At 38.1% G+C, this 522,392-nt stretch overlaps 8 protein-coding genes and 5 long non-coding RNA genes across 43 annotated transcripts in view; 6 read left to right on the top strand and 7 right to left on the bottom strand.

Moving 5' to 3' along the window:
- R3HDM1 (R3H domain containing 1) overlaps positions 1 to 21,998 on the bottom strand; it is a 61,220-nt gene extending 39,222 nt beyond the window's left edge. For 8 of the 16 annotated variants that reach the window (XM_087884405.1, XM_034424203.3, XM_034424210.3 and 5 more), the window contains exons 1-6: positions 21,860 to 21,998; positions 19,863 to 20,073; positions 8,511 to 8,552; positions 7,934 to 8,023; positions 2,329 to 2,440; positions 1,303 to 1,381 (exon numbers count right to left, since the gene is read on the bottom strand). In XM_087884405.1, the coding sequence (XP_087740531.1) occupies positions 1,303 to 1,381; positions 2,329 to 2,440; positions 7,934 to 8,023; positions 8,511 to 8,552; positions 19,863 to 20,033 (494 nt within the window). In that variant the 5' untranslated portion in view covers positions 20,034 to 20,073; positions 21,860 to 21,998. Of the gene's footprint in view, positions 1 to 1,302; positions 1,382 to 2,328; positions 2,441 to 7,933; positions 8,024 to 8,510; positions 8,553 to 19,862; positions 20,074 to 21,859 lie in introns of those variants that run through there. The other 8 variants (XM_087884450.1, XM_087884471.1, XM_087884485.1 and 5 more) reach the window with 4 other exon arrangements.
- A 32,288-nt stretch (positions 21,999 to 54,286) lies between these two features.
- ZRANB3 (zinc finger RANBP2-type containing 3) lies at positions 54,287 to 116,836 on the top strand. Of its 3 annotated transcripts, none has more exons than XM_087884387.1 (21): positions 54,287 to 54,533; positions 58,608 to 60,203; positions 68,984 to 69,002; positions 78,414 to 78,592; positions 79,865 to 80,096; positions 80,635 to 80,720; positions 82,016 to 82,187; positions 83,197 to 83,325; positions 84,837 to 84,956; positions 93,539 to 93,658; positions 95,762 to 95,941; positions 98,364 to 98,516; positions 100,064 to 100,520; positions 101,861 to 102,010; positions 103,756 to 103,847; positions 105,387 to 105,488; positions 108,428 to 108,573; positions 111,801 to 111,947; positions 114,531 to 114,930; positions 116,161 to 116,292; positions 116,380 to 116,836. In XM_087884387.1, the coding sequence occupies exons 3-21, from the start codon at positions 68,988 to 68,990 to the stop codon at positions 116,476 to 116,478; spliced, it is 3,111 nt and encodes a 1,036-aa protein (XP_087740513.1). In that variant the 5' UTR covers positions 54,287 to 54,533; positions 58,608 to 60,203; positions 68,984 to 68,987; the 3' UTR covers positions 116,479 to 116,836. The 3 variants fall into 3 exon arrangements, with proteins under 3 accessions (XP_087740513.1, XP_034280046.2, XP_034280037.2); XM_034424155.3 differs by having other exon boundaries at positions 54,409 to 54,533; positions 58,608 to 58,769; positions 95,762 to 95,872; XM_034424146.3 differs by having other exon boundaries at positions 54,409 to 54,533; positions 58,608 to 58,769.
- A 252-nt stretch (positions 116,837 to 117,088) lies between these two features.
- Positions 117,089 to 150,072, bottom strand: RAB3GAP1 (RAB3 GTPase activating protein catalytic subunit 1). Of its 2 annotated transcripts, none has more exons than XR_009621499.2 (24): positions 149,875 to 149,941; positions 149,650 to 149,705; positions 146,645 to 146,720; positions 145,752 to 145,884; positions 144,832 to 144,910; positions 144,417 to 144,536; positions 143,838 to 144,003; positions 142,725 to 142,824; positions 140,968 to 141,049; positions 140,134 to 140,202; positions 138,655 to 138,728; positions 135,795 to 135,887; positions 134,118 to 134,284; positions 133,618 to 133,716; positions 133,208 to 133,380; positions 131,813 to 131,867; positions 131,159 to 131,506; positions 127,025 to 127,162; positions 125,126 to 125,353; positions 122,668 to 122,751; positions 122,457 to 122,560; positions 122,093 to 122,208; positions 121,735 to 121,837; positions 117,089 to 117,747 (listed from the first exon to the last, which is right to left on the bottom strand). XR_009621499.2 is itself a non-coding variant. In XM_034424168.2 (24 exons), the coding sequence occupies exons 1-24, from the start codon at positions 149,917 to 149,919 to the stop codon at positions 117,505 to 117,507; spliced, it is 2,964 nt and encodes a 987-aa protein (XP_034280059.2). In that variant the 5' UTR covers positions 149,920 to 150,072; the 3' UTR covers positions 117,089 to 117,504. The 2 variants fall into 2 exon arrangements, 1 of the variants encoding a protein (XP_034280059.2); XM_034424168.2 differs by having other exon boundaries at positions 122,655 to 122,751; positions 149,875 to 150,072.
- Positions 150,073 to 152,526: 2,454 nt separating this feature from the next.
- Positions 152,527 to 163,401, top strand: MAP3K19 (mitogen-activated protein kinase kinase kinase 19). 4 transcript variants are annotated; one of them, XM_034424110.3, is made up of 7 exons: positions 152,527 to 152,634; positions 153,575 to 153,614; positions 153,758 to 153,798; positions 154,646 to 156,194; positions 156,842 to 156,982; positions 160,496 to 161,193; positions 163,190 to 163,401. In XM_034424110.3, the coding sequence occupies exons 4-7, from the start codon at positions 154,719 to 154,721 to the stop codon at positions 163,254 to 163,256; spliced, it is 2,382 nt and encodes a 793-aa protein (XP_034280001.2). In that variant the 5' UTR covers positions 152,527 to 152,634; positions 153,575 to 153,614; positions 153,758 to 153,798; positions 154,646 to 154,718; the 3' UTR covers positions 163,257 to 163,401. The 4 variants fall into 4 exon arrangements, with proteins under 4 accessions (XP_034280001.2, XP_087740465.1, XP_034279992.2 ...); XM_087884339.1 differs by having other exon boundaries at positions 152,529 to 152,634; positions 153,758 to 153,894; positions 154,909 to 156,194; XM_034424101.3 differs by having other exon boundaries at positions 152,531 to 152,634; positions 153,758 to 153,894.
- A 2,226-nt stretch (positions 163,402 to 165,627) lies between these two features.
- LOC117669559 (uncharacterized) lies at positions 165,628 to 171,954 on the top strand. Its single transcript, XR_015731760.1, has 3 exons — positions 165,628 to 165,716; positions 167,276 to 167,346; positions 171,865 to 171,954. It is a non-coding gene; the product is annotated as an uncharacterized LOC117669559 (long non-coding RNA).
- On the bottom strand, positions 168,510 to 195,422 carry CCNT2 (cyclin T2). 3 transcript variants are annotated; one of them, XM_034424082.3, is made up of 10 exons: positions 195,085 to 195,422; positions 191,605 to 191,686; positions 185,701 to 185,829; positions 182,403 to 182,463; positions 182,047 to 182,109; positions 177,555 to 177,600; positions 175,729 to 175,892; positions 173,029 to 173,099; positions 170,881 to 171,979; positions 168,510 to 170,782 (listed from the first exon to the last, which is right to left on the bottom strand). In XM_034424082.3, exons 1-10 carry the CDS (start codon positions 195,357 to 195,359, stop codon positions 170,718 to 170,720), a joined length of 2,055 nt encoding a protein of 684 aa, XP_034279973.3. In that variant the 5' UTR covers positions 195,360 to 195,422; the 3' UTR covers positions 168,510 to 170,717. The 3 variants fall into 3 exon arrangements, 2 of the variants coding, with proteins under 2 accessions (XP_034279973.3, XP_034279965.3); XM_034424074.3 differs by having other exon boundaries at positions 168,510 to 171,979; XR_004592468.2 differs by lacking the exon at positions 168,510 to 170,782 and having other exon boundaries at positions 171,268 to 171,979; positions 177,239 to 177,600; positions 195,085 to 195,365.
- A 3,080-nt stretch (positions 195,423 to 198,502) lies between these two features.
- On the top strand, positions 198,503 to 210,465 carry LOC117669532 (uncharacterized). Its single transcript, XR_009621496.2, has 4 exons — positions 198,503 to 198,585; positions 204,344 to 204,405; positions 207,599 to 207,788; positions 210,205 to 210,465. It is a non-coding gene; the product is annotated as an uncharacterized LOC117669532 (long non-coding RNA).
- Positions 198,815 to 233,560, bottom strand: ACMSD (aminocarboxymuconate semialdehyde decarboxylase). Of its 3 annotated transcripts, none has more exons than XM_034424019.3 (10): positions 233,488 to 233,560; positions 229,794 to 229,838; positions 213,542 to 213,653; positions 211,162 to 211,211; positions 207,122 to 207,358; positions 206,878 to 206,971; positions 204,738 to 204,833; positions 204,104 to 204,276; positions 201,536 to 201,634; positions 198,815 to 199,032 (listed from the first exon to the last, which is right to left on the bottom strand). In XM_034424019.3, the coding sequence occupies exons 1-10, from the start codon at positions 233,542 to 233,544 to the stop codon at positions 198,970 to 198,972; spliced, it is 1,026 nt and encodes a 341-aa protein (XP_034279910.1). In that variant the 5' UTR covers positions 233,545 to 233,560; the 3' UTR covers positions 198,815 to 198,969. The 3 variants fall into 3 exon arrangements, with proteins under 3 accessions (XP_034279910.1, XP_034279919.1, XP_034279928.1); XM_034424028.3 differs by having other exon boundaries at positions 213,557 to 213,653; XM_034424037.3 differs by lacking the exon at positions 233,488 to 233,560 and adding an exon at positions 231,921 to 232,000.
- Positions 233,561 to 236,761: 3,201 nt separating this feature from the next.
- Positions 236,762 to 242,854, top strand: LOC148116569 (uncharacterized). Its single transcript, XR_015731109.1, has 3 exons — positions 236,762 to 236,899; positions 241,272 to 241,652; positions 242,692 to 242,854. It is a non-coding gene; the product is annotated as an uncharacterized LOC148116569 (long non-coding RNA).
- Positions 242,855 to 255,276: 12,422 nt separating this feature from the next.
- LOC117669501 (uncharacterized) lies at positions 255,277 to 259,481 on the bottom strand. The gene is made up of 2 exons (XR_004592461.2): positions 259,397 to 259,481; positions 255,277 to 255,720 (listed from the first exon to the last, which is right to left on the bottom strand). It is a non-coding gene; the product is annotated as an uncharacterized LOC117669501 (long non-coding RNA).
- TMEM163 (transmembrane protein 163) lies at positions 259,475 to 360,774 on the top strand. Its single transcript, XM_034424003.3, has 8 exons — positions 259,475 to 259,770; positions 263,143 to 263,262; positions 302,786 to 302,829; positions 304,446 to 304,537; positions 327,155 to 327,251; positions 343,574 to 343,685; positions 354,309 to 354,450; positions 359,054 to 360,774. The coding sequence occupies exons 1-8, from the start codon at positions 259,602 to 259,604 to the stop codon at positions 359,112 to 359,114; spliced, it is 837 nt and encodes a 278-aa protein (XP_034279894.1). The 5' UTR covers positions 259,475 to 259,601; the 3' UTR covers positions 359,115 to 360,774.
- On the bottom strand, positions 332,800 to 333,274 carry LOC148116568 (uncharacterized). The gene is made up of 2 exons (XR_015733655.1): positions 333,149 to 333,274; positions 332,800 to 332,939 (listed from the first exon to the last, which is right to left on the bottom strand). It is a non-coding gene; the product is annotated as an uncharacterized LOC148116568 (long non-coding RNA).
- A 5,616-nt stretch (positions 360,775 to 366,390) lies between the features above and the next one.
- Positions 366,391 to 501,199, bottom strand: MGAT5 (alpha-1,6-mannosylglycoprotein 6-beta-N-acetylglucosaminyltransferase). Of its 6 annotated transcripts, none has more exons than XM_034423974.3 (17): positions 501,016 to 501,199; positions 437,394 to 437,775; positions 424,368 to 424,535; positions 414,405 to 414,481; positions 413,617 to 413,706; positions 403,486 to 403,557; positions 402,561 to 402,728; positions 397,160 to 397,329; positions 392,262 to 392,396; positions 389,960 to 390,093; positions 388,424 to 388,557; positions 383,203 to 383,352; positions 377,819 to 377,965; positions 376,498 to 376,614; positions 374,314 to 374,388; positions 371,365 to 371,522; positions 366,391 to 369,659 (listed from the first exon to the last, which is right to left on the bottom strand). In XM_034423974.3, the coding sequence occupies exons 2-17, from the start codon at positions 437,632 to 437,634 to the stop codon at positions 369,461 to 369,463; spliced, it is 2,235 nt and encodes a 744-aa protein (XP_034279865.2). In that variant the 5' UTR covers positions 437,635 to 437,775; positions 501,016 to 501,199; the 3' UTR covers positions 366,391 to 369,460. The 6 variants fall into 6 exon arrangements, with proteins under 6 accessions (XP_034279865.2, XP_034279879.2, XP_034279874.2 ...); XM_034423988.3 differs by lacking the exon at positions 501,016 to 501,199 and adding an exon at positions 500,383 to 500,561; XM_034423983.3 differs by lacking the exon at positions 501,016 to 501,199 and adding an exon at positions 499,946 to 500,348.
- Between the last annotated feature and the right edge of the window lie 21,193 nt (positions 501,200 to 522,392).

Below are 522,392 nucleotides of genomic sequence, written 5' to 3'. Positions count from 1 at the left end.
GGTTGGAAGGGGAGGGGTGAGTAGAGGCTGGTGAGGCGCCCCTCCACAAGTGACATCGAGTTGGCCACGCCCACCCAGTCACATGACTACCTAGTCACGTCTACCCAGCCAGTCATTAAGCAGATCATATTAGTGGTCCGCAGGATTTCAAATTATGAATTTAGTGGTCCCCGAGGTCCGAAAGGTTGGTGTCCCCTATACTAGAGAACATCTCCCACCACTGGTCTTCTTGGTGAAGATAAAGGACAGATTAGGTGTAAGAATCCAAGATACTTGGGAAGTTGTGGGTAGTGTCTCTTCCTGAACTCAAGCTTACTTTGAGAAGAACAGTAATGCAGTAATTTGAGACTTACTCCCTGATAAATTGCATGCTTTTAAATGGACAGGATTCCAGAGAATTGCTTAAATTCAGATATGTACAATGGTTTGTCCCCATGTACTGTGGCTTATTTTGTGTGGTTGCTATCTTATCTGAATACAGCATAGTGGTTTCTTCCTAGACAAGCAAGAAACTGAATCTGCAGCTTTAGTTTGTTCTGAATTCCACCTCTAGCTTTCTATTTTTTGCAAGAAGTATACTGCCGTCTTTGGATGAGTCATCAACCTACCATGTTACCATATCAACAAACCACAGGCAGGCAATGATTTGTAGCTGCACTGCTTCAAAGGAAAAAAAATAATATGCCTCCAAGCAAGGTTGCAGCCAACCACAATGCTGCCTTTGAATGCAGTCATGGCAACTGATTTTACCTAAGAGGTTAGAAAAAAACAAACTAATATCATACACTTCTGTTTAAAGCTATTTGCCACAATCAACAACACGGTATTGACCATAATTTCTGGTGCAAGCTGAAGTTGATGTAAAATTGAATCAAAAGCTCCCAGACTCTTTCCAGACAACCACACAAGAAGCAAAAAATCAGTACCTATTCTTGTGACTTTGTTCTTGTTGTGCTAAACCGTAATTCACTGTGATTTCTAAATATGGCTACTGTAGGTCATGCTGACATAAAGTTAGACCTCAATTAAATAGATTTTTGAAAACGTTCCTGCATTTGACAGTGTTGTTCCTATACAGGAACAGCCAAGAGCTTTGTGAATGCATCAAAAGATAGAATAAAAATAATATTAGGAGCTCCATTACAGTTTGAAAAAGAATGTGCAGAACAATATGACTTCAAATGTTTTCAATAAACTATCCAATAATAGAGCAAAATTCACAAACAGACCAAAGGAAAATGAATGAGAAATTATGTAATATATACATTCATTTCAACATGAACATCATAGCCACTTGTTTACCTGGGATTGTTTTTCAATGTGTTAACTAAAAACTCGTGTAGATCTATACCAGTTGAATCTGTGTATTCTTGACTAGAATCTAAAATAAAAATACATCCACGGTTACAGAGAACACATTTATTCTTTCAATAAAACCAAGCCATTAATATTTTAAGACTCCTGTTTATGGAATAGCAGCTAGGATGACACAGTCTGAAAGTTTAATGGTACACTGGCATGGATAGTTGATTGCTTCTCTATTAACAGAAAATGTGATGGGGGAGTGAGGGGAGAGAGAAACTCTCTCTTACTTTGCCTCCCTATCCCACAGATCTCTCAATAACCCTTCAGATGGTAAAGAACTGTAAAACAAGTGGGCAGGCCAGGAGAATGGGTCTATTTTTTTTTCATTATGCCAGGCCCATTGTAGGATTTATTCTGCAATATTCATGTGCTTTGCATTTCAGAGTAGGGGAAAAGAGGTCTGTTGGTTTTCAACAATATTCCCAAAGTTGCAAAGATGGAGTATGAGCTGTATGTTGTCCTGAGCTGCTCACTCCACTCTGGAAGGAAGTTTGAAGTGAAACATATGAATGCTAATCTACTTACGGAAAGAAAAGAATCACTTAAGCCAATGTGTAAAATTCATTAATGTTGACATTTCTATCTCCCAAAAGATCACATTTCAAAGATGTCTCATGTCTCACATTAGAAATCTCATATACATGATATGCCAGTGTTTTGGATTTCCTACGTCTTTCTTTTTAAATTGCAGCACACTCCAATTACTTTTGAGCATGCAATTCCCAGAGAAAACTGGGTCTAAGAGAGCCTAACTGCTCAGCAAAACCAACTCTTTATTTGCCAGGAGGATAAGGGGATTATATACTTTCAGCGCTAATTAGGCATCTCTGGGAGATTCTTCCGAGAATAAACTTACCAATGTATAAAGAAGAGGCATTATGGTAAATACTAGCAACCTGCAGGGTTTTTTAAAACCTACAGCCCAAATCATGTAATTTAAGAAGAGAATAATGTATAGCAAACCTCTTGATAACATTTTCCTGGGTAATTTATCAGGCTTCTCCTTTTCAGCTTCATCTTTCGAGGGTTTCTCTTCCTTTTCAAATAACTGTGTTAGCTGGATCTGATTTTTTTCCTGTTGAAAAGTAAAATTAACAATTTTTTTCCCCTAAGAAAGGTATCCTGTAAAAAAAAACCAGTATCTGTTTAAATAAGTCTACAGGCATAACGACAACGAAAACGCTAACATTTGGGTACAAACCAAAAGGCCAATCTGAAATAACTGATTTTGAGCCTCTTAAAATGCAACTCCCTTAAGTTCGTATGCCTGGGAAAAGGGCAAATGATTCAAGAAACAATATTGCTACTATTTCCTATAAGATTACCCCCAAGCTAAATTTTCAAAGAAAGACAGCTTCCATGCAATATTAAACAACAGCTTAATGGGAGGCAGGTGAACCTTAAGAACCACAATTGATGTTTTGAATGTAAAGGCTCCCACACTTCTTTGCATTTAGCTGGAAGGAGATTTAGGTAAGATTAGTTTTATTTTATTTTATTTAAAATGATAGTTATCATGCGTGAACAAGAAATAAGCCATGATTATAAGCCAACTGACAGCCAGTTTGGTATAGTGGTTAAGGCATCAGGCTAGAAACCAGGAGCCACAAAGCCAGCTGGGTGACCTTGGGCCAGTCACTCTCTCTCTCTGCCCTTGGAAGAAGGCAATGGCAATTACTTCTGAAAAACCTTGCCAAGAAAACTGCAGGGACTAAACCCGGTATTGACCTTCAAAACCAACTCAAAGGCACACACACACAAAAGGGCCAGTTAATTTGAACTAGGCATATCTAATAACCAGAACTTGTTTTTAATCTTCGTTCATAAACAATAAACCAGCTTTCATGAAAAGTAAATCTAAATTCCACAGAAGCCTTTATCTTTGGCAAAGAAGATGTCTAGGAACCAGATGGTTTCCTTGGGTTTGGTCCAACTCCAGAGTGTATTCCAATTCCAATACTAAACAAGGCTTAGTAGTAAGATGCAAATCACTTTGAAATATCTATGCTATGTTGTTTAGGTTGCAGTATCTCACAAAACAAAATCAATGTTAATAATTTAACTCTAACACAAGAAGTACAGTTCCATCGAGTTAGATTTGTATGCTCTGAAGAGATACCCTGCCTAGCTTGTCTTCAAATCTTATAAAATGTAACTCAATGGGAATATGTGATTTATAGGACTGAAGTCTCCACACGTAAGAAAAGTAATTTAAGTTTCCAAGGCAGTGATTTTTTTTCTTTGCTAACAATTATTTTTATATTTTTTTTTGCTAGTTAACTTCTTACAATTATCTGAGATTTTGATATTGTTAGCAATCTTGTACAAGATATAATTTTTGCAAAATCAGTCTCCTTTAATGCAAACGTGCATAACATTTCAGTTAAGCTAAAGAAGTGGAGGAGTTGCATGAATGGCAAAGATCCACACTTTCTAGAACTAAAAATGATTCTGCCATTGAGAAAATAAATACAATAACTAAGGTAACCTCCCTTTTCATGACCCTGTAATCTCTTAATTCGGAGTAGTCAGTACATGCTATAAAAACAAGGACTCGCTTGCTTCTTTGTTTTTACGAAAAAAGGAAATAGAAGTAGTTTAAGCAAAATGCTGTATCAGATTGAAAAAGTACTTCATTGTATGATTAAACATATTTTTATCTTGCAATAATTGGTTACATCCTTTACTTATAATATTTTTAATGGTTTTATTTATCCTAGAGCTTTTCCAGGTAGATCTTTGCCACCAAAGAGCCAACTTTGATTTTTGTTCCAGTTGATATCAGGTTTAAGAAAAAGTTATTACAACCTCAATTGTAACAAATGAAACCTGTTAATGTATATGTTAACAGAACAATAAAGTATCTTCAGTTTCCAGTGTCATTCGATTAAGATTCAGTGCTACCACCAGAGATAATGCATTCAAGTTGAAAACCCAATGAAGTTTTTTGAATCTTACACACAAACATGAAATTGAGTTACACCAAAACCAACACTGAAGAGCATTTTAAGACTGATCATAACAAAATTACAAATGTTATGATGCATTTGGGAAAGCAATAATTAGTACGTTTTAGAACTTATTTAGCTCCCAGTCAGGTTTATGGAAGTAATTCAGTCCATAAGCCAGGAATTCTCCATGTAAGCATCACACATTTATTGTGGAACTATTTCTACAAAATATTGATATCTAAAAATATCTACAAAAATATTAATCAGTTAATAAAGAATGAGGTACAATCACTCATTATTTATTAAATTATTGCTTTGATACCTAGCAAAGGCAGGTAAACCTTAAGAAGCATACTTGATGTTTTGAATGTACAGGCCCCCACATTTTTTCCTCCTCCTTGCATTTAGATGGGAGGAGATTTAGGTAGTTTTGCTTTGTTCAAATGATGGTTATCACGTGTGAACAAGAAATAACAAGAGATAAACCATGATTATAAACCAACCAAGAGTCAGTTGGGTGACTGAAGACAATACTATGCTTAAAGATTATATGGTGAACAGTTTTGCTTTCTCACAACTTTCTACTTAGTAGCCTTTTTTGTTCCTTTAAATTTACAGTCAAATACCCAGCAAGTCAGAAGACTTTATACATTAGTCTCTTCAATTATTATACTTCCTGAAATTTAGCAATCTATTAAGAGACTGCCATAAATCCATCACACTAAGTGATTTTCCAAAATTTTGTAAAAAGATAATGGACAAATATCTCAATTTTGACCAAGCTCCCCCCCTAAATTTCTTCCATGTGATGTCAAAGCATTTCATTTTGTCCACATTTCCATATCCAAATTGCCATAGTTGCCTTTTCAATGATGCACTTCCTAAGATTTTGTCCTGTAGTATCACTTTAAAATTTGGAAACTAAAATCCAGAATGAGAAGAAATTGCACAGCCAGTGTAAAGTTTCTTCTTAGTGTTTAAAAAACTGCAAAATAATGCATTGGATTATGGATTGAGGCTGATGTGTTTGTTTTCCACTCACATACTGGCTGTTCCAATATAAATACAGGAGAAAAGATTTATCAGAGAACAATTTTCAATATATTACTTCCTAATTTTTTAGGAAACACTTAAATTTACACAAAAATTAAGATTAATTGGGAATTTCATGATCTAAAACTTATAGTCTATTGTATCAGTTGTCAAAATATTTTTACAAGAAGGCATCATGGCTGCATACAAACAGCAAAAGGATTCTCTGTCCTTGGTTTTTCTAGAAGAGCAGAAATGGGAACTTAAAGTGATCGTCCAAATTTTTCATAGTCTGGATTGCTCTAGAAAAAATAAATGCTAAATTTTGCTGATCAGAACCTGAGTTTAATAAATATTTTAAGGTAGAATATCTTATTTGTAAGGAAATGGATGAATGCATATCCTCGCTATCGAATAAGTGATTTTAGGACTTCTAATTGGCAAAAGGATAGACACCAGAATGGTATCAAGAGTCTAAGGAGGAAGCTTATTTCATTTAACATGTGGTCAATCATAGTTATGCTAAAAAGACTAATGTCCACAGAGCAAATCTATATACTGTCTATCAGTCCAAAGCGGAGAGAACTATATTGCAGGAGCTACTCTGGTTACTAATCTGCTTCCAGATACAATTGAAGATGCTGGTTATCACCTTTAAACACCTACATGGCTTGGGACCAGGCTATTTGAAAGACAGCCTCTCCCCTATCAGATCAACTTGTCCCAGCAGAACAGGAAGGCAAGGTACATTACAGGTCCCATCTATTAGGGAAGCACACTTGGAGAGGCCACATCATTTTTAAGAGGAAATGTAATAAGATCTTTGCCACTAGAAGGAACTAGATAAATTTGCCTAAATGACCCTGGCAGCTTCTAATAGCTAAAATGATCCAATAAAAAAAAAAAAAGTTAAAAACCAATATAAAGACATATGAAAACATGAGAAACCGTTTAGAAATCAAATCATCTATAAGACTGTTTATCAGTTGCATCAAATATGGAAACTTCCCATGATGAAAACTAACTTCCAGAATTTTTGGCCAGGTGGGCCTTTGCTGACAATTCTGGAACTTGAAATCCACCTCAATTTCAGGAGACCTAGTTGTGGAAGGCTGATATAAATGAATAGAATAAGAAAAGGTAGTTCCATATAAGTACTATTGCTTTACTGAAGTAAAAAAAAAAGACCCTTAAGGATGTCATTCAAAAAATATATGAGTATACATTTTCTGCATAATTACCCTGAAGCATACTGATTAAAATAAATAAAGTAAAACTGCATTCCAATATAGCTACTGGTATATTTCATTTTATTGTTAAGGAAAATAAAAGCCCTATCTGTTGATCATTCAGGGCACTGGATTGGATGGTACGTCACTCAGAATTTAATCTTAAAATTATTTCTAGTAGGTATATGAAAAATGAATCCTGGAAACCAAAATTATTATTCTGCCAAATAAAATGTGGTTTCAAAAACCCTATTATTCAGATGGATTCTGAGAACATCTTACTCTGTCAAAATTAATATTTCTTAAATAATCAGATGAATCTCAACAAGCTTAACAAAGTTGACTCTAATATTTTCTATTATACTTCATTTAAAATAATTTTCTAACATCTGTAATTATTTATTTGACCCAGCACTTAAATACCAAAACTGTTCTTTTAAATGAATCCTACATATTCTTCATAAACATATTAAAATAAACAAATACACATTGTAAAAGCATACATCCAGTTTTCCATATTACTCTGCCAACTATCGGTATTCTAATTTAATACTGAATAGAAAAAATAAATTAATTCTGATAGTGAAGCTATCAGAATAAAAAGAATATACACAAGACTTAACACTTTCAAGTTTTGGAAGCCTGTGTTAAAATAATCAGTTTATAGCCAGTGGCTTAATACAACTTGGTACAAGAAAAAGATGAACATATGCAAATTGTATTTAATAAAACTACTACAAAGGTCTATGATACAAATGTATTTGCTCAATACATCCACAATCTTAACACATTTATATGTAGGACTCTTCTATAGATATCATGCAAACTATAGTTTGCTTTTTGTGAAATATTGTATAGGTTCATAATGTTATGCCGTAGATACTAGTGCCAAGGGAAGTTTCACTACAACATAAGTGAGATTCAATCTGATTGATACCATTGCTTTAATTCTAAAGCTGTTGGACTGTATAATGCAATTTTTTTTAAAGCTGTAGTGCTACATTTTGATACCAATTCCACAAAATAAATATTCCAAAGTATATTATCTTTTAAACCGCACAACTGAATGTAAAAGACAATCAGGAAGCCAAATGAGAAGATATTTTTTTCATTATCTTGGGGTAGTCACATGGGACAGCACATGAATGCAGATGTGTACTCAGCTAAATATTTTACAATGGTTAAGTCAAATATTTAAAGTTCAATCATCAGTTTGTTGACACTCATACAGATTCAGTAGCATGCTCCAAATAATACATCTTCTTGCATTCTCCACCCCCACCTTTCAAATCATTCCCAAACATTTTTACAGAACAAAACTGAAAGTAAGAAATCTCAGAACTATTTTATTTTTACCTGGATGTCCTGCGAAATTTCAGCTGTGGGAGGTGGAGGAGATTCTTCACACACAGCCAGGCTCCGAACTAGCTTTAATTTTGTACTTGACTAAAGAAAAGTATTTATAATTAAAAACTACAGTTCACAGATATTTTTTTTAGTTATCTTGCGGTCAGCTACAAAACAAAACTGCTTACTTAAGGATGTCAATGACTTTCAACACACAGTAATGTATTATTTGGGGGCAAAAGCACCCCCCAAAACGCAAAAAAATAAAGTAAAAATAAAACTCTGATGTCCATTTAAGTTTTGAAGTCATCACAATATCAGCAAAAAGCAAACTACAGTTAATGAAAAAAAGAGGGTTGAAGCAAAAAGCAGCACTATTTTCTCTGTCTAGCAACATCAAGCCACCAAAAATATAAAGGCCAAGCAAAAGCAAACAGTTAGGCAAATCATAAATCCAAAAAACAGAAAAATACACTTTGGTTGCCAATGAAAGAAAGAACAAAACTAATTTTCAATAAACAGCCAGGCTTCCATCAAGCATGAAGACTACCTTAGCATGCCAGCACAGCACACATGTCTACTGTACCTTTGACCTTTTTCCTGTCTGTCCAAAAGATTGCACTGGCCGCTGAATGGTGAGCACAATAGAAGAGAATTTGCATTAAACGTCATATACTGGCTGTGTAAGGGATTTGGTGTGCACAGTAGAACGAAAGCAATTTCATGGTGACCGTTAGTTACAGGATGATCCATCCCATGAGGAAATGCAAGAACATCCAAGACCTCGCTACTGGGATTGGACTTGCCGTGTGTGTGTGTGTGTGTGTGTGTGTGTGTGTGTGTGTGTGTCCCACATTGCCAAATCCTTGGCAACAGTTTTGCCTGGACACTGAAAAATTAGCAGACTTCAGAAACCATTATGGTTTGTGAGACGGAACACACTCCAGCCACAGAGAAAAGGCTTCTTTATCTATTCAGGTAAGGAGGCTGATGAAATAATATGAAATTGAAATTTTAAAACATTTGCTCATCTGTGCCAACCACCACTGGTAATGTCTAGTTTCTAAATGACAAGGCTGATACTTGTCTTTTTTACCTTTTACAACTTTCTGGAAAATAGACACTATTCTTATCTCCTTTCAATATATTAGTCAATGATACCTTCATCTTTAGGGAGTGTTGTTATGCTTAAAGGTGTTGAACTAATCTATCTTTGGATAGGTTAAATTAACTGCTAAGGCTACACCATTAGGTACAATTAGAGATTTAGAAGTGTTCTACCACAATATGAAAAATGTCCTTAAGTGTCACATCAAAACTACCGTTTTGTGAACCATAAAATTCCCGTCCGCCATTCAATTATAACTTTTCCTCTGCTCCTAGGGGAAGAGACTGATGCACTGTCTGTAATATTTGTAAGCACTTTATAATAGTTGCCCTTCTTACTCAGAGTGCTTGCAAGGAAAATCATATGGGAACTTTTATATATATAGATATATAGATAGATATATATAGCCATGTTCCACCTACGTAAACCAAGATATTATGCAGCCCTAGGTGCATAGGTGGAACCTAGGTGCGTAGGTGGAACCTGGCTAGAGAGAAATACACATAAAACCTACGAAAAAGAAAGAAAAACATATATATATATATGCTCTTGAATTCCACAGAAACAATATGAAATAGCACTGTTCCTAGCAGATGCTTAATAAAAATGTGGAAACCCACTCAGTTATTCAAGAAAGTGTTAGATCCAGAATGAGAAATAGCTTCAGCCACATTTCCATAGTACAAAAATTAGGCATGAGTTTCTCCATCTACGTATTCTGATGGATAATCCATAAATATCTATTAATTCTCCTTCCGCGCTTATTGATCCACTCGCACATAAGAGTTAGTGGTAATACTAAAGCAGGCTGGTTAATAAGAAATGCTAACCAAAACTCCAAGTTACCAGAAAGCTTGCTGAGTAATCCTCGGTATTAACCTCCATTTTAGTTCGCACAAAGATCACTGAAAGAAGAACTAAGAAGTACAGAACATTTTTTCCTGAGTGGGCATGCAATTTTACAATATACAATAAAGAGAAAAAAAAATACCAAATGCTTACCTAAGCATAACATACATGGTTATAGCTTTAAAAAAAACCCTCTCTCACACACAAGCATGCAGGCAATGAGATCAAGGATATCTGAAGACATTAGAATAATTAAAACCACTACAAAATTGTTTGTGACTCTTATTATGCTAGATAAAAAAAACGGCTTCATACTTGGGTGGACTATACTTATATTGTGTCACATCATTCACATCTGCATTATATAGGATGAACACTGATGGTTTAATACTGGAGTCAGCAACAAATGCCCATAAATATTGGATATGCTTCTTGGCATCTCTCAAAGACCCTGTCTCTAATAATTAAATTTTATTCTGTTGTAAAGATTGAACTGAAAACAGATGCATGGCTTATAGTTGCTGTACCATCCTTCTCTTCCTCTCATTTCAGACAGACATATTCTCCAAAAAACTAAGGAAGTAGAAGCATGGTAGAAGGAAGCCTGTTTTAATCCAATCACACCAGCTATGGGAAACAAGCAAGCAGGCTGTTGTGGCCCGTCAGCAGCCTGTGCCGTTGCTTGAGATGTGGACAACAAGCCTTCAGGTGCCTTCAAATTGACAGCACACAAGGGCTCAACGGAGTTCTAAATATTCCTTCACCATACCCCGGACTCATACCTGGAGAATTTCTTTGTACTACAGGTAGTCCTCAACTTACAACCACAACTGAGCCCAAAGTGTATGTTGCTAACTGAGAAATTTGTTAAGTGAGTTTTGCCCCATTTTATGACTTTTCTCATCACATTTGTTAAGCGAATCACTACAATTCTTAAATTAATAACACAGTTGTTAAATGAATCTGATTTCCCCACTGACTATGCTTGTTAGAAGTTCGCAAAAGGGGAATCACATGATCCCGGGATACTGCAACTGTCACAAATGTGACAGTTGTCAAGCATCTGAATAAATCATGTGACCATGGGGGATGCTGCAACGGTCATAAGTGTGAAAACTGGTCATAAGTCACTTTTTTCCAATGCTGTTACAATGCTGTTGTAACTTTGAATGGTCATTAAATGAACTGTTGTAAGTTAAGGACTACCTCTACTGTGCAGTAGCTTAAGCCTGTCAGTCACTGTTTTACTTGTCTTGATCCAATACATTTTTGCTTTTTGCCATAGGGCAAGTAAAAGAATGAAATAAGTTACAAAATAGTGACATTTCTCACAATGATCTTTCTTCTGATTTTACGCTCTTTCTCCCTTTTAATTTTCTCATGTTAATCTCTCACAACTATAGAAGAAAACAAAAAGCAACCCCAACTCTATTTCTCACACTTTTAACAGTTGATTTGATCTAATGCATTGTTAGTAGGCTTAGTCTGAAAACAGAAGCTGACTTTTTCAGTATGCTTATGCTATGAAACACCTACGTCAAAAAACTCAGCTGAAAACAAAACTTTTTTTTTTTTTTTACAGAAGACATGAAAATTATAATAGGAAATCAAGCCAAATATGTTCTCGATCTATGATTATTGGAGCAAACAAAAGCCCCAGTCTCTCTCTAGGCAGGAGAAGGTGAATGATTGAATTCAGACTGCACTAACCATGTTGTGCACATCTGGTTTCCAAGCCTGGTCTACTGCTGCTTTAATGAGCAGCTTTTCCCAACATTGTTTTTTTTTTTTTAATGTAGCTTATTCCCTGGGTCCCCACAATTTAAAGAATGTAAACATAGTTTACAAACAACTATTTTAAATCATAGTCATAGTGTGGCTTACGTTGAATGCATAAATCAGGCCAGTGATCTGCTACAATAATTGTGTTCCTACTGACTGAATCTCTCCCATTACAAGCAGATGAATTTAACAGTCTCATAGTACTGGTTCCATTTTCAATACTCTTTTCAGCATTCAAACGAGCAAAGGGAAATCATTTACGTAGCCTGGAGAGACTACAAAAAATCATTTACTCTCTGGGGTAGATCATATCAATTAGTTATTAGATAAAAAGCTGAAAATACAAAAATGGTTATTTGATATCCTTCGCTTTAGAGAGGGACTGCAGAAGATAATACGATGCTACTTCCAAATCAATGCGAGTTTAAAAAAAAACATGTAAAAGCATCAGTATCAATCTAGTAAATTCTGAAAAAAAGAGAAAGATTCATTAGCTCAGGGAACCAAACTCTCTTCAGGAATTCATGCAGGCATCGATATCACACAAAAACATCACCTTGGATACAAAAGGAAAAATTCTGCTGCAACACCAGACATCATTGATGAGTATTAGAAATTTTTTAAAAACTTCATTAACGCATTTAGAAAGAAGCTCTGTGCCCAGAAGTAGCAGACAGTGTTATGAGTTCAATAGACTTTTAGGATTATTTATAATTTATTATTTTTTGAATGAAAGAAAAGTTAAGACTGCAGGCTGAAACACTTCTGCTGGAGCCCATTCGACTCACAGAAATGAGGTTTCCATAGTTTTCCAGAACTAATCTCACAGCTTCTTATTAAGAAAAAGCCAATGTCAGGTTTCACCCTTGCTTTTATAAGGCAGTGGTTTCCATCTTAGCTGCTTTCAGATATGCAGATTTCAGTGCCCAGAGTTCTCAGAAGTGTCCATTTGGATTTCAGAAGTCCTCACCAGGAATGGATGTCAACAAAACACCATCAAAGTAGCCATTAAATCATGGGGTTGCCTCACCAGAATGATATAGTCAATCAATTGAACACAACAATGCATATCTAGCTTACAATTACTGCAAGAATCAGAATCAAGGTTTCAGAATCAATCCTAAATCTTGCTTTTGCTCTATGTACTTGTTTCCTGGGGAAAGACAGTTTTTACTCATCAAGACAGCAAATAATGCAGCTCCAAAGATAATGGCTCAAAGCAATAACCACTGTCAAAAAATAAATGGAATCAATGAAAATGCATCTTGCCTGACGCCGCAGTGCCCATCAGTTATCACAAACTTAAGTGGTCCCTTTTGCCTATAGTTGTGTTAAAAAAACATTCAGTGTTGACATCATTAAGGAGAAAAATAACTCTATTCCTAAGAATCTTACACATAATGTACCTGCCTCTATGCCCAAAGTAACTAACAAAGGGAATACATTACAGTAACTGTATAATTTATATAAGGAACAGATAGCCTTTTGAAGGAGGAATTAAAATTTTCACTTTGTAAATTATTTTCGCTATCAAATAGGGAATTTTCTATCAACAGAAAACTTAAAAGCAAGAACAATTGCTTCTTTCAGAGCATTTCATATCTCAAGTGAAAGTTACCTCTGAAATACAGTTTTCCCTAACAAGAATGCTCTATTGTCACATTAGCTAAAAATAGGATAGGGCAAAATAAATATCCAAGTGCCACAGTAATAGAGGTGAAAGGACCAAATAAGATAACCACTTTTCACATTGCTTTCTTGCACTTGTGTCAGAGGCACTGAGGTACTTTCAGGTTGAAAGGATTAGCCGGTGACATCACTGTTGCCCTGGGGACACCCAGTTGTGGGGCTTTTTTCATGTCCCCAGCAGGAGCTGGAGCGAAGGATGGGAGCTTAACCCTGTCCCATAGCAGCACTCAGGTCTTGAACTTGGGCTTGCTAACCTCCATCTCAGAATCCTAACAACGTGAGCTACCATGCTCCCACTTTTCACATTAAAAATACCTCGGGCAAGGCATATTTATTTCTTTATGGCAGTGGTTTCAGCATAATCATTACAAGGCAAATTTATAATTTAATGGTATTTATTGATAACAGATGCTCCAGTGCCACAAGGCCTTTCTGATTCCAACACTGAAGCTTCTCAAATATAGGCAGTCTTCTCTGAACATTTATGTTGTTTGTTTGTTTGTTTGTTTGTTTGTTTGTTTAGGAATGCTTGGGGAAATTGTGTTATAGCCCACCCTAAATGATTCATAAATAATTAAGCTGTATTCAACTGTCTTATATGCCAAATTATATAGTACAATATAGGTACCTCTATTATTACCTCAAGTAAAAAAAAGAAATATTGAAAATCATGAAATAATGTAGAATTCAAACTCATAACTTTAGAAGCGTATCAACAGGGATCAAAGAAGACTGCCAATGTTGACTTTATATCATTAAATAAGAAGATACCGGGTGTACATTTTTACTATTTTCTTGTGTGTTTAATGTCAGAGAGAAATACAGCATAATTCTATTTATTCAGAAGTCATCTCACAGCTTTAGATGGGATTTTCTTTTTAATAACTATTTCAGGCATGGCACGCATAGTAAGAAACTTTTTAAAAAATGACCTGATTATGTACCAATGTGAATCTAAAGCACCAGTAAAACAGTTTAAGCCAACAAATTTAACTTCTGGAAAAAACAGCTGAATTGATTTATGAAAGGTATTATGGACTATTGATAGATGAAGGCATCAAAAATGATGTTGCCTTGGTGACCAAACATCTCTATTTTGTTCTCATGCTGAGCTGCAGAGATAATCAAAACCTCTGAAGCAGAAGCTTTGAACTTTTATTAAATTTTATAGGAAGAGAATGGGACAAAATTTGAATATAGCTGCACTAAAGAAACACTGGAAGCAATTTTAAACTGAGTAATAAATCAGAAACAAGACTATACCACAGCGGTCCCCAACCTTTGCAGCTTGGCGGCCCAGCTGGGGGGGAGGGGGGAATTGGGCTGCACGAGCAACGGGTCAACATGCATTTGCAGCTTGACTTGCACAAGTAGCAGGCTAGCATGCATGCACAAGCATACATAGCTCAACTGCAGTTGAGATGTGCATGCACACTGGGCCACTGTTCATGGGAGTCTAGCTGTGCGTGCACATGTGCTCCTGCCCGTTGCTCATGTGGCCCGGTTGCAAATAGGCCACGGTCTAGTAGTGGGCGGCAGCCTCGGGGTTGGGGACTCCTGCTATACCAGATACATGAGTCTTGCTTTGCACCTGAGTTATTATCAAGGAAGGTTGACACTGCGTTATAGCTGATCTCTAAGATCAGTAGTCCAATATAGCCAAACACCTGGACTCCCAACACAATACTCCGAAAAACTTTCTTTGACTACAATTAACATTGTCCAAACATTTAGACAAATAATAGAGTGACCTAGTGAATATTTTGTAATATTATATTTTAGGGCATAAATTACCCACGGCACTTGTAACTTAAGATATATTTGCAAAAAAACACATTTTTAAATATTTCAGTGAACAATTTATAGAGACACAGAAAACAATGCTATATATATATTTACCTATTGAACAATATCCTTGCTTATCAATGGTAATTGGGACAAGAATTTCCATTGCTAAACAATGCAGTCTATAAAGCGGGTGGGTGTTGTGGCATGAATGCAGATGTATGGGGGGGACATGCTACAGCATGAGTGCAAGCTAGTGAGCAGATGCCCACCTGGAGCTGCACTTGTCCTGTTGTCTAAGGGGTCCTTGGGAGAAAAAGCGGTGAGAGTGAGAGCAATTTACCAGGGCAACTTGTGACCTCCTGCCAGCTTCCCCATTGACTTGCTTGTGGGGAAGGTTGCAAATGGTGATCATGTAATAGTAGTAAACCATAACTACTTTAACTGCAAGGCTGTTGTTCAAATTGCGATTGTGTGACCTCAGGTCCATTTGTAAATTTGCCTTTTGCGATTGTGTGACCTCAGGTCCATTTGTAAATTTGCCTTTGAATAGTCGTTCAATGAGTCGTCATAACTGTACCTCAGTTAGACAGATGTGAGTCCCTCCTTGTGAAGTGGGGTCATAGGGTACAGATGGGCTTGCTGGTCGCGTACCTGGCTCCCTGCCACGTGGTGACAGCCCTGCCTGAGCTGCTCAACATAACAGCCAGGGTGGCAGTTGATACCCCCAGGCTTACGGTCATGAGGGATTTCAACCTGCCATCCATCGGTGAAACGTCTGAGGCAGCTCGGGAGTTCATGGCTTCCATGAAGGCTATTGACCTGACCCAGTTAGTTCATGGCCCCACTCACACGGGAGGGCACACGCTGGACTTGATTTTTGTCTCTGGTCAGTGGCTGAATGGCCTGGATATAGGGGATGTAGTGATTGAGCCCTTGTCATGGTCAGATCATTCTCTCCGTCGATCTTCAGACCACTACAACCCGCTGCAGGGAGGCGGAACCGACCAGATGGTTCCACCCCAGGTGCCTGATGGACCCTGATAGGTTCCGGACGGAGCTTGGGCCATTTCCTGAGGTTCTGGCTCACAACCCGACTGAAGACCTGGTGGCCACCTGGGATAGGGCGGCTGTTGGAGCTTTGGACCATGTTGTGCCTTTGCGGCCTCTGACCCGGCGCTGATCTCTTGGCTCCCTGATTTTCTGAGGAGCTGAGGGAGATGAAGCGCCAGAAAAGATGCCTGGAGAGCGGTTGGAGGGCTAGCCTTTCCGAATCTGACCGAACACTGGTGAGGTCTCATATTAAGACCTACCTAGTGGCGATAAAAGTGGTAAAATTTAATTATTTTTCCGCTCTTATCGCGTCTGCAGATAACCGCCCAGCCACCCTGTTTAGAGTGACCCGCTCCCTGCGCCATCCGGGAGCGCGGGAAGAACCCTTGCAGGGTAGAGCAAGTATCTGCACGATAAAGTCGCTCAAATTCGGGAAGGACTGGACTCCGACTGGGGAGATTTGGGGGGGGGAGATGAGGGCGAATGGTCTTGAGAGTGTTATCTGGGAGGAGTTTGACCATGTGGCTCCCGAGGACGTGGACAGGATTCTGGGTAGGCTTAGTGCGGCCACATGTTTATTGGACCCGTGTCCCTCCTGGTTGGTGCTGACTTCCCGGGAGGTTACATGTGGCTGGCTCCAGAGGATTATCAACGCTTCTTTGAGTGAGGGTTATTTTCCCACCGCCTTGAAAGAGGCAGTGGTGAGCCCCCTCCTCAAGAAGCCCTCCCTGGACCTGGCCGTTTTAGCAAATTATCATCCAGTCTCCAACCTTCGCTTTGTGGTGAAGGTTGTTGAGAGTTTGGTGGCGCGACAACTTCCCCAGTACCTGGATGATGCGATCTATCTAGATCCACCCCAGTCGGGTTTCAGGCCTGGGTACAGCACGGAAACAGCATTGGTTGCATTGGTTGATGATCTCTGGAGGGCTCGGGACAGGGGTTGTTCCTCTGTCCTGGTCCTTTTAGATCTCTCAGCGGCTTTTGATACCATCGACCATGTTATCATGCTGCGCCGGTTAGAGGGGTTGGGGGGCACCGTGCTGCGGCGGTTCTCCTTCTTTCTCTCTGACCGGTCACAGTTTGTGTTGGCAGGGGGACAGAGGTCGACCTTGAGTGGGGTGCCACAATGTGTGGGGTGCCACAAGGGTCGGTCCTCTCGCCCCTCCTGTTCAACATTTATGTGAAGCCGCTGGGTGAGATCATCTGTGATTTCGGGACGCTGATGACACTCAGCTGTACATTTCCACCCCAAACCACCCCAATGATGCCCTTGCCATGATGTCCCGGTGCCTGGAAGCCGTGCGGACCTGGATGGGGAGAAACAGGCTCAGGCTCAACCCTGCCAAGACCGAGTGGCTGTGGCTTCCGGCGTCCCGATATAGTCAGCTGGTGCCATCGCTGACTATTGGGGGTGAGTCGTTGGCCCCCACGGACAGGGCTCGCAACTTGGGTGTCCTCCTGGACGCACGGCTGTCCTTGGAAGAACATGTGGCGGCCATGGCCAGGGAGGCGTTTTATCAGGTTTGCCTGATCCGCCAGTTGCAGCCGTTTCTGGATCGGGACTCCTTACGCACGGTCACTCACGCCCACGTCACCTCCCGTCTGGACTACTGCAATGCTCTCTACATGGGGCTCCCCTTGAAGAGCACCCGGTGGCTCCAACTGGTCCAGAATGTAGCCGCGCGGGTGATTGTGGGAGCGACATGGCGCTCCCATGTAACACCTCTCCTGCGCGAGCCGCACTGGCTTCCAGTGGTCTTCCGGGTGCGATTCAAGGTGCTGGTTACCACCTTTAGAGGCTCCATGGCTTAGGACCCAGGTATCTTCGAGACCGCCTTCTGCCACCAAGAGCCTCCTGCCGGCCAGTACGCTCCCACAGAGAGGGGCTCCTCGGGGTGCCGTCAGTCAAACAGTGTCGGCTGGCGGCCCCCAGGGTGAGAACCTTCTCTGTGGGGGCACCTGCCCTATGGAACGAATTGCCCCCGGAGATAAGGAGGATTCCAGATCTACGCACCTTCCGCTGCGTCCTCAAGACCTTTCTATTCCAACAAGCCGGGCTGGCCTAACTCTTTTAACTGAGTAATTTAATTCTTAATTTGAATTTAAATTGTGGGTGTTTTAATTGTCGTGGGCCAATACTATTTAATTTGTTTTAAACTATTTTTAAATTTTGTATTCTATGTATTTTATCTTCAGCTGTTCACCGCCCTGAGGCCTTCAGGAGAAGGGCGGTATATAAATTTGAACAATAAATAAATAAATAAATAAAATAACCCAAGGACTATCTGTATTTTGTCTCGCTCTGTCTTATCTACATCGATACTATGCTTTCAGAAATAAGCAATTTGCTCTGCTTCTTGCATTTCTAATTCACTATCATGACTGGAAAATGATTTCTTATTAACAGAGGACAGTTTTTGGTTTAGCTGCTATTGAGCAATAGAACTGCAGAATTTGAGTTTTGCTATTAACATTTTGAGAATCTCACTCTTCAGAGAAAGGCAGGTGGCAATTCTTCATCATAAAATAAAAAGTTATTTCCAAAGATAAATATTATGGTTATTGAAATGGCAGATAATGTAAAAGGCTCTTCAGGAATTAAATAAAAGAAAAATATACTCATTCATAGAGTCTTGTGTCACTAACAATATATTGGGAAGAAGCACGGGGGAGGAGAGAAAAGGAAGTTGATAAAAGTATTGACAAGATGGATTCCAGAATACGTACTAGTTGTTGCTGCCCCAGACTTTTGGGCAATGACAACTCTTAAAAAAAAAAGAAAAGAAAAGAGGGGAGTGTAGTATTCACCAACCTTCTTGTTTGTACAGGACTGTTTGGAAAGAAGGTGAAGTCTTTTCTTAATTGCGTGGGAGTATGGAAAAGAAAAAATCATAAGGAGAGGCTCCTAATCAACCTTACCTTCTACATGGCCGATATTTTTCTAAAACCAATGCAGAATTCCAGAAAACGTAAGGAAGTTAAGGAAAAAAATAGATGTTTGACTAAGCAAACATGCCAAAGCTGCATAATAAAATACTATTATATAGAAAAGCAGAAAGTAAAAAAGGCCGCAATCAAAACTAGCCATTCATGGTTTTGGGAACAATTCTCTTTAGATTACTCACTCACTTAAAATTCTTTTAAAGAAATGCTTAATGAAATTAAACTGCTTTGGTTAGGAATTGCAACTATGAAGTAGAAAGCTTAAATTTAAATGAAATTAACCAACCTGGTTTTTTGGTTTTAAAAAGCATGTATTTCATATTTGAAATGAATGTTGATCAATTCAGCATGTTTTGGACTTCTGATATTATATTAATATGATGACTCAACAATACAAAATATATATTGCTACCAATACACCCTTCTTTCCCTTCTGAAAAATGTACACCCATATTTTCAGACCTACTTAAAAAAATTAAAAAGCACAATAACAAGAAAAGGGTAGATTAAAGCAAAGGTGCAAACAAAAGGGAATCACAGTTCGTGCATTTTAACACCAACAAAACTGACTCAAGTATAATTAAGAGACATCATGTTTTATTCTATGTTATTTATTTGTAACTATTTTTATCCTGCCTTTGTTCACAATGGCCTACATTGTTTTCCCTCCTTCCATTCAATATACACCACACCAGGATGAAAAAATAGGATGGGAGACATTTATCTTACCTGTACATCATTTTTATTATCGGTACATTTTTCAACTTTTTCTGCTTGAATTTGCTCTTGACTTTCCGATCTTACGAAGTGTTCCACTGCAGTATTGTCTTTTATTTCGGCTTCTGAACATTTCATTGTATCACCTTCCTCCTTTACTCTAATCGTATCAGTCATCCTCATTAGAAAGGGTTATTTTAAAAATCTAAAGGAAATATGGAGCCTGGAAAAAGAGAAGGAAAAGGAAGAGGAAAAGGAAGAACAGGGGTACCATCATTAGTACCTGCATTAGCTCATTTCAATAATACATGAAAAGATCAATTTCAAAAGGCTGTTTAAAAAGATTTAGGTATGAACTAAGAATTGTTCACTTTATTAGCAATCACAAACAAAATATTTGCAAGAATTAAAAGTGACATTCAAACCCAGGCAATATTAAACTTAACTGACATTTCAACTTGACATTTTGAATTAGACTTAGAAAGTATCATTTGATTAAATACCACCTATATATTATGTAAATTAAAATAGAGAATTACGTCCAGACTTGTACGTCTGCATATGGAAAGCTAGTATTTCTTCTATTCAAACTCCTTTTTACATGTAATCCTTGACTTGCAACTGGTTGTTTAATGACTGTTTGAAATTACGATGGTCTCGGAATACAACCCATAAAGCACTTCCTGTCTTTGTAAAACATAGTGCTACCCTTGTGTGGTCACATGATCACCTCTGGGTGATTGGCAACCTGTTCATGTTTACAACCTGCTGTTGTACACCCCACGATCATGTGATCACCATTTGCCATCTTTTCTGTCTGCATCCCCAGAAAGTCAATAGGGAAGCCAGCACGAAAGCAGCGGAGCTGAGATTCCCTCCCAGCAGAAAGCTCTTTGCTGGGAGGGAATCTCAGCTCTGCCTGGAGCTGTGATTTTGCCCCCACTTGCCAGGCAGCTCCTTGAGAGTGAAAGGGCTGCCTACCAGGAAGGAATCTCAGTCACTGAATAAAGGCTCTCAGCAAGACTATTCACTAGAAAGAACTCTGTCCCCTCAAAGGACTAAATTTGGGTCACACTGCCCCTATATAAGGGGAGCAGCATGCTTCACAAATCCATTGGCAACAACTCTCTGTTCACCTTACCATCATGTTTCTCAACTCCTTCAAACCTTTTGCTGTTAAGAGTTCTGTTTGAAAATATTTTAGAAAAGATAAATAAAAGACTTACCTGTGCATCTGATTTCCTGGGATGGGATAGGAGACTGGGATTGTGTTTGTTGAGCGAAGCAGTCACATGGTGTCTCACTTAATGACCACTTTGCTCAATGACTGAGATTCCAGTCATGATTGTGGTCATAAGCGGAGAATTACTTGTATTCAAGTCTTGTCAGAAGGCTTTAAAAGCTTTCCAAATCCTCATTTGAAGGAATACTTGTAGTTGAACAAACCAACAAGTATTATTGGTTCCATCCAATGCAGCAACCCTACACATACGTTAACTCAATAATTCAGTAAGTAGAGTGTGATTTATGGATCTCTTGCCCTTAACTATGGATTTGCCAATTAAAGTAGATCAGCGATAATTGTTCTTGTTAAAAATAATTTTGAGGGGAAAATAGTGACGATACAAATGTCTAAAGTACCAAAGCAAAGAGGAATCATCACTGTTTCCACGGCAAAAATTATAAACTTTGGGATGTGGCTGTCCTGCTAAATTGTAATCTTTGGACCAAATAGCATCTCTGTTTTAATTATACTTTGACAAATGGTACTACACATTTCACAAAGATAAATCATTATTTATTTCTAAAACATCAAACTATTTGTTGGTTATACATTTACATTTTTAAGCCCTGCAGTCTGCAGTTTTAAACATAATTACTAGAAAATAAAGAGTTCACAAATGCACTGAAACCTTTGGAAAGAGGGTTTCAGATCTGCATTGTAAACAGCCTCCCTCCTTCTATATTAGAAAGGCCACATAAGCAATTTAAAGCTCCATACTACTTGCCTGGTGTATCCTGTAGATCTGTGATTGTGGTCCCCCACGAAAATAAAATAAAATAATCCAAGGATCTTTTTCACAGTCGTCAACCAAGATGTCAGTTGTAATGATCCATCTGGAATCTGAAAGGTGTCCCATGTCCTTATTACTATTGGAGACCCCTGGGCTGTATTATACTGTTTGGCATCAGCAATACCATTCCTTTTAGACACCTAAAAAAATGTTTAAAAATTAACAAAAAAAAAATTTTTTTTTTAAAAATAAACATTTTAACTGTATTTAATTTTTTCCATACCTATTCAAAAATTTCCACTTAAAATTGTATGATTTTCACAACTTTTCTACAGCAGTCCTTAATATATAACTTGCAGTTAAATTTAAATATCATTATTACATTAGTACAGCAATGCATTACAGAATATTGGGCTGGAAGGAGTTAGTGAATTAAATTTCAAATATTGTTCTTATTGTTGAGATTCAGACTCTGTGATATAACCCAATGATAATGGCATTCTTCAAAACTTTTAAGTAAAGACATGCATTATATGTTTCAATTTAAATAAGATACTTTCAGAAAGGGCTTACAAATGCTACTTCTTTCATTCTTCACTTTCACATATTAAGTGTAAACCAAAAGGCTGAGTTAATAAGACATCAGGGTTTGAAAATGATTTGAGACCTTTTCTTTAAAAATCAAGGTAAAAAAGCAGCTCTAACCTAAATGCAAATCAGAGAGAATTCCACAGTAGCATTTTCTTTTCCTTTTCCTTTTCTTTCCTTTCCTTTTCTGTTGTGGATTTTTTCCCCCTGTATAATTTTAAAAGTTCAGGATTTTGGCCAATTTCCAGAATGTGGTCTTATGGAAGTCTTGTAATATTTTTTTCAGGGTGATGATTAACGTTTAGATTCAAATTCAATAGATCAGTTCCATTTGATCCATGCAGGTAGTCAAGTGAAATCTAATATTTTCTTATGATCCATGAAAAGACCACTTACTCTCTCTTCCCTTTCAACATACCTATCGGAAATCATAAACCTAATTTATTTTGTGGGGATTAATAAGAAAGATAAGAATAATCTCATGATATACCATCTATGTTAGGAAAAACATGTACATATTCCTTTAACAGAAAAGAATTCAACTATGCATGATAATTTTTTATAATTAATTAATTGGGCATAAACAGATAACTTAAAGTCTGATAAATTCAACTGCTGAGCAGATAATAAAAAGAAAATGATTACAAGTAACAAATACAATTTGCTGATTAAAGAAGATGTACGAGATGATCAGGAGAGACTGAGGGAGGGGTCAAGCATGTCATCAGTTTGGAGTCCCTTTTGTGCACACAAGAGATCTAAGTCCATCCCTCCTTGAATTCCGTGGACTCTTCTACTGTCAATTTGCTTTGACCGTTAGCAGTTCAGATTCTTGTAAAGAGAGTTAACATACAATAAACCTGTATATTAATTTAAACCGCCTTGACTCCTGACTTCCCGCACATGATAGTAAGTTTTAAGTTTATGGATTCTATGAATACTCCTAAACAGATTTAAAACATACTGAATAAAAAACATGACAAAAATAAAGAAAATATCTACTTGACAACATGAGGACGTCAATTATTTATAGATGAAATTGTCTACAGGAAAACAACTCTTTAATGTCTCAAAACTGTGCAATTTTATTTCTTCTCTCTTTTAAAATATCACATCGATTTCTTCCAATCTGATGTAAATGCAACTGAAATCCAGAAGCCATCATTTATCTTGAGAAAAGCAATGAGATCTCTAACTGCTCAAAAGCTAATTTCCTATATTCAAACCTACCAAATTACATTACTTTATATATAGTCCATCTCTTTCTCATACACACACACAAATATATACACAACAGACACACGCACACACATATATACGTGTGTGTGTGTGTGTGTGTGTGTGTGTATAGATAGATATATGGCAACTTATTTTTTTTCAACATAGGAAATCTCTATAGAGTATAATTTCTGTATCAAACTACCTCTCACAAAAAGGTGTTATGTGCTACCGGTGCTATCACAGAGCAGAACTGTCCATTGGTTTGTCCATCTTATTAAGAATTCAAGTGAATTGGATTAAAAATTCAACTGATTCTATTAGATCACATTTCATGGGTAATCATGAAGACTACTTCTAACAGTGAATTGATGCTGGGGAACTTATCTAATTTGGATCAAATATTACGCTTAGGCTGGCTAAAACTAGGATGTTTTCTATTGTGCTATCAGTGCGTAGTTTTGTTCTAAATAACAGGCCCATATCATATTTTTCCTTAAAAATATAATTACATTTTTTAAACTGCAGGTATTCCTTGGGTTACAACCATTTGTTCAGCATCTATTCAAAGTAAAATGGGGACAGACGGACGATGACGGATGGGTCCTTGAAGTTCCATACATAACAGCATCCTTGAAATCATGGGATTGTGAGTCAGGGGCTCGGCTTTCAATTGTGATGTCACAGTGAACCACAGTCAAATGATAACAATTTCTGATGCTGCCAACTTCCCACAAGCAAAGTCAATGGGGAAACCAGCAGGAGGTCAGAAGTCGTGATTGCATGAGGTCCTCACTTAACAATGGGAACAGGACTGTGGGAATTGTTGCTAAGCATCAGGGTCATGTGACTTAATGCTTTATGACTGGATCACTTGCTTATCAATGTAGTTTCTAATCCCAACTGCTATCGTAACCCAAAGACTGCCTTCATTGCTTGTTTAGATTTCTGTCAATGCATTCATGCACAGGAAAAAAAGCAGTGCTTTGTATATATAAATCAAGGCAGTTGGATTGCAGTTTCTTTGTACATTTGGATTTCAAACTTACCCAGCAATTAAAAGTATTGTATCCTATAAAAATATTATGGCATGTAGATGATAGTTTCCATTGGTCAATAACATGCTAGTTTTCAGTTGCAGTACTATAGCACAATGCAAAGAATACTCAATATAAGGAAAGGAAAACAGTTTCAGCTGCCGAACAACAAATAAAAGATTAGAAGTGTTCCTTACAGCAGAGGGCAGTAAAACTCTTCAACATCTCAAATCGTTCAAGTTGAGACTTGCTAATCAGAAGGTTCAAACAGTAAAAAAACCTCAAATAATTATAAACCCCCAAATTATAAATCATTACATAAACCATCAAAATATTTATTCAGTTGCTATTTCTTCCTATCAGGTTAGGGTTGCTTATTATATTATATATAACTGTATACAAAGACAGAATTAAAATTGCAAGAATAAAATGCATTTCTTTTAACAGAGAACAATTTATTTTTAAATAAATGTGAAAGATGGAAGGCTTTGGCCATATATAAGTGAACAAACTTCATTTTTTAAAATGTTACAGTACTATAAACAATGACATATCACAATGAAGGAAAAGGAAGTAGCTGAAATTCTATAAAATTAGAACTATTGTCCGCATCCTCTTATAAGGAAGGTATGCTCATGTGAAAAGCTATAAAAGCTTAGCCAATATTTTGTTGGCATAACATTTTGTGACATTTATAATAGAATCAACAAAAGATGACATTCTTCTGCTTTTCTCTCTTTTCAGTTATCTCTCTAATATAAAAGAAGCATTCATTTTTCAATGGTTAAAGAATTCTGCAATATTATTTTTCACAGATTTTTCCTTCGCTAATCTATTTCATAACAGAAACAAAATGCTTTCTGTTACATAACTAGTTCCAGAAATTTCCTTTTAATTTTTAGCATTATGGCTAAGAAAGTCATAATGACCATTTTTTTAGTTTAGCAGATAGCATCTTCAGTATAGCAGGCAACTCGGTATTCAAACACCTGTCTTTGTGTCCGATTTTACAATTTAAGTCATAGGTTTATATGCTTTTTTTTTTAAGCTATTACTTTAGCAAAAATAGGCCAAGGCCTATTACATTTTAGCTGCTACACATACATTTTAGCACATACATTTTAGCTGCTTCAAAATTCAAGAATAATGAACAGAAGGTCTCGGGAAGCCTTGGGCTGCTACTCAATGCCTAATTATTACTTTTCCCAAAGGATGCAAGTAAGCTGCTGAGGGATTCCAAAATTTGCCTCTAATCAGGGAGGCAACATTTGAGGCACCACAACATACCTGGATTTTGAAGGCCATGCTGTGAATGCTGTCAGAAAATGGTTGCAATGTGACAACTTGCCAATTCACAAAATGGTTTACACAGGTAGTCCTCGACTTACCACAATTGAGCACATTTCTGTTGCTAAGCGAGACAGTAGTTAATTTGCCCCATTTTATGACCTTTCTTGTCACAGTTGTTAAGTGAATCACTGTAGTGTTAAATTACAGGTAGTCTTCGAATTATGACAATTGAGCCCCAAATTTGTTGTTAAGTGAGACATTTGTTAAGTGGATTTTGCCCCAATTTACAACCTTTCTTGCCACAGTTGTTAAGTGAATCACTGCAGTTGTTAAGTTAATAACACAGTTGTTAAGCGAATCTGGTTTCCGCATTGACTCTTGCTTGTCAGAAGGTCACAAAAGATGATCACATGATCCTGGGACACAGCAACCATCATAAATATGAGTCAACTGCCAGGCATCTGAATTTTGATCATCTGACTGCGGTGATATTGCAAAGGTCATAAGTGTGAAAAAGGGTCTTAAGTCATTTTTTCTAGTGCTGTTGTAACATTGAACGTTCATTACATGAGCTGTTGTAAATCAAGGACTACCTGTATTTCTGGCATGGCCAATCGTCAGACATCCACTTGTAAGAAAGAAAAGCAATGATGTTGTAGCCTGCCTTTCCCTATGGTTGCCCAGCATGCTTTCCCCCATCCCAACTCACCTTTACACACAGAAGACACTTTCATGGAATAAAAGGAATGGGATTCACGGGTTTTAAATGTATAAAAAGAAAAGCACCACTGAGAAATATGAGCACCTGCCACATTAAAAACCAATCCTGGCAAACAGCTCTGCATACTCAACAAAACCAGCATCTTAATTTTGAATGCAGATTTTAGCCTATGGAAGGAACGTCCCTCGCAATGAGAGTCTGAGCCCGTGAGGAGCTATTCAGATGGCTATTTCTCGCTTGTCTGACATTTAGGCTGCTCATAACTATTGGACAGAAGACAAAACCTCTCCTGAGCACCTTAAAATCTGATTTTGATGGAGAAAGCAGTCTTTCCAATAATTAATGACCCATTCCTTAGGTGCATTTAAAAAAAAGAAGAAGAAGAAACCAGATCCCACATAATGCTTAGGACGGCGAATAACTGTTGCTTTAAGTGCAGTACTATTTTCAATTTGATAATTGGAGTTTGAGAAATTGTATTTCACAGCACCATAAGGAACTGTGTGTGAGTCATAATGCAAAGAAACATACTGCACTATTGTTATCCCTGTTCTAAAATGCAGCAGAAGCTGAATACATTACACTGGGAACATTAGACCGTCTAGACGCATTAGCCAAAAAGCACACCAGCTTCTTTCAATATGCCCCTCGGATTAAGTAAAATGGTGCACAGGGCACAGAGAGTGCAAGAAAGTATTTGGAAGGTTTTCTTCTTTTCTGGATCCTAATATTATCCTCTCTCTGGAAGTGGAGAAAGTTAGGCTTGATGGAATGTTTAGAAACATAGAAATTCTATTTCTATATTTTTACTTCACTTCACTCTACTCTATAGGTAGTCCTCGATTTATGACCACAATTGAGCCCCAAATTTCTGTTAAGTGAGACATTTTTTAAGTGAGTTTTGATCCATTTTATGATCTTTCTTGCCATAGTTGTTAAGTTGGTAACCCAGCTGTTAAGGGCATCTAGCTACCCCATTGACTTTGCTTGTCAGGAGATCGCAAAAGGTGATCACATAACCTTGAGATACAGCAGTAAATGTGAACCAGTTGCCAAGCATCTGAATTTTGATCATGTGATCATGGAGATGCTGCAAAAGTCATAACTGAAAAAGATCATAAATCACTTTTTACAGTGGCATTGTAACTTTCAACAGTCACTAAATGAACTGTTGTAAGTTGAGGACTAATTCTATTTTCTTTTATATTACATATTACATATTACATACTCCATTTTCTATTCTATTCTATTCTATTCTATTCTATTCTATTCTATTCTATTCTATTCTATTCTAGAGTAGTGCTCAATTGGGGCTTTGGGTCCTTTAGCTTTGATCAGCTCAATTGGCATTTGTTATATTCTCCACTGCTTCATTTCTATTTCTAATCTGGAAAAACATGACAGCAAAAGAAAATGTGACAGTATGTTATCAAATGTAGCATCAGCTTGTTTAGGAGAATGTTGGCTGGATTTAATTTTTTTAAATTTAGATATAATAGATATCTAAATTATATCTAATATAAATAAAGATATAATCATGATGGATGGCAAAAAGAAAAAAGAATGATAGCTTAGCCATTGTTGTCAGAATCAAGACGCAATGACTAATTCAAAAAACAATGGCTAAAGCAAACTGCAATTTAGCACGATGAATAAACAGATAAATGAGGACTGGAATAAATTATGTCACTTTTCTTCAAAAGTAAAAAGACTGAGACACACCCTATAATATGTGATGTCCAATTCAGTTCTCATTTCCTTGCATAGGCAGTTTTAACTACATAGGTGTACAGTTCAAAACCTAGTCAATACAATTTTACAGTTTACAGTATCATCGTTTCTGTTTTATTTTATTGTTTCATGAGAATATCATGTGCAGCATTAGGTATAATGCAGTGGTGGGTTGCCCCCGGTTCGCACCGGTTCTTTAGAACCAGTAGTAAAATCAGCAGGAGGCTCCGCCCACCAACTCTGACATCATCAAAACGCTTCTGCGCATGCGCAGAAGAGCGCGCAGCCCCGCTGCGAGCCGGTAGTAAAGGTATGTAGAACCCACCCCTGGTATAATGCCTCGGTAAGATACTTGGGATACTGCATCCAGTTTGGTCGCCACAATATAAAAAAGATGTTGAGACTCTAAAAAGAGTGCAGAGAACAGAAAAGAGCAACGAAGATGATTAGGGGACCGGAGCCTAAAACATAAGAACAGTGATTGCAGGAAATAATTAATCAGTGGAACGACTTGCCTCTAGAAGCTGTACCCCAACACTGGAGGTTTTTAAGAAGAGATTAGACAACCATTTGTCTGAAATGGTATAGGTTTTCCTGTTTGAGCAGGGGGTTGGACTAGAAGACCTCCAAGATCCCTTCCAACTCTGTTATTCTATAATTCTGAGAGGTAAATAGGAGAAGATAAGAGTATTAGGTATGTTCACCACCTTGAGTTATTTATAAAAATAACAGGCAGGTTTAAAAAAACCTTTAAAAAAAAAAACCCTGCAATCCTATTTAGGCAAGTTTTAGCACCCAGTTTAACTAATTTATAAAGCAATGTCTTGTCCTTTAGTAAAAACAATGCTCTAATGTTCCTTACAATTTGATTGGTAGGATGTTAATGCCATTAAAGCCCACCTATTCCCTAATTAGCTGAAAAGCTTAGGTAAGAGTTTGTTTGCCATTCTCTCATATGCCTTACCACACTCCAAAGCTGTAACCATGGAAACTAGAACAGGAAAATGCTAAAATCGAATTATTCATTGCACTATAAATAACATTTTCTAGAAAAAGCAGAAAGGAACATTTGTACTTTAGCACTTTTTCCCTCCTTTCATATACTCAACTTGCAATTATTCTCTGTAACAAACCTTCAAGCTATAGAGTTTACTGTTAGTTTGGAAGAGAAACAGAGCTAAGCAAACAAGTTATTAGTATTTATTATTAACAAACATAACTATAGTAGCTGATATATTTTTTAAAACCCCCCACACCATTTATAGGCTATTTAAGTCGACCTATGTGCTTCTTAATTGCATAGAATATTGATGCTGAGCAGGAAAACATGAAGGAAGCTGGAAAGCAGGCAAGGGAGAATTAGACTGTGAAATATTTAACAGCTGATTCTGGGATTTAAAATTGGGAGGATGCAAGCCAAAAAATTAAGCAATAAAATTCTTCTACCCATGCTCTACATCAAGATGCTTCACGAGATGGTTTTCCCTTTTAACCACTCTTGAATTGTCTCACTCCTAGTCTATATTGATCAAAAACCTTCTAGCATGAAGGAAAGAGCAAAGAATGCTTTCCTAGGCTGGGAAATCAAAACTCCTCCAATTGGTATTGAAGTGTTGTTCCCAGTAAGTCCAGATGGCTATACTGGAACTAGAGCTGAGCAACATCTGATTTCCCACTCAGTTCTAAGCTTCCATTAGAGCCCAGGAATGCAAGGAAGAGGGGAAGTATGTTTCCCGTCAGCCCTCCATCCATGTAAAGACTAAATACATCTATAAGGTTCTGGTTTGCAGCTGATTGAAATGTTGAAACAAAAATGTGACTTCATAGACCAGGAAGGTACTGTGTCTGTTTTGAGGAAAATGGAGCAAGGGCTACTTTTGCCAAGTGATGCCCTCTTTAAAAGCACAGATCCAGCAGAACATACAGCAGATCCGTAACACACTTTAAAATGGTTAGCTGAAAGCCACTCAAAATATTAAAATTACAAAGGGAACAAAAAAAGCTAAATGTCATTTAACCACAGTCCTCCAAGTAAAGAGATTTCCTGGAACAACAATAGCTACACCAAATATCTTAAGATTCTAACTAGGACATACACTTTACAATACGGAGAAGAAAAGAAGAGGTAATCACAAAGAGGTAATCATGCATAGCTTCTCCATCTTATTTTATTCTAAGCCATGTTGATCTTGCTATTTTACAGCATTGTACCTGCAGTTTTAATATGTTCTAAGCAAAATACCATGCGTTTCTGAACTGGCTACTGTAAATATTTTTTTCAGAATGTAACATAAACAGCATTTACTGTAACATTTAAAGATCAGTTATATTGTACTTCTAAATATCATAGGTCACGACTGATACTTGGATAGGAGACACCAGAAAGACAGGAGACGCAGGACTGGGGAACAGACTGAGAAGTACTGCAGAAAAAAATAATAATCCTGGAATAACACAATGGCCGTTCACTACCCTGTGGTTCCAAAAATAAAAGTTCATGAAGAAATCCATGAAGTCATTTGGAACTGAGCTTGACTACAAACATGTATTGGTATCCATCTGTCATAAGCTTCTAGAAATATGAACATTCTCTGAACTGAGGTCAGTCAATCCATTATTGAAGATTGGGACTAAGGAGTCTTTTGCCCTTTAATGGATGAAGTGTGTTAATTTTAATATCAAAGTCAAAATATCACAAAGTCCGTTTAATGTCCCTGATTTTTTTTTCCTCTATCACCACCGTAATTGCCACTTCCATATTCCCAAATGTTTCCCAAATGCTTAAGTTTACTGATGAGCAAGGATAGGAACCTTGTCAGGTCACACTCTATTTATATTTATCACAGCACTTCACATTTCTAGCAGCCTCTTTTTAATCTTGCTTTTCTAAAAGAGGATTATGAACTTTTGTTCATGTACTGACAGTACTCCAGTTAGTAATTAAATTATATTCCTATATTTAATATCCATTTGTAGTGGTACATCCCTTTGCAATTCCCGCTGTCCTATTTGTAAAGCAACATGCTTATTCAGCTTTATAAACTGTCTAATGGCGCTCAACAAGAGAGGGGACTAAAGGAACTTAATTCTTGCAAAGCAATTTCATCGAACACCTTCTGATCCTACTGATTTAAATGAGAAAATCGAAAACTGCTTAAAAGTGTAATTGGTACCTAGTATGTAGTGTTTCTCTATGGCTTGATGCCTCTGCAAAAAGAAATAGAGGGTAACAATTTGTCCTTCACTAGGATGCCAATCTCTAGGAAACTTTAAAAGGTAGGAGATATTCCAATTATGATGGGTCCTTGGTGCTCTCCGAGCTTGGTTGTTTTATTGCAGATGCTTCATTACCCAAACTAGGCAACACCATCAGTGCTAGTCAATTATATTATATTTCAATTATTTGAGAAAAATGGTTCAAGAGGAAGAGAGCTCAATTTATCAGGGGATAATTGCTGGATTCTGTCCTTTCCTACCTAAATTTGCCTTCTCAAATTAGAACAAATAGATTTGCCTTGAATTATTTATCAGATTGGACTAGAATCCCAAGCAAAATTAAAAAAAATATATCTTGATTTCATGTTGCTCTTACTAACTATATGAGTAACAACCAACAATAAAGGATAAAACTGAGGGTCTCCAAATCCCGGTGTAATTCAGACACCAGAGCAATATTGATTGATCAAATTTCTCCTCTCCCTCCCCTGCAGCCTTCATAAATCTACTTGGTGGGGGATGGAGGATCTACAGGAGTAGATATTAGCAGCAGGTGCAGGGACAAGAGGGGAGATGAGAGGAAGGGAAATTCCTGTTCTACAAGCAGACGCCCATTTGCATATATCAAAACACCAAATAAATTATCATTTTCTATAATATCATGGTAGCTAACTTCATCAACCAACAGAACCAGTAAAGCAATTCGTTTAAGAAAGATGACAGTAATCACTAATGCTAATGTTCAGATATAAAGGGAAGAGAAAAAGCATGTAGCTTTAGCAGCTGACTTTCTTATCAATGCTGCTTTTTATTTGTATATCACTATGACAATATATTATAATACTGTACATGAATTCATACTTTTTGAATAAAAGTATTAATATTGTATATGATGTACATGATCTATTCTTGATATTTATTGGGATCTCCTCCTGTACTGTCTTCCATTATCAATTTTGATACAAAATATGTCCCTTCCACAAACTAGTGTGCATTTAAATCAAGTATTATCAAAATCCAAAATCAAACTATAAAATGTAAAGGCAGAGAAAACATAGGCTATCAAACAGGGAACAATGTAATTCATTTTTCTAGCACATAACACAATGCTGCCCGCATTACTTTAACTGCTACATCAACATTTAATTATTTATGACCAACAAAACATCATTTTCAATGAGAAAAATTGATACTTTTTATGAACTTCCACAAACCAATACTATTTAAAGAGGTTTTCTCTGTTTAGTTCTGGGTTACCAAGCTCTCAGAATTGATCCCCATCTCAAAAAGAGGTTAAAAAATACAAGATAAATTTTTCAACACATTTTAAAGCCTGGTTTTAATTAAAAATCCTATTAACTGCTCTGGATCATTAGCTAATAAATCTATAGCAGCGGTTAAAAACGAAAAAGGAGATATTTATATCTTAAACCATTTAAGCATATTACAATACTAATGAGTTTGGACTATGTAAAACACAAGATGAAGTGTGCTCACTGGTTGCACTGAAATAGATAGGAACATTTGGAACAAGACATCAAGTTCTATTTCTCTGAAGTTTAAAAATAATACGTTAATAAATTACAAAAATGTGATTTATTTTATTAGCACCAACTGTATTAGATAGCACTGGACCTATTACAAATGGACCACTGCATAATTTTATCTGGTAAAATATCTCAAGCATTAACAAATAAAACATATTTCTTTCCCCCATGCATCTTATTTATATTACTGTGTTTTCTAGGATAGTATTTTTATTAGGTAAAAACTGAAAACCAAAAAATATTTTTTTGCAAAAATCACAATTTATTTCCCATCTCCCCCCTCAAACCCCACCCCATGGGCTGCTTTTTCAGCACTATCACAAAATGTATTATTTGTCTATTCTTTTCATGCTTTTTTTCTGGAAACAGTTCCTATTGTTCTCAGTAATTATTATTTCTGAACAGACATATAAAGCAATCAACTGTTAATTGCTTTATAGCTACAAAGCACATTAAGATGAAATTTACTTAAATGCATTTTTTTTCAAACAACATATAAGATTTTGGGAAAATGCTTTTTTTGTAAAACTAAGACATTTTTGTCCCAGTTTTCTATTTTCAAAAAGAACCTTTAAAAGCCTCTGCTTCTATTGAGGAACAGCATATTCCTGACAATCTACCCACTTATATAATTATATATTACAAATATATAAAACCTATATATTTCCTAGCAATGTAACTATCCTTACATCTCAGTGCAACTAAATATCTATTTGCAGAAATAAATAAAGCATGCAGATAAATATACAGATTTTTTTCTAACAAGGTTTAAAGAAGAAATTTGCTAAAACACAAAGAATTCTATAAATAGAGCCAAGTTTGCTCCATTTTTTCTTTAAACCAGATTATTTCAGAAATCGCATACCTTCATCATACTGGCATATAGTGTGGTAAAGTTGCTGAGGATACAGTTTCCATCATTTGCCTTCTCTTGAAACTGTGCAGAGCCCCTTAGGGAAAGAGCTCAGCTGCTGCTAAAACCTTACACTGTTCGAGGTTTAGATGTTTAGATATTCGGCAGGTAGCTGCTGAAGGATTTGGCTAAGGCACTGGCTGAAGCTTCAGCCATGATCGAAAATCACAACTGTTATGTTGTGATGTCAGCAACGCCTTCACCCGTCTCTGTAGAGGAACAAGGGGAACTGTCTTGGAAGCTATCTTGAGCTCTTTCTTAACAATTCAGCAGCAAGCACTGAAGGGCTGGCAATAGGCAGAAGATGCTGGAAAAATGGTTGTTAAGGTTTCTTTTTTTTTTCTTTTTTTTTTTAAGCGAGGGGAGCGACACTTTGTGAAGACAAGTGAAAATAAAATTGATTATCTTGAAATATTCCCACAGATGGTATCCAAAAGGATTGACGTTGCTATAAAAGCACTTTTTTTTACATCTAATTAAAATGCCACCAACTTTTTTTTCCTTATCTGAATCCATCCTCCTTGTATAAAATCCTTCCTCCATGTTATAATAGTGTAAAAAGAACGACTTATAAAACTCTTCTGAGGCTAGAGACTGGCTTAATGATGCCAGAGATCGGTGCCTTGTTTTGCATTTTGACTATTTCAAACATGAAAAAGGGAAGGAATTTCTTCTGCTAGGACTTGTCGGCTTTTCCCTAAGACTTTGTTACTATAATAGGACATAGGCTTCTGAAACTTGATGACTAGAAATTTAGAATGTTCCAATACTATAACATTCTTCTTCTCTCTTCTTCCCGCTCTACCCCTTCCCTCCTCTCCTCACATTTCTTTCTCCCTGCCTTAAAAACTTGTGGATTTTTAGCACTTACTGTTCATCGGAACCCACTAACAAAGACAGCAATCTTTTGCGGCATGCTGTCAACTGAACTTTATAAATTTGTCAAAGGAAAAGCCTTGAAAAATATTGCAGCCGGTCTTAAAGACTCAAATAATTCGGCATAAGTAATCAGCTAATGGCTGCTGCAGGGAAATGGCTGGGGAAAGATTTTATATGATGGTTGCGGTAGTCATGCATACTGTGTGGTGGTTGCAGTAGTCATGCATACTATTTACTGTCTGTCAGAAGTTAAAAATGTACTAGATGCATGTTTTGGGAAAAAAACAAGAGCATTTTCTTAAAATACATAATCTCAGATTTACTCAAAACATCGATAGTTTTAATGCACTAAAATGACTTTTGGTCCAACGTGTACAAGCCTTTACAGGAACTATCAATGAACATGTAAAAGCAAAATTTTTATAAGAATATGCAAAAAATGCATATGGTTAAGACACCCCATTCTCAGGTAAGTAGGATCTCTTTCAAGACATCTTCTTTAAGAAGAGACTGGACAGTCACTTATTTATTTATTATTTATTTATTATTTAAACTTGTATGCCTCCCTATCTCCGAAAGGACTCAGGGCGACTCACAACAATAAAATCAAGCAAAAACAATATTTAAAATACTCAATAAAATTATAAAAGACCATTAAAATCCCCTTTAAAACCCCTTCAGTCCAAACCAGCCAGGCGAAATAACCATGTTTTAAGGTCACGGCGGAAAGAGCGAAGGTTAGGGGCCACCCAGAGCTCCAGAGGGAGCTGATTCCATGAGATAGGTGCGCCCACAGAGAAGGCCTGCTCCCTAGGGGTTCGCCAGCCGACATTTTCTGGCCGATGGCACCCCAAGGAGGCCCTTCATGTAGGAACGCACCGGGTGATGGGGAGCTGTCGCTGGCCGCAGATGGTCCGCCAAATACCCCGGGCCTAAGCCATGTAGGGCTTTATAGGTAATTACTAGCACCTTGAATCTCACCCGGAGGGCAACCGGTAGCCAATGCAGGTCCCGCAGGAGAGGTGTAACCTGAGTGTCAGGACACTCCCATTACTACCCACGCGGTTGCATTCTGCACCAGCTGAAGCCTCCGAGTGGTCTTCACGGGCAGCCCATGTAGAGAGCATTGCAGTAGTCGATCCAAGTCGAACTTGTCTGAAATGGTATAGGATCTACTGCTCAAGCAGGGGGGTTGGACTAGAAGACCTCCAAGGTCCTTCCAAATCTGTTATTCCATGTTATTCTAGTCTCTCCTTAGGCATCCAAGCCTGCTGGGTGACTTGGGCCAGTCATACTCTCTCAGTCCAATCCACCTCACTGGGTGGCTGTTGTGGGGAAAATTGGAGGAGGAAGGAGTATTAGTATATTTGTCATCCTGAGAAAAAAGTGGGATAAAAATAAAAAAAATACAGTTCTACCTTTTGACTGATGAAAAACACAATATAGTAAAAATAAAAATATGTGTGTATACATATACACACACACATACACACACATTTTTTTTTACTATATTGTGTCTTTTGTCCGTCAAAAAGTTGAACTGTAAATATATATTTTTTAGATTTTTATCCCACTTTTATCCACTATACACACACACTTGCTAATGAGCACACATCTGACCTGCAAATAAAAGATTCTCCACCTTTTAACTTGCCCCATGTAGAAGTTCTGAAGGCAGACAGAAATAAAATACTTAAGAGATGGAAGGCAAGGAGATAACTAAAGAGGCCTTAAATGAGAAATATGTAAGTGGAATATATTTCTTTGTTCTTGCTTATTGGTTTTTTACAGCTTTTCCCATTCATCAGTGAAATGGACATTATTAATGGACTAGATTCCAACAATACCTCTACGGAATAATCTATAGCAGTGTTTCCCAGCCTTAGCAAATCCAGGGGGAGTGGACTTAAAATTCCCAGAATTCTCAGCAATGGTCAATACATAAAAAGTTGTTGGGAATGTTACTGAATCTGCCCAACCACATCATCAAAGGCAGGATGTCTAGATATCCTGTTAAAGGGATCTTCTGGGATAAAAATATTTGGAGGTTGATACATCAACTCAATGTAGCAAAGTTGTGAGCTCTCACTAGATCTAAGGTTCCCTGCTTGACTTTGTTCTTGGCTCATTCTCTCTTTTTTTGGTCGATGGCAAAACACAAATAAAAATGAAACACTACCAATTTATTAGTTATTATAATCCAAGATTTAAAAATGACCAAACAAAATATTCCCCAGGGAACATATACATGAAAGTTCCAATTAAATTTAGAATCAGTTAATGTGAAATCCATATTAAAGGTATTAATGGTCATGATTTGTAACATACAGCTACTTTCAGTGAATTTTTAAAAACTATCTTACTTATCCAGCATAAAAGGCATATTCATCTTTTAAACAAAATAATAAAACAAGTTCCAGTAATTCTATTAGACTCTTTTTAAAAAAAGCAGAATAGTGGTGATTTATTCATATAATGTTAAGCCATAAATGTTCAGTCAAATTTTTTGGTTCATTTATTGTTTATATTTTATGGGGTTCATACATGGGGCTGCCCTTGAAAAGTATCTAGGAGCTTCAATTGGTTCAAAATTGCCCTTATGGTTTTGTGCAGGCCTTTTGTGCACATGTGTCATCTGTCCTGCAGGAGCTGCATTGATTGCTGATTTGCTTCTGGATCCATTTCAAGGTAGTGGTTGTCCCCCACAAAGCCCTATATGGCTTGGAACCAGTTATTAGAAGGTTTGCATTTTCCTTCCACATCTACCTGATCCACCAGATTGGGATGGCAGGGAATGCTATGGATTCACTCTGCTAAGGAGATGCATCAAGTGGGATCCAGAAGAAGGGCCTTCACCATGTTAGTTCTCTCCCTATCATCATCCCCTTGATTGGCCCCCACTTTGACACTCTTTCCCAAGACCCTGAAGACCTGGTTTTGCTCTAATTTTAGAGTGGTTTGGAGCCCATCAAGTGGCTTATTTGATCATTGTTGCTGGAGGTGGGATGGGGTGGGTTATTTTATTATTTTTTTATTAGTCATATTTCTATGCCGCCCACTCTCCAAGGACTCTGGGTGGTTTACGCCAAAGACAGTATACTAAATAGCGTATTGCCCCCTAACAATCTGGGTCATTTTACCTATCTCGGAAGGATGGAAGGCTGAGTCAACCTTGAGCCGGTGAGATTTGATCCGCTGATCTGCTGAACTAGCAGTCAGCTGAAGTAGCTGCAGTACTGCACCCTAACCACTGCACCACTTCGGCTCCCTAACCACTGCACCACTTTGGCTCATTATTGATTTTTTGTATTTTGTATCAATCGTTATTGATTTTTTGTATTTTTTTATATTGGGTTTTTATCTTTGTAAGTTGCCAGGAGTCACTGAGAGTGAGTTGGGCATCCATATTACATTTTCTTAAATATTTTTTTTTTTTAAAAAAAGATCTTTCCTGGTTAACATACAACACTAACTTTTAATGGGTGGGTTCACTAAGCCAAAAGGAAAAGAACCAGCCACATTCTAGCTTTGCTATTTCTAAACTAGGCCAGTCTAGTCTAGGCCAGTAAATGTTAAACACTGAAATTAATCTTATGCAATGTCTCCAAAATAAAACATTTCCAGCCAATTGTTTGTTTTCCTTTTAGCACTGTAAAAAAAAAATTAAGAGGATTCAAATTTCTAAAACAAAATCCACATGCCAGGTTCAAATTTCCCTTAAAATGAGATTTTAACTTCTCTCCCACATTGTTATATGCTTGTAGTTTAGCTACAGCTCAGACAAATCACAGAATTAAAATTAGATATTAACCAATTAAATGCTTGCAAGTCTATGGGTTATAATAATCTTAAAACTTATTAACAAACCAAAATCTGATTTCAGTGGTTCAACCAGCTTATGATACATTTGATGAACTTGTAGGATCTTCACGCACAAAATGGCTCTTGAAAAAAACATATATAAAGAGTCGAGTCCTGAACTTTTTCCAGAATAGTCTTTTTAATATGACATAAGAATAAGAGATAAAGTTAGCTAATTAAGATGTTATTTTTAGAGTATAATGCAATGTGCATATTAATAACCGATTCTTCCGACTAAGTTTTCTTCTAATGCTTTTTTGCCCACTTGCCCTTCAGGTGCAGAGGGTTTTTACTCCAGTTTTATGAACCCAGATCAGTTCACAGAATGGAGAGACAGAGTGGGAATGAATTCCTTTCAGTTCAGTAACCCAGCAATCTGGTAGCTTTTTTCACCTAATTAAGTTTTCTTATTAGTAATTTGTGAACGTCAATTGTAAGACATAGGTGATATACCTGCATGTATTGCAGTCAAAATTTTAAGAGCAGATCTGATCATTCTTTTGAAGAGAAACTTTCTGCATTTGAAAATATCAGCTACCCACACCATATTTGGAAAGAAAAATGTTGCTTTTTTTAGATGATCACCTGGGCAACCAAAGAATTGCCGTCACCTCTCTCAAAGATATCCAAACAAGTTCCTCACCAAAGAATAAGGTTGGGATTAAAGAAGCATATGCTACTAGGTGGAGTTTACCCAAACCCTTGTGATCATATGATCATCACCACCAAATATTTCTGTTGGATTCTAGCAGGAAAGTGGCCAGACCCTGAGCACTGTCCACACTGGGCATTTTTTTTTTCTTTTTGCTGGAAACCAGAAGAAAATGTCAGTGTTCAACAAAAAACCCCCATAAATTGTAGTCACATGACTGTGGGACACTGCAAAAAGCAGTAAATGTTGGACTGTTGCCAAGTGCCCAAGATGCAATCACATGACTGGGGATGGGTGGGCACTGGAGTTTTGAATCCAGGTTGTAAGTAGCCCTGGAAAGGTCCCTCGTAACTTTGGTCGCTAAGTGACTAGTCGCAAGTCGAGGTCTATCTGTATTGTTTATTATGCTCAAAATGGCAAACTGATGTGTCAACATTTTTTGTAAAGGAATGATAAACTCAGAAATGATGCCTAGTTCCTGGGTAGTATTCAAGTGCATGTGATCTAGCTGTAAAATATCAAATTTGGAAAAATAAAACTAAGGGAAATGTATAAACTTCTATAAAATACACACAAATCATGCTCATAGGTATCTATCTATCATCTATCTATCTATCTATCTATCTATCTATCTATCTATCTATCTATCTACCGTGTTTTCCCGAAAATAAGACCCTGCCTTATATTTTTTTGAACCCCGAAATAAGTGTTTGGCTTTATTTTCAGGGATGTCTTATTATTTTGGGGCACGTGGAGCAAGATGGGGCTCCTCTTGCCATCTTACCTGATTTCCAGCTCTGTCTCCCTAACCCTAACAAGAGGAAATGGTGGGGACCGGCTGCGCATGCGGTTAAATACTTTTGGGGAGGGCTTATTTTCTGGGTGGGTGGCTTATTTTAGCACATGCACTCAAAAGCCCAACTGGTCTTATTATCAGGGGATGTCTTATTTTAGGGGAAACAGGGTATCTACACAAATACTTGTTCAGACTGAACATATGCTTGAACATTAATACATTATATTGTCAAAGTCAAGCTTCAGACATTTCAGAGAATCTGATAAGAGACTGAAAACAGAATGCACTTTTGTGGTCTGAGAGAGCATTTGAATGCATTTGGCTTTTGGTGCAAAACATTAGTTTAATTAGACCCAAGATTAATCTTCTTGTTTCCTGTGTCCATAAAGAAATTTTTTGGATAATATGCAGGTGTTGGCACAAGTCAGCCGGTCTTTTTGTCAGTAGATGCCCAAATCGTTAGGGTAGTTTCTTTAAAAATGCACAAATACTATAGCATGAAAATGTTTTTCAGAGTCCCAATCACTTTCGCAAAATTCCTATACCAACAGGCAATCTAACATAACAGTTTCAAATAGGATGTGCATGAAACATTTGAAACTGAAACCAAAAAAATATCCAAAAATATGCATATTATGACAAAACTCTTTTTACTTCTCAAAGTACCATTTATATAATTAATTCATTTCTTACCACATTATTTCCATATGCAAGGTGGTATCCTGAGGGTAAATCTTTGAACACAATATAGCTAAAAAAACCAGTTTCTGTTGGCCTGCCAGAACTTAATATTAAATCTTGAGGCAATCTAGTCTACCAATACAGAAAATCGGCTTGAAGAGCATCAAAGACTTTCTAGTTTAAGTTGTGGGAACAGTCTCCTTGGGGGATTCTTTCTATTTTAACATAATTACTGAGTTTTTTCAGCTAGGTTTCTTGTGATTAATTTTTTCTTTTCTTGTATTTTTCTATATTTTACTTGGGTATGTCTTGGGTATGTTTTAACATTTTGAAACTATCACATTATTCTATTTGTTTTATATCTTATTTATTATTTGATTTTTAAAACCTCGTTTTTCTAAGTAACTCAAGGCAGCTACCATGCAAAATACCCATTTCTCCCCTTATTTTCAATACAACAATCCTGTGAACTGAATTGGGCTGACAGAGGGAGGGATTGGCCCAAAGTCACCCTATTGGCTTTCATGCCTAACATGGGACTAGAACTCATTCTATTCTAGTTCTAGCCTGGGACCTTAATCATGACTACATCAAACTGGCTGTTTATTACTGTAACGTTTATTACTTGTAAACTTCACTATTATTAAACTGTATCATTATTAAACCAATATAGAAATAAACGATACATACTTCAGAAATTTGAATATATAGTGTTATCGGTGGAATAAATAAATGTCTGATCTAAAATACTTGATTGCATCGAATGAGATTTAAGATCTGCAGCCAGTCGTTTTGACCTCCCTGAAGGGGCATCCTGCTCTACTGGCACTTTGAAGAGTTTTAAGTCTCATAGAGCACCAGATATGAATCCAGAAAGAACTGAGGTCTATTCTGTCCCATGACCACCAATGACTTGTCAGGTGTCTTTGCTTAAAAAAGGTTCTGCATCCAGAGTGTCAAATCATGGCATGTGGCAGCTGCCAGATCCCAATGCCCCTATTCTTCCTTTTCTTCTACAGAGCATGCCCAAACATGCAGACTGACAACTGGATGGGCTTCTTCTCCCAAACTGTTGCTTTCCAATACAGTACTGACTTACATCAGTTCATTTAGTGACCGTTTGAAGTTGCAACGGCAGTGAAAAAAGTGCCTTATGACTTCTTTCACACTGATGTCCGTTGCAGCATCTCCATGGTCATGTGATCAAAAATTGGATGCTTGGCAACTGACTCATATTTATGATGCTAGCAGTGTTCCAGGGTCATGTGATCCCCTTTTGCGATCTTCCAACAAGCCAAGTCAACAGGGAAGCCACATTCACTTCAGAACTGTGTTACTAGCTTAATAACTGCAGTGATTCACTTAACAACTGTGGCAAGAAAGGTTGTAAAAGGGGGCAAAACTCAACAGCTGTCTCACTTAGCAGCAGAAATATTGGGCTCAACTGTGATTGTAAGTCGAGGACTATCTGTACTGGCCTACTATCTTTCCCATCATTTATTTTCCCTCATGCCATGGCACTTTTGTGCAATACATAAACTTCATACCTGTTTGCAATGGCCTTTACTGGTCAATAAATACTGAATTGTTGTCCCTGGGCCCTACCTTCAGCATACAGATTGAACATTTGTTCATTCGGAACAATCCAGTTCATAGCAACCCGGTAACTTTATAGAAAAGGACATTGGCAATAAAAATGGCGCAACGGTAGCAGAAATATTCATTTGCAGAGTGCCACTATAGAGGGAATTCAAGATGAATATTAAGTATTTTAAATCACAGAAACATGGATCCCAAGCCATGTGCCTTTTAAACATTAAACAATGTTTTAAAGTGAGCACACACACACACAGTCTAGCAAATGTTAGAGATGACATAACTTATATATTACACCTTATGAGATGATTTGATAAGGAGAGGACCTTACTCATGAAGAATTCAATTAACCCCCCTTAATTCAAATAATTGCTTGCATTCATTTCTACTCTTGCTTCAAGTGAGTATCTCCACCCCATACAGCAGGGACAGGCAAACTGTCATTGAATTACAATACTTGCAGCCACAGGTGGTACAAGAAATAGTGAGATATGTTACAACATAGTTTGTAATTTAATTAGCATTGCAAAAACCATCATTTGTACAAACAAAATAGGAGTACAAGCTTTGGTCAAAATGTATTTTTCAATCCTGTAACATAGGATCATGAAGTTCTGACTGATTATGATTGGCTTTGCATCAAAATTCATTGCATCAAAAGATGGTTTTCTAGTTTGTGCCTCTTGATATTATATAAACCCAGTTACTATATTTAGTTTAGGCTGCAGTACGTTTCATGTGAAACAAGGCAACTGGGTTAGTTCTGGGAACTATGGCTGTACAAATACAGTTTCTGTCTGAACAGTCTCATACAGAGAAACATGGCTTAGAAAACTGACCCAAGATCTACCTTGCAGGAATGCATCAGCAAAACTTCATCACTGTCTTTATTTCACAGATACAAACTGTGTTTTGCTTGGCCCATACCTAAAGCAAACTCAATGCGAAAAATAATTTGCTAATGTAATTAGGAGTAAAAACATAATTGTTAGTCCAGATACAGTATAACATCAAATATATTTCCCTGTGGTTAATGGGGAAACATACTTCCTTACATTTGATTTCCAAAAATAAACAGTAAGATTTATAGGCATGATAACTATTGCTTCAAACTCCACGTAGAATTCTAAAGTTGTAGTATAATGTCATTAAACAGAATCCCACAAAGACCAAGAAAGAGCCACAGTAGTCACGTTCACATACCAAGCCAAACCTGAACAAGCCACATTAAGACATAGTACAAGTAGTCCTCGACTTACATCCACTGGGTTATAGATCATTCAAAGTTACAACAGCACTGAAAAAAGTGACTGATGACCAATTTTTTTACACTTACAATTATTGCAGCATCCCATGGTCACATGTTCAAAATTCAAACATTTGCTTGGATGCTTGGCGATTGGCTCATATTTATGACAATTGCAGTGTCCCGGAGTCATGTGATCACCTTTTGAGACCTTCTAATGAGCAAAGTCAATGGGAAGCCAGATTTACTTAACAGCCATGTTGTTAACCAGTTATTCATTTAACAACTGTGGCAAGAAAGGTGGTAAAATGGGGCAAATTCATTTAACAATGGTCTCGCCTAGCAACAGAAATTTTGGGCTCAATTGTGGTCATCAGTCAAAGGCTATCTATATGAAGATAAACCCAGCCAGTCTATTAGCAATTGGAATATCTTAACTTTTACATAGGTTCTCTCACTGCTTGAGATGAACATTAGTCAAGAAGCTCAAAAAACAAGATGGATCCAGTTTAGATTATTATTCCAGTATTATAAAACTACGAATGAAGATTGGTTGCAATGACCCATTTAATTTTCATGATTTCCATCTAACATTTAATTTGACTTAAGACAAATAGAAGAAGCTCCAAAGAAGATTGGCAATGGGGAGAAAGAAAATAAGAAGAGGGGGAAAGCATAGAAAGATCTGACTGTCATCTGCACAATACTATAAGATAGAAATGATTGCTTGACTGAGTTCATGTAAGGTTATGAACAAGGGTCTAAATGCAAAAGCAGTTTGAATCTAGGTGAATACTGCTGAAGGGAAAAGTGCTAAGTTTATCCTATCTCACTAATGAGTCAGTGGAGGGAGGAAGCTCATTTTGGAGAAACTGGTGCAACTAAGCATTTCATTTGGTCTTAAGTTATTTTAAACCTTCTCTTTGCACGTAAAAGAGATAAACCTAGAAGCCCCCTGCTAGACATTTTCCTAAGTCTTAAGTCAAAAGTTACCAATATGGGTGCTCTGTGGCAGCTGGTTCTTTTCTATCCACCTAATTGAATGAAATAACTGAACCGAACACCATTTCTAACAGTGCCCAGACAAGATTTCTCTACGGCATAAATACACCTTTACTCTAAACATAGAATAAAAAAAAAAAATCCCTAAGGGCAAGTGACACACATCTTCAGCATAGCCACATATACAAAGCAAATTCCATTTGGCAAAATTCCATGTCATTTCTCTCTGCTTTGGGTCCTATGATGGGTCCAGCTGCTGTACTTTCAGTTTCTCAAACATGGCTGGGGAGGACATAAAGAAGAAATCTCCTCTCATCCATGCATTGCTTCCTCCCTTTCTGTTTAAATAGCTTGGTGCTCTCCAACAGAAGGCGCACAGCAAGTCAGACGGCTCATTTGAACTTTAGCATTTTACCATTTTGATCTGGGTAGATAAATGTCATAGATTCTCCTTTTAAGATTCCACCTCTGCATGAAAAAAATGAACTACACACAACAGTACGCACTCCTCCGTGATCATTACTTCTTAAGATACCCGAAGCAGAGTGAATACATTATACAAATGTGCTTGCCAGGTAATGATGTACAACCAGAATCATGGACAAGAAAAACTAAAAAAAAAAAAAAAAAATACTGACTAGCACCACTGTATTCACCATAATGAAATCAAATATTCTTCCTTTTTAAAAAATCTACTTCTCATATCCTTCCTCAGAACTATAAAATTATAGTATTTGCTAGAACATTTTCACACACAAAATTAAACTGTCCTTCTGTAATAGTCATTACATTTAGCTCCATTTTAAGTTGCATGTCACCAGAAGAGGCTGCTTAGTCGACAGTGGTGTAGCTTATCTCTTCTATCTGGCCTTCAACTTACATAGTGCCAAATACAATCATGAACAGAAGGAATATAATTTCAATAAAGGCAAAAAAAAAAAAAAAAAGCTGGCTATCTGCTTTTCAGTTAAGCTCCAAAAGATAGAGGTTGTTTTTAAAAACGAGTATTTGATCACAGAATACATAAAACCCAAGCATTACATTTTAGTTGTGAAATACATAAATCTAATTCAAATTCTTTCTGAATAGATTCACTGAGGCAGTTCCAAAATAGTGCTTCAAAGGATTATCTTCCTACAGAGAAAGATTTTTTTTTAAAGACTAATTTGACTGTATAATTATCACTCCTATACTGGAAAACTGCCTGAGTTGGTAAAATGCTAAAAGGTATCTAATTTAGTAAAATACAATCCATTTTTCAATGTTACAAAGTCAGTTCAGACAAGTGTCAAGATGGGTACAAGAGAACTTAAGATAAGAACATAATGTAAATATAGAATTATTGCACCAAACAAGAAACTTGGAACATATATAGGGCAGGCTATAATAAATAGTTTAAAAGGTGTATTTTTATTTTCAAAATATCCTGTAGCTATAATATCTAGGAAAATAATATAAGACTGTATGAATATTGGTCAGACATCCTATTCTTGGGCTTTTGAGCAAGGGTTCGAAGGACAGACAGCATCACCAAATGTTTTCCTATTTGTAAATCCCAATGTTAAAATATATCAATATTTAAATCTCCATACAAAACACCATACAGGCTTTCAACAAGATTGAGGGAGATCACTGAAGCAAGGTCTGTTAAGATGCTTTGTGGAGAGCTGAACAGACAATATGATTCCAGGTATTGAAGCAGGATGAATATGTAGCTTGACCAGAGGCTAAAATTGGCCAACACTATGACTAACTTCACAGAACCTTGCTGAAAAATCAGACACATGTACTGCTAAGACTTATGGGTATGCTTTGATTTGTATAACAAAATGATTTTATTAAATGGTCTACTGAGATTTAAAGCATTTTTCAAATGATCTCTGAACTACATATGGATGTTTAACTACTGCTTTATAGCAATTGCAGGATCGTATAAACAGTTATTTTTTTCTGGAAAATTTTGAGTTGGAAATCTGAAATAAAATGGCACTAGATTCTAGAATGCTTCAAGTTAATTTTTAAGCAAAATGATCAGTTTGTGAAATTTATGTACTGTATTCCAAATTATATTGCACATAAGTCAGCTGAACAAAACTAAGTGATAAGGACATGAATTCAAGAAAGCACATTTAGTATGATTTAAATATTATCTTCAATCAAAAGCATTATTTAGAAGTTATTTTATCAGAATATTTTAAGACATGACAGTTCATTGTATTTTTTAAAAACAAAATAACCAAGGTAGTTCACAAACAGAAATTCAATCAGTTTTTGGTCTCAATTTCAAAAGTGTTCACTTGGTTGGAAATATATCTATGATTGCACCATAAATTTTACAAAAATGAAACATCAATTTTAGAAATAAGAGTAGCTGTTACTCTTATTGATAGAATTTCTTTTTACCTGCATCACAGCATTGGCCAATTCAGCATTTCCTACTTACAGGCCTTAAGTTAACTTCTTGAGAAAAAGGCAACTTTCCTTCCCCATAATACGACAAGGATTTATCAGTTGGAAATGCTGAACATATCTTAGAAACAAACATAGAGGACAATATCTCCACCCAGTCTTGACAAGACTCAAGTTTAGTTTGGTTTTTTATTTAGAAAGGGAGTTAAAAAGTTAAGTGGATGGAAGGGAAATAAGACAAATAGATTTGGGTTAAATCGATGTGCCACAGTAGACTGGCACAATCTTTCACGTATTTGCATTGTTCTTTAGAGACAACAGCATATCACAAGTTCTTGGGAGTGAACAAGTCGCTAAGTACCCACAGATAAAGGAAGCATTTATATAATGATATACATTAAACAAACAAGCCTACAGCTCTGTGTGAAATACACATTTTGCATTATTTCAACTTCTAGGGGCAGTATGGGAAGAGCATATCTTGGATAAGGGAAAGTCACACTGTCTGGGCACTAATAAACCAACCCTTAACACCTGTTTAAAGCAGACAGAATCTCCTTGTCCCCATAATCCATCATAACTTCTTATACAGACAGCTAAAAAAAGACAAGCAGACTCACAAATAAGCTGCCCCTTATTACATATTTTAGGTCCCATACTATTTCTAAACACAGTAGAAGGCTAAATATTCCACACACACACACAAATCCCTGATACTCCATTTGAATGTTCTGGCCATTTCCACTAGGACTTCACTTCATCTGAACAGAGAAAACAAACAAAAAATCTGTGCAATCAACTCATCAACATACCATGATCACTGCCATGGTCATGAAGACTGGGATTGAAAGAGTGTGTGTGTGTGTGTGTGTGTATGTGAGAGAGAGAGAGAGAGAGAGAGAGGGAGAGAGAGAGGGAGAGAAATTTAATTTAGAGAGAGAGAGAAATTTAATTTACTTATTTCATAAAAATATAACTCTTCTGGGTAAGCGAGGCTGACAGATCACCACAGATTTTTGCAGGTATTATTTGGAACCCTTGCCATACTTTTATATTTTGGAGAGTTTTTGGGTTCGACCAGTTTCCATCAAGATTTATAGCTTCTTGGGTTATGTATTTATACACATAAATAAAAATGTTGGAAGAGTAAAAGGTAAAGGGGGAGGGAAGGGAGATGTCCTTTTTTTTTTCTTTTTTTCTTTTTTGCAGGCCCCGAGGTGACAATCCCAGCCTTCCGGATATGAGAAGTGCTTGCCATGAGTACAAGCAGCGACTTGTCACTTGTGTGTGTGTGTGTGTGTGCGCGCGCGCCTATCCGAAATACGCAGACTGACTGTCTGTCTGTCTGTGTGTGCGCGTGTGTGTGCAGACATACATGTGCGTCTGGGATAGATAGGCAACCCATACATGGCAAGCCGGGAGCGAATCAACTCCGGCATCCCTTTGCCCCCAAGGGGACAACGCTTTTCCCCCCCATCACCGCAAGGCCCGTGTGTGTGTGTGTGTAGGGGGGGGGGTTATAACTGCACCAACTGCATCCACGAGGCAGGCGCACTCTCCCGTCCAAATGCAGGCCCTGGGGGGGGGGGGAGAGGCTGGCTGGCTGGCTGGCTGGCTGGTTTGGGGTAGCGCCGCCGCTGCTGCAAAGCCCCAGAGCAGCCGCGCTCCCTTCGCTTGCAACGGGACAATCGCCCGCGGCGAACAGCCGGGGACTTCCAAACCTTGTGCAACCCGCGAGGGGGGAAAAAAAAAAAACACGCGGGGGGTGGTGGCGGGGTGGGAGGGGGGGATAGAGACACAACCGGGCGATTGGTAAAAGGACTGGGAACGCGGGGGTAACTTACCGCAGTGCCGCGAGGATGACGAACGGGCAGTCCGTGGGGGGGAGGGAGGGAGGAAAGAGAGGGGGAGGGGAGGAGCAGAAGACGTCGGCAAGGCCGGCTTGCGAAGGGAGCTTCACACACGCGGGGGAATTAACCCCATCACCAGCCCCCTACAGCGGCTCCGGCTCCTGCCGCGGGTGCCACCGAGGACCGCCCTCTACGGGTCCTGCCGACCAATCGCAAGCGTCCCTCCCCGTGACTGGCACCCGGCGCGGCCACTCGGCAACCCGCGGCCCTCTTATCATCGACTCCTCTCTCCCTTGGAGCTATCCGCTGAATGGTCTAAAATGCGGCCCACGAATGAAAACGCCCGTCAGGAGCCGAAAAGCCAATCACGAGCCGCAGCTTGCCTAAGCGACGGCTCTTAAAGGGCCAATTGGAATTTAAAAGACCCGGCATACACTATTCCCCCGCCCCACCTAATGACGTCATTGCGACCGGCACGATCGGTTTCGAAGCGCTAACCTAAGTGGGTGCTCGGATTTGTTCTGAGTTGGGATGGGATCCTCTTTGGCTGTAGATATGAGGGTTGCTTGGAGGGATATGCGCCGTGATATAATGTAACAAGCGAGAGAAATGGGTCAGAGTCGTCCTAAAATTCCCTGCGTGGGGGAGGGAGGGAATTGGAGCAAAGCATGATGGGATTTGTAGTATCGCGTTCAAGCTTGCCATAGACCACCGCAAAGGGGTCATTTGAGTCCGTTGAGTCCTGAAATTCTTCCAGATGCTCAATACGTTGTAGGCTGGCTTTTTCGCAAGATGCTTTAACCAAGTCAAATAAGCCCTTGCAATACTCCATGAATAACTAACGATTTAGGGCTAGGGTTTGCCATATGCCGTGTTTAATATTTAAACTGTAAAAGCAGGGACCAAAACCCAAAAGGAGTTTCACAGCACTGAAACTCTGCTGAAGCTTGATTTTTTTTTTTTAATGTGACCTGTCCTCTAAATAGCTTCAGGTGAATTACAACTATGGTTTTTATAGCTACAGTTGTGCCACATGTAAATCTAAAGCAGGAAAAAAATGTTTTGAATCTGCCTTGGGATCCTCATTGTACTTGGAAGGGATACCTTAAAGAAACCACTTTTCCTGACCTTACATGGCAGCTGCATGGAAATACAGGATTAGTATAAGAAACTAGAAAAAGATGCAGTTTGCTAAAGGTGCTGCTGACAGATTCAGTGAATGTACCCATGGTGACAGATGTTGGAGCTGAAGCACTTTCTCCTGCTAAGATCTGAATACTTGCATATTTCTAGTCACTACCCCTGCCCAAGGAGATATTTATATATGTTAACCTGGTTAGTTTTGTTGCTTAGTGTTACATATGACAATTATCTGGCTCAATTAATGTTCACAGTACAGTATTGTTTGAATATAGATTAATTCCATAATTATAGGTGTGCATTTAATTATATTGTTTGCATGGTTAGGAGGTTGCTCCTCCAGTCACTGCAATGAATCCTTATGGAAGAGTTTCTGTGGTTTCCTCCAAACATGAGCAACAGGAGTTGCTTGTGTTGTGTAATGCAAGTAACGTTTTTGTTTTAAAAAATTACAGTTCGAACAACATAATCCATGTTTGCTTTTCAGTGTATTACATATTCTAAACGCTTCTAAGCAGCGTTTCATACTACTGATACTATCTAGAACTCAAAGACTTTGATAAACATCTTAATGATTCTTATATAACTTCTTAGCATTTTAATGTTTCCTAGAATTACTACCAGTAGTCTATAAAAGCTTAAAGCCTGAAGAATTTAATTTTAATTTTTAAAAGATGTTAATATATTTTGCACTTTAAAGCTAGGTTTATTCATTATGAAGCATCTTGTTCTACCCTAGCTCAGCGATGGCTAACCTTTTTGCCATCGCGTGCCAAAAGGGGATGTAGGGGGTCATGCGTGCCCACACACATAATTCAATGCACCCCGCTCCCCGGTGCATGTGTGCATGACCCCCCCGCTCCCCCCGCTTTTGACACGTGATGGCACGGTGGGCCCTATAGGCCCATTTTTCGCCCTCCCCAGGCTCCAGAGGCTTTCTAGGAGCCTGGCGAGGGCAAAAATGGTCTTCCCCATCCCCCCGGAGGCTGGAAACGGACTGTTTGCCGACTTTCGGTGGGACCGGAAGGCCCGTTTTTCGCTCTCCCCAGGCTCCAGAGACTTCTGTAAGTCAGCAAATGGGCCATTTCCGGCCTCTGGAGGGCCTCTAGTGGGGTGGGGAAGGCCATTTTCGCCCTCCCCAAGCTCCTATAAATCCTCTGGAGCCTGGAAGAGCGAAAAACAGGCCTTCCCTACACACACCCGGAGGCCCTCCGAAGGTCCGAAACAGCCAGTTTCCCGACTTCTAGTGAGCCCGGAAGGCCTGAAAAATCAGCTGGCCGGCGTGTGCATGTGCTCTGCGGCTGAACTAGGGCAACGCTCGTGTGCCCACCGATATGGCTCTGCATGTCACCTGTGGCATGCGTGCCATGAGTTCGCCATCATGGCCCTAGCTAGATTTTTTTTCTAAATGTCTCCACTGTATAACTATAAAGAATCTAGGGATATCTTAAAGGCTTCTAGAATGAAATCAGGCCATGACAGATTTAAAGTTAATCACCGATTATGGCCATCCAAACCAAACCATAATCTCACCCACTTCATTTGCAATTTTCCAGATTTCTGACCATAACATGCCTTTATTAATAACAATCAGCTGACATAACTTATCCTAGTTGTTGCTATTCTGTTAAGCCTAACCCACAATTAGGCTTATCACAATTTAACAGGATCTAGGTTAGGATGGGAACCATTGTACTGCCCAAAGTTACTTACTGGATACAGTCCAAATACAGAGTTGGGAATAGGCAACACAATACTATCCTGGGGAAGAGATTCAGCCCATGATCCTATTATGTAGAGTGCTTCATGGCTCGATTCTCTCTCCTATTTAACCTCTACATGAAGCCACTGTGTAAAGTGATCCAATGGTTTTGGATGAGGTACCATCAATATGCAGTTGATATCTAGTTATATACCCATTGAGTGATGCCATGAATGTCCTATGCACTGTCTGTGGCTTGTAGGGGCCTGGATGGGGAGCAATGGGGTCTGACTCAATCCAAGCAAGATGGATTGGCTATGAGCATTTCATCTGCCTAGGAACAAGTTTCCTTTGAGACTGAATTGGGTAATACTGTCCCAGACAGATGCAGTGCACAATCTGAGCAACATTTTAGACTTGGTTCCTGCTTGAAGAACAGGTAGCAGCTGTGGCTAAAAGAGCCTTTCGGTTGTGCATCATTTGTGCCCATTCTTGAACCAGGGGGCCTTTGTCCACAGTCACTCATGCTCTCTTAGATTATTGCAACACACTCAACATGGGTCTGCCCTTGAATAGCAATTGGAAACTTCAATTGCTTCAAAACATAGCTGCATGGAGAGTTAACAATGCCTGTTATGTGGCACGTGTAACACCACTACTACAGGAACTGCACATGTTGCCTGCACATTTGCTGCAATTCAAGGTGCTGGTTGTCGTCTTTAAAAGCCTTCATGGTTTGAGATTACCTAAGGGCTCATCTTCTCCCAATAGTTTCTACTCATCCAATTCAATCTAATAAATTGGGATGCTGTGGGTCTTGTCAGCCAAGGAATGTTGACTGGCAGGTACTAGGAGACATGCCTTCTTGGCAGTAGTTCCTACACTCTAGAGCAGTGATGGTTAACCTTTTTGGCACCAAGTGCCGAAACTGAAGTGCACGCATGCTGGAGCAGTGGAACCCGGAAGAGAGCAGCTGGCCAGTGTGCATGCATGTGATGGAACGCAGAAGAGCAGCTGGCGACGGTGTGTGTACCCACAAGGAGGGCTCTGCGTGCACCTCTGGCATGCATGCCATAGGTTCGCCATCACGGCTCTAGAGCATTCTTCCGTTGGCACTCAGGATGGCCCAAATCCTGTTAGCCTTTCATAAGGCTTTAAAAACTTGGCTATGTACTTGGTTACACTATTGATGTTTATGTAATTATAATTTTTGATTGCCTATATGTATATAATTTTTGTTTTTCTGGGTTTAATTATTTTGTGCCCGGCACAGAGTAAATTGGATTGAGATGGACAGCTATAGAAATTAATTTTTAATTTAAAAAAAAAACAAACCTCTGGGTCTGGATTATGAAGTAAATCATTCCAGATTAGGCTAGGTTTATCATATAAATCTACCCACTAGGGTAGAAATTTTCAATCGGGAGGGATAGCAGAGCTAATTTATTAGTTTGAAGCAAACAACATAATATGCACTATCAGCTAATGAGCAGCGGGTCATTAGACTATATTACATTTGGAGTCTAGAATTACTTAATTGTTCCATTGTTCAATTAGTAACAGAACAATTGCCTCACCAATCAACATACACTAAAATGATAGCCAAATATTTGCTACAGCATTAGATCATACTCTTGTGCAAGCCATAACCGCCAGCTAATTTCTTTGTATAAGGTGTGCATAGTTGCATGCAGTGTTTCTCAACCTTGGCAACCTTAAAACGGTTGGACCTCAATTCCCAGAAGTCCCCAGCCAGCTTTGCTTCCTGGTAATTAAATAAGTAATTTCTGTCCTAGTGGGGAAGTTCATATGACAAACCCCAGCTTTGCTGGCTGGGGAATTCTGGGAGATAAAGTCCAATCATCTCAAGGTTGCCAAGGTTGAGAAACGCTGCTATGAATTATTTCCCAGGACAGTTAATTGCTTTTAACATGCAATTCTATACATACCTACTCCATACATACCTCAGTTGAAGCACCTGTGCATACTCCTGCTATTTCATTCTCATAATCACTATCTGACCTGGTCGTCTCCCATATGTTCATAAACCCATCAAACCAATTAGCTGCTCCATCCTGTAACTTTGCCGTCTAGTACCTTGCACTCATTTACCAGCTCAAAAATTAGACATTCTTCGCATCGCTCTGTTCCAGGGATACAAAATACTTACAAAGAGGGCCGTTTCCCTTCATTAAATCCACCCGCCCCCAAACCCCCCAGCCTTTTATTAGCGCGGCATCGAAGGCTTAAGGGAGTTGTGGTTTTTTCCCCCCAACATGCACGCATTTTTCCAAAATATCAGGATTGCTTTTCTTATGAGAAAAGCCGGAAATCTCTTGGGATTTCAATCCGCGATGAAGATCGCCTTCATCGCTGGGGCCCGAGGGAGAGCATTAAGCAAACCAAGAAGCGAAGCCCGCCCCCCCCCCCCACCGCTTTGATTTATAGTTTTGCGGGAAGCGTTTGTTAAGCAGTTGGGTTTGTCCTGCCATGGGTGAGATCACTTCCGTCGGGTTTAAGCGCGAAAAAAAAAGGTCATTCTGGTTAGCAGCCGAAAAAAAGAAGCTGTTGCTGCTTGGGCGAATGAGGTTTGGTGAGGAATTCTTTACCTGGTTTTGTGCACAGTCAGTGGAATAGCAAATTAGCCTCTGTCCCTGGACTGCAATGATGCCTCTACATGAACTTAGCAATGTGCTCTCTCTTTGATGCATGGCACTAGCTCCTGGAATTGTTGCTTTGGAAAACAAGATTAAAGATTGCTTGGATTTTTTTTAGCCGTTGTCCTATATCTAGGACAGACACTCATTGAATTTAGGCTAAAATGGAGTTAGGTAGTTTGTGGTTCAGGATGTGGTGTAAATTCAGCCATTGGCTTAACTTTGTTTTAAGCTTTATTTGGGCACAACTAGTCCTCGGTGTGTTTAAAATAGATTTACTACACTGTATGAACTTGGTGGGAGTTAGATGTCTCGGATGGCCCCCTTACTATAAAAAAAAAAACAACCTCTAAAATATGATGTGTGTTTAGTCAATTAAACAAATAATCTTACATACCGTACCTCTATGATATTGCTGCAGGTTTAGCCTGTACTGGTGTTCCTATTGAATATTGAGTTACTAGGTCAGTGGGAAAGGTATGACTGAAATATAGTTTAATAGTAAAAAAAATAATTCCCAAACCGCCTAAAATTAATCTGACTTTCTTGACACTGTGTTCTGAGCAGAGATTGAGACAGAGCTGAATTACTGCCCACTTTTACAGGTAGTCCTTGATTTACGGCCACAATTGAGCCCAATATTTCTGTTGCTAAGCAAAACAGTTGATGAGTGATTTTTGCCCCATTTTATGACCCTTCTTGCCACAGTTGTTAAGTGAATCACTGCAGTTTTTAACTTGGGTTGTTGGAAGTTGGCTGAGAAAGTTGCAAAATGGTGATCATGTGACTGGGATACTGCAGCTGTCCTAAATGTGCAAAAGTTGCCAAGCAACCAAATCTCATGTAATCATGAGAATGCTGCAGTGGTCATGAGTGTGAGGACTGATCATAAGTTACTTTTTTCAGTGCCTTCATAATTGAATGGTTGTGACGTGAGGACTATCTGTACTGACTAAAATGTTCAGGTAGAGAAACCAGGAGTATCTACTCCTTCTTTAGCCATGAAAACTGGCTGAGTGAGTTTGGTGTGCATACTCTATCAGCACAATCCACCTCACAGAGTTATTTGGGGGAACCAGAATGGATTTGATTTAAATCAAGTTGATTTAAATCACAAGTTAAATCATGATTTAAATCACTAGTAAAAAGGCTTGATTTAAATCAACTCGATTTAAATCATAATTTTTAAAGAGCAACTGTCATCTCTGCTACTCCTTTGACCCACTGTTGACTCACCGATAGTCCCAGTGTTGCAGAATATACAGCCTCATGCTACATAACTAAGCTCCATTTCATGCTGAATAAACTAAATTATTTATGTATCTTAAATAGAAAACTATCTTACAATAGATTTTTACCCCAAAAGTTACCCCAAATTAAAATAAATTCGATAAAAATCAAAAAAATCCGATTTAAATTAAAAAAAATCTGATTTTTTTAAAAAAAATCATTGATTTTTATCCATCCTGGGGGGAACAGAACATATTTGGGAAAATATCAGTATAATACAATAGGACTTGCCTAGATGTTTCAACACTGCACCCCAGAAAATAACTACCATGTGTATTGTTTTAATTATATGTGGCACAGGTGTCAAACTCGCCGCATCACGTTGCCATCACGTGACGTTTTGTGACATTTTCCCTCTTTGCAGACCTGGAGTGGGTGTGGCCTGCGCGTGACGCATCCAGCCTGCGGACCAGCCAGTTTGATACGCCTGGTGCATGGTCTCTCTTGTGGAAACATCTTAATATTTTAAATAAAGCCAATTTGTCATTGAAATGAAAGGAAACTACTTCAATGATCCATTCTAATAAATTGGTATTCTACAGCAGGGCAACTTTAAAATGCATTGACTTCAACTCCCAGAATTTGCAAGACAGCTATGCTGGCTGGGGAATTGTGGTTGCCAACTTTGGGAACCCCTGTTCTACAGACATAAACACTAGCATATTAGTACTGGCGATATCAAGATATATTGAAGAAGCAAAGTTGATTGACTAAAAACAGGCACTAGCACGCTTTTAAATTACCAAGAATGAAAGGAAAATTTAAAACCAATTTCAAGATTGAAATCTTTGTTAAATTTAATAAAAGCTTCTTCCTATTTTTTGTACGTTTTTAGAACCTTGTATTTGTCTATCAATTTATTTTCTATCTTTTGGTGGAATTTTTGACCTTACATTATTTTACTATTATAATAAGAGTGGCGGATGGCATTGTTTTCTATTCTCTATGGTCTCCAACATTTTGGATTCTCTCCTCTTGCTTTTTTTTTTAGTATAGACTCTTTTTATTCAGCTTGTTGAATGAGAGAGGTTGAAAATCAGCAGAAGAAAATTTCGGTACAGCAATAATGAGAACATATTTGATTTATAACTCTCTAGAACATTTAGAGCAAATGTTGGACTCTATTCCGCAGAACACAGCTGGCAATACAATGGCGTCCCTGGAAATTTCAAGTGGCCATTGAAAGTTAAGTTATGAACATCAGAAAAAATTAAATCAAGAGTAATTAGACAAGTATAATTTCCAGATATTTGGAGAAAAACAAAACAAAATAGAAATTTGAGAAAATAAATATATGGAACATTTTTTTTCTTATCAGACCTACCGGTAAATGTAAACTATTGTATTGGTTAATATAAAATGTATCTTTAGTTTATGATACATTGGCATATTTGTTGGATTTACAAGACTTTATTCATATTTAAAAAACCTTCAACAGATGACTTTCACATAAGAATATTTTGGCTTTATTTCAAAGAGCCTTGTTTAATGGGACTTACTCCTAAGTATACTGGGAATATGGTATTCTTGAGGATTCAGTCTTGAGGACTAGCAGATTCCAATTTGAGTTACAGGAAGAAGTAATCGGAATAACCACTTGTGCTACTACATCACGGATAGCAAGACCATGGCAACCCGATTCTATGAATTGAGGGAATTCTTAGGGCTAACACCATTATCAAGAAAAAAAAAATCAAATGCAGGTAGTCCTCAAGTTACAACTATTCATTTAGCAACAGTTTAAAGTTACAACAGCCTTGGAAAACGGGACTTACAATCCATCCTTGAAGTTATGACTGCTCTTTCAGACCCACGGTTGGGTGATTGCAATTTGGGCACTTGGTGACTGGCTCGCACTTCCTATTGCAGTGTCTTGCTATTATGATTTGCAACCTTTTCAGATGGATTCCAACAAGCTAAGATAATTGGGGAAGCCAGATTCACTTAGCAACTACATTAGTCACTTAACCATGTGATTCTCTTAATGACCATGGTAAAAATGATCAAAAAGTATATTTCATCCCCCTGTGTTATTTTTCTTTACAGATTATAAACTTCTTGGATTTTGAGAACCTGCTCTTTTGCTTATATCAGTCATATCATGTTTGTTAATGGATTGTAATTAATTGCTAGTATCATCTTTTCATCTTTTACAATTACAAGCTACATTACTTTTTATGATGTTCAACGTGAGCTTTTCTATTATTGTCTTCTCATCAACAGTGAATTTACTGTTGAATAAATACACTGTCCCTACTGGCACTCTGGTTACAATATCATTTGAAAGATATTTTATTTTATGTCTATATATGCATGCACGTGCAAACAGACACACACTTCTGGGTAACTAATTTAAGAAGAACAGAGTTGGAAGGTACCTTGGAGGTCTTCTAGTCCAATCCCCTGTTCATTTCAGACCAATGGTTTGTCCAATCTCTTCTTAAAAACCTCCAGTGCTGGAGCACCCAGAACTTCTGAAGGCAAGTCATTTCATGGATTGTTCTAATTGTCAGGAAATTTCTCCTTCGTTCTAGATTGTTTCTCTCCGTGATTAGTTTCCATCCATTGCTTCTTGTCCTGTAATTTTATTCCCAGATTCCTTGCTTGATTGTTGTGATTTGTGTATAATACTATTGCCTATGTGGTCTTCAACATCGCTGAAAAGTAATGAAAAATAATGCTGAATTTTTAATAAAACCCTTTCTTTTTACTTTTACTAGAATAAAGATGGCAGCTATTATCCAGGAGAGTCCTAGAGTTGGAATGTCATGTTCAAATTCTGATGCTGATGAAGAATTTTCTTATCTACCTGAGAAGCTAAAGGAAAAACTGCTTCCTTTTCAGAAGAAAGGAATTACATTTGCACTAGAAAGAAGTGGCAGGTGAAATTATCTTAAAAGATGTGTGGTGTTGAAGTTGTTTCTAAAATACAGCCTCTGGCCTATTATGTTGAATGGAATTTTTGTACAAAATGTTCACTAAAGTTTTGGATTTGAAATATTGAACACTATTAATGTCAAATTGTTGAAGCTGAATCTAAACTTAATTCTACTTTTTGAGTTTGCATTCCAAATCACTGGTCTGTAAATACTGGTCCTTGATCAAACTTGGCATGTATTTTATTTTTTATTTCATACTTTATACTGTTTTTTTAAAACTTTTTAAATTTTTTTTACAAATAACCAAGTTGGCGATTGTATCCAACAAACCTATTTTCCTCATAGCAACAACTCTAGGAGGTGGGTTGGGCTGATAGAGAATGACTGGCCCAAGGTCACCCAGCGGCTTTCATGGATAAGATGGGACTTGATCTCATGATCCCCCACTTTGTAGCCAGGACCCTTAACCACTAGATCAAACTGACTCTCTATATATTTGTCTTTATTTTATTGTAGATACTTAGAATACAATCGAGATTTTAAAAAAACTAAGAAAAAGAAAAGATGTTTGCAGATGGTATAAAACTGAATAAAAATGCAAAGTAATGTTAGATTAGTGTTGCTTTTTAAAGTAACTTCTGTCAGTTTAAAAAGTTCAATCTGCAATAATTAACAACAAATGCCAGTATAGTATGAATCATTGATCAAAGTGAAGAATTAACAAAGATTTCTGGGTAACAAAAATTAAATCCTTATTTCGTAAATTAAACAAAGTGTTAAGTATTAAACCAGTAAAAGAAACCCAATTTGGAGATGTAGCATATGGCTGTAGGTAGAACTATAACCTATGAATGGTTTCTAAGATTAATTAAATTATGTTTCACAATTGTTTTTTAAATACAAAGTTATTTTTATATTGATGCATACTCCAGTGTCTTAAGGTGATATTCTTCTATAGAAGTGCTTAGAAGTGATTTTCAGTAAAAAGCATAGTGTCCTGGCAGTTGTTAGCTGTTAGCACATTTATATGGAAATATAAGAATTAACAGAATAATAGCTGATCGGAAAGAAAATTAAATCTTTAAAATTTGTTCAATTCTGCCATAAATAATCTTTCAGAATTGTTGAGCATAATAATATTTCCACCAGGGAAAAAAATAATCTAAACTGATTATTGTATTTCCAGTAATTTTTAGAAAACTGATTGTCTATTGTAGCAGCCAGTATTAGAGTAATATTCCAATGGTAAAATATCTTGTAAGTCTGCTATTCAAACTAAATTTAATATTTGATATTTCCATTAATACAATGAGCCACGGTGGCGCAGTGGTTAGAGTGCAGTACTGCAGGCTACTTCTGTTGACTGCTGGTTGCCTGCAATTTGGCAGTTTGAATCTCATCAGGCTGAAGGTTGACTCAACCTTCCATCCTTCCAAGGTGGGTAAAACGAGGACCCAAATTGTTAGGGGCAATATGCTGACTCTGTAAACTGCTTAGAGAGAGTTGTAACAAAGTACTGTAAAGTGGTATATAAGTCTGAGTGCTATTGCTATTAATATTCCCATTGTTGCATATCATTCATCCTGTTTAAATATTATACCAGTTGTTCATACTCTTTAATTTGTTCAGTTTCTGAATTATATTCCACTGATAATTTGTCAGTAAAATTTATCCCCCAAAAGTTAGGAATTTGGTTTACAGGTTTTTCAAATTCAACTTTATCAAAAAGTATCTGACCATTCAACCCACAACAGCACAACTGACATAAGCTATGAAAAAGATAATATTTCCATACATCAAAAACATTTCAGAAACAACCAATAGACTCTTATCACCACATGGCATCACAATAGTACACAAACCAACGAGAAAACTACAAAATATCTTACGTTAAAAAAAAGAGACCCATTAGCCATCGAAAAAAAAACCAGGCATCAGGTACAACATCTAGAACAAACAGGCAGAAGTCTAGCAGAGCACATCCATGCACACTAATTAGTAGTCAGAAGACATGTAAATTCCATAATTTGACAATACATGGACAGACTTAGTCGTAGTTTCAACTGGGCAACTGTGATTATCCTAGACCAAGCTAAATGCAAAAACTAGGGAATTCCTAGAAGCTTGGTACTCATACAGATTAGCCATCAACAAGCACATAAACAACATTTACACATCATTTAAAAGAGACAATAAAAAAGCTAAAAAGGAAACACAGGCCAGAACACCACCTTCTCTGCAATCATCACTCTGCCAATGAAAACGGGGCTCGGGGGCTGTGCATGGCCCCCCGGTGCCCCATTTTCGGCCATGAGGGCCTCCTGCAGCCCTCTGTGAGAGAAAATGGGGCTGGGGGAGCTCCAGTTTTGCTGGCAGAGGGTTGCAGGAGGCCATCACGGCTGAAAATGTCCCGTATCACGTCCACCATGGCCACACCCACCGCCTGGCCCTCCGAGGTCAAACACAACCCTGATGCAGCCCTCAATAAAATTGAATTTGACACCCCTGCTCTAGACCATTGATTCATTTCTTTATAAATCAACAATGACCCTCCTCCCTCCAAATTCACCATTTAATTCAGCAAACTGACAGCTTAGCTAGCTGATAAAGCAAAATAACAATGTGGTGCCCGTGGTGCAATATGATCTTGGTTGTGATACATTTCGTTACCCAGCTAGTTAACAATCTCAGTGCTAGAAGGGAATGGGGTTTATATACTATATAAACATCTGTTTATAAACATCTATAACTATTTATATACTGCATATATACTAAACAGAGCTTACCATATCCTTTGTAATTGCTTTGATAGGCTATTGCTTGATTGTCTGAGTTCCCTGATTAGGGTATTGTTTACTCCTCGTTTGTCTGGTGTTAATCCTAGAGTTGATTCCTACTTATTTGGGTGATGATTGCAGAGAGGTTTTGCTGGCAGAGGACTGCAGGAGGCCGTCTTGGCCAAAAACGGGGCACGGAGGGGGGCATGCACAGCCCCCCTGAGCCCCGTTTTCACTGGCACAGGCACTGCGGGCCGGATCTTTGCTGTTTCCAGGCCGGCCCCATGGGCCAGATCTAAGCACCCCATGTGCCGGATCCGACCCGCGGGCCTTGAGTTTAATACCTCTGGTCTAGAGCCAGAATATGTTAAGGAATACTGTCTCTCTTATGCAACCGGTTAAGGTTTTTTTAATTAATCTTCAGAGACTCACCAAGTGCCTTCAATGAAGTGAGGCAAGGAAATATAAGGAATACTTTTTTGGGTTTTTTTTACTGCAAGGCCTAGTTTATGTAACACTTTCTTCAGGAAATCATACCTTTTGCTCATCCCAAAATATATTTTGATATAAGGCAAAGGTTTTCTTCTTCCTAGCATTTCTATAATTTTGTTCATTTGATTGTAACTGGATGCTGTAATTGGAACAAGGAATTTTATGAGACTGATATCTTTGCTATGAATTTTTAATTATGTTTTCTTGTTTTTTATTTTCTGAACTTTTTAATGCCCTTTGAGATGTTTAATATTTTAAGAAACTTTGTCAGTCCTCCAGAAGATTTTGGTTATTAGATGGATTGCAAGTATTACCAATAGTAAAAATAGAAAAGTACCCCGTATTGCTGTCAGACTGATAGTTCTCATTAGCACCAAATTCATTTTGAACATTCTATATTTGTGTCATTTGAGGCTCTATTTTTGGCAAGGTACTGTTGCAACGCAAGTCATTTTGTTTCAGAATTAGGACTGCATCGTGTGATTGGTGACATATAAATGAAATGGTTGCTTTAACATTTTAAAATGTACCAGGTTCACATTCTTTAAATAACTCCAGTATGAGAAAGATGTTAATGCTAAAGTGCTGCCTTGTATGTGGGATGCAAATTATATGCTGGAGTGTTATATAAAACTGATTCACATGAGTGGGCGAAAATCCTAGGAAAATCTGGAGCTCCAAATTGAAGGGAAACAGAACTCTTCCTCTGTTACAGAATGTTCTGTAGTTAGAATGTGTAAGCACTGTTAATTAACAGGTGAAGGGGATCTATTGATATTAAATCAAATTTGCTTTTGCTTTATTTTTCTTTCCATTGTGTTTACATTTAATGTCTCTCTTAAGCTGTCCTCAGTTGTTGGGACCTCATATCAGAAAGCATGGGAAGCTGGGATATAAATGCTTTCAATTAATTATGCTGAACAAAAGAAAATTCCATTTTTAAAAACGACATCTTATAATTCATGGGCATTTTTGGTCCATCGTTTTATGTATGCTTCTCTAAAGGCTAGATCACCCATTTCTTAGGATAAGAGCATGTCCCCTCTTAATTTGTGAAAACTGTATTGTGAATCACAGTTGATGGCAGTTCAGCTTTCATGAAACACAAGTCCTGAATAATCCTTTTCACATGCATGTGGTTTGTGCAACATAATTTCTTATTTTGCAAAACAGCAGCTGTGTGTTTTCTTGTCCTACATTGCAAGTTGGCTTTCATAAGCTTGGGGACTATGTATTTGCTTTAATTATCCTTTCCAAATAAACTATTAAAAGTGAATGTGAGTAGTCCAGAAGCTAGAATAATGGGCTGGAATTTGAGAAATGTATTTTCACATCTGTGTCTCCTTAATTGAGCAGAGTTCCAGCAAATGAGTATCTCCGTTTATTTTTAATGATTTGGTAGAAATAAATATGATAGATTACCAAAGATGGCTCTTTTTTTCAGTTTACAGAGAAACTAGGCTTTGTATATTCAACAAAAAACATGAGAATCCTTTGGTCGTTTAGTGTCTTTAGACATGTTATGTCCTTAATGTAAAACTTAATGTTTTAGACTGAAGGCTAAAACCAGGGTGGATAAAAATCAATGATTTTTTTAAAAAAAATAATAAAAAAAATTGGATTTTTTTGATTTAAATCAGATTTTTTTTTATTTAAATAGGATTTTTTTATTTAAATCAGATTTTTATTGATTTTTATTGAATTTATTTTAATAAAAAACTTTTGGGGTAAAAATCTATCGTAAGATAGTTTTCTATTTAAGATACATAAATAATTTAGTTTATTCAGCATGAAATGGAGCTTAGTTATCTAGCATGAGGCTAGATAACTGTATATTCTGCAACACTGGGACTATCGGTGAGTCAACAGTGGGTCAAAGGCGTAGCAGAGATGACAGTTGCTCTTTAAAAATTATGATTTAAATCGAGTTGATTTAAATCAAGTCTTTTTACTAGTGATTTAAATCATGATTTAAATCGACTCGATTTAAATCAAATCCACCCTGGCTAAAACATATGAAGAATAGTTGCAGGAATTGTCTAGTTTAACAAAAAGAAAGACTAGGAGTGACATGATAGCGGTGTTCCAATATTTCAGGGGCTGCCACAAAGAAGAGGGGGTCAACCTATTCTCCAAAACACCTGAAGGCAGGACAAGAAGCAATGGATGGAAACTAATAAGGGGGAGAACCAACCTAGAACTTAGAAGAAAGTTCCTGATAGAACAATTAATCAGTGGAACAACTTGCTTCCAGAAATTGTGGGTGCTCCAACACTGGAGATTTTTAAAAAGAGAATGGACAACCATTTATCTGAAATAATATAGGGTTTCCTGCTTGAACAGGAGGTTGGACTGGAAGACCTTTAAGGTACCTTCCAACTGTTATTCTGTTGTGCTCTTCTGTTAAATAGCTTCCCATATCCCTCCAAAAATAAATCTGCAATTACATTACTTATGTTCCCTGCCCTACTTTTAGGAAATCCTATTGCAAGGGTTAGATTGACTGATAAATAGTCCAAGATCATGCCATGATAAATGGTCCAACATCATGCCATGGATTTTATGAATGAATGAATGGAACCTTGGAACCATTGGAATACAAGGGAACCTTCAAATTTGTCATGTGAACAGGGAAAACAGGAAGCTGCTTTAACCATTTGAAAGAGGTGGTTTGTGTGCACTTCTTTCCATTCTGAAGAACCTTTTTGAAATATTTGCGTAGCCCTAACAACTGCTTTCCATGCTATTAATTGGATTTCTAAAAAAACAAGAATCATTGTACATTTAAGCTAGATTGAGGTTGATGTATTTTTAAGTTTGTTGGTAGAATCAACTTGAAGTAAAATTGGTATCATTTTTAGATTTTTAAAAATTTATTTATATTTTAGTAGCTGGGCAGTATAAATCATAAAACAAAACAAAAAAAACAGTACAAAATAATCTGTTAATACAATATGGCTGTATTAACACACTTTTAACCCACTCAGTGGGGGAGGGGAAGAGCAGGCCCAAGCACTCAACCAAATCTTCACAACCTTGCAAAAGGTCAACAGGCTTGGGGATAATCCTGATATCTAAAGAAAGAATATTCCAGAAGGCAGGAACTACAGCAGAGAAGATGCATCTCCTGGTTCTTGCTAGCTGACATTCCTTCACTGATGGGACCCGCAATATGCCTAACCACAAAGTGGACAGATAGAAACAACTACAGGGAGACGGTTCCTCAGTTAACCCAGCACCTAAACCAGTGATGGCTAACCTTTTTGCCATCGTGTGCCAGGGGGAGGGGGGTCGCACGCACGCATTCCCACCTCCATAATTCTATGTGCCCTGCCCCCTGTACATGTGTGCATGACCCTCCCCCACACTTCCCCCTGCTCCTGGCACGGAATGGCCCGGTAGGCCCGTTTTTATCTCTCCCCAGGCTCCAGAGCCTTTCTAGAAGCTTGGGGAGGTGAAAACGGCCTCCCCCCGGAGGCCCCCCGGAGGCCAGAAATGGCCCGTTTGCCAACTTCCAGTCCCACCTGTTTCCCTACTTCCTGTGGGCCCAGAAGGCCCAAAAATCAACTGGCCGGTGCATGCATGTGGGCTCCTGTGCCCACCGATATCGCTATGTGTGCCACCTATGGCACGCGTGCCATAGGTTCGCCATCACGGACCTAAGCCATAGAGGGCGTTAAAGATGACGACTGGCATATTGAATTGCACTCAGAAACACACTGGCAACTAATGCAGCTCACAAAGCAGTGGTGTTAGATGTGAAGAATACCTGACACCCTTTACTACACAGGCAGCCGAATTTGCACCATTTGAACCCCTGAATGTTCTTCAAGGGAAGCCCCATGTAGAGGGTATTGCGGTACAGATAAATGCTCACAAAGACATGCATGACTGAACAAAACCTACCGATCTGGGAATGGGTGTAACTGGCACACCCAAGGTGTGTAAAGGGTCCTCCTGTCCATGGCTGCCACTTCCTTGTTTCAGGAGCCATAAGTCCAAGAAAACTCTCTGACTGTGGCAATAACACCCTATCCAAGATTTATTGTGGAAAAACCGTATCATCAGGAGGCTCAAATACCCAAAGCCATTCTGTTTTTAAATTGTTTGGTTGCAAGCAAACTATTCATCTTTTGTTTTCAGTCTTTTCATCCAGGAGGGTAGACATATTAACATTCTAATATATTCTAGTATGCTGAATATTAATTAATGTTCTCTTTTGGCACATTTGTTTGTTCTAACTGAGTTTATAGCTTGAAATGAAATGCTTCAAGTCTGAAATTAGAGTTCTTGATATAGTTGTCACATAGTTGGGACAGATGGTATGCAAATTATCTATTCTCAATTGGGTAACTATCAGTTAAAAGGAAATGACTAATTGAACTTCAAAGACAAGATGTCCTGCTCATAGCAGTCAAAACATATGACAGAATTTATTTTTGAATCTCCATAAAAAAAGAAAAATCCGAAGATCTGTTTTTTGTTTTGTTTTTGTTTTTTGCTTTAGTACCATGTAACCTTTCTGATGGTGTAGGTAGTTTGCTTTTATTTCATTAATAAAGGAGACACTGACCAAAATCTTTAATAAAGCTTCAGATGATAGATTATATTGTTAACAAAGATAAGGAATTTAAAATAAGGAGGCACAGCCTCTATAAAAACATGTTATATAATTTTAAAAATCAGCTATCTGCTATTAATATACAACAGTAATGTAAACCTTGCTCTAGTAAATAGCTAGGTTCTTTTCTTACACTTTAATATTTCCTTCCTGCTATATATCTTATATCTTCTTTACCATCTGAAGGTTCTTCAATGTCTACCCCTGGTATTTGAACCAACCACAGACCTAGAAATTATAAAAATTCCTTATAAAAATTCTATTTCACTTACATGTGTCTTTGTCCCTGTTCCAGACATATGCTAGGATGCCTGCCCAAGTAATATACATCTGTATTAAAGCCTGCAAGTTTGCCCATTTTCCCTTTGGCCCAGGGGTGAAATCCAGCAGGTTCTGACAGGTTCTAGAGAACCGGTAGCAGAAATTTTGAACAGTTCAGAGAACCGGTAGCGGAAATTTTGAGTAGTTCGGAGAACTGGCAAATACCACCTCTGGCTGGCCCCAGAGTGGGGTGGGAATGGAGATTTTGTAGTATCCTTCCCCCAGGAGTGGGGTGGGAATGGGGATTTTGCAGTATCCTTCCCCTGGAGTGGGGTGGGAATGGAGATTTTACAGTATCCTTCCCCTGCCACGCCCACCAAGCCACACCACACCCACCAAGTCACGCCCACAGAGCTGGTAGTAAAAAAATTTGGATTTCACCATTGCTTTGGCCCCTGACTTTCGTTATCCTTGACTAGTTGCAAATAGGAGCTCCCAGTTTTCTTCTTTAACTTGCCTCCCATCCCTCCCTTCGCTTTCATTCTCAGCCGTACCACTTGCCTTTTCCATTCCACCAAGTTCCATTTCATCATCGTGTTTTTATTTGAGGACTCTGCCATTTTAAAATTGCATTCCTTCAACAACAACAAAAGGGTTTTCCTTCTGATTAAATACAATATTTCAATTATTTAAAAAACCCTGTTGATTGTTGCTTAGCGTAGATCTGGTTTGATCTTCGTATGTGAAAAGCTGTTCCACCAAAACATTCTGTAATTTCACAATTATTTAATTACATAAATTAAATTTATCTGATAAGGCGACTGAAAATGAGTTACTTACTGAGTCACATGCTCCTTAGATGTTTCTTTTATACAGGAAAAAACATATTCTGCCAATAACTGCTAGGTACCCTGGCTGTTCCGACATTATCTATCTTCAGTGGCTGCTTAAGGATGAACAGTCCATAACTACAGCGCAAATGGCCAGATTCTGCGCAGCAGCACTGGGGATTCATCGCAAACACGTGTCTTCTCCACCATAGTGATGTTATATAACAATTCTGGCAAACACTTTGCACTGCTTAGTCCTTTCCCTTTTAGCGTTGAACCTACAATGGGCACACGATTTAGGGATTGCAACTATCTCATAGTCAGACCATGTATAATTGACAGACTGGATTTTATTATAGATTTTAGTTAGTTATTATTTTATACTAGAATGTTTAATTGTATATATACTGAGTGCTTTTATTTGTTCTGGTCTCTGGTCTAAGACTGTAATAATAAATTGATTGAATTACTTAGTTAAAATAGATTTAATCCAACATTTCTCATGGTAACATGCATAATCCCTTCAGCGTTATCATCTCAAGAACTCGGAGTGAATAGATTCAAGCTTACACAGAATACTCATTAAAATGCAGATTTAAAGCTTGGCCATCACAGCTCCATATATCAAAAATATGCTAGATGATACAGAAATCTGAATTAAGTTTTGAAAGGTGATCAAGCAGGAGATGTCAATGGAAATCAGTATGTCATGAGGAAATACCAGGGGTGAAATTCAGCATGTTCTGACAGGTTCTGGAGAACCGGTAGTGGAAATTTTGAGTAGTTTGGAGAACCGGCAGATAACATCTCTGGCTGGCCCCAGAGTGGGGTGGGAATGGGGATTTTGCAGTATCCTTTCCCTGGAGTGGGGTGGGAATGGGGATTTTGCAGTATCCTTCCCCTGCCACACCCACCAAGCCATGCCCACCAAGCCACACCACGCCCACCAAGCCATGTTCACAGAACCGGTAGTAAAAAAAATTTGGATTTCACTATTGGGAAATACTCTTCATTTTCAAATAAAAGTTGTCTTGTAGCTTAGTTAAAGAATGACTTTGGATTTGAAGAGGCACAAATCTAAAGCCAATTTAGAGAAAAAGATTGCTTATATCAGGCTTTAAGTCTTGGGGAAATTGTTTATTAAGCCATGTTAGAAATTGCTTCCTGATAATTAATTTGCAATTGAAATAATGCTTTGTTTTGGTTTTATCCTAATTTGTTTTATTTTTCTCTTAGGTGTATGATTGCAGATGAGGTAAGTGACTCCTCTCTCCCTCCCTCCCTCCCTCCCTCTCTCTTTCTGTCTTAAACACTTGTTTCATAATTGTTTCAAACACATGATAGTTCAGCATAGTTTTCTTAACATTTATAATATATATATGTGTGTCAGGAATTTTTGTGGCTCTGGTATCAGATTTCCTTGTTGGATCGGGGCTTTACTCTCATTCTCTAATTTTCAGCAGGAATGCTAGGAAGCAAAGAGAAGCAGATTTCTCTTTTTTTCCTGAAATTATTTTGAATAGGGCTGCTGGATAGGGAGCCTCATCCCTTTCCTTCTGATGATCCTTTCCAAGCTAAATGGAGTCCCATTAATATGTGAACTGTTTACTGTAATAGCCAAGAAAAAATAGACGGTATTTTATGGGCTGTTTTTTTAAATTAAAAAAAAAGAAAGTCTAGAAATTGCCTATATGTGATCTAGATTGATAAATGTGTTTTTTCTTCCAAAGAAAGATGCACATACTTTTAAAAGTTGCAATAATAAAAATACATCTTTAATATCAGTGTTGAAATTGTAGGACAATGTAACTGGAAGAATACGAGTTTTCTTGAAAGGTAAATCTTGTTAAATGCAGAATAATTAGATTTTTTTTCTTTTCTTTTTGCTGATGGTCATTTTTATTATATTAGGAAAGTGTAGTAGAATGTTTTGAATGAAGTGGTATATAGTCATTAAACCATTCTCATTGTAAATTTTGGTGCCCCGCAACCTATTTTTTATCCTCCAGTATTATTATTATTATTATTATTATTATTATTATTATTATTATTATTTGTTCACAACAATGTGAAGTCACAACTGCCAGTTCTTTAGCTGGTGTTAGCCTTCATAGGTGTTGGCATTATTCCCAACTACTTGAGATGTTTTACTATATCAGGTTAGTATATGTGCAGATCTAAGCAGTATGGCTTTTTGCAGTTGACTGATGAAAATTTTGTCAATGTGCATATTTTCTAAGTACCATCCAAGATTTTTTGGTATGGTATCCATTCATATTAGTATTATATACACCAAAATGTGAAATCGTAGTTCCACAAGATGACAGCATATAATGAAGGAGAAGTGGTCCATTCTAGTGGAAAATACTGGACATCCTTCCGGGGCGGATAAAACGAGGACCCAGATTGTTGGGGTCAATATGCTGACTCTGTAAACCGCTTAGAGAGGGCTGTAAAGCACCGTGAAACGGTATACAAGTCTAAGTGCTATTGTTAACCAAATCCCTCCAGTTGTTAGGCAAGGATTCACCGCAATTCAAACCATTCCTACCTTGGTTCCTGCCAACCCTGTGCCTCAATAAGGGTCTACCTCCATTTCACAAACACACTGACTTTTGCACATCAACACTCCTTGGCACCAAAGCTGGGGTTGAACTAGAGACCCGGGCCTTCAACAGTCTCAGCTAGCCGCCACCATATAAGGTCTCTACTTCAATACCGCCATTAAGGAGTGCCTCCTCAAGCACACAGCCTTGTCCACCCTGTGCTCTGCAGGCCCTGCTGTCCCAATTGACTTTTGCCATCTTCCTCCTGCTGCTTGCAAGGCGTGCCCTACCTGGCTCCATGTGAGGCAACTGTTAGCCTCACCAGGCCTTCTTCCTGAGGCGGCTCATTCCTTCTCCAAATAGCGTGCACTGTTCTCACAAGTCTTCAGAAAGCTTCTGAGGCCTTCCGAAGCATCACGAGATCAGCTCATACTATTTGGAGAACAGGGCAAGTGGCCTTGGCAAAAAGGCCTGGCATGGCCAGCATAGGGCCAGGTGTGGAGAGCGCCTCATCAGCACTGGAAGGAAGATGGGGAAGGGCATTGGTAGCTGGCGCTTGGCACTGTTGCAGTGGAGTGGCTGTCCGTGGTGTGGGGCTTAAGTGCCACTCTTCAGCAGCAGCGCTTGGCTGAAATAAAGGCTGGGGGGGAGGGTGCGGCAGTTGGCTGAAGGCCTCAGTACTTCAGCTCTAACATTGCTGCCCCCACTGTGGAGAATCATTGTTATTGTTGTTTAATCACTAAGTCATGTCCAATACTTTGTGACCTCATGACCATAGCACGCCAGGCCCCCTTCCATCCCCCACTGTCTCCCAGAGTTTGCCCAAATTCATGCTCATTGCATTCATGACACTATCTAACCATCTCATCCTCTGTTATCCACTTCTCCTTTTGCCTTCAATGTTTCCAAACATCAGGGCCCTTTCCCATGAGTCCTCTCTTCTCATTAGGTGGCCAAAGTATTTGCGCTTCAGCTATAGTATCTCTCCTTCCAAAGAACAGTCAGGGTTGATTTACTTCAGGATTGTCTTTTCCAGCACCACAAAAGTCATTTGCAGGGTGGCAAAATCGGCAGAGATGGGGGAGAAAGGCAAGTGGGGAAGCCCCTGCAATTGTAAGTGTAGGCAGGCTGCCAAGTGCCCAAATTTTTGATCATGTAGCTGCTGGGGCATCATAATGGATGTAACTTCGGAGATCAGTATAAGTACTATTTGTTCACCGTAACTTTGAACAGTCACTGGATGAGTGGTTATTAAGTGAGGACTACCTGTATAGTAATGAGAGCAAAGATTCGTCCCTTTATCAGACAGAGATGCTGTGGAAGGACAGACTGCATGAGGAGATTATAAACTGCCTTCCTTTCCTCCTCCTTGGCCCTCCCTCATTGTCAGGATGATTCAGTTGCCTCAAACAACAGGTAGAGAAGATGGTTGCCTGGGAAGTCTGCAGCCACAGGTCTTGTGAAGAATAGGCTGAATCAAGAAACCTCAACACCCAGGAATAAAAGTAACAAGTAAAAACTAAGGGTAGATGGGGAGAAATCTTTTTTCCCCCCCTTTCCCCAGACCTAAAGTGTAGGGAAAGTTATTCTAGATGTGTCCCTCAGCTTGAGGCAAGCTGTGGAAGAGGAGAAGAGCCAGGAAGCCCAGCCAGGAACACACAGCAGGAGAAGCAAAGACAAAAGTCAAGACTTTGACAGAACAGAAATAGAAAACAGACGCCAGAATCAGATAGACAGATTGAACTATGTGGAAAAGATTATAGTGATATAGAGAGTAACCATAGAGATATATACAGAGTTGTTCTATGATTGAACCACATTTTTTAATTAACACATGGAAGAAAGACTGCTTAAATAAGATTGCTCTCCCTATTTACTTTTGTGAGCAGCGTCTCTTAAATTTGTGAGCTGAAAAATAACTTCTTGCCTTAATCCCAATTAATCCAGTTAACCCCAGTTAAATAATTATTTCCTGGTTTTACTTTAATTTGGCACCCCATATCTGCCAGATCATGGTTGTCCAAACTTTTGGCTTGCCTTGGTCACATTGAGTGAAGAGGAATTATCTTGGACCGCATATAAAATATACATAAATAACAAACTTCCTTTATTTTTAATTTTTTTTTATTATCTTGTGGAGCTGCATTACTAGCTGTCCAGGGCCACAGGTTGGACATGTCTTAACGATGAAACTAGTCCTTACCAACATGTAATTTTCCTGTATTAATACCTATACGAAACAAACCTGGGAGCAGGGTGGGAAGGAGAGAGGTTGAAGGGCTATAAAAACTTGCCCAATGAAAGCAATCCCTTTATGAAAACGCCATGACATTTTCTCCTCACGGGTGTTTTGGCTCACCATGACCTATCAAGGGGGGAATCTCTCCAACACTGTAAGAACTGTATTTGAATTTTCTTAATCTATCAATGCCTTAATCAATTTTGATTGATTATAGTGAACTATGCAGTTTTACTGGAAGATACAGTTCAGTATCACCTGCAAATGCTAAAGCCAGAAATAAGTTCTTAAGATAAAAGATATATAGAGGGCAGCAATAAACATACAGAGATGGTTCTCTTTTAATGATGATTTGTCAACGACTGTTGAAAGTTGCGATTGCACTGAAATAAGCATCACCAATGCTCTTACGACTGTCATCCCCATGGTTACATTTCCCTTATGACTATCATCCCCATGGTTACATTGTGATTTGGTTGCTTGGCAACTACTGAACATTTACGATAGTCACAGTGATCTGCACAATGATTGCCATTGTGACCTTTGCAACCTGCTTCTAACAAGCAAAGTCAATTGGAATGCTGGCAGCAGGTGGCAAATCACAATTCTGTGATGTCTCGCTTAATGACCACGGGTGAGTCTCTTAACATGCGCAACTAAGACTGCTGTTGCAGGGAGGTCATGTAATGTTTTGCTTAGCAATGGAATTGTGGATCCCAATTAGAGTCGCTAAGTGAGGACTACCTGTGTATTAGAGATATAGAATAGGAAGGTATGAAAATAGGGTAAAACTGGATTTTAAAGAATATAGTCTAGATAATATCTTTTAGAAAATAATTAAAATAAAATATAATTTTAGTTATAAGATACTGGTTTCTGATATAGTTGAAGGCACTTATTCTTTCCTCTTTTTTGTAAATTCTCCTTGTTTTGTAAAATAAAAGTCTTCCCCAGCCATTAAAGGGAGATAACAAGAAAACCAAGTTTCCTGTGCTCTGTGTCTTTATTGAATCTGGGCCAATCTGGTTATTTTTAGTTCGAAAAACAACCTGCGACAGATGCCTTAAACTCAAGATAAAATTCTGAAATCCTTTCCTTACTTTACTACTAATAATAGTGGTGCCTGGCCAAGAGTATTTTGGAATGTAGTTACTATAACAAATTTAATAAACAAACTTATTTATTTATTTATTAAATTTATATCCCGCCCTTCTCCCCGAAGGGACTCAGGGTGGTGAGCAGCCGAGAATTAAAATAACATGATATAAAAGTTAAGATAACTAAAAATAAATTAAATTAAACGGCCTCCCAGTTTAAAACCCCTAGCTATACAATTAAAAAACTAACCCATAAAACCTATTCAGGCCAGGCCAGCTTGCTGAAATAAAAACGTCTTTAGGGCCTTACGGAAAGTGCGGAGATCCGGAATCAGCCGTATTCCGGGAGGTAGCTCGTTCCAGAGGGCGGGTGCTCCCACAGAGAAGGCTCTCCCCCTGGGGGCCGCCAGCCGACATTGCTTGACTGACGGCACCCTGAGGAGGCCCTCTCTGTGAGAGCGTATTGGCCGGTGGGAGGTTATCGGTAGCAGAAGGCGGTCTCGTAAATACCCTGGCCCTAAGCCATGGAGCGCTTTAAAGGTGAGAACCAACACCTTGAAGCACACCCGGAAGACCACCGGGAGCCAGTGCAGCTCACGCAGGAGAGGTGTTATATGGGAGCGCCATGTCGCTCCCGTAATCACCCGCGCGGCCGCATTCTGGACCAGTTGGAGCCTCCAGGTGCTTCTCAAGGGGAGCCCCATGTAGAGAGCGTTGCCATAGTCCAGGCGAGAAGTGACGAGAGCATGAGTGACCGTGCATAAGGAATCCCGACTCAGAAAGGGGCGCAACTGGCATATCAGGCGAACCTGATAAAAAGCCCCCCTGGCCACAGCTGTCATGTGCTCTTCTAAAGACAGCCATGTGTCCAGGAGGACGCCCAAGTTGCGAGCCCCCTCTGTGGGGGTCAGTGACTCGCCCCCAATAGCCAGCGATGGCACCAGCTGGCTATATCGGGATGCCGGCATCCACAGCCACTCGGTCTTGGAAGGGTTGAGTCGAAGCCTGTTCCTCCCCATCCAGACCCGCACGGCCTCCAGACACTGGGACATCACTTCAAGGGCATCGTTGGGGTAGTTTGGGGTGGAGATGTACAGCTGAGTGTCATCAGCGTACCGATGGCATCGCACCCCAAATCCACGGATGATCTCATCCAGCGGCTTCACATAAATGTTGAACAGAAGTGGTGAGAGGACCGACCCTTGTGGCACCCCACAAACAAGGCGCCTCGAGGTCAACCTCTGCCCCCCTGCCAACACAGACTGCAACCGGTCGGAGAGATAGGAGGAGAACCACCGCAACACGGTGCCTCCCACCCCCAATCCCTCCAGCCGGTGCAGCATGATACCATGGTCGATGGTATCAAAAGCCGCTGAGAGATCTAATAGGACCAGAACAGAGGAGCAACCCCTGTCCCGAGCCCTCCACAGATCATCAACCAACGCGACCAGTGCCGTTTCCGTGCTGTACCCAGGCCTGAAGCCGGACTGGCACGGGTCTAGATAGACGGTTTCATCCAGGTACTGCGGGAGCTGTTGCGCAACCACACTCTCAACAACCTTCGCAATAAAGCGAAGGTTGGAGACAGGACGGTAGTTAGCCATAACAGCCAGGTCCAGAGAAGGCTTCTTAAGGAGGGGCCTCACCACCGCCTCTTTCAAGGCAGGCGGCAGGAAGCCCTCCCCCAAAGAAGCATTTATAATCCTCTGGAGCCAGCTTCGCGTAACCTCCCGGGTAGCCAGTACCAGGCAGGAGGGACACGGGTCCAGTAAACATATGGTTGCGTTTAACCTCCCCAGAATCCTGTCCACGTCCTCAGGAGTCACAGGATCGAACTCATCCCAGATAACATTCTCAAGACCCGCCTCAGCCACCCCGCCAGAATCTACCCAGTCAGAGTCCAGGCCTTCCCGAATCTGAGTGATTTTATCGTGCAGATACTGTGCAAAATCCTCAGCCTGCCCTTGCAAGGGGTCCTCCCGCCTCCCTGCTGTAGGAGGGAGCGGGTCACTCTAAACAAGGCGGCTGGGCGGTTATCTGCCGATGCAATAAGAGCGGAAAAGTAATCACACTTGGCTGCTTTTATTGCCACTAAATAGGTCTTAATATGAGACCTAATTAGTGTTCAATCGGATTCGGAACGACTGGCCCTCCAACCACTCTGTAGGCGTCTTTTCCGGCGCTTCATCTCCCTCAGCTCCTTGGTGAACCAAGGAGCTGGGCAGGTGCGGCACCGGGTCAGAGGCCGCAAAGGCACGACACGATCCAAAGCCCCGGCGGCCGTCCTGTCCCAGGCGGCCACCAGATCTTCAGTCGTGTCGTGAGCCAAAGCCTCAGGAAATGGCCCAAGCTCCCTCTGGAATCTCTCCGGATCCATCAGGCGCCTGGGGCGGAACCACCTAATCAGTTCCACCTCCCTGCGATGGGGTGCAGTGGTCAGAAAGTCCAGCCTCAGGAGAGAATGGTCAGCCCATGACAGGGGCTCAATAGCTATATCCCCTATATCCTGGCCATTCAACCACTGACCAGAGACAAAAACCAAGTCCAGAGTGTGTCCTCCTGTGTGAGTAGGGCCATGAATTAGTTGTGTCAGGTCCAAGGCCGTCATGGAAGCCATGAACTCCTGGGCCACCTCAGACGCCTCACCAGCCGACGGCAGGTTGAAGTCCCCCATGACCACCAGTCTGGGGGTATCAATCGCCACTCCGGCAATAACGTTGAGAAGCTCAGGCAGGGCCGCTGTCACGTGGCAGGGAGCCAGGTACGTGATCAGCAGGCCCACCTGCATCCGATGGCCCCACTTCTCCAGGAGAGACTCACATCCGGCTATCTGTGGTACAGAGGTCTCCCTCGGATCAAGACCTTCCTTAATGACAACCGCCACCCCCACCCCCACGCCTGCCCTGGACCCTTGGCTGATGAAATGCTCGGAAACCTGGTGGGCACATTTCTACGAGGGGGACCCCCCTCTTGGCCCAACCAGGTCCCTGTAATACCCACCAGGTCCGCTCCCCCCTCCTGAATTAACTCGCAGATGAGGGGGGCCTTATTAACCACGGACCTGGCGTTGCACAGCATCAGCCTAAGGCCTGAGCTCTGAAGCTCTGGACAACCCGGGGAACGAAAGGAGCCTTGGGGGCCAAGGCATGCCACTGCTTGAAGACAGCGGGTGCGTGCCCCCCTAACACGATATGGCCCCCTGCTCCCGCCGTATCTGCCCCTCCCAACCATGGTCCTGATGGAATTGCCCTCTTCCATACTTGCACTAAGCCCCTCCACACCCGGCTCACAAAAGTAATCCCATAATTTGGGTACAGGCAGTTCTTGAGACTCCTAGGGTGGTCCATGTTATACTGTTATTCTGCAAACTGTATTAACCGCCGGTTTGGTTCTGGATGCAGTTCAAGATGTTGGTTATTAGCTTTAATGCCCATCATGGCATGGGTCCAGTTATCTGAAGAACTGTCTCGCTCCAGTGGAATTGGCCCATCCCACCCTTGCCGGCAGACAAGGCATGCTGCAGACCCTGTCAGTCAAGGAAGTTCGGCTGATGGAGTCCAGGAGAAGAACCTTTTCTGTTGTGGCTCCTGTCCTTTGGAACATCATACCCCCAGTGTGAGATCTGCACCCACCCTTATGACTTTCCATAAGGGCCTGAAGACCTGGCTCTGCCAGTTGGCCTGGGACCCCAAAGAAAGTGCACCACTCCGAAGCTGGTTGTTGGGTTAGGAAAGACTATACCCCTCCCTGTATACTTTGTGTTTCCCCCTTCCTATCTTTTAACAGTATTTATTACTGTTGTTATATTTTGCTTTATTATTTTAGTTATAATGTTTGTAAGCCACCCAGTGTCTTCTCTGGACAAGATGGGCAGCACATAAATTAAATACAGGTAAATAAATAATTTGGAGAAGAATAGGCATGCTGCTGTCTTAACAATTTTGATGCCTCCAGTTGAATGCACACTTATTTTGTTGATTTTAGTAACTACACGCATATTGTGTCAGGAATGGTCCATTTCACTGGAGAAATATTCATGAATATATTCATTATCACTCAATTACCACATTTACAATTACACTGATTTAGTTTTAGAGAAATAGTGTGAATGAAGATGACAAAAGAACTCTATTTATAACTGAATATATATATGTAATCTCTTAATTGCACACTAACATCTATCTTCTTTCTTTCTTTCTTTCTTTCTTTCTTTCTTTCTTTCTTTCTTTCTTTCTTTCTTTCTTTCTTTTTTGCTGCCTGTCTCGTATCCAATGACTTATATCCAGTTAAACAGTCATAGAAATGCAGGAGAGTCTTCTGAGTGATTGGCAACTGGTTGAACAACAATAAACAAAGGGTAGAAATAAATGGATAATTTTCACAATGAAGGGAGATAAGAAGTGCAGCCCTTCAAGAATCTGATTTAGGTTCATTGTTATTTTACTAGTTTGTAAACAATTTAAAATTAGGCATATCAAGTGAAGATGTCAAATTTGCAGATGACACAAAATTCATTTCAGATGGTGAAAACATAATTGTACAGTGTAAAGCTCCAAAGGAGTGTCCCAAGCTTAATGACTAGAGTGCTAAGGGACAAATTTAATTTTTGTTATTCATGCATACAAGTAGAAAATGTGATTACTTCACCGTTATTATATACTGATAGATTGGTCAGCTACTGTTGCACATGTAACAACCCTAGTATATCTGTATCTAGTTATATCTTTAGATGAAGACCTATCACAAATACTGTATTTTTCTCCTTTCAATTGATTGCATTTTAGATGGGTTTGGGGAAGACTATTCAAGCAATAGCTGTATCATACCACTATAAAAATGAATGGCCTCTGTTAATAGTGGTGCCCTCATCCCTGAGATATCCTTGGGTTGATGAAATGGAAAAATGGATTCCAGATCTCTGTCCAGAGGATATCATCGTCGTACAAAATAAAACTGACATTTGGTGAGTGATATATTAGCAATGGCATTATTTTTGAAATGGGTACCAGATGGTTTAATCTCCTTTCTTGTTAGACAGGACAGGGTACGTACAATCTCAGCTCTTACAGCAGAAAATGGAAAAACTGACATTTGTTTTGAAGAATTGGAATTAATAAACTGCTTTCCAATGCTGGAGCGCTAATACAAAAACGACATAATAAGTTGGAAGACAGAATAAGAGCTGTGTTATTTTTCCCCCTTGTTTTTTGAGGCTCTGATTAGGGTTATATCACACAGTTTGCTAATCTGAATATTTTGTCTTGAGTTTTTAAAAGAAATGGGCCAAACAGATAGACTATAGCTTGAACTGTTGATCTAAAAAAAGCAAGTGGAAAGCATTCCTTGTCAGTAGTGATAGTTATTAGGTGAGAGGAGGAAGACGGGAAGCTCTTGTTTGTGTGATTGGCATTAATTATATCTTGCAATTAAAAAAAAAACCCTTTTCAATACTTGCTTTTATTCCTTACTATGTTGATTTTCAAAGACTTAAAAGGACTGGGCAGCACTTTCTGTTTAAGAATGCTTGCTGTTCTAGGTAATGGGTTGAGGGCTCCGGTTTTTACAAACACACAATGAGTTTCTTTGCTTCCCAAATCAGGGTGCTGTGTTTTAAATATTTGAACTCTAGCCATCCCTTTGGGACCACCAGCACATGAGGAGAAGCTGATGCAGCACTGTCCTAGATACTGTTGCCCTCTGAACTTAATATTAAGGATTAATATATTAATATCAACTCACAGCTACGGTCACCCACATGTAATCTGGAGACTTTGCAGTCTCACTGGCTAAAATAAATCTTATTTTATTATTCAAAAATGGCTCTTCATGATGATCACCTTGGTAACTATTTATTCTGTTCATCATAGGTTGAATGGATATAATTTACTAAATTTCGTTTTAAAGAAATTAGTGGGATATTTGAAACAAAATGCTTTTGAACAAATCTCAGTTCATCTTATGCCTTAGTAGCAACCACTCCTGACCTTAAAAAGATATTAATAATATCGGTCATTTAAGAGTCTTTGAAAGAAGCACTTGTCACTTAAGATTTTTAATAGCAACTTCTTTATATACTTGTAAATTTTCTGAAGCCCTTTGAGTTGATAGTCTAAATATGTTTAAATATAAATGAAATTATTCATGAGGCATACATTCAAGCAATAGGTAGTCATGGATGATTAATGTGAATATAGTTTAGTTACTATTTTTTTTTTTTGTTCTTTTCATTTTCTAGGCAAATACCTAAAAGCAAAGTGACTGTCCTGGGTTACGGCCTCTTAACTTCAGATGCTCATGTTTTAATAGATACTTTATGCAAACAGAAATTCAAAGTAGTAATAATTGATGAGTCCCATTACATGAAATCCAGGAATGCAGTTCGTAGCAAGATTTTGCTGCCTATTGTACAGAATGCTATTCGAGCTGTTCTCCTCACTGGAACTCCTGCTCTAGGAAGACCTGAAGAGGTTCTGAAAATCGCTTTAAGTTTCAAAACCTATGAAATGTGCATGCCATGGTGAAACAATTATGGGAGGGTGACAATGGGCTTTGGACCTACATGCTTGTCCATCCCTTGCATGTTCAAATTCCCTTTCTCACTCTGATTGGTGGTAAACATAGGGTTGTTATTTCAGATGTCTGATTTGTAATAATGGTCTGTTACAATCATAATTACTGCATATGTTTTGGCACCCAAGAGTTGATGCGTACTGGAAAGCGATGGTAAAAAAAATTAGAGGAGGGAAGAGTGGAGAAGTCTGATTTAATTTGAATTGTTAAAATGATTTTTGGACTAAAGATGCAGCTTCAATAACGCACAGTAGTACCTGTATCAGTGACATTACTGATGCTGTTTGGGAAGTACCATTGATTTTACCTCAATAATAAATGAAGTTATGCTGATTAAACTCTTAGTAAGGAGATGGGCTGGACTTAAAGTGGGCTTCAGTTAGGATTTCTGACTTAATGGGCATTTTAAAAATATTTATTATTGTATTTCAACAGCTTTTCATGCAACTTGAAGCACTTTGTCCACAGAAATTTGGCACATGGACTGAGTATGCAAAAAAATACTGCAATGCACATGTCAGGTAATGACTTCTTCATCCTTTTATACATAGATGTATTCATAGTGTACAGTTCCAATTTGGTATAATGATTAAGGCATAAGACTAGAAATCAGGAGACTTGAGTTCTATTCCCACCTTAGACATAAAGCCAATGGAGTGAACTTGGCCCGTCACTTTCTCTTACTTAACCCTAAGAAGGAAGCAATGGCTAACCATTTCTGAAAAACTTTGCCAGGGAAACTTCAGAGACTCGTCCAAGCAATCTCTGAGAATCAGATACGATTGAACGGAAGGGGAAAAAATCATGATGTAATATTGTAAACTGAATTTAGTTCCAGTATGCAATTATTGGAAGAACAATATTTATTGTACTGTTCATAACAATAAGCATTACTTGTCAGGAAATAACTGAGCTGTTGCAAACCTTAGCTAAAAAAGTTTATTACTTCAAGGTAATAGTAGAAAAAAATTAGTTAATTTGTTGCATAACTTCATAGTACAAAATGCCCATGTGTAAGTCTAAACTTTGCAAAACAAAATTTCTCCCTTTTCTCTCATAACTCATACAGGGCTCATATGGATGAAACCTCTGGATGTGTGGTTTTGGGGTTTTATTGTGGTAGTGGTGGCTTGGAAACATTCTGTCCATGATTATTTCCAAACAGTCCTATATCAATGCATTGGTTCATCACATATTCCACTGCAGTGGTCCCCAACCTTTGCAGTTTGACGGCCTGGCTAAGGGGAAGGAGAGAGGAACTAGGCTGCATCAGCATTGGGCCGGCACGCACGCAGCCCAATTTGCATGAGCGTCAGGTGTCGTGCATGTGCATGCAACTCAACTTGCCCAAGCTGAGCTGTGTGTGTGTGCGCGCAACCTACTCATATGAGTTGCGCTGCACATGTGTGCCGGCCCAACACTCACACAGCCCTGTTGCAAATAGGCCGTGGCTTGATAGTGGGCTGCGGCCCAGAGGCAGGGGATCCCTGTTCTACTGCTTTAATTTGAGTCATAGAACTGTGGGACAGCATCAGACTCAAGACTTTCTGAGCTGTCTTAGCTTTTTTACCATTAGAAACAAAATATATAGGCAAAACAAATATACTATTTGAACCTACTATATTAAACTATAACTTTGCTATTTAGCTTAAATGTGAATCATAAAATAACGATATTTAAGATTTGGATGAATGCCATAGGTATATTATATTTTCCTCCTTTGGAAAGAAGCTCGTATGAACATATATGTCTAATTTAATAATAAATGTTATGACGTTTTAAATGAGCTGTTCTATTTTTATTGTTCTTGTTCCAGATATTTTGGTAAAAGACAACAGTGGGACTGCAGAGGAGCTTCAAATTTAGATGAACTGCATGAATTACTAAGCAACGTAATGATTAGGCGAATGAAAAGTGAAGTTTTAACACAGTTGCCACCTAAAATTAGGCAACGGATACCTTTTGATCTTCCTAAAAATACTGCTAAAGTAAGCTGATATTAGCATGCTGAGAAATATGTCAATCATGATCTATTTTCATAGGTATAATGACTTTGTGAAGTATACAGAAGAATGGCCATGTTCCAAAAGTTATCACTGAGGGGTTGCACAGCTTCAGTAGTTCTATTCAGTTTTGCTATTATAGGGAACCTAACTGGTTCATTGTAAAATAAGAGGTCATACAGGGTAAATAGAACATTATTCTGACTTAGTAGAAAAGCTAAACTGGCAGTGGGATATTATTTTGTGGTGGAAACTGATAGATAAAGTGCTGGTGATAAATAGAATGTGAACTCAAGGAGCGAGGCTCTGTTTTAAATAGTGTAGTAAATATATATTTTCCCGATAATCTGGCAGCTGAAAATGCAGTTATGTAATTGCAGGAATTCTTTGCAGGTGCTGGATGAGTGCCCTTATGCATTCCAAAGCATCTTTTCCTCTTTTTTTCCTTAAATCCAAAGGCCCACACAGCCCTAGCAACTATAGCCGGTAGCCAAAATTTGAATAAGTATAATTTATATTGCATGTTCAGAAGAACATGCAGCATATATGTACATCACAGAAAAAACAGTACAATAAGGTGCATACTCATACATTTCTAAAATATTGTGATATTCACGAATACACATATTATCCAAGTAACACATACAAAGAAGTATTTTAGCAAGATAATATAAATGCAGTACTGAGAAACAATTTACATAGCCATTTTGATTTAAATAGTGTTCTAGTTTTGAAATTTTCAAAATAATGGTTTTATTTATGATTAAAATAGAATGAATTATACTTCCTATTTTATTACTTTTCTCTCAGTCTTTCAGTAAATTTCCATACGTGGTAGGAATTTATCAATGACCGCGCAGTGCATTGACATTGCTAAGCGAAAAAGGTTAGAGTCTATTGTTCTTTATTGAGAAAACATGGTATGATTCAGAGACAATGTAATTGTTTTGCCTTTTCACATTTTTGCCTCTAAGTGTTGTTTCCTTCTATGCAGGAATTAAATACTAGCTTTGAAGAGTGGGAGAAGTTAATGAGGGCTTCAAATTTAGACTCTACTAAAGATGACTTTGTCCAAGTGATGAGTCTAATTACACGTATGTTTAAGCAGACTGCCATTGCCAAGGTAATCCTGAAATGCTTTGTGAGTGTTGTTAAAATGTAGTACCTATTCCTATTCTGCTTTTTCTAACAACGTAACACTCAGCTGGATAAAGATTATTCATTTTATTTATTTACTTATTTAAATTTACAAGGCTACCCAGCTCTATAACAACTCTTGAGTGGTGCATAATAAAAAATACCAGCAAAATACTGATAGTAGAAATGATAAACCCCAAACCTCTGGGGGGAACAAACCCAACAATCTTGTCTCCCCAAATACAGAAGACACACCATTTACTCAACCCAAGGCTTGGAAGAAAAGCTAAGTTTTCAAGGCCTTTCTAAATACAGTCAGGATGGCACCATATGAATTTCGGCGGGGAATGGTATTCCAAAGGGTATTACAATGAAAAAGGCACCTCTTACTTCATTTCTTGGGAATTGGAAATAATATAAAGTGGTATTCTAATTTTAAGCATCCACATTTTTATAACAAAAAGATTTTGAAAACGAGAAAGAAATATTTTTCCATCTGTAAGATGCCTAGATCCAGCAAAAGTTTCTATGAATAGACCATCGTGGGAGAATTTTGTTAACCATTCTTCATTCCCTACAGCCCCTGAACTAAATTCTACTTTTAATTTGTCCATAAACTGCCTCATCTTAGTATATATTGTCAAAATGATACTTAAACAGTAATAAGTACTTTATTTTACTTAAACTTTTCTATGATAACAAATATATGTTCTGACATTTAACTAGTAGTACTTGATCCTTAACAACAGCACTTGAATATTAATTTCAGGAACTCTGAAAGGTAATCTTTTTATCAAACTGGACTTCTCTAGTCAGTTTTTTTGTACTGCATGACATAACCCTTCAAAAGACCAACTTGAGCATCAGCTTCTGTGGATATAATTTGGGATATAGTATATTTCATGGCTGTACACCGCCCTGAGTCCTTCGGGAGTAGGGCGGTATAGAAATTAAAGAAAAAAAATAAATAAAAAAATAAAAAAAAATAAAATATTGGATTGCTGAATAGACAAGGGGCTGGCAGACATTTTATTAGTCTTTCTTGAATTGAGGAATTCCTAGTCACAGTTAAGTAGAAATACTTCCATTCAAAAAGTATTTTAATCCAAAACTTAAGAGATTGTAAGTGTGTTTTATGTTGGGGTGTGTGTGTTTGTGTGTATTGTTTGTCATTCTTGCCTGTTTGCTTTGAACATAAGTAGCACAAAACTCTTTATAGGAATTGATGAGCCAATTTGATGAAGTACGTGGATGAACCAGTATATAATATAATAGATGCCATGGTTTGCTTTTTCTTAACCTGAGTCTACATTTGATTACATATATAGAGATATAGATATAGATATATAGATATAGATATAGATATATATAGAAGTTAATTGTTTATTTATGCAGTTTTGTTTTATAACTTAAGATACCTGGTCTTTTGTTGTTGTCCCTTTGCATTTCCTTTTCTCAATAATTACAATAAGATTAAAACATGCCAATATATTTTAGGCAGGTGCAGTAAAGGATTATATTAAATTGCTGCTGGAGAATGAAGAACTGAAGTTTCTGGTCTTTGCTCATCATTTAAGTATGCTGCAGGCATGTACCGAGGCTGTGATTGAAAGCAAGGTAAATATGCTTTATGGAATTAGATTGCTATCGGAGGCTCTTATTAAGATGTAGACGTGAATATCACAGTTACAAAAAAAGAGGGGGGAAGCTTGTGTCTGTACCATTTTGACTACTGGCATATTTTCCATTGTGGCGTATTTTAAAAACCTCTATAAAACAAACAATTATTAAGTGAAAATTAACAGTTAAAAGCAGATAGCACTGCATACATTAGCTTTACTCAACATGGCACTTTCCACCTATGTTGGGGCTGCAATTTCAAAATACCCAGTTAGCCATATAACAGTCCCAAAATGTTTAGGGAGGGGTGCCAGAAAGAGGAAGATACTACTCAAATTGTTATTCACTTATAGTAAATAAGTGACTCGTTAGAACTTGTTGGAAGGCCAACAAGCAGTGCACTAAAGACTTAATACTAGAACAATGTAGGAGGTTATAGCACTCAGATTAATAAAGTTTAGTCCTTGTAAAGACTACAGAGAAATTCTGTTGCTATCCACGCCCACAATCTGGTCTTAGCCCACTGCAGCTTTCACCTTTCCTCTAAAAATGTTGCTCAACTTTGGTTCCTATCATACTATCAAGTATCATATACTAATATGGATGCTTTGATGTATATGATTGCCATCAAGATAGTGTTGATTCTTAATGACCAATGAAGTATCTGTCCTTATCCTGACCCTTTGGTCTTCCAAGAGTTGAACTCATCACTATTGTAATAAAGTCCATTCACCTTGTTGCTGGTTGTTAGGATTCTCTTCTTGTTGCTCTTCTTTCCTTCCATGTGTCCCAATATTCTGGATTTTTCAAGAGAGCTGGGTTTTCACATAATATGTTCATGTAGCATAATTTCAGCCTAGTCATTTGTGTTACGAAAGAAAACTCTAGTCTGGTTTGTCAGATGATCCTTTTGCTTGTTTTCTTGGCATCCTTGGTATTCTCAGGAGTCTTTCCCAACATCAGAATTCAAAATTGTCAATTCTCTTCTTATCCTGCTTCTTCAAAGTCCCAACGTCTTCTAGCTTAGACTATCACAGGGAAAACTATTGCCTGTACCATCTGTATATCTTTTCCAGGTTCTTCACTGCAACTCTGTCAAGTGCTAGTCTCCAGTATATTGTTTGATCGCTGTTTCTGTTAATGGTGCTTATTGGTCCCAAAAGACAGAAGCTATAGACCATTTCAATAATGTCTGATAATTCTTAGGCTAACAAGTAAACCTAAGCCTGTAATTGTTGTCATTCGTTTGACCTTTATATTTCATTTCAGCCCCACGTTTTCACTATGCTCTTTTAATTACTGGAGTTTTTGAATTTTTTACTATCAGAATAGCGATCAGCATATATGGTTAATAGTCTTTCTTTCTCCAATTTTAAGACTTTGCTCATCTGCTTCCAATCCTGCATTCCTCTATACATATTCATCATTAAGACTGAATAAATAAGGAGGCTTGTCTTATTCTCTTGTTGATTTAAAGGCAATCTGCTTTGTCATGTTCTGCCACATTTTTCTAAGGACATTCCACAGCATGATGTGGCCTGCATAATCAAGTGTATTTCTTTCATCAATGAAGCACATATTGACTTCCTTTTAGTATTCTTTTATTTATTTATTTTCATTATCCAGTTGTGTATCAACCATAATGTCTCTTTCTAAATTCAGCTTGAATATGTGGTGTCTCAATGGTCAGGTTGGACTCCCATTTGCATTGAATGATACTAAGCATTATTTTGTTAGCATATGAAATTAAGGATATTTATGAAAGCTTGTGCACCCTGCTAAATCTTCTTCTTTGGGATTGGTGTATACCTTGGCCTCTAAAAACTGTTTCTGGTTGTCTCCTTAAAATGGTGGCTATATTCTCCAGATGAGAGCCTAGAAACTGGGTGACTTATTCTTCTGCATTAGCTTACTTGGAACTTCAACAAAAGAACAAAATTAACTTACTTGGAACTTCAACAAAAGATCTATTCCACAGTGAGCAACTGGATATATCTTTGCCATTCTAAATGAATTCTTCCATCTCATTATACCAATTATGGAGTTTTATTTGTATGTGTTTCTCGGTTGATGTCCATGTCCACAGACATTGGTTTGGTTGTTTGAAGATTGTGTTAGCATTGCAGAAACTAATGTCATTCTCCTGATTCATTTTCTGTTTCCTAGACTGTACAATCCAACTGTATTTTCCTCATTATTTTCAACTTTGATATTCCAACCCCCAACTACAAGCAGCATGGAACATCTGTATGCAATAGCAATACTTATTATATTTTTCTTGATCAAATTAATGCAAATTAGCATGGCATGCCTCAGCTCCAAGTGCAACCCCTTAATTAACTTTGGCTAATATGCAAATTTAGGCAGAGTTGGCCATGTTAATGCTCCCATGAGGGGCCATTTGAGAATTCCAGGGGTCTAGACTAGGTCATAAAATCAATTTTTTTGGAAGAAGGCAATATGAATCGGTGCTAAGAAAACAGAGAGGTATACATAAAAGCCACCAGGACTCAAATGTAATTCACAACAAACTTTAGTTTATGGTAGTCGTGACTTTCTATTTCTTTTTTTTTTTTAAGTGTATACATAGGGATCATAGGGTTGTAATCAGAACATATTACTCAAGTCACACTAATAAGCCATTTCACATCTTTTAAAGGCAGCAAGGTAGTAAGGTGCTTGCTCAGCAGTCCTATTTTAACAGAGTTTTACTTATGACCAGCACAAAATATTTGCTGAGCTGTGCACTATGAGAAGTGTGTACTAGAGGTTAAGGAAGAAAATGTTCAGTTTCAACCAAAAGAGGATCTTTGAGCAAATGATAGGCTGTTGTGGGGTTTTATTGGAAATTTAGTAATGATACTTTTTATATAGATAAGAGGGAAGATGTACTGGATAATGTATTATAATGCAGGGACATAATAAATAGCAATTAAGTGGAGAGGTCAAGGCCTAAGGAACTAATTATAAACCATAAGCAGTATAGTGTACAGCTTTATAGAGAGGTTAATTCCTGACCTCTTGTTTCCTTGGCATCCAAGATGCTAAGATAAATTTGAATAAGCTTTGGTGGTTATTTTCTACTGAATAGAAGTGGGTTCTATTCTACTGGGTTTTCAGGTGATCCGTAATTTTAATTGCAAAAGAAAATACAGGAATTTTCTTCAGTCTCTCTGTGTCCGTGTTTTTAGGTATTTTATTGAACAAAACAGAAATTTATTTTTAAATAGTAGAAGTCAGAAGGAGCACATAGACCCAAATTCATTGCAATTTCACCTGCAGAATAAATTATTGTGGAAGGCAAATTTAAGATTTTTATTTCCCCAAATTTCTTAACTATCAGCTCCACAAGCAGGAGCTCATTGTCAGCAAGGTCCTCTTCTTTGGGTTTGTACAGGATAGCTTTAACTGTTCTTGCATATAATATTTATAATGCTAATGTCAAAAGTGCTGGTGAGGTTAATTTTTTAAGCTAGTTGTTCTTGACGGGGAGCAAGAAAGAGGATTTTCAAGCAATTTGGCTACATTTACTTGTTTTGTTTATGATTTGTAAATGTTACATAATTATGTTTGTAGATACTACCCTGTTAATTTGAATTGTTGTCCTGCAATATTTGAAATGTATTGAAATTGATATTGCAACTTCAGATAACATATCATGATTCTAAACTCTCCAAATATTTTTATTGTATCAATTTACTGTAACTAGTTGACTATACGTTAATATTTTAATGTTAGGGTTCAGTAGAAGTGTTCCTTGCCCTACTGCCTGGCTCTTCCAATATTTAAACAGCTGCATGTTGTGCCATTTCAGGGTTCTGGATCATTTTTAAAGACAACCCCATGATATCACTGGAGTGTAGGAAACTTACAAAATCCATTATTACTATTATTTACTTTGTGGCATTGGTACATGAAAGCCAGGAATCTACAATATTATTGCGGAGTAGAAAGTGACTGCCTAAGATTGCTGGTTTCTTCAGTTCATGTTCACTTGCTATCTCACCGTGCACCACCACAAGAGGCCAACTAGCTCCACATACAAAGCAGCTAATGGCTTTCTGTTAGAGGGTCAGCAACATCTGGGCCATTTTCTCTGCTGGTTTTTGCCTCGCATTTGGGTCATTCCGCTGCCCGCTGGTTTTTTGCTTCCACCATTAATCCCACCAGCATGGTACCTACTTGCATTTGTGTGCTTTCGAACTGCTAGGTTGGCAGAAGATGAGGTGAGTGATGGAAGCACTCCGTCATGTGGTGCTACGGATCAAACTGCTGGAATGCGGAGAATTGGCTTTTTCTTGCCGACAAATCCAATGTCTTTAAGCTGCTGAACCACTGTTCCTCATGATTGAACAGCTTGCCTTCAGAAGTTGTGGGTGCTTCATCACTGGAGACTTTTAAGAAAAAACTGGACAGCCATTTGTCTGAGATGGTATAGGGCCACAGGTGGCATGCAGAGCCATATTAGTGGGCACGCCAGCTTAGCTCTGGGGCGCATGCGCACGCTGGCCAGCTGATTTTCGGGCCTTCTGGGCCCACCAGAAGTAGGGAAACAGGCTGTTTCCTGCCTCTGGAGGGCCTGGGAGCGGTGGGGAAGGCCCATTTTTCATCGTTACCTGGCTCCAGATCCTCTCTATGCATCTAGGAAGGGCGAAAACAGCATTTCCCACTCCCTTGGAGGCCCTAGGGAGGCTGAAAGGGCCCATTTCCCGACTCCTGGTGGGACAGAAGTGACGTTTTTTCCTGTCCCCAGCCTCCAGAGACTCCTAGAGAGGCTTCTAGAGACTCCTAGAGAGGTTCTGGAGGCTGGGGACAGCAAAAAATGTTACTTCCTGTCCCACTGAGAGTTGGGAAATGGGCCCTTTCAGCCTCCATAGGGCCTCCAAGGGAGTGGGAAAGGCTGTTTTCACCCTTCCCAGATGCATAGAGAGGATCTGGGGACTTCCGGTTTGCTCTTCGTAGCCACCAGACGGTCCCTCGGGACCGCCAGCCCCTTCGCCTGTAAAGAGCCGCCTGTACAGCGCAAAGGCGGCTCGAAAAACCCCATTTCCAGGGGGATAGAGCAGGTGAGTGTAGGTAGAGCTCTCTGTAGCCCCCAGGGTTTTTTTTTTTACTCTTGGGGGCGGGCGGAGGAAGCTCCCTATAGCACTCGCCGCCCGCTCCGGGCGTTGGGAGACTTCTGCCTTTTTGCAGAACAAGGCTACGAAGACAAGCTTTTTAAGATATTTAACAGATTAACTAAAGATGATGAGATTTGGATCTGGACCTGTGACCCTAAATTGCAAGTATTAATACTTATTTCGCAAAGGATATTCAACAAAGTAAAAAAGACCTTTTAAAATGGCGATTGCCGAAACTGGAACAGGGAAGCTGAAAAGAGAAAGTCCTTCCGTTTCTTATTAAGCCACAAAGTAGCAGAATAAATGCTCCTGGCTACATTTGAAGGGATATGAGCTGGATCTGTGACCCTGAATCGCAAGTATCTCACTTATTTTATAACAATTATTGAAGAAGGAAAAGGAAAAGGAAAAAAGAATCTTTAAAAAGGGCGATTGCCGAGGCTTGAGAAGGGGCTGAAAGGGAGAGTCCTTCCGTTTCCTATTGAGATACAAAGTAGCTGAATAAATACTTTTGGCTACACTTGAAAATAAAGCTCTACTTTTGTGTTTTTTCTCTTCCTGGAGATCTGATATTGATCTTGGTTGGAAAGAAGTTTTTTTTCTCTGCTGCCTCTCTTTTCTTTTTTTTTTAAAAATAGTTTGTCTGTGTTGAAATATGGCATTAAAGCCGGACAAACAAGCAATGGGGGGGGATTCCCCCATTAACAAATTACGTGACCAAGTTTTAAAGCTCCAGTCTCAGAAAACTGATTTTAATATAATTGAATTTCTTTTGGAGGAGATTGTAAGAAGGGATGAGATTGTGAATCAGAACTTTGAAAAATTTAAGCAGGAAATTAAAGAATTAGTGCAATTAAAGTTTGATATTCTGGATCGAAAGATTATAAAAATGGCTAATGGCTTTGCAGAATTTATGATTAAGTTGGATGAAAATACTAACTTATTAGAGTCTAAAGTGGAAGAAATTGAGGGCAATTTGGACAATAAAATACAAAAAATTGAAAATGATTTGACAAACATTCAAGACAATAGCTCAGAAGAAAAACCTAAAATGGAGGTTGAACAAAAGTCTTGTAATGCAGAAAATTTACAACAACGGATTGAAAGAGAGGTTCTAATGGTGCATTACAATTGTACAGAATATGTGATCAGACTGAGAGGTTTGCAGGAAAATAACAGAGATGATTTAAGGAAAATATCTTCTGAAATTCTGGCTGGGATTTTAAAGGTTCAACCTGAGGAAGTGTTTTGTAGGATTGACAGAGTTTACAGAATAAACTCCTGGATTGCAAAGCAAAGGCAATTGCCTAGAGATGTGGTGATTTATTTTACAGATAAAGAAATTAGGAATAATATTGTGCAAAATTCCTTCAATTCTACTTTGCAATTGTATGGAAGAAAGATATGGATCTACAAAGAGCTCCCCCCCAAGATGTTAACGGAAAGGAAGAAATTTGGTTTTCTGGTGACTAAGTTAAAATACAGAAATATTTCATTTAGGTGGGATGCCCCAGTTGGCATAATATTGAGATATCAAGGAGAAAGATACCAATTAGATACTGTTGAAAAAGCGGAAGAATTTTATCAAAAAATTTTGAAAATGAACTTAACATCTATAGGCACAATACAGGATAAGCAGAAGGAGTTGGAAATAAAGGGAAAACATCGAATTACAGAGGTTGCGGTAGACAAATTGCCTTTGGATTCTCTCAATACCCCAGCTGGATTATCTACAAATATGAGAGAAGCGGCATCTGATTTCAACGTGATGATTCACCAAGTCAAAGACAAGTATGGAAATCAATTAGCTGACATACAATTGGCAAAAAAGAAATATGAGATACAAAAACAAAACCAACAAGATCAACTTATAAAGCAGAATGAAAACTGATCAGTTGATATACAACTTGTAGAAAGGAAAACAGGATGGAAATTAAACCCACAAAAAGAAAAGAAAAAAAGAAATAGGTCTCACAAAAACAGAAATTTCTAAATTAAGCAACGGTGAAGCCAGTGATTTTAAAAAAAATGAATGAATATGTGAAAAGATAGTGGAGGCGAAGTATTGGTTAATATCATCCTGAGGACAGTGACAGACCTCTGCAATGCCGTAATTTTGGGATGTGAAAAGAGCCTTAAACTGTTGGATTTGAATTATCTATTTTGGATTTCTTTCTTGTATTGATAAATATATTATAACTATTCTGAGCTACAAGGCAAGAGAGCTACGTTGGGGCATGCAGAAGATCTGGTTGTTACCCATTAGGATGATGGGAATTAATAATCCTGATGAAAGCCACAATTACAACTATATGGAATATAATCATAATGTCACTCAGGTGGTTGTTTTTACTTTTATATATATATGAGGATATTCATTACTGATGGGGGCAGATGATGACTGAAGACTTTGAACAAACTGTTGCACCAGGATGCTACGTTACCCAATTATGGATGAGGGACTCAACAATCCAGTGGAAAGACATCAAAGAAGATATTATATGGATTATAAATTTAAAGTTATTGTCTTTTTTTTTTAAATAACGGAATATATACATATATATATATCTGGAACCAGGTAAGAAAGAAAAACGGGGCTACCAGACCATCATGTGCCAGGAGCGGGGGGGGTTGCGTGCGCATGCGCGTGGGCATGTGCGCGTGCGACCCTCCCCTGCCCCCCCTCTCCTGGCACGCAATGGCAAAAAGGTTAGCCATCACTGGTATAGGGTCTCCTGCTTAAGTAGTGGGTCGGACTAGAAGACCTCCACGGTCCCTTCCAACACTGATGTTCTTTTATTCTATCTGTTGTCTTTAGATAGGAGCAGAGCAAAAAGGAAATGGCATGAACTGCAGATTCCTCAACCAATATTGTTGCTTCAATTTCCATAATACTGTCTTCCTCCTATGCCTAACATTTCCTCTGCTTCTCCTAAACTTATGTAAAGCCGATCTGGGAGTTCCACTTCTATTTCTACATCACTGTTTTTAGATTTTCTCCTAAATTAAGTTCCCTTTTAGTGTCATCCTTTTAGTTCTGGTTCTTCTTTATGTTCTTGCTGTAGTAGATGAAGCAACCTGACAGGGATTATTTCAGTCTGGGCCCCTCTAGCCATGAGGCAGAAGCACTCTGACCAACAGACATTCATACTTATTCTTACTGTGGAAGACTAGAGCAACCTGTTGACCTAAATATTGTTACCCTTTTAAGATAAGGACCTATATTCCTGGAAATTTTAAGGCATCGTATCTTTGAAGCAAAAATGGCATGTCCAAAGCTACTGTTCTTTTGGGGTGGAACCAATTGCATACTATACCTTAATTGTGATCGGTCTGACCATATTCAGTGTGGAAATCAATAATCTCGTTAACATCTTTGTTTCCCCGTTGTCATTTTTTTTTCTTGTCAAAACCCAATTTATCTTCAGGTGACTGTTTGTGTTACTTTATATGGCACAGGTTCGTTATATTCGGATTGATGGCAGTGTACCCTCAGCAGAACGAATAAATCTTGTAAATCAATTCCAAAAAGACCCAGATACCAGAGTGGCCGTTTTAAGCATTCAGGCTGCTGGCCAGGTAATGACTTAAATAAATCTCTCTCCCTCTCTCTCTCTCTCTCTCTCTCTCTCTCTCTCTCTCTCTCTCTCTCTCTCCCACTCCCTCTCCCACTCCCCCCTCTCTCTCCTTTCCTCTCTCCCTCCCTCCCTCCCTCCCTCTCTCTCTCTTTTTCTCTCTCCCTCCCTCTCCCTCCCTCTCTCTCTCTCTCTCTCCCTCCCTCCCTCCCTCTTTCTCTCTCTCTCTCTGCCTGCACACACGTGTAAAACCTTCTGTTTGTTCAAATATAAAGGCTTGGAGATAAAAACTGTTTCTGCGAACTGATAGAACATCACAAGATCTACACCATATCTGTAAGCCCCTGTCTAAGTAAAACTGCTCGAATAGATTGTGAATTAATTCTTCTTCATTGACCATTGTGCAAAGTATCTGTTAGTCATTATTATGCATATCAATATACTTCTTAAGAAGCAAATACAATAAAGCCCCATCCTTTTGTTTTAGGATGGTAGGCTTATATTTCCTAATCTATTTGCATAGATTTAAACTTACTAAGTATATTACTTAAATGCACCTTAAAATTGTTCCCTGATATAGAACACTGGTAAAATCATTTTCAAATCCAGTACTATGGGAAGATACTTTAAAAGCTTGTAGGCTGAATAAGTTACATATCTAGATTTCTACACATGGCATGTTCACAGCAAGAAAGAAGATGATGTTTGCCAGGTCCACAATGGAGTTGAGTGTGGAGTATAAAGAGGAGAACTCAAAATCTCCTTTTTATTCCTTCTTCTGTTAATCTAAACCTTAGCTGGTCAAAATGGTCCTGAATAAGTAGGAACAATTCCAATTGCAGAAGGAAAGTTCAGGATCCAGAAATTCTAATTCAATTTCTTTTTAAGCAAATTCTAGCAACGTTGTATCATTTTAGCAAATGACAGGTGTCAAAATTAACACATTGCAAAATTTTTGCAAAAATTCTTTAACTTTTTTTTAGCATTATATATAGTAAGGCTAAACTAACAACTTCTGAAATTTAGTCACTAATAACCAGATAACTGCTGTTGCCTCCATTTGGGGAGGCTAAAATAAATCCAAACAATTGTGGAACCAATCAGCACTTCCCCCAAAAAAGAACTACACTTTCATGTAGGAATGTTATCATACCAAAAATTCGAACATATTGACAAATTATAGTGTGGACCCCAGCTACTAGAATATGTTTGCATTGTCACCTACTTTTGTTCATATGTATTTGTACAGATTTAACAATTTATTTTTCTTCTATTAGAGAATAACTTTTTCCGGAACTTAAATTATTTTAAAGAATTTAGCTGAAGTGCTCTGCATCTTTTCCTTACTTTGCCCTTGTTCTATTCCAGTTAATAGGTTTTTGTCAATCTTATAATGTATCTTTGAATATTAGTAGCACAGGCTGGTAGTTAAGTTGTTGCTTTGAGCTCCGAGCTTGGCAATTTGGTTGCAAACGTTTCGTTCCCATTTGAGGAGACATCTTCAGTGTGCTGTCAATTGGATAGGTTCTTGATCCAAGCTTGTTCATTGTTGTGGGGGTTGTTAGCCATTAGAGTCGATAGCTTGTTTTGCAAGGTGCTGTGCTTCTTTTGTACACACTGAAGATGTCTCCTTGAATGGGGACGAAAGGTTTGCAACCAAATTGCCAAGCTCAGAGCTCAAACCAACAGCATAATGTAGAGCTGATCCAGAAACTAATGATGTTTGCAAAATACATAGGAGCACATCATTGATGAATTAGTATATTTGCCTATATAATGCAATTTCTTTTGAGATATTTAGAAAGGAGCTACGGAGATAAGCGCTATGTTACTGAGGGGAAAAAATTAGCAATGCTATTTCAGTTAATGGAGAGACAGAATGAGATGTCAGATGAGAATTCCACCTGTAAATGCCTTTTGCTCCAACTTGTCAGGAATTTATAAATAGAAGACAAAACTTTGTGATAGATAAAAGAGGAATGGTGTTCTCTCGTTTCAACACTAAATGTTCCCCGAAATTTCTATAAGAGACTGTAAGTTTACAAAAGGCATTGATTGCTTCCTGTTTGATAAATGATATAAGTATTTATTTCTTCATTATGTTTAGGGTTTAACCTTCACCGCTGCCACTCATGTTGTTTTTGCTGAACTATATTGGGACCCTGGACATATAAAACAAGCAGAAGACAGAGCTCATCGGATAGGACAGAGTAATTCTGTGAATATCCATTATCTTATTGCAAATGGAACGTTAGACTCTGTAATGTGGGCAATGTTGAATCGTAAGGTATGATTAAATATTGGAAGTCCCAGCTGCTGCTCCAGATTTTGTACTGTATTGACTTACAACAGTCCATTTAGTGATCGTTCAAAGTTACAGTGGCGTTTTAAAAAGTGACTTATGACCATTTTTCACACTTATGACCGTTGCAGCATCCCCATGGTCACGTGATTTACATTCGGATGCTGGACAAGTGACTCACATTTATGACGATGGTAATATCCCGGAGTCATGCGATCCCCTTTTGCGTCTTTCTGACCAGCAAAGTCAGTGGGGAAATCAGATTCACTTAACAACGCTATTACTAGTTTAAGAACTGCAGTGGTTCACTTAACCAATGTGGCAAGAAAAGTCGTAAAATGGGGCAAAACCAGGGGTGAAATCCAGCAGATTCTGACAGGTTCTGGAGAACCGGTAGCGGAAATTTTGAGCAGTTCGGAGAACTGATAGCAGACATTTTGAGTAGTTCGGAGAACTGGCAAATACCACCTGTGGCTGGCCCCAGAGTGGAGAGGGAATGGGAATTTTTCAGTATCCTTCCCCTGGAGTGGGGTGGGAATGGAGATTTTGCAGTATCCTTCCCCTGCCATGTCCACCAAGCCATGCCACGCCCACCAAGCCACGCCCACAGAACCGGTAGTAAAAAAATTGGATTTCACCACTGGGCAAAACTCACTTAAGAAATTTCTCATTTAACAACATAAATTTTAGACTCAATAGTGGTCGTAAATTGAGGACTACCTGTACATTCTGTGCCGGTCCTTTTTCACCCCATCTTTTTTTCTATCAAGTTTTGCTTGGCTTCAATTCTTAAGAATAATATTATATATCTGAAGAAACAACCAAGACATAATGAGAAGTAAAAGTTTCTTTGCTACAGAATTTCCTTAGAAACCTCTGGACCCATACTTTAGAAAGCAGAAGTGCCTCAGTTCTGAAAGCATGAGGCTCGTAAAGCAGAGGAAATATTTATGTAGGTAATTAGAGCTTGGAAGATGCAGTCAAACAATAATAAGAAGCAGCCTTTTACCCTTGGAAATGTTCCATGTTTTGTCTTCATTTATCTTAATCTGACATTAAAGGCCTGAAATCAAGACCCTTGGAATGAAAAAAGAATTTGTTGAGCTATAGAATTCAAGAACTGTCAGATTATTTGGGATGCTCTATCTGTCATCTCTGCAGATTCTGTACTAAAACAAAATTTTTATTAGTGCAACTCAGAGGTCACAAAATAATATGCAACTTTTCATGTTCTCCATAATTTATTGCAGAGCATGGTAAATAATGCAGGGGGAAGTTATTAGAGCCATGGTCACATACTTAAGATTTAATATGAGAGAAGTTTCATACATTAACATTAGGCTAGGGTAAGTTTGTAATTGCTTGTAAGCCTCTTTCCGAGGCTGCTGGGAAGTAGAAATAAGGAATAATTGTTCCTTTATTTTTAAAAAAGATAATATTGAATTATATGCTCTTAGAGGCAGACTTTCCAGGTTCTTTGAAAGGTGATTAAAATAGAAACTAGACAGTTGTTATTCTGAAAATTGTAAATAATTTTGGATGATATATTTTGAGAAATGGCAGTCTTTCTTGGCGTTTGGCACTCGTTATATTAGCTCTCTAGGCTCAAAAAGAGACGTGGTGGCTCAGTGGCCAAGACGCTTAGCTTGTCGATCGAAAGGTCAGCAGTTCAGTAGTTCGAATCCCTAGTGCTGTGTAACGGGGTGAGCTCCCGTTACTTGTCCCAGCTTCTGCCAACCTAGCAGTTCGAAAGCACGTAAAAAATGCAAGTAGAAAAGTATGGCCACCTTTGCTGGGAAGGTAACAGCGTTCTGTGCGCCTTTGGTGTTTAGTCATGTCAGCCACATGTCTTTGGACAGCACTGGCTCTTCAGCTTTGAAACAGAGATGAGCATCGCCCCCTAGAGTCGGGAATGACTAGCACATATGTGTGAGGGGAACCTTAGGCCCAAAAACGGCCTGGCAATGTCAAATGGTTACAGTCGAACTTTCTCATCTCTTTTAGGGAAAATTGGGCATTTGAAGTGGATGTTAATTATGTCCCTGTGACCTAAAAAGTCCATTTTGGTTTCAACAGGGAGGAAAGTGTAAGAATTGCATAGCTGAAAATCAGCTATTTTGCTGCTAATTTTGATGGTGGTGTCTCAGAGTAGTTTGGATGTTGAGCAACATCTGAAGTAGTAGGTGATAATGGAATATAATGGAATATTATGGAATATTTTCTTTTGAAATCTTGCTTTAGAAATCTACAGAGACACAATTGTTAAAAACCAGACTTTTAATTTCGATTTCTAAGTGTCATATTCTGTTTTGCTCGTCATCTTAAATGCTTATTATAAATTGGGTATGCAGCAAATAGACAAATAATAATGTGGGTATTTTTAAAAATTGTTTCATTTACTATTTAGGCCAAAGTTACAGGTACCACATTAAATGGCAAGAAAGAAAAGCTACAGGCACCTGAAGGTGACAAAGATAAATGGAATTTTTTGAATTTTGCTGAAGCTTGGACTCCAAATGAAGACCTAAATGAAATCAAGGATGACGTCTTATTCACCCATGTAAGAATGTACATATGTAAATCCTATTCAGTATCCAAGAGTAATACTATGTTTTTGATATACAAATACTTCTCATTTTGGTTTAGCTCTATTATAATAACTGACTTTCACACAGCTTTCTATTAATATTAGCTGTTGTAATGATGTTTTAGATTCTTTAATGAAGTGAAATGTCCATAGGAATAAATGCTTTATATTTAAAGTACTGTTTTATTTTTCTCTTAAACCCTTAGGTATGGTTTCTGTAGGATTTGCTGACCTAGACATTCAGGAGAGGCAGCTGACATTCCACATGTCATGATGTTGCACAAATGATGCTAATTAGATACAATATGTTATTTGTGTAATGGCATTGTGACAAGTGTGACATTATCAGTGCTTCTAGCAGATGCTTATGTCTACTGATTATAATTCTGTTTGGTCTTTGATAACTGTGTTGGGAGTTTTAGTGCTTTCTGCAGAAACTTAATGGCAGATTATATCAGATTAATTTGTCTTAATACTTTGGTTCAGGGTTTACTCAAATAGCCTTTTGCATATTATCTAGGGCATTAGCTTCATTACAAGCTGCATTAATAATTCTTCATATAAATGTCAAATTGTGAAATCTAAAAATGATCACCATTGGCAGAACAGATCTCTCTCTTCACAGCATCATTTTCCTAATAACAAAAGGCAGGTTCAGAATTAATTACACGGCTCCTTTTTTAAAAAAGTAGCCAGTAATGTCATTTGAGTTTCAAAATTGGATCCAAATCCATAGAAATAAACATGATCCCTATTGTTCTAATTACAGCAAAGATTAAAATAAGTTAAATGTATGTTATTTGACCAAAACATTAGTATTAATAGTTCATTTTGTGAAATTTATTTAAATGTCAAAATATTAGCATTGATAGTTCATTTTGTGATATTTGTTTAAATATCAAAATATTAGTATTGATAGTTCATTTTGTGAAAGTTATTTAAAAGTCTGAAGTAAGTAGTACTAATGCAAAACCTTACTATTTCATTTGGCATCTAACATACCAATTTTGTTTAAAAACTCTATCTGCAATACTCCAACTTTTAAAAAAATAATTTGAATAATGTTGACAGAATGTTAATACTAATGAATTTCTATATTCTAAAATATAGATTATTACTTTTTTCCTTAATATGTCAAATTGCCTGTTAAAATTCAAACTACAGACTTATGATCACAATTGAGTCTGGAATTTTGGTTGTAAATCAGTGTGGTCATAAGTCAAGTCACCACATGACCTAATTCAATTTTATGACCATTTTTACAACAATCATTAAGTGAATCACTTGGTTGTAAATCTAAATCTAATTTACTCAATGGGATTTTTTTTTGCTGGAAAATTACAAAAATCACAAAACATGATTGTGACTACAGTACATTGAACTGATAGTAAATGCGAGTCAGTTGCTAAACACCTGAAATGTGATTATGTGAGCACAGAGGTTATGTGGCATTATTATTAGGTAATGAAGGGGCATCTTTGTGTTAAGCAAAGTAATGATTGTTGGGTCTTCCATCCTAGTTTGAAAAGGAGAAGCAACATGATATCCGTGACTTCTTTTCGCCAAAACCAGATATGGAGAAAAAGCGAAAAATTGATTCCTGTTATAATGCATCTCCATGTTTGAGTTCAAATTCTTCCCAAGCCTCAGAGGAAAAAGATCTGGAAAGTGGCAGAAACATAGATCCCCAGGGGCCAGAGGATCTAGTTGAGCTTTGCAGAGAGGCAAAGAGACCAAGACCTATAGATCCATCTACACCCAAGCTTCTTCCTAATAGGGGAAAGAGAAAATGTTTGTTTAAAAAAAGAAACAATTCATTTTCAGAAGAAGCTTCCCAGGAGGATGAGTGTATCCTTTTACCTGAGTCAACAAAAGCATTTGCCTCTGAAGTAACCTGGCCTTGCAGTCTTTGCACTTACAGTAATAGTTCATTGCTACCTTATTGTGAAATGTGTGAATCTCCTCGCAGAAAGAATAGTGAGTAAAAATATTTGCTCCTGTTAGAATATTTTTTCATTGTTTTAACACATCTTGTTAGTCTGTTTGTATTATAGCATATATACAAAAATATCCTAATGTTTAATGCTAAAAGCAGATATTAGCAGTTGGGCCTAAAAGTGTAATATTGCATAAATTAAAGGTTTACAGAAAGAAATGTAATTGTCCATGGTATGAATTTAATTTGTATGATATCTTATTGTTAGACATGTTAAAAGAAGCAACTTCGTTAGTCTCCAGAGGGTCTCTAGGGGGGAGAGGAAGGCCCGTTTTTCACTCTCCCCAGGCTCCAGAGCCTTTCTAGGAGCCTGGGGAGGGTGAAAATGGCCTTCCCCACCCCCGGAGGCCCTCTAGAGGCCGGAAACGGCCCGTTTCCCGACTTATGGTCCACCGGAAGTCCGGTGGCCCACTGTGCCATCGCATGCCAAAAGTGGGGGAAGCGTGGGGGGGTCACGTACGCATGCACGAGGGGTGGGGCATATAGAATTATGGGTGTGGGCATGTGTGCATGCAACCCCCCTGCGCTTCCCCCGCTTTTGGCACTCGATGGCAAAAAGGTTAGCCATCACTGGCATATGCTGTTGTTATTTATTCAAGTGTTAAATCTGTGGTAGTGCCAAAGCATAGCATTGCGAGATGCTACAGACGTAATAATAGATGTAAAGAAAGTAATTAGAAACTGTTGCAGTCTTTACAAATATATTGATGTAATTAATAAATGGGTACAATGGAAGGCAATTTAAATGAAGTAGTTTATAGGGGTTTTTTTTCACCTTTTTTATTTTTGTCACATTTTTCTTATAGTTTTGCTTTTTTATTTTTCTTTTAATAGTTATAAATAGTGAAGATATCAATATTAGTACATTTAAAATGTTATTGGACTCTAATTGTATTTTAACATGGCATAATAAATAATTGTAGACAATTAATGAAATAAAATATGTCAAACTTTATTATAATAGAAAACTCTTTATTTAGTATTGTTATTCTTTTTCCACTCTGTCTTTATCAGCCTTTTTATTTTATGTAGCTTTTTATTCTGTTCTTTTAATTATTTTAATAAACTATTTAAAAAATTGCTAGATGTTTGGTGACTATGCTGTTATTTTTGTACCCATAGTCACTGTGTATGAACATAAGAGAAGTAATTTTGCAGGCACATATCCTGTTCTTCTTTAATTTGAGAATCATCTTATGGTTAACTACAATTAACTGCTACTCTTCTCTTGAGAACTAAGTAATAGACTTTATAACAGAAATGCACCTTTTCCAACAACATGTTATATAATTGTTCTTTCTTCTTGCTTTTTAACACTCAGTTATACAAAAGAAAAGTCAAATTGGTTTTCTCTCTGCTGAAAGTGAAGATGGAAATGCAATCAAAAATAACGTACAACTTAATGGTATTGAGATGACAAAGGAAGAAACAAATAAAAAATTGGACTGCTGCAAGCAAGAACTCAAAGAAGGTAATAAATATTGCCTTCCTTCTGGCAATATTTAATTATTACATGTTCATGAACATGTAAATCTAGAAATCTGAGAATTATCAACTTTTCCCACAGTGATCAGTGTGTGTAACATTTGCAAAATAGTCTAAGAGTTTGGAGCCAATTTGGAGTGGAAGTGCAGAATGTAGGGGAATGAGAGGAAGGGGGAAACTTGGTATAGTAGTGGAAGTCAAGTTGTTCAACATCGGAACACAAAACTACAGAGAATAATGTAAACACTTGTTTCCTTTCCTCTGTTATTGAATACAGTGCTTAGAAAGACTTACAAGATGCCCTCAGTACATTTTGGAGACGATGGCAGGGCTATAGTTTGCATTCTGGGAACTTAGACGATGCAAGAAAATGTCCTACGGGAAAAATCTTATTTGTCTACCAAAATTAACTTGATTAACATAGTTGTCTCTTTCTCTATAACAAGATTACACTTTTAAAAATATCACAGAATATTCATCTGCTAAAATAGAAGTGAGAACCAGTTTAACTTAGTCGTTAAGTAACTGCATTAGAAACTGGGAGACTCTTGAGTTCTAGTTCTGCCTTAAGCAGGGAGTAGGTGACTGGCCAGTTGCTTATCCCTCAATGCTAGGAAGAAGGCAGCAGCAAACAATTTCTGAAAATGTTACCAAGAAAACGGCAAGAACTTGTCCATGGAGTTCAAGTCATAAAAAAAAAAAGAACTAATTTATACATAGCTTTAATGCATACAGTTGGCTTTGGACATAGCCAGATAAGGATGATGTGCTTTGACATGCTAGTGATACATAATATTAAAAATACTATATAACATCTTAATATATTTCCAGTAATAATCTTTTACCGCCTCAGGACATTGCCATAGAGAAAAGAAATGGGAGCTGTGTTTTTGGTATATCTAGGGTAGGAGTGTCAAACTCACGGCATCATGTTGTCACGTGACATATCGTGACTTTTCCCCCCTTCGCTAAACCAGGGGTGGGCATAGCCAGCACGTGACTCATCCAGCCGCAAATTTGACACCCCTGATCTAGGACTTAAAGGATCCTTGCAAATAAGAATTAGAAGCTAGGTCTGGATCTAGGTTTAGATCAATTCAATTCAATATTTACTACAATAGACTATTATTGTTCTCTATTTCTACTGGGAATTATAAATTTGAGATAGAATTAGTTACTATTATCCTTATTTCTTGAGTAAATTAAAAGATCCAACATTGGCCACCTAATATAAAGGTACTTCCTCAAATGTTTTTCTCATATGATTTTGGTGAAAGTTAGGCCTCATTTAAGTTGTTTTAGATACAGTAGTCCTTGCCTTACAACCAGTGGTGGGATTCAAGTAATTTAACAACCAGTTCTCTGCCCTAATGATTTCTTCCAAAAACCAGTTTGCCAAACTGCTCAGAAAGTTAACAACCAGTTCTCCCGAAGGGGTGCGAACTGGCTGAATCCCACTACTGCTTACAACTATCATTGAGGCTGGAACTTTGGTTGTAAGCATTGCAGTTATAGGTTGAATCACCAGGTAACATAAATCTATCAAGTACTAAATAACCCCTGTGCCACAACAGACTGGGTAGGATCTAAGGATGTAGTTGCTTCCTAGGAAATTTCCTAGTAAATCAGGTAGAACGTGCTTGTGCGATGGCATGTTCATTATCATAATTGTTATAACGAGATGAAAGTAAAATTATTTTGTAATAAAACTCAAATCATTTTTATTTACAGAGTATTCAAACGATTCAGAATCCATCCTAACATATCATAGTCTAATGTTCTGTGCAAGTAGGAATACTGACCGAATTTATGTCTACACAAAGGTGGGAAATTAATTTTGGATTCAAAGAAGCACATGTAGAATTCTGATTGGTACAATAGTTTCTATTTCTTTTTGCTCCTGACTTTTCTATGCCCTCTAAAAAAGCATTCTTGAAGGACTATAAAACTATAGATTGTTGAATGGAACTGCATCAAGGAGGCTGAGTTTTAAGGGACATGTTAAAAGGGGTTGAGGAGAGAAGTTGCATAAGCATACTTATTTTTTGCTGTTGGGAACACCTTTTTCTAGTTTCTATCAATTCTGTGGCTTCTCACTGAGTCATTCTCTTTTAAGATTGACCACTGGATATTGCAGTATCAACTATATTACTATCCCAATTCAGCTAGTGTACAATTCCTGGAGCATTCCATGATATGGCAATGCAATCCATTATGAGTATTGACTTTCCACCCATTCTTGCCTTTCCCCTTTAGATAATGTAATTTTCAACCTAACAGAGTTAGTTGTTGGAATAGTCCCATAAGCAGCACCTTCCTATGATGTTGCTATCATGTCCTCAGGACATCTCTGTCTTGGGATATTTTGGTCTCTTCAAAGCAGATTTTAAGCTCCATCCCTAAATGACCAATTGCTCTAGGATTGCTGTTTTCTCCACAGATACTATCTTCAAATTTTCCCATGTCTGCATTCTGTTGTCAGTGTAGTAGATCTACCTTATTCATTATTCAATATTCAGGCTGAATTTGCAAAAGGCAACAGTTAATGTCTCTTGAGATATTGATACAATTGGCTTCTCCATTTATTTTGTTGCCAGATTCTCAATTTAGAAACCAACTACCTAATTATTCTTCGTATTATTCCATTTCTATAACAAGCAAGTTTCTTAAATGGTGCGATTTCTTAAAGCTGGAAGTCCAACCATCTCAGCTAGTGGAAGACCCAGTTTACAAGACTTGTAAATCTTGTTCTTTGAAAGCTAATCTACAAATTTGAGCTGTGTCTAAAAAGATAGTTTTGTTATGAGTTGGCAAACAATAGTCCTGCAGATCAGTACCCATTCTACAAGAAGATTTCTAGTTTCCTTTCTGGCCTCCTTTTGTGTCAGGAAGCTACATGGCTTCAGTCACCTTAGTAGACAATCTTTTGAAAACTTTATTCAACCAGCATATGATTATCCCACCCTTCTCCAAGTAATAAACTAGATCATCCATGTGTGAATTACATATTCCAACCGAAGAACCAGTTACTTATCTATGACATCTATCATACATATCCTTGTGCCCTACTTCTGATCAAACGATATTAATCTCAATTTTACTATGTCAGTCTCTGGGAAGATGAGAGGGTTTAATGTGAGCTGTGCTGAGTACAAAAAGTGGCACGCACAACAAGAAGTCCCTATTCTATAAGTTTCCACATTGCCTCTTACATAGAGAAGTAATGTGTACTCAGAGATGTAATCCATGTGACAGATGGCCACTTCACTTAGATGTAAATAAATAGTTCTTCCTTGAAACCATTAGCAGACTGAATAACTTCCTGATCTAAGATACTAAGTGTCTGTTATTTGATTATCCAGGATGGAGAGCCTCTCAATTGCAACTTCATTCCACTTGATATAAAAGTAGGCAACTGGGAAGATTTACCAGCATGTTTTCAGCAAAAACAGAACCGTACACTAGTAAGTTTAATTCCATGATTCTTGATAAAGCTACAAATAAACAAAGTATGTATTTTGACTATATTGACCTAAATTGATTTCTAAGTGTTGTTTTTGTTTAGTGATACCTATTCCTTTTTTGGGGAGAAAAACACTCCATACATTCTCTGTACAAGGACTAAATTGCTTAATTTCATATGTACTCATAATACTTACTCATGCTTTTCCCTTTCGTGGTAAGTAACATTCTGCAAGGGCCAGAAGAAGAGGGAGAAATAATAGGGAATGGAATAGGGAATGGGAATGGGAATGGAATACTTTATTTGGCCATCTGATTAGACACAAGGAATTTGTCTCGGCTGCAGAAGCTCTCAGTGTACATGCAAAGCAACAAAGTAGTAATAATCATAATCATATTGATACCAATAAGAGGAGTAAGCAAAGGCATATAAAAGCATAAGTTAAGAAAAGGAATGAAAATAAAATTGAATTTTGTTTATACTACCACCATTAACTGTTTTCACCACATTCCTATGCCAATTTGTTTCAGTGGGTTTAAATTTTTCACCTCTCTTTTTTTTTTTTTGGATCTCACCCATTTAGCCACAACTTCTCAGCTTTCTTCACCTCTTCACATTCACCCTTCCTTCCTGTATCTGTTTAATAATTCAAGCCTATTTCATTCTCTCTGTAGGTACAAACCACTTTGATGTATTTCTTTAGTACTGATCACTCACTTTTGGATTAGTTCCACATTTATTATCATCTGTCTCTCCTTGATTCTTGTAACCTGTTTGCATTATATTCAACTTCAGTGCTTTTCCTGAAATACTGACATTTTCATTTAAGAGAACAGACAGAAGCACACTCTTATACATAGCTTCTTTCTTTTTTGCTTCTTTTACTTCTTTTGACAAACATTCCCATGATAGACTATGTATTACCCATTATCTTTCTACCAGCGTAGGTATAGCTTGAAAATTCAATTTCCCTATTTTTCTGATATGCTGTAAAAGTACACAAATTCATTTACTTTACTACTTTAGCTTTTAGCAATTTACATATAACTTGCAATTTTTCATTTGACGTCCCCTGTCAAACAAATTACCTTGCTCTTTGATAAACTAATGGTCAGATCTATACACCTCAGTGCTACACGCTGTCTTTTCCAAAATTATTCACGTTCTTAGCCAATATGACAACATTCTTTACATGCATAACTGCCTGCACATTTGTGTCCCTGGCCACTATCTTTCCTTATAATTTATCCATCAATCAATCAATCAATCAACCAAAAGAACACCAAACATCCTATGTCAGTGATGGCAAATCTTTTTGGCACTGAGTGCCCAAACACACGTATGAACGCCAGAACCCCGAAGACCAACTGCGCATGCGCACCAGCCACCTGGTCTTTGGGTTTCCAGTGCGCCAGCTGATCTTCGCATGCACCGGAGCGCCGGAAACCAGAAGACCAGGTGGCTGGTGCGCACATGCTGGTCTTAGGGTTTCTGGTGCTCTGGCGCACACAAAGACCAGCTGGCGACAGCGTGTGTGCCACAGGGAGGGCTCTGCGTGCCACAGGTTCACCATCACGGTCCTATATCTTAGTTCATGCTTGATCAGCAGTGAAATCCGGCTGGATCTATCTGGCTCGTGCGAACTGGTAGAGGCGGCAGCAGGAGGCTCCGCCCACCCACTGGAACGTCATTACGTCCCCTTTTTTACCCTCTGTGCATGGGTAAAAAGCTCTGCGCATGCGCAGAAGAGGCACAAGCGTAGTGTGCATGCTTGCACGCTTACACTCCCGAACCGGTAGCGAAGGTAAGTGCATTTCACTGCTGTGCTTGGTGTTGAACCATTTGCTGAGCTTCCTCCTCATTGTCACATATGCTTTACTACACAATTGCATTGATTTAATTGATGTAATTAACTGCTTGGCTTTTTGAATCTGACAGAACATACAAAACCTTACAAATATTTGTTTCTGAAAAGCCAAATGAGGCTGTAGTGGATTTCCCCCTCCTCTCCCCCCCATCATATTGCAAGAACATCTGAAAATACAGAAGTGTTGATTGCTGCAGTCATCAGCTGCTCCTGTATTACAAAGCAAAATATAAAATGATAGGTGCCAATTAATATTTTATGACCAAGCGTATGTATGTACAAGAACGATAAAATCTTTTCTACTTTCGGAGATGTCAAAGACACACTAGGAATACACAGGAGTCTTTCTGCTAAATGCAAACACTTAACATTTGTACAGTGCATACGAGGCTCACAGCCTTATAATGGAAGATCATTTCTTGTCGAAGAGACTGAGGCTGAGAAAATGGTTTGCTTAATGTCACCTAGTGTAATAAATGTTTGAGAAAGACAGAATTTGAGCAGAGAAATTCTTGCTTGTCACCCAGTATCGACCCACTGGGCTATATATCTATATCCGTGATTGAATGGATGGTATACATTTGCTAACCTCTAGAACGATCCAGGCAGGATAATCTATGGCTGCCCAATTGTTGACAAGCATAGCTCTTAGCATGCTGATTGAAATGGATGGGAAAAGAAATTTATCAAGAGAATTTAAGTTCCATGGCCAATTCCTCTTTGAAGCTACACTAATGCTCACCCGCTTGTCTTTCTACTGTGATTTGTGATGCAATAGTGGAGGTGAGGGCCTGGCTCAGTAGGCATTTTCTGATCTACAGAGATTGGATGTTACTGAGTTCTCCCCTGCTTCTGGGGTTCCATATCCCATCGATAACTGAGGCTGCTGCTATATTAAGAAAAACTTCATTTATCTTTGAAATAGTTGAATGTTTGTACAGGTAAATGACATAAAGAGCACATCATTGGTTGAAATTATTTTAAAACCTACTGTTATCTATTGGGTGTATGTTTCAAAATAAAATCTTCACAGTTTTAATGAATAATTATTAGGAATAACAATTCTTTTCTAGATACTGAGGTTTGTGAGAGAATGGAATAGCCTAACAGCCATGAGACAGAGAATTATCAGAAAAAGTGGCCAGATTTTCTCTAATCCTGTTCTTGCTGCTGAAGAAATATTGTCTAAACAACAAGCCAAACTCACCAGTACCAAACGGTGTGTGCTGCTAGCCTCTTCTCTACTCTGGTCTAAGTATTACATTTCAAGCAATTACATTGTACTTTCGTCATAATGATGCTAAATGAAGAGACAATCTTTCTTCTTTTTTAAACGCCTTTGTATCCAAAATGCTTCTTGAATTGTTGGCGGGGGGGTGGGGAATCAACAGTAAGTGCTTTTCCCAACAATAGTGGAGGGTTTCCTTCACAAGGTTTGCATTTCCCAATTGCTCCACTTGACATTTTTGATAGTCTTATCACCAGTTCTGGTCTTGCTGCAAAAAAGTCAAATTGGACAGTGAAATGCTACTAGGAGAATGGGTGGATGGATGGATTATGTTTGCCATTTGGGGGTGAGATATCATCAATATGCAGATGATACATAGCTTTAGAACTTTTGCCCAGGCCCTTGAGTGATACTACACCCTATCCTAATATCTGGAGGACCAGATGGGGCAGAATGGGCTCTGACCAGGGCCGGATTTTCCTATAGGCTAACTAGGCTTCAGCCTAGGGCCTCAAGATCAAGAGGGAGCCTCAAGATCAAGAGGGGCCTACATTCAAATTGTTAGCAAAATTAAAATTACACTTTCACTATAGGTGAAAGGGCCTCATAAGTGGAATAGCCTAGGGCCTCTTTTCATCTAAATCCGGCCCTGGCTCTGACTCCACCCTACCAAGACAGAATGACTATGGATATTTGAACCCTATGAAGACAAGATTCTTCTATCTCTAGTTTTGGAGGTCCTCCTACCCCAAAACACCAGATGCTCAATCTGGGGTTCTCCTAAACTCACAGCTTCTGCTCGAAGAGCAGGTTGCAACCATGGTTAGGAGGGCCTTTGCACACCTTTGGGTGGTGCGCAGGGGTGAAATGCTCCCGGTTCGGACCAGATCGCCTGATCCGGTAGCGATGGTGGCGGGTGGTAGAGAACTGGTAGCAAAAATCCTGCAAACCACCACCCCCACCATGCCCAGCTGAGCCACACGATCATCAGAGGCTTTTTTTTTTTATTTTTAAAAGCATTTTTTCTACAACCTCTTACTTTTAAAATGCTTTTAAAAGTAAAAAAAAAAAAAAGCCTCTGATGATCGTGTGGCTCAGCTGGGATAGTCAGAGACTTTTCAAAGCATTTTTTTCTACAACCTCTTGGCTGAAGAGGTGGTAAAAAAAATGCTTTGAAAAGTCTCTGATGATCCCAACTGAGTTGCCTGATCGGCAGAGGCTTTTCAAAGCATTAGAAAAAATGCTTTGAAATTTAAAAAAAAAAAAAAGTTGCCCACGCCCACCCAGTCACATTACCCCACCACCACCAAGCCACACCCACAGAACCAGTAGTAACAAATTTTACATTTCACCCCTGGTGGTGCGCCAGTTGCACCTCTACTGAACCGGGAGACTGCTCAAAAGTAACTCATGCCCTTGTGACCTCTCGTTTAGACTATTATTTTAACATGCTTTATGTGGAGCTGCCTGTGAAGAGCATTTGGAAATTTTAATTGATGCCCAATGTGGCTGTGCGGGTGGTAAATGGTGCCAGATATGCAGCACACATAGCACCACTTTTGCGTGAGATGGATTGGTTATTGGTGTGTTTCAAGGTGCAATTCATGGTTCTGGTTGTCAGCTTTAAAGTCCTACATGACTTGCAACCAGGTTACCTGAGGGATTGCCTTTTTTCCAAGAGTCTCTACTCATCCAACCCAATCTAGCAGAATGGGCACGCTGCAGATTTCATCAGCAAACGAGTGTTGGCTAGCAGGGACAAGACAATGAGCTTTTTCTGCTGTGGCTCCAACTTTATGGAGATTAGAATCACCCAACCCTGTTAGCCTTGTGTAAAGCCTTAAAAACTGGGCTCCCAAACCTGGGAGTTGATTGGGTCCTGTTTCCTGGCTGTATTGCTAACCCGCCAAGTATCTTGCCTGACATGTATATTTATTTTGGATGTTTTTATAGTTTTAAAATGTTTTTAACGTTTTAATTGTAATACATTTTTTGAACTGTAAGCCGATTCATTGACTTGAGATGGGCAGCTATAGAAATTGAATAAATAAAAAACCTTACCTAAATAGAAAAAAAGAGCTTTTTAAAATCTGGTCCTGGCCCTAAAATAGGACTTAAAAATCTCATTCTTGCTATTGTACATATAGATCCCACAGATTCCACATGGGCTGCTGTTAATAATTGAGTAGCAGATCATCACTCAATATATTTGCACAGTACAGATGTAACAGTACATATTATGATGAAGAGCTTGTGTGAAGCAAATGTTCTACAAATATATCATTTCTTTTTCCAGATTTGAGTGCTAAAACATAATTGTGAATAGAACATAAATAGAACAAGCTAAAATAAAGTTTGCAGAAATTAAAAATGCTGAATACATAATCACTCTTAAAACACAACAATAAGAAATTCCTCATAATGTATTTTTCAGTTTTGGGGTTCAGTTCTAAACCTTCAAAATATTAGCAAAGGTTTCTAATTCTCCCTCTAACAAGAATAAAATTTTAAAAATGCCCCTCCCCCCCAAAACTAGGCTGCTAAAACAAAGTTTGTAAGTTAACAACTATTTCTGAACGTTGAGGATTTGTGGAATCCATAGTTCATGGACCAAAAACAACTTTTCTGGTTACCAAGAAAAACCTTGTTCTGATTTTTTTTTTTTTTTAATTTGATTTATATGCCACCCTTCTCCGGAGACTCAGGGTGGCTTACAATGCGTTAAGCAATAGCCTTCATACTTTTGTATTTTTATACAAAGTCAGCTTATTGCCCCCACAAACTGGGTCCTCATTTAACCTACCTTAGAAAGGATGGAAGGCTGAGTCAACCTTGAGCCTGGTAAGATTTGAACCTGCAGTAATTGCAGGCAGCTGTGTTAATAACAGGGTGCTTTAGACCACTGTACCACCAAGGCTCTTTTCAGAGTACAGAAATTCAGTATCTGTTCGTTTGTTTGACTACTGTTTTATACATAGCTCCTTCCCAATAGACTATTTTGCAAATCTTGTGAGAAAAAGTTGGATCCAGAAACTAAAATGTGTTTCCTTGTAAAACATTCTTACCTAACATTAACATTTTAGAAATAATGATCAGTAATCAATGCTGTAGTTTGCCCTTGGCAGAGAGGGATCACCTTTGGGGGCCATCTGTTTGAAAATTCTTCAACTCAGTTTTTAGCTTTTCCTCAAAGCTAAGAACAATGTTTAATATTTTAGGTACATGACAAAAGAAGACATTGCCAGAGCTTCACTAACAAAAGCTGACAGCAGTGGCGGTAGCGTTCGTATAATCACAAAAACATCCAGAGAAGTTATAAGAGCCCATGGATCCTCTGTTGGAAAAGAAGATAATCATTTTATAAAGTAAGTTTAGTTGTGCTTGGGAGAAGAAAATAGAAGTACAGTATGACATTGTAATAAAGCGCTTTTACTTTTCTGTTCAATTGTGTCCAGTTCTCAGAGATTGCCTTGACAGGTCCCTGCAGTTTTCTTGGCTAGGTTTTTCAGAAGTGGTTTGCCATTGCCTCCTTCCTAAAGCTGACAGAAAGTGACTGGCCCAAGATCTAGTGGTGGGTTGCTCCTGGTTCGCACCAGTTCGCAAGAACCGGTAGTAAAAATTTGTAGTAGATCGGAGAACAGGTAATAACATTGGCTGGCCATGCCCCCAAACCGGTCCCCCGCCCAGTCGCCACTCGCTTATCCCGCCCACCTCATCAGAGGCTTTTTTTTTTTTTTACTTTTAAAAGCATTTTTTCTACAACCTCTTCGGCCAAAAAAAAAAAGCTTTTAAAAGTAAAAAAAAAAAACAAAAAAAAACCCTCTGATGATCGTGTGACTCAGCTGGGATCGTCAGAGGCTTCTGAAAGCATTTTTTCTGCAACCTCTTCGGCCAAAGAGGTTATAGAAAAAAATAATGCCTTTAAAAGCCTTTGGCGATCCCAGCTGAGTTACCTGATCGTCAGAGGCTTTTAAAAGCATTTTTGTCTGCAACCTCTTAAGGTTGTAGAAAAAATGCTTTTAAAAGTTTTTTTAAAAAAAGGTGGCCACGCCCACTCAGTCACATTACCCCCCCCACACCAAGCCACGCCCACAAAATAAGCCAAGCCCACAGAAAATTTTTTGCCAAGATCATCTACCTGGTTTTGTGCCTCAAGCAGAACTAGAATTCACAGTCTCCCAGTTTTAGCCTGATGCCTTAATCTATGCACCAAATTGGTTCTGTAATAAAGCAGTTAGACTTGGATAATTGAATATTTTCAGAGAATTCATGCCCAGCAATTTGTGGTGCCTCTTGGAGCCCTCATCTGATAAAGTGAAGTACTAGCACACTGCATTTTTTAACGGCAATGCTATCAGTTAGAAAATGCCTTCCTAAGAGAAACTTTCCTAATGTCTGTTATATTTTCAGCACATGATGAAAATGTTTCTGATATCGCTAGTATTTAAACTTTAATAGACGTTTTTGATTTTGGTATTCACCTGCAGTTGACAACAACATTGGATATGTTACCTCTTTTGGTAAAAAAAAAAAAAAAAAAAAACCCTAGCCAAATGACTTGGGCAATTTCTCTTAAAAAAAGTAGAATAACAGTTGCTTTGTTCTTTGGTAACAAAATCATCAGCTATCATAACCTTTCTCTTTCTGACTTCTTTGTACAGGAAAACATTTTTTTATTTTTATGTTTTTATTTTATTGTCTTTTCTATTCAGTAGATCCTTTGTTGATTTTCTGCAGGAGCCTTAAAATCACTTCTTAGTTTGACCCAAACCAAAATCGAAACATCTTTTTGTAAATCGAATTTAACTTAGATTCAAAAGAATCTGACAGATAACCAGTATTGTGTTAGAAAATATGTGTAAAATAAGGCTTTAGTTAGAATTATTTGACTGAATCATTCCTTGCTATACTGTGATAAGCTTTGTACAGCATAAATATGCAACATTTTAAAGGATGAGCGCTATGCTTGATTTTTAAGGGGCACGTTAGGAACTCCATAAATATAAGCAAAGACAAAGAATGAATATATTCTAATCCAAAATAAAATATGCTTAGATTTAATTAAATAGAGGTACGTGTATTTAATAATTTCTGTTCTCTCATTTCACAATAAAAAATAACATTTTGGCAGGAAGTCCGAGGATTTTTCCAAATGCAGCCCACATAATATGTGGATCAATGTCTATTTCTAGATTTTATAACTTGCAAGGGACCATAGACTATTCAGTAATGGTGATGATGTTATCCGTTCAATCGAATCTGACTCTTGGCAATTCTGTGGGCCAGGTCTCTCCACATCTTCTGATCTTGCACTATTTCTTTGAGTTGTTCTATACCCTGCCAGCTTTGATGGTGTCCAGCCACCGTGTTCTTTGGCAGCCTGGTTTCTTTTTGCCGTTAACTCTTCCAAACGTAATTGCTTTCTCCAGTGAATGGTACATTATTGAAAGAGGTTGGCACAAATATTTCAATCCAGTTAGGAGGTTGTAATTTAACCAATGCTTTCAGTCTTTTTTTGAGGTGGGAGTAGGGGTGGGGGAGGCAGATAGTGATAGGATCAGAATCAGCAGTGAAATCCACTTACCTTTGCTACCGGTTCGGGAATGGGAGGTGCGCGCTTCTTCTGCACATGCACAGAGGGTCAAAACCGGTTCGCGCAAGCCGGATAGATCAAGCCAGATTTCACCGCTGATCAGAATGGGAGATGTCTGGGAGGTAAAGCATCCATTTTCTTACTTAAATCCACTAGCCCTTCTTTGTCCAGTTATCATTCAACCATTTTGTTACCAAATTCTAGATGCATAATCTGGGGCTGCTCAAATGAGATGACAGAGTACATTGGTCTGCAGATTGCCTACTCCTGTCCTAGTGAAACAATGGGATACAAATGTAGAAACATAATCTAGGCGTTTATTCATTTATTTACTGTATTATCATTTCTGTTTTAGGTTGCCTTCAGAAGATGGGAGTTGCCCAGATGCCAGTTTAGTCTCTGACCAGATTGTTGCTGTTGAGGAATTTTCATCAAGCAAAGGCTATTTGCAGGCGGTCGATAATGAAGGGAACCCACTTTGCCTAAGCTGCCAAAAGCCTACAATCCAAGTTGAGCCAACATTGACATATACTGCCTGGGACACGCGATTTTGTTCTCTTAAATGCCAGGAAGATTTCTTCTTCTACACTAACAATAGTTACCTGAGAACTAAAGTTTTTGAAATAGAACATGGGATTTGCCAGTTATGTGGGTTGAATGCCCAAGAACTCTACCTTTGTGTCAGAGATGCCCCGAAGAGTCAGCGCAAGGATCTTTTGGAAAAGTCTTGGATGTCCAAGCTTCCTTTAAAACAGGTGAAATATATGGCTGGAATACAGGAAATTGTTCTGTGATAAATGAATGGATGGATGGATGGTTTTAGAAATATAGGGGAACTTTTAAAAAAATATTTCGGAAGAAGTAATTTGATTCCTTTCTGATACTCATTAAAGAAGCCTTTTTTCAGGTTTTCCAAAAACCCTTAAAGGAAGTTGCAGTTGCTTGTAGACATCCATACGCCGATGTTAATGCCAGTTCCTAAAACAGGCACAATTTTTCCTCTAGGAAGCCATAACTTTCTTCTTTACTTAACTTCTTTTAATAAAAAGGTATTGGACTTGCATGTGTGAAGGTACTTTTTCTGAATTATTTTCAAAGGCTGAACAATTGCATTAAAGCTATTTTCATGCAAAACTGCTATTCATGCAATGAAATAATTAGACTACATAGTTATTGTTATGCCGTAAATGTTATGAACATTCGTTATCAGGCCCAAGCATTCAAAGAATGAAAATTGTGCTATTCAAACAGCTTGTTACTCAGCAAGACTGGCTGCTCTCTGAATACAGCAGATGTAAGCATGGTAACTATAGTCTTAATCATATTCCTTTGCAAAATAAATTAAATTTATTTTAGCTTTTCAGAGACAATATAGCAGATCAAAAACACTAGGAAATATATGTGTTGACGTTTTTTTGTCTTGTGTCTCAAAAGTATTACATAATAGTAGAATATCAGTTTATTATTTTATAGGTTTTAAATTACCAGTTTTAACATTATAGCCACAAATTTTTGATAGCAGAGTTTAGCAGCTATCCCATATGAATCTGAGTTTGAGACTAAGTGTTATCAGCTGTGCTAAATTTCATTTCCAACTCATTAGGAATACATTTGGATCCCCAATGTACTTCATTTCCTGTTTTTAGAATGAAGGATGGCTATCTGACTAACCTTTTGAAGACAGGCTAACAATTATATAATTACGCATATTTGCTTTCTTTTATCGTCAGTTTAAAAATTAAGAACAAAGCTGATTTCCCTGTGTTTGGTCTTCACAGATGTGACTTAGTGATATTTGAATTGACATATAGCTTGTGTTTTCCTCAAATTAGCACTGCTATTCTCCTGGAACAATTATTATTTCTGAGGCACATAGCAAATTGATTTGACTAAAAGCAACAAAAAGCATATTGGAAGGAAGATATATAAGTATATGACTCATTTCCAGGCCATATATGACTGCCAGTGATCCTATTTTATTTCAGTTAAATGAAATTATCCTGAACCCAACTGAGGGCCATTTCTGGCAAGTGGATCATATCAAGCCAGTTTTCAGTGGGGGTGGACAGTGTACTCTTGAAAACTTCCAAACACTATGTACAGTTTGTCACAAGGAGGTAAGTACAAGATGCAGCAACAAAATTTTATGAACTTTCAACATTAAGAAATGGATTTCATAATTTTTTTCTTTTGTATATTTTCAGAGAACAGCAAAACAAGCAAAAGAAAGAAGCCAAGTTAAAAAACAATGTGTTGCTTCAAAATATTCATCAGACATCACAAAGTTTTTTGTAAAATTATGAAAAGGTTTGATGAAATGGATGTTTGTAATAGTTCTTAGTACAGCTCATTAAGAAAACACCATGTGAGAAATGTTTAAAAAGCTGTAAGTATACGTGTTTTTTCCTTCTAAATTTCAAATTTAGAAAACTGAAGATTTCTTTTACAAATTGTTAGCAAGGTTCATGCAATTATTTAAATCCTTGGTACTGCAGCATTATTAGTGCATTTGTCTTTACACCTGATCCACAACTGTGGAAATGATTTGAAGGGTAGGTTATATCTGCAGAACAATCCTTGCTGTTAAACAAAAGTATCTTTTATAAAATTAATGATGTACATTGGTTCATTTCAAAATAAACTCTGGCATTTTTACATTAACTTTTTCCTAATTTATATAGATTGAAAAATACGGAAACCATTTTCGACGTATTAACGTAAAGAGCAAAAGTGGCAAAATATGGGTGTGTGTGCATCCATCAAGATTAACATTCAAGCTGATAGTTGTCCACCAGGATTTGGTATCATCTGATGCAAGTAGAGGGGTATGATTGCTATATTAACTACCAATAATTTTCCTGACAATGGTATCATAAAGCAAAATTATTTAAATAAGTACATTGCCAGCCAGGCCACAATGAAGTGAATTTTATTACATATAATATCTATGTTTGTATAGCTGTAAATAATTTAAATCCACTGATTTATTAGGTTTCTAATCTACTCACTTTAAATGAGCATAAAACTTAACAAGGCTGCAGAGCAGGATTGCGTAATTTAATTTACACTTAATACACAGTTCTGTGATATTTTCATTATCGTAAAGCATTTTTTAAAAAGAGGAATGGATAGCTAAGTAAAGATGAGTCAATACATCAATAGACAAGGGGCTCTCATGGAAAAGATAAAAATCCCATAAACGTTATGCATATGAAGACTGTTTCACGTAGGCATTACTCTTAAATATTATCTTCATTTCCAGGAGACTGGATAAACATCTTTTTGATGTACTTGCTTGGGTGAAAACGTTGCTAGAGTGCATGTTAAAATCAGAAGAACGTTGTGTCGGATGAGAAGGCACCCGCAAGTCGGAAATCGTCTTTTGTAAGAACGCTGTACATCCGCTGAGGCAAAGGTTTAGAGTAAGGAGCAGGTCGTGGAACAGTTGTACGTAAAATAACCTCACGTCCTGCAGGGGGTGGAAAATCTGAACTCATTCCAGAATTCAAACGTTTTTCATCCATAGAGCCCGATCTTTTTAGTTCTTCCTCATAGGGCATCATTGGAGCAACCTAAAAGAAAGAGAAGCTTTTTAGCACTGAACCATTTTACTGGATTCATATTTGTTTTTGAGATACACTAGCATAAAAACATAACAGTCAATAACTATTAAGTGTGACAAAGCACAACATTCACTGGGATATAAGCTTAAGGAAAAAGCATTTGTTCTATTGAATTTCTGCTTAAGAAATTGACTAATGCTGATATAAGCACATAAAATATATGTTCTGCACCCACAAGATCATCTCACTGAAATGCCAAAAGGAGGCTTTAAATGACTTCATGCTGATCTGTCCAACAAAGAAAGCAATTTATGTTATGAAACAACAGGCATTTGAACACTGATTCAATCAAATGATAAAGCTGGACTAAAATAATTTTGCTCTGACTTTCTCAATGGTGGGATCTGTAACCAGAGAAACCAACTCTAACTATATCTGGTATCGGGATATCATCCATTAATCAGACATTTTAATCCATCTATTCTATGCTGATCCTATCATACCTAAATGAAATTTTAAATTGATTAGAGATACTGTGCTTGAACAAGAGTTTCTACTCAACCATCAAACTATGAGTCCTGCTTGGTTCAAATTAACTACTTCACAGAACTGTAGTGTACTACTCTGAAAACAAGCGGTTTTTTTCTTCCAATATTCAAGAGGTAAGAATTGAAAAAAGAAAAAACTCCATAGAGAAAATAGCTGCAAAGCAAATGGAAAATAGATGATTACTTTTATTCAAGCCAAGTGGAGAACTTATCGTTTTATACAATGTGTATTTTAATGCTATTGCAATTTGATGCTTGAAATGCAGACATGTAAGATACAGCTATCTTAAACAAGAAAATAAGCTGAAAGTTATACACACACAAAAAAATCCCTCAAGATTCTAGAAACCTATTTGATGCATCCATTTCAACCATTGCCTTGGTACTCTGATGATGTCTAAGCTCATAACTTAATTTTTAAAAATGTCAATGCTTTAATTATGCAAATAAGCAGTAGTTGAGCCATATGCTATGCTGCTACAGCCTTCATACCCATGCAGCACCTACATGAAGTTAGGCAGATGACTAGAAACAGGGAAAAATCTAGTTACCTCCTCAGATGATTCAGTCAGCTGGGTAAGAAAGAGAATCAATGGTGAAAGGCAAGTCAGAGATGACTCACATAAGGTTAAAGAGAGGTTTTAGAAAAGAGGGGCAGCAGCCTTACAATTGGATTTGTTGCTATGCACAGAAACTAATAAACACTTGGAACACAAAACAGATCTAAAACAAACTGATAACAGGACTAGTTCAATGTAAATAATCAATTGCATCAATATAGTCAAGTCCATCTGACTTTGCCATGAAGCAGTTATATAACCTATTGTCTATCCCAGTTCAGTAATTGATGGAGCCAGGACTTTCTGATCGCTATAGCTACACATTTACTTCTAGGATTTCTAAAGGGAATTCCTATAAACATGAATTTTACTTCTATGAATCAAATCACATGACAAGTAGGCAGCCTATGTTTTTGCATTAATCCAATGTGCATAATATTAAGTTTTATCAAAGAACATTACAGGTGGTCTTCAACTTACAATGGCAATTGCCATCTATGCAATGCAACTATAAAGTGAAATGGCAATGGCAATCTTCGGTTGTTAACTGTTGTTAACCAAATCCCACAGTTTTTAGGCAAAGGCAATTTCCTTCTGGCTTCCCACAACTGAAGTTAAGTGGGGAAGCCAGCAGGAAATTGCAGGTCAGAGACTGGCAGTCAGGTAAGTGGCTGAGTGGGGGAGGAAGCAAAGGAGTGCTTGGGGCGGGTGCAAGCCGTGTGATAAGGATAAAGAGTGCAAGAAGCGTGGGAAGGATGCATGGGGATGTACAAGATGCAGCATGGGTTAGGAAGGGTCTGCAAGGGTGTGACGCGGGTTGGGAGGGTATGCAAGAGGCATTGCAAGTGTTTCAGGGGATTGTGCAGGAGGTACAGAAGATATAGGCTATGTGGAGGAGCAGCACAGGCCAGGTGAATGAGGGTGAGGGATGGAGAGGTTGCATGCCAGGTGCGCGAGGAGTGAGGAAGAGGTGCAAGGCAGTAATTTCAAAGTGTTACTGACTGAATAATCACAGTTCATAGTTCTCAACCTATGACTATTGAGTAAGTTAACTCTGAATTATGATGGTGCTGAATGAATTGTGTGGTTTATGAATTGGTCTTTGAAGTTCTAGCAGCCCCATGTGCACAGCCCATGATCTGCACCCACAAACATCTGATACATACTGCATCCTAACTACCACTGTATTGCTTAACCCCAATAACCCTATTGCAGAGGGTTTTTTTAAACAACCCTGTAATCCCTTGCATTGGGGTGGAGTCGGGGTAACTGAATGGAGCTGAGTGTTTATTGCCCTTCCTGCAGAGTGCAGAGTTCGCAGCAGATACATACTCATTGTGCCCAGAGAGAAATATCTGCTGTTACCTAGTATTGAACTCATAGCCTCCTGATTGTGACGCGAGAGCTCCACCTCTAGGCCACTGCACCACTCAAACCCTATTGCAGAAATGCCTGGGTAAATTATGAGAAGCTACCTATTTGGAGCTTATTTTTAAAAGGCTGTTTTTAATATTAGCAATATATTAATATTGAAACAAGATGTCATGGTAAAATGGGTTACAACAGTTCTCTGATACATCAATTTTTGTTCTAGCAAGTAAACCCAGCATAACAACCCATGCTGTTAAATCCTCAGAAATGATTAAAATCCATTTCGGATAACTGTAGATTAACAGAGAACAAACTATTAGCATTGAATGCAATATCTGGATAACATCATAAAAAGATGCATTTGGAAGGATCCAAAAGATTCTGGACAAAGAGAAGCAAAGAATCCAGAAAGATACTATATTTATTTATTATATCTAAACCAAAATAAGCCACTTATATGCAACTGTTAGTCTAGGAATGAGGAGAACCAAGTTGATATCCCTGCCTTTTCATGAATCTTATGGCTAGGTTAGTCACACTTTCAGATCCATCCAATTCAAGAGGTTGGGGAGAAGAAAGACAACCTTCTCAATTAGGCAGTAGAGAAAACAAGAAACAGGGAGAATTATACAAGTTGCCCTGAATTCCTTGAATTGCAAGTAAGAGAGAAAATATAATGCCATCGCAGTAGAGTTGAAACCAGTACTGATTAGGGGAGGGCAGAGGAGGGGAAATACAGCATAAGGTGACTTCCTGCACCAAACAGCAGTATTTTTTGCTTTAAATTTCTGGCCGTGCAGAATGGCTCTTTGCATCCAAGCCTCAGCTTGACTATTTTAAATCATTCTGTTAAGGCTCATTTCTTCCCTCTTGTAAGTGACCACTCACGCTTTCTTAAGTCTTCACTTAGCCTCATACTTTTTCCATTTTTCAGGAACTACCGTAGGTAGCTCTTTAATTCTGTCCCCTTATTCCTGGTGCCATTACCTAATCTATCAAGTTGTTCCAGTCCTGATCCTAAACTAATGCCACGCAGTGAGATGAATACAGGTACATTTTATAGGCTATCATTGTATAGTATGATGAAATATTAGGCTTGAAAATCATTCTCTATTACCAAAGGCAAACTTGATCTTGTTCTGGCATTCCCTAAAACAGTATCACCAATATCACATCTTTTGAATCAATATGCATTAATGCCATATCACATTAAAATATAGCAATCTGTTGGAATTTTTGTAAACGTTTCATACAAACTACTTCCTGAAAAGAACAGGTTCTACCATTTGCTTATTTAATTGGAAATTTAACACAGAAATTATATTTCAACCTGGGTCTATTTGATGTAATGTTAATTCATTTTTAAATATCCATGTGATTTGGTTACTTTAGTCAGAACAGACACACTCATAAGTGTATATGCAAATGCGGATTTTCAAAATCTGGCATTCGAGTATTATAACAAAAAGAACAATTGTTTTATAAGTATATTAGAGAAACTAAGCAGTCCATCTTACCCTTTGTGCATTCACAAAAAGTTTGTGAATTATAATACCAGCAGGCCCTCTTCCGGCACCAAGGACTGATACTTCTGGTTGTTCCAGAAAGGAATTTACAAATCTGACAGCACAGAAAAAGTGGGAGAAATATATCAGCAAAAGAAAAATCATTTTACGCAGACTGTTTTAAAAACAATAACACTGGAATAGTGAACACTGAAAGTTCTCAACCAAGATTCACCTTCAATAGAAAATTTTCAATTGACATTCTGAAGAAATGATTCAGGTTGTTTTATATATTGAAAATCAATCTTGTAATTAATTTAATTCCCTTTAAGGAATTAAACCATGCAAGTTTATCAAACAAGTCACTTACTTTTCTAGATCTTTGCGTTCTTCTTCTTTAGAACATTTTTCTATTCCAAATTTTGCTTTTAGAGACCTTGCCCGAGCAATAGTGGCTTCCACATTCATAATTTGACTAATGATTTCCTGGGAAAAGAAAAAAAACCTCATTTTCTTTTCTTGTTATAAATCACATATTTCAAAGCTTTACTCAAGCTTTTATCAGAGCTGGGTTCAATAGAATTTTCCAGAATCGCTCATTCTCTCCTCTCACATAGTTAAGACAACTATATGTAACCTTTTTTTTCCTGTGATTACCATAAAATATTTATTTAAAAGTTAACATTTTTAAATTTTTCTTTCTTGGACATTATTAGAAAAACGAAATTCCTTACTTCTAATTTTTTGTCTTCTGGATTTGGGAACCGGAGAACTTTACTGGAATGGCTGATTATCTGCTTAATTATCTTCTTTACTAACCCAATATCTTCCAGAGATTCTGTTGGGAGGAAAAAAGCCCATTAAGTACATTGTAGTAAAAGCACCCTATTTTTACTTGAAGCATACAGCCTTGCTTGTTAGAAGTTATTTACCTTCTTCTTTTACCTTGAGTACGGCTGCGTGGATGACACAAGAAAGAAGATGCCTTGCAAGATCAGCTGGTTTCTGAACGGCTAAATAGTGTAGGACCTGAAGATACAGTAAATCAATTAGATTGCCATAACCTTGCTGCAAAATTGACAACCATCTCTCAAGGCTTCAAAACTGAAGGTTGCCTCATGTCCTTTCTTAAGCATTCAATCAAAAGACTCTTTCTCAAGTCTCTAAAGGGGAGGGGCCCACCATCTGAAGGTGCTTCTAAATTTGTCAACTTTATTTTTTTTAATTGAAAGACAGCATAGCATGCTAAGAAGATGAAAAGGTGATGAAAGAGTGGGACAAAAGCCAAGAAAGAAAAATTCACTGTACTTATCATTTAAAAGGAAAACAGGCTCAAGATCAAAAGTAACTGAAAGTTATTCTCTTACTTCATGTTCTTGTGAATAATTTATTTACATGTTTCCACATTCAAAGTGGTTGCCAATTTAGACGATTATATTTCCAAATGTAACATGCATTATTCAGTCTTACTTTAAAACTGACCTGCATAGTTGGTTACCGTTATGACCAACACTACAGAAATTCCATACAAATACATTACAACAAAAATAAACTATCGTATTTTCCGGAGAATTAGACGCACCTTAATTTTGGGGGAGGAAAACAAGAAAAAAAGAATTCTGTCTCTGCCTACCAGCATCAGGATCAACGGCATCCTCACTTCCATTTGGATTTTGATAACGCGTAGCACAGATCTTTTTATCAGTTTAAAACAAATCCTATCTATTTAACGAGTGGATAGAATGGGGTGGGGGATGATTTTCATGGGGGCAGTTATCCCAGGAGGTTAAGGAGAAGTCTGCTGCTGTAGGGAGTGGAGATCTCCAGTCCTCGCACAAGTTGTGAAGCCAGCTGTCAGAACTGTTGGAGCTGCTTCCAGGCAGACCCTGGGAGTGGCTAAAGGGGAAGAAAACTCTGGGCACGTTGAGAACACACACACTCCTGTTGCTGGAAGAAGGGGAAAAGGGCTGCTTCTGCAGTCTCCCCCACCCCCCGTCCTTGTGCCTACACTCCTCTCTCCTCATCCACCTTCTCCTCCCAAACGGTCTTCATGCCCAGAGGGGCTCCATCCACAGTCAAAGTTGGTTCCCCCCCCCTACTGCTCTCTTAAACTGAACTGCACTGAGCAGCTGGGGGGGGGGCGCGGCGTGAAGGAGAAATGTCTCAGCTCCCCACAGCCACTTGGCATTTTGACCACCCGGAACGGATCAACGCCACCTCCGCAGTGGCCAGCTGCTGCTTTCTCCCAGGATCATTTATCAACAAGTCAGAAAAGCAGTGCAGTTCAGTTTAAGAGAGCAAGGGGGGGAACCAACTTCGACCTTCTTTCAGCAACAGGAAAATGTGCTTTCTCAACGTGCCGAGTTTTCTTCTTCCCCTTTAGCCACCAAGTAGGAGGAGGGCGCGCAGCTCTGCAAATTGCATTGGAGAATTGAGGAAAACGCCGGAAAATGCGATGCATGGAGGCAAGTGGGTGCTTCTGCGTGAGAGGTGAAAGGCAAGATGCTCGCCGCCTAGCCTGCCCCTTCTCCAAACAACCCAGGCTGAGGGTGGTCAGCTTCTGCTCCTGGCCCGGGAGACGGATCTGGCCAGGAGGGAAGAGAAAATGAGACTGCAGAAAAGGAGGAGGAGGGTGGGCGGCTTTGCGAATTGCTTCGGGGAATTGGGGAGGAAAAAGAGCATTGCCTCCATGCATCGCGTTTTCCGGCGTTTTCCTCCCCAATTCCCCGAAGCAATTCACAAAGCCGTCCATCCTCCTCCTCCTCTTCTGCAGTCTCACTTTCTCTTCCCTCCTGGCCAGATCCGTCTCCAGGGCCAGGAGCAGAAGCTGACCACCCTCAGCCTGGGTTGTCTGGAGAAGGGAGAGGTTGGGTGGCGAGCACCTTGCCTTACACCTCTCAACAGAAGAACCCACTTCGCAAGAGCATAGCCTCCATGTATCACATTTTCTGGCGTTTTCCTCCCTGATTCCCCGATGCGATTCGTACAGCCACGCGCCCTCATGAAAAAGTGGTGGCAGCAGTTTTCAGCAGGTTCCAAGCAGCACCCTAACCGTTTCCGCCACCCATCTCCCAGAGTGCAACATTGCTCATTTTTGGCAATGTGAGGATCCCCACCGCCTGAAACTGCCGGAAAATGAGACGCACAGAGGCCGACAACCTCCCAAGGGTGGGGGCCAGCGGGTGGGTGGGGCTACATTCGGAGAATAAGACGCACCCAGATTTTCACCCCCTTTCTGGGGGTAAAAAGGTGCATGTTACTGAAAAATACGGTAAGCTAATAAATGAAAGTGCCTCTAATAGACTTTCCACAGTCTATACTAGGATGGGAACTATGGAAGCTTTCAGATCTTGCAGAATTAAAATGGAAATGTCTCAGGAATTCCCCTAAGCCTCTTTTTTACCTTCTCTGCCTCACGGGTGTCATCAAAAAGGCGCCTCTGCCTCCTTGCTGGAACGGGCTTCGCTGTTTCCCATGCTTCAACCCACATGTTACTTGGAATCTTCATTCGGGCGCTCAGCTCACCCTTGATGACTACACCCCCCTTTTCATCCACAGTTTCCTCTTCAATGTAATCCCGGGGCGAATACCATCTCACAAAATCTTCCAGACAACAACCAGGGTTGGCAGCCTAAGAGGAACAGGAGGAAAAAAAGGAGGGGGGGAGAGAACATGCTTATTTGTATATAGGCCATGGTTGTCCAAACTTGAGTGAAGAGGAATTGTCCTGGACCGCATATAAAATGCATAACAGTGTTAATATACATAAAGAACTTCCTTTATTTTTTTATCATCTTGTGGGGCCGTATAAGTAGATGTCCAGGGCCACACCTGATACGGATTTTCCAGACAATTCTTTTTTTGAAAAATAAGGAAGCATAAAGGATGGTCAAAGACATTATATATAGTGACTCTCTCATCCTTTAAAACCTGAACGCGAAACATTCAAAATGACCGCCTATCTTCCTAACATTGTAATTTTCAACTTGTCTAAGATGACCCTAGATGTGACTATTGCTTATAAATTTGCAAATGGCTGTATAACACATATGAATCAGATCTGGGTTTGATTTTTTTACAACAACTCCAAATTTTCAATGCAAAGCTTATTCCCCTCACTAGTTAAGTTTGTAATGTATTTAGAATTAAGGTTATTTCAGACATTGGAGTTCTTTAAAAGTTCAACTACCTTCTGTACCATCAGATGTTGATGAACTGCAATTCCCTGATTCCTTCACCATTGATTGGGGAGGCTGGGACTGAGGAAACATTCCAATCCATTCCAAACTGGAAGGACACAACGGATGCCATGAATATAAAAACTAATGTGTTTATCACAATTTTGTTCTTTAAAATAAATAAAGAGGGTTCAGTTGCCCCAAATAGAGTCTACATGGTTGTAAAATGGGACTCTAGGATAGGATCCAGCTTCTACTTCTGTATATTTTTGAAAGAAAAGGAGGGATTATTGACTGCAATATATTTTATGACCTAGTTTCTCTTCAAGTGTTTTTAATTTTCTATACTGTGCCAAAGAATGTGAAGTACAAATAAGTGTTAAAATATAATAGACAGCTGCTGTAAGAGTTAACATTAATACTTAGCTTCTGCTTCAAGTTCCAATTAAACTATACTTAATTCACAGAAAAGACAACCAATCCATAAACATATTTTTTGATCCGAATAAGCATAATTTGAATGAGCAAGTTTATCAAAAAAAGAGAGAATGTTGTCTAATATTAACACAGACAACTGGCAATGAATATTTTCCTGAACAAAAAAGCCAAGTAACAAACATGCTAGAGAACCTACCACATTTCTCATTTACAGCATGTCTAGTACAGATGGCAGTGGAACAAAGACTAATGAGCAAAATGGAAAAAAAATGATAGAAAAGAAGAAATATCTTGCTAAATATGTTGTATGAGTTGCTTATGCTACTGTACAGGTAGTCCTCAACTTACAACCATTTGTTTAATCACTGTTCGAAGTTACAATGGCACTAAAAAAATGCGAGTTAAACCCGTTTTCACACTTATGACCACTGTAGCATTTTGTGGTCATGTGATCAAAATTTGGATACTTGGCAAATGCTTCATATTTATGACAGTTGCAGTGACCCAGGGTCATATGTGACCTGACAAAGTCAATGGGGAAGCCAGACTTAACAACTGTGCTAAAATGGGGCAAAACTCACTTAACAATAGTCTCACTTAGCAGCAGAAATTTGGGGCTCAATTGTAGTGGTAAACTGAGGACTATCTGTATTCATTTCATGATGACCCTGGCAATCTGTGCCTACTTTGAAAGACTCCATATCTGAGAGCAAGCAAGCACTTTGCATGCGAGCTCGAAGGTGAGCTCCTTCTGCTGACGTTCCCAATTTAGCCAATACTTCGGACTGTTCTTCTAACAGATCTTCTGTCATAGGAGCTGGTTCCTAAAGAAGTAGAGAGAGAGGAATTCCTGTTAAGACTTTTTATCTCTCATTAGGGAACAAAAACAATGAACAAAAGAACTGAATGCGGCTTCCACATGCTTAGAACCTGTTATTCAACCTCTGTATTCCAAAGATAGATATGTCAGTCCAAAACCTAATACTTTCTGAATGGAAATACAATTCAGTCATTTAACAAACTGCTGAAGTTTTTGCATAATAGGAAATAGGAGAAGACAAAGGAAGGTGACAGATCAGCTTGGATTAAGACAGCTTCCTGACTGTAAGAAAAGCCAATGGCATGTAGCAGTAAACTAAGAGGGGAAAAAGTATTAACTAGTTATCCTATGGCTAACTTCTAAAGAAATAAAAATAAAACTAGTTTCCATTGTTATACATTTCCCAAATGTGGTATTTTTAGATTTATATATGTCTGTATGTATATATGTGTGTGTGTGTAATATATTAGAATATATAAGAATATATAGTATATATTCACACACACACACACACACACACACACACACACACACACACACTATATATGTGTGTGTGCGTGTCTCAATCCCCAATGTCAGGTGGTTAATTCCTGTTGCAACCAATAGATCAACACTTGGTTGATCTGAAAATAAGCCTGCACATGTGGAAAAATGTTAAAAAGAAAAAAACAGCCTCTATTCTATTCTATTCTATTCTATTCTATTCTATTCTATTCTATTCTATTCTATTCTATTCTATTCTATTCTATTCTATTGCATTCCATATATATATATACTCATATTCCTTCATCAAGCTTTTATTATATAAAAATATGTATATTATTCCTATTTCTTGTATCTGCCTCTATTTTAGCTCCTAATAATGCAAATCTTGCGTTATAAAACATTTTTTCTATCCATCATCTCTTGCCCATTTTAATATTTCAATCCTTATTCGTTTTTTGACTTGCCTCCCAAATTCCTCCCTTGGGTCTTCTTCTCTATCTACATCTTTCCTGTTTAACTTAAGTATTCTTCCATCTCGACTATCTTTTGCTGCCAAGCCTCCAGCAGATCTGCCGAACTCTCCATTTTCTTTTCAAAAATATCTTTGTTTATCCAAAATCATTTTTTGTTCTTCTAGCATGTACTTTTCCTGAATTGCTTCATTAATTTTTTATTACTTTCTCCTTATCTTCTTGTTTTGTTTGTTGATTTGTCCATTCTATCTTTTCCCCTAGTCTCTCTATTATCTCCTCTATTTACTGGGCTTTTTGATCATTATTCATTATCCCTTGTGAAGCACTTTCTAGCTTCCCATTTATATTATTCATTAAATCCATTATCTCCCTGTGAGTCCTTGTCATAGAATCATAAATGCTTTGGAACATCGCCACCAATTCTTTTTGCAACCCACTTATTTCCTCCTGCTGAAACATCTTGCTTTCTTTTTTTGATAAGTCCAAATATCGCTCAGTAATCTGTCAATGGTCTATCACTGCCCCAAAGCCTCAATTATCTTTGCCCTCAGACAGTCGATCTGGAAACCATTTACTCAGTCCTGTTGTTGCTCCTCTGGGAATACAGTAATATAGTTTTTTATATCTCACAGTCAATTTAACTTTTTTTTTAAGTAATCCAGGAAAATTTCCAAATGTCTTCTTAAGTCCCCTCTAGAGCGCTGCACACCAGAACAACTAGACCTTAGAACAGTTTTTTCCCGAATGCCATCACTCTGCTAAACAAATAATTCCCTCAACACTGTCAAACTATTTACTAAGTGTGCACTATTAATCTTCTCATCATTCCTATCACCTATCTCCTTCCACTAATGATTCTATGACTGTAACTTTGTTGCCTGTATCCTTACGATTTATATTGACTGTTTCCTAATATGACTTGATTGCTTACTTGTACCCTATGACTATCATTAAGTGTTGTACCTTGTGCTTGACGAACATATCTTTTCTTTTATGTACACTGAGAGCATATGCACCAAAACAAATTCCTTGTTTGTCCAATCACACTTAGCCAATATTCTATTCTATTCTATTCTATTCTATTCTATTCTATTCTATTCTATTCTACTCTACTCTACTCTACTCTACTCTATTCTTTCCTATTCCTATTCCTATTCCTACTCCTACTCCTATTCTTAATTCAATCCTAACTCCTGATATTTGAAAGTCACTTTATTTAGATGTCTTCCATATTTTTACCATTTGAGCTCTAGTAGTTGTGGAGTAGTTAAGTATAAAACAATAGATAGCACAGCAGTCCTCCAAATGTTGTTTCCACTTTCTCTTCTGTCTTATCAGTATTTTCCCAAGGTTAAAGGAATATAATATATTCCATTCACCAGTAGACGGCGCTTTCCGCTTAACTTTAACATTGCATAAATTCTAACAAGTTTCGTTGGTTTATTCAAACAAATAATCAAAATTCTAACAAGTAGTTACAGCATTTTAAAATGCCTTATTGCCAATAAAAGTTACTGATACAACCTTTCTATGTTTTTAAAGGTTTTGTGCTCGCTTCTTAATATCCTTTTCTTTTTGGTCTGTAATTTTTCTCTCTGTAACTGTTCGCTGCTTAATCAAACCCTTCAAAGAGTCCCTTTCTAGTTTATTTTCTTTAGGGTTGGTTTTAGATAATAAAAGTCACCTCACCCAGTTCTAGTCACTGTTCACACACTGCTGCAGCACATTCTTTAGTTTCTTCAGCTGCTCCAGCTTCCCGGCAGCCATAATGGCTGCCTCTCTTCCTTGTCAGAAGAGATGGAATTAGCCCTGGATCAAGCAGGAGAGCTGCCACACTCGGTGACCTGCAGGGCACCCCTCCATTCTTTGTCACCCCTACAGGGTGACTTTAGCCCCCTATGGGTCCCTCCAACCAAGGGATTTGGTGCAAGTTCACAGAGCCTGCTTTTTGCATCCAATAGCACTGCGATATCAACCGGAAGTCGATTCTCTGCCATTTCTATCTATCCCTAAGAGACTAGTTTTACAACATTGCAGATACTTATGGCTCCAATTACTCAGTGAACTGAGGGACTGATAATATTCACAACTTATGAATGTTTCATACAAAGGTAGTGGACAATTAAAATGATATACAGGAATGCTTTACTGAAACAGTTATGTAAAGCTAGATGAGAAGCCCAGACATATGCTCAACTTTCAACCAAAGTTACAATGGTGCTGAAAAAAAGGGACATGACCAGTTTTCACACCGTGGGCAGCATCCCCTGGTCACATGTTCAAAATTTGGGCACTTGGCAACTGGCATGAGGTTGTGACAACTGCACTGTCCCAGGCTCATGTGATCACCTTCCCAACTGGCTTCAGACAAGCAAAGTCAATGAAGGAAGCCAGATTTGCTTAATGACCTAATTATTCACTTAACAATTGCAGCGATTCACTTAACTACTGTGGCAAGAAAAGTCATAAAATGAGGCGCAACTCACTTAACAACTGTCGTGCTTAGCAACAGAAATTTTGGGCTCAATTGTGGTTGTAAGCCCAGGTATATCTTTGCTGTTGACATTGTGGTGGTGCAGTGGTTAGAATGTAGTTCAGGTTGATTCCCACGGGCTCAAAGTTGACTCAGCTTTCCATCCTTCCTAGGTGGGTAAAACCCAGGTTGTTGAAGGCAATATGCTGACTCTGTAAACTACTTAGAGAGGGCTGTGAAGCACTGTGAAGTGGTATATAAGTCAGTGCTATTACTATTGCTTTTTTTCCCTTTCCTTTAAAAATTTTGTTTAAAGGAGAAAGCATTGTAATATGATTACTGCACATTTAACTGTACAGATCATCTCCCTTATTGTGTTTGAATGGTAATCATATTAAATATATTTTTTAAAAACCAAGACAAAATTACATCTGTGAGAAAATCAGATCAATTATTAAATACTGTTCATGTCTAACAAACCTAGGAGCCCCTTTTCCCTTCCTCTGATATGGAACTGAACTAGGAGATATGAGAGAAGGAGAAATATTTGTAAATGTTACTCACTCACCTGGGTTACTGGCACATAGAGAGGTTGTCCAGGGTGAAGCAATTTCATATTGCCATACGGATGCAGACGGCCCTCTGGCTTCAGCACTAGTGTCTCTTTACTACTTTCTTTTAAAATCCCTTTCTTTCCGCCTTCTTGTCCATTTCCTTTAAGCTCCTCTGTGTCACTCAGGCATTCAAAAAACTCTTCTTCACTGTCACTCCAAGATTCCCAAGATCTCCCCACTTCTTTTTCTTTATCACTCTCTTTTGGATAGTCTCGATCCACTGTGTCTTTTTGCTTTTCCAAATTAATCACTTTTTTCCCCTCATCTCTTGCTTTCTTTCTTTCAATGCAACAATTTAACATCTGGAAAGCAATCAAACTCCCATCAAGCCCATTGAAAATGCTATTGTTAATGTTAGCAATAGGTACTTTCAACAATGGCAATGTTTTGTTAAAATACATAAGAGAAGCCAGAAGGTAGCCTGAATTCAAATTTACTATTGCAAAAGACAGCATACTTCTTCATATAAAATCCTTATAAATTTATAGGCTGGCCCCAATCTGTACAACTCTGAATGGCTTACTGAATACAATTAAATAGAAATTGATCACAATTTTTCAAATAAAGATTAATACATAAAAGAAAGAATGTGCATTTGTAAGATTTACCTGGAGTTTCTGATGTAATAAACAACATCTCAGATCAGGTGCACTGCTGGTTAACCTAAAAAGTAATTACACTGATATTACTACAGAATAGAAAAAGAACTGAACCGCAAAACATATAGATGCTGCCATTTTCAAAAATGCATATATAGGTAGTCCTCAACTTATGACCAACTGAGTACGACCAACTGAGCCCCAAATTTTCACTGCTAAGCAAGACAATTGTTAAGTGAATTTTACCCCATTTTATGATCTTTCTTGCCACAGTTGTTAAGTGAATCATTGCAATTGTTATGTTAGTTACATGGTTGTTAAGTGAATCTGGCTTCACCATCGATTTTTGCTTGTGAGGTTGCAAAAGGTGATCACATGATCTCAGGAACTGCAACCATCATAAAAATGAGCCAGTTGCCAAGTGTCTGAATTTCCATGGAGACACTGCAATTGTCATGTAAAAAATGGTCATGTCACTTTGTTGAGGGCCATTGTAACTTTGTCACTAAATGAATACTGTGTTTTCCCGAGAATAAGATCCTGTCTTATATTTTTTGCCACCAAAAAAGGCACAAGATCTTATTTCCAGGTGGGGGTCGTCCACTGACTCACCTCACTTGCACGTGTTGTCCCGGACTCCTTTTCACTGTCAGAGGCCTTCAGGAACTTCTTCTGAGGCTGGCAATGCTTTCCTGAAGGTCACTGCAGCCGATAACAGAGCTCCAGATCGATCCAGAGCTCTGTTATCAGCTGCAGAGGCCTTTAGGAAAGCCTTGCAGGCCTTGCCGGCTGCAGAAGAAATGGGCTAGCAAGTCAGGTGTTGGGGTGTGCAAGGCCAGGCTGCAACTGTCTGAAGGTAAGAAGTAGGGCAGCTCCATCCCCCCATCCCCACCCTAGCTTAATTTTTACCCAGGCACCCTGCAGTGGGCAGGGTCTTAATTAGGGCTTAGTTTGGGGGGTAGGACTTCTATTGGGCGCACATGTAAAAATCAAGCTAGGACTTAATTTCAGGGGAGGTCGTATTTTCAGGGAAACACAGTAGTTGTAAGTCAAGGACTAACTATATAACCTGTCATCAACTTAAATCAAGACCTTTAAATTAAGCCCAGCAATCTTTTGAACATATCTTGCAAATAACAAGAAGACTCGGATACTTCATAATTTGTCAACCAAATCTCCCTCACAAAGCTGTTTATTTTAGGTGGCTTAGAATCTCCTCCTGAGCAATCTACATAGATGATACAAATGTATCAAGCTTTTTCTCCTTTTTATGTTAAATAAAAGAAACTGACTGCAAATAACCTTTTGAGGTGGCAGTAACATTTCACTTTCTCTTCAAACTAACTCTGAGGAGTTTTACTGATTTCCTATTAGTAATAACTAAATAATAGGCCTAAAACTCACCCTGGGATGAAGAAGTTGTTCTCCCATCTATAGCGCATTTCCAAGACAAATTCCTGCCAGAGGTGTGCAACCCCTTTGACTCCACCATGATAAAAGTTGATCATACAAAGACAAAGAGCCAGTTTGTATGTCAGACTGTCTGAAGGAGCAGATTTGAATTGGATGTAAAGATTCTACATATAAGGACAAATGAAAAGAATCTGTGAAACAATATTAAACTTGTGCACAGAATTGCAAATTGTATTCTAAATTGGAGAATTTAGTTTTAATATGCACAATTGTTTTCTTTAAAACAAAGCATTATGTGCTTTTGAAAAGGCATCCTAATCAAACCCATGAAATTTGCTTTTCATTTGAATACAAATAATTAAAATCTGGTACATGTTTTTCACATATGCATTTGAACTTACAGAGTCTTCACTATCTGGGGGTGGAATACTTCCTGTTGAAGTATTAGTTCTAGCTTCAGATCCATCTGCTGATTTGTCAACAGCATCAGGGAATAAATACTAAAAGGAAAAACATAGCTTCAGTTTTCAATTTTTTCACATGCATTATATGTTACCATTACATTGCCCTGAAACATGGCTACTAAACACCTAAATCATCATTTCTTCTGCTATGAAGCTATCAACAACACATTTTATCAGCCAATGTGATTAATAAAGCATCAATCTGATCTCAAAAGCTGAATGCCTGACAGCAACCTCACTGTTGTTTTTTTAACTGAGCCTTCTAAATGCTTTTTCGTGACAATGCCAGACATTTAGCAGCAATCCATTTTCAATGTGTGACTGCTAGATCATCTCTATTTTTCCAGAGAAAGGTCAGATTTGTTATTCAAGTGAAAGTCACCAAAAAACCACTCTTGGCTCAGACAATTTATAACCCATCATAAAATGTAACTTACCATGAGAACGGTATTCAAGACTTCATTATTTAAAGGGGATTCATCTATGCCTCTGTGCTTACGAATTTTTTTCTTTGCAGTGTGAACCATGTTTGTCACTGACAATTTATGGATTGGGACTGGTGCTGGTTCTGTGAGCTTGGACAAAGCATGGCTTATATCAGCATCTACAAAATATCAAAATTTGGCCAAAAAAAAAAAATAAGTGATCCAAATTTTTGGGAGAAACAAGCTCAGACTCAACCCCTCCAAGACCGAGTGGCTGTGGCTTCCAGCGTCCCGGTATAGTCAGCTGGTACCATCACTGACAATAGGGGATGAGATCTTGCTCCCCACAGAGAGGGCCCGCAACTTGGGTGTCCTCCTGGATTCACGGTTATCTTTAGAAGATCATTTGACGGCCGTGGCCAGGGGTGCCTTTTATCAGGTTCGTCTGATCCGCCAGTTGCGTCCCTTTCTGGATCGGGACGCCTTGTGTACGGTCACTCATGCCCTAGTTACCTCCCGTATGGACTACTGTAATGCTCTCTACATGGGGCTCCCCTTGAAAAGCACCCGGAGGCTCCAACTGGTCCAGAACGTAGCCGCATGGGTGATTATGGGCGCAGCTCGTTACACCCATGTAACACCTCTCCTACGCGAGCTGCACTGGCTCCCGGTGGTCTTCCGGGTGTGATTCAAGGTGTTAGTTATCACCTTTAAAGCGCTCCATGGCTTAGGACCTGGGTACCTACGAGACCGTCTTTTGCCACCAAGAGCCTCCCACCGACCAGTTCGTTCTCACAGGGAGGGACTACTCAGGGTACCGTCAGTCAAATTATGTCGACTGGCGACTCCCAGGGGGAGGGCCTTCTCTGTGGGGGCTCCAACCCTTTGGAATGAACTGCCCCCGGAGATACGGAATATCCCTGATCTCCGTGCTTTCCGCCGTGCCCTCAAGACCCTGATGTTCCAACAGGCGGGGCTAAACATACAAACATGCGAATGATTTTTTAAATGTTATCTAATTCTGGGTTTTATTTAATTGACCAAACTAAGTAACAATTTTAATTAGCAATTTCATGATGTTTGTGTGTCTATATTTTTCTTGACTGTACACCGCCTTGAGTCCTACGGGAGAAAGGCGGTATAGAAATATAATAAATAAATAAATAAATAAATAAATAAATAAATAAATAAATAAATAAATAAATAAATTATTGTAATCTGATTTCCCTAGTATCTTTCCATTTAACAATGGTAACTGAGACCAGAATTTCCATCGCTAAGTGATGTGGTTGTAAACCACAACATTAAACAAATCACTACAGGCCTTTAAAGGAGAATGTCACATGGTTGCCATTAGTGATTTCCTGCTGGCTTCTCTATTGACTCTGCTTATACTGGCAATGGCTAAAAATTGCAATCACATGACCACTGAATATTGCAAGTTTGTAACTCCAAGCCAGGCATCAGGAAATTAACCGATATTAATATAAGGACCAGTTTTAAGTACTGCTCATTCAGTGTCATCATAAGTTCAAAAGTCATGAAATGAGTGGTTGCTAAGTCAGGAACAGTTCTTTAAAAAAAAAAAAACATAAACTGTTACTCATTGTTTTATTAAATACTACTTAGATGTTTTCACAAATCCAAGTGTCCCAACCTTTGATTGTTTCAGAAAAATATGAATTTTACCTTTTCCTTCTTCTTCAAACGCTGATCTTCCAAGAATCTCATCAGTTGATTCTTTCCGACGACATAATTTGAAAAATTCAGTAACAAAATCACCTATAAGAGAAATTAATCATGCAGATACTTTACTGTTTTCCACCAAGATTTACTCCATATAAATAATATTGGGATTTATTAGAAAAAGTATTCTATTCTATCAAACCTATAATTAGCAATTTACATTAAATACTAAAATTAAACAATTGGTTAATGGGAGGGCTTTAAATTTCATATTGTAAGAGTAACTAGGATTTAAGATGCTCGCATAAATACAGGTATTCCTCAACTTACGACCACAATTGAGCCAAAAAATTTGTTTCTAAGTGAAACATTTGTTAAGTGAATTTTGCTCCATTTTACGACTTTTCTTGCCACAGTTGTTAAGCGAATCACTGTAGTTCTTAAATTAGTAACATGGTTGTTAAGTGAATCTGGTTTTCCCATTGTCTTTGCTTGTCAGAAGGTCACAAAAAGCTACCCATGATCCCAGGACACTACAATGGTCATAAAATGTGATTCAGTTGCCAAGGATCTGAATTTTGATCACATGACCATGGGGATGCTGTGTGTAATAATGTGAAAAATGGTAATAAGTTACTTTTTTCAGTGCCATTGTAACTTTGAACGTCACTAAATGAACTGTTGCAAGTCAAGGACGGCCTGTATAAAAACATTGTGAGAAAACCATGTAAGAGCCTTGGGTGGCACAGCAGACTAAGTGCTGTTAACTAGCACCAGCTGCCTGCAATTACTGCAAGTTCAAATCTCAAGGTTGACTCAGCCTTCCATCCTTTCGAGGTAGGTAAAATGAGGACCCGGATTGTGGGGGAAATAAGCTGACTTTATATAAAAAAGAACACCACTTGGGGGGTGGGGGGCGAAAGCCCTACTAAGCAGGTATATACAAAAGTATTAAGGCTATTGCTTAACACATTGTAAGCCGCCCTGAGTCTCCGGAGAAGGGCGGCATATAAATCGAACCAATAAATAAATAAATAAAGCCATTAAGAAAATAAAGAGAATAAGGATTTCAAAATTAACTATGAATAGCTAACCATATAAATCAAGTTGTCTTCTCTGTCAACGCAAATCCCACATTTTAATTGGAAAATATGTAATTGGCCAATAATCAACTGAGTGTGTTATTTTAAGACCTGAAACAAAGTGTGTTCAAGCTCACTTAGATTTAAAATTAAGATACAAATTGCCTTTTTTGAAAATTAGGGAGCTTTCTAGATCAGGCATATGCCGTTAAGAATTAATATAAGGTACTACATGGAAGATACATTGGAAGGTAGGAATTGGAAGATACAAGGTGTTTATAATTTGGAAGAATGGTATAAGGAGGTATGGGATATTGCCAAAAATGATAAATTGACTTGCAATATTAAAGTAAGGAGGAGTATAATGAAGGTAAACGATTTCAATGGAATCTGGAAACAGTTCCTAATATATGTGTTTTCTGGAGGAAGAGGGAAACCACCACCAGAAGAAACTTTAAGATTCTGGAAGCAGGAATGATCCCGAGGGGTGGGGGAGCACTTGTTGTTTGTTTGTATTCTGTATATTGTTATATATTATATATTATGATTCAGGTATGTTATGTATGTTAATTTATTTTTTTATATATGTTAATAATTAAAAATATGGGAAAAAAAAGAATTAATATAATTTATTACTATCACAGAAGTTGAAACCCACATATGAATATTTACCATATTTTTCGGAGTATAAGACATACTTTTTTCCCTCCTAAAAGAGGCTGAAAATTTGGTTGTGTCTTATACCCCGAATGTAGCTTTTTCGAAGCTTTTTTTTCAACCCTAACAGCTAGCGAGTAAAGCACTTTGCCTGCTCCCTACGACTCTCAGCTGTGAAGTTTTTTTTCAGCCCTAACGATGTGTTAGCGAGTGAAGCTATCTCCATGGTTTGCCTGCTTTTCTCATTGCTTCTCTCTCCAAAGATCAGTTGTGCTTTAGAAGCTGTTTTTTATCCCAAGCAGGGGATAAAACCAGCAAACTAATGTGCTGAAGCTGACCAGACTAAGGACGTTAGCCAGATGAATACCTGGTAGGCAGATTTTTTTCCCCCCATTTCCCTCCCCAAAAACTAAGCTGCATCTTATACTCTGGTGCATCTTATACTCCGAAAATATGGTAAGTATAGCAAATGAAGCCATAAAATTATTAGTTTTTTTAAAAATCCAAATTTTACATTCAAAACATTCCAGTGCTGTTTTCTGAAATAGAAACATATTTTAACTATTAAGACATAGAAAAAAATAGAAGATTGTTCTTACTGCATTCTTTACCACAAAATCTACATGGACTTTTCACACACTGTATAGTCACACAGTGCTATATCAACTTCATATCATGCTGTAATAGAGATAGTCCTCAACTTGGGACAATTGAGTCTGCTATTTGAGTTGCTAAGTGAGACAGATAAGTGAGTTTTGCCCCAACTTACAACCTTTCTTGCCATAGTTAAGTGAATCACTGCAGCTATCAATTTAGTAACCCAGTTGTTAAATGAATCTTGCTTCCCCATTGACTTTGCTTGTCAGAAAGTTGAAAAAGGTGATCACATGACCCCAGGACACTGCCATTGTCATACATATGAGCCAGTTGCAAGTGTCCGAATTTTTATCACGTGGCCATGGGGATGCTGCAACTGTTTTAAGTGTGAAAAATGGTCATAAATCAGTTTTTTCATTGCCATTGTAACTTCGAGCATTCATTAAATGAACTGTTGTAAGTCAAGGACTACCAGTAATTTGAAAGAAAAAAAGGCAAAGGATAGAATAAAGCTCGAGAATGCTTACTCAGTAGGCACTGTGGATTCTCAGCTTTTCTGACTCTCACAGACCACTGAGGTGCTTGAGCAGGATCCAGGTCTCTTTAAAAACAAAACAAAATAATACGTTAACTTTGTTTCACCCGAACATTGAAAAGCAGTGTTTGAACAAAAACACCAAGTTTTGACAATGATCTTTAGCATACTCTGACAAAATAAAATAAACCCCAATAAAATAAAATAAACCCCAATAAAATAAAATAAAATAAAATAAAATAAAATAAAATAAAATAAAATAAAATAAAATAAAATAAAATAAAATAAAATAAAAGATAGGGAACCATTTTTTAGGTAGGCTCTCTACCATTTTTGACTAATGTGGTTGTTTTTATAATCTAAAATAGTCTAGACAATTTTGAATTAGAACATTTTCTGAAAATTTCCCTGTTAATTATTCAAATTAGCGTATTAGTCTCAATGTGTGTCGTGGATTTCTGAGGCCCTCAGGATGGTAAATAAAAGGATCCAAATCTCCATTCCCAGGAGCTCCTTGGTCTTTGCTCCTGTTTCAATTTCTCCTAGGATAGCAACTTGGTAGTTCCTGCTGCCACTATTTTACTTTCCAGGGGATGCCTCACCTGGAAATCATTCCCTAATTCCAGGGTATGGGAAGGCTCACAAGGCTTTTCTTGTGATTCTAGCTCAATTTCTTAGAACAAAGTCTTGAAAAGCAGCCACCACTTAATTCTGAAACTGCCAAACTTTTCCTAAAAGAAAAAACAATTCCTAAGTATTGGGAAGATCTTAGTGTTGGTATATAAGTCATTCCAGAATAGACTGCTTAAAGTACAGCAAGTTCTCTTTCAACCAAGGTTTTTATGCTGATGTTGGATCACCACGGATCAGTGTTTCCTGCTTTCCTGATTCTTTCAAACAAAAAACAATATTCACATAAAAAAACTATTACTGCATAGTGTACTTTATTCAGAGTGAATGGATTCAACTGCATCTCTTATTAAACGGATGTACATTCACATTAGCAAAGTCAATCTTAATATTATTACAAACATTACTACAATGTTCATTCTATAGCAGTGATGGCTAACCTTTTTCGGACCGAGTGCCCAAAGCGCACCCAAACCCCCAAAATGCAATGTGCGTGCAGCACCGACGCATATGTGCCCCACCCCCACATGCGTGCATGCCCCTGCGCGTGCGCAACAGAGACCTGAAAACTAGCTGGCCGGTGGGAGGCAACCACGCATCCACAGTGGAGCTGAACTGGGGCAACAGCTCATGTGCCATCAGAGAGGGCACTGCGTGCCACCTCTGGCACGTATGCCATAGGTTCCCCATCACAGTTCTATAGGAAGCCTTGTTGTATAGAATTGAAAACTTAAATACAATTTTAATGATATTTATTCTATGGGAAATGGAGAAGTGACTAAAATAGAGTTCTGGAATTCTGAACTATAAAATCTAATCAAACAGAAAAGTATGTACTTACGAATAAACATCATTGTCCACAATTATGCCCTCTGTTAAATGGGGCCATGTAGCTGCTAAATGGAGTTCACTGGAAGTAGAAGCATGACTTTTATAAGAAGTTTTGAAATTATAACAAAACAAGTATTAGCATGGATCCAAACTTAAGACTTGCAGAAACAGGAAGTTACTCATGAGGGTATCTCAAGATCAAAACTATTCAATGATGAAAGATCACTTGAAATTGATGGTGTGATTTTGCATCACTTTGGGAAAGAAATATATATAAACCTAAACTACACTTAGCATCACTTGGAAGAAAATAAAGGAAAGAAACCCCTCTCAAACTTGGGGAGGGGGGAACAAAAATCCCTGATTTATGTGTGGCATAGCTGCACCCACCTATCAAGCCTCCTAATTATTAAGTATGGTCTTTAGCACCAAAAGACTGTCCATTACTAGAATGAGTGACTGCAAAAAAGGCATATTCCCATTGATTGTAGGAAAGATACACAAATGGCTGCTTATAATTCAGACAGTTTTTAACTGTCTATGGAAATTCAAACTTACTATTTTATACATACCAATGTTTATTTCTTAAAATATGCAGCAGAGACCCAATATTTTCCTATAACTCACTGAATAATTTTAAAGAGAATTTATGCATGCCTATTCATTGCCATAATACTGTGTCCTCTAACAGTGAGGTTACAGAAGAAATAGATCTGGTAACTTTAATACATGGATAGCAGGACTTATCAAACACCTTATTTATATGTTACACAATGTAGTTGCATAAGCAATAGTTCTGTTAAAAAGACGTCTGAAATAATAATAATAAAAAAAAACTCCTTACCTAATAGGATCTTCACAGGCACCAAATGGTAACTTTCCAAATTCTACGCCTCCAACTTCACCTCCAACTAAAGCATCTATATCTATTGGCAAAACATATAGTTATGTTTATACAGTTCATATAGTTATACATACATATATTATAAACATTTTGTCATATTATTCCATATTAAATATATATTCTAATTCCTACCATCTGAAGAAAGGATGATATTGCCACAACAAACCAGTAAGATCATTTTAGGCACAAAATTTTAATCTTCTGCTTAATGTTGATCTCACCTTTTATGAGGGACAGTGGGGTGAAGAGATAAAAAAAGTTTCGTACAATTTCTACACAACCTCTTCTTGAAAAAAGTTCAGATTCTTCAGTTTGCAATCATTAGCATTATGGAGATGGTAGTAGAAAATATGTGCAGATAGTCGTTGACTTATGACAATTGAGCCGAAAATTTGTTGCAAAGTGAAACAGTTATTAAATGAATTTTGCCCCATTTTATGACCTTTCTTGCCACAGTTAAGTGAATCATTGCAGTTAAGTTAGTAACATGGTTGTTAAATGAATCTGGCTTCCTCATTAACTTTGCTTGTCAGAAGGTCATAGAGATCATGTGACCCCATAACACTGCAAATATCATAAATACATGCCAGTTGCCAAGTGGCCAAATTCTGATCATGTGACCATGGGGATGCTGCAATGGTCATGTGAAAAATGATAAGTCACTTTTTTCAGTGCTGTTGTAAACTTCAAACAGTCCCTAAATGAACTGTTATAAGTTGAGGACAACCTGTATCAGTATAACACCGTGATGGCGAACCTATGGCATACGTGCCACAGCTGGCACACAGAGCCCTCTCTGCAGGCACGCAAGCCGTCGTCCACTTCAGTTCTACTGCGCATGTGCATGTGCGTCTCCCGCCAGCCAGCTGATTTTCAGGATGCGCAGGGGGCAGGAAATACGTGTGCATGCGTGGGGGGCGTGCGCACTTGCATGGGGCGCACATTGCATTATGGGTGACAGCATGCACGTGTGCTGTTGTGCGTGTGCACTTTTGGCACACAGAGAGAAAAAGGTTAGCCATCACTGGTATAACAGATTCTTGAGCAACTAAATCTACTACAAAGAATGAATAGGAATCCCAATACATGTGGTAACCTGTTAATGTTAATGCATGAATACTTCATTTTACAGGTAATACTCAACTTATGAGCATAATTGGAATATTTTTTATATTATTTTGCGGTGGTCGTTAGGTAAATAAATTTTGCCCAATATGAGTTTTCTGCCAGAAATCAGAAGTAAATGTCACAAAGCTAAAAATATAATTTAAGAAATTAAGAAAAATTAAAAAACTGCAAAAAAAGACAAAATTATAGAAGAAAATATTTGTAGCTCAAGGGGGAATTGTGGAATCCTTGGTACTCTCTGAGTTTCTTGCAGACGTTTCATTATCAAACTAAGTAATATCTACCTAGTTTACCAACTAGGTCTGCAAGAAAACAGACAAGGACCCACAAATAAAATTATTCTTTTGCTATTGTGATTTACAGTGAGGAACAAAAGTCTTTTTTCCCCTTACCCTAGCCTCAAAGCAGCTGTCACGTATTTAATATACGTTGAACTTTTAATTTATTTGTCCTATAAACAAAACAGGAAAGAAAAAAAGAATTCTTGTTGCATGTTTCTTAGGTTCTCATCTAATTTTGTACTAAATTCCACAACATGAAATTGTAATAGAAATAAATTGGTTTCCTACCTGGAGGTTGTTGAGGCCAGAAATACTGCTGCCAATCTTGAAGTATATATGTAAGCCTAATACTTATATTAATTGCAGGGAGTGGAGTTAACGGGCAGCCCTGGAAAACATATCAATAAGAATAATCACAAAAACTGTGAGGTCCAAAACATTAGACATTCCTAATCTTATGTTTTAACCCAGATAATATAACAGAAAATATTTCTGAAGAATAGAGTTTCAAAATTGTATATGAATACTTTTCGCAAACAGCTGAATTCTAGCAATGTCTATCTGAACCACTTTAAAGTTCAAACTAAGACTGATTCACAAAAAATGTATCTCTTGTGAACATTCTATTTGAAATGACATAATTTGTGAGATGAAAGACTTTCCCCAGGCATTGGATATGTGACAGAGAACAACACAAGTCATTTGTAATCATTCTGTATTGAAGTGAAAAGGCAGAACTTTAAATTTTGAAACCTTTCCCTACTTACAGTATACTGTTCATATTTAATCAGATCAAAAACAGTAGGAATAAAAACTAAGGAAAACTAAAGTCTGAATAAATTATAAATGGTACATGATATAGCACAATCTTCAAAAATGTTTAATCTGCATGGCATTTCTGAGTAACCTCACCTAAAGTGGCCCATTCAAAATACAGGTAGTCCTTGCTTAATGACCATTCATTTAAGAACTGTTCACAAAACTGTAGAGTCCTGGAAAAGTAACGTACAATCAACCCTTGCATTTACAACCATCGCAGCATCCTTGAGGTCACATGATAGTGATCCAGGTGGTTAGCAACCAGCTCACGCTTACAATAGTTCCAGAATCTTGCAATCACATAAGTCATTTCTGACCTTCCTATCTGGCTTCTGACAAGCAAAGTCAACAGGGAAGCTCGCAGAAGGTCAACTGATGTCTCTCTTAACAGCCAAGGCAAAAAAAGGTACAGTCAGATGGTGCCTCACTTAATGAACACAATACTTAACTTATTTTCTGGTCTCTACTGTGGTTGTAAGTTGAGAACTAACTAGCATAAGAGTTACTGCACTTGCTACTTTTGGGAAGATCATTTGGGGCATCTTCATGCACCTACCACATGCATACACAAACTATACTCACAATCTTAGATTTGAAGATATCCAACAATCCAGATAAGTGACTATACTGACTGGGTACTTTGCGAAGATGAACCATTTCAAAGTCAGTTCTGACTCCAGGACCTTGACACTCTCCAACATACATTTTCCGGTGTCTGTGATGAATTTGCACAAATACTGGCACCTGGCTGAAAAATATTGAAAATGTTTTCAAATAAAGATGATTGTACTCTTGGAGGACTAGACTGATTAAAATCACTAATGTAGCGTTTGAAGGAAAAAACCACACTGAAAACTCAGCAAAGAAGCAACTTTATATAATTTTTTTTTCTGCTTGTTGTTAGCATCTTGTCTTGTTTCTGCAAGCTAGTAAAACAAGGTTCTTCTTGTGCACCTACTTTGCTACAACAAATAATGCAGGATTATAAAAGTTAACTTCACCACTGTATATAAACAGAGGTCTAGTCCCGTTCCCTTCCAGCACTGAAGATGTTGTTTAGCTGGATAATGAAAGACCTGCACAAAAACAACCAAGCGGCAAGGACCCACAGTTCAACCCTGAGCTACAAATATTCTCTTCTATTGATAAAAATTTACTTACCAGCCTGTGTTTCCCAATGCAATAGAAACTGAACTCAGAAGAAGATTACATTTGGATTCGCTAAGAACTGCCTCATTGTTTGCTGCTGGTGCAATAACTACAAGTTCACGCAAGCCATACCTAGAACAAATGAAATATTCCACTAAATTTAGATTTCAAAGATTAAGAGGATTAAGATGCATCTATCTCTCACAATTATTTAAATATTAAAACAACGGTCTCTCTGCTAAGCCCCACTAAAGATTAAACATGATCTAACATCAGGCAAAACCACTATGTTAACAATATTCTTTTTGGTATCTTGCATTTTGTGGCATAAATAATTAGTCTATGAAATGTATTATTTAATCATCATTAAAAATTCTTACAATTAATTTCTTAAATTAAAATGTAAGATTTTAAATAACAGACATACCATCTTACTAAACAGTGAGCTCTAGGAGGGAAATCATTGTTCATGCATAGAAGATCTTGCATAGCAACAGGAAGAGCATCTGTTAAACCATTAAAGATGAAACAATTAAGTCTTTAAAGTTTCAAGTAGAACAAAGAATTTGATTAAACAGCCAACATGGGTAATTTGATTTTTAGTCCATATAAACAATTTTAATTAAATTTAATAAGACATCAATCAGTTTAATTATTGTAAAATTGTAAATTCTAGTTGTCCTCGTAAATACACTTTTACAACTACTAAATAAAAAATAAGCATATCAGCCCTTGGTTTTGATTTTGGGTCCTTTGAGTCAGTCAGTCCCTGGACAAGTCCTTGTATTTTTAAGGTAAGATTTTAGAAGTGGTTTGCCATTGCTACTTCCTAGGGCTGAGAGTAACTGGCCCAAGATCATCCAGCTGACTTTGTGCCAGGTCAAACTGGTACCAAACTACACCAAATCAGTTATCAACCTATATATTTCCCTTTTTTTTTTTTTTTAAATTTGATTTATATGCCGCCCTTCTCCAGAGACTCAGGGCGGCTTACAATGCGTTAAGCAATAGCCTTCATTCTTTTGTATGTTTTATACAAAGTCAGCTTATTGCCCCCACAAACTGGGTCCTCTTCAATTATCTAATAAAAATGGAAGTTGATGCCTTCTTTTTAAAAATGTTACCATATATCTGTATGCTCCTTTAATGAGCAAGCTATCAAATATGTAATTTATTAGAGTATAACATTGTCTACAAGTACTAACTTCACAGTGTATCACAATAAAAAGTGATGTTCTGGGCTAGCCAGAGTCACTTGACACTGAGATAGGCAGCATATAAATTTAATAAATAAAAAAATAATGCTATGAGCTAAAGATTTTTTTGAGCACTTAAAAATGTACCCACCTTCTATTAGTTCATCTTTTGCATTTTTATCAGTTGATTTTTGGACTAGATAATGATGCGTCACAGAGAATCGAAAATCAGCAAAAGTAATTTCATCAGATTTCTCTTCCCATGTTTCAGTGGTATATACACCCTATATATCAGACATAATTATGTGATCAGAAAAGTTATCTGAAATACTTTTAATCACATTTCATAGGAAATGCCATAGTAAAAATCCATTGCTACTCTGAAAAGCATTTTTATGTTTATTATGAAAAATTTAACAAAATAGAAATAGAATTTCATTCCTTTGAACCTCCATTGGCTCTTTCTTCCTAACCTATTGATTAGTATTTTTGTATCATTTTTAAATCAAAGCAGATATAAATCAATTATTTAAAAAATAAAATATTTTCTTAAAATGTTTCATAAAAACAATCATAGCTCAAAGACAGAAAAACAAAAAAGATTAGTATAATTTAAAAGCTGATGATTCTAATTTTCCTTGTGTAACTCCTCAAAACATTCAGAGCAATCAACTGAACTGGAACTGACTCAGCTCCTAATGACTTCACAAGTACACATTTGCTTGCCTGACACTTAGGAATAGCATTCCATTTTTGATGTTTAATGAATCTGAAAAATACCTAATGAAATAATTGCTTTATATGTTATGTATCTTGTAAAGATGACATCTTTATCATTCAGTAATAAAAATATATTCAGATTATGTGAAACAACAGTGCCTTGTTACTAGAAATAATCACAGAATATTCCTAACTAGTGAACTAGCAACTATTTTGCTAATTTAAATTAAGGCCACACTATATTTTCACATGTTGACTCACTGTGATTTACTTTTTCTTATGTTTACATTGGCCTCTAAATAATTCCAAAGCAAACATCCTTACCTTTTCTAAAGGTTTGCCTGAAGAAATGTTAATAAGTTTCCAGTCATTCAAAACTTCTTCAACTCTGGAAATAAACCTAATGAGAAAATGTTTGAAAATCATTAGTATTAAAATCCATGTTTCTAAAAATAAACATAATCCAACAACATACCTTTTTTTGCTTAATTTAAAGGAAAATTCATATTTAATTCATTTTTTCCAAATTTTAAAACAACAGCTATCAAACGATGGATCACAAAAAGATCAAGGCAATGTGCTATATACAACCATATATCAGAGCTGGGGTCTTATGAACTAATTTATGGTAAAATAATTCCAAAGAACAGGAATCAACACAAAGTCTTGTTTAAATCTACAACTGATCATATTCAGGAAAAAAAAGGCTAAGTGAGCACATATAATTTATAGAAGAAATGTATTTAAGAATCAAACATTATTAGGGAAATATCACCCAAAGCATTAAAAGTAAATGTCATTATCCTGAATTGGCATTCCAGGCACAGGCATAACTCAACACAAGTTAATAAACAAGGAAGTCAAAAGCAGTGCTGACCCATAGTCTTCAACTTACGACCAAAATTCAGCCCCAAATTTCCATTGTTAAGTTAGGCAATTGTTAAGTGAGTTTTGCCCCATTTTATAATCTTTTTGCTACAGTTGTTAAGCAAATCACTGCCATTAAGTGAATTATATAATAAATAAATTATGCCATCATTAAGTGGATCTGACTTTCCCCATTGATTTTGTTTGTCATAAGCTGACTGGAAAGGTTTCAAATGGTGATCACATGTGGAACACTGCAACCATCATCAGGTAACCAGAGTTGCTGCATGGTCATAAGTGTGAAAACAATCATAAATCATTGTTTTCAGTACCATAGTAACTTCAAATAATCATTAAATGAAGGGCTTTAAATTGAGGACTATCTGCATTTTGAAATGGTGAATCAGATCCTAATAATGATATGAATTAATCAAAAACAGATTTTTTTAAATTCAGTTTAGCCAAACTGACGGGTCGATTGTTTTGCAAGTTGCGTAGCTACTGTCTCCTCTGATTCATTTGGAACAATAAGACTCAATTTCATCTACTTGATCACTGTCTAATAACATTTGCTAAAGATCACAGCTTGATCTGATGGAGAGAATTAATACAGCTTGAAGTCATAACACGCTATTCCTCATCTTTGCTTTGAACAAAAACAAATATACTGAAAAAACACACAGCAATAGCGCATACAAAATACTATTGCACTGAAATGCCAACTTGATTAATTTTCCTATAAATATTGTAGAAAATATGTTCTATTGAATGCAATGGAATTTACTTCTAAGAAAGCATACTCAGAATTAACAGATAACTATTTCTAATAAATATGGATAGTAGCTGAAATATAAAAATTACTTAACTCATTAGTCATACCTAGATATATTTCTGCTTAATATAGCATAATTTCAGAGCATCCTTACATAAATGTTGAAATAGGTTCTTAAATAGAAACTATTAATAACACTTTTGTAATTAATAAAGATAATTCATATTTGCACCCTGTAATTTCAGACAGTTGATATATTCTGTATATTCTGAGTCACATCCCTTCAACAAGGAACCTGATAGAACCCAGAAAGGGAATAATACTCTGTCACAACGCTGACCTAATGAAACAGCAGCCTTCCACCTTCAGAGAATCAAACAACCCTAATGCTAGTTTCCTCACTGCTCAACAGCAACCTTTTTTTATTCAGGGCACCCTTTGAGACTCATTTCTCTTTGTGACTCCTCTTAGCATCACTGTTAGCTGGGGAAAAAATGCACTTTTCTATTCAAACCATTTTTAAATTCTGTTCAACTGTGTCCTATTCTAGCAGTTTTCTTGTCAAGTCTTTTTTTTAAAAGAAATAGTTTGCCCTTGCCTCCTTTCTAGAATTGAGAGAAAGTGACTAGCCCAGTCACTTTCTGCCTAAGGCAGGACTAGAACTCACAGTCTCCCAATTTCTAGCCAAATGTTTTATCCATTAAATCAAGCTAGCCCTCTTATTAATTTAAACTGTGTTGAATAAAAACAAAGTATTTATTTTATTTATTTATTAAATTTATATGCCGCCTCTCTCCGGAGGAGCTAACAAAAATGATTAATTCTATGCAGACAATGAATCAGTATTGAGAATGTGAATTATGACACAAATATCATATGCCTGGCAATTAAGTTTCGATCGCTCTCTCAAAAACTTACTGCGGCTACCCTAGAAATGTAGTAAGGACCCTGGAAGTTGATATAGCCTGTGATGAAGACCACTGCTCTATACTTTTATTTTTCATTCTATGTAAGTTTGGCAACCTAATTGAAATATAAATAAAGAAGTAAATAACTACCCGGAGCAACTTTATATTACAGGCACTGTATCAGCATTTATTCTACATGCTTTTCAAATATTTTGTTATATTTGTCTTCAGTATCTTTTGTGAACTCAATCATTCACCCAGCACAAATAATATCCTTACTATACCTGAGTTGCCAAGTAATAGCAAGCAACATAAGACTGGAAACTTTTTCACCTGTCCAATGTTAAGTAAATAACGGTATAATCAATCTACGGAAGATATTTATATAGGTATCTCTTAAATACCAGAGACGCTATCAAAAAGGGGCCTTCCATGGAACAACCTGGGTTCACTCAGCTGGTAAGTAAGTATGCACTCCCCAATACTTACAATGTCCTACCTATATTTTCCTCACAAATGCTGTCCTTACGAGTCCTCCCCCCCAATGTGACCAACCACTGTCGGCAATGTAACACTCCCAACAAACTCTTTCTCGTAAGTTACCCGTTTACATTTGCATCCGGCGAAGCAATCCCAGATACAAAAATAAAATAAAATACAAAAACAGAAGCCAGACGAAAGACCCGGGGCAACAAGGGGGATCCCTAAACATTAACTGCATCGATGCCAGCGCAGGTTAAGAAGGGGGGGAAAGAGACAACGCGGAAAGGTGAGGCACCTACCTCTCCCATTCGGAGGCGGTGGTGAAATCCGTGATCTCGAACACTTCGGACTCCGGCTGTGGAAAAAAAAAAAGGAAAGAAAAGAAGGCAAGTGAGCAAGTGAGGCACCGAGCGGAGAAAGAAGAGGGTTAAAGAGCACCGGGGCCGCAGCGCCACTTTCCCGCTTAGCCCGAAAGGGGAATGAGGGAAGGGGGTGGGGGAGGGGGTTTCAACCGACGAACGAACCTCACTGTCGGCCGCCATCTTGAGAAGCAGCATCCCGAAGGGCATGATGGGAGGGAGACAAGGCGGCGCGCGGCGCGGCACGTGGCACAGTGGCGCGGGGATGGGGGCAAGAATCGGGGGGGGGGGATCTCTCCCTGAGGCCCGGGGAGTCTGAGGAGATTTCCCCCCCCCTCCTTTTGTTGCTGGGTCGCCGTATTGCGTGTGTGTGCGGTGGGGGTGTTTCTGTTTAGACTTGGGATGAAGAGGCTTGTGGAATTAGTCCCTGGCGGTCCGTCTTGTGTTGTCAGGAAAAACTGTAGGAATGTGGTCAGGGAGTCAAGCTCCATTGGTCCTGATGTTAGTTTATTGTCGCAAACGTGATGAGCAAGTCGATTGGGGGAAACTGAGAGGGCAAGAGAAAAAAAGAAAGCGCTCCAGCTGTTATCCTGTGGGAAATAAAGATGGGGTACATCGTTTCCTCTGCACCTCAAAGAATACGTGGCTGGCTTTAAATCATCCTAGGAACTTCTATATGGTGAAAGAGGGGTAGACCCTGATGCTGAGGCAAAAGAGACTAGGCCATGTGGAATGATGAGACCAAAGCAACATTCCTAGGTTAGTCAGAGACAGTGTATTGCGCAATAGGTTCAGAGCCAGTTTTATACCTGAAGCTTTGAACAAAGAGAGAACTCTGTTACAATGGTTTTATACACTTCTAAGACAAAGGATTCTGTTAACTCAGCAGTTTATATGGTCATATACATTTGTTATATTTAATTGACATTTCCTAATTACTAAGTTTTATATTACCCTTGCCAAACAATCATAATTCTTCTGTAAATTACTGGAGCATAGATTCAAATTATCTTCTGTTGATAAACGACTTATAGCTCATGTGGATACCCTTGACCTAACCAACCTTTAAGCTGTATGTCATTAGAATGTTCCTTTCTTCTGACAATTTAGAGGCCTCCTAAAAGTATCAAAAGGATTTTGGCTGAGTTTGTAACTTTTCCAATCGGATGCATTTTCTGCCTTTAGAATAGAGTGAATAGAAAGTTATCCAGTGGTCATCTATCAGAGCCCGCTTCATTTACATTAAGGGGTCAGCAACCTGCGGCTCTGGAGCAGCATGTGGCTCTTTCACCTGTCTGCTGCGGCACCCTGTCACTCAAAAATATGTGTCACAACCGCCAGTGTGCGACACTCACCAGCATGTGATTTATCGAGTTTTTCAACCCTCCAGTAGGCCAACCATGAATAAATCCAAGAAAAGTTTCAGAAGAAAACAAAGTTTAATTCAATTACATATGCTAGTTTTGTGGCCGCTCAAGAAATAGGCAGGCAGGGAAGGGTTTTGTGGCTCCCGGTGTTTTTTTTTCTGTGGGAAACGGTCCAAATGGCTCTTTGAGTGTTTTAAGGTTGCCGACCCCTGGTCTAGGCCTTGGGGCGTTTGTTTTTCTCTGTGCCAACTCAGTACTGTACTTAGAAGAAGTGGGTCTCTTCTTGTAAGTACAGTACACAAATTCAATACGTAGAAGATAGGTTTCCTTTTAAGGTTCGTTTCAATTATTTCTGAGCAACAGATAGGTAAATAAAAGCCATGCTTTGTCTGTGTCTGTCTGTCTGTCCCTCCTACACACACACACAAACAAACAAAACACAGAAACCAGCTACATCTATCTGCTTATTATCAATCCAGCCCACATTTGAGTTGCCCAATCCAGATATTGAATGGCAGGGTCATTCACTTTTATTTATTTTATTTTATTTATTTTAGGAAATTTATATTGCCGCCTGTTCACACATGGTGACTCAAGACGGTTTACAGGAAACATTTCAGAGAGGATTCTGACTCATGGGATGCAATTAAAACAAAAGTTAACAGAGAATAGAATTAAAGTGGTTAAATAATATTCATCAAAAATAAAGATCATAGGACTGAGTTTATGTACTATGGTTGTGAAAACTAAGATCTTAGCAATGTCAGAGTAAGTACTGGTATTACTTAAACCTAGACCTTGGAGATTTTATTTTATTTATTTTGTCAACCGTGTACAAGATAACAGGTATAAGTATAAACATGGACATGAACACAGGAAATGAGGACAGTAGGACAGGGACATGAACACAAATAAATGGGGACAGTAGGACAGGGACGGTAGGCACGCTGGTGCACTTATGCACACCCTCTTTACTGATCTCTTAGAAATGGGGTGGATTATAGAGTAAACAGAGCCAAGGTTCTGAATGGTAAAACCTAGAGAAACAAAAAAGGGAGAAGAAGACTACATGTTCAACTCATTTCTGTTGAAGTGGTAAGATGTTGTCATATTTTTTTCAAATTTCAAAAGATGAAGCCAGAAGCCTGCCAATATTCAATCAGCAAACATGTCTAACAGATAATTTAAGATTTGTTTTTGCAAAGAAAGAGTATTTATTTTTATCAACTTTCCAGAAAGCATTCATCTTCTCATGGTTACCTAAAGAATAAGTGAGATAATGCATTTTATGTGTGATGTATATTCTTAGAATTTTGCTGCAAACCTCAAGCTTGTTAATCTAAGATCTAGATTTCTCATTTGCTTGCCCAGCCCAGCTAAGCCTCTTTGTTCAGTCATTCACTGTACAAAATACCCAAAAGAGAGTTACCTTGGTGACAGCTTGTAAACTAAACAGTCAGAATCTAACTCTCAATATCAGAAGGATTTGTGCTGAGAGGATCTTCAGAGCTTAGCAGCTCTACAATCATGTTTCTTCCTTTCTAGAATCAAATTGAAGGTAAAATAGAATTTCAATAGAACATCTTAATTTTTCTTCCCAGTAAATAAATGCAACAGATTGTATACCATAGGACATGTCAACAAAAAAGCTGCTTTAATATAAAATTTACTATTACTGCAACTACATTGATCTACAGTATTTGAACTACGGTACATAGTTTTAATTCATCCATTGTATTTGTGATACAACAGGTCTATGGATTCTGCTAAAATGATGTTTATTAGTTTTGTTATTAATACCTAAAACTATATTTGTTGGTGATGTTATAAACTTATAAGTAAGTGCAATTTGGAATATTTTGATCTCCCTTGCTAGATGAAAATTTGCATTGGACTGCTTCTTAACTGGTAGGATGAGTTATAATTAAGAAATATACTTTCTACTATTTCCACCTATTACTCGAATATGGATGTTGTAAATAGCAAAAAGGAGACAAACAGCATCTTGAGATGAGTGAGCTTGCCACTGGAATCTTTTTTATAAAATCTCAGCTGACATACACAATATAAAAGGAATGCCCCATTGTTTGGAAGCCCATTTTATTCATTCTTTTGTATCTCCATTTTTTATTTATTTTTACCCAGCTTTTATTATTTTTATAAATAACTTAAGGGGGACAAACATCCCTGATACTATTTCCTCCACCTATTTTCCCCACAGCAACAATCCTGTGAGGTGTGTTGGACTGAGAATGAATGAATGGCCCAAAATCACCCAACTGGCTCACAATTCCCAGAATTCCACTGTCCATGCTTTTTGGGAATTCTACAAATGGTAGTCTTGGCCTCTATAGAATAATTTTGTGTCCTAATAATTCTTCGCATTCCATTTTGCGTTCGCTTAGCTTTTAAGTGGTTTAAACTAAAACAGTTAATGTATTACATATACCAGTTTTGTATCTTTTTATTTCACTAAGCCTGGATTCTATACATTTTAGGCACAGAATGGGACCTGGCTGATAAATGGATGCTTTTATTGTGAGTTGTTCTTCCCATTGTAACTTTTAAAAAGTAAAGTAAATGCTGTTTTTATTATATTTAAATATTATATTTAATTCATGTAGGAGATTTCTTGAGTAAAATATTAATAACAGTTTTCTATTATTTTCTGCAACTTACAGAAACTTTTTGACAACCTATCAAAGCAATACAACTTCCTCCAGTAAGAAAGAACACTAAAAATACAATGATGCTAATGATCTTTCACATATTCTGAACTCTCATTCACCATTCAAGAAATTTGACCTCCAGGCAGATGGTCAGTGGCAGGGGTACCTTAACAGTCTGTTTATCACACCCTGAGTAATACATCTGGAAGCTTCTCTGTGTATTACTCAGAATAATATTGCATAGTCTATGGCTACTCCACAGCCCAAGAAATTGAATTCCAGTCGAAATGCAACAGGCACAGTGGTTAGAGTGCAGTCTGTGGGCTACCTCAGCTGATTGCTAGCTGCAGTTTGGCAATTCAAATCTCACCAGCTCAAGGTTGACTCAGCCTTCCATCCTTCCGAGGTGGGTAAAATGAGGGCCCACATTGTTGAGGGCAATAGGCTGACTGTAAACAGCTTAGAGAGGGCTGTAAAAGCACTATGAAGTGGTATTAAGTCTAAGTGCTATTGCTATTGCTCTATCTACCAATTGTACAACCCACAAAATACTAGTGATCTCTGAGAATATAGCTAATATAAACAGTAGTTGTGATTTTGATTGTTCTGATAGTTGTCAGAGCCCAAGTGAAATATTTCCTGAAACGAAAGAATCAGAATGTTAATCCTTCAAGACAAATATATTTTTAAGTCTAAGTGTGCAGGAAAAAGATTTACCAAGAGTATCCCTAAATTAGATTAAGCAAAGCAGAATCATCAGAGGTGAAAACATCACAACAAAAGTGTAAAAAAGGCTGGATTTGGAAGTGCTGTTGTAAGCAAAGCTAACAAAAATCATGCTTTAATGACTTAATATCTTAGTTGGTCTTGAATCATCTGATACTACTGTTTGCCCAACAGATGGTTTGAATAGAAAATGTAATTGAATCTGAAGCTGCTGAAAGCAAGATTATGCTTGTCCCAAAGAAAGAGCATGCTGTCTAACATAAACCAAAGCTTCAATATTTTTGCTCACAGGAAGACTGGCAGATATAAAGGAAATAGCAACAGATGTCTTTTAAAAACTAAACTGTGTACCAAAATGGCTCAGAATTTAATGATCTGGGGCAAGAGTTCCATTCAGCATCAAAATAAGATAAAAAATCCTATTTCTCATTCTTTAGGATTGTCTCATGAAGAGACTAAGATATCTTCAAAACTTCAGAAAAATAATCTCCAACAGGAGAAAAAATGCTTCCAGCATAATGGTCAGAGTTCTACAAAGCAAGTGCTTCCCTGTATTTCCCCAAATTCTGTTAGTTTGAGAAAAACAATCTCTCCATTGCCTGTTGGACAAGAACAATCCCCAGTAGACCATTTGAATCTGAAATACAGTGACATGTTCAAGGAAATACATTCTAACGACAAAGGTCCTGGCATTTATGAAATGTTTGGGACTCCAGTATACTCCCGTAAGCCTGATGGGTGTGGTGAGAATAAGAGTAACAGGAATGTGCGTTCTGCTCCAACTGGATGGCATAATGATATGAAATATAAATCCAACTGTTTCAATGGGGAGAAGAGTAGCAGAATAAAAAGTCCCCAGAAGAAAACATACTCTAAATCTCACAAGAACGTTAATATTAAACCAAAATTGAAGGAGAAGGAAGTTGCTTCAAAAAAGGCGTCCAAGTTAACAGGTTGCGGTGTAGAACAAGGCAAAGATGTGACTGCCTCTTCTGCTGATCTGCAGATTCAGCCAAAAGAGAACACTGAATCAATTTGTGAAGATACCGATCAGCAAGCTCAGATTTCCATTGAGTTTCCTGAACTTGCTAAGCAAAAGAAAGTATGTCCTAATTCAGGCTTGTCACCAATTGAAGAAGCCTCTTTGGAATATACATCAGATGATTACGATGATGGCGATGAAGATGATGCTTTTCCTAAGAAAGCATTTGCCACCAATGCTCAGGAGTTACTTTGGCCGGAAGTTAAAGTTCATGCAGAATATGCTCCTTTCTTAAGCTGTGTGAAAAATACAAATGAACCAAATAATGCAAACAACAGTAGGACTTTAAGGGATGGACAAAACAAAACAGCTGATTGCCTTGTGGAGCAGGAAACAAGCCAGATTTTACACTATGAGTATAATCAAAAGCTGTCCGCATCCTTTTTTACAGACCAAATAAGCTCACCACCTCTAGAAAATACCCAGCTTGAAAATATCAGTGTAGCAAATATGACAACTGCATGGACTTACTATCTTGCAAACTCAGCCTTTCAGTCATATACAAATATCTTTGAGTACAAAGATTATAAGGAAGTAACAGAAGACATATTCGGTTGCTCAGTCACTGAACTGCTTTCTCTGAGTGGGACAGATGGCAACAATTCTAGCTCAATGACCAGAAACATAAATGTGGAGGCACAAAGTGGAGACTGGAGAACAGCAAAAGTTAAAAATAATAAGGTAAGTGAACACCATAGCATTCTACATTTATAATATTATAGATAGTCTAATATTTGCTGTACTTCAGTTTCCACATTTTTCTTATTTGTTCTTTCTTTGAGCAAAATGGGCTCTTCATTCTCTTAGATCCCTATTTAAAAATGTTAAAGCATAAGAATTTGTTTGTTGGATCAAACTAATATTATTTTTCTAATCCAGCAGATAACCTGATCTGTTCACACACTAAGCAGAACAAGGAGATCATGATCCTTTGCTGTCTTCAGCGTCTGATGTTCGTTTTCTTTATTTAGACTATATTTTAGTTACTTTTATTTTATTATTTAAAATATATATATAGCCACTTTGGGTGGCTCCCAATCAAATTAAATTAGGAAATTTACTTAATAAATTTTTGACAATGCTAATCCATTATATCCTAGAGATATAAAACCATGTGTCTCTGAATAATAATTTTAAATTGAATAGTAGCAACTTCAGTCTTAGTCTCAGGGCTGTGATATGACAAGCAGAAATTCTTTCCAATTTCAGATATTGTGGTGTAGAATTTACATCATGTAAACATAACTCTCAAAACAACTGACAAACCATCTGTATTTATTTTCTATTGTTCCTCTAGCAGTATTCTGTTTTTCTGCCATCATTTGCAGAATGTTTGTTCAGATTACATGGGATATGAGGAAGGAAATCCACTTTTACCTGAAACTGCATTTTCAGAAAACAGCTTAATTAATCAAGAGTCTATTTTGTGGACTAAAGGTGAAATCCTTGGAAAAGGAGCATATGGCACAGTAAGTTATATTGAGTCTGACTGCATTTTGTGTACTGTATTCTAAGTATTTTAATATTTCCTTTTGGACAGAATCTCTCAAAATGGTGCACAAACTTAAAAGACACAGAGATATAAACTTGGAATCAAATTAAGCTTCTGAATATTGTTAAAATTAGAGATCTCTCTCAACAGATTTCTCTATATAAGGCAACTAGTTATTAATTAGTTGGTTTTGTCCATCTTCTGTTTGGAATCTACAGTAGCCTTTGACTAAATATCCTAGATATACAAATGTTTAAATGCATAGCTTATTAAGGAAGAAGATCTCCACAACTGATTTCAATGGGAGTTGGAATGAGCAAAGTGTTTGTTTGTTTGCTTGTTTGTTTAATTTAATTTAATTTAATTTATATAGCTGCTCATTTCAAACCTGTGATTATGGGGAGATAAGGTAGGAGGCCATTCCTTGGCAAGACAGGAACAATGTCACACACTGGTTTCACATTCCAGCTCTTGGGTCTCAATTCCTGAACCCAATCAGAAGACAATTAAAACACTTACAGAAAGAAATGAAATACAAACAGCAGCCAACAGACAACTATAATCTGACAGTATCAGTGTAACCAGGAAATGGGACCCTTTACACACTCAGAATCCCAGTCCCAGGCACATCTCCAGGGCTTCACGGCCCTCCAAAAGGCCAGTAAAGTCAAGCATCCTAATCTCAGGTGAGAGGGTGTTCCAAAGGACAGATAGTACAGCAAAAAAGGCATGTCTCCTGGTCCTGCCAGCTTGATGGGACTTGGTCTATGCCCATCCTGGACAGGTAGAAATAACTGGAAGTTTTTCCAGGTTGTTATTTACTGCCAAGTCCAAGGTAATAAAATCTTATCTCTGTGCAACCTAATTATGGAGTAACACATGATATTGGCAGGTGTTAGTGTAGCTTGGTTGGGAGAAGAGAAGTGTTTCAACAGTGTATGTGTGACCATATGTGATAGCTCGATTTGATGCCCTATTTCAAAGGTGAGAAGTTGCAAGATGCTATAACTAAAGTAGTCATGATACTGCTAATGTATCAGCTATCTAGTGGCAGCTTTTCTTGAGTATCTAGTCTCATCATGGGGCTAGCATTGGACTCTTCCAAGTTATTGGTCCTGGGAGAGAAGTTTCAGACACAATGGAAACTGTGGCTTCTTTCAGAGGAGGAACTGCACCTACGACTGCATAGATCCAACTCAGTGGTGAAATCCAAATTTTTTTACTACCGGTTCTGTGGGCATGGCTTGGTGGGCATGGTGTGGCTTGGTAGGCATGGCAGGAGAAGGATACTGCAAAATCTCCATTTCCACCCCACTCCAGGGAAAGGATATTGCAAAATCCTCACTCCTGGGGGAAGGATATTGCAAAATCTCCATTCCCACCCCACTCTGGGGCCAGCCAGAAGTGGTATTTGCCAGTTCTCCAAACTAATCAAAATTTCCACTACCGGTTCTCCAGAACCTGTCAGAACCTGCTGGATTTCACCCCTGATCCAACTACATGTCACTTCCCAGGAAGCATTGATCAGCCAGGTGAGACATGGATCCAAAACATAGGAGGCAGCATGGCACACCGGCTGCATTCCTCAGTATTAAGAAGCTCAAATACTTTTCAGTTAACCAAGCAAGATCTTACCACAATCACCCTATTAAATCTGTATGAGAGACCACCTCTGTATGATTTCAAGTGACTTTATCTGACAGATGCCTTGAAAACTCCTCACAGGGGCCCTGTGTGGTTTCCCAATAAGGACCGAGTCACCCTAAATGGGCCACCTTTCTATCCACAGATGCAACAGGAACATATCCATTGTATATTCACCCTAGAGATAGAAAGCCAATGTGTCTGAATAATAATATGCACATTTTGCCACTTTTACTGCAAGATGGTCCTTAACAAATGACTTGACCCAGGCTCAGTCAGATGCATACTACACTTCCTTCAAGACTTGGGAAATAGGAGGAAGTATGTTAAAGTGGTTATTTTTCTTTCTGAGTGAGCAGTTATGGTTGGTGATTATGGGAGAAGAGGGACCAGGCCTGTAGCATCTGCTATACATGATGGGGCCTTCTCCCACACGTTTTTTATCTCTTCCCCCATGTTTTTTCATGTCCAACATGAAATCCCTGGGAAAGGGATAAGTAATCAGTATGTTGATGATATCTATAGATCTTTACTCTGGTCCATTGTGAAGATGCTATGAATGTCTTTGGTGTTTGGGACTGTCAAATCAGCTCAAACTGAATCCCAACAAATCCCAGAGTTATTGTTTGTCAGAATGAGTCATCTGGCTCATTGCCTAGTTCAGGGTCAGCAAACCGCAGGTCCAGAGCTGCATGTGGCTCTTTTATCCCTCTGCTGTGGCTCCCTCCTTTCAACCCTCTGCTGCCGAGAGAAGCAGCCGCTGCTGCTATTGCTGCCTTCATAGCCTGCCCGCTGCTCTCACAGCACCTTGTGCAGCACAATGAAATTTAGTACACTTCACAATCAGGGAGACAGGGTCCCCTCCTCCTCCTGGAATCCATAATGACTCGAAGCCACAATGCAACCCTGCCCCACTTACCCCTGGCATCAGCCGCATGGGTCGGGCCAGTGTCTCGGGGCAGAGAGCAGGTTGTGCATGTCCCTGAGCAACCGAGGGGCGCCCAGCACCAACAAGGGCTGGAAGAAGCGCCCGCAAGACCTAGGAAGAGATGAGGTGCCTGAGAATCAGAATCACAGAGACACACAGAGAGAGAGAGAGAGGGAGAGGGAGAGGGAGAGGGAGAGGGAGGGAGGGAGGGGTGAACAACACACCGGAGGCTGGGTTTGGCAAGAGGTGGCTGGGAGGGGAGGGGTGGGATGAGGTGGGGCTGGGCATGCAAATCATTTCACAACCGGTTGTCTGTCCTAATGACCCGCTGGGTAGGCGTGGCGGGGGGGGTAATGTGACTGGGTGGGACTGAGTGATGTGAGTTGGCCACGCCCTCCCAGTCATACCAATTGTTCAATTATTAGCTCCCAGTGTTTTCTTTTCTGTGGGAAACGGGTCCAAATGGCTCTTTGAGTATTTAAGATTGCAGACCCCTGGGCTAGTCCAATGTTAGTTTGGATTGGGTCACACTGTTTATTATTTAAGAGATTGGATCAATATTATTGCTGTAATGGTTTTTTCGATTTGGGTGTCATATAAGTTGTAACTTTCCTTGAGGCTTTGATTTGGCAAGATAGAAATGAAATAAATAATAGAATTGTACAATTATAGTGTCATAAAATGACTGAATTGGAAGATGCCATTGAGTCTAACTTCCTACTCAGGAGTAAAAACTACAAACTACTATTTTGACCAATTTCTATCTAGCATTTCCCTACGTGATTCCTTGAACTGCTGCTTGATATTTAGGGAGAGGGGCATTTGGACTTCTAGTGCTGAAGTGATTAAACTGAATTAAAATCAAAAATGTATATCGTTTATTTGTTCTACTTCAAAATGATCTGGTTTGATATTTAGGTATACTGTGGACTTACAAGCCAAGGACAATTAATAGCTGTGAAACAAGTAGCACTGAATGCATGTGACCAAGCTGGGAATAAAAAGGAATACCAGAAACTGCAAGAAGAAGTTGAGATTTTGAAAAATCTAACAAACGTCAACATTGTAGGGTACTTGGGAACAAGTTTAGAAGATAACATAGTAAGCATCTTCATGGAGTTTGTTCCTGGTGGTTCCATTTCCAATATTATTCATCGCTTTGGGCCACTGTCAGAAATGATATTTTGTAAATATACAAAGCAGATTGTACAAGGAGTTGCATATTTACATGAAAACTGTGTGGTCCACAGAGATATTAAAGGAAACAATGTTATGCTTATGCCTAATGGCATAATCAAACTTATAGACTTTGGATGTGCAAAGCGCTTAGCGTGCGGGAGTCTGACTAATCCACACAGTGAACCATTGAAATCTGTACATGGCACTCCATATTGGATGGCACCAGAAGTGATAAGCGAATCTGGCTATGGAAGGAAATCAGATATCTGGAGCATTGGCTGCACTGTTTTTGAGATGGCCACTGGAAAGCCACCATTGGCTGCCATGGATAAACTAGCAGCCATGTTTTATATAGCTGTTCACAAAGGACTTATGCCTTCACTACCCAAACATTGCTCAGATGAAGCAGTTGATTTTGTACATCTATGCTTAACAAGGTAAGTGATTGTATACCTAAAATTAGACATTTTCTTCGCATTAAAACAATTAACAATCAGGTTTATTCAGTTTGAGCTCCTTAAAAAGATAAGAGTAGTTTAGACATCACAGTTCAATCACAATTAAACTCACGGTATATACATAACATGTTCATCTTTTCTGACCTTTCCAGTTAGAATTGAGGATAAGCTCCTTCTATACATGAGTGCAGGCTCATATATCCTTCGCTTGCTTGTCATTTGTCTTCTGCAAAAGCCTCTGGGGTACTTCAAGCACCTGTCAAGTAGTTAGTTCAACTCTTTTTATAGGCAGCAATATGCCACTACTTTAATATACGGGGATCCTTGGCTCTTCAGACATTATTGATCTGCAATTTCCCATGTTCCATCCTATTGGACGTGCTACCTAGAATTGTTGCAGGGTATAATGACAGTTGAAAGGCCATAGGTCCCCCACCCAATTCTATGTAAAGAATTATCTCCCCTCCGCCTCTGTACATGTATACTTAATACTCCTGCCTCCCATTTCCCCCCAACAAATCTCTGTGTGTGAGAGAGGCCCCAAGGCCCCAACCCAGTAAGCTTTCATGCTCAAAGTACATCTACAACTTGTTGTCTTCTGGTTTCTAGTCCAGCACCTTCATCACTGTATCAAATTGATTTTCCAAAACCTAGTTTTCCTCCAGCATTGCAAATGGATTTCCTTTGGAAACTCAGAAAATTTCCCTTCTCCTTTCTCCCTGTAATCCTATTTGGGTCCATAGGTTGATCCAGAAAACTCCTAAAATTTCTAGACATGTGAGAGCTTCAGGGACCAAAGGAATATCTCCTTGCCATAAATTACCTTTTAGCAGAAAACTACCATGTTGTGAGCCATGTTGGCACAATGGTTAGAATGCAGTATTGCAGGCTGACTCCGCCCACAGCTTGGAGTTTGATCCTGACCGGCTCAAGTTTGACTCAGCCTTCCATCCTTCCGAGGTCAGTCAAATGAGGACCCAGATTGCTGGGGGCAATATGCTGACTCTGTAAACCACTTAGCACTGTAAAGCATCATTAAGTGGTATATAAGTCTAAGTGCTATTGCTATATTCCATTTAAGACTAGACAAACTTGTCTACCTGCCTATCTTATGAGAACAACTGTTTTGAAACAAGTTATGGTTAGACAGGTAACTAATACTATTAAGAAGGTCCATTCCTATGGAACCTTTGAAGATGGCCTTAAGATTTGTGTAGGATTACGCAGGGAGAGGTGAGTCTTCCAATACTGGAATGACAAGTTGCAAAGGATTTAAAACATTTTTCTTACAACCATATTAATTTCCAAACTCTCTTCAATGGTAACCTCAGCTACCGTATAGACCATTTTAATGAAATGTCAATATCATAGAGATTCTTCTGATACATAGCCATCTGAAAAGAAAATAAGGGAACAGCTGTAATATGAAAACTTTAGTTATCATTTAAATAACCACCAGGAACCAGAGTAGCTGGGCAATAGAAAACATACTAGAAAACATTCAGTCATAACTGAATAAATTATTTGTTTTGACAGCTAGCCATATGGCATTAAATTTAAAGATTTTTAGCTACATAGGCATCTTTGTTATCACTTTGTTGAGAAAATTTAATTTTCCTTAAAATTAGTTTTACTTTACAAATTTGTATATATATAAAAAGGATGAGAAACAAAGAGCATGAACTTCAGTTCAAATGCTGGATAATAATTATCTTAAAACTTTAAGATCAATAGAACTTTATTTAAACATAGAACTTGGGGCAATGCAAATACTTTGGCATTTTTTTCAGAGCATAGCACTATCTTTTTGGCTAGATTTGAATAGATAAAGCATTTATTAATGCACCATGCTCTAAGAATCAGATGTACATCTTTTAAAGAAGTTATTAAACAGATAGAAAATAATGAGTAACATGGTTTGTACCAAAGGTTTTATTGCCTTACTGTTAATTTGTTTTTTTAACACCTCATGCAGGGACCAACATGAGCGGCCTACTGCCTTAGAATTGTTGCAGCACCCTTTCATAATAAGAAACTCATGAAACCTGGCAATGCTTCTATCAAGCAGATATAAATTCTTTTGTGTGGGAAAATGTCTTCTAAATTGAGAAACTGTTGGTATAAAACTTGTAAAAGTTGCTGAAATAGTAAATCTTTACCTTTTCTAAATGAACATCTGAAGCAGGATTTAGCAAGTGAGTGTGTTTGTGTGTGTATGCATGTACATAAGTTCAAAACATCCCTATCAGGCTTTTTTTTATTGAAACAATTCATATTCTTGCCTTTCCCCTCCAGTGGAGCCACTTAGAGATAGATAAATTTTTGAAGCAATTTATACCCCTAAGCTAAAAGGGAAAGGACTATGTTTCTAGAGTCCTGGACAAAAACAAAAATATTCTCAAACCAGGGATGAAATCTACTTACCTTCCTTACCAGTTCGGAAGTGCACGTGCCGTGCACATGCACAGAAGGTAAAGAATACATTACTTCCTGGTTAAAACCAGGAAGTAATGACACCCAGGTGGGTGGGCGGAGCTTTGCTCTGTCATCACTACTGGATCACTGAACCACCCAGCATGGTTGCTACCGGATCAACCGATTCGGTTTGATTCACCCTTGTCTCAAACCCTTTAGATTCTGGCATAAAATGAAGAGTCCAGTGTAAATGATCAGCACACAAAGTATTCCTGATAATCTCAAATTTCGGTTAAGCAACAGTACTTTCCAAAACCTATTATATTACATGTAAATGTGAGAATGCTAAACCACAATCCAGTGCCAATGTCCTCAGACATAAATCCTTTTATATTAACCATTGGATCACTATTGTAGTGTCTATTTGTATATGTTAAGCAATATTACAGATAGATGCAACTTGTTATTCATGTCTATATTTATCCAGATAGGTAGTTCCAACTAAGTTCAAAAACTATTTGAAATTTTTTTTAAAACAACATTCAAATATAGACAGACTTTTTGTGCATTGTGAAGTTCATTTAACTATTCTATTTCAGGGTATTCTGAGACATGAGCTAGTCTAAGCTGCCTTTTTAAGGAGCTCTACCCACCTGCTCATTTGCGGTTTCTTGATTCATTCTCCCTCCCTCCTTCTCCCCCTTTCTCTCACCTGCAGATAACATGATCTGCATTTTTCATGGTATTTTGGCTGGTAATTTGAGGGTATGTTTGGCTGCAATGTACATTTGTCACTTTGAATGTACATTAAGTGTTACATTAAGTAACTTTGTCACTTTGAATGTACATTAATCGGCATACATTAAAATGAAATTTTGTTGCATACAGCTCTCAAATGGTCTCCATCTCCAATATACACAACATAAACATGACAAATGACAATTAAATAAACACAAAATTATGCATATACACACATATATTATATGAAATGGAGAAACAACAGTCTAGTTAAGTTGTATACATGTACATGGCGAGAAAAACAAAGTTTGCAAATTTACCAGATGGATGGCATAGGGAACAAAGCTGTTACAGAATCTGGTAGTCCTGCTAGAAATACTTTGAAACCTCTTCCCAGAGGGGAGCAACAGAAACAGACCATGAAGTGGGTGTTTGGGGTTTCTAGCAATGCTTTGAGCTCTAGGCACATAGCGCTTATAAGCAGTATCCTGAATAACAGGAAGCGAGCTTCCTATAATCTTCTCAGCTATCCTTACCACTCTCTGAATCAGTGTTGGGTTTCTACCGGTTTGCCTCAGTTCAGGTGAACCAGTAGCGGGGGCGGCTGGAGTCTCTGCCCATCCACCCGGACATCATCACGGATGCTCTGCGCTTAAGGTTCTGTGCATGCGCAGAAGTGCCGTGCATGAACAAAGCGAGTGCGCACACGCACACTCAGTTCTGAACCGGTAGCGAAGGTAAGTGAAAACCACTACTGCTCTGAATGGACTTTGAGGCACTGCAGCCACGAAACCAGTGATGCAGTTTGTTAAAATGCTCTCAATTGTGCCTCTGTAAAAAGCCAGGACAGGAGAAATGCAGACGCTGGTTTGCACACTTCATTAAGGATGATGTGCGGAGAGACCAGATTGTTAAATTATCTGTACCCCCAGATACTTAATACTGCTGACCACATCTATAGCTGCATCCTTGAGACTGAGTGGAATACGATCATGCCAGCTCTTTCTAAAATCTACGATGATCTCCTTTGTTTTATTAACATTTGGAACCAGGTTACTTTTATTATACCACTCCACCAGAGCCTTTGCATCTTCCCTATAAGCACCTTCATTTAGTCCTGGATAAGACCCACCACTGCTGTCATCCGCATACTTCACAATATGATTTGTAGATGATTTGGCACAGCAGTCATGGGTCATCAAGGTGAACAGTAGTGGACTCAAGACACAGCCTTGTGGGGAATCTGTACTCAAGGAGATGGGAGTTGGAGGCTTTTCTCCCAACTCGCACAAACTCGGGCCTATCAATAAGGAAATCTAGTATCCAATGGACATATGCAAGTATACACGGTATATATTCACTGATAAGCTGAAACTGGTTATTTTTCAGTGCATTTGGGATCCTAAAATACTTGATTTATTTGCAAGTATATACAGTATAAATTTAAATGGTATTTACTGGAATTTAGATTAAGAATTGTTTTTAATATGCTATAAAATGCCCGTTCTTCCACCTGCTTGCAAATGGAAGAAGTTTCCTCACTACCTTTAGCTCCTTTTTAATGTATCTTTTGGTTTCCGTTGTAAACTTTTTCGCATCTGAGTCATCCTATCCTGCAGTTGTCCTGTCCTCCTCCATTTCACTCAGATTTACATCATTATCATCATGAACATGTATTTATGTTCATAGCAGTCCTCTACCTTGTTTCTTGCTGCTCTATAAAACATTTCTTCACTGTTTTTAGCAAACATAGCTTTACAATGAAATCTTTATGAATTGCAGTAATCTGGGAAAGAAGAACCTAGTAAAAATTCTCATCTGCGGATTTGGTATCCTTCCTATATTGCTTCCTATGTGGAAAGACAGTAATTGAAAAGCATGCAGATTTACACAGAATAAGAAATCGAACTTCCCTTAATGTCACATTAGCTTTTTTGTACTAAATATACCCTCATCTAGAAGTAAATTACTAGTTGGCTGCCTTCTATCTTTCATACTTGAAACTGGCAGTGAATTCTGATAATTTTTAAAAAGATATGTATTTGGAGTCTTGCAGTTTTGTACGTTAAACATTTAAAATGCTTCCCAAATCCACATATGCCAGTTGCTCAGATTCCTTTTAATGGGTAGTTAAGAAATTTGAAAGCTTCTTTTATTGCATTCTTCTGGAATTGACCAGATCATAGCAGCTAATTGGAAAGGAAATAAGTTTTTTCTGAAGTAAATATTTTAAGCTAGTATTGTTAATTCCCTCACATAGCGATGGATGTGCTAGTCCCAGTTCTACTTGTAACTTGAAGTCTGCCTATAAATTATTCAAGCTTAAATATAAGCCACCTCAAAAAGCCATATTTAAATGTAAGAATCAAAGTCATGCACGTATGAGTTAATCAAAGCTCAGTACAGTAGCCTTGTCAAAATGAATGAAACAGTGATAGATAGAAATGTGGTATTTTCAGGGTTGGGCTTTATAGGGCTATCACTTCTGATGACTGACAAGGTCTGCTGAGGTTCATTGCAATTATAGTGAAAATCAGCGTATCTATACTCCTGTGACTGAGCTTCGTAATGATTATGCTTTTTTCCTCCACAGAATGAAATCTTATTTTCCTTTGGCAAAAAACATCGTTTTCAGATTTCAAATTTCTTACACCCGTTTAATGGTTACAATTTGTTACAATACAAAATGTCTAATTTTCTCCCCATTTCTTTCAGATTCCCTGAACTTTAGTTATTTAAATCAGATGCTGCTATATGCTACTAAGCATTGTTCCATCCCTGGACGTATTACCCTAGACTATTTCCTTGTAACTTCACTCCTCTTCCATAATAGTTTCATCTCCAATTCCTCTTTGCTGTTTGTTGTTTCTACAGCACAAATACAAAAAACCCTCCCTCTTTATTTCAGACTTTGTCTACCTATTCTCTGAATGGAATATAGATTCCTTAAAGGCATATTTGGAATGAGAAGAAAATACCGTAAGTTTCTAAATTAAAAGTAATTTTAAGTTAAAAGCTAGAGCTAAGTTAGCAGCTTCAGTGTTAAGTTGGTTTTCAGAGATACATTTTATACATTTTTAAATTTTAAATAGTGCATGAGCTCCTAGGGAGCCTGACATGCTTTAAACAGGATATACACACTGACTACACAGATAAATTATTTCAAATTAAGTTTAGAATCTAAAAATATGAATAGAATTCCTCCATTGAAAAGAGCAGCAAGAGATCGAACACTTCTTCCTTGTGATTTTTCTCCAAATTTCATGGTCAAGAGTAGACACTGAATTTCATTATTACCAAAGCAAATGTCCAGGAGTTAAGCCATCAGGTTATGCAACATGTTTTAGCACTTAACAATATTTATCTTTCTTGGGAGCATTCGTTCTTCCCCAGAGTAAATTTCTTAACTATAGGAGTTAATAATATTATAAACAATAATTGATTATAAAATTCAGTAACTTTAGATATTAATTGTAAAGTGAAAAAGCAACTAGATCAAAGAATTAAGCCATTACAATTCCATACACCTCTATAAACTGCACTGAAAGTTACATGGAATAGACATCTACTGTGAGTTTGTGTGCCTAAAAAGGGGAAGATTTATATAAACCCCTCAAGCAAACATTCCAGTGTGCCACCTAAAAGTACATTCCAAGTGAAGTAAAATAATCCTTCCTCTTCCTCCCCAGTAGGACCCATTTTCTACGAACAGTTCTTGTATTCAAGCAAGTACTTATATATGAACATATTAAGTAAAATTCTACAGATCTGTTAAGAGTTTGATCAACGTCATAGAATTTGGATTCTTTATTTGCAGCTCTTCAATTAGGTTTATATCTTAAAGAGAATCCAATTTGAAAGAAAATGAAAATGTAAAAAAAAATCCAGTCCGTATATAGTAAATTTAAAGACCAGAGGAGAAAGAGCAAACTTGAATCCCAATCCTATGTGTTACTTGTGGAGAAATACAAAGGATTGGGCTCCAAGTATCTAAATTGAAGTTCAACTATTATTTCAACAAATATAAAATTCAGGGGTTGTTTTTATTTAGATCTATAGCCATGTGTCCATTATATCTTCAAATTGTAATGGATAAAATGCATTCCAAGGCAAAGCTACAAGCTGGGAAGCAAATACTATGAGACTTTGTAAATAAATTTTATTTAAAACAAACATTTACTGGTTTGTCTTCTTCCTACTGGGAATCACAGTTTAAAACATTTAATCTTTCTTACACTGTATGTCAAAAGCTCTTGAGGATTTCATAGCATAAATGAGGTAGTGAAGAAAGTCTAAAAAGGCTTAAAATGCAACAATGCAGGATCAAATTTCACAATACAGGGTTTAAGAAATATTCTCAATATAAAAATTACAAGGGTGAAGAAGTAACAAGTATGGATGAAAGAGACTGAAGAGCTAAGGAGATTAAAATTTGAAGATACATTATTCATAGTGCCCATGTTAAAGTATTAAAAAGACACCCATAATTCAAATAAATGTATTCAAGTATGCAGTACAAAGTTTTGCATTACCGGCAACTAAATATTACATAGTAATTGATGCAACAGTAGTTACATTATTTTGTAACCACTAATTGGATACATGCTCAACAATTATCTAAAGCACTTTTAATGTCGCTAAAGGGCTTAAAACTTCAGACTTTTTTCTGAAATGTCTGTAACCAATTAGAGCATAAACTGTGCAACAACTGATTTTACCAAGTAGTGGATCCCTCTCAGATATGAGGATAACTTAACAAAATCTTTTAGATTTTACACCCAGTAAGTAACAGTTGCTACTGTACTGAATTTACGCTGAGGTAATTTCCATGCACTTAAGAGTCACAGCTGGTAAAAATGGGACATCAGCTTGGAACAAGAACTCATCAACATTTACAACAGTAATTTGATTTTAAAAAAGGCAGGTGAATGAAAACAGTAATATGACACAGCCATAAAAATGTATACTAGTGGTTTAATTGGAGAGTGATTATTCAGATCTGAAAAAACAACCTCCATTTTCATTACTACAATCACAAGTACAATTCATGTAGCACACGTGACAATTATTTTATTGTCTGAGATAAGGGAGAAGTTGGTATACCAATAATTGTACTTATTTATTGCAAAGATAGTATTCCACCTGTAAAGAAAATGGCATTTTATTCACATAGCACACCTTTTAAATTCAAAATGTGGCATTCTGTATGAAATGCTAATGGAAAACAGTGATCCCTGTCCACTAATAACTTAAGTTTAAAAAAAAAACTTACTAATGTCACTATAGAAATTTTATGTATTTCAGCTCTTAAATCACGTTAATCTATATAACCATTATTAACAGCTCTGTGTGTCTATTACTGCATCAAGCCAAACATTTAAATGCACTTTCACATCAAAAGATTATTATATAAACTTTTTTATTTTCATTCCCCCTTCTGAAAGTTACTGACATTTCAGCACTCGATTGGTTTATGACAAAATTGAGGCCCATGCCATTTTCACATTGCGTGGCTGGGGTCATCCTGCCATGGTTGTTCATCCACTTCCCACCAGCACATGATTCCCCAGGCAGTGGATGGCGTTCAGGAAGTGGCTCCCAAATAAGGCCCAACGTTTAACATGAAGTGCCACTGAGGTTTCTTCCTTATCGATGCTGACACAAGGGAAAAAGTTAGGTACACTGGTTATACTTACAAGCAGCTCCAATCCTGAGTTATTTATGGTATATCTAAACATACAAAAATGTATGTACAATCTCTCCACTTTTTGTTGTAAACATTGTCAGTATACTTTACATATCCCTTCTTTGAAACATGCAAATCATACATACAGTATAAATACACAAAAAAAATTACACTCATTCATTCACTAAGCAACAAAAACCGTGGCTGGCATAGTCAATTATAAATAATGCATGAGGCATTCCATACAGCTAAAAGCAGCCATTTAATCTACTGTTCTTAACTGTGGTTGTGGAAATACTGTGATTTTGCACCTTCTGTATCATTAGAGTATTTATAACACTATCATATGTGGAGACAGGCTCATTTACTAATCTCTTCAGAGTGAAAGATAAAGCAGCACTTATATATATACATATATATATATGTATAAATTACATATATATATCTATCTATATCTATATAAAGTGGACAACAGCTGCTGGATTTGCTCTTCTTAGACGATGATGAATTTTTGTCTAATATTCTTAAATTAAAAAAAAAGGGAAAAGGAATCTAAACAACTGATTACATATTCATTCCTTGGGCACTTAACAGTGAATCCAGCATGTCGAATGTGTCTTTGTAGTCCATATGCTGGCTGTTTGTACTGTACTCGTGACTGGCATCAGGACCGTTCTCCACTGGGTTCTTGTCCAGTTTCACGAGGGTGCTGAGATGTCCGTAGCCCACCTGGTATGTGACATGGGGAGGAGGGGGTAAGGGAAGGTTAAAAACAGAGTTGAGAGAGGATACATACTGCTTAACAGAGGAAGAACTAGATGAACTACCTGAACTTTTGGAACTTTTGCTCATTTTGGAATGATGGTTGTGAGAAGCATCATTGCTGAAGAGCTTCTTTCTTGAAGAGCCGGAACTAGAGACACTGCCATCGGAGCTCAAACCAACAGGACTCCTCAGAACAGCTGGGGTTAATCCGTCACTACCATGTTTACTGCTGCCACTATGCTTGTGACTGCCACCGTGGTGACGGTTCATGGAATGTTCCTTGTGCTTTTCCTTGCTAACATGGGGACTCGAGTGCTTGCTTTTCCCACTTCCTTCATCGGAAGAACTATGCCTCTCTGAGGAAGACACTTTGATTTTCATTTTCAGATCTTCTTTAGTGGCATTTTTTTCAGTGGGAGGAATGGGTATCCGCAGTTTGAGCGAGCCACTTTTGTCTTTTTTGTCTGGCATATATTTTTCAGGTTTCTCTGCACCCCCAATAGGAATTTTCATTTTAATAGGGGAAGTTACAGAACTGCTGTTTGCTGTTTGGGGTTGGGTGTGTTTTTTATAGGGAGGCTCGGATCCCATGTAGTGTTCTCTTATATCCAGTTCTAGGGTTTCCAGCTTACGTTTCTCTCTGTATTTATCCAGTGACATTTTCTGAGGCATTATCGCAGGTGCAGAGGCAATCTGCCCATGTTTGTTTCCTGCTTTGTGGGCCATAGAGTATTCAGAGAGTTTGTCGGCTCGATGATGCAATCCAGAATGTAACTGCAACGAAGAGCTTGGTGGATAGTTGATGTTGAACTGAGCACCTGGCAACGAAGTCTCCTGTTTCTGAGAATACAATTGCTCTGTCCTCGTTTGTTCTTGGTGCTGAGGCCATTCTTGGTGTGTTGACAAATTATATGAGGTACTTGGCATTCCTGCAGCTAATATTGCCAGATTATCTTGACTATCTTGAACAGACATATTTCCTGAGTTCAAAGGAACTGGGGCAGGAAATGTGGACGTTGATGGTTTTTGGAAACTTGCATTTGCAGATACACCAGCAACAGCATCCACCAAAATGGAATTCTGAACCAAAGATGAGCCGAGAAGAGAGTTTTCAGATGCCTGGCCATCTCCTTTAGGTTTCTTAGCAGCCTGCTGATTAGCCTGTGCAAGAACATATGAGTAAGTCAGTATCTATTCTCAACTGTACAATCTCCAAGGACGTTTCAAGTTCTATGGGGGTTACACAGATCCCAAAGAGAGTAGAATGCGTAAGCATAATGATTACCTATGCTATGAACAGAGAGGCTAGGATCCACATTTGGAAAACATTATTTGTACTCTCTCCCATTCCATTCCATTCCTCCTCACACTATCTTTCATACTGCTTCCCAGGCCCTATCCTAAGTCCTGCATTTTGGAAAACACTGAGCATGCGCAGAAAGAGGGGGCGGAACCATACTGCAGAGGGAGATAAATATTTGACAGGCACTCAGTGTGACAAATCGAAGGAGTGAAGGTTCCCAGAACTGAGGAATGTCGGAGCAACGATGCATGAAAATAAAGAATTTCCAAGTATCATTTGCCAGCCCTCTTACTTTGGTGTGAGCACAAATCTGCTTATACAGTAAACTCTCCTTCCTGGTGAGCTAGATTACATGGACATTTTCATATAATCTTGTTTAATAGCAATATGGAGTCCTTCGCCATTATCATCATTTAGGATGTTTTCTTCAAATTACCAGTCTAGCCTACACTTCCTGAAAGCACATCAGTCGGAGGGGGTCCAGTTATATTCCATATTCCACCAATGAAGAGCAACAAATCATTTAATTTCATTGCCATTTTTGCTTCATACTTATTTAACACAGATTTATCCAGAAAATCAAGTAGTTTTAAGAACATCAAGGTTCACTTTAAAATTTAAGGGGGAATACCATGTATCTATAAATAGAAGCAGATTCCAATTATCGAACGGAACTCTGGGGGAAGAAGACAGACCCTCAAAATCTGCTCAGCAGGTCTCTTAACAAACAAGCAGATAATTTAAAAGGTATATGGCGATTATAGAAAAAAGGAAAGTGAAGGAAAATATATAACATTGGATTCTATTTAGGATTTGTCCAGAATACTTCAAGAAAGCTAAAGCAGAACATCAAGGCCCATATATTAACATATTAGCAACAACAGTCTTTACCAAGAGAGATTCTTACCCTCCAATTTCGAATTCTCTTTAGTCTACTAGGAGTTTTCTCCAGTATCTGAAGAAATTCATGTGTTAGCTCTGTGAAAGAAAATAGATGCAAAATTAATGTAAGTGAATTTTCAAGAAAAAAATAGGACAATTTTATTATTGATGAAAAGTGTTTCTATCTATACAAAGCAAGCATACACAAATTAATGTTTAAGACTTGCTGTTAACTGTTATCTCCTCCCATAAAAGTTTACATATGACAATGCAAAGAATGAAAGGAAGGCAATTTTTTCTAATACATACTATATGAAAAGTGGACAACATGTGACGCATATTAGCCCTCCCTTCTGCATCCCAAGGTTTCAAAATTAGATATCACTGGTGCAATGTTAGCCTGTTTTTCTTGTGGGGCTTTCCCTCAAGCAAAATTTGGGTAATTTTTGAGAGGCTTCTAAAATGTTGGCTATTCTCCTTCCATTAATATCACAGCATCACCTTTTCCCGCGGCCCCCCCCTCCCCAAAATATTGGGAGGTGGAGCTGCAAGTCCTCATGGCTCAAACATTGATCACACCATGTTAAGGCCTAATATCACTTGTTTTATCATAGTTTGATGTTTGAACCCAATTACTGGTATGTCCTAATGCAATATGGGAAGCAGGAAATTATGTCTTTTTATACAATCACTACTAAAATGTACTCTCAGTAATAAGCATTGCATTTACTGTTTGCTTTGTATTAACAAGATTCTTCATTTTTACACAACATATTTTTTCAAATACTAGAAACTATAGAAAAAAATTACTTAGATTTCTGTAGCCTTCAGAAAATTAAAATTCTGAAGTACTATATAACAAAACAGAACATATATGCAACATTAGTACACAATACTAACACAACAGTGTCTAGGAACGTTGTTTAAGAAAATTAACTTATTTTTATGCTAAAGGTGTAATAAATTACAACCAACTTTGGTATGTGTGTTATGATCTTGACAACTTGAAATACCATATTGGTTAAGAATTACTGATACGGTGAATCAGATTCTTCAAAAGCAGGGTTTTTTTGTTTTTGTTTTTTATTTATATGCCGCCGTTCTCCGAAGACTCAGGGCGGCTTACAATGCATTAAGCAATAGCCTTCATACTTCTGTATATTTATACAAAATATACTTTGTATAAAAAGCAGTTAATGGTTAAAATGTCAATATTCTGTTAAATTATATCCTAAACCTCTGAAATCTATCAATGTATGAAGAATGTTGACTAGTGCTAGGACTATGGAAAAAACTGAATTATATATTCATGGAAAAATGTCTACATCCCCCGAGTCTAAATGCTGTCTTAAAGAAATTTGTTAGCTTCTGAATTCATTTTGTATTCATGGAGAGACAAGACTGGATAATATAATTCCTTATCATCTAGGTTCAATTCATTGTTTAAAAGTTGAATTACAATCTGCAGTTGATAATTCCAGAGGAAAAAGTTCCAAATATATCAATGTAGAATAAATAAGAAGGCAAAACTTGTCTATTAGGACAGATACTCATTTAATTAGACAGAAAGAGAAAAGGATAGCTTATAGAAAGAATGAAATTATGACGTATCCTTAGCGAGAGAGGGGTTTTTTGTTACATTTATATGGCCACCCATCTCACAAAAAGTGACTCTGGGTAGCATACAACAACTTTTTTTTTATTTCTGATTTTCTTTCTTACTTATACATTATTCTTCCTCATTTTCTTTGTTTCTTTTCTAATATTTGTACTGTTTTTATATTGTTACAATTTCTTAGGTAGGTAGGTAGGTAGGTAGGTAGGAAATAAATTTCACACACTCATTTTCTTACGTTTGAAAACAGACCCTTACCAACCCCCAGCTCCCAAAAAAACTTTTCCTCCCCAAATGGCCTATTTGACAGTTAACTAGCACTGATAGAACTACCACTTGCTAAACTTAGATGAATGGTTCTGAGAATTTATATTTTAATGGATTGCCTAAAATTAATTTAATATTTTTTATTAGGATGTCCTCTTGTGCTGCAGGTGGCAACTAACTGAAAGGGTCAGCAAAAGATGAAACACACAGCGAGCCAGACTGACTCTCCTCACATTATTTTCAATCAGAATATCAAAACACTTTTAGTCAGATGGCCACGACTTACTTCCTCTCTTGCTAAATCTGCATCTACTAAACATTGAACTTTAAAAATGACCATTAGATGATTATGGTTATCATAAAGTTCAAATTTTCTGCACCTCTTCGCTTGGCTAATAGGCTTGTTCTGAATCTGGTATTTCATATAATTTAAACCCAGAACAGATAGGGTTTTTTTACATTTAGTTTTGTAACTGTATCTATACCATCATCCCACTGATGCAATCACATCATCTGGCAGAATATTTTCTCTCCCTTCCCAAATGTTCTGCAGAAAGTTTGTGGTCTGAAATCTGAAATCTGAAGACAGTATAGATGGTTATGGAAAACTTCACTGCACAAGAACAAGCCAACAGCTCAATTGGACAAGAAGCCCAAACATTCTTAATTAAACTCTAGTAAGATGGCTCACATTACATTCTGAAAGATCATACCTTAGTCTTCAGGAAACTAAACACAATGTATAAATTAGCCAATATCACCTTAATATACTTAATATTAACACAGCGTATCACAAAGCAGTTAATTATTTAAAAAGGATGTAGGAACATTGGTATTACTTACCATCAAGTAATTCTAAAGTTACAGAAGCATCTACATATTCCCACCAATGTTTTCCATCCGTTGATACGGGGATTTCCCAGTTAGACCACTTGCAAGCCAAATGTATACATACACATGCTATCACAGTTGGCTTGTACTGAAGACAAAATGTAGTAAGGTGCAGACTGTGGTCGGGAATGTTTCATAATAGAAGAATAAGTGTCAATCATGGAAAAGACAAAAAACAAGGGGAAAGAATTTGTCAACATATATTCAAGGCAATTGTTATGGATAGTAATTTTTTTTTGAAGTTTCAAATTTTGGATTTTATATTAATGCTTCTCGAGCTAAACACATGGAAATATTCTGTTTACATTTAAAACATACATCTTAATATTGAAAAGAGCCAAAATATTAATGCATATAACATTTTTTTCAAAAATCAGCTCATCTAGATTTTACTGCATCGTTGTTGATGTTTTATTTTGAAAGTCACTGAGATAATAACTAAGCTATCAAGGAAGGAAAAACCGAATTTTTATCTTCAAATACAGCCTGGAAATATAGAATGTATTAATTGCTATTGTTTAAGAAACAATGAATTTATGCCAATTTTATATTCTAAAATAGCCTTGAAAAAGGTTAAAATAGCAACTATATATCAACCCGTTAATTTCTTTTGTCCAAATTATGTGTATACCTCTGTTCATACATTTTTACATATAATAATGTTAATCTTATTCTTTAAATAATATCTATCATTTCAAACACTCCAAAAATAGCTCTGGAGAAGTCACCAAGGTTTTCCACCTTTCAGCCACACAACTACTGTAACTTCTTAAGATAATCAGGTGACATTTAATACTGGAGCCACACTTTCATTCACCCCAACTACTTTAATGAAATTTGCGGATTCTTTTTTCCTTTTTATTAAGTTTAATATCTTAATTGAATTCAAAGTTCCCAGGATATCTCATTTTCCTGCAAGTTGTTTTTTCTTATAATTTTCCAGATGAAATCATTAATCCCATTTTAATTTCTGCTACATACATGTTAATCCACTTCTAGTTCTGTTTTGTTTTCTTCTTTCATTGTCTTAAGGCAGAAACACTAAGTTAGAAACTAAACTATGGTATTTCCCAATTCTTAAAAATCTTTTACTCACAAAATTACCAAATGAATTACTATGTGTTTTATGCTGTGCTTGCTCTGCCTTTCTCTTCTAATATGTTTACCAAGATTACGTTGCTTTTCGCTGCTATATTTTATTTTGATTTAAGTCTAAAGAATCACTGGACAGTATTTGACCAGTTAAGTAGTAAATAGGACTTAAAAAAAAAAGACAATAACTCCATTACAGAACCAGATAGCTTCTGCAATGGGAAATATTTAAGCTGGTTCTAGTGTATCTAAGAACGTATTTTAACTAATGCCTTAATTTCATTTTTTTAAAAAAAACAAACTGATATTTTTATTAAGAAAAAAATTGCCATTAACTACAAGTGTAAACTAGAAACATCTTTGTACTTACCAAAAAGCTCGGATTTCTAGGTTAAGTTTATCTCTCTGTAATCTTTAGCTGCTATTCAGGCTACCAATTTTAGACTTATGCACTCACAATCGAGAAAATGCCACCAGAAAGCACCACTACACTTCACATCGTGCATTTAACCCCTTTGTGCCATTAGGCCCTTGTACAATACACCGCACTGCAAACAGGAAGGTACCACCACAGTAGACAGCCCAGTCGCCTGTTGCAACAAGGGTTAGACACAGGTAGGGGGCCCTGCAGTAAAGGAAGCTATAGTGTGCTACAACAGTGCAACAAAGAGGTTCAGGATAACAACCTGTTGGTAGCCATGAAATAGGATGTCTGTGCCAAATCCTTGCTTGCTGTAAGAAAGAAAAATAATTAGCCATCAGTAACAAGGATTTAATTATTAAAATGCCATGTATGTGATGCTCAAAAGCTTCCCACTTGCAAAAATAATTACTCAATACTGCACAATATTGTCACTCTCTCCATTAAGAAAACTAATTGCTTCTTTAAAACTGAGGTCAAAAGAATACATTCTCTTATCTCACATTATGGCTAAGACAAATTACATGTTTCTGGTAAATCCACAAATATTTGCATAATTTCAGGCTGACATGTCAATTATATAATTGCTTATATTATTCAATCCACAGAACAAGTGCTGCCAATAAGGAAGTAAATGCAAACAGTACATTCAACAGAAGATTCCCTTTTGCTTTCAAAGGAATTCTCTGCCAGTGATGGGGAAAATGCCCTTGTGCATTCAGTGGATATTGGAATACAACGTAAAATTAAAGTCAGGATTATACATGCTAATCTCTCAATGCCTTACTTCTTTTTACAGCAAAGTCTCCCAAAAAGGCTACATTTAGGGATGTTCCAGTTCAAATTCAAACTGAAGTGTATTCTAATGTTATTAACTTCAAATGTGTTAACTCTGAATTATATTTAATGTAAAAAGAATTTTTTTAAAAGGACCAATAACGATGTTGCTGTTAACAGACTTGATTTCTATTTAGGCAATGAAAATGCACTTCGTCCTTTTTAAAGATCCTTCTCTATTGCCTGAGTTTTGAGTGACCAGGGCAGGCCTCAAACAGGTGGAGGGAAGGACTGATGGAATAACTAGTTATGCAAACATAATTGTTTGTTTCTCATGAATTCTGTATATACTAAAAATTAAGTGCATATTTTATATATACCTTTTACAGATAGTCCTCGACTTACACAAACACAATTGAGCACAATATTTATGTTGCTAAGACAGCTGTTAAGTGAATTCTTTATGACATTTCTTGCCAGAGTTGTCAAGTGAGTCACTGTAGTTGTTAAGTTAGTAACAGGGTTATTAATTGGCTTCCCCACTGACTTTGCTTGTCAGAAGATCGCAAAGTGACCCTAAGACACAACAACTGTCATAAATATGAACCAGCTGTCAAGTGCCTTGATCATGTGATTTTGGAGATTCTACAATGGTCGTAAGTGTGAAAAATGATGTCACTTTTTCCCAGTTGCAACTTCAAACAGTCACTAAATGAACTGCCGTAAGTCAAGGACTACCTGCATATTCTTTTTCTTGAAAACATTTAATGGGTAATTGGTAACATTTCAGAGAAAATTAAATAAACATGAAAAGTGACATTAACTCAAGAAATTAAATGCTTGTTGAATTAAAAACACCTTCATGTCTAAGTATTAAGCAATCATAAGGGACAAAAAAAATCCTTAGACAAGGTGGGAATGTTCTACAAATCTAGAAATCTTAAGCTATGGATAGATCAGAAATAATAGTAATAATAATTGATGTGTCACTGAGAAAATTCAAGAGATTTATATTTCCGATTAAAAAGCCTAGAAGAGAGCCTCTGCATCAGATATTAAAACTTGAAAGATAATTTAGTATAGCTCTTCAATAATCTGGATTTAAACCATTTATGTCCATGTAAGAAAATAGCCAATATTTTATACCTAGGTTTGGAAATTTTACAATATGAAAATCACACGAATTTAAGACCATGGTGCTTTAAAGAGCCATGGTGGTGCAGTGGTTAGAACGCAGTATTACAGGCTAACTCTGCAGGAGTTGGATCCTTACTGGCTCAAGAAATTCTGGCTAACACAGGCCCAGAAGAGGAGACTTTTCTACAGCAACATAGTACCCCTCAAAGTGAGGTCTGCCCCTACCCATCCTTTTGGCCTTCTGTAAGAAAGAACCTTAAGATCTGGCTCTGCCAGTTGGCCTGGAATCTAAATGGGAAGTGTTTTCCTGGAGGTGGTTATAAGATTAAATCCAAGTTCTCACCTCCCTACTCCATTGTAAGGCTCTCCTATTTTAGCTACTTTTCTTAATCTTTTATATTTTATCAGATTGTAAGCCACTCAAAAGTTTTGTGATTGTAAGATGGGTGGCAAATAAATAAAATAAAATACATGTATTTATAATTAAAAGAAATGTTAATGGTTGCTAATGTCCCCTGAAATTAGTTACATTTGATTATGAATTTTCAATTTTCTCTTAAACAGGACATTCAACAAAAAGTATGTAAAAAGTACATTTCAAAGTGCTACAAATTATACTCACAATTTGCTTATGAAAACTATAAACTGCCTCAAAAATGACCAAATTCTACCGGTGGGCGGTAAAATAGCCTATATGGATCTTTTTGGAAGAATTTCAAGGTCAAAAGACTAAAAAGACTGAATAATTAAAGCAGACTGTTTCAGATTTAAAACTGAGCTTTCACTCAACATATGCAGCATTTCACAGTATCCATCCTACTCTTTATTCCGGTTATTCTCCTCCATTAATTCCAAAACTGTCACAAGGAATCAGAATACCACGAGAATGGCTAGAATACCATCAACTGCATTTGAAGCCCAAGCTTGGGTGTAGAGAAGAGCAAAAGGGCAGTGAACACCTGTAGATAACCCTATGATTATCTAGCAATATGTCCCATTAAATTCAGTGAGAGCTGTTACTGGGTTATTAAAATGAAATCACCATGGTTTAAAGGTTTTCCATGGCATACTGTATTATTAAAAAAGTGTATTAGCCATGTTCAGAATCTGAATTCTACCAATGCTCAGCTCATATTAGTGCAGTGAAAGATTTTGTATTCATATTTACTTGAAACCTCCCATAGAAAGTTATGCTTTTTGTGGCACGTAAACACAATAAAAGTCTTGGCTAGGCAGCATTAGAAGATTTAGAATATCATGTTACTGAAGGGGGATCAGTGTGAACATAAAGTCAGTGACTATTGATAAGTATAAAGAATACATTAGATTTTTTTTTCTTTTTTGGAACTATCCTTTTTTTTTAAAGTTTAAAGATTGTTTTGTGGATGTATAAAATAAAAAAATAGCGAAGGGAAAAAAAGCACCATCCTTTCCCCTTCAATAAAAACAACTGAACAGTTTTTTTTAAACTTATGTTTACTTTTGAAATAAGACCAGGTTTAATGCTTTTATAAATCCCCATATACAAAAGCAGGGAGTTATTGTTTCTCTCTCAAAATTCTCCTAAAGTGATCAGTACATGAGCTGCTTTTTAAAGAGTTTTCTTGCAACTGACTATACCATTTATTTCAAATTAAGGGAAGATTTGGCATTTAGTTGAACTAATTCAGACATGTTTCCAAAATCAATATTAGAAACATCAGTGAATTCTTATTGTATTTTTAAATAAGAAAGATCAAAATAAGATAGGTGCTTATTTCAACCTCTAAGAAAATATTCGCAAAACATCTACTATAAAATAATAACAACTATAAATCAGTGCTGCCACAATCCAGCATTAATTTACACAAAGCTGTAGTCTTCTAATGCAGATATCACTTGAACATATGAGTGTGATAGACATTAATGAAAGATGACATATCACACCATTACTTTTTTCCTTAACAATGATTAACATTCAAATGAATGAACATGATAGTTCTAGAAATGGATATTTTTAAACATACAAATATTTAGAGCAATTAATACATTTGTGGATGGATTAACCATGGATTAACTGGCTGATTTTATACAGCATACCAAGTTGCAAATCACAGTTTTTCAACTAAAGTGACTGCTTTATGTTTAATCCTTTGATACTAAGATTCTGACCTGGGGTGGGGAATAACCTATATGCATATTAGATCAGTATTTCTCATCCTTGACAATCTTAAGATGTGTGGACTTCAGCCGCCAGAATTCCACAGCCAGCAGGTTGTCAAGGTTGAGAAATACTGAATCAGGCATTATTAAAACTAATTGAACTGATTAGAAAAAAAACCCTAAACAATGAAAATAAAATTCACTGCAAAACAAATATATACAGTTGCAAACAATTCCAGTAATAAACTTTCTATGTAGCAACAAGCAAGGTGAAAAAAAGTGGGTTTGGAAGCATATTTTCTTATCTTGTGGTATTATATGAATGTTACGAAGGACTAAAGACTAAAAATATAGTCCCCAGTAGCTGATTGCCAGAATTATTAGATATACCAAGACATCCATATGCAGGACATGAGCACAATATGTAAATTTACTTTGGTATTCAAATGTTATTTTGGATTAAATATGCTTATTTCAGAACTAGCTGTCAATTTTGAGTTTAGTAACTTTAAAATTGAAAAAAAACCACCTATAATTTATAATTCTTTAATTTTAAGCACATTTACTGAACCAAGAAAACCAAAACTTATTTGAATATGTTTTATTCACAAGAATAATATTCCACAAATAATTTAGTAAGCTACACCATCATTATCTCCCTTGTGAGATGGAAAAAAAGAATCAGTTAAATAGTTACTGACCTCTCACTAACTGCGTACATTTCACAACATCTGTATGTGGATGCTCAATGGTAATCTCAAAACCTGAAAAATTAAATGTGTTATTTCACAAACTATATTATATGTTCTCATAACCGTACCTTTAAATTTTATTCAATAACCTCATTAAGTGACAAAATATACATTGATTGTATTGGATACTTTCTGAACTAATAAAAAAAATGTACAATGTACTAGTATAATTCTGAAAGGAGAGACATAAATATATATTTAAAAGATAGCTTGTGTTACCAAGGCTCCTCTTAAACATATTAAACAAATAGGCACTCTATTATTGGAAGTACAATGTAAGAATCATATGCATTTACTATGCTTACCTAAAGTTTGAAGCATTATTGTTTCAAGTATAACCAATTCCTGGGCCTGCTGAAGATATGCCTAAAAATTGGGAAACAAATTCTGAAATATTAATATAATTTTAACATGTTAATAGTAACAAGAATGATTGCAAAAAGACTGATGGGCTTATTTTAGGTACATTGTTTGATCAGATCACAAAAACTGAAGCAGCTAAAAATCACAAGGACAGAAAATAGAACAGTTTTAATTGAAAAATTTGTTTTTTCCAAATACGTACAGGTAGTCCTCAACTTACCAACACAATTGGGACTGGAATTTCTGTTGCTAAACAGTGCAGTTGTAAAGTGCTTAGTGATGGGAATCCAGTGCTAGCTGTTGTAATTCCAAACACATGGACGTTAAATAAACACATGGACGTTAAATGGGAAGTGGAGAAGTCCCAAGTAAAGAGTGCAGGACTGTTGCATGGGAATGGGGAGGGCATGGAGGTGTGTGTGTGTGTCCAAGCTCAGGTCTCATGAATTGGAGGAGTGCTGTAGTGCTGCACAAGGTCAGGGAAAGAATATGCCGTAGCTCAGTGATTTTTTTGGAACACTGTGGATCTGGTCTCCAAGAAACCCCAGAGCTGTAGCAATCACCCCTGGAAGCCTTAGCTGCATAGTGCAAAGTCCCTAAGGTGCACTGTAGCAGTGCAGTGCAAAGCAGCCACCATCCAGGAGGCCCCAGTATGGTAGTGTCCTAGAAAGCCCCAGCAGAGCTGCACTGGTAGGTGAGATCCCTGTCACCTACCATTATTTCAAATATTACTTTCCAATTTTATTTTAGCCCGATGGGATGAAGAAGAGTTTAGGGTTCACAATATTCCTCCGATCCTCCAATACTTTCTGCTGCTTCCATCATTATATGACAACCATGACAACTCATTCTTCAGGTATTATTTTCCAAAATAGCAAGGAATGGAGGAATGGGAAAATGTACAATATTCCAACCATTATTATTACTATTACTTTCTGTGTTGCTTTGCAAGTACACTGAGTGCTTCTGTACCGGAGATAAATTCTTTGTGTGTCTAATCACATTCAGCTAAATAAAGTATTCATTTCTGGGGAAGCAATACCAAAATGCTTCATGAGAGCAGAGATCCCAAAATTCCTCTCTGGATGAAGAGGAATACCTGGGATTGCCCATAGTTTTCCATACAGATGCTCCCAATGATGAGACTGTAAAACAGTGGTCTTCATTGGGTTTCAGAGTTATGGGAGTTGGAAGAATCAGTTTGCCCAAGCCACAGTTCAAAGCCTTCAAATGGACACTAGTTCAACCATGTCCTTTCTTAATCACTTTCACTGGGAACGGTTTGTAAACTGAGTTTTAGATGTTAAAAATTTCAGAAAGACAGGTTTTACTACACTGGGTGATTTCCTTCAAACCTCAGTGGAAGAAGTTTCATGTAAGTTTAAAACTTAAAAAAAACTTTTTTATTTGGAAAACAAACAGCAAAAGAGTGATTAAAATGTTAGTTTTGGAAAGCTTTTACATGGACAAGGGGGAAATTCACTTGAAATAGGATTTTGAAATAATTTTGAGAATACTTTCTGTGGTTTTTAAAAATCTTATTAAAAATATATGAAGAATTTAAATTTAAGTATAACGAACATTTCTCTGGGAAAATGTTATGGATTAGAGAAAAATATAGGAGGCCTTGAAGGCTAATTACTAGAGGCAACCAAAAAAACCCAGAAAGATTACAATTAAAGGACAAAACCCACTAATACATAATTTTAAAAAAGTATTTCACCTCTGGAAGATTTGAAGGATATTTTGCAACAATGTACCAGAAATTTCTCTTAGGATTGTTTGATACTATAAAATAGTATCAAAACAAAAGATACAAAAGAATGCATGAGCTTTTGAATGAGAGTCATCTTTTGGAGAGAATCAGGTTGCTTTGCATATGGATTTAAAGGATACAAAATAATGATGCTGACAAAGATGCTATACAGGTCTTACAAATGAAACCGGCTGATGTTTTAATAGCAGAAAGGTACACACAAATAATAAACAAGGAAAATGATTTGGGTATGTGGATTTCAAATAAGATAACTTAGATAACTTTCTTAGTTTGGATTTGCAAGATATGTGTTACACTTTTAAGGAATTTCTGAGAAAAGATAAATAAATCAGCTTTTGGGATATTACTTAATAAATATCAAGCAGATACTTTTTGTTATATTTTTAGAGAAAGTGATAAATTCTGGTATTAAAATTGAAAGGAAACGAAGAGGATAAAAATTTAATTTGTAGGAATGAAGGGATTAAAGATTAAAATTTTCAATATTATTCCTAGTAGCTCCTGATACATTTTTTCTTAATTAACTTTGAGTAATGAGGCTTTAAAGATTAGTTTATAGACATAACACACGTGAAAAGGATTTCTTTTTGCTGTATTTTATGAGAAAAATAAGACACTATAAAATAAGGGAAAGGAGTACAAAATTTATTTATTTATTTAAAGTTAAAATATATTGTTATTTCTTATATTGTTATTTCTAGTAATTCTTAATGGGCATTTGCTGATTAAGATTGAATGATAAGGCTTAATTATTTGCTAATAGATAAAAGATGAGATATGGGATAAAGATATTTTTGGCTGAAATGTTAAGAAAAGATATTAAGTTACTGAAATTGCTTCTATTTGTCATGATAAATAGGGAAGTCATCTCTTTCTTTTACTTTTTATATATTTTACTCCATTTCCCCCTTCCTTCTTCTTTCTTTGCACTTTTTACATTCTCAGTTTGTATTAGTTTTTTTCTTTGTATTTTTAAATTTCAATAAAAATTACTATTCTGAAAAACACACAATGCTCTAAAGACTTTTCATTTCTTTACAACTAATACACTTTAGTATTAATGGAGATTGACAGTAAATTAGAAGCACAGAACAAGGAAAAAACTTTTTTTTACAATTTTATAAGTTGTCACAGAAAATGTAAATGATAATTTACTATTTCATTTTGACAAGATTCCCCTTAGTAGGAAGATTTTCCCCAATGAAAATTATATTAAGTCGTTTCCTGATGATTACTGTGATAGCCTATTGCTAATAGTTTTTAAGAATGGTAGAATGTTAAGCAGAAGTGCATTACATTTGCATTTAAATTTCTCAAAAAGGAGAAACAATAAACAAATATATTTTTGTTAATTAACAATGAAAGTGAAAGCATGAAAACCTTTCATTTGAAAAAGAAAAAATAGGCAAATCCCTCTTCTGATTCATAGACTGAAATCAGATTAAAGCTCTATATAAACATACATCACTCTTTGTGTCCAGCTGGGGCTCTAGAGGATGAAGGCAAGCATGTGCTACTTTGATAACATGTTCAAGTTTCCGTGGTTGTTCTTCTACTTTCGCAGCCAAAAATAATGCAGTAGGAGAGATAATCTGTGGGTAGAAAATGCACTGTTTAAAACATTATTACAGCATATGCTTTGTAAGATTAGTTACTACTGATCACTAGGAGAATCTTTAAGTATAATAATACTGACTTGTAAACATTGAAAATTATTGTATGTCTCATTTTTATCAGGTCCACCTGATACGCCAGTTGCGTCCCTTTCTGGATCGGGACTCCCTACGCAGAGTCACTCAGGCACTCGTACTTCCCGCCTGGACTACTGCAATGCTCTCTACATGTACTTTCTTCCAAATATTTTCAACAGAAGTGAAGAATCAAAAGGCACATTTATTTTGGCTTGTGCCCAATGCAATGCTGATCATAACCAATGCTGGTTTTATTTAGATTTTCAATGTGCGAAGCAACAATATTATTTTAATCTTCATCTTGTAGCCAGTAAATTCAATTGCCGTCTGGGACAAAAATTCTAGTGCCTAAATTTGGAATTTTAAATATTCCTTCTCATGTCAAACTCTCTCCAACTAATACCACTCTTAATAGAAGACAATTAGCTTTATCTCATGGATAGACCTTGGAGTTCTTGGTGCTGAGCTTCCTTCCTGGTACCTCAACTAGGTAACATAAACTGTGTAACCAATGAAATATTTGCATTGAAACTATGTAGGGCGATGAAATATTTGCAAACAAGCTCAGAGCATGGAGATCACTCTTTCATTGGCTTCCTCTTACAAGTGAACTACGCTGTAGTGCAAATCAATAGCTAGAGGTGGTATAATATTATACCAGCTATTATATACCACCTCTAACCTACAGCTAGACGTGATATAATATTAATCCATTGATTCTACTGGATTCCTTAATACTTTTCAGTTCTTTGGGCATATCTCTAAAAATCAGGGGACAGCCTCGAGATATTGTTGTATGTTTTCATGGCTAGCACCAATGAAGCAGTGATGAGCTTTCGGGCTGGGTGACTGTGGTATAGTTTTCTTTTGTTCTGATGTTTTGCTAGCAGTTGTGCCAAGTTGCTAAGAGGTATATGACAAAGCAGTTCCCAGATGCCAGCCTGAGTTGCTGGAATAACATCAGAATGAAAGAAGACTAGATCTCGACTATCCAACCAAAACGCAGCACTGCTTCAAGCCTTAAAAGATGTTTTCCCATCCCTAGCTCACCATAAATTCCTCAAATTAGAATCATATGTGAATCATCCAGAAAAGTTCTATAGGGCTCTTTTCAACCTTGACCTTAACATAACATAAATTCATCTTCTAATTTGAGGCATTGTGTTAATTTGAAATAGCACAGGCAAACAGCATTTAGCTTTATTACATCTACCACTGGCTACCAGTAAAGTTTTCAAAATGCTACACAGGATCATTTAGGAACACTTCCCATGAAAACAAACAGGCTGAAGTTCTATCTACAGAATTCTCTTCTGGTAGACTTTTTTCTTCAGGCTGATTGAATTCACAAACTGTTTAAAAAGCTGTCATGACCTGGTCTACCCCTAACAGTAAATTGTAGGTCTTGGTTTACAAACCACAAAGATTGGGTTCACATATTTTGGTAAAGCAAAATAAAAAAAAACCTTATTACAATTTAATTCAGTAATTGTCAACCAGGCATCATGGACCATAACTGGTCTAGGTGGGATGCAGATTAATTTCAACTTTGTGTGTTTAAAACTTACCATGAATGAAACATAAGAAGTGCTTTGTTTTTTAAACAAAGCTGTTTCTAATATGGTTGGATCCAAGTACTTTGACATTGGTAAATTTGCTTAATTCAATGTATGAATTTAGATAAAGTGAACTGCTGCTATAATAGTGGGGGCAAAAAAGTATTTAGTCAGCCACCAATTGTGCAAGTTCTCCCACTTAAAAAGATGAGAGGCCTGTAATTGTCATCATAGGTAGACCTAAACTATGAGAGACAAAATGAGAAAACAAATCCAGACAATCACATTGTCTGATTTGGAAAGAATTTATTTGCAAATTATGGTGGAAAATAAGTATTTGGTCACCTATAAACAAGCAAGATTTCTGGCTCTCACAGACCTGTAACTACTTCTTTAAGAGGCTCCTCTGTCCTCCACTCATTACCTGTATTAATGGCATCTGTTTGAACTTGTTATCAGTATAAAAGATACCAGTCCACAACCTCAAACAGTCACACTCCAAACTCCACTATGGTGAAGATCAAAGAGCTGTTGAAGGACACCAGAAACAAAATTGTAAACCTGCACCAGGCTGGGAAGACTGAATCTGCAATAGGCAAGCAGCTTGGTGTGAAGAAATCAACTGTGGGAGCAATAATTAGAAAATGGAAGACATACAAGACCACTGATAATCTCCCTTGATCTGGGGCTCCACGCAAGATCTCACCCCGTGGGGTCAAAATGATCACAAAAATGGTGAGCAAAAATCCCAGAACCACACGGGGGGACCTAGTGAATGACCTGCAGAGAGTTGGGACCAACGTAACAAAGGCTACCATCAGTAACACACTACGCCACCAGAGACTCAGATCCTGCAGTGCCAGACGTGTCCCCCTGCTTAAGCCAGTACATGTCCGGGCCCGTCTGAAGTTTGCTAGAGAGCATTTGGATGATCCAGAAGAGGATTGGGAGAATGTCATATGGTCAGATGAAACCAAAGTAGAACTGTTTGGTAAAAGACAACTCAGCGTGTTTGGAGGGAAGAGAATGCTGAGTTGCATCCAAAGAACACCATATCTACTGTGAAGCATGGGGGTGGCAACATCATGCTTTGGGGCTGTTTCCCTGCAAAGGGACCAGGACGACTGATCCGTGTACAGGAAAGAATGAATGGGGCCATGTATCGTGAGATTTTGAGTGCAAACCTCCTTCCATCAGCAAGGGCATTGAAGATGAAACGTGGCTGGGTCTTTCAGCATGACAATGATCCCAAACACACCGCCCGGGCAACGAAAGAGTGGCTTCGTAAGAAGCATTTCAAGGTCCTGGAGTGGCCTAGCCAGTCTCCAGATCTCAACTCCATAGAAAACCTTTGGAGGGAGTTGAAAGTTCGTGTTGCCCAGCGACAGCCCCAAAACATCACTGCTCTAGAGGAGATCTGCATGGAGGAATGGGCCAACATACCAGCAACAGTGTGTGCCAAACTTGTGAAGACTTATAGAAAACGTTTGACCTCTGTCATTGCCAACAAAGGATATATAACAAAGTATTGAGATGAACTTTTGATATTGACCAAATACTTATTTTCCACCATAATTTGCAAATAAATTCTTTCCAAATCAGACAATGTGATTGTCTGGATTTATTTTCTCATTTTGTCTCTCATAGTTGAGGTCTACCTATGATGACAATTACAGGCCTCTCTCATCTTTTTAAGTGGGAGAACTTGCACAATTGGTGGCTGACTAAATACTTTTTTGCCCCACTGTATATTATGACCCATCAAGAATGTTTTATAACTGCAGCTGAATATAAATGTGATAAATATTATGGTATATTTCCTCAACTGTCATAATCCATTTTATAAGGAGTTTCCTCCTGAAGATGGACAAGCAATTCCACCTGGTATAGAATCTACAGACTGATTAGGTATATGTGATTATTATTCACAAACTCTTATTATCATTGGATTTATATTCTTCATTACTTTATAAGTGATTCAAGGTGATAAACATGCCTAATGCTCTTTCCTCCTCCTATTTTCCCATATCAAAAACCCTGTGAAGTGGATTGGCTAAGAGAGAGGGACTCACCCAGTTGGCTTTCATGCCAAGGCAGAATTAAAACTCATAGTCTCCCAGTTTCTAGCCTGGTGCCTTAACCATTTAGATCAAGCTGGTTCTCAATTTTGGTTAATTTTTATTTAAAGAGCTTTAAAGTAATATGCAACTTATACATTCACAAGTACATATAGTATATATTTCCAATGAATTTCACTTAAAGAAACGTTGGCTCCAATTCTACCATAGATACAAGGCAGATTTATTGCTGATAGCATCTAATTTGTAACATTTTCCAAAAAATAATTCTGTATCAAAAGATACTTTAATTCCATAAAAACATGCTACTTCTCCTCACAGTAAAAATAGCACTAGCACTTAAGATTTATATACTGCTTCACAGCCCTCTCTAAGTGGTTTACAGATATTGCCCCCCAAAAATCTGAGTCCTCGTTTTACTGACTTCATAAGAATGGCTGAGTCAACCTTGAGCTATCATGATCGAACTTCTGGCTGTGGGCAGTTAGCCTGAAATAATGCATTCTAACCACTGTGTTACCACGGCTCCTCCTATAGTTATGCTTACCTTTACTGAAATTCTAAATAGTTGATTATACATATACAGTCCCTATAGGTTTGCCTCTGTTCACTGCTATCAAGATTTAAGTATTTCAAAAAGATTTTTTCCCCCAAAATTTTCTCATGAAAACGTATGTGTTTTAATTTTTAATCACTCATAAAGGGCTCATACACAATGCATTGTGATTTGTTTGCGGCTAAATCAAATGTATCATCCCAGCTATTTTAATTCCACAGCCTGTCTGTGGAACTACAGATATAGAAATTGTGAAGAATTTCTCATTATACACGAGAGCTACTTTGGATCCCAAAATATAACAAAGTTTGTGTGTCAGTTTCAGCAACCACAATAACTCATTTATTCAAGTCATGTATTTTTTATTGTAATGTACTTCCTTTACTATTAACATATAAGCAGAAAATATTTGACCAATGAGCATTTGCAAAATAACTGCTGTAAACGAGGAGGGTATGGCTAGCCTCAAAACTCCAATTTATTAGATGGCAATTCTTCCCACCTATGTAACCCTCTTAATAACTCTTATCATTCCAGCTTTCTAGCTCAGAACAGTACTTGAAACTAAAATGGTATCTAGAGGTAGAATTCTGTATCATGAGAACTTCCTTTTAAAAAAACACAAGGGAACATCCCAAACATCAAGTTGCTTGCAATTACATTTTACCAGATTACATTAAAGTCCATTGTGGTTTTTTTTTTTTGTCTAAAGAATATCTAGGACTATTTTGTTGTTGTTAGATTAGGCTTTTAGAAAATACCTTCAGGGTGAAGTGCATCTACTTCAAAAAAGCATGCTACACTGAGATTATCATTACTAAAGAATCTGCAGTTTAGTCTGAACTACAGCCTTTATATTTTCATTGCTAACCTGATGACTTCTGGAAATGCTAATATGGTTTACTTTTAGTGGACTTAATAAGCAGCATGCCATGAGAAATAAGTTCATGAAGCTGAATAATGATTCCCAAAATCACATCCCTTTTTAATTTTGTGCAAAAGTAAATTTGAACTAGGCTTTAGCTTCTTTCTAAAACATATGGATGTTATTTCTATAGCAGTGACACAAGTTGAATATAGATGTTAAATCTTTTATTTCATTGGTTTGGGATATGGATTTCTGATTAACCTCTCTGTTCCCAGTGCTTGTTGACACCAAACTGGTTTCTATAGTCTGTAGTTCTTGGTTTACAAAAGATGTGATTTAGCGATACACACACACACACACACACACACACACACACACATAAGCTATTAACCCATACCGATATATCTTGTTTGCCCATTATGTATATTAGCAAAACCTTTTAAAAAACTCTTCTGGGAAACTGTCCAGAACACATTCTTTCTTATCACAAAGAAGGTACTATAAATAGCTTATATTACAAAACTAACACATCCCCCAAGTTTCTAAAGCCATGAATCACAGGATAATAATATTTCAAAAGCCACTTCCAGTTACATGTTATGTCAAGTTCATACTTACATTTCTATTGAATTTTGTGAATGAATGGTGCATATAAAACCTGTGCATATAAACAATTGCGGTGTTTATTGTAAGTTGAGATCTTAAACTGTGTCAAGGAAATACTACAAACGCATCCTCTATTTTAACTGTTTTATGTTATGTACACTGACAGAAACCCTTGTTGAGATGAGTGGCTATAGAAATAAAAACAAATATATCTTGCATTCAGCTGCTCTGTAAAAAAAGTTATGATTTTTTTTCAAGTTATCGATTCAAATATAATTTTCTTGGGACTGAAGAAGTTTGTTAAAATAGATTTCTCTAACACAGGAGTGCTATCTGCAAGTCTTCTAATCAACTAGGACAGGGATCCCCAACCTCCAGGCTGTGGCCCACTAGTGCCCCCCCCAGTTCAGAATTGGGCTGCAAGGGCAGCGGGCAAGTGCACCCGCTGCTTGTGAAAATGGAGCTGAAAGCATGCATCTATCACTCTCACAGGATCATCCCCTCCCCCCATCAGTCCATATCATCCCCTCCCCCCACTAGGCCACGAAGACGAAAAAGGTGGAGACAGCTGAACTAGAACAAAGTCTGGACAAAAGAAAAAAGAAAGACAGCAATCTTCCTCATTGTTGCCCCTAGGCAGTGCCCTATGCCCCAGAAAATCCATTTGGGAGTGAACTCCCAAAATGGTGTATACAATATTATATAGACATTACACATTCCTCTTCTATAATAAGAACATTCTGAGAGGAACTCTATGCTGCCCACATTGGCAAAATAAAATCTGGATCCAATTCAATGATTATATCCAATTACACAAGTTTCTGTCTTCTATGCCCCAACTGAAAAATCCATTCAGAGAATAAAAAGGTGTCCATGAAATTTTTGAAATAAGTGATGGAAAGTTACAATGGTGATACAATTGTGGGAAATCAGGCTGTAACAGGAAAGCATCCTTAGGATTGGATTAGGACCTCCCTTCAAGCACTTTCAGTTCTGAGTCACCTATGCCTGGGGGTGAAAGGGACTGGAAAAGTTGCTGCCACCTTGCAGTATATAATATAAACCTGATTTATCCTTCCACACTAGTCCTCTGGTGAACCAGGAGAGGACTTAAGGGTAAATCCTCACACCTTTGGTCTGGCTAAACTACCGAAAGGGAAAACAAATGAAATTTCAGGGAATCAATTGCTCAGCTAAGCTGAGATGGGCCCTAGAAGGCAGGCAGACAACTCCAGGATTTAACTATAAAAATCCACTTTATTATAGGTGCCAAAAGAAGATAAGGTTCCACAGACAGTGTTAAATATTTAAAGCCTTAATCCTAATGCAATTCCAACTGCAGCCAAACAACTCATTGTCTAAGGTAAGCTCATTGAAGTTCAGCCAACTCTCTCAAAAGGCACCTTTTTCTACTGAAAACCTGTTAGAACTCCCTTTTCCTTTATTGGTTTTTAGAGATCAGGCAATTCCCTCTGGGCAGATAAGGCTTGTTTGTGATTTAAAGGGCCAGCTGCTCTCCACTAAAAGGCAGATGCAGTTTGTGCTAATGTTACATAGTAAACACTAATATTTTTTAGAAAATTATTTTTTTCCATAGTGTCATTTTCAAAAACATTATTCTATAACCTGAGTTTTAGAACCACATCTTGACTTAGCATGAATGCTGAATTTTTAGAACTCAGGTTATTCCACTTCAAAAGCTAACAACTTCAGTGTCTGTTACAAAATGTTGGCTTTTAAAATTCAGCATTCATGTTAAGTCAAGATATGGTTCAGAAAAAATCTTCTGTCAACATCTTGTGTACTAAAAACTAAAATAACTAAAGAAACTATCACCACAGTTATAAAAACTAGAAAATGTGTTAACTTTAAACATTAAATATTCACAAAGTTTATTTAAATAAACCCATTCTCCTTTTCAGTTGTTACTACTTTCACAGATTTCACAACCAATATGTGAAATGTCAAATAACAAGTTTATTTCTAAAAATGTTGCAATGGATCTGCACTGTGTAGCTTTGCATTACATGAACCATAAGAACTCCAATTGGTATGAAATCTCTCAAGTTGAGGCAACTTTGATGATTTCATGGATATATCTATGCAATTTTCCTGGCAACAGTATGAAAGTGGTTAGTAGCTGCCTTCTGCTGGGAATTTATTACTTGCCAATAATCTAGAATAGTACTCTGGATTTTCTGGCAGTGTTTCATCCAAGTAATAACCAGATCCAAATATGCTTAACTTTTTGAGATAAGCTTACCAGAGTCAACTAGATTGACTCTGCAGCTATAGAATAAAAAATTACTAGCAGAATTAATTTTATGATAAACAACAGCTATCAGCTAATACTTGTTTTAGCAAAATATTGATCTAAATTAGATTAGCTAAAAAGCTGTTAAAGTACTCTGATATCTTCATTACATTTCATTAAATATGTTCTGGCGTTTATACAAAACTAATTCAATCTTCATTCAGAACTACAGAAATTACGATAGGAGTCATTCCTTACTTCAAGTTCCTGAAAAACTGTTGAGAATACCAGAGAGGCTATATTTTCAATTTTATTACTCTAAAATAGCAAAAGTTCTATTTAATAACCTTATTTTTAATGACCTTTGTTTTATTCTCCTTTAAAACATTTATATGCCGTTTCCCATTTAAAACAATTCCTGGCTGAAATTTCCTTTCCCATCGTTCACATCAAATGTCTCAAAACGGGCATTTGGGGGAGGAAGAAAAAAGTGGGGAAAAACTGCCGCCTGTTCCTTATTCTGACACCAAACTTTTTATCCACCACATGAAGCAAAAGCATCAAATCTCTTTTAAGCTTGACCGACTGAGATAGAGGGCATTTGGGGGGAGGGGGGGGAGGAGGAAATTTCGTTTAATCAACAAAAGTTATTTATACAGCCCCTATTAAATCGCAATTAAAAAGAAAACAAAACACCGGTCTGGAGAAAGAAAAAAGAAAAAACCAATTATTGACGGTACAAATCTGAGATTACCCATACCCTGTTTAGCAGCCATGATACAACCACGATCCTTTTGCAATCAATCAAGCCGAAAAAGGCACCTGGCTAAAACTCCAACCGCTCCTCTCCCCCTCGAAACCCGTGCAAGCGAAGGGAGTGGGGTGGGCTAAACAAGCCAACTCGCGCGTTGTCTGCGTGGAAAAACTTAAAACCCACCCCGGAGCGCAACGGAGGCAGACAGGCGCCGAAACTCGGCTTCGCTTTTTCCTCCTCGACTCCCAGGGGAGCCTGTGGCGCCTTCCCGACTCTCCCCTGAAGACGGGAGCGCAGGCCGAGGGGTGGAGCCACAGCAGGCGAGGCCTCCCAGCCTCGCCATCGGGCCGGCCTTCCGAAGGAGCCCCCGGGACCAGACCTCACACCTCCCCCCCCTCACGAAAGGCTCTTCCCTTCCCCCGCTGACTCACTCCCCCGCCCAGGCCTCCTCTTTCCCCCGTTCCCGGCCCGCCGCTAAGGATACACGTTGAGGCGCTGGCCCATATCCTGGATGAGATTGGCCGCCTGCTGCCGGTAGGAGAGCTCTTTGTCGGCCTCGACGCCGCAGTGGCGCGACGGCGTGTTCTCCAACCGTTCCCGGCTGAAAAACCAGCGCGAGCTTCCTAGGCCGCCTCCGCCAGGTCCGCGCGACCCCGAACTCGCGCAAGGTCCGGAACTCAACGCCGCCGCCATGACACTTCCTCCTCCTCCTCCCGAAGCAGCGCCCGCCGCCGGCGCGCCCGGCTCCTCCTCTTCCATCGCGGCACCTCTCGCGAGAATTCAGTCAAAGCGCGCCCAAACCGGGTCTCTCTCTCCCTCTCTTTCCAATACTCCGGCTTTAATAAACCATAGAGTTGCAAGTTGAGGAGGGGGCGGAAGGAAAGGCTGGCGGAAGGCTTACTGTAGTGCGGTTTTAAATAGTGCCCCTATCGAGTCGGAGGACGTTCCCTCTGACGCTTTTTTTTTTCTCTCTCCCTATAGAGGCTGCGCTGAAGATTTTTCTTTACTGTTTATCAGTATAATAGAAGTTCAGAGAAGGGAACTTGGTTGCCTCGTGCGTGCAGAAGAAGCCTCCTTGATTTCTTCGGAATTTTTGTTTTCTCTCCATAGATTTTTATTCCAGGTCAAAAATAATATTAACAAAAGGTATCATTAGTGAATGGTTGCGACTCCACTCAGCCATAATAGTAAATAGGTGACTTCATCTTAGTTTTGGTCTATGTGCAACGGTGCATTTTAGCAGCATTAAAATCTTTCAGCGTCTTGATTGGAGGCAGTGCAATTTAGTACAGGAGTCCTCAACTTACGACCACAATTGAGCCCAAAATTTATGTTGTTCAGTGAGAAATTTGTTAAATGAGTTTTGCCCTATTTTATTTATTTATTTATTTATTGGTTCGATTTATATGCCGCCATTCTCCGGAGACTCAGGGCGGCTTACAATGCGTTTAAGCAATAGCCTTCATACTTTTGAATATACCTGCTTAGTAGGGCTTTCGGCCCCCCCAAGCGGTGTTCTTTTTTATACAATGTCAGCTTATTGCCCCCACAATCCGGGTCCTCATTTTACCTACCTCGAAAGGATGGAAGGCTGAGTCAACCTTGAGCCTGGTGAGATTTGAACTTGCAGTAATTGCAGGCAGCTGGTGCTACTTTAACAGCACTAGTCAACTGCGCCACCAAGGCTTTTTATGTCTTTTCTTGTCACATTTGTTAAGTGAATCACAGCGGCTGTTAAATTAGTAACACGGTTGTTAAGTGAATCTGGCTTCCTCATTGACTTTATTTTTTGGAAGGTCACAAAAGGCGATCACATAACTCCAGGACATGACAACCGTCATAAATGTGAGTCGGTTGTCAAGCATCCCAATGTAAATCACATGACCATGGGGATGCTACAGCAGTTGTAAGTGGAAAACGGTCGTCACTTTTTTCCAGTGATGTTGTAACTCGGGTCACTAAATGAACTGTTGTAAATCGAGGACTACATGTATTAACATGAGAGGATCACCCACTATTTCTATTTAAATTTAATCTATCCCTATCTCATTTGTTTCTTGCTAGATGGGTGTTTCTGGTGAAAAAAACATGCTGTGTAACTTGCAACAGATTATCCTTCAAAATAATGGTAAAATGTCATTTTCATTCACCACCCAGTTATAGGTTTGTTATATTCTGTGCGTATTTTTCATTTCAACTGCTTTGTAAAACTCTTAATTTAAAAAAAAAACCCATGATGCCGAATGAAATGTCATGGATTAGGGAAAACGTTCTAAGGTTGATTCTCAGAAGGATGCCTGTTACTGGACTTTGAGATTTCTCCATTGTTTTCAATAGACATGGAAAGCCAAAGCACACATACCCCTGTAAGTCAGCCAGGTACAGGTAGTCCTCGACGTCCGACCTCAATTGAGCCCCAAATTTCTGTTGCTAAACAAGACAGTTGTTTAGTGACTTTTCCTCCATTTGATGATCTCATTTGCTACAGTTGTTAAGTGAATCACTAGAGTTAAGTTAGGAACCCAGTTGTTAAGGGAATCCGGCTTCCCCATTGACTTTGATTCTCAGAGAAGGTTGCAGAAGGCGATCACATGATCCCGGGACACTGCAACTGTCATAAATAAGAACTAGTTGCCAAGTATCCAAGTTTTGATCACATGACCATAGGGACGGTGCAACGGTTGTAAGAATGGAAAACTATCATAAGCCACTTTTTTCAGTGCTGTTGGAACTTTGCATGGTCATTAAATGAACTATTGTAAATCAAAGGCTACCTGTATTCCTCTATGTACAACTATTCTTTTAAGACCATTCAAACTTACGACGTCACTGAAAAAAGTGACTTATGCCAATTTTTCACACTTACAACCATTGCAGCATCCCCATGGTCATGTGATCAAATTTTGGATACTTGGAAACCAGTTCATATTTAGGATGATTGCAGTGTCCCAGGGTCATGTAATCACCTTTTGTGACCTTTGACAAGCCAAGTCAATGGGAAAGCCAGATTCACTTAACCGCCATGTTACTAACTTAGCAACTGCAGTGATTCACTTAACAGCTGCGGCAAGAAAGGTCATAAAATGGAATAAAGCTCTCTTAATCACTGTCTTGCTTAGCAAAGGAAACTTTGGGGTCAATTGTGATTATAAGTAGAAGACTTATCTACTTAAATATCTTGCCTGATTTGGGGAGGTGAATACAGAGAGTGAAATGAAAGGGGAAATGATATTTGGTCAGAGAAGCAAGCTTATGAAATAAACTTTCAGGCCTTCAGTAACTTACTGAGCACTTATTCCACATGTCATCCTGAGTGAAGTGTGCAAACCAGCGTCGTCATTTTCTGCTTCGGATGAGGAGAGCACATCTTTCACCTTCTGTTGATCGAGAGCATTTTAACAAACTGCAGTCCCTCAGAGAGAAAGTCCATTCAGAGAGTGGTAAAGGACAGCCGAGTAGATTATAGGAAGCTTGCTTCCTGTTATTCAAGATACTGCTTATAAGCGCTATGTGCTTAGAGCTGAAAGTGTTGTTAGAGACCCCACACAAACTTTATGGTCTATTTCTGTTGCTCCCCTCTAGGAGGAGGTTTCGAAGTATTTCTAGCAGGATTACCAGATTCTGCTTTGTTTCCTATGCACTGTGTCTGGTAAACTCGCAAGATTCATTTTTCTCGCCATGTACATGTATACATCCGAACAAGATTGTGTTGTTTCGCTGTGTCGTATAATATATGTGGGCATATATTTATTTATTTATTTATTATTTTGTCATGTTTATGTAGTGTGTATTGGAGGTGGTGACCCTTTGAGAGCTGTATGCAATGAAATTTCATTTTAATGTATGCTGATTAGTGTACATTCAAAGTGACAATAAAGTTGTTCTAAATCTATGTCTACTACAGGTCCTGTTTGCCCAATATGAGGCCACCCCAGTACAGTAAAGATTTCTCAGTTGTTGTGGTGGGAAAAATAGGAGGAGGAAGGTATGTTGGATATGTTCACTGACTTGAGTTACTTTTAAAATTGAAAAGGCTGGATATAAATAAATAAATTCTCCAACTCTGTGTAACAGTGCAAACTTTGTGTAAGAGAGGCAACCTTCTAAATTTAAGTGATAATCGTTCATTGATGTCATGCTGAAATGGTCCATTCCATATATAACAAGAAAAATTCTTACAACTATATAACTTCTCAAAAAGTTCTTAGCTCATGCAGCTTTTATAAGGTTTTATTATAACCTGGATTCAGGTTTTCAGCACATGTATATTATTTGAAATTGGCATGATACTGCATAAATATGAAGATGAGGTTTATGGTTGTCCTTCAGAACCTAAAGATGTAGATATATAATTACAGCAGTTCTGTTATTACTCAAAGTGTTTTCTGTCAATATTCAAAAATGAAAGAGCATTGCCAGACTTGAGTTTCTCCTGTAACAAAAAGAATGAAGATTTTGAGAAAGCATTAACATATATGTGCAAAAGATGCCTCAAAAGACTTCTCAGTCAAATACTCAATGAATTGCTGTTTAAATTCATAAATTAATTATGTATTATAATGAACCACATTAAGTAGACGCTTCTCAGAATCTCTCGGAACATGCTAATGATGTGGGGAGAACAGATAGACAACAGATAGGTATGCCTGAAAAACCTGTCAAATGTAATGTATCTTATTCTCAGATTAATATGATTTTTAATCACTTTATGCTGCTCCAGATGCAGAGCAAATTACCAATATATCTCCATCAGATATCAGTGTTATTGCAATAGAAATGTTCAGTCCTTCCTATTCTATCAAATAATGCTGAGGGGTAACTTGGATTGGAAGATAAGGGCATATATTAAAAAATGCATGGACTCTAACAGATAAGGTTAAAAACTCTATTGAATCATAGTTGATTCCTGGTGACTATTTAAGCATCTTCTCATGAGAAAATGCCCCCTGTTTCAAACACAGAATCATAATTGTTTAATTTTTGCCACTTTCTAATTTCTAATTAGTTTTTAAAGCTTCCTGACATAATTTGACATACTATTGTCAAATGATAGTGAGATGCAGTGGTGGGTTGCCCCCGGTTTGCACCAGTTCTATAGAACTGGTAGTAAAACCGGTGGGATGCTCTGCCCACCAACCCCGACGTCATCAAAATGACGCATGCGCTTCTGCGCGTGTGCAGAAGAGTGCACACACGCAGCCCCATTGCGAACTGGTAGTAAAGGTAAGTAGAACCCACCCCTGGTGAGATGGGTTGCATATAAATTCAATTAATAAATAAAACCCTATAGCTTATAGCTCTTTTGTTTCCTGATAGTTTTCTACTCACCACACATTAAAATAATTTAATACATTAATTTCCTACAGTTTTTAAAATGACAGTGGGTGATAATATATATAAAAAAGGTGATTCTTTGCCAGGCTTTGAATGGATGTCTAGTTTATGGTAGGGCAAAACAAGTTTACTGTAAATGGCCCAAAGAGGCAACATTTCTTCTATTCTGGAGGTAGGTATTTTACTTTAAAATCTCACTGCCATAATACTGAAATGACAACCTTAGAATTTTTATATGAAGCTTCTGTTCTTTCCTATTAGTTTTTTGAAATTTGCGTCAGAATATTCCAGGCATTGGGGAAGGGTGCTGGTATTATAGTCTGTTTCTCAGTTACTCAGAGGATCAGTTCAGAGGTGGGTTTCAGCAGGTTCTGACTAGTTCTGGAGAACCGGTAGAGGAAATTTTGAGTAATTCAGAGAACTGGTAGTAAAAAGTACTGGCTGGACCCCATCTATTCTCTGCCTCCCAAGTCCCAGCTGATTGGGAGGAAATGGGGATTTTGCAATAACCTTCCCCTGGATTGGGGAGGGAATGGAGATTTTACAGTATCCTTCCCCTGCCATGCCCACCAAGCCACATCCACCAAGCCATGCCATGCCATGCCCACCAAGCTACGCCCACAGAACCGGTAGTAAAAAAAATTTGAAACCCACCACTGGACCAGTTTATTATGGAAAAAATAACTTTTTATAAATTCTTCCATTCTTGCCTTCAGATTTCCTATGAATATAAATGACCACATATTAGCTTTACTCCTAATGTCTCAAAATATTTCAAAATATGACCAACTGTGGAAACCAGTTTGATCCATTAGTTAAGTGCTGAAGTAAGAATGGTGAAACCTGAATTCTAGGCCTAACTTAGACATGGAAGCCAGCTGAGTAACTTTGGGCAAGTTCAGGGGTGTCAAACACATGGCGTCATATTGTTGTCACGTGATGTATCGTGACTTTCCCCCCCTTTGCTAAACCAGGGGTGGGCGTGGCCAGCATGTGATGCATCTGGCCCGAGGGCCGCAAGTTTGACACTTCTTGGCTAGTTGTTCCCTTTCAACCTTGGGAGAAAGCAATGGGAAACTTATCTCCAAACGAAGCTAAGAAAAATAATGAAATCTGTGCAGTCACTAGGAATCAAGTCTGACTTGAAAGCAAATTTTAAAATAGTTGTCCCCACTGTAAATTTCTGCGAATTGTCTTATAAACTTTAATTTACATTACTTTTATCCTACTTTTTTTTTTTTTAATTTGATTTATATGCCGCCCTTCTCCGGAGACTCAGGGCGTCTTACAATGCACTATGCAATAGCCTTCATCCTTTTGTATATTTATACAAAGTCAGCTTATTGCCCCCACAAACTGGGTCCTCAATTTACCTACCTTAGAAAGGATGGAAGGCTGAGTCAACCTTGAGCCTTGGCGAGATTCGAACCTGCAGTAATTTTGTCCTTAAAAAGAAGTCTGTCTGACTAGAAGCTTATATATTTACTGTAAATAATAAGCTATGTCATATAAGCTTCAAATCAAGGCCAATGAACTACAAAACTACACTACTGACAGGCACATTAAACATTAAAGCAAAGACTCAAAATCAGATAACATACTTTTAATTGCTCATCAAAGTCCTCCATAGATTCAATCAGTTTTCCAGGCTCAAGTTCCCCAAGTGGAAATGGATAATCTGTTCCCAACATCACTTTCTCCTGAAAATAGAAACAAGATTGATTGACCTCTTGGCATTTTAATGGATGTTTGTTTTTTCATTTTAAGGAATCATTGTGAAAACTATGGAATTGGATGGATCGACAGACATGCACATTTAAATCTTTGTAAGCTTTTCTGCAAACTTAGATTAAATTATCTTGGAAGAGATAAATATCTCTTTCCTTATTAAAGGATTCTCATTGGGACGAGATGGGATGGGATGGGATAGGATGGAAGAGAAGAGAAGAGACGAGAATATTCTTTATTGGCCATGTGATTGGACACACAAGGATTTTGTCTCCGGTGCATAAGCTCTCAGTGTATATACAACAATAAAATGATACAATTAGATATCAATAGGAGTAAGTAACAGGAAAGATGAGAAGGATATTTCCGGGGTGAAATGTAAAATTTGTTACTACCGGTTCTGTGAGCGTGGCTTAGTGTGGGGGGGTAATGTGACTGGGTGGCCATGGCCAACAGGCAACTCAGCTGGGATTGTCAGAGAGGCTTTTTAAAAAATACCTCTCTGATGATCCCAGCTGAGTTGCCTGATCGGCAGAGAGGTATTTCTTAAAAAATACCTCTCTGCCGATCAGGCAACTCAACTGGGATCATCAGTGACTTTTCAAAGCATTTTTTTTACCACCTTTTCGGCCAAGAGGTTGCAGGAAAAAATCCTTTGAAAAGCCTCTGATGATCCCAGCTGAGCCGCACGATCATCAGAGGCTTTTTTTTTTTACTTTTAAAAGCATTTTTTCGTTGGAAGAGGTTGTAGAAAAAATGCTTTTAAAAGTTTTTTTTTTAAAAAAGCCTCTGATGATCGTGCGGCTCAGCTGGGCATGGGGGGGGGGCGCAGGGATTTTTGCTACTGGTTCTCCGAACCACCCGCCGCCATCGCTACCGGATCGGGCGATCCAGTCCAAACTGGGAGCATTCACCCCTGGATATTTCTGATATAATTATATTATTTTCTATAACAGTAGCACTTAGACTTATATACCACTTCACAGTGCTTTATAGCCCTCTCTAATCAGTTTACAGAGTCAGCGTATTGCCTCCATCAATCTAGGTCCTCATTTTAGCAACCACGGAAAGACGGAAGGCTAAGTCAACCTTCAGCCTGGTGAGATTCAAATTGCCAAATTGCAGTCAACAGGCAGTCAACAGAAGTAGCCTGCAGTACTGCATTCTAACCACTGCATCACTGCCGCTCTGTATAGATAAAAGTATATAGTTTATGTATTTCAGTACGCAAAAATTTCTCACTTTTATTTACTAAAATAAAGATGATAATGAAGATAATAATTTGGAATAAAATATAGAATCTGATTTTGAAAGACAGCATATAGCTGATGAACAATATTAATAAAGTATTTGAACCAAAGGCTTCTGTGGGAGAAGAAACAAAGTCCAACATGGTGGTCATAATCACATGACTATTGCCCACCATGTTTTTTTACATGCACCACACAAGCAACACATGTAAAAAGAGAGTAATATTTCAATCACTGATTTTAACCCAAAGGTACCCTGACTGAAATTGCATTAAATTAATTCTGATATTGAAAAAAAAAATAGTTTGCTTTTGGAGCATTTTAGTCAATATCTGTAACATAGGAAAGAAAAAAGGAGAATTTTGTAAACCTTTATCGATTGAAGACAATCAATTTAACCTTTCATCATATATTTTTATCTAGCCACTTATTAACAGTTGCAAATAGCTTTGGTAGATATCTACAATAGAAATATTGTTCATCTATAAAAGTATGTCTTGCACCAAAGGGAAGATATTAGTGAAGCTGAGTTATATTACGATCAGTAATGAATTGATGGTTTCCTTCATAATTCCTGTGTTTCTTCTCATCCTATTCCACCATACAGGTTTTTTTGAGCATAAAGTATGCCTTTTTAACATAGACTATATTGAACAACTGGGAGAAGGATACTTCCTGGACATATAGATTAAAATACAAAAAAAAAATGTGGGTTTTACATTTTGGAAGCGAAGCCCAATTTATTGAACCTGGAAGTAAAAAAACAAATGTTTTTCTACTTGCAATTGGTGATGCAGACTAAAGAAAGCACATTTCCCTTTTTGCTATTACATGTTATTTCCAGTAGGTGTCACCACAGGGTTCTAAAAGAAATGCTCCAACCTAAACCCTTTAGGCCAAAATAGAGATGCCTAATTCAGTCTAGTCTGCTTTTGTGTGTGTGTGTGTGTGTGTGTGTGTATGGTAGAGGGATGATATCGTAAATCAATATTAAAGCTCTGTACCTCTGCCAGGATGTCAGTCTATCAGAGATGCCACTACTGCTATATTTTAAAGAAAACATTCATGCTATTGCTAATTGAACGAATGGAATGATGTCTCATTTGGCCTTCAATCTCAAAGGCTTCTTTTGTGGAATAGTTTTTATGGTCTAGGAATGAACAGTATCTTGTAGTAGAGATTCTCACTCACCTTTCCTATTACGTTTATCAGCAACCTCAGTGCTTGCTCATCATGAACCAGTGAATCTGTGTAGAATGAACCAAGGTATTGCCTTGGATCAATTTTGTTATGGATTGCGCACAAGTCAGGTCTCATTGTGAATCCATGGGAGATACGTCCCACTGTGTAAGGAAAGGAACCACCTAAAAATATTTTAAAAATGTAACTTATATGTTTTATGCATTAGTTTATATTCTATCTTTCCTGCAGGAGTACAGGGTGGCATATTACTCTTTCTTCCATGATTGTCCCTTCAACAACAACAGCAGGTGGTAAGTTGGGTTTAGAGCAATGGTGAAATCCTACCGGTTCTGTCCGGCTCATGCGAACTGGTAGAGGCGGTGCGCAAGGCTCCGCCCACCCGCCTGGATGTTGTTAAAACCAGGAAGTAACCCATTTTTGACCTTTTGTGCATGCGCAGAGGGTCAAAAATTGAACTTGACTGTGGCACGTGTGCGAACTTCCAAACCGGTAGGAAAGGTAAGTAGATTTCACCCCTAGTTTAGAGATAGGACTGACCATCAACTGAGTTATCATGGCTGAGGGATTCTGCAGTTCTACAGCAACGGTATAATCACAATACTAGCTTGGCTCTGATACTTACCTCCATGGGCAAAGCAAACTCTCAGATTGGGGAAGCGCTCAAAAGTTCCTCCCATAATCATGGAGCAAATGGCAATGGTTGTTTCAGTGGGCATGCCTAATAATAAGAAATAATATTCAGGTTGAATGATTGCTACTAATATGATGGTAACAGACAAAAAAGCTCCACAGAGAATCATTAAAACTGCCCAGAATATCATCGGGCTCCAGCTACCAGCACTGGACAACATCTTCGAATCTCGCTGTTTGAGGAAGTTGCATAACATTCTCAGAGACTCTTCCCATCCTGCTTACAATCTTTTTGGACTGTTGCCTTCTGGCAGAAGATACAGAACAATTAAAACTCGGACCACACATTTTCTGAATAGTTTCTATCCCAGACCTATAATTGCACTCAACAATTAACTAACGGGCCACCATCAGTGAGCTGTTGGACAGCATTACTTGGTCTGTTGTGTGGATGTTTGGGTGGTTTAGGGGTGAAGAATTGTGGTGGGTGGGAGTGTGTTTGGGGATTGTTATGTGTATTGGACCTGGTCTTTGGGTGTTAAGTGAATTTTGTTGTATGGGTATACTGTGTATACACGTACAAAGACAATTGTTGTTGTTTTTGTATTGTACCATAAAGTTCTTACAGCTTTCTTGGACAGATCTTCAACCAAGGAATAGGAAGAAGAGTAGGAGCAGACAGAAAATTCTGTGCAATCTCAATTCTGGGGACTCAGGGCCTGCCTGGCATTACAGCAAAGAGAAGCTGTAGAACGGCTGACATGGCACCAATGGATTTCAGCCCAGAGAGTCCACAACCCAATCCATGAGAATCTTTGTGTCATTACTTGGAGTCCTAAAGGACAGAGAGTGGTACTAGCTTCCTTGGAAAAGCACAGTGGGATACAATATTTCAAAGTGTGATACGAGAGGTACTCAGTCCCATGTAGCTTTAAGTAAAATATTACCAAAAGTATATTGACACTAAGGAAGAGGGCATGTTGCTTCTTTGATCGACGGTTATTTACTATAACCAATACTGGATTATCATTAATATGTTGGCTAGCCATACTATTCGAGAAAATGATGTAGGTGCTACAAAAGGATCTTTTATGTTTGCCCTAGCACTGATATTGTTACCTGGTTGGGTAATGAAACATCTGCAAGAAAACAACTAAGCTCAGAGAGCACCAAGGACCCTTCAGATGGATGCATTGCTGTTACTGCCTTCCCTATGACACAACACCTTCTCTACCTGAGCTGCTGGATTCTGACACTGAGTTCATGATTGAGATTCCATGCCATAGAGTCCAGAATGATTCCAGAGCTCATGGTCTCCATGACAACCATGGAACTTCCGTATGTAGGCAAGGTGGTAGACAATATGTTCAGGCATCAACTTCAGAGGAGTCTGAAGGAAGTGGATTGTTTGGACTCATTTACGTTGGGTTTCTGGCTAGGGTTTTGTATGAGGATGGCATTGGTCATGTTTGCTGATGACCTGTAAACTTTTGGGGATCCTTTATAATAAATATAAATACAGGTAGTCATTGAGTTACAACCTTTAATTTAGTGGCCATTTGAAGTTACACTGGCACAGAAAAAAGTGACTTATGACAGTTTTTCACACTTACCATTGCAGCACCTCCATGGTCATGTGATCAAAATTCAGATGCTTGGCAACTGGCTCATATTTATGATAGTTGCAGTGTCTCAAGATCATGTGATCACCTTTTGTGACTTTACAACAAGCAAAGTCAATGAGAAATCCAAATTCACTTTACAACTGTATTACTAACTCAAGAACTGCATCGATTCACTTAACAACTGTGGCAAGAAAAATGTAAAATGGGGCAAAACTCACTTAACTGTCTCGCTCAATTGCGATCGTAAAGTCGAGGACTACCTGTAACTAGTTCCTCTTCATAAATGTAATTCCTGTGCCTACTTTAATGAGACTGTCAGAAAACTTCCTTGTATATTTCCAATCCTCCCATCTCCATAAGTTAAAGATAAAATAAATTAAAAATAAAGATAAAATATATATTTTTTTTAAAAGTCTCTTGATTGGACCAGATTTTTGAAAAATCAAACCAATAAATCAAACCAATGATTGTCACAGAGAATGCCAATTCTGCACAGTAATTACTGACCTACAAGCCAGGGAAGCCAGTATTTAGACATCCTTCCATCAGTCTGCATGTCCCAAGGATGCACAAAGAGGCAGCAGTTTAATTGTTCAGCAGCCTTAAATCGCCAAGAGAGAAATTAAAAGATTATTAAATAGAGGACAACAGGGATAATATCTCAGGCCATTAAGTTGAAATTTTTAGATACGAAAAAAAAATCAACTCATTACAGGACTTGTGGTAGGAGAGACAGAACATGTTTACTTACGGCATAAATGGGAGCAAGTTCTGGAGCACTCAGTTCCCAGTTGTTGATATGGGATCCTATCTGCACCCCTGGAAATCCAAGTTCCTTCACACAGCGATGCATTTCCTTCACGGCCAGATCTGGAGCTTGCATGGGGAGAGTACCAAATCCAACGAATCTTTTTGGGTGCCTCTTTACTGTAGCAGCTAAGTCATTGTTTAACAACCGACACAAATCTAGAGTATCCTCTGGTTTAGCCTGGAAACAAACAAGAGGATTGAGTAATTAAAACATCATTTTCAGATTGAGAGGACTGGTTGAATCTTAAGTAGAAACATTTGGAAAACGGTACTTAATTAAAACCAAAGGCCTATGTATTTTAACTCGATGAAACAATTAATCCATGTACAGGTAGCCCTCAATTTACAACCATTTTTTTTAGCGAAATTACAATGACACTGAAAACCTGACGTATGACTGTTTTTCATACCACTCTAGCAGCATCTTCATGGTCATGTGATCAAAATTTGGACGTTTAGCACCTGACTTGTATGTCCCGGGGTCGTGTGATCATCTTTTATGACCTTCTGACAAGCAAAGTTGATAGGGAAGCCAGATTCACTTTACAACTGTGGTACAAACTTAATGACAGCGGTGATTTACTTAACAAGAAAGGTCATAAAATGAGGTAAAAGTCACTTAACTATTTTTGTTACTGGTATCTGTCTCTTTGCTAAGTTAAATGTTGTTGCGATACTTTATAGGTGACACAATCTTCATCAAGCTGGTATGGGAAAATTACTAGAGACTAGTAATTCGGGAGTACGATAGTTTGAAGTAAGGAATTAATTCATTAAAAAAACTTCTGAATATGACAACTATTAACTCTGCTCTTTTATTACATGCTTACTTCAGCCTGTGGCTGCCAAGCAGATTCATTCAAAATGTTAAGAAAGTAGCCTATCCTATCCTGGGAAAAAGGGACAGTTTGCTTAACATGTGAAGTAGCTACTAAACGTCCTATCATGTCTGCAGCATGCTTAGATTCTCCCAGCAGATAAATCTGGACAAAAACCAAAGCAAGGAAAAACATTCAAAAGTCTAACAAATCATCATCACCAACTCCATGACCTGTGCAGTTAATGACTATCCATCATGGAATGTGATGCAGATAATGATTGTAATTTGCATCGACATAATGTCAAGCTCAATTTCATTCAGGGCTGCATCAGGGTTGTGTTTGACCTTGGGGGGGGGGCTGGGGGGGCATGGCTGGGCCGGGGTGGGCATGGCCCTCTGCCAATGAAAATGGAGCTGGGGGGGCAGGCACGGCCCCTCCGGGGGCCCCTTTTTGGCTGGGAAGGTCTCCTGCAGCCCTCTGTGTGCAGTCCCCTAAGCTCCATTTTCACTGACAGAGGCACTGCGGGCTGGTCCTTCAGGGCGGCCCCGTGGGCCAAATCTAAGCACCCTGCGGGATGGATCTGTCCCACAGGCCTTGAGTTTGACACGCCTGCTGTAAAGGATCCCTATTTGAACAGTCACCTCCGCATGCTAACATTTTTTTCTGCTGGAATTTTTAACTTATTGCTGTGCTTTAGGAACAGAAGTAGATGCTTTAGAAGTCAAGAGGAATTGCTTGCTGCAACTGATGTTGTTAACTGAACGCTGTTGGCATGGTAACCTCCATCAGCAGCAATGTTTCTTAGTGAATAGCTTCCTGAGAAATTGGCAGAGGGGATGCTCTGAGATTAAAAAAAAAACAAACCTGGAATGTGCTCATTAGTTAAGACAACAATTATTGTATCTCTTTTGTTTTCTATGCTTTCTCCCATGACATTTCCCTCTTACAGACACATACATCCCCCCATCACCAAACATGTAGCATATTTGGATCCAAACCAAAATATCATTTCTTTCCATACTGCTTAGCCAACCTCTGAGTGACTGAAGGGTTAGAGATGTCTCCAGCAGGTGGGAGAGGGGGACAAAGATAAAAAAAAATCCTTGATCCTGAAGGATCTCTGTTAAAATCATGATTGGTTCTCATTAATTAATTCAAATGTGGCAGATAAATCTGGGATAATATGCCTGAACACTTCCGTCTTTGGTACTTTTAAAATAAGACTGTTGATAACTACTCTTTTGAATGGGTAAAACATGGAAAACAAAATATGGAAGCACTGTTTACTCAATTGTCTTGGCAAACACATTTCTAACACAAAATCCTGTTGGAGAAACAATATCTGTTTAAGCTATTGCACAGTGGAAGAGCAGAATTTACCTAAGGGATTACAGTCCTAGTTATAATTCTGCAATAGTTTTAGTTCTCCTGGCGCTAATACTTGAACACAGTGCTGCCTCTTAAGGACTGAAGCTACAGTAATTAAAGAGTAAATAAGTGTAGAATTGGCGCCATGACACTTAAATGTATGGGAGGCTGTAATTTTCAACAAAATTATGTTGAGATAGTACACATCAATTTTAACTGTCAGCTGGATTTAAATGTGGGGAGATTTTAATTCATTTCATTTGTTCATCATGTTAGAAATGGAGGAGGAAGGTTATCCCTTTTCAATTTCTATGAAATCAAATTTGCATGCTTGAACAAATTTCTTCACAGTGTTGAAATTTTAGCCACAACTGGGGAAGGGGAATTTCCCTAAAACTTTAACCAATGACACCCTCCTGTGAAAATTTTACTGATAGCTCCTCTTTGTGAATTCATACTCATATAGTTTTCTTTGGAACAATAAAGAATATACTTGTCATTTATTTCTCTGGAAACAAGTATCAGGCAATATCAAAATTGTATTGTTGGATGAGGTATTTGGAATACGTAATATTGGTGACCCAATTCCAAGATTTCTTGAATCAAACCAATTATCTAGACCCATTCCAGTTTCACTTCAAGACTGGCTTGAATAAGAACTGGCTCCGTATAAACAATACTTGTTCAGAAATACACTATGCCTCATGCTACTGAGGCACTATTCAACAACTCTTAGTACTATTGACCTTGGTATACTTCTGAATAGTTGTGTGTGCAAAGTATTCTCATTCAGAACAGTTTGAATCACTTATGATTCCAAACCTTTTATTTGCAGAAACAAATGGAGCAAATGATAATCTGGAAAAGAAGAGAATGTTTTAGTGTTGCCTAGAACATTCTATCCCTGGAATGAAGAATTTTGCACATCCCTAATGCTGATCCATCTTTGGGATGGCCTGAGCAGCTAAATCCAGTTCACCCTGGCAAAAAAAAGTTCAAAATGAATCATAATTTAAGAATATTGTGTTCTTCTGTCAGTTAGAACATAGTAAACCTATGGCATTAATGTATTAAAAATCAGCATCATCTTGTACAGAATTTATTTTTCCATTGGTTTCTTTTTATATTCCATTCATTTGCAGTTGCGAAATCTTTGGACTGAAAAAAGTACTTCACGTATCTTATCCAGCATAGGTTACTTGCATTCTAAAATGCAAGGAATTTTTGTTATAACTTTGCCTTTTTTAAAAAAAAATATTATTTTTGTCTACCACAGTACTCTAAAACTAATTTATATCCAAAGGGAGAAGGGCTAAGATCCCTAGTCTTATATACTTTGACACTATGAGCAATTATTTATTTTTCACTTTTACCTTGTAATTACCAGGGTAAGGTACTCCTTTCTCCCTCATGTGTCAGGGTTAGAAGGAAGGTGCCGGGGAAGCACCCCTAAAAGACAAGAGTAACAAGCCACTACTCCATGGGTCAAGAAGTAGGGCAGAACGTGAGGCCTTTTGAGAGAATAAGATGAAAACCTCCATCCTTCCATACAGTGGGCTCTGCCAAGCTGCTACATGTCTTCCAAGAACACGGAGTGGATTTCTATCCATTTACTGAAGATGTTGAGCACTGTATTTCTTTTCAAGTATCAGAAGAGACATGGGAGGGGGAGTGTCAAATTGAGTGGGCTGCAATTGCAGAGGAAATACTTAATTACAAAAGCCACTGTCTCTCTTTCTGTACCTTTTGACTGCTGCAGCACAAATGAAGATAATGGTTTCTATTGACTTACCCAATAGCTAAACATGACAGGAACCGTCGAAAGTACCTGAACGGAGACTCCTATGGAACAGAAAAGGCATACATGATTTTAAATATTGTACTGATTTATCCTTTAGCAATGAGAGAGCCTAAAAACTGCTGAATCAGATCACATGTCTTTTCATTACAGTTTTATGGGGGGGTGAAATCCAGCAAGTTCTGGAGAACCGGTAGCGGAAATTTCGAGTAGTTTGGAGAACCGGCAAATACCACCTCTGGCTGGCCCCAGAGTGAGGTGGGAATGGAGATTTTGCAATAACTTCCCAAGCCACGCCCACCAAGCACACCCACCAAGCCACACCACGCCCACCAAGCCACGTCCACAGAACCGGTAGTAAAAAATTTTGGATTTCACCACTGGTTTTATCCATGTATGGTGAAACAGGAATTGCTTCCAAAGTCATCTTATTGGTGGTAGACATTAAGTTATTATTAGTTTCCGACAACTGATTGCCATCAATTGTATAACTTACAAAAATCTCTTTGATCAAGGTGGCGTAGAAAATAATGGACCCTGTTCACTATTTATCCATTTGACGGGGTGGGGGGTGGAAATCTGTAGAGCCTCCACAACCGTCTCTGGGGTAGTAAGGAATTTGATAGTGTTAGGTGAAACTCGCAGTACACTATTGAATGTTAGTTTTGGAGGAGATTGACAGATCTCTGAAGAACCAAATGCCATTCTTCACAGATTAATTTCAGGTAGCATTTATTTAAGAGTCTCAGAATCCTCAGAAAAGTCTCTGAATAGATATTATACTTCTTATTAAAGACAAAATAATAGCTCCAAAATAAAAACCATGAATCATTTAATCACTCCAATCACTACCCTACAAAATTAGGGAAAAAGCTTAAACAGAAAATATTACAGTGCAGACAGAAAAGTCACAGTAAAATTAATCAAATGTTGATCAACCCAAATTTACCCAAAGGAGTGCAATTGCGATACCATTAGAAAGTCTAAATTAAACTCTGGTTTAATAAATGAACCGGTATAAAATGCAAGAAGGGCTATATACTTCAAATGTAATTTTTAAAGTACTATCAATATGAATGTTTGAGGAAAAGAAGATAACATTTAAGGGGAAAAGGAACATTCAGATACCTTAGCCGGGTCAATGCAATTAGTTTACTAAATAAATCAATTCATCAATGCAAAAACATTCCCAATTGTTAAAATTTATAAAACCTTCAAATAATATATCCCCCAACCTTTTATACACAAATAGAAAAAGCAATGTATTATTTAAAATATTTTGTTGCTAGCTCTAATCTTTCTTGATGCCATGCTTTCTTGATATCCTGTCACTTGTTGGGGCATCTTGTGATCCAAATCAGCCAACAAAAGGTATAGACTTCACTTCTAGAATCCCAGATGTGCCAATGCAGCAAAGAATATAAATGAATTGAGTTCTGGGGATTTTATCCAATTGTTATTCAGAACATTATGAATTTGATCTTCAATCTTATTCCTCTATCGATGCAGAGATGCTCCTAAATCAGGATCTTGATAGTGCCCATTTAAATATGCTGAAGCAATTGATTGGAGATGTTGCTCAGGAAAGGTTTCAAAAATGGGTTGGACCAACAGGATCATTCTACACTAGTCTTGTTGGCAGTGGACCTGCCTTGGAAGGCCATCTTCTGGGAGATGAAGGTTCTTTTTTGGATGGCCACTGTGAGAACAGACAGCTAGACTAGATGAGTCAGAGGTCTGATCCAGTAGTGGGTTACTCCCGGTTCTGTCCAGTTCTATATAACCGGTAGTAAAACTGGCTCTGCCCACCTGCCACAATGTCATCATGGGTGATCTGCGCATGCGCAGAAGCTTCTGTGCATGCGCAGAAGCACACACACATGCTGCGAATCGGTAGTAAAGTGGAACCCACCCCTGGTCTGATCCAGGAGAACATGTTCTTATAGTTTAGAACCCCTTCCCCTCCCTCCAACTATTTTCTTGTTCTTTCTGAGGACAAAAATGCAGCCAGTCTTCCACCTATGTATATTTAGGAGCTAGCTACCCATATCTTGGTCAGGATTCATCCTCAGTTTATTGTCCCCCTCCCCCATCTATCCTATCGCTGGAAAATGGTTCAGAACATGCACAGGTCTTAATGGAGAAATAGAGCTGAGTGTTATCAATGCACAGATAACATGTGTAAGAGGATTCCGGATTATCAGCCCCGGCAGACATGATACTAAAAAAAAGATTCTTCTCACGATGTTGCAGATCATTTTGTTGATAAGGGTTGATAAGGTTTAATTGATTTGACATAAAGACATTTTAAAGGTTAATTATAAATGTTTCATTAAAACTGCTAATATCACACTGATACTTAAATTTTACACACTCGAGCTGAAGGTACCTGATTCGTCCATCTGTTTAATCCGAACTTCTGGATCCCAACAGTTCTCTTGGATAACTCTGAAAACTTTTCCATCTTTCATCATTTTGGCTTCCCCCTGCAATATACATTTATATATTGTACTATATGATATGTTAGCACATTTTTTTCATTTATGTCAGAAGTATACATTTCATAAATTGTCTTAAAGCACATAAAGGCTTTTCCTGACCTTCTCTTAAAAGTATGGGAGTTCTTGCAATATAGTTTTCTCCTGTAACACTAAGCTAATACCTGCCAGTTATTGTATCCCATATAAAAACTCTACCATAAAGCTACAGTAATATTGTCCTAATCTGTATGGTCTTCTCCCATGTGACCACAGATTTTTGAAATTATATAATAGCATGAGCCAATTTCATGTAATGGTTAAGGTGGTGACCCTAGAGTTGAATACAATTGGACAGAGAAACTATGTATGTATGTATGTATGTATGTATGTATGTATGTATGTATGTGTAGAATAAAATAATATTAATACCAGGAAATAGTAGAATGGAAGACAAAGAATTGGAGAAGATCTTGAATGGCACTTAGAAAATCTGTGCATTCATAGAATTTCCATCAGTCAATTATTAAAGGTTGCACAAATATACTAAAAAAGGTAAAGGTTCCCCTCGCACGTATGTGCTAGTCATTCCCGACTCTAGGGGGCTTTGAATCTCCGTTTCAAAGCTGAAGAGCCAGCGCTGTCCAAAGATTTCTCCGTGGTCATGTGGCCGGCATGACTCAACACCAAAGGCGCATGGAGCACTGTTACCTTCCCACCAAAGGTGGTCCCTATTTTTCTACTTGCATTTTTTATGTGCTTTCGAACTGCTAGGTTGGCAGAAGCTGGGACAAGTAACGGGAGCTCACCCCATTATGCAGCACTAGGGATTTGAACCACTGAACTGCCGACCTTTCGATCGACAAGCTCAGCATTTTAGCTACTGAGCCACCACATCCCTACAAATATACTACATCAATATATTATGACAATCTAGGAAAGAACTTGAGGAATATGAAGGTCAACATCAGCTAAAGAACTGGCAGCTGTGATTTCACATTTTTGTGTATATAATAATATTTGTTGATAAGAAAGACAAAAAGGTGTGGATAGTGAATGTTGCAGCACCTGAAGACAGCAGAACAAAAGAAAAAGAACTGGAGAAAAATCACCAAATACAAAGATCTGCAAAAAGTAGAATGACATGGCAAAATTAAACAAAAATAGCATTAGTAGTATTCCCAAAACATCTGGAGCACCATTTGAATATCATCGGCATTGACAAAATCTCCACCAGTCAATTACAAAATTGCTTAGAGTAGATTAACAAAGTTGGAAGGGACCTTGTAGGTCATCTAGTCCAACGCCCTGCTCAAGCAGGAGACCCTACACCATTTCTGACAAATGGCAGTCCAATCTCTTCTTGAAAGTCTCCAGTGATGTAGCTTCCACAACTTCCAAAGGCAAGCTGTTCCATTGGTTGATTGTTCTCGCTGTCAGAAAATTTAACTTTATTTCTAGGTTGAATGTCTCCTTGATCAGCTTCCATCCATTATTCCTTGTCTGGCCTTCAGGTGCCTTGGAAAATAGCTTGACACTTTCCTCTCTGTGGCAGCTTCTCAAATATTGGAACACTGCTATCATGTCTCCCCTGGTCCCTTAGAGCAGCTTACATTCTGCTATACCTTTAACACCATCAAACAACAATATCTGCCTACACCAGATCCTTGGAAATAGAATAATTGTGGTTAAAAAAAAAAAGCAAAGGTAGTACTAGTAGTAATAGGTGCCTTAGGTGCAATCCCACTACAGCTGGAGCACCACTTGAACACCATTGGCATTGACAAATTCACCATCAATCGATTGCAGAAGGCAGCTTTACTCAGAACAGCTTTCATCTTGCAACAATATCTGTAACACCATCAAACATCCACATTGCCTATCCTACGTCCTTGGGAAAGTCCTTGGGAAAGTGGACAAAAATGCCAAATCCAGTCTGAACATCTGGTTGACTGTGTGACAAAGCATAGTAATAATAATAAATCTGGCTGTGTGATCTTGTAGAAAAAAACCTGATTTGGGAGAAGTAGCCAAGATGGGAAGATTATGCAATTTCATGGTAGCCCTCACACCAGAATATCAATGATTCAGTTGATTAATACCCATTTCTAAAAATGTTATTACTGATAAGGAAAAATTGCTTGCTTTACTTTTTATTGCTTTGAATTAAATTAAAAAATGAAGCATGCTGAATAATAAAGCAAATTTTAAAATATTAGAAACAGAATCACTTATGATTAAAAAAATCTGAGGGAACTAAAGATGTTTTTAGCTAGGGATAAAGAGAGAACAAAGTTGGTCCTTGGTAAAATGAACTCAATGGATAGGGAACTTGTAGCAACGACCATGGTATCCAGCTGGACCACTTGCAGGTATTGGAGTTTGGAGACACCTTTTTTACAATGGTTTTGCCCCTCTCTCTGTAGGTAGTTCCTATTGATGATGGTGGGATAGGGAAGAGACCCAGATGCACACCAGTTCCAAGCCACACAGGAGGTACTGCCAACCTGCCCAGAGGCTTTGGAGGCTTTGACAGCCTCAATTGGGTGAAACAGGCTGAAGCAAGAAGGACTTATTAGGTGGTGAGGGGATGATTTCACGCACATGCATGCCGCTTGCACAAATGGAGTTTTGCACACTCGCCCGCTGCTTGGGTGGCTCGGTTCCCAATGGGTTGCGAACCGGGGGTTGAGGACTTTTGCATCAGTGGTGGGTTTCAAAAATTTTTACTACCGGTTCTGTGGGTGTGGCTTGGTGGGTGTGGCATTGCTTGGTGGGCGTGGCAGGGGAAGGATACTGTAAAATCTTCATTCCCACCCCACTCTAGGGGAAGGTTACTGCAAAATCCCCATTTCCTCCCGGTCAGCTGGGACTTGGGAGGCAGAGAATAGATGGGGGCAGGGCCAGTCAGAATTTTTACTACCGGTTCTCCAAACTACTCAAAATTTCCACTACCGGTTCTCCAGAACTGGTCAGAACCTGCTGAAACCCACCTCTGCTTTGCATTATAGGGTAAATAAATCAGTCACAATGACTCTATGTTTTGCACTGTTCCAACTGCATCTAGAATATTGCATTGCATTTTAGGAAAGAAAACCAACAAACTGGAGCATGTCTTCACGATGGCAGTCAAGATAAAGGTCAGAAAGAAAAATCTATGAGGAATGGCTGGAGAAGCTGAGTGTGTTTATCCTGGGAAGAAAAGAATACAGGGAATCATGATAGTTTCTTAAGTATTGAAGGTTACAACATAGAAGATGAGGTAGGTAGGGTTGTTTCAGAATTGTTCTAGAAAAGAAGAAACAATGGATTTAAATCTCAAGGAAGTAGATTTCAGATGAACATCAGGAAAAATAAAACAGTAAGAGATTTTTTAATAATGAAACATACTGCTTTGGAAAGCATTATATTCTCCTTTGCTTGAGGTTTTTATCTGACTAGGTGGCCATCTGTTGAGAATGTTTCAACAGAGGATTCCTGCACTGAGCAAAGCATTAGACGTCACTAGATGATTTTCAGGGTCTCTTCCAAATTTGGAAGAATATGATTTTATGACTTTCTATCTATTACAAAAGGATGCCTAAAATTAAGAAAGCCCATGAGATGTTCACTTAAAACTGCAAAAAAAGAATCATGCCTAATATACAGTGTTAGTATAAAGTGTATACAGTATTTAAAATGAATAATAGGAAGTCATTTAATTTGGCAGGGAAGGGAGTGACATTTCTTTTATAAATCCAATTCCAGTCTTATTCTGTGCCTATAGTTAGCGTTTGGATCTTAGAGGCACAACCTGAAATAGTAGCTTTTATGGAAGCCTGAATTTATTTCTTAGGTTAAAAATAACCACTTGCAGAGGAAATTCTTCAGCTATATCATTTTCTGAATCAGGATAGGAAAGTTGGACTAAAAGGTCTGAATGCACATATGTACACTTATATTTTGATACGTAGGATTCTTAAGTATTCTTAATCCTAAAACTAGTTTTAACAGTGCATGTATTATAGGTTTATATATTTTTCAAAACTATTACCTTTTAGAACCTCAAAGTCCTCCTCCTTCCCATTCCCTAACTCCAAATTCTGTCATGTTTTAAGAAAATAGTTCCAAATATCACAGGCAATAATTATGCAGCCATTATCTAATTTCTCTTGCAAAACACTGTTGGAGAATTGATTTTCCAAAGTGCAAGTAGAGCAAATTTTAACCATATATTCCTACAGGCTATGAATAATGGATGTGAGCTTTCTGTTGACTGTTACATAACAATAGATGAGAAAGTATTTAGGGGGAAAGGATATTCAAACTGACTTGGTTGTTTAAAAATAGATCTTTGGGATTCATTTTTGTTCAGCTCAATGAGAATATTTTTGATATGTGCAATAACCTATGTGGTTATTTTTCAAGCAAGCTGTTAAGGTGGAACCATGATAGTGATGAAGGCAATGCTAAAAGAATTGTAATTATTCCAAGGATTCTCTTAAGTCTTCATACATAAATGCCAGCTATAAATAATAGTCTTTCTAATGCTTAAAAGAGCTATAGCGTGAGCTTTTTTGATGAACATATGGTAGCAGAACAAGAATACGCCCAAACAAACTGCTTGGATCAATATAGCACAGACAGGGCTCTATAGTTTTCAAAATGATTTTATATGTCTGTTAATTTTTGATTGGGCGCTGCCCAGCGTCGGTTGAAAGATGGGTGGCTAGATAAAGGATAAAAAAAAATTACATTTCTGAATCCCAGAAATGATAGAACCGTTCTGCTTTCTATTTAAAACTAGATTTCTGGCAGAATTGTCTGTCACTAAAACAGCGTGAGCTCGGGTCTGCACCAAGCTGTTCAGTGCTGTGTGAGTTCTGAATATTTAGACTGCCAGAAAAAAAAAATCTATACAGTATCTTTCTTGGCCTGCCTTACCTTGCTTCATGGAATTTTTAGTTTTGAAGTAGAGCCTCTGTAAGACTGAGACCACAGCTCAGGACAGAAGAATACACCTCCATTAAATAAGTGCTCTCTTGCTCACTGTAAGGCATTTATTAAGTACAGGGAGAGCTTGACTTATGACCACAATTGAGCTCCAAAATTTGTTGCTAAGTGAGACAGTTGTTAAGTGACAATTGCCCCATTTTATGCCCCATTTTATGACAGTTGTTGAGTGAGTTTTGCCCCATTTTCTTGCCACAGTTGTTAAGTAAATCATTGCAGTTGTTAAGTTAGTAACAACGATGTTAAGCGAATCTGGCTTCCCCATTGACTTTGCTTGTCAGAATGTCGCAAAAGGTCATCACATGACCCTGGGACACTGCAACCATCATATATACATGCCAGTTCAGTGGTGGGATTCAAAAATTTTTACTACTGGTATTGTGGGCGTGGCATGGCTTGGTGGGCGCCATTCCCTCCTCACTCCAGGGGAAGGTTACTGCAAAATCCCCATTTCCTCCCGATCAGCTGGGACGTGGGAGGCAGAAAATAGATGGGGGCGGAGCCAGTCAGAGGTGGTATTTACCAGTTCTCCAAACTACTCAAAGTTTCCGCTACCGGTTCTCCAGAACTGGTCAGAACCTGCTGAAACCCACCTCTGTGCCAGTTGCCAAGTGTCCAAATTTTGATCATGTGATTACCACAGTCATAAGTGTGAAAAACAGACATAAGTCACTTTTTTTCAGTGCCATTGTAACTTTGAACGGTCACTAAACAAATGGTTGTCAGTCAAAGACTACCGATAGTATTATTTTTATTGTGATTGTAATGATATATGGCTATTATTTTATATTATTATATTTTTGCATTTATTAGATTTATTAGATTTCTTAAGGCTGTCCTATTCCAAAAATATTCTTTTAATTGCTGTTTAGTTCTTATTTATTAATAATTATTACTAAACTGCATTCTGGATGGGAATGCATTATAAATAAAATCTGTGCTTGGTTTGTTTGTTTGTAGTTAACTTTGGACCTAACCCTCCATCATCAGTTTGCCAAATTGCCAAGCACCTTGGTCACGTGATATGTTTCTAATCTGGCCTCAGTGCTGAAGATGGGATCATACAATTGCCCTTTACTTACAATATTATGATTTGCTTGCTTGTTTATTTTATAACAACCCATTAGAATCCAAAGGTTCCTTAAGGACCTTCAGCATAGCAGGTAGCTCTGGTTTTCAGAGAAAAATGGAGCAACATTAGAATTCCTCTGTGCACAAATGTGGATGCAATGAGAGTTGCTATTTAATAAGTTCAAGGCATTCTTTATCCAACGTATTCTTCTAGTGTTGTTTTGCTGTAGAAATACATTGATTTCCTTGTTTAATTATTTAGATTCCATTTAGTATAACAAAAATTGCTGATGAAGGAATTAAAGTCCACCAATAATAAACCATCCAACCATAAGCCAAAGATCAGATTCCAATTTTCTTAGGTCCCCTCCTAGGATTTTTTTTAAAAAAAAGTTTCCACAGCTCTCCTGAAACAAAATAGTATGGAAGCTACTCCGATCTGGGATGGTAGCAGTGGTGGGTTGCCCCCGGTTCGCACCGGTTCTATAGAACCAGTAGTAAAACCGGCAGGAGGCTCCACCCACCGACCCCAACATCATCAAAATGCGCTTGCACAGAACAGCATGCGTGCATGCGAGCTTTGCTCGCTCGCACGCAGCCGTGTTGCGAACTGGTAGTAAAGGTAAGTAGAACCCACCCTTGGATGGTAGGCTATTCCAAATTAAGTGGGGCAGCAACAAAGACTTGACATCTGTAGATGACAGCCCCTAAGGGAAGTCAGAATGAGTTTATCCTGCTGAGTTTTATTGGAAGGACAGAAGCTGCTGGAAGTAGACAATCCCATAGATAGCTGAACCTGGAGATATATATGGCTTTAAAATAACAACCAGCATCTTTAATTGCACCCAGAAGCTGAAGCAGTAACTAAAGCAGGTCTAGTTACATGAAAACATTTGGAACTACCATGACTGCTTTCATATCATTTGAACCTTCCAGATGGTCTTCAAGGGCAATGCCATTTAGAGCAAATTGCAATTCGGTGGGCATGAATGTTGGTGAGCAGGGTTTTCAGATCCAGGAACAGTCGTAACTCACACAAGAGAAGCAATTGGGCAAAAATCCTCTTGGTCACAGGACCACCTATTCTTCAAACAGGGACTGTTAATCCAAAGAAATGCTCCCAGTTGCACTAATCCCTCCTGATATAAATACTAAGGCTTTGTTTTTGCTACTTTTCAAGACTGATATAACATATATCATCCTTAGAGGGCTGATATATCTTTGATTTTCTTTCACTTCTAGAAAAACATAACTCTAGGATATGTTCTAAACCAGAGGTGAAATCCAGCAGGTTCTGGAGAACCAGTAGTGGAAATTTTGAGCAGTTCGGAGAACCGGTAGCAGAAATTTTGAGTAGTTCAGAGAACCGGCAGATATCACCTCTGGCTAGCCCCAGAGTGGGGTGGGAATGGAGATTTTGCAATATTTTCCCCCCAGGAGTGGGGAGGGAATGGAAATTTTGCAGTATCCTTCCCCTGCCACACCCACCAAGCCACACCACGCCCAGCAAGCCATGCCCACAGAACCGGTAGTAAAAAAAAATGGATTTCACCACTTTTCTAAATTGTATTCTACTGAGAAGACAGAAAATACAGCATTTCTTCAGCTCATTAAAAAAATGTCTTTAAGGCGATCCCCCCACAAGTCATTTATAGCAGCTTTTTGAGTCGCAACCACCAGTGCAGTAATACAAAACTTATTCCTCATTAGTGGCACAAAGATTGTTGGTTAACTCCTATGAATGACTAGGAGAAAAATGACCTTATAGTAAACTAGATTCAAGCAATAGTTGTTAGGAAGACCTGCCTTAAAATAGTTAAAATAACGATTCAGAGAACAAAAACCACGAGAACAAGCTTCTTAGAGTTTGAAATGTAATATTTGTTCAAATGCATACATTGGTTGCTGTTTCTCCTCTAGAGAATAAATGCAAGGGAAAATTGAGAAGAACATCAACAGCTGCCATATTCCCTCCATGGATTATTTATTCAATTGCTTGCTGATTCCTTAAAAGCCAGGCTGGGAAATCTGTGGAATTGGAAGAGAACTGGTATCTAGTGCATATTTATAAAGGAAAATTCGGCTTTCTGACATACAAATGTGTGTTTATGTGAACAGAAAGGAGAGTACTCACAAATATATTTACGATTACTTCCATGGAAAGATAAAGTACAGTATAATTTTTAGGTCACAGATGTAATTTTATAATGATGCTGTGCTCCTAAATTATATGCATATTCATTTTTCCAGGTTTGGACAGGTTTTTTTTAAAAATCCCTGTTTTCATTTAATTTATGGAATAACAAGTGACTAATATTCATAACACCAGTCATGCATTTGTAATTTTTGTTCAATGTGTTCTACTGATTATATTTCTCTTGGGCAATCTCAGTGAAGAATATTTTTTCAGCTCCATTTCTCAGTCAACTTTAGGTAACAATTAAACAATTTATATCAGCGAAAAAAGAGAATCTATAAAATATACTCAAATGATACAGTCAAATACAACCATCAGAAGCAAGATCAGACATTTTAGACCATATAAAATTATTTTTTATATTACATTATTTTACGTTACAGGTAGTCCACAGCTTATGACTATAACTGAGCCCAAAATTTCTGTTGCTAAGCGAAACAGTTGTTCAGTGAGTTTTGCCCCATTTTACGGCCTTTCTTGCCACAGTTGTTGGCAGTGATTAGGTGAATCAGTTGTTGGCAGTGATTAGGTGAATCACTGCAGTTGTTAAGTTAGTAACATGGTCATGAGATGAGATCTCCTCATTGACTTTGCTTGTTAGAAAGTTGCAAAAGGTGATTATATGACCCTGGGAAGCTGCAGCTGTTATAAATATGAACTAGCTGCTAAGTGTCTGAATTTGGATCACATGAGTGTGAGGATGCTGCAATGGTTGTAAGTGTGAAAATGGTCATAAGTCACTTTTTTCTGAGCCATTGTAACTGTCAGATGTAAATGCCTTATTCTCCAATGTGTAAATAATGTATATATGGAACATCAGAGGTTAACTTATTCTTTGGACTTTAATGTATTCATAACTTACCACTCCCATTCCTAGCTCCACCCCTTGTATATATAAGGAGCCACCCTCACCATTCTCGTTGCTTCTACCTCGAATATTCAGTGAATATAGAATGCCTATCATAATTAAAAAGAAATATATTTAAAGCTTTAACTTCTATTATCTTTATTGAGTCTGATCCTGAAAATATTGCAACAAGCTGGTAGCAGAGGATGGTTAATTGACTCAATAAGTAATTAAAAAATGTCCAAGAAAGATAGGCCCAACACCAGGGCCTACAGCAAAGAAATAGAAACTGATCAAGAGATGATCAACGAATCCACCAATGCGATTTCGAGAGAATCCGAAGAATACACCACTGAAGAAGAAGAACTAATGAGTGAAAATAATGACCAGAAAGAAATCGAAATAGAAAATAACGAACTCAGGTCAGAGATATTAAAGATACTAAAAAGCCAAAAGAATGATGAAAGTCTCATCGCGGACCTCCAGGAGATGCTGAAGAACAGCGGAGCAGCGAGAGAGAAAAACGTCATTAAAGAAAAACCCAAAGATCAAAAAATCGTAAGTGAGATGACTACTGAGAAAATAGTTGTTAAAAAGAAAAGATGTGATCCCGCGCGAAATTTTGAATGGCAGCCATCTTGGTTTCAACGAACTTCAAAAGAGAATGGAGCAGAGCCAATCAAAACGCTCAGTTCAAAATTTCTGGCGCGAAAAACACTATCAGACGAAGAAAGTGAGAAAGAAGTCTCAAACTCTTCAGATGATCCAAAATCAGAAAGTGAAGACGATTTAACAAAATCTCAAGTAAAATCAGCAATGAAAACGCTTTTTGCTGCTTTTGGGCCAAGACTGAAAATTACCAAGACATCTACGAAGAAGCAAGAAATCAAACCGGCGACTCAAGACCTGCACGCTCCCATCCTGACTTCGAAAGCGACGACGCCCGAGCCCAGAGAGCCATGCCGATTTCGCCCTACACCACAGACAAAATCGAATACCAACGCACACAAAAAGAAGAAAAGAACCGTCACCACCACCAGAACCCCAAAAACCGAGCCAGAGACCGACTCATCTGAGGAGGAGCGGATCGAGAGAGCTGAAAGGGAGAGAACCTTCCACGACGCCACCAAAGAAGAAATGAACAACGCGCATGTGCGAAACTACGTAGACGACCCAGAAGGACTTGAACTGGCCAGAGAACCGCGCAGACTCATTGCAAGCATCCCAATGCCGTTCTGTAATTTCCTGCACTTGAGAGATCACGGACTGCCCCAGGTTGTAAGTAATGGACAGAATAATGTAGGTAACTTACCCAGTGACTTCCCAAAACTTAGAATTGATGGCATTAATTTACAAGAGTGGTATCAACAGCTTCAGGTTATTTTCATGAAAGAAAATTTACTATTCTTTATAACTAGCCCTCCAAGAAGACCTTGGACTTTAAAAATAGATTGTTTACATCATAGGGCATTTTTCATAATAATATCTAGCGTGTCTCCTGCAATGTATCATAGCATCAAACCAAACCTAACTGTATCAGAAATAATTCAATGCATGTTTAATCTATTTCACAGCGATAGCGTAGCTACAACCACAAGAATGTCTAAGGATTTCTTTTCCTCTAGAGTAAAACCAGGGGTTTCTATAAGTGAGCATTTGATAAATCTAAACAAAATAAGAGCTGAGCTACAATTGAGGGGGGAAGTGATTTCAGATCAAACAATGAAAAGTGTTATTATCAATTCACTTGATCCATCATGGGATAGCTTTATGTCACACTTAGATACCATTAATTTGGGATATTTATCCATAGAAAGTCTATCTAACAAATTGATAGCAGAAGACAATTCAAGAAAAAATCGATCCAGTAACCAAACAGACCACAAACCTTTTAGGAAAGTAGTCTTTCAAGATAAACATAATGAGGCCTTTAGATGCTACAATTGTGGATCCAGGGAACATAGTAGAAGAGACTGCCCCAAAGTCTCAAGAGAGAGACATAGACCAGAATATAGGAGCAAATATAATTACAGACAATCTTCCACAGATAGACACAAATATAGAAGCCCACCAAATTACAAAGAAGGTAGAGGGGGTAGAGAAAATTCAAAAGAGAGGAAATCTGGGTCACTGAATGGGCTAAATAAACAAGACAGCACCAGAACACAGCAGGATGAGAATAACAATTGGCTTATTGACTCTGGTGCAACAAATCACACCACCAACAACAAAAGTATATTATCTTCATTTATAGAAGATAAGTTTGTGATAAAGGTAGCTAATCAAGAAAAGGTTCAAGTACTAGGCAAAGGAAATGTGACCTTGCCTGGTCTAGGGAAAATAGAGGGGGTATTATTAATCCCAGAAATACCTCACAACATACTAAGTGCCATAAAATTAAGCAGAGAATCTGATATCAATATAGTTTTCTCAAAGGGGAAAGCAACTATAGAAAAGAACAAAACAAATGTAGGTACTGTAATGATAAAAGGAGGTCTACCCTATCTGATAACTAAAGAAAGATGTTTACATAACATTGATTCAAATATGGAAGATTGTATTGAAGCAGATGATGAAAATGTCAGTAACAGTGACAATGATGAGTGTAGAATAACTCATGATCACAAAAACACATACAAGGAAAAGAAACCAAAAATAGGTAAACCAATTCATGATGAGTGTGCTCACATCTTACACAGGAAGTTAGGACACGCAAGCTTTCCTGTAGTACAAAAAATGACTGAACACGCAGAAGGTGTCAAAATAAAAAATTGTGAAAATTATTTGGAATGCTCAGTATGTAAGTCCACCAAACTAAAAACCAGTCCCAGACCAAAAAAATCTAACAGATCAACTAACAATATTTTTGATTTGGTACATATGGACTTAGTTGGTCCATTAAGTCCCTCAATTACCTATAGAAAACGTTACTTCCTAACAATAGTGGATGACTACAGCCGATATGGTTTTGTTTACACATTAAAGCACAAGGATGAAACATTTCAGAAATTTAAGGAATTCTACAAACGTATAGAAACACAACATAATATCAGAATAAAGCAAATTATGACAGATAGGGGATGTGAGTTCATGTCTAAAGAATTCTCCCAATGGTTAAAGGATAGAGGAATGTTACATTTCACGTCCAATCCTTTTTCTGCATTTCAAAATGGAGTTGCAGAGAGGAAAAATTCCACACTACAAACCATGATTAGGTGCACATTAGAGGATGCTGGTTTAGGCAAACAATTTTGGTCAGAGGCATTACATTATTCGAATTACACTCAAAATAGAACCTGGTCCAGTATTGTGAATAAGACACCATATGAGGTGATGTACAATAGAAAACCCAAATTATCACACATGCACATATTTGGAGTCACTGCAGACGTACACATACCTAAGCAATTGAGGAGAAAGGGAGAAAACGTATCCAGGAGATTAAGATTCATGGGATACGAAACTGGAACCAAAGGGTACAGATTTATTGATAGTAATAACAAATTTATAGTATCCAGAACAGCTGTGTTCCATGAACAGGCCAATTGGTCAAAATTGCACCTTAATGAAATATTTCCTAATAAATGTAAAGATACGATATCTTGTGAGGAAGGAACAACAGAAAATCAAAATATTAACAAAAGTAAGAACAAAACCAAAACTTGGACTAATAGTCAGCATAAAATAAAGACAGACACATTAACAAAAAAGGAAGCTAGATATTTGCATGATAACCATAGCAAGCCTGAAAGAACTATCAGAAACAATAGAAACCAAATACCAAATAAATACAAAGATTACATAATGCATATGAATGGAGAACAAATAACACCTAATACATATGAAGAAGTATTGAAACTTACACATGAAGAAAGAGAAAAATGGGAACTAGCTATGGAAAAAGAGATGGAAAGTTTACAAGGATTAAATGTATTCACACCTGCGATCGCACCTAAGGATAAAACAATTATAGGTACCAGGTGGATTTATAAAATTAAGAACTTAGAAGGAGGCAATACCTTATACAAGGCTAGACTAGTTGCACAAGGCTATGCACAAAAATATCCAGAAGACTATACTGATACATATTCACCCACAGTGAGAACAGAGAGTGTCAAAACAGCCCTTGTAGTAGCATCTGCACTCAATCTGGACGTATTCCAATATGACATACAGACCGCATACTTACATGCAAAATTAGATAAGGAAATATATGTAAGAGCACCACACAGTCAATACACTAATAAGAACGAAATTTGGTTATTAAATAAGAGTCTGTACGGATTAAAGCAATCCGGCAAAAGATGGTACGATTGCTTGGTAAAAGTACTTAAGACCATGGATTTCAACGCCACCACTGCTGATAACTGTTTCTTTGTAAAAAAGAGTAATGATCATATTGAATTTGTATTAATTTACGTGGACGATATTTTATACATTGGAAAGCATAAAGAGAGCAGGGAAATCTTTGTAAATAAGTTAAATGAACACTTCTCACTGAAATCTCTGGGTAAAGTGAATAAATACCTTGGTGTGCAAATTAACAAAACTAAAAGGGGATTCAAACTTACACAGAAAGATAAAATCATCGAACTCCTAAACAAATGTAACTTAAATAATGCTAAAACCTGTGACACCCCTATGCAAACTGATTTTCTTAGAAACACTGATGAATCTTCCCCTGAGTTTAAAGACAACACATTTTACAGATCAGTTATAGGTTCACTCCTTTATATATCTAATTGGACTAGGCCAGATATTGCATTACCTCTCAATCTATTGTCAAGATATGTTAGTAAACCAACCTTGTATCATTGGGAAGCTGTCAAAAGAATTCTAAGATATCTGAAGGGTACATTAGATTTTTGTTTAATGTTGGAACCCAATAATGACAGAGAACCAAAAATTACTTGTTATGCTGATGCAGATTGGGCTGGTGATACAACATGCAGAAAGAGTACTTCTGGTTATGTTTTTCTATTGAATGATTGTCCAGTTTACTGGTATACTGGTAAACAAGAACTAGTGGCCACTTCTACTACAGAAGCGGAATATGTTTGTTTGTCCAAAGCTGCAAATAACCTTGTATGGTTCAATGATCTGATCACTGATGTTTGGAAGAAACCCACCTTACCATTTATTATGCATGAAGACAATAAAGCGGCCATTGAAATATCCAGATCCGATGCAATTGGACAAAGGTCCAGGCATATTGATATAAAGTTTAAGCATGTGAGACAACTGTCTCAAGACGGATTCATTAAAGCAATACATTGCGATACTTCTGAACAATTAGCTGACATATTAACAAAACCCTTACCTTCTAAACAACACAAATATTTAACTTCTAAATTATATGTATTATATTGTCCTGAATCAGAATGTAATTGGTGTTGTGTAACGAACCGGCATTTAGAGGGGGATTTGTCAGATGTAAATGCCTTATTCTCCAATGTGTAAATAATGTATATATGGAACATCAGAGGTTAACTTATTCTTTGGACTTTAATGTATTCATAACTTACCACTCCCATTCCTAGCTCCACCCCTTGTATATATAAGGAGCCACCCTCACCATTCTCGTTGCTTCTACCTCGAATATTCAGTGAATATAGAATGCCTATCATAATTAAAAAGAAATATATTTAAAGCTTTAACTTCTATTATCTTTATTGAGTCTGATCCTGAAAATATTGCAACAGTAACTTCAAACAGTCACTAAAAGATTGATTGTAAGTTGAGGACTACCTGTGTATTGTTTATTTTGTATCACACTGTTCATTATGCAAGGCTAGAATGAAAATGCGAGAAATAGGAAAGGTGACCAAATCTATTAAAGTGATTCTTCTTACTCTGGGATCTAATCAGAATAGAACTGGAAGGGACCTCAGAGGTCTTATAGTCCAACCCCTGCTCAAGCAGGAGGCCCTGCTTTCAGACAAGTGACTGTCCAGTCTTTTCTTAAAAACCTCCAGTGATGAAGCACCTACAACTTCTGAAGGCAACTTCTGTTCCACTGGTTAATTGTCTTCACTGTTAGGAAGTTTGTCCTTAGTTCCAGGTTGCTTGATTAGTTTCCATCCATTGTTTCTTGTCCTGCCTATAAGTACTTTGGTAAATAAGTTAACCCACTCTCTTTGTGGCAACCTCTCAAATACTGGAATACTGCTATCATTGTCCCCCCTAGTCCTTCTTTTCTGTAGACTAGCCAAATCCAAAACCTGCAACCATTCTTCATATGTTTTAGTCTCCAGGCCTTTAATCATATTAGCGGCTCTTCTTTGCACTTTTTTTTTTCAAAGTCTCAACATTTTTTTTTATGTAACATGGTGACCAAAACTGGATGCAGTATTCCAGGTGTGACCTTACTAGGGCTTTATAAAGTGGTATTAATACTTTATGTGATTTTGATTCTCTGCTTCTGTTTGTTAGACTAGAAGACCTCCAATGTCCCTTCCAACTCTGTTATTCTAATTAATTGGATTGTGTTAGGGTTTTTTTTGGCTGCTACTGCATACTGCTTGCTCATATTTAAGTAATCGTCCACTAGGACTCCAAGGTCCCTCTCACAGTTACTATTTTTGAGCCAGGTTTCACCTAAATCCTCACTGCTGCAACCTAATAAATATATTTTTCAAAAACCTTAAGCAGCCAAAGGAACTTCTATAATACCATAGTGTGACTCAAACACAGCTAATTGTCATCAGATTCAGAGTATCAGAAAATAAGTACTTGTTCACACTAAATTCATTATAGTAGTGACATTCACTGCCAGACTTATTGGTGTTTATTATCTTAATATATCTATCAGTATGGCTCCAAGCTATTATTTCCACTAAGTGTCTCTAGAGGCAGGAACTGATATTGTCTTTAATACCATTTTTATAGGTTTCTTGGAAACCCCAGAAGTGCTGCATTGGAAATCAGATGCTGAATTAGATAGTCCTTTGGCCTGATTCAGCATGACTGGAAAAGTATTCTTTTCCAAAATTCAAATATATATCTTAATAATTATTACTTATCAATCACAAACTTAACCTACCTTATGGTCTTTCTCCAACTGAACCCATCCTCCATAGCCATATCTCTGTGAAAAGGAAGGCAGAGTTAACAAATACACATAAAGTACGTCATACATTATGGTTCACCAACTAGGTCATGTTAATTTAAAACCAAGCAAATCTTTTCTTTTACATTCAGACTGTATAATATGCAGGTAGTCCTCGACTTATGACCACTATTGAGCCCAATTGTCTGTTGCTAAGTAAGATATTTATTAACTGAGTTTTGCCCCATTTTACCACCATTTTTTGCCACAGTTGTTAAGTGAATCACTGAAGTTGTTAAGTTAGTTAGTAAGTGAATTTGACTTCCACATTGACTTTGCTTGTCAGAAGGTTGCAAGAGATGATCACATGATCCTGAGACAATGCATCAGTCATAAATATGAGTCAATTGTCAAGCAGCTGAATTTTGATCACATGACCACAGGGAGGCTGCAGTAGTTGCAAGAATGAAAAATGGTCACTTTTTTCAGTGCCATTGTAACTTTGAACAGTCACTAAACAAACAAAACTGTTGTAAGTCAAGGACTATATGTACTGTAGCAGTGTCATATTCTCCAGGTATATTTAACTTTAACTGGAATGATCCTTGGGTATGAGAAAGTTGCTATAACTTTTTCATTGCTTAAAGTCAAGCTATAAGTAACTATCAGTTACACATACATACTTAAATACAAATCTATTTATTCTAACTATATTGAAATGGAGTATAATTATTCGTATCTCCTTTTTAAAAACAATTATTTTTAATAGCCAATATTATATTACACTAACACTGTAATGTATTGCACTGTGAATACATCAGGAGAAATATGATATTATACAAAGTGAAGACAGAGAAAGAAAAAAAAACACTGTGGTATTTGCTGTGGTATTTTGCTGTTTAAATATATATATTAAATGTGATAAAAAAGAATTATAAACCTGACAGCAAAAGAAATAAAATGATATTCTTCTATGCACCCCAGGTTTGATAGAACCAAAGCCCTTCATTTAATGAGCAATCTTATATTCAAAGAATATAGTTGAATATTCATATCATATCAAGGTATTTAACTTTTTCTTTCCAAGATGATATTTCCCTATGTAATGGATGGAAACCAAAAGGAAACTAATAAAAAACCAATGATCTAATAATGTCCAACCCTATGCGTTGTTTTGATTTTGGAATTGGGTTCTTTCCTTTTCTCATCAATGGATGGAATGAATCTCATTTTTAAAATACAGAGTATTTCTGTCTAACGTGGCCTTGGAGAAAACTATCAAAATTCTGGTTTCCTGCTACAAAATGGGTGAGATCGTTTTGTTATCATTTAATTGAAAGAGAGAAATACTTCCTCTGATAAATCTTTTACTATTTGACTTCCTAAACCTCACATAATGAGGTTTCCGATAGGGCAAATTTTTGCATATCCTGAACCTACAGTCTTCATTATGTAACCAGAAGTAAAATAAAGATACAGTGAAATCATAATGTCAGCTGAGCAGCATTTGTTAATAATTAGTGTAGTCATGTATTGATCCTCTGTTCGGCCTTGATGATTCAATAGCAGGGATGAAGGTCACCTTTGTCTATTAATATTTAAAGAGCGGCGAAAAGCTTCCAGTACACAAGTAAAATATCTCTTCATTCTCCCAAGGAGGATTGTAACTCTTCTTACGGCAGAAAATACCATGACAGGAAGGCCAGTTTTTCCTTTATTTCACTTTCGTTTCGTTTGAACTATTGCATAATCACAAAAGGGAAAAGTACTCAGCATTTTTTCTTTCTACATCTAAAAAGGTTCACAAAGAGGCATTTTAAGAAATCAGTAACAACATTCTGGCATAAATCCTGCGATGTGGTTTTCAACTGACGTCAATCTATATTTGAGTTACATTTTAAAAGATGCAGAATCGAGGTGTTAGCAACAGCGACACGTTCATTAATCAATTTACATGAATATAAGAGAAGATCATTGAGTTATTAAACACCCTTGCGAAATTTGATACAACCAGTATTGCTTCATGTTCAAATATTTTTGGATGTGAACTTGAGTTTGCTGAAGAATCTAGAGAGCCATATTTATAACAGAATAACAGGCAAATATTTTTGACAAACTTACAGCAAAACGACAGCTTTTTCTCATTTGCCTCCCCCTGGTCTTGTTCTGGCCATTCTATTCCATGACTAAACACTCTTGATAGTTATTTTCTCAGCAATCACCAAACAGGTACATTTTTAACTGAGCTGTTAAATATATATAACATATAAAGATTATATATATATATATATATATATATATATATATATATATATATTCTTTAAAATCTTAAATGGATGTTCTTAAATTTTAAATATAAATATTTATTTATAAATATAATATTTAAAAAATATAAATATTAAAATATTAAATATAATAATGATTAAATTTTTAGATTAAATTTGTAGACTCTTGCTTCTTTTGGACCCTTTTTATTTTCATCCATAGGTACATTTTAAAATAGCTTCTCTTGAAGAGACAGGTAGTCTCTTCAGACAAAAAAGTGGTCCATCTTTTACAATATCAAATGTTTTATGCAGTTGCATTGAACTATGTAAGACAAATAATCTATTAGCCAACATTTTAATTGCCACATATTTTGCAAACCGCGTATATAATTTTCTATGGCAGAAAAAAATTCAAGGTAATTCTAGTACTGAAATGGGGAAAAAAAGAGGATTGCAATACGGCATGTCAAACCCACAATTAAATTATTTTTATTTGAGGTTCTTTGGCTAATGCAATTAATCTAATAGTGTTGCTAATATTGTTCATAAGCAATTTAAAGCTTTGTAGAAGGCATGATTTACATAACAAATAGTCAAAATGAAAGACGATTGATATAAGTAAATAGAGTTAATTTGCAAAAAAGTGGTTTGTCATTTTTGCAATTACACAGATGCTGCCATTCATGAATGCATCACAATCTATTCTAAAAAGATCACACAGTGCTCAAAGCTTTATTTATATTGTTAGTATCAATGTATCATTCGGAAAAACGAAATCCATCTAAATTTACTGAATTTAGCTGCAGTGCCAAATATGCTATATGCTCTAGCAAATAAATCGGCTTACAATTGCACTGCACAGCAATCCATTGCTTTTCACTGATTCTGAATACAGTTAAAAAAAGATGTTTATATACTGAGAGCAATTTAGAGAGAATTCTAAGGATTCCATTAGTTAAACTTCTCTTTGTACAATACTCAAACTCAGCATTCATCCCAGGTCATTTTCTTTTGGCCACAGTACAACTAAACCTACACATTATTAACCGTCATAATTTGAATATAGTGGAATGTAACTGTTAAAAGTAAATAAATACTCTGACCCCTCTCTTTTTTTTTCCTAGCAAACAGCCGGTACAGAGATACATGCACCCAAACTTTCTGCTTTACTAAGCAGTTCAATAAATTCAAATGTACACACCACTGTTCAAAATATCGAGACACAGAGAGTTATAGTACCAGAAGCATTTTGAAATGAGTATCTCCCTAGTTTCTCATTTCAAGGAAGTTCAATCTTAAAGGGAAAAAAAATAAGCAAATAATTTAAAACTGGGAACTACCCAAGATAAAGTTCTAGTGAAACCATCAAGAACAAAGGGTTTTTTTTTTTGTACCAGATATCCAAAGACTACCACTGTTACCTGTTTCAGATCAGGCCATTCCTTAGGCAGAATGTGACAATGAATGTCAATTTTCATTTCTGCAGGTTCACCTGAGGATTAGATGGCAATAAAGATGTTTTCCTCACTTTTTAAACTTCACTCAGGCCTATGTGGTAATTTGTTGATTAACTTAAGTGGCAGTTCAGGTCCTCCAACCATCCTATTGGGGTGGCTACCTAAATGAACCAATCAGGCAGCATTTCAGGAGAGCTGAACTGTGCAATACTAAGCTGCCGAAGAGTTTGAAAAACTAGGTAGTTTTATGTACAGAACTGAGCCACACACACATAAATTTCCTTAGATTAATCTGCCTGAGAGGTTCAACTGCAGGACAAAATAGTATACATTTAATTTACAAGCTGGACAGCCTTTAGACAAAATTGTACACCAGTGGTATAAATTCCATAGAGTTGATAGTGAGGTTTTAGCTCCTGATCCCTTAGGTTTTCCTAATTTATCTAAAACCCCTTCTTGTTTCTTTTTTTTAAATCTCAGGTGGTTTACAATAACAAACACAATGCAAAATTGTGTTATTGTAAACCACTTGAGATTTTTTAAAAGGAGAAGTGATTTTACATAAATTAGGAAAACCTGAGACTTTGTCCATGTTTGGATTAAAAACAATGTGTAAAATAGATTTAAAACTAGTTCTACTCTAGACACAAGACCAAACAGAATACTTTTCACAAAATAAAACATGATATGTAATTGCCCAAAGCCTATTAAAGTTCTGTATTCTCTAAAAAAAATGTCCATTTCCAGAATGACATGCATTCTAAATTTTTACAAAAATTAATTTGTATGACTCCAATCTTGAATAAAATCATTTATTTGGGTTAGAGCTAAAAAATATACCACTTTTAACATGTGGGGATGAAATCAAAGCCTCCACCATTCAATATCCCCCCCCCAATCTCTTATCATCCGACCTTCCTTTCAGCCAAATTCGGAGCAAAAGATTAGAGATTGTATTGAAACAGATTTAACACCAAGACTGAAATTAGCAAAAGGCACCAGCTTACTCAAATACAGGAAATCTCTTCATGATAACTTCATGACTGCCCCTTTCTACTCAAGATTTCCTCACTTTCTATGAGAGAAGCAACAAGACTCAGGTTGCTGCAAAAATGTCAGTTCTAGAGGCAACAATTCTAATCCTGCTTTCATCCCATTCGAAGGATGGAAGGAAAGTGCAAGTAGCACTCCACTTATGACCACAACTGAGCCCAAAATTTCTGCTGTTAAGTAAGACAGTTGTTAAGGAATTTTGCCTCACTTTACCACCTTTCTTGTCATAGCTGTTAAGTGAATCACTGCAGTTGTGAAGTTAGTAACATTATGTGAATCTGGCTTCCCCATTGTTTTTGCTTTTCAGAAGGTTGCAAAAAGTGGGATGCTGCAAACTGTCATAAGTACATGCCAGTTGCCAAGTGTCTGAATTTTGATCACATGACAGTGGAGATGCTGCAATGGTCGTAAGTGTGAGAAATGGTCATAAGTCACTTTTTTCAGCGCCGTTGTAACTTTGAATGGTCACTAAACAAATGGTTAATTGAGATCTACCTCTATATAAACACAGCTATGTGGATGTGCCCGTAGAAAAATACTAACATAAAATATTTCTTTGTGCATAGATATGTCTGGAGAAAATGGGTTAAATCCTTTCTCTTCCCAAGTTATGGTCCCAATCTAGACTGCTAGCTCTGACTTCTATTTAGCAAATACAAATATAAGTACAGGTTCATCTTGGGCATAGCCTGATGCCTTTGTTAACTTCAATAATGCCAAATGAAAAATAATGAAGTAATTAAGAGATAGAAAAAAAAATTACTGGCAAATTGCTGCACTGGCATAATAGCTCCAGCTTGTAACTGAGAAAGATTAAGCACAAAAGGGAGTCACAAAAGAATGATGGAAGCGAGGTAAATGTTGTTGCTATGGAGAAAAAGCCAAGGATAGTAGCATTGTACAACCTCAGCCTCTTGACTTCACATCAGGAGAAAAAAAAGGTGCTGCCTGATGACATATTTCAACAAATTATAATCAAATCTAGATTGAAAGAATACAAAAATATTGACAAAACAGTGCTGCTGCTGCTGAGAAGATATTGATTTCTTTATCCAATGGATGTTGTGAAATAAGTGATATCAATCACTGATCCCATCATTTTAGAATAGGCCTTCCAGGAACAGCCACTAATTTTAATCCCAAAGGTGCTTCACACATACCCCTCCAAAAGGCAACTGGACTTTCTTGTTGTTTTTTTTCTTTGAAAACATTTCACTTCTCATCCAAGAAGCTTCTTCAGTTCTAACTGAACGTTCTGCTTGATACTTAATTCCCAGCTGTAGAAAAGCTCTCTCTTAAGAGCCACAATACCAATATTTATGGACATTTATGCATGGATCCCAAATGAATTGACTCAAATACCTCATCTAGTTCATTAGAAGTTGGAAATATTGTAAGAAGACTGAGAAGTGTAGATGCTGAACTTTTTAAATTCATTTTAAAGATTTAAACTAGACAAAACTCACAATCTGAGGATGAGTGCGATTCTGGCTGTATTCCCATGCCACATTCATTAATTCCTAAAAGTATCGCAAATTATTCAGCCTGGTGTTCTGGATTCACACAACAACCAAGCCATAAATCAACCCCATAGGCTGGTTTTGCACATCACTCTTGAGAAAAATGTAGTAGACTGATTTTTGAGTCAATGGCTCATGCAATCACAACCTTTCAATCAGAGCGTTGGATAAATATTTGGATATATAACATTGATTACCTGCTGTCAAGGAAAGGCAGCACAGAATGGAACATTTATAATTACTGGTAGGATTAGTATAGAAAGAAAGAGTTATTGCTTCTGACAGGAAAAGCCCATTCTTTCCTATCAGCATTGGGAACTACAAATATTGCACTAAGCCATGGTTTGTTAACAGTAGGTTATTAGGTAAAGAATAATAACAGCCGGTATATGATTCACTTATTTGTAGATTAGTGTGACTTGTTAACTTAGTCTACATGTGGAATTATCTTCTGATTGTACTTTTATTTTTTATCCAGAGGATAAATAAACTCTGCTGATTGAACATTTTCTAGGAGTTAACTAGAGGTTTCCAAAAGCTCTATGAAGACAGAGCAGAATGTAATAGTGTAGACCAAAACCTTGAAAGAATCCAGTTGAAAACTCTTATCTATGCTAGTCTGTTAGAAACTGGATCTAGCCCAATAACTCAAAGACATAGCCCAATTCTTTTCAGTAGTTTTATTGTTGATCAGTTGGTACTGGAGGTCACTGACCTTGTACCTTTCTCTTTCAGGTATACATCTGGAATGTGCTGTGGACCATGCGGTTGGACCTTTTGTACCCAGGAGGAGGGGTTAAGAGGTAAGGAGTGGTTATAAGGATTATGGGATATGTGGTTAGTTAACCCTTGAGGGTCCGGGGGATCAGGGAGACATGGCAGTTAGGCATTTTATCATGACAAAACCCCCTCTAAATGCCTAACTGGGTACCTGAGGCGGTGTTAGCATACATACAGAGAATACACTGGTACAGGCATGAATTATAAGCAAACACGCATTTTTGACATGAGGTAAGCATGTTGTTTATGTGGTAGGGGTTTAGTGAGAATATCTGCTGTTTGCTCCTCTGTGTCACAGTGCACTGCCCTAATGAAGCCTATCTCTGAAAACTGCCTGACGTGTTTGTATTTAATGTCAATGTGCCTAGAACGCTGACCTATGGCATCGGCCCTAGAGATTTCTATCGCTGCCTTGTTGTCTTCGTGGATAACTATTGGATATGAGGGTTCAGCCCAGATGTCGCAGAGCAGGTCATCGAACCATACTAAATTGTTTGCGGCCTTTGATAGGCAAACAAATTCTGCTTCCGTGGTTGATGTGGCCACCAGTTTTTGCTTTCCAGTGTACCAGTGGATGGGGCAATTGTTGAGTAGTAGCACGTAGCCTGAGGTGCTTTTTCTGCACTCTATGTCCCCAGCCCAGTCAGCGTCAGCATAGCAGGTTAGCTTTGGTTCCTTGGATGTTTCTGGTTCTAGGCAGAGTAGGGCATCCGCACTAAATTTTAAGTATCTAAGTAGTCTTTTGATGCGTTCCAGTGTGTTACCGTAGGTTTGCTTACATGTCTGGACAGCAGGTTGACGGCCAAGGCGATGTCGGGCCTGGTCCAGTTGGATATGTACAGCAGTGACCCTATCGTTGATCTATATAGTTTGTTGTCTGTGAAAGGTTCAGATTCCTCATACATGGTTTTCAGGAACTCGGGTTGCATGGGGGTCTCGCTGGGTTTTGCTTCGGACATGTTGCATTTGGACAGCAGCTCGATGATCTTTTCTCTCTGGGAGAGTCGGAAGCCCTTGTTGGTTTTTATCACTTGGACCCCTAGGTATCTGTCAATCTTTCCAAGTGACTTTAAGGAGAAGTGGCTACCCAGGTCAGTGGCGAACTTGTCACACCTGTTCTTGTGCTTGCTGATGTACAAGATGTCGTCCACGTAAACGAGCACACCTTCGAATGAGTCGTTTTCTCTCCTCGTAAAGAAGCATTTGTCAGCTGAGGTGGCCTCGAAGCCCATGGATCTGAGGGCCTTGGCTAAGCAGTCATACCACCTTTTGCCCGACTGCTTGAGCCCGTACAGGCTTTTATTCAGCAGCCAGGTTTGGTTCTTGTCTTTGTTGTACCCAGGCGGGGCTTTGACGTATATTTCTTTATCCAGCTCAGCGTGCAAGTATGCTGTTTGTACGTCGAATTGGAAGACCTCCAAGCCCAGGATGGTGGCCACCACCAGGGCGCTCTTGACGCTCTCTGCCCTGACGGTTGGCGAGTAGGTGTCCGTATAGTCTTCGGGGTATCTTTGGGCGAAACCCTGCGCGACTAGTCTTGCCTTGTATAGGACCTTGTTGTCCTCTAATGTTTTAACCCTGAACACCCATTTGGTTCCTATTGGTTTTTTGTCCTCTGGAACTTGGGCAGGTGAGTATACCTGAAGGTCCTTTAGGCTTTCCATCTCCTTCTCCATGGCAAGCATCCATTTTTCTTTCTCCTCCCGGGGGAGCCCGAGGATGTCTTCATATGAGCTGGGCGTGAAATGGGTGTTGTGGATGGTCATAACGTAGTCCTCTAGCTTCTTTGGTAGCTTGTTTCTGGTTTCTCTGATTGGCCTGCTGGGGGTTGGCTCGGTCTCCTGCATGATGTCTGCCTCTTTGTCCGTCAGGTCATCTATCTTCAGTGAAGGGTGCCCTTCTTTCCAACCTTTGACGCTTGTCTTGCGATGGTTGGCCTTGTGCCCTGTGACCTCTCTGACCTCCCTTTCCTCTTGGCCATGCTCGAACGTGACCCTATTGGCTGGGATGTCGTTGGAGTGTACCCTCGACCAGTTTGCGTTTTCGTGGAAACTGGCTGATCTGGAAACCACAAAACGGTTATTGTTGTCGACAAATCTGTAGCCCTTTGTGCCCGGTTCGTAACCCACGAACCTTAACCTTTTTGATAATTTTTCCCCTTTTCTTCTTAGCTGTCTGGGAATGTGGACATCAGCTGGGGCGCCGAATATGTGTAAATGTGCAATGTTGGGCTTTCTGTTGTATAGCATCTCGTATGGTGTCTTATTGATAGAGCTTGACCACAGTCTATTCAGGGTGTAATTAGCGTAGTGTATTGCCTCTGACCAGAAATGCTGCCCCATCCCAGCATCCTCCAGGGCGCATCTCATCATGGTTTGCAACACTCCGTTCTTTCTCTCTGAGACTCCATTTTGAAAGGGAGAGAAAGGTGAAGAGGTGTAATGCGCTATGCCCTGCTCCCTCAGCCACCTTGTGAATTCTTTGGCCATGAATTCTGACCCCCTATCAGTCATTATCTGCCTTATTCTCATGTTATGTTGCATATCTACTCTTCTGTGGAATTCCTTAAACCTTTGGAACACTTCGTTTTTGTGTCTGAGGGAGTAGACATACCCGTATCTGGTGTAGTCATCTACAATCGTGAGGAAGAATCGCTTCCTATGTCCTACAGAGGGTTTCATTGGCCCTACCAAGTCCATATGCACCAATTGGAAGGGGTACTCCGTGGTTCGTTTGGATCCCCTGGGGATGGCCTTAACCTTGATCTTGGAACGCTTACAAACTGAACACTCTAAGTAGTTTTCGCAGTTCTTTACTTTGAGACCTTCGGTACATTCCGTCATTTTCTTTACAATGGGGAAGCTTATGTGTCCCAGTCTCCTGTGTAGGAGGTGGGCGCAGTTATCATGCAATGGTTTGCCGATAGATACAGACTTGTTTGTCTTCTCATGGCTACATCCTGCCTCCTGCTGCACCCCCTCTGTTTCTGGATACTTATCTACCTCGTGGTTTGTGCTGGCATCAATGCCTTCTTCCTCCCTTGCGTTGGGTGTGAAGTAGGGAAGCCCCTCGTGTATGGTTACCTTTCCTATCTCTTTCCCTTGCTTGATCAAGTGTGCCTTTCCATCTTTAAATTTTATTTCTATATTTGTGTCTCGTGTCAGCTTTGTGATGGCTAGCACGTTGTGGGGGATTTCTGGTACGTACAGTACTCCTTTTAGGTCCCCTACCTGTGTGATGTGTACGTTTCCCTTTCCCACTACTTTGACCTTGCTTTGGTTTGCTACCTTTACTTCTGAGTCTATTTCTGTGAGTGAGTCTAGCAGCTCTGGGTTACAAGTAGTGTGACTTGTGGCCCCTGAATCCAGGAGCCATGTGTTTCTCTCTGCCTTATGTTTGTCATTTGGGTCATCGTGCCTGATCCCATACATGGAGCCAGAGTTACTGTCCCTGGACTGGTCCCTGCGCTCATGGTGTTTCCTGGGGTTGGGTGACCACCCTCGCCCTCTTTCCTTTGGGTGCCTGCGTTCGGGTGACCTTCCCCCTCTACTGTCGTGCTGTCCCCTATCCCTATGGTTCCTGGGGCAATCCTTCTTTAAGTGGTTCCTTGATCCACAAGAATAACATTCTGAGGTATCCCTGGCCCTATCCTGGAAATCCACCCTTTTTGTGGGTCTAGGGTCCCCTTTGGCTAGTTGGCGTTCCCTCCTCAGAGTGTCCTCTGCAACGAGCTGACTGGTCAGTGCGCTTAGTGTGAGGTATTGCAAGTTGAGGCTATTTAGTTGGGTCATGAAGATGTCCCAGCTGCTATCAAGAGAGTTTATGATTATGCTTATCATGCTCTCTTCAGTGATGATTTCCCCCCTCTGCATGAGTTCTGCCCTTGCAGCATTCATCTTTAAGATGTGCTCACTCATGGGGACCCCTGCCTTATGCTTGGTGGAGTGGAACTCCCTAGATAGTCTAGTGGTGGTGGCTCTGCTTTGGCTATAAAACAGGTTACATAGTTTTTGCATAATATCATAAACAGTTAGATTGTCCTCAATAGATGGATACATAGCAGATGGAATGGAGGTTAACATGATACAAAATGCCCTGTGATGAATGCAGTCAATTTCCAATGACCAGGGCTTTTGGGGAGGTTTGTTAGCTAGGAACAGTGCATTCTCTCTCATGAGAGCAACCCTTAATTGTTGGCTCCATTCTATAATATTACCCCCATCTAACTGCAGTTTTGGCAAATTGGCATAATTTGCCCCAGAAATGTTAGTAAGGTTACTTACGGGGGGAGCTGTCCATGGTCCAAGTTGTGATTAAACTCACAATAAGGCTTTGGGATGTCTGTGGCCATTCTGTACTTGCTTGGATCTATGCAATTTGCTTCTCTTATTACAGGCAGGTACTGGGCATGCGCGAAGCTCATTCCGCGCTGGAGTCCATCGGGTGAGGTTCCTGTTGCTGGAGCTCCCAGGCCTAGGCCTAGGCCTGTCGGTGGGAGGCTGGACCCGCCCCCGGTGGGTCCGAAGATCCCCCCTGAGGCTGGACACCACTGCTGGACGGCCGGATCCCCGGCGAAGAAGGGGAGAAGGTGAGGGGGCGACGCGGTCGCAAGTCGAGGACTTTCGCGGGTCGGCGGCGCGGCAGCAGCGGAGGTCATAGGTTGAGGATTCCCTGCACCCAGCGGCTCGGCGGCGATGGCGGCGACGGCGGCTGATCCTCCCTCGTGGTCGCTGGTCCCTGGTCGTGTGGACTGGCCTGATGGGTGTCGTGGCGTTGGTGAGTAGCCGGTTCTTCTTCTCTGCCTCGGGCCTCGCGTTGCCGGTGTAGCGGGTGGTGAGTTCGAATTCTGCGGTTGATTTTTCCTGCAGGTGGGCGGTCTTTTGTGCCGGTTGTTGGTGCGTGCGGGGTTTTTTGTATGCTGTGACTCGGTTGCCTGGTCTCTGTTGGTTGTTCTGGCCTTCTTGTGCCCTCCAGGATTTCTCTTTGATTTTTTGAGTGCTGCAGGAGGCTCGAAAGCGGAGCCTAGGGCAGCGGTGATGGTCTCGATTGCCTTTTGCAATTCGAGATCGGTAGGCGTTTTTCTTTTTGTTATTGCGATCTCTTCGTGGTCGCTTTCAGAGCTGGGTTCTTCGTAGTCGCTTTCTGAGCTCCCCTCGTCTGTTTCGGGGTTCGGGCATTTTCGCGCCAAGGGATTCAAATCCTGGCTTCCCATTGGCTGGTGCTCGTCCCAAGATGGCCGCCGGGAAGTGGGCACGGAAATGGATTCTGCCGGCTCAGGATCATCGGGTTGGGGTGGCTTACCCTTTTTTGCTGGCTTTTCTTTCTCGGTTGTTTTTGGGGCCTCGATCGCTGCTTCTTGTTGTTCGAAGAGGCTTTGAAGGTCCGCGATGAGGTTTTCTTTGTCGCTGTTTCCCTCCATCAGTTTCAGGATGGAGAGTTTGAATTTGTTCATTTTTTGTGCTGTTTCTTCTTCCGGGGCGGTGATCTCCTTGGATGGCCCCTCTTCATCTGATTGTGAGTCCAGGCTGGAGTCCTGCTCGCTTCCAGCTTCTGTCTCCTCCATGGCTGTGGCTTTGGTGGGAAGCTTCTCAGCCATCTTCTTGGTAAGAGCTCTGGTCTGTGCTCTGTTTGCTTCTTCTGGGTAGGTGTTGGGTTCAGTCATTGTCTGGAGTTATGGGCAACCGACCTCTGCTACCAATTTGTTAGAAACTGGATCTAGCCCAATAACTCAAAGACATAGCCCAATTCTTTTCAGTAGTTTTATTGTTGATCAGTTGGTACTGGAGGTCACTGACCTTGTACCTTTCTCTTTCAGGTATACATCTGGAATGTGCTGTGGACCATGCGGTTGGACCTTTTGTACCCAGGAGGAGGGGTTAAGAGGTAAGGAGTGGTTATAAGGATTATGGGATATGTGGTTAGTTAACCCTTGAGGGTCCGGGGGATCAGGGAGACATGGCAGTTAGGCATTTTATCATGACATAGTCAGAAGTGGCTCAGTAGCTAAGATGCTGAGCTTGTCGATTGAAAGATTGGCAGTTCAACGGTTCGAATCCCTAGTGCCACGTAACGGGGTGAGTTCCCGTTACTTGTCTGCTAACCTAGCAGTTCGAAAGCACGCAAAAAATGCAAGTAGAAAAATAGGGACCACCTTTGGTGGAAAGGTAACAGTATTCTGTGAGCTTTTGGCATTTAGTCATGCCGGCTACAGGACCACGGAGACGTCTTCGGACAGTGCTGGCTCTTCGGCTTTGAAATGGAGAGGAGCACCGCCCCCTAGAGTCGGGAACGACTAGCACATATGAGTGAGGGAAACCTTTATGTTTACCTTTATGCTAGTCAGACCCATACCTTATCAACGAGGAATGTAATTCCCGCTAAATGTAGAGAGTAGCTTGATACAATACCTTGATACAATAAACAATTCTAACAATGGTAAGAGGTTTTTTTTTTAATTATTCTAATATTTAACAAGGGTTTGAGATTGTCCGGGTTTCTGGATGGAGAGTAGAATTTTAATGTTTTGGCAAGAATTGAATTAGATTATTCTTTGTTCTATTAGTACTAACATTTCTTTTCGTTATGATTCAGCCTTCAAGCAAATTCTAGTGAGGAACCCTCTGTTTTCATTATTATTGCTTCTGAAGTTTGCAGTGATGATAAAATGACCATTCACAAAAATATATATTTAAGGTTAATGGACAATGCCATCTAGTGGTGTGACCCATAACTAAATTTCTGCCCTGATATTTAGATTGACAAATGGTACTTCCAAATGACATTTCCTCCAGTAATGCAATAGCAATACAAGAAATAATTAAAATAAGTATTAAAAAAAAAAGTAATAGAGATGACTAGTTACAGATTATTGCTCGTATATGAACAGTTTGCACTACTGCATCTTTTTGTAAGTTCAGTGTCCTCTACCGGTAGCTTAAAGTTGCCTGTTGTTCAGATCTGTAAAAGTGCCTACAATTCCCAAACTGTGTGCTGCAACACCCTGGTAAACTCTGAGGGTTGCCGTGGGATATTTTGCTACTTAATAAATGAAATTGTGATGCTCTGGGGTGCCACAATACACAGTTGGGAACCATCAGGATGCCATCAATTTAAAATACTTGGGAATTTCTGTGCTAGGGAAAAATAATCGTCTAAAAAACAAAATCAGACAGGAAGACCATGATTAGTTAATAATATATAATTAATATTTTGAATATTAACATATTTTCTCTCTCTCACACACACACATATACACACCCTTTCAGAATATGTTATACAGAGCAAGAAAAGGCAAAGGAAATAATAAGCCAAAGAAAGGAATGAGATAAGAAAAGGAAATATAGTTATATTTGCTTCTGGTCAACACTGTTCATTATTTCTCTCCATGCCTTTTTATTCTTGCAAACTATCTTTGTTTCCACTCCCCCTGTACACATTTTTATATGTTGTTTAAATATCCACCTACTTAAGGGTCTCATCAAGTCTATTCAACTATGATTTTCTTGGTCTTTCCCTTCATTTTGATCCAGTCACTCCTGTTTCATATATTTGTTTTTACTATTTAATCCTCATCCATACTTTCTAAATCACCTCATTGTGCTTCTATTCAGTCCACCTTCCTGAAGCACCTATTCACTTTCCCCCCTATTTCTTGTATATTCACCACAGACAAATACCATCTTGGTTCCTCTGTGGATTTTCTATTTACTTTTACTACCCTTGTCTTTACATTTATGTAACACATCTATATGTATTTCAGTGATGGGTTTCAAATTTTTTTACTACCGGTACTGTGGGCATGGTTTGGTGGTCGTGGCAGGAGAAGGATACTGTAAAATTTTAATTCCCACCCCACTCCAGGGGAAGGTTACTGCAAAATCCCCCTTTCCTCCCGATCAGCTGGGACGCGGGAGGTAGAGAATAGATGGGGGCGGAGCCAGTCAGCATTTTTACTACCGGTTCTCCGAACTACTCAAAATTTCTGCTACCAGTTCTCCAGAACTGGTCAGAACCTGCTGAAACCCACCTCTGATGTATTTACTTTTACTACTCTTGTCTTTATATAAGAGAACAAACTAACAGGCTTTCAATTGTCAGGTATAGAGGCAGTAAACTCATGTACATTAAATAATCATGAAGGTTTGCACAGCCACTCCTTAAGCCAACCATGCTGATATTTTATCCTGAAAGGAAATGTACTGTATATGTGTATGTGTAAATATATTAATATTCAAAATATTAATTACATACAATTAACTAATCACAGTCTTTCTGTTTGTTTTTTATTTTTAGTTAATTATTTTTGCCTAGCACAGAAATTCCCAAATGTTTTCAATTGAAGGCATCCTAATGGTTCCCTACTTCAACATCTACACCAGCAGTCTTAGCATTTTATATATTCCCAGTATGACTTTCTTTTCATCATGTTTTTTTTCTTGGAATGAATGTTGATGACAATTTTCTCAATTTCATAAATCTTTTACATAACATAACATTATCTTCCCCAAAGAAATCTCTAAAATATTTCTTCTGTATTCCCGAACTATATTTTAGCCCAAATCATTCAACCGCTCTTATTTCCATTCACTCTGCTGAAAGCTGAGTTTTTGGGTCTCTTTATCCACTTCTAAAACCACTTTTGTTTCCATTAAGATCATTTTGCATTTTCTCTCCCACTTTTAATTTTAACTGCCCCTTGCTGTCTTTGACTACTACAGTCTTTTATCTTTTTTCTATGCACATTATATTGTATTTCTATGCCATCCTTATTTTTATTACTGATCATGTGCCATCATGTTGGTGTCAGCTCTTAATGATCACATAGATAGATATTCCCCATGATAATCTGTTCTTAACCTGGTCCTTCTGGTCTTCTAATAGTGCTCTCACTGCCACTGAGTCCATCCGTCTTGCTGCTGGTCATCTTCATCTTCTCTTTCCATCCACCTTCCCCAGCATTAGAGTCTTCTCCAGTAAATTGTGTAATGGATGCAGAGTAGGAGCATTTGAACCTGGTCATTTTTGCCTTGAGTGAGAACTGGTAGTTGATTTTTTGATGATCCATTTGTTTGTTTTCTTGGATGTCCAGAGTATTTTCAGGGCTCTTTTCCAACATTAAGTTCAAAAGCATCAATGTTTTCTCTATCCCACTTTTTCAAAGTCCAATTTAAACTTCCAAAGAGTACAGTATAACAGGGAACATCATTGCTTGCACAATTCTAATCTTCACTTTTATTACTACAATTCTCTTAATGATAGCAGTATCATTTATTACTGTAATTGTCTTCTCCTTTACTTTGATATTCCACCAAGCATTCCATTTGGGTGACTCCACACATTTCCATGGTAGTTTGTAAAGTGCCATGGTTTCCACATCCTCTTTCCTTCTACATCATCTTTCCAAAACAACGTGTGCCTTAACACTTTTTCATATGGCGTGCTTTCCCTTCTTGTTTTATTTTCCCTTTTGTTTGATTTACTTCTTTTGTTCTCTTTTATGTCTATCTTCCCCCAATATATTCTTGACATTATAAAAAGAAAAGGTCTGTCACACATACAGAATATTTCATCACCCTTTCATCCTTCACCGATTGTTGCATTTTCATAATGAACGATCAGATAATTCCCACTTTTAGATTTATTCATTCATTTATTCCCGTATATTAGGACGAATATAGACCTATTCTCAGATACTCCTCAGTCATCATGCCGATTTATTTCTGGGTCTCCAAAGGGCCCAATTTCTTCTTCTTCTTCTTCTTCTTCTTCTTCTTCTTCTTCTTCTTCTTCTTCTTCTTCTTCTTCTTCTTCTTCTTCTTCTTCTTCTTCTTTTGATACTTTCTCATCTTGTTCCCATTTCTCTCCTTCATGTGAGCTAACGTAATAATGTTTTTCATTGGATTTCATTCATTCAGAATGCTGCATAATTTCCTCAAAAATGCCATGTGTAGTTCTTTCATTTATAACATTCAATGAAATTTCTGTTGTGAATGTCTCATCACACAGGTAGTCCTTGCTTAATGAACTCCTTGTTTAGTGATCATTCACATTTATAACAGTCATGAGAAAGTAACTTGGCAACTAATCTTCGCATTTGTGATCTTTGCAGGTCTGAAAGCAAAGGTGAGGTTCAGATTGTAAACTTGCAGTTGCAATTTCATTTTATGATTGTGTTGCTTGTTGACCAAGTTGCCAGTCCCAATTGTGGTTGCTAAACGAGGACTACCTATGTTGCATATGATAATCTTTTCCTTTTCCTTCCTTGTAAGATTCATGAGGGTAGAATATTAAGCTTAAGTTAATTTATTTCATGTTTATTCTTGCTTTATGGCTGAAAACTATAAAAAACAGTTCATTCCAATCAGGAGTAAGTTTCACTTACCTTTGCTACCAGTTTGCTCATGTGCACGTGCTTTGCTTGCATGCGTGCCACATCTGCACATGCGCAGAAGCTTCTGCGCATACGCAGAGCATTTTTGATGACATCCGGGCAGGTGGGCGGAGCGTCCCGCTGCTGCTGCTACTGATTCTCTCGAACCGGGGCGAACCGGTAGTAACCCACCACTGATTCCAATGAACAGGATAGGAGTGGAGATATAGTTCCAAGTAAATATTACATAGTGTTAATCTACAATCTGATGCTCCCTTACAATAATTTGATGATCCCTATATTTTACTGGATTTTCTCCTCCAAGTATATAAAAAGGCTTCCAATGACAGAGAAATCCTATAAAGGAATCTCCTTGCCAGCTTCCTGAACTGATATTTCTGAAATGGGAAATAGCAGCTTGCCAAGAAGTACGAAAAATATTAGGTGGGAGGGGGGATTAGACCAAGAAAAGGAGGTGCCAGATTTTGATTCCAACAGCCTTCTAACCCTTCTTCGAATTCTGTCATGTTCCTATCTAGGGGTAGTCTGAATATTTTTTATCACTATGATAGGAACATGAGCAATGAAAAATGGTTTGGGTTTTTTTTGTGGAGTGATGCAAGCATATCTCTGTCTTGATTTCCACCTGCTAAGTGGGAATAACTCTGAGAGCCGGTGGTCTCTGAGCCGTAAAGTCTGAGTGCTTTGAAATGGGAGACAGAATTGCTATATAAATGATAGAATTTGATACTTTTAAAAATACACTGCCTTCGTTAAATGTAATAATTTAGCGCAAGTAGTGCATTATTCAGATGCTGCAGATTTCTCCCTGGATTAATTTCACATTCATTTAAAATATATCTGGGGCATCAGTAATAAAAACAGAAAAAAATTGAAATCCAAGACATAAATGTATTTGCTTAATTTAAAATAAATAATATCTATAGCGTATTTACCAATAAGTGCCTAATTCCTGATTTTAGCTCACCCTTGGGATATTGTCCTGTGTCAGCTTGTTTAATTTTTTTTTTAAAAAAGCTTGTTAATTTAAAAAATGCTCTCACAGGTACATATCATATGATGTTTTCACATTAAATTAAATGCAAATTAGGTCTCAGCTAATCTCTTGCAAATTAGGTTTTGCGGGTGAGTGTTGCCTGCCCAAATCACACAATCCGTGTTTGTGGCACTTCTGCTGTTATTCTTTTCAGCTCTGAAGAAGTGTGATGCCAAGAGGAAGAGAGGAAAGAACAGGCAGCTTGACAAAACAAGAAATACAGAATCGAGAGTAATGAGTTAGAAAGGAAGCTGCATATTCAAAGACTGATGATATACTAATTTTGTTTTAAAAGCCAATGACATTAAATCAAGGAGATCCTAGCGCACCATTAAAAATGTATCTAAAGAGAAAAAAAATCAGACAACATCGGCTTCCTATCTTGTGCTAATTCATGGTGCAGTTAAATTTTACCACAATATGCTGCATAAACTTGTTACTATGGTTTGTAAATTGTATCTTTTGATATAAACTAAACTGATTCACTAAATCAGTGAATCCAGCCACTGATGAAATACTGTATTCAATTTTACAAAGTAAAGTTTCCTTCAAGTTGAACTCAACTGCTAGTGACTTTATGGATACATCTTGCCAACAAGATGGGAAATGCCATACCATTGTTTTCTTCAATATGCTACATTTAGAGCTAGACGTACAAATATGCTGTGCCAATCCAAGCCAATCATGTTTGAGTCATATATAACCCGAGAGAGAGAGAGAGAGAGAGAGAGAGAGAGAGAGAGAGAGAGAGAGAAGATAATCTTTATTGTCATTTTCTACTGTGAGCACATTGGCAAATTCTGTTGGCTGCTCTCAAAAGAAAGGATATATCTCCCCTTTCACATACATCACACATATAAACACATTGGAACAAAACTGTGACTGAATCTGGATGTTCTGCTTCGAATACCCACGAAGCCTCCTCCCAGAAGGTAACAAGGAAAACAGGTCATTAAGAGGATGTGTAGCATCCCAGGCAATCCTACGGACCCTGTTCAAGCAATGCTTATATGCTATGTCCTGGATAGAAGGAAATTAACTACCTATAATCTTTTCTGCCATCCTCACCATTCTTTGCACCGCCTTCCAATCTGAAGCAGTAATGCTGCCAAACCAGACAGTAATGCAACATGACATGATGCTTTCAATCCTCCCTGTATAGAAAATGATAAGGACAGGTGAAGATGTGCTTTTCTCATGTGACGCAGATAATGCAGGCGCTGCTGTGCCCACTTCACAAGTGTCTCACTGTTGAGCGACCAAGACAGCCTACTCATTAGCTGCACACCCAGAAACTTGATGCTGCTAACCATCTCCACAGGTGAAGCATTAATACTATTCAGCAGGTTCTGACAGGTTCTGGAGAACCGGTAGCAGAAATTTTGAGTAGTTTGGAGAACTGGCAAACATGACTTCTGGTTGGTCCCAAAGTGGGGTGGGAATGGAGATTTTGCAATATCTTCTCCCAGGAGTGGGGAGGGAATGGGGATTTTGCAGTATCCTTCCCCTGGAATGAGGCGGGAATGGAGATTTTGCAGTATCCTTCCCCTCGCCATGCCTACCAAGCCATGCCCACCAAGCCACGCCCACAGAACTGATAGTAAAAAAAATTTGAATTCCACCACTAATTAATACACAGAGGCGTGTGGCTGTGCCTGCCTTTTCTGAAATCGACAGTGATCTCTTTAGTTTTTCCTGTTTAAAACAAGCCTGCTTTATTACATCAGTTCAACCTCCTTGCGATAAGCACCCTCGTTGTCATCCTGAATAAGGCCCACTACTGTTGTATCATCATGTACAATGTGTTTGGTAATGAAATATCTGCAAGAAAGCCACTGACTCAAAGAGCACCATCATTATTAAGAAGCTGATATTTTAACTTATTGATAGATAGAACATTTCATTCTGAAATAAGAAAGCTATTACAAGTAGTAATAGACTTATGACTATAACTGAGCCCTGCAATTATGGTTGTAAATCATGACGGTCTTAAAGCAATCAAATGACCAGACCTGATTTTACAATCTTTTTTGCAATGGTTGTTAATAAAATGCTAAAGTCATAAAGCAAACACTACGTCATCAAGTGAATCCACTGTTCAATATGGCCTGGTTTTGGTTAGAAACCAGAAATAAATAATGATTTATTTCGCTGTGCCCTCAAGACCCTGCTGTTCCGCCAGGCCGGGCTATCAATGTAAATTATTTTAAATTGGGTGTTTTAAATTTTTGGGTTTTAATAGGCTGTACACCGCCCTGAATCCTTCGGGGAAAGGGCAGTATAGAAATAAAATAATAATAATAATAATAATAATAATAATAATAATAATAATTTATTATATTATATATTATTATTATTATTATTATTATTATTATTATTATTATTATTTCAGGCAAAAGTCATCAATTGCAGTCATGTGACTGCAGGTGCCACAAAGAGCAGGCTGGTTGCTGAATGCTCAAAATGCAATCACCTGACCTTGGGGAGGGTCAACAAAGGTTGACTCAGCCTTCCATCGTTCTGCGGTCAGTAAAATGAGGACCCAGATTGTTGGGGGCAATATGTTGACTCTGTAAACTGCTTAGATGGGGCTGTAAAAGCGCTGTGAAGCGGTATATAAGTCTAAGTGCTGTTGCTATTGGAACTTCAAAACTAGGTTGTAAGTAGCTTTTAGAGGGTCCCTCAAAACTTTGAATGATTGCTAAGTGACTGGTCATATTTCAAGGACTAACAGTATTTGATTAGTATAAACATCATGTAGCACATGTCAGAAATAGCATACTTTTTATATATATTTTTTTAAATGTCCCTGTTCCCTTAGGATTTTTAGCTTCTATCCCCTATGAAAGAGTGTCGTTCTGAAGCAGAAACATGTGTCCAATTTATAAGAAGAAAAAATTAAACCTTGGGATTTTTGAAAGAATGAAAGGAACCATAAGACTTTTTGCACCTAAACATTCTGAAATTTGAATCAGGCTCATAATATATCCGGATCAATATTATCAAATGCACCTATCCCATTCACATCCAAATTTAGCAAGCGTTTGCACATGGGGGCTTTGAATTGTGGGCTCCAGAAGGTAGCAGCAGAGCAATCACCAATTACAGGACATGAATTCCAATGTTTGCATCCATAACTCTCACATTTCTTTTCCTTTTATGTGGTTAAAGTATAAGGCCATTTCTACAGGTAGAATGCCCTCTCCTAAAGCCCACTTGTTCATCCACCAGTATATGCGGCCCCCAACCTTTTGGGAACCAGGGACCGGTTCCATGGAGAAAGGTTTTTCCACAGACTGGAGAGGTCATGGTTTTGTGTATTTTCTACAGTCACGGATGGGGCTTCGCTTGTTTGCATGGACCGGTTTCTGGCATGCCATGGACTGATGCTGGTCCATGGACCAGGGGTTGGGGGTTGGGGACCCCTGCTTTAAGTAAGATCCCGTCAACTAATTTGTGGTATAAGTGTTTGGCATAGAGCTTGCCTTGCTATACATAAAAGGCTAACTGGCTTATAATTAGCAGGCAGGTGCCCTTTTAATAAGTAGGCACTATGAGGACTAGGCCCCGATCCTCTGTGATTTATGCAGTGTGACCAATATAAATAAACAAAATAAAACAGAACAGAATAACTTTATTGTCACTTTGAATGTACACTAATCAGCATCACCTCCAATATATACTACATAATCATGACAGAATAAATAAATGAATACAAAATTATGCATATACCCACCTGTATTATATGACACAGAGAAACAACACAGTCTAATTCGGATGTATACATGTACATGGCAAGAAATAGCAGGGAAGGAAGAAGTGGGGTCAACCATTTTGAATTATTATGTAACATTTCAGCATTAATAAAAATAATTGCTTAGAGCTTTACCAAGCTGTAGTTGATTTATAAGATTCCTTATTTCAGCAGCTGAGATTGGGACCCAATTGGGCAGCAGGTTAATATTGAGATTTAAGTCAAATTTAGGGGATTCTTCTTGTGAATATATGAAATAAACAAAATGTTAAAAAGTTATGACATTTATGTAGTTACTTACCAAGTACATCTAAATTATATTAAAGTAACCAAAACATCTTTACAAGGCATGTCACAACTTTTGAGCACCCCTAATGTTTGAAATTGAAAGTTGAAAAATTGACACACCTTAATATATAGTTATATTCTAAAATGATCTTCCTAACAGAAGTCATTCATCAGTTTAATTATCCAAAAGGGGAAAAAAAAGTGGATCCTGATATATTTGTGATTTGATAAGTTTGTGCTATTGGATGATCAAACATTTGGTAGAGAAATTACTTGATTCTGTGCAAAAAACAGAAGAAATGATTGATTTAACTTAAGGAAACTGCTTGAATGTAATCACTGTATAAGTATGCAATTGTTTTATACACTATATTAAGTAATGGCTTGCATTGAGTTTATTGAATATATAGTTCTAATTATTGGCTGAATTCATACATTACATTAGCCAAAATTAATCAAAACACATAATGTTTTAACTTCTGTTAAACTAAGTCTAAATACAGATTAAAACTATAATTCAGCATCTAAATGTGTACTGCTTTCTCAAAAACTAATATGAAAGACTGACTTTGTATTTTTATTCTCTTATTCTTGTTCTCATTTTTGTTTGACAAATTCCACTAAACAAACAAACAAACAAACAAACAAATAATCTGGTTTAGTTAATAGACCATTGTTAAATAAGCCATGGCTGGGTGATAGATGAAGTAAACCAACAAGTATGCTTGCCCAGTCCTTTTGGATGATAGAAGGCAATACAGGTAGTCCTTGATTTATGACCACAATTGAGCGCAAAATTTTCATTGCTAAGTGAGTTGTTAGGGGAGTTTTGCCCCATTTCACAACCATTCTTGCCACAGTTAAGTGAAGCATTGCACTTGCTAAATTAGTAACACCATTGTTAAGTGAATCTGGCTTACCCATTGAGTTTGCTTGTCAGAAAGTGGCAAAAAATGATCACATGACCCCAAGACCATCATAAATATGAGCCAATTGCCAAGTGTCTGAATTCTGATCATATGACCATGGGGATGCCGCAACAGTTGTAAGTGTGAAAAATAGTCATCGGTCACTTTTTTCTAGTGCGGTTTTAGCTTAAATGGTCACTAAATGAATGGCTGCCTATAATTTGTTTTAAAGAAAGCTTGGAGAAATGGAAATATCTTGAATATTTGATTTCCTGCTCTAATGGTCTGTGAGAATACTCTTAAGAGACAGGAGGAGGATAGGACAGACTAGCCAAAGTTCCCATAATATACAATTAGCTCGAAATTAGTTTCTGCGTATGCTTCTTTACATTCCTAACAGCAAACTTGCTTAGCTACTTTCATGTCAAAATATACCAAAGATCTTTGTTCTTTAGAAACTGGATAAAGCCAGTAGACGAATAAAATGTTTTCAAGCATCTGTAATGTAACACTTGGTCTTTAGTCTGTACCATATTAATTTGAATAACAACTGATGATAACATGTCACACATTGTATTTTTAGAACACTTCTGGGGAAACAGTGGCTTTTAGTTGTTGTTTTTACTCCCATCAGATGTTTTTAAGCACACATTACAGTGAGTTCTTTGCCATAACTTGGTGCGAAATTGTATTACTGATTTTTTTTTTTAATGATAAAAATGTGGTGAACACTGGCAGTGTCTTAAGAGGCTCAATTCAATTCAGAAAAGTAGAATTCGGAGTCTTCGGTATCCTTTTGCTATTAGTTAATCAACTGGTAAGACATAACCAAATTTTATGGTATCTATTTTTCCTATTGCGTATGTGAACCAACCAACTAGAACTATTATAGTATTTCAATATATTGGCTATTTTGTTGAAATTTAAATGTAACAATATTCCTTTAACTGATACAATTATTTTTGAAAAATAGTCATGTTCTTTGCTGGATTGTGTTTGGTAAATACAAAATTATTCTATTGTATTTTTGTATGGAGGAATATAACTTCCTCCATTGAATGATTATAAACTTGTTTTAAAGCTATAGCCAAGATTCATAACAACTCATTTACAATGATCTTGTCAATCCCATGCAAAATACGGAAGAGGTGTAGCATTTTAATCTCAGTCCTGATGACTTGGAACTCCAACAGGCAACTGGATGAGTTTGTACAATATTGTAAGTTAAAGTGGGCTTGATTGAGTTGTGACTTGGCGAATCACAATTCTGACCACTGTCATTAATTTATGGTTCGATACATAATGCAAATCCAGTCAATTCTGTAGACCATGCTTCATTAAGCATTGACTGGCATATGGTAGAAATACCACCGTAAGAAGTTCAAGTCACAATATATGAGGTAGAGAACAGAGGACTATTAAGTGCATGGGTGAGGAACTATGCCCCTTTTATGATTTGTGGACATCAACTCCCAGAATTCCTAAGTCAGCCATGCTGGGAATTGAAGTCCACAAGTCATAAAGGGGCCATAGATTCCCCACCTCTGATGTAGTATAATTACCATGCTGCACTTGTGGACTGCATCCCACCGGCATTTGCTTTTCAAGTATAAATTTGCACCTCCTTTATTCCTTTCCCTTGAGCATCACCATATGAAATGATTAGATGTTGCTAAGAACTGCCTAATGTCAGAGGGACTGACACCAAGAAATTCCCTTAATTTCAGTCTAATTACTTGCATTTATTCTCTAGGTGCAAATTAACTCTATAGCAAAATATAATCTTCAGAACAAGATACCCTTCTTTTTCCTGTCTGCCTAAAATAAAGTTTCTATCCCCCAAAAGTGATATGGGTCACAGAAGGTAGGGGAGAAGGATTGAATGATCTGCTATTTCGGCTGCATTTCACCAGTGTATTGAAACTATTATTTGCACTCATGATAAACAAGATGTTGACAGACTCAGACAGTTTATGCACTGTGCTAAGCTGGAATTTATTTAAGGATGGTTTATAGAATAAGTGTTTGTGTTTCAAATTTTTATTGATGTATGTTGTGAGATGAAATAGAAATAGAAATAGAAACAAAAAACACAGAAAAGACAAGAGAGGTGCAAACAAGGGGGAAAAAAAGTAGTGACTTCCAGGTTTTTTCCCCCAGGTGAGTAGGAAAAAAAAAAAAGCTACAGCCTCAATCTTTTGCTTTGCATTTCTTATCAATTCAAACCATTTGTATAGCGACAAAGTCAATCTAGTCATCAAAACCAAAAATCAAAGTTTCATATTTTTCAGTTTTCTGCTCAAAGTCCAGAAGAAGTTTCCAAGCAAAAACAAAACAAGATAAGTTCTTCTTTTTAATTAAAGCAGTCAATTTTGCCATCTTGCCAACTCTTACCGCCTTTACCATCTATTCTTCTATTGTGGCAATTAGTGTATCTTTCAATCATTGTACGTAGAGGTTTCTCACAGCTGTAAAGATACATAGTAACATAAAATAAACTGAAATTCATACAATTAAACAATTAAAATTACAAATCAGTAAGTCACATTGCACAACTTTTAGGACCCAAGTTTGCAAATTATGCTAACTCATGGACTCCTTAAGTAGTTAAGCACCATAATTTACATACATACTTCACAAACAAGTAAAAATATGTTTAAAAATGAATAGCTGGCTTCACCCAACATGCTAAAGCACAAATAAACAGCCACATTATGATTTAATGTGATGTGTGAACCACTTTATACATTTATTAGTATAACTGTATTTACATATTTCCCAATTCCAGAGGCTGTATTCACACCCTTGAGTAAATCAAAAACTTTGAGATACATAGAATTACTTCATGATTTCTATTGTTCTCTTAGGTTTTGACCTCTTTATTTGGTTTAGAGCTAATAGCAAAATTTGGAAGCAGAGCACCCTTTATTTCAAATCTCAGTTTTGACTACCATCATGTTGTTTATTGCAAAACAATAAATATTTGAAAAAAAATAGCATTACTATGTAAATACATATGAGATGGGGAATTGTCATGAATGAAACTGTCAGCTGAGTACCCCAAATAGTACATACTGTGTAGGAATAATTCACATAGGCATAGTAGAGTATGGAGTCCTCACTGCTACTATCTGATTTAGAAGATTACAGTGCAAACACTCCTAAATTACTTCTACAAAAGCCCAATTTGCTCTCATTAATGGAAATGCTGACTTTAGCAAGCAACTACATCCTTGTTCTAAAAGCACAAAATGTGTTTGAGCTAGAAAGTTTATTTTTAAGCTCCTTATTTTTTTTAATTATTAATAATGACTAATAATTGTTCAGAAACACAAATTTTCAGATGACAGATTTTCAATCTTGCTAAGAGATGAAGGTGTCAATCCTGTTCTTCTTTACCTAGAAGTAAATTTCAGCAAACCAAAGAGTCAGCTTCCCATAATGATGTAGTAACTACAAAGGAGTCAAAAAGGACTTGAATCTAATGTGCTGCTTGAATCCATCCCATATAAATAGGTCATAGTTCAAAATGTCATAGGAAACCAGGGAACTGGGGATGAAAAAACCATGCATAAGCAGGTCAGGTAAAAATAGGCATAGGATGAGAAAATAACACTGCTTATGAGAAAAATGGCTATGCATAACATGGTTAATTTAAATAAACTCATTTAACCTAAGATACTTTGAACTACAAGCCAACTATATAGTTGGCTTGTGGTTCAAACTATCTTAGGTTAAATGAACAATGTGCTAGCTAAAACCCAACTGACTATTTTGTGGTTCATTGTGTCATGTGAATATAGCCTGCTTATTGTGTCTACTACGTACATAACAAAATATTTCATGTTAGCTTATTGTTCAGAGTCTTATAAATCCAAGCAATTGGATTATATCAACAAACCATGATTCAACCAACTATAGGTAAGCCTGTTGTGCAAACACAGTCCATGTAAGTTTATGAAAACCATCTCCTTCCATTTTCCCCACTTGGGGCTTTACTACTATTCTAAGATTTTCAGAACTTTCTCCCAAAGGATCATGGCTATCTTTGCAAGTAGAAAAGAAGAACTATTTCATTAGATATACACCTCTTCCTGGGAGTATAGCTCTCAGCTGCCCTTGGGTGTGGCTTAGATTGTAAAGCCAGGAAGAATCCTGAAAGCAGGAAGGACAAACCACATCAATATTTATTGCCAAGGAAAAGACATTAACGTACCCACATAGCCCTCTGGAATGAGGTTTTCCCCAAGATTCAGATGGTCCCCACTTTGCTGTTGTCTATGAGATTCCCAGTCATCCAGGTCATGGTTGTCCCAAAAGTGCTTTTTCAAGAGGCAACTGGACTTTCTGGTTTTTCTTTGAAGATGTTTCACTTCTCATCCAGCTCTGAAGAAGCTTCTTGGATGAGAAGTGAAACATCTTCAAAGAAAAACCAGAAAGTCCAGTTGCCTCTTTAAAAAGCACCTTTGGGACACTTTGCTGTTGTTTACAAGAGCCATGAAGTCCTGGCCCTTCACCCAGGCCTTTAGCACAGGAGAATGAGACCCTTTGCTTCATTCCATCTGGCCTCTTGTGCTTATTGTCTTTTATTGATTTTATTGTAATTTCTTCATTGCTTGTTGTGAGCTAACCAGAATGGTTGGGAGTTGGATGACATACAGGTTTAATAATAATAGTAATGATGATGAAGTTTCAAACTTGAATCAAGGGAGGCATTACCTCCCATACTTATTCTCGGACAAAATGAAAGTCCAATGATTTCAGTAAAGCTCATTCCCAAATAAATGAGGGTAGGATGGTACGGTCAGAATAGTAGGTGGGGGGGAGAGGAGGAATCTAGCTAATTCATATTGTTAATTACAAATCAGTAAACTATGGCTTAATGACGAGTTATCAAAATGGGTTATAGTATTTCAAATAAACACAATGAAGCAGCATGGTTCTAAATGAATGATTTGGAGAACATCACTCTTATTTTTCCAATTACCACTGCTTTGGTTGAAGCATGCACATGTCTTCCTACAAGGGTATAGGAATTGTCCTGGTCTTATTACTCTTATGTCTAATCTGCTTTTGACTATGCTAACCAAAATAAAGAAGCCACCAGTTCCAGGCTCACCCTTCCCTCTTTCTGTTAAATCTCTAGCTGTGAAAAGATGGTGGTGACTCTTTGAGAGCTGTATGTAACGAAATTTAATTTCAATTTAATGTATGCCATTTAGTGTACAAAGTGACAATAAAGTTATTCTAAGTTTAAGATGGATTCTGCACTTTAGGTTGTGTGAGTAATACATTTTAGGAGCTACCAGGGAGTAACAGTACATGTGTTAAACTAAAGGATTTGGAGACCTTAACGTTTGCAGAGTTGCACTGGAAGTTTATTCCTTATTCCAACATAATCACCTGGAGCTTTGGAAGAAAAATCCCTTTGGGCTGCCCTTAACTGGGAGGATGCCCAGAGTTAGTGGGAATGGGGCAGCATATAAATTTAATATATTGATGATACAGCAGAGTTGGGAAACTCCGGCAACTGCTAGTATTACCTTGGTGCCAATGAGGGGGTCCTTGGTGCCCTCTGAGCTTGGTGGTTCTTCTGTAGACATTTCATTACCCAAAAGTTTGGGTAATGAAAGCAACCAAGCTCAGAGACCACCAAGGACCCCCCTCATATCAACCCTGAGCTACAAAATCTTCTCCTTCTGCCATGGTCCTCCCAACCCTTCATGGGATCCTTAGGGTCTCTTCTGCAGTATTTCAACCCAGGTACACGATAACCTTCACTTGCTCGTTAAGGGGGAGAACTCTTGAACTCACGCATTTTCAAAGGGGGAGGGGCTGCGGCACGTGGCCGGTCCCAGCAGTTCCCTTTAACGTCCAGCTTTTAAGGGGCTTGGGGCGCATGGGCCAGCAGCAGCTTCAGGTGGGGTGGCGTGAGGGAGAGCGCAGCGGCGTGCGCCAGGCAGGAGCTCTGCACCGAGCGAGCCCCTTCAGGAGTTAGGACATTCTCTCTCCCTCTCCCCCCCCCACCCCGCCTCCCAAATCTCCCGCGCCCCTCCGTCGAGGGAAGAGTTGGCGCGCGCCGCTGCCGCCTCGCGAAGTGGGAGGAGGATCTCAGCGGCCAGGCGGATTGCTGGCGGGTCCCACCTGCGGTTGGTTGGCGAGGCAGAGCGGCGGCCCGGGGGGAAAAACGAGGCGAGGGGCCAGTTCGCGGCTTCTCCGTCCGTCCGTCCGCGCGGTTTCAAGTCTTTCTTCTCTCTCCCCCCCCACCTCTTTTTCTCCTCCTCCTCCTCCTCCTGAAGCCGCCGCCTTCTTTCGCTGCTCCGCTTCCCATCTTCCTTCTCAGCCAGCCATGGAGGCATTTCCAGTCGGGGACGAGCTGGGCAGCACCCCAGAACCCACCATTTTGCAACCTGCCGGGACTGCTCCCGCGCCGGCTTATCCTGCCCTCGAGTCGCAACAAGGCGAGCACCTGCGCGTCGGGGAAGACGTCCAATTCAGCGAAGAGGTGGAAGACCGAGGTGAGCCCTTCGGTCCGGGGACGCTGCCCGCCGCCGTCACCGCCGACTAGTCCCAGGTCCAATCCTGCAGCGCCGGTTGCCCCACCCACCCTCCTACCCACTCACTCACTCACTCACTCACCTACCTACCCAGCCTTTCTCCGCTGGCTTTTGCTCCTGGCGTTCGAGCCCTGCTTAAGTTGCCGCTTTTTCCAAAGCCCTCGCGCGCGGCACATTCGCCAGCCCTGCTGGCGACTTCTGGGGGAGCCCCGCTGGATGGATTGATTGACGCTTCTCCACAGAAGAGTGCCCCTTCCCCCTCCCTCCCAGTTGAGTTTCTGTAGTCGGCACCTTGCCCTGCCTGCGCTTCGTTTCAAAGCCGCTTCAGCGAAGCCCACCACCTCTCTTCAACTCCTTCCCGCCGACGGCTGGCGTGCGCTCCTTTGCGCAGAGCTACATTTTGCTAGGTCACCCCCGAGCGTTGCCTTCCTCCTGCGGCTCGTCCTCGGTTAACGATCGCCTGGCCCGGGACCTCTACTTGCTGGGACTCGCTCGGGTCCTCGTCCGTCCTTTACTTCCAAAGCCCCATGGCCTTCCCCCCCACCACCACCCAAAGCCTCCCTCCCTCTGGCCCAAACTCTCCTTTCCTCTTCCCACCAGCCTCCCTTTGCCCACTCCTGTCCTGGCCGTCGTTCCTGAGGCGCTGGCGTTAACACAAGTTTATGCGACAAGAAATCGCTTTTCGAGACCCTAAGACTCGGGGCCGTATTCACCTTTGACACCATCTTGAGGGACCTCCGTTGACTTCTCCTTCCTAAATAGGAGGGGAAAAAATGTTTTCCCATCTAGGCACCTGGCAAATGAATGGTGGAGTTGGTTCCTGCATCTGCTCCTGATTCTCTCCCCCTCCCCTTATTTGAAAACATGCAGTAAAAGCATCTACCAGGATAGAAAAATAAAAACATCCCATGCCCACCCACTTTTTTTTTTAAAAAAATGGGTGTGCTTGAAGGCTAACATTCAAAATGCAAATCCAAAAGCATTCACTGACTTGCAAGCAGGCGGCTTCATTCATTGCAAAGAAAGGATGCTGTGTATCCATCTCCACCCTTCCTTATAGGGAAGGGACACTCGGTCTATTGTCTCCTGCCAGTGGTGGCACCTGCCCTGCATGTGCCATTCATTGGCTTTGCATATTTTTTCCAGTCCCCCCCCCCTCTGGTCTCCCACAATGGCAAGGAAGTTCCCTTTGAATTTAGGCATTCCTTTGAACTTACTCCTTGCTCTTTCCTTTCAGTTATTGTTTCTAATTCTTTTCAGTGGCTTCTTTTAGATCTGTTTCCCAGATAATGTTCTGGCAGTAGTTCCATTGTCTAAAATTGGGTGGGGGTGAATGAGATGAGGGATGTCAGTTTTTAAATTAAAAGTCCTTAAAATCTGGAGGTAGCTTGCTTGTTACTTTGCAACTCAGAGGAATGTGTCAACTATATGTAAGGTACAATTTCAAGAGTTTGGGGCCAGGAATAGCATGGTCTTTATTTAAACAAGGATACTCCTCCCACTGTTACCTTTTGCAGAATATGCTCCTGCAGAGATTTTCCTCAGATATGAGAGAGAGGAACTAAAATGATAAAAAAGAAAAATAATTGTGTGTTGGGGACATAGATATGTGTTGGAGACAAAGAATCCCTTAAGCTTATTTTTATATTTGTCTTATTTCTTCTCATCTAATCTGGTTGATTATTCCTAGGGAAATGTTAGAAATATTTTTTATCCTTAAATGTTTGTTAATTGCACTATCTATAGTTTTCGGCTGCTTTTCATTGGGCCCCAATACATGGAGGTTTTAGATGTAGCCCATTTAGAAAGTTTAAAGTCAGCATCTCAGAATATTATTTATAAATTTTTTCTCTATCCTGTTTGTTAGAAATCAGAGAAATTTATGCCACTAACAGAGCAAGAAATAATCAGAACATATAAAATGTGATATTTTATACATCATACATTTCATTAAGTTGTGAATAGATTATAAATTATAGATTTATAATTTAGATTTAAATTATAAAATTTATTTTTAAATAAAGATGGATGTAAAACCCATCACATAACAATTTATAGTAGAATTTTATGATACAAAAGCATTTAGAATTATTTAAAAAGAAAATAGTTTTATCCAGGAATTATGGTTTTTAAGTAATATGTATTTTATCAATTTTTGTATTACCTTTTGGAATTTAATTTATTTTTGAATTTTGTGCACTTGACTCAGAAGTATGATGCAGATTAGAAAATATTTTTCTGTATAGTTGGTAGGAATATTATGTTTGCATATAATTGCAAATGTGTCTGTCATATATCTGTATATTCCATAGGTCTTTAAAGAATTAACAGTTGTAACTAAACTACTAAATCACTTTCAACTGGAAGAACTGAGTATCTATTTTATGTGGCTTAATTTAACAGATTTAGTTATTTTAGTTTCAATTAGAATGCATTGATTTTACTTAGGTAGCAATGGTAAGCATATTAAATTAGAAAATATAGATTGATATGGGAAGAAAGGTTGTATGTCTTCTACCTATTACAGACATTAGGATTTTATTTATTTTTATTTTATTGTCTTGTGAATAGCTTTGCTTAAGGCCTTGGCTACAGAGCCCTATAGTACTTTTTATCCTAGAATTCACTAATTCAGAGGGCTTTGTTTAATCCTCTGATAGACCTGATTTGATAAGACTATTTGTGCTTCCGTGTAAGATAATGGTACCAAAGTAGGAATTTGGTTTTTATCCAAAATCAAAATGATATTTAAAGGAAAGGGGGAGCCAAGAACAATTTTTCAAATGTTGTTAAATAGACAGGTTAAAATTGCTGATATAATAAACTTAGAATTGAAAAAATAAAAAAATAAAATGGAAATAAATTCTATTATCACCTATATCTACTGTAGATATGTCAGCTCTCTCCCTCCCTCCCTCCCTCCCCCCCCCTCTCTCTCTCTCTCACACACACACACACACACCAACCACAAAAGCAGGTTTGTGCTATTGACTGACCATCCCAAGGAAGCGTTCCTTTGTGCTTTGATATCTAATTAAGAATTGCAGTGTAAATACAGAGCCATAAGGATAGTGTGAAAGCTTCATATATACACAACCTCCTGTACAATTACAATATGCTCCAGGCGGTAATTAGGCTCCTTCAGCCTTATAGAAATCTAGGTTCAGAACTGAATCAACACATCTTATTTGTAATAAAATGATTGATTGGCCTCTACTGTAAGATACAAATAAACATAGGGCGTATTTGGTAGATTCCATACAAATCCAGTTATAATTTGTGGCAAGGAACAGACTAAAGTAACAGACATATATGTTTGTTTCTTCTCATCAGGTTTGCTAGAAAGCAGTACAAGATTAAAACCTCATGAAGCTCAAAACTATAGAAAGAAAGCAGTGTGGGTTTCGTGGGCCTCCATTGTTGTTACGCTGGCTCTGGCGGTAGCTGCTTTCAGTAAGTATTGAACCACTTTCTCATCTTTAGATTGTGTCTTCAGCAACTGCATGCTATACAACACACAATATGATACTGCTGAAATTACATAGAAACAGCTGCCTGTTCCAGTTTTCCTGAAAAAGTCATCATTGCTGAAGGTTAGAAGAAAGACTAGATGTTGAAAATTTTTTGAACTTGTATGGATGGGGGGGGGCATTCTTTAGTGGAAAAAATATTATATGATTTATCTTTTTTTAAACAAAAGGAGTTCCTTGAATATCTTAAGTATTCTACAGAGATGCAAAAAGAATGCATGCAATAACCTATGTAAAGACAGAATAATTATTGCAACATAACGGCTAGTTAATATTTGAACTGCAGCCTACCATTTTGATGGGATTACATCTTCCTTGAGGTAACTTTAATGATGCCCATGTGGATATGATTTTCTGCTTTAGGCTATTTAAGTTAATATTCCATTGAATATATTATTTTTTTGTCAATTAGCCTATGCGGACTCCAAAACTGAACATAGCTTTTTAAAAAAATCAGATGAAGGAAGGAAGGTCATTTCATTTAAAAAGAAAGTAAGTTGCTCAGCACAAAACGTTGCACACTTGCTAGTAGGGAAGCTAACCCATGAATAATGCAAAATGATCTTGAATTCGACAAAATGAGCTTGTGGTGTGAGATGCAAAATTTGATAATGGTTACAAAAGTCAATCGCATTTTTTATTTGAGTTGCCAGAATATTTATTTATTTATTCACTATAAAAACAGAATGAAAAAGACAAAGGATTTATGTGAGATAGTGAAAATACGATCTTAATGCGAGAAAGGCAGACTGGATGCCTCTGCAGCATATGTTCCAGTGCTAATCTGCAGCAGTGGGCTATTGCTGAAAGTTGGTGTCAGCTCCCAAGGGGGGTTATTAGTCTTTGGCCAAATGGGCTCTGCAGAATTTAGCATATATTACTTGGAGTAATTTGTATGGAAAACACACGCCTGTGTATCTATTTTTGAAAGGAAGGAAGAAAGGAAATATAAATGCAGAACTCATCTGTAAATCAAAATACAGCCTCTGTAGATTTGTTCTTTGTCACTGATAAAATTTGCTACCTAGAAATTGGGTCAGTTATCAAACCAGAGGATAGCAGTCTATGGCATTTTAGGTAAAAGGATTAGTGAAAAATAAATATTCCCAGAGATCTTTCCCCTTTTCTTTTCATCTGGCAAGCGGTAGTATCAGTAACACTGCAGTGTGTGCTAATAATCCTGTTGTAGCATTTGCTTGAAGTATGTACAGATGAAATCACTGGAGTGTAATTCTTAACATTGACTAAATGTGCTAATTTGCATTAAAAGTTTGGGACAGAACTTTTTAAGCATCACTTGATATTACTATATTGAAATATATGAGTAATGGGCTTACATTGAAAGTGGGAGAGCAGACTATGTTTGAAACTGAAGTGCCACATCTAAGGAACAGAGAAGATAAAGCCAAGATTTTTAGAATTCCGGTTATTTGTTTTTATTATTTATTAATTTATTGAATTTATATTGCCGCCTATTCATACATGGCGACTGAAGGCTGCTTACAGAATATAAAATCTCATTTAAAACAATAAAACTAATAAAAAAGAATAAATTAATATAATATAATATAATCTACCAGGCCCGCTGGTCGAACCAGGTCTTCAGTGCCTTCAGGAAGAGTGTTAGAGCGGGGGCCATTCTCATTTCTGGGGGAATGATGTTCCAGAGAGAGGGAGCCACCATGGAAAAGGCCCTTCTTCTGGGTTGTACCAGGTGTATCTTTCTAGAGGATGGGACCCGCAACATTCCCTGCCTCCCCACTCTGATGGATCAGGTAGATATTGCTTATATCTTTAGCCAAATTCTTCAAAGTTGTAGTTTATATTCCCAAACTTGATAATTGGTCCATTGCAACTTTTTAAGTGTCATTTAGAGACATCTCATTTTTTAATTGAAGCTGAAAATATCTCTTAGCCAGCAACATGAACAGAATTAGTGCAATGCAATGCAGCCCTAAGCATTTTATTGAGAAGTAGCCACCACTGTATTCAATGGAAGTTAAGTTCCAAATAACTGATATTGAAGGCCTCTGTGTGGGTGGATGTACAGGTTTTAAAGTGATAGGTAAGATAGAATAGTTTCAAAATTTTATTAGGAAATCAAAAGTGCAAAGCAAGAAAATATTTCAATATTTGTGGGAGAAAAAGCAAACTTCTTGTTCAAAGTTAATAATACAGGAAAAGGCTAATGACCTTCAGAATTAATTTCCTATGTTTTTATAATGTTATGTAGGAAAGACCTTGGGAGTCAGGCAAAAGATGCTATTTAGGGAATGCTCAGATAAGAGAGGGCATGGCAGATACTGCAGCTGCATGACATATGCAGGGAAAGAAACTCGGAAAGCTTCCTTCCTAAATGTCCATGGAGATTCTCAATCATCCACATCATGGTTGTCCCAAAGGTTCAAGAGGCAACTGGACTTTCTGATTTTTCTTTGGAGACATTTTGCTTTCTCATCCAAGAAGCTTCTTCAGCCTTTTGGGACATCCTTCCTCTATTATCAGACTGTAAAAAGAGACTGATGGGGATTTGAACTTTCAGACTTGCAAGATTCTGTTAATGTACCTTTACAATAAAATAGAATTAACTCATCTTGATTCCCGTCTAACTGGGAAGGCTGATAGTTTCAGCACTATTTAAAATCAAACCCACAGGTATATAGATTTAGAAGTATATATTAAGGTATTTAAATTTAGTAGCTGGGGCAGTGATTTACTGCCCCAGCTGCTCTGTGATTTACCTGATGATGCTTCTGTTTGCCTGATATATATTAAAAAAATGGCTGCACAATTCTCCGACAATACATCATTTTGAGCACTGGGAAACCTATAGAAGAAACTAAAGGATGTAGGAGTTCCATAAAAGATGCAGGAAGTTTCAAATGTAATTATGCTGCTCAGAGGAGTAGCAGTGAACATTCCTAAGAATTTTTTCTATATATTTTTATTGAAGTTTAAGATACAAAGATAAAAAACTAATACAAACTAAGAAAAAAAAGAAAAAAGTGTAGAGATAAAAAGGAGAAAGGAAGAAAAATATATTTAAAAAGCAAAAAGGAAGGAGTTCTTCTTCATCAAGACAAATACAATTTCAGTAACTTTTTATTTTCTCTAACTGTTCAACCAAATTTTCTTCATCCCATATTTTATCTTTTATCTATTAGGAAGTAATAAAGCCCCATCATTCAATCTTAATCAGTAATGGTTCATTAAGAGTTTTTAGAACTTAAACAAGTAAATCAGTTTCATATCCATTTTACAACAATTTGCCATTTTCTTTTGAAATGCAACAAAAAATCTTCCCATTTCTTATCTTATATCTATAAGCAAATCTTTAAAATCTTATTTACTTTTAAAAAACCCATTAAGACTACCAGAAACAATTAAAAAATTTATGGTTAATCTCTTCAAATAATTAACTTTTTGTCTTATTCTCCTCTCAGAAACCCCTCACAAGCTTCTCAATTCCTCTAAAAATACAGCAACAAAAAAATGTTTTCCAATATTTTATCTATAAAAAAATCTTTAAGGCCTCTTTCAGCTCTAGACAAGAAAAACCCACTAAATGCTACTACAAAAAATATACATTTTAACCTTGATCAAATAAGCCAACTTTATAATACTTCTTACTTTTAAAAGTCTTGATTTTCATTTCTTCTAAGTAGTGTCCCAAAAGATTATTTCTTTTCATTCTCTTTTTATCTTTTCTCGGGAACTCCTTCATTTTTGGCAATATCATTTCTGCATCCTGTCAACTTTGAATCATATCCAGAACAGCCTGATTCACAGTTGGATTGTCTTCTATCTCCTCTTTTAATCTCATTTTTATAGTAACAGACAATCTTAACATAATGTTCTGAGTACATTATTGCTAAATATTCTTCCAGAATTAAAATACTTTCCTCCATTCCGAATTAGTGGATCTTCTCCTTTAATTCTAATCTTTAATTCTTTATGGCCACCTTTAGTGACCAGCCTTTAAGGTTTCCTCTTGTCATGTTTTTCTCTAATTCACAGCAGGGAAAAAAATATTTTCCCAGGGAAAGATTTCTTACACTTAAATTAAAAATATCCATATATTTTAATGGACTTTTTTTTTAAAAATCACAGGACGTATTCTTATAATTATTTCAGAATCTTATTCCAGTCAATCTGACCCCTTAGTCCATTTAAAACTTTCTAAAATCAACGTTCTAATCACCCTTTTGCTGCTTATTTCCAAATAAAATATTTTTCTTTAAATTCTTCAACTTAAATGAAACTTTTTTCACTGAGGATTGAAGGAAAAATTACCCAGTGTAATAAACTGTGTCCTTCTGAAGGTTCTTAGTATCCAAAAAGCAATTTACAAGCCATTTCTAGCAAAAATGATTAAAAGGACGAAATAGGTGTCTTTTTAAAAGCTTTGAACCATGGTTTGGGCAAAGCTGATTTTCGTCACTCCCAGAGTTAAAACTTGCTGGAGACCACTGTTTTACCGGTACAGTCTTGTCATGGGGAGCATCAGTATAGAGCATTCTGGACAATCACAGGTCGTTCTCTTAATCTGGGGAGGAGTTCAGGGAAACTGATTCATTCACCGGATCCTTTTTCCACCATGATCATCGGTTCTGCTCTTGTGGAGCCGTCTTCAGTTTGCCATTGCTTCTATAGTAGATAAGATTTTTTTTTCTGATCTAAATTGTGTCCAAAGGAATTTCTCCAACAAAGACTATAGATATCCATATGCACCACTGAAACGGTTCTTTACAAGTTGTGAAGGCGTAAATTATTCATGAAGGTTAGGATTAGGATTCCTTATAGTACCTTTCAATGAAACCTATTTTCATTGAGTATTTTCATTTTGTATTTCTCTTCTACTGTCAGCAGTTTCCATGTTTAGGCAATTCGAATGCTGGTTGACAGCTTGCTGATAGTCACCTGTGTGATGTGATTGGTTTTTGCTGGCCTGAGAATCCTTTTAGACACCTGCTATTTATGGCACATGTTTTCTAGCACACAATTCTTTAGCTGCTGCTGTTTAGTCAAACTGCTTCTCATTCAACCTGTTCACAAAGTAATGAAAAGGCAAGCTGGATCCTGTAGTCCATGATTGTAACTATTTTTTGCGCTCCATTGACACATAATGCTAAATTATAATGTGATTTGTTGGGCTCTGTCTCAATATGTTGTACAAACCAGCTACTATGACTTGTTTAATGAACCATAGTTAAATTATCATGAAGTGTACAACCATTTTTCTATATATAAACCAGAGAATGATGAGGCATATGAATTAATCTATAGTTGCAAAAGAACATTTTTCATGTTATGGCTTAGATTGAAAAATAGAGTATTCTCAGTAGTAAATAGAACTATTTGTTCCTATATAGACATGTCAAGCTTAAACTCTAAATTTAACATGAGTTCATCAGACATACTTAACAAACCATGGCTAATAAGGGATAATTTGTCATTGGTGTTACTCACCAATTGGTTTTTCTAGTTAATAGGAGTGTTTTTATCTTAGGGAGTAATTTTAATAAGATTAAAAGTTATTTTTATTTAGTAAAAATCTCAAGATCTGGTTTTAGTTAATACATTGATTTTGACCAGAAAGAAAAATTGTAGCTTCTCTGTCAAGATCATTTCAGCTACCAAAATGAGTCTTAGATTACTGTTTCATACAGTGACTTTTTTCTTATGGTGTGAGAATTGGTAATGAAGAACGTATCGATGGAAGAAGAAATTTATGCTTTCTTTGATGTTGGTTATAAAAAGAAAACTGAGAGCATTATTTCTTTGCTGCATTTCCTTTGGCATAGAAACATGACGTCAGGTAATATAATTTGTTGTTGTTTTTAATGTTTTGATTGGTTGAGTTTTACAGTTTCTGAAATGATTTTACGTGTCTTTTAATTTTTGATTGGGAACTGCCTAAGAGTTGGTTGAAAGAAGGGAACCTGTCATTAATGCTTTAAATAAATAAAATAATTTGTTTGCTTCTGGTTTATTTTGTTTCTGTGGATTCAGCCACTGTAGTTTGTAAGGTATGGTTTATGGTTTAGTGTTAAGAGAAAGTATGCTCTTAGAGTTTACAGAGGGTGATTATTGGTGAGATTATGTGTATGAATAGAATGCAAATAAAGAGTTAAATGGGCATTTCGTTATAAGGAAAACATACAAAACTAAGAATATAGAAGCATAGGTGTTAGAAGAAAAGACGATGGCTTGAAAGAGAAAAAAGATAAGAGGATCTATGGAAATTCTTAGTCATCCAGGTCATAGTTGTCCCAAAGATACTTTTTCAAGAGGCAACTCACCTTTTTTATTTTCTTTGAAGATGTTTCGCTTCTCATCCAAGAAGCTTCTTCAGCTCTGAATGGCGAATCCTTCCATTCTCTACCATCCAGTCAGAGCTGAAGAAGCTTCTTGGATGAGAAGCAAAACATCTTCAAAGAAAAATCAGAAAGTCCAGTTGCCTCTTGAAAAAGCACCTTTGGGACAAGATAAGAGAGTATTAATAAAGATAAAAGAAGAGAAGCAATGTAGACTCTCCTCTTCAATTGAATAATTAGAAAGCATTGTGGTTAATGTATCTCTAGAAACAGAAACCTGCATTCTATACCAGGGTTTTTCAAACTGTGTTCCATGCAGTGGGATTATGTGAGAGATCTGGAGGTCTACCTTTTATGGGGATTCTATAGAATCTAGTCTACAGAAAGAAAAAAGGCTAGTTTATGTCTTATTAAGCTACGTTGTCTGAACGCTGCCAATATTTGTGATGAAAAAAGATTGCAGTGTATGCTTTGATTTTGCTGGTGGTATGCATCCAAGTTTTTAATCTTGCAACAAATAGCACTATGTCTATTTTAAAATATGATTATGACTTCAGTTTGAAAACAAAACTGTATCAAGAGTACATAAATATTGAGTTAAGAGTGCCATGAAACACAATTCCAATAAATGAATTATATCTATACTACATAAATATTGAATTAGAGTCTAATGGAACAGAACTCATATAACTGGAAGTCCCCGCTGGAGGACAGAAGTAGATTATTTATTAAATTTAGAGGCTGCCCAACTTTATCACAGTTAAAATAATACAATATAGACAATATTAAAAGCAAGTATGTGGGGGAGGGGAACCCAACTCTGCTTCCCTTGCTCCAATTATCTCCAGGTGCACCTCTGGTTATTGTTTACAAAAATTCTCCACAGGGTAAGAGAACTTTTTGAAGGCCAAAGAGCCCATCAACATTCCTCTGCAGACCAGGGAAATTCAACTGAAATCTCATGATTGTCAACACACACATATACTGTAGTACAGGGGTTTCAAACTTGCAGCGTCATATTGTCATAACGGGATGTATCGTGACTTTTCCCCCCTTCGCTAAAATAGGGGTGGGCATGACACTTCCGGGCTGCGGGCTGTGAGTTTGACACCCCTGCCCCCACCTATGCTCCTAACCCTGTCTTCCATTTGATAGTCTTTTCAAATAGTTTTTGACTATTTGAAGACTGCTATCAGATTCCCCATCTTCTTATGTAGGATAAACATATCCAGATAATGATGTAGAAGCCACAGGCATCTTCTGTGACATCATGATCATTGCCTATTCATATGACTTGAAAATTAATGCCAGCAAAACAAAGGTTTTGAATCACAGTAATGAAAGTATGAATGACCTTGTGTGACGAGGGGAAGAGATGCTGCCTAGGAAACAGTCAGACAGAGGCAGGAGCCCCCACTAGCTTAATAGAGAAAGAAACTTAGGAAAAAATCCTAATTGCCCAGGCAGTTAAAAGTGGCAGAGAGAAGTTTGTACTTTCAGACATATAAGAATATGTTAATTTTGCTTTATAATAAAATAGAATGCAGCACAGCTTCATTCTTCATTCATACTTCAGCTGACTGCTAGCTGCAGTTTGGCAGTTCAAATCTCACCAGCTCAAGGTTGACTCGCCTTCCATCCTTCTGAGGTGGTTAAAATGAGGACCCAGATTGTTGGAGGCAATATGCTGACTCTGTAAACCACTTAGAAGTGGGCTGTAAAAGCACCATGCAGCGATATTTAACTGCTATTGATATTGCTATTTACCTGGAAGGATTAATATAAGGCGAATATTGTGATTAAATTTGTGGATGTATTTGCTAAGGTCCAGGTTCACTAAATCTATGTCATTCCCTTAATTTACTAAAATATGAATTCTATCAGATTACATTAGTTTTATATACAGTAATTTGTGACACATCCATGCTGGTTCCTATTAATTGTGGCATACCTATCCAAGCTCCATAAAGTTGCTGTTTTATAAAATATTTGATGATTTTGTCCAGTAAACTGGATTGGACAATAAATACACATCACACTGACTGATCTGTAGCTTTGCAGATCTTCTTTCCCTTTTTGAAGATCACTATTGCATTATATTTGCAGTACTCTATTGTTCAAGGACTTTACCAATCCTCCCAGGAATTCTCAGAAATTAGCAAAAAAGATTTGTGTAATCATCCTTACCAGTTCCTTTAGTATTCTGGGATATAACGCATCTGACGTTGGAGAACTTTATTTGTTTACATTAGCTAAATTCTCTTTTATCCTCTGCTCATTTATTCTAAGGTACAAACCTTTTCTTCCAGTGGCATAACCATGAGCAACTAAGGATTCATTCTTTGCTGAAAAAAGACAATTTGAAATAGAAGTTAGGTAGTTCTGCCTTGAAACCATTACTATTCATTACTTTATCCTCACAAAGGACCTTTCTCATCTTTAACTTTTATTTCTAATATATCCAGAGAAACCTTTTAATCTCTTGCACAGGCCTTAGCTGATTCTGAGCTTTAGCATTTTTGACAGAATCTCTGATGTTTCTATACAGTTATCATCTTCTTCTCTTTTCAGTATTTTACAGATGTCCATCTACTCTGCTCTCTTTAAATTTCTATTTTTCCTTTTTTGGGAGGGCGGTTTGCACTTTTCTTCTTAAGGATTTAACCAGATCTGACTTGCCTTTTCTTGCAATTCATCAACATCTGCTCTTCTGATATCAAGTATTTATATTTTAATTGCTTTTCCTCTGGATCTCACAAATTCAAATATAATCAATTCCCCGCCCCCACCCCACCCCCCGGTGCTGGTCATCTTCACTGCTTTAATAAATGTTTCTATGTTGGTAAGGATTAGGTCCAGCATAGTTTATTCCTTTATTATTTCTTCCACCTGAAAAATGAAGTTGTCAGCAAGAGGAGAGAATAATTTGTTGGTCATATGTTGTTGACAGATTCCCAATAGATGTCAGGATAATTGAAACTTCATTTATCCTTATTATATGCTTTTTTAAAAAGACTGATTATCTGATGCAGGTAAACTACATCTGTATGTTCTGACTGCTCAGGTCGTCTATAGTACAGTATCTTCCATAGTATCCCTTTTGTTTCTCTCTCTTTCTACTACTTCACACACATCTCTAGTGCTATTTGATAGAAAATAAGATAATAGCAATGTGTATTTTAGTTTTTATTAAAAAGTATTTATTATTTGAAAATGTAATGCTTTGAAATTGGAAAATAAGTCTTATGATTCTGTGTATCATACTCTTCATGATTAGATTTGCTAGCATGACACTCTGCTTAGAATGTCAAAGTTACCATAAGGTTGTAATTTCATGTTTAAATTCAAGGCTCAAAAACTGCTAAAATGTGTCTATTTGCATGGAGCTCTTGATTATTTGAAAAACTTTGTGGCAGTAGATATAATATCATTTGTTAGAAATAAAATTAGTTTTGTGCTCAAGTATTTTTGCATATTCAGAGAACATACTTTAATATGCTTTTATTATTGGAAAATAAATCATTTATTGTAAATTAAAGTGCACTTTATAGAAAGTTATTTTGCTTAATCTTAGAACTTAGTCTGTAGGTATAATTGTAATCAAAATTCAAGTATGAATAGGTTAGATACCCTCACTGTTACACTATGTTATATCTGTATACATCAATTTGACAGAAATGCTGCAGACCATCACACATTGCATTTTTTAAAAAAACCCATAGTTTAACATTTAAAGATGAAGCTATATATTTCAGAAGAGAATGATGCTTTCATTAGTTTTGTTCAGAACAAAGCTAATCAGAACTTGAAGCTCATTGAAGGAGTTGCTATAGTATTAATTCAAATTAACTACCATGTTTCCTTGAAAATAAGATGGAGTCTTATATTAATTTTTGCTCCAAAAGATGCATTAGGGCTTATTTTCTGGGTAGGTCTTATTTTGAAGGAAATATGGTACTATATGCACCCATCTGGCTGACAATCTTAACTGGGGCTTATTTTGGGGGTAGGGTTTATATTACGAGCATCCTGAAAAATCATGCTGGGACTTATTTTCTGGTTGGGTCTTATTTTCAGGGAAACAGGGTATTTGCAAATCTGTTGCTGAAATAATAGAAATTAATGACCTTGTTTCTTCTAGCTATGATATTGCTTTTAGTTAGAATAATACAGTTTCTGAGTTCAAATGTCAACTTTGAATCGTCATGTTTTAAGAATGGGTTTTTTAATTGTTATGGGCCATATTGTTTAATATATATTTTAAATTGCTTTTAAATTTTATATTTGTGTGTTCTTATTCTGGCTGTACACTGCCCTGAGTCCTTCGGGAGAAGGGCGGTATAAAAATTCAAACAAACAAACAAATAAACAAACAAACAAATAAATAAATAAATAAATTAATTAACTGTTATGTTGAATAAATAATTGGCTGGGTTACATGTACTAAATGTACTAAATGTACTAAAACTAAAACCAAACCATACTAATATAATAATGGCTTAGATGCATGCTTCCTAAAATTAGATGCAGTGAATGCCTTATATGACTTCTGTCTAGGCTCAGTTTCCTATCTGACATTTTATAACATAAAAATCAAAATGGTGACTGATACATCCTCAGAAGAAAGTGGTAACCAGATATTTGATATTAGATGTATCATCTTTTCATGTATTGTTCCATATGTATAAATCACATTTGTTGGTTTATAATATTCAAAGCCATGGTTTGCTTGACTAAAGTTGTTGCATAAATAAAAATTGAATGGGTTCATAATCATCTAGGTCAGTGGTCCCCAACCTTTTTGGCACTAGGGTCTGGTTTTGTGGAAGACAGTTTTTCCATGGACTGGAGAGAAGGGATGGTTTCAGGTTCGGTCACTTGCCCTCTTCACACCTCCAGCTGTGCAGCCTGGTTCCTAATAGGCCCTGACCAGTCCGTGGCCTGGGGATTAAGGATCCCTGATCTAGGGCATAACTCTTAATTGTAAATCATGCCTGGGCTTGTAAAATATATCAGAAGACAAAATTACCTTCAAGATGTGCATTCAGCCATTGACTGGGAAGTGTAGCAACATATTACCTTGAACCATTGTGCAACAGCATGAACTAAGTTTTTAAAATTCATTTCAAACTCTTATCAATTGAAAAAGAGTGGTTAAGAGGTGCTGTAGATAAGAGATTCTTTGTAGTATGTGGAACATTAATATTTTGAGTAAATCCATATTACTTAATCCTTACTTCATGATACAATAGACCTACTGTTCTGTGATTTGCTTTGCTTTGGCAGTAAACATTTATCAGGCCATCATTTCCAGCTGTGTGGAACTAATAATACCCAAAGGAGCCTTTTCCATGGCTTTGACATGTGAGATATAAGGTCTGCAAAAACCTACTCATCACTTTAATGAATAAGGCATAGTATTCAGATATAATGAAGTGTAACTAAGTAGAATAAAATTTTAGTTAAAGATTTTAGAAAATCTAAACGGCATGTTTTTATAATCTCTGTTATGCAATGTACAGAAAAAATACTTACTGTTCTTAGGTAGATAAAATAGATCAGGCAAATAGATTATCCATTGTTTTATTCTCTAATATAAAAAGTGGAATAATATTCTTCTTTCTATTATTTCTTATTATTTCAATATTTCAATGTGTTTTGATTGCAATCTCCCAAACTTTAAAGTCTGTTTGTTTGTTGATTTATTAGCATTTCTGACAATTGCCGACAATTATCTTGGTGTTAGGGATCTGATTCTGAAGAAAGCAACATTTATGCTGAATCTTTTTTTTTAGGTATTGCAGTTTGTATTTTAATATGTATTTCCTCTTTTCAGTCAACCTAAAGAAAGAAAAGTTATGCAGGTATATAGAGAACATGCTATAATTTTGAACCTGAATATAAAACATTCTATCCTGAAATGCTGGTGTCTATTTTCTGTTATAGAATAAAGATAATACTCATGAAAGGATATTGGACATCAGAAACATACTGTTACTTTTTTTTTTTTACTGCTTTGGTATTCATTGCCTCATTTTTGCAAAATGGTGTCAGGGTTGATTTAGAATTGCCAGCATTGAGTTATAATGATCTTAATTTATTGTTAGTTATTGTACTAGGGTTATGGAAATGAATTAACACTGTTTTTAGTATACTGTATTTTAACTCATATTATTGTATGATATTCTATTCACAACATTAGGGACATTACTAATTACATGATTGAGTGTAACTCAATAAATGAGAACACAATATCTGTTACAATTAGAGATTATCCGATAAATACTTACTGGCTATTTTAGCTGCAGTGCAGGAAAACAGCAATAAATCAACACACAGTGAATCTGACTGCGGTCTCAGGTTAAAAAAAGATTGGTGCATACATACCTATATCAAAGACGGAAGATGCAAATGAGTATATAAATTATTAAACTATTGCTCTAACTATACAAACAACATTTTCCTTGAGTTGGTATAAATATAAGAAATACATGCTAAAAGAAATAAGCAGCTATCAGAAAACCAAGAAGACATGATCAGAATAATATCAAAAGGATAATTCAGTAAGCCAGAAAATTTGACTCTGTATATTTTATGAGGAAATAAAAGGTTTGATAACTGTGGTGATGCTCTACAGAGCAAGGGGTGGTTAGAATTAAAAATAAGAGGAAGTATCATTTGGGTGAAGATGAATAGTGATTTGGAGGTAGATGAAGAGGACTAAGCAAACAGCCTCTAGCAGAGTAAAAATACAAGTGATTAAATGATTGAGGATGAAACCAAAGGAATGTTGAAAGAATATTTTAGAGATTTGTTTGAGAACTACTCTTATTGGGAAGCCTGGAATTGAAATGAATGTAGAGTTAATATCAAAGAAAAAGATATATATGCCATGAGAATGTTAAAATTGGTGAGGCTGCCATGAAAACGATGCGACTGAAGAACTATTAAAATATGGATCTGCTTCATAGAGAGTGTCTGACTCTCTTCATGTGTCTATGAAGACTGTATTTATGCCTCATGACTGGATTTACAGTTTCCTTGTCAAAGGAAAAGAGCAAGAATGAATGAAAAAAATATGATTAGATTGTTAAGTGTTCCTAGTTCAGATCCTACTATAAGAAATGACAGCGAACAAAATCTGGGAAATGAAATAATTTCATGATAGAGACCAGCTTTCCTGTCTTTTTTAAGAAGTGAAAATGTTTCTTTATAAAAGCATGGTTCTGTCCACTTTGCTATATGGAAGTAAATGTTGAGAATGAGTGTACTGGGATTGGTCTATCTGGAAAACAATACAGTGCTACCTTGGCACTCATTATTAATTGGTTCCAGGAGGTGCTATGAGTACCAAAAATGATGAACACCAAACAGATTTTCCCCATAAGGAATGATATAGTGTGTCACAAGGCAGCTGAGTCTGACAAGTTCTAGCTTGTGTGTTGAATGCCAAACAATGAGTACCGGGATAAAATTTTCACATCAAGTGCATTGGGTACCAAATTTGTTGAGTTTCAAAGCAGTTGAGTATTAAGGTAACACTGTATATGGTAAAATAAGAGACAAGGTAGCAATAGCCCTTAGACTTATATACTGCTTTACAGTGCTTTACAGCCCTCTCTAAGCAGTTTACAAAGTCAGCATATTGCCCCCAACAATTTGGGACCTCATTTTACCCACCTCGGAAGGATGGAAGTTTGAGTCAACTTTGAGGCTGGTGAGATTTGAACTGCCAAATTGCAGTCAGCCAGCAGTCAGCAGAAGTAGCCTTCAGTACTGCACTCTACCACTGCACCACCGCGGGTAAAGAATGTATGCATGTCAAATGAATGTGGACTGAATACAACAGTAAGTGACCAGTGTGAAAGAAGCACATTATGATGGCTTGGGTATATGGATCAATTGTCCGTCACAAAACAGATCTATGAAGGAAGACTGAATGGATGGAGAGAAAGGAGAAGGTTAAGAAAGTTGTAGTTGCATGAAGTTGCTGAAAAAAGAGAGAGGAGAAAGTGTATGAAAAAGAAAATGGAAGTGGTGGAAGCAAGATTGTCTTGTAAAGATAGAATAGCATGAAGGGTTGTAGTAAATTTAGTTGTTATCTCATACCTTTAATTTCTTTGCCTGCTATTTCTTTTTTTCATTAATGCAGATTACACCAAAAGGGAAGATTGTGATGGGTTAATATGTAGGTATGGGTATGTACTAAATTATTTGGTAATTATTTTGGAGATTCTTTGTTATAATTTATTTATTAAAACATTTGAACAAATAGAATAACTAGCTATGTTAAAAAAGGAAATTTAAGAAAGACATACAGGTGGTTCTTGGTTAATGACAACTTGTTCAGTGACGGTTTAAACTTGTAATGTCATAAATGGTACTTATGTCCAGTCCTTGGAGTCCTGGCCAACAGAGCATCTTGTCATCACATAGTTGCCATTTAGAGCAGCGGTCACCAACTGGTGGTCCGTGGACCACTAGTGGTCCGCGAGAAAATTTTGGTGGTCTGCAGAAAAATTATTTACATTTTTATATTGCACTAAATCAGGACTCTTCAAACAATGGCCCCTGGGCCGGATACGTGCAATGAATGGTTGTGTTGCTGCAGAGAGTCTCCCTCTTTGGGGTTATTTTGTGTGGGTCAGAGGGGGGCAGAAATTCTGACTTGGGGTCTGCTTCAACCTCCTGGTGCGTGGCTTTGGGCAAAGGCTGGAGGGAAGTGCCACTGGTGGCAAAGAGTCGGAGGGCCTCGTTCCAATGGAACTGCATCATGGCCTGGAACTGGCTGACCATCTCAGCCCACTTCAGTTTCAGTTTCAGTTTCAGTTTATTTACATTTATATACCGCCCTACTCCCGAAGGACTCAGGGCAGTGAACAGCCATAAATAAAACAAATATAATATAAAATTTAAAAACAAGTTAAAAGACATATTAAATAGATTTGGCCCACTAATTAAAACACCCCTATTTTTAAGAACAGATCCGAATTAAAATTAAACAAAAAGGGTTAGGCCAGCCCCGCTTGATGAAATAAAAAGGCCTTAAGGGCACAGTAGAAAGTGCGCAGATCCGGGATCCTCCGTATCTCTGGAGGGGAGCTCGTTCCAAAGGGCAGGTGCCCCCACAGAGAAGGCTCTCCCCCTGGGGACCGCCAGTCAACACTGTTTGGCCAACAGCACCCTGAGAAGCCCCTCTCTGTGGGAGCGTACTGGTCGGTGAGAGGCTACCGGTGGCAGAAGGCGGTCTCGTAGATAACCAGGTCCTGAGCCATGGAGCGCTCTAAAGGTGGTAACCAGTACCTTGAAGCGCACCCAGAAGACCACCTGGAGCCAGTGCAGCTCGCACAGGAGAGGTGTTATGTGGGAGAGCCATGTCGCTCCCATAACCACTGCGCGGCCGCATTCTGGAGCAGTTGGAACCTCTGGGTACTCCTCAAGGGGAGCCCCATGTACAGATCATTACAGTAGTCCAGGCGGGAAGTGACGAGGGCGTGAGTGACCGTGCATAAGGAGTCCCGATCCAGAAAGGGACGCAACTGGCGAATCAGGTGAACCTGATAGAAAGTCCCCCTGGCCACAGCCGTCAGATGTTCTTCTAAGGACAGCCGTGTATCCAGGAGGACGCCCAAGTTGCGAGCCCTCTCCGTGGGGGCCAACGACTCGCCCCCAATAGCCAGCGATGGCGCCAGCTGGCTATATTGGGACGCTGGAAACCACAGCCACTCGGTCTTGGATGGGTTGAGCCTGAGTCTGTTTCTCCCCATCCAGATCCGCATGGCCTCCAGGCACTGGGACATCATTTCAAGGGCATCATTGGGGTGGCCCGGGGTGGAGATGTACATCTGAGTATCATCAGCGTACTGATGGTACTTCACCCTGAAACCACGGATGATCTCACCCAGCGGCTTCATATAAATGTTGAACAGAAGGGGCAAGAGGACCAATCCCTGTGGCACCCCACCCACAAGGCGCCTCGGGGTCGACTTCTGTCCCCCTGCCAACACAGACTGACCGGTCAGAGAGAAAGGAGAACCACCGCAGAATGGTGCCCCCCACCCCCAGCTCTTCCAACCGGTGCAGCATGATACCATGGTTGATGGTATTGAAAGTCACTGAGAGGTCTAATAGGACCACGACAGAGGAACAACCCCTATTCCGAGCCCTCCAGAGAACATCAACCAATGCGACCAATGCTGTTTCCGTGCTGTACCCAGGCCTGAAACCCGACTGGAATGGATCTAGATAAACCGTTTCATCCAGGTACTGGGGAAGCTGTCGCGCCACCACACTCTCAACAACCTTTGCCATAAAGCGAAGGTTGGAGACTGGACGATAATTTGCTAACACTGCTGGGTCCAGGGAAGGCTTCTTGAGGAGAGGCCTCACCACCGCCTCTTTCAAGGCGGCGGGAAAGTCACCCTCACTCAACAAAGCATTAATAATCCCCTGGAGCCAGCATCGTGTAACCTCCTGGGAAGCCAGTACCAACCAGGAGGGACACGGGTCCAATAAACATGTGGCCGTGCTCAGTCTGCCCAGAATCCTGTCCATGTCTTCGGGAGTCACAGGGTCAAACTCTTCCCAGATAATAGTCTCAAGACCTGCCTCCATCACCCCACCCGCATCTACCCAGTCAGAGTCCAAATCTTCCCGAATTTGAGTGATTTTGTCATACAGATACTGTACAAAGTCCTTGGCCCAACCCTCCAAGGGGTCCTCCTGCGCTCCCAGATGGAGAAGGGAGCGGGTCACCCTAAACAGGGCTGCCGGGCGATTATCTGATGACGCAATAAGAGCGGAAAAATAATTAAATTTTGCCACTTTTATCGCCACTAGGTAGGTCTTAATATGAGACCTTACCAGTGTTCGGTCGGATTCGGAAAGGCTGGCCCTCCAACCGCTCTCCAGGCGTCTTTTCCGGCGCTTCATCTCCCTCAGCTCCTCAGTGAACCAAGTAGCCAAGCGAGATCAGTGCCGAGTCAGAGGCCGCAAAGGCACGACCCGGTCCAAAGCTCCAGCGGCCGCCCTATCCCAGGCGGCCACCAGGTCTTCGGTCGAGCCGTGAGCCAGAGCCTCAGGAAATGGCCCAAGCTCCGTCTGGAACCGATCTGGATCCATCAGGCGCCTGGGGCGGAACCACCTCATCGATTCCACCTCCCTGCGGCGGGGTGTAGCGGTTCGAAGGTCAAAGCGAAGGAGAGAATGATCCAACCATGACAAGGGTACAGTCACTATATCCCCTATATCAAGATCATTCAGCCACTGACCAGAGACAAAAACCAAGTCTAGAATGTTTCCCCCCGTGTGAGTAGGGTCATGCACTGAGCCTCCAGGCACCGGTACCTGGTCTTACACCTGGTCTTCTCTCTGCTTGGAAAGCTATGATCCTATAGTCCTCAGTGAGGTACTTCTGTTGAGCCTCCTCCTAGGTCAGACCCAATTTGAACTGAGCCAGCAGTTTTGCCAACTCTTTCTCATGGTGGCTGCTTAGCTCCAACAACTGCTTCCTGTTGAGACACTAAGGAGCCTGGGCGGGCAGGTGAGGAGGGGCTGGGAGGGGAGGGGTGAGTAGAGGCTGCTGAGGCGCCTTCAACATGAGTGACATCGAGTTGACCACACCCACCTAGTCACATGATCACCTAGCCATGCCCACCCAGCCGGTCATTAGGAAGATCATATTAGTGGTCCGCGGGATTTAAAATTATGAATTTAGTGGTCCCTGAGGTCTGAAAGGTTGGTTGCCCCTTATTTAGAGGATCCAGTACCAGTATCCAGTAACTTTTGGGAACACCTTTCAACATGGGATCACATATCAGTTGTGATGGACAGTCATAAGAATCCATGAAAAGTTGTGGCTGATTTAAGAAATACTTATCAAGTGCCAAATTTCATCTTACGTTTCAGATTTTATTCAGAACTAAGAAGGAAGACAAATATTGTATCATCCTTGTACTGTACTGGTTTAATTCATACTAGACAACTCGTGACCTGTTGGGTCATCATTTCAGAGATATTTTGTTACCAGATTTCTCAATACTTTCAATGATGGCAGAGGTTCTAATGTAATGGAAAAGTTCTTAAAAATTCAGGAAAATATTCAGAGATGTATCTGCCTTGGAAGTAGTCCATGTTGAATTGTATAGCACAGTCAAATATCAACAGTTGACCACAGGAAAATTTTTATGACATTTTGTATTGTGATAAAATGCTTTGTGATAATTTTTATGTCATAAAATAAAAATTTATAAAATTTGAAGAGATACCTTGGTTGAAAAAGTGTTGCTCCATGATGCACCATTTCGCCCAGTTATAGGTTAGAGACACAAGAGTAATATATAGAAGATAGATAGAAATATGCTTTAAGAATATTAGATTGGAAGAGATGGTAGTTGTAATCAAACTAAAACTTCTGAAACAGTTCAAATAAACAGATAACATTACTTTAGTAAATGAAAGACAATAAAAGTTACAAAACTCTTATGTGCTATTAAATTGGTAAGGACTCTTAGCTGTCATATAGGTAGATTTTTCCAGGAAGATTTGCCCCCAATTTGGTCCTTCGGGTGTTCCAACAGTGTACCTAGTGCAATTGAATCCATCCATCTTCTTTCTGGTCATCCTCTTTTTCCTTCCACCTTTCCAGACTTCTCCAAAGAGCTAGGTCTTTGCACAATGTATTGAAGTAGAATAATTTGAGTCTAATTATTATGCTTCAACTAGGTTAATTTGTTCAGTGATCCTTTTGTTCTTTTATTTTGTTTGGCTATCCATGGTATTCTCAATCTTATCCAACACCCAAATTTCAAAAATGTAAATACTCTTTTTATCCTGCTTCTTTGAAGTCCAGCTTTTGCTTTCATAGAGTTTCACAGGGAAAAGCATTTCCTGAACAATTTTCATCTTCCTAAGTTTAACCATATCCCAGCATCTGAATATATTTTTCTAAAGTCCCCCCATTGCTATCCGAGCAAATGTTAATTTGTGGTATATTTCTTGATGGCTTCATTACTTTTGATAGTCAATCCCAAAAGGCAAAAATTATCTACTACTTCAATATATTCATTGTCAGTTCTAAGACTGGTTGCTGTATCTATTGTCATTAATTTGACCTTTTTATTTAATTCTAGTCCTATTTTTTTCCATAATGTGCCTTGATTTTCATTATTTGAGCTTGCAAAATATTTGTATATTCAGTTATCAGAATAGCATCATTAGCTTGGGAGAGGTTATTGATTTTTCTTCCTCCAGTTTTAAAACTATGCAAATCCTCTTCCCATCAATATATATTCTGCACGTACGTTGAATAAATAAGAGAGTGTACAACTTTGTCTTATTCCTTTGTTGTTCTGGAACTGGTCTGTTTCACTATTTTTCCTGACTTACATATAGGTTTTGTGGGAGGCCAATAAAAGATTGAGATTTCCATTTTTCTAAACACATCCAAGACTGATATATTGACATAATTCAAGGCTTTTCTATAATCAATGAAAAACAGACTTCTATTTGTCACTCTTTGACTTTTTCAAATGTCTAACATGCATCAGCAATAAAGTCTAACTTGAACATCTGGCATCCAACTAACCTGAGTTGAATAACATTATTTTGCTAGCATATGTATGCTAGATCAGTGGTTACCATTTTGGTGGTCTGCGGAGAAATTTTCATATTTTTGCATTTTTGCAGGTGGTGCAATATGGAAAAAGGAGCACAGCCCTCGTCGTCCGGAATGAATGGTGCTGTTGTGGCGGTGGGGGAGGGGCACAAGTGGGAAGAAATGGCGTTTGTCATGGCTGGAAACTGCGGGAGCGAAGCACTACTTTCATTTGCACGGCAACAGCATTCCCTTGTCTCCTGCTGCTTGGGACATGGAGCGGTAAATGGTGACTGGTCCGGGGAGCAGCTGGATTTTAATCTCCATTGCGGATGCTAGATCGGCCCCCTGCAAGCTCTCGTCTCTCGAGCGCTCCCTGAAGTGGCGCAGGAAACTTTGGTCGGGCTCCTCGAGAGACAAGAGCTTGCAGGGGGCTGATCTGGCATCCGCAATGGAGAGCAAAATCCGGTTGTTCCCCAAACCAGATGCTGTTTACCGCTCCGAGTCCCAAGCGCAGGAAATGAGGGCTGCCTTGTGCCACAAATATAGCGAGGTGGAATCTTGATGCCGCACTTACAGCAGAGAGAAGAAGCTGGATTTTGCACCAGATCGGCCCCCTGCAAGCTCTCGTCTCTCGAGGAGCCTGACCAAAGTTTCCAGCGCTACTTCAGGGAGCGCTCCTCGAGAGATGAGAGCTTGCAGGGGGCCAATCTGGCGTCTGCAATGGAGAGCAAAATCTGGCTGCTCCCTGGACCAGACGCCATTTACCGCTCCGAGTCCCAAGCGGCAGGAGACGAGGGCTGCCTTGCGCCATCGGCTGGTGCAAATATACCAAGGTGAATGCTCATGCCGCGCAAGTTCAAGTAGTACTTCGCTCCCACACTTCTTCCGGTCCTTGAATGAGAATGAGAGAGAGAGATGGGGGGGGGGAGAGAAAGAGAGAGGGGGAATTAGAGAAAAAGAATGAGAGAGAAAGAGGGGGAGAGAGAGAATGAGTGAGAGAGAGAGTGGGAGAGGGGGGAGAGAAAGAGAGAATGAGAGAGAAAGTGGGAGAGAGAGAGAGAGAGAGAGAGACTGAAGGACCCCATCGCGTCACTGGGAGTCCAGGTGCTTCAGCAAGCGGCATGCTGGATTCGTATTAGTGGTCCGCGAAATTTAAAATTATGAACTTGGTGGTCCTTGAGGTCCAAAAGGTTGGGGACCCCTGTGCTAGATCACATGTTATCTTAAATCTTTTTTTGGTATTGGTATGTAGTTAACTTCTTCCAGTCTCTGGATTACTGTGTTATTCTCCAGGTTTTCTGCGACTACTTGATTAGAATAGTTTCTTCTGTTGCTTGCCAAATTTCTGTAAATATTCCATTCCATTTCTTTAGCCTTCCTATTTAAAGCTCATAGTATTGAGCTATCTTCTAGTACCAATAGTTCTTGTAAGTAGAGGTAAGGTATCCTGGATGTGGACTTCTGTTCTATAGAATTTTGCTACATTTTTCCATTTTTGTTTAATCATCTTTGAATTGGTTACTATCCATTGGTGTTCTTTAGCACACCAATTTGAGGTTGGAACCTCAGAACCTGATGAATTCAGAGATGGTTGGAAGACATATCTTTCTCCATTGTGTCTTACTAATACTATTGCACTATTGCTTCTGGTCTCTTCTAACTGCTCTCTGAAATTCTTTCTTAAGTTCCTTCCTGAGATCTTTGTGTTTGTCTTTCTTGACTTAGCATCTCTTCCCTTGGCAATTTCTACCTTTTGGTCTGGTATTTAGTTTGCTTTCTTTTGTCTCTTGATCTTGGCAGTCTCTTTTCATAGTCATCCTTAACAACATCTTTGATTTTATTCCACAGTCCCTCTGGTTCTTGTTCAGTGAGGTTCAAGACTTCAAAGTGATTCCTGATGTTCTTGAAAATAATGGGTATATACACGTAAGGTCATATTTTCATTTTTCTTTTCTGCTTTTCTGCTTTTCATTTCTGCTTTAGTTTAACTTGGGATTTGCACACGAGCAGTTTCACAGTCTGCCCCTGGTCACATATTGCTGTTTTAGCTGAACAAAATCTTGTTGGGGAAGTAAAAATGGAAAACGAGAAATTCAGGTGAATATTAACTAGCATGACTAGGGGAAAAAAAGAAAGAAAAACGACATTTTTGAAATAAGAATTTGGAGGTAGAGATGATTACTAACAGCACAATAACTACCAGAATTAGGGTATTGGAAACCAAATAATGACTCCACCCTTGATGATGTGATCAAAAAGCAGAAACTTACTTAGAACATGTCATGCGACAAAATTTAGATAAGGTTGAAGGAAGTAGAAAATAAAAAGATTGTTGTTATGCCATGGAGTATATCTAATTATCTATTTAACCTAATCAGCTCTTGATTATTTGTGCTTTAGTAATTTCAAAAAATACTGTCTTTTTTTAAAAAAGTCGCTTTTGAGGATGATCTGTAAATTGAACCATAATTCAGCTTTGTAAACTAAGTAAACACATGATGTAAAGTGCTAGCACAAATGGCAACGCTTCTGCCAAAATAAAAATAAATGAAGTCTTGACCACTTGTTTTCATATCTTTGGTAGATGGCATTCTAAGAGTTTGAGGCAATGGTTAGGGTATCAGGCTATAAACTAGGAGAATGTGAGTCCTGCTTTTGGCACAAAGCTAGCTTGGTGACTAGGCCAGTCACTGTCTTTCAGCCCTAGGAAGAAGGCAATGGCAAACCAATTTTGAGAAAACTTGCCAAGAAAATTGCAGGAACTTGTCAAGGCAGTCTTCAAGAATCAAGTAGGATTAAATGGAAGAAAAAATTAGATGACTTTGATGTTGAGAAGATCCTCTATTTAGTGATGATGTCTCTTTATAGAAGCTTTCTCCAGGGAGACTTTTTTATTTAGCATCACAAAAACATCTTTTTGTTTCTCACAAATTTTGAACCTACTTTGTTATAATTGATTTCATACTGCTTTGAAATCTATCTTGCATTTATTTTAATGCTTCATTGGTGATTGTCGTATTTTGCTGTATAAAATTAAATTGTCTTTGAAACATGATTGAAGGATATGCAAAAATATTAATCCCAATCTTTATTATGTAACAATATGAACTTGATTATAAAGCTTGCCTTAGAAATTTCTGGGATAATTAAATAAGTTTAGCTGTTATGAAGAAGGAGGCATAGATATCAATTTTCATAATGAATCACTGATTTATTTTCAGAGTATTTTATTTCAAAAGTAATGCTGATAATTACTTTCTAGTAATTATTAAAGATCTGCCACTTTAGTTATTCAGGTTAACTTAAGTGCTCAGAACATTAAAGCAAAGTAGTTAGAATATTTTGATTTAATAAAAATTCAGTATTTTTTCCTTTATCTTTCCTTACGTGGTAAATTGTTGTATCAGTTGTGTATCAGTACAGATACAGCCATTTGATTTATTGTCATTTTCTAGACTGTCTCATGCATGAATAAATAGAATAATTCATCATGCAGCAGGTATATAATGTTCTTTTCCTTTGCTGGTAATTAATTTAACTATCCCCAGAGTGGGGACGTTCTCAGAAATATGTAATTTGGATTATTTTATTGTCAGCTGGCCTTGTTGAGAGATGTCACAGTCATTCTACATCTGCAAAATTTTGCTAGAGATATAATCATATGCCTTGATTTGGGAATAGATGTTAAGTTCTAGTTCTATATCAGTTTCCTGAAACCAGATACCCTAATAAGCCTATTCATAATTGGTCACTATGTTGATAAAATCTAGAATATTTCATATAACTTTTAAAATATATGCTTTTGGAAGTAAGCATGTCACTATTGGTGGTTTAAATAAGTTACTTACTAGTTTTTAGGAAACAATACCTTCAATCTTGCATGCTTAGGTCTTATGCCAGTGACTTACAGAAAAAGCATATTGCAAAAAAAAAAAAAAGGAATCTGTTAACTCTTGTGTTATGTGATAGATAAAACATTAAATGAATTGGCTTGGCAGTCAGTTGACTTTCTTAGTGGATTATTGCACTAAACTCAGATCAGCTTTCTGTTTCTAATGTCTGCATCATAGTGATCTGAACAATGCTGGGTGGAAGATCTGGATGTTTTTTCATGGCATTTTAAAATTCTAGCATGGTTAGGGTCAGGAAGAAAAAAAATTGCATCTTGACCCAGGGAATGCTATTTCCCTACACTGTTTTTTGCAGTCATCATCCTGGTTCCTCCTGCATCGGGTCTGCTCAAGTGAAGCAAGATGGATAACAATGAGAATGACAAGGTTTCTAAACAGTATTATGGCAGGCCATCTGAGGAGTTCCATATCTGGATGGATTTGCCACAAACCTACAGAGTCATCTTTCTTCATTAAAACTAGTGGTTCTCCTAAGTATTTTAAGAAGAGCTTTAGGTCTCTTTGATTTTTGCAATGCTTTTATTTTGGCTTTATTGCTGTATTGTTTTATTTCCTCTGCTAGTTGTCTGGCTATAGTCTGCTTTGTTTCTGTTTAATGTCATTTAGAGAATCTAAAACAAAGTAATGAACATACTAAATTTTATATTTCTAAAATTGGGAAATCAGCTTCCTTTTTTGGTATTGCAGCTTGGGCACCCCTGATTTATTTTTATTTTTTAATACACACACACACAAAACAAGGACTAGTTAAATTAAGATTAAATTAAGGTTCATGACATCATCTAAATTCCATTTCAAGACTCCTAAACCTCAATTAATTTTCTAATGGATTAACATGATTTCTAAAAATCCGTCATTACAGATAGTCCTCGATTTACAACAGTTCATTTAGTGACCATTCAAAGTTACAACAGCACTGAAAAAGTGACTTATGACCATTTTTCGTAGTTACAACCTTGTAGCCTCCCCTTGATCATGTGATCAAAATTCAGTTGCTTGGCAACTGGTTCATATTTATGATGGTTCCAGTATCCTGAAGTCATATGATCCCCTTTTGCAACCTTCGGACAAGCAAAGTCAACGGGGAAGCCAGATTCACTTAACAACCAGGTTACTAACTTATCAACTGCAGTGGTTCACTTAACAACTGTGGCAAGAAAGGTCGTAAAATGGGGCAAAGTTCATTTAACAAATGCCTCACTTAACAGCAGAAATTTTGGGCTCAATTGTAGTTGTAATCTGTATTCATAAGCTATAATTTATGGCTTATAAATACTATCAGTATTTATAAGCTATAATTTATGGTTTAGTATTATGTGTGAACTAGGCTACTTTGACTTGTTTAACATGTGATTAAAAGAAGATTATTTTAGATTAGTTCAGTTTTAGGAATCATGCTGCAATCTATTGATTACTTTGGATGAATTCATACAACACTTACTTTGAAACAATCTGTAATGTTTAAACCTAGTGACTGAAATCAGGCTTAGACAACTCTTGCACATGACAACATGCAAGTGAAGACCAAATTGAAAAAGACTGGGACTAGGAAGTAGCAAATGCAGCTGATGTATCACTGTTGTAAAAAACCTGTCCCATCATACTGTCATAGAGTACCTGAATCAATTTCATGAATTTCTTCAGATATCCATGTCTCAGATCCGGAGACACTTCCTCTTGACAGTATCAAATGTTTTTGTTAGGTCAGTGAAAACAGGATAAAAAAGCTTATTCTATTCCATGCATATCTCTTGGACTTGGCTCATGACAAATACCATTTCTTCAGGACTCTGTTCTGGCCAAAAACCACACTAGGTACATCGGTAAGGTTCCTTTCTGAGACAGTCTGTTTACGAGAATGCAAGCACAGATCTTGCCTGCAATGGATAGCAGTTAGTTACCACTGTAGTTTGATTTGCTTTCTTTGTTTTATAGAGAGTCAGAATGAATGCTTCATAGCAGTCGTCGTGCATCTCCTCTGTGGATCAAATGTCTTCTAAGATGTTTTGAAATGCCTGCAAGGTGTTTGGGTTTAGTGCTTTGTGGATCTCAGCGGAAATGCCCTTTTGCCCAGTTGCTTTATTTGAGCACATCTGCAAGATTGTTTTCCTGATCTCAACAGGAGAGGGAGGCAGTCTAGGGCCGTGATGGCAAACCTATGGCACGCGTGCCATAGGTGGCACACGGAGCCATGTTGGTGGGCACACGAGCTCAGCTTTTGGGCCTTCTGGGCCCATTGGAAGTCAGCAAACAGGCCATTTCTGGCCCCGGGGGGGGCTGGGGAAGGCTGTTTTTGCCCTCCCCAGGCTCCTAGAAAGGCTCTGGAGCCTAGAGCGGGCGAAAAATGGGCCTACTGGGCCCACCCATGCCATCGTGTGCCAAAAGCGGGGGAAGTGTGGAAGGGTTGCACACACATGCACAGGGGTGAGGCGCATAGAATTGTGGGTGTGGGCAAGCGTGTGTGCGACCTCCCCCCTCTCACTTCTCCCGCTTTTGGCACGCGACGGCAAAAAGGTTAGCCATTGCTGGTCTAGGGTATCTAGGTTTCTAAGTTGGAAGTGTTCAGCCCACTAGTTTTTTCCTGGTCTTTGATTAGGTTCAACCCATAAAGGGGAACATCCTGATTTAGAAGGACTATAAACTGACTTAATGGCCCTGAAGAACTCTGGTAGCATGCGTTTCTGCATAGTTCACCTGCTCAGCCTTCCTTTGCCACCGCTTGTCCTGCATTTCCCACAATTCTGTCTCAAGTATGGACTGCAGTGGTGCAGTGGTTAGAATACAATATTTCAGGCTAACTCTGCATTCCCACTGCCAGGAGTTCGATCCTGACCGGCTCAAGATTGACTCAGCCTTCCATCCTTCTGAGGTCAATAAATTGAGGATTGCTGAGGCAATTGTTGACTCTGTAAACTGCTAAGAGAGGGCTGTAAAGCATTATGAAGCAGTATATAGGTCTAAGTGCTATTGCTATTAAACTTGATTTTCATTGAGATAGATAATGGGGGGTTCTGCCAGTCTGCAAAGGCCTTGTTCTTGTCCAAGTACTGTTGTTGCAGTCTGTATGATGGCAACTTTAAAGTGCATCCACTTTTCAGAATAGGTTCCTGCAAGCAGTAACTTGCTGGAGGGTTTTTCATTAGATACATGTTGGAAATGTTGGAAATGTTGGACTTGGTTTAGAGCTTGTAGTCTTCCAATGTTGAATGACTTTCTGGCAGTCCTTGCTTGCTTACAGTGTAAAGGGGCTTAGATGCTTTCTGGTGTGTGGCTGCTGCAGCTACTTGTAATTGCCACAGGTGAAAGCTGAACACCAGGTGGGGATCAAAGGTGAATGAGCAGTCCTAAGAAGGACATGGCAGGCCCTTCCACCAAAGATGCTACTCCTCCCTGAGCACCTTATATACCTCATCTTTTACCTATGGAGTAATGAAAGAGTTGCCAAGTTTAATAGTGGCTCTTTCATAGTTAAAACTAGTTGTTCATAGTCTCACACTCTGAGTAAGAGTTAAGTTAAAAGCAACAATTGAACTCTTTTTAGTACCATATTGCATACATATTGTATATAGATTTTCATGATTAATACTTGACTGCTAAAGCTGAAAGAGGCTTCAGATGATATTGCTGTCACAGCAAGATTTTATGCAGAACGCATCACATATTTGAGGTTGTCTGGGTAGCATAATGCAGTCTCATGGGGAGACTTAAACTAGTTTAAATTACAATTAGGCAGCAATTAGGCAAAAATTTCTTGTAGGAAAGCAAGGCTTACTAGAATTTGAAGCTGATTTATTACAGACATAAAATGCTATTGATATCAGATAATCTGATTATTCTTTCAGGCTGCAATGCATTACAATGCAATGTAAGCCGCCCAGAGTCACTTTTTAGAGGAAATGGGTGCATAAAAAATTAATAAATAAAATAAATAATAAATGGCAGTTAGATATCTATTTTTAATCTTCATTTAGAAATCTGAAATATGGAATAAATGGCCTAGAAACACTAAGTGACAAATTTATAATAGGCATAGCCAAACCATACCCACCAATCAGCAGACAACACAATGGCCAACAGACTGAAAAAAGTCAGCCTGCAAATTAATACCAGAGAAAGGAGATTTAATATATTATTATTATTCCTGAGAATACCATAGATAGTCAGGAAAATAAAACAAATGGATTGTGAAAGAAATCAATCCAGAGCCCTCGCTCAAGGGACAAATGTCCAGGCTCAAACTCATATTTTGGACACATTGTGCAAAGGTATAAACTCCCTTGTGACATCCATAATGCTAAAAAAGATGAAAGAAAAAGGATGACCAGCAATAAGGTGGATGCACTTGATTACAATATCAGTGAATGCACCATTGAAAAGACTCTTGAATCAAAGTGTTTATGGAACATATTTAATTAATATTAATTTACAGTCGCCATTGGTTTTTTTTAAAGCTAATGTAGCTTTTGCATCAAAATGATGCAAAATCAGCTTTCATAATTTTTTTAAACATACTTTTATGTTGAATATGCTCAAGTATACTTTTAAAATAATTCTATTTGATATAGTATTAAATTGATACTAAAGCTGCTGGGCTTTCAAGCAGAATTCGAGCTTTTCTGAAATCTGACTGTAATTTTTAACACGGCTCCTATGAAATAATTAGCAAAAATATGGACATTGCATAACTACATTCTAATAGTACTTTTTTAAAAAAATAAAACAATCATGTTGGTTTTCTACTACTGTATTTAAGCTACCAGTATAGCCTTTGCGGGTAACATTAATTTAGTATAGAAAAATGGTATAGCCTTTAAAATAGGTGTTTTAAACATGTTTAATGCAGCAACATTTGCACAGCTCTATAAAATTTCCAGACAGAGAACTTAAATTATTCATGTATCAATCATGCCCCGGTCAGATAATGGCCCTTTGAGAAATCAGCGTTGTAAGTCTTCAATCAGTTGATAGCGTGACAGTTTAGCAATTAGTGCCTGTGTAAAGTCAATAGAAAAAAAAACAGCAATAAAATTGCCTCAGATGTGACAGAAAGTGTGGCATTGTGCATGTATTTTGTTGGGTGCTTGTATAAATACTTAAAATGCATACAGAAACATGCCCATCTCTTTGGGTTTTTACTGTTTTGCTCATGTTTTTTGTCATTATCAAGCCAAACTAGATACAAAATCTGTCTATTTAATGCTGGATCCTAGCCAACAGCATAGAGATGGATGAGGTTTAAAAGCAAAAGGTATATCTGAATCTCTATTTTCTCTCCAAATGCTTCCTTGCATTTGGAGAGTCCCTCTTTGAGGGAGATGGGCAGTTTAGAAATATGAAAAACAAACAATAAAAATAATTGAAAGCCACTGGAGAAGGAACCCATAGCAAGTTTGAGAAGAAAGACTCTGTTATTGGTTATTTGCTGGTGTCAGACCTGCCCCAATCTAGATCCTTAGGAAAGAAAGGCTCTTGATTCCATGGTTAAAGCAAAGGGTTCTTTTACTAAAGGAGTGGGTTGCGGTAATGTCAAGCCAGTTCTGAAATCTCCCACCCTCACTAGATTAAAAAAAGGTGTACATTTGCCCACAGCCCACCCCTCCTCCCCCTGTGACCAGTCTGTGACCACTCCCCCCATGACCAGTCCGAGCTCACCAAGATGTTTTGAGAACTCTGAGACGTTTGGTGGTAATCCGCATATTTCTCAGGGTGCCTGGTCGTGGGATGCTGGTACAAACAGGATCGGGATGCTCTGGTCCTTGTCACCTGTCATTCCCCCTCCTGATTTCCCATCACGTACACACAAAGCTTTATTGCCCTGTCACCCTTCACTCCTTCTTCCCATTTCCAGCTTTTGATAGCCTTATTTTCGGGGAGGTCTTATTATTTTGGGGCACGTGGAGCAAGACGGGGCTCCTCTTGCCATCTTACCTGATTTCCAGCTCTGTCTTCCTAACCCTAACCAAAGGAAATATTTTCAAGGAGGGCTTATTTTCGGGGCGGGCCTTATTTTTGGGGAGGGCTTATTTTAGTGTGTGCGCTCAAAAGCCTGATTGGGCTTATTACTTGGGGAAGTCTTATTTTCAGGGAAACGGTATTCTTATAAACAACTCAAGATAGGGAACTCTTTCCTCCTCCCATTTTCCCCACAACAATAACCCTGTGAGATGGGTTGGGCTGAGAGAGAGAGTGACTGGCAGCATGAGAGAATGCAGTTAAGGTTGCTAGTTTCTGGGTAAGATCTCTTTAACCTGTAGATAATTTAATCTGATATTTTATATTTTAAATTTTATATAGTATGTCTTATTTTCGATGTGATGCTTCTGACATGAATTAACAAAACAAACAGGCCCAAAATCATTCAGCTGGCTTTCATGCCTGAGGTGGGACTAGAATTCACTGTCTCCTGGTTTCTAGCCTGGTACATTACTGTTTGTTAAAAGCAGTGTAGTACTTTAGAAATCAATGGTATAGAAGGGGACAAGAAGTTCAATTGAATAATATCAATAAAATCAATTTAAAAATTCAGCAACACAATCTAGGGCACTTTCAGATTTCTGCTACTGCCACTCCCCTATTTCTTGAAACAGTTGGAAAGATCTTTCCCTCTTCTCTCATCTGCGACTTTATTTTATGCTCAGTACACATGAATGAAAAAAAAAATCTGAATTATTATGAAGAAGAGCTGTATAACTGTCAAACTCTTTGAAAGGCCAGTTAAGTTATCTAAAATAGAGGATTTGAGTGAGAGAAAAGTTTTTGCAAGTGTGAAAATAGATTGCATTCAAGAGTTTCAAAGGAAAATAAATAAAAACAGATTTACCATTGCTTTAAATGTATCAGAGCTGTACCATAAAGCAGTGTTTCTTAAATTTTTTGCTGTCAGTCCTTCCTACTGTTAAAAATTATAATTAACATTTTTTAAAAAAGCTGTTTGTATGGGTTATATTTATCAGTGTATAACATTAAAAATTAAAATTGATGCATTCATGAAATATTTATTGAATCACATAAAATAACAACATCCCATTGGATATTAATGTAAAATATTAATAAAACAATGTGAAGAGTGTCCTTGTTTTAAATTTTTGCAAATGTGTTAAATATCTGGCAAAATAATTTTGATTTTGATGACCTATGAGAGGATGTTAGGGGATTGGTAGGGATCCTAGGACCACACTTTTAAGAAACACTGCTATAGAGAGCCAGTTTGGCCTAGTGGTTAAGACACTGAGCTTAGAAAACAGGAGATTGTGAGTTGTAGACTAATCCATCCTTAGGCATGAAAGCCAGCTGGGTGACTTTGAGCCAGTCACTCTCTCTTAGCCCAACCTACTTTACTGGGTTGTTGTTATAAGGGAAAAAGTAAGAAGGCATGTTGGATATATTTGCTGCCTTGAGTTATTTGTAAAATAAACCATAAAAGGCAGGATACAAACAAATAAAATATTATTTTAATTTGGACTTTTAAAAAATAAATTCATTGATGATTACTACAGGTTAGTGCCAGGTTGCCCAGACAAAACATTCTATATTGCTTCATAGCTGCTTCATATTTCCTAGGTGTAATTTAAAAAATACAAAGAGATATTCCGTAAAAGCCTCCTTAGGTTTGATTAGTGCATGCCAGAGGGTATGTCACAGCTTGCTAAAGCTTGGGGTAAATAGTATTGGAGGAAACAAGTCCTGAGTCCTGTAGAGAGTTTGCCAAAACTTTGCAAAGCAAAGCATAGTCACTTCACTCTTATTACTTATTTATACTTTATTTAAAAAAAAAACCACCTTTAAAATTCAGTAGTTCTTACCCCCACATAATTGTATTTAAGTTGTACTTATACTATGGTAGACTTATTTAGCTTTTTTAATTCCATCTAAGCTGTGGGGTGAGAACTGGGGAAAAGTTAAATAATTCATTTACATCAAGTAGCTTCTTGGCATGTTTGTATTCCCTGGGCAAGTATGTGTCATGTATGAAAGGGTGAATGCAGTTGTTCAAGCATATCTTTTAAGTGAAGAAGATACCTTGATCTTATCCACAAAATTTCTAGTCTGGGTGGTTATACTGACACGTGATTCTGGGTTATATAGTTCAGGATATATAGAAAAGGCCCACAATAGAAAAAACTGCCCCAAAGGTTAAATAATAGCTAGTAAACTAAGATTGTTTGTGCAATGGTCTACGTGGGTTTCTCTAGGGAGGGTGGAAGGAATTTTGAAGCTTGGTTGGCAAAGCTGGGAGGTATAAGTGGAACATTGAATTAATATTTATGATGACTGTCACTTTGAATCATGACAAGACCTTGTGCTACTTGAAATCTGTACAATCTATACAATGAATATATTTTGTTCAGGGACAGTCCTTAATTCATTTGGAACACAACACTGTTAGGACTACAGTTTTTGGAGCATCACTGGCTTTGTAATGAATTGTATATGTAGTATATTTATTTACTAGATTTGTGTGTTTTCCTCTTTATTTAAAAAAAATAGAAACAATTTGAGAATAAAAAAAAATGGTTGTGACAGTAAGATAATAGTTATGCAAAAATGTAAAATGTACTATTTGACCACCACCCTGTGTCTTTGGGACATCTATAGAACACATTCGTGAACCATATTCTTTTTTCCAGATCTGGACAATATTGTGAATCTTTTTGAATCAATTGATTGATAAAAGCAAATATTCCTTCACTAAATCACTGCCTTGTTCCAATCTTTCTGATTTGTTTTGTACATAAAATAATAAGTTCCAACATTGGACTTGGCTAAGGTTAGATAGATATTTCTGAGGTGGTAAGGCCTAATTTGTGAAATCCCTTTACCCTTTAAGAGATACACTGTGCTGTTTTTAAAGTTATTGGTTGTATTCCATTATTGATTTAAATGGATGAGCAATCGAATTGGCCTTTAGGCTCTCTTTGGCAGTTTCTAAAGACTTCTGAGATTTAGCAACAAAATGTTTTTGTTGTTTGGTGCTGTATAAAAAGTATTTACTTCTTTTTATATATGGTACTTAGAATGGAAACATCAAGGATGTATGCAACCCTCCTGGAAAACCAGAAAAAAGGTCTAGAGATGTTTAATCCAGCAACTCTGAGGGGTTGGTATTTTGAAAAAGTATAATTCCTGGGCTAAAAATGGTTGCCCGCCTCTATCTTAGGATGCCTAGTGCTCAAATGCATTCCCATATTAGATAATCAACCTGATAGTGGCATTATAAGTAAGAAAAAAAGCTACCCTACAAAGCTGCCTTAAATTCATTATTGGAACTAGAGTTAGCATGTCTATAAAAATGAAATATAGCTCCAGAATATTACCACCTACTCTATTCTTTACCTTGAGATAAACAGCTTGCCAATTTCCTCTGTTTCTTCTTAGTTTGTAAAATGCAAATGTGTATTTCCCAAAGGTGGGGAATAAGGCGGTGTAAGCCTGCTAAATGGATTTTTAATAGATAAGATTGTTCAATTAAGCATGTCTTAGTTAGTAGTGTGAGTGTTCAGGGCATATATGTCTGCTGCCTGGAACAGAAGATGGCCCTATAAACATGAATCATTGGAGTTCGGACTGGTTGTCAAGAACCTGTAGTAAAACTGGCGGGAGGTTTCGTCCACTGACCCTGACGTCATCATAGGGCTTCTGCGCATGCGCAGAAGAGCACTGCAGGCTCTCTGCAAACCTGTAGTAAAGGTAAGTAGAACCCACCCCTGTGTCTGAAGCACTGAGGTCTCAAGGGCATTACAGAAATAGATTGACCCAAACTGGACAATTTTGTGACCCTTAATATTGATGTCTTGGGCTTCACTCTATTTAGTTTTCCAGTTCTTCCTTCTTGGAGGTCTAGTTGTTATCCATTTAGGCGCTACAAAATTTTTTTAATAATGTGGGAGAGCTGCATTTTCTTAGACTCAAATATTTTGCAGTTGAAGAAATGCAAGATATTTCTCAGCCTTATACTTCTGCTGTAAATTGAAGTAGTTTTATGCAAAACAAAGACTTTGATTTACATATATGAAATTACTAATAATGAGCTTCATCCCGCCTTTTTCCTACTACTTTCAGAATTCTATAAATTCTGAGTCCTTTCTGATCTTTAGTTCTAAATACTTCTCTGCTTTTCTCAAGGAGCAGCTCACTCTGGAACCCAAATGCTGATCTGCCCCCTATGTTATCAGCTAGGTTATCTTCATTTCCTGCTGTTACTATGTATTACTTTGGGGCATTCACTGTATGGCCCACTTTTTTTTAACATTTTTTTTTTTTTTGCATGAAACAAGCACAAGTATGACATCTACAGATTTTCCATAGCTGATTTGGTGGTGTAAGGGGAGAAGAAGAAAAGGAAAGGAAATTACAGTCATGGAACTATTCCCGCCTGTAATTTATAAGTGAATTCATAATTAATGTAATTCATAAGTAAAATCTTGATTTTATGCACCCCCTTCAGTGGACTGAATGCATTGGACAACATCTGGATTCAGATTGCTTTGTCAAATAGAATTTAGTCCAGACAATGTTCATACATTTTATGTAAATTATATAAATTTTACATAATCTATGAAAATTTCATGTGGATTTCTGTGTTAGATATCATGTGAAGCAAGATGCGTTGTTTGAATTAATTACTATAATATCTGGCTGCCTGGTTCTAAGATTACAGATTATATGCAAAGCATTAAAGTAGGGCTTTTACATGTGCATGGAAAACTTTAATAATCAGACCAAGAATACAGTACATGAAATTGCTTTTCAAGATGCTATTTTTATCAGGTGCATTTGAACCTGGGGGGCATGACTGAAGAGATGCTCTTATGAAATCTCTGGAGAATTTCAGTAGGACATTAATTTATCAGTGCTTCTGTTACATTGTAATAAACTATGCTGGAGTGGGTGGATATAATGAATTTAGATGATAGACAGATCTATTAGTATAATTGTTCATATGTTATATCAGATTTTTAAATTTAGAATTATTTGCTTCTGCTTTATGTCTCCAACTATACTTTTTTATTGTTCTTTATATACACACATAATTGACAGATTTTCAGAAGTACAATATATTTAAAGGGTGATTTATTTTTTTAAATAAAACTTAAATTCCTTAGAGGGATCAGTATCATTGAGTTTGGAAATATATATTAGTACATGTTAGAATATTCTTTGCATAATAACAGCTGGTCTCTGCTATGAATTTCACAGCATTCTACTTTAAAAGTCATTGCTTACCTCTTTTTAATCAGTATTTGTTTGCTAAGTGTTTAAACTTCAGTAACTTTGAAACTAATTTAAAAGCAATGTATATATTTAATCACAATGTGAAAGATGAAGGTACAACAAAAGAAATGCATTTTTAAAAAGCAGCCTCATAATATTTTCTTGCTTTTAAATAAGAAAGGAGAGACTTTGAGATAGATGACAGAATTTAAAACACTTAGAAGATCAGATTTTAGGAAATGTGTGTGTATAATTCAAATATGACACAGGGATGGAACAAGTTTTAAAAAGTATGATAAAGTGGATGCAAAACTTCAAATAAATGATTATAGTACAACAATGGAGAGAGCTATGGAAAAAACAATAAAACCTACAAATTATTATTCCTTTAATTTTAAGGGATTATTTAATTAATGTAAAGTGTTTTTTTAGCTAATATATATGTTGATAATTACCAAATCATATAACAATAAATGTTAGAAATGCCATAAAAAGAAGGAACATTTTATTGGTTTTTTTTTGTAAAAAAAATCCCTCTTTTGAAATGTGTCTTGTTATTGTCATTTACTCTCTGCATACAATTCCATGTAGATTAAGTAGAAGGAACTGGTTACACTTTTTCAAACTAATATAGTTTATTAGAAGGCCTATGTGCAGTGATGAAAAAATGCATGCCTTTTAATAAAATGTGTTAGTCTGAAAGAATCCTACCAGGCTCTTCCTCATTCAGAGATTGTAATTTACCTTCAGGTTAATAGTTCCTTGCCCATAATATAATAATACTTAAACCAAGCACAAAGGGATATCTCATTAATCTATATTTTCTTACAGAATTAAATAGTTAGAATAACTGCATGGCTGGAGCCAAAGCAACCAATCCACTTACTTTCTGTTTCTTGTTAACATCTTGTGGAAGAATGCATGTGTTCTTTTTCAGTAAACAATGTGGAGAAAGCTAGAGAAGATGTAGGAGTTCTGTTTTCAGTACCAGTACCTGGTACTTGTGTATAACTAAAATCTGTGAAGTCTAAACAGGTGATTTAAGGGTACAGACACAGAACAGAAGGAGGAAATACATATTTTCTCCCTCTTAAGCACAAATAGTACATAGACTGTGCTAAAAAAAGATCCTCTTTCATCACATTTTGAAATACATACACGTTCATTTTTAGAATCAATTATCAAAAATAAAAGATAATTAGGTTTGGGCTCCTAGCAATGAAACAGGAACCAGCTGCCTATCCAACCATTTATCAGAAATATTTGGAATACATAATGATAAAGTAAAATAAATCTATCATTTAACAAATATTTTTATCAGTTTTTAAGCTATATGTCCTTTCTGCTCTCTACAATATAGATAGAATTAGAACTTTTCTTTAGAGGCTATTCCAGAGGTGGTATTCAGCAGGTTCTGACCATTTCTGGAGAACCAGTAGCGGAAATTTTGAGTAGTTTGGAGAACCGGTAAATACCACCACTGACTGACCCCGCCCCCATCTATTCTCTGCTTCCCGAATCCCAGCTGATCAGGATGAAATGGAGATTTTGCAGTATCCTTCCCCTGGAGTGGGGTGGGAATGGAGATTTTACAGTATCCTTCCGCTGCCACGCCAACCAAGCCACGCCTGGTAGTAATTAATTTTGAATACCACCACTGGACTATTCCTATAAATGATTGTGCTTGTGTGAATGTGTGTGTGTATGCATGCACATGCGCCTATTTGTTATTTCTAATCTCCAGTGTGGAAGGGCATTTTGAAAAAAAACATTTTCCCTTTTTATTTTGTATCATTCTTATAAGATAAATGGCGCCCACTGAGTCCCTTGTTTCTATACAGGTCTGACAAACAGTTGGGTTTGTTGAGGTCCTGTCCTAGTGCTTACAGGAGTGCTTTCCAATTTTTTTTCCTTCAGACAGCCAGTTTGGTCTGCTAGTTAAGGCTTCAGGCTAGAAACCAGGAGACTGGGAGTTCTAGTCCAATCTTAGGCATGAAAGCCAGCTGGGTGAGTACTCAGCCCAACTCATCACATAGGGTTGTTGTTGTGGGGATAATAGGAAGAGGAAGGAGTATTATATATGTTTGCCACCTTGAGTTAAAGTAATTAAGGTAGGATAAAAAAAAGAATCTAATAAATAAAATATACCCCAAACCATTTATCAGAAAGTCCTTTTTACCCAATATAGGTAAAAACCTTTTAAGCCAATTTAAATGTTCCAGTTGTGGTTTATATGTCACTACCAAAAGATAAAGTACTTTTACCCAATTTTGGGTAATTTACCAAGATTTGGGAAACAAACATTACAAGAGTTCTTTGTTTACTACTTTCTAGACCAGGACTTTTTTATAGCAATTAGAATGTAGAAATATATAAATGAAGGTTAAATCATCCAGACCAAAAGTTATCTTAAAATGTTAAATCATGGCAAATGGACCAAAGTTTATTAAAACTGAGACGTTTTATTACACATCCAAGTAACTTCTTCAGTCGAAATTGGAATTTGGATAGGCAGAAAGTGTCAGAGAGTTATTGGAAAGAGCCAGCTCTTACCATACAGACTGCAGAGGGGATCTATATGGAACCCTGAAACCCTCTTCCAACAAATGAAGAAGAACTCTCCACAATGTGTTCCTTGTCCTGAAGCTATAACTGTATGTTGGGGCTCTTGCTTCTAATCTACAGTGAAATAAGTCAAGCAGGGGTCAGAGGCTTTTCTCTAGCAATCTTAGTTCTTTTACTCTGCTCTTGCCATCCTGTCAGTCCTACAACACAAACCAAAATGGAAGGAAGGTTGACAGCAGCTAGAGGGAGGGGTGTGGATCTACAACAGCCAAAAGTGGCCTAAAGGAGCTAGGCCGGTGTTGGCAAACCTTTTCGGCACCGAGTGCTGAAACAGGAGCACGTGTGTGGGAGCACCGGAAACGGGAAGAGTAGCTTCCCAGTCCGCATGCATGCACCGGGAAGCTGAGCTTCTTGTTTCAGCTTGCACATACATGCTGGTCACCTGGTCTTCTGGTTTCTGGCGTGCATTCATGTGTGAAGACCAGCTGGCGGAAACCAGAAGCTCAGTTTTCCGGTGTGTGTATGCACACCAGGGAGCTGCTCTTTTGGTTTCTGGCATTCCTGCATGTGCGAGGAACCCCTAAGAGCAACAGGCAATGGCTGGCATGCCCGGAAAGATGACTGCATGCCACTTCCAGCACGCGTGCCATAGGTTCGCCATCACGGATCTAGGCAGTTCTTATCCCCTGCTGTGGTAGTCACTGAAACAACCCACAACATACTTATCGAAGGCTTATGTCTTCTATCAAAGGTGGAAAGTGCTATTTCTACATTAGATCAGGAAACAAAAAAAAAGTCAGCTGGCCTTTGATCTGAAGAGCTTCCTTACTTTCTAGAGCTAAATGGGCCTTTAATCCTGGGAATCCTGATTGCAAATCCATACAAAAATCAATACATTTTAATTTACAAGTTTAAATTTTTGTTCTGTTGCTAAGTAGATTGATTGGGTGTTAACAATTACATTACATGACTAAATATGCCCATTTTCAATAGTATATGAGAACTATACATTTTTGTTTCCTTATTTCTCTTTTATTTTTACATAAAAAAGAGAAGGTTTAGTAATGCATATTTTAAATGGTAAAAAATTATAATTTGATGATGGTTTATATGTTCAAGGCCCTTTATGCTGTAACTGTGGGGCAGCAAAGCTGGCTGTGGAATTCTGGGAGTTGAACTCCATCCGTCTTAAGGTGCCCAAGGTTAAGAAATCCTCTCTTAAGATGTTGAATGCACCTGAAATTTGTATTTTAACATTTCTACAGCTTGAACAATAACAACACAAAAATGAACAATTGGTATTGGCTAATGTTGATCTGAACAACTGGTGCAAAAAAAAAACTATGAAAATTCTATTTCTTAAAAATTGTTCTGATAGCAGTATTCTTTATTTCAGTAACAATAACTCTACAGAAAATTCTTGTGAGCAGAAATCAAAACACAGCATTTCAGGGAATTGAAAGGATTCAAAGAATTGCAAATAATAGGAGGAAGCATCTTTTGTCCTTTCATATAAAAAAACAGAACTTCATAACTGCATAGATAGAATCCTCTATGTTTTAATAGATTGTATCACATTAAAATTTAAAATTAATTCTAAAATTTATTGTTTATAAATATTTATGACAAAATAGTGAATTTATATATTCAGCATGTGATGCACATTTTCTTTCCAAATATTCTTTCTTATTCTTCAGCCTTTCTCTAGTTTCTGAATAAAAATTCTGATATATTTGTTTTGAGGTTATTGTACTACAGTAGTGTCATTTATTCAGAGTGAGTGACTGACTAATCAAGCATGCAATTTCAATCAATGTAGATTTTAAAATTTCTTTTTCCTTTTAGCTGTCTCTGTAATGAGGTACAGTGCTTCATCATTTGGATTTGCAGTAAGTATTCTCATAACTGAAATGTACATTTGCTTTTTCTGATCGAATCCACCCATTAGTTTCATCCACAGTTGCCACAAATACTATCAATTTCACACAAAGAAATTTTAAGAAAGAGAGGAACCATAAGTAAAGTTAAACAATCAGACCAGAAGACTAATTGGAATTTAGGTAGGATTTCTGATTTGAATTTCACAGAAGAAATAGAAATGGGTCTAAAGCATGCTCCCAGGATTGTCCACTGTTTCCTGTATTAGCTAGCATAACTCAAGCACGTTTCAACAGAGGCTTAGTCCAATTTGTGGAGGCTTGTTTTATCAATAATGTTAAGCAAGAGCTAACTTCAGGTTAAGTCTCAGTATCAGGAGATTAATCAGCTTCATGCTGATTTGCAAGTACTGGGAGCTCTGTTAGAAGCAAAATATGGAATAGGTAGACATTTTATGGTAGTTCACTATTTGCATAGCATTAAAAAATTCTAATACAAATTTCAGATAAACAATTCTCCTCCTCCAACCCCAGATTAGATACATTCCACCTCCATGTTATCATAATGCCATAAAGATCTGGCGTTGTACAGTGTTCAGGTCTAGGGCTGGACTGGGAGTTTAAGGCCATCCTCATCCACAGAAATTCAGTGGGTGATTTTTATACTGTCACAGCCCAATCTATTAAATTGTGTTATTTTGAGAAAATAAGGAGGGAGGGAGTGCTATGTCTGCCTCTGTAGCTGGAGGAAAGTTGGGAGATCTATCCAATAAATACACCAATCAGTTAATAAAGAAATCTTCTTTTGGTAGTTCTGTTCATGTTCATATATTCATTAAGAACTCTTTAAAAATGTTTGTTCCTCAGATCATCATATGTATTTAGTAAGGATTGTAGTTTGAACTAGTGACTGTTGTCATTCAGGAATGACAACCGAAAACAAATAATTCTGGCGGTGTTGTTCATGTGAATCCATCAGAGATAAGAGCCTGGTGGCGCAGCAGACTAATAGCCTGTTATTATCATTCAGCTGCCTGCTAGTTTGAATCTCTCCAGGCTCAAGGTTGACTCAGCCTTCCATCCTTTCTAAGGTAGGTAAATTGAGGACCCAGTTTGTGGGGGCAATAAGCTGACTGTGTATAAATATACAAAAGTATGAAGGCTATTGCTTAACGCATTGTAAGCCGCCCTGAGTCTCCGGAGAAGGGTAGCATATAAATCAAATTTAAAAAAAAAATATGAAGTTGGTGCTGTAATTTGCTAATTTAGAAAATTCAGTAACAATCTGCACTCTAGTTTTTATTATTTGACAGTAATGTTCATTGCTTTGCCATAAGTTTGACCTTTCTACCCTTATAGAAGAGTCTTGTTTTTAAATATGTATGTGTTTTGCAGCAGAAAAGAGGTTACACTGTACGATGGATGGGGTTTAAAATTTTAAAGTGACATAATTGTATTGTCTTTCGTTTCTTTTAAAATAAAAAAAGTCAATTTTTAATGTTCCTTGCTTTTTATTCCAATGATGAACGCTGCATCTATATATAGACTTGCAACACCCTTAGCAATCTTTTCATTGCAACATCTTTTGCCTTAGTTGCCCCAATTAAATTTTTTATTATCTTTTCCAGTTTGATGCTACTTTGGATGTGTTGTCTTCAGTGATAGTTCTGTGGCGTTACAGCAATGCAGCAGCAGTTCATTCGGCACACAGAGAATATATGTGAGTACTTAAAGCTATTTTTATCTCTGCTGAAGCTTTCATTAATACTTTATTTCCACTGGGCCAATTATTTTTTTCTGCCCTCATGATTTCTGGAAACCTCCTGGTGACACCATACTAAAAATCTTTTCACAGCACCACAGGAAAGCACCATATGTAATATAGTTCCTTTGAACAGCGGTTGCTGAAAACCTTGGATGCATCCTTCAGTGGGGGATGCATACATTGGTACCTGCAGCTTGAAATTCACATTGAGCAGACTGGCCCTGCTGCATTAAGTTGCACAGTGGGTGATCTCAAAGCAGGCAATCTATCAAAGCATAATTTGTGTAAAGGTGCAGCAGTAACTCATTATTTTGATTTTATCTTATTCCACTGACAGAATATGATCTATCATATTAGATTCGAAGTATAACGTTAATCATCTGCTAAGGTGGTGCTTTTTTCCCCTGTGGACCGTTTTCCTTTAATAAAACTTTCAGCAAACTGCTATTTGACTTTTAGTATTTCACCACAAAAATGGGTGAAGGTAGGTACTTGTTTTAGGTGTATAATTACCAGGTATGTAGCTATATGGAAAATCCATGATTTCTATTCATTCATCCTGCTGAGGTTGCAATTGGTTAAGGTGTCACCCCATGCTGATCAGATTATTTGTTTGGGGCAGAAAAGATACAGGTTTTATCCTCTTATACACTTTTTTATTCATTACGAAGGAGAGTTTCCTACAAGAGGCAGTGATTGGAAGGAGAAGTAAACCAAGTGCAAGTGTAAATGTTGGGGATGTAGGGGATGTAGAAAACATGCTTGCTTCTGAATATGATTTTGGGCATGTATGCAGAAAAAATAAACACTTCCATGTTTTATGTAATGAAACAGTACCGTAGGAAGTTGCTTATAGAGGGAAAGTACCAGTAAGAAAAGATCAGAGGTTAAAATAATTGTTACAACTCTGATGTACACCTGCCTAGCAAATCTTAGGAACTGGCATGAGCAAATGAGTTCTATGGAGTATCTTCTGAAGAACCTTGTAACCTCATTGAAAATGGGAGAAAGAACTGAGTACTGTATGTAATATGCCATGGCTTTATTTATCATAATTTCACCTAGTCTAGGTTCTAGGATATCAGGGCACGAGTGCTGATCTTGAACTTCCTAGTCTATGGTTGAGTAAGTTTGATCAGAAAAGTGGCATTAGAAGTCAAACATGCATAAACAATTATACAGTCAGGGACAAACTAAATTTATACTTACAGTATATCTTTACCTCTTGCATTGCTCATTATTTTGTAAATAACAGAAACAAGGGCCCTGTGGATAGGAAAAAAGGATGGAGCCGTAATTCATTTTGCCACTGCAACATTTAGGGCAGAAAAAATACAAAGTAAATAATCTTGTGTGAAATTACTTGGAATCATTAGATAGATATAATCATATTGCACTCCGCTATTTCATATTCAATAGCTAAGTAAATATACTGTAAATTAGAATAAACATGAATCACTAGGCTAAGCATGAATAATTCTGAATCATAGTGCTTTGATATTTTCTTGTATGTTTCTCAATTTCCTTATAGAATAGGTAGGTGAAAGATACTTCTATTTTAAATTTGCTGGGTAAAGCAATTAAAAGATAAATGATATTAAATGTTAACATAGGCATTGGTAGTAAGCCTTGTGATATTTTTATATATAAATTATTGAGTATGATTTGTGTATATATTTTATATATACATAATACTTATATACATTTATATCATTTATATTTCAGAAACAGATATAATGAAGTGCTCTATAGTATCAGCTCTTGTCACTTGCATCGAGAGTCCTATAAATAACTTTGCAAACATATTGAGTGATTCTCTTTGCTCTGCCGGCCCTCAGCATTACGATCTGGCTGTAAAAAATTATGTCTTCCTTCTATTTCTTGTTGACCCTTGCATCATTCTGAACTCTTTATTCTCTCAGCTAAACTCCCTTCTTCAGAAACAGAAATGCTACTTCTTTCCTTAATCATTTTGATGCATAAGAGACCGCGTTTAGATGATCTTTGCCTCGCTGAATCCCCAGCCAGATTCTGTGTCTGACGTACAGGTTCCCCTCGACTTATGACCACAATTGAGCCCAGAATTGTTGCTGAGGGAGACATTTGTTAAATGAATTTTGCTGCATTTTACAATTTTTCTTGCCACAGTTGTTAAGTGAATCACTGCAGTTGTTAAGTTAGTAATAGGATTGCCAAGTGAATCTGTCTTCCGCCTTGATTTTGCTTTTCAGAAGGTCACAAAAGGTGATCACATGACCCCGGGACATAAATATATGCCAGTTGCCAACTGTCTGAATTTTGTTCACATAAACAATGGTGCTGCAATGGTCATAAGTGTGAGAAACAATCATATGTCCCATTTTTCAATGTGGTTGTAAGTTTGAAAGGTCACTAAATGAATGGTTGTAAGTCGGGACTACCTGTATTCCTAATCATTCTGGTCCTTGAGTATTTAATGAAGTTCCTGAGATACAGCATGTAACACACACACACACACACACACACACACACACACACACCCCGGACAACATCTAGATATCTACTTCCAGGTTTCTCAGCAAAGGCCATGCTGCCTGAGGAATATTATAGTTTAAGTACACATATATGGAGAACGTCAGAGTCAAGGAAGATGAATGCAAGTACATTTCTCTTGCTGATTAGATATTTCTTTCAGTGGTGAAAGAACCTATGATGAGAGCAATGTTAACTAGTTGTATTATTGATTATCATACAATTAAAGCTAGTTGAATAGGATTGGGTGCCCAATTACCCTAATAATGAATTTAGCCTCTGTTTAGTCTTCTCTTCATTTCAGGCAGACACTGAGTCCAGAAGATGTTGCAGGCACCACAAAGATAAGAGGCATTTGATCTTGCATATATTGGCTCTATTTTATAGATTGCAAAGTCTAGCCTATGTAGACTGAGACATCAATTGTCCTCAAACTTCCCAATCTAGAACTGATAATTCTGCTCAGCAGTTATTTTTCTTTTTCTTCTCTTATTAATTTATACTCTATCAACTTATTTTCTAAATGCTCTATGTAACCACCCTTTTCCTTGTATTCTGTCAATACTGTTTCTTTTCTCTCCACATTTTCTTTCCTTAAGTTAGAATAAGTAGAATAAGCATGCTAGTCTATATGTTAAGCATGTGCATGTTCTAGTTTCCAGATGCGTTTTCGTAAATGTGTATGACTACTTCCCTCCTGCTATGTATATGTAAAGGAAATTGTCAATCTTTCTGAACTTTAACACCTATTAAATCTCCTACTTGAATACTGTGTGGATCTTTGTTAAGCTTATTATCCATTCTGAGACCTATCACCTTAATTATAGCTAATTTATCCCCTAATTAGCCCATCAGAAATAGCTATTCCCCAAATTAAAAAAAAAAGCAATCAATAAGATATTGTTATGCATTTCAAACCTTGTCAAAATATCCTATCCATCAGATCTTAATCTACATACCTGAAATTATGTGCATAGGTGGAGAATTTCTGACAAGAGTACGCAATTATGCCTAAAACACTATGGTCACTATGTTCCCTAATGAATTTAGAAATGTAGAGGCATACTCTATGCAAAAGGATGAAGCTTTTTGAAATTCTGTTGATGTCATTTGGAATGTAAAATGCACTATTTTTAGTTCATTTAATAAAAATTAAATAACTGGTTTCCTTTTCTTTTTAAAAACTTCTTATATTAAATGAATAAAACAAGATTTGAATTTCTGACAGCTCTGTCAGACTGTAAGGTAACCACAAGCTAACAAGCCCACCCACTAGTTATATGACTGATATTGATAATCTTGTTCTCCATTGAGAGTGGAGACAGCAGCCAGCGTGGGTAGTGCCCATCCAATCAGCTTGAAGGACTGAGCCTGTCAATTTTTCTTAGTCCCGCCCTGTTGCCGGGCATGCCCAGTTTTTGGCTCAGTCCTTCAGCGCTGGCTGGTGTGTGGGACTTCTCTCTAGCTAAAATTCTCTCTTTATCTCTTCGTGTTAAAAATCTCCGTTTTTCCTGACCTGGACTGTTTGACTGTGCTCTGGCAATTCGATTTGAACCTTATCTGTTTTTCTCCGGCTGACTTGGACCGTCCTGACCTCGAGTTTGCGAGTCGTGAGTAAGAAAGTGGGCCCTTGTTAACTTCGTTTTTCCCCTGGCTCTGCCAGGGGCGTGGGGATTCCTGCCCTAGATTCCCCTTAAGGGAGAGCCTATTTAGACATCGGATCTTCGAGGGACAATTCCTGGCTGTTGCGCCCTCCTCTCTCTCCCTAGTAAAATCCTTCTTTCGCCCAGCGTAGTTTCGGCGGGCATTCTATCAGCGGCGCCCGCCATTTTGGGCTGCAAAGTTCCCGCCGTTGGGGGGGGAGCACCAGATTAGCGGCCTGCAATTCTCCATTTCTGCTGGAACGAGCCTTTTACGGCCGCTCACCACAGAGGTTTAATTTGAATGTGAAGAGTGGCGGGCTGAAGTTTTTCTGCTGAGGAGCCTCGCGCCCCCGCCCCTGTAATCCTGTAGCCGGCAACTGCGGCTCCTTTTAGACTGCCTCGTGGCCGCTCTGCACAGCCTTATCAGATTGCTGGCTGCGTCCTTGCAGCTGAGGAGCTTCGCGCCCCCCCCCTGCCTAGTTTCGCTGCAGTGGCCTGAATCCGGTGGTTCTCAAGTTACGCCCAGTGGAGCTTCACGCCCCCCCCTTTACTCTGTTGCAGATAATTGGGTTTAAGCACTAGCCACCATCAATTTAGTGGAGCTTCACGCCCCCACAAGTGCTGTTACTTTCAACGGTCACAGGACTGTGGCCTTAATTTGTTTTTGCTGGATTGACGGATTGCCTCTCCTCCAGCAACGCCTTGCAAGACCCCCCCCCCCACCTCACTTTCCAGTTAGTGGAGTTTTTTACGCTCCCAACTTATTCTGTCTGGCCTTGATTGTATTATTTCAGTGACTATTCTCTAGGATTATCTCCTGTGGAGTTCCTCTCGCTCCCTTCATATATTCAGAGTTGAATTATTGAGGCACAGTCTGGTGTGTGTGGGTTACGCTTCCAACCTTGTTTTCTGCCATGCCTAAGGCCCTTTCAAAGTCTAAGCACGGCCGGAAGGCCAGTGCAGGTGAAGTTGGCCAATCAGACTCCACGTCTGTTACCCAGCAATCTACCTTGGAAGATTCCAGGTCTCGTTCCAGGTCTTCCCAACTCTCACGTTCCCATCACAAATCTTCCACACGTGGCTTGTCCTCTTCTTCTTCTAAAGTGGAACAACGTAGAGACAAAGTTTTGACCAGATTATGTGACAAGGCCTGCGCTCAGTTGCCTCCTCCCACTCTGCAACCACCTGTCCCTTCTAATCCATCCACAGCCCCTATACCTCGTTCTCCTACTCCTGACCAGCTCTCTCTCCAAGATTGTCCAGTGACTATTTCCGAGGAAGATTTGTGGGGCCCTGAGTCAGTTTCTCAACAGCCAGTCCCTGATCCGGCAACAGTACCGGGGGCTCCTTCTTCTGATCCTGTACCTGTCTCTTCCTTGAATTCAGTTGTTCCTCCTGATCAGCTGCAACAAATGATTGAGGCGGCGGTTCAACGGTCCTTGGCCACCCGTTCTGCCTCCTTCGGTCAACATGGATCGGCCAGAGACACCTCTCCTTTTTCAGCGGACCACGGTGAAGAAGGATGTTCACATTCTGTTCGATCCGCCTCCCCTACGTCATCTCACTACAGTCATCCTTCAGTCTTGATCGATGAGGGAGATCCTGATTCTGACCTATCAGAAGATGAGAACCTTCCTCCTGATCAGCCTGCTTTCACAGGCCTCTTTCCTCAGGCCTTATTCAAATCGTTGCTGTTCAAGGCTGTCAACACGGCTCGTTTATCCTCTCCAAACGCTGATCCAGTACCCCCTTCTTCCTCCTCTGCATCGTTGGACCCGATGTTCGCGGAACCAGCTAGACCTATAACTTCCGTTCCTACTCCTCCTCTCTTTCTGGATGTAGTGAAACGACAGTGGGAGTCCCCAGCTTCTGCTCCCCTCCCTTCGTCTAACGACAAAAGGAACTTTCAAGTATCCTCGGACCTCGAAGCTCTTCTTCAAATCCCTTCGGTAGATGCTCCAGTGGCAGCGCTTCTTCCTAACTCCAATGTTCCGGGCGAGCCGGACGAAGGACTCCGCCCTGATGAACGCAGATCGGATCAGGTTCTTCAAAAGGCTTTTCAAAGTTCTTCCTGGGCGATTAAAGCTACCACCACAGCATCCTTCTTCAATCGGACAACTTTGCTGTGGTTGCGTCAATTACAAGACAAGCTAGCTCCAGGAGATGCTCGTATCAGGCAAGACCTGAATAAAATTGTGGCTGCCGTGCAATTTTCAGCCGATTCTACTCTGAATGCTGCCAGGTTCTCCGCTAAATCTTTGGCTTCGGCGGTCACGGCTCGTCGTCTGCTGTACCTCCGTCACTGGCAGGCGGATGCCAGACACAAGTGGCGTTTGGCTTCGGTGCCCTTCAAGGGCACGAAACTCTTCGGAGATGCTTTAGAGCCTTTCCTCACAGAAACCAGGGACAAAAAGAAGGTTTTAGCTGCTGCTTTCCGGAGAGGAGCTCCCCGTTTCTCGCCTTATCCTTCTCGCTCCTTCTCTCGAGGTGCGGATGGGGGGTCCTCTTCCTCTTCTCCTTTTCCCACATTTAGGAGAGATGGGTCTTTCAGCAGACAGCGGGGTTCTTCCGATAGATCATTTAGAGGGCGCTCTTTTAATTTCAAGCGGCCCTTTCGAGGGGGAGGAGGTCGTTTCGCCCGTCGCCGTCGCTGATTGCCCTTTGAATCCTCCCATTGGTGGTAGATTGGGTCTCTTTGCCACTGTCTGGGAAGAATCCACTTCGGATAAGTGGGTCCACGCCACCTTAAGATCTGGGTTGGCCATTGAGTTTATTGCCCCCCCCCTCGTGCCTTTGTTTGCTGCCCGATTTCTCGTAATCCCGCCAGGAGATCCCTCATGGATTCTTCGATTCAGCATCTCCTATCTATCAGGGCAATTCAACCTGTACCTCCGGGTCAGGAAGGATCGGGATTCTATTCAAGGGTGTTTCTGGTCCCCAAATCCTCGGGGGGGTGGCGCCCTATCCTGGACCTCAAACGTTTAAACAGATACGTTGTGTATCGAAGATTCAAAATGCAATCATTGAAGTCTATTCTAGACGGTGTGCGGAGGGGCGATCTCCTCTCTTCCATTGACCTAACAGAGGCTTACCTTCATATTCCTATCCTCCCATCCCATAGACAGTTTTTGAGATTTTGTTATAACGGAACTCACTACCAATATAGGGCCCTTCCATTTGGCCTATCTTCTGCCCCTCGCACTTTTACGAAGGTGCTGGCTGCATTGGCGGCTCGACTCCGTCTCTGTTCCGTCCGCCTAATGTGTTATTTAGATGATATCCTTCTGCTGTCCCCTTCTGTACAACAGGCTGCCCTGGATATTCGCCTGACGGTTGAGACACTAGCGGCTCACGGCTTCTCTGTTAACTTGGAGAAGAGCCACCTTTCCCCCTCCACTAGATTAGTACACTTGGGTGCCCTGATTGACTCCCTTCAGGGCAAGGTTTTTCTTTCTCCCGATAGGCAAGCTAGTCTGAGGCAGTTAATTTACCAGGTTGAAGGGAGTCGGGTGGTTTCCCCCTATGTCTTATCTCAACTCTTAGGTAAGATGATATCTGCGATAGCTATTGTGCCATGGGCCCAACTCCATGCCAGGGAACTCCAATGGTTTCTCTTACCTTTGCAGAAGGCTGGCAGAGGCACTTCATTGAAGCCGATCCCACTTCCTCCGGCGGTACGAAGATCCCTCCGGTGGTGGCGCTCCCCTGCTCTTTCGGCGGGGTGTTCCTTCCTCGAAACCTCGAGGGTAGTGGTGACGACAGATGCCAGTCTCCTGGGTTGGGGGGCCCATTGTCAGGGTCAACTGGCTCAAGGGACTTGGACAACCTCGGAAGCTCGTCATCCCATCAATTGGCTGGAATTGAAGGCGGTTTTTCTCGCTCTAAGGGCATTCCGTCACCTGGTCTCCGGAGCCCACGTCCTCGTCCTCACCGACAACGTCGCAGCAAAGGCTCATTTGAACAAACTGGGGGGCACCAGATCGAAGTCTCTTCTGACTCTGACAGTCATGTTGGGTGTATGGTCAGAGCGCCACCTGTGTTCCCTTCGGGCGGAACACATATCCGGGGTACAGAATGTTCAAGCGGACTGGTTGAGTCGCCAGCGGATAGACAATGCGGAATGGCATCTCCTTCCACTTCTCTTCCAGGAGCTGTCTCGTCGCTTCGGCCGCCCAGTAATCGACCTGTTCGCAACTCACGAGAACGCTCAACTTCCGCTGTTCCTTTCTCGGTATCCACATCCTCGAGCGGCCGGTGTCGACGCTCTTCGAACTCCATGGCCGTCGGGCCTTCTGTACGCATTTCCTCCGACGACCCTCCTTCCCAGGGTCATCCGCAAGATTCTATCCGAGCGAGCGGAAGTGATCCTTGTTGCTCCTCATTGGCCTCGGAGACCCTGGTTTGCGGACCTCGTGTCCCTATCGGTGACCCCATCGTGGCGCATTCCTCTCTCAGACAATATGCTTTCGCAGGGCGCTCTGAAGCACCCAGACCCGGCCTGGCTCAATCTAACCGCTTGGAGATTGAGCGGTGCACTTTGAGGGAGGTTCAAGTCCCGGCAGATGTTGTACATACCTTATTATCCTCCCGTCGACCTTCTACAGAACGCATTTACTCTGCCACCTGGAGGAGTTTCTGTAACTGGTGTGATCAAGTCGGTGTTATACCTCTACAACCGTCTATTATACATATTCTGATGTTTTTGCAGAAAGGCCTTTCCCAAGGCCTCTCCCCTAACACTCTCCGCCGACACATTGCAGCCTTATCTTCGGTACTCACCTGCGGCTCCTTGTCGTCTCTCGCTCATCATCCATTGATCCGTCGGTTCCTTCGGGGAGCAAAGAACTTGTGCCCCCCTGTTCTGCATCGCTACCCTACCTGGGACCTTCCTCTGGTCTTACAATCTCTTACGAGTCCTCCATACGAGCCTCTTCAGACTACCAGCCTCAGACTTCTCACCTGCAAGGTTGCTTTCCTGGTGGCCATTACTTCGGCTCGCCGCATTTCTGAGCTCGCCGCCTTGTCTACTCGTCCGGATCTTTGCGTTTTCCACACAGACCGGGTGGTGCTCCGTTTGGACCCGACCTTCGTGCCAAAGATCAACTCCGTGTTCCACCGTGCCCAGGAGCTTATCCTGCCTAATTTCTGTCCCCGGCCGACTCACCCTCGGGAACGTCGTTGGCACTCTCTCGATGTCCGACGGGCACTGCGGGTTTACCTGAAGAGGACGGCTCCCTTCCGTCGTTCGGAGTCTCTCTTTGTATCCTTCTTACCTACTTCTCAAGGCAGTAAGGTCTCGTCTTCAACCATCGGTCGTTGGATTCGCCAGACTATCGCCACGGCCTATGATGTTAGATCCCTTCCACGACCTTCAGGATTGACAGCTCACTCCACCCGCAGCGCAGCTACGACGGCAGCTTGGGCGACGCAGGCTTCGTTGCTGGAAATTTGTAGGGCTGCCACGTGGTCTTCTCCTAGCCCCTTCATCAGACACTACAAACTCGACCAGTTTGCGTCAGCTGAAGCCTCGTTTGGTCGCCGGGTTCTGCAGGGAGTTGTTGCCGGAGAGAACAATGCGGTCCAGCGTGATCCCCCCCTATCATCGGGACAGTGAACTTGGGTATGTCCCACGCTGGCTGCTGTCTCCACTCTCAATGGAGAAGGATCGTTGGTCTTACCTGATACGTTCCTTCTCGTTGAGTGGAGACAGCAGCCAGACCCTTCCCTCTTTTTTTGCACGCTGGACTTAAAAAACTTTTCTGCATTTCTGTCTTGTTTCCTTTGTCCCACACACCGAGTCTGTCTTCCAGTCTTCGCCAAAACTGGGCATGCCCGGCAACAGGGCGGGACTAAGAAAAATTGACAGGCTCAGTCCTTCAAGCTGATTGGATGGGCACTACCCACGCTGGCTGCTGTCTCCACTCAACGAGAAGGAACGTATCAGGTAAGACCAACGATCCTTCTATTCAGTGTAGTGTCATCACAGTTCAGTGAATATTCTAATTAACTTTGCAGAGAGCTGCTAAAATTGGTTCCAATTCCTTGCAAAACACATATTGCAAAAATACAGCGGATAACATGAGGAAGGCAACATGATCTCTATGTATTGTCACGTTCAAGTGAAAACATTTGCAGATTGTATTTGCATGCATCACTGGTTTTTTTTAATCCTTAATTCTGTTGCCACACCTTTATTGCTCTTAGAACAGATTGAGTCAAGAGTAGTAATTACCAAGGGCTTTATTATATTCCCAGTTAGACATATTGTTGTCACTACATTTCATTTGCTGAAAAATTAGGAGGTGATTAGGTAGTGTTGTTTTTCAAATGTTATACAATACAAGGTTTACAACAAAGCATTGCTGTATATACACTTATATAAATTGCAGAGTGGTTAATGTTATTGACCAAATGTTGGTGATAGTAAAGCCTGTGTTTGTTGTTACAGAAATGGTTAGTATATGCCAAGAATGCAAGAGTAAAGAGTTGAAGCTATAATTTTATTACCTTTATTTTACTGTGTTGAAAAGAGTTGGAAGTTAATGCTTTCCCCCTTTTTCACCTTTATTCCACAATTCTCTCCTTCCTTCCTTTCCCTCCCCCACTTCCCTATCACATTTACTTTCAGTTACATTTTATATTTTGATTTATATATTAATAATATACATATATTGAATATATATTGAACAATAGTAAAGCCTAAGTTAATTGTTCATTACTGTAGAATTTTCAGCTCTATTCTTCCATCTACTACAGATAGTCCTCATCTTACAGCCACAATTGAGCTCCAAATTTCTGTGGTTAAGTGAGACATTTGTTAAGTGAGTGTTGCTCCATTTTATGACCTTTCTTGCCAGAGTTGTTAAGTGAATCACTGCAGTTGATAAGTTAGTAATACAGTTGTTAAGTGAATCTGGCTCCCTCATTGATTTTGCTTGTGAGAAGGTTGCAAAAGGTAATCACATGACCTTGGGACACTGCAACAGTCATAAGTATGAACCAAGTGTCTGAATTTTAATCACATGATCATGGGGATGCTACAAAGATCGTAAGTGTGAAAAATGGTCATAAGTCACTATTTTCAGTGCCTTTAAATGGTCACTAAATGAACTGTTTTAAGTCGAGAACTACCGTACCTGTATATACACTGACGCACTGATTTCATTTTGATAATATAATTTTGAAGTGTGATGGTCAGAACATCAATTGCAGCTGTATTACAGTTTTATTACTATACTGACAATTTTTCTTAACATTTGTTTTTACACACCTGTCACAGTGGGGTTATATTTGAATTGGGTTATTTAACATGAGACCAAGATCCCTTTCTTGATCAACTCTGATATCATTGAACTCGTTAGAGGGTGAAACATATTGTTTTGCTTTTACTGCTATGTTAGATTTGTTCTCTCAGGCAAAAACTATAAATCAAGGAGGCAATAATACCGAGGATCCTGATTCCATCAAGTTTATGCTACCTAAATTTGGCAATCAACTAATAACTAAAATGTGATTTTCCACAGATTTTTGGTAGACAGTCAAGACAAATAGATTCATTAAAGTTGCAAGAGTTATTAATATTTTTAAAAAATTTCCAACCCAATATAGGAAAAACATTAATATTTCTAAATTGATAGAGATGTTTCTGATTCAAGTTTTAAGAAAATGGAAAGGATATATTTCTGTAGTGATCATAATAATGTGGATGGACAGGAGCTAATTGCTTAAAGAGAAATATTTAATAAGGAATTGCCTTGTGTGTCCATTGGAAACAGAACTTAACCCTATTTTTTTTTTAGAAATGTAATTGAGAATGGCCTTGGATAATCTCAATAGGGAATCAAGTTCACTTTGTTTAAAATGGCTAAGTAATACTCCAGTTCAAGTGAAGCCTCCATTTGTTGTTGTCAACAGTTAAGAAGCTGTGAGAAATACACTCCCTATAAATTGTATAGGTTGATACCATTGAGGAAATAATTTCTGAATACAGATTGTCTGCAGTGGGAAGACTATTTATATATGAGGACTTTCTTGTGTGGTGAATCATCACCAATTCATAAGTGTTGCACGTATTGCCTGAGCAGAGTCAGTATTGTTTAAAAAAAATACTGCTTCTATTCAATTTATAAATTGATTTTTTTTACATAAAAGTAAAACTGAGAAACATGTTATGACAGCAAACTATGTTTTATGGTTTGTTACTAAAATACGAACAGTTCTTTTTTTATAATGAGGATGCTATACTTTATATATGATTAATTGATGTACAATTTAAAATATAGGTGTTTATATCTAGCATTTATTTTCTTATTTTACTATCCGGAACTAAAAATAAATAGGTGGATTAAGCATTTCATGGTTAAAGGAACATATGTTCTCCATTGTGGATGGAGACAGCAGCCAGGGTGGATGGATGTGCTCGTCTGTTCAGGTTGATAGACTGAGCCCGTCATAGTTGTTAAGTCCCGCCCTTGTTACTGGGTAGACCCAGCTTTTGGCTCAGTCTGTCAGCCTAGACAGGCATGTGGGACTGTTCCTCTGGCCTTTTCTGACTATTTCTTTGACTATTCCTGTCATCTGGTTTCTGATCCTGGTTGTGATTGCTGGTTTTTTACTTGGACTGTGACCATTTCAGATAGGTGACTGTCCAGCCTTTGCTTAAAAACCTCCAGTGATGAAATGCCCATGACTTCTGAAGGCAAGCTGATCTACTGGTTAATTGTTTTCACTGTTAGGAAGTTTCTCCTTAATTCCAGGATGCTTCTCTCCTTGATTAGTTTCAGGATCAGTTTACATTACCTGTCTTACAGAGGTGGTATTCAGCTGGTTTGGACTGGTTCACCCGAACTGGTAGCCAAAATCACAGGTGGGCCTGCCCACCCACCCTGGCTCTATGCCATCTTATTTAGGCATGTTTTTGAGGCCGGGCGCATGCGTGGAAGGCAGGCGCGCACATGAACCGGGTGTGTGTGTGCAAGAAATGAGCGTGCACGTGACGAACTGGTAGTAACATAATCTGAAACCCACTACTGCTACTGAAACCCACTACTTAGTAGTAAAAACCCACTACTGCTGTATTCTTCAGATACATTTGAATTACAACTCTCACAACTCCCTGAGATTAACTTCCACTGCTGGGATTTCTAATTCAGCAACATTAATTTCTCAGGTGGATAATTTTAAAAGCTCTACCATTATGCTTTCTCTCTACTTAGTGCTAGTTGGCTTTTTAAAGAAGCTTCCAAATAACACTTGTTTTTATTTAAAAATGTGTACAGGCTTAAGTTTTATGTAGAAAGGCTTGAGTTTCTAAAACACCTCTAGGTGATGGATGAAAGATTTCGCAGCGATTTAATGCAGTATATATTAAACACTAGTGAAACTGTAGTACGGAGATGTTGAAAGGCTGTGTTAAAATTGCTGTTTAGGTACGGATGACCTTGGGGAGGCAATTGTTCAAAAATAAGACTACAGATATTTCAGGATAAAAGTAATTCATAGCCAATTGAATAAATTTTTGTAGAATAATTGTCAATATCATGCAAGGCCTGTTTCCCATCACCTCAAGTCAAATGGGAATTCACATATTGGCAATGCTGATATTGCAGTCGCCTTTTCTGGCTTTCCAGTAACATAGTGTCAGCAAATTTCTTATTATTATTCTAAGCTAGAATTTTGATTTTATCTGTCACACTAGGTTACTTAAGTGCCAACTGTGGTCAATGAAGTAATGATGCTGAATTGGTAAAAAAAGGAAATACAAAGCAATGTGAAAGTGTTAAATATACTATTGTGAGGACCAATTTCCAATCATCCTGGATTTGTGAAATATTTAGCTTCAGGGCATCCTCTCTTAAATGGAGGCTAAATATAAACTATTAAGTTTTGTAATTCTTGCTACAGTTATGGGATATAAGCTTGGAGGAAGAGATGTGGGAAGAGCAGTGAACTTCTATGAATATATGTGGAGGTGATAATACAATCAACTATAAGGAATTCTGGTAACTGATGGAGACAGCACTGAAAGAGAAGTTTTTGGCTTTACAACGACATAAGCAACGTGATCGTGAAATGTGAAAAGCTAAAACTAAGGAATATCTTTAAAGCAGAAACTAAGTGCCCCAAACTGGATGTCTTAGGAATATGAGTCAAGCTGGCTTCCGGTGTAGCTGTCAGGGCGGAAAGACCAGTACAGTGTTGGCTCCTCTGTGCCGAGTGCTTTTCTCGAGCCTCCGTGGCTTTATTTTGTTGTTCTCAGCCCCAGAGAGGTTGGGGAAGTGGAGGGGCTTTCTTTGGAGGCGAGGAGGGGGGTACGACTGCTTGCTGCAATGAAGCCTGAGCTCCAAGGATCCAGAGGACAAGAAGAGGGCCGCGGAACAGCGGCCCCAAAGCCGATGACACTGTGTTTTTGACCGGCACAGGGAGACGAGACGGAACGAAACAGAAAAAGAAGAAGTGTGGGATTGACTCTGGCACTGACGGGACTGTGCAGTGAATAAACAGAGTCGCAGCAGCCAAGATTGTAAGTGAAGGAAGCCTTTATTTATTTGTTCTTCAGCTTTCTCACTGCTGCAGAATCTTGGTGAAACGGAAGAACGATGCCCTGTTTAATTGGATTAAGTGCTGGAGAGGAACTTGTGTAGTGATGGCAACAATTCAGAGGAACTTTACAAAGTAACGACTCTCTGAAACAGTAACTTTGAAATTGAAAGTGACGAGTAGGGGGTGATTCTCTTCCTGATCCCCCCTCCTCCCCAGGATTATTGACAGTGAACCCTTTCCCGCTTAGTCTTTTTACTGTGATAAGTTGGAATAGTGTTTGAATTTAATATTCTTCTGGATCTTTACTATTTTTTTTACTATAAAATATATGGTGCAATAAGTTAATTAATTGTAACTGAAGATAATTTATATTTCTCAATTTTTATTAATTACAAACAATTGATGACTAATGGATTGACTATTTAACTATCCATCTTGATTTGTTATTTAGTATAATTTTGTTTATTATATAGTTTGTATACATTATAAGATTAAGACTAAAGTAAGAAAAAAGTATTTGGTATAAAGTAGTGTTTGCTAAATAATATATTGTAATTAATTGTTGATAGATAGGATAATTTTGAACTGATTTTTGATCTTAGATTTGTAGGATAGTGTTAAACAACTGAGGTCGAACAGTAATAAGAGATTTAAATAAGAAGGAAAGTTGAATTGACTGAGCAACCCTAAGCAGACTATTTAAGTGTATGATAATTTGGAAAAATCTCCTTTGCTTGGCTAACATGTCTACTACAGTGACATCAACAAAAGTGATGAAGAAATGTAGCTTCAATAGCAGCATTTTCTCCTATTACAACTCCCCCAGGGCTAAGAAAGTCATTTGAAAGCTTATCAACAGTAGAGAAACCTGTCACGATGCAAGGAATTCAGGCGATGTTTCAGAACATTCAGGAAATAATGGAGAAAAATCAAGAATCGACATCTAGAAATTTTGATGACTTGAAGACTGAAATGAGTGAATTAAGAGGAGAGATTAAACAAATTAAAGAAACACTGGGAGAGATGAGATCAACCTTAACTAAACACGAAGATTGGTTGACAGAGGTTGAAAAAACTACTGAACGAGTGGAGGCCCAGATGGAGAGGTGTGAACGGAGAAGTGTACAAGCGGTTGGGAAACTCGAAGATGAAGTGGTATTTTTGGAGATGGAAAAATCTGCCTTTTTCTTACGCCTCCAGAATGTGGTGGACGATAAAGAGGAACGGCTTGATGTGATTGTGGGGGAAGTGATAGTGGAAGTAGTTGGAAAAAGAAAAGAAGAAGTCTATTGTGATATAGATGAAGCTTACTGCGTCTATACTAATTACGCGAGATGCCACAATCTGCCCAAGGAAATCCATGTGAGGCTTGCTAAAAAGGCGCTTAGAGACAAAACTCTCCATAAGGCTAGGGACCAGAATGTTACCTATAAAGGTCGTCAGATCACAATCTTAAAACAGATACCTAGGAGGGTGCGGGAGCAGAGACAGAACTACCAATTTATAACCTCACAGTTGAGGAAACATAATGTGCCTTATAGATGGTTGCTTCCTGAAGGGCTTCTGGTGACGTGGCAGGACCGGAAAGTTAAAATTGAGAATATACAAGATGCACAGGACTTTTGTGAAAACTTTTTTGGACTTAGCAAACATGAAAGAGATAAAGAAACAGTAAAGGAGGACCAGAGAGATCAGAAGGATGATTGGAGAACTGAGGGAGGAGCACAAGTATATCATGGGAAAAGAAAACAAGATGGGAGGAGGGGGGAAGGAGGAGTAGAAGAGTACAGAATAGAGACTCGCCTGACAGCAAAATCTAAAGGGATCAATAGATAAAAATGGACCAAGGAGTGAGACTATTGACGGTGAATGTCAATGGCCTCAATGCTCCAACAAAGAGAAGATGTATTTTATCGAAAATTTTTAAAGCTAAAGTGGATATAGCATGTTTGCAAGAAACTCATATTAAGTTATCTCAATCGAACTTATTGAAATGTCCAAAAGCAGGGAAATTATTTGTAGTGGCCACAGAGGAGAGAAAGAGAGGAGTAGCAATTTACATAAAGGAACATCTCTTGCCGAAACAACTTTTTTCAGATGAGGAAGGAAGAATGTTAATACTGGAAGTGGAATTATTACAGAGTAAGGTATTATTAATAGGAATCTACGCTCCTAATACCAAACAGGGATCTTTCTTTTGAAGAGTACGACGGGAAATTCGAGATTTGGAATATGAGCAAGTATGTCTCTTAGGCGACTTTAATGCAGTAATCAATAAGACACGGGATTATAAAACCGGGAAAAATCTAAAAGGGAAAAATAGAGGACAAGGTAAGAGGATTTTACCAGCCATTTGTAATGAAATGACGGATGAATTGGGACTGAAAGATATTTGGTGTGAGCATAATTCGACGGTTGAACAATTTACTTATTATTCCCCCGCCATAAATCGTGGTCCAGGCTGGACATGATTTGGTTGTCGCAAGAGCTTAGCACTCAAGTGATGGAGGTTAACATCATGCCGAATGATTGGGCGGACCACAATCCAGTATTAACTGTCTTAAAGAAGGAAAGGAAGAATAGGAAGAGATGGATGATAAGATCGGAGATTTTGAAAGAATCTGAATTTATGCAAAAGTTCAAGACAGAAGTGACCTTCTTTTTTCAAGAAAATAGGACACCAGGAATGCCTCTTCAAATAGTGTGGGATGCTGACAAAGCCTTTATAAGGGGTCTTATCATTAAACACATGGCCATTAAACGGAAAAAAGAAGAACAAGATAGGGGTGAGATAATAAGTAAATTAACAAAGGCTGAGGAACAACTGTAACATAACCCATTGACCACTGAAGTAAAAGAACAGATAATATTGTTGAAACACCAACTTAATCTTTTGGACCTGGAAGTGATGAAGGATAAGATAAAGGTGGCAAGGCAGAAACACTTTGAGTCAGCCAATAAATTAGGAAGATGGCTCACATTTGGACTAAAAAAGGAGAAACAGTGTAGACGAATTGAACAATTAGAAGGTAAGGATGGGAATTTAATAAGAGATAAGGGAGAGAAAGAAAGAATTGCGGTGGACTTCTATAAGGAATTATATAGGAAGAAGGAGATTTTGGCAGGAGAGACGAAAAAGTATATAGATAATTCGGATTTACCTAGGATATCTAATTTGACGAAACAAATTTTGGAAGAGGAAATTACTTTAACAGAGATTGAAAAAGCAGTAAAGAAGCAGGAGAATTCAAAAACACCGGGCACAGATGGACTCCCGGCTGAGTTATACAAAGTATTGTTTGAAGTAATGGGGGAACACATGAAGGATTTATTTAATGAGGTGCTTGGGAAAGCAGAAATTCCCCATTCATGGAGGGAGGCCAATATTAGCTTAATACCTAAAGAAGATCCCCCTCCGACAGATATAAAAAACTATAGACCAATATCCCTCCTGAACTCAGATTATAAAATATTTACAGCAATTTTAGCAAATAGATTAAAAGGGTTTCTAAATGAATTTATACATATTGATCAAAACGGGTTTTTACCGTCACGACAATTACGAGATAATCTGAGAGTTATGCTAAATGTACTTGAATACTATGAAAACCATCCAGGCAAACAGGTTGCTTTAGTTTTTATAGACGCCCAGAAAGCATTTGACAGGGTCAACTGGGAGTTTATACTATTACAATTAGAACACATGGGCTTTGGACAAAGATTTTTAAATGCAATTAAAGCCATGTACTCCAAACAAACTGCCAGATTATTGATAAATGGTGATTTGACGGAAGAATTCCCTATTGGTAAAGGTACAAGACAGGGTTGCCCTCTCTCCCCCTTACTCTTTATATTATCGTTAGAGACCTTACTGCGTAAAATAAGAAATGAGGAAGGAATAAAAGGCCTTAAAATTAGAGATCAGACATACAAAACCCACGCCTTTGCAGACTATATGGCCTTTATTTTGGGAGGAATATGAGTCAAGCTCATAGAAATGGCCACTTTAAACCAGATTATTACAAGATCTACCATACAGAGCATGAGTCCATACAAAGGAATAAGGAATAGAATGTTGATGATCCTCAAAAAGTGTGTACTCAGCTAGAAACCAATGAACAATGGGATCGTATTTGTTAGAATGAATTCATGCTATCCAGTGACATGAGTGTTACAAAAACTCATGGGCCAGCCTCAGATGCTTTAGTGGAAGCAATTGAGAAATTTTATGGCAAATTGCAAGAAAGGCTAAATGCAGCATAAAGAAAGAAGGTAGTGGGTATTTGGAATGCAGAAACTGGAAAAATAGAGGAATTATGAATTATTGGAATATTTCAATTATGTAAAGCAATCATATTAAGTTTTTAAAAGAGTATTCTTTATTTATTGCATCACCTGTTTCAAGCAGCATAAATCAGGACATAGCCATAATCAGATAAACAACATCAGAATAAAAATGTTATATAATGAAAGATGGAGACTGTAGTTCAGTCAGGTTATTTTATATTCCAGTACTGATTACAGAATCACTCACGTATTATTGGTGGCAAATATATGGATTACAAATTTTAAAAGTTAAAAAGTTAAAGAGGCCATATATACTAGCTGTGTATGACCAGAAGATAAGTATATTACAGTAAAACACAGAAATTAGGACATATTGCTGTATATGCTTGATTTTTCAGGCAAGGAAAGTGGGATAAAACGAAATAATTAGGCAGACAGAGGTTTTAGAAAAAGAGATTTACTCTTTGCATCAGTGACTACAGCAAAGTCTGTGAGTTATATTAAGGAAAATGGTATTCCAGAACAATTGATTATTCTTCTGAAAAATCTTTACAATGAATAACAAGAAACCCTGAGAAAACTTAAATTGGAAGCTGTGGTCCAAGCAACATTATTTTGCTCAAGTGCACAATTCATACTCACTACAATTAAGATATTTACAGCTAAAGCATGAACTATGGCTATACAAGATCTGAACCTTGGCTGGGTACATTTCCAAGAGAGGAACCCAGGTGTTGGTTATGAAGATGCCAGACTGACATGGTAAGATCCATGGTAAGATCATGAATGGGGGCAGATTTATTGCAAACTGACCTGGCATTCCAAAGCAGTAACAGGACTCCGGGGCCATCTGATTATCTGGTACTGAAGGTGAATACTGAAGTCTAGATTGAAGAACCATTCTCCAGCAGTGACCCTGACATCCTTGAGTGCAGTTTGTCCACAATTTTGCCCTGTATTTTGAAGCATGATCCTGCTTCACCGACAGCTGTTGCCATCCTAATTCTGGAGAAGGGCTGAAAGGAAGGAGCAGAGATTTTGCAATCTGCCCTGGAAAATTCTCCTTCCACATTCTGTAGGTTGGTGCCTTTGAAACCATGGTCCATATCTTTCTTTATTGCAACTTTTACAGGGTTGTTCATCTTGAATTGGATTCTGGGCATTCTAATAATATTTATTTACATTGTTTATTCTCTAAATGTAAGAAAATTCTGATATACCATATGTAAACTCTACCCCCAGATGGCTGATAACAACTAATGATGTAGTTTAGGTACTTATTTTATTATATATGTTCCATGACCATACTGCTGCAATAAATTTACCCATGCCATTAGGGCCATTTAATTGGTAAAAACTATGCCCATGAATGTGCATATTATCAATCAAGTTTAGCCTTTTAAAGTATTCCTTTTTATATTACTTTATTTTATACCACACTGTTATAGTTTTGATATTTAGAATATTCATGTTATAGTTTATTGGTAAATTTTAATGATATTGTGATTTTACATTTCGCATTAGCTGTTTTTATTTATAGTTATTATCCTATGGTTTTATACAAATTATCCTTCTAGTTTTTGAATTTATACAGCCACTATATTATAAGAATGGCAGGGTGAAGTGTTGAAACCCTTATAATTTGAAATATGCAGACAATTTCACATTGTTATATGAAAATTAAAAAAAAAACAACATTGAGAAAAACCCATTATGCTCGTGAAAATTCTGGATTAACCTTGAGTGAAAGTGGTAAAGAGCTTTTCTTTTAAAAATAAAAAGGACATGATGATTGAGAAATAAAGAAGTTTAATTCTAGGAATAAAAATAATCACAAACTTTGACAAGAACTTAAAGATTAGGAAAATCTTTTGAGAACAAAGATCAAAATAATTAAAGCTATGTTTTTTTCCAGTAGTGATGTATAACTGTGAAATTGAACATGGTGAAAGAATTTTTTTAAAAAAAATTATGTGTTTGGAGACAGTAAAAATATAAAATTCATGAAGAACCAGTCAGTTTTAACCAAACAAAAACTTATTGGTCCCTTGAATCAATGAACGTGTGTACTTTGGACATACGATGTAAATGGTGAAGTAGAAACACATGGTACAGTAAGCTGGAAAAAGTCAAAGAATGCAAATATAACATTTAAGGCAAGTAGATGGATGGGACAATTTTTTTTTCTGAAATAGCCTTTGAAATAGCTATGGGCTCTTTTGTAACATTTATTCTTGTAAACAAAATAAGTAGATGAGCATTTGTCCATACTGTGACTAGGAAGTTGAATCTGAATTGAAGGAACCTAATTCTATTTTTTTCCCAGTCCATAGATTTTATTTGAAGTTAAAATAGATTTCCATTCTTATTCCCCCATTACCTTTGCTTCCCACACCACTTGCCAAATATGTTTGCTCTACTGACGGTGAAGCATCAGCAATGGGAGGTGTACTGTCCTTCATGTATAATATGTCCAGTCAGTTGCTCTGCAACTTGGTAATAACTTGCATCCTAACATGCTGCAAAATAGCCCAAAAGGCCATAAAATGGGAAGGGTGTGAAGCATTAACAGAGACTAGCGATGACTGAGGAGAGAGATGGACAGCTGTCTTTTCCTTTCTTATTTGACACCAAGCTCATCCAGTAAGTGGAAAGAAAGGTAGATAGCATGTACGTGAATAAGTGTGGCTGGCTGAGAAGAAGAGAGAAACAGTGGATTTTACTAAGGTTGCAAATAAGAAAAACTGATTACATTATACAACATTTTTTTTTGACATTTCTGAATAGACTGTATGAAAAATAAATAAGTCTGCAGTTCTAAAGAAAAGCTTTTCTGCAGTCTCTTTTATGCGTCTGGTCTCTATTTGCTGCGTATGCTTCCAAACCAGCAGATTGGCTGATGTGCATAGGTTAAAAAATAGTAGCACATTGCTGTGCTAATTATAACAGCCTCAACTGTCTTAGCAATAGGTGACAAATTTGTGAATGTTACATGGAAAATGTTGCTTCCTTATTTCATATAATATGTAAAAGAAACAGATGGTTGCTATAAGATGAATGAATGTACAGTATTGTTTATTAGAATAATTGCCAGAATATTAAAACATTTTTCTGGCCAAAAGCTGTATTTATTGAGGATCTATTTGAACTAGTTAATAAAAATCTGTTAGTTATGAACTTTGGCTTTCATCTTGAGAGGTTTTAATCAGTTTAACCATTACGATGCAGCTTCACATGTTATCTGACAACAAGGTTGCCTTGCATAGGTACAAAACTCGGCCTAAGGCAAATGCCACACACCAGGTTTATTAAACATTTATGCAATTTACATTTTCAGACTACTTCCTAAGTCCTGAATCAATGACAAGAGCAATGTGTGTATCTCACTACATGACCAATTGCTTGATATTTTGGAATTCCTGACAATGATTTTGTTTCTGTGTCCTGCTCTTGAATGTTGTTGTGTGGAGTGTTAATTCTTTAAAAATGTTTACTGTGTAAACATTCTGCTTATTATTTAGTCCCATGTTTTCATTAAACATTAAACCTCAGGGCATAAAAATTCCTAAAAATCTTTCTTTCTTTACAGAGCTTGTGTCATCTTGGGCGTGATATTTCTTCTGTCTTCTTTATGTATAGTGATCAAAGCCATCCATGACCTTGCAACTAGGTTGCTTCCAGAAGTGGTAAGATCTTTTTTTAAAAATAGTAATAATAATAATCCTAAATTTCAATGTTTCAGTAAGAAAGGTGGTTATGCAGCTGCATGTGCTCTTTTGTAATTTTGCATAGTTCTATGGCAAGTTTATCTTTTATAGCATCAAACAACGTGATGTCAATTTTATCTTTTGTATTAACATACCAATCCATTCACTTCTAGAAATAAAAAATTCCAGAAATGTGCTGTGGCCAAAAGTTGGATTAGGAGTAGTTAGCATTGGGGTAATGTTAAAAAACTGGAATTTGCTCAGATTTCCTGAGTTGTAATCTGCAGTGTATGTTACAGTTGAGGAAATTTTGTAACGGTACAGTACAAGGTTATTCAGAATAGTTGCAACGATAGGAAATAAGTGGTGCTCTTGTGCCTAAGATTCTAGAGTGCCTAAGCTATTTCCTCTATTGTAGCTAAATGTTGTTAAGGAAGTACTGTTTTCTTGAGGTTCTACAGACTTAGAGCTGTTTAAAGTGAAATTATATTCTCCAAAATCCTCTTTTATGTAGAATCAAGACTGCACTTATTATTATTGTTCATCGCATATTCAGCCAGATGTTTAGGCTAGATTTGGCATTTTTATCGATCTGTTGAGTCCTTCCCAAGGACATGAGATAGCCAGATGTTGCTGTTTGATGGTAGTAAAGCAGTGGTGGGTTGCTCCCGGTTCGCACCGGTTTGTGCAAACCATTGGCGAAAATTTGGCCAAGGTTGCAGAACTGGTAACGGTGGCCAGCTGGCCACGCCCCCGAACCGGTTCCCCCCGGACGCCATGCTTCTTGCCGCCATGTTCTTCACGCACGTGCATCCCATTGCCTTGCAAGTCCAATGGGATGCACATGCGCCAGGAACATGGTGGCAACAGCAGCAGCTTTTTCTGCCGATATGTTTTGGCGGCCTGCAGAGAAAGCGGCTGCCAAAGAAGCCTTTTCGGAGGCTTTTTTGCCTGCTGCTTTCCAGCAGTTGCGGCTGGCTGGGGGCTGCCGAAAACTACAGTCAGTTTGCCTTCCGGACTGTGGACCAGCCGTGGAAGGTAAGCACCCTAAACAATGAGGCGGTGGTGGGGGAGGAAGGCAGGCAAGCGGGCCTGGCCACGGGGATTTCCTGGACGCCCCTCTGCTGCTCCCACGCCACTGATGTCTGCAGTGGCAAAAGCCACGCAGGAAAAGTCCCTGGGGGTTCCGGGACTCCCTGCCGCCACCGCCGCTGTAGCCCCCCCCCAGCTGACGATCTCAGCTTGGATCGTGAGAGGCATTTAAAAGAAAAAAACTTTAAAAGAAAAAAAAATTTTTTTCTTATAAATGGCTCTCATGATCCAAGCTGAGTTGCCTGATCGGCAGAGGTTTTTTTTTAAAAAACCCTCTGCCAATCAAGCAACTCAGCTTGGATCGTGAGAGCCATTTAAAAGAAAAAAACTTTTTTTCTTTTAAATGCCTCTCATGATCCAAGTTCTGACGAGGGCAAAAGCCGCGCAGGAAAAGTCCCTGGGAGTTCCGGGACTCCCTGTCGCCGTCGCCTTGCCGCCCCCCCCCCCCACCAAGCTGATGATCTCAGCTTGGATCGTCAGAGCCATTTAAAAGAAAAAAACTTTAAAAGAAAAAAAGTTTTTTTCTTATAAATGGCTCTCACGATCCCAGCTCAGTTGACTGATTGGCAGAGGGCTTTTTAAAAACCCTCTGCCAATCAGGCAACTCAGCTTGGATTGTCAGAGCCTTTTGAAAGCATTTTTTTATAACCTCTTCACAGAAGAGGTTGTAGAAAAAATGGTTTTAAAAGTAAAAAAAAAAAATTGGCCGCGCCCACCCAGTCACATTACCCCACCACCACCAGCAAGCCATGCCCATAGAACCAAGCCATGCCCACAGAAGCTAAAAAAAAATTTAGATTTCACCATTGAGGGTGGGAGAGAGAGAGTGAAAGAAAGAAAGAGAGGGAGAGAAAAAGAGACAAAGAAAATGAGAGAGAGAAAAAAAAAAGAAAGAAGGGAGAGACAAGAAAGAAAAAGATAGATACAAAGAAAGAAAGAGAAAGAAGGAAAGGAAGGGAGGGAAAAAGAATGAAAGAAAAAGAGACACAGAAAAAAAAGAAAGGAAGGAAGGAAGGGAGAGACAGAAAGAAAGAGAGAAAGAAAGAAGGAAGGAAGAAGGGAGAGGGAAAAAAGAATGAAAGAAAAAGAGACAGAAAAAACAAAGAAAGAGAAAGAAAGGAAGGGAGAGACAAAGAAAGAGAGAAAGAAAGAAAGAAAGAAGGAAAGAAGAAGGGAGAGGGAAAAAAGAATGAAAGAAAAAGACAGAAAAAACAAAGAGAAAGGACGGAAGGAAGGGAGAGACAAAGAAAGAGAGAGAGAAAGAGAAAGAAGGAAAGAGGAAGGGAGAGAAGGAAAAAAAGAATGAAAGAAAAAGAGACAGAAAAAACAAAGAAAGAGAAAAGAGAAAGAAAGGAAGGAAGAGGAAGGGAGGGAGAGATGAGAGGAAGGAAGGAAGGAAGGAAGGAACACAAACCCTGGCACTAGACGTGGCTTCAGAAGACGCTTTGAAACAGGACAACAATCTAGGGCTGGAAGGGACCTTAGAGGCTATCTAGTCCAACCCCCTGCTCCAGCAGGAAACCTTACTGGATTATTTTGGCGCCTCTAACAGAGAGGAAAATTGTCAGAAAGGAGAAGTTTACTAGGACGAGGCTGCCATGCAGAGAAAGGCAGAGATAGTCCTTGATTTATGACCAGAATTGAGCCCAAAATTTTGGTTGCTAAGCAAGAGTGTTGTTAAGTGACTTTCACCACATTTTACTCAATCCATGATCTCTCCTGGCTCTAGCAGGCTAGGGAAGCAAATCTGAAGGCGTGTGTAATGTTCTAAATGTACAGAAGTTATAGTTAAATGTGTGGCAGAAAGTAGACTCTGGGTGTGTTTTTCCAAAAGTAGTGAGGGAGGTTGAATATGTATAGTTTTAGAAGAGGTGTGTGTGTGTGTGTATGTGTACACACACATACAGTATATATAGTAAATAATGTATCTTTTTGTGTGCCTATACACTATACTATGTAATATGTATGTACACATATGGCATATGTACATAGGATTAAATAGTATATTTTGGATGTTTAGTAGTAGTAAATAAATAGACAGGGAAATTGTATCTCGTTGAGGCCTTTGAGGCGAGGAGAGGCCAGGCACCCTAACCATAACCCTTGACATAAGTGACGTCAAGCTGGCCATGCCTACCCAGTCACATGACCACCCAGCTATGCCCACCCAGTCACATGACCACCCAGCCTCGCCCAGTCACGTGACCACCAAGCCACGCTGAGTCACGTGACCACCAAGCCACTCCCACACAGTCACATGGCCACCAAGCCACGCCCACCAAATAAGCCACGCCCACAAAACCGGTAGTAAAAAATTTAAAACCCACCCCTGGGTTGGTTGGATTTGCACTCAGCTGCCCAGTACCCCTTTTTCTCACCCTTGAAACAGGCAGTGGAAAATCATTGAGGGCTCTGGGTGCATGCCTACGCTTTTGGGATTTCTCTCCTTTTCAGGAAGGATTTCTGCCACCCCTTCCCTGGGTGATGTTTGTTTCAAGCTAGATCGATTTCTAACTCTTCCCCCAGCATGCACCAGCCATGAAGGGTACGGGGGCCCTCCTGGAGATGCAGGTGTTATACTATATGTAGACCTTGTTGCTTAGCCTGTCTTTGAAGAGCCAATGAGGATGTTTTGTGGCCAGTCAGTGAGCCTGCAAGCCAGGTCACAGAACTCTTGACTACTCAATCACACTCTTCCGTCCTTGGCTGATGGCCTTGCGGTCAGCCAGTGGGTCTTTGAATCATTTGTGGAGTGCCACCATGAACCCATTGAAGTTCCTCAGCTCTCAGTTGTCATTATGGAGGGTGACCATCCACCTTGCTGCAACTCCTTCTAGGGCCATGGTGGCGCATCTCATCTTGCTGCCTTCTGTAGCTATTTTGGGACCATATCCCTGCATGTAGGTCCAAACCTGGGCTAAAAAGAACCCCAGCTGCTGGGGATCGCCATCAAACGTCATGCCCAGTGGAGGGGTCTTGCGGTTCCTCCTCCTTACTGATGTCAGCCCCACAGGGGGACCGTGCTGATTTGCCCCCCTAGGTTTGGGGTAATGGAGGTCGCCGCTGCTGCTGACCCAGCTCTGGTGTTGCCCACTGCAGTGGATGCTGTCACCCTGCCAGTTGCTGTGTCTGGAAGAGGCTTGTTATTGGGTTTGCACTTTGGGCAAGGGTTTTGCATGCCTTGAGGTTCTCAAAAGCTCCCCACATAAACTTTATGACTTACTCCATCACACAGTCAGCCTGGCCATGCTCTCCACTCATCTCCTCTTCCTCCTCCAGCTCCATTTGCTGTTCCTATTTGTGGCTGCCACAGCTCAATTTGCTGTTCTCATCAGTGGCTGCCACAGCTTCCACAAGTAAAGGTCATCCCCATAGTTCTCTTTTCCCAATCCTACTTCCTCCTGACACCTGGGTCTTGGTAGATTACTGCAGTTTTGCAGTACTGCAGAGCAGTGGTGGGTTCCCCCTGGTTCCGCCCGGTTCCGCCAAGCCAGTAGCGGTGATGATATGACATCACCAAACCGGTTCTGCCCCCCACCCCCCGCATTATTCTTACCTTTTATTTGGCCCCACCCCCAATCTATTGCTACCTCCTGAGTCCCAGCTGATGGCTAGAGGGAAAAAACCAGTTTAAACTCTTGCTGCGGGGCTTCAAAGGGCCGCCCTACAGCTGATCAGTATTAAAAGAAAACAAATGAGTAGACCAGTGCCTGCAAAAATAAATGGGTAGATCAGTGCCTGCAAAAATACATGAGTAGATCAGTGCCTGCAAAAATAAATGGGTAGACCAGTGCCTGCAAAAATACATGGGTAGACCAGTGCCTGCAAAAATACATGAGTAGATCAGTGCCTGCAAAAATAAATGGGTAGACCAGTGCTTTGTATTCCCTTCCTGCTCTTCTAAATTTCTTCTCATCTTGGATACATTTGCAGCATTGTCTGTGACCAAACTGTGTACTAGACATTTGAATTTTTGTTCACATGTTGTTATAGCTTTTACTGCCACTTCTTGTAAGTATTCTGCTGTGTGTGCATTTCCTGACGTATCAATTGTTTGTGCAAGGAAGACTTTCCCTTCTTCTGTTGTTATACAAGCACATACAATAGGATCATTGTGGACATTACTCCACCCATCAATACTTAGGTTAATAATTCTACCCTCCAGAGCTGTTGCACATTGCTCCATTTCTCTGTCATATACTTTATCCAGCAGTTTCCCTGCAAAATCTGCTCTGCTGGGTGGACTGTATCCTGGTCTCAGTGACTGAACTATATTAATGAAATGTGGGTTCTCAGTCAGACGGAAAGAAGAGTTCGTTGCATAAACAAACTGGGCAATTTTTTCATCAATTAACTCTTTTTCTAACCTGCTAGTTTTTATCACAAACTTATCTATGGTGGTTCCAGGAGGGAAGGGTTTTTTCTTTCTTTTAGGTGATAGTGATATGTGGCTGTGGGTGTCTGATGATGATGATGCTAATGAAGCACTATCCTGGATGGATAACTCTGAAACTGTAGAACAGGAGGAGGATGGTGATCTTGAAGGTGGATAGTTTCCAGAATCCATGAATTCCCCTAAACAAAAAAAGTCAATGCTGTTATTTTATTGTTTATACAATTTCTGCTTATTGTACACAGCACTGCCCCAAAAGGAATATTTTCTTTTCTTCATAACTGTACCAAATGACAGTAACATGCAGTAATAATAAGAAATATAATTTTGTTCAAACATGACAGTTCAAGGCAGTCTTTAGAAATATGATTCAATAAAAATGTTTACCAACCTGAAGATCCTGCCTGTTCAAATGTGTTTCTTTGGTCATCTTCATCACAGCACTTCTCATGATGTTGCCTCATTCGGGCCACCAGGCCTTGCATTTCTTTGATGCAGTGTTTGCAGTTTGCACGCATGCCTGCCTTACCGATAGGTAAAGGAAAGTCATTAAAATATTGCCAAACTGGGTCTCTTTTACGGTCTGCTGCCATTATAGTTTTTTTCCTCCAAGGAAAGAATGTGATAAACCTCAGGTCATACACACAAAAAGATCCAAAGACTTGTCTGTCTGTGGCTGTGCAGTATTGTGCTCAGAAAGTTTCACTTTCATTTTGTACTCCTTGTCTGCTTGCCCCTTCCTCCTCACACTTAGTTTCACTTTCTTCTTGTGCAGATCTATTCCACTCCAAACAATCAGAAAAATATTGTTTCTGTTCTATTCACTGAACTTCTTGAAACTTAGCACTGAAGGGGTTGATTCTGTATTCATAAGTTTGTAGAACAATAGGATTAAGGTCTTTTTCTCAACTCTGTTCATGTTATAACATTTTTGCTGTGAAGGGAGAGGCATGTGATCTCTGCTAAGTCAAATTCAGTTTTGAGAACTGCAAAAGCAAACCAAGCATCTGTGATAATATCTTGTAGGCAGAGAAACTGCCCAATAATCTTACAAAAACCTCTGGAATTAATGGATTAATCCATTGTGAATGGATTAATGGAATTTATTTACCAAAAAAATTAAACATATACAGCCTTATTCTACATAATTAAAAAAACTAATCTTTATTTCATGATGGAATAACCTTTGGATGGTAAATATTTTCCTCAAAAAGCATTTTATTAAAAAAAAAATCCGATTTAAATAAAAAAAATCCGATTTAAATAAAAAAAATCCGATTTAAATTAAAAAAAATCTGATTTTTTTGATTTTTTTAAAAAAATCATTGATTTTTATCCACCCTGCTAAGAATTATGTCTAGAAGAAAATCAACTAAATCCCCTGTAATAATGACATAAGGGAGCTTAGCTTGATAGATTTCTTAACTATCTTTCTTTGTACAATCATTTTACAAAGCTTGGTATGAAATTTTAACAACACGACTCCCATTTTCAGTCATGTGGCTTTGGCACAAACTTTCTTATACAAAATTTTCTCTTCATTAACTTTATTAAAGTTTTTTAAAAAAACAAACAAAAACAGATATTTACATCTTCTTTTCAACGTCTTCGCATCAGTAATCCATATTTATACATTTTCTCTTTCTTATCTTAATATATCTTTTATACATATATTTCTAGTATATCGTATATATACCATTATAATATATTCTATTAATCTAAATATTTTATTTACATTTAACATAATCAGGTACCTAAGATATTGAAACACTATTACCATGTTACCTCATGTCACTGGCTAGTATTTATGATGGTTGCAGTCTCCCAGGGTGATGTGATCACTTTTTGCAACCCGCTGACAAAGTCTGAATGGAGAAGCCAGATTCATTTAACAACCATGATGCTAACTGAACAACTGTAGTGATTCACTTAACAACTGCAGCAAGAAAGTTGTAAAATGGGGCAAAATTCACTTAATAACTGTCTTACTTAGCAATGGAAATTTTGGGCTCAATTGTGATCGTAAGTCAAGAACTACCTGTATTAACAGGTAAATAGGTTGAGAAAGGAATGGGAGAGAAGAACACTCCTAAATCTTAGACTTTTATTCTAGTGAAACTTCTCTAAAGCTTCTTCAGCTATAGAAGTAGATCTGCTTTAAATCTCTGTTAACTGTAAGAACATGAAAAAGAAGACTTTGAGATATACAGTAGAGAATTCCAGCCATTTCTTTCAAAATGCATTTTGTCAGCTTCCAATTTTCAAGTTATTCATTGTCAAGTTATTCATTGTATGTCTAATGTAGTCCAGTATTCTAAGAATATTGAATCACAGTTTGAAACCCTCAGATTAAAAAGCTTGATTTGACATGATAACTTGCGTGTTTTCAAAGCTTCTAAGCAGTAGACCGTATCTCTGCAATTAAAGCCCATTAGAAGAGGCTTGCAAAACAAACTTACTTCTCAAATATGAATTTTTTTAAAGAGTTCAGGTTTGTCTGTCACATGTATTCTACTTTCCTATGTAAAGCAAGCTTGATCAGATTTGACAAGGACACATGAAGACGCTAGGATTTGATTCAAGTTTGTGATCAGAGATTCAATGGCAAGCCAATTTGATTTGAACCATTTTTATATTCAAGATTCTATTTAAAAAGATTGGTCTGTTTGGGCTATAATGGGAAAATTAAAACATGCCTGAAACTGTCTCCCTTTTGGGGAAAGTTTAGACAACTTTAAAATTTCAGTGGGATACCTTTAGGAGTTTTACCACAAAGTCTGGTAAAACTCCTTACCAGGAGGAAGTCTGCCCCTTTAGCAGGGATGAGAAAAGGATAACAAAACAGTCTCTAGGTTGTTTGGGTAGTAGTTGTAAGACAGCAGAATTATACAACAATGCCACAAAAATAGGCAAGTCATACAAAAGTACTTTGGGTAAGAAAATAGCCTTGCGATTCCATACCTCCAAAAGCAGTAAAAATTTTGGACAATGCCTGTATATGTTAGCCTGGCATCCATTCACTTCAATTTTCCCCAGTCGTGCAGGATTAAACAATTAGATTTGACTAAATCAGTAATTGTTTGCAATACAGGCAGCATCTGCATATGGCATGCAATTTTAATATGCTTGGATCCTGCTTTCATTCCCGTAGGGAACAAAACAAATCCTATATGTATTTCATCTACTACAACAAAGGAGGACACATTTATTCAGTAAAAGACATTTTGATATGATTATTTATGCATGACATTTACAGGACTTATTTGGCCGTCTATCTCACATGTTGACTTCATAAAAAAATATAGCTAAAAAGAAAAGTACCCTCCTCTTGAAGGCATTCAAGAGGACCCCTCTAACAAATGTCCCTCTATGTTGAGACAGAAATTTAGCAAATGTGAGAGCTTGAGGAAAGGATTGGTGGAGTGCTAAGAATACAAGAATGAAGATCAGTGGGCAGGAGTTGACAGTTGTGACATTTTGTGCAAGTGGAGTGCTTACCTGACTGTCTGAAATTCATATATTCGTTATTATATTCATCCAAGGATTTATGGAAAAGCATTTGGGAATAAAATATGATTAAAATGGTCCATCTTGTTTTTTTAAAAATACAATTTTGATCGTTCTCTTTAGTACCAAGTAAAAAGTTCAGAAAGTCATCTAATGAATATACTTGTTTATTTAAGTTTCTGTGTCATTCGAATAAATCAGACTCTGAGAAGTATACAATTTTTATATTTTATAGTAATTGTTACAATAATTAATATTAAAATAATGTAAATATACATTATTTACATGTATAAAGATCTATAAAACAATTCAGTCTAAAGTCATATTCCCATTTTTAAGTAAATATACAAGTGCTATTTCCCTCAAACAATCATAGCTGTTTTATATTGAAGGGCCCTTCAGAAGGATCAACTCTTCAATGCTCCATGAAATTTAAGCGGGAAGGAGCCATCGTTATCTCTAGTGGCAGACTGTTCTAGAGTCATCACAAAGATAGTTTGCCATCATATTTCTGAGGTCAACATGCCTCTCAGAGGTGGGACTTGCAGCCCACTTTTTTTCAAAGACCTCACTGAAGTGGCAGATTCCACTATCAGTATGCAGTCTCAAAAGATACTCAGATCATAAGCCATATAGGATTTTATTTATTTTATTTTTATTTTTTAAATTTATTTTTATATGCCGCCATTCTCTGGAGACTCAGGGCGGCTTACAGTGCGTTAAGCAATAGCCTTCATACTTTTGTATATTTTATACAAAGTCAGCTTATTGCCCCCACAAACGGGGTCCTCATTTTACCCACCTTAGAAAGGATGGAAGGCTGAGTCGACCTTGAGCCTGGTGAGAATTGAACTCGCAGTAATTGCAGGCAGCTGGATGTTAAATGCTGCCTTAGTAGGAGGCATTAGCCTCCTATGCCACTCAGGCTCCTTATTTTAAAGATAACAATCGGCAACTTGATTGTCCCCCACAAGCCAACCAGCAATCAATTTAGTTCCTACACTAGATGTAACATTTAGGCAAATCTGGGCTGCTCATTTTGAACCAGTTATAAGTTCTTAATGATCTTTTAGGGCAGTGTCATGTAGAGTAAGTTGCAATAGTCCAAATGTGAAATGACAAGAGGATTTCAAGTGTGAGGTGACCAGCCCCTATTCCAAGAACTAGTGTGCAAAATGGACTTGTGCAAAGGCCCTCCTGGCCATAGCCTCTACTTACTTTTCCTGTGACTCCAAGAGAATCCCAAAATATGACTGAGCATTGATGATAAAGCATAATCTTATCAAAAGCAAAAGAAGGGCTGCTTCCATAGTTAGTCATTTCTAAACCTATGGCTACTGTATCTTGTTAGGATTTAGTCAAGCAGAGATAATTGAAAAAATGTGACTGACCCAAGTTGGCTTTGGGTCTAAGGCGTGAATAAAATTCCTGTCTCCTGGTTTCTAACCTGATGCATTAACCACTACATCAAACTGGCTCTCAAATGGCATGGATTTGGATCATCATGATATTGATAGACTTGGTATGGATTTTCATTGTAGATCCCACTTGTAGAAGACTTTAGAGATTTTTATAATTAAAGTTTCAGTATTCACCATCTTACAACATTTAAGTATCCCAGTGCAAAGACTGAGAATTAAACATTAAAGACTGAATGTAGGCTGAAAGTTACTACTTCACAATTTGGTCATATGCAAACACGTATTTCTTCTCCCCTCGTGAAAACAGCACTTGCCATTTATTGTGCAGGAGCATTAGAGAGTTCAGAAATAGTAGGTTCTCTGCCACTTAAATGTGATTTTATGATCCGCTGTTTATAAATCAGTCTTTTAAATGAAGCTGCAATTCTTGATCTAGGCACAATGGCGACTTATATGAAACAATTATTAGGATTTTTTTTTTCATCCAGCAAAGGGATACCACAAGTGCTATTCTTGTTTGATCCTTATTGTATAGTTTCCATGGCAACCCTCCAGCAAATACATCTCAGTACACCTAGGAAAGTATTGAGATATATTTACTAAGAAGACACAATGTATGGTAAGATTAATACATTTCATAATAACATCTCAATAAGTGCGTAATGTAGAATAAAAATGATCTCTCTTCCCACCGTCATTGGAATTGAAAGTATTAAAAAAATACGTTAGTGCCCTTTTGTCTTTCTGTCTGATCAGGGAATTTTTGTCTTTACTTTTGTTGAAAGGTGATTGATTTTCCCTAAAATTTAAAGTATCGTGGCAGAAAGCTTGTAATGATGATGAAGTAGCCAAAAATAGCATTATTGTATATAAACGGAAAATATCCACAGGCTAAACACACAAACACAGAGAGAAATAACATAGAAGGCAACTCCCTAGAGATACGCTTGTAAGAATTAAGCATGGTTGCAAAAAACGGTCTATTGGAAGAAAAGTAATTATTGATGCTAGCAAGGCTTCCTACTGATATTTAATATTTTCCGATCACAAATAGAATATTATTTTATACTATTGCCTTTGTTCTTGCAATCACATTTTGCCTTTCTCTCTATCTCTATTTCTATCCACTTAAATATAAATATTCATACATTTTGTTTTCCATTTTTTTCAATAGAAGATGCGTTTTAAGAATAATAATAATTTAATAAAAATATTTAAAATAATTTTATTCTGCTTCTGTACCTAAAAAGCCTTAATGAAAAACAATACATTTATGGCACAACAGATAAATGAACATTGCTATTATATAATTTAATTCTGTTATCAATTAAACCAGCTTTAATTTTTGCCTTGGCTCCACTTATATCTTTCTATTTATCCCAGCTGCATATTTAGCCGACTTGTGCTGAAAGCCAAAATTGTACATCCATACCATATGGAGTCTTCCTTGCAACCAGAATCTGTGAGAGTTTATGAAAAAATAGAATGTAAAATCTGCTTACAAAACCATTTTTTTTCCTTTTTGGGTCACTTGGTTTAGCAAGTCTAGCAAACCATGGAATATCCACGAGTGCTTTTCTAGCCATTGTTAAAAACAAATGCAGCCTTTTTCGAGGTTTACAATGAAAAGAAAACGTAAGTTAAATATAACAGAAATATTTACATTTTTGAAAACAAAAACAAATCTTTCATCATATTTTTAAATATTTTTAATTGGTTTGTCATTTTAAATTGGGGCCAAATTAATATATATTCTTTTAATTGTTTTTAATGTTTGTATTGTATGTTTTTATCTGGCTGTACACCGCCCTGAGTCCCTCGGGAGAAGGTGCGGTATATAAATTCGAAATAAAATAAAAATAAAATAAAATAAATAAACCACTTCTATCTGGTAGAAATCAACTGGAAAGCCAGCTTGCTCTAAATGGTTAAGGCACCAGGCTAGAAAACAGGACATGGCGAGTTTTAGTCCCACCTTAGGCAAGAAACTTTGTGCTGGGTGACTTTGGGCCAGTCACTCAATTTCAGCCCAATCTTCCTTCTTGTTGTTGTTATGGGGAAAATAGAAGGCGGAAGAAGGATTAGGTATATTCTTTGCCTTGAGTTATTTATAAAAATATAACATTGACATATAACTGTAATGGAGCCTGCTCATTACAGTTGAATGTAGCAACAGTCATTATGTGAAGCAGCTCAGCTAACTTCCCATCCCAGTAAGAAGAGGAGTTACTCCTTGGAGGCCTAGTACAGGTCCACGTCCACCTACCCTGGCCCTCCCAAGGCCTCCCCCACCCCCCCGAGTTGCCCCATGCTCTATTTCCCACGCCTTGGGTCCCAAGAGGCCTTTTCTCACTCCCAGGGAGTCCTTCCAGGCCTTGGGCCTGATTCCCACCCACCCACCCTAGCCAAACACCTTCCTCCTCTTTGACCTTTTGAAGTGGTCCAAGGCTTTCCAGAGGGCTGGAATGGATTGCTTCATTGCATAGGTAATAAAGCAATCCATTTTGCTGCTTTAACGTGATTTGCACAGTGCTGCAAAATATTTCTGCGGCATTCAGAAGCTTCTGCAGTGCTATGCAGACCTTGTTAAGGCAGCAAAATGAAGCAGTTTGTCTGGCCTGCCCTTCTTCCCCAATACAAGGTCCGGAGAGCTTCAGAAGGTAAGTGCGGTGGGTTCTGGATGGGTGGGATGGGGGGAGGATGCTGCAGCAATTCTGTGATCAGTCATAAAGGTGAATGACCACAGGTGCTGTAGCCATTATAATTTTGAAACAGGGTCATATATCTTTTTCGGCATCTATTGTAACTTTGAATGTTCGTTAAGCGAACTGTTGAATCTCAAGGACTATCTGTAATAAAGGTGGGGTAGAAATAAACATATCAGTCAATACATATTAGGTTAACCTAACTTCCAAGGCAATCCTTTGTAAAGGTTTAAACTTAAATCTTCAGGTGCTCCAGGAACTTTGTGTTTTTTAGCCCCAGAATTCGTAAGTCTTCTCTCCCTCGTGGTTATTAAATGGTTGTTAAGCAAATTTGGCTTCCATAATTGACTTTGCTAGTCAGAAGCTAACTGGGAGGGTTGCCAATAGTGATCACATGACCACAAGATGCTGCAACAATCACAATCCAAGCACTTTGCCCCTTGTTTGTAGGGGGTGGTACGATGGTTGTAATTTCAGTTTTTGCAAGACCGTTGTAACTTCAAACTGTCATTAAACAAACAATCATAAGTTAAGGACTATCTTTATATTGATTTGATGCTGAATGATATTCAAAGTCGATGCATTGATGCAAATAAACAGTAGGGCTAATAAAGGCATATTTACATGTAAGTATTTAAAGAAATATACATCATAGACACGCGCATATATAAAATTTATATATTATTTAAATATAAAATGTTAATAACTTCATTTTAAATAAAAATGATTTTTCTCATTATGGTAGTGTTTAAATGTTAATCCTCTGGTTGTAATTCAGCACTGCTGTTCTAATTAAAATAGTCTAGTGAAGCAATGAACAATACGAGTCGATGGATTTGTTGCCCTGTTTAATGATTTTCAGAAGCAATATCAAGAAGATATGTGGCACCAGAGAGGAAAGGTCCTGAGGGATATGGCAGCAGATGGCTAGGATTATTTTATTCATTTACCACTGTATTAAAGTATGTCTCATCATTTTTGGAAGGTGAATTAATTTCAAAAATTCACTCCTCGGGCTCTTGTACTGTTTCCAAGAGATTGTGGAGAGATCCACAATCACTATATTCTCATTCCTGCATTGGACCCTTTGACTGTTATCAAATCTTTGGATGAGAGGTGCCTTTAAACTCTCCAGAACTTCATGACCTTAATTGTACTCAGTCACAGTCTGCTCATTTTCCAAAGTGGAATAGAAAGAGGACCGGTTTAATTTTGGTGTGTGTGTGAAATACCTGTGAGATATTTGCAGAGAGAGTTAGGAAAAGCAAGCAGGTGTTGCAGTCAGCAGCTCTGATGCAGAAGTGTTAATAATAGTTCATTGAACACATTCTGGTGTGTGTGTGTGTGCACATTTGTTTGACAGCCTTTGTGCCAGAAACCTGAATTCTCTTTTTTATGTTCTCTTTTCTTCCTTTTCTTTGTTCAATCCTTGGTTTGCACTTCACAAAGCTGCAAATTGGTAATAATATTTTGATCACCAAACATGAAAGGGTTGTGTAGCAGTATTTTTTTAAACGCAATTGATGGAAAAATCAGAGTACCTTTGCATTAGATGGAATTAGTAGGATAACATAAATTTAGACAGCTGTCGGGTGTGTGATTTGGCACAAAATGCTTCTCTCCCCCATTTTCCATAGCCTTCTGTTCCAAAGTGGCTAAAGCCCTGACATCTTGTTGTCTGGCTGGTAGAAAGGAAGTGATAGGGAACCAATTCTTTCTTCCCAGTTTTTGAGGCTTGGATCTGCTGCTCTCTACAGTGTCCAAGATCTCAGATCTGTTTTGCTGCAACTGCTGGCTCTGAATATGAATTATTTCTGTGTGTGAGAGTGTAGGGACGGGTATAGGCAAAGATCAATTTTCTTGCTTCCTCCAGAGGCACAGAGATGTGTTCTATTGAAATATTCATCTGAACGACCATCTCTCTCCTCCCCCTTCTCCCTTGCCTGAGGTCAAGTCTTTATCAAGCTAGCTTGGTTGTGTGTGTTGCACCACCTAGGAAGGTAGTAAAAAACAAGGCGTCTCACTTTCCAGGGAGATTGGGTGTTTCCTTTCAAACAGCTGCTAAAAATTATAGCATTCTCCTACTTTACGCTAGTTTATCTTAAAAGTTATTTTTGTTTTATATTATTAATCTTTATTCTTTTTTTAGAAGTTTACAAAAAATAAATAAAATACAAAAGTAACTCATGGGGGGAAAAATCACACAGTACTAAATAATAATTAAGAAAGAATGCTAGCCCCTGATTTAAAACTAAAACAAATGAAACAGAAAAAAAGACTGTTCAAAGAATAACAAAACGTAATTAGTTTCTATACTAAAAATCTAAGATAATGTCTTAAATGCCACTGCTTTACAAAAAATACTTGCAGTACTATATTATCATGAAAAACAAAAATTTAGAAAGAAGTCACCTAATAATACTTCTGTATCATTGTAACATATCATAAAATCTATGCTAAAGAAGGACATATTACTTCATAATTTGATTAGTTGGAAATACTGCCTTTTTCAGAAGGATAAATTGCCCATTTTCAAACATCAATCTTTAGAGCAACACAATTTTTCCAATTTTGCAGTGTAATTCTTTTTGCCACCTATCATGACCACTACAACCATTATCAATGCCTCTTTGGAGAGGACATAATTCTTGCCCTAATGCTGGGCTGTTATTACTTTCAAAACCCTGTGTGATGCAGTACCAGGATTTATTGAGCAATACCAGAATTATCTGGTGTTGCTTATCTGGTCCCAACTATCAAGAGAAGGCCTGATCCAGTGATTCCCACTTTATGGAATAAGTACCTCCTGGAGATACAGATTCATTCATTCAGTTTGTAAAGCAGCCTATTTAACAAGTGAGTCTGGGTATCAACAGCTCTGACTCTGCTGGGGTTTTGTAAAGAAACCAAAGCAGGTTTTTTTCCCTAGCATACATTTGGGCTTTAAATTAGACGAAGTATTCTAAGGACACCTAGTGCTTGGGCATTTGCTGTTAATTGTTTGTAATTGTTTTCCATTTTTATTTTATCTTTGTATCCTACCGAGGTCTGCCCAGAATGGGGCAGCTTATATATGTTATAAAACCAATCAGTCAATCTTAGCAAACTTTGATTCAGAACTATTCCATCTTGAAATGAATTATGTGGCAAAATGGCATAGAATGTTTCCCTTTTCTTTTTCAGGATGACTTTCTATACAGTGTTTCAATTTTAAGTGGAATCCTTTGTACTACTTTAGCAGTGATCAAATTTATGTTGGGGAAGGTGCTTACAAGCAGAGCATTGTTAACAGATGGTAAGTAGCAAACAGGTATCTCTTTCTTGATATTATTAAATCAAAGGCTAGTGAAGGTTCTGTGTGATTGGATGAAATTATAGAGAGGAGACTTGATTAATGAATGTATAACAGATTTTGTTAACTTTTTTGAGTTCACTGAGCCCTTTGTTCTCTAACCTGTTCGAAAAATTAATGAATTTAGAAACAAACATACACAGAAATAATCCAGGGATTCCCTGATCCTATTGCTTGTTGCTCTGAAATTATGATCATGATTAAAGCCACTAAGTTTGTCTAAATAAGTAAATACAGGGAAAAATAAACTTTGAAGCGAAATAGCCAGATAAAATGTTTCAATGAGTCATTCAGTCAAATGAAAACAATGTACCAAAATTTATTGTAGGAATCGAAAATACTTTTCACACCCAACATTTGGCCAGAATGTAGACATTTAAAAAAAACAAAAACAAACCCTAAGCATCTACATTTTATTAGATTCAATAATAATTGTCCACCTGCATTTTGCCTGGAATTGCTGTTTGTCTTTTGCTTATTGCTGTTTTTCAGACTTCAGGAATACTGTGTAGATTGTATCACTCTTAAATCATGTTAATGTGTGCAGTGATTGGATTGTCAGAAATCTGTGTTTTACTATTTCAATTGATGGCCTATAACTTTTATAAATAAATAAATAAAATTAGTAACAGTAGAAATAGAACAATTCTTCAAAAATAATACTGCATCTATGATTTTATAAGGATCATGGAATTTTCTCCATGTTGCCAACATCATTTATTGTGTTTCTCAGCAACAGTGACTAATAGCTCTCACTGGGAATTTTAATTCTGGAGACATTATCTTTTTTCCTCTGCAAATTTTTGAAAGAAGCATCAACTGATGTATCTCTTGTGAAAAATAAAAAGATGTGTTTTCTTTGCATGACAAATTAAGGTAGAATCCTATTTTTAAGGATCTCATCTGAGAGAAACAACCTTTGAACTCAGTGAGACTTACATCTGAGGTTAACAGGTTTAATTTTACTTTACTGTGTCTCTCAGGCATGTACAAAGCAAGTCCATATTGTAAGCATTTAAAAAATTTTTTTTTACAATGTGTGGTCTTTCACCAGGTAGTAGCATAGCTGAATGCATAAAGAGAATTCCCAAATGATATGGGCAAGAGTAATCATATTTATGAAGGGTCCATTAAGTTTCCTACTCCAAATGAAAATGAAAACATTCTTCAGGAGCCAAGGCATTGGAAAGTTAATCTGTGAAACAAGTTGTTATCCAATAACAAATTTTAACACACAAGCAAGTTGTTTAGAAATAAATTTCAAAATAATTTAATTCAGTTGGCACAGCCATTATCTCACAGGGCTGTTGTATCAATTACATTTTTAGGTTACCAATCCTGATGTATAGAGATTCAGATATTTACTGATATTTGGGCAGATAGCAGGGTGAAGCTTGAAGTTCCTCAGACATACCCAAGTTGAGCATCAATATTTAATCACTACTGTTAGATCACAGAACTGAAAAATACATCTTTGGCACTATGGGCATCTTCACTCAATTATCTAACAGATATGCAAATCAGAATGCTTCCTACCAGATGACCATGTTCTGTACTATCCTGAATCCAGAAAACTCTGGCCCCGCTTATTTGACATCAGCCCTGAGACTCTTGGAAATTAGAATCTTATTGATTCTAAGAATCTTATTGGAAGATTAGAATTGTATTGATTCAATTATAAGATTATAAAATTAGAATCTTATTGATTCAAATTTTACAGGATCTCACTTTACTTGGGTATGAGAAAATCTGTGACATATTGACCAGCTCTGTGCTCCTTATTCCTTTCACTATTTATTTAATTAATAAATGTATATATTGCTTGAAGGAAAAACTCTTGCAGCTTTATATGATAATCGCCCAACTGGACATTTTGCAGTATTTGTAATCCATCTCCTTCTCCATAACCTAAGGTGACCTTATGTTAGGACGCTTTAGTTGGAACTTACTTTATGTCAACTTACAAAAAATGTCTCCTATTTGCAAGGCCAGGCAAGAATGGCCAATAGTTCATAGATTGAAACGGCAGGAATAGCAATAGCAATAGCACTTAGATTTATATACTGTTTCATAGTGCTTTACAGACTTCTCTAAGCGGTTTACAGAGTCAGCATATTGCCCCCAACAATCTGAGTCCTCATTTTACTGACCTCGGAAGGATGAAAGACTGAGTCAACCTTGAGTCTGGTGAGATTCGATCTGCCAAACTGCTGACAGCTGGTGATGAGCAGAAGTAGCCTGCAGTACTACACTCTAACCACTGCGCCTCCACGGTTCAGGAAGAAAGTTCTATGATTAGAAAGTTGAGACTGTTGTCTATAGAAGGCTTGATTCTGGTGTTCCACAGTAAATCTGGTCTAACCCTGTCAAATCTGTGAAGCTTTTGCTGCTAATGAATTTAGGGCAGGTTTCCGGAGACATGAATTCAAGTCTTTTCTGACGCCTTTAGGGAAGTAATATCTATTCAATTGATACTTTTTCTATTTTTCTGGCTCCCTGATGTTTCCAGCATATTATACAAGAAGAACATGTCTTCTTACTTAATTATATGTATAAATCTTATCCCTGCTCTACCACTCATCTGGCGCAAAGTATAATGAAATATAAATTAAGGCTGATCAGAAAACAAAATAACACTTGAGAATTAGCATTAGAATTTAGAGAGTGATATTAAAAATCCAACTCTGTCTTTATTGCATGTTAAAAACTGACCAGTGAAGGAGCCAGTCTTACCTTGAGACTATTCTAGAGCAGGGATGTGAAACTGGTGGCTCCGGGCCAGAGGCGTCTTGCACAGGCCACGCCCACCCCAGATCCACGAAGGGATAAAATGTCATGAAATGTCACATGACGGCAACGTGACACACTGAGTTTGACACCTGTGTTCTAGAGTCATGATTTTGCTATTAAAAATGCTCTGTCTGAATATTTTCCAAACTGGACTTTCTATTTGGTAGACAATGCCAGAGGCTCTGATGCTTTTAAATAAATTATGGACAGGTTGACTAATGGGTCTTGGCTTTTCAAATATCTCAACGCCAAGCTATTTAGGCTTATAATTGGCATTCTGATTTGTTGTGGCCTGTTGGCCACCGGCCCCTCCAGCAGCCAAATCAGAGGAGGAGGAGGAGATATGGGAATCAGAATCAGCATTAGGACAACCTGAGAGCTCTGAGGGGGGAGAGGGAATGGAGCTGGCAGAGAGAGAGAGGCAGAGGTGGAGCCTGGGCCATCCCTCAGCCCTCAGATGGAGAGTTAACAGCCCCCAGGTCTGGAGGTGACTGATGAAGAAGAGGAGAATCATCTGGGTCCAGTGCCTGACACGCGGCAGAAGGCAGAGGAGTACAGTGGAAAGCTGTGGGCTAATCCTGGGGAAGGAAGAGCCACTGCTGCTAGTGAAGGCCCACCCTAGCTCTGGGGATAAAAGGCAGGGGGCGGAGATGAATAGATGTGGCAAACAACTATTCATCTTCTGGCCCGACTTGTTAGCCTGCGAAAGAAACTTTTTGCTGGGGCTGCCGGTATTCCTTAAAAAAGAAATCTTTTGAGTTCATGTCAGAGAATTTGTCGTGTTTGGGGAGCTGGGTCACAACAGATTTCATGTACAAAGGGCTCACTGGGGTAATTTCCAAGGGAGTTCCTCTTTGGGACATGGTGGTACAGAAATGTGAAATAAATACAAATAATCAAATAAACAGGTAGAAAGAGTGATTCAGCCCAAAAAGTTTTTGCAATAAATATGGATTTATTACTATTAATCCTGCAGGAGCTTTCATCAATTTGATTATCCCTCAATTAACAAAATTTAAGTGTGAGAGATGGTGTTGGAGACAGAGTTGAAATTTAGAGAGTCTGTGATACGGTAGGTTCAGTCTGAAAAGTCTGTTTCTGAAATGGATGCCATGTTGGACATGGGCAGCCGCAAACATTCATTTATCTGATTTTAAACCGATAGGCATTACTACAAAATATATAATATAATATTATTTATTTATTTATTTATTTATTAGATTTTTATACCGCCCCCTCTCCCGAAGGACTCGGGGCGGTGCACAGCCAAAGTTAAAAACATACAATATAAACAATTAAAATACGTTTAAAACAGAATTAAATCTAAAATGGCTCCCCAATTTAAAAATGCCTTACCCATACCCCTATAAAAAGACGAATTTAAAATTTAAAAATTTAAAATTTCCACATTTAAAAAGGGGGAAGATTTAGGCCAGGCCAGCTTGATAAAATAGAAGAGTCTTAAGTGCGCGGTGGAAGGTGCGCAGATCCGGGATCCTACGTATCTCCGGGGGGAGCTCGTTCCAAATCGTAGGTGCCCCCACAGAGAAGGCTCTCCCCCTAGGGGCCGACAGCCGACATTGTTTGGCCGACGGCACCCGGAGGAGCCCCTCTCTATGGGAGCGTACTGGCCGGTGGGAGGCTATTTGTGGTAGCAGACGGTCCTGTAAATAACCAGGTCCTGAGCCATGGAGCGCTTTAAAGGTGATAACCAGAACCTTGAAGCGCACTCGGAAGACCACCGGGAGCCAGTGCAGCTCGCGCAGGAGAGGTGTCACATGGGAACTCCATGTCGCTCCCATCACCACCCGCGCGGCCGCACTCTGCGCCAGTTGGAGCCTCCGAGTACACCTCAAGGGGAGCCCCATGTAGAGAGCATTGCAGTAATCCAGACGAGAAGTAACGAGGGCATGAGTGACTGTGTGTAGGGAGTCCCGATCTAGATAGGGACGCAACTGGCGGATCAGGCGAACCTGATGAAAAATCCTCCCGGACACGGCCGTCACATGCTCTTCTAACGACAGCCGTGAATCCAGGAGGACGCCCAAGTTGCGAGCCCTATCCGTGGGGGCCAATGATTCGCCCCCAATAGTCAGCGATGGCATTAGCTGACTATATCGGGACGTCGGAAACCACAGCCACTCGGTCTTGGATGGGTTGAGCCTGAGCCTGTTCCTCCCCATCCAGATCCGTACGGCCTCCAGGCACTGGGACATCACTTCAAGGGCATTGTTGGGGTGATCCGGGGTGGAGATGTACAGCTGGGTGTCGTCAGCGTACTGATGGTACTCCACCCCAAAACCACGGATGATCTCGCCCAGCGGCTTTACATAAATGTTGAACAAAAGGGGCGAGAGGACCGATCCCTGCGGCACCCCACATATGAGGGGCCTCGGGGTCGACCTCTGCCCTCCTGTCAACACAGACTGCGACCGGTCGGAGAGAAAGGAGGAGAACCACCTTAGTACGGTGCCTCCCACCCCCAACTCTTCCAACCGGTGCAGCATGATACCATGGTCGATGGTATCAAAAGCCGCTGAGAGATCTAACAGGACCAGGACAGAGGAGCAGCCCCTGTCCCGAGCCCTCCAGAGATCATCAACCAACGCGACCAATGCCGTTTCCGTGCTGTATCCAGGCCTGAAACCCGACTGGAACGGATCCAGATACGACGCTTCATCCAGGTACTGGGGAAGCTGTCCCGCAACCACACTCTCAACAACCTTCGCCACAAAACGAAGGTTGGAGACTGGACGATAATTAGCCAATATTGCCGGGTCCAGGGAAGGCTTCTTGAGGAGGGGCCTCACCACCGCCTCCTTAAGGGCGGCGGGGAAGACACCCTCACCCAATGAAGCATTTATAATCCCCTGGAGCCAGCCTCGCGTCACCTCCCGGGAAGCCAGCACTAACCAGGAGGGACACGGGTCCAACAAACATGTGGTCGCGTTCAATCTACCCAGAATCCTGTCCACGTCATTTGGGGTCACAGGATCAAACTCATCCCAGATAACAGTCTCAAGACCTGCCTCCGTCACTCTCGCTGGATCTACCCAGTCAGAGTCCAGACCTTCCCGAATCTGAGTGATTTTGTCATACAGATACTGAACAAAGTCCTCGGCTCTTCCTTCCAAGGGGTCCTCCCGCGCTTCCTGGTGGAGCAGGGAGCGGGTCACCCTAAACAGGGCGGCCGGGCGATTATCTGATGACGCAATAAGAGCAGCAAAATGCGTACATTTTGCTGCTTTTATCGCCATTAGGTAAGTCCTAATATGGGATCTAACCAGTGTCCGGTCCGATTCAGAAAGACTAGCTCTCCAACTACTCTCTAGGCGTCTTTTCCGGCGCTTCATCTCCCTCAGCTCCTCGGTAAACCAAGGAGCAAGGCGAGATCCGCGCCGGGTCAGAGGCCGCAAAGGCACGACTCGATCCAGGGCCCCAGCGGCCGCCCTATCCCAGGCGGCCACTAGGTCTCCAGTCGAGGCGTGAGCCAGAACCTCAGGAATTGGCCCAAGCTCCGTCTGGAACCTATCAGGTTCCATCAGGCGCCTAGGGCGGTACCATCTTATCGGTTCCGCCTCCCTGCAGCGGGGTGCCGCGGTACGAAGGTCAAGGCGAAGGAGAGAGTGATCCGACCATGACAAGGGCTCGATGACTACATCCCCTATCTCAAGATCACTCAACCACTGTCCAGAGACAAAAAGCAAGTCCAGTGTGTTTCCCCCAGTGTGCGTAGGGCCATGAATTAGTTGGGTCAGATCCATGGCCGTCATGGAAGCCATGAACTCCTGAGCCACCTCAGACGTCTCGCCCACGGACGGCAGGTTGAAATCCCCCATGACCATAAGTCTGGGGGTATCAACCGCCACCGCAGCAATAACGTTGAGTAGCTCAGGCAGGGTTGCTGCCACGCGGCAGGGAGCCAGGTACGTGATCAGCAAGCCCATCTGAACCCCATGGCCCCACTTCACAAGGAGGGACTCACAACCAGCTGTCTGAGGTACAGTGGTCTCCCTGGGCCTAAGGCCTTCTCTAATAATAACCGCTACTCCCCCGCCCCTCCCTTGTGACCTCGGCTGATGGAATGCGCGGAAGCCTGGTGGGCACATTTCTACCAGAGGGACCCCTCCCTCCGGGCCCAACCAGGTCTCCGTAATACCCGCCAGGTCCGCTCCCCCCTCCTGAACAAGATCACAGATGAGGGGGGCTTTATTTACTACGGACCTGGCGTTGCACAACATCAGACGAAGGCCCGGGCCGTGAGGATCTGTGCAACCTGGCAAACGGGTGGAGCCTTGGGGGCCGGAGCACCCTACCGCTTGGAGACAGCGGGTGCGTGCTCCCTTAACATGATATGGCCCCCTGCTCCCGCCATATCTACCCCTCCCACTCACAGTACTGATTAGAAAATTCTTTTCTGATGTGAATTTTTATTTAATTTGGCTGTTGGCAAAAACTACAGATCTGGTTAATAAGAGTCGCCTTAAAACATATAGAAGAATAGAAGTGGGACAAATATTCTGTTGTTTTTAAGCACAGTTCTACATGGAAAAATCTAATTTAGTAAATAGAAATAAACCCTCTTGACATTCATGTTAGACCCTTTACTAATACTGTAGCATCTCCCTATTTTCTGAGCTCAGAGCAAACAGACTTCTGTTTTTTTGCAAATAGCTGAGAATGTTCTCTTTCTTCTTTTAATTATATGCTTGTGATAATTGCACTGCTGCTATTTTTTCCCATTAACAAAATTAAGGAGTGAACTGTGTAATTAGTCTGCTGTCTATGTGTTTAACCTATTTTAGTTAAATATAGCTAAGGCCAGATTTCTCTAATTTTGCATCATTAGTTTGAATAGAATAGAATCTCTGGAAAATGAAGATCTCACTTACAAGACATTAAAAATAGGGTAATCTCTGTGTACAAAATTCTTAATTTAAATTTAAAGTCTCTTTCAAGTCAAGCTCAGCTGGTGATTACATACTGGTAGACATGTTGAAAAAATGGCTTTCACTTTGATTGCTGTGAAGTTGTGTTGTTTGTAAATAGATGGCACATGTATAATTTCAAGATGATGTTGGGGTGGTCTCAGAATGATTGTCATAGCATATAAAGTCGCCATGTATATGCCACTCAGTCTATCTGAGATATGCTACTAGTTCCAATAAGATTTTAATTCTGTCTTTATAGAATTGTCATTTTCAGTTGCTTCTGGAGAAATGCATTTAAAATGTCTGTGAAGTCCACAAAGACCATTAAACATGTCAATTAAGCTTGTCAGTAAGCCTAATTAACATATGGGGGGGATATTGATGAGATAGACAACCTATTTGGACATGCTGCAGAAGAGCACTTCTGAATATGTTAACACTGAAGGTGGGGCCAATAGAGGGAATGTTGCTAATTTTAGAGGATTTTTATTGTAATCACTTGTCTTAAACCAAACGGCAGGAGTGAGGGGCGTGTGTGTAAGTGTAAGAGAGAGAGAGACACACACAAAGAGAGATAGAGACAGAGACAGAGAGACTGTCATAGTGGGGAGAGGTGATACCTGGGAGTGCCAAAGGAATTAATCATGCATATAACAGAGTCACTTAGGCAGTGAGGTGGGTGGTGTTTAAATTTAATAAAAAATAAATATCAGATTGTGGCTAATCTGGATTTATGGATGTGGGGAAGAGATGTGATCAGGCTGACATCTTATGGCCAGAAGTTGAAGAACAGAGCTGAAATATGACAATTATTTTCAGTTTTATTTTTTGAGAATTGTTATTAGTCACTGCCTAGCATTCACAACTCCAATGGGGGATTCATGGAGTATGGAATTCCTCATGAACTCTGTTGGAGCTCTTGGGAGCAATTATCACCATTGGAGAATCCCTCTGGTCTCTTGACAATCCAAAAGCACAAATTAAAACCTCCCCCCCTTCTCCTTCTCTCTTTCTCTCTCCTTTCTCCTCCCCCCAATCGTTGTATAGTCAATGTGCCCATTTGTTCCCTTTTGCGCCATACAGGGCCCTCTGTCCTACTGGTTAAACCTTGTATGTGTTGTTTGAGCCTGAATTGCTGTGAGTGAGAACTGACTAATTTAACAGTTCTAGGCTGCAGAGGGATAGAATCAAGATCACATGAAGTGTTAATAATGCCTCGGTAAGGCCAACTTGGAATACTGCATCCAGTTTTGGTCGCCATGATGCAAAAAAGATGTTGAGTTGCTGCAGAGAAGAGCAGCAAAGATGATTAGGGGACTAGAGGTTAAAACATATAAAGAATGGTTGCTGGAATTGGGTAGGTCTAGTTTGATGAAATGAAGGACTAGGGGTGACTTGATAGCAGTATTCCAATATCTCAGGGGCTGCCATAAAGCAGAGGGAGTCAAGCTATTCTTCAAAGCTCCTGAGGACAGGACAAAAACCAATGGGTGGAAACTAATCAAGGAGAGAAGCAACCTAGAACTAAACAGAAATTTCCTAACAGTTAGAACCATTAGTGGAATTACTTGCCTTCAGAAGTTGTGAACGTTCCAACACTGGAAGTTTTTAAGAAGAGATTGGCTAACCATTTGTCTGAAATATGGTATAGGGTTTCCTGCCTAAGCAGGGGGTTGGACTAGAAGACCTCTAAGGTCCTTTCCAACCTGTTCTGTTCTGTTCTATTCTATTCTATTCTATTCTATTCTATTCTATTCTATTCTATTCTATTCTATTCTATTCTATTCTATTCTATTCTATTCTATTCTATTCTATTCTATTTTATTTGATTGTGGGATGGGGTGAATTGGGAGCATCTTGTAGAAATGGGATGGAAGTTTATTGGAAGATTTTAAATTGTTTTCATCAGATTTTAGTAATAATTTATGTCTGGAACTCTGCACTTTGATATGGCCCAAGTGCTAATCAATAAAGTAAACTAGAACATTGGAAGGTGGAAGAAAGAAAATTGATTAAAGAAAATCACAAAAGAACAACCTTTGGGTTGTCAGTAGCCTTTCTGTCAGTAATGAGTTCAAGCATTTATTTTATAAACACTGGTGAAATTTCAAATCCTGCTAGCCTTTCCTTCTTGCGGCACCATGTTTCTGCTGTTGGGGCTGTGTGTTTTCTAACCCACATCTACAGCCAGCATGAATGTGCTGTTTGTTTGTTTTACAAAACTGAATAGACTTTCCTTGGCAGCAAGCTTCATTTTCCTCCTCTGCCATATTTGCATAGCTGTCATGTTGTCCCTGCAGGATTGGATCTACTGCAGAGTTAGTGAAGTTACGGCTCCAGCTTCTAGAAAACAGATGGTCGGTATGAATTCAAATGCAGTCCACAGAATTTGACACTGCCCTGCCTTAAAGACCCAGAACTCAACTCTAGTGCAGCAGCACTGATGAAATAAATTGTTTTGTCTAATGTTGGGGTGCAACTGGCTATTTAAAAAACAAGACTTCCAATTCCATAGCCTTGCATGGATGGCCGTATTAAGGCAGCAGTTGCAAAGGATGAGGACAGTTAAAGGGTTAATAGGAAACTCAGTGTGTGAATTGAGACAACAAAGATTTATGATATGTTGGATTAGGTTTTTTGAGCTGTAAAAAACCCTCTCTGAAGTGAGCTTTAGTTAGTCACGGGCTACATTTTAAAGCTTTGGGGAGTTGTAATTCTGCTAGCGGGCACTGGGGTCCTGAGGTCAGGCATAACAGTATACAAATCTTGCATCCATTGACATTGGCTATTTCTTGACTTCCCTGTTCTTGCTAGAAGGGCCTAATCTTAATTTATTTCATTGTAGGTTTCAACTCTCTGGTAGGAGGAATTATGGGCTTTTCCATCCTCCTGAGTGCAGAGGTTTTTAAGCACAATGCTTCTGTTTGGTACCTGGATGGAAGTATAGGAGTTCTGATTGGACTTACAATATTTGCTTATGGTGCCAAGTGAGTGAAACCTTTTTTTTTTTAAGAAATCATTTTACATTTGCGTTTTAATGTTGCTCCATGATTGTGGCAAGAAGGAGTCTTTCCCATGTGCCATTTATTCAATTCTGCATGTATGTGTGTATGTATGTATGTATGTATGTATGTATGTATGTATGTATATTTGTCTTCTTAAGTTTTTGCGGGTGTGCATATGCAAAAAATTAAAATCTCAGGTGTTTTCCCGCGTCATTGTAAATAAGTTGGTTAAAATATTTAAAATCCTGGTTAAAATCCCATCTTAAAATCTTCTAAAAATCCTTACAGAGCACTCTGCAAGGTCCTTTAAAACCTCAGCTAAAATCCTACCAGTGACTTTAAAAGCCTAGCCAAGCAGCTAGGATGAGGAAGCAGGAAGAAAAACTGCTGTCCTCCAATCGGGACACAGAGTTGCAGGCTAGCCAGCATACGTCAGCAACAGTAAATATAGATAAGCAACAGCTCCGACCTCGCAACAGGGAACCCATAGCTTCTAAATGAAACAGAACCTGAAGATGACAGGGTTGTGAGCCTGTCGAAATGTTGCTATAAGATAAGGTGACCAGATTTTAACATTGGTAAAGAGGGACATTGCGGGCGTGGCTTATTTTGTGGGCGTGGCTAGCTGGTCATGTGACTGGGTGGGCGTGGCTAGCTGGTCATGTGACCGGGTGGCCATGGCTATGTGTATAGGGTAAGGTGAACAGATTTTAACATTGGTAAGAAGGACACCATTGTGGGCGTGACTTATTGTGTGGGCGTGGCTTGGAGGCCATGTGACTGGGTGGGCGTGGCTAGCTGGTCATGTGACCGGGTGGCCATGGCTATGTGTATAGGGACTACTCAGAGGGCTGAAAAGTCATTTCTGACAGGTCCTCACACTTTTGACTGGTCCTCACACTTATGACCATCCTCACATTTATGCCCGTGCAGTATTCTTAACAACCATGTCACTCATTTCACAACTGCTTCTCTTCACCATGGTGACAAGATAGGGCAAAAACGTAAAATGTGAGGACAGTCGTAAGTTCGAGGACTGGTCAAAAGTGTGAGGACCAGTCAAAAATAACTTTTTCAGCCCTCTGAGTAGTCCATATGCACAAAAGGACTAACCAGAGGGCTGAAAAAATCATTTCTGACAGGTCCTCGCACTTTTGACTGGTCCTCACACTTATGACCATCCTCACATTTATGCCCGTGCAGCATTCTTAACAACCATGTCACTCATTTCACAACTGCTTCTCTTCACCATGATGACAAGATAGGGCAAAAATGTAAAATGTGAGGACAGTCGTAAGTTTGAGGACTGGACAAAAGTGCGAGGATCAATCAAAAATAACTTTTTCAGCCCTCTGAGTAGTCCATATGCACAAAAGGACTAACCAGAGGGCTGAAAAAAGTCATTTCTGACAGGTCCTCGCACTTTTGACTGGTCCTCACACTTATGACCATCCTCACATTTATGCCCATGCAGCATCCTTAACAACCATGTCACTCATTTCACAACTGCTTCTCTTCACCATGGTGATAAGATAGGGCAAAAAACATAAAATGTGAAGACAGTCGTAAGTTCGATGACTGGTCAAAAGTGCGAGGACCAGTCAAAAATAACTTTTTCAGCCCTCTGAGTAGTCCATATGCATAAAAGGATACAGCAATAGAGAGGGATGAAGGAAGGGAAGGGAAATTAGAGTAGGAGTGAGGGTAAGAGGGGGAGGAAGAGAGGAGAAGGAGAAAGGAAGAGGAAGTAGGGAGGAGAAGAAGAGTGGGGGAAGAGAAAGTAAGAAGGAAAGAAAAGAGAGAGGTGGTAGGTTTGAGGAGAAAGATTGCTGTACAATAAAAAAGATGAAAGGGAAGAAAGCCAACCCCAAACAAATATAAAGATATTAAGATAAAGAATGAATGGTTAAACTTTAAAGAATAAAAGAGAACAAATATGAATAAATAGCAGTAATTAGAAACACACATACAAACATACAATTTATTTTCTTTGAACAGAGTATTTGGCCGGTTCACAAATTTAAACAGTGTTTAGTCACTTCAATTAAATTTACAATTTCTATATTTCCTTTTTGCCATATTTATTCCTCATCTATTTTTTTTAAAAAACCAATATTACCCTTCATCCTCATCTCTAATCTTAATCAAATTCAATTTTTCCCTTCTATTCTATATTATACCCCTTTCCATTGTCATCTATTTTTATATCCATCCTCACATTGTTTAATTATGTAATTATGTAATACAGTTGTTTAATACAAATTCAACATTTTAATATAAATCAATTAGTTATAAAACTATCTTTTTTGTATATTAATCAATATGAACATGAATATTCCAATTATTTCCATGCAATCCAATTTCTTACAAATCAATTAATTATATTTACCAATAATAATAAACCAAATAATTTCCCCCATATATTCCTCTGAACCACAACTTAAACATTTCTGCTTTCAACACAATATACAATTAATAGTATCTCAATTCAATTATTACAATTCCCTAGTTAAATACAGCTTTTTTTTCTTTTGTGTTTTAAAATCTTGAACTCTTCTCCTAAATTTCCCATTGTTTGCAGTTTTTCACCTACCTTTTTTGGGGAGGAAAAATAAAAATAAAAATAAATCTCTCTCTGCCTCATTTTGTCACGTTCCACCAAAGATCCTGGTTTCGGTTTCGTTTCTGCAGCTTAGCTAGGGGAAAAAAAAACTGCTTCAGGAACTCTTTACACTGATTGCCTGTAGGGCGGCCCTTTGAAGCCCCGGGCAAGAGTTTAAACAGTTTTTTTTTCTTCTAGCCATCAGCTGGGGCTCAAGAGGCAGCGGGACTGAGGAGGCAGAATGAAAAATCGGGACTTTTTTGAAACGCCACGGGACGCGGGACAAATTGCTAAAAAGCGGGACTGTCCCGCCAAAAGCGGGACGTCTGGTCACCTTACTATAAGAAAAACTTTTAAAGTCACTGGTAGGATTTTAGCTGAGGTTTTAAAGGACCTTGCAGAGTGCTCTGTAAGGAATTTTAGAAGATTTTAAGCTGGGATTTTAACCAGGATTTTAAATATTTTAACCAACTTATTTATAATGATGCGGGAAAACACCCGAGATTTTAATTTTTTGCAAAAAGCTATATTGATTGAAATGTAATGTCCTGTTACCAATAGAAAAGAATATTTGTAGCTCAGGGATGAACTGTGGGAGCCTCTCTGAAGCTTGGTGGTTTTCTTTGCAGACAATTCATTACCCAGCAAGGTAACATCATCAGAAACGATGTTGCCTAACTGGATAAATGGCAGAAATTGTGGGATAGGAATTATAAATTAACAATGTCAATAGCATATAAAGAAAATTTATATAAAATACTTTATAGATGGCATTTTTCATCAACAAGGTTGGCAAAGATGTTTAAGGACATGTCCGCGAAGTGTTGGAAATGCTGGTTCGTACTATCATATGTGGTGGACATGCCCAAAGGCAAAAAAATATTGCACGAAAATACACACATGGTTTGAAAAAATGATAAAGCAACATATAGATCTAAAACCAGAAATATTTTTGTTGGGCATTTTATTGGAAAAGTATGATAAAAGGACTACATATTTGATTTTACGTGTGCTAACTTGCAGCTAGAATTGTATTTGCACAACAGTGGAAAAGTGAAGAGATCCCTACAGAGGAAAATGCAATTTAAAAAATATTAGAATATGCAGAAATGGATAGATTAAGACTTACAATTAAGGGAAAGGAAGAACCTGAATACTTTTTGACATGGGACTTATTTTATCAATGGTTAGCTAATAAAAACAGAAGTTAGAAACATGGAAATATAAGAAAAGGACTAATGTTATAAGGGAGATTTGTTAAAATTGATAAGTAAATATTATTATTATTTACTTTATTCATTAAACACGAAACACAGTCAACTGAACATTCAAAAATGCATCACAAATACCATTGACTGGTGCTAATGGTTGATACGGGTTGCTGCCAGCATCCTAGGTATCAATCAAGTACCTTCTTAAGATGTACGATGTTCCAAGTAGCGCAGTTTTTTGCAGTTCCACTGGTGTTATTGCAGGAAGCTGCAATTTGTTGATGTATCTTATAAAATTCTAATTCTTCTTCTTCTTCTTCTTCTCCTCCTCCTCCTCCTCCTCCTCCTCCTCCTCCTCCTCCTCCTCCTCCTCCTCCTCCTCCTCCTCCTCCTCCTTCAATTAATGAACCATGCAATGAACATTTTGGTTGTAAACACTTTGATTATTATTTCCTAAAATTTTTTGTACCCAGACAACGCACTGTTTAATTGAAAATGGAATTTTTATATGTTATAAAATAATAATTAAAAAAGAGAGATGATATTACCAAGTTGGATAATGGATATTAATGTAACAAAATTGATGATGTTGCCTAGTTGGGTAATGAAATGTCTGTATGAAAAGAAACCAAGCTCAGAGAGCACTAAAGACCTCTCATTAATTTCCTGTTTTGGGGATAGACAACTACTAATTAGGAGAATGCAGAAATTTATGGCTGATCTTTGCAATGTATAACTGTTGCCCTTGATCTGGGCTTGCTTTTATTTTCAGGCTGCTTATGGATATGGTTCCCCGTATACGGCAAACACGTCATTATGAAATGTTTGAATGAAGGCAACTCAGCTATTGGACTGAATACATTTTGCAGGATTTGAAAACATCCTACATCCTGGCAAGTGGGGCCAGTCCTACTTGCAAGATTGAATTTTGCTGTTGTTCATGTTATTTTTGCATCATCATTCAAGGGGAAACCAATCTGTACAAATAGGCAAATACATGCACTGCTTGGATCTCTCCAATCACATTTGGCATATGCTCCCCCAAATCCAGCAAGCTGCAATAGAAATGAATAAGACTTCTAATCCTTTTTGCTACATGTTGTAAGTGATCAGGCCTCTCAAGTCACTTGACAGCTGCCCATTTAAAGGGGCCAAATTAAGAAGAGTCCCAGTCTGACTGTGACTGTTTAGAGACAAACAGATACCATGGAGCTTGAGTTTCTCCAGGAAAAGGGACTAATCTTTTAGTTCTGTTATTCCTAAAATTCACAATGGATGAAGGGTAGCACCTCATTAGTGTCTTGTCAAGTCAAGGGTGTTTACACATGGTTACCAACAGATCAGATTTGCTATTTTTATTGATTCAGTATTAAAAATATGAAGTATTTTCTTCCTACGAGATGCCACAGTTTCAATAAAAGGTGCAATTCACCCCCTCAGCTGCTCAATATCCCAAATTTTAGGACATGGTTTAATTTCATAGTTTTATTGAAGTATTTAAAATATGTCTCTCTCCTTCTCCCCATTCCCTCTTTCTCTCTGTTTCTCTCTCTCTCTCTCTCTATTTATATATATATATATATATATATCAAGCAACACATATTAAGCTGCACAGTCAAAATAAGCACAAAGTGTTCATGTACAGTTAAAAGCCAAAAAAGGATTGAGGTTTAATGTGTTGATTTATATTATGCACTTATGTAGCAGTATGTCTGGCAAAAACACGGGTGTCCTGTGGAAATCATGGTTCCATTCTGACAGTAATGTTGACTCTAACTATGAAGAGTTAGGCTTTTCTATAGATATTCACGTGCTCATGTTATTTAACATCTGGGTTACAAAATCCATTTCCCATCTTGTATAATATATAAAATGTTTCTTGTTTTATAAAGGACCTATAAGTAACCTTTAAAAAAGCGGTGTAAATAGTACATTAAATTGAAAGTCTTCCTGTACAGAAGCACCTCCCATAGACAGGTTATTTCTGTCATTTTTTGTAGGTGGAATGTTTTAGCACAAATTTAACATATGGTTAAGTAAATTATGTTCTGAAGTTTACTGCTTAATCCACACGTGTTATTAGCTCCAGTAGTTTGAAAATGGTGCATTTGTAAAGAGGACAAAGTAATTTTATATCTGGCAAAAAGTGAAAAGTTTATTGGAAGTATGTATATTGGTGTGGAATAATGATTTGCAGAGGGGCATCAAATTTGCAAATGACACCCTCTACTGTCATTTACTGGTTTCTTGCTTCTATATGCCATGTTTAGCTGAATGTATTTTTGTGGAAATGCAAATAGAAACTGATAGAAGGAATATTTATTTCATTTCATTTCATTGAATCAGATGCAATCTCAATTATCTGTTTGAAGGTGTTTCCATAGGAATATTAATCTCTCCAGTACACTTCATCACCTCGGACAAAAAGTGTCCAGCCTTGTGGTAATGTTTTTTATTCCATGCAGTCTTCTGAAATAAATGCATTGAACATGATCCAAAACCAGTATGTATCTTGGCGTGCTCAAAGAAATAACTTTCTGCAGAGGGGCAGTTAAGCTAGCAGCTCATTAATTTATCGAGTTTTCCAGAGGGATTGATGGCTGGATTAAACCCTCTGGCAACTTAAAAGCTAACAAATGTATTACTACATGAAAGGTGTTTCTGTGTATTTTGACAAAACAAGTCATGGTCCACCAAAGCTTATGGAGTATAGTAGGCTATATATAGTATAGGCTATAGCATCACTAGTCCTTTGCCTTAGTATGGATGACTACATGGCCATTTAAAACTTTCACAAATCTTCCATGAACTGAGATTCAATAACATTGTTCATGACGATGTAAGGGACAAAAAGGTGAAGGTTTCTCCTGTCCAGTCATGTCCAAGATTAGGGGGCAGTGCTCATCTCCATTTCTTAGCTGCGAGAGCCAACATTTCCACTGTCATGTGACCAGCATGACTGTATACTGAGGCATATAAAACACATGTTACCTTCCAAAGTGGTACCTGTTTATCTAATCACATGCTTTCAAACTGCTAGGTTTGCAGGAGCTGGGGCAGGAACAGGAGCTCACTTCATCACACAGTAGAATTCAGGTCTCAAACCTGAGCTGTCAGTTTTCCAGCTGACAAGCTCAGCGTCTTTAACAGCTGCGCTTTTGCATCCCCTGTAGGGACAACAGGTGTCCAAATTCCAGTATTATGAGAGCCACAAAATTTCAAACTTTAAACTTTTAAAACGGCTTTGACATCCACAATTGCAGTATTCATATGGATAAGTTGGAAACAATTGGACTGAATAGGCGAGCAGCATATATTCCTATTTGCATATAAATACAAAAATGTATCATCTCGGTTTTCTCAAGTGTGCAATAAGCATTCATCAATTATCACAGTGAGTAGGAAAGGTGAGTCACAACAGAATTAGAACTGTTACAATTGATACACTCCCATGATGCCATTTTAAGAAAATCAAAGTTACTCAATGTATCGTTAAATTTAAATGTAGACTTATATGATATTAGCATCATGGGGGGCCCAGTGGTATTGTTTAATGCAACTTTTAAGTAGTGAGTAGAAAAGAGAAAACAAGTTAATTACACAATTTATTGAAAAATAAGACTTTTCCTAGTGATAATGAAAGCCTGTGTGTTCACTTTAAAAAAAAATCTTGTGATCAAATTTATTTTCCAGACAACAATTTTCTGGAACAAAATTGATCAGGACATAATTTGCAAATAATTCCAAATACTTAGTTGTTTTTTTAAAGTGCTTTTGGAGTGGCTTCAGTTGAACTTAAAATACGTACTAAAAATTTAGTACGTAAATTTCAGCTTTTACTGAACAGAATGGTGAAAGTAATCTACCTTATCTACCTTATTTCCATTGCTGGCTTCACAATGAATGTATGTATTTAATGCCTGCAGAGACTGTTTTTGTATGCTTTCTCCCACTGCAGCTAGATTTATTGAGGTATTATGCAGACAAGTGATTAGCAAGAATAAGCAGATGTGGAAATTTGCACCTGTTTAAGTTAGACATGGGAAAAACCCAGGAGCGTATATTTTTGAAAATGGAATTCTTAAATTCACATGAAGAGCTTTACATTCACTAGTTTTTGTCTTTGAAACATAATCTTCACTTCTTCTGTGAAGTATTAGAGCTGCTCTCAGTTTTAATATTTATGTTTGAGGAAGTGCAAATAATACTGGATAGATGGCACTAGCAACTCATGCAATCTAATCAAGTACATAACATATAATTCCCAAATCATTCTTTCCTTCCATTCCCCCCCCCCACCAAGTTGCTATGATAGATGCTAATTCTAGAATTTTTAGAATTCTGATTCCTTCTTTGAACATTTTTACATGGAAGAATCAAACAAAAATAAACTTGATCCTCTTCAATTTATACAGATTTATTGATTTACAGTACATTGCTTGGTTCTTCCAAATTGCTTCATCTAGTTATCACTTCATTGCACTTTCTTTTTCTTTGTTTTCTTTTATTGATTTTCATTGTAATTTATTTGATAGAGCCACCCAGAGTCTGCTAGCATACAAGTTAAAAAAATTATTACCTGAAAAAAGGATAAAGCCACTTTAAAGCAAGATGTGTGTTCGTCTCGTCATTGTAGACTTTGCAAGCAGATTCACAATATCATATGAACAATTATTTCCTGTGCAGGAGGCTGGGAATTGAATTTTGATAGAGTAATGGAGATGAGCTCAGGTACATTTAAGATGGAATGAATGAACTGTATTATAATGTCATCCCATTAACAAATTTCTTAAGTGAAAAAGCATTATGACATCAGATTCTCCCTTCCCCTGCAGTCTACGACTTCAGTTCTCCAGATGAGTGAGAGCCTTTTTTAAACAGAATGGGCTGTGTGGCAAACAAGCTATGGAAAAGTTTTGTAGCACATGAATTTTATTATGAATTATTAGAAGTGTTTTACATGTCAGTGTTGAACAAACTACAAAACCAAGAACAAAAGACACTATGACAAAAGTCAATTTTGAAAAGGATTCAAGGAGACATTTACCTCAGGGTGCAAGCAATCGGTGTCTTCAGTGAAAATACTGGGCAATTTGGTTTTCCTATCAAAGTTGGTTTCTTTACTATCTGGATACACAAAATAAATAACTTGATATCCTCAGTTTATATAGGTTTGTATTTAATTTCTATAGCATATTCTATTCTACATATCTGGATTAGCATATTTATACTCAGTTCACTTAATATATTGTTTCGCTAATGGAACTGCAATTTGTTATTTGATCACTCTTGCTTTTCTAATGTTTTTGGGTTAAATACGAAGAACAAATCAATAGTAGCAATCATTATCAAATCAAGGTTTATAGTACTGATATTTAGAAGTCCTAAATTATTGAGAAAGAGTGCAGTACAGATAGTCCTCAACTTACAACAGTTCATTTAGTGACTGTTCAAAGTTACAAAGGTACTGAAAAAAGTGACTTATGACCATTCACACTTAGTGACCGTTGCAGCATCCCATGGTCACGTGATTTACATTTGGATGTTTGACAATTGATTCATATTTATGATGGTTGCAGTGTCCTGGGGTCATGTGTCCCATCTTTTATTTATTTATTTATTTATTTATTTATTTTGTTTGTTTGTTTGTTTGTTTGTTTGTTTAAATTTCTATACCGCCCTTCTCCAATATAGGACTCAGGGCGGTGAACAGCCAAAGTAAAAACAAGACATACAAAATCTAAAAACTGTTTAAAATAATTAAAGTATTTTGGCCGTAATTAAAACAATTCCAATTTAAAATCAGTTTAAAATTTAACTCAAGCCAGCCCAGCTAGTTGGAATAAATGGGTTTTCAGGGCCTGACGAAAAATCCGGAGGTCTGTTATTGTACGTATCTCTGGGGGGAGGTTGTTCCAGAGGGAGGACGCCGCCACAGAGAAGGCTCTCCCCCTGGGGGTCGCCAGCCGACATTGTCTGTGTAAGCGTACTGGCCGGTGGGAGGCTATTGGTGGTAGAAGGCGGTCTCGTAAATACCCCGGCCCTGAGCCATGGAGCACTTTAAAGGTGGTCACCAACACCTTGAAGCGCACCCGGAAGACCACTGGGAGCCAGTGCAGCTCGCGCAGGAGAGGTGTCACATGGGAGCGCCTCGTCGCCCCCATAATCCCCCGCGTGGCTGCGTTCTGGACCAGCTGGAGCCTCCGGGTGCACCCCAGGGGGAGCCCGATGTTGCAACCTTCTGACAAGCCAATGGGGAGGACAGACTTGCTTAACAACGATGTTATTAATTTAACAACTGCAGTGATTCACTTAAAAAATGTGACAAGAAAAGTCCTAAAATGGGTCAAAACTCACTTAACGAATTTTTCATTTAGCAACATAAATTCTGGACTCAATTGTGGTCATAAGTCAAGGACTACTAGTACATCAGCACTATATCATGAAACTTGTCATGGACTTTAACCTTGGCCTCCAACTGAGCAATGACAAAATAGTTTGTAACTATTAGCAACATAAATTACCTTTGGAACCAAGCAAAACTTTTAAGTAATATTTTACAGTCTGCATTAGAAAATCTGTGCACTGTAATAAGAAACGTGATTGCAATGTAAATTTTCAGTTCAAAATCCAGGCAGGGTTAGTAAACATGCCTGCCCAGAACCAATAATTCCAACTATACCAGGTTGAACACACCAACCAGACAGCATTCCTTCCTACCTACCTACGTGCAGATAGATGATTTTTGCTTAAATGTCAGTTGCATGCATTCCAGAAATTTCTGAAGTCGACATTTGGATGCAAACATGGTATATTACAAAGAAATGATTCAGTTTCAGGTCTTCTAAAACTCACCCAGAGTATTGATCGTTAAATACACAAAGAAAAAGATATCTATTTTATAGCATGTGACACATTGATAATGTGACACATTTTCAATAGTGTATTTAGTGCAGTCCTGGAGTCCTTTCCTGTTTCTCAGTTACAACAACATTGAGTGAATTTAAGAACTGGTAACACTATATGGCACTTAGGAACTATACTGTCAAATCACCCATGTGCATTCGGGAAATAATTTGGCGTTGTCAAGGACTGGATTGCACTGCTTTAAATGACCCTCTAAGAAACGCTGACCAGGGATTGTGACTTATATTTTCCATGTTAACATCACTGAAACAAAACAAATGAAGCTGGAAGGCCAAATGTTGCTCAGATTTTGGGTGGTCATTTCTTTTTCCTTTTATAAAGCACACTACGGTTTTGCCTTGTGAGTATTCCAATACTGGAGGTTTTAAAGAAGAGATTGGACAATCATTTGTCTGAAATGAGTTTCCTGCCTGAGCCAGGGGTTTGGACTAGAAGACCTCCAAGGTCCCTTCCAACTCTGTTATTCTGTTGTTTGGGTTATTAGGTTATCTAGCACAAAACGATTACAAAAGCACAGAACAATGAAATCAAAGTATATGCACCATCAGTATCTAATAAGACCCATGGTCTCTCCTAAATCCTCAGTGTTCTAAAATAACTTATCAATTGAGAATACAAACCATGATTATGAGGGTGCACATATAGGTCTTCATTTAAATGCAGTTCATGATTCCCTACCATTTAATATTTGGAATTGACTGACACTGGTCTTTTATTTTCCACTTAGAATTTTTAACATAATTCCCACCCAAAGCCTACAGAAAATCAGCTGGGATATCTTGTTTGTTTTCTAACATGTGGTACAAATAGTGCATTGAGAAATTCATTATGCCGAGATTCCTTCAAGCACGCCCATCAATAAGTAATGTTGTATTTTTGGTGCTGGGTGTACAATATTCTCTTTTCTTCTTCCAGAAAACCCTCTTTGAAACCCAGATGATTAATTTTTATTATATCTATTATACCTCAAGTCTAGTTCTAATATTCATATTTCAATTAGCCATTATATGAACATTCAATTTATAAAAAATAAAGGCACCAATATTAACAGAATAGGTTAGATACCACCATGGAAAAACCAAGCGCAACCCACAACTATTAAGTGTATTGATGAATTACATAAGAGACAATATAAAATATATTTGAGATAGAGCTATAGACAGATGTACAAATCAACTTGAGTATATGAAATAAATGAGGTTTTTATTGGCATTTTTAAAACAGTGTATTCTTTTCAAAGGCAAACTCAATGTTATTTTTAAAATAAATTATGCAAATGCTTTATCTCAGATTTTGGTAATTTCATAGATTTTAAAAATCAGTTCAAACAAATTTGTAAAATAATGTTCTTGACATGAAGATTTATAGCTTTAGGATTAATCTTTTCATATAATTTTATTTTTTGATCCATATCCAATTTATCCATGTTTATTTCTAATAATCAATCTAGCCCTAAATTTGCACAATAAAATTGTTGTAGTTCTGCTTGTCTTCCACCCAATGTTCCTTCTGTTGGTTCTATATTTTCTATTTTAAGAAAAAAGAAGGAATTGACAGGTTCATCTATAAATCTGTGTAATTTTTAATGACATATTGGACAAACCCTTTAATATTCAGCTTATAGAACAGTGCTCAATGGAACTAGACTTGTTAATATCTGCATTTTAATAGACATTTTCCATGGAAAAAGTATCAGGTCAATCTAGCCTGTATTGACAAAAATGTATTTGGTTGAAACTTTCTGCTTTTATTCCACAAAATCGGGATAGTAAATAAATATGTAATTCCAACAGAAAGGCCTGATATACAATTTTCCTTCAAGGATCAACACCATTTTACTGTCATAAAAAACTTCAATAAACTATGAAATAATGGAACGAACCTATTGAAGATCTGACCCTACTCTCAATGACATCATACAAGTACTGCAAAAATATAAGAACTATAATAATTTTCCAAAAACTCATTTTTTAACTTGCAACCATTTTTTTTCTCTCTCTCAGCAAATGTATATATCTATGTTGAACTGTTAGCAAATCTACCTCTGAATGAAGGTCTATAATTGATTTGACCAACCAACAACTCATTCTAGGTTTTAGGGTTTGTTTGGATGTTAATATATTATTACTCTCTGAAGCAATTTATGAATACAAACACACACACAGGCGCACGTTCACAATTCAGCATGAGAATATAAAATCCACAATAACGTTGAAGGAAAGTTTCTAAGCAGATCTGATTTCTGATCATTTCCATTCTTTCCTGCAAAATTTGCTTGGATTTTTAAATTCGTGCTTTATTGTTAGCTTTTCTGGAAAAGAAATACTGGACTTAAAGCAGTCCACCATTACGCAGGATAAATTAATTTGAACACATTAACGAAGTTGTATTTACAGCACAAATATCAAATTATTTTGCTGCTACAGCAATTAGAAGTGCTAAGTCTGTGGGTTCAGGTGAACTCATGATATACATACATATAATTCTTGATCTTAAAAATTATCTAGGTTTGATAACTTAAAAAAAACACACATGCTTAGATCCCAAGAGTTACATTCTGCAGAACCAAGAAAGTAATGTTTACAATCTGACATTCAATTCACTGAATTCTAATTTTGAGGTTTAATCCTTAGTAACTTTTAATTCTACACATAACATGTTTCAATTTAGGTAATATATTTCTTGTTACAAAGTGAGTGTTTCTGAATATATAATGTAAACATTTTTTAAATGTCATTTTTCTTATACAAATTTTATTCAGATCTGGCAATATGTCCCTTAACATAAATAACCAGCTTCCCTAAATACTATGCTCACACAGATTTCAACTTATTTTAACCAGATTTTTTTTTTGAAAAATCGACTTTAAAACGTCAACTTGGCAATTTCTTCAAAAATGTTTCTTTTGTGGTCTTCTGCAAGTGAAGAGATATGCAATGACCTTCAGATATGAAATAATGCATCAAGTAATGAGTTGATAAGATTACAGAAGATTAAAAGCAGGCATATTGTTCTATCAGTAGAAATAGCAATTAATGTTTACAAAGGAGGGAAATAAGTTTTGATTTTGCAGATGGTCCATAAGCCTGCTCCCTTCCCGCCCCCACCCGCATCCAAACCTAGCTGAAAAAAATGGATAACACATTCGTTTTCAATTCAATGCTATTTTCTTACCCACTAACAGTGCATTTAAAGATGTGTCAGTTGTGCTAAAAAAAAAAACATTAAAAAAGATACTGTGCAGTTTTTTTTTAAAAGTAACGAACAATATTCAATAAATTCAATATTCTGGATTAATTGCAATTTAAAAAATAAATGGCCTATTTCTACATATCCACTTTTTAACAAGGGCTGCAGAAAACAAACCATTATTTGCAGACCATAATTGCTCTTTAAATTGTTACAAGATACAAGGGCAGACCACTCTTCCACCATGTACCTATTTTCATTATTTTAAACACAGTTTTGCTATCTTACAGCAAATTCAAGAAATAAAATATTGCTCCAGTGAAACTATTTTAGCTCCAATGATTACACAGTATTCCTAACACCCTAAGCAAAACCTTTGGACAAGTCAGAAAGGGAATAGAGTTGAAAACGAGTGTTTTTTAAAAAACAAAACAAAACAAATTGGGTGTTTATGTGGCTATTCAAACTCTGATTAATGCCACGATCATAACCCATCATCAAGCCTAAAGGATCCGTCAGTCTGTCAGCTAACCAGTCCTATTTTGGAGGGTTCCCTTAAATGGCAGTCTCAAAACAGCGATGCTGGAGAAAGTCCACTGAATTAGGCTGGGATAGGCCAGAAAGTGACCAAGAGTGTGGCATTGTTATTCAGCAGCTACCTGGCGTTGTCGACGGGAACAGCACCACCATTTTGCCAACCTACGGCAAGTCTTAAGTTATTTCTGCACCATCCAATGCTTTCCGGTTGATATTTTGTTCAGTGATATCTGACAAACTGCCCATCATGAGGAGTCACTGGGGAAGAAGCCCCAACGTTATCTCAAGCTCTTGTCGGGACTTGATTTGTCATGTCTTTGAATAAAGAGATTTCTGTGGCTGGAAATAGCTCACTTTGGAAAACAAAAACATAAAAAGTTGAGGTTTATTTTCCTAAACATTTAAATCACTCATCTACCCTTTCTCAGGACAGATTTCTGCTCTTCTATGACTGTTTTGTCCCCAGTAGCAAAGTGCACAGTGTGGCTGTCTCCAAGCCACTTTGAAAAGTCACATTAACTTCCTGCTATAGGCAGTCTTTACATAGTGCAACTTGTCCTTTAAGATAGTCTCTACAAGGGCAGATCCTTTTATGGTTTAGATGAGATCCTGCACAGCTGAACAACAAAAGATCACCCTGGAAAACACAGTGCTTTCTCTTTTCATCAAAAGATGGAACCAGAATATCATTTGCAGACTCAGCGGTATGACACTGAATGTTGTATCTGGAAAATGAAGGGAAAAAAACCCATGAGATATCTAATTCTATATTTTACACATTGTATTGTAGTACAAACAATTCAGATAATATTCATGTTTTATTATTGGTGCAAAACCTATTTTCATTCTTGCTCATGTTTGTTTATATCCATCTATCTATCATTATCATTCTCTCATCCATCCATCCATCCCTCTCTCTCTCTACCTAATCTATCTTCTAGCTCTATAATTTATTCATTCATCTATCTCTATCTAGCTATTTGTCTATCCAGCTATATCTTCTGTCTCTCTTTCTCTCATATATCTTGTATCCCGCCTTTATAATTTTTTAAATAAATAACTTAAGACAGCAAACATACTTAATACTCCTTCTTCCTCCCATTTTCCCCACAACCACCAACCTGTGATTTAATTAATTAATTAAATGGCAAAAATATTTTCATATCATGTTAATTGTTCTTCTAGGATTTTAAGCAGCCAGAAGAGAACTGCACCACATATGCAGGGGTGGACAATAAAGACTTCCTATACATCTCATTGGCACCAACCAGCATGGGCAATATACTGCTAAGAGTTGCCACTGAACAACTGCTGGAGGACCCCACAGCCTTCACACTTGTACAATCTGACATGACTGGTAGAAAGAGGCCATTTTGCCTTTTCCCCAATTGCAGTTACACTGAATGCAGTTCTACTTCCAACATCAACAACTCTGAGTAGTGAAAGGTAATCTTAATGGACATAGAAACATTCCTTATGAATTTCTATATAAATGTATTAATAAATTACAGTGGACAATTGATAATTCTAAAACTGGAAGTGAATAATGTCTTGCTGCATTATTCTCTATTTAGGATAATTTATTAATCAAATTTATATAGCTGCCCAACTCTTAAAAAGGAACTCTGGGAAACCACCAAATAAAACAACAAATGTAAAAACAATGGATATTAAAACCCACAAGAATAAATATTGTAAAAATGAACAAACAAGTCTTAGGCAAAGAGGACAAAAATGGCAACCTCAACAATGCAGTCATCTAAGCACACTTACAACTATTGCAGCATCCTCATAGTCACATGATTAAAATTCAGGCGCTTGGCAACTGGCATGTATTTGTGACAGTTCCACTGTCCTAGGGTCATGTGATCACCATCTGTAACCTTCCTGGCCAGCTTCCAAAAAGCAAAGTCAATGGGAAAAGCCAGCTTTGCTCAATGATTGCAACAACTACTGCAATAATTCACTAACTGACTGTGGCAAAAATGTTGTAAAATGAGGCACAATTCACTTAACAATTGCCTCACTTAGCAATAGAAATTTTGGGTTCAACTGTGGCTGTAAATCAAGGACTATCTGTACACTGTTTATAACTTATAACTATGTTCCCACGGAACTGACACTGGGGGACTCCAGACTGTTCCAACCGTGGTGTACAATACAATAATAGGTTATAATAGGCTATAATAGGGACATACTCATGCCTACAAGTGAAGGCAGGGTGGCTCCTGCATGATCCATGATACTAACAGTATCTGAATCTGAACCTGTGTCACCAGTGCAAGGACTTCAGGGGAATCTTCTGGCCCCTCCTTTTATGATATGCATATTGCATAACCACTTTTGTAATATTTCCACAGAGCAGTAGTTCCTCAATATACATTTCAGTTTAAGAAACCGTCTCAGCATTTCCTTGCATTCAACACTTACTTCAAGAGGTCTTTGTCCTTATTCAAGTGCTGGAAAAATGATGGCTCACATATGAGCTGGTTTTCTTGACAAACCTGTTTACACGATTTTCCAGTTTCAGCAATTTTGACTTGAAGAGCACTTAACGGAGGCCACATCACTTGGCCGTGACAAAAATCCTGAAACAACACACAAGTATTGCCATGATTTCCTGAGGGAGAGTTATTATGCTCCTATAAAAAGCTGAAAAGACTTCAGTGCTTAGCAGCACGGAATCCCATAGCCCAGTATGTGTATTTTAAAAATGATAGTCATTCATATATAGAGGATTACTACCAAATGTATCCCTTTAAAAATGATAATCATCGATACACACACACACACACACACATTTTGGGGATACATTTGGTGGCATTATGATGACCCAGGGCACGGCACAGAGATAACACAAACAGCTGGCAGTTCAAACCGCCCCTTTATTGCTCCAAATCTCCCCCAACGCCCCCATGTTTCTGGCAAGTCCCAGAGTAGAGTGATAACAAATCCGTACACAAACCTCAAGCAGCATCTGGCTGCAATTAGTCCAGCACAGCGCTGTCTGCACCAAGGCACAGCAATAAATCCAAATGTATTTGGCAAATCAAGGAGCAAAAGATCCAGGTAATTAGTCCAGGACAAGTTCAAATGTCTGCACGCAACACTTCAGGAACTCAAGTGTTTGTTCCTGACAAATGCCCCTCCCCACAGTGTCCCCTTAAGTCTCCCCAGGTGTGCCAGGTGAAGATGGGCGGGGCACTCTCCTCCCGAGTAGCCTGCTCCGTCTGCGCTGATCATGCCTTCTCTGCACTCTCCGAGCCCTTGGATCAGGAGGGGGTGGTCCTTGCTCCTCGCCTGAGATCTGTCTCTCATATTCATCCTGCTTCTGTTCCTCCCTGCCTGCAGGCCTTACTAATTCTGAAAAGCCTTGCCTGGACTGACTCTGCCCTCCTCCAGTTTCCTCCAAGGCCAATGGAGCTGCCCTCTCAATCGTTGTCAGTTCTTGTTCCAGCTCATCTTTCCCTGCAGATTCAGACTCTGAATCTTATAGAATAACAGTGTAGTTCAATATAGTGTATCACAAAAAACTGTAATTTTTAAAAGGAAGTTGAAATCTCTGTCCGTCAATAATTTTTACCTCTATCCTTTTGATATAGCACATAATTGGACAGACTGTGAAGAAAACTGGCAAAGTTCAAAGCCCATCTTATAAAGGTCTAACAACCAGTTCTCTAGGCTGGGAGATTTGAAGGATAAAACAAAGACAATTTCATTCCACTGAAATATTTTATCCTCTTAGGCAAACATTATTTAACTAACAGTCCACAATGAATGCTTAATTAGACTTGCCTAACCCTATATACTCATTTATCAGTCACTGCAAATAATTCAATATTGCTGCCCTGAATCATGCAACAATGACAATATAGCAGATATCTGCAACACTGTACACAACCTTCAGTATTACTCTACGGTAATTGCCTAAATATATCCCTGTAGAAAAGAAGCAGGCTCGCTTATCCCAGTTTCCAAGGACTACTTGGGAATATGAAAGCCTGTTAAATGCCCTCCTCCTGAAATATTTTTTTCAATTGCCAGAAAACTTTGTCCCATTCCTTCTTCCTTCTAGGATCGAACCCGTCTTGCATAATAGGCAGACTACATCTCATCAGCACTTATTTTTCAATTGGGATACTGCTCTGCTGGTTACAACTCCTATCGACTTTAAAAAAAAAATTGATGGGGGCAAGGCAATTGGAGCCGTGGTGGCGCAGTGGTTAGAATGCAGTACTGCAGCCAAATTCTGTCCACAGCCAGGAGTTCAATCCCTTCGATCCTGACCGGCTCAAGGTTGGCTCAGCCTTCCATCTTTCTGAGGTTGGTAAAATGAGGGCCTAGATTGTTGGGGGCAATAGGCTGACTCTGTAAACCGCTTAGAGAGGGCCGTAAAACACCATGAAGCAGTATAGAAGTCTAAGTGCTTTTGCCAAGTGCTATTTCTGTAGCATCAGTCTTTCATTTCTCTATGCTTCCCCTCCCAAGATACTAAATTGTTTGCTGCAAGCTGGTTTCTTGTTGCTAAAAAAGGTACTACTGAATTCTGCAGAATGACTGCTTACAAAAACAAATGCTTTCCACATACGGAAAATGGAGATGGAGCTGAATCACTAGCAGATCTACCTTCTATTTCTGGGCTGAATGATAATAGCATGTGCAGAAATTGTGTGCAGTACAACTACTAAGAACTGGTGTGATACATGGAACTGTACTGAGCAAAGTATTGCTTTAGAGTGCCCACTTCGTTTTGACTGTTGGTATTAGCTAAGAAATCATATTATTTGATTCTAAAGAAAAAGAAAAGAAATCTAATATATATAATGTCCCTACTTAACGTCTTGGGGCAGAGAAATTGTTATATTTTATCTACGGTACAGTACAAATATTTAACTATAAATGAGCACACTGTAACATCTGAAGCTAAGGAATATTACTGAAATGCAAGACAGTCAAAGTTGGATATAAAGTAGGATATAATGTATGTAATTGGTTTCAATATTTGCAATTATTCAGCAATATTTAATAGGGGAAATTGAATCAGAGAATTCAATATGTCAAAAATCTATATGCATTTTCTTAATGGGAAAGTGGCTTTGAAAGCGTATTATTCTATTGGCGAGTATGACCCCAGACAGAGATCTGATTAGAATAAATTTCCATGAATCCCTTTTCTTAAATCTTCAGGTATGTTCAAAATAAAGGAAGAGAAAGGATCAGTATATCAACTGCTCATAGAAGACATTTAAAAGCTAATGGGTATTTGGTTCTGAATAATAACTCAATTAAAAAGAAATTACGAAGTATGATTTCTTTTTAAAAGTGAAATTGTTGCATGCTTACGAACAAAGGAAATGACTATTGATATAGAAACCATACCTGTTTCTCAATGAACACATTCATTCTCTGAAGCATTCCTTCACACGTGAATTCAAAAGGCAAGTAAGGTTCAATCTGTTAAATAAGTAATATAAATACAATTCAATTGTGCAATACAGAACACTGTTCAAAGCACATCAGTCTGCTAAGTAGTTGAACATATGCTCGATTAAATTCATTAACAAGTTTTGAGTGGTCACCAAGAGTTGATGGCATGGCCAACAGGAGGAATTCCTCCTTACAACCTTAGGTATACTGGGATCTTTTGGGAAGAGGGGAAAGATAACAAAAGGCATTCCCACCGTGAAAGCTAACATTCACTTAAGTAATATTGGATTACACCAGTAAATCCCAGATTTCTTGGGATTACACTTTCTAGTCCTGTCAGTCAGGTGGCTGGGAATTATGTCAGCTGTAATTCCAATACACGTAAAGAGCACATGGTTTGAAAAGTCTTTCATTCTCATGTATAATTCACTTTTTTTCCCACTGGAAATATTCTGGTTCCCAACAAAGCAGGTTACCCAGCAAATACAGGTAGTCCTCAATTTACGAGCACAATTGAGTCCAAAATGTCCACTGCTAAGGCAGTTGTTAAGTGAGTTGTGTCTCATTTTACAACTTTTTTTTGCCACAACTGTTAAGCAAACTGCAGTTCTTAAGGGAATCGTGCAGTTATTAAGCCAGCTGGGAATGTTACAAATAGTGATCATATGACTCCGGGAAAGTCAACTGTCATAAATACATGGCAGTTGCCAAGTGCCCTAATTTTGATCATATGATCATGGAGAAACTGCAATGGTTGTAAGTGTGAAAATTGGTTTTAAGTCACTTTTTTTCAGTCCTGTTGTAACTTCAGACGGTCACTACATGAATAAGTGGAGGACTGTCTATATTACAGCAACAATATCTGCAATCCAGTATTTTTATTAAAATCTCTTTTACGATTTTATGTTTTTTCTAATACTCTTATTCTAAGTATCTAATCTTCAGTATTGTAGCAACTTATTTCAGTGCATAATGCGGTACTGTTTCCCTTAAATAAACACCCATGAAGTTAGAGATATCTGTGCAGAGATACAGTATATCAAGTTACATAAAAATGTGATGTTTTAGTGTATCAGATGAGCATTCCCTCCCCCCTAAAATGATCAATGTGAGTATTAAAAAAAGCCATCCCACATATTCCTTCAATGCAACTTTTCCTCTAGATAATGGAAAAATACTTGACATTTGTTTTGATCCTACAGATTTTAATATATAGGTAGTCCTCGCTTAACAAACTTAATTGGTACTGGTAACTCCACCGCGACTGGGCTTTCTGAATAGAAAGAGACAAGTCAGTTTCATATCTTTGGCTTTGTTTGCCTCCTTTGGAATATTTGGGATCCCCCCAACCTTTGGAATGCTTATTGTCTTGTATACATTGAAAGCATAATGTGGGCATGATTGCATTGCTTTCAATGTATGCAAGAACAAAAAACTTACTCTCTTAAAATCTCTGCAATGTCCCCATTTTGCGGGGGGATGTAAGGGCCAGGCAAAGGAGAGATGGCTTCCAGAAATCCCTTACTTTCCCCCCCTTCCCCTTTGCAGAGCAGAGAGTATAAAGAGGAAGAGTTTTCAGGAGAGTATTGTAAGCTGTTTGTGTAGCATGCCGACAGCTCTCAGCCTTGGGCTGTGTAGAAGATCAGATTACTCTCTTGCAATCCCTTTTTCTCCAATGTCTCTGTTCTGAAAGGGGTGAAGTAAAAAAACACCACAGTATAATGCATACTGAATATAATGGCAGTCACATGAGGAATGCTGCAAAAGTCATATGTGGTGGTAAATAGTCTATAAAGGTTTTTTTTTTTTTTTGGCTGTTTTAATTTCAAATGGTCACTGAATTAATGGCCAGTAAGCAAGGATTACTTATAATTCATATTATTTTAAAATTATTATATTCAAATTCTATGCTACTTGCTACTAATATACTTAAGGTATTTTTATTAATAAGAAATGTTTAATGCTACTTCATCTTCCAACCTTTCTCTGGGTTTACAATATTAAAGCAAAATTTTTCTAGAACGTTTATCTTTGCTTGGTAAAGCTTTTTTCTTCATAATAAACCCTTACAAGACAGCCTAGCATGTTTTATTTCATTGTAAAACACTGATTAAGAGGATAATTATCTTTATTAACCTTTTGACTCAAAATTGCTTTCACGGCCTGTTCTACTTCAGAAAGATCATTGATATTTACTGTCCAAACATGAGGTTTCCCAATGTAGACTTCAGCATAGGGATGTTGAGATGTCAACTGAAAGAAAAGGGAGAGAAATGCCATATTTTTAGAGTTTATGTTCATTTAGTAATTTTCAAAGTTGTATAGAAGGCTTTAATTGTTTTTTTAAATCTTGACTATCAAAAAAAAAATTTACTTGTCATACTTTTAGGAAACCCTGGAAAGTGATGAGAAGCAAAGAATTTTAACTACTATTCCCCCCTCCCCCACCAAGAGTGTCTTTGATTCAGTCTTAACTCTTGGTTGACTGCCTGGACAAATCCCTGCAGTTGGCCTGGAAGTTCAGGGAATCTTTTTTGAGCAGAATGTGGCCCAGCCAAACTGATATTCAGAACATCTTGAGGGTTCCAGTTTTGAGCTGAAATTAGTCGCAGAAAACTCCTAAGGGATGGAGGATATGTCCTGGCCTTCCATTGCAGGACCACTCAGGTGTCACCATGCTTGAATTCAAGAGTGGTATGCATGCAGTGGGCTTCCCTATCCCTCCAACACATTCTTTGCATTTTTCTTGTATTTACCTTCCCTTAGCTGTCACCGTTTAAAAAACACCACTGCCAAAGGTTTACTCTTTTGGGTTTTTCTTCTTCACCCTGATAACCTCTATCTACAATATGGCTCTTTTTTAGATCTGTCCCAGAAAAAAACACGTGTTCAGTCCAGACATGGTCTGCCTAAACACACTGTGCCATCCCTAACTTTGTCACCAAGAAGCCAAAAGACTGGGGGCTAACCTTAGCTTTGAAGGAAGTCTGTTCAGTAATTTATGGTGAAACAGGCCAGCTTTATCTGATAAGTAGGTCTGTCTGTGAACAGCAGCCTATTAAGGCTGCTTCTACAGACCTTAATAGCTGGACAAGTTAATAATGGAGTTGAGGCAGAGCATTAAGCCTTAAGTGGTTCTTTAAAGCATGAGTGATCAAAACTAGCTTTCAAAAAATTGTTGAACAGCAATTCCATCATGTCTACTGAAGAAGATTCAATGGGATGGAAACCAATTATGGAAATTGTTGCTGGATCAGCCTGATTAAAAACCAGAGCATTTGCGAAGTAAATTATACTTCTCTATCTCAGATTTGTTCTCTGATTTGAACTCTGACAATAGCATGGCCTGCTAAGAACAATACACTATTGTATTTCAGTACAGGGTTATGTTAGAAGATGTGTTTCAAAACACCTTGTTCATGTATCTAATCAACAGTAATTACAAATAAAAACATACCTCTCTAAGAGTTGGCTTGCCTTTGAAGAAATCTGTGTTTTTGCTGCTTTTTGGCGGATTAAACTTCGGGTTCAAAAATGCACATCCATTTGCAATAGCCTCCAAAGGTGCAGGACCCTCATATGGGAAGCCAAGGCCCACGAAAAGCTGTAAAATAGAAACTTCCAAGTTAGGTCTTTCTACATTTGTATCTTGAGAAAACTTGCTTGAACCCAAGTCTGTATTTTTGAACAGTATTGAGAACCTGAAAACTAATTAAGAGTAATTTCTTTCCCCAAATCTTTCATCACCTTTTGCAAGTTCTGTTCCAAAATCTTTTGCAATTTCTTGCCTTTGCTGTCAAAAAGAGGCTTTTAAGGTAGCTAGGATTTAGATTAAGCTTGGCTGGGTTTGAGAGTGCTGTCAAGCAGAAAATAACCTGATGGCAAGAGGGGGAGATCCTATATCTTTTCAGAAAAACAACCTTCCAAGAATGGACAGTGCTGTCTTTTGTGATATAGTGGGAAGAGAAAGAAAAATTCTGCTTTGTTTGGTTGGATTAAATTTCTCAATAATCATTTCAGAAAATAATCTGAGCAGGAAAAGTAACAAACCTGTACTACTAGAGCAGTGATGGCTAACCTTTTTGCTGCCGCATGCCAAAAGCGGGGGGAGCATAGGGGGGTCGTGCACGTGCGTGCCCACACCCATAGTTTAATGCCCCCCTATGCATACGCGCGTGACTCCCCAACGCTCCCCTTGCTTTTGCCACGATAGCAAAAAGGTTACTGGTGGGCCCGGTAGGCCTGTTTTTCGCCTCTCCAGGCTCCAGAGGCTTTCTTGGAGCCTGGGGAAAGCAAAAATGGCCTCCCCCACCCCCCCAAGGCCCTCCAGAGGCCAGAAACGGCCTGTTTCCTGACTTCCGGTGGGCCCAGAAGGCCCGAAAATGAGCTGGCCAGCACACACATGCACACTGAGCTGAGCTAGGGCAACGCTCACGTGCCCACAGATATGGCTCCGCGTGCCATAGGTTCACCATCACAGTACTAGAGTATTCAAACCTCTTCACAAAAATGTTCAGCCAAGAAGCTTCAGTTGCTCAATCCAAAAATAGCCCTAAAATGTGTTTATAAATAACATTAAAATAGGACTGTTATTGAAGAGCTGAGACTGATAGAATCATGCCTTCATGAACAGCTCTAAACCGTATCTAGCCCAGATTAGAAATTAGTGTGATGTGTATTTTAGTACAAGTTTTCTTAGTTTGTATTTGGCAAATAATTTACCACAGTGATCTTTAAGAATTGTATTTTTGTGAATTTAGTAACAACTTCGCAAAAAAAGGTACAAAGTGGAAATAGATGGAAAATATTCACAAGTTGTATGTGAATACATATATGAAATTAATTAAGATTATAATAGGGTAATTTGATCTAAAATGTATTTGGAAAAGTGCCCCAAATGCACAGAATACAGATTTTACAATTTAATTTAATTGCTTAAGCCATTTTTTTGTCAACAGTTGTCCCCAGTGCTGTGGATTGTTAAATGTTCATATCATTCAAGGAGTCAAAAAAGTTCCAACTACAAACAGTAGGTGGCAGCAAAGTTTACAGGAATGTGAATTTATCCACAGCGGTACAACTTCATGGAAAGTTGTATTAAAAAGCTATTCTTAGAAATTCACGTATTGCAAGAGAATTGAACGGAAAACACAAAGGATTTATAAACAGGAAATACAACAATTATTACTGGAATTCTAATACATTTTAAAACTTTTCTGAAGACTAATATACTACCAAAGTTTGTAATGAGAAAACAGGATGAAACCACAGAGCTGCTGTCTGATTGTAAGACGTCATAATGCTTACGATAGATATATTTTATTAAGACGCCAAGAATGACATTTAGACTTTGTAAGAATATGTGCCAAATAAAATGCAGAGTGGTAGGCAGATCAGAATTGTTTGTTATTCCCTCTGTATTTTACTCCCTCATACACACATTGGTTTAAGCAACACTGTGATGCACAAAATGATCAATTTCTGAATTTTTTACTGAAATGTGTGATTGAAATAAAAAATTATGCAACCTGAGATTTTTTTATATTAACTGCAATGGAAATATGGCTGAAAGGCATGGAAATATCACCAATAATTCAGTGATTTGGTTCTAATTAGGTACAGAAATTAATACCATTGGTTAAATAAACATTCTTTGTTTGTTACTTCAGTAAGCGGTATTGTTTTCTCTTCTGTACTGTCAATATGTTGAGGAAAATCTCCTTTTCACTGAACCCGGGAGCTTTGCCTTTTGACAGAGCTTCTGTCACCATTTAACAATAAATACAAACCCAATTGCTTTTCAGTCACTTTAAAATTACAAACGATAAAGCCTATTTTAGAAGTTACTACATTATTCACTATGTCAACCCGATCAAGCCAGAGGTATCACACTTCAACTTCATTTTAAATGAAAAGGTTTCGTTTATACAGTATCCTTTAAAGTTAGTCATGCTACAGGCGTGGCCTTTTAAAATAAAACCCATGCCAATTTACGTAATACAAAATCTTCGAAATATTATTAGTAATGTCCATACTGTGAAGGGATGAACATAGTACTTCATCCAGATCATGTTTTAGGTTAAGTTACAAATTAGCCAGGGTCCAAATTAGTCCAAAGACCGAAATTCCTTCTTTGGGGATTTTCAGAAACTCCATCCGCTTTGCCACTGCCAAGCTTTAAAGTGTACGATTTCAAAGAAAATTAATGCGAACAGAAAAATCTGTGATTCATGGTTTCCCATTGTGTCTGGCCATACTGGAAGTCACGCAAAATTGTTCTAAAAACAAGGAGATCTATGCTCCCCCCCCGCTTTTCTCCCATCATTTTGGAAAACTGATAGGATGTTCGGAGGAAGACCATGGTTATTTTGCACAACATTTCAGGAACCTCAGGAAATGAGCAGGCAGAGGTAGTCATAGAAGGCTATTAATCAGTGGAACAACTTGCCTCCAGAAGTTGTGAATGCTCCAACATTGGAAATTTTTAAGATGTTGGATAACCATTTGTCTGAAGTGGTGTAGGATTTCCTGCCTGGGCAGGGATTTGGACTAGAAGACCTCCAAAGTCCCTTCCAACTGTTATTCTAATTCTAAGACTTGATCCTCAATGGCTTGAAAAGCAAAACTGCAGTAGCTGAATAAACTGGACTCGGAGTAAACAACGTGGTTTTTCTCATTTGGAGGCTACTTTGGAGGCTTCTCCTCCATCTCTGAATATCATCTTATTTTCCTAAGGGAAATTCTAAATGTTTACTGCTAGTGTTTGCTTCGTCTTTGAATACTCGGGTCTCTTACGCTCTGCTAATCAGAGAGGCAGAATGTTAATATTTTTCTTTTTTTACTCTTAATGCATCTAATTTTTAAAATGACCCAGGCTTTACTAGGGAAGCATAGGGACGGGTGGGGATATAATCTCTTGGAGGAGTTTTGGAGGCATCTGGATGACAAAATCACTCTGATCCAATCCCAGCTGAATATCCGCTGCGCAAATCCCAAGGAGGTGATGGTCTTGTGGATTATCTGCAGTACGTTTACTCTGAGAATTCTGAAGAAGTGAACAGGGTTCTCTGTAGCTTTGGCTCTGCTACTTTGGATGGACCCCGCTCTTCCTGATAGGTGAAAGAAAACTTCCGAAGATGGGGGTGGGGTGGGGGCTGGGTGAGGGTGGTGATAAATGCATATCTGAATGAAGGGGTGCTACTGTCCTCCCCAAAGAAGGCAGTGGTGTGTTTCCTTTTCAAGAAGTGATTGCTTCTGGGTAACTTCTGACTGGTCTTCCTTTTTAGGTTGATGAGAAAGTAATGGGGTAGCGAATAAAGAGATTTTTGTTGTTGTTAGTTGCAAAGTTGTGTCCGACCCATCGCGACCCCATGGACAACGTTCCTCCAGGTCTTCCTGTCCTCTATCATCCTCTGGAGTCCATTTAAGCTCATGCCGGCTGCTTCAGTGACTCCATCCAGCCACCTCATTCGCTGTTGTCCGCTTCTTCTTTTGCCCTCAATCTTTCCCAGAATAAAAAGATTACCTGGACTTATTTTTCTCAGGCTTCTGGCCCAGGTATGGTATGGATGTAGCACCAATTGCAGTTGTGGATGATCTCTAGTTAGACCAAGATAGGGAGTATATGGTCCTTCTATATTACTTGTCCTTTCATCAGGCTTGAATACTGACAAATACGGGCAGTCCTCGACGTACAATCACAATTAAACCCAAAATATCTGTTGCAAAGTTGCTATATTTTGTCCCATTTTATGATCTCTCTTTCTTGTCACAGTTGTTAAGCGAATCACTGCAGCTGTTAAGTTAGTAACACGGTTGTTAAGTGAATCTGGATTCCCCATTGACTTTGCTTTGCTTGCAAGAGGGGACTGTATGACCCGAGGACACCGCAACCGTCCTAAATATGAGTCAGTTGCCAAGTGTTTTGAGTTTTGATCACAGGACCATGGGGATGCAGCAATGGTCATAAGTGTGAAAAACAACCATAAGTCACTTTTTTCAGTGCTGTTGTAACTTTGAACAGTCACCAATAAGTCGAGGAATACCTATATGGTATCCTTCTGCCAGGGTGAAATGCTCCCGGTTCGGACTGGATCGCCCGATCCAGTAGTGATGACGGCGGGTGGTTCGGAGAACCGGTAGCAAAAATCCCTGCACCCCCCTACCATGCCCAGCTGAGCCGCACGGTCATCAGAGGCTTTTTTTTTAACTTTTAAAAGTATTTTTTCTACAACCTCTTCCGACGAAAAAATGCTTTTAAAAGTAAAAAAACCCCAAACCCTCTGATTTTTAAATTAAAAAAAAAAAAAAAAGAAAAGTCTCTGACGATCCCAGCTGAGTTGCCTGATTGGCAGAGGCTTTTCAAAACATTAGAAAAAATGCTTTGAAAAGTTAAAAAAAAAAGTTGGCCACGCCCACCCAGTCACATTACCCACCACCATCAAGCCACACCCACAGAACCGGTAGTAACAAATTTTACATTTCACCCCTGCCTTCTGCCCCTGAAAGTTGAGAGTGAGGGATACTGTTCTGCAGGAGTTTTCCTCCTTTTAAATGGGGTGGTTCCAGTCATTGGTGGTAGAGAAAGACTGTGGGTCTGTAGGATCCTCAATTGTGGGGTGTGACAAGGTGCAGTGTTCTTCTTCCTTCTATTCAACATCTGCAAGAAATAGGTGACATGTCCTCGGTGCTCTCTGAGCTTGCTTGTTTTCCTTGGACCTTTTTGGAACCGAACATACGATGGAGCAAAGGAGCACCGAATTCCAAACAGTGAAGATTAAAATATTTTAAAGTAAGTTAGATCATACCCATTTCAGCTTTTGAAAAAGCCAACTAACTTACTTTTGTTCCTCTCAGCAAGAATTGTAAATCTCGGCCACTGAGAATCCCATGGTTTTTAACGTAGCTGGGCATATGGACAGCACTGGTGCCGTGGACAGTCCCATGAACTTCTGTATAGGTATGAATGACATCCAAATAAGACTTTTTATCCTAGAAAGAAAAGAAAAGAAAAGAAAAGAAAAGAAAAGAAAAGAAAAGAAAAGAAAAGAAAAGAAAAGAAAAGAAAGAAGTAGAAAAAAAGTTAGGTAGAAGAATTAACATCTGGGTGCAATTGTTTGTTAAGACAGCAGTGATTTATAGATAGTCCTTGACTTACAACCATTCATTTAGTGACAGCTCAAAGTTACAATGGCCCTGAAAAAAGTGACTTATGACAATTTTTCACACTTATGACCATTGCAGCATCCTCACTGACACATGATCAAAATTCGGGCACTTGGCAACTGGCATGTATTTATGAAAGCTTTAGTGTCCCGGGATCATGCGATCACCTTTTGCGACATTCTTACAAGCAAAATCAATGGGGGCAGTCAGGTTCACTTAACAACTGTCTTACAAACTTAACAACTGCAGTGATTCGCTTAACAACTGTGGCAAGAAAGGTCACAAAACTTGCTTAGTAACTGTCTTGTTTAGCACTGGAAATTTTGGGTGGTCATAAATCAAGGACTACCTGTAGTCAGAAGGAACCAGAGAAGAACTGCTTTAAATAAATAAATAAATGTACGGTGTTAATTTCATGTCATTGCCTAATACAATTCCCAAAAGGGGATACTCCTGTTCAGCACATTTATAACCAAGCTTTATTTAACCACTTAGCCAAGCAGTATGGAGAAAATTGAGACATTTCAGATGGCTCTTGAAATCTTGGTCTTTCGTGTATTCTATCTAGAAGGCAACTTCTTCTAACATAAAGTAAAATAGAACAAATTATCTTGCCCATGCAGACCAGCTGGGAAAAAATAATCACTGAACAAATAGAAGCATCACTGCTAAAATTTAGGATTTCAAGGATTACAAAGTCAACTCATCATGTACCATGTATATTCTCAAGAGTGATCTGCTTGATTGTTCTTTCAAAGAATGTTAATGATAGAGTGGCCAACAGAAAAAACATACCATTTCAGTTTCATCATAAAATCCCTGAAAGTTATCATTCATTTTTAAAATATTAAAATACACTTAGTCTTAGATCTGTATTTTGAGATGATAAAAGCTTTTGCTAAAACTTAAGATCCTTAAAGGAATAATGACAATGGTTTTTTTTCATTCAGAGCAAATGAATGAATTTTGTTTGAATTAAGAAATCCCTATTCTTTTATTATTGTAAAATTGCACCATTGACACCGCCTGAATCTTTTGGAGTACAACGGCAAGAGCTCATAATTTATGTTTAAATGCCTCAAAAATAAAACAGACATAAGAATAAAATGATCCTTTACAATAAATGATATTGACTTGATAGTAACAGTAATATAATTTTCAATCTTATCAGATAGAATTATGATCTATTATTTATAAAAAGAATGTGTTCAGATTATACACTGGCAAGTATCAAAAGCGGCTCATCACTAGAACAACAATATATTTTTTTGTCAGCACTTTTCAGATTTGTTTTTGGAAGATCCTCTTTAAAAAACAATATACTTTAAAAACCATGACTATTACTTGATAGTCAAATCCTTGATTATTTATACAAGTACACTTTAATCTCCTTTTGGGATTTTTTTTACAAAAGGAAGTTCTTAGGCATACTTTGAGCTGAGTTGCAAAATTCTGATTAATAGATGCTAGATAAATACTTTGTAGATTCAACATACCATAGTATCCAGGTTTAATGTGAGGATACTTCAGGAGACAACAATTCCAAAGTTACAGAGTACATTTCTGTACACTGCTCTGAAATTGTGAACTCTGAAAATATACAGGAGGAAACTGCAAACAGGTAATTTTATTTCTAAACCATAACTCAATTTTAGGGATCATTATGTATGGATGCAGAAGAAGCTGAACATCATAATTATGGCATTCTCAGCATGTCCTCACAATATATCCAAAAATACCTACTGACCTAATGAAGTAATAGAACACAGACAAAGGAATAATTACTTGGACTGATTATAACATAATGTTCTTGATTTGATAATTCACTCTCAGTCCAAACTTGATCATGCATCTGTAGTCTGCCTCATTTTCTATTCCATTCCCATAAATTAAAATTTTTCCATTCTGATGTGATTTGCAGAGAAATATGATTAAGCTATCAAATTTGTAAATAGGGTTAAGTTAAAAAATAGAGGTGGAACTATATCAGTTGTTCATAAATTGATATATCACAAACCACACTGCTTAAACCAGATTGCTTATTTCTGAATGATGCCATATTTGAAGTCCATCAATGTTAAATGAGCAACACTATGACTTAAGTGACCCCCCAAAAAACTGAGTGTGCTTACGTTTGTTCAGTGAAGAATCGAATAATTAGCTAAAGATTAAGGGAACATTAAGGAACTGGGGTCTTTTTTCATTATTGAAAGTTAAAAAAAACCCCAGGAACACAAGAAACTCTTTAGACACATGTTGGTTAGAAACAGAGAATGAGCTAGTATACAGGTAGTCCTTGATTTATGACCACAATTGAGCCCCAAATTTCTGTTTTTAAGTGAGACATTTATTGAGTTTTGCCCTATTTTACGACCTTTCTTGCCACAGTTGCTAAGTGAATCACTATAGTTGATAAGTTACTAACCTGGTTGTTAAGTGAATCTGGCTACCCCATTGACTTTGCTTGTCAGGAGGTCGTAAAAAGTGATCACATGATCCTGGGACACTGCAATGGTCATAAGTATGAACCAGTTGCCAAACATCTGAATTTTGATCACATGATCGTGGGGATGCTGCAAAGGTTGTAACTTTGAAAAACAGTCATAAGTCACTTTTTTCAGTGCCGTTTTAACTTTGAATGGTCACTAAATGAACAGTTGTAAGTCAAGGACTACCTGAATTCACAAAACAAAGTAAAATACCCATACTGCTTAGGTGCATGAGATTTTAAAAAATGGTCCTCCAATACTAAACACACAGAACAGCAGTGACTAGATCTGCTTTGTCAATCTTCTTGAGAACTATAATAAACTTCCATTTACAAAAAAACATTTTTGCTTGTCATCATGTATGTAATTGTTATTATTTCATGCTTTTTATTTCCACTATACTTAAAAATGCCTCTTTTTAAAACTTCTTTGGTTGACCAAAGGCTGAAAGACATTTTTAATTCTCTCTCTGAAGGCAATTTTAACAGAAAAATATAATCCAGAGAATTTGGAGAGATGATAATTGGAAATTCAGTACCAGGAAGTTGTAAAATCAGAATGGATTGACAAAGGGATGGATGAAACTTTTCCTTGTATATTTTTAGCTTTTAAGTATCAGGGGTGAAATCCAGCAGGTTCTGGAGAACCAGTAGCGGAAATTTTGAGTAGTTTGGAGAACCGGCAAATACCACCTCTGGCTGGTTCCAGAGTGGGGTGGGAATGGAGATTTTGCAATATCCTTCCCCCAGGAGTGGGGAGGGAATGGGGATTTTGCAGTATCCTTCCACTGGAGTGGGGTGGGAATGGAGATTTTGCAGTATCCTTCCCCTGCCACACCCACCAAGCCACACCACGCCCACCAAGCCACACCCACAGAACCGGTAGGAAAAAAAATTGGATTTCACCACTGGTAAATATGCTATGTTATTTATATGATTTACCTGGAAGCCAATTCTAAAAAAAAACCCCAACAAACCGATCAAATCATTCTGTGTTTTCCCCAGAGGAAAGATAAGTTAGAAATTTTTGGAGGAGAAAAGGGGACAAGAATTTTAAATCATAATCCATTCTAAAAGTAAGGATACCATTCCAAAGTTCTCTTCACCTCTTGCCTAGAGAGAATTTAACACTCTGTCAGCATTATGACTTGAACTGGAATTGGCCAATCCTGTAATTGTATGTCCTCAATTGCTCTATAATTAGTCTTACAGAGAATAATTCTTACAGAGTAAGACATACATGTCTAATGGTTGGTTGAAGATTAAATAAACATTAGAAATGACAGAATATGGATTAAAATATTTTTCCGAACGTTTAATGCAGCAAGATAAGTAGAAAGAGAAATTAATTATAGCTCTTAATAACATACTTTTCAAAACCTCATAAGGGCATAAACTCAAGCCTAAATCCATTTCTGGCATTACTTTTCAAATCTGCTTATTTCTTTCTAGAGCAATACTAGTTTCTCAAAAAATATTTTCCAAGAAACACGTGTGCATACCATTTTTCCACAAGTATCAACTGGATGAAATCTTGTCCAAATATCCTTATGATATGTTATAATATAATATGATGTATATATCTCCCTCTTATCCTTCATCTCTTTACAGAAGAATGTTTTTTACATCAGATACCTAATGTGAAACTTTCCATACTTGCAGAATTGGAAGGAAATTATAGAAACTGAAATAAAGTGCATCTGGAAAATTAGTTAGGAAAGACTATTTTGAATACTTTTAATAAAACCATAATTTTATATGCTTTCCTCTTTGTTACAGAAATATGGTAGATTGATTCGGGGAAGGAAAAACTAATAATTTTAAAACCTCTAGCAATAAAATAAATAGTACTTACTATAATATGTCAACATTAAAGATGATTTTGTACTTTATTAATTCTAGCAACTACAAAAGCAAAATCAACAGATATACCCTACAGAATACTGAGCTGATTAAACTATCTAATATATTTTCCCAAAATGTAATAGGGAAAAATTAGATGACATTTGGGAAGAAACTGCTAAACTGACGGGGCACTGATAGATGGACATGTATACATTAGAGCCAATGGTCAATCTTCAGAAACAAAGAAGGAAACAAATATATAAAAGGAGATATAAGTATTTTTAATGCGTAATGTGACATAGTATCTAAATCTTTTAGATATAAGCAACTGTAAATGTACAGTTTTCCCCTTTTATCTATGCATATACTATATATATTTACTTATGCATATATTAATAGTGTGCTGTAGTTTTAAATTCTGTGATCTGGTTTTGGATCATAAGTAAATAAATATTTAAAAGATTCTAGATATGAGAGCCAGTTTGATAAAAGGTATAATTAAATTAAAAGTCTTCAACTTTGTTATGCTCAACTGAAACAAATTTGCTTAACCTGGTAACTCACCTTCCAGAAGTTATCAACTTTCCCATAAACAAGTGATTGATCCTGCCTTTTAATGACATTGAAGTGTTTGATATCGCTGGAATTCAGATACTCTTCCACAACAAATCCAAGGAAACTGTTATCTGGAGTATGAGCTGCAAATTAAACAACAAAAGTGTATTAGTGCATCATTCACTGTAACGCTTACAAAAAAAAAAGGACAACTTACAGCCTGTAAATGCCTGGAAGATGCATTGACTCAAGCCCAAATAAGAGTTACTTTCAACTCCTGAGCTACATCTTCAACAGGAAGTATTTGTAACCTTATTGATCATTCTCTGATTCATCTCTTATACACGAAAATGACTTTTTCTTTCCTGTATTACATTTATTTTAAAGTCATAAGAAACTAATCTAACATTATCTAAAGCAACTTCTTTTGGAAAAGAATACCAGAACAAAATATCAAGCTCCTTAATCTAGACGTTGCACAAAAAACTTTTTTCAAATCCCTTAAAAAATTGCTGTATTTACTGGGGCCATGATTAATTCCTCTAGTCTCCAACTACTGTGGAACTTCAGGAGCAGGAAGAACATCTGAATCAAGCAACAACGCATGAGTTGGATACTCTGTTAAGAAACACACTGAGCCAAATCAAACTTGCTGTTTAGCAAAGTTCAGCAAATATTTTAGAAACAAACTTTTAGACTGAGTTAATTATTATGGGAAATCCCGTTTATTTTAAAAACACATTTCCCCACTTTTACAATACCTGGGATTATCCTATTACATAAGGATACCTTTCACTTTTCACAGTGAAAGGTTGAATTTATATTTGCCACCTGGGGTTCGTATGAGTTACCATCTCCACATTAAAGTACACCATGAGAGGTTGGGAAGGGTGTAAACCCTAAGATGCTCTCTAGATGAACTCACAACGATTAGCAATATGGCATAAGCGTGATAAAGGGTCTTATTGGATGGAAGCATCATGAAGTTAAATCTATTTCCCACCCCTCAAAAGGGACATTTCATAGACCTGCTGGTATCTTTATCATATTATTCAAGAATCTAAGACATCTTTCCCATGTGCATATTTGAAATAATAAAAAAAAGTAGTCTTCCTTATACAAAAGTCCATTAAGTGCATTATTTTCCCAAGATTAACAACGTAACAGCTATTTTAAACAAGCTGGGGCAAAATTCCAACTAGAGGCAAAGGAGCCCAGTGGTTAAAGTGCAGTGTTGCAGGTTAACTCTGCCCACTGCCAGAAGTTCGATCCTGACGGGGCTCGAGGTTGACTCAGCCTTTCATCCTTCCAAAGCCGGTAAAATGGGGACCTAGATTGTTGGGGGCAATATGCAAATAATGCTGCCATTGTAAACCAGTCAGAAATGTAAAGCACTATGGGGCATAAGTCTAAGTGGTATTGCTATTGCTATTGTTAATAATTTAATTATTGGTTTAATTTTGAAGACAGCATGAAAAATCCTCCTAAGACAAGCATGAATTCTGACACTGACCTTGAACTATTTTATTGACAAGACTAACTTACGAAACATTGTATAAAACTGCTGTGGATTAAGGTTCCACTTCCCCCATGGTGTTTTGTGGCCTTTAGACTGGGCGTAGTGAGCATGATTAAACTCTGGTTCGGTTCCAAAGGAATCTAGCACCCGTAACATACACCTGGAAGGGAAAACAAAGCACAATCCCAACAGAATATATTATAAACTGTATGTTATAAAAACGAAACATAATGTAATTTGTGTTGGCACAATGCGGAAAAGAACTGTGCGGAACAGCAAGGTGCGTGGACAAAATTGCAGGCACCTGTGTTTCCTTAACCCCTTTCTCCATTTGTTCCTTTTCCCCAGTGTCAGCCTGGCAGAGTTGCCAATAAAGGTGCAACCTTGACACAGGTGTGGGAAGATAGATGTGTTTTGGAGCTCTGCAGTCACCAGCAGAATACAGTAGCCGGAATATATTTTCTCTTCAGAAGGAATGGATGGTCCAAAAGAGAGGAAAGCAAGTGCAGATAGCCCTTGACTTATGACCATAATTGAACCCAAAATATTTACTGCTAAGTAAGACAATTGTTAGGTGAATTTTGCTCCCTTTTATGACTTTTACTGCCACAGTTGTTAAATGAATCACTGCAGTTCTTAAATTAGTAACATGGTTGTTAATGGCATCCCCATTGGCTTTGCTTGTGAGGTTACAGAAGGTGATCACATGATCCTGGGACACTGCCACCGTCATAAATACATGCCAGGTAGCCAAGCATCTGAATTTTGTGACCATTGGGGATGCTGCAACAGTTGTAGGTGTGGAAAATGGTCATAAATCTCTGGTTACTTATAAACTTTTTTTTAATCTGTAAAATAAATTTAATGACAACAGTCAAAGGCAAAAGATGATATAGAAAGTGTTTTATAGTCACTCCTAGATCTGGGTAAGTAAAAAAAGCTCCACCTTTTCTAGTTTTAAACATTGTTTAAACATTTTGTTGTTTCTCTCATTTAATGGTTATTTGGAATACAAACAGACCATAGAAGGTATAATAAATGAATGCATGGACTTTATATGAAGTACAACATTTACATTCCAAACAATTTAGCTGTTTTAATATAGAATTCTCCAGCCCAATGGCCTTCAGTGAGATATAACTCCAATTTCCGAACTTTTCAGCTAATGAAAACAGCAAATATACTGGCTGGGAAGTTTAGAATTTGTGGACTCAACATTCCGAATGAGTGCTTAGTTATAGAAGACTGTTTTCATCCAATGTGAGAATAAGATAAATGAGAAATCAGATAAACTGACACATGTACCTAACTTTTTTTTTTGCTTTAATTTATATGCCGCCCTTCTCTGGAGACTCAGGGCAGCTTACAATGCATTAAGCAATAGCCTTCATACTTTTGTATATTTATACAAAGTCAGCTTATTGCCCCCACAATCTGGGTCCTCATTTCACCTACCTTTGAAAGGATGGAAGGCTGAGTCAACCTTGAGCCTGGTGAGATTTGAACTTGCAGTAATTGCAAGCAGCAGTTTTGTGGTACTTTATACTTTAAAAACCTCTGTCCACTGTTTTTCATAAAAATATTTTAAGCAGTAGACATAGGTTCCACCTGAGTATCTGTAAAGGAAGCAGTTTACAATTTCACAGAATAAAGCCATCTGTGCAGCTGAATGTTCAAATCACAGGGATGCCTTATGTATGCAAACAGCTGCTCATCCATAAAGATTCCTTCGTCTAAGCTCAGCAAATATACATCAAGCGCTAAGCCAGGTATGTAATAGAGGCTTTCTTTGTCTGTTCTGTCTCAAAATGCTCTGTGTGAAAGCTGCTTGTGAATATAGACAGAAATGAAAATGTCAGGATCAACAGTTAAATATGGAAGAAATAAAAAGTTACACTTAGTACAGGTATTGTAGGTAGTCCTCGACTTACAAGCACAACTGAGTTCAAAATTTCTGTTGTTAAGTGAGGCAGTTGTGAGCTTTGCCTCATTTTATGACCTTTCTTGCCACAGCTTTTACGTGAATGACTGCATTCTTAGTAACACAATTGTTAAGTGAGTCTGGCTTCCCCATTGACTGCTTTTCAGAATGTTGCAAAAGATGATCACATGACCCCGGGACACTGCAACCGTCATAAATACATGCCAGTTGCCAAGCTCCTGAATTTTGATCACGTGACCATAGGGATCCTTCAATGGTTGTTAAGTGTGAAAAACGCTGATAAGTCACTTTTTTTCAGTGCTGTTGTGACTTTGATCACTAAATGAATGGTTGTAAATTCAGGACTAACTGTAAAGAGAATTGTTTTGTAAAGGATGAATACTTACTGATAATGAACCCAGGATGGCCCAAGAGTTTTCTTAAACTGAGTGAGTCCCACAATGTCGATATAAATAAGCTCCACCACTTTATCCCCCTGTGTAGGACACCCAGATCTGTTACCAACTACCTTCTTCATAATCCTAGCCCAAAAAAAAGAAGAGGAGGAGTAAAACACATTTTAAGGAAAATTCTTTTTACAGACAGAATAATTCACAAAATGGTGAAGTAAAGGCAAGGTTATTGAAAAGGAACACTACAACTGAAGTTAAGTTGTTTCAGGCATTTTCCCGAAGAAGTAGTCAAACCCAGAAAATTAGCTGTTCTAAAACTGTAACAATTACTATTAAAAATAAGACTTTCATTCAAAAAGATACAAGAAAGTAATAACATTTGATAGCCTGATTAATACATAAGCAAAACATTCTCTGGTACAACTCATAAATATATCCTGGCTTTATTACTTTTGTAAATAACTCAAGGTGGCAAATACACACAATATACAGTACTGCTATTGTTTACATTATCTATCTATCATCTATCTATCTATCTATCTATCTATCTATCTATCTATCTATCCATCCATCCATCCATCCATCCATCCATCCATCCATCCATCCATCCGCTTTATTACTTTTGTAAATAAGTCATGGCGGCAAGTACACATAATATACAGTACTCCTATTTCCCCCACAACCTTGTGAGATGAGTGGAGTTGAGAGAAAGTGACTAGTCCAAAATCATTCAGCCTGCTTCCATGCCTCAGACAGGACTAAAACTCATAATCTCCTGGCTTCTAGCCTGCCGCCTTAACCACTAGACCAAATTTCTTGTTATACAAGAATGAATGTCAACAGGTGCTTACTTCCTTTCATTACTCTTCATTACTCTTTATATATAATCAAAGGAAGGACAGATTTTAGTGACAGCTACAGTCTTGCTTGTTTTATAGGAAAGCAACATATAATGACTTTCGGATTTGTTCTAATAGAGTGTGAATAGCTCAACAGTTCTGTAGCCTTATCAATAATAATCACTGATTGGAGACTTCCGGGTTGCTGTTTGCCGCTGCCAGACGTTCCCTTGGGATCGTCAGCTTCCATCGCCTGTTAGAGCCGCCTTCACAACGGATGGCGGCTTGAAAAAACTCCGTTTCCATGAGGAAACGGAGATAGAGCTGGCAGGGGTGGGTAGAACTCTCTGCGGAGTCCCAAAAGTTTTTTTTTTACTTTTGGGTCGGAGCGGATGAGATGCCCCGTATCCCCAGCCGCCGCTCCGGGCTTTGGGAGACCTCTGCTGATGCAGAGCCAGGCGTCAAAAGCAAGCCTGCAAATTTAACAGACTACTCAAAGAAAATGTGAGCTGGACCTGTAATATTGAACTGCAAATATTTTACTGATTTTTTTTTTAAAAAAAAATTACTTAAGAGAGAGGAGGAAAAGAAAGAGGAAAAAAAAAAGAAGCCTTTTAAAATGGCGTTGGCTGGAGGAGAGGCTGAAAGGGAAGTCTTTCCGTTTTCTATTACTACAATGTAGCGGAATAAATACCACTGGCTACATTTGTAGACAAAACTTTGCTCCTGTGTCTTTTTCTTTTTTTTTCCCTTGGAGACCTGATATTGTTGTTGATTGGAAAGAAGTTTCTTTCTTGCTTTTTTTTTTAACAAAGCCTGCCTGGGCGGAAACATGGCACTGAGACTCATAAAGTCAGATAAACAAGAAGGGGGGGGGATCCCCCCACCAACAACTTAAAGGAACAAGTCTTAATTCTTCAGTCTCAGAAACCTGACTTTAATATAATAGAATTTTTTATAGAGGAGATTGAAAGAAGGGAGGAGATTGTGAATCAGCAATTTGAAAAATTTAAGCAGGAAATTAAAGAATTGGTGAAATCTAAGTTTGATTTTTTGGAGAAAAAACTCTCAAAAGTGGTTAATGGTTTTACAGGATTTATGAAACAGTTGGACGCAAATACTAATGTACTAGAGTCTAAAATGGAAGAAATTCAAGATAAATTGGACAATAGAATTCAAAAAAATTGAAAATGATTTGACAAACACTCAGGATAATAGCTTAGAAGAAAAACCTAAAATGGATGCTGATCAAAAGTATGGTAATGCAGAAAATCTGCAACAGAAGATTGAAAAAGAGATTTTAATGGTACAATATAATTTTACAGAATATGCGATAAGATTAAGAGGTTTGCAGGAAAATAATAGAGATGATTTAAGGAAAATATCTTCTGAATTTCTAGCTGGGATTCTAAAGGTTCAACCTGACGAAGTGTTTTGTAGGATCGACAGAGTTTATCGAATCAACTCCTGGATTGCTAAGCAAAGGCAATGGCCTAGAGATGTGGTGATTTATTTTACAGATAAGGAGATTAGGAATAATATCGTTCAAAACTCCTTCAATTCTAATTTGCAATTGTATGGAAGAAAGATTTGGATTTACAAGGAACTTCCACCTAAGATATTGATGGAAAGGAAGAAATTTGGTTTTCTGGTGAATGAGTTAAAAAAGAGAAATATCTCCTACAGGTGGGACGCCCCAGTGGGTATTATATTTAGATACCAAGGAGAAAGATATCAGCTAAATACTGTTGAAAGAGCGGAAGAATTTTATCAAAATAGGTTGAAAATGAACTTAACATCTCCAGGTATAATACAGGATAAGCAGAAGGAGCCGGAAATAAAGGTAAAATATCGAATTACAGAGACTGTACCAGATGAATTGCCTTTGGATTTATTGGATACCCCAGCTGGACTATCTACAAATTTGAGAGAAGAGGCATCTAATCCTAATGTGATGACTTATCAAGGCAAGGATAAACATGGAAACCAATTAGGGGATATACAAGGGATAAAAAAGAAATATGAGATACAAAAGCAAAATCAACAAGACCAATCTACAAAGCAGAATAAAAACCGACCAGATGATACACACTTTATAGAAAGGGAACCAGGATGGAAACCAAACCCACAAAAAGAAAAGAAAAAAAGAAATAGGTGGCATAAAAACAGAAATTTCTAATCAGGCAACAGTGAAGCCAGTGATTTTAAAATATGAACGATTATGTGTAAACACAGAAGAGGCGACGTATTGGTTAATATCATCCTGAGGTTTGTGGCAGATCTCTGCATGGCCGTAATCTGGGGACGTGAAACGAGCCTTAAACTGATGGATTTGAATTATCCATTTTGGAATTTCTTTTTGTGTTGATAAACATATTATATTATCTTGACTCACAAGGCAAGAGAATTATGCTGGGGCATGCAGAAGATCGGGTTGTTACCCACTACGATGATGGGAATTAATAATCCTGATGAAACCCACAATTATTACTATATGGAATATAATTATAATGTCACTCGGGTGGTTGTTTTTACTTTTATACATATAAGAAGATATTTACTACTGATGGGGGCAGATATGACTGAAGATCCTGAATAAACTGTTGCACCAGTAAGCTATGTTACCCGATTATGGATGTTGGTTCTACCAATCCAGTGGAAAGACCTCAAAGAAGATGCTATATGGATTATAAATTTAAAGTCATTGTCTTTTCTTTTCTTTTTATTTAGATATAATGGAAAATATAGACATATATTTTTAAGAAGTGTGGGCAGTGAATCAAAGATGTTAAGAAATGTTGTGTACGGCAATTTTGCATGATAGTGGGTGAATAAGCTATTTAGTAGATTGATTAGTCTAAGAAAAGCGATTTTTAAGTGTTATATTTAGGGGAGTGGAGGAAATGGATAGAGTGGAATAAATGTTAAACTAGATTTTATGGGGAAGGCCGCTTTGGAATGTTATAGTAATATATATAGAAGATTAAATGTTAAAGTAGGACTTATCGTATAGTTTTAAAGTGGAGAAGTTATTTTATAATGTCATAGTATAATGTCTTTTTTTTTTCCTTTCTTTTCTCTTTTTTGATATGTATGGATAAAGGGGGATGTTATAATATTAATAATATTTTTAGTAAGTAAAGGTCAATATCTAGAGGAGGGAGTAAGTAATCTGTTATGAATTAGGGTTTTTTTTTTGTTATGAAGAAGTCACAGGGGGGGATGGGTAGGGAGGGGGGGGTTAGGGAGGGGGAGGGAGAGGGGGGAAAAAAAGGGGGAAAATTTGTATTTGAAAACTTTTTCAATAAAAAAATAATAATAATCACTGATTTGTTGCTATTCAGTCATTAAGTTGTGTTTGATTCTTCCTAACCCTGTGGACCACAGCGTGCCAGACTCCCATCTTCTACTGTCTCCCAGAGTTTGCCCCAGTTCATATTCGTTGTGTAAATGACACTATCTAACTGTGGCTTTCCCTTCTTCTTTTACCTACAACAATAGTCATTGATGTGACATAACAAAGTTCTTCTATTAAATAGCCTCTGCTGTGAAACTGGGCAATGCAACAAAATCTGCAGTTCTCAAGGCCTTTCCAGTGCAATATTCTAAATCAGTAAATTTAGAAATTATGGCTCTTATGCAATAAGGCTGTCAAAATAGATCAAAATCATAGTAAAAGAAGTATTTTCACACAAATTACAGTCAATTTATCCATAACAAGTTTCTTATTAAGAAATAAAGTTTCATTTAAGAAAGAAAGATAACAAATTAAGCCCATTTAGTTTTTCTGCAGATGTCTAACACACCTGTAACGATAGGGAATAAAGCTGCATAGTCTAGTATTCATTTACTCAAAACTCAGGAGGAAGCAACTACAAAGTATACTATCTGTTTCACGATGCATATATTTAGCTTATGAAAATAATTTTTATCACTGTTTAGGGAATTTATCACTTTCATTTCCCTCTTCCCAAAATTATAGACTGTACAATGAATACTTTGAGAAGAATGGTTTTGCTGCTTCACTTTTAAAGTGGATTATAACCTCCTTACTCTTTGAGTTCTGCCAGAGAAGCTGAAATCCTTATGTCATGGCCCAGTAAATAGAGAGATGTAATTAAATCACTCCACTGGACTAGTTCACCAAGTGGGCCACCACTGAAGGCATTTTCTGCAATCTTGAATCCAGATTCTTTTGTGAGGAGTCCCAGATGAACAAGGACCTGCAAAAGGAAGAGACAATGAGGAACAATTTCGGCACTAACTGTTGAAAATTTCTAGCCACGGCCAGACTCCGAGCCATCTGGGTCACCAAACAGTCCCCATTGGCTGACCTGTTACCATGTCTATTCCAATTCATGAACACTTATACACTAAATACAGTGGGGCAAAAAAGTATTTAGCCAGCCACCAGTTGTGCAAGTTCTCCCACTTAAAAAGATGAGAGAGGCCTGTAATTGTCATCATAGGTAGACCTCAACTATGAGAGACAAAATGATCAGACATTGTCTGATTTGGAAAGAATTTATTTGCAAATTATGGTGGAAATAAGTATTTGGTCACCTACAAACAAGCAAGATTTCTGGCTCTCACAGTCCTGTAACTTCTTCTTTAAGAGGCTCCTCTGTCCTCCACTCATTGCCTGTATTAATGGCACCTGTTTGAACTTGTTATCAGTATAACAGACACCTGTCCACAACCTCAAACAGTCACACTCTAAATTCCACTATGGTGAAGACCAAAGAGCTGTCGAAGGACACCAGAAACAAAATTGTAGACCTGCACCAGGCTGGGAAGGCTGAATCTGCAATAGGCAAGCAGCTTGGTGTGAAGAAATCAACTGTGGGAGCAATAATTAGAAAATGGAAGACATACAAGACCACTGATAATCTCCCTCGATCTGGGGTTCCACGCAAGATCTCACCCCGTGCGGTCAAAATGATCACAAGAACGGTGAGCAAAAATCCCAGAACCACACGGGGGGACCTAGTGAATGACCTGCAGAGAGCTGGGACCAACGTAACAAAGGCTACCATCAGTAACACACTACGCCGCCAGGGACTCAGATCCTGCAGTGCCAGACGTGTCCCCCTGCTTAAGCCAGTACATGTCCGGGCCCGTCTGAAGTTTGCTAGAGAGCATCTGGATGATCCAGAAGAGGATTGGGAGAATGTCATATGGTCAGATGAAACCAAAGTAGAACTGTTTGGTAAAAGACAACTCAGCGTGTTTGGAGGAGAGAGAATGCTGAGTTGCATCCAAAGAACACCATACTTACTGTGAAGCATGGCAACATCATGCTTTGGGGCTGTTTCTCTGCAAAGGGACCAGGACGACTGATCCGTGTACAGGAAAGAATGAATGGGGGCCATGTATCGTGAGAATTTGAGTGCAAACCTCCTTCCATCAGCAAGGGCATTGAAGATGAAACGTGGCTGGGTCTTTCAGCATGACAATGATCCCAAACACACCTCCCGGGCAACGAAAGAGTGGCTTCGTAAGAAGCATTTCAAGGTCCTGGAGTGGCCTAGCCAGTCTCCAGAGCTCAACCCCATTGAAAACCTTTGGAGGGAGTTGAAAGTCCGTGTTGCCCAGCAACAGCCCCAAAACATCACTGCTCTAGAGGAGATCTGCATGGAGGAATGGGCCAACATACCAGCAACAGTGTGTGCCAACCTTGTGAAGACTTACAGAAAACATTTGACCTGTCATTGCCAACAAAGGATATATAACGAAGTACTGAGATGAACTTTTGATATTGACCAAATACTTATTTTCCACCATAATTTACAAATAAATTCTTTCCAAATCAGACAATGTGATTGTCTGGATTTGTTTTCTCATTTTGTCTCTCATAGTTGAGGTCTACCTATGATGACAATTACAGGCCTTTCTCATCTTTTTAGTGGGAGAACTTGCACAATTGGTGGCTGACTATATACTTTTTTGCCCCACTGTAACTTTGTCACTGACCAAAGGTCCAGGATATATATATATATATATTTCTTCATGTCTACTACAGGTAGTCCTCAACCATTCATCAAGTGACTGTTCAAAGTTACAATGGTACTGAAAAAACTGACAATTTTTCACACAATTATTGCAGTGCGCTCAAGATCAGATGATCAAAACTCAGAAGACTGGCAGTTAGCATATATTTATGACAGTTGCAGTGTCCCAGAATCAAGTGAATACCCTTCGCAGCCTTCTGACAAGCAAAATGAATGGGGAAGCCAGATTCACTTAACAACTGTGTTACTACCTTAACAATTGTAGTGATTCACTTAGTAACCATGACAAAAAAAGATTGTAAAATGGGACAAATTCCAGAACAATTGTCTTGCTTAGTAACAGAAATTTTGGGGTCAATTGTTGTTGTTAGTACCTGTACACAAGGACTACCATTAATATTTTATATGTTAGTTTTCCTTATTACTTTTCATCTTAAACATCACCTTATGACATCACACAGATTGTCACAGGATCTAATTTTCTAACAGTTTTCCCAAATGTTGCTCTACAACTATGTTGGTTGAAAACATTGAAAACTATAGCTCCATATTTATGAATGAATATATACATTTATTCATTCATTATTACATGCACTTCACTCAGTTAAATATAAGTGTCTTACAAGTAAAACAAAACAAATAACCCCCCCCTCCATTCAATCAATCATATTTGATCCTTGGAGATTACCTGCACAAATCCCTTCAATTTTCTTGGCAAGGTTTTTTTTAAGAGGTGGTTTGCTATTGCCTCTTTTCTTGATCTGAAAGAATGTAACTGGCCCAAATTACTACGTAGCATCGTGCCCAAGGCAGGAATAGAACTCACAGTCTTCTAGTTTCTAGCCTGATGCCTTAACTACTACACTAAACTGGAACTCTTAAATAATATCACTATAAACATGTAAATAATATCATAATATAAATTAAACAATAGTCCAATCATCTGCATATTTCAGCATTCATAAAACCACAAAAATAGTATCCATATTTTAGTTTTTCACACCCATTCAATCCTTGTATCCCCATTTAAATAACAATTTTTGGCAGTGTTAATAATCAAGATGCTTCTTATTTAGTCTTCATATTTCTAAGGATATAGAGTTCCCCAGGAGGAAAACTTTAGCCACAAATATATTTTCTCCAAATCAGTTCTTTCTGCAGTTTATTCTCTACCGACCCAAATTGGGCAGGCAGATTTTAATTGAAGCTAGTAATCTCATGGAAACTTAGATCCTATGGCCTGTAAAACTTAAGTAAGCTATTACCAGCACCTTTAATTGCATCCAAAAATAAATTGGTAACCGATTCAGTTGCTGCAGTACAGGCTTTACAAGTGAGCATTTCAACATTGTCAATACACAAACTGCTACATTCTGTACCAGCTACAGTCTGTGGGTGGTTTTCAAAGTTAGTTCCACGTTGAGAAAATTGTAATAATCAACACACGTGGACACAGACAAAACCACCAGGAAAATTCAGAGCTATAATTAACAAGCAAACCCATAACTCACTGGGTCTTCATCTCAGGGATATTTCCTCACCTAAACAATGGAGCAGAATGTGGGCAAAAAAAGCAGTGAGAATGGGAGCAACTTCCAATTTCCTGCCAGCTTCCCCATTGAGTTTGCCTGTGGAAAGCTGGCAGGGAACATTAGAAACCGTCCTTCCTTCCTTCCTTCCTCCCTCCCTCCCTTTCCTTTGGCATGGATCATAAAAGGTATGTGGTATCAGTCAGGAAAGGTGTGTGAGAGGAGCCACATTGGTTGGGGTGGACATGTGGGGATGCTGCAGAGGTCAGGTGCACAAGAGCTGCCATGTGAGTTGGGGAGATCTGCAGGGGGCAGCATGGTTTGGGTGCATTAGACTGCAAGACAGATGTCACATGGGAGAGTGCATAGGGTGCAGCTGTGTATGCTGCATGTTATGTATGGTGCCTGAGAAGGGCAAAATAACTCAGGGAAGGCTTCTTTGGGATGACATGAGTTGAGTGCCCAAGTCTGGAAGCCAGCATGGTGGTGCTAAAATGCCATGTGGCTTAGGGAGGGTGTGCAGAAAGCAACATGGATTAGGAAGGGTGTGCGTGGGGGAGGGGGTAGCAGGGAGCATAAGAGGTGCAGCTTGGGTCAGGAAAGTTGCATGGGAGGTGGCTGGGGTCAAAGAGGGCACAGAGTGGGCTGAGAAGGGTATGTTGTGGTTCCTTCCTTCCTCACAGTTCCTTCCTCCTCCCGTTAAACAGCTGCTGGGAAAGAGAACAAAAGATTGTATGGATATCCATCTTAAAGGTATCAGGAAATGCTGAATATGAGGGTCACGTGAACATAATGTGATGGCGCCATGAAGTTGCAACAGCTACTCAGAAATGAAGCAGCAACTACTTTCTCAAATTTCAGTCCTTTGGGTGTAATGCAGAGGTGAAATATAAAATTTGTTACTACCGGTTCTGTGGGCGTGGCTTGGGGGGGTAATGTGACTGGGTGGGCATAGCCAACTTTTTAAAGCCTCGTCAGAGAGGCTTTAAATGCCTCTCTGACAATCTCAGCTGAGTTGCCTGATTGTCAGAGAGGCTTTTTAAAAAATGCCTCTCTGACGATCAGGCAACTCAGCTGGGATCGTCAGAGACTTTTCAAAGCATTTTTTTTACCACCTCTTCGGCCAAGAGGTTGCAGAAAAAATGCTTTGAAAAGCCTCTGGTGATCCAGCTGAGCCGTGCGATCATCAGTGGCTTTTTTTTAAACTAACTTTTAAAAGCATATTTTCATCGGAAGAGGTTGTAGAAGAAATGCTTATAAAAGTAAAAAAAAAAAAAAAAAGCCCCTGATGATCGTGCAGCTCAGCTGGGCATGGAAAGGTGGGGGGGGGGGGCCTGCAGGGATTTTTGCTACCGGTTCTGTGAACCACCCTCCGCCATTGCTACCAGATCGGGCGATCCGGTCCGAACCGGGAGCATTTCACCCCTGGTGTAATGGGTCCCGGTTTTTTGTAAGTTAGTCCATCTGCGGTATGTGCATGGACAAAGTTATGCCCTATGATGCAGCATTTTGCCAAATTCGAGGCTACAAATTATCAAACAGATATGAGAATTTTAGCAGTATCTTCTAGATCAGGGGTTCCCAACTGGAGGTATGAGACGATATTCTAGGGGTGTGAAAACTTGGGTTTAGAAGTTTCAAAATTACAGTGTATCTGCATAATTATATGCATATAATTATTTACTTTTGTAAGGGGTGCGAGAATATATCATAAGAGTTCTAAGGGTACGGGGTGTAGAAAAGTTTGGGAACCCCTGTCTAGATAGACCATGGGGCCATAGCACTGAGTTATTGCCAAGAAAACTACGTAGACCTGTCCATCTCAAGGGGGGGTTTCCCTTTTATTTATATGAAGCTGCAATGTGCTTTGCAAGTTTAAACAATGTAAAAATATATTTTATGTAGAGAACTCACTTTTTTTCGTTTTCTCTTTTCCAAGTTTTGCTTTTCAGCAAGTGATTTTATTGCTTCTATCCAAGTGTCAGCCATCCTTTTTATTCGCAGCACCATCCACCGGAATTCTTCGTGTCTTGACATCATTTTATACAGCAGATCAAAATTGGTTCTGATTTCAGCCTTCAACTAAATAATACATTTTAAAAATCAGTGGTAATGCAAAATCAAAATTTCCCTGTGTATGTCTGGGTAGGTGAAAGGTGGTAGTTTCATTTTCATTAAATTTAAGGAACATACAGATGTTTCAAAATTCAAAAGCAGAAAGTAGAAATTAATACTAAAACTAATAGAAATTAAAGTTAAAAATAATTTGCAATATTCATGGGTGTCAGAAAATCTTACCTGGATCCTTAAATGAAATGTGAAATCTCTCAATGTTTCACATGAGAATACCAAGATATAGAAGATCTTTCTGAAATCTAGCAATGGCACTTGGAGAGACAAAAGTTGCTGATCCTTGAAAAATTCTGATTTATCATATTTGGCTCCCTTACATATCAAAATTCTAGTGAAGATATGCTACATCCAAACACGGCTCTCTTGACTACCACCAAATAAAGATTGTGAACTTAAATCACAAATACATTTTGCAAATTCAATAAATCCAGTCATTACAAATTGAGCCATGCACATAAATATTTGCTGGATGGTTAAATTTTTAACTTTTTTTCTCAAAACGTATTTCCAGCATACTGGCATTTTCCATAGTAGTAAGGGGGGGGAAGGAGGGGTGACAAGGAAGAACATTATCAGAATATCAGATGATACAGTTGGACTAATTCTCTATACTATACTTTATTTTTCTTAGTGGAAACATTCAGAAATCTATTTTATAAAAACTAAAATAATTCCCAAGCCAATTTTAAATGGGAGTAAGGCTTACCGTTGCCTTCTGATCCATTTCTTCATTGGGATTTTTTGCTCTCCAGGGTAAACGGGGACACCAATTTTCAACCTGCAAAAGTGTTAGGTTCAGCTTCAGAATCTGACCAACTATGTACTTTGTTGATGCAACTCCATCCTCATTTAATAGCACACGTAACAGAATAGCTAAAGTTGTCAAAAATGTTTTTAGCAAGATAGCAAAAACAGCAATGAAGTTCAAAGATACAAGAAATAGCTTTACTTCTAAAGGTTTCCTTGTGTCCTTCAATAAATTGGTTACCTTTTATTAGGAGGTCATATCAGTAACATAAAAACAATAGTGAAAATACTCCTATCAGAATATTCACTTAGCCTGGAAGACATTACAGACCACAGATTAGCTGCTCTTTAAATATTGAGGGGGAAAAATATTCTAAATTCCCATCTGGAATACCCAACAACCCCAAATTGGGGAAGTTGCCACTACAGCTTTTAGAAATGAAGATATGATACTCGTCACATGATGCATCACAGATAGTTAAATTTTTGCCTGGCAGGCTAAACTGGAGCCAATTAAGCATACAAGAACCCAGGAAATTCTGAATTGAATTGAAGAAAGCAAGGAAGTCATCATGAAATAATTCCAGTAACTTGCATGCATCCAATACAAAATTCTCCTCCTTTCTCTCTGGCCGGTCGCAGTCTGTGTTGATGGGGGGGGGCAGAGATCGACCCCGAGGCCCCTTATATGCGTGCCCCTTATGTGCCACAGGGATCGGTTCTCTCGCCCCTTTTGTTCAACATTTATGTAAAGCCGCTGGGCGAGATCATCCGTGGTTTCGGGGTGAAGTACCATCTGTACGCTGACGACACTCAGCTGTACATCTCTACCCCGGACCACCCCAACGATGCCCTTGAAGTGATGTCCCAGTGCCTGGAGGCCGTACAGATCTGGATGGGGAGAAACGGGCTCAGGCTCAACCCATCCAAGACCAAATGGCTGTGGTTTCCGACGTCCCGATATAGTCAGCTGGCGCCATCGCTGGCTATTGGGGGCGAATCATTGGCCCCCACGGAAAGGGTTCGTAACTTGGGCGTCCTCCTGGATTCACGGCTGTCTTTAGAAGAGCACTTGACGGCCGTGACCGGGAGGATTTTTCATCAGGTCCGCCTGATTCGCCAGTTACGTCCCTTTCTAGATCGGGACTCGTTACACACAGTCACTCATGCCCTCGTCACCTCTCATCTGGACTATTGTAACGCTCTCTACATGGGGCTCCCCTTGAGGTGCACCCGGAGGCTCCAGCTGGCGCAGAGTGCGGCCGCGCGGGTGGTTATGGGAGCAACGTGGAGCTCCCATGTAACACCTCTCCTGCGCGAGCTGCACTGGCTCCCGGTGGTCTTCCGGGTGCGCTTCAAGGTTCTGGTTACCACCTTTAAAGCGCTTCATGGCTTAGGACCTGGTTACTTACGGGACCGCCTACTACCATCAATAGTCTCCCACCGACCAGTACGCTCCCACAGAGAAGGGCTCCTCCAGGTGCCGTCGGCCAAACAATGTCGGCTGTCGGCCCCTAGGGGGAGAGCCTTCTCTGTGGGGGCATCGACGATCTGGAATGAGCTCCCCCCAGAGATACGGAGGATTTAGGACCTGCGCACCTTCCGCTGCGAGCTGAAGACGCTGCTATTTCATCAAGCTGGCCTCGCCTAAATCTTCTCCCTTTTAAGTGTAAATTTTAAATTTTTTATTGTATTTTAAAATATGGGTATTTTAAATTATGGGATTAATTCAGCCAAATTTATTTAATTCATTTTATTCGATTTTAAATTTTGTATATCTATGTGTTTTATTTCATGGCTGTGCACCGCCCTGAGTCCTTCGGGAGTAGGGCGGTATAGAAATTCAATAAAATAAAATAAATAAAATAAATAAAAAGTGACAGCAATGTTCCATTTTCCCATTCTTTATGCTGCCTGAATTTTGCATAAGGCTGACTGCTCCCCTATTTTGGGAGGGGGGGGAGGCAGGCCTGGTTTCAATCTTTTGTTACAGTAACAGCTAGATGTGATATTGGGTTAACTTCTTTCAGCATATGAGAACTCGCCCTCATGTAGTTTCTATTGCTTTGGGGATGAGTATTGAAATTCAAAAACTGACTGCTGGCTTTCTGTTATCAAATAATGTCTAAAATGCTATCCACAAGATGAAACTATACACCAAGGCCTAAAGACTTCCAAATATACATCCAAATATAAATTGTTTACTATGCAGTAAGAAATCATTAGAAGAGAATCTAATTCCTGATAGATAGGACAACCAATAAACTACTGGGAAATAAATGTCATATTTAAACAATGTTCTTATTCACTATCAGCGTTCACTTTCTCAATATACACATGCTGGAGGAAGAGACATATAGAGTTTTTGGGCTACGTGGAAAAAGACCATTCAAAACATGATTCAGAACTTGAAAGGATCAGTGATAAGATATTATATATTGTACTTCCTTCCATTCAACTATTTCAATATTTGGGTTTGCTTTCAGTAATACTTGACTTCAAAAGAAAAAGAGAAGAAGTTACATATAAGAAGAATTGTGTGTGAGAGAGAATAATGAATATTCATTCTCCCTGTGGACCTTTTAAGTCTTTAAAAGGCCTTGTGCAAAAATTATTTTAGCTTATTTCAATATCAATTGCCATGCAGACCAATATTAACACCATGCTTTTCTTTATTGGACTGTAGTTTTATTCCTAGAAAAAAAAATTAAAGAAATTTCCTTTGGTCCTTTCATCCCGATATTTAAAAAAATCCAGAAAATAATACATTCAAACTTAAAAGCCAGAAAAGTAGGTGAATGTATATGCTGAAAATGGGTAAACCAATTTTGCTATCTGGAAATAAAATACAGGGATGGCAGTGCTGAAATGGAAGGTATGTAACCATCCATGGATAGTGAGTAAAGTAAAAGAAAGTTAAAAAAAAAAGTACCGTAATTCCAGATTAAAGTAAAAAAAAAAGCCACTCCAGATTAAATGAAGAATTATTTCACATTCACATACTTTCTACTTCTGGGGTGCTTTTTTAAAAGGTTTTCTTATCAAGCATACCCTTAGATTGAGCAGTCTGCACTGGAAATGTTTCCGCAAAGATTGAATAAAGGAAAATGTTCTTACATGTAAAAAAAATGATAGCCAAAATATTTTGGAGATTTAGTCCACAAGCAACAGAAAATTGAGAAACATCTGTGAGGGGGAAGAGATACTGACCTGGTAACTTGGAACAAAGCCAGTATTAAAAATTCTCATATAACAATATTTTGTTAATAGTACCCAATCCTGCATATTTTATTAGAATTAATTAATCATCAGTATTGGTTAGATAGGGGTATTTCCACAATTTAAAAAATAGAGCAAAAGATCTCTATAAAGTATATTCTGAAATGGGCAATTATTCATCAATTGTAACAGTGTGTTTGCTTTTGAATTGTTCCAATTTAAATAATTATTCCTGAAGAAAGAATCTTCAGTTATTAAAATATTATAATGACACCCTGCTTATTTGTACAGATGTAACTCATTGAGCCATACAGAACTTTATTCTGATGTACTGTATATAAACTGCATGTACAACTGTCATACCAGATCCTTATCCAGCTCTTCTATGTCTTAGAGCAGGGGTGTGAAACTGGTGGCATGCGGGACGTATGCGTCACGTGCAGGCCACACCCACCCTAGCTCAGCGAAGGGAAAAAAGTCACGATACATCACATGACAGCAACGTGACGCGCAGGTTTGACACCCGTGTCTTAGTAAAACTAAGTAGGAACAGCACCAGCAAAGAGTTATAGTCAAGTTAATGTTACAATTAAATGTTTTTAATATGTTAAATGAAAAACTACAGTGCCCTTAATATATCTAATTTCTTACTATTAAAATTTCTAGTTACATTTGTTTCTAATTCTCCCAAACTACTTTAAACTTAGCCACAAGAGTTAGCATTCAGCTTTCAGCCATATCATAAACAGTTAATTCTCCACCACTGTACATTTTAACAGTCATATAAAATGTCAATTCCAAGTGACTTTCATCAGTCAGACTAATTCATATATCCACATTGTTGTAACAGATACAAGAATTTCCTTTCATGCTTGCGATCACTAATACTTAAGTTTTTATCTATAGATGCTTAGGATAAACCGCAACGTGAATGGTAGGATTAAGTATGTATGCCGAATAACTTGTGGTTAATAGCATGATGGTACTTCTTTGCTTCCCATAGCAGAAGTTCAAACCTTTTGCAGGTGACCCAGTACCTTTGAACAATATGGAAATGTACCAGCCCTTTGTAATTTAAGAGATGGCTTTTAGCCAGAACATCAGTCATCCAATATTCTAGCTAGTACTGTAGGTTTCAGAAAGAAAGAAAAAATAATAGGCAGCCTTTCAAAATTGTTAGTTCTCATTCATAACCACACTAGCAGTAAAGCACAAAGCTCTGCTAAAAATAGAAAAGAAAAACTGAATTCTACAAGAAAGGGGGTAATAAAAAATTATGCTCCAATGGGATTAAATGCCCCACATACATACATACATATATCTAAGCCTTACTGAAAATAACATGATTTTTACAAAGCTGAAGTATGAAATGGCAAAGTTAGGCCTATACTTCCTAACGGATGGATGGGGATATATACTAAAACATTTATTCATCTATTAAAATAATGTAGTGCAAATAAATGTGTACTTTGTTCCTGCAAAAACTGTATCTTGGAAGGGTATTTGCATATTTGTAAAATTCCAAATAAGCCAAGCAGATCAACATCATAATGCCAGAAGATAGCTACTGAACGGATTAAGTAATGCTTGATATAGGCTTTGTAGTGGACCTGTAAAATTAATGTAGGTATTATTAGTCACTTAGAACCATATCTGTACATGGCAATGTGAAAAATATGATGGGTCATTTTATCATTCTTGGCGCATCTATAAAAAACCTTGAAAATTCTGGGTTCAAATACATATAGTAATACAAAGAATTTTAAAGATTAATACTAATCTCAAACCAGAACTTTTATTGCTGGAATTAATGGACAGACAACTGTAACAACTTATGGAAAATTGTAACTGCAGCAAGATTATTATATGCACAAAGATAGAAAGACACTGAAATATTCACAATAAAGAACATAAGGGACTCAACTCCTTTATATCGTTTTTCCTTTCCCATTCTTTTTGTCTTTTTTTATTTCTTATTTACTTATAACTTTTCTTTCCTTTTTCCTTACGTTTGTATTTATTCTGTTAAAAATTTCTTTTAATAAAAATTAATTTGGAAAAGAACCGCATCCATACATAGTATTGAACTAGATTTCTAGCATTTCTATGAACTTAATCTATCTGATAGGATAGCTACCATCCAATAAAAAATACAAAGGAACAAATGCAACATAATTGATGACAATTTAATTGGCCCTTTCTTTCCAATTTCTAGTTAGTTTTAGTCTATCAGAGCTTATGGCAAAGTAGGCTATATGTCAAACAAGTAATGGTTTGTAACACTAGCTAATTTTTTGTTATTATCTGTTACTATTATAACTGTTATTGTGCCAATAACCAAAGTTCTCAATGTGGACTATCAACCAGTTCCGCCCACCCGCCATGATGTCATCATGGGTGATCTGTATATGCGCGCGCTCCTGTTGCGAACCGGTAGTAAAGGCAAGTAGAACCCACCCCTGCTATCAACCTATTAAATTTTTAAAAACCCCAAACAATAAAACACCACCAATAAAACTTAAAAATTACAAAAATACCTAGATAAGAATGCCTGGCCTGGCCTCAAAATCTCATTAATATGGGCACTATTTATGACATCCTACATCAAATACAGATAGTCCTCAACTTACAACCACAATTTAGCCAAAATGTTTGTTGCAAGTCATTTATTAAGTGAACTTTGCTCCATTTTATGACCTTTCTTGCCAGAGTTGTTAAATAAATCACTGCAGTTGTTAAATTAATAATGCAGTTGTTAAGTGAATCTGGGTTTCCTATTGACTCTGCTTGTCAGAAGATCACAAAAGGTGATCACTTAACCACAGGACACTACAATGGTCATAAATGCGAGTCAGTTCCCAAGTGTCTGACTTTTGATCATGTGACCATGGGATGCTGCAACAGTTGTAAGTGTGAAAATGAACATATGTGGCTTTTTTTAGTGACGCTGTAACTTTGAATGGTCACTAAATGAACTGTTGTAAAGTCTAGGAATACCTGTACCCAACAAGTGTAGCCTGAGAATTATGAAGGTCCCTCCTTTGTAATCACACATCTAATTTTATGTAATGCAAATGTCCAGAAGGAGAGCTTCAAGGACGGCCATTGTTTCAAGGCAAATATAGACAGAGATATTCCTGGAGATTAACTTTATTTAAGCTCCTTACTCAAAGCAAAGTAAACAGTCTGTTGGATTGGAATTATGATATAAACCTATTTTATAATGTGTTGCAGTTAATCAAAAGTAATATTTTAATTTTTCTATGCCAAAATTAGAAGGGTCTGGATTCACTGATCTAAAAAAAAAAAATCTTTTAACCACAATTATCACATTTTTTTTGAAGGTATTTTGGTGAACAAGGTTTATTGTATCCTCTATAATATGCTTATGTAGGCTGTCTATAAAAATATATTGATAACAACATTTACAATTACATGCCAGGAATACGTGTTGATGTGAGAGAGATATTAACAAGCTAACTTATCTTTTGAAGGCTGACACAAAACATACAAAAATAAAGTAACTAAAGAGCTACATACATAGATGTTGCACACATTATTCTGTATCATTTACAACCAAGGCTGATAATTTATAAAAAGTATGAAACAAACACATGTTTATTTAGCATAACACAATATCAAATTATTCATTTCTAACATAAGTTTGCATTAAAAAATCAAGAAACAAAGGCACCTGATCACATCAGAGATATTTAATAAATAATGGAAAACACAAGAGAGTTTTACAAAGACATTAATTTTTTGTCTTTTCAATTATACTAAGACTTTTGTAGACAGCAAATCACAGACTCCTTGTTAAACTTGTGTATACTACCTATATAATGAAGAATCGTGTGTGGACAAAAAAAAAACAATAGTTGAAATGGATTATTGAGCAACTAATGGTTCAAAACTAGGAAAGAACCATTCTAAATCCTAACTATTTAATTTACATACATAAATGTCATGAGAAATGCTGGTTTAGAAGAAATGAAAGTTAGAATTAAACATGTGTAAAGAAATGTAAAAAGTTGGAACAATATGGTTAGGATAACTTTTTTTTTTTTTAAATGGAAATTCTGCAGACTAATATGTTCCAGATATTGTACTCCATTATTTAGGGAAAGCTGTAAAATTTCTGAAAGTTTAGCAGCAAGAGAAAAAACACCTTTTTACATTAGAATTTAGAAGGAAAATGGAGAAACTTTTTTTTAAATACAATTTTTCCTCCTTCATTTAATTGTGGGGAGAAAATAAAACTGAAAAATCCTCTTCCAGACTTTATTGCTTTTCCTGGCTTCATATCACTACATAGTGGAGTGTGACGAAAGGCAGGGAAAAATTACCTCTCCCCACTACCAAAATCCCAACAAGTGCAGGGCAGAAACAGAAGGCACAAGCCATTCAGCATACTACCAATGATTTATTATTCATCATGGATACTTTAGTCAATTCACACCGAACTACATGGGATCTCTGAACCATTGCAGCATCCAGACAGTGACTGCAGCTGCTCAAAATGTTTACATACAAAACTATATATTGCAATAAACAACATCTAAACTACACTGCTTATAATAGACAATGATCAGGGTAGGACTTTTTATTGATAAAACATTTATCAGGTCCCATAAACCAAGAACAACACATGGAGTTACTTCTGAGTAGCTTCTTTATTGCTGTTCACGTACGATTTTGTTGGATTAAAACAACTACCTGCATAACTATAGATACTGTATACCAGTGATGGCTAACCTTTTTGCTGTCACGTGCCAAAAGCGTGGGGAGCATGGGGGGATAACGCGCACACGTGTGCCCACACCAATGCACCCCGCCCCCCCGTGCATGTATGTGCAACCCCCCCCGTGCTCCCTCAGCTTTTGGCACGTGATGGCACGGTGGGCCCGGTAGGCCCATTTTTTGCCCTCCCAAGGCTCTAGAGCTTTCTTGGAGTCTGGGGAGGGTAAAAATGGTCTTCCGCATCCCACCCGGAGGCCAGAAATGCTGTGTTTCTCAACTTCCGGTGGGACTGGAAGGCCTGAAAATCAGCTGGCTGGCGCGCACATGCGCGCTGGAGCTGAGCTAAGGAAATGCTCAGGTGCCCAAAGATATGTCTCTGCGTGCCACCTGTGGCACACGTGCCATAGGTTCGCTATCACGGCTGTATACGCTGTGAACTGCTAGGAAGAATCCATTTTTATCCTCTTCCGGTTCCAAGCTCCACTGCCTCTTTGCTCTCTGGGAAGGAGCTACCGAGCTACCGAGGCCATTTACCAGTTTCAAAGAAACCTAAGATCTGCTTGAAATACTTTTTGCTCCTTCTCCTTTTCTTTTTCTGTTTATAAGTAGAGCTTGGGTGCTGTGTACAGCTAACAGCAAATTGTTATGTATGAATTGGAACAAATTGAAGCATTAACTCTGTCCTGTTATAACATGCAGGGATACCAACTGGGAACAAATGAGCATACACCACTGTTCAAAACAGAGGTGGCCAGTCAACCCAGTGCCTGCAAAACAGATACGAACTTGCAATAACTAGTACATGGCTTTCAGACCTTCCTCTGAAGTTCCATAACAATGGAAATTATCTGAAACAAATTAAAATACTTTAATAGGACAATGTATTCACTGCAGTGACTGAAGAAAAAAAAATTCACAGACAGGAGCCATAAATAATTACAGTAACAATTATTAACTCTGACTCATTTATTACCAATTATTTATTGTTGCTTTGTGCATACATACTAAGTCAATAACTAACAAATCAATAATAACTGTGTTTATTTTTATTCAATATAATATACTTGAATTAAATTGGCCATTGGTTAAAATGTAGTAGGAATAAAGGGACTGTATTGACTCTGGCACCGTAGTTGAGCATATTTCAGAAGATAACTAGCAACAACAAAAGCAGCCATTGACCAGGGAAAGTTTGCTTATATAGTCCTCAATTTAGGGCAGTAATGGACCCTGCATCAGTAAAGAAACTGAAGTAATTCCTCGTGTTGTTTTTGGTTTGGCAGCTGGATGCTGAGCGCCTAAAATGCAGTCATATGATTGTTCCCCTGTCTGCTGGTTGGAACTAGGTTCTAAGTATCCCCGGAGAGGTCTGTTGTAACTGAATGGTCAGTAAGTGACTGGTCATAAATCAAGAATTGCCTGCAATTACTGCAGGTTCGAATCTCGCCAAGGCTCAAGGTTGACTCAGCCTCCCATCCTTTCTAAGGTAGGTAAATTGAGGACCCAGTTTGTGGGGGCAATAAGCTGACTTTGTATAAATATACAAAAGAATGAAGGCTATTGCTTAGCGCATTGTAAGCCGCCCTGAGTCTCCGGAGAAGGGCGGCATATAAGTCAAATAAAAAAAAAAAAAGAACTACTTGCATTCTATTTGGCATTTTCAACTGGTTAAGACAACTCTAGGCAACGGATAGTGGCTGCTTTATGGTGCTCTAAAAGGGGTCACATGTAAAAAACCCAAGGCCAGCCATCATTAAAGCAAAACATTTCCTCAGAGAACGGCAGAGCTCTGTCTGGCAGAAAACACTGTTTATAGGAATGCAAATATTGACAACCTATAATTAGTTGAAAAGAAGAAAAGAATATACCATTTTCCTCAGGGAAAAAAATTTACATGGCAAAATGAAAACTACTATTTTCATGCTATTAGATTGATAAAGCTTAGAGTCATTTTTCATAGGAATATCTATAGTAATCTCTTGCAGCATAAGCAATACAAACTCTTTTTTACTCTAAAGACTGGCAAATGTTTATAGCCCAGGTTTTTACATACTACAACCTGTTTATCAGATGCATTCAGATAAAACTTCACTAAACCTTAATGTATTAGTTGAAATGAAAATTTACTGACCTCACTGAGGTAAATAAAGAATGAGCATGTGGACCCATCAACACCGTAACTTGCATAACAAGGATCAGATCTCCACATATCTTTCATCCACTAGAAAGAAAAGCAATAATAATAATAATGCATATGCCTTCAGTCAACAGGTTTGGGTTCTTATGAACCTAGACTGCAATATTAAGTACACAATTAATTATCAGGAAGCTGCTGTAATAGCATTTTAAATCAACAAGGTCAAGGCAAACTTCAGTTATCAGGAAGAGATAATTGCTATCATTTATAGGAAAATGCTGGTCAAAGAAACTTTCCCATAAATATAAAGTTCAGCACTGTGAATATGATCATTTACCCACATAGGTGGCAGGAAGTTTACATTGTTTATATGGAGTAAATAAGACTGAAAACTTCTAATATTTTTATTTATTTATATATTTATATCAAGATTCTTAGATGCCCATCTCCTCAAAGAAGGGCTCTTTTTATCCTTGTCCTTCAAAAATAATTGCAATCCGCAACATTTTAATACTCAACTTCTTCATAAAGAAGTTTATACATTATTTTTGGCATCTGGATCAATACCTTATCAATTACTTGACCCTTATGAATCATTAAACACTTTGCTTCAGTTATCATACTCACATATGTCACATGCTAAGAGAAAATTGTGGGTTTCCCCCCACCCCTGGTCTTTTGATCAATTAACAAATTGTCAGTTGAAATGGGAGCATTAAAACATTTTCTGTTGGAGAATGAATACATCCGGACAAATAAATGGTGCAATAGATGAAGCTTACTTTTATTTTGCCCTCACAGTGAGGAAAACCATCCATAGGAGGCAATTCACACTGTTCCTGGGCTCCATTAATGAGATCTGAAGAAGAAAAATTAACACAATGTAATACGTAATATTAAACACCTGAGAACAGATTAGTATTTTTTCCACCTCAGATGACTGTGAGGATGAATCATCGCCGAGGTACTAATGGAGTTCTAAAAATGCAGCGCTGTCTTCTTCCTCATCTCTCTGCTGGGAAATTGGAAAAGGGCCATAAAACCAGGAAATAATAAATGGAATGTGCATCAAATGTGCTCAGACATGAGAGGTTATTAAGAATTAATGGAAATAATTGTTCATCATTTATAATTAAGCACAACTAACTTTTTAACCGGAAATGCAATTAACCTATTCGTTAAACTAAAGTACAGCTATCATTCAACTGGCTGATGGAAGTCAAAGGTTTGAATGACAATTTTAGTAAGAAAAGTAGATAAAGGCTCAAAACCCGTTAAAATTAAAATGGGGTTTCCAACAAATACATGCATTTAAAACACTTTATTACATGTGTAAAAACAGACAGAAATGGATATTAATGAGAACTGTAGGATCCAAAACCTTCTCTCATTTTGTTATTCAACTCAGATGGGATTCCAAAATTTTGGCAACCTGTTGGACAAGATTCCCAGGCTAAAAATTTTTGATAGCAACTTTCATCTTATGACAACTTTAACCAAAATAACTCAGGAATTCAAGGTTGCTATGATAACAAACAAGACAGTAAACCAAGATATACTTTGTGCCATACTGTTGTATTGGTATTGACTGGGCAGAAATTTTACAGTGAAGTAATGGGAAGTTGACCCCACTGCCACAGTCAGACCATTTTATTTTATTTAGTTCATTTGGATAAACAGTTCTTTTTCCCCCCTAGCCTAACAATAAGAAAAAAAAATCTGTTATAATGATTTATTACTGGACATTGATACAATCTGATGGGCCCTCAAGAGCTTTAGGCGAGTTTTTAGCTGACATGTTTGTTACACATGACAAAGCTCAATCTGTATCATATGGATTCTGTTAATTTGCATCATATGGAAATGAGTTCGGAGTAGGCATAATTAGCTTATAGCCATGTATCTTTCTGCTTAGCAGGAATGCTTGATAAATCATATAATGGAGTGGAACACCAGGAACTACCAATAGGTAGTAGGTGATCTGAACTCAGACATAAAATGTGATGCAAATAATAACTAAAGCAGGTAAGACTATTTCAATCCTTGTGTAGCAATAACCATGGTAAAGAAGCAATAACTCTCTATATCCAATTCTATTCTTAAAATATATTTTTTTCCAGCAGAACTTTTTCTCTGTAGCCTGTAATATCTAATTTTGGCTTGCTCTATTAATAGTAGCTCTGTTGACAGTTACTGAAGTATGAAAACCCTCTTAGCATGGGAATGTCAACCCAAACATTTGGAATCACCTTTTCAAGCTCCCGATTTCCCTTAAATATATCAAACATTCTAGGCTTTATGTAAAAATGCCATGGGTTAGGAAGATGATAAGAGGATAGCCGTGGAAGTAAAAAGTGTTAAGTCATGTTTCTGTTTAATAAAAAAGCTTATTTTTATAATAAAACATTCTTTAAATGGAATTTATGTACATGCATCTTCTTGGTGTTTCTATCTTGAACTTGCAACAGGAACAAGATGACAATCCAGAAACTGAAGACTTCCTGATGGAGTAAGTCCAGATCTTGGCAGGCCTCCAAAATTCATGGTTATTGCCAGATAGGAAAGTGGAAGCCATACCAGCGTTATCTGCTGCATCCATTCCTGGAGGAGATGCCCTGGCTACTTCTGATAGTACTGCAATGTCTCATTACTGACTTCGTAGAGTTATTTGGAGGAAGGTGCAAAATGCAGCAGTCAGCTCTGTGAGAACTCCTATTTCAATGCATTGGGGCACTTTTATCACAATATGATTCAAAGTATAAGTAGTCCTTGACTTACCACCACAACTGAGCCCAAAATTTCTGTTGCTAATTGAAATATTTGTTAAGTAAGTTACACTAGGTCATTTTACGACCTTTCTTGCCACAATTGCTAAGTGAACCACTGCAGTTATTAATTTAGTAACAAGGTTGTTAAGTGAACCTGGCTTCCCCATTGACTTTGCTGGTCAGAAGGTTGCAAAACGTGATTATATGATCCGGGGACACTGCAACTGTCATCTGAATTTTGATCACGTGACTACCGAGATGCTGCAATGGTTGTAAAAGTATGAAAAAATGGTCGTAAGCCACTTTTTTTCAGCACCACTGTAACTTCAATCAAAAATGAACTGTTGTAAATCGAGAACTACCTGTATTGGCTTTTGATCAATAAAGCCTTATATGGCTTAGTGCCCAGATATCTGCAGGATTATTTTCTTTAATAGTACCTGTCCAGTACCTGTTCTGGACATCCTGTGTAGGATATCAAGAACTCCCTTTGCAGGAAATTTTGAAAGACTGAAGCAAAATGTTTCCTAGTTATGGCTCCAACGCTTTGGAACAACCTTTCCATAGAAAGCCATACAGCAACCTATCTCCAAATATCCTGGAACTGTGAAAACAGAACTCTTCAAAAGAGATTTTAACAGTTAAAATAACTGTTGTTGATTATGTCCAATGCACATTTTTAATCACACACTGGCTTTTATTTGATGGTTATGTGATTTTTTTTTACTATATGGTATTAAACCACCGCAAGTGCTCAGTGAATGTAGTAATATAAAAGCAGAATAAATAAAATCAAGAAGGTAATATGCTTGTATGTTAAGTGCAAATGTAACTTATTTACTACATAGATATGAAAATGCTCACGTTGCTAATACAAATGGATTACTTCATAATGGAAGAGTTATGAGGGGATTAACAGTCCAAACTGGTATACCCAGATATGATTGCACTGCAGCTTCCAAATTTCTTGGTAGTATCATAGTACTTTAGTATTTTTGGCAATTGCTTCATCAATCTATCTGATATGCAGGTTAGGTAAAGGTAAAGGTTCCCCTCACATATATGTGCTAGTCGTTCCCGACTCTAGGGGGCAGTGCTCATCTCCGTTTCAAAGCTGAAGAGCCAGCGCTGTCCAAAGACGTCTCCGTGGTCATGTGGCTGGCATGACCAAATGCCAAAAGTGCACAGAACGCTGTTACCTTCCCACCAAAGGTGGTCCCTATTTTTCTACTTGAATTTTTTACTTGCTTTCAAACTGGTAGGTTGGCAAAAGCTGGGACAAGTAACAGGAGCTCACCCCGTTACACGGCACTAGGGATTCAAGCCACTGAACTGCCGACCATCTGATCGAGAAGCTCAGCATCTTAGCTACGTCCCCGATATGCAGGTTATGGAAGACAAATTTATGGATACTAAAGGGAGAAGTCGATGAGAACAAAGACCTTGGAAGTACAGGGATAGAAGAAGAGAAGGCAGACCTTGGTACTAGCCATGGTAACTGCCAAGACTATCACAGTAATTAAGACAACCCCTTTAAACCTGTGCCTAATTAACCTAATCTGGACAGCTGACATTTTAGAAAACACAGGAAACCTATATACAATTACTAATTTGGCTGAACTTTATGCCTGTCTGTCAGTAGATGATCTCTAAATAATTCAAAGAGAAGTCTACAGAAGACTCATTTTTCTGTCATGGAAGAAAGGAAGTGTAAAGTCTCTTTATAATTATCACCAAGGGGTTTTTTTTAGAAGGACAGAAATATCTCTTTTTTTCACTCCACACACAACTATTTCTGTACAGTTTAAAGATCACATGGCAATATGCAGAAAAATTCAACAAAGCAACTGGCTAAAGTAATGATTATTTTTCATGTATTTCAACAAAGTAATGATTATTTTTCATGTATCTTGACAGAGACAGGCTTAATTCTTCTACTACATCCCACCTTCTTAGCTTCCTTAATAAGTTAAATATGTCACAATCATCAATTTTCCCCTCCATCCTCCCAAGATGCATAGTTTGAAATGATGTGTTCATCTCAGGAAAAAAAAGAAAGAAAGGTATTTTCAGAAAACCTTACAAATTGAACTCACATGGAGCATGACATATCAGAACCAGAGACTGCTCAGGCTATTCTATTCAGATCTTGATCCCACAATCTGCAAGATCAAAATCAGCAACTGGGACTGTGAAACTTCCTTTCCTGCTAGTATGTCGATGCTGTGATGCAAGTGTTAAAGAGGTGGGTGAGTTTGAGTTAAGCTTGTCATTAATTCTTAGCCGAACCTGTCCCACAATAAATTGTGGAAAAATTGTTGGAGTGCGATGTGTTCTATATGGCATTCCTAGAGGAAAGGTGGAATATATATCCAAGGAATTTAATCTTAATCTTACACAAAGTTACATAAGAACATTAAATCTTTATTTAACCATTTTAAAAATCTAAATATCCGAGTGCCTTTAGAAATATATGACTCCAAGATTCACACAGAATCTCATCAAACATAGTGATAAATTGGGTTGTGTGCTGACCCCAACTTCAGGCTTCCAAATAATTCTCTCCCAGACTGCTGCACAGTTCTAATAGAAGGTCAGAAAAATTCATTAAAAACACCACACTTAATGTCATCATTTTAAGAATGTGAAATGTACCACACCTTACAGCACAGCAATTTTATTTAGGAAGAAAAATTAGGCATCATTTCTCTCTTAATTAAACATGAATTTCAACAGTATCCAGTTGCAGAATGCAGCACAAAACAGAATCAAAACATGCTCCTTTGTGGCAACCAAAAAAAAAGTGAGCAGACTGATTGACAAATAAAAAACAAACAAAAATAAAGAAACGGGGGGGGGGGGAAGATTGTTGAGATATGGTACAGTAAATAGGACAGAGGCCATAACAATTATACTTTGTAAAATAGAAGAACTATGTTTCTAAAGAAAAAAACTCTAAAATCAATATCCTGTAATGCAATTAACATTGTTTTCGTTCGTCATTTTTAAAACAATTACTCCTTTTAGAGTTTCTCCCTCTTTCTTCCAAACTGGTTTTCTGCCACAAGCTGGGAAGAACAATAGATTTTCCTTTTCCCCATTTCCTATGCTGCCTCTCTGACCATCCACTTCTACCACTAGTTGATAAATTATCAAGATTCTCTTTGAATTGACTTATACCATTTCTAAACTTTCAAGAAAATAACCTTGAAAAAAACACCAGGGAGAGGGAAATCACAAATGTCAATTCCTATCTGTGTATTGCAAATCTTCAAAAACTCCTAGAATGGACAACTCTACTCCTTTCTGCTGCAGTAATAGAGGTGTGGATAAGCCCTGCCAAAGCAGAAAAGATAAATAGGCTACTTTCCTCTTTTCTGTCTCAATTTGCCTCCACATCACAAAACATAAAATAAATTCCCATTAAAGTCACTCTAGGATTCAAAGTTCCATGTCTTTTTTCCTTCTTTCCTGAATTTTTAAAATTAGTATTCTTTATGATTATGATGTCACTTACTGTGCAGAAAATAGCCCTATCCACCAGCAGAGCTTCTTATTCATTGGATTTATGATTTGGTCCCAGGAGGTGTGTTGGCTCAGTGGTTAAAGACCCTGAGCTTGTCAGCTGGAAAACTGACAGCTGGGGTTCGAAAACCGAGTGCTGTGCAATGGGTTGAGCTCCGGTTACTTGCCCCAGCTCCTTCCCACCTAGCAGTTCAAAAGCATGCAAATGCAAGTAGATAAATAGGTACCACTTTGGTGGGAATAAAACCTATTTCCCCACTACATTTATATCCTACATGAAAGACAGGCTATAAATTAAATAATCATACAGCTGTAACAGCTGTCAGGATGTAGCTAGGAACAGATAGCCCTGAGGGAATACAATGCAAAACAGAAAATGTTACTCATTCATTACGCCCTTATTACTTTTTTAAGCAATACCACACAGCTGCCAGGTTCACATTACATTGGAAGGCATTTCATAATATAGTTTCATCTTTTAGCTTGAGAAGTTTTGAGCAACTACTGCCTAAAAGGAGCATCTGCCACTTAACATAGGATAGATAGACTATCGAACAACATCAAAAAAGAAAACAAATGTTTGTATTTCAGAATGTACAATAAAAAAGGTTGTAATATTTTAGTTGGAAATTCAACTTCAAACAAGCACTGCAAATCTTTACTTAAGGCATTGTTATGCCTTTAAACCAAAGATAAACATTTGACTTCCAAAAGTCCCTCAGAAGCAAATGCTTATAAAACATATGTTCTGAATTTAAGACCAAGAAGTAATAGACTATAAATTTGCAGGTAAATGAAATTTTTTGAAAAAAAATATTTACATTGGCTTAATTCCAAACCTGAAGATAAGAATTGCTCATAGTTTGCTTATAAAACGGCCTACAATTTGTGTAAAACTGTACTGGGTTAGGGTTGGCCATCCAAACATAAGATGAAGCAAGCAAGCATATCCTTTAAATTAAAACTATTATTTAAACGAGTGTTTTACAACATTTTGTTGCTGTGAAATATGGATATGAGGTATTTCCTCTTAATGTTTCATTATGTCTGAAATGGCGTAGGGTCTCCTGCTTGAGCAGGGAGTTGGAGTAGAAGACCTCCAAGGTTCCTTCCAACTCTGTTCTGATTGATTGAATGTCTCTTCATTTTAAGAAGAAAATATTTAGTCCAGGATTCATTTTCATATATTTATTAATATCCAAGATGGTAAAGATTAAGTGCAACACGTAGGCAGATTTAACTATAGTTTAAAATGGCTGGGAAAATGTGACCATCCTAGAGTCCAAGCCAAGTCCAAACAACGCCAGTGAATTTCTAGAAGCCTAGCATTCTGACAAATCAGCCATCAATAGACACATAGACATTGACAACATCTATAGTCTATGTAAAACAGACTACCAACTAGCTAAAAATGGAACAAAAAGACCTACGCACCTCTCCACCAGTAATCAGCACCCAGATCAGCATAGATTAGCTCCAAGATGAACATGAGACCAGCAATCAAGTAATCAATATTCCAAACACGAAACTACCAAAGAAGCCAACAGTAAACAGCCCAAGCAAAGAATCTCTAAGACCACCCTCACCAACACTGACAGGGTAAGCCACTAAAATATAAACCTACAGCAAACCCCACTCCTTACTAGCATTGATGTTACCTAGTTGGGTAATGAAACATCTGCAAAAGAACAAGCAAGCTCAGGGAGCACCAAGAACTCCTCAATAATGGAGGCAGAAAAGAAATTAAAGTCTCCTGTCCTCTATTAAGAGATCTACCCTGTTTCCCCGAAAATAAGACATCCCAATAATAAACCAATCAGGCTTTTGAGCGCATGGCAATAAGGCCAAGCGCTTATTTCAGGGTTCAAAAAAATAGACAGGGTCTTATTTTCGGGGAATCATGGTATTGGTGTGGAGGATGGTAGGTTGCTGGCTGGACTTTCGGTCTATACTTTAGACAATGGAAGCAGTGGACTCTTGGAAATGATGGAGACAACGTCTACATTAATTTGCCCCACATGGTGGATGGCCAGTGGTTGCAGCAGCGGTATTTTAGGAAATGTGTTTGGTTTCCTCAGCTGCTGAAGGCTTTGCATGGCCACTTCATCTTCTCAGCTATGTGTGAAGCCGATCCTGGACTATTTTGTTTTAAATAACATGTTTTTATACTATGAAGAGGTTTCTCTGGGGATCTTGGGACTGTGGGATGAGAGTGAGGTGAATGTACTCAGATCAGGGTGGATAAAAATCAACGATTTTTTAAAAAAAAATCAAAAAAATCGGATTTTTTTGATTTAAATCGGATTTTTTTTTAATAAAAAACTTTTGGGGTAAAAATCTATCGTAAGATAGTTTTCTATTTAAGATACATAAATAATTTAGTTTATTCAGCATGAAATGGAGCTTAGCTATGTAGCATGAGGCTGTATATTCTGCAACACTGGGACTATCGGTGAGTCAACAGTGGGTCAAATGAGTAGCAGAGATGACAGTTGCTCTTTAAAAATTATGATTTAAATCGAGTTGATTTAAATCAAGCCTTTTTACTAGTGATTTAAATCATGATTTAAATTGTGATTTAAATCAACTCAATTTAAATCAAATCCACCCTGACTCAGATACTCTTCTTTGGGTGAGAACCCAATATATGAGATCGCCTTCTGCCACCAATAGCCTCCCACCGGCCAATACGCTCCCACAGAGAGGGACTCCTCAGGGTGCCGTCGGCCAAACAATGTCGACTGGCGACACCCAGGGGGAGAGCCTTCTCTGTGGGGGCACCTGCCCTCTGGAATGAGTTGCCCCTAGAGATTCGTATGATCCCTCACCTGCGTACCTTTCGCCGCACCCTTAAGACTCTTTTGTTCCAACAGGCTGGGCTGGCTTAATATGAATTTTAAATTGGGTGTTTGTTAGCTTTTAACCTTGTGGGCCAAATTTTATATATTCTTTTTAAATTGTTTTTAAATCTTGTGAGTTTATATGTGTTTTAATATGGCTGTACACCACCCTGAGTCCTTTGAGAGAAGGGCGGTATAGAAGTTTAATAAATTCAATTCAATTCAATTCAATTCAATTCAATTCAAGCAGGGGTAAGACTGGTAAAGTGACTCCCTGCAGCATGGGTGAAAGCAATTAACAGAGTAATAGAGTTGGAAGGGCCTTGGAAGTCTTCTAGTCCAACTCCCTGCTCAAGCAGGAGATCCTATAGCCATGATGGTGAGCCTATCGCATGCGTGCCAGAGGTGGCACGCAGCGCCCTCTCTGATGGTGTGCGAGCCGTCGCCCCAGTTCAGCTCCATCATGTGTGTGTACGCCCCTCCCACTGGCCAGCTGGTCTTTGGGTCTCTGCCGCGCATGTGTGGGGGACATGTGTGGAGAGCCGCATGTGCAGGGGCGTGGGACGCGCACAGGGGCCACACACACATGCATGGGGGCGGGGTATGTGTGGGGGCCCACATGTGCATGCACAGAGGTGCATGCAGGGTGCGTGCACCTGCATGGGGCCACACATGCATTGCATTTTGGGGGTTCAGGCGCACACACACTTTGGTTACTCGGTCCAGAAAAGGTTAGCCATCACTGCCCTATAGTATTTCAGACAAATGGTTGCCCAATCTCTTCTTAAAAACCTCCAGTTTCGGAGCACCGATAACTTCTGAAGGCAAGCCGTTCCACTGATTAATTGTTCTGTTCCACTGATTAATTAGTATGGGGCATTCCTGTTAGATGAAGATATGTTTAGGGAGGCTACACATGTGATGACTTGGAGATGCTGAGAGCTGTTGCTATAGCACCTGTCAGGTTTTCTACTATCTGTAATGTATATTGTTTGGAGTGGGGATGCATTTTAGCTTGAGAGGAGAGGTTGAGGATGGGGGATGAAGAAACTGGAGGGATGAATAGGGTGGGGTACTGTATGTCAGCAGTGTTGGATATGGGGAGATATAATGGTTGGGAGACGGGAAGAGCCACTCAAAGGGAACACAATCCCAATGTTTTAACCTGTTTCATGTTCTGGTCCCCTTGGCTCAACCTATTTACCTGGTCAGCAGAACAATAGTGGCCCAGGTTTTGAGCTATTGCTTTTAAATGCCAGGTCAATCTTAGTAAGGCTTGCCTTATTTGCTGACTTGATCATCACGAAGAAGGCTGATCTGGTTGGCATCAGATTCCTGTTACCAAAAATCCAAATTTTTATCATGTGACTGCGAGGTGCTGCAACAGCTTTAACTTTAGTCACAGGTCACAACTCCCTTCCTTCTTATTGTAATTTTGAATAGTTACCAAATGGTTGTAAAATAAAGAGCTATCCTTAGTTGGCCTCCTCTCCCCTCCCCCCTTCGCCTGAATCTTTAAAATAAAAATAATAAAATATATATTTTAGACTATTTTATATTATGCTATATAGTTCAAAATTAAAGGGCAGAAACAAAGAGTTTTCAGACCTACCTGCAACATTCAGCTTTTCAGCTGTCCCCGAACTAGGAATTGCAGTGGTGGTACTATTTGTGGAATTTGCACCTGTGCCATTGATTGCAAGGTTCTCAACCTTAGACTCAAGCTTCCCAATACGCTGCAATATATTATCCAGTAGGACCGCAAGAGTTTTCTTCAAATCTAAATCAGGAAAGGAAATGAAACCAATTAGTATTACAAAAGAAAACATAAACAAATAGCTTATCAATATTTTCATTGGTTCAAAGCAATGATACTACATATTATTGAAGCAAATTATTGTTGTTGTTGTTGTTAGTTGCAAAGTCGTGTCTGACCCATCATGACCCCACGGACAACGTTCCTCCAGGCCTTCCTGTCCTCTATCATCCTCTGGAGTCCATTTAAGCTCACGCCTACTGCTTCAGTGACTCCATCCAGCCACCTCGTTCTCTGTCATCCCTTTCTTCTTTTGCCCTCAATCTTTCCCAGCATTAGGTACTTCTCCAGTGAGTCTTTCCTTCTCATTAGGTGGCCAAAATATTTGAGTTTCATCTTCAGGATCTGGCCTTCTAAAGAGCAGTCAGGATTGATCTCCTCTTGGACTGATTTGTTTATTCGCCTTGCAGTCCAAGGGACTCGCAGGAGTCTTCTTCAGCACCATAGTTCAAAGGCCTCAATTCTCTGGGGCTCAGCCTTTCTTATGGTCCAACTTTCACAGCCATATATTGCAACTGGGAAAACCATAGCCTTGACTATATACACTTTTGTTGGCAGGTTGATGTCTCTGCTTTTTAGTATGCTGTCTAGATTTGCCATAGCTTTCTTCCCCAGGATCAAGTGTCTTTTAATTTCTTGGCTACAGTCCCCATCCGCGGTGATCTTGGAGCCCAGGAAAATAAAATCTGTCATTACCTCCATTTCTTCCCCATCTATTTGACAGGAATTGAGAGGGCCGGATGCCATGATCTTAGTTTTCTTAATGTTGAGTTTAAAGCCAACTTTTGCACTCTCCTTCTTCACCCGCATCAAGAGGCTCTTTAGTTCCTCTTCGCTTTCTGCCATTAGAGTGGTATCATCTGCATATCTGAGGTTGTTGATATTTCTCCCGGCAATCTTAATTCCAACTTTTGATTCATCTAGCCCCGCCTTTCTGATGATGTGCTCTGCATATAAGTTAAATAGGCAGGGCGACAGTATACAGTCTTGCCGGACTCCTTTCCCAATTTTGAACCAATCAGTGGTTCCATGTCCAGTTCTCACTGTTACTTCTTGACCCGCATATAGGTTTCTCAAGAGACAAATAAGATGGTCTGGTACTCCCATCTCTTTAAGAACTTGCCACAATTTTTTGTGATCCACACAATCAAAGGTTTTAGCATAGTCAATGAAGCAAAAGTCGATGTTTTTCTGGAACTCCCTAGCTTTCTCCATGATCCAGCGTATGTTGGCAATTTGATCTCTAGTTCCTCTGCCTCTTTGAAATCCTGCCTGTACTTCTGGTAGTTTTCGATCCACATACTGCTGGAGCCTAGCTTGTAGGATTTTAAGCACAACCTTACTAGCATGTGAAATGAGTGCAATGGTGCGATAGTTTGAATATTTTTTGGCATTGCCTTTCTTTGCAATTGGAACGTAAACTGATCTTTTCCAATCTTGTGGCCACTGTTGAGTTTTCCAAATTTGCTGGCAAATTGAGTGTAGCACTTTTACTGCATCGTCTTTTAAGATTTTGAATAGCTCAGCTGGAATACTGTCTCCTCCACTAGCTTTGTTGTTGCTCAGATTTCCTAAGGCCCATTTGACTTCACATTCTTGGATGTCTGTCTCGAGCTCAGTGACCACCCCACTGTAGTTATCAGGGATGTTAAGCTTGTTCTTGTATAGTTCTTCTGTGTAATTTTGCCACCTCTTCTTAATCTCTTCTGCCTCTGTTAGGTCCCTGCCATTTTGGTCCTTTATCATGCCCAACTTTGCATGAAATATTCTCTTTATATCTCCAATTTTCTTGAAGAGATCTCCGATCCTCCCTATTCTATTGTTTTCTTCTATTTCTTTGCACTGTTCATTTAAGAATGCATTCTTATCTCTTCTAGTTATTTTCTGGAATTCTGCATTCAACTGGATGTATCTTTCTCTTTCTCCCTTGCCTTTCGCTTCCTTTCTTTCCTTAGCTATTTGCAAAGCTTTCTCAGACAACCATTTTGCTTTCTTGCCTTTCTTTTTCTTTGGGATGGTTTTAGTTGCTACCTCTTGTACAATGTTGCGAACTTCCATCCATAGTTCTTCAGGCACTCTGTCTATCAGATCTAATTCCTTAATTCTATTTGTCACCTCTACTATATATTCATCAGGGATATGATTTAGTTCATACCTAAGTGGCCTAGTGCTTTTCCCTACTTTCTTCAATTTAAGTATAAATTTTGCAACGAGAAGCTCATGATCTGAGCCACAGTCAGCTCCTGGTTTTGTTTTTACTGACTGTATAGAGCTTCTCCATCTTTGGCTGCAGAGCACATAGTCAATCTGATTTCTGTGTTGACCGTCTGGTGCAGTGGTGGGTTCCTCCCGGTTCGGCCGAGCCGGTAGCCGGTTGGGTGATATGACATCACCGAACCGGTTCTGCCCCCCCGCCCTCCCACGGGTTATTCTTACCTTTTATTTGGTCCCACCCCCAATCTATTGCTGCCTCCTGAGTCCCAGCTGATGGCTAGAGGGAAAAAAAACTGTTTAAACTCTTGCCGCGGGGCTTCAAAGGGCTGCCCTACAGCTGATCAGGGTTAAAAGAAAACAAATGAGTAGACCGGTGCCTACAAAAATAAATGGGTAGACCCAGTGGTGGGATTCTACTTCAGTAGAACCGGTTGTTAAGTAGTTAAATAGTTAAGTAGTTAAGCAGTTCAGAGAACTGGTTGTTAAAAGAAATCTCCTTTTGTTTTTTTCCACTTTATAGGGTTAATCCTGTAAGGATTAATTACAACATTTGGTGTTGTTTCCTAGCCTAATCTTTATTACAGAAACTGCCTCTCCGGCAGTATGCCTAGACTTACTGTCACTTCCGGTTCCGGAGGCTATTTTTTTGCTTGACTTTCTTAAAGGGGAAGGGTTGTTTTAAGCTTTTTACACTGCTGTTGGGAAGAAATACTCCCGTTGGAGTTCTTCCAGCCAGGGTGCAATTATCAGCACTTTGAAGAAATAATTGAATCCTTTTGTGCATATGGACTACTCAGAGGGCTGAAAATGTTATTTTTGACTGGTCCTCGCACTTTTGACCAAACTTATGACTGTCCTCATTTTACGTTTTTCGCCCTATCTTGTCACCATGGTGAAGAGAAGCAGTTGTGAAATGAGTGACATGGTTGTTAAGAATGCTACAATGGACATAAATGATGACCAGTCATAAGTGCGAAGACCAGTCAAAAGTGCGAGGATCTGTCAGAAATCACTTTTTTCAGCCCTCTGGGTAGTCCTTTTGTGTATATGGCTTAGGCCCAGGGTATTTGGCGGACCATCTGCGGCCAGCGACAGCTCCCCATCGCCCAGTGCGTTCCCACAGGGAGGGCCTCCTTGGGGTGCCCTCAGCCAATGTCAGCTGGCGACCCGTAGGGAGCAGGCCTTCTCTGTGGGTACACCTACCCTGTGGAATCAGCTCCCCCTGGGGCTCCGGTGGCCCCTGACCTTCGCTCTTTCCGCCGTGGCCTTAAAACATGGCTATTTCGCCTGGCTGGCTTGAACTGAAGGGGTTTTAGAGGGGATTTCAATGGTTTTTATAGTTTTATAGTTTTATTGAGTATTTTTAAAGGAAGGATTGGACTGTATGTGTTTTATTGTTGTGAGCCGCCCTGAGTCCTTTTGGAGATAGGGCGGCATATAAGTCCAATAAATAAATAAATAAGTAAGTAAGTAAATAAGTAAATATGGACTACTCAGAGGGCTGAAAAAGTTATTTTTGACTAGTCCTCGCACTTTTGACCAGTCCTTGAACTTACGATTGTCCTCACATTTTATGTTTTTTGCCCTATCTTGTCACCATGGTGAAGAGAAGCAGTTGTGAAATGAGTGACATTAAGAATGGTGCACGGGCATAAATGTGAGGATGGTCATAAGTGTGAGAACCAGTCAAAAGTGCGAGGACCTGTCAGAAATGACTTTTTTCAGCCCTCTGAGTAGTCCCTATACACATAGTTATGGCCATCCAGTCACATGACCAGCTAGCCACACCCACCCAGTCACATGACCTCCAACCCATGCCCACAAAATAAGCCACGCCCACAGAACCGGTAGTAAAAAAATTTAGAACCACCCCATCACCTGGTCTGGTGATGTCCATGTGTAGAGTCGCCTCTTGGATTGTTGGAAAAGAGTGTTTGCTATGACCATCGCATTATCTTGACAGAATTCTATCAGCCTGTGCCGTGCTTCATTTTGTACTCCAAGCCAAACTTGCCTACTATTCCGGTTATCTTTTGGCTTCCTACTTTAGCATTCCAATATCCCATGATGATAAGGACATCATTTTTTCGTGTTAATTCTATAAGGTGCTGTAGGGCTTCATAGAACTGGTCAATTTCATCCTCTTCAGCACCAGTGGTTGGGGCATAGACTTGGATTACTGTGATATTGAATGTTTTGCCTTGGATTCAAACTAAGATCATTCGGTCATTTTGGGGATTGTATCCCAGTATTGCTTTTCCTACTCTTTTATTATGAAGGCTACTCCATTTCTTTTGAGGGATTCTTGCCCACAGCAGTATACCTGATGGTCATCTGAATTAAATTCACCCATTCCTGTCCATTTTAGTTTGCTGATTCCTAAGATGTTGACATTCAGTCTTGTCATCTCTTGTTTGACCACGCCCAGCTTGCCTTGATTCATGGATCTTAGATTCCAGGTTCCTATGGAGAAAAAATCTTTACAGCATCCGACTTTCCTTTCACCACCAGATGCATCCACAGCTGAGCATCCTTTCGACTTTGGCCCAGTCGCTTCACTCTTTCTGGCGCTTCTAGTACTAGCGTTCTGCTCTTCCCCAGTAGCATATTGGACACCTTCCAACTTGAGGGGCTCATCTTCCGGTGTCATATCTTTTTTCCTTTTGGTACTGTCCATGGGGATTTCATAGCAAAGATACTGAAGTGGGTTGCCATTTCGTTCTCCAGTGGATCATGTTTTGTCAGAACTCTCTGCTATGACCTGTCCGTCTTGGGTGTCCCTGTATGTCATAGCTCATAGCTTCATTGAGCTACACAAACCCCTTCGCCACGACAAGGCAGTAATTCATGAAGGGGGCTGCTTTCATAATTCAAAAGGGCTTTATTTATGCTCTCTTAATAATGATGGACCTCTTTCAAAGGCTTTACACAGCCCTAGTAGGCAAGTTACTTCATATGTCTCTGAACATAAAATTTTTATTAATCACCTTTTTAACTCATTTATTTTCAAGTGAACTACCAGTTTGTGAGCCATTAATTGTCTCTAGTAATTAAATCAAAAGAAATTTAGGGGATAGTAATACAGGTGGCAATTTAACCGATCACTCATTCAGCAACTGTTCAAATTTGTGATGGTGCTGAATGAGTGGTAGTTAAAACGGTCCTTGAAAGTCCACTCATTACAATAACCCTGTGGACACATGATTGCAATCTGGGTGCTCAGCAATTGGCCCAGATTTACCAACTGTTACACCATCCCGTGGTCACGTGATTGCGAGATTTGTGTCTTTCCCTTTCGACTTCTCACAAGCAAAGTCAATGGGGAAGTCAATATGAATTTGGAAAATGTAATAACATGAGGTCCTCTCTTTACAACATGCATGGTCCCTGCTTAATGATGGTAACCTGAGACTTGCCAGAGCTGCCACCACTAAGCAAAACATTGTGTTTTATGACTGTATCATTTGGTAGCAATTATTGTTGTTAAGTGAAGGTTACCTGTACAGTGCCACTGTGCATTTCAATAATGCACAGGGATGGCAATGGTAGAGATTGTATGTCTGATTTTTTAAAGCTTTTTTGAAATGATTTTTTTTTCCTACAAAAACTCCAGTGTTGACAATAAATGCAATTTCCCAAAGGAGATTTTTCTAAGAAGCAAAATTTCCTGCCAGGTTCCCTGTTACTGAAAACTTCTGTAGAACCAAGAGTTTGACAATTAGAACTAACAAAATTATAGCTAAAGAAACCACAAGGCAAATGAAGTTAAAATTTAGACGGGGTGTCATTTTCAATAATATATTTAGTTTCCCTTGCTGTACAGAATTAAAGCAGAAAACTCTTGCTTCCAGAATAGCTTTTTAGCATCTGCTATCTTACTGAAATTTCTTTTCAGGTTCAAAAAGAATAAATGATGGATCCTTGTGAAGAGAAACATGGCATATCAATGGCCTTTAATGTATTCTCTTCAAGGACAAGTTACCACACATTCTGGCCAATATTTAGCAAGAGAATCGGAATGTAAGTCTTGGTACATGGTGTCATGGAGGCTCTACCATGCCTTACAAAACAAGCAGCAATGTTACACAGATGACAAAAGCAGTGCAACAAGGACGGTGACCTCCACCTTTCAAGCAAATGCATACACAATGGTCACAGAATCTTGTCAGAAAACAAGACAAAAGGGACAAAGCAACAATTGGGCACTTGTTCTAAAGAGCGGCTTCCCCTGCAGACAGAGAAGGAGAAGAAGATATTTAGGGAGATATGAAAGAAGGTTAAGCCCTGACCTGTAGGCAGATCTATTCAGGGATGTTGCAGTCTTTCCTTTTTGCCAAATAAATAAGATTTTGTGATGATAAGAAGGGATGGGGGGAAAAAGAACAGTTGTTGAGAGAAAACAAGGGGAACCACTTAGTTTTTAAAAAGAGGCAGGCGCCTTCTGGCAAAATAAACAGGAAGGTTAGGAAGTGAAAACCAATAGCAAGAGGGACATCCAGGACACAGTTATATAAAGCAGCACTGATCCCATTTAGGAGCAGGAAAGCATTTTTTCCAAGTTGGACTATGAATGATTATGGCTCAGTATAATATATGAATATATTTATTCCCTCTCCCTCCCCCAATTCTTTTTGTCCCCAATACAGGAAGAGCAAATACATTTGCATCTTTAGTAAAAATTATCTTAAAACAAAACAGAAAACAATACTTCTTGTTCTTAGGTAACATTTCATTACAGGTAGTCCTTGATTTACGACCTCAATCAAGCCCAACATTTCTGTTCCTAAGTGAGACATTTGTAAAGTAAATTTTGCCCCATTTTACGACCTTCCTTGCAATAGACACATAAGACATTTTTTTCAGTGCCACTGTAACTTCCAACAGTCACTTAATGAACTGTTGTAAGTTGAGGACTATCTGTACTTGCTATCCTGTTGGGATGCTTTGTAAATGACTCATTTTAGTATTTTATTTTAATATCACTGGAACAGTGGGCCAAAAAGGCATTTACACTATTAAGGGAAACTTTGATTTATTAAAATTAATTAATTAAAGAAGTATATATCAAACTACACAAAAAATATAAAGATGATAAATAGCATACCCAGATAACAAACATTAGGAATTAAATAAAATTATTTAAAAATCTGTTACATAAAAAGAGAAAAGGGCTGTCTTTGCTTTATATACAATTATGAATATGATTTTCTCCTAAGCTTGATAAATTGAACTATTAGGACAGAATGCGGGCCTTTCTTCATGCAATACTCATACTGTGGTACTGAACTATTTCAACTAAAGATTGGTCCACTTTTAAAATAAGTTATCTGCTTCTAGAGCCGTGGTGGCACAGTAGTTAGAATGCAGCATTGCAGGCTAATTCTGCCGACTGTCAGCAGTTAAATCCATGCCAACTTAAGTTGACTCAGACTTTCATTTTTCCAAAGGTCAGTAAAATGAGGACTCAGATTGTTGGGGCAATATGCTGACATTTGTAAAACACACACAGTGCTGTAAAGCACTATGAAGCGATATATAAGTCTAAATGCTATTGCTATTGCTTCTGCTATTATGTGTGTGTCCAAGTAATTCCTAAACTCTCTTAAAGATTCAGAGAGCAAAATAAAATATGTAGGGAGAATTCAAGAGGATACTTAAACAGTAATTAAACTTCATTGTTTGTAATGCATCCTCCAACTCTTTAATACTAGAAAGGACATTATTTCAAAATTCTTCTAACATCCTCCTACACTTTCAAAACTTTGCTGAGGGCAGTGTGTCAACAAAATGATTTTATCCAGGAGCTTCTTCTGCTATTTGATAGACTATGGATCTTTTAAATATAATTTCTCACTTGGAAATTACTGGTAGAAACTGAATCCTTTATTAGCATCTTGAAAAGATGGCAGTTTTGTAAAAATTAACCAGTGAAACCTAATTTTACTAGGCTTCAATGCAACAGATTTCTCCTGCAGCAGAGCATATTTCCATTGCAGTTTGCATCACAACTTCATTACACAAATGTTGTTTTCACCAATTTATATAGCGATATCATGGAAATGATGTGTACTGATTTAAATAAATCAATGTAATGACCTACTCTCCAATTCTTACCTCAATAATGGATAAGCCCTTCTACTATTTGCTCAATGTCATTAATTTCCTTTTTTATTGCACATACTTTAGTTTTGTACTATCCATAATGTGTGAAATGAAAGCTTCTTATATATTATAAAGTCCATCACTGGCTTATTTCAAAGTTACTAAGGATAATCAGACAGAATTTGGATACAGAAGTCATTGCTTATAGTGCAAATGTTCTATTAATTTCCTGCTTGGGGACTTATCCATTGGTATCTGGTTGGAGTCTACCAGCCCTTTGACATAGGCCAGGTCAAATAATAGAGATATTAGAATTCCAGAATTCTACTTTATAGAAATAAGCCATAAAACAGGTAGCGTTGACTTACAATCATTCGTTTAGTCACCATTCAAAGTTACAATGGCACTGAAAAAAATATCTTTGGACCATTTTTTACGTTTATGACTGTTGAAGCATCCCCATGGTGACATGATCAAAATTCAATTGCTTGGCACTGGCACATATTTATGACAGTTACAGGGTCCCAGGTCATGTGATTACATTTTGTCACCTTCTGACAAGCAAAGTCAAGGGAGAAGCCAGATTCACTTAACAACCATGTTACTAACTTAACAACTGCAGTGATTCACTTAATGATGGCAAAAAAGATTGTAAAACAGGGCAAAACTCACTCAGAAACTGTCTCTCTTAGCAACAGAAATTTTGGGCTCAACTGTGGTTGTAAAAATTTTAAGGCCTAACAACAAATTGGCATGATCTTATATTTCTTTCTTATACTGTCTTCTTCATGTCTACTAACAATCATCATATAATTTCTCTAAGGTTATCTCTGTGGTTCTCTACAGATTCTAAACTCTGTATTAAGTAGGTCTTTAGAACAGCAGAAATGTTTTGATTATTTTTTAAATATTTTTATTCCACCTTTTTTTTCATGCGTAACTCAAGATGGCAAACATACCATACTATATTAAATACCAGTAAGTCTTTAAAATAGCAGAAATATTTTGATATTACACCAGCTTTGGTAAAATAGCTTTTACAGGAACTAGACAAAATGAGTACAGTACATTCCTATTCATTCTAAAAGCTTCTTAACTTGTCTGGTTAACACTGGCATCTTTATGGGAGGCAACGTGTCCTAACATTCAGGAAAAAAGAATTCTTTTATCTTTTATTTATTTGTGGAGATTACTCCTATAAATGTTTAGGCTCTAAATGAAACAATGGGGAAATGTCACCTGAGATTTAGAGCAGTAAAACTGATGCTATTACAACTAGCCTTCCAATTCAACAAATTTCGGAGAGATGTTAAAAATTCTGCCCTGCCTCCGGGCAGAGTGGGACTGATTATGGATTAACAAACTAAAACTTAATATTGATGCCAACATCAGATAGGCTACCTATGTGCTGCGTTGGCACAGTGATTAGAGTGCAGTACTGCAGGCTACTTCTGCTGATCACCGGCTGCCAGCAGTTTGGCAGATCGAATCTCACCAGGCTCAAGGTTGACTCAGCCTTCCATCCTTTTGAGGTCGGTAAAATGAGGACCCAGATTGTTGGGGGCAATATGCTGACTCTGTAAACTGTTTAGAGAGGGCTGTTAGGTGAATAATTGCAGTTGTTAGGTTAGTAACATGGTTGTTAAGTGAATTTGGCTTCCCCATTGACTTTGCTTGTCAGAAGGTCACAAAAGGTGATCATATGATCCTAAGACTTCAAGGGTCATAAATATAATCCAGTTGCCAACATCCAAATTTTGATCATATGACTATGGGGATGTTACAACAGTCGCAAGTCACTTTTTTCAGTGTCATAACTTTGAACCAGTGGTGGAATTCAATTTTTTTTACTACTGGTTCTGTGGGAGTGGATTGGTGGGCATGGCTTGGCTTGGTGGGCATGGCAGGGGAAGGATACTGCAAAATCTCCATTCCCACTCCACTCCAGGGGAAGGATACTGTAAAATCTCTATTTCCACCCCACTCTGGGGCCAGCCAAAGGTGGTATTTGCTGGTTCTCTGAACTACTCAAAATTTCTGCTATCAGTTCTCCAGAACCTGTCAGAACCTGCTGAATAGCACCCCTGCTTTGAACGGTCACTAAATGAATGGTTGTAAGTTGAAGACTATCTTAATTAGGGAAGGTCAATATAGTATAAATGTTTTCTAAAAAATAATGTATACTATTGTATACATTATGTATACAATAATGTATACAATACAGTATCACTTTTATTTCTGTTTTTACATTCACTAAATAGGCAGGTAAATCAAAGTAATTGAGGAAGAAGTTAAACATGTAATGTTTCTTGCTCTTTATGTGATGTATTTTTAGCTGCTGTCCTAGCAACTTATTTAATCATGTATCTGCTATTACACAATATGGTTGGGAAAGGGAAGATTTTTTTTAAAGCAGCAGTTCTCTGGCCAAAATTAAATCTTAACCTTTTTTTTAATGTAGTGGAAAGGCTGAGCTCATAGTGCTCACTGCCAGCTTTTAAATATAAGTCTCCCAAACTTTGAAATTTCTTTATAAAAATAGAAAACAAATGAAACATCATATCCACAAGAATCTGCAAGATTCTTCTTTCCTGTTATGGACAACCACTTAAACCAACATTTAAGGAATTGGAGACAAATTTGTCTCATCTTGCTCTTCCCTACTGATAATTCTCTTTAAAAGTAAGTTGGTTACTGTCTAAATCTTGGGCATTTACTAGCTTTTACTGTTTCCCCCCCCCCCTCGCTTTTAATTCCATACTGAAATTCATCTCTGAACAAAGAGATATAATTACTGCAACACACAATTTTCCTTAATTTCAAAAGTCTAAAATCAAATTTAGGGAAATCTTGTGTATACGTTACAAATATAAACAGCTGCTAACAGCTACGATGATGTGAATGTGCTATTCAGGCTGCTGTCAACATCCATGATCCAAAGGAAGAAAACAAATGCCACATCCAGAAAGATTTCTTATTTCCTATGAGGGGCAACTTTAAACTTCCCAGAAATATGCTATATTTGATCTGGTTGCAGCTACTCTATCTTTTTCAGACCAAGGGAGAAATCAATGGTTGAAACACATTTTTCCTTTAGCAAAATACCCTTGAGATTCAACCAGGTTCTCTGCCTTCTCCGATTTATTTTTTTAAATGGTCTGGGAGATTGGATACCATCCTGATTTATCTCTTTAAATTTTGGGAGATTTTGGGATACCATTATTTCTTTAAATTCTGAAAGCCTGCTTGGAAACTGAAGCTGCTCCTGCACCAAATATGAAAGGTTGGGTATTGCTTCCTGCAAATTTTAGTTAAAATGGTTTTAGTTATAACAACAATTATAAATGCCCTAACAGAATTTTGGGAAATCTCTAACCCTATTGTTTTTACTATATAAATATTTTAATTTTATATTAAAATTATGTATTATCTTAATGCATTGTAGCACTTTTTGTTAAGGCCTGAAGTAGGAGGCCCTCAACTTGAATCTCCTTCCAAAGCTCCTTTTGATTGGGCAGATGATAAACATAGTAGCCACATGGGCCTTTACACAACTCTGGCTCATGTGCCAGTTCCAGAGGTATTTGCAACAGAAGGACTTAGCCCCAGTATAATTCATGTCTTCATTATCTCCCAGCTGGACTATTGTTCCCCATGGGACAGCCTTTGAAGACCATCAGGAAGCTCACGTTGTTTTAAAATGCAATGCCCCATTTGTAAGTTGATATACATTGCCAGGAGCGTATCACATTTGTGTTGTAGGCTTGCTTTTAACAGGTATCCAAGTCTAAGTCAACTTCTAGGACCACACTATTCTACCTGAATCAACCCAATTGACACGACTGTTTCAGGAGGCAGATGCTGGTTTTAATCCCACTTTCTTAAAATTGGGGACTATGATAGGGCTCTATGATTACACATGTTATTGATATACAACCCATTATTAATATATATATATATGGCTAGAGGAAAAACACACATAAACCCAACGAAGAAGTAAGAAAAAAGTAAGAATATATGAATATATATATATATATATATATATATATATATATATATATATATTCAATACTTCATTAAAGTTATACTGTACGTAAACTTAAATCAGAGGAGATGGGTGTTCCTGTGTATTTAGATCAAGTTTTTGTATGTCTGGCTGGTTTAGCAATAGCACTAGTCAGCACACTGCCCCCGACAATCTGGGCCCTTATTTTACCGACCTCGAAATGATGGAAGGCTGAGTCAACCTTGAGCTGATGAGAATCGAACTGCTGGAGTGAGCAACGAGTTAGCTTGCAGTACTGGGCCACCTCCGGAAACAAGTTATAAAAGGAGATATTGTTTATTCTTAGGAAGGAAGGAAGGAAGGAAGGAAGGAAGGAAGGAAGGAAGGAAGGAAGTTCTAAACCCCAGCTATATAGGCTGATGAGTTGACTGGCCAGATGATACTGAATAAGGCATGAAATATTGCAGTTTCAGTATAGGAATCTACACAAACCTACTCACCATATGCAGTCATTGTCCCAACATAAGGTCCATCCACTACATTTCTATTTTCTTCTGCTAATGCTTTTATGTATCTTTTACTGAGATCCAGTATTTGTTCACGAAGCACTGAACTGCTTTCATGCTGAGTCTTCTGTTGAATAGTAAAATGCAGGAGCATCATTCCCCAAATAAAGCCAAAAGTCACCAGAAAGAAGCCAAGTTTCTGAGAGGACAATTTCCATGGAGTGAAGAGTGCCATGGCTGTTTAAACACTTCTGGAGTCCCTTGGAAAGATTTTGCAGCTCAAACTCCCAGTGCAGGCCACACAAATCACAATTTTGAAGTTACAGATTCTGGCTTGTTAATCAGCATGCTTTCTCCATTCAATTCCATCCTGCTGCTGAAAGAGAAAAGAAGCATATGTTGATTTAAAGAAATAAAATCCCTTCCTCCCCAGCTGGCTTTATATTTGTTTATTTAACTCACTCCCCACCTCTGAGTAGCACAATATATTTCCTCAGTGAATTGGCAGTTGTTGCAATTCCCTATTTTATGACATGAGTAAGAATATCAGAGTCAAGACCGTATTTGGAATGACATCAAAAGATGTGTGTCACTAATTGTAGAATCTACCTTTCAAGAACTTGAAATCAATTTAACGTTTTCAGTTTTCAGTTTTCATTTCTACAGAGAGTTTTTTCACATGATAGCAACACAGTGGCATATTTTTAGAAGGATCTGACTGCAAAGCATTCAATTTAATTTCAGTTTCATTGTAAAAGTCTGAAGTTTTGTTAAGAACAATGGCATATAAAAAAAAAATTTTTCCCCAGCAAACCTTTCAAAAGGAAAAACTATTATAATAAAAAAAGCTTTCCCTAATATCCTTTCTTAAATTTCAATTTTAAGAGTATTTTAAAATCTCATTGACACTTCTCTAAAAATAAGTTCGGAATGAATCTTGGGTTTTCCCCAATCTTTTTCTAAGCTTTACTTTACAGACTGACTTACACTCCTGAAGTGTGAAATATAATTACAAAAATACATAATCTACCTACATTTCAAGGAAATTATACATTCATATCATAAATGTAAATAGCTGCAATGGTCTGTGAAGGAGTCATTTGGGTATATTATTTGTTTATTTAAAAGAATTTGTATGGCAGCTCATAATGCATCTCTGGGTGGACCTATAATTCAATTTCTGGATTGCAGAAGATCCTCACATTCCATGGCTGTCCAAGCCAAACAAAAAAACACCACTCTTTGCATATAAGTGATAAACATATTATCACTAATGTGTATGGCTAAAAAGACTTGGCAGTATTCAGGTACACTACAGTTGAATGAACAGAATTTTGATTAACAAGAAAATTATCTAAATTATCTAAAATTAAGAATAGCCATGATGATCCATAAGAAAAAAGCTGCAGAGGCGGCCTGTTGACTTCTAAGTACAATTTCAGATGATAGTCATTGCCTCTAATTCCCTTCATGAAATAGGCCCTAGTTATCTAAGGGGCAGCCTATCTCTAGCTGTCTGCCCTTCAATTGTGTGGAGTATGTGATGGCCCGGTGGGCCCGATAGGTCCTTTTTTTGCTCTCCCCAGGCTCCAGACGCTTTCTAGGAGCCTGAGAAGGACAAAAACGGCCTCCCCCCAAGGTCCTCCAGAGGCCGGAAATGGCCTGTTTCCTGACTTCCGGTGGGCCTGGAAGGCCCGAAAATCAGCTGGCTGGTGCACGCATGCACGCTGGAGCTGAGCTAGGGCAAAGCTCACGTGCCCACAGATATGGCTCCACATGCCACCTGTGGCACACGTGCCATAGGTTCGCCATCCAGCCCTATATTAAATGAAGCCAATATATAAACTGGGTTGGCTTCTATTTGAAGAAATATTCCCAGAGAAAGTAGCTAAGCGAGAGGCTATACCTTTCTCAGGTGCTCTCTCCACAACTAAGTTAAAACACTAAAATATGTATTCCATAACAAGCAGAGCTAAATCAGTTTTATTTCCATATGAATTTTAAAATCTAGATGTAACTTAGCTGTAGGGTTGCAAAAGCTTAACTTAAAGAGGCCCAACTACAAAACAGAAAATATTGCCAGAATATAGAGTATACTGAAACTGAAAAGAATTTGTGAAGCTATAATTCAGAGCAGGGGGATTAACTAATAAACTCACAACTTGCTCATGAGACCCAAACCCCAGACTGGGTGGGGCATACATATCTAACCATACTGTCACTAGTGTCCTAGAGTCAGTTTACTCAAGAAATTACAAGGCAAAGCAGAGCCTTGGTGGCGCAGCAGACTAAAGTGCTATTAAGTAGCACCAGCTGCCTGCAATTACTGCAAGTTCAAATCTCACCAGGCTCAAGGTTGACTCAGCCTTCCATCCTTTCAAGGTAGATAAAATGAAGACCCGGATTGTGGGGGCAATAAACTGCCTTGTATAAAAAAGAACACCGCTTAGGGGGCCCTGAAAGCCCTACTAAGCAGGTATATACAAAAGTATGAAGGCTATTGCTTAATGCATTGTAAGCCGCCCTGAGTCTCCAGAGAAGGGCGGCATATAAATCGAACTAATAATAAATAAATAAATGACAATCACCAGTGCCCAAATAATATAGTAATAACTTATGAAAATACTATGGAGTCAGATCAAAACTATTAGTCCTGCAGGAGTAGCTACTCTGACCCCCATTATAAGCTGAAGAAAATTGTTTCTAGCTCCCTAGTAAAGTCCTGAAATTTCTCTGGAATACAGCTGTAAATTTTTAAAAAGCTATTTTCTTTAAGATATTTCTGAAACATATTTCTCTTGGGACTCACATGCGCAATTGTGAAGGATACCAGAGGCTATAGTTCAGCAAGATCTGCTGGGTCAAAGATTTCCTATCCAGGAATTAAATGATGCTATCTATATTTTTCAAAGAGTTTTATCTGATTTGGGAGCCCTTCAAGTGTGTGGGCCTCAGTTCACAAAAGTCCTTAGTCTGGCCATGCTTGAGACTACAGTACTGAAAGTTGAAAACTACATGTCTGGACATTGCCAAGGTGGAAAAGTCTTTTATAAACACACATTTCAAATGTCTTTTTTTTTAAGGCAACTAAAACTCCTCTTACTACCTGAAGTATAGATGTGATCTGCAGAATATACAATACAACAGCTGGAAAAAGATAACTGGGACAAAGGTGGGAGGGTCAGTGCATTTTATTTATATCTTTTCCCGTTGGAAAAAAAAAGCTTGCATTTGGGTAAATTGCACTGAGTATTTTTTAATTTTGGCTCATGATATATTTGGAAAGTTAGCTCAGAATAGAAATGATTTTTTTTTAATTGCCAGTAATACAAAGTGAGGAACCCCTTTAAACTGACTCTTAAATTAAGTCTCTAATCAGATTAGCAACAAAAGACCAGAGAGTTTCATCTGGATGATCAGCAGGAAACCATCATAATCACTCTTAAATAAAATTCTGAGAAAGTGCTCTAGCCTTAGAGCTTTCTTACAAATTAAACTCTGCATTGTTTCTAACAAAGACATTAATGCACCCATCCATTGATAGGCAACTTTTTGCATCCTTGTATTATTCTATGATTCTGATCATTCTTCTCTTTTTAAATCTTCTTGTCATTATTCCTCAACTCCCAAACTGCTTGTTATTTAGTCTTAATATCACCAAGGTGCTTATGGCAAGGTCTTTGATGGTCACACTTCAAAATTAATCTATAAAGTGGTGTTTAAATTTGGGGAGCATTTAGACTTCATTTCTTATTCAACAGATTTTACTAGGTTCTTCAGCATCTATTTTATATTATAATTATCTGTGTAGCTGCACTGTAGCATGGTTTCAGACTACAAATGAAGCTGCAAGCTATTTTTCATTATTCTCAGTGTGGTTCAAAGTTGCAGTTAATCAAAGGTAATTGAATGATTTGCCTTTAAAATTAAAGCTAGGATGACAATCTAAAGGCGTTTTGCATTTCAATCAGCATATGCCTCACTTTCCATAATGTTTAAATTAGTAAGTTTTCATGCAATGTCTTTTGTTTAACAGGTTCTCCCAGATTTTAGTCCTGTAGCAACTTTTCAGAAACTTTTAAGCACTTCACCTATTTTCTTTATGTTTATGCTGTTTGTCATACAGGTTGGTGAAACAGCAATATTTTTAATCTTTAAAACCAAAATGAAATGAGAATTTAAAGGTGCAATACATTACATTCAAAAACTACAATAACAAGCTATTCAGCATGAGCTGTGCTTTGATTTAGATATTAAAATTTGTCGAACATGTGGTTTCACTCACATATATGAAATGCATCTCTTTTTAAGGGCTTCACAAGAAACTTATGATCACACTCCTGATGTGCCTTAGCTTTTAATGATTTCCTCACAGATTTCCTCTTTAGTTAAAAATTATACAGTAACATATATTATGATCATATGGTGCAGAACAGGGAAATAGTTCATTAATTTTCTGTTTCTATCAGAATCCATAGGCTGAGGTATAAAAGAGAATATATATATAGCACAGGTTATATCATGTTACTCTATCAGATAATGAAATGTCTGGAAGCAAACAACCAAGCTCAGAGAACACCAAGGTCTCCCTGGGTTAAGATAGCAAAACCATTTAATATATAATGTGCTACAAAACTTTGAGAGTCACTGCTGACATGCCTTATTTTTTTTTTTTTTTGGAATTAACTCCCACTATAATTATACTTGAAATCAGATCTCTTTAAGTTTAGAAAAGCACTAAGAATGCTTCTTTTTCTTAGGTCCCTGTGAAGCTGTCCTATATCTTTTATTTATTAATATAAGGATGTTTATATTATTATACGTTATGGACATTTTACTCTAAAGGATCCTTGTTTTAAACTGTGATAACGTATAGCATGTCATAAAATTATGGCTGCTTTTATTCTACCGTGTTTCCCCAAAAAGAAGACCCTGTCTTATATTTTTTTGAAACCTGAAATAAACACTTGGCCTTATTGCCATGCACTCAAAAGCCCGATTGGGCTTATTATCAGGGGATGTCTTATATACTCTACTTTTTTTTCTTCCATTGTGTCCAATTCTTGGAGACTACCTAAAAGTCCCTGAGGTTTTTCAGAAGTAGTTTGCCACTGTCTCCTTCCTAGACAAAATGACTGGCCCAAAGGTCAGCCAGCTGGTTTTGTGCCCAAAGTGGGGCTAGAATTTGGGTTCTAATTTGATGCCTCAACTACTACACCAAACTGGTTCTCATACTCTGCTGAGCTACATATGAACAATGAAGTTAAAATTAAAATCCATTTTAAAACACGGCCCCCATAGTCAGCAACTATTAGTGGAATAAAATCTGCAGGGAGTCCTAAAGGTTATACACTTACTGGTATTTTTCAACAGAAAATATATTATCTCTCATCAATTATTTAATGCATGCGACATAAAACAAGTAGACAAAGCTCTATACCAATCTGAGATAGAAAAACCAACCATCAAATAATTGAATAATATGATTGACTCTCTTAACTATAATTGATTAAAAGTGTAATTTAGTCAACTAAAGCTTTGAAGTGATATAAGTTTGCTGAGTTAAATAAAACAAGTTTTTATGCTATGTATATGTATATTTGTTAACATTATGGTCAGGGTGTCAAATATCTCCAAATTTGTTTTTTTTTTTTTTTTAAATGGCCATTGTTAGTAATGTAGTCATCACCATATACTGTACTTTTCCACGATTCAGCAACTCCAATTTCACTACGTACTTATAACTGTATATGAGTTTTTAATTATAATGCATTGTGAATCTGATGAAATGAACAGCATAGGATCAAACATTTAAAATAATAATAGTTTACTGTTGCAAGAGCTTAGAAAGTACAAAAATGAAATACAGAGTAATAAAAACATAGAAATCAAATAGCATACAGATTAGGAAATTTTCATCAATTTATTATTTGAAAGAAGCATAATCAGTTCCATCGAAGTATGCTGTCTCATACTTCATTTCATTATACAATGAAGTGCTTGGGAAAACTGATATCATTAAAGGAACAGCTAAAGAAGACCTGCTAGTAATCTCTTTCTCAAAGGACAATGTGTTCTAGTGTCTCCAAAGTACTATATAATTAAATTGCAAGGGCAGCAAGTGAGTAATGTTATTTTTCCCAATTTTGTATCCTCAAATAGGATGGACTTAATCTCACATAATCTAGTGACAGTGTTACATAACCACTGGTGTAAAGTTGGTATAGGATGGGCAGTTTGACCTGGACAGACAAATGCTACCATCACTGCTTTGGAAGCTACCTGTGGTTTTCAATGGCAACTAAAATGATCCTGAAAATGGCTTGGAAAATTTAACTGCTTATTATTCAAATAATAACCTAATAATGTGTACCGTACAGATAGTCCTCAACTCACAATAATTCATTTAGTGACTGTTCAAAATTACAATGGCACTGAAAAAAAAAGACTTACGATCATTTTTCACATTCATGACCGTTGCTCCCTTCCGTTTGATCATGGTCACATGATCAAAAATCAAACGCTTGGGAACTGAATCATATTTAGGATGGTTGCAGTGTCCTGGGGTCATGTGATCACAAGCAAAGTCAATGGGGAATCCCGATTCATTTAACAACCTTGTTACTAACTTAACAGCTGCAGTGATTCACTTAACAACTCTGGCAAGAAAGGTGGTAAAAATGAGGGAAAATTCACTAAACAACTGTCTTGCTTAGCAACAGAAATGTTGGATTCAATTGTGGTCATAATAGAGGACTACCTATAGTGATTTTAAATGTTCCAGGGCAATATAATTATCATCTAAAGCAGGGGTGTCAAACTGGCGGGGGCTGGATGCGTCACACACAGGCCACACCCACCCCAGTTCCGCAAAGGGGAAAAAATGTCACAAAAGTCATGTGACAGCAACGTGACGCTGCGAGCTTGACACCTGTGATCTAAAGCAATAGCTTCCAACATTTTGGGTGCCAGGGACTGGTTTCATGGCAGGAGGTTTTTCTGTGGACTGGGGGTTTGGTTTTGTGAGCTGCCTGGATCCCATGTGTGTGGATGGGGCTTCACTCGCTTCCGCAGGCCAGTTCCTGGCAGGCTGCGGACCGGTGCTGGTCCGTGGACCAGGGGTTGGGAACCCCTGACTTAAAGATTCCAGAAAATTTGGCAATTGTGTTATTGTTTTAAAATAATTTATCTCTGCTCTGTCCTGAATAATAAAACATAGATAATTTAAAAAAGAGATCAGATGTTTGCTATGCATTTGGTGCTACATCCCACAATGCCCTACCCTGGTCGTATAAACTCAGACTGCGCAGAGAGCATTAGACTAGAATTAGGCACTAGAAATAGTAAAACAGTTCAGCAATACAGAAGTTAGGATAGGCAGATCTATCACTTCTAAGTGTTATTGTACTGTGACAAGACGAGTGAGGGCAATACTCAGTGCAAACTATTCATTACTGCTTGGCTGAAACTTTACATGCAGGAACAGATATTACAGAATTCTCTCTAAAAGTCAACATTTCCTACACACCCTTCAATTAAATGCAGAGAGACCTGCAGCTCAGTCCTCAAATTTCTTATGCCTTTTAAGTCATGTGGTTTGCAATCAAACAGCAAAATAATAGTGTTGAAGGTTTTTTTCAAAAAGGAAATAAATGGTTTTTCAAAAGGAGGAGATCAAAATTTACATGCAACAGCATATTACATCTCCGGGGTCAAAGCTTATCTTCAAAACAAATGTTGCAGTTGTTACCACTCTTATAATAAGATGCTTATTCTGGAGACTTCTTTGCTTTTGATGCATGTTGCTTTGCACAGAATAATACAAGCAAAGATGTCAGGTACAGTTAAGATGGTTCTCTGTTCAAGAACACAGAAAGCAGTTCCCAGGAATCAAAAGTCAATATTCTTAAATTGAGCATTAATTACCTACTGTTCCTTTTTAACTACTTAAGTTTATTGTCGTCATTAACCAATTGGTATTCAAATATCCAAAATATCCAAAACTAAATTGACAGCTAAGAAAAAGATTTAGTGGACAGACAGTTAAAAAAAATATATACTGGACAGACAAAAAAAAATTGGCTAAAACCAATGATCAAATACTTTTTTAAAGAGGAACACAAAAAATGAGCACTCACCAATACAGATATGAAAGTAGCTGGGTCCTGACACTACACTCCCTGCAATAAACCAATATTTAACCCTTGTGCCTAATCATTCATCCCAAAATCCTTTCTCACTGGAGAAAGTTATTACAGTTCTTGACTTACAACCACAACTGGGAGCAGAATTTCCACTGCTAAGCAAGGTGATTGTTAAGTCAGTTGTGCCTGATTTTATTATCTTTTTTGCTATGGTTTTTAAGTGAATCACATGGGCATTAAGCAAACCCACCTCCCATTATTTACTTTGCTTGTCGGAAGCTGGCTGGGAAAGTTACAACTATTCAAAAAATGATTTCTGAAAATAACTTATTATTCTCACTGGTATCCAAGTTAGCTCATGTGCATCTCCAGAAGCTGGGGAAGATACCACTTACATTAGATGCCACAAATAGACTTTTTAAAATGTATACAATAAACATGGATATTAAATTCCTAACTTGGAAAATATATGCGGCAAATACCTCCCAGCAAAGAAATTAAAATTGGATGTAATTTGTTTGCAAGAAACGCGTATAAGAAAGATTAAAAAAATATTTTATTAATGAAAACTTGGTAGAGGAGCTCAGCTGCTTTAAGTTAAAAAAAGTTGTTTTGTACATAAATCCACATTTGCAACCAAAAATGATATTATGTGATGACCAAGGCAGATATATGGGAGCGGAGATTAATTTTAATAAAAGATAGATCCTTTAGTGGATTTATGCTCCAATAAAAATAAATCTGCATTTTTCAATGGGTGTATGGGAAAATTAATGGACCTGTCATATAAAAATTGGTGCCTAATGGGAGATTGTAATGAAGTAGTCTGCCCACAGCAAGCTAGAACATTAACCAAAGGAATTAAAATGATGCAAGGCAAGCTACCAAAATATTCTTTGAAATGATGGATAATCTTGAATGAATTGATATATGGTGACATAAAAATTGTGACTCTAAAGAATATACTTATTTTTCAGAAACACATAGTTCTTTTTCCAGGATAGACATGTTTTGAATTTCCAAAAGTTTGACCACTTGTGTCAACAAAGTTGAAATATTGCCAAAGATTTTCTGTGACCATAATTCAGTGACTTTAATATACAAGAAAAAACTTAGAAGTTGTAGATGGATACCAAATGAAATATGACTACAGCTTGATTTAACAGAGTACCGTAATGAAAAAAGATTCTTAAAAAAAAGAGAGAGAAAGAATAACTTCAGTAAGATTACTGATATTAAAATGGAATGGGATGCCAGCACAGAATTGATAAGAGGACAATTTATTCAGCAGAACAATAAACTGAACCAGAAATATAGGTGAAAGATTCTAAATGATATAAAGATTTTAAAAAAAGGACAAACTAATGAGATCTCTGGGGAGAAAAAAATTAAACTCTGCACTGTCAACTTTCTATGTTAATGGTGAGAAAGATGGAAATAAAATTGAATTTTGTTAAAAAAACAGGAACTTTGAGTCAGCAAATAAACCAGGGAAATGGCTGGCTTTTAGCCTGAGAAAGAAAGAAAAAAATGGTATTAACATTACAAAATCAGAAAACTATGAAGACTGATAATATAAGGTTTCAAACAAATTTTTATCAATACTATACGGGGGGGAGGGGGGGATTCACCAGTAAGGGCAGATGAATATTTAAAGAAACAAACTTTACCAAAGTAAATAGATGCATCAAAATGATCTATTAATAACAATAAGGAAAATTTATCATGCTGTAAAGAAAAGTGAAAAAATTTAAAGTCCCAGATCCAGATGGATTATTTGTTTCTTATAAATATTTTGAAGATGAGTTTTTATTGCTTTGGAAAAAAATGATGAACTCAATTTTAGATAATGGAAAGATAGTGGAAAGTTGGACAGGGCTAGGGATAGCATTGTTTCTTAAAGGAAGACAAGATTTAAATTTGCAAAAAAAAACCCAAAAAAACTTATAGGCTGATATCATTACTGAATAATGATTATAAGAGTTCACGATGATTTTAACTGAAAGGCTGAAAAATATTTTACAAAATTTTAATCACGAAGACCTCCTTTTTTTTACCTAAGAGACAATTAAGAGATACTATAGGTAGTCCTCAACTTATGACCACAATTGAGCCCAAATGTTACGTTGTTAAACGAGCTAGTTTTTGAGTTTTCCCCGATTCTACGACTTTTCTCACCACATTTGTTAAGTGAATCACTGCCGTTCTTAAATTAGTAACACGGTTGTTAAGTGAATCTGGTTACTCCATTGACTTTGCTTGTCAGAAGTTCCCAAAAGAGGATCACACAATTCCGGGACATTGCAACTGTCATGAATGTGAGTCAGTTGTCAAGCATCCGAATGTAAATCATGTGACCATAGGGATGCAATAATGGTCAAAAGTGTGAAAAATGGTCATAAGTCACTTCTTTCAGTGCCATTGTAACTTCAAACAGTCACTAAATGAACTGTTGTAAGTAGAGGACTACCTGTATTAGAAATGTTCTTAATGTATTAGAATACCTGGAATAACACTGTGAAAAACAAAGTTCCTTTACATTTCTTGATGCAGAGAAAGCTTTAGACAATTTAAACTGGTCTTTTCTTTTAAAATTTTGGAAGGTATGAACTTTGGAGACAACTTTATTACTTTACTGTGAAATCAATACGTACTTCGCAAAAAGCATAAATAATTGTGAATGGGGAATTGACCAAGCCAGAAAGGAACAAAGAAGGGATGTCCACTTTCTCTGTTGTTATTCATTCCGGATCTTGAAGTTTTTAATAAAGACATACGATGAAATAATTGCTGAAATGAAAGGTAAAAAGTTTAAAAACCAAGGGCATTTGCCAAGAATTTGGTTTTTGTTTTGGAGAACTCTTTAGGAGAAATAGGTGTATTAATGGAAAAACTAGGAGGATTTATTAAGAGCGGGAAATTATAATTGTCATTGAGAAAAAAAAATCTGAGGTAAAAATGAATGCGTTATCTAGAATGTTCTTATTTAAGACAATACCTGTTTTCAGAACTGATGCACCATTTAAACAATGGCAAAAACAAAACAAAAAACCAGAATGTATATGGCAGGATTAAAAAGAGAGGGCTCGCAATCTGGGAGTCCTCCTGGATATGCAGCTGTCCTTGGAGGAACATCTGACGGCTGTAACCAGGGGGACCTTTTGTCAGGTTCGCCTGATTCGCCAGTTGCGGCCCTTTCTTGATCGGGATTCCCTGTGCACAGTCACTCACGCCCTCGTCACCTCTCGCCTTGACTATTGCAACGCTCTCTACATGGGGCTCCCCTTGAGGAGCACCCGGAGGCTCCAGCTGGTCCAGAACGCAGCAGCGCGGGTAGTGACGGGAGCAGCATGGCGCTCCCATGTAACACCGCTCCTGCGCGAGCTGCACTGGCTCCCAGTTGTCTTCCGGGTGCGCTTCAAGGTGTTGGTTATCACCTTTAAAGCGCTCCATGGCATAGGGCCTAGCTATCTTCGAGACCGCCTGCTGCTACCAACGACCTCCCATCGACCCGTGCGCTCCCACAGAGAGGGCCTCCTCGGGGTGCCATCAGCCAGACAATGTAGGCTGGTGACCCCCAGGGGGAGAGCCTTCTCTGTGGGGGCACCTACCCTCTGGAATCAGCTCCCCCCAGAGATAAGGAGAATCCAAGACCTCAGTGCCTTCCGTCGCGCCCTTAAAACCCATTTATTTAAACAAGCCGGGCTGGTTTAAGATGAAATTTTTAACTGTTTTTAAATGTTTTAAACGTTTTTAATTGGTAAATGAGTTTTAATTGGGCCAAATTTATATATCTTTTAATTGTTTTTAATATTTGTTCTGCATGTTTTTTAATCTGGCTGTACACCGCCCTGAGTCCTCAGGGAGAAGGGCGGTATAGAAATCCAATATAAAATAAAAATAAAATAAAAAAAAAAAAGAGTTAATTATAAAGAGTTAATCATCTGATTACTGACGGTTTGATAAAGTTAAAGGAAATATATCAATCATATTAGGAATGCGTACAAATGACTATGGAATAAATACAAACCCTGGCTATGCTCCAAAATCCCTTTATTGGCTTCAGTTCAAGAAGCGTTTTATGGAAAAGGAACAACAGATAAAGACAAATGGTTAACATATAAAGATTTATTAGCATAGGAAAATAGGGAAGTCAGGAAAATAACTGAATGTAAAGGGATTTAGTTTTAAAATTAGTATAGTTAAAAACTGAATAGTTTTTATCCCAGAGCTATAATTGCACTCAACAATGAACTAAAGCGCCACCATCAGTGAGCTGTTGGACAGCATTACTTGGTCTGTTGTGTGGATGTTTGGGTGGTTTAGGGGTGGGGAATTTGTGGTGGGTGGGGGGGGTGTTTGGGGATTGTTATGTGTGTTGGACCTGGTCTTTGGGTGTATGGGTATACTGTACAATGCTAATAAAGTTGTTGTTGTTGTTGTTGTTGTTGTTGTTGTGGTTGTGGTTGTGGTTGTTGTTGTTGTTATTATTATTATTATTATTATTATTATTATTATTATTATTATTATTGTGGTTGTTGTTATTATTATTGATAAAAAAGTGCCAGGAACAGGATGTAATAAAACGGAATTTGAAAATGAATTATGATGAATATGTGATTGCTAAAATATATAAACGTTTGTTGAGATATAAAACAGAAAAAGAACAAGTTAAATAGCGTACGGTAAAATGGCTTAAGAATTTTGGTTGTAATATTCACAAGGTTTAATGGGAAAAATGTTGTTTAAAGGTCTGAAATTCACATTGTCTTATAATTTAGAAGAGATTTGTTTAAAAATGATGTACCATTGGTATATGACACTACAGAAATTGTCTAAGATGTATAAAGGTACTTGTAATCCCTGTTGGAAATGTGAAAAACATGAAGGGGCATTTTATAATGGACTTGTGAAAATGTGAAAAGATACTGGATATAAATACATGTGGTGAGAGTTTTAAAAATTAACATTCACATGAAACTGGAACTTTTCTTATTAGGATTTATGGACCCACAACTAGAAAAGGCTCATAGACAATTGGTTTTCTATATGGTAACTGTGGCAAGGTTATTATACACATAAAGATGGAAGACTATGGAAGAGGAATGGATTGAGAAGATGCCTGAGTTTCCAGAAATAGCTAAATTGATGTTGGATCAAGGAAGGAACTACAGTTACAGTTACTTTTATAAAACACTGTAGAATTCTTGCTGTAAGTGAATAAAAATGAACTGCTGATTTTGGGATTTATTGATTAAAAAGGTATGTTTATAGGAAGAAGGAAACTATGATATGCAATATGGGAAGATGGAGATGGTAATTGCTATGTTTGTAACTGCTGCAAAGAGGATTGAAAGTTGCTTCTTTAGATACTTCTCCGTTTATTGCTTTTTTGTTGTTTGCTTTTCCTTTTACCCATTAATAATCTTTTTGTTTTTCTATTTCTCCTATGTTTGCAGTTTTAAAAACTTTGTAAAATCTCCTGTTAATAAAAAATATTTTTAAAAATGCCTATTGCCTGAGGGGGAATTGAGAGAAAGAGAGAGAGAGAAATCTATCTGATTCCCTTAAGAGAGGTGAAGCCTATTTTTGCTAAAAAGAAAAAAAGAAAAAGAAAAGTATTTTTTCTCCTGGCATATATTTTCCAACATGCAGAATAGAACAGATGAGAAATATTGTCAACCACTTCAGAGATTCTGGCACTTACTCTTCCTGGCTTTGTATACAAGGATATCTAGATGGGAGTTGTCAAAAAATTCAGGAATTTTATTCTTATGTCACTGTTGTTTACCCTCTAGATCAGCGGTCACCAACTGGTGGCCCATGGACCACTGATGGTCTGCAAGAAAATTTTGGTGATCCACAGAAAAATTATTAATATTTTTTATATTGCATTAAATCAGGAGTCCTCAAACTATGGCCCCTGGGCCGGATATGTGCAATGAATGCTTGGGGTACTGCAGAGAGTCTTCCCTCTTCGGGGTCTTTTTGTGCAGGTTGGAGGGGGCAGAAATTCCGACTTGGGGTCTGTTTCAGCCTCCTGGTGCAGGGCTTTGGGCAAAGGCTGGAAGGAAGCGCCACTGGTTGGAAGGAAGAGCCAGAGGGCCTTGTTCCAGTGGACAGCATCATGGCCTGGAACCGCTGACCATCTCAGCCCGCTGAGCCCCCAGGCACCGGTACCTGGCCTTGCACTCCCGCATATCTTCCCTCTACTTGGAAAGCCTATGCTCGTAGTCCTCAGTGATTTGCTTCTGCTGAGCCTCCTTCTCGGTCAGATCCAATTTGAACTGACCCAGCTGTTTCTTCATAGCCTAGTAAGAAATAGCTGAAAACTAAAAAGATGCATATATGACAATTCAGAATCATGAATCTATTCAAAGTTTTGGCACAAAGATTAATTATTGATTTGCATTAGCAATCAATACTTTCTGAAATCTCATATGCTAATTAGTCACTTTTCTCTGTACAAGTCTGCTCACTTGCTTTTCTCTTATGATGCATCAAGACATGTTCTCTGAAAAAGGTAAAAAATGCAGATAAATAGTCTGCTGAAGTTGCAATAGGAAAACAGGTCCATTTTCCTGTCTCATTAACATTGCATAGACGTTGCCATATTTACCAACAACAATAGCTTCTGGGAAGCTGACACAATCAGGTCATAGTGAAGGTAAGTAGTACAATATTAGAGGACAAATCTCAAATGTGAACAAAGCATGCTGCTTTCACTCTCCATTTTGTGTAAATCTTGCCCAAAACTGCAAACTTATCCAGTTCTCTTTCACTGTGAAACTATTTCATGAAAGCAAAGCTTTATGAAAATAAAGAACCTATTTCACAAAAAAACACCAGTGATATTACGGATACTCTTTTATACGGTCAGATAGGAAGAATGGACATAAGTAACTATGGAAGGAAAATATAAGCTCAGCTAAAAGAAGGACCTTTGGATTCTATAATATGACACTTCCAATAACTGGTTAACTATATCTTAATTCTGGTCAACACCAGGATGGGACATTATTCTAAAAACTATTAACCAGAGAAAGGGAGATCATAAATATAAAGCTACAATAATGATAAAATTCCCTCAGTTAAGATCCATTTTACAGATTAAAGGTTTAATGACAACATCTAGCATCTATTTTCTTTTCATAAAAATTGGTTTTGAGGAACATCAGCATTACTCTATCCATTAAACCACTAGCATTCATAAATAATGCTAATATTGATCACAGGGCACTTTCAATTTTTCCTTATCTTTCCACTTAATTTTCATCAATAGCTTTCTACAGTAAAATTTATTTTTTTACAGTTCATTTCCCTCTATAAGCCTTATTTAAATTACCCTAGCTAGTGATTTATTCAGCTCAAGAATCTATTTCTGAAATAGATTTTTATTGGTACCTAACAATAACATCAGTCCCTAAAATGGTATTATGGTTCCACTGGAATGTGCCTTGTACTTATAAGTTTGAAACAATAATTAAAGCCAAGGTCAATGCTTTGAGTTAAATTAAAACAATATATTGTTAAGAATATCATCTGGTTACTTTACAGAAATATATTTTCCACTAATACCACAAAGACAGAGATTCCAGGGATTATATACAGTATAAAATCCTGTACATTTTGCTACTGTGCCTATCTTTCTTGTTAACAATCAAAGTAACTGAAGGAACAGTGAATTTGTTTTTTCAAACAAAATCGATGCAGATTGCTATCACAGAATTTTACATTTCAGAGAAACATGCTTATACAAGATGTCAACATTTTCAGTCTCATTACTATGTAGTTCAGGAGAACTACAATAAAACCAAAATAGTGGTCAGAGCAGAAGCAAACAAAAGATTCTCTAAAAATATATAGCACATAAAACAATGTTGCTTCTTTGAATACTTGGATGTCTTTTTCAAGGAATCATAATTATTAAAGATGCACCTGAAATGTTTTAACAACTGCTCAATCTCAGTGGGCATTATTCCAAAGGGTTTTTTTTTAGAAATTCCAAAATATTTTAGGAAAAAATTCTGCAGTTTCTTTATAGGGCAGAGACTTGGAAATAGGATGAGAACGTAACTCATCAACTGGAAATACACTAGAATAATAGTTTAAGAATACAATGTTTAAGGAAAAGTCTACCTCTTCCACAGAGAGTCCTTGATGGATATCTAAGAATGAAGATAGATCCATTCTCAATATCTGATACAATCCATATACAAATACCACTACATTTCAAGAAACTTGCTAACTTCCTAGATTGGGGTAGACAACTATGGCTCCTTTACAACCTGTGGACTTCAACTCTCAGAATTCCTGAGCCAGCCATGTTGGAGCTGAAGTTGAAGTCTACAGATTGCGAAGAGGCCATAGTTGCTCAGCCCATCCTGTCCTAGATTATTGTTGACTTAAATCTTACTATGGTAACTTGAAGAAATAAATTGGTAGGCAAATATCGTAATTGCACCATACCGTGCAATTATGGTGCAATCCTGTATTAAGGAAAAGATTTGTGATTAGCTCCTAAAGTGGGATGTAGTTAAGACAAAAGCTTGGTCCATTGTTGAAAGCTCTAACTGATATCCTCTCTTTTTTTAAAAAAAATTGATTTATATGCCGCCCTTCTCCGGAGACTCAGGGTGACTTACAATGCGTTAAGCAATAGCCTTCATACTTAATAAATATATTATTTATTATTTAATAAATATATTTTTTCTGGCATAGTTACAATGTTACAATCCCAGGGCCAGTTTAGAGAAAGAGAGACATGTTTCTCTTATAACATCTAGACCTTTGACTAGATGTTATTTTAGGGCTAGCATTACACTGCTTGTAATGTGTGGTAACCTTAGAACAGCATTTCTGCAATTATGGATCACTGAGCACGAAAAATGATGTAGAGACTACTAATTAAGCAAATATCCCTGCCAAGTTTTAAGAACTTAGGAGTTCAGAGTTTAAAATTTATTTATATATGCTTTCCCACCCTTAAAAACAATTTTGTATATAAATAATAAATAATTAAGCATTTATTTATCACTTAAAATTATTTTGGTTACTCAAAACAATATTAATAATTATAAGCACAAAAATGCAAATAAAAATGCTCTTCAATATATATTTCTGAATACAAAAATCTTATATTAATGAGGGACATAGCTGTTCTGTTCCATACCAGGTGATCAATTTTCAACGTTTGAGGCATAAGGTAGGAGCTAAACAGCATTTAAGCAGTTATCTGTGACAACACAGATACAGGATGGGGTGGGATTCTGGGTTATTAACTAGGAAACTTAAAACAGACGAATAGGTGCTTGGATCATATTTTGAGAATAACTACCTTAAATATGTATACAAGTAGTCCTCAACTTACAACCACCATTGACTATCTGAATTATAATTTTATTTCGTTTTAATTAGGAATTCTGCTTTGTGTACTGTGTTTTATAACCACAGTGTAGCTTGTGGTTTCAACCATCATCTGTATCAGGGACACTTATGAAAAGTAGCCTTAGGTCAAATTCAACAAAAGTATCAATTACTTGTATTAATTACTCCATGCTGGAAATGTGAATAGTATGCAGTATTGATCTTGTCCTGTTTATCGGCTTCCTAATATTATTTGAATAATTAGTGTGGGAAACATCATCAGATCCTGCACCCAACAAACTGCCATCATCTACAGCAGTGTTTGCCAGACTGAGCAAACAGTTCAGATCTCAGTTCCCAGAATTCCCCAAGACTTACTGTTATTGTAGAGAATTCTTAGAAAACTCATATTATTGAGAACTCTTAGAACTGCATACTTCTCTTTTTACTCATCTTACTTGACTAATCGCTTTTCATAAAATGCTGCTGTTTGATTCCTTTCTGAACAGTTGTCTTTAACCCAGAAGCCTCACATTGCAAGTCAGACAAAAGAATAATAATGAATTTCTAAACAAAATAGTATATGGTGATTGATTCTTCTGCTTATTGAAGAATTATTACCCAGGAACAGTGGCCCTTCTAATGAGATCATTACAGAACTATGGTAATATAAATTGCTAATATTCTTAAAATATTGTTAACATACACACATAATTTGGAATAATCTGGGATCAGAGAAAAAAGTAGGGAGCAAGCTAAGTTCAATTTTAACATTAACAGATTCTCTCCCTCAAATACTATCTATAAACTTGTTTTCATTTTTATAACAAAATGACACAATCACATTCTCTCTATATACCTTTCTTTCTACAGACAAATGAATCAGGTTTTAAACATACTAATGTTCTAAATGGGCTTATTTTAATTTACAGATAAAATGTATTTATCAGATTTTTACCCCATTTTTATAAACTGAAGGTCACAAATTTACATAATACTTTTTCCTTTCTTCTATTTTCTCCACAAGTACAACTCTATGGGGTGGGTTTGGCTGAGTGTGTGTGACTGGACCAAGGTTATCTAGCCGACTTTCATGCCTAAGGCAGGACTTGAACTCAGAATCTCCAGGTTTCTAGGTCAACCTCTTAACCACTGTAGTACACCAAACTGGTGTAATTAGAAATGATACAACAGTAAAATCTTCTTCGTTTCTTAGATTACTATTTTGAGGGGGGAAAATTAGTCACTACTAATCCGCTATTATTTAGGTACATTACAGTTGAAGCTTTATCTATGCTAAATATAGCATCCTTATGTTGTCTTCTTCTGAAAGATTTGTGCTCTTCTTTTAATACAAATTAATGTTTTTTCTGAACATTCTTTGTCCAATAGTATTGTCTATTCAGTTGCATGATATAAACCTGTAGTAGTTATGATGATAAATAGTTAAGAAGAATACATGCCTTTAAGTAATTTTTTTTCTCATATTGGTGCCTTTCAGTTTTCATAATCTCCTAGCTTGACTATCAACTGCAGAAACACTATAAATAAAAACACAGTTAAAAACACTCCCTAGGCGAAACCTGAAATAGTAACCTGTTTAAATTATCTTGAAGAAATACTTTGTCCTGTATGAAATATTTTTAGTATACTAAAGATACTAGATTATCAATTGGTTATGCAAGGTTATTTGTAGTGTTACCTCTTTAGAATTGAATTCCTTATATACACAAAGAAAAAACTAAATATTAGGACAAGGACAACTTCCTGTTACAAAATAAGACTTCATAGCTAGAAAACAAATTTTATCTATTTATTTGTACCCCACCTTTATTATTTTTATAAATAATTCAAGACATAACTAATACTCCTTCCTCCTGTTTTCCCCACAAGTACCTTGTGAGGTGAGTTGGGCTAAGAGTTGGCTTTCATGGCTAAGGCAGAACTAGAACTCACTATCTCCCACTTTCTAGCCTTAACCTTTAGGGCAGGGGTGTCAAACTCACATCATCACAGGGGCATTACATGATGTATTGGGACTTTTTTCCCCTTTGCTAAACCGGGCAGGGGCATGGCCACCACGTGACTCATCCGGCCCACAGGCCAGAAGTTTGACAGCCCTGCTCTAGAGTCTAGACCAAACCAGCTCTAATTGTCTATCGGAAAGATTTCTTTACCACATCTTCATCTAAATGTAAACACTCTGTTTTCCAATTACATGCAAATACACTGTTTCACTGCATGCTGAGATATAGCACCAGACACTGTATTACACCAGATTGACTTCTATCAGAATCTGTGCACAGTTCATTGACTATGGCCCATCAAATCTTTTAGCAACCACATAGATGCTTTATTTTACAAGCAATTAATTTTAAACTACTCAGAGTTGCTGGGAATAGGCTTCATTTAAATTTATAATAATAATTAAGAAAGCAAAGATAGTACCAATGATGAGAGGCATCTTGAGTACTATCCCCAAACATCTGGAGCATTATTTGAATACCATGAGCACTGACAAAATCACCGTCAGTCAATTGCAAAAGGCAGCTTTACTTGGAACAACTTATATCCTCTGATGACACCTTTAACAGCATCAAACAATCCACCTATCCCAGGTCTTTAGAAATGACTAAATAGGTGGGGGGAAATGCCAAATTGAGTCTAAATATCTGGCAATGACAACTTATTATTTTGACTTGCCCCAGTCCTTTTTTTAAAGGTAACCTATATTTTCAGTTAAATTTCAATTATTCTTCCGTTTACATATTTTATTTTACAGGAATTTCACCAATTTCTGGGATAAATTTGGAGAAAGGCAGAAAGGGCTGCACCAGAGAAATCAGGCCGACTATCAACACAATCAATTTCAGGTTCTCTCCCAGAAGGATGATTCCTTGACTCCAGAGGGACAACAAGAAGAAAAAAACAACAACTCTGGGATCCAACTGCTGTCCCATAAAGAAAAAACATGTGGTGTTGATTAGTATGTGTGACTCAATTCTAAGAGGAATGGAGTCAGCAATTTCCAGAGCAGACATGATTGCAAGGGAAGTGTGTGGAAAATGTGAAGATGCAGTATGTGATAGAGAAATTGACCTGACTAATCAAATCTACTGACCACCATCTCTTTCATCTGCCTTCATGCGTGAACAAATGCCACTCCCATAAAAAGACTAGAAATTATACCAAAGGACTATGAGGATATAGAGGGGAAAGAGTTTGGACCACAAGTAGTGTTTTTGTCCATACTTCCAACTGAAGGTCATGGCCCAATAAAGGAGCAAAGGATTCTGAATGTCACCCACTGGCTCAAGTTGTCATAAAAATGTTGGATTCTTGGACCATGGTCTATACTCTCTACAGGAAGAACTCCTGGTGAAAGACAGGTTTGCACCTTACTAAGATTGGGAAGAATGAATTAATAAAGAATTTTGCTCAGATTATCTGGTTGGCTTTAAAGTAAATCTAGATAAAGACTAATATCCAGAACCACACTCAAACCATAAACCTGAACGAATCTTACAACAAGAAAGGAAATAGTAATAAGGAAGAAGTGCTCAGGAAGGTGAGAAACTAAGAACACTATACTAAAGCGTTTGGATTCCTGTACACCAATGCTCAGATATTATAATATACATGGGGAACATTCTGAGATAGGAGACACAGAAATAGTTAAATATATAAACAAATAAATTAGCTCAAAGTCCTATTTTGGGAAAGCAAATATGACATTCTGAAATCTAATAGAATGGAATTTATGACTGGAACATAGTATAGTGATGGAAGCAGTGGTGAAATCCAATTTTTTTTACTACTGGTTATGTGGGTGTGGCTTGGTCGGCATGGTGTGGTTTGGTCGGCATGGTGTGGTTTGGGCGTGGCTTGGTGGGCTTGGCAGGGAAAGGATACTGTAAAATCTCCATCCCACCCCACTCCAGGGGAAGGATACTGAAAAATCCCCATTCCCTCCCCACTCCAGGGGAAGGATACTGAAAAATCCCCATTCCCTCCCCACTCCTGGGGGAAGGATATTGCAAAATCTCCATTCCCACCCCACTCTGGGGCTAGCCAGAGGTGGCATTTTCTGGTTCTCCAAACTGCTCAAAATTTCCGCTACCGGTTCTCCAGAACCTGTCAGAATCTGCTGGATTTCACCCCTGGCTGGAAGGATATAAAGTGTTCAAAAGAAACAATAAAAGGCGAAGAGGGCAATTATGCATAAAGAAATAAATGACAAGGGTAAAAATGTTGCTGAAAATATCTGCGAGACTATTAAAGGAAAAATAAATCACAATAATGAACTGTTGTGGGAGTGTGCCACAGACCATCTAACCAAACAGAAGATATAGATGAACTCTTTGGAATCAGATGGCTGAGGTGACCTTTATATACAGCTGCCTGAATAACCCTACCCCACACATAGTCTTTAGTGGAGCTATGTATTCATAGAGAGAGATACATAGTGGGGTACCTCACTATGTATCCAGTGTCATGAGCCCAGTGATCTTCAATATTTTGATAAATAACTTAGACGAGGAGATAGAAGGGATATTCAGCAAATTTGCACAGTTGCTAACAATTCAGAAAACAGGATCAAGGTTCAAAAAGATCTTGACAGCCATAAACACTGATATTTTTCCAACAAAATGCAATTCAATGGGGAGGAATGTAGGTTTGCACACTTAGGTAGGAAAAATCAGGTGGACAAATACAAAACAGGACATAAGTGACTCAGCAGTAACAATTCAGAAAACAGACTAATAGTTCAAAAGGATTTCCATAATTAAACGTTGCTAAAAAAAAATCTCATGCAATCTTGGGTTACATCAACAGACCTATGATGTTGAGATCATGGGAAACAATCATCTTTTCTACGCTGTCGGGTTAGGCTGCTCCTGGAATATTGTATCCAACTGTTATCATCACAATACTAGAAAAATGCTGAGGTCCTGGAAAGAGTACTGAGAAAAGCAACAAAGATGGTGAGGGGCTTGCATGCTAAATTCTATGAAAAAAGAGTTAAAAGCATTATGTATGCTTAGCCTAAAACAAAGAGAAGGCTGAGGGGAGACATGATAGCAGTCTTTCAATACTTGAAGGGCCTTTACAGGAAGAGGATGTGGATTCATTTCTCTGTAGTGTCTGAGAATAGTACAAGAACCAACAGCTAGAAACTTTATTCAGAGAGGTCCATGCTCAAAATTAGGAGTAATTTCCTGACTGTGAGACTATTATGCAGAGGAACAGCCTAATTCTTGGAAAAATGGGTGCTCCATTACTGCAAGTTTTCAAACAAAGGTTGGACATCCATATGTCTGGGATGATCAGAGAATTCATGCTCGGGATAGAGGGAATGGACGAGAAACCTCTGAGATACTTTCCAATCCTATATTTCCTTTTTCAGCAAACAGTACTTACTCTTTAAGATGAAATCTGTTGATAAAACTTTATAATTTAAAAATAACCCTTTTCTTTGAAAACTCTTAATACTTTTGGAGTCCTGCCACTGCACAATCTGTTTGAATTGCAAGCCATATCCAACACAGCATAAACCAAATCCACTTTTTCCTTGTTTCATCCTCCCCAACTGCTGATCACAGATATTTTCAGAAGCTGGCTGAGTAAGTATGAAACATGAGCTGGGAAACAAAGGGTATGATGGGCAGCTACCAGCAGAAAACAAAGCATAGGAGAAATGGCCTTGAATAGCATTTCATACAGTTTCAAAGAAAAACTGGTATGAGATTGCAGAACAGCCAAATATTTTGCAGGGGGTGCTGTGCCATTGATCTAAGCAGATATGGGGTACAATTCTAATATGCTGAATCTTTAGACTATAATGTGCAACGTTTATAAATTAAGTTAAATAACATCCAGATGATCTCTTTTTCACTGCAGGAGGAAAATAGTAGGGCATATGGCTACTATGGATTTCCCCTTTTTTGTAATGAACCACTTATGCTGTCTAACAGCAAAGACATATCTATCATCACCCTTCCTTCTTTATTCATGTGTTGACAAGATATAAGGAACAGTTGCAGGAGAAGAAAACAGAAAACATACAGTTACAGGAATTTTTGCAGTGCCACGTGGATAAGACCTAAGAGACCAAACGAATGCGATCAACACCAATTATACAGAAGACAAGTCTGAGCATATTTAGAAATCTTTCAAACACTGGTACATCAATATGTAGCATTACTGCTGTGCAAATATGATAATGATTTTTTTAAAAAAAGAATTATAATCAAGACCAACTCGTCTCCCCTTCTTTTTGTTACTCTGCATGTACAGTAAGTTTCACTCAACTAGCGTTTGCTTCATGTGCAACAATAGGGCAAAACCAATTTAACTTCTGAGAGAAAATAATTTCTGAACAAGGATCATTAAAAAAGAGGAAAACAACAAAGTATTCTTTAAAAAGGAGGGGAAACATGATGCAAATGAACTAGGAGGAAAATTAATAACTTGTTTTGTTAGGAGTCATTCAAGAGCTGTTCCAAGGAGAAACTCAAGAGACCCCACTTATTCAGAGTGACACAATTATACAGTGCATTATAATCACGGCTTGGGAACTAATCAGATTTTTTTGCGATTCTTGCACGTTGCTCTCTGGACAATGATGTCATCATTCAACAGAATGAGGGCAGATTATGTTCTCTGAATGGATCAAGCATGTATTATGTTAATAAAAATATCTGAATACAGGCCATAGGATCAATCATTTAATTGATATTGTTGCTGCAAGGGAGATATGACATGAATACTTATGTCCCACTTAAGGTTTCAAAGCTGCTCATAAAACAATTGGATTTTCAACTTATAATTCACCTCATTCAAATGCCTTATTATATTCTGTAAAACACAGGGCTTCCTGCGAGCACAACAGCAAAAAGGAAATATAAAACCTGATTTTTCAATAAATTATTATAATCCTTGGTTTTAGCAGGTGGCAGCAACCTTGGTCTGAGACAATAAATCGTTCTAAGTTGGGTCCAGGGTGGATAAAAATCAATGATTTTTTTAAAAAAAATAAAAAAAAATCAGATTTTTTTTATTTAAATCGGATTTTTTTGATTTTTATCGAATTTATTTTAATAAAAAACTTTTGGGGTAAAAATCTATTGTAAGATAGTTTTCTATTTAAGATACATAAATAATTTAGTTTATTCAGCATGAAATGGAACTTAGTTATGTAGTATGAGGTTGTATATTCTGCAACACTGGGACTATCGGTGAGTCAACAGTGGGTCAAAGGAGTAGCAGAGATGACAGTTGCTCTTTAAAAATTATGATTTAAATCGAGTTGATTTAAATCAAGCCTTTTTACTAGTGATTTAAATCATGATTTAAATTGTGATTTAAATCAACTCGATTTTTTTTTTTTTTTAAATTTGATTTATATGCCGCCCTTCTCTGGAGACTCAGGGCGGCTTACAATGCGTTAAGCAATAGCCTTCATACTTTTGTATATTTTATACAAAGTCAGCTTATTGCCCCCACAATCTGGGTCCTCATTTTACCTACCTTAGAAAGGATGGAAGGCTGAGTCAACCTTGAGCCTTGGCAAGATTTGAACCTGCAGTAATTGCAGGCAGCTGGTCTTAATAACCAGCTTAATAACAGGGTGCCTTAGACCACTGTACTACCAAGGCTCTTTAAATCAAATCCACCCTGGTTGGGTCTGATATCAAGAGTGTAGGCTAGGGCTGAGAACTTAAAAAAAAAACATGCTCACAATGAAGGCAATTGAACTCCAGCCAAAAAATACTACATGGATGTACACATGAAGTCATTAGAAACTTGGTTCAACTTGAATGAAATTTTTGGTCATTAAAAATTTCTAACCAAAAGTAGATGTGCTGAAATCACACTTGAGCACCAGAGGTATCTTTATTTTAAATCTATTTCCTATGAAGAGAGGTCTGTCTTCAACTTTCAGTCGTTCAGTTGTCAATGCTACAATGAAAAAGTAAGCTGTGCATTAAGCCCAATGCATCTGAGCATACAAAAATCAATGGTACAATTGTCTTAGACAAGTTACTACAACTGAATCCAAAACATTTTCAAGGAAAAATCTTGATTTGGAGACACAGTAATTTGAAATTAATACTGTTCATTCATTTTTGTTCTCTGTTATTCTAAAATTACATTGCCTTAAAATCTCACCCAGCATGCAAACCTATCTAGAAAATATTCTAGAAAAAACAAACAAACAAGGGTACCCACAATAGCCAATCATTTTACAGTGGTGATTTGGACACTTTCTACCCATACTTAGGTTGCTTCATTCAATTCCTTCAGGATACTATTGATCAGATCCTCTAATCTCATCATGCCCTCCGTATACTACTTCTCTTCTACTGTCTGCATAGATGTTCTGAACAAATGTCAAATGTATTGATTCAACGAGCACTTAACAAGAAGCTTACATTTATTTTCAGCTTCTCTCAGGCCAAAGAACAGTCCATTAACAGAATATAACAGAGCCTCTGCTTCCTTAAGTGCAAAATTCTGCAACCTCATTTAACATTTATAGCCCTGATCCTGTTCATTTCTATGTATCCCCACTAGCAGGTACATAGACCATTACAGAAAACATCTCTTTCTCAACAGCTTCCTCTGGTGCAATATTAGAATTTATTATGAATATAGCACTAGCAAAACATGCAGCCTTGCAGAAAGGTCGTTCCTAATGGTCATAAATATTTTTTTAAAGAAATCATATTAGAACAGCATTATTCATAAATGTAAAAAAAAAATACATCTTTTTATTCAATTTTTACCAAAATGCCTTCCAGTGGAAAACAGATTTATGGGTGTTTAAAGAATTTGAAGAAATCTGCTTCTACATTTTTCAAAGCAATAATCAGTAGACAAATAAGCTACTGATGTCACCTTTTACAAATGATCAGCTTTGTAACTTCTTCCCAATAAATATGAATATTAAGATTTATATGATAACATCTCTCAGTAACTTACAGGAACTGGTTCTGCATCTAAGCATTAATGACTCATACAGAAAGATACTAAATGGATAACAAGCTTTGCACTAAATCGTAATTTCTGCTTTCGAGATAAAGGTGGCTGGAAAGCCCAGCTCTCTCTCTCTTGACCACACTGACGTTGTAGAACAAAATAATCATTAATCACCTTTACAGTTTATTTTACAGTGACAAAAAAACCTCTTCTAAACTGAAAGATAATTTATTCAGCAGTCTCCAACTATATGCTTGTATAAACATGTACATCTGCACAAACATATAAACAAGCTTTTAAAAAATAGTCCTACTGTGAAAGAGAAGTGACACAACTCTAAATTCTCTCCTGAAAAACATTTTAAAAATATATCACCACATATTTTTAAATAGATAAATAATACTATCCATCGCTGTATCTATTTTAATATAAGCAAAACTACACCTTCTCTTATTAGGCACAATTCACAAGTGGACTATACAGGTAATCCTTGACTTACAACAGTTCATTTAGTGCCGGTTTGAAATTACAACAGCACTGAAAAATGTTGACTTACGACCATTTTTCAAACTTATGACTGCTGCAGCATCCCGGCAGTCACGTGATTTACATTCAGATGCTTGACAACTGACTCATATTTATGACGGTTGCAGTGTCCCGGGCCCATGGGATCAACTTTTGCAACTTTCTGACAAGCAAAAATGGGGACACCTAATTCACTTAACAATCATGTTATTAATTTAATAACTGCAGTGATTCACTTAACAAATGTGGCAGGAAAAGTCGTAAAATGGGGCAAAACTCACTTAACAAATTCCTTACTTAGCAACATAAACTCTAGGCTCAATTAAGGTCGTAAGTCGAGGACTACCTGTACTCCAAATAAAGGACAAGGTCCTCACCATTCCCATCATTTCTTTTAATGATTTTTATTTGATTTCTGTTTAAGGAAATAAAGAGTATGGTATACAAGAATGACAATAAAACCAGCAGCTTAAGCTTTACTTCCATCTATTTCCTGTGACTGAAAATAAAACCTCTATTCCAATATGATACAAACTTTAACTCAAAGGTATTGTTGATTTCTGTCCATAAGATGTGGCATCTCCAGATTATACAATATTGTCTAAACAATATGTCCATTGCATTTTCCACTGTATTCAAAATATGCAATCTCCATCATTTTCAGGAAGAGACAGAGAAATCAACAGATTGTGTTATCTTGTAAAACAAAAATGGTTTTGTGGTTACTGTTATTGTACAACCTTGAGAATGTGCCTGATAGAGACTGCATAGAATGAATTCAAAGGTTATGTTAACATTTACTTCTGAACAAGAAAAAAAGATTCTGTAGTACTTTTTAAGGTTGGCTGCTGCTGAAAATGTAAGGATATCAAATATTATTCCAAATATTGACACAAAATCCAAATCCATACTGTCTCTCTCTATAATATGATATTACATGACATGATATTACATGACATGATAATGTGGCACTTATGGAGTCCAATACACCACCATGCTCATATGCTGTGTCTGAAAAAACTCCCCAAATCAGATTAAAATAAAATAAAATCTGGAGGGGGTGGGAGGCACTTTTTGAGGTTTCAATGATTTTTGTGACACTAAACACAGTATCAGGAGACAATGTCAAATATCACAAAGAGGTTGGCCTTTATTTTACACAAATGTGTGCACGCCACCATGGAAGATGAAAACAATGAAATCCAACAGCTGAAAAAGATACACTAGTCCCTACTTTCCTGGGTACAGCATCACATTTTTTTAAAAAAAGAAACTTCATTAAAGTTTACAAATGCAAAGATAAAAGACTTAAGCAAGCTAAAAAACATTTGAAAAGTACAGAAAAAAGGAAAAGAGAAAATAGCACTAGCACTTAGACTTATATACAGCTTCACAGTGCTTTACAGCCCTCTCTAAGCGGTTTACAGAGTCAGCCTATTGCCTCCAACAATCTGGGTCCTTCTTTGGAAGGATGGAAGACTGAGTCAACCTTGAGCCCTGTCAGGATTGAACTGCCGGCAGTGAGCAGAGAATTAGCCTGCAGTATTGCACTCTAACCATTGTGCCGTAAGAAGGTACATAAGGTAAGGTAAAGAAACAACTCTCCTTTCTAGACAATTATTGACCTTTAAAGTCATGCATGGCATGGTGCCAGCTGCTTTCAGGGACCATCTCTCCCCCATTTTACCTGCCTGCCTCACCACATCCAGCGGAGAGTGCATGTTATAGATTCTGATTGTAAAGATCTACATTTGGGTGGGACCTAGGCAGCAAGCCTTTTCTTCTGTAGCCATTGGCTCTGCTCTCGAGGAGCCATCTTCAGTCCCCCATTACTTCCCTGGAAACGAGGAAACCTGGGGTGTAATATCATAATATTGTGTTCTTCGTGCAGAAAGGTGAAAAAACATCTCAGAAGAGAGTCCTGAAGAATGTCCAGAAGAGAGCAAAGAAACAATATAGGGCCTGGAAAGAAAAACTTTTGAGGAATGATTGGTGGTGTTGAGCATGCTTAGCCTAAAAGACTGTGGGGAATACATAAATGCTTCAAGTATCTGAAGAATGGTCATGTAGCAGATGGGAAAGAATTGTTCAGCGCTGTTCCAGAAGAAATGGCAAGCAACAATGGCTATAAGTTACAAGGAGCAGATTTTGAATGGACATCACAAAAGGTTTCATGTGGCATAGCTGTTCGACAATAGAACAGTTTTTTTTCAGGTGATGCTAGACTCTTCTTTTTTGGAAATATTTAAATAAAGGTTCAGTGGCCAAGTAACAACAATGCTGTATGTAGTTGTGGTGTCACTATGGCATGGCTTCAGCCAGGTTTGCTTCAGAGTTGTCATGTGGTTCGCTAGATTGGATTGGATTAGATGATTTCTAAGGTGTCTTCCATCCATTGTATTTTATGACTGCCTTGTCAGACTGACAGATGAAGTGCGAGTTAGAAAATATGTAAAATTGCATATTTTGCCACCATTCAGAAACAAGATTATCATTACTACAAAATCTTGCCACCCACCACATTCTTTAAATAACTTCCAAAATCTGTGACGTTACTTTGCAAGTATATTTAAAATCTCAAAACTCTTAAAACTCCCATTTAGACATCTACCTTTTGTGATTCTTCCCCTTAACACAGATGAATACAAGTGAAATGATGTAATAGCTACAGTATATACTGTGAGATTTTTTTAAAAAAAACTACCACTGAGGTACGCAAAGAACAAAGCTTCTATATGTACAAATACAGAGTTCTGGATTATTAAAAAAATCATCCTATCATTCTAGAAAACATTCTACCAATACTAATCAATGGGCTTGTTGTATTAATTTCCGATCAATAACAAAAATAATCCGATTATGCATATGCATCAACTATTCCCTATAGCAAAAATTGATTTACACAAAGTAAAAGACTATAGAATTCAGAATCCTTATTATTTTGGTCCTGTTATATTTCATTATCTCCTCTTACATTAACATAAAGCATATTGTCTTTTTTTCTTGGAAATAAATTCACTGAAAATATTTTAATGATATTTTCATTAAAAATGTATAGAATTTCATCTTAAAGAGACTTGATACAACTCCTACAGTTAGTTCTCAATTTACAACAGTTCAGTTAATGACTGTTCAAAATTATGTCACTGAAAAGTGACATGATCATTTTTCACACTTATGACCGTTGCAGCATCTCCTTGATCATGTGATCAAAATTCAGACCATTGGCAACTGACTCACATTTATGACCTTTGCAGTGTCCTGTGATCATGTGATCATCTTTTACGACCTTCTGACAAGCAAAGTCAATGGGAAAGCCAAATTCACTTAACGACGGTAGTACTAACTTAACAACTGCAGTGATTCACTTAACAACTTTGGCAAGAAAGGTGGTAAAATGGAGCAAAACTCACTTAACAAATGTCTCATTTAGCAACAGAAATTTTGGGCTCAATTGTGGTCATAAGTCAAGGACTACCTGTATTTGGCTCTTTATTAAAATTCAATGATGCTGAGAAATATTTACTTCTGAAAAAGATCTAAATTCATCCCATTGAAAATGAAACTAGAGTGCTTTCTAGATACAAATACCAATAAAATAATGCTATGTGTGTGTTTGTATACACACACAGACAGACATAGATACAATTTTTGTACCAATCACGTGGATCAGGTATATGAGATATCAATCTCAATTCCACTCATCAGCACACAGGAATGTACCATAGTTTGCCCTGACAGTTTTGATTGAGGTGTGGTTTCTTCCTTGACTTGATCAAGGAATTATTCCTTCCCCAACTCATTATCTGGTTTTGTTTCCTGCTTATCTGGGTGTTGTTGCTAGGATGGATGTATTCTGGGTTGTTTCCTTTATTTTTGGTTGTATCTTTCAAATGCTATAAATGCTGATGATGTAAATGAGATTTATCTTTGTGTTTCTGCTGTTGGCTGATTTATGTGAATGCTCCACTTCTAGGAATTTCCTAGCATTTGGAGATTTGTGTTGGTGTAAAATACCAAGTTTCTCAGTTGAAATTGTGGTTGAATTTGTGTGTCGACAAATTAAGGATTTTTCATTATGTTTTTTTTTATTTATTGATATGGGGGAGGGGGTGTTTCCTGCCAATCTTCTGTATAGTAGCTATTATAGTCTTTACACTGAATGTTGTAAATTACCTGCATTTTTTTCCATGGATACTGAGTCTTTGGGTTTGCTAAGTTATTTTGGAGGCATATTGTTGATTTGTATGCTACAGTGATGCCAACCAGATGTAATAGTCTATTGGTTGTATCAGAGATGTTTTTGAGATCTCAGATCTCTGAGCTATCCTTTCCATAGACTGTAGTGATACTTTTACAATAGGTTGTATAACTTGGCATTTTTGAATGGATATTTGTTGTGCTGAGAGAGGTTGTAAAAATAATCCTTTTTCTCTTTTTGGAATTCTGATATTCTTAATATGTGGAGGGAAGGTTTTTAAAATAAGTAATATTTATCTGTTCTTAAATGAACAAGTAACCTAGACTTTTAAAAATCGGTGTTGCTTAACATCAACCCTCTTAAAGCATGAAATAAAATTAACTTTCAAGAGCGGTTTTGTAGAATATTAAATTTTGTTCAAATAAAAATGGCTACAGCTATGGCTATGGCACCTCTTTCAATCTTATATATGCATTTGCCTTTCAAAATTGTTCAAATCTTAGTGGCTGGATTAAAATTATTTCCCATTTAAATGCAGAGTTTACTACTGCCAAAACACAACAGTGTAACTCTGAAACTAGAGAAAGATAATGAAATAGATTCTGAGAATATTAAGCAATTCATCCTTCAGCTATAAAGTTTAGAAACTGAGAAAGTGCATCACTTCCTGAATGGAATTACCCTACATATGGGCATCTTGACTGTTGCATTTTGGTGCAATCAGAACTGCTTAAGATGAAGCACTGATGGGGACATTTAAAAAAAGAAAGAAAAAAAACCCCTTTGTACTGGGATGTTGGAAATGCTGAAAACAATAGAATGATAATGCTATAGTTGGGATCAGGCCTAGAATCAATTCCTAATTTGCTGGTTCACTTCAAAAGGTGCAATAGTTCAAGTTCAAATTAAAGGTAAGAGGAAGAAAAGGATAAACTAGCACTTTATTAGTCATATTTAGAGTCCCTTAGAATTCTATTTTTCAGATTTAGGGTTACCTGGCACTCACCCCAAGTAGCATATAATCAGAGCAGAGAGGGAGCAAAATAAAAGGCACAAAACCCTCTTATTTCCTGGGTACAAGAATTCAGATTACTTAATATTATATTCCTATATTTCTGAGCATCATGTTAATTCTCATTATGAACATTTTCTGTAGCAGGATAGAAATCTTTTAAACTTGAGGAAACATCATGCCTGGTTATTTCTATGGATTATGGCTGTGTAGAAGAACCTCATCCTAAAAACATGCACTTTCCCCCACCCAAAAGATGATACAATATACAAAAACAAACCAAAGAGTAGTGGTGTTGTAACCAGAGGTGGGTTTCAGCAGGTTCTGACCAGTTCTGGAGAACCGGTAGCCGAACTTTTGAGTAATTCGAAGAACCGGTAGTAAAAATTCTGACTGGCCCCGCCCCCATCTATTTGCTGCCTCCCAAGTCCCAGTTGATTGGGAGGAAATGGGGATTTTGCAGTAACCTTCCCCTGGATTGGGGTGGGAATGGACATTTTACAGTATCCTTCCCCTGCCACGCCCACCAAACCATGCCATCCCACCAAGCCACACCCACAGAACCAGTAGTAAAAAATTTTGAACCCCACCGCTGGTTGTAACACACAACTGGCTAGCTTGAGAGTAGCTACCCAGGAAAGGAACTTCTTCCTTTCACTCTGATGTCAATATGATAAAGGATTTTGTAATCCTATTTAATCCCTTCCAATTTAGTATAAAAAGACCTTAACTAACCTTTGACAGTCTTTCATTTTTTCAATCCGGAAGAGGAATTTAAGAACAGGAAAGAAAAGAAGCTGGATTTGGCATTTATAATCCATGTGTAAGAACAGATTTTGGTTGGTATAAAGTGGTATTTTCTATTGAGTAATAGAAAATAGAATAGAATGTTCAATAGAATGTTCACTTAAAATAGCAACATAAATTACATTACAGAGAAAATAACCAATGAAAATAGGAGAAATTTCCATATTCCAGAGAAAGGCATACTGGTATAAAAATAAATCTTCATTTCAGTAATTCAAGATAGTGGTTTAGAAATACAAACACACAGACAATATGCCTGCTATATCTTTTTATTCATTAGTAATCTGAAGAGTATTTTCACTAGCAATTTCAAACGATGGTCATGATTTTTGCTTCCTTTATTGAATGCATCTCGCTTTAATTGCAAGCACACAGTACCTTCAACTGATCTTCCATTATTTTTGCATGGTTTTATATTATTACTTAACATTACACAAACTTTTGTTCTTTTGATCCACTTACTGTAGGGAATGATAATTTCACTCATTTTGAAGTATTGAAGAGTAGTACTGAAGTATAGAAATAGTTGAGACATAAGACAGGTACACCTCAAGTTACAATTCATATGAAGATGGTTTGAAGTTATAACTGACCTGAATGAAGGAATTTATTCAGTCCTCAAAGTTCTGGCTGCTGCAGCGCCTCACAAAGTCAATGGGGAAGCCAGCAGCAAAGGTCACAAGTCACATTATCCAAGTCTCCCTATTCCCCAGCTGCTGGCCTTTCTTCATTCACATGCACCATACTTGCTTTTTCATCTTTGCTTGCATGCACTCTGCATCCTCCTTTCTGGCCTACTTGCACTCATGTAGGTATTATGTATGCACTCTGTGCTCCATTTCCCTGACCTATAGGGTTTTCTGTCTGAGCAGGGGGTTGGACTAGAAGACCTCCAAGGTCCCTTCCAATTCTGTTATTCTATTCTATTCTCTTCTATTCTATCATTATGAGCGGGTCATTAAGTGGTCACATGATACTGCACTTTATAACTGCATTGCTTAGCAATGGGAATCCCAGTCTCAAATGCAGTTATAACTCAAGGACTATCTGTACAACATCAATTTTTCCTAGTTTGTTTCTTGCTGGTACGTTAGCCTTGTTCTCAGAAGTCAATCCATGCTTGAGTCCTACGATTAAATGAGATTTGCCATGAATGAGACACTAAAATTTTTGCTTCTTATATGAAGTTAAAATCCTTCTTACTAAAAATTAATGCAGACTATGGTATTTCAACCAGCATGAAGTCGAAATAGGTTTTTTTTTAATGTAACAAAATTTTCTAAACCTATGAAATAATACTTTTAAAATAAACTTCCATTAGCTTTATTTACATACTTTCAACTTACTCCATCTATACATCAGATTCTTTGTTTTTTCACATCTAGTTAAAATAATATGTAGCATTTTGCATATATTTTATTCTTGTAAGTATTTACAAGATCAGATGTCTTGGAATCAGATGTCTATCTTATTCCATTTCACTTACATTCCTAAAAGCTTAGTTACCTTAAATTATACATAATCTCTCTCTTTCCCATACTCACATTGCTGTACAATGAAACAGAAACATTAAATATTTTAAAAGCTTTCTTTAAGACATACGTGGGTAGATGTGTGACCATAACCAATTTGGTAATTTAGTATTTATAGCTCATAGGGAAAAATAAGGAAGTCTATACCACCAAAATGAGACACAGACTAATGAGACACAGTGGGGATAAACATCAAAAGGAAAGTTGAACTATACAAAACTGCTGATTTCAGGATATTTCTTCTTTAAAAAGCAAGACCCTTTCATTGAAAATATACATTTTATCCCCATTAAATTGTTTCTGAATAAACACGAACTATTTCAGAAACTGCCTGGAGTTAAACATACATTTCAAAATATTCTCCTCCAGTAGTGCTTTTAGGTAATTTTGGAATCTGAAATTTATCTTGCCATCTGTAATATTTCAACTGTGAAGCACACATATAAAATTTCACTTTCCCTCCCCCAAACCATCCCACGGTTTGAAATTGTCTTTGCATCCCTGATATATTAGAACATGAAAAACAGCAGCAGCAGCAGCAGTTCAGAAGCAGCTGCCAACTCAATACAAAAATATTGTAAACAAATAGATAGCAAGAAAACAAAATGGTTGTTGCCTACTTTACCAAAACAGCACTACGGAACATTACAGTATACAGCAAGACATGCACGCCCATTTTTAATAATCCCTGTAGTTTGTGTTCCCTTAGTAAACATCAAGGCATCTTATTTCGGTTGAACACAGTTTGCTTCTTACATAATACTTACATGTGTTGCCCAACTGCACATTCAAGTCATCCCTCTCTTGCAAAATCATTATGTGAAACTGATGGTTTCCAAAAGAAAAACTTGGGATTGCTGCTTGATCTCTCAAAGGGCTGGTAACCTTATATGGGGTGGGGCCACAGATCTGCAGTGTACCTTTATTTTATTTTTTTTAAAAAGCAATTCCAGAGAGTTTGGAGGAAAGAGAATAAAATTCAGAACCCTCCGTTAAAGGATATTCCAGGATTTGATAATTAATATAAGGATAAGTAATTTAAGCTGCTGGACATCACCTTTAACACCCTGCATGCTTGAATATCTGCAGGGCTACCTTTATTGCAAGTCAAGTAGAGCAGGCTCTCTCCATGCCCCATAACTGAAAAACTATCACCTTCACAGTGACAAGATGGCTTTTATGACAGTCTTTCCTTTGGAAATAACATATTCTGGCACAAAAAGCCCCTCTCACTTTGGCATTAGGAAAATCTTAAGTAATTAGTTGAAAGTATGGTTGGCTATGTGGTTATCTATTCCATTCTAGACATATCATTGATGTGAAATTTGGTTTCTGATACAATCTGAGTTACAGAGATAGGAACTGTATGATTAAGAGTTGGCTCTGATTGGAGTGGCTGAAAAGCCCTATGAGATACCTACACCACCACCCGTATGTTTTCCTTACATTAATGCCTGCCAACTGGAATTGTACCTGCAGTTTGTGGTGGAGTCTAGAATTCCAACAGGAATTAGAGGATAGCACTTTAAGAAACATTGGTACAGGAAAAAATAAATACTCTTTCCCCTGGTAGTCCTCCCTTAATCACAATTAAGCCTGGATTTTTTGTTGTAATTGTTGCTTAAATATTCTGTATATTCATAGAATTATACATTGACTAATTTACTTAATTAATATTAATATTAATAATATTATATAAATAATTTATATCATCAACCCAGTTTACTATGTTTCTCTAGTGTTTTAAACTCTTTTAGGTAAATTTGTCTCTGTTACTTACATTTCAAAGACCACACATCCTGCTATATTGGGGAGGGGTCCCCCTTGTTGAGATGTGCCCACCGGGCTTCCGCGCATTTCATCAGCCGAGGGCCCAGGGTAGGGGTGGGGGAGTGGCGGTTATTGTAAAGGAAGGCCTCTATCCTAGGGAGGCCACTGTACCTCAGATAGCCAGATGTGAGTCTCTCCTTGTGAAGTGGGGCCATGGGATGCAGGTGGGCTTGCTGATTGCGTACCTGGCTCCCTGCTGCATGGCAGCGGCCCTGCCCGAGCTCCTCAACGTCATAGCCGGGGTGGCGGTTGATACCCCCAGGCTTTTGGTCATGGGGGATTTCAACCTGCCGTCCATCGGTGAAACGTCGGAGTGGCTCGGCAGTTCATGGCTTCCATGACAGCCATGGACCTGACCCAGTTAATTCATGGCCCTACTCACGCAGAAGGACACACTCTGGACTTGGTTTTTGTCTCTGGTCAGTGGCTGAATGGTCTAGATACAGGGGACATAGTCATTGAACCCTTGTCATGGTCAGACTATTCTCTCCTTAGATTTGACTTCCTGACCACTACACCCCGCCGCAGGGAGGCGGAACCAACTAGGTGGTTCCGCCCCAGGCACCTGATGGATCCTGATAGGTTCCAAATGGAGCTTGGGCCATTCCCTGAGACTCTGGCTCACAATTCGACGGAAGACCTGGTGGCTGCCTGGGATAGGGCGGCTGCTGGTGCTTTAGATCGGGTCGTACCTTTGCGGCCTCTGACCCGGCGCCGAATCGGCCCAGCTCCTTGGTTCTCCGAGGAGCTGAGGAAGATGAAGCGCCGGAAAAGACGCCTAGAGAGTAGTTGTAGGGCTAGTCGTTCTGGATCTGACTGAGCACTAGTGAGGTCTTATATCAAGACTTACTTAGTGGCGATAAAAGCGGCAAAGTGTAATTACTTTTCTGCTCTTATCGCGTCAGCAGATAATCGCCCAGCTGCCCTGTTTAGGGTGACCTACTCCCTTCTCCATCTGGGAGCACGGGAAGACCCCTTGCAAGGGCGTGCTGAGGATTTTGCGCATTATCTGCATGATAAAATCGCTCAAATTCGGGACGGCCTGGACTCTGACTGGGTGGGTTCAGGCGAGGTGTCTGAGGCGGGTCTTGAGAATGTTATCTGGGAGGAGTTTGATCCTGACTCCCGAGGACGTGGACAGGATGCTGGGGAGGTTGAACGCAACATGTTTATTGGACCTGTGTCCTGGCTGGTGCTGGCTACCCAGGAGGTTATACAAGGCTGGCTCTAGAGGATTATAAACCCTCACTCAGAGGCTTCTCTGAGTGAGGGTTTCTTACCTCCCATCTTGAAAGAGGCAGTGGTGAGGCCCCTCCTCAAGAAGCCTTCTCTGGATCCGGCTGTTTTGGCAAATTATCGTCCTGTCTCCAACCTTCACTTTGTGGCGAAGGTTGTTGAGAGTGTGGTTGCGCGACAGCTCCCACAGTACCTGGATGAAACTGTCTATCTGGATCCGTTCCAGTCCGGCTTCAGGCCTGGGTACAGCACGGAAACGGCATTGGTCGCGTTGGTTGATGATCTCTGGAGGGCTCGGGACAGGGGATGTTCCTCTGTTCTGATCCTATTAGATCTCTCAGAGACTTTTGATACCATCGACCATGGTATCATGCTGCGCCGGCTGGAGGGGTTGGGAGTGGGAGGCACCGTTTTACGGTGGTTCTCCTTCTATCTCTCCGACCGGTCGCAGTCCGTGTTGGCTGGGGGGCAGAGGTCGACCTCGAGGCAGCTTGTTTGTGGGGTGCTGCAAGGGTCGGTCCTCTCGCCTCTCCTGTTCAACATTTATGTGAAGCCGCTGGGTGAGATCATCCGTGGATTTGGGGTGCGGTTCCATCTGTATGCTGATGATACTCATGGATACATTTCCATTCCAGACCACTCCAACGATGCCCTTGAAGTAATGTCCCGGTGCCTGGAGGCCGTGCGGGTCTGGATGGGGAGGAACAGGCTCAGGCTCAACCCCTCCAAGACCAAGTGACTGTGGCTTCCGGCGTCCCGATATAGCCAGCTGGTGCCATCGCTGGCTATTGGGGGTGAGTCATTGGTCCCCTCGGAGAGGGCTCGTAACTTAGGTATCCTCCTGGATGCACAGCTGTCTTTAGAAGAGCATATGACAGCCGTAGCCAGGGGGGCTTTTTATCAGGTTCGCCTGATACGCCAGTTGCGTCCCTTTCTGGATCAGGACTCCTTATGCACGGTCACTCATGCCCTCGTCACCTCTCACCTGGACTACTGCAACGCTCTCTACATGGGGCTCCCCTTGAGGAGCACCCGGAGGCTCCAGCTGGTCCAGAATGCAGCCGCGTGGGTAATTATGGGGGTGACATGGTGCTCCCATGTAACACCACTCCTGCGCGAGCTGCACTGGCTCCCAGTGGTCTTCCAGGTGCGCTTCAAGGTATTGGTTCTCATCTTTAAAGCGCTCCATGGCTTAGGGCCTGGATACTTACGAGACCACCTTCTGCCACCGATAACCTCCAACCAGCCAATCCGCTCCCACAGAGGGTCTCCTCAGGGTGCCGTCGGTCAAGCAATGTCGACTGACGACCCTCGGGGGAGAGCCTTCTCTGTGGGGGCACCCGTCCTCTGGGACGAGCTACCCCCAGGAATACGACTGATCCCGGACCTCCGTACTTTCCGCGTTGAAGACCTTCTTATTCCAGCAAGCCGGGCTGGCTTAAAATTTTAATGGGCTATTTTATGGGTAAAGGGTTTAGGGAAGCCAAACTGATTTAATTCTGTTTTAATTTATTTTAAATTTTCTACTGTATGTATTTTAATTCTGGCTGTTCACTGCCCTGAGTCCTTCGGGAGAAGGGCGGTATACAAATTTAATAAAACAAAACAAACAAACAAACATATAGAAAATTAATAGCTGGGCAGTAAAATAGTTTAGAAGCAGGAGATTACTTACAATAACTCAACATAGGCAACAAATGGCATCATGTGCATTGCAAAATAATTGGAACAATGATTCAGTAATGTCATGGAATGATTTAGTAATAAGTCCAACGTATTTGTGACTTCTTGGTGATCAGATGTTCAACGGAATTAAAGTTTCAGAAGAATTAGGAATTTATGCTTCTCAGATAATGCGTAAGGATGTTGGACAAAAATTTTATGAATCAGAATGTTTTGAAATTATGGACTGAGAATCTTGTTTTAGTATTGATTTTATTAAATTATTAATCTTCTATAATGAAGATTTTTGTATTACTGAACTGCAGATAAAGAAATGCACTCATTGCCTATCTTAATTTTATTGTCCACTTAGCAGAGTCCTACACATTTACTAATTTTAGAGAATTTTTTTTCTTTTCTTTTTAGGTACATCATAAAATTATAGAAAGGGCTGGTGCATTAAAGGCTTTCAGAACCAAATAAAAACATTTTAAACTAACCATTTCCTGCTCTTCCTTCTGGGCGAGGAATGATATCATCTGACAGCCACATGGTGACATGACAATGTACGAAGGCATTGCTTATGTGACATGTAATTACTCTTCAATCTCTATGCAGCTTTTAATATCATCCACCATGATATTCCAAGTTAGGGATTGGAAATATATCTGTTGAGGTTCTACTCCTTCCTGGACTAAAGGCTTCAGATTGTAATTCAGGTGATTATTATTCCATTTTACAACTTTTGAGTTAAAGAGCCTTGGTACTACAGTGGTTTAAAGCACCCTGTTATTAACACAGCTGCCTCCAATTTACTGCTGGTTCGAATCTCTCCAAGGCTCAAGGTTGACTCAGCCTTCCATCCTTTCTAAGGTAGGTTAAATGAGGACCCAGTTTGTGGGGGCAATAAGCTGACTTTGTATAAAATATACAAAAGTATGAAGGCTATTGCTTAGCGCACTGTAAGCCACCCTGAGTCTCCGGAGAAGGGCGGCATATAAATCAAATTAAAAAAAAAAAAAAAAAAAAGGATGTCACAAATTTTAAGTGTATCCCCCATGTTTTCTAGCATCTGTATAAAGTTGCTAGCAGTGATCTTCAGGGATTGTGGGACTGAATACAATCTATAGGTAGATGACCACCCAAGTCTACTCCTTTCCATGTTAACCAAATACGTCTTGGGCTGATTCCTGGTTGATCCCGAATTGTGACCTGAGAAGCTGTAAAAACTTTAAACTGAAACCAGACAAATTAGTAGTTGGAGAGATTTGATTGGGGTAGAGAAGTCCTAACCTCTTTATGACTTACAACTACACCTCTTCTTGGTTAGGTCTAATCAGGCTATTATTATGCATACAAGGGCTATCTACTGATTAAATTACTGTAAAGCAGGTTATCCTTGAAAGAAACTTTGCACTGGGTCCAGAATACGTCATCCAGACTTCAGTTGAGTGCTGCCCAATGACAGTCTATAACATCTATTCTGTCAACACTATAATAGCTTCCCTTTTGTTCTTGTTCAAATTCAAGGAGCCTGATACATAAATCCTTTAATGCTTTGAAACCTGCCAAGCCATAAAGAGGCTCACCTGAAAATGACTAGAGGGGTCAACTTTCTTAGTAGCATCACTGTATTTATGGATTTCCCTCTCACTAGAAGTTCAGACTATTCCATTCTCGGTTTGTTTTTTTTAAGAAGCTAAAGAACATTTTTATATCCAAACTTCCTTCCACAACCACCCAACATATTACTTAATATATTACTTAAATTTTACTGCTCAAATATTTTAAGTTTGGAGCTATGAATATTCACCAGCTATGGATCATAGTAATTTATGAAGATAATAATAGATCTGATGTAGTAAAATGTATTCGATTACCAAATTTGTATTATTGTTTTAGATCTATACTGTGAACTGTTGTGAGCTGGTAAATGAGATAGAATAAATGAATGCTCTGGCTGTTTCTGAAGTAGCGACTAAAATATGCTATAAAGCAGGGGCTTCAAGCTGGCAGCCCTTGGGCCGGATTCGATACACGCAGGCCATGCCCATGCCAGTTCCATGAGTTTGACACCTGTGCTATAAAGCACACATCTATTTCTACGAAGGAAAAAACTAAATCTGTAGACGGGTTTACAGTCACTGAAAAATACAATGTCATTTTTGTCACTAAGTATACTGTATGAATTGTGATTTCCAAACCATGGTTTATAATTTTTTTAAGTAATTGTGGTTTATGTAAGTCACAACTGAACACATCATCTGAGAGTGATGAGATCTCATGTTCTTTGAATTCTGAATCTCACACAAGTATATAAGTATAACTTATCTTCCGCAATTATACTATTAATTCTCTTTACTATGCTTGTAAAAAAAAGAAAAATGGTATATTTATGTAAGTTCTAAATAAATGAGTGTGCAGTGTATATTAAAGTTCATGTTAATTAAGCATATTGCAATAGTACCAATTTAATGTCAAGTTCTTAATTGTGAGGGCCACATACTAGAGTTAGTTTCTTCTAAGTGAAGAGATCTGAGAGCACATAATGACAGAGAGAACTGCAGGGTACATGTGACCAGCAGTTTCCACAGGTCTTCAAAGCAACCTTTTAACTATTTTCCACACTGTGAGTGGCAGCTCTGCATTTGTTGTATCTCTGCAATGTTTCTGAAGCAGCCGAGTTTATTGTGATCCAGTTATCACTGGAAAGTCAGTAGTGATGGTAATTGTTTTAGCTCAGTGTTATAAAATATTTCAATGTTCAGCGAACAAGGCATTAGTAAAGTACTTTAAGTCATATTAAGATGATCACTGCATCCCACAAGACATCTACACAGATTGCATACTTTGTTACACATTTTGCGGGTAATTCCCCAACAAAATAAATTCTCCTGCCAACTTGTACAGTAGTGGTACAAGCACTAGTACACATGGCTATTCTGTGTACTAGTGCTTGCCGTCTGGAAAGAACTTACTTACGTAGGTGTCTCCTACGACAACTTTTAGCCTTCTACTGAAAACTAATATTTTTACCTAGATTTTACCTATGAATGGTTGTCTTTTTATTCCCCTTACCTCAATTTTAAATAAAACATTTACTGTTTTTGCATTGTTTTGTGTACATACACACATATATATTTGTAACAATAAATATGAACTGTATCTGCATAGAAAAGTGTATTGAGATATATTAAATACATGGATACATACAATTCTGGAAAGCTTCAACTAGGAGTTAGAATTCTGTGTACATTTTGGAAATTAGTAAAAATAAAATTGGTATTGGCTGTGTTACACGTAGGAGTGAGAGATTGGCTTAGGTGTGTCAAATTAATAGAAATTATAACTTAGCTATGTGAAACCTGCTGTAGGTTGAGTCACAGAAAATGTTGAAATAACCCAGGCACTTTCATTTAATCAATATGTACAGCTGCACTTCATTTACTAATATGCTCCTCAACCACTTTCTTTGGCTGCCTTCTTTTCATGTATGTGTAGGCTACTTGTCTTCAGAAATTCTAGTGATTATAGTTAGATTTTCTGTGCTTCCATTTATATTTTGGAAATCTTTTTCTAGCATTCAAAGCTGGCATGGATCCTGAAAACTTTGGGTTTAATCTTAAACTAACTTTATAGAAGTTAGAATCACTTTTCTCCTAATAGCTACCCTGCACCCCACCCAAAAGAACTTTTAAAGATCAGTTAGAGATGCACACAGGAAAAAAATTTCTTTCCAAGAATTTCTGTTTATTATCTTATATTAAGAGGTTCTAATTTCTAACAGGAATGAGAAATATGTTTATGTGCAGTATTTAAAATCCAGCCAAAGTGCCAGCATTGTTAATGTTTTTAATGTTTCATAAAAAAAAAGACCATATTTGTTATTCAAGTTGACAAAGATCCATGCTTACTAGTATCTCTTATTTCATTGGCAAGCGCAGGTAAAATACAACTCTCAGAACATCTAGTATGCCCCCAAGCAGTCACTTATGATCTAAGGAGAATGTAACACGACTAACTAGTTCTTCCAATGTTGCTTTCAAGCCAGTAGCTCTCAACAATAAGTCTTTCAAAAACAATGGGTTAGAACTTGAAAGAACTAAATAACATTTTTTATAATTACCAAACCATCTCATGCTATTTGTGGAGAAGAATCAGATGCTGGGGAGAAAAAACAAAACTGTTTGGTAACTATAATTCAGTATGACTGAAACTCTAGGTGTTTTCAGAAATGACTACAGAAACAGAAAAGGAGGAAAATGTTGTTTTTCCACAAAGCGGAAAATACCCTTATGGATATATTCCACTTTTGTTCCAGTCCTAAGTAATTATCCCCTTTCTGGTCAGAAAAAAGTCATAGGTCAAACTGATGTATGGTAGATATCTATAGCATGTTTGCTTAATTACTTACAATTAATTAATTTGGAACATCTTTCCTTGGAGTTTGCAGCCTTCTGGAAAGCCTTGAAGATCTGGCTTTTCCCCACTTGTGTTGGGGTAGAGAAAAGTTGGAATCCAGTGACATCGTTGAATGGAGGGGTGTTTTGGAGAGTACCAGAGGTGTCTGCAATGTTTTATGTACAGTATTTGTTGTTTTTATTGCTATGTGTAAGGCCCATGGTGTTTAAAATGGGCAGCTATATGTCTTTTCACTAAATAAATAAAGCTGATAATTTCTGCACATTTGTTGGGCTCTAATTTCTGAAACAGATTCTACATCTATCTCCCCTCATAACAGAACCACATAAATAGTTTTATTTAAAGCATATGTACACCTATGCTCTGTTCTCACTATTCAAATTTTCTTTTATTTAAGGCAGAAGTGGATAAAGTAGCAGAGAACACCACTTGGCAGAATACAATTAAGTAACCTCACTTTATTAAATCAACTTCCTCCTTGTTAGTTTATATTCAAAACAAATATAAAATGTCTTGGGCATAATAACCATAGCGATATTGTTAAAAACTCCTGAGGGACACTAACTGTAACCACATCTTCAACAGAACAACAGAATACCGAGATGGAAAACTGTTCTAGCTACTTCCTCTACTCAATCAGAAAACCACCTCTTTGAGCCACTTTCCAGCAAAAATATATAATAACTGTTTAAAAGTTACAAAGTTATTAAGATATGCTATTTATAACAGAAGCAGCCTCTTTTCTCAAGCATATTTTAAGTGATCCATTTAATTATAATTTTCTTCAACCTTTGAAGAACAAGACAAACTTTCTTGTTAGTTCTGATTTAAATGATCAACACACAGCAGTCTTTTAGTATTTTGCGTTTTGTTTCCTTTCATCAGGCACCAAGCAAAAGTAAATGAACCACTCAAATATTTTACAAAAATGAGACTGGACTAGAAATCAGGACACCATGAAATGAAATCCAAATGGGCATGATACCAGTAAAGAAAGAAGGCAAGGGTATCAATTCACTCCCTTATTAACATTTATCACTGCATTAGAAATATTGGCAGAAAAATTACAAGGTGATAAAGAAGCAACAGATTTTAAAATTCATAGAGAGTACTTAAGAGATGGAGGAACCTAATGGTTTCTTGATTAGGATCTTTTGCAATTATCAACATGAATGTACTACCAAAGCGAAACTATTTCAAATGGCACCAATCAGAATTTCAGAGAGAATTTTACATGAACAACAAGAAACTGTCAGTACAGGGAATCCTTGTATGAATGAATGAATGAAAAACTCATTCAGCAACCATTTGAAATTGTGATGGTGTTAAACGAGTGGTACTTAAGACCGGTCCTCAAAGTTTCAACTGTCACAGCACCCTCTGCAGACACGTGATTGCAATTCAGATGCTTGACAACCACCCCATAGTTACAAGGGTTGCAGTGTTCTAGATTCATATTATCACCATTTGCAACCTTCTCTGCTGTCTTCTCACTAGCAAAGTCACTGGATAAGCCAGTAGGGAAGTTGCCCCTGCTGCTTTTCCTCCGGAGGAGCCCCACGACTACAAGGATCTCATACTTTGTAGCATATGCCAGCCTGATAATTTAATAATTTTAAATTGTTTTTAACTTTTGTATTGTTGGTTTTATCTTGGCTGTACACCGCCCTGAGTCCCCTTGGGAGAAGGGCGGTATAAAAATTTAATAAAACTAAAACTAAAACTAAACTGATATAACCTCTGTTTGCACTCCATAGCGCATGCCCGCCCACCCACCACCTGGCCATGCTCACACGTCAACACTCTCCTGCCTGCGCAGCAGCATCCCTCCCATGCCCAGATGCTGCTCAGGTGTCTCTATACCATTCACACCATCTGCTTGTGAACTGCCTGGAACTTATGGCTTCCTACCGGCTTCCCCACTGATTTTGCTTGTTGGAAGACAGCAGGATGTCACAAATCAGAGTCATTTGAGGTTGTTGCTTAACAACCAGCAATTCTCGCTTAACAGTGACTGCCAGATTACCACTGCTAAGTAATGTAATCAAATGACATCACACTTTAGGAGCGCTATGGTTAGCAATGAAAATTCCGGTCCCAATCATCTTTGTTAAGCAAGGACTACCTGCAAATTCATATGGAGCAGAAGAGTCGAACAAAATATTGTACACAGAGAGAAGTGGCCTCGCCCTTCCAAATTTTATATAGTATCATAAAACAAGCTGCCTGTCACATTAACAAGTAGATAAAATTTCCAAATAGCAGAATGACAATTTTAGGAGCTGACTTAGCCAATGGATGTCATAAATATTTATGTTAGAGAGTTACACAGGAGGAAAAAAAACTTAAGAGGACATATTATTGCACAACTTTTCGTAAAAATATGGAATTCTGCTAAGGGAATAGTAAGCTTTACAATTTACCTCTAGCTTCTTCTTCAAATGTTTTTCATGGCAAAGATAATTACAGCAAGAAAAATGTAATTACATATGGAGATATAGTTCACTCAGATTCTACAAATAGACTAAAAACACTACTTACTGAAGGCTCAAATATACCATGGCTGATGTATTTACAAACAGCCACAAGGATAAAATCAGATCTCAAGGAAGAAGAGCCATTTAAAACAAAAACATAGAATTTAACATTTTTATTTATTTATTCATTTGTAAAATGCAAAACCAGGACTACTTAATAAGGTTGAATTGGGCTAAGAGAGGGAGCTGGCCCAAGGACATCCAGCTGGCCTTCATGGATAAGATGGGAGTAGAACTCAGTCTCCTGCTTTCTAGCCTGGTAACTTATCTAAACTGACTATGTACAAACAAAAAATAATGGAAGGAAAAAAAAACTGAAATCAGGCTGACTTAGAGCTGGTCACTCTCTTTCAACTAAAATTACAGACTTGTTATAGAGCAGGGCAAACTGGCAGTCCATGGGTTGGATGCATCACGCGCAGGCCACGCCTATCCCAGCTCTGCAAAGGGGGAAACCATTGCAATAGGTCACGTGATGGCAATGTGATGTGGCAACTTTGACACCTGTGTTATAGAGAAAACATGGAAATATTATACATACTGCCTTGAGTTGTATAAGGGCCCTAGCTGAATACCCATGCTCCGCTATGAAACTATGTGATCGGGCTTGATAAACCAATACTTACAGCTTGAAAATTAATGAGTATTTACGATCCCCTCTCCCCTCCCCCTCAGTCTGCCTCACAGAAGCCTCCCCTATCCTATCCCCTTCTCTCCCTCAGCCTTGCCCCACAGAAGCCTCCCCTATGCTATCCCCTGCTTGCTGCTGTGAAAGTAAAACTGAAACTGAAACTCCTCTCCTCTGCTTGTGTTTTGGAAGAGATTTCTTTTCAGGTGGGGAGGGGGAGTAGAACTCTTAGCATCAGAGCATGGAACAGATTTCTTTTCAGATGGGATGGGGAGTAGAACTCCTTAGCATTAGAGGGCTGTTTGGAAAGTGAAACAGTATTTGCTGTGTCAGCAAGGAGGAGACAGGAAGGAGCCTGGCCGTGGCTTAGCTCAACTGTTCTGTAGTAAAGCTGCTTGCTGCTGTGAAAGCAAAACTGAAACAGAAACTCTGCTTGTGTTTTGCATTTGAAACAGATTTCTTTTCAGGTGGGGAGGGGGAGTAGAACTCCTTAGCATCAGAGTGTGTTAATAATAATATAGGAAATACTAATGCTCTGATGGTCATTTCAAAAAATCCTTTCTTAGTGAGCACCTAGAAGCCAAGAGGAGCATACGTGGCAAATTTCAAGTTTGTAGGCTTTATGGTTCTGGAGATTTTGTGATGCGTAAATGGTATTTTGCCTTTATAGATAGATAGATAGATAGATAGATAGATAGATAGATAGATAGATATAGATATATAGATGATATAAATCTAATAATAATAGTAGCCAATGAAAAACCCTATATTATCAATAGTGATTAAAAAACAGCTAAATCAAGGCTTAGTGTCATTTATACTGTAACCATGTTTGATTATGCTGCAAGTCCTAAATACATGCTATAGGCATACATGCCATATGCATATTCAATGAAAACTCTAACATTTTAGTGTACTTTGACTGTATTTGCAAGCCATGCTAAGCCAATATTTTGAAGAATTCTGGTTTACTGCAAATGCCCAGCATACTGAACGAACAGCTCGTTGTCATTTGACTCTCCTGCCAATGAACATACCTAAACAAATTTTAAAATTTTCATGGTGGAATCATATGCACATTGAGATGCCTATTTTGCCATTCCTAAAATGCTGTTTCAGTTTTTGACTTCTTAAGGGGATCCTCCAAGACAAGGCATCTAGCTGGAATTTAGATGCCAAAAAAGTCCCTTTTGGCACCATAACTGACATTTGTGCATGAATCCTTAAAATCAGTTAGCATTCTTTTCACCTTAAAGCAACAGGAATCTGAATGCCACTAAATGAACTGGGACCATGTTTCTCTTTATTATCATTTAGGAAAACTGGCCATCAAAATCAGAGATGAGGTTATCTGGAGATTTCCAATTTAAGAAAGCTGCTTTAGAATAATAAAATAAATATTATTAAAGATGTAGGTAGGAGGTTTATATCAACTTTTTTAGTCTTTCCCTAACCCTAACCCTAGAATTGCCAATAATGAAGTCAAACAAACACTTGCCACAAACTGAAGACAAAGATAACAGAAAAACAACCAGTTAACAATTGATTAACTTTGAATTTAGAACGTTAAACATACTGTAACTTTAAATAACTATGAGAATATTATAGGTTCTGCATATAAATAGACATCATATTAGCAGTGCTAATTTGCCTGGTCCATGACACTATGATTTATTCCCAGAGTAGTTTTGTAGGTTAAAAACATAATAACTATACATTTACATGTAGCCCCTGCTTTGTGGAATATTCTCCCCTCAGAGATTAGAATACCCTCAACCCTGTTGGCTGTTTGTATAGCTTTAAAAACATGGCTATGTATTGGGGCCTGGGGCTTGGAACATGTTACTTGGCCTTACTATTAGCTGATTAATTATCACAGTTGCTGTTTGTACTTATTTTGTGGATGGTTTATTTTAATGTTTTCATAATTTTATATTTTTAGAACTGTAAGCCACCCTAAGTCACTTGGTTGAGTTGGGCGGCCATAGAAATTGAATAAACAAATAAACAAACAAATAAAATTTAAACAAACACACACAATACAAACACAGAGCACTGGATAAAAGGCAGTGAATTGTAAATCTGTTCTTCCTTCTCAGTCAGCTTCAGAGAAAACCAGCTTTACTCCTTGTGAGCTCTCAGTCTGTCTGAACTCTATAATGACGTATCGCTTGTTTTAATTTTGGTAACCATATGCCCCAGATACAGAAATCTGTACCATTCTTAGATAGTAGAAACAGTGTTGTAATACAGTATCTCCAAAAGGCTACTACAGATATTACACAGTTCAATGTATAGTGCTAATTTTAGACAGGTTGAGTAAAATATGTAATTCATTTCTCTTTCCACAATGCTGTGGCATAACATCTCTATGGGGGATTTTTAAAGGAGCAAATAGGCTTCAAAGTAATAAGGAATATCCAGACTGTTCCAAATATTATAATTTGTAAATCTCTGGCATACAATTAAGATCTGAATGACAAACAAAATGAACCTGGGTCTAATCAAAACAAAGCTTTTCCCGATCTTGACATCAAAATTCAAGTCCCAGAATTTCCCAGTGAGCGTGGACACTGGTGAGAATTCAGGAATTTGAAATCTAATGTCTATATTACAAAAGGCTACCATTACTATACAGCAGAGGTCTTCAAACTTGGCAGCTTTAAGACTTGTGGACTATGCTGGCTGGAGAATTCTGGGAGTTGAAGTCCACAAGTCTTAAAGCTGCCAAGTTTGAAGACCTCTGCTATACAGCAACAGATAAACATTTTGGCCAGCTTATTTATCCAAAATACAAGCAAAATATCATGCTACTAAAATACTATCATAAAATTCTAAATTAATAAAGTCTTTAATGGGCCAACTATAGTCATTGAAATAATCTGAAACTTTATTTGCAAGCTATCAAAACATTGTTTTGATAGGAAGCAGAAATTAAAAGGAATTAAGACAGATTTAATAATAACAAGCCAGAGATATGACTGAAAGAGAGAAAAGAATATTCCCTCTCTGCTTATCTATTCCTTGACATACAATAGTGAAATTACCTTAACTGGCAAACCATCTGTGATAATCAGAGAAAATTACAGGAAAGTATGTCAAATGTATATTTACCTTCACTGTTAGCTGCATGAGGAGATGCAACACATTTTCCTACTGTTTGCACACACCTCAATTAGTCATTATAAGAACAGTGATTTCTTGAACTGTATATTCAAAAAAATTAGACTTGACAAAAACAGGAAGGGAAAAAAATGAAGTCTAAAATCCATGAACCCATTTTTCTCACAGCAATTTTTAATGGCTTCAGTTCTCAGGAAATAAATAAGGAAATTAAATAAAGGCTTGATCATTTGTTAATTCTTCATCACTGTGCTACCAGAACCCAATTTCCCTGTCTAGCTGCCAAGTATATTTGGTCAATTATGTAGTTACCTTTCCTACACACAAGTTACAAAGCAATATTGAAATGGAAAGTTTCAATATTACTGAATCTGTTACTAATATACCATAAGTATCTATTATATAAACTAGTTGTTACTATGTGTAAAGCTGAAGGCTTCCCTGAAAATCACAGCCGTACAAATAAAAATAGTATTTTTAATTACCAAGAATATCTTGTCTGATCCTATTCATACTATACATTCATCAAGCCATGGTCTCTGTTGCTTAGTATCCCAGACCATTAAAGATTCACAGCAACCAAATTACTATATTTATAATTACATTACTTAAAATTGATTTAGTAATTTTATGATCAGCAAATGTAAAGAGTCATACCAAACTGAAATCAAGTACTTCTACTGGAAGTTTTAAATGAAGCCTATGTAAATCATAGCCAGAGTAGGGCACGGCTTAAGGAGGCTGTAACCAGACTCAGCATGCTTGGAAATTAACCAGCAAGGAAGGCTGTTTCTCACTGCTTGTTAATTATTGAACTTCCCCAAAGTAGGAAGAAATATCAGAGAAGAAATATACAAAGCTTTTCTCCATAGTTAAAGAGATTTTATTCTCCAACTTCAGAAGAGAAGACTAATGGCTTCAAATTCCCAAATACTCCTTTGGATCTGTACATTTGTCCTAAGTAACAAATTATGTGTAGAAAACCACCCCTCTCATGGAAGAATGAAATATTTTAGGAAACATTAAAAAAGGAGAGAAGGTATAAATACCGTCCCCCCTCTCAACGCCATGTGGTCAGCTGCACCACAACTACAAACATGTGCTTCTGGTTATCAATAAATGGACACTCTTTCCAATCAGCCTCCATTTTGTCTTCAGTGCCTTTCTCCCGGCTTGGACTTGGACATGGATATTTCTTCCAACATATGCATGGATCTCATAAGGAAAGTGCACAGATATTTGTTATCTATTAAATGGGATATGAAATCTCATTACTGATCTGTATCAACATATGTGATCATGCTTCATGGATAAAAGCCAGTATCATATGTATTAAAATATTCTAGATCCTATCTTACTTATGTTTAACATTTTACTTAATTTAATGAAAACTAAATTGATTAAAGGATTTTTTTTTTCTTCTAAAAATACTGCTGCTGAAACCAATACTTATATATCTATTTACTAGGTCAATATGCTTTACATACCTCCCTAAGTAATCAATTTATTAAACAAATTTATAGGGGTGCCCAACTAACACATTGATTCCGTGCGGCGTACAAAATTAAAATCTTCAAGCCTATAAGCCCCCCTCCCCTCCCCCAGCACAGTCACAACAATCACTTGATTGGCTCTATAGCAACCTGGGGTCCCTAATCCCAAAAGTGCTTTTTCTAAAGGCAATCAGAATTTCTGTTTTTCCTTGAAGACCTTTCACTTCTCAGGCTAGGTCAGAGCTGAAGAAGCTTCTTGGATGAGAAGTGAAAGGTCTTCAAGGAAAAACAAAAGTTCCAGTTGCCTTTTGAAAAAGTACTTTTGGGACAACCATGATCTGAGAATCTCTATAGACTTGCTAATAGAATCGTATCTTCAGAGCTTTTTGAAATAATATCAAGGTGGAGTCAATCTTATCCCAGTGGGAATGATGTTCTATAGGAAATGAACCACCACAGAGAAGGCACTTTTTCTTGGACACACCAGATGTATTTCTGTAAACTAGTTTGGTCTAGTGGTTAAAGCACCAGTATAGAAAGCCAAAGACTGAGAGCTTAAGTCCTGCCTTAGGCACAAAAGCCAGCTGGGTGAATTGGGGCTAGTCACTCTCTCCAGCCCAACCCACTTCATATGATTGTTGTTGTAGGGGAAAAGAGGAGGAGGATGGTGCGCTGCATGTGTTAGATGCCTTGAGTTATTTGTAAAAACAATAAAGGTGGAATATAAATAAATAAAATAAAATAGATGGGAACCCTTAATATTACACTGTCTTCCCAATTTGGTTGGCCAAGTAGATGTAACTAGGCAGAGGCGGTCCCTCAAATAACATGGCCCCAAGACAGATTAAAAACAAAACCATAATTGCAATAACAACCACAATGTTAATCCAAACAACACCTTGGCTATGGGAAGTTCAACAATCAAGAACATTTCTTGCAGTATAAAGTATCCCATTTTTCAAGGCTAAGGCCCTGCTGAAAATCATTCAGAAGACCAAAAGCCTAGAAGACAATCTTTTACAAGAATATTTGTCTTTTTCTCTAGTATTTTTCATTAGAGAAAACTTGTTATTGATAGCATACAATGCTATCGTGTTATTGATAGCATATAAAAGACATGTCATGCAAAATAGTAATACTATACTTTTATTGTATATTCTCATGCAATATAAAACCTAATTTAACAAATAGAATTGTTTGTTCAGATTACAGTCTATGTGTAATTAAACAATATTCACCATCTAATAACATCCTAGGAAGGTCAATGAATCACAAAGGTTGAATCATAAATATTCAGCTCTATTTTAGCCTAGTGGCTGAATATGATATACAAAGTGGTATCATTTTTATAAGATAAACTATTATAAATTGTGCCAACCGTGTGTGCGCGCATGCACATGCATATGTATAAACATAAGGAAAATGTTTATTTTATTTTTATAATAAAAATTGCATTGTTAAATACAATTACATAAACTTCAAATGTTTTATTACATTTTATATTTTTGATTAGGATGTATTTTTAAAGTGGTTTCTTTTCAGGAAAGTGGTTCTGCTAAGAGAAAATTTTTATTTATTTGCAATATTTAATTCTTATTCTTTAATCTTAACGACAGTAGTATTATTTTCACATAACCACATAAATACATGGATAAAACATCGGCCTTCAACTTAATATTTCTTTCATTTGTTAGCTCTTCTCTTTTGTAGAGATAGCAACTATTGTATGAATATTTTATCAACTGAAAATGATTATGTGCCATCAAGTCATTTTCAACGCCTAGTGATCAATAGATTTTCTCTGTATCGTTGGTATTTAATACCTGAAAAATTATCAAAGATGTATAAGGAACTTTCAAATGTATGCTGGAAACGCAACTGTACAAAGGGTAGTTTTTATCATTTCTGATAAAGCAAAGAAATATTGGAATCAGATTTTTATCTTAATTTAGAAGATTCTTAATACATTTTTAAAATAAGTATAAAATTGAAATCAGAAGTTTCCTTTTAGGTTTGATGGAGAAAGATTTTGAAGAAAATCTGGAACTTTGTTACTATATACAGTGGGGCAAAAAAGTATTTAGTCAGCCACCAATTATGCAAGTTCTCCCACTTAAAAAGATGAGAGAGGCCTGTAATTGTCATCATAGGTAGACCTCAACTATGAGAGACAAAATGAGAAAACAAATCCAGACAATCATATTGTCTGATTTGGAAAGAATTTATTTGCAAATTATGGTGGAAAATAAGTATTGGGTCACCTACAAACAAGCAAGATTTCTGGCTCTCACAGACCTGTAACTTCTTCTTTAAGAGACTTCTTCTGTCCTCCACTCATTACCTGTATTAATGGCACCTGTTTGAACTTGTTATCAGTATAAATAAACCTGTCCACAACCTCAAACAGTCACACTCCAAACTCCACTATGGTGAAGACCAAAGAGCTGTTGAAGGACACCAGAAACAAAATTGTAGACCTGCACCAGGCTGGGAAGACTGAATCTGCAATAGGCAAGCAACTTGGTGTGAAGAAATCAACTGTGGGAGCAATAATTAGAAAATGGAAGACATACAAGACCACTGATAATCTCCTTCGATCTGGGGCTCCATGCAAGATCTCACCCCATGGGGTCAAAATGATCATAAGAACAGTGAGCAAAAATCCCAGAACCACACGGGGGGACCTAGTGAATGACCTGCAGAGAGCTGGGACCAACGTAACAAAGGCTTCCATCAGTAACACACTACGCCGCCAGGGACTCAGATCCTACAGTGCCAGAGGTGTCCCCTTGCTTAAGCCAGTACATGTCCGGGCCTGTCTGAAGTTTGCTAGAGAGCATTTGGATGATCCAGAAGAGGATTGGGAGAATGTCATATGGTCAGATGAAACCAAAGTAGAACTGTTTGGTAGAAACACAACTCGTCGTGTTTGGAGGAAAGAGAATGCTGAGTTGCATGCAAAGAACACTATACCTACTGTGAAGCATGGGGGTGGCAACATCATGCTTTGGGGCTGTTTCTCTGCAAAGGGATCAGGACGACTGATCCGTGTACAGGAAAGAATGAATGGGGCCATGTATCGTGAGATTTTGAGTGCAAACCTCCTTCCACAGCAAGGGCATTGAAGATGAAACGTGGCTGGGTCTTTCAGCATGACAATGATCCCAAACACACCGCCCGGGAAACGAAGGAGTGGCTTTGTAAGAAGCATTTCAAGGTCCTGGAGTGGCCTAGCCAGTCTCCAGATCTCAACCCCATAGAAAACCTTTGGAGGGAGTTGAAAGTCCATGTTGCCCAGCGACAGCCCCAAAACATCAGTGCTCTAGAGGAGATCTGCATGGAGGAATGGGCCAACATACCAGCAACAGTGTGTGCCAACCTTGTGAAGACTTACAGAAAACGTTTGACCTCTGTCATTGCCAACAAAGGATATATAACAAAGTATTGAGATGAACTTTTGATATTGACCAAATACTTATTTTCCACCATAATTTGCAAATAAATTCTTTCCAAATCAGACAATGTGATTGTCTGGATTTATTTTCTCATTTTGTCTCTCATAGTTGAGGTCTACCTATGATGACAATTACAGGCCTCTCTCATCTTTTTAAGTGGGAGAACTTGCACAACTGGTGGCTGACTAAATACTTTTTTGCCCCACTGTATATTGACAATGGTAAGAATTCTATATGCAAGAAGATGAAAAGACACACTAATTCCCACATGGAAAAATAGATGATAACGGTGATGGAGTTGGCTGAGTTGGCAAAACTGACTGTTGTAATTAAGATAAAAATAATGTAGTTTTGTTTTTATTTGGAAATTGCTGTGATTTTTGTATTTTACTGTACTGAAAAAAGCCAGATGTCCCTACTTACTTTCTTTCTTTTTACACATTTTTTCCTTTATCTTCCTTTTTATTTCTATTTCCTTATTTCTTTTATGGTTATTTCCTTATTTTTATTTCTTATAACAAACTTTAATAATTAAAATGAAAACATTTTCTCCATGATAATCTACTCCTAACCTGTTATTTTATGTCTCCCAATGGTGCACTCATTTAGCACTAGTGTGACTGAATCCATTCACACTGCAGCCAGTCATCTTTTTCCTCTTTTCAGTTCCACTTTTCCCAGCATTAGAATCTTTTTCGAAGAGCTGAGTCTTCGCATAATGCATCCTGATTAGGATAATTTATGTCTGGTCATTTACGCCTCAAGTAAGAAATCGGGATAATTTGTTTGATGATCCATTTGTTTGTTTTCTTGGCTGTCCATAGCATCGTGAGGGCTCTTCAACACCGAAGTTCAAAAGGATCAATGCTCAATGTCTATGGAGATCCTCAGTCATCCAGGTCAGGGTTGTCTCAAAGGTGCTTTTTTCAAAAGGCAACTGGACTTTCTATCTTTTTTCTTCTCTTCTTGAAGATGTTTTGCTTCTCATCCGAGAAGCATTTTGAGTTCTGACTGAATGCTGAGGAATGGAAGGATTTATATTCCTCGCAGTCGTCTGGTTGTTAGCACTTTGAAGGTGGGTCAGTAGCTCTCTGAGAGTTGTTGAGGTCCCTTTGGAGTTTAAATAAAACAACCACTTCACAAACACATGGCACAACATAGGAGAACAAAACCATCAGGACAAGATTTAGCAATCCATCTGCATTTGAATGACAAAGGTCACTCATTTGGAGACAGTGAAGTCCACTTTTTGGACAGGGAGGACCACTGGTTTGAAAGAGGGATTTTTAAAAAAGACCATAGCTGTTAAAATTGAACAGCCCTCTCTCAACAGAGGGGGTGGGATACAACACCAACTAGCTCCTGTTAACAACACAGTCCTCTCAGCAGTTCCAAGAAGATTCCACAGCCATTTGCACTCTGATTCAGATGACCTGGAGGGCATAGATAAACCCCTCAATGACACTGAAAGAGCTAATGACTCACCTTCAAAGTGCTAACAACCAGATGAGCTCAAGGAATCCATTCCCCAGCATTGAGTCTGCTTCTTGGATAAGAAGTAAAACAACTTCAAGAGAAGAAAAAACAGAAGTCCAGTTGCCTTTTAAAAAAGCACCTTTGGGATCAATGCTCAATGCATCAATGCTTTTTTATTCTACTTCTTTAAAGTCTAACTTTCACTTCCATGGAGTGTCATAGGGAATACTGTGACTTGTACAATTCTGATCTTTTTGTATAGATGCCAGACAGAAACTGGCTGAACCAAGGGAAGGAGTCCAGCAGGCGATTAGCTTAAAACCAAGTCTGATCCCCCTTGAATACTGTTGAACTGTATCTAGTCTGGTCTAGGTGCAAGACGTCAATCTGGAAGATTCCTGTATAAGAGGTACGAGCAATACAGTAACTAACTGAACTCTGCATATGTGGATCTGATGGTTTGTGCCTGACATTAGACTACATCACAGCATTTGAATATCTTTTCCAAGGTCTCCAAGGTTGTTCTACCAAGTGCTAGTCTATGGCATATTTCTTAACTGTTGATAGTTGGTATTAAAATATAGATGGTATTTACTATTTCAATTTTTTTTTTAAAATTTGATTTATATGCCGCCCTTCTCCGGAGACTCAGGGCGGCTTATCATGCGTTAAGCAATAGCCTTCATTCTTTTGTATATTTTATACAAAGTCAGCTTATTGCCCCCACAAACTGGGTCCTCATTTCACCTACCTTAGAAAGGATGGAAGGCTGAGTCAACCTTGAGCCTTGGAGAGATTCGAACCAGCAGAAATTGCAGGCAGCAATATCTTTATTGTCAATTTTAAGGCTGGTACAACGAAAGTTGGATTAAGTTGGATGCCAATTTCACTTCCTACATCATGCATAATACATTCTCCAAAATAACAGTTCTCTCCAAATCACATATTGACATTACTATGGCTGTAATCATTATCATATAATGGCAATGCTGACAAAAATATATTTGTATCTTTTTTATGGACTTTACTTTTGTTTCTTATGCTCAAAATTTATATTGTGTTTATCAATAGGTATTAGAATCCATTAACCACAGTTGTTAGATACAATAACAGAACTTTCTGACAGATGGGGAAGCTCTCTCAAGCTGCCAGATGCAAAGGAACAAAAAGCTGTCTTAAGTCAAACATCTGACACAGAACTGTTACTGTTCTTTCCAAATTTGATCTTCAGATTGCCAAAAATTCCAATTTGGAAATTCTGTAGATTGCCAATCCTACAGATTTGATTGACAAGGCTAATACAGATACAATGTCAAGCCTTATCAGGCTTCAAGATTTCAAGTAAGGTATCTGTTGAGTCAAGCCATAATGTAGTTTCACCTTGGCTTGGCACATTATGTGAATCAGCCTTTGTGTTTGTAAAGTATCATTCGTGGCTTAGTATAAAATGTGAATCCTGCCAAATGTGGCTCACTATGATTAACGAAATGTAGCTTGGAAATCTACGAGGTCAGCCAACCGGTTTTCCTAGTCCCGTGTGAAGATGCCAAAGCCTGAAGTTAAGACATGTTTCATGTCTTAAGCATGTGCTCTAGTGGTGAGCTAGGGTCTTTCCACATGATATATTAGATAATTGGGACTGTTATTATATTTGTTTTTACATCTAAGACCTGTTCTTAAGAACACACATTTTTGAAATACATAAACTGTTTGATCCCTGCTATAAGCAACATATTGGATTAGCTGGAACTTGTTCTGAAGAGTTTCTTCTCATGGCATACTTCCCAGCATTTCATGAAGAAAAATAGAAGCCTATATAGGTAATCCTCGATGTACGACTACAATTGAGCCCAAAATTTATGTTGCTAAGTGAGAAATTTGTTAAGTAAGTTTTGTCCCATTTTATGACTTTTCTTGCCATATTTGTTAACTGAATCACTGCAGTTGTTAAATTAGTAACACGGTTGTTAAGTGAATCTGGTTTCCCATTGACTTTGTCAGAAGGCTGCAAAAGGGGATCACACTGGCACACTGCGACTGTCATAAATGTGAGTCAGTTGTCAAGCATCCGAATATAAATCACATGACCATGGGGATGCTGCAATGGTCATAAGTGTAAAAAATGGTCATAAGTCACTTTTTTCAGTGCTGTTGTAACTTTGAACAGTCACTAAATGAATTGTAAGTTGAAGACTACATATATATTTTGTTCTCTTTGGATTCACTTAACAAGCATTAGTTATGACCTTATTTCTTAAACAATTTATAAGACATCCATCTCACCAAAATGACTCTAGGCAGCCTACAAGGCATATCTGAATTGAACAATCCCAATCTTTGGGGGGGGGGGAATCTGAACACAACAAAACAAGCCTTTACCTCAGTTAAGTAATTATTTGTGTCTGAATAAAATTTAAATTCATTTTAAGGCATTAATTTCACCCCCACTCTGAAGTAGATTAGCCAGTTATCCAAGACCCCAGGCAAGTAATTTGTATATAAGTTGACAGAATTTGGGAATCCAGGCTGGAAAAGTTATTATGATAACTAGTTAATTCTATTGCTGTCTACTAGAAAATAAGACCCACTGAGACCAATTAAGCTTTCTTCAATTAAATAAATACAGAATTGTAACTATAAAATTGTGGCTCAAGTACGAAACAACATTTCTTTCTAGAGATCCAAGCTCTAGCATTATGGAATATCATCGACTGTAGGATATACCATATCTCCCTACCATGAATCCTTCCCACAGAAGAGATTCAATCTTGGTTCTTTCTTTGCAAACCTGCAGAATATCCTACCCTAAATTTTTTATCTCCAGGTACAACCTAAGATGAGTTGATTGACATAATAATGGCCAGACTTTAGATAGAAAAATGTCTCAAATCAATTATGTTCTTAAATTAACAAACTCTGGAAAGCTTCACAAAGTTAAAAGAGCAATTCCATAAAAACAAATATTTATAGGTAAAGATAAAGGTTCCCCTCGCCCATATGTGCTAGTTGTTCCCAACTCTAGGGGGCGGTGCTCATCTCCGTTTCAAAGCTGAAGAGCCAGCACTGTTCAAAGACGCCTCCGTGGTCATGTGGCCAGCATGACTAAACGCCTAACTAAATGTATAATTTTCTACATATTTGTTACTTTTAAAAATATTTTAAGAGACAAATCCATCACATTTCTTTATATACTTACATAGTAAGTACTACTGTTTTTTAACCTTGACAGGACCATACTCGACAGGATCATGACTCCTACAGATATCAGTGGGAAATTGTATTCAATTTTTTTTTTATCTTAGATATGCTGGGTCTATTATTCCCAGCCAGTTTCTGAGGACTAGAACCAGCCTGAATCAATAAGCTACATCATACATCCCAAAATGGACAACTGATCAAATAACTTTGGTAATACCAACTGTAACATGTTGACAAAAAATAACGTTAAACATTTTTGAATATGCTATAAACATGACTTCGGAACAACTTTGAGATGAAGTTTAAATGGGTTATCAATACTTACAGGTCTTTCTGATTTCAATGGTACAATTTAACCTTTCAGGCATGTTCAACCCACAGCCCATGTGCCAAATGTGGCCCTGGACAAGTTAATAATGAGGCCCCACGAGACCACCCCCCCCAAATAAAGGAAGCTTATTATTTTTTTACATATATAAACTATAGTATATAGTTTATATATATAAATTCCTCTTCACTCAAGAGCAGCCTAGGCAAGTCAAAAGGTTGGACACACCTGCTGTAGATCATTTCTTAAGCAACCACAATAAACCTTCTTTGGCAATCTTTGCCCATGATATTAGCATTGTATACCTGATTATTATCAGTACATTTGCCCTTTTCCTACATTGTTTTACTGCTATTTTTGCTAATGAGATCTAATTTCTCTGCAGATTAGATTCTTTTTTCAACTCAGTAGAAATGTATTATTTGTATTAATAATGCAAAAAATGGCAGCATGCTAGACCAGGCTGGGGAATTTTAATAGAAAGATTTCAGATTCCATCCTCCCCATTTTTAGCATAACAAGTAATTAACCACATCATTAAAACTCTTTTGTGTGGTCCAAGTCACAAGCCTGATAGGCTAAATAATAACATGAAGCTCACATCCTGCTATACTGCATCTTCTATAAGGGCTCATGGACTCAATTTACACTTTACCTGATAAAATATCCAGGAAAATCTTTTTGTATATGCAACTACTGTTATCAGATCAGTATGAAGTAGTTTCTTTGAATGTGGCCAAATTCTGCTGTGCTGTATGTAAAATTAGGCAAACTTTAATTGACCACTGTTAATCCACAACCAATCACAATATGTTATTATGTCTGCCTTTTATTTTTATTTTTTACTATCATCTTTTAATGCTTTTATTTGCTGGTCTGTACTGACCATAATAAAGATTGATTTAAATATCATGAAATGTAAATGCAACATTGGCATGTCAACACTGCTGTATTGCTGCATTTTCCTAATATGCTACTCCCCACAGTAATATAAGCCATGAGACTACACTGATCAGTCAATAGAGGTCCTCAAAGCACAAACACCAGTTATAACATTTTTGCTCATATTTTCAATACTAATACTTTAGCCCCAAAACTCAATATCCTACTAATATTACCAGGAAGGGAAAATACTATATGACCTGAACTATCTCAGTGAAGCAGCACAGAACAAGGCCAAAGAAAAATGGGGTGTATAAAGAGAAGGCCAACAAGTGGTTTTGTTGTTGTTTGTTGTCAAGGCTATCCACAGCATTCTAAGCTAATCCCTTAAAAGGGGGCTGTTGTCCTCTAAAAATGGGGATGAGGGGGAAAAAATCGTTGCTAATGGGATAGGGAGGGGAGAGAAAAGTTCCTTTCCTTTCAGAGGGAATAAATAGCAGCTGTCTGCAACAATACAGGCTGGAGGAAAAACAGCACTAACATGACACTAAAGGTCGTCCCTCCGTCTGCAAGCAATAGGCACAGAGGCGCCTCCTGATCCATTCAACAACTGAGAGGCAACCTGCAAGACTGTCAAATTGGTTCCTGGATCATCTTAAACAAGGCAAGCGGCGACTTTAGTAAGCAAAGGAGATCCGGCAGCAAATAATGGTTATTACCACGGAGAATCAGCCACCTCTCTCCAAAGCGGGGAAGAAGCACCACCAACCTTTTTTAAAAAAAAAAAAATCAAGAAAAATGAGGGGAGGTGGGGAAAAAGCAGGTGTGGCAACCTGCTCTGTATCCAAGGCCAAGGGAAGGGGGGAAAACACTTTCGTGCAAAGGGAAAAACAATGCCTCTGCCTTGCCTCAATCACACCATCAGATAAAATGAATTATACCAGGCACCGAGGTCCTTTCAGACAAAAGCAGCAGGTGACGAAAAAGGGTCGGGCGAGCGAGGAGAGAAGCCGCCACGGCGCCTCGCCTCCAGCGGTCCTGTCAACAACAACAAAAAAAAAAGACCCAAGGGGCGAGACGACTTTGCCAAAGTGTCCCGCAAAAAGCCAAAGGGACAAAGCAGGTCGTTTGCCCGCTTCTCCGAGAAGAGCGAGGTAAACGGAGAAAGGAAGAAGAAAAGAAAGAAAGAAGGAAGGAAGGAAGGAAGGAAGACAACGCCGCTCCCCACCCGGCAGGCAAATCATTCATGCATGCATGCATGCGGGCAAGGCAGGCAGGCAGGCAGGGCGAGCGAAAGGAGTAAACCTACCTATTCCAGGGCTTTTCCGACAGGAAAGGCGCTCGCTCGTCAATGCGGGCGAGGAAAAGGAAACTGCTGGGTTTTCCATTGCGACCGACCGACCCAGCACGCCAGCAGACCGCACAACTGGGGAGGCGGGGGGGGGGCAGAGCAGCGGCGGCACGAGAACCGGGAGGGAGGGAGGGAAGGAGGAGGAGTCAGCAGTTCCCTCCCCACAGGCGCCAAGCAACACCACGGTAGACCGCGGGCCCTCACACGGCGCGAGCTCCGCCGCCGGCGAGAAAGGCTCCTCCTCCTCCTCCTCTTGCCGGAGCTCGCGGATGCTGCTTGCTCCCGCTCGGAAAACAGAGCGCGCGCAGAGAGAGAGAGAGAGAGAGAGAGAGAGAGCGCGAGCAAAAGCTTCTTACCAGCTTTCCTGGCGTCGCCGGCGAGGCGGACTCCCCACCCCACCCCCTTTTCCCCCGCCGCCTCCTCCTCCTCGTTCCATTTTGCGCTCTCTTTCTCTCGCTAAGCGGCGGCCGGGGCTTGCCCGCCCCCCGCCCCCCCCCCCCGCCTAAGTGGTGGGGAGGCCGGACAGCGGTGCAGGAGCGGCGCTCGCTGGCGGCGGCGCTTGAGGGCCGAGTTCAGCCAGCTACCGCAGCGAAACCCCTGAGAAAGCCTGCCGGACGCGGTGTTCCCTCCCCAGCCGCCTCGCTCTTCCGACTGCGGCGCGAGGGAGCCCCGGGCCGAGCAGGGAAGCGTCTGTCAGCCGACTTGCCCGCCCGGGAGTGTAGGGAAGGAAAAAAAAAAAAACCCTAACAAAACAGCCTCGCCGGAGCTAAGGGAGCGTCTGCAAACTACCCACCGTCAGCGGGAGCGACCAATGCCGAAAACGCTGCAAAAGACGGGAGGGGGAAAAAAGGGGGGGGGAGTTGTTGGTGGTAGTAAACGGCTCTATTAAGTGTAACGCGAGAATGCGTCCTTCTCCGGCCTAGGAGGACTCGCTCTCGGCAAAGGCTGGCGGGCGAAGGCTCTTGGACCGGCGTGTGACCGGCCTGGAGGAGGGGAGGGGGGGACCTCCGACCCCAGAGACAGCACGTCCCCGGTTCTCCGGAGTGCAGTCCGAAAGAGTCCCAGAGTAGGGCAGGAGAGAGTTAAGACCGTTTATCGCCGGGTGTAAAACACCCCTGCCCGAGCAGGAAGCATCTGCAATCTCAAGTCCCGTCGCCCGGCAGGCAGGCAGGCAGCGTGCAAAACATATCCTGCCTCCTAACCGTTCGGGCTTCTCAAGCATTGAAGACATCCATTTGCTGGGGGGAGAAAAAAAAGAGAAAAAAAGCTGCACAGTGGCAGGGTCTGCTTCCTCCCTAAGATGCTAAATGCCACCCCGAAGCCGATACGATGCAATGAGCCCCTCCTGCACTGCAGACTTTCCTACCTTGGGAGAAAAAAACAAACAACGGGAGCGAGATAAAAGCGTGAAATAAAGCGGGCAAACCTTCGAAATTGCCGGCGGGAAAGACCATGCGGAATCTCGACTCTCTCGCCTTGGACGCGATTAAAAAAATGGAGAAGTTGGTGAAAGCTTGCTTGGAAACCCGTGGAAATGGGTCCGCGGTTCAGCGATTATCAGTGCAGTGCAGCTGGCCGCCGCCATCACTAACCCACAAACACACACAAAAACGCCAAGGGCGCTCAGCAGCTTTATCTACTTGGCCACAACCTGAAGGGACAGATAACCTTGTGAAGAAACTGGATCATATCCCTTCACGTTTAGTACAGCAATTAGTCACCGGAATATTCTGTTAACCCAATTTTTTGTGTAAAATACAGAACAAGTCACATTGGCTGGATTTGCTCAGCATACGGGATTGAAATGAGGCTAGCTACTTTTTGGTTCAGCGTGTCACACACAAGCACAGCAACAGACTGTCAATCATCATATTTAACCCAAACATTTAATGATTAGGTTCCTGTTCTGTCCCATTTCCACATTAACTCCAGAATTCTATATACATTTTTACATATATTCTGTGGTAGATACTATACAAGGTTCTTTCCTAACTAGAAACTTTATGTCTAGAAGCTGTAAAGAACTGGATAGAAAAAATCAGACTTAGAATGAATTTCAAGAAGGTAAGATTGCCACTTGTTCAGAAGTTCTCTGGTTCCATCCAACTTCAGCTGTGCATAGATGGCATTCCCACTAAAAGAGCAGATGTTCAGTTTGAGGATTTTTACACTGCCCAGAGTCACTTTATGAGACGATGACTCTGAAATGCATTGGTTGCCAGTTAGCTTGTAGACCCAACCTGTGTTCATGACCCAGATCCTTGCTGCCTTCAGGACTGTTTTTTCTAAGTAGAACCCGCTCATCTGACTGATAGGATATGCTGAGGATTCTCCCATGCCCCAAGATATTGAAGGAACCCAGAGGCAGCCTCCTTAGGATCTAGGACAACTCACAGTGCCAACTTTTCCCAGTCAACTCTCCCCAGTCATCTTATCCTGGTCTGACTCACCTTGGCCGACTTGCTGCAGGACAATTCACCACAGCCAACTCATCACAGGATAATTTGCCACAGGACAATTTGATGCTTGATAACTCGAGAGGAAGAAGTTACTTGCAGGGGGCCTTGTCCTGATTTAGGTTTGAACCTTCTCCAATTACAAGTCCTCGAGGCTGGGGCAAGTTGCAATTCTACTTGTCCCTCTCTTGAGTTAACCTGTGTTGAATTATCCCACAGCAAGTTGCCCTGTGGTGAGTTGGCTGCGGTAAATTGTCCTCAAGCAAGTTGCCTGGGGCAAGCTGACCAGGACAAGTTGGCCATGGTGAGATGGCCAGGGCAGATAGACTGTGGTAAATTGTTCCATTCCAACCCCCTCAATCTGGAAAAACTTTTCCTTTAGCTCCATTAAGATGGTGCTGATTTATACAACTTTTGATGGTTCATGCAATTTGTCAGACAAATGGCCCTACCATAGCTGAAAGTTTGGAATCTCAGTACAGGAAAAGAAATAAATTAAAAACTCAGTCAATCTGTATTGACTTTTCAGTTATATACCAAAGGACACACTTCAGAAAAATAGGAGAAATTAGATGAAAAAAATTATGATCAGAACTAGGACAAGTATTTAAAGTAAATAAATTCACAACTAATACAATGATTCCTTATACATTTAACAATATATTGGCTTTTTTCATTCTAGAGCTATAATCCAGTACGGGAACTCTCTAGACTGCACCTAAGATACAAAAATCACAATAAAAATTATCAGAAAAAATGTAAAGTGGATATTTTTAAAATAGGAAATTCAAGAATATATATTTATATTGACCATTTTATCTTGTTACACATACATTTTGAACTTGTAAATTACTAGTATTGATTCCTATTGTCCTTAGGATAGTGATTTGATTATTAACGGATACTATCTTCAGCTCTATTTCTCTCCTACGTAATATGAAGATTTTTTTTAATTAGTTAAAAGAAAACATGTGACATATTAAAAATCTAAATTTCTTATCAATCAGAGCCTAATAAATTAGAAATTATTTTAGAAATGAGCTCAGACAGTAATTCACCCAACTCAGACTAATTTCAAGAAACAATATTTTACCCAAAGTATGGTTATAAAATTGCAATTTGGAATAAAGGTCATAAAACATGATATCAAACAACATCTAAGTCTAATCCTTAATTTATTTACCAAGATGTTACAGCATCATAAAGTGCAGATTTTTTTTGTCTCAGAAATATGCTCCATTTTATGGAGAAGTGGTTGTGCAAGCTAAAATTAAATTATATATCCATGGTATGTGTTCATTGCAGTTTCCTAAAATTAAAATGTATTGAGTGGGTTTTTTAAGTATATATTAATTGATGTGTGGGTATGTACGCACACACACACACAAGCACAGAGTTCTCCATGAGCTAGATGGCTGGTTTTAAAAATTAGATAAATAAATAAAATAATTTAATAAATAATTATAAAATATTTATATTTATATAAATTTATATATTTATAAATAAATAAATATAAATAAATAAATAATTTTTCAGGAGAATTTCTGCGGGATTTATAGTTCAAAATATTTAGAATATATATCTGTGGCTGAGTTTGATTGCAAAACTAAAATAGGGTTTATTTTTCTGGGAAAGGACACTAATGAGATTTATTTTTGAATAAACCTATATAGGATTATATTGTAAAAGTAATTTTAAATGGAGTCTTACAAATGTTTGCAGGAAATGCCTTTGTTTAAATTTCCTGTTTTGATCATTTGAAAACAATTTATAACATTATACATTTGTTAAGAAAGCATAAACGTATGTATGACAATCATATTATATCAAACAGCTATTTGTAATAAAAGCCCAATGTCCATAGAGTATTTTCAATATTTGATAGGAAGGTCTTGTGTATATCCTACCATGAAAGAACTAGATAATCGCTTTGTAACCTTCCCACTATAGTGAAATAGTCATTCTTTCTTGTGTGTATATGTGTATCCACAAGGGCAGGGGCGGGATGTGGTTGTGTACAAAACACTGTCATTTTCAGAGATGTGTACTTTCACATTTCACTTTCAATATTTGCACTTGTTAGAAAAGAAGTATGAATGTATCTCTATTTCAAGCAATGTTTAGAATTCATTGTCATACTATTCCATTGACCTACAATGCTAACTTAATATTTAAATAACCAAAACATAGGAATGCAAACTCACGCTGGAACACAAAGAAAAGAATGGAATTGGCACAGCTTCAGTTGTGCGCTGCTGCAGTGTATTTGTTTTTGAAGAGCAATGGAAAGTCCATGACATCTGGTGGTTAGTTTAATTCTTAGAAGGGGCGGTTTGGCGGGGGGGGGACGACATTTAATAGCAATAACACTTAGACTTATATACCACTCCATAGTGCTTTACAGCACTTTCTGAGCGGTTTATAGTGTCAGTATATTGCTTTAACAATCTGGGTCCTCATTTTACCCACCTCGGAAGGATGGAAGACTGAGTCAAGTTTGAGCAGGTCAGGATTGAACTGCAGTGTGAACAGAGTTAGCCTGCAATCCTCCATTCTAACCACTGCACCACAACCTCTTTAATAAAAAACAATTATAATTGGTCATTACCACTGAAATAAATGGCACTTTTATTCCATTGGCTCCTCCCAAGCTAGCCACAGATCTCAGTCCTTGGGATTTGCCATAGACTTTGGACTGAACTTTGAAACCCATTGCTTCCATGTTAAGTCATTAACTAAACTCTATTTTTCAGCTGTGTTTTGAAAAGGTTGTGTATTATATAATGTCAAGATCTGACATGAATGGTTCAGTTTATGCGTGGAAACTATCCCAAAATGTGAAAAGTTAAATGGCAAGATAGCATTATTTTGAGGATTAGAGCAGGCAGACTGGTACAGGTAGTCCTTGACTTATGACCACAGCAGAATCCAAAATTTCTGTTAAGTGAGACATTTTAAGTTAGCTTTGTCCCATTTTACGACCTTTCTTGTCACAGTTGTTAAGTGAATCAATTAGTAATGAAGTGGTTAAGTGAATCTGGCTTTCCCATTGACTTTGCTTGGCAGTGTTCTGCCCCAGCTACGGACCCCAAAGAACACAGCACACACAAAGTTTGTACAAAACTTAATTTACTAAAATAACTCAGTCTTTTTCAAAACAAAGGCTGTTAATAAACTTTCTTAACAGCCTACAAGAAACCAAAGATAAAATAATCACAATCTTACTAAGGTTGGCAGAAACCCAGAAGCAATTTGCAGAGAATCCAGACGTGAAGTAGAGTGAACTAAAGTTGTTCCCTACAAATTGCTTCAGTCGGCATTCCTCCTAAAATAGGCTAAGGGAGTAGCTAATTAGCCCCAAGCCTTACTCTCGAGGAGACCTCCTCCTGAGGAGCCACTCTTGCCTTTTGGCAGCTCTGCGTGCCCGTGCATCGAGAAGAGGCTCCTCCTCTTCGTCCTCTTCACTTAAAGGAGCTTCTGGAGGTTCTGAAGGCCCTGGCTGAATCCCTGCCTCTGGCACCACATCTTCTCCAGCCTCCTCATTGTCTGACTCGAATGCCAGCTGCACAGGCTGCTGGCGCAGCACCACATCAGCCTCCTCGTTGTCAGAATCAGTTACAATCCGCACAGGCTGCTGACGGGCCACAACAGGCAGAAGGTTACAAAAGGTGATCAAATGACCTTGGGACAGCAACAGTCATAAATATGAACCAACTGCCAAGCCTCTGAATTTGATCACATGATTATGGGGACGCTGCAAAGATCATAACTGTGAAAAATAAGTCATCTTTTTTCAGTGCCGTTGTAACTTTGAATAATCACTAAATAAACTGTTGAAAGTCAAGGACTACCTGTATTTTAATACTGTTCTTTTGTTTCCTGGACCATTGTGTTAGAAATAGTGAAACATGGAAACATTAAAGTTATTATCTGCAATAAAACTGTATGTACAGTAATCCATGACTGTGTATTATAGTATGTCTTTTATTACTATAACCTTTGTCACTTAAATTAGGAATTATAATTCTCACAGGTGACTGATGATCAAAGTCTTGTACCTTTTACGTACAAAGGATGAGCTACTTCTGAAGTTTCTTCTATGATTCATGGACTTTGTATAATTGGGTCCTTTCACAAAATGAAAGCAGCTGAAATAATGCTGTTTTCAACCACTGCAACAAAATCCTTTTCAAGAGTCTCAAGGTGAGCCAAGGTTCAGCAGAATTCTCTCCTGTATATTATGCAGAAGTGTTTTTCAGCATTTGTAAAATACGGTTCCATCTTTCTTTTGTCCACAAAACCCATAAGTTAAGCTAAAATATAATAATATGGAAAGTGTGATATTTTTGAATATTGCAACCTTTTATTTTTGTACAAATCATGTCTAATTACAGGTATGATCTGTGACAACCTTGAACATTTTGAAGTTGTAGTCAGTAGGTGATATAATGTTTTTCCAATAGATGAATTAATTTGTGTGGTCCTATTTACTAAGAATGAGTACCTTTTGCAGATCGCAGGTTTCACACTAGGTTTCTGAGGGTGTTGTGCACATAAAGGCACACACAAGTCAGAATAAAAATGTAGGTGAAATCAAGAGCAAATTCATACGCTTAATTTATTAACTTAATTTGACTGAAGTTGGTATTGATATGATTACATATTATTACGTTTTAGATATTTAGCAGGCCTAGGACCTTGGAGTAGGTACACCTGGCAGCACTGGATTATATTATAATGTATTAATGTATTAATTAGCTATATTGTAATGCTATAAATGTATTAATTAGCTATAGGTCATGACATTTACCAAATTGAAAAACAAACCATTCATACAAATTATCATAGAGTCCAATGACAATTAGTCTGATTCTTGATGGAAGTCTATTACTTTTGTTCTGTTCAGTTGTAACTCAAGTCTGTGTTTAGGACAGTTTTCATTCATTGCCTGGTCAGATGATTATTATTTGGAAATGAACCAGAGGAGTGTGAGCATACTCATTCTCTTACAATTTTGGTGGCTAATGAAGTAAGCCATGCAGCTGTTTTTCATCATGGGAATTACCGTATTTTTCAGAGTATAAGACGCACCTTTTTACCCCCCAAAAAGGGAATGAAAATTTAGGTGCGTCTTATACACCGAATGTAGTCCCGTGCACCCACTGGTCCCCACCCTTTGGTCTCTGCCTCGCAGCAGTTACTTCCTTGCAAGCAAACAGCAAGAAAAAACAGCTCCTTTCAGCTTCAGCATAGGCTAATTAGCACAAGTTGATTAGATCGGCCTCCCGACTCTCAGCTGATTTGCTCTCAGCTGTTTTGCGCAGGGCTCTGCTGCTTGCTACAAGGAAGTAAATTGCTGGAGCAGATTTTTTTTTTTCCTTGTGCTAATCGAGCTATGCTGAAAATGAAACTGAAAGTAAAGCAGGCTGTTTGCTGTTTGCTGCAACAATTAGGCAGAGGCAGATTTCTTTTTCTTCTTTTTCCTCACCAAAAAAGGTAGGTGCAAACGATGGGAAATTTAGGGCAAAAGAGGAGAGTTCAAGATTTTAAAACACAAAAGAAAAAAAGGAGAAAGAAAAAGGCAAAAATAAAAATGGGAAGGGAGAAAAAGAAAAAGAAATGAAAGAGAAAGATGTTATACATATTTAGAATTGAAATATGAATAGTAGTAAGAAATAAATGGGAAATCATGATTGTAAAAATGAAATGAATAATAATTTGAATATTTGTCTTTGTATTTTTGAAATCTAAACAATGATAAGTTTTTATTTTTTTATTTTTTTTAGAAATATGAATAAGTATAAACTGTAACAATTGAAATACCTTTAATGGTATATGGTGGTGAAAGTAAAAAGGATTAAGTTGTAGCTTGGATATCAGGTAGAACATTTTTAAATTTAATCAGGGAAATTGTAAGGATTGAAATATTTTTAATTATATATTCTGATGAAAGTAGAAATGATTAAGTTGTTATTTGGAGGATTATATGGGCAAAACTATTTGGGTTACTGGGAGAGTTTAAGATGTGAAAATGAGTAACATAAGGGGAAAGCTCTGTTTAACTAGGGCATTGTAATAATTGAGATACTATTAATTGTATATTGTGTTGAAAGCAGAAATGGTTAAGTTGTGGTTTGGAGGAATATATGGGGAAAATTATTTGGTTTATTATTATTGATAAATATAATTAATTGATTTGTAAGAAATTGGATTGCATGGAAATAATTGGAATATCCATGTTCATATTGATTAATATACAAAAAAAGATAGTTATGTAACTAATTGATTTATATTAAAATATTGAATTTGTATTAAACAATTGTAATATTACATAATTAACCAATGTGAGGATGGATATAAAAATAGATAACAATGGGAAGGGGTATAATATAGAATAGAAGGGAAAAATTGATTAAGATTAGAGATGAGGATGAAGGGTAATATTGGTTTTTTTAAAAAAATAGATGAGGAATAAATATGGTAAAAAGGAAATATAGAAATTGTAAATTTAATTGAAATGACTAATTTGTGAACCAGCCAAATACTCTGTTCATAGAAAATACATTGTATGTTTGCATGTGTGTTTGTCTAAAAAATAAAAAAAACTTTTTATTAAAAAAAACAAAACAAAAAAGGTAGGTGCGTCTTATACTCCGGTGTGTTTTATACTCCAAAAAATATGGTAGGGGCTTGTAGAAATGTTTAGGGACAATGTGGCTCAGTGGCTAAGACCCTGAGCTTGTTGATCAGAAGATCATCAGTTCAGCGGTTCAAATCTCTAGTGCTGCACAATGGAATGAGCTCCCATTACTTCTCCCAGCTTCTGCCAACCTAGCAGTTCAAAAGCACGTAAAAAATGCAAGTACAAAAATAGGGACCAACCTTTGCCGTTTAGTCATGCTGGCCACATGACCACGGAGATGTCTTCAGACAGTGCTGGCTCCTAGAGCTGGAAACGACCAGCATACATGTGCAGGTGGGGGAACCTTTATCTTTATCTAGAAATGTTTACAGTGATACTGTTTTGTTTAACTACTCTGCCTCTATTGAATGTTTCTCCGTAGGAGGAGGAACCAGAAGGCGTTCTTGCTTTCAGAATGTGATTGATAAATTGGGCTGCAAGTTCCTGGATAACCACCCCAAGACAGCAGAAAGACAGAGATAGTGCTTTGCCATCCTCATCAACTCATGGTTGACTCAGCCTTCCATCCTTCTGAAGTCGGTAAAATTAGGACCCAGATTGTTGGGCGCAATATGGTGACTCTGTAAACAGAGGAAACTACTGTGAAGCGGTATATAACTCTAAGTCAGAGGTGGGTTTCAGCAGGTTTTGACCAGTTCTGGAGAACCGGTAGCAGAAATTTTGAGTAGTTCGGAGAACCGGTAGTAAAAATTCTGACTGGCCCCGCCCCCATCTATTTTCTGCCCCCCAAATCCCAGCTGATTGGGAGGAAATGGGGATTTTGCAGTATCCCCCTGGAGTGGGGTGGGAATGGAGATTTTACAGTATCCTTCCCCTGCCACGCCCACCAAGCCACACCCAGAACCAGTAGTAAAAAATTTTGAAACCCACCCCTGCTCTAAGTGCTATTGCTATTGCTATCTAGTCATCATCTGGATTTTTGAAATCTACATGTGAATGCCTACTAAAATCCCTTTAAAAATTGTCTTGGGAGATCAGATACGTTCCAAATCCAACCCCCTTTTATTCCAACAGCTAGTTTATTAAGGCAGGAAAACTCACAGACAGGAACATATGTTGTACTGTAAGTTTTAATTGTTCTTGTGTCCTCTTAACTATATTTTTCTTCTCTTCCTTTTTGCTATATACCAGATTTTCCCAACCTGGCACCCATTGCATTTTTTTTTAAAGTAGCTGCTATCACAGATAAGGAGGGCACCAGGTCATGAAAGGCTGTGTGTTAACTGATTTTCATTTCAGAAATATTTTTCACCAAAACAACAGAAATATAATCAGCCAAGTATAGGTTATGAATTAATGGCAACTCTGTTTTCAAAGGGTACTGAAAAAGTTTAACCTCACATATAGCCTTTATTCCTCACGGGCTAGACAATCAGTAGTAAATATTCATCACAGTGCATGACTCTGCCCAAGTTCCCTTCTAAATCAACATAATTAACATTTCTTTGGTATGAATTTAGGACTTTTGAACTTCAAAAGCTGTTGGCTTGAACATGTGAGAAGACTTGAAAATGGACATGGAACTGGACCATATTTTCAGCCTGCTTCCTGCTCTTCCTGATCTCCGTGCATTCAACTCACATTGTGAAGAAAAGTTGCACTCTTGCATTAGCTTAAGTGCTAAGATTTCACTCAGCGTGATGCAGACAGAGGTCCCAGATGTAAATATGAATGCTGTACAGTACAGATCTTCCAATTCCAGGTTTGCACATAGAGAGAGAATAGGATTGACCAGAATATAAAACACATCCTTTGCTCGCTATCAAGTCTTGACACGTATGAAGGTGGCTATATTTAATATTCATTGATATAATGGAGCTGTAGTAACTTACCCAGCGAGTAAAAGATTACTATATATCCCAAGTTACACCACTGAAAAAAGTGATTTGCGACCCGTCATTGTAGTTAAAATGGACACAACATTCCCAGTCATGTATTAAAATTTGAGTGCTTGGCAACTGGCATGTATTTACAACAGTGGCAGCATCCTACGGTAATGGGATCGCCAGTTGCGACTTTCCCAGCTGACTTTTGGCAGCCAAATCAATACAGGAAGCCAGATTCAGTTAATGACCATGCAAATCACTTAACAACTTCAATGATTTGCTAACAACTGTGGTGAAAAAGGTTATAAAATTGGGCACAATTCACTTATCAATCGCCTCGCGTAACAAATTCTGATCTCAATTGTGTTTTTAAGATTTTTTTTTATTTAAGAAAGTTTATATGGCTGCCCACTCACTCTCAGTGACTGGCCGACTTACCAAAATAAAAACCCAATATACAAACAATAAAAATAGTGTAGGAAGTTAACATCCACCCCTCTCCTAGGAAAATGAGATATTTTAGGAAATATTAAAAGGGCAGAATATTTCCCCTAAAAGGGAGGCAGAAACTCAGCTCTCCCACCTTTCTCAATGGACCATTAAGGCCTGGGCCAGTCTATTCTACATAACAAAGATCTACCTCCTTCAGGCAGAACCATTTAATTACCCTTCATTACATCACCCAGCAAGATTCAACCAAACTTTACACACAGACAACCTAAAAAGCTGGCTATGACCTCTGACAGCAACCAATCAGGATACTCTTCCTGTGCCCCAGGAAGTTCAAAACCAGAGAGGGTATAAAAACCCAGGGACTCTCAAGCATGTCTTACATGAGCCACAGTGGTGCAGAGTTTAGAGTGCAGTACTGCAGGCTATTTCTGCTAGCTGCCGGCTCCCTGCAATTTGGCAGTTTAAATCTCACCAGGCTCAAGGTTGACTCAGCCTTCAATCCTTCTGAGCTGGGTAAAATGAGAACCCAAATTGTTGGGGGCAATATGCTGGCTCTGTAAACTGCTTAGAGAGGGCTGTAAAGCACTGTAAAGCGGTATATAAGTCTAAGTCCTATTGCTATCTCTTCCCTTTTTTCGCCCAAGAATTCCAAGGCATGTGATCCTGTTCATCAATAAACCTTCTTTCCAAGCAACGTCCATGAATCCAGTGTCTTTTTCCCCACTTGGAACTGAACCCAGATGGACGTTTCTTCCAACCATAGTAACCCCCCACCCTCCTGGCGATAACAATCAATCAATTGAAAAGCCACTTGATGGGCTGCATCCTGTTCTGGGTTCCTCAGGCCCTTTGGCAAAACCAATCTTCAGGGCCCTGTGAAAGAGTGTCAAAGTGGGGGCCAATCTTATCTCCACAGGGATGATGTTCCAAACTAAGGGAGCCGCCACAAAGAAGGCCCTTCTTCTGATTCTGGCAGATGTAGCTCCTTAGGAGACATTCACTGCCTCCCATATATCTAGAATGCTACATGATTGCTGCTATGTAAATATGTAAGTAGGGTTATGTTTTTTTCAATTTACATAGAAAAGACTATAGTTCACATCTCTGTCTTCCAAATAGCTTAGTTGCTATTTTCAGGGTGACTTTGTGGTTTCTTTGTTGCTTGCTGATAGAACTCCTGCCAAAGTAAACTTCCCCTGGAGAAGTTATTTGGGTGCTGTGTTATATAGATTCTCTTTTCTTTTCTTTGGACTTTATGAACAAAGCCAGTAATTGGTTAATTGGTTTATTTCTTCCCTCCCTGCCTCATGGTGATAGGTCACTTCATTTGCATATAAATGGGCAATGCTGTAATACAGCAGAAAGATTAAAATAATAATATGGTGCAGAAACAAAATAATAAACTTTATCTCCACCATCATAAAGAATATCGCTCTCAATAACATTTTAATGGCAAACCACAGAGGAAATCTATTGTTATATAAATCCCTGTAGACTTTTCACAATAGTCAGGGCGTGGCAGCTTTTCTAATGCCAACAGTTTTGGCAGCAATGGAAAACGCCCAACTTTGTTATCCCTAATTATGACATCACTGCAAAGACAGGACTTGAAGGATGCCCTAACCCCACAAGATGTGGAATAGGTGGTCTCATGCAATCAGATTCCAAACTAAATAATAGCCTTTTGGGTATTTACTACCCACCTTGAACTGCATTCATAAACCAGTAGCAGTTTCAGTGACGATGTGAAATAGTAGTTTGCATAACAAAATGCAGTTTCCATAACAAATATGTGACACGAGAATAGCAAGTTTTGTTATAAGCAGCCACACTATGTACCTCTTAAGTTTCTAGACAGTTTTCAAGGGGACCTTCAAGTAGAACAAATTAGAGTAGTTCCTTTGAGAGATGGTCAGGATATAAATGACTATAGCCAGACATAAAGGGCTCTAAATATCTATAGTGCTTCCTTTTCCAGGAAAGGCCATAACTGTTGCATTAGCTGAAACTGAGCAGTAGCTGAAAATCCAAGAATATATCCAGATTGAAACCTTTTTTTTCCCAGGGGAGTGTAACTCCAAGTTCAGTAAATGTTATAATCCTAGAGTAGACTAATTTTTGAATTAACAGCTCCGTTCTTTTGCTTGAGTTAAGCCTGAACTTGTTTCTCCCTATGCATACTTTGGTATCTTCCATCTACTGTACAGTATCACATTAAGACTTCCATTGCACCTCCTGCTTGGCTTGGAATGGAGATAAACAACAGGCTATCAACTGCATATTGGATGATACAAGGACTTCATGTTGATTTTAAACAAAATTTGAAAGGGCCAAGCCCTGGTATATGCCATACATCACTGCATGGAATCACTACAACGTGATACACCCTAGTCCTATAAACTGCCAGAAGCATACCAGCAATGACCGTCTAGTATACCTTAAGGAATGTTGTATGCTCATTAGAATGCTTGATGTGCTCCTTTGTCCTCAAATGCATTAAACAGAAGTTGATTGCATATATATGGTAGATTATCCTTTCAAGCCCATTTTTGAATAGGTAGTAGGCTACCATATTTAGAAAAAGAAAATACAGACCCTTATCAGATAGAGCAAAGAATTCAGCTTTTCTGTATCCCTTTTTATCAGACAAAATAGCTCAACTTTTAGAACATTAAGTAATAGTCAAACATGGTCATAGAACACATACCATATTTTTCGGAGTATAAGACACACTTTTTTCCCTCCTAAAAGAGGGTGGAAATGTTGGTGCATCTTATACACCGAATACAGCCATTTCTGGCCTCCCGAAGCCCCGCTCTGCTCTTCCCATTTTTGCAAAATGTGGGCCTGTTTTTCACAAAAATAGGGCGCACAGAGGGTTTTGGAGGCCTGCAAAGTGCTCTTGGGGGCCGGGGAGAGCAAAAATATTTTTTTTCTTACTTACCTCTTCAAAATCTTGGTGCGTCTTATACACCGGTGCATCTTATAGTCCAGTGTTTTCCAAACTTGACCCTTTGAAGATGTATGGACTTCAACTCCCAGAATTCCTCAACCAGGCATACTGGCTGGGGAATTCTGGGAGTTGAAGTCCATGCATCTTAAAATAGTCAAGTTTGGACTATAATATAGTCCAAAAAATATGTATAGCATTATAAAAAGCAGAAGTATAGAGGGAACTAGACAACCAGTACCCTACTAGATCCTCATTTCAGAGATGTTTCTTAGTAAACAGAGAAACAGAATGGCCATAGGCAGGCAAAAAGCAATGGGAGCAATCTCCTGCCAGCTTCCCCATTAAGTGTACTTGTGGGAAACTGGCAGAGAGCATCAGAAATCTTCCCTCCTGCCTTCCTTTCTCTGTTCCTCCCTCAAATTCCTGCCAGCTCTGCCATTTTCTTGGCTTGTGGGAAGCTTGCAGAGAGAAAGTCAGTGGGGAAGCTAGCAGGAAGATGTAAGTCTTTGGCTAGCAGACAGGTAAATGGCTAAGAGGAACCATGTGCATCAAAAAAGGTGTGTGGGCATTCACAAGAAGTGCCATACGTGTCAGAGAAGGCACGTGAGAGAGTGGTACAGGTTGGGGAAGGCACACAGGAGGACAGCAAGGGCCAAGAAGGGTACACAGAGATTCCTTTCTCCTTCTCTTTCTTCCTCTTGTTCTTCCCTTCCTTTCATTTTTCCCTCACTCTTTCTCATCTTTTTCCTTCTCTCCATTCCCCTTCCCATCAGGCAGGTAAGTGTCAGCTGCTTGGTGGGGGAGAGAACAAGGGATTGTGTGAATGGCTGGGAAACTGTCATGCAATATTGAAAGTATGGATCGTGTGACTGTAGCACTGACAGCAACACTGAAGTAGCCACAATTTCCCAAATTTCATTCTTTTGGGAGTAATGGATCCCAGATTCTGAAAATTAGCCCATTTGAGTTAACTTTGGTTCAAAATTTGCTGCCCTATGATGCACTGTTTTGCCCAGTTAAAGATCATGATAAGGAAAATTGTAGCAGTATGTCAGAAGATAGTTAGAAAGTTCATGAGTTTTTGCAGGCCATAGCACTGCAGTAGCAGCCCCTAATTGCTGCCATGTTTGTTTGTTTTTAAGTCCGTTAATTCTCTACAATCATGCTGCTTAGGGCCAAAACAAAGTTTAAAAATAATTTGATTTTGATTGCAAGTATAGTTTCATTCATGCAAATTTAAACTAGCTTTCAAAGAAGTGATAATTTCCACCTGTCAAACCTCTCTCCTAAAAAAAAAAACATTGGAGCAGTAGCTGTTAACCCTTTACTAGCAGCTCTTTACAATTTAACTCTTTGCTGGTCCTAATTTCACTGACAGAAGAGTTTAATGGAACATGCCTGGATGAAGGTAACAGTAACAGAGTTGGAAAGGACCTTGGAGGTCATTTAGTCCAACCCCCTGCTCACGTAGGAGACCTATCAGAGCTGGGTTTCAGTAGGTTCTGACCAGTTCTGGAGAACCGGTAGCAGAAATTTTGAGTAGTTCGGAGAACTGGTAGTAAAAATTCTGACTGGCCCTGCCCCCAGACTCTGCCTCCCAAGTCCCAGCTGATCGCAAGAAAATGGGGATTTTGCAGTATCCTTCCCCTGGAGTGGGGTGGGAATGGAGATTTTACAGTATCCTTCCCCTGCCATGTCCACCAAGCCATGCCACGCCCACCAAGCCACACCCACAGAACCGGTAGTAAAAAAATTTGAAACCCACCACTGAGACCTATACTACAGATTTGAACCACCGAACTGGATTTGATATATGTAAGGACTTGGTAATATACAGAAACTGATGTTACAGAAAAGACCTGTAATACAATGGGAAAAACTATGTTTCAGGAAGACAGGAGAAAGTAATCTTGATGTCTTCCTAAAGGAAGTGCTTTAAGTTCTTCAAGAATTAAGAAACTTATAGCAGTGAAGATAATATTTTAATTCATCTTCCGCAAGCTATTGAACTGGAAATGTTTTGTTTTTATTACGTACAAATTTTGAACAAAATCACATCAAAGACTATACACACCAGTCTTTCCTAATCTGGTGTCCTCCAGTGATTTTGGACTAGAATTCCCAGAATTCCTAGCCTGCATAAAAGACTCTCAGATGCAAGCAACCAGAGCCACTGGTGAATAGCATCAGTCAGTAGCTTTATTGTCTAACACTTACTTTACAAGGATTTCTTCCTTCCCCTGGGAACAACCAGATAAAGCTTGATGTCTTGCGGGGTGGAGGGGTGGGGGTCAAGTTTATGCAGTTTGCAGCTCTACAATGACTCCAAGCTAGGCTCTTGCTTGACCTCTCCCTCCAACCTAGCTGGCAATTCTTCAACATCAGCTTATGTTCTTGAACATGAACAGATTGCAAGGTATTGAATTTCTTTATCTAAGCTCATGGGAGAGGACACCACTGAATGTTCCCGAGTGTTCTGAAGGCAATGTTATATGCTATTGGAAACATCTTCCTCCTATTCCTTTTTTCCACATTACATAAAAAGAAATTATTACATTTCATATTTCACATTTGCCATACATTCACGCCATATGGATTAATGTTTCTCTCTTTCTATGTTTATATTTCTCTAGATAAATTTCATGTTCATTCAGGGTAAATGTTCCAACCTAGCTCAAATGCAACCGGATTTTTACAGCAGATTTACAAGTAAGCTTTAAATGAGCTACCCCTAATTACTTTATTTTACAGATTATGTAAGGGACTTCATGTATTATAGATGCAGATTAATATTCATTTTCTTTCCGCAGAAGAATTAAAGATATTTGTGTAGTATAATGCAGTGATGATAATAGCTTCTTAATCATGTAATTTAGGTACTGTATTTTTCGGAGTATAAGACGCACCTTTTTCCCCCATAAAAGAGGGTGAAAATTTGGATGTGTCTTATACACCAAATGTAGCCCTGCCCACCTGCCGGCCCCCCGGAAAATGGGAGCGTGGAGGTGGCAATAGGCTATGGCAATCCCTGCAGCCTGAAACAACTGATCTTCGGGAGGCCAATCCAACCGACAATCAGCTGCTTGTGCTAATCAGGCTGTGCTGGAGCTGAAATTGAAACAGGCTGCTTGCTGCAAGGAGGCAAATTGCTGGGAGGCAAAGGCAGATTTTTTTTTCTTGTGCTAATCAGACTGTGATGAAAATGAAATTGAATCAGGCTGTTTGTTGTTTGCTGCAAGGAGACAAATTGCTGGGAGGCAGAGACAGATTTTTTTTCTTGTTTTTCCCCCCAAAAAAGGTAGGTGCGTTTTATAGTCCAGAGTGTCTTATACTCTGAAATAAGAAAAATTAAAAAACAAGATTATTATGAAAAATAATCTTGAATGAAATGTAGAGTTTTCTTTTTGTACATTTAGAATTCATATACTCTGAATGGCATGAGTCCATACTATCTGAGACACCATCTTACCCCAATGGGACTGGCCTGTCCACCGATGTTGGCAGAAGGGGCATGCTATGGACTCTGTCATTTAAGGAATTTCAGCTGTCAGGGTCCCAGGAGAAGAGACTTTTCTGCCATGGTTTTTGCCCTCTGAAAGATTCTTGTCCCCCGAAGGTGAGATGTGCCTGACCTTCAGTAAAGGCCGGAAGACCTGGCTTTGCCACTTGGGGGTGCATCACTCTGGAGAAGGGTGATGGGTTAAGAGAAGACCTCCCCCTCCTCCCCCCATGCATCCTGATCCTTTCCTCTCCATATTTTTAATTGTAATTTATGAATGTAAATTAAGAATATTTATTGTTCATAGTTTCATTGTCTTTTAAGATTTGTAAGCCATCCAGAAGCAAGATGGGCATGGGGCTTGCCACTGATTGAGCTGCCAGACAATGAATTAATTTAATGCAGTTTACATACTTCTCCGTTGTGCAAATATGAGGAACTGACAATCAGCTAATGCTGAGGTATTGGGAAAATTTATGCAATCTTTATCTTAACAAATATATTGAGGAAGTATGGCAGTACCAACTTTCTGACTTCTGGGGAAAATACCATTGTTTTATTTTAAATAACTTCTTAACTAATAAAGGAGAATGTTTGTAGCTCAGGGTTGATATGAGAGGTTCTTGGTGCTCTCTGAACTTGCTTGTTTTCTTGCAGATATTTCATTACCTAACTAGTTAACATCATCAGTGCTAGTAAGGAGTGGGGTTTCCTGTCAGTTTATATTCTAGTGGCTTGCCCTATCAGTGTTGGTGGGGGTGGTCCAATGGTGGGATTCAAATAATTTAACAACTGGTTCGCCCAGGGTCAGGTTGACTGTCATGGGGGACGGGGCCCATTCCCATTCTCCAGCTCTGCCGCACTTGTGGGATGAGCCTCCTGTGACGGCCAATCTGACCCTGGGTGAACCGATTGTTAAATCATCCCCCACACTATCAAATTAGTCCCCCCACTATCAAAGCGATCCTGGGTGCTGCGCTGTAATGGAGAAACAGGAAATGGAGCGGCTGGCACAAGGAAAGGAGGAAGAGCCTTGGTAGTGCAGCGGACTAAGTGCTGTTATGTAGCACTTAGCTGCCAGCTGCCTGCAATTAGTGCGAGTTCAAATCTCACCAGGCTCAAGGTTGATTCAGCCTTCCATCCTTCCGAGGTAGGTAAATTGAGGACCCGGATTGTGGGGGCAATAAGTTGACTTTGTAGAAATATCGCTTATGGGGGGGCCAAAAGCCCTAATAAGCAGGTATATACAAAAGAACGAAGGCTATTGCTATAAGTGCATTGTAAGCCGCCCTGAGTCTTCGGAGGAGGGTGGCATATAAATTGAACTAATAAATAAATAAGAACAGGGAGAAGAAAGAGGGAAAGCGGCCTTCTCCTTCCCTCATGCTGGCCGTTCCGTTGTCTGTTTCTCCATTGCAGCACAGCACAGCACCCAGGATCCTCATTGATAGCAGTGTGTGTATGTGTGTGTAATTTAACAACTGGTTCACCTGAACCGGTGCAAACTGGCTGAATCCCACCTTCGGGGTGGTTTTTAAAGATCATTCGGGAGTCAACTGTAAACAGCCCAACCAAAGAATCTGTTTAAGACCACCCCCACCAATACTGACAGGGCAAACCACTAGAATATAAACTAACAGCAAACCCCACTCCTTACTAGCACTGATGATGTTACCCAGTTTGGGTAATGAAATGTTTGCAAGAAAACAAGCAAGCTCAGACAGTGCCAAGGACCCCCCAACTTCTTAACTCTTGGAGATGGTAGTTGAAGGTAATACTGTATACTGGTAGGAAATAAAGTTTGAATCCACTTGATTTATGTTAGTCAAGAACTATAGAAGCACAATCCTGCACAATTACCCTAGACTCTTGGTTTATGCATCATTCTGTGTCACTAATTTGTTTGTTTTTAGCTTAGAGAGATATACAGACTCATATTTAAAACAACCCATGATTATAAAGATGAAATGGATGAGATCATGAATCCTTCTTCTTAAAAAAATAAATAAACCAAACTATTGTTTAGTGTGATGCATGAATTGAGCACATTCAGTAGACTCCTTCATAAGACGGATGATAGTTGCTGCTGTGAGATGACAATAACTCAACATAGGGGGAAAAAACCTTTGTCATCTTAAGACAATTCATGATACCTATTCATTAAGTATGCAAATTAAATATCTGGAACAAAATTCAAACCAATCAATATTCTCATATCGTATAAATGTGAACATTTTGAATGATGAACTTGTGAATCTTGGTATTATTTAAGACTATTTTTCCCCTTTGGCAGAATATTACACTTCATGCTTTGATTTGGATGATCAATATTTTTTTTTGATGTTAAGGTTCACTAGAGATATTAAGAAGAGTCAAATTTTGGGGGGCTGTTTTTTCAGGGATATTGGATCTTTTAAAAAGTACAATATCCTTATGTTTTTGTTTTGCACTTCATTAAGAGGACCACAAAAGTAGAAACTAGAGTGCCAAAAATTGAATTTATCATTCCAAATTTCAACAACTGAGCATGAAAATCCATGGAGGATTGGTGGCCTATATTGTTACCTACTTCTGGTTTGAAAAAATAACATCATAGGGTCACATGAGATGTTTATTCTACTCTTAACATTTACTCAAAAGTAAGTGCTAATGTATACATTAGTTTTTCAACAAATATGAATGATTACATTAGAATATTGAATGATTACTTAAAATATTGAATCAGAGACTAATATCAGTAGTAGTGTAGATAAGATTCAATGAGACTGTAATACAGCTAGTCCTCAACATACGATCACAATTGAGTTCAAAATTTATCTTATTAAGTGAGAATTTGTTAAGTGAGTTTTGCCCCATTTTACGACATTTCTTGCCACAGATGTTAAGTGAATCACTGCAATTGATAGTTAGTAACCTGGTTGATAAGTGAATCTGGCTTCTCCATTGACTTTGCTTGTCTGAAAGTTGCAAAAAGTGATCACATGACCTTGGGACGCTGCAACGGTTATAAGTATGAACCAGTTGCCAAGCATCTGAATTTTGATCGCATGAGCATGGGGATGCTGCAAAGGTAACTGTGAAAAATGTTCATATGTCACTTTTTTCAGTGCCATTGTCACTTTGAACAGTCACTAAATGAACTGTTGTAAGTTGAGGACTACATATAAAAATAAAATAAATAAAATAAATAAAATAAATAAATAAAATAAAAGAATTCTGGAGAGAATTTGCACTACCTAAAGAATCAGTTTCATAGTTCTATATTAGTTCCATGGAAATAATGTTTATTGGTCTGAGATTGTATGCCAGTTCTACGATGGATAGCCTGAGACTAGTAATCCAAATTCTGGACAAAATGTATTATTCTAATGATTTTTATGTTGGAGGAATGTTATGATTAGAGTTTTATGTTGAAGGAGATTTATGTCCGGGGGCAATTTGAAATTCAAATTTGATTCAAACTGAATCAAAAGGCTTTATGCATCCCAGTTAGCCTATATCTGAGCAGAATTCATAGGATGATGTTTACGTTTAAATCCTGTTCAGTTTATGAGTCAGAGCAACCTGAGGTATTCAAGCATTTTTGCAGAATTTTCTCCTGGTAGCCCTACCACTTGTGATCAAACGGGTAGCTGTCACAAAGGGAGCCTTTTCAGTGGTACCGCTTTGAGGAATTCCTCCCCCAATGTCCCATCAGTTCCAATACTATCAGTCTCTTGCTACCAAGCAAAGGTTCTTTTCTCTAATTTAGTAATATATGCTAATTTATGCTGGTGTTTTAATGTGCTGTTATTTTTATATTTTAATTGTGCAGTATGCCTTGTAAATTCTACTGAGTGGTGTCATAAAATATCTTCCTTTTTAAAAATAGTTTTTATTAAAATACTTTACACAGATAATAAGAAATGCATTCAGAGGAAAAGAAAACAAAGTAAATGTGAAAAAAATACAAAAGATAGACAAAAGAAAAAGGAACAGAAAAGATAGATAGATAGATAGATAGATAGATAGATAGATAGATAGATAGATAGATAGATGTTAGAGACAGATAATATACAAAGAGGGAGAAAGATATAGCTTGTGATCTTCCTTTTGACAGTGATATATAAAATTCTAATCGAACCTCTGTCTGCAAAATTTCATCATAACTCCTTTCTGTAACCTATTCTTTCTAATCATCAAACCATAAGTCACAAAATCATTTTCTTTCTTATGCAAACAGTCAATAAGGGGTTTCCAGTCACTGATAAATATCAAAAATAAAATATCTTCCATGGCTAAATAGAAATTGAGTTATATCCCGTGGTTGCCTTGTTCTAACACAGTGCAACTCAATAATCTTCACTATTTCCTCCTTATCTACTGAAGTCAACCAGATCCCTGCAAAGTTAATTTTGAAAATTGAAGGACTTTCTAACTCAACTATTGAGATGGTTATTAGAAGCTCTCCTTATTCTTCATATACGCCTGGTTATACAAACCTGTACTTAGAATTTTGGCCTTCTGTGAAAATAGATCAAGTAGCCTATCATATACCATATGTTAAAATGAAAACATGTATTTTTGGTATATGAAATTAACCAACTTAAAATATGATTACATATGTTTTCTCTATAGAAGAGTCTTGACTCTTCCTCACAGGTTGACAAATTGTTCAAACTCCCTTACTATACAATAAGATTTAAAAGTTCTCTACTGAAGCCATATAAAAGTTGGCAATTTTTTTCCAAAAATCTTATGTAGAAACGCTAAAATCTCATAATATTTGTGGGATTTTTATTATTTTAAATGCTATGGAGCCTGGAAATTGAACTTAGTAGTATTAGACCATTAGTATGATTTTACCAGAACTCCTGATAATCTTCATAAATTAAAGGCTTGAAACTACTTGAAATAACTGAATTTGTATAATA

Source organism: Pantherophis guttatus, chromosome 1 (genome assembly GCF_059756535.1).
Source record: "Pantherophis guttatus breed Tessera chromosome 1, ASM5975653v1, whole genome shotgun sequence".
In the NCBI taxonomy this organism is placed as follows: domain Eukaryota; kingdom Metazoa; phylum Chordata; class Lepidosauria; order Squamata; family Colubridae; genus Pantherophis; species Pantherophis guttatus.
This window is presented reverse-complemented; position numbering and strand designations above follow the sequence as displayed.

Excerpts from the sequence above, each read along its gene's own strand:
- ZRANB3 (XM_034424146.3), top strand. The coding sequence starts at position 58,615 with ATGGCAGCTATTATCCAGGAGAGTCCTAGAGTTGGAATGTCATGTTCA. Across the intron at positions 102,011-103,755 it reads CAAGCAAGAACTCAAAGAAG|AGTATTCAAACGATTCAGAA; the intron begins GTAATAAATATT and ends TTTTATTTACAG. Across the intron at positions 108,574-111,800 it reads AAACTCACCAGTACCAAACG|GTACATGACAAAAGAAGACA; the intron begins GTGTGTGCTGCT and ends TTAATATTTTAG.
- RAB3GAP1 (XM_034424168.2), bottom strand. The coding sequence starts at position 149,919 with ATGCCCTTCGGGATGCTGCTTCTCAAGATGGCGGCCGACAGTGAG. Across the intron at positions 144,004-144,416 it reads GCATTGGGAAACACAGGCTG|CCAGGTGCCAGTATTTGTGC; the intron begins GTAAGTAAATTT and ends AATATTTTTCAG. Across the intron at positions 127,163-131,158 it reads TCTATGTGCCAGTAACCCAG|GAACCAGCTCCTATGACAGA; the intron begins GTGAGTGAGTAA and ends CTACTTCTTTAG.
- MAP3K19 (XM_034424110.3), top strand. The coding sequence starts at position 154,719 with ATGCTGTCTAACATAAACCAAAGCTTCAATATTTTTGCTCACAGGAAG. Across the intron at positions 156,195-156,841 it reads CAAAAGTTAAAAATAATAAG|AATGTTTGTTCAGATTACAT; the intron begins GTAAGTGAACAC and ends CATCATTTGCAG. Across the intron at positions 156,983-160,495 it reads GAAAAGGAGCATATGGCACA|GTATACTGTGGACTTACAAG; the intron begins GTAAGTTATATT and ends TTTGATATTTAG.
- CCNT2 (XM_034424074.3), bottom strand. The coding sequence starts at position 195,359 with ATGGAAGAGGAGGAGCCGGGCGCGCCGGCGGCGGGCGCTGCTTCGGGA. Across the intron at positions 191,687-195,084 it reads ATGGGCCAGCGCCTCAACGT|ATCTCAACTTACAATAAACA; the intron begins GTATCCTTAGCG and ends ACACAGTTTAAG. Across the intron at positions 177,601-182,046 it reads ATGTACGCAGTTAGTGAGAG|CAAGCAAGGATTTGGCACAG; the intron begins GTCAGTAACTAT and ends TCTTTCTTACAG.
- ACMSD (XM_034424019.3), bottom strand. The coding sequence starts at position 233,544 with ATGAAAATTGACATTCATTGTCACATTCTGCCTAAGGAATGGCCTGAT. Across the intron at positions 213,654-229,793 it reads AGTTGGAGAAAGACCATAAG|GGGGAAGCCAAAATGATGAA; the intron begins GTAGGTTAAGTT and ends TGTATATTGCAG. Across the intron at positions 207,359-211,161 it reads CTGTCATGTTTAGCTATTGG|GCTAAACCAGAGGATACTCT; the intron begins GTAAGTCAATAG and ends GTTTGTTTCCAG.
- TMEM163 (XM_034424003.3), top strand. The coding sequence starts at position 259,602 with ATGGAGGCATTTCCAGTCGGGGACGAGCTGGGCAGCACCCCAGAACCC. Across the intron at positions 259,771-263,142 it reads CGAAGAGGTGGAAGACCGAG|GTTTGCTAGAAAGCAGTACA; the intron begins GTGAGCCCTTCG and ends TCTTCTCATCAG. Across the intron at positions 263,263-302,785 it reads TCTGGCGGTAGCTGCTTTCA|CTGTCTCTGTAATGAGGTAC; the intron begins GTAAGTATTGAA and ends TTTTCCTTTTAG.
- MGAT5 (XM_034423974.3), bottom strand. The coding sequence starts at position 437,634 with ATGGCACTCTTCACTCCATGGAAATTGTCCTCTCAGAAACTTGGCTTC. Across the intron at positions 392,397-397,159 it reads TCTCTGGCAGAACTCAAAGA|GATTATGAAGAAGGTAGTTG; the intron begins GTAAGGAGGTTA and ends TTTTTGGGCTAG. Across the intron at positions 383,353-388,423 it reads AAGTTGATAACTTCTGGAAG|GATAAAAAGTCTTATTTGGA; the intron begins GTGAGTTACCAG and ends TTTTCTTTCTAG.